This window comes from Podarcis melisellensis (assembly GCF_964234715.1).
Source record: "Podarcis melisellensis genome assembly, chromosome: 6".
NCBI classification, from domain to species: domain Eukaryota; kingdom Metazoa; phylum Chordata; class Lepidosauria; order Squamata; family Lacertidae; genus Podarcis; species Podarcis melisellensis.
This window is the reverse complement of record NC_138538.1, coordinates 28,012,747-28,555,373: the sequence shown is the minus strand read 5'-3', so window position 1 is coordinate 28,555,373 and position 542,627 is coordinate 28,012,747. Positions and strand designations below refer to the sequence as shown.

The following is a 542,627-nucleotide window of genomic DNA, read 5'->3' as shown; positions in this document are numbered from 1 at the left end:
CTTGCAGGCTGGAAAAAATGAATGGGGAAAATATTCATGTGAATTGGCTGCAATGCTAAATAGTAGGATATACTTGAAAGTATATGGTGAAAAATCTAGGGGAAATACCTGTATTGGGAAAGGAAGATGTTAGCAGTCAACCCTTTCAAGACTTCAATTAGATCTCTCTCATTCATCCCACACCTGATCCTGAGCACTTCATTCAGTATTTAATTTGGGACAGCCATTCGATCAGACACAGGATTTAAAATACAAAGTTTTTAGTGCCCGTATGTGATTTATGAAAAAATGTACAAGTTGCTATTAAAGACAAGCCTTTATGATATACAGCATCACTTGCATTCCTTCAGATTCCTATTATGCAGCAGTACAGCATGACACTAAAGCATGTCTAAGTTATCATGTGAAGTTATATTAGAAACACTTTCCATATTAAGTGTGAAATAACTTGGAAAATTCAGCATTCCCATCTAGACAACCCCCTCCCCCAAAGAGTGTCAGTTACAGAATCTAATTAGTTGCAAAATAATCTCCATCTTGAAAGTGGCATAATGAAACAGAAATAATGCGTAATAACTGTGCCTGAAGTTAACAAAAATAAATCTACTGCTACTTTTTTGTCCTTCTAGTTGCATTTCTATCCTTCGTCTTTACCTATAATGTTAATTCCAACCAATACCTGAAGAACCACATTATTCCATATCGGCTTGTTTTAAGATCATCAGGAGAGACTTTTCTTCTTTATTATTGCTTTTTATTTAACAAAAGGCATATATTGTGTTTTAAAATGTATATATATTTAAAACAAATATTAAAATTGTCAGTAAAAGACAAAATTAAAAGCAGGTATCTAGAAAATTCAAAATATATTTAAAATCACCAGATAAGCTAAAAATAGATTAAAACACACCATCTTCTACATACTTGGTTAGGTTTGCCTGAACAAAAATGTTTATATTCTTTCTAATGAACCTTCATATGAAGCATAGTTGGTGGAGAATTAAGTGAGGGCCTTCTTAGGGTCTGTCCTCACATTTTAAAACACCTTACCAAAGAAGGTCCATCTAGACCCATGTATGGACCTTTTAAGACAGGCAGCACAAATGTTTTTATTCAGAAAAGTATTTGGTTCATAAGCTGACTTGTTATGGCCACTGTAAAAATGGTGCAATTAGTGTAACTGGATGTTTTTATTGGGCTTTAGTGATTTATCTGCCTTGCTTTAACAATGGTTGGGCATTATGTCTGATCTCAACAGCCTTGCTTGACCATGGTTTGTTTGGGCATCTCAGACACTTCACAAGAGCATCTGAAGTCAAGCTTTGGAGAAATAAGCTGGCTTATATTCGAGACAGTGCACAGTTTGTTGAACATGCCATGATTAAAATGAGCACGTGCAAATGCAGCTGGTACCTTTAAAACTGGGGAACCAGCAACTTCCTTCTCAACTCAGCTTATTGTGAGAGGGCCATTCCCTAGGAGAAAGGGGTGACATTCAACAGGAAGCTCACCTACAGCTATGTCTATGCTCATCTATATCTGTGGCTGAAATGAGAGCCGCTGGCATTTAAAGTCTTGGAAGCTTACCCTCCCAATTCAGGACAGATCAGGGGCAAATTATTAGCAGTAGGGCGTTGTTTTTATAACACACTTCTGAATGCATCTGTGAAATAAGAAGCTAAATAGATGCTCTGTTAGAACTAAACTAAAACCATGGTGCAAGACCACTTCCCCATCTGGCCTTTTAATTTGCATCCTTGCTGCCAGACCCATCAGAAGCGACAAGTCTTGAACATCATGCTGGGACTGAGCAAACCACAAATATGTAGATGTGGGTTACCATAGAGTTCCTCAACCATACAAAAGAGGGAGCAGGTGGGCTTTAATTGCCTCTTTAGTATTATGAAATTTCCAGTGTGCAATGTAAAAAGAGCATTCTTTAGCCGGCTGGCATGAAAATGAATCAAAATGATCAGGTATTACATATTAACTAACTATAGAACTCACACACACACTCTCTCTGCATGCATGTGTGTGTGATATTTTTTTCTGGAATAAATATGTATTCAAAACAAATAGGGTTTTCTTAACTACATTTCAAAGATATGGAGATGAATCTTTCATTCTATGATTCAATTCCTGCCACAAACATCATGGACCCCAGGCTTTGCATTTTCAAGCAACATTATTAAATTTTTAAAAAATGCTTCGAAAAAAAGAGGGAGAGATGTAATCATTTTCAAATGGGCAAACTCCAGGAATGTTTATGCTCTTAAAAGAATAGATGCTGGAATCAAAGAGGTGTGTATTTATTAGGGCTGCTTGTACTCAGCCCTTCCCCACCTGGACTGTGTTCACCACCACTGTGGTGGCTGTTGAATCCATCTTCTGAGTCAGAGGATGGAACATGATGTCCACAGGCCAGAGGGATCTACTTGTGAAGTGCTTCCAGTGGGTTAGGTGTTTCTGGGGCTGGTCTTCAGAGCAATTCCCTCTCCCACTCTGAATCCCCATCTCATCCCGTGAAGAGCAATTGGTCCAGCTAGCTCAGTATTGTCTACATGGGCTGCTCTCTAGGGTTTCAGACAAAGGGACATTTCTACTTGTACCTGAAGGTGCCAGAGACTGAACCCACATGCAAAGCAGGGTCACTGACCTACAGAAGGAAAACTAGACCCCAGGTTAATGTCATTGAGGACATACACTAAATCCCAGCACTCAGCAGCAAGGGCTGGGGAATTGGATTGTGGATTGAGTCAGGTTCACTTGAGTTATGTACTATATAAGAGCAGCGCAATGCATCATGTCATTAAATAAACTTGCAGAACTTGGAGATCTTTTGTAAGTAACATGGAGTATCGTTTCAAAAAATAAAAAAAAAGAATAGAAATGAACTTCCCTAAAAAGCAGGGGGCAAAACTCGGCACAGAGGGAGAAGTGAATAAGCCGCATCAATTTCAATGGAATTTAAGTATGTGCAGCTGTGCATCAGAATGCGGTCATGATGTAAGACTAACATAGAACAATTTGCCTACTTATCTACAATGAACTATGATTGACCAAAGTAATCTCTCAAGAAAAGCAGACAATGATATGGCTTAGTGCACAGGAGGTATCCTCCGCCCGAGGTGCTACTGGTTATTGATCTGACTACATGCTCCTGATTTCCTTACATCTACCAAATTAAAATAAAAAAAATCTGCCAGTTTGTTTACGTGTTTGAAGATAAAAGCCCTACTAGGATGAAAGCGCCACCACACAACAGGCGCTCTCAGCAAAGATAAATGGAAGGAACAATTTAAGAAGATTATTCTTGACAGACAAAGTTGGAGGTGCTGGGGGGCGGGAGAGAGAGACTATGATATGAAACCATTCAGCAGGGTGAGGGTAGCTGCTTTATTTACCATCAAAGGGAGCTAAGTTTCAATTACAGCTGCCATTTTGGATTTTCCATCACTTGGCTACGAGTCAAGTACCGGTGGTCTTTATATGTGGCAAAACATGGAGTGTCTTTTATGTTGTGACAAACAATAAAGTCTTCTTTAGGTTAGCAGTAATCTATGGAAGTATTTTGGGCCTGCATAAAGCAGCAATATTTATTTTATGGTACACTCCAAGGTGTACAACAAACACCACACCCAGCTTTGGCTCCTTGGCAAAATTCTTGGCTCTCTTCTGACATGCAAGATCCTATCAGATCCAGTGAAGCTGTTGACTTGAACCTCGTTCTTCAGCTATGCATCTTGTCAGTTAGGGGCAGACTGAATTCCTGAATGATCCATTCATTGTGTGGCTTATAGCCACATGAAGAGATTTTTTAAAATGTAATCATAGTTCAGGGGGAAAGGGAAGGTATCCACTGGAATTGCAGTGCATAATGGGAGAACTTTAACCCTTATCTCCCCATCTGTGAATCCCATGCTGCAGTTAATGATGAGGGGAGAGGGCCAATGCAACTAACTGGCTAGGGGGGCAGATCTCACAGGAGCGAAGTGCTATCCTTTGAGGGGCACAGATTAGTTTTTGTTATATCAAAAGAGCCTAGTTGGCTTGGCAACTGTATTGCTTGAACATGACTAAGTAACAGCACTTGACCTGAAGTGATTGGTGGCAAAATTTGCAAAGGAAAAGACATGCAAGGTGCGGTTTGGATGTGCCTGAAAGCGAAAGTTTTAAGATACTTAAATTTTAACATCACAATTCACAAAATTGTCCAAAATGATTTGTGTGCTAAAACCTTTTCTTTTGTGTTTGAAGAAGATAATCAAAGATGTTTGCATTACTTATTCTTGCAATCCAAAATAAATATAGCAGTTTCCAGTTTTGTACTTTTCATTCCCTCTCCCCCCACTATGAGGCATCTGTTTTTGAAAATTGAAGTTAGCAATCATTTGTTTTGAGGTGGGTGCTAGTTAGTCTTGCCTAAACACAAAATAGCCTGGCACCGACATTGGTGGAAACTTGCCCCACTTTCTGAAGTGTTGGGAGAGGGAGGCTAAACTGCTATTAGATTGCCTATCTCTCCTAAACAATCTCTGTAACTGCCTGCTGAACCCTTTTCTGTCCTTCAAGACACCCACAGGCCCCAGGCTTCTCCTGTCCTATGGAGATTTCCCTTAGGATGGCTCGAGAAATGAATCAGCCCATGCCATGTTCAGAGCTGTAAGGTGATAAAATGTGATGGTATAAGTTTGATAACTACATTCAGAAGAAAATTATTTGCATTTTGTAGCTCAATAAAACAATTCACCAGCACAGGAGCCAGTTTGTTTTTCACAGAGGTTAAATATGTTCTTCATTAAAAAATGTAATTACATAGGGATGTTCTGGAACCATCCCTGTCCCCTGCTTCCTCTGACAAATATGCTCTTGCAGGAAAGGGCTCTTCTGGAAATATTTAGCTCATGAATCTATTTTTCAGCCATTTAAGAATCCATGAATTGTTAATGAGTATTTACATGTAATAATGCTAAACAAACAATAAATAGTTTTAGAGAAAACTCTTCCATACTGCAAGATCAGCTACAAGGAAAGTGTTCAGAAATGGTGATGGCTATTCCAGGTATGAATTCTGAAAAGCAAAGCACGCAGAACCAAAGTTTATAGCAGATCATGAAGATAATCTGTGGCATCATTGTCACAATAATAGACAAAAATGGAAAATGATCACTTCAGAAGACCAACAAGACCCTGGGGAGATTAGAGCTGCTAATAAGATTGCTTATGCAAATGGACTATATCAAATTTATGGATTTCAGTGGCATTCCAATTATCTCATTGCATTTATGAGTCCAATAGTTATCGGATAACTTAATAATATTGTATGAGCTGCAACTAATCTTGATGTTCTATTGACCAGAGTAGAGTTATAACAGACAGGGTGAAGGCCTAGACATTGAAATTCTAGGTATGGCAGGTGAGACCCATGGATTACTGAATAGGATTGTCAGCTCTTGATATTCAACTCTCTGATACTATTTACATAAAGTCCAAGGCAAGGCCTTCTGAGTCTGGGTGGAACCAGGGCTCAGTACCATAGAGTGAGTCCAGGGATGGAGCACAACACCAAAATTGTCTGCTTGGGCCAGCTCGAAACATTTTGATGCCTGAGGTGAAGGTCACCCCTCCTCCTTCCACATACAGAAACTGAAAGACTGATACTTGAATCTTACATCGATACTAGTGACAGGATAGTGTCTGCTACCACATCCAAAGCAGTAAGCCAGATTAGAAGACCAAGGTAGGTCATGAGATGAACAAAATGAAGGGGGGAGTCAAAAGGAACAGCTGGAGGAAGCTACTGCCCCCAGAAGGTGTTACCTATTGAGTATACCCTGGTATCTTTTCACTAGCGATATACAGCTATAATATGAACTGGGAAAGGTATTCTCCAGAAGCGGTCTCATAACATCTGACCCAATCTAACCCACAGCCAAAGTTCTAATGTCTTGGACAGAAGTGGAACCAGTGATAGTGCTGGTCATGTTCAATCTCTTTTACCTTTGTTTGCTGGTTAAACTAGTATGCAATTCTTAGGGTGAAATATCCTGCTCAGGGTGGATTGGCTGAATACCTGAAGCATGAAAGCTTAGTTTTAGGGTGTTGTGTGCCTCTCTCAAAGTTTCTTCCTTAAATGTTTTGCCATGTTTTCACATTGACAGCTTGCTGCTGCTTACAGTTTCTGAATATACTTAATGGATCACATGGCCTGGAACAGTTTCTTAACCACTACAACTACCTTCCCTGCCATGTACAAATTCATTCCTCTTGACTTCTTAAATTCATTGCTCTAATAAAAACCAGCTCCATCTGAATGCACAACACACGGAGACCATCTCCCAGCATTGTCTTGACTAAACCTGAGTTTAGCTATTAAACTATTAGGAAAAATCCACCTGTTCTTTCCATTTTTATCCATTCTCTCTGTCTGTCTCTCCTTTTACTCTCATCTTGCTGTTTAGCATAATGACATGTCTTACAGTGTAGCTGCAAAGGATCTAAATGATGTATGAAATGCAATAATGTTCCTGCAAGCAAAATGTGGAGGGATGGTGTACATGCCAGGGCAGAGAAATGTAATGGGTCCAGCTTGTTCCATTTCCCACAGAATTCCAGCTCTTTGCTCAGTATTTGCTCAACCTTTAGTATCAGCCAAATCGGATGTCTTTTACAGCCTTACGTTTTCAAACTATGCATGCAATATACTCAGAAAAGATAGATCAAAGAAGGCTGTAATGTTTGTCCTTGTGCATTTGGTCAACTAAATCTTCCATAGTAGTTTTTTTGTATTTCAGGTTATATGCCAAGTTAAGAAATACAGCCAGCTTTCACCAGTGAGTACTGCTGAATTAGTGACCGGATGCCCTTGCTAGAGGGCATCAGAAGGTGCCAGTAAAAGCACTGGGGATACAAATGTGTGGCTGCTGAATGGATAAGTGTTCCCAGCATGAACCAAAGATGTTTCCCCCCAGGCTAATGCTGAGCACTAGAATTAACTTGCAAGCCATGGTGCTGAAAGAGCAGTCATACTGTAACATCGTCTCATTGGGAGAAGGGCCATAGCTTAGTGGTAGAGCAATCTGCTTTGTACACAGGTGGTCTCAAGTTCAATCCCTGGCATCTCCAGGTAAGGCTGGGGGGAACTTGGGAACACTGCTGTCAGTCAGTGAAGAGAGTACTGAGCTAGAGGGACCAGTGGTCTGGCTCAGTATAAACAGCTTCCTGTGTTCTACTTTCTACTTAGCAGAAGTAGGCGGGACTAGGGGACAATTTTGGACTAGATGGACCAATGGTGTGACTTGGTATAAGGCAGCTTCCCATGTATGCACAGGATCTTATCGTTAAGCAGTCCTCAGTGGTGCAAACTGGTAGTGCCAGCAAACTTCTGCATGAGCTCCTGCTGGGGAAAAAAACCATAATGTAGTGATAGCTTGTACACACACACACACACACACACACACACTTCAAACCATGGTCAACTAAAATATCAAAACGTGAACTTTGACTTTGGCAAGCAAAAAGCCCACAAAGCTGAAGCACAATGGCTATAACGATGGAAAGGCTGTGTTGTTTTCTGGGTGGGAAAATATATTTCAGTTCAGACTCCTAGAACTCTGCATAGCACAGCTTTGGCTTCCTAGTTGCTTTTCTATTGATTGACTCCTTATGGGTTTGAATGAGGAGAATGTCAAGTATGTAGCAAAGCAAGCGGAAGACTCATAGCTTTGTACTGTTTATGCTGAGCATCAGAGGGAGCAAATGTCCTATGCCAGTTCAAAGAACTAGAGCATCTCATAAATTTTAAAGACGGACAAACATCCAACACCTGATTTAGGCTGCTGAGCCAAAACAGCATAAAAGAACTCCAAAGGTTTTGCCTAAACAGGTTTTTTAAAGCACCATACACCTTTTATTTCACTTGTACTGCATCTGTAACACAAGGTTATGTTCCCTTGGACCCTGGGAGCTGGGAAACCTTCCATTATTTTACATTACAGTGCAAAGATTACTTTACTGGTTAGGAAGTTAATTACACAGGAGACACCTCAACAAGAAGAGCTGGCCTTGTGTTTACCCAGATTTTCTTCTTTAATTAATGTTCTCAGAACATTAATAGAATTAATGCATCAACTGATGCCTCTAGACCATTGAACTGGGGTTTCTGGTTTTTCCAAGAAACTTTCCCTTAAAAAAATTAAATCAATAGCTCTGACATGCATGGGAATGACTCTTCCCTCTCCTATCAGCAGGATAGTTGAGGATGAAAGAAGCAGTGCCAGCAGTGTTGGCAATCTGGCATGCTGTGAGGTGTGGGTTGAAGGAATTTTCTTTGCCTCAGACAGAGGATGGGATTTGGAATAGATATGGGCTACAGTCCCACACTTGAGTGAAATTATTTGTATGAGGAGTAGCTTATCAGAAGAAGACAGGCATATCATTGCTATTATTGATTTATTATCTACCTTCAAAGCACCCGCCTCAATGTGATTTACACATAAGATTACTAAAAAGTTAAAAACTACAGTTAAAACCCTAACAAAGTAGACACGTCTGGTAAAGAACCATTTCTTGGGCAAGTGTGTGGGAACAAAAATGTCTCCACTTGTTTCTGGAAAGTGCAGCCAGTGAGTGCCTGTCATATTTTGACAGGAATGCTGTTCCACAGACCACGGCAGCCACACCAAAAGCCCTGCTCTGAGTTTCTGCAGAGCAGACTTCTGAGATCTTTGGAACTTTCAGGAGAAACTCAACTGGAGAGCTCAGCAATTGAAGGGGTGGATGAGGATAAGGCAGTCTGACAAACAACCAACAGACACTGTGGCAGCCCCTGAATTGTGGAATTCCCTCCCCACAGAGGTGCATCTAGCACCTTCACTTTGCAGCTTTCAGCGAATGCTGAAGATGTGCCTCTTTACCCTGACCTTTAACACTTGAGATGTGTGGTTTTGGACCCACTCTGCTGTAAATCTTAGAGCAAAACCTATTTATTCCCATTAATACCAACATGTATATCCATAGCCATTTTTTTAATCAAATCTGTGGTGCATTACCTTTGAAATGTTGGAATACATTTTATTGTTCACAAATGACTGCTCCAATTTTAATTGCAAGCCTATCTTCAGTAGTGCTTGCAGTTCCTCCGAGTATTTTATCATTTGCAGATATAATAATCACATTCTTATTTCTTTGAGTCATTCAAAACTCAGAATATGGCCTCGTGCAAGTCTACTTATTATTACCTCCCAGTGTGTCACTGATCCATCAATAAGTACACTGAGTGCAGCTTCCCAATCATGCTAGCATCTTTTAAGTCCATTTTCCCCATTCTACAAGAATATTACATGGATCTGTATGCATAACATTACACGTTAAACTATAATCAGTGCATTCCCCTTATCTATTTAAACATTTACAGTGAATCCAGTCCAATACATGTCATCTCAGATGTAAGTCCTGTCGAGTTCAATTGGCAAGTGGGTATAGGATTGCAGCCTAAACCTTCAAAAAGGAGCTTTGTGTTGTTTTGACCTGACTTATTCTTAACAAATCCATGATGACTGCTAGTGCTCAGTGCATTTTCTTATAGATGACATATAAATCAATTGCTTTATGGTTTGTTCTCCACCTCCCCTCTTGCTTTTGTCATAATCTGATTTCGCCCCCCCCCCCAGCTTTGAGAACATTTCCCATTAGCTGCGTTTTGCCAGCTATTCTCTTTGTATTTATGACTTCATAATTCCCGAATCTGTCACAATCAGTGCTGAAGGAGCGTGGCGGGGTGTAATGAAATAATTCGAAGAGAAATGTTGCAACCAAGCAGCAATCTGCTCTTCTCCCCCACCAGATGCGGAATGAATAATATTTAGGGACGTGTACTTATAAATCAGTGCACCCTTTAATTAAGCAACACATTTGACTAAAGAAGAATTAATTAGCAATTCATGGCACAAGCCCTGGCCCATTATCAAAGTGCCTGTAATGTGATAAAGCACAATTGCTGGTGTGCCTTTAGAGCTAATTACCAGCAAGTTGTTTTCTTTCTCATTTCCAGGCTTCTTGTAAACCCAGTTAGATAAGGAGCTACATTTGGAGAGTGCGGGACACCTTTTTTCCCCCTTTCCAAGTCCACAGAATATCTCAGCACCAGCAACAAGAGATAGATGGCTCAGGCTTCTGTGGTGTAAGCTATGCTCTGGTTTAGACTGCACAGGAAGCATATGGCTTGACTACCAACTTGAGTGGCTTGGAACTATTGTGGCTGCAGCGCAGGCCCCATTCAGCACAACACCTGCTCTTTGCTCATGGCAGGTCTGCATTGCGGGTGTCTGGCAGGAGGCTGGGAGGCTGATCTTGCCTTTGGACAGAGGATTAGACCAGGTGGCCTTTTGGTCCTTTCCAAGAAGCAGGGATTCAAGGATCAGATGCTTCGAAAATGTTCGTGAAACAGGCATGGAAAGCACTGCCAGCATGTGCCAGTCAGAGAAGCCCGCTTCCTCATGTTTCATGGCAAAAGAAGTTTATGGGGAAGAGCTTTATAGCTTCATGCTCCTTGTAAGGAAACACTTGCGACATTTTTGTAATACCTGTTTATTTCGAATTATACAGGCTGAGCAGGTGGAAAGCAGTCGGGCACAGAGATAGGCAATTAGGTGCAATTCACATGCCCCTAGATGGCCTTGGATTGCCATTTGTTAGGATCCAGTTTTAGTGGCTGAGCCAAGATGTGGCTTTGAATAATACGGCAGTATGAACCATGATGTTCTATTTTCAATGAAGTCTGGACCGCTGAGTGAGCTGACAGCCTCAGTGCATGTGATCACCCACCGTTCATTTCCTCTCTCCAAAGAGATTGCCCTCTTCAAAGCAGTTTTTCAGTGCCTTTCATCTTTGGATCACGGACTGTTCACTAAACATTCAAAGGTAAAATAAAAGAACACAGTGACCTTTTTGCTTGCCAGATTTGCAGGACTATCTCAAGATCCCTGGATTATTTGTATTTCTGTGTTCATGGTCTTCGTATAACAAATATTTATGCTTCCTGGACAGGCACCAAAATTCATATACTGCATTTGCATAAAGTTTATTCCTTTCTGATACAGATGGTCTTTCCATTTTCTTTCCTGGTTAAGCATCTTGGCAAGCCTGTCATTCACAAAGTTTTTACATAAGTTTATCTTTCCCTTGTGGCCCACTAGGAACATGCTGGATGATTATCAGCACATGGAATCGTGCATTAGTCTTTAATGAGCATATTGTTTCCTTTTGATTTGGGGAACTTTGAGCTAAACAGCATATTTTCACTTAATAACTGCATCGGGACCTCAAACACAGCAAATATTTTTTTAATGAGTCTAAGATTAGCACCTGCAAGTAGCATGGTCCAGGGGGGAAAAGCTGCCTTATGTTGAAGCAAGCCTTTGGTCTGTCCATCTCAGCACTGTCTACAAGTTGAGAGCCAGTGTAGTGGTTAAGAGCGGTAGTCTCGTAATCTGGGGAACCGGGTTCACGTCTCCGCTCCTCCACATGCAGCTGCTGGGTGACCTTGGGCTACTCACACTTCTTTGAAGTCTCTCAGCCTCACTCACCTCACAGAGTGTTTTTTGTGGGGTAGGAAGAAAAAAGGAAAAGCATGTGCTCTGCCCCTGAGCTATATGTGGATAAGCAATAGGCCTGATGAGGATTTGGTTAAGTGCTTCTGCAGCACTGCATTTTATACAGAACCAGAGAGTGCTAGGCCCCGTCTACACTGCATATTTCAAGCAGCAGCATCCCACATTAAATAGCCATGGTTTCCCCCAAAGAATCCTAGGAAATGAAGTTTGTGAAGGGTTGTTGTTAGGAGACACCTATTGTGCTCAAAGAGCTACAGTTCTCCAAGTGGTTTAACAATCAATCACTCTTCCCAGGGAAGAGTGGATATTGTTTTAAATTGTGTAATGCAAATGGGGCGCTAGTCTAAAGATTACCCACACCAAGATGGACAACAACCTTCTATCTTCAGGCTTCTTACCCGAAGTGGGGAAGCTCAGGCTTTACATTCATTGTTCCATCCAGTTTTGCCTCTGGCCCTGCCTACCCTGGCATGTGGCCCCCACAGGCATGACTAAGAGAGAACGTGGCCCTCAGGCTGAAAAGGGTTCACCACACTGGCACAGAACAACTCAAGATGTGAGTCAAAGTCATCATAGGCTGGATGAGGGCCAATAAAGAGACTCTGAATCCCACAGGGGGTGTTGTGTGGAGATATGGTTCCTGAGTTCAGATAACTGGTCCTTTGCCTGCCTTAGATGAGGTCATACTCACCCTGAAAGAACAGATTTGTAGTCTGGAGATCCTTCTGGACTCACTTTTGTCGCTAGAAACAAAGGTGACCTTAATAGCTCAGAGTTCCTTATACCACCCATGGCTGTTTCTGGACTAGGATAGCCTGGCCACTGTTATCCATGTGCTAATGAACACCCTCAGGCTGCTTTACTGCAATGTACTCAAAGTGGAGCTGCCCCTGAATTTGGGTCCAGAAGCTGCAGCTGGTGGAAAATACAGTGGCTCAACTGCTCAAATAAATGCATAAATATACCGAGAAGAGGTTTTAGCATTTCAGTCTTCTGCCTGACGTGCACATTTTCTATATGCAGTGAGATTTTGTTGGAAACACTGGAACATTGAAACATGCAGTCCTTGACCCGCATTCTGAAGAGGCAGAACCACAAGAGTGCTGTACTACCTGCGTTGGCTCAAAGAAAACCTGCCTCATGTTGAGCTTGTTGAAGGAGAAACAAGGCAGTTTCTACACAGTTTATTGCCTCCCTTCCTAGGCTTCCATAGGCCCTCAAGTACACACCTCCTAGAGTGAAGATAAAATGTAACCCATAGATTTGGAGAAGTACATTTTATGCTGACAGCCAATCTGGGCATTATGGACTACTTTTTAGTGCTCAGTGCATTCAAGCCATTGAATTTATCACAGTCTATGAAAGAATAAAGAAAAACAAACACAAAAAACCCATTGCAATATCATAAAAGTGAATTCCTATTCACGAGCCTTTTGGCCATTCACCATGCCAAATGAAAGTTTCTGTCTGCATTCTCTTTTCTTGTGTAGGTCACAGAAAATGTATTGCCAACAGTACGTGGTGCGACATGCTTGCAGTGCCACATTTAATACAATCTGGCTGCCAATGGGCTTTGGTCCTATTCTGAGGGAAGAAGAGCCCTTCTTCCAAAGGCCTTGGATGAGCGGCATTTGAATGGAGGAGCAAGGTGCAAGTTATAAAATGGAAAGGGAAACTATGCTGCAAATACAAAGGACTTTGAGAAAAGAATGCAGGTTTCAAAGAAAAGCAATGCCCTTAGGTGGAGGAAATGGCACACATAGCCTGAGAGAGAGAGATGCGATTTTATTGGGAATGCTTATAAAAAAAATAAAAATAGAATGTGAGTGGATGCGTTGTCATTTTCTGCATTCTGTTTACCTAACCACTACAATAAACTTGGAAGAAACATCCAGTGGTAAGCCTTGTACAAGATCTTTCTGTCTACTATGTCTGTGCTTTCCCTTTTTGGGGGAGAGGAATGAACACAGGCAGGTGCAAACTGTGGTCCTGCAAGAGGTGAAACAAACAACTGGGTGTGGTTATAGATAATATTGAGCTAGATGAACCAATGGTCTGTCTCAGATTGAGGCAGTAAGTTATGTTCCTATATTCCCAGCTGACTATACAAGCTCAGAGAAGGAATGAACATATTTCAGGTGTAAGGCTTACCTATACTATACTACTGTACTATAAAAGTAAGTCCACATGAACCAATAGAAGACATCTGGGATAGCTCAGTTGGTAGAACATGAGACTCTAAATCTCAGGGTCAGGGGTTCAAGTCCTATGCTGGATGAAAGATTCCTGCATTGCAGGGGGTTGGCCTAGATAACCCTCATGGTTCTTTCCAACTCTCCAATTTTTGGTTCAAAGAATACAGTGGTACCTCAAGTTAAGAACTTAATTCGTTCTGGAGGTCCGTTCTTAACCTGAAACTCTTCTTAACCTGAGGTACCACTTTAGTTAATGGGGCCTCCTGCTGCTTCCACCGCCACGCGATTTCTGTTCTCATTGTGAAGCAAAGTTCTTAACCTAAGGTACTATTTCTGGGTTAGCGGAGTCTGTAACCTGAAGCGTCTGTGACCTGAAGTGTCTGTAACCCAAGGTACTACTGTAGTGGAGGTCTGCTCTGGATGCGTAAAGAGATGCCTTTCTCCCAAGCTCTTCAGATGATATTTGGATTGTCATAATGAGGGCAACAATGCCAATTGTGATAAAGAGGATTTTGTGAAGGTGCAAAGGAAGAAGTAGTAAGCTCTCTTTGCTGCTTTTATCCTACACTAGCAAGGAAATGTTTGCCCATGCACTGAGGCTTTTCCTTGTGCATTGTGGGGGGCCGGGGTGTTCTTCAGCTAGGGTGACAGTTGACAGGCAGCTACATTCCTCTGCTTGATTTGAAACTCCTCTTTTGTTTTTGTTTGTTTTCTTGTTCTATCAAATCCTGAGCAGCCTGAGAAAATTGGGGGAGGACGTGGGGAGTCTTACTTAAGGCAGTTTCAGCAAACTGCAGATATAATGTTTAATTCACATTTGGCATCAACAACTTTAGCTGATTGCCAGAGAAGAAAGTCCAAACTCCCTTGAGGGGATAACTTCTAAAATAAGCTACTCTTGGAGCACTTTGAAGTGAAACATTCTCCCTCGTAATTTATAATCTCTTCCTAGTTTCTACTGTCTGTTGTTCGCTCCATTACATCTTTCACTTTCTCTAGAGGTTGGAGACTTTTATTATTTATTAGTCAAACATATCCACCTATGAACTATAGAAATAAAATTAATGATAGAAAATCAAGAGGCATTGTAAGCAATAATATAAAGCAGTTTTTGCAAAGCGCTTTTGAGGTAATGTTTTGTTTTGCTTTTTAGCCATGTCAATTTCCGAGAAGATCAGAAAAGCAGAAATGGCCACATGGAGAATTCAGCTGCCTAAAAATATCAGGGTGGAATACAGAGTCACACTGTTCCGACCTTTCTGTCTTGATGGAACAATTTGCCTTCTCCTCTCCCCACCTGCTATTCCGGGGCTTCTCCTGACACCCCTCTGAGCCAGTTTTGGACAGTGCAGAGGTATTTGTGGGGAAATCTCATTGCACAAGTAGAAGCACTTGTGTATGGCTGCTGAATTCAGGCCTTAGCTTCTTGTGTTTTAAAGCAAGTTTGCTTCAAACTGTGTCGGCAGCGGGCAATGGTAGTGAGGAAATATGCAGATCAGTAAAATTGCAGGATCAAGTAATGCAAGATAAATCTGCAAATTTGCATAATCTACATAGAATTCAACAGAATTCAACTTTCTTTCTTGCAAAAAAATTGTATTATAGACTACTTTGTGTTGTAGAATGTATGTTATAGAATAAACAGATTTTAAACCACAGTGTACACACAGCCATGAAAATGACGTTGAGGGCTTAGCAATCAATCAATCAAGCATGCTTGACGGACAGAAGTTACCTCTCCAGTCTCTCATACAGAAACTCTTCTGATCTCTGCAACTTAACCTAAACTATGACCACAATCAGCAGCTCTTCTGTGTAATAAGGAACCTCTCATCCTTCTCATTGATACGCCATAGACATTTCTTGCTGCAATTGCCAATCCAGTGGTGAGGTGCTGTCGAGGCTGGGGTAGGGCAGGGCAGTGATGTCAGGGCTGAGCAGGTACACTGGCAGAGCCATTCCAGCACTTCTGCTGGTGCTCCCATGCAGCTCGATCTATCAAATTAGAACGAGTTCATGTCAGAAAGTTGATCTCCATGTTCTCTGTCAGATTATATAACTTGCCACAATGTTCCTTGGTGACATTTTCATTGTTTTTTGCTGACAGAGACCCACCAACAGTTAACTCATCAAGAAGTGCTTTCTAGCCCACTCATCTGGAAGAAAGCCTCAGCCTGTCCACCCCATAATGTAGCAGCTGTGACAATATTTAAAAGCCAGACTGACATCTCTCTAACTCAGATACACATTCACGTCAGCTCCTGTAAAGTTGGTACATCAGGGGATGTGCTTTTATTCTTCTTTGCTTTAGCAGATGATTTCCTTACATGCATATAACTCTTGCCTTTAGTCTCTTACCAATATGATACAAACTCTTTGCTTTTTAAATAGCCATTTGATATTTTGTTGATTAAGCAGTATATACATCTTGTTAAATGAAATGAAATAAGCAAATACGGTGTTCCTTCTTTTTTCATTCTTGGTTCTTGATTGGCTATTTTGAAAGAAATGGCACCAATGTTACAGTTCTGCAAGAGAAGCCTAATATGTGGAGGCAACTAAGAGTGAGGAAACTCCAAACAAACATTGGTTTTAAATCAGTTTAAACAATTTGAGGAGCAGACAGTAAAGCATCTGCAGGTTAAATTTTTTTTGGGATGAATGGATGGATCTGTCAGTTTTGGGTCTCTCAGTTTCTCACTTACCAATTTTAATTCATTTCTCCACAGTGAGATGTGATTTTTTATAATTAGCATGGAATCATAGAATTGTAGAGAAAAGGACCATGAGAGGCATTTAGTCTAATCCCCTGCAACGTAGCCACAGCTATCTCTGGGTTGGCTCAAATGACCAATCTTCTGCTTAACAGCCAGATGAACTGTTTTTGTTTCAAATCCATCAGCACTTTAATGCACATTTCACATTCCATACACATTCTTACAAATGTAACACAATGGCTTTTTGAATGTGTTTTACTAGCATATGCGTTTTAAAGCAGTTTTTACCCTAATATTTGTATTCTTGAACATATTAATACTTGGTTGGAGAACTGCATTGCAAAATTTGGAGAGGTGTGACTTCTCAAGGACTGAACCGACAAACTTGACGTTATCAGCACCATGCTCTAACCAACTGAGCTATCCAAGAAACCATTGTGGTGTTTTGTGATTCTGGTATCACCCCTGCCAGGTAAGTATAGTCCCTTTTAAATGCTTGTCAGTTTTTACCCTAATATTTGTATTCTTGAACATATTAATACTTGGTTGGAGAACTGCATTGCAAAATTTGGAGAGGTGTGACTTCTCAAGGACTGAACCGACAAACTTGACGTTATCAGCACCATGCTCTAACCAACTGAGCTATCCAAGAAACAATAGTGGTGTTTTGTGATTATGGTATCACCCCTGCCAGGTAAATATAGTCCCTTTTAAATGCTTGTATTTTGTTTCTTTCTGTTTTAAGTTTATGTGAGTTGATAATCACTTTTAACTATTAGCATTTATCCCTTTCTTCTTTAAAGTCTTATGTGCTTTATTTTATTCACATGTTTTTATCTTAGGCTATTCTGTGACCGTAATAAAGTTTGATGTTGATGGTGAGGATGGTTGTGTTTTGTGTATTGTTTCATAGAGTGTGAGTTTGGTAGCTTTGTATTTAAATGCAAACCAAATCAAATTTCTTCTTCATCCCTAAGAGGAACACAGCCTAAGCCCCCAGCCCCCTTTCTTATGACCATCACTTTTGCAGGAGCCAAATACTATCAGCCTGAACTTGGATCCTCGTGTGCAAGTGGCGTTGTACCTGATATTTTTAGGATTAGCAGGAAAATAGAGAGTTTTCAGGGGCAAGAAGAGCCGGGCTAGTTCACTAGCTTATCATAGGGTGCTGCTTTAAAATTGAAGAACCTGAGAGTGTTATATATAGATTTGTTGTAAATTTCTCCCTAATAGGTTATTTCAAAGCTGAATCTGCTATCTACATGCTGGTGCATGTATGGCAGAAGTAATAGTGGTATGTGTTTAAATCACTGGCAACAAGCAGACTCGTTTATATATATCTCTGTGTAACCACAGCAGAATTAGATTTAGAATTTGAATGAATCAGTGTTGGCTTTAGGTTTTAAAAAATAAACCTTGAGTATTGAAAACCTGCACATTTATTGCAAAGGATTGTATTTCTTTTCAAGATAAATGGAATAGGTCCATGCAAGTTCTCACTCTTCTTGTTATTATGTTAAAATCTGGTCTATTTATATATCGCTTTTTGGCTCTAAACCCTGCAAAGTCGTGAACGGAATATTAGTACAAGAGAAAACAAAAGTGTAATGAATACAGTAAATAAAACTGAACAGTATAAAATAGCAAAGCTACCAAATACCCAAGACTCACACTGGATATATATCCCTGACCTGCATTCATGCCCTCATCACAGACCCAGCTCCCCAGCATTCCACCTCCCACCTCAAATACAGCTTAACTCACACCCTGTCTCACCTCTGGCTATTCCAATCTCCCACCTATTAGCAAGTCCTGGGCAGATGTCCTCACCCCCATCACATCCCAAAGGAGAACCCAAAGGAATGTTACCCCAGCAGGAACAGCCTTTGTACATGGAGTCATTCAAGGTCCAGCTACACCCAAACCAGGTGGAAATGGCTCAGAGAGCAGGGACCAAATCTTGCAAGACTTCCAGCTAGATGGACCCAACTGCCCTCACTCAGCAGCAAATAATAATAATAATAATAATAATAATAATAATAATAATAATTTATTATTTGTACCCGCCTATCTGGCTGGGTCTCCCCAGCCACTCTGGGCGGCTTCCAACAGACTATTAAAATACAATAGTCTATTAAACATTAAAATCTTCCCTGAACAGGGCTGCCTTCAGATGTCTTTTAAATGTCAGGTAGTTGTTTATCTCTTTGACATCTGATGGGAGGGCGTTCCACAGGGCGGGCGCCACTACCGAGAAGACCCTCTGCCTGGTTCCCTGTAGCTTTGCTTCTCGCAGTGAGGGAACTGCCAGAAGGCCCTCGACGCTGGACCTCAGCGTCCGGGCAGAACGATGGGGGTGGAGACGCTCCTTTGGGTATACAGGACCGAGGTCATTTAGGGCTTTAAAGGTCAGTGTCCCGGTGTACCAGAAGTGGTTTAGTCATGCTGGCCACATGACCTGGAAAGCTGTCTGTGGACAAACACCAGCTCCCTCGGCCCGAAAGTGAGATGACCTTATGAAAGTTACCTTATGAAAGTTACTGTATCATAAATGCTTGCACATCCCTCCTCTTTTCACTTCGCTGTTTTCTGGATTATTCAGTTCACACAATGAAAAGAAATAAATCTCTACCTGCTATAAGAAACAAAGCAGCACCGGATGAAGCAATGTAATTGTTGATGTCGGATCAGGCAATCATTTCGGGAGCTTGCTGGCAGGCTGACAATGAACACATGAGACCTTTCAGAGCTGCCATTCATGCTGGACATATCAATAACTAACAAACAAACGTTAGTCTACTGGGCTCCCAGTCCAACACTAAAGCCAAGTATTCCCACTAAATCAGCCTGATCGGGCCCACCAGTCTATTTCTTCTTCTGTGGTTGAGGTTTTCTAAAACATTTTGATGTATTTGTATTCACTCCCAGACACATTTGGCTTCTTAGGAAATAATGTCCTTTTTAACTACAGCTACTACTCCTGGCCAATTCTCTACTTTGCTGAACACTGCTTTAGACATCCTGGAAAGCTCTGGGATATTTGGCTCAGGCAGCTGGCATGACAAATTGGTATTGCAGAGCAACACTCAGTCTGGTTCTCCACCACCTTCCAGGAAAATTGATGGACAGAGGAAGGCGAGAGCACAAATAAAACCTTGCTTCCAGTAAAGGAGGTAAACAGGTGGGAAAGAGAGAGGAGGCCAGCAGCAAACTATCAGAAGGGAGAACTGTAGATCTAAGCCACATGTGTCAGCCATCGCCACGCTCTCTCATAGAGAGAAGCTATTTGCACACCTCCTTTTTTCAGAATGGAAGGGTGGGTGTCAAATCCTGGCATCAAATTAACCGTGGGCATGTTTAAGGCGGTATGCTAAGTCCAGGAGAAGCCAAGCCAGTGCAAAGAGGAGTTCAGCAGGAAGAGCAAACAATCTCTTGTGCAGTGTAGATTTTTGAGGGCAAATAAACTGAGAACTTTCACAGCTGCTGTAAGAAGTACTGGCAAACACAGTGGCGCCTGCAGGCATCATGCTGGTGATCACTGGGTTGGGACACTGAAGCTTGGCTTCAGTGCAATGGCACTGTGTCTATTTGTTAACTATGCAAATAACTAACACAAAAGTTCTCTGGACAGCTTACAATAAATATTTATTTTTAGAAATTTCAATGCACAATAAACCATAAAACATTTTTAAAAAGTGCATGCCATCTTTTATTTCTCTGAATGCTTTCCAATAACTGGACACAGAGATACTAGTTTCCTCAAGGAAAATGGGACTTAAGAGCAAGATATTCACATACAAACAGAATGGGGGAAATGGTGAACATTTTATTGCATACTGGACATTTTTAGGAGCAATGGATTCCAGGCACTGCTTAAATGATAGTTTTGTTAACACAGCAGAGAACGTAGCTTAAGAACCCTATTGATTTTAATATAATAATTGATTGAACAGATTGATTTATGTCCTGCATAAAGTTTGCTTCCTAGAATTCTTGAGTCAGAGGTGGGCTGTGATTGAAATAGCAAAGGAGCTTATCTGAAACCTACAGCGTAGAACCCAGGCAGAGAAGTGCTGCAGCTGTATCCCAAATTTTCAAATAGGAGTAGTAGACAGAGTTTTAGAAATCAAGTTTCTGATCAGAGAAAGGAAGATTTGTGATTATTATTTTATAAGGAAAGATATGCAACACTGTATAGGCCTATGGACATTTGTACTTAATATGATGCCTCATAAGGAACTGAACCTGAAAAAGGTGCACTGGAAGGATCTGCACTTATAATTATTTTAGAATATTATGACTGTACTGTACAGTTAACAGACTGGACTGTCTTTTCCCTCAGGTTAACCCACAACAATGACTAGCCAAATTCCACAGTCAAACTGTATAACAGCATCAATAATCTTGTTTTATGAATGTAAATTTATTGTTGATGCTGTATTGTTCATCACCATGATATTTCTTAATGTCCCCCCCTCCCTCTGATACATTGCTGAGGTAAGACCAGCATTTATTGAGTTAAAACCATAGAGGAAAAAGTTTCCCTCAACTGGCAGGCAGACGGGAAAGAGTGAGAGATCCATACAGTTATTCAAGGGAGTTAAAGCTGATGACAGAAAAGTGGGATGAGGGGAGAAGACAAGAGCGTGGCCCAACTGGGAAGACCACAATGCAAATATTGCCTCTCCTGGAATAGGTAGACTGTGAGAAATGGCTCGCTACATGCCAGAAGGAAATGGTGCAAACAATAAAGGAAGAATATAAAGGTTGGTCTGAATACTTAAATACAACATCAACTTTTTATTTGTGTTTTGGTAAACCTATATATGAGATGGATTTACTCACAATATGCACTATAGATACCGAGTGGTATTTAAAATGAAAACTTCAAAGCATCAATTGAATGGAAAAATTGAGATTTGTCCAACCATACTGAAAGATATTGGTCAACTAGGGACCTGGAAGATGAAACTTACAGCCTCATATAAGGACTATTTCTTATACGAGGGGAAGCTGGAAGGGATAACTATGGGACACTCCATAGGGTGAAAGGCTAACTGCGGCATGAAGACATCAGCAGTGGTGGGTGGCTGGGTGATGTTGTAGGCAGCAGTAGTGTAGGAAGAAGTCTTGTGCCTCTCTTATTTATCTGGCTAATTTGGTGCTCTAATTAGTTGTATTTTAATAAATATAACCTTTTTTTACCACATAATAATATGCACTGAGTTTTCTTTTTGGATGTGAGGCCCATTGACGTTGCTTGCTTATACTAGTTCATTTAAAAGTGCATTAAATATAAACCTTTCCCACTGGATGGATATACATTTTGTCTTGCGATGCATTCTGCCTTTTTATTTCTGCTGTTCCATGAATGCACTTCAGCTGTGAAGCCCATTCCCAAAGCTGCTATTCGCCCCAGTTGAGATAAAACAACACACCATGTTTGTCTGTTTTTTTCTCCTGCATGACAAATGGCAGCTTTGAGGAGAGGGAAAATACATAAGATTGGGGGAAACAGTGTGGCATATGCAGTTGCACTGTCAGGCTTCCTGTGACGGGATTTGGGTTTTGCTTAAAAGTATGGTGAATTCTCCTCATTTGCAGAATCGCCACAAAAGTGGAGTGGATATTGTTTATGTTGGGGCAGCTTTTAAGAAGATGGGGAGAAGATTTTATAGACAAGATAGCTAAGGGTGTTTTCGTAACCTTTCCCCACTCCCCAAGCCTTCCTGCTGTTTTGAACAGCAGCTTGTTTACTCCTGGTTATGTTTCAGGAATGGAATATACCTTGGAAGCGTTTCCACAAACAAATGGATTTGTGTGCTCAGTTGGCACTGATATACACATTTTTGAATGCATTATTACGCGGCAGAGCTGCATCACAAAATTTGGAGAAGGGCAGATTTTGAAGGATAGCTGTGTTTCAGAAAGTGAAAATTCAGTAATGTAAAGGTAAAGGGACCCCTGACTGTTAAGTCCAGTTGCAAATGACTCTGGGGTTGCGGCGCTCATCTCGCTTTACTGGCCAAGGGAGCCAGTGTTTGTCCGCAGACAGCTTCAGGGTCATGTGGCCAGCATGACTAAGCCGCGAACCAGAGCAGTGCACGGAAAAGCCATTTACCTTCCCGCTGGAGCAGTACCTATTTATCAACTTGCACTTTTTGGTGTGCTTTCAAACTGCTAGGTTGGCAGGAGCAGGGACCGAGCAACGGGAGCTCACCCCGTCGCAGGGATTCGAACCGCTGACCTTCTGATCGGCAAGCCCTAGGCTCTGTGGTTTAGATCACTGCACCAATCCGAACTGAACCAAATTTCTCCTCCATCCATATCTGGGTGCCATACTCTGAGAAGGATGTAGAAAACTAAATTAGGACCAGAGAACTGTCACATGGAGAAAGACAAAGACTTGTTCTATTCTACCCCAGAAGATGGCACCAGATGAAATGTGGTTACACGAAGGGAATAGATTTTAGCTGAACTTTAGGAGATGGTTAGAGCACTTCAACAATGGAACCAATTACCTAATGCAGTAGGGACCATTCTCTCACTGAGGTCTTCAAGCCATCTGCTGAAGATGCTCTATCCTTATGCTGGATGGATTTCCTCCATCAAGCAGAGGGTTGGCCTACAAGATGCTCTCTATCTCTGTGCCTCTAAGTTGTCCTGACTCCGCTTTCACATTTGGTCTCAGGAGCAGTATTTGTGACTAAACTGGCAACCTCAGTATATTGCCCAGATGGCCAGCTGAGACACACTAAGCATTTTTCTCCTAGGAACAAAACCTTGGGGTATGGAAAAGTGGGAAACTGACTAGCTGGGGGACATTGAAACTGCAGCATGTCAGTAAAAAGAGGTCTTAGCCATCTGGTGGGACATATAAAATTGATGCCCAGTTTTTGATGCGAAAAAGCTCTTCAGCTTTCCGTGCCTTCCAAAAGGCCTCTGGGTTGCACACACCCAAGCTTTGTGTGTGTCTGATGGTCTGGCAATAATTTTAGCCTTAATATATTAAAGAATATATACTTTTTCACAAGCTGCTTCCCAGCTGTCATTGTGATCCTATCACTAGAGGAGGCCAAGCAATGTAATCATATCTCAGCTGGTTCTTGCTAGGGTGCCAGCACAGTAGCTGCAGTTTAGCTTTATTATGTTGAACATTTCAACTAAGTTATTTCCAAATGCTTGCGAGGGGGCTTCTGATTAGGGAGCTGCTCTAGCTTTTGATCTAGGAAACTATGCATTCATCCCAAGCGTCTCCTCATTTGGTGTGATTTATTCTGCCATATAGCTGGCTGTGCTGCTTTACTACTGATGATTGCTGATGGTTTGGACAGATAAAGAGATCCAAAATCATCTGTTTTAAATATCATGCCTATTTTCCGCAAATGACATTTTTGCGAAGTGAAAAGCAAAATATAAAAATTAAAAATTAAAAATAAATGAACAATAAGAAGTTGTGCATTCATAATTTAGGTTGCAATCTTAACCCAACTACCTTGGAGCAAGCACCTTTGAAAGCACTTAGACATGTTTGGATAGCAGCCTTCACAGGGCTCTATTTAAATGGTCTACATGGAGCTTGTTAATCTTAAAACTGGAACCAGTTCAAGTTCAACACACCCACAAAACCCTAGCTCATGTTTTTCATTTTACAAAATGAATTAGCTCAGTTCATATTCAATTCACACTACAAGAAAGAATCCTCTGCAATTTTTTCAAGCATTCAGAATGATACAAGCTGCTAAGCTGAAGTATAAAATATACTTAAGGAAACTTAGAAATATCAAAGCACACACAGTGGAGTGTGAATTATTTAATATATTTTCCTCAACAATTATTATTTTTAAACTTAAAGGCTCAAAGAGAAAACACAAGCACAGATGTAAGAGAATGAACTTGAAGATGAACTAGACAATGTGCAAAGTTCTATCCCAAAATGAATTTATTTCATGTTCAGTTCACACAGTGATTTTAGGTGTAGTGGGTTTTTGAACCAAACCAGTGAAGTTCATTAAACTGAACTAGTTCATTGCAAACACTGAGACTATGTGACTAGGGCCAAATTTAGGTTTTATGAGGCCCTAAGCTACTGAAGGTAATGGGGCCCTTTATATGTCCAGCTGTCCTTTGTCAACAACAAAATGTCGCTGTTTTTTGTGTTGAATATATGCTATACGGTAATTTATGGACCTAATAGGTCCATACACAACACAAAATACCGTTGCTGTATGTAGGTTTTATTTTATTTGTTTTTTATCTTATATTTTGGAAATGTACATCGAATTGTTTTCCCTTTAAAAAAATTTGGGGCCCCAAGAGAGTGGGGCCCTAAGTTATAGCTTGTTTAGCTTATACGTAAATCTGGCACTGTATGTGACTAGCTGACACAAAGCGCAATGAAAACGCAACCTGTACTAATCCCTGGTTAAATTTAAAATACAATTCATATTTATTTTCTTTTATTGGACTAAGGAACTCTAGGTGGTACACAAAGTACTTCTCTCCCTCCTCCCTGCCACCAAGAACTCTGTGAGGTAGGTTAGAAGAAAATAGCTGGTCCAACATCTCCCAATGAGCTTTATGGATGACTAGGAATTTGAACTCAGTCTCCCAAATCTCAGTCCAATACTCTAGCCACATCTCAGTTGATGCTGAACACAAACACAGGGCTGCAGAGCCCCTGCCCACTACCAATAATATACCCATAATGGGACATAGGAACTTCAACTATCCTCTCCCTCTATCAATATAAAAGAAGGTGCATTTGTTTGGGGGTGACTTGTTGGGTTTAGGAAACTCAGAATCACCAACCCTGTGATACTGACAGGTAGGAACTGGCAGGACAGCAGAAACAATGGAAAATCCACCATTCTGCCCATCTAGGATTGCTATGAGAGTCAAGTGATCCTCCTCTTATATCAAGTTACCCGCATGAGTGCATTTTGGGGATTTCAATAGGGCTGTTTTCCTAGGCACATTTCATTGAGAGCATTTGTATTGGAACCCCTCTTTACACATTTGTAAATCTCCTTCTACTTTATTAGCAAGTGAACAGCACTGGCTGCCTATTGCTGGCATAACCCTTGGCAGATGCTGAAGTGAAGGAGCATTGCTCAAGCCCATAATAATAAATGTAACCCCATATTACAACTGCTTCGAATCCCATTTTGGAATTAAGTGGCACAAAGAATAATAACAATAATAGTAATGTCAGCTTATAGCAGAGGTAGGGCCCATTGAGTTCAGTAGGTCTCACTCCTGAGCAAAGTGCTTCGGACGGTGTTTACGCAATTGTTGATGGCCAAGTGCAAATTTTCAGCTGCTCAATGCAGCACATAAGAAGCACTTTGAAGACATTGTTAACTTTCCATTTTCTGTATCTTTCAGGTGCAAGGATGAGTTCTTTTTGTGGATCTTTCCTATAATTTCGCCAAGATTTTTTTAATGCTGTCACATAGAAGTGCCTGTTGCACTATCCTTAATACATTATTATTCCATTAGGATCACTTCAGCTAACAAATGCTGAGGTGTCCTGGTATGATGCACATTAAAGAATAATGTGTTGGGTGTGTGTGTGTACAAATTGTGTTCCATATGAGTGACACAGTATGATTAACTGGGCGCAAAAAGTGCCATGAAGTTATAACATTTATCTCCATGGACGCTCCAGATTACTTTTTCCTGTTGCATGCCTTAAAGGCTAAACATCTAGACTTCAATTTATGCAGGGCTGTTAAAATTTTTAAACCTTTGTAAATGATGAACAGTTTATCAGTGTAACTGCATTTTTTGTGGGCATCAGCCTTGGCTGCGAAGGATAAAGAAATATCGGTAGCTTTTTAGTGGTCATTTTTCCTCCTGTTGAATGTGCAAGCAGAAATAGAATCCATTATTAACCGATACTGTAGATGTTTTATTAAATATATCAAGACCATGAAGATTTGTAACTTTAATAATCCATTTTCTTATTTTAAATTCTATAACATTATTATATGCTGAACAACTGAGGATATTTCTTATAGGATTGTGGTCAGGAAAAACCTCAGAAAATTGATAATTTTGCTGTCGGCAGGGTGGGGGGAGGGAATTTCCAGCTGACTGTAAGAGCGCATTGATAGGGCATTTTTTCATAATTCAGGTTTCAATAGTGGAGTCAGCTGTACAGTTGTTATTTCCCATTAGCAAATGTGGTTAAAAAACTTGAAAGCTACAAAGGAGAGCCAGTGTGCATATCTCTTCCTTAAGGAAATAGAATCATTACAGCATGCACATTCTATGTCCTGAGAACATAAGAGGGGCTCCTGAAGGAGCTGTCACTCTGGGTACAGACCTGTGATGACTCTGGAGAAAGATGAGGAGGCATATGAGGAGGAATAGGGAGGTGAGGCCTAGAAAGCAGAGGGAGCCTGCCTGAGAAAAGCCCTTCCCTAAAAGACGGTAATGGTGGAGCAGGGGTCTCACTGCCACTTGCCTCTCTTTGGGAGAGGGAGCTCTGATGAAGGCTGGGGAGAGCTCAGAGTGCCTGGTATGGCTGAACAGGACTGAGGGGAGAAGGTGGGTCCAACATTGCCTCTCAGGACTAGATTCTGCTTCCAACACCACCTCCTCCCAGTCTGCTCCTTCTTCTGCTGCTGAGCACTCATCATTATCCCACCACCAATTCCCTGGTTCTGAGCTTTCTTCCCCTGGAGGTGCCCAGATGGTGTATCCAGCCAATCCATGAGATGGCTACACCAGTTTTGTACTCTGTCTGTGGACAAGCACTGGCTCCCTCAGCCTGAAGTGAGATGAGTGCAGCAATGACTCTGGGGTTGCAGCACTCATCTCACTTTACTGGCTGAGGGAGCTGACGATTGTCCGCAGACAGTTTTTCTGGGTCATGTGGCCAGCATGAGTAAGCCACATCTGGCAAAACCAAAGCAGTGCACAGAAACACCGTTTACCTTCCTGCCGGAGCAATACCCATTTATCTAAAGTGGTACCTCAGGTTACAAACATCTCAGGTTACAAACACTTCGGGTTACAAACTCCACTAATCTGAAAATAGTACCTTGGGTTAAGAACTTTACCTCAGGATGAGAAAAGAAATTGCATGTCGGCGGCAGCGGGAGGCCCCATTAGTTAAAGTGGTACCTCAGGTTAAGAAACGGGTTCAGGTTAAGAATGGACCTCCGGAATGAATTAAGTTTGTAACCAGAGGTACCACTGTACCACTTTGACGTGCTTTCGAACTGCTAGGTTGGCAGGAGCAGAGACCGAACAACGGGAGCTCACCCCATTGTGGGGATTCGAACCACCAACCTTCTGATCGGCAAGCCCAAGGCACAGTGGTTTATACCACAGGACCACCTGTGTCCCTCCTACTCTGCTTTAATAACAGCCCTTTCCTGACTCTGCTCTCATGCCTGGGGCTAGAGGCAGGGAAGCCTGTTGGAACTGGCCAGTGTCCCATCTGGACTGAAATCCTGTTGTCACAGGGGCTAAGCAGATGCCTATGGGAAGGCGGCAACCAGGACCTGAGCACAATGGCACTCTCCCTTTCTGTGACACTCAGAAGCATGCTGCTCCAGTAGTGGAAGTGGAGCACAGCCATTAGGGTTAGCAGCCCTTCATAGCCTTATCCTCCATGCATTTCTAAGTCATCCAAGTCACTGGCCATCACTAGTACTTGTGCTAACGAAACTATGAACTGTGTGTGAATAAGTACCTTCTTCCATTTGTCCTGAATCCTCCATCTTTCAGCTTGAATGTCCACAAGTTCTGATATTATGACAGAGAGCAAAGAAACCTTTCTCTATCCACTTTCTCTATACAATACATAATTCTATACGTATCTATTTTGGTTTCTATTACTTACCTTTTCTCCCAACTAAAAAGCCACAATGTGTACCTTTCTATCATAAGGCAATTATACTGCCTCTGAACACAGATGTTCCATTTATCTAACTGTCTTCCAGGAATTAGAACCACCTTTCCAAATTTGATTATCTCCAATGTCTTGGACTACAGGCCGAACTGCCAGACTGCCAGGGGTCAAAGATGATGGAGAGCACTAAGTTGAGGAAGGCTGAATTAGTCTAATCCAGGGCTTGCCTGTGTGGCATCCTGGGAGCACATGCACCCACAGAGTCCTTCCCTGGTGCCCATAGCATCCCATCCCTTTGCTGAAATTAAGCTTGAAAGTAGCATTCTTTTGTAGCCCATAGAATAAATGGTGGTGCCGGCTTGGTTGTGATGTTTGTGTGGTGCCCAAAGCAGTTTCTCCAGTTTGCAAATGTACCCACTGTTGAATGGTCATATGCGTGTATGTAGATGTGACCTAGTTTTACAGCTGTGAAACAGTATAGCAGGTGCTGCTAAGTTGTGTTAATTAAGCTGTGTCAGCAATTGGGTATAGTATATAAAGAGCAGCACCTAGCTCTCTCTGTACCCTGGGGGATGGGTTGGTGGTTGGGTCATGCTTGTTCATATATTTAGTGTAAAAGGAATTTTTGTTATTAATACCTGCCAACCTAGCAGTTCGAAAACACGTCAAAGTGCAAGTAGATAAATAGGTACCACTCCGGCGGGAAGGTAAACAGTGTTTCCGTATGCTGCTCTGGTTCGCCAGAAGCGGCTTAGTCATGCTGGCCACATGACCCAGAAGCTGTACGCCTGCTCCCTCGGCCAATAAGCGAGATGAGCACCGCAACCCAAGAGTCGGCCACGACTGGACCTAATGGTCAGGGGTCCCTTTGCCTTTGCTAAAGTTATTTTTCAGTTCCTTGTAATGTGTGGTCTCCCTAGCAAGCTTTCTGCAGCGCACCTAAACTGCAAATAGCCAACACCCACAGGCCAAAAAAGGGCAGGTAACCTCTGGACTAATCTTTTTTTAACCTAGTTAGTATCATCATGTATTGAAGCAGAGGATTCCATAAGGAAATCAGTGGCATTTGACCTTTCTTTTGGCAATAGTTTGGCAGATAGGAACTATTTCGGGTGGGGTGGTGGTGGGAATTAGTCTGGGTACAGGGCAAAAGTAAGTGATAAAAAATAATAATATAATTTTTTTAAGTAAGTGATGAACATTTATGGTGGGGTTGCTAGACCCTGTTTCCCCAAATGACTAACACCAAGCATAAAAAAGAACAAGTCTTGTTGAAGAGTAACCACTATGAATTCTGAAAGAGGAAGTCCTGTCACTATGGATGATATCAGACTAAGGCATACTCAAAGTAGATCCATCCAAGGTGATCTGCTCTGGGTATATGACTAATGGTGGACACCACCCTAAATAAAATGGAAGGTAGAACAGAAAGATTGATAATACTCTAATTATAAATAAGAATTCACTGAGGGAGAAGGGGAAAACAAGTTGAGGGGCATCTTCTGTATGCTAAATGTCATACCAGTTTGAGGAAGGAAAGGATAACATTGCATTTGTTGATTTCATTTTCTACAAATGGCTTTATAAATGCAGGTCTGGAACAATTTATAAAGTATGTGCCCTATTTGAAAACATTAGTTGTCCTTCCAGCAACTGCAGGGAAATTCAGGACTGGAAATCACTGTCAGACACCTGCCAAGAACATAATTATTTGCTTCCAGCCAGACTAACTATTCACTGTCATGTCAGTGGAGGATGTCCCTTGAAGATCTGATTGAACATGAATGTAATATGTCTTATAGGTCAGGTAAAATAAATTTGCACTGTCCTACAAATCCATGTTTAGTGAGGACATCACAATTTGTGCAGACAGTGCACTTTCACATTTAATGAAGGAAAGAAACAATCCTGAAAATACCACCATAAACATTGTAGCACCAGTCACTTATTTAAAGTAACATGGTGATTTAAGCAAACACCCATGTAAGGGAAGCCCATTGTGGAAGAACTTTGTTTTTCAAGGAGATAGGTTAATTGGCCTGCATAATTATTCCTCCTGGCTTATCGGCACATCTGTCAAGGGTTTTTGGTTTGCTTTGTTGTTTTGATTGACTGTTGGCCCTTCAGAGATATAGCCATCAGGATGTGGGACTATTTGGCAGTGATGTAACATCCCTCACACAATCCCAATAATGATTTCTGGAACAGGTGGGAAGGATTTAGATATCAGGCCAGCCAGCATGTAGCCTGGTCTGAACTCTATTATACACATATAATAAAACATTCTGAAAATGCTTTTTTAAAAAGCGTTTTAAAAAATACATTGAATTTTCCATAAGGCTCACTATTGCCACCTAGTGTCACATTGTATATTGCACTTGAAACACATTTAAAACATTTTATTTGCAGCTGTACAGCTGAGTCCTCTGAAGTATATAAATCTCCCAGATGGGGGGGGGTCTGACCTTTGAGCTTTGGCATAGGCCCATATTGGTAGGGTGCTGCATGCTGGCAGACCTCTGTTGCTGTTTCCTGGGGCTGAATGCCTTTAAAATCTTCCTTCACACCTTCTTTCTCAATGTGCTCCCAAATACATTCTACACCAGAAGGAGTTTCTTGACCAGGCCCAGGGACAGCCCAACATAAAGCATATTACAGCCATCAGTCTCAATATTACCAGTGGCTATACTGGCCAAGTGATTCCAATCTTTTATATTACAAGCCTATCAGTGTAAAAACAGGAGAATTTTATCCTAAGAATCACGGGGGCACAACGGAAAGAGGTCTTTCAATACATAGACAGGGGAGTGAATTTTTGCAGTTTTTAAAAATTCTCTGTGCATTAAGACATTATTAAGACTCTATGAGGCAGATAATGCTCTTTCTAAATATAAAGATCTGTGTCTGCTTTTCCTCGAAGTTGCTTATTATTTATTGGGATTTTTAGGGCTATTAAATGAATCTTATTTAAGGGTCTGCCAGGCACCATTACTGTCATTTATTAAAGAAAGAAAAGTATTTGCTTTTGTGCTAATGTCACCTTGCAAAAATACTGCATAGTCTTCTATAGCTGCTTGAGTTTTTCCTAGAATTTGCTGCTACAGTGCCTAATTTGACAAACTGTTTAATGCAGTGTTATCTTTATAACACTCATCAGAATTGCTAGTGCCTTCTGTAATGTCTCCAATGTGAGCCAACATATGTGTCATGTAAAAGTTAGCAGTGCAACTTTTTGATAGACAAACACATGGTGGGAAGAATATGGCAGAAATTATTTCTTCCCAAATAAATAAAAATAAATAAAACTGCTTCTAACAGTGTGGATCTCAGCCGGCTATGAAGGCCTCACACTTCAGTTTAATTTCCCCTGTATGTGTGTTTTTGATGTTCCCATGATAAGCAACATTTCTTTTGTTTTTTAATATAAAACATTCCTTACCAGCCATTCTTCAGGAGAATCCAAGGTGGCGTACAAAAGTCTGAAAACAATTCACACAACTTGCACAACACATTTATCTTTAAACAGACAACACAGCAAACAATGAAATAAAGGGCAGGCAAAAACATGAAACTAAGGCTGCATCTGCGCTATATATTTAAAGCAGTATCATACCACTTTGAAAAGTCATGGCTTCAGTTTGTTAAGAGTGCCAAGAATTGTTAGGAGGTACAGAGCCTCCATTTTCATAGTGGTTTAATAGTCATTCCTTCTTTCCAGGGAATTCTGGGAATTGTACTGTTTTCTGCGGGAAAGGGGGTGTTATCCTAATGGCTAAGAAGTTTTGTGAGGAGAACACAGGTAAAGTGGAGAAAATGGTTTTAATGAGCAAAGCAGGATTTTGTTGAGGTGCCTTCCAGTTAAAACTTATCTGTGCTCTAACACTTGCTTGTGCTTTGAGTTCCTTGGAAATTCAACAAACAGCCTGCAGTAGCTCCAGATTTTGCCACCAGCAGCTGAAGCCCTTTGAGACAAGCTTGTTCTCCGTGAATGTAAAATTCATTCAAATTAGTTATGTACAAACCAGTTTGATTTTTTTAAAAAAATAAAAGAATAATAATAATTGACCTGAATTTTGAGCATAAACTCAAACAAACTCAGAACATGCCCTGAAGCCTGCTTAAATTGCCTTGCCTTTCTAAGTTATGTGTAATGTCATTTTCAAGTTCTGCCAGCCTGGGATAAATTATTGAAATTCCACCCCCCCCCCTCCGCCACCCACTCTCTTCCTCTCCAAATCCTGGAGCAAAAGCTGTGTGAACTTAGGGCTATTAACAAAACTGTTTGATAATAATTTCTGCAAGTTCATTCAATTCACTTTCAATCTTACATTAAAAACAACCTTGGAGTAAGGTGTTTTGCTTTTTTAAAAACTAAAAATGCAAAATAAACTTTGCATTTTTGTTACAAAGGAAGCCTATAGCTTTAAAAAAAACTTAGCCACTTCCATCAACAATTGTTTCAGGCTAGGTAGAGAATTGCCAAGAGCCAATATATAATTTGCACTGAAATGAGAAAACACTAGATTTTGAGAGAGTGCTTCACATATTGGGATGAGTGGGGGAATATGGCAGAAGTACTATTATACCATTTAGGCTGCAATCCAAAACTCACTTACAGGAAGGTAAGACCTACTGAACTCAACAGGCCTTACTTCTGAGTTGATGTTTACAGTACTTTTTCCTTAAAATATAAAGTGACGTAGAAATTGAATAGCAATCATTATAATTGTAATATTGTACTTACCACTGCTGGATCAGCTTTTGGTGCTGCATTGAGCACTCCTAGAATTTAATATATTATTATTAAAAAAGAAAAGAAAAAGAATTGAATATATTATTATGATAACATTCTGGGTAAAATCCAGGAATGAGAAGAATGGGAAAACCACAGCAGACACATATGCCATATCAGAAGCTGCACATCTGCTCAGAAGTAAGTTTCACTGATACCAATAGGACTTACTCTTAGGCAAATATGCATATGGCTGTGATCCTTGAGAGACACCCTTACGCATCTAGAGAAGTTTGTCATTTGGCATAGGGGAGTTATTGCTTGACAAACATCAGCACAGACATTCCTTAAGCATAATATCATAAGAAGAGACCTGCTAGATCAGACCAAAGGCTTATCTAGTCTACTAATCCTGTACCACAGCAGCCAGCCAGATACCTAGGAGAAGCCCACAACACAAACATGAATTCAACTGCGTTTTCCCCACCTGTTTATCTCAGCAGAGACATACTACCTCAACAATGGAGGTAGGACATAGGCATAACTATTGATGGGATTATTCTCTGTGAATTTATCTAATCCTCTTTTAAAGCCATCAAAATTGGTCACCATCACCAATTACGTAGTTTTAACCATCTCATACTTAGGACTTAATTTGTGACACAATTTGCCAAAATGTTTGCCAATGCCTTCCCATTACAGTCAGGGACACGGGTGGCACTGTGGGTTAAACCACAGAGCCTAGGACTTGCCGATCAGAACGTCGGCAGTTTGAATCCCCGCGATGGGGTGAACTCCCATTGCTCGGTCCCTGCTCCCGCCAACCTAGCAGTTCGAAAGCATGAAGTGCAAGTAGATAAATAGGTACCGCTCTGGCAGGAAGGTAAACAGCGTTTCCGTGCGCTGCTCTGGTTTGCCAGCTGGTTTGCCGGCTTAGTCATGCTGGCCACATGACCCGGAAGCTGTACGCCGGCACCCTCGGTCAGTAAAGCAAGATGAGTGCCGCAACCCCAGAGTCGGCCACGACTGGACCTAATGGTCAGGGGTCCCTTTACCTTTACCTACCATTACAGTCATACCTCTTGTTACATTAGCTTCAGGTTACGTCTTTTCAGGTTGCGTCCAGCAGGCAACCTGAAAGTACTGGAAAGGGTTACTTCTGGGTTTTGCCGCTTGCACATGCGCAGACGTGCAAAATGACGTCATGCGCAGAAGCGGCAAATAACGACCTGCGCACGCGCAGATGCGGGTTGCATTCTCTTCAGGTTGCGAATGGGACTCCGGAACGGATCCTGTTCACAAGCAGAGGTACCACTGTGCTATTTTTCTAGTAAAAGAGGTTCCAGAACTCACCATGAACTCCTCCCTTGTTCTCCTAAAATAGCAGTGGCGCCCACCTGAGAGGTGCTGGCAAGTTCCAGCTGAAAAAAAAGCCATGACTGGTGAGTAAATAGGTGGCTGCAATCCTATAGCCTCTTTTCTGGGAAAAGGGCCCACTGAACTTGATGGGGCTTACTTCAGAGTAAACATATAGTGGTTAGGAAGATGAAGTATCACAAATACAAAGAAAAGCTCCTCCATGTTTTTTAAGTACAACATGCTCCTGAGGAGATAAATAATAATAATCAAATGTCTCTGCTTCTCTCCCATGTTTGCATGGGGTTTGATGTGTTCCAGCCATCTGTGCTGGCAGGGGAGGAAGGAGAGGGCAGCATCAAATGTTTTGCCAATGTGCTGTTGCATATGTGCACATCAGTAAAATATTGCATTCAAAGAATCTTGATGTAATCAAGATCACATCAATATTGCTTATAGCCTCCCCCCCTTTTTTTTTTCAGTGATAAATCAGAAACTCACAGAGGAAAGAACACACAACTGAACTGAAGGTACCGAGACTTGAAACTAACCGCATGCACATGTTCCAAAATTAATTTTATCTTAGTTCAGATGTCAGGAGCAGTGGAAAGCAGATCCAAGTAAAATGGAAACCCCAACAAAGAAACAGAGTTGGCGAAATCCTTTTGTCCTTTCTTTCTTTTGCCCTGTATGATATTTGTTGCTGAATTAACCCAAGATGAATATCAAGGTAGAGGGACTGTGTGCTCTTAATGCAGACTTCACATTGGCTAGGATGAATAACCATTCTTCAAGCCATGCTTGACTGAAAGGGATCAGAGATGCAGCTTGACTCAATAGTAGGATTACTAAGCCACAACAAAGGGCTAGAGGCAATGCAGCAAGCAAATGTCTGATAGCCTGGGGCAGGTATAACAATAAAGCATACATAAATATAGCCAAAGAACAATTTTGCCCCAATAACGCCTCCTGAGTGGGATGGTATTGCTCCAAAATTCCTCTTGCATCAGTGGAAAGCAATGTTACACTAGCATTGTGGATATATATGCCAATGCAGTGACACAGTTGCAGCATTGAATTGGGTGTACCAATTCCTGTGCTGATGGGACACTGCCACTACCAAGGGGAAAGTGGGTGGCATTAGTTGGATTCTAATGCTTGCTCAGAGGCAACTGAGCATCATATTGTGCCACCAAAACAGGGGCTGTAGTAAATCACTCATATTAGATTTTATGGGAGACTGGTTGATGCTCCCCCTTCTTACTCAGCTCAATGGCCTTCATGATGAGTCACACTATTATTATTATTTGATTGTAATACAGCCTTTCATTTTAATAAGTACCAAGGCAGGCTCACAAAGAAATAAAAACTGACAGAAGAATAACAAGTATAAAGCTGATGATAAAAATATAACTACCAATAATTATAATACATAGTAAAACAATTTCACCAAAACAATAAAACATCCATAATTAAAATGCTCAATAAAGAAGCTCATTAGAACAGTGTAGCAGTTAAAGTTACAATTAAAACAGGAGGTTCAAGTCAGGAAATCAGAGGAAACCTTGTCTAAACAGATGTGTCTTTGAGAGCTGGTGAAATGGCAGTACTGCTGAACTACTCGTACATTTCTGCCGGGAGAGCTTTCCACAGCACTGGTATCACCAGTGGAAAAGCCTACCTCTGTGTTATCACAAGCCAAAGGAGGTACCATGTACAGAGGTACAGTGAGTCTAGTCCACATTTTACCAGCTTCTCTGCAGGAAAATCACGGGGGAATTTGTCAAAAGTCTTACTAAAATCACGATAAACTATGTCTACAGCATTCCCATGATCCACCAAGCTTGTAACTTGTATATAAAAAGAGAGAGAGAGAGAGATTTGTCTGGCATTTCTTGCTTTTGAGAAACCTATGCTGGGTTTTATCAATCACAGCATCCTTTTCTAACTGCTCACAGACTGAGCATTTAATTGTCAGTTCTAGGACCTTTCCTTGTATCATTGTCGAGCTGACTGGTCAATAGTTACCTGGGTTTTCTTTTCCCCCATTTTTGAAGATGGGGACAACATTTGCCCCCCTCCTGTCTGCAGGGAGCTCACCTATTTGCAGAGAATTCTCAAAGATTATAGACAGAGGCTCTGAGATTACATCCAGAAGCTCCTTTAGTACCCTTGGGTGCAGCTCATTCCATCTTTTCCTATCTTGGGCTGCAGTTTCCTGCTTGCATAATTTATTCTGTTATCACCAGGAAATCAGCTATACAGCTGCAAATAAAATGTTTTAAGAGTTTAAGTGCAATATACAATGTGACACTACAATGTGATGGCCTTGTGGAAAATTCAGTGTATTTTTGGGAAATGCTTGGGGGGGGGGAAGCATTTTCAGAATGGTTTTTATATGTGTGTAGATTCCACTCAGGTTAGGCACTGCTTTCCTTTTTTGGGTGAAAACAGAAGCAAGGTTGAGCAATTCCACCTTCTCTCTGTCTTCTCCATAAAGAGGACCTCCTACTTGCTTGTTCTTTCTCTTGCTTCAAACATAGCTGAAGAAACCTACTGTAGTGAAGGACAGTAGAGTAGGAGTAAGAGCCAGCTTCTGTTAGGACACTGGTAAGGCACCAACCATGAGAGAGGCATGCCTTGATGGATGAAGGGGGTTGGACATTGTGAAGAGCGAGTGGAGGCAGGATTGAGGCAGACAACTGAATGAAGCCCTTGGTTGAGAACTGTAGTTCCCCTAAGCTCTCTATCTGAAACCATCTCCAGTGTCAATGGAATCATGAAAACAATTCTGATAACCATTCAGATAGTGATCCAGATAGATAGGAATACTGATGTCATACTACTTAGCTCCTCATAATTCCTGTGCACCTTTGAATTATAGATCTGCACTTTTAAATGCCCTGTTGTGAGGACATTATCCAGCCAAATCATAATGCAAAGAAACCAAACCAAGCCATTAACAGTTAAATAAATTCTGGAACACTGTTAGAAAATGTGACATGCAAATGCCATTTGCAATCTAATTTAATGCATTACCCTTTAAAAACGAAAATGACGCCAAAATTCATTAATATCTCAAAATGTCAAGATCCTAAAAGAGGATCTTACCAGTGTTTCTTCCTTACAACAACACATGTACCCGAAAGATATCCACAAATTATACCATGTTCAGCTTCGTTCATCCATTTATGATTAGACCCAAATGTTTTAATAAGTGGAGGAAGCTTTTCTTCTCCCCTTCTTTTCAAAGGAAGCCCAGTTCCCCACTCTCCTTGATTAGGTTCTCCATGCTTGTGTGATTGAGTAGCAGGGTAAAAACCCTTGAAAGCATTATTTTGGGCCAGTCTCCTATTGCTAGGCCTATCTAGTTGCATTGGACACTGTGGAGACTAAAGCAAGAAGCAATGCTTACCTGTTTCCCACACCCCTCACCTTTTCCAGCATCTCCCATTTCCCATCTGCCCCCTTTCTTACGAGAGAAGTAAATGCCATCCTATGACTCAGCAAGAGCAGAAATTTTGCTAATAGCTTGAGTCTCTTATTTGTCCAGCCATAAACAACCCAATTATTTCCTATAAAAGAAAGCACATTTCAAGCTGCACTCTTATGGATCAATTCATCTCTTCTAATTAAGTTTTACATTAAAGGCAGAGATCTGGATTTGATGCCTTCATGGACTATAGCATTGGCCTTCTGTTACCAGTAGGGATGGAGGAGCAACTCAAATCAGTTCGCATTTAATGGAGAATGTACTTAATTTGCACTTTCCAAAACAAGATGTAAACTGAAACACAGCCTTCCAAATTCTCACATCCTTGACTTTTCCAGTGCAATTTTTCAGCCAAGCAAAGTGTAAAAAAATAATAATCACATACAATGGTAAACTGTGCATCATAATGTAGCACCCTGCTTGTTGTTAATGCTTAGCTGGAATGAAATATTCAATGCAGCAATAGAGAAATTAAAATAATAATTTATTTGTCAGACAAATAAATGATAGGCACAGTGGTATATAGTTACCAAAGCTCTGCCCCTTCCAGCCCTGATGGCCAGCACTTATATTTCCTCAGCCCAGCCCCCTTGCTCCTCCTTTGGCTGCCTCTGTCCAATCAGCCTGGTTGAAATTCCTATTGGCTGTTTGCTAGAACCAATCATAAAAGATACACCCATTTCCTATTACCTTTTATGGGAGACAAAGAGCTATATTTCCTTCTATCCATAAATGGCAGACAAGTAGCCATATATCTTACATTTGCCTCGACAAGGCACCTTAATTACCAGATCACCTTTTGCCCCTGTTGCCCCTGCATTCCAAAACAAATGGCTAAAACAAATGGCTCGTGGTATTAAATTCTATCTAAACAGAGATCTTGGGTTCACATTCTCACACACCATCAATGAAATAAGAATCTAACATAAGAATCTAACATTTCTTACTTTCTAAATCCTTTGCCTAATTACATTAAGCCAACAAATCTCATATATAACATAGATAGCTTTTTAGAAGAAAAGGCCTTTGCAAAGTAAAAAAGGAACTCAGTAAAAAACAGCTTCAAAAGAAGCCTCTTCAGTTTTCCCAGCCAGCTGCTTTTCCCATTAGCTCTTCCCAAAATTTATTGCCCTTTAACTCTCTCAGTATACCTTAAGCCTTAGGAAAATATGGCTAGAGTCTGATGGGAGGCACATGGTATTATTTTCTGTTAAACAATAAATCTTACTATTTACCAACTCTTAATTAGTGTTTTTGCAGCTTGATTGTATTCTGTAATATGTAGGGTCAGTGTAACATTTGCTCCCAGCCTGTAATTCCCTTTTACAACTTTTAGAAACTTGTCTCCTGCTACTGTTATAAATCAGGGGGGCCCTTGTTCAGGAGAGCAGGAAGATAAACAACTGCCAAAGTACTTAGCTAGCTGGTTTCTGCCTGGCATGAAACATACAAACATTTGCAAATATATCTTTAAGCTCATCTTAAAATACAGGCCTTGATCAGATGCCTTAATTATTATTATTATTATTATTATTATTATTATTATTATTATTATTATTATTATTAATTTATATCCCGCCCTCCCTGGCCATGACAATTAAAAAAATAAAAATAAACCAATTTAAAATACAGGTTAAAATATATTTTAAAGTGCAGCCACATTTTAATAGTAGTATATAGATCAAAACCATAAGGGGAGGGAAACATAAGGGTCAGACTGAGTCCAAACCAAAGGCCAGGCAGAACAGCTCTGTCTTGCAGGCCCTGCAGAAAGATGTCAAGTCCCGCAGGGCCATAGTCTCTTGTGACAGAGTGTTCCACCAAGTTGGGGCCAGTACTGAAAAGTACATATATAAGCCTATATTGGAGAAAATAGTGTATAAAAATGGATTCTGTTGGAAAACATGCAGGCAAAACCAGTGCCAGCATGTAGAAAGTAGTATCTGTGATGTACTGTACCTGCTGGATCAGATTGTAACAGTATAGAAGAAAACGAGAACAGAGTATGTTTCTCGAGTAAATAAGTGAAAGAAAAGTGAAGACCTAAACAGGGCTTTTATTAAAAAACAAAACTTTTCTGGCAGATAATAAACTTTAGTAGCAACTTTTAAGAACATTTTACTTGGGATAGTGGATAGAGTTGTTTCATAGTGTAACAAAACTGTTAGCAATCATCTCAGGTGCATCTGGATTCTTACAAAAAAAAATCATTGTTTCTTATAGCATTCTAGGTACAGGAATTAGGCAACAGATGCTTCTGTTTATCATTTCTACATCATATCTTAGCATGGGCAGTATTGAATTGCTTTATTCACTACATTTTTAGGTGTAAATCTAAGACGCTTTAAGTAAGGGCTGGGAAAACTAGGCCCTCCAGATACTGTTGGACTACAACTCCCATCATCCTTGACTACCGACCATGCTGATGGGAGTTGGAATCCAGCAACATCTGGAGGGTCACAGGTCCCCCCCAGCCCTGTTTTAAATGTACACCTGAAAGGGTTATTGCCCCAGAGGCATATTTTTCAAGCATGTGTATCGTACAGGTACACTTGCCAGGGTGATTGAAATGACTACACATCAGCACCCAAACCAGGATTTGCTGCTGTATAACTTGGAAATGGTCCCTGTTTTGGTACTTTTCTAGTCTACTAGAATCTCAGGTGTCCTCTAAGATCACTAAAGATGATGGCTGGTTTGGTTAATGCTTCATAAGTGCAATGGGAATTCCGGGGCAGAAGGCACATTCTGTGATATTTGACTACAGCAGCTTAACTGTGGATCTTAGCCTCACCCGATGCCATAATTAGCACAATCTAATCAAGTGTTCAGAGGGCCTGAGCAAACTAAGCACACACAGCTGGCCTGCCCTCAGGCTCCAAGACAACTGAAGAACAAGACAAAAAGTAGCTTATCCATTTTGTGCTGCCAGAGGCAATTTTTTTGCCTGGTAAAGTCTGCTCAGAACTCCCCTCTGCTGTGTTTCAAATGGAAGTGTATCGAGCTGGGTATAAAAGCAAGTTCAGTTTTCTTCACCAGCCACTTGCACTATTTATTTCTCCAAGGAGGTAGCTCCCTTTTCCAAATTGAGAATCCCTATGTAGAAAAATGGTCTTCTGTAGGCCATTTGTTATTTGGAGCTGTGTGAAACTCACAGACTCTTCAATTAAAGGATCCATCTCTGCATTAACTGTCTCCATAGATAGAGGTGATGTATGTTTAACACAGAGAGAAGGAAAGAAATGCATTGTGTGGTGGCAAAGACCCAGCACTGGGTGAGCATGAGAAGCAGATATAGCCACGTACACTTGGCTTAACTGCAAACCAGTGGCTCAACCCATCACACATCTGTGCACCAAGCATGGATCACACATGTGACAGAGGCACCAACAGTAAGTTCTCTCCATATTATTGCCCTCAGCCTTACCAAACCCTCTGTCACATGGTGGTAGCTCCATGTGACCTGGAAGGATGCATGCCTACCAGTGGTGTGCATCCACTTCAGACAAAGCTCAGCTCTAGAACCGAATCAGATCAATTTGGAATGATTCAGACTTTGTTCAAGGTAAAGCAGGGCTTCCCTAAAAGATGCTCAGAGCTCATTGGACGGTCTGCCACAGAGATTCAGGGGGCACAGACTGAGTCAGTCTCAGAATGTTTTATGTCATTCCCAAACTCTCCATAAAAGGGGAACATCTGGGATTTGGAAGAGGGAGTTATTTGACTGACAACTGTGGCTTCCAACTATTTGTGTGTGAGCTTTCATTTTTTAAATAATGAATAGCTTCCCATGAAATATCACAAAGTGATATACAGTGGTACCTCGGGTTAAGAACTTAATTCATTCTGGAGGTCCGTTCTTAACCTGAAACTGTTCTTAACCTGAAGCACCACTTTAGCGAATGGAATCTCCCGCTGCCAGTGTTGCACAATTTCTGTTCTTATCCTGAAGCAAAGTTCTTAAGCCGAGGTAATATTTCTGGGTTAGTGGAGTCTGTAACTTGAAGCGTATGTAACCTGAAGCATATGTAACCCGAGGTACCACTGTATACTCAAAGCAAATGCACAGAGGGATTAAAAATCTCCATCTAAGAGGCTTGTTGAAAAAGGAAGGGTCAAACAGACAATAGAGGCAGGACTTGTCCGATATGTAATGGGAATGAGTTCTAAGGGGTAGGAGTCATCACAAGCTCTGATGATCTCCTAAAGATGAGCTTCTGTCATACCTTCTTTGCAAACTTTTTTTTTAAAAAAAATGGTTTGGGTGTGTGCTGTATGTACACACATGTGCAAAATAGCCACAGGAAAAATCTGTCATATCTGGTTATTGTCTTGTACACCTGCAAAAGCAAACAGTATACGAAAAAAGGAAAATAGTGGTTTTGTTGTTTCATATTCAACCCACAGCAGAAGAGCAGCAGAAAGATTTGTATTCACTGTGAGGCATTCCCTCTAGCATGATACCTCTGTTTGGTACGAGTTACCAGGTGCCCGAGGGCTCATGCCAAAGAGCATATCTTGTTCCTTGACCTCTTTATTCCCTGAGCCTCTGCTACTTAAATGCCAAACAGGAGTGCATTCAAATTTTCAGTGAGGGATGGACGGGACTGACAGGGGTCTTCCTCACCCTCTCTGCAGCAGCTGGATAAGGTGCTCTGTGCCACTCAACTAGTGTCCAGTTTGCATCCTAAAACTATACACAGAAACAATGTGCTAGAAATCTAATTAAAATTAAATAAAGCCATCTGTGTGGGCAAGAAATCAGGCTTTACAGATCAGTGTCTCCCTACCACGGCTCAGCCTTTCCCTTGAGCATTGTAAGGACTAGTTGTGGCCTCCTTTCATATATGGAACACATGAAAGAGGTTTATATGTTTAGCAATTCTACAACAAAGCAATGCTTTCTGCCAATTTTCATTGCACAGTCTGTCATTTCCCAGATACCCCTTGGGTCCCTTTAAAAAAAAAGAAAACTACACTAGCCAGCTTTCAGTCTTCTGGTAAGGAAACTGATATTCATGAGCTGCATCTCTCTTTTTTGATAAAAGGTCAAGAATTTCCCATTTCAGCTTCGAAAGAATACTCAAGAGAATGCCATCTGGCCCACATGACTTATTAATTTGTACTTTTCAATTAGGTCTAAAGCTTCAGCTTTTGGCACCTTTATTTGACATGGCTCCTCAGATCCTATCTCTGAGAACAACGCACTCCCACAGTGAAAATCCACGTGAACATTTAGCTTGTTTCTCGTTACTGGGATGCAGGTGGCACTGTGGTCTAAACCACAGAGCCTAGGGCTTGCTTATCGGTAGGTCGGCGGTTCAAATCCCCATGACAGGGTGAGCTCCCGTTGCTCCTGCAAACCTAGCAGTTCGAAAGCACGTCAAAGTGCAAGTAGATAAATAGGTACCACTCTGGTGGGAAGGTAAACAGCATTTCCGTGCACTGCTCTGGTTCTCCAGAAGCGGCTTAGTCATGCTGGCCACATGACCCGGAAGCTGTACGCTGGCTCCCTCAGCCAGTAAAGTGAGATGAGTGCCACAACCCCAGAGTCGTCCGTGACTGGACCTAACAGTCAAGGGCCCCTTTAGCTTTACCTTTAGCCACTGGTATCCAGAGCTTTGCTGCTTCTGAATTCTGAGTCTGGAAGTTCCATTTGACAGTCATATTGAAAGCTATTGATTCCTCGAGAATTCTCTGTATTAGAACTATTTTTGCTTACCTGAGCATTTAGTGCAGGGGTGGGGAACCACAGGCTCAGGGGCCAAATGCAGCCCACCAGGCCTCTTTATCTCACCCTTGGGAGTCTCCTCAGGCACTCCCTACCTCAGCAACACCCCTTCTCTCACAGGCTGCATCCTTACTGGTCCAGCTTTAGACCCTCTTGAGTGTTTTTGAGCCTGTCTGGAATGTGTGTGTGAACCTTGTTAAAACCTCTTGGTTGCCCAAATGGAAGATGGCATGGGCAGTGTCAGAAGTGCAGAAGATATAATGTGGGAACTTGGGGGGGGGCATTGCAGAACAAATGATAAAGTCAGGTGGTGTGTGGACAGTCCAGTATAAATCCCACTTCAGATGTACTATTAATGCCCATGACATGTTGCTGCATACACCTGCAAAAAAAGCAGAGGCCTGGATGTGTCCTGCATCTGCTGACAATTAATTTCAGTGGGTGAATCGAAGTTCTAGTGTTATTGGGGAGTGTGAGGGACTTTATCTCTTTGGCCTTTACAGTGTATCACTGAATGTGGGGAAAAGGGCCTCATATATTAATGGGGTTCTTTTTGTCTTTCTTATCCTAGCTTAAACAGCTACAGTAACATGATGAAATGTTGAAATGTGATGACATTTAATATCAGAAAGTACGTGTTAGGAAAACTTGAATTGTTAAGTGTCTCGAGCACATTTCCAGGGGGGAGTCCTGCCCTGAGCGTCAAAGCATAAAAATAATTTAATCCTCACCTGATAAAAGGAATTGTTAGAAATAACTCACTCCTTGTCTTATTGCATATAGACTAATTCGGGAGTTCATTATTTATTTGGCAGGTATTTAGCATAACAAATCAATTTAAGGTGACATCTGAGACTACGTAATTTATATTGAAAGTCAAAATCAAGATTAAAAAGGAAGATTAAGCGCTGTGTTTGTATAAGCAGGACGTTTTGATCCATAACAAGGTCTCCAACGGCTGTCTGGCAGCTGCACGACAATGGATGATGGCACAACCACCACAACCATTTATTGCTTCTGTAGTTGTTTGCAATCTGGAGTGGAAGATTAGGAAGAGATGTTAAATGTTGGGAGATAGTTTAGCATACATTCAATGGCTGTCTTTGGACAAGACCAGAAGTGCAGCTGTACATTCTGAAGGCCAGAAGTCTCCATAGCTTTGTTTACAAAGGAAGTCCCGAAATGCATGTAGGAACTCCATGTCGGGATTTTGTAACTGCTATTTATGTAATTGCTATTTCTGACTTGGAAGTGAGCCAATCTGTGGAAAGAACCATAAAAGAATTACTGTACTTTTCCATGGATAAGACTAGGGTTTGTTTGTTTTTTACTTTAAAATAAGGTTTAAAATCTGGGAGCTTCTTATACACAGATAGTGCATAGGCCCATTTTCTAAATTTGGGGTCCCCAAAAGTAAGGGGTGTCTTATACATGGGGGCATCTTATACATGGAAAAAATATGGTACCCTTTAATTTGAGATGATCACATGCTTTCTACATAATAGTCATTACATCCACATTTCTATCTGTTCTGAAGGTTCTGAAATAATGATATTTGACCATGATTCCTTTAATTAGTGCATTTTGGGGTGAGTAGCCAAAATGGCACCACCTATGAAGTAGAGCAGTGTTTCCCAACCTTGTGCCTCCAGATGTTTTTGGCCTACAACTCCCATCATCCCTAGCTAGCAAGACCAGTGGTCAGGGATGATGGGAATTGTAGTTCAAAAACAGCTGGAGGCACAAGGTTGGGAAACACTGAAGTAGAGGGAGTTTTCAGAATGTTCAGGAGAACTCAGAGGATTGTAGGAGCCCTTTACAGTCATACCTCAGGTTACGAACACTGCGGGTTGTGCGTTTTTGGGTTGTGGACTGCGCCGAACACAGAAGTACCAGAACGGGTTACTTCCGGTTTTCGGCACATGCGCAGAAGCACAAAATTACATCACATGCATGTGCAGCAGCAGCGAATCACATCACGCACGTGCGTAGACGCGGCGCTTGAGGCTGCGAATGCTGCGGGTTGCGAACATGCATCCTGCACAGATCACGTTCGCAACCCGAGTTATGACTGTACTATGGATTTTCTTTGGAGCTGATTTTTATGTGGCAATATTGTTGTTTTTTATACTGATAAAGGTAAAGGTAAAGGGACCCCTGACCATAAGGTCCCGTTGTGACCAACTCTGGGGTTGCGGCGCTCATCTCGCTTTATTGGCTGAGGGAGCCGGCATACAGCTTCCGGGTCATGTGGCCAGCATGACTAAGCCGCTTCTGGCGAACCAGAGCAGCGCACGGAAACGCCATTTACCTTCCCGCTGGAGCGGTACCTATTTATCTACTTGCACTTTGACATGCTTTTGAACTGCTAGGTTGGCAGGAGCAGGGACCGTGAAACGGGAGCTCACCCCGTCGCGGGGATTCGAACCGCCGACCTTGTGATCGGCAAGTCCTAGGCTTTGTGGTTTAACCCATAGCGCCACCTGCGTCCCTCTTTATACTGATAAGGATGCTCTATTGAGTTAAGTTTCATGGAACGTAGAAATTCTCTCCTTTTTGTTTTGGTATTTGCTGTTTATTTAAGTTCCTTTAACCTATGTTGTAAACTGCTTAAGAGTTTTGTTTAACTACGAGTGGTATATAAATGGTCCAAATAAATAATAAAATAATAAATAAGTATACTTTTTAAAAAAGTAATGAAACAACAGCAAGAGCAAGAGGAAAACAGACTATGCAAGCTTGTGCTTGGAGAGTGAGGAAGAAAGGAACACAGTCCAATTTGGTTTCACTTGGATTTACTGTACATTTGGCACCAACTGAAGCAGGCTTTACTTGCCCATTGTATTCTGCCAAGGTGGGCATGGATTCAGAGCACACATGAAAGCCCAGGAATCAAGTACACACCCTCGGGTTCATAATATTTAATTGCTAATCAGACAATCAGTTTCCTAAAGACTGGCAATTCTTTCTTTTCTTTTGTTGTTGTTCCTATGAAAGGAACATGGAGATGGTCTTTCAGTTTCAAACCTCCAGGTCCTCTCTCGATAACTACAAGAGACAAAAAAGATCAACCATTCCTTTGTAAAATGCAATAAGTACCTAAAAGGCAAAAAAGGGGGGTGGTTTGTGGCTCTTTTATCTCGACTACACTCATTATTTGTGTCCAGAACTTTTGATTAAATTAATAAATGAAGGATCAGGGTATGTTATGAATTAATATGAATGAATTAAGTGGCAAATCCTGTAATCAGCTGCAATAATCAAAGTGCATTTCCACTTTCTTCCAGCTTTTACTTACATTTCAGCTTCAAAAAGGAAAGGAACAGGGGGCTGAGCAGGGAAATTTGCAGTCTGTCTCCATTGACCAGGCACATAATCCAGAAGAAGTTGTAAAATACAACAATGAGTCTTGCGGCATCTTAAAGACTAACGAATGTATTATGGCGTAAGCTTTATCATGCTAATCCACTTCTGAGTTGCAGGTACATATACCGTATATGTTAGGGATAATGCAAGTTGAGAAGTTCATGTGCATAACAGACCATTGTGCACATTCACCAGACTTTATGGACAATGTGCACATCACCCAACCACGAAGTAACAAATGTGCACATTTCTCAGTCCATCTACATAATCTTCAACAAGCCTTAGGGAATGTGCATATCTCAACTGCATTACCCCACTACTTACTGGTTCGTCAGGATTTAAGAGCAGCCCTGTTCAAAGATTTAAATCTCCAAATTGGGAGATTGACTAGGTATTTGATTAACTTTTTATTAGGGGACAGGTCCCGCTACACCTCTGAAAAGTGGCCTGTTTTGCCTTTAGAGTGACAATTTAAGGAGAAAGGTTTGTGGGAATGATAAGTTACATTCTTCAGGGGAGCAAACTCTTATCTGACAGAATGTCTTGTCTTAATAATTGCTTTAACTATGTAATGTCTTTTATTCTGTTTTCATTCTGTTTTATGTATTTTATCTTATGTAATGGCTTTGGCTAGACAAAACAATAAACAAACAAACTGGATTTTATACATTCCCTGAGCATCGTGCAAAATCTCCAACAGGCCTTGAACAATGTACATCACTCCACTTATATTACCTCGAACATATACAGTACGTGGCATGTGGTAGTGGATGGAATTGTAAGCAGTAAAGTTGGAAGAAAATGAGGTGCTGAAAAGAACAGGCAGTGACTGATAATTACATTATTAGTAGTTAGGGATGGGCCAATCCATTGATTTCAGTTGCTCTCCATTTCACTTTTTTTCAACCATAAATTCAGTTCTCGACATTTCCACATCAGGTTGCTTTTATTTTTTTAAGCCTCACGAAAATTCACCAGCATTTTAATGTGAATTCCTCCGTGTGTGTGTGTAGCATAGATCCACCTTCCAGGAAGCATTCTGAAGGACCTTTACTACCCCGTTCCATTATTGTCATTATAACTATGGTTATGATTAAGGTTATTTTATAAATCGCTTAGCTTTCCAAAATGACTTCTAACCGCTTTACAAGTGTAAAACCAATTATAAAAATACAACTATGCATAATTGAAATACACGCTAAGACCATTTCATCAAAACATTAAAAACCACAATTAAGATGTAAGATAAAATAAGCTCCTTAAAACAGGAGAACAATTAAAATAGTTAAAATTGCAATTAAAATGATTAGATCAGGAGGCTTAGGTCAAGAAACCAAAGGAATATTTGTCTATACAGGTAGGTCTTCAAGAAATGGCAGAATGCCAGTGCCAAAGGAGCCTCTCACATTTCAGCAGGGAGAGCATTTTGCAGCACTGGAGCTACCAGTGAAACAGACAAGCCGATAATCATTAGGCCACGGTAAAACTAACTGGGTTCCATTTGCTGATTTTGATGCCCTTAGTTTATTATTATTACTTTTCCAGCAAGCAGCTTGGCTGACCACAGATCCTAGGTGTGAGAAAGGTATGTTTTTAGTCATCTTTGGTCTATTTCGTAACTGCTCTACTTCATAGTTGCGTACTGGGTCAAAGTGATCCTGGGAAACAGGCTGATTTACAGCTCTGTGTATTGCTGAACTCCTTTCCCCTTCATAAATCATGAAATTAGCTACCCTCGAGTATGAAAAAGAGAGACCAACTTTTTAAACAACTGTGTTGTACCCTGCGGAGATCCAAAGATATTCACCATGGCTCCCCACAGTATGTGCAAATGAAGGATTCAGCTTTAACAAATAAAACAAAAATAGTGGAATTTTGTGACCATGATGCAACTAATTTGTGTCATGACAAATCTTTGGCTGGGGCTTCCTTCATTATGGAGAGAGGAAGCTCCCATCAATCATTCTTGTCTAGGGATGAACAAATAAATCTAGCTCTGGACCACCTCACTTTTCCTTATCTTCACTCACAAGTCTGTCACCATAACCTGCATTACACACACACACACACACAGAGAGAGAGAGAGAGCGAGAGAGAGAGAGAGAGAGAGAGAGAGAGAGAGAGAGAGAATGTATTTAAATAAGTTGTTCTTAATCTATTTATCTCAAAATACACATTTATAAATGCATTTTGTTATGTTTATTGAGCCAAGAACTGCATTGGGACATTTAGCATTGGATAGGTAAGTTCCAATCTTCACATTAGTTCAGGAGGTCCTTATGTTCCTATGTTTTTCCTTAATATGTCTAAAGCTGCGCTGCAACTCTTATTGAAATTAGAAAGCTGTGTGCAGATGGTCCTCTAGACTTGTCAGATCTAGGCCAATGCATCTGAACCTTCCTCTGACTAAGAAATCATATGAGAATGACTTTCCAGTTACTCATCCCTTGCCATTTATTATAATGGATGTATCAGCACTAGTGTCATTTATATGAAATGAATATACAGCTTTGCTGCTCAGAACACTCTAATTATCATGTCTAGGGTATTAAGGTCACATCAAGCACACACTCTAATATTAGTGAAGTGTACCACACAGCTCAGGTTAATTAGGTGAAAGAGCAGCTCACTGGCCTTTTTATTTACCATGGAAGTATAATAGTGTGACTTCTTAATAATATAAATTGGAAGCCTCATAGGCTTTCAAGTGCATGAGGTTAGGAGTTAGAACCAAAGCATAACGCATCATAGGAGGTAACAAATAGCCTATCGAAACATACTACTATTTATCAACTCACCTGAGATTAAAATATGTTAAGGAATGTTTTAAAAAGAAAGAAAAAATCAGCAGCCCATCTGCCGATTAATATATTTTCGTGTAAACCAAATCAAGATCTTCATGGTTCCTTTAATCTGTCAGTTCACCTTCAAGGATATAATGAACTTGTCTAGGTTAAAAATGTTTTATTCAAGGCAAACACCGATGCTATCATTTAAGATGTAAATCCTAAACTAATAGAAGCCGGGGCTGATGTAAAACAGCAATTAATCCACACCGAGAGTAACCAAAATTAACAAACTGCTGTTCAAATATTTATACGGAGAAAGTTCTGTTATACATTCATCACTGTGATTTGGGTGACCAAATTTGTGGGGGAGGTTGTCTCGTTTCCCACAATGAGATTTCCTTCCTCTCAGGAGGAACTTCCCCAATGGGGACATGTGGGTGCAATCCTGCTAGTCATACATGCATAAAATCCATTACAGAACAGTCCCAAGTGAGACTTGCCTCACTTCCCAACAGTGTGTTTTCTCTGTGCCAACCTGCCTGCCACCTCCCACCTGGGAACTGACAGTGTCCCAGAGGCCAGGAAGCTACCATAGCAGCTGTGCTCCACTGAATGAGCTGCTTCTGCTGTGCACAAAGACCCTGGCAGAAAAAGGGCTGCTAGATGCTATGCCTCTGAGTGCCAGGTTCTGGGTGGGCAGAGTGCTGTTGGACCCAGGTCCTGCTTGCAGGCTTTCCATAGGCATTTGGCTGCGCACTATAATAATAATACAGTGGTACCTTGGTTCTCGAACTTAATCCATTCCGAGAGTCTGTTTGACTCCCGAAACTGTTGAAAACCAAGGTGTGGCTTCTGATTGGCTGCAGGAGCTTCCTGCACTCAAGCAGAAGCTGTGTTGGATATTCGGCTTCCAAAAAGTGTTCGCAAACCGAAAAACCTATTTCCAGGTTTGTGGCATTTGGGAGCCAATTTGTTCAACAACTAAGCCATTCGAGAACCAAGGTACCACTGTAATGATAATAACAATAGCAATTAAAAAGCTTTCCTATACAGGGCTGCCTTCAGATGTCTTCTAAAGGTTATTTAGTTACTTATCCCCTTGGCATCTGATGGGAGGGCATTCCACAGGGTGGGTGGTACTACCAAGGAGGCCCTCTGCCTCCTTGTAATAATAATAATTCACTATGAGAATAAGTTGTTGGATTAGGTGAGCCTTTCCATCAGGACTTCACTTATATCCTTATGGTCTCAGGAAAGTAACTCAGGATATTAAAAGATGTCCCACCAATTGTTATGAAATTGAAAACAAAGATGTGCTCTCCGATATTCCCAGCATATTCACACTCTTGTCTCAACAACATCTCTGCTGGCTTGGCCATGTGCACAGACTGGAAAGTGGCAGGATCCCCAGGGATGTGCTCTACAGGGAGCTGGCTTCAGGCACCAGGCTCATTGGCAGACCATCTCTGCATTACAAAGATGTCTGCAAGCTGGCAACATCAACCCCACCATGTGGGAATCCCTTGCAGATGACTGCAGTGCCTGGAGACAGACAGATCATGTATCCATAGCAATGACCAGAGGAGGAATGACCGCTGGAAGGAGTACAGAGAGAAGAAATGCCATGGTGCATCTGCAGTTGGGTGGGTGGCCAAGAAAGTGTTCCTTTTTCATTCTCCCCACCCCAAAGAAAAAAAGACCTGTCCTCTCCCTTCTTACCCGCCCCCCTCCTCCCCATGGCTCCTCCTCAGGTACTAGCAACAACCCACAATGACAGCTGTCCGGACAACTTTTCAACCTTGTACAGAGAGAGCACACTGCTGCCCTTTTCGGTTCTCAGAGTGCCTCTGCACCCACTCTGAGGCAATCAGTCACTAGTGGGTAGCAACTCTCTGGAGCTTTGCTCCAGGCATGCCAGCTTGGTAAAAAGTTTAAAAGGGGGGAATAGAAAAGTAGTGGGAAGTGCCACAGTCCAGGAGGGTGTGTGTGCTGTGGCTCGGGGATTTCCACACTGTGTTCCAGCCTTTGTATTGCCATTGCACCCGGGCCTTCTGCACAATTTGGGTGGGCGACTCAGCAATTAAACCCTGTATTTTTAATCTTGCAGGTGCAAAAATAGCTTGACATTCTCATGCTCGCTTCACTCCCCACTATCAGCCAGCATCTATAAGGGAAGAATGATGCCTACAAAGGATATAGATGTAGAATAGCAGCTGTTGCGGGACAGTTAATTGCCGAGCAGAGGCGATGTCTTGGCTAGCCGCCACACCTAAACTCTTGAATACTTTAAAGGACTCACTTAAGACACAGGAGCAATAAACACTTCCCAGCGAGGCAGCTAGGAGGATGAACAAAAAGTATGCAAACAGGGATCTACAAAAAACAGAATTAATAAAATATTATCTGTACATGCATTATGAAACACATCTGCCTGCAGAGAGAAATGCCAGCTTTAATTTTTGCTAAGGCTGGAACTTGGAAGTGCTGGTAGGGGAGGGAAATCAATGCTTTATGAAAAGTGGCCTCCAAGTGCCCATAGCCATAATGAGGTGAGGAGTGGGAGAACTGTCACTGGCCTGGCTTGAATGGCGGATGGGAAGGAAATTGCAGCTTTATGATTAGGAGGCACAGAGGGGAACCAAAATATATGTTCTCTACAGTGCAATGGAAAAGGAGATGGCAAAGAACAGGGACTGAGAGGATTGCCCGAAGCTGCTTATTGCTGTGTCTCTTCTGAAGGCAAAGCAAATCATATATTTAATTATTCAGTATACCTGAAGGAGTGTCTCCACCCACATCGTTCTGCCCGGACACTGAGGTCCAGCTCCGAGGGCCTTCTGGCGGTTCCCTCACAGCAAGATGTGAGGTTACAGGGAACCAGGCAGAGGGCCTTCTTGGTGGTGGCTGTACTGTGTTTTTTATATTCGGTTGGGAGCCACCCAGAGTGGCTGGAGAAACCCAGCCAGATGGGCGGCATATAAATAATAAGTTATGTTGTTGTTGTTGTTGTTGTTGTTGCTTTTATATCTCACCTTTTTCCTCATTGGAGCTCAAGGAGGCATACATTGTTCTCTCCCTTTCTCATTTAATTCCCACAGCAACCTTGTGAGGTAGGTTAGGCAGAGAGGCAGTGAGAGCCAGTGTGGTGTAGTGGTTAAGAGCGGAACTCGTAATCTGGTGAACCGGGTTCGCGTCTCCATTCCTCCACACGCAGCTGCTGGATGACCTTGGGCTAGTCACACTTCTTTGAAGTCTCTCAGCCCCACTCACCTCACAGAGTGTTTGTTGTGGGGGAGGAAGGGAAAGGAGAATGTTAGCCGCTTTGAGACTCCTTCGGGTAGTGATAAAGTGGCATATCAAATCCAAACTTCTTCTTCTTCTTTGGCCCAAGGTCACACACCCAATGAGCTTCATGTCAGAGTGAGGATTCAAACTCTGGTCTCCCAGGTCTACCAACCTAACCACTATGAGTTCATTTCTGCTAAGTTCTTGGATGGGACACCAGCTGAGAACCTTATGCCTGGTGTTACAAGATGGGATGGCTAGGAAACAAAAACAAGCTGTATATAACATATTTTTTCTGTGGCCACAGCCTGCCCCCTCTCCTGTTTTCCTAGACATGGGAGCTGAAATCCTAAACCTTCATCATCCCATAGTAACCATGGGAACTTGCCCCTCTGTCCACAGGCAGAGAATCTCTTGCCCTCATGATGGTTTTCTCAGAAGTGTTAATGATTTGCTTCCAGCACCTTTTCTCATTCTTAATGACTTCTTTCCCAGGTGAGGCCCTGGCTTGGCACCTTCCCTTCAATGCTCAAAATATTATCTAAAATCTACCATATATTAATTTCTAACATTTACTAACTCTAGCAGTTGGGATTGCCCTTGCATCCTCAAACTTTGCTACCCCAGACCTGCAAGAACATGTATTATTGTTGTTAGCAAGCCAATGAAGACTTGGGTGCACAGACATAATATGCAGTAAGGCTTGAACTATACAGGATATGGAATTCCATGAGTTTATCGGCCATGTTTTTGTAACCCAAAGCAGCCCTTTCCTGGGTCTATACACACAGCAGAAAGAGGTGGCAGAAATTCCACCCAAGGCAGCAGATTAGACAGCAACACTTTGGCTTGTATGTAGGGTATGCCGATTTTAATCCCAGCCGTCCCATAAAAATAACTCTTTGTAAACATAGGTCTAGTAGCAGATCAGGGAGAAACTTGATGAGGCCTTTACCTGTTATGTTTGGGGTTTTTTTCCCCTTCTGGAAATTTTATAACAAAAATGAACATTGGAAACCACACCTTGAAGTGACACAGCCTATTCTATGAGTTCATTCTACTGCATATGCAGACCAGGGCAAGGGAAATAAGTTTCTAGGATGGCTCCAATCTATGACAAACACATGTAATAATTATTGGGGGGGGGGACTCTGCAAGCAACTCTGCCCACATAGTTGTGGGGGTTTAAATGTTACAGCCATGGCATGAGATCAACCCATGGATCCCACTGTGGGGCTGCAATATGTGAAGGAAAAAAGAAAGGTCCCAACTGGGAGTTGGTGATTGAATCACAGCACCAGTTGTCTGCACACCAACATCATGATCCCCTGTATCCTGTAACCTTGAGTTCCATCTGTAGATAGTTTAAAAGCATAGCTTCCAAACTGTAGTTTCAAATGGAGCTTCAGCTAATAACTAGCGGACCATTTAGAAACAAATTGAAAATGAGACCATCTACTGATGCAGGCTTCCTGGGATCTGAATTTATTTAAGCTTGCGGTTGTGGTGTCAAACCTCCCTGTGCATCTGAGGCTGGATGAGAGAATAATAACAAAAGTGGCTGTTCGGCAAACAGTGTTTCTGAGCCTCTAGTCTAAAATCCTCTGGGTGCCTTTGAACTGCCTTTACAAGAGCAGAGGCTGAATGGACCAGCTTTGGTCCCTTTTTTCACTCATCATGACATTCCATCTGCTTATGAGGTCAGAAGAGGCACCGGGTGCAGCAGCCTAAATGACTTGAACAGAAGCTATCAGAGAGTAAATAAGCAAAGATTAAATCAGTTGCACATGGGAAAGAAGCTGACAATACAGTTGATAACAGAGGGCAAAAAGGGATAAAAAAACCCCCTGTCACATCAGGACATAGGATTCCAGGATCAAAATTTCCCACGATGCAGCTCAGTGCTCCAAATCCCAAGTTATAATTGCACACATAACTTCCAGAGTAAATCATTCCACTGTTTTTCAATGACAACTTATATCTAGTACGTGTCTGTGCAGCTGAAAGGTGTAGTGCATTAATGGTACTACTTTTTTGGGTTCAGAAGTTTGGTGGAACCCTGGGGGGGGGGTACACCGGGGGAGGAGAGTGAGATAATGTTTCATTGCACCAGCGCAAATCTTGATGTTCATGGAATGCTTATGGAGCACTGTGATGGATACAGTCCATGGTAAAGCTCATACACTCCCCCCACCAGCTTTTAGAAGCCTATGAACTTTAACAACAATTGAAAGTCTCAAGTAGACTGTACTGTACTGCTAGTACAGGAACTATACTATCCTAGCACAGGATCTGATTCAGAATAAATACTTTGGAGTTATTTTTTTCCTTTGAGCAGCAGGCTGAAATAAATTACTATGCAGGATATTCTACCAACAGCCATTCACAGTGCTCTTTGTGTAAATTCCGTTCATAAGTTTTAATGCTAGATTACAAAACAGATGTAGCAGTAGATAGAGGATGGGCCTCCAAAACAGCCTTCCCATGTCAGAATTTCCCCTCTTCCTGCAGTGTATAGTCTCATGGGGAGAGGAGTCAATGTAAATTGTTGGCAGGAGAGAATCAATTGAAGAGGGATGAATTTTGCATATTGATTCCAGGGAGAGAGAGACTGACTGTTGGCTGTCCCTCTTATTTTGATACGATGTCAGATACAGCCCTGGTCCAATAAGAGAAATGAAATCCCACAAGGTGGTATAATAGCCAACATGACTGTCCATTACATCTGCTCTACACCATTTGAGGTTGAAGGCAGGGCTTTTTTTCCAGCTGGAACCCAGCAGAACTCAGTTCCGGCACCTCTCAGGTTGGCACCATTGTCATTATAAGAAAACAAGGGAGGTGTTCATGGTAAGCTCTGGCACCTCTTTTTCTAGAAAAATAGCACTGCTTATAGGGTACCTATCTGGTAAATATTTTATGGATTTATAACAACATGGCAGCATATAAACAATATTCCAGGTTATATGGGAGTGAGCCCTACTAAAAGCACAGCACTGTGGTGTACTTCTGAGTAGACATGTATATGAATGCACTGCTTGAGACTTGATCTCTCTCTTTGGACTCAAACAAGGCTTAGTCCATTCATGTACAGTGGTACCTTGGGTTACATACGCTTCAGGTTACATACACTTCAGACTCCACTAACCCAGAAATAGTGCTTCAGGTTAAGAACTTTGCTTCAGGATGAGAACAGAAATCGTGCTCCGGCAGCACGGCAGCAGCAGGAGGCCCCATTAGCTAAAGTGGTGCTTCAGGTTAAGAACAGTTTCAGGTTAAGTACGGACCTCCAGAACGAATTAAGTACTTAACCCGAGGTACCACTGTATGTATAACGATGCTGATTATATGGCTGTAATCCAACAAAGTCATCTTGTTCACACAAGCACTTCAGTTTTAGCAGCAAAACCTTTCCTTCTCCCCCTGCATGCCCCCTCCCCAAATCGGTTCTGGAGTTCCCTCAACCTTCTGGCGAGGTTTTGGGGGCACTCAATAGGGAGAAGAGTGGAAAAGGAATTTCCTTTGCACAATCAGAAATCCTTGCATGAACGGTGCGACATCATCAGATACAATCATTTTTGTATAATAAACATTCAAGCCCCATACTATAGTATTTTTCTACAGTTGTATGCATTGTTGTAAGTATCTGCTTATCTGCTGGCAACCTGAGAAAGCCAGGAGTGTTTAGGTGTATCATTTGCATATAATATTATGCATATAGTAATACAAATATTACTATATTTGTTTATAGTGGGGTGGGGGCTAGATGCTCAGCAAGATTAAGGAGCGAGAAAGAAATAATAATAAAAATTGTGGATAAAGCTTGACATTGAGATTTTCAGGGAAATGCTATCCCTAAAAATGATGTTGCTTCTAGCAGCTGACTCATACTGGTCAGGAATGAAAGCTGATGTGATTAACTATTGTGCTTTGCATTGCTTTGAGAAAATTCAATAGCATGCTATCAGATAAGAACATACAGAGAGCCCTGCTGGACCAGGTGAAAAGTCCCATCCAGTCAAGCATCCTGTTTGCACAGTGGCCAACAAGATGCCTATGGGGATCTTGCAAGCAGTGCCTATCACCACTTGTGATCCCCAGCAACAGGTGTTCAGAAGCATACTGCCTCCAACAGCAGAGCTGGAGGATAGCTGTCATGGATAGAAGCCACTAATAGCCTTATCCTCCATGAATTTGTATAATCCTCTTGGAAAGCCATCCATGTTCATGGCTATAACTACAGCTGGTGGGAGCAGATTCCATATTCTACCAATGTGCTGTGTGGATAAGTTCTTTTGTCCTGAATCTTCCAACACTCGTGATATCAATAGTCTGATGTGCTGGAGCAATATTATCCTACAAACACGCTGCCTGAGTGCTCTCAATTACCTTTGGACAACACTTCCTCTAGCCCATCATTTTGAGGAGAGTGCACAGACCTTTCTTTGGCTGAGTTGTCTCCATTGTCTGATGGCTTTCACTTAGTCCCATTATTAACAGCTAGTCAGTGTCATGCTCAATTTAGCATTATTTAAACAACTGGGACAGAAAGTAAAATGCCCAAGCACTGCCACTAATTGCCATATGCTCATATATTTCATGACTTTGATTACAGTCACAAAAGGTTCACTCTAATAGGAAGGTATTTATTATTTCAAATCTATCTTCAGCTTTTTTCTTTCACACATTTTAATGGTTTCTTACCCCCCTCTTCCTAATCAGTGATCATGATGAAGAGAAGCAAAGATACATAAATGCCCTTCAGACACATGTCCCTGTATGTCTCGTTCATTTACTCCAGAACTACATACAGATGAATGTTTTGTTTTGTTTATTTGTTTGTTTATTAAATTTGTATACTGCCCTTCATCTGAAGCTCACAGGGCACTTCACAACATAAAAATAGAACATGAAACAACAACCAATATTCCTCCTCCCACAAACACATTTAAAAGGCCATAGAATGTCAATCTGCCAAAGACCTGTTCATAGAGAAACATTTTCATCTGGTGCCTAAAGATATATAATGAAGTGCCAGGGGAGCCTTCCTGAGGAAAGCACTCCCCAAGCAGAAAGCCATCACAGAAAAGGCCCATTCTCGTGTTGCCACCCTCTTATGGGCCTGAGATTATGATTGCAGGGACTGAGTTGGTTCCTATGTGGAGTAGTGGTCCTTGAGGTATTGTGGTCCTGAGCTGTTTGAGGCTTTATAGGTCAAAACCAGCACTTTGATTTGGGCCTGGCAAATAATAGGCAGCCAGTGCAGTCGGGCTAGGATATGTTCAAACTGTCTTGCCCCAAGAAGCAACCTGGCCACAGGATCCTGCACCAGCTGAAACTGTCTCCAGAGACATGTATAACATGTTGCACTAATCTAACCTAGGGGTTATTAGAGCATAGATGACAGAAGTTGGGTTATCCTTATCCGCAGCGGTGCAGCTGGGCCACCAGCCAAAGCTGATGGAAGGCAATCTGCACCACCGAGGCCACCTGAGCCTCAAGTGTCAGCAAAGGACCCAAGCTATGTACCCATTGCTTCAGAAGAAGTGCAACCTCCTAAAGAGCAATAACCACCTGGGAGCTTTCCATGGTTCTGATTTCTGTGAAGCTGCTTAAAGCATCTTTACTGGATTGGAAGCAAATATATCGGACCAGAAGTGACTTTGCCTGATGTGACTTTGCATAGGTAGAACTTCCCTTTTGGTGGAATAGGATAGTGGAGGCTGCATGGGTTCAATTTCTGTTCACCTCTTCAAGCATTCTTAGACCATCTGATTAGGTATCCCTTGCTCCATCCACTGTCTCTGTGCAGTGCAGCCCACCTTTACCATGTGGTGGACTTTAAACTTCTGCCACTTTTGCATTGTGTAGATGAATGGGTGTAGAATCGTAGAATCATAGCATCACAGAGACCACAAAGGTCATTCAAAGTGTTGGTGCTGACCTTTAAAGCCCTAAACGGTCTCAGTCCAGTATACCTGAAGGAGCGTCTCCACCCCCATCATTCTGCCTGGACGCTGAGGTCCAGCGCCGAGGGCCTTCTGGCGGTTCCCTCATTGTGAGAAGCAAAGCTACAGGGAACCAGGCAGAGGGCCTTCTCGGTAGTGGCGCCCGCCCTGTGGAACGCCCTTCCAGCAGATGTCAAAGTGATAAACAACTACCTGACATTCAGAAGACATCTTAAGGCAGCCCTGTTCAGGGAAGTTTTTAATGTGTGATATTTTACTGTATTTTTGGTTTTTATGGAAGCCGCCCAGAGTGGCTGGGGAGGCCCAGCCAGATGGGCGGGGTATAAATAATAAATTATTATTATTATTATTATTATTATTATTATTATTATTATTATTATTATTATTATATCTAGTCCAACCCCGTGCAATGCAAGAATCTTGTTGGCCAACATGGGACTTGAACCCACAACCCTAAGATTAAGAGTCTCATGCTCTACTGACTGAGCTTTCCAGAGATGGCTGCCTCTTAAATTAAGACTAGTTAATTTCATAACCATTATTTTCAAATGCAGTGACCACATGTCGAATCTGTGGCCCTCTAGCTGTTGCTGGACTGCAACTTCCATCATCCCTGACCATTGGCCATGCTAGCTGGAAGCTGGAAGCCAACAACATCTGGACAGCAACAGGTTCCTTATCCCTATTGTAAGGGAAGAAGACACAACGTTAAAGCAGCTAGTTATTACACAGCATTAAAGCAGATAATTGCACTGTCCAGACCCAAGGCAGTTTCCTCACATACCTGCAGCAACCTGTCATGCAAAATGAAAGTGCAATTTTCTGACCAATTCATACGAAAGTTGGTTTCTCACCTAGTTGCTTTAATTTTCATGAATATATGCAGTATAAAAGATCCTTCCTTTCATGCAGAGATATTGTGCGCATTAAGCCTTTGTTTCTTGCGGAGGTCTTTGAACATGACAGTTCTCTTACAATAAGAATTGTAACAGTAAATTTGACATTTCCACGACAACATGCTGGGATATCGTAGAGAATTCCAGCTTTCACTGTCACAAAAGAGTCACTGACATTAAACTAAAAGCAGCCCTATTCAGACACAAACATCTTTCACGGAAATAGTGGCGACTGGGAAATGAAACATCTATATTTCTGCTCTACAGTACGCAGGCTATCTCATCAAAAGTGTGTCTGGGGTGAATATCCTTCTTTAAGCAACTTGCTTAGATCATATATCCAGAGGCATAAAATGCTGAAACAGCCTCAGTTCTATTGTGAGAACAAAACAGAAAGCATCCCTCTTTTGCCAATGACAAAAAGATGAATTTTCTTTACTACATTGTTCTGCCACACTCTTTCTCCAAGGAGCCCAGGATGCCATATAGAGTTTTCCCCTCAACCATTTCCTCACAACAAAACTGTAAGGTAGTTTAGGTTGAGAAACAGTGACTGACTCAAGAGAACCAAGTGAGCTACATTGGAATTTGAACTCGGTTCACAGGAATCTGCCTTTCATCATTTGTCCATCTAGGCTTGTAAGGTTTATGAGTGGCAGTAGGCTTACAAGACCTCAAGCTAAGGACTTTTCCCATCACTTGCTACCCAGTAGCTGGCAGCAGGATGGACCACTGGCACTCACCTGACTTCTGGTTCCTGCAGCAGTGCTGCATCCTGGGACAGAGAGTGGTGAAGTGACTGTGAGGTCAGTGCACTAGCAAGCACAGTGGATTTGCTCTGCTGTGCATTTGCACTGCGCTGACTTCAACTTCTCCTCACCCTCACCCTCTCCAACCCAGTGTGCAGCAGTGATGCAGGTGACCAGAGATCAGGTGAGCACTGCCACTCCGTCTCAACAACTGCTACTGCAACTACCAGATCCTTTGAACTAAAAATGCCAATGACTAAACCTAGGAGTTTCTGCATGATTTCTACCCCTGAGCAATGGATCCTTCCTTAAATCCTATTTTGTTAAGGATCATTTTATTCCATGTCAGGCATTACTGGGGCAAAAACCAAAATCTCCCAGATGTCTATGGGGTGAGCAAGCGCAGCAAAAAATTGTCCCATCTCCCCAGACGTTGTAGAAATATACAGCCTCAAAGACTCGAGTGACTCTGGAAAAGCCAAGATACAAAAGTAATGCAAACTCCAGCCCAAGTGTTACTGTTTATGACGCTTTGTTTCCACAATTCTGTGTTATATAAATAGTTGGATTCCCTGAGGAGGAAACTATTTTTATTGATCTCTGCAACAGTTATACACCTTCAAACACATTCATGAGAAGCAGAGATGAAATAAACCTATTTACTTTCAGGCAATTATTATTATTATTAAGCTGGATGAGGGGATACACAAAGGAGAGTTTTAAGAATATTCTCCAAGTTATTTTTATGTTAGTAAATCTGCCTTAGACCAAACATTGTTTTAGGATGAGTTGGATTAAGACAACAGGATCAAAGGGTTCAAGGCTCCTCAGCACCCTCGCAATCCTTTCATCCTCTAAACCTGGTCATTTTCCTCTCCAGTTTGAGAAAATGAGCCCATATATGAAAGAAATACTGGTACTGAGCAACTGCTTTTTAATAAATGGCCAGGATGTTTTTCTGCCTCTATAGCCACTTTTTATGTTATTTGCATGATTTCTTTCTCTTAGGGAGCAATCCTAACTGCCCCTCTCCCAAGCACAACAGGACTTTACAGAATGGCTGGGCCACCAACACACCCACAGCCCTGCCACACACAATGGTAAAGGCAGAATGTGGATGTCAGGCAGATTGCTGTGCCTGCCTCAAGCTGCTGCAGGGATCAGGCCCAGATCGGGTCCAGTTCTGTCACATGGTGTTAGCCGTGCTGGTTTAGAAGCCAGAGGAGCCTGGGCTGGCTCAGTCCCACCTACGCCTTGCCCCAGAAAGCCCAACAATAAATAAAATAATAAAGTTCAATGGGAGCCACAATGTCTAGGAAAATGTTCCCTGAGGATTCCCCTCTCTCTTGAAAAAGAAGACTGTTTTGCTTAATTTTGCTCTCTACCCTTTTTTTGTAGCGGCTACCATTTCCCCTCACAATGCACAAAAAAGGTGTTAGGCCTGAGGGATTGCGAGGGAATGCAAAATGGCAGCCAAGATTGCTTTTGCATTTGCTGCTGCTGCTGACAGTGGCAGTGGCAGCAACAACAAAACCCTTAGGATAAAAGAAAGATGGCATGTCACTGTCACTGCTACAGGTGAGCTTCCCCCAGCCCACATGGATAATATTTCGCCAAATGCCCACCACACAAATGTGTTGTCATCTGAGAATGCGGTGAAGAATTTCAGGACACCATTTTCACTCTTCTCTGAATACAAGCACCTTCTTTTGATATATGTCAGGATACATCAGACCCTCCAAGTGTCCCTATTTTCAAGGGATGTCCCTGATTTAGAGAAGCCGTCCCAGTTTTTTATTTGATCCTGGAATGTCCCGCTTTTCCCTAGGCTGTCCCTATTTTCATTGGAGAAATATTGGATGGTATGGAGTTATCTACCCCCAAGCCATCTGAAGGCAACCCTGTATACGGAAGCTTTTTTAATGTTTAATGTTTTAGTATGTTTTTATATATGTTGGAAGCTGCCCAGAGTGCTGGGGCAACCCAGTAAGATGTGTGGGGTATAAATAGTAAAATTATCATTATGGGATGTTGGAGGGTATGGGATACATTTGGATGGATTTGTGTGTGAGGGACTTTCATAATCAATGAAAGCAAGAGCTATAAGTCACTTCGTGTGGATTTTAACACTTCAGAAGTAAGCTTAAGAACTAGGCCAAAGTATTTGCTGAACAGTATCCTTTTAAATATGTATATTTAACGGAAACTTTTTTTATCTGTTTCCATGCAAAGGGTCAAAACCTTCATGGGCTGGGGGAGAGACGGACCTACATATAAACCTTGGATCCAAAGGCCTGTATAGTAATCTCTAAATGTACAGCAGGGCTCCCAGTCTATTACCTCAGAAATAGCCCACCACTCCCTTTGGCTTACATGCCACTCTTAAAAGTTATGGGGAAGACTTTATTCCCGAATACAGTAACAATAACAACAGCTAGATGAACTGTGTGCACTTGTGCATGATAAAAGGGGGGTGTTTTTGTTTTTAATCCTCAGCAGTATCATTTCCCTGAAGAAAATGCCTAACCTTAATTCAAGCATGGTAATTGATGAGGGTGTTGCATATGCAATTATGAAGAAGTGAAAGACCCATTACATTTTATTTGAGAACACATTCATGGCACTGTAATTAAGGAGTTTCAAGAAAGAACTCCACTTTTTAATTGTCAGGTAAACACATAAAAACCCTGCTATTGTACTGTAGAAAACCAGGTGAACTGGAGAGGTGGCGCGGCAAAGGTTGCTATTTTAAATCTGCTTATCCCAATAGCAATTACTTGGGGAGGGGTGGACTTGTATGTTTTAATTTCAAAGAAACTGTGTCATGAAAAATATGAGTGGCCTTTAGAAATGTGTCAGGTTTCTCTGACTAATCAGTCGGCTGTGCAAAATCCTTTGCAAACAAGTGTCTTATTAGCTGCACATTTAAGCTTGCACAATTAATTTATTGTAACTGAAGACTGTGTTCAAGGGATGTTATACTCCTCATGAAAAATAGCCACATCTCACCCGAACTTTGATTGCTGAGAATTTATTTTGGTGAACAGGCAGAGTAAGGGCCTAGGGTACTACACATGGCATGATACCAACCACATTGTTTGGATTTAAAAAAGGTAAAGTTTTCTGCCGTTTTCTAAGGAAGCCTCCTCTTAATTTATACTTTTGTCTGATTTCCTGCAACCATCACAAGGCTTTGTTATAGAAGCTTTTGCTCTGATGGGTTTTGTGAGTCCTCAAATTTCTGCTCTTAGAGATTTAATGAGAGAGAGGTGGGTGGATGCTATACCATCTGTTAATGATTCTGCCTGGTGAACATATTTTACCTCGGGGCCTGGTTACTGACAAGAGGCCAGAACCCAGAATGGCTCTGTAAAGTAATCAGTTGTCTACTGTCTACCTCAATTCTGCTGGGCATATTCAGTAACTGTGAGCTTGTGAGACACCAAGCTGCATGCACAGTCCTCTTAATAAATTTATTTTATAAAGGCACTCTTGTCCACCTGGAGAGTCAAGTCCTTCACCTGCCACTAGGTAAAGGTAAAGGTAAAGGTACCCCTGCCCGTACAGGCCAGTCTTGACAGACTCTGGGGTTGTGCGCCCATCTCACTTAAGAGGCCAGGGGCCAGCGCTGTCCGGAGACACTTCCGGGTCACGTGGCCAGCGTGACATTGCTGCTCTGGCGAGCCAGAGCCGCACACGGAAACGCCGTTTACCTTCCCGCTGGTAAGCGGTCCCTATTTATCTACTTGCACCCGGAGGTGCTTTCGAACTGCTAGGTTGGCAGGCGCTGGGACCGAGCAGCGGGAGCGCACCCCGCCGCAGGGATTCGAACCGCCGACCTTTCGATCGGCGAGTCCTAGGCGCTGAGGCTTTAACCCACAGCGCCACCTGCGTCCCCTTTCCTGCCACTAGGAGGGGTAAGCAAACTAGGAGACTCCAGTCAAAACAAAAAATTCCTTCCAGTAGCACCTTAAAGACCAACTAAGTTAGTTCTTGGTATGAGTAAGCTCATACCAAGAACTAACTTAGTTGGTCTTTAAGGTGCTACTGGAAGGATTTTTTTGTTTTGTTTTGACTATGGCAGACCAACACAGCTACCTATCTGTAATAGGAGACTCCAGGTCAGCTCTGGGGATCTGGCAACCCTAGACTGGAATGTGTCTTTGAACTCTGAGAATGCCTCTGAATTCTCTGGATGGAGGATAGAAAGTAGGGTAAGTGTATACAGAAATTAGCCTACTATACAATATCAACCTTTACATTCATGCCTCTGGAAAGTTGCCCAGAAGGGATTGCAGCTCTCAGGCTGAAAAAGGTTCTCCACTCCTGACATAGGAAATGTACTGGTGGAAAAAAGCTGGCAGCAGTGGGTCAGACTCTGTCTGAGCAACAGAATGCCTGAAACCCACATGTTCCAGGTTCAAATTCAACGTGTCACGGAAGGTAGATACTATAAACCTAAATTCATTAACAGCCCTTTAGTTCTGAGGCAGCTTCCTAGAAGCATGGAGGTCTGATTTATTCTGCAAGGTGCCAAACTTCTCGACACATTGAGACACATTCGCAAGATTTTGAGAGATTAACAAGGAATGGAACATGCCATTGATGAAGTGATGCATGTGTCAGTCTGGCACATCTCAGTGCTAACATCTGGGCTCACTTTTAACCCAAGTCCCTCGTCTACATAGTAAATTATGTGTCTCTCTTTTATACTGATGCATATACTGGAACAAAACCAGCTTTCCTGTGGATTCAGCAACACTCCCTGCTGCGCAAGGCAACATGGCGTTCCTCAAGGTCTCCATAGGGAGAGTTAAATTATAAGAAGCAGCCTTGGCTTCTGTCTCCAAGCTTTTCTCTTGGCTTAACAATAGTAACACAAAGAGAGTGTTGGGGGGGCATTTGTTGTGCATCTGCCACAGCGCCAACTTGTTGAAACTTGTTTTATGCCTGTGGATGAAATAACTAAGCAAGTTGCTCCAAAATAATATTTTATTCATTTTCCCCTCACATGTGGTTCGGGTTTATTGATGAAGTGATGCATGTGTCAGTCTGGTACATCTCAGCGCTAACATCTGGGCTCACATTAAACCCAAGTCCCTCGTCTACATAGTAAATAATAATAATAATAATAATAATAATAATAATAATAATAATAATTTTATTTATACCCCATCCTCCCCGGCCAGAGCTGGGCTCAGGGCAGCTAACACCAGTAAAAATACATTAAAACATAATAGGGGGGGGGACAATTTAAAATACAGGTTAAAATACTCATTTTAATAGCAGCCCATAGATCAAAACCATAAGGGGAGGGAAACATAAGGGTCAGACTGAGTCCAAACCAAAAGCCAGGTGGAACAGCTCTGTCTTGCAGTCCCGCAGGGCCCTATTCTCTTGTGACAGAGCAGTCCACCAAGTCACGGCCAGTACTGAAAAAGGCCCTGGCCCTAGTTGAGACCAATCTAACCACCTTGCGACTTGGGACCTCCAAAGTGTTGTAATTTGTGGACCTTAAGGTCCTCCGTGGGGCATACCAGGAGAGGCGGTCCTGTAGGTACGAGGGTCCTAGGCCGCATAGGGCTTTAAAGGTCAAAACCAGCACCTTAAACCTGACCCTGTGCTCCACCGGGAGACAGTGCAGTTGGTAAAGCACTGGATGAATGTGATCCCGCGGCAAGGACCCTGTAAGGAGCCTTGCTGCGGCATTCTGCACTCGCTGGAGTTTCTGGGTCAGCTTCAAGGGCAGCCGCGCGTAGAGCAAGTTACAATAATCAAGCCTGGAGGTGACCGTCACATGGATCACTGTGGCCAGATCAGGGCGAGAAAGGTAAGGGACCAACTGCTTAATACGGCAGAGATGGAAAAATGCCACCTTTGCTGTGGCTGCAACCTGCGCCTCCATGGAAAGGGAGGCGTTGAAGGTTACACCCAAGCTCTTGACAGAAGGCGCTGGCACTAATTGAGCCCCCTCTAATTGAGCCCCCTCCTATATGTCCCTCTTTTATACTGATGCATATACTGGAACAAAACCAGCTTGCCTGTGGATTCAGCAACACTCCCTGCTGCGCAAGGCAACATGGCGTTCCTCAAGGTCTCCATAGGGAGAGTTAAATTACAAGAAGCAGCCTTGGCTTCCGTCTCCAAGCTTTTCTCTTGGCTTAACAATAGTAACACAAAGAGAGTGTTGGGGGGCATTTGTTGTGCATCTGCCACAGCCCCAACTTGTTGAAACTTGTTCTATGCCTGTGGATGAAATAACTAAGCAAGTTGCTCCAAAATAATATTTTAAACTCTTGTTGTGATCACCACATTTTGAGGAAAAAATCCTTTCCTTTCATTATCTCCTCACATGTGGTTTGGGTTTATGAGACAGCATACTGCAGAGCCTCAAAGTCCCATCTCACAAGCAGAAACAGGGCAATGAGAAGTGAAATGGGATCTTTCTGTTTCCAAAACTGACCCTAGGGTATCCCACCTTGTCAAGGTGACCCAATCTCTAGCACCAAATGTGGCCCCTGCAGGATGGGGGTACTGTCAGGCTTTAATATAGCTGCATATATCAAAGTCTACTGGTGCCAGTTAATGGCACTGATCCTGAGGGGGTCCCATACCCCCCCCCAATTGCAGCAAACCCTTCAAATTGGCTTTTATATGGGACTGTCTTCAATACTCCCAGTGCTGAGGATATTGTCTTAGAAGAGATCATGGAAGCCACACTCCTGTTCCTCTACTCAGTGGCAGACCTATATTTTTTGGTTCCTGAAGCCTGAGCTGTTACGGGGATCCCTTTCCAACCAGCAGCGAGGTCTGGGTAACCACTGTCATCTTCTTCAATGGGCTTGTTCCATGACAGATCACCAAAACTTTACATCTATGCTACTGACTCTCAAATATATATACAATAAAAACTTAATCAAATTATGTCTTCTAGACCCAAATTTTTTAAGTAATGTGGACTGAATTCGCTTCTGGGGCCCCTCCAGGATTAGAGGCCCTAAAGCTTAAGCTGTTAGTTTCATAGTAGATCTACCCCTGCCCCACTCCCACCCCAGTTTTGGTCCTGACCAACCATGTTTCTGCAGACTCTGCCCCTGACAGGCCAGGTTTGCTGCCACAGCCTTGCCCATCCCCAGGCAGGTATGACTTTTCTGAAAATAGCAATGCAAAGCTTATCTGCAGAGATATTTTCTAATTTCTGCCTCACACCTTGATCTCAACAAGAAGCAAGCTTTTTTCCCCTTCCATCAGACCCAATAAAAATACAAACAACCATATGCATCCTAATACATACAATGTTACACACATATGCACTCCAGGTTGCTTAAAGTAACCAGCACATTAAGCGATAAATACAATAATGCATATAACTGATTAAAAATGCTTATATATTATTACTGATATAAAATTATGCTGCAGAAATATAGTGCCTCATGGGGGCTTGACTCTTTATAATTGTATAAATTGAATTATGAATAATATATGCATTTGAGGGAGTATAATTTTGCATATAATTACAATGCACGAGCAGTGGGTGCTCAGCACAAGAGGTGTCCCAATGCGGGCAAAACTTGATTGCCTCGGAAACAGCAATTTCCTGATAAAACTCCATTAAAAATGAATTACTCCTCCAACCCTAACACCAGGCCCGATCCAAAAATCAAAAATTGGTAGCTGTATAATCTGCCTACAAATACCAGAATGCTGCTGCACATAAAGTACAGTTTATGTCACCTTATATAAAAGCAGTTATTCCCAAACAATCCTCACTTGTTGGTTATAATAATAATAATAATTTATTATTTGTACCCCGCCCATCTGGCTGGGTTTCCCCAGCCACTCTGGGCGGCTTCCAACAGAAATGAAAAATACACTAAAATGTCACATATTAAAAACTTCCCTGAACAGGGCTGCCTTCAGATGTCTTCTGAATGTCAGGTAGTTGTCCATCGCCTTGACATCCGGTGGGAGGGCATTCCACAGGGCGGGCGCCACCACCGAGAAGGCCCTCTGCCTGGTTCCCTGCAACTTGGCCTCTCGCAGGGAGGGAACCGCCAGAAGGCCCTCGGAGCTGGACCTCAGTGTCCGGGCAGAACGATGGGGGAGGAGACGCTCCTTCAGATATACTGGACCGAGGCCATTTAGGGCTTTAAAGGTCAGCACCAACACTTTGAATTGTGCTCGGAAACGTACTGGGAGCCAATGTAGGTCTTTCAAGACCGGTGTTATATGGTCTCGGCGGCCGCTCCCAGTCACCAGTCTAGCTGCCGCATTCTGGATTAGTTGTAGTTTCCGGGTCACCTTCAAAGGTAGCCCCACGTAGAGCGCATTGCAGTAGTCCAAGCGGGAGATAACCAGAGCATGTACCACTCTGGCAAGACAGTCCGCAGGCAGATAGGGTCTCAGCCTACGTACCAGATGGAGCTGGTAAACAGCTGCCCTGGATACAGATTTGACCTGTGCCTCCATGGACAGCTGTGAGTCCAAAATGACTCCCAGGCTGCGCACCTGGTCCTTCAGGGGCACAGTTACCCCATTCAGGACCAGGGAATCCTCCACACCTGCCCGCCTCCTGTCCCCCAAAAACAGTACTTCTGTCTTGTCAGGATTCAACCTCAATCTGTTAGCCGCCATCCATCCTCCAACCGCTTCCCGACACTCACACAGGACCTTTACCGCCTTCACTGGTTTTCTTACTTTACATGGTTAACCATTCTCCCAGGCAATAATTTTTTTTTTGTCACTGGGGTCTTGCCAGGTCCTGGCACAAGTACAGTGGTACCTCGGGTTAAGTACTTAATTTGTTCCGGAGGTCTGTTCTTAACCTGAAACTGTTCTTAACCTGAAGCACCACTTTAGCTAATGGGGCCTCCCTCTGCCGTCACACTGCCAGAGCACGATTTCTGTTCTCATCCTGAAGCAAAGTTCTTAACCCGAGGTACTATTTCTGGGTTAGCGGAGTCTGTAACCTGAAGCATATGTAACCTGAAGCGAGATACCACTGTATCTGTAAAGCCAGGAGGGTTTTTTTCTTTCTTTTTTACTAACTACAGTTGGGGGCATTCGATTCTAGACCAATATGGGCATTGTGCATAGACAACACTGAGAATATCTACTCTTTCCAGTGCTACACATTTGCTTTAAAATATGGATAATATACCAACTCACGTTGCAGGCATGTTACGAGGCTCAGGCGGTTAATATTCCAGATGCTTTATACCACTGATATCTAATTTCCTGGCCCCATGGTGAGTTTAGAGCATGCCAAGGCAGTCCTCATTTATTCCAGCTGAACTGAATATGATCCTCTGGGGATTCTGCACCGACAGAGGATTGCCAGAGTAACATGTTATTCTCTTTGCACCTTCTTTGCAATCTCTAACATGCAGCGTAGTCTAAGACAAGGGAATTGATGGTGTACTAATAGGCCAACTGTGTTTTAGTTAGGAGAACTGAAATACAGAAGGGGTTTTAACAAGGCTTATTTAATGTGATCACAACACACAAATAAGGAGCTAGCAAACTGTAAGGCTTGAATATCGCATACCCTCCAACGCAACTAAGGCAAAAACCGGGATGCCATCTTCTGGGAAACCATCTTCCCATTTTTCCCCCTCAGTGAGAGGCCAGCGGCCATTTTGGGTTTTGTGATCTTGCTCAATTTCACGCAAAATCACGGCACCCCAAATGGCTGCAGTCTTGTCAAGAAACGGGATGTCCCAGTTTTTCTGGAACACTTGCAGGCTATAAAATTGTTTCAATGGGAAGGAGGGGGTGAAGGAATGTGGCATTGCTGAGCAGTGGGAGCCTGCCCAGCCCCTAACTTGGGGCTTGGAGAGAGGTGCGGGGTTCCCATAAATCCCCTATTCAAATGCATATTTTTGCACAGTGTTCACATTTATGAACGCATTTCATCCCAAAATATGCATTTTTAACACATGCTGATATATTTCTTTTTGAGCAATTCAGAGAAGCTCACAATCTGAAGCATAAATGTTCTCATCTATGTTTTCATCTGGGAGGTACAAATTAGGTCATTTCACTTAAAAATGCAGACTGAAGGAAATTCTCTCCCACCCTTAAGTAAGCCGGGGATCATGGTTTGTTTCTCCTCTGTGTGAGAAGGAAGGAACAAAACAGCCCAGCACAGCGCATTCACCATCAGCTGTTAACTACTGTTCACAGCAAAGTGTAAATTGGGCCAATGTAAAGCTCTGTGCAAATACGATAGTGGGATGGTCAGACACACAATGGACAACACTGCCTGTATTGCAGGTGGTGCTGTGGGTTAAACCACAGAGCCTAAGGCTTGCCGATCAGAAGTTCGGCGGTTCGAATCCCTGTGACGGGCTGAGCTCCCATTGCTCGGTCCCTGCTCCTGCCAACCTAACAGTTCAAAAGCACATCAAAGTGCAAGTAGATAAATAGGTACCACTCCAGCGGAAAGGTAAACGGCGTTTCCGTGTGCTGCTCTGGTTTGCCAGAAGTGGCTTGGTCATGCTGGCCACATGACCCAGAAGCTGTACGCCAGCTCCCTTGGCCAATAAAGCGAGATGAGCGCCGCAACCCCAGAGTTGGTCACAACTGGACCTAATGGTCAGGGGTCCCTTTACTTTTTTCAGGCTTTGTGCAAATATGATTGTGGGATGGTCAGACACACAATGGACAGCATTGCCTCTGTTGGTCTACATTCAGCATTTTGCATAAACTATTGTATTTATCAAGCTTCAGAAAGAGTTGAACAGAAAAAACACACACCAAGATGAACTATTATAGAAACTTTACAGTACTGCAACAAAGCACTGATAAATTGAGCTAGTAAGTGCCGAGACAACCAGCTTCAGATCAGTAAAATGCCCCTATTTTCTGAGGAATGTTGGAGGGTAGAAGATTGTTCTGCTAAGGTGCTGGTATTGAACAGGAGAGGTGTAAGGAAAAGGCTATGGAAGGGTTTACAAGAGCAGCTACTGCACATCCCCAATAGCAACAGATGTCCCGGCAGTCCTTCTCTTTAATTCCTGCCCCCTATTATAGCTTGCAACAAGTGCTGCCTCAAGCTTTTCAGACTGCATAGATCCCAGGAGGCGGTGCAAATTCTAAACAAGGTTACAGCCTCCCATTGGGGCAAATCTCAGCTGGTTAATTCCCCACCACCATCAAAACAGGGGTGACATACTGGATGCATACAAGGAGATAAACGAAACCCAAGGCCAAGCAGGCAGTGAACAGCTTTGCATGCTGGAGGTACTAATTGGCATAATCTGTGTGCAATGTTATACTTCATGTATTGATTCTATTTATAACCGCTTAATGCAGTCAAATCCCCCAAATCCAAGCTTTCATTTATCAATAACAGCAGCTTCATCAAATTTACTCTGGGTCCCCCCTGTCATTGCAGTCAAGTGTGCATGTTTGTTGTTTAGTCGTTTAGTCGTGTCCGACTCTTCGTGACCCCATGGACCAGAGAACGCCAGGCACCTCTGTCCTCTACTGCCTCCCGCAGTTTGGTCAAACTCATGCTGGTAGCCTCGAAAACACTATCCAACCATCTCGTCCTCTGTCGCCCCCTTCTCCTTGTGCCCTCCATCTTTCCCAACATCAGGGTCTTCTCCAGGGAGTCTTCTCTTCTCATGAGGTGGCCAAAGTACTGGAGCCTCAGCTTCACAATCTGTCCTTCCAGTGAGCACTCAGGGTTGATTTCCTTCAGTATGGAGAGGTTTGATCTTCTTGCAGTCCATGGGACTCTCAAGAATCTCCTCCAGCAGTGTGCATAGTGTTCCCTTTTCTGTGAATATCAGGTTAAAAAGATACTCACCCACACATATATGACCTATCCAAGAGTACTGGAGCACAACAGAAGGATTCGCGTTTAACCATCACCCCCCCCAACCTTTCCCACAAGCACTATCCCTCTTCTGCCAAATAAATAACAACTACGTACTAAAAATACTTTCTCCCTGATCCAAGTTTAAGTCCGTTTCTGGGGATATTGGGGCCCACCAGAGACTCACCCATGATTACTTTAAAAGTCGTGCAGGTAGGCAGGCAAGCAGGCTGACTCATAAAGGAGTAGATGATACAGTGTGCATAGAGGATATTGTTATTAGCTTTCTATATACAATTCCAAGGTCCCCATTTCCAATATAATTACTAAGATATCCAATAAATTTTGGGAAATCCCAGTATCATGCAAAAATCTAAAGCTTCAGTGTTACCATGACAGCACCATATCCATCAACTGCCCTGGAAAACCAAGGCATCCCATTTTCCCCCACAAGAGCATGGCAGCCATTTTGGGTGCCTTGCTCTTGTGCGATTTTGGGCCAAAATCTTGACACCCCCCCAAAAAAAAAATCCCCCACAATTGTGCGTCCGTGTTCTTCTTGTGGGCTTTCAAACCTGGAAGATTGGTGTTCTGAATTTGGGTCACATCATGTTGAAGGGTATGTAACATGCCCAAACCCACTCCCCTGAACTGAAGAGAGAGAGAGAGAGAGAGAGAGAGAGAGAGAGAGAGAGAGAGAGAGAGTGTGTTATGGATGGGATGATCTGCCAATTTCAGTTTTTGATTTCCTTATTTTTCCACTCCTCAATTTTTCACATTTCTACACCAGCTTACAATTTTTAAAAAAGGTCCTCATGAAAATTAATCACCCTTTTAGGGCATATTTCTCCCAATTTCTCCCACATTTTTGTAAGCAGTTTTACCTGACACACACATTTTTGGCAAAACCGTTTTCCTAATGCAACACATTCTGCATCTTATTTTCAGTAATATGTGCACCTTTTACCTTAGCATATACATTTCTGTGTGCTTTACTTGGCTAAGGAGCTGCACTGCAGAATTGGGAGAAGTGCAAATTTTGAAGGAGAGCTGGGTTTTGATCCACGTATCATTTTGGAGAGTGCAAATTAGGTATAATAATAATAATAATAATAATAATAATAATAATAATAATAATAAATTATTTGTACCCCACCTATCTGGCTGGGTTTCCCCAGCCACTCTGGGCGGCTTCCAGCAAAGATTAAAAATACATTAAAACAGTAAGTTCATCTTAAAATGCAAACCACTCAACAAACATCCCGGCCTTCTCTGCCTCTGCAGAAGAGAAGACTGAGATGGTGCGTTGCGCAAATAGAACATTAATTTTGCTGACAGGCCAATAAAAGGTTAGTAAATCAATGCTTGGACTCCTTAACGTTGCATATACTATTAAAATTACATGACATATTTTTATAAATTGCATCCTAGGGAAATGACTAATCAATTGTTTACACATGTGATTTTTCTTAACAGACTATTTGTGATTTTATAATCAGGAAAGTAGGTGATGGCTTTTTTTCTTCGTTTTTTAATCGTTTTTAATGAAAGCAGAAGGCGCAAAACAAATGTGCAGTAAAAATCCAGTTATGCCAGGCCTGAGCCAAAGGTACTTGTTTCCTGACTGTTGAAAACTGCTCCCAACTATTAGCATTTTTTTTAAAAAAAATATTGCAACATATTCACAATTGTTTCAGAGCCATTCATCATGGTACCGGTTCCTTTCTTCTCCATCATACTCCCTGTCCTTGGCTTTATGTGGTCACCTTGTCATTTAGTCTGATTGGCCACAACAACCCTGTGTGATTCTTTTGTCAATGTCACAGTGTTGCACCTGGTGCTGTGTTGTCATGGATGCCCATAAACAAAAATCAAGTGGATCACCCTGGCCAATTGGATTAACAGGCAGCCATGAGCAAACAAGATGGAGGGCAAAGAGGACAAAGAAGAAAAAGAGAATGCCGATGAGAAGAAGAGCAGCTGGGGAAACAAAGAGGCACTCAGCGGCATTGGAATGACATAAATATCAGGCAGAATATTTTTACTTATTTAATTTATTTATTTGTAGTACAGTAATTATATGCCACCTAACAACATCATGGTGAGTTCCAGCCTTTTTCTTCTTCTTGAAAGCCATCCAAATTTGGTGGCTGCTGCTACATCAGACTATGTAGCTTAACCATACACTGTGTGAAAAACTGCTTTGTTTTGCCTGTTATGAGCCTTTCAACATTCAGCATCATTGGAAGACCCAGGATTCTGCTATTCAGAGAGCGGGAGGAAAAAGTTCTCTCTTGGGGGAATGGAAGAAAATGGCCCAGTGGTTTTCCGTGCAATTCCCCATGAGATTGATGACATGCTGCCAAGTCCCATCGCTCCTAGGGGACTTGCTATGTTCTGTACAGAGCACACTCAGCAGTAGCCCCACGCATTAGCCCCTTTTTTTGGTGGCTGGCAGGCAAGACCACAGCCCCCATAAGTCCTTTTTGAAGTATGCTTTGCTTCAAAGATATTTTTTTCTAGATTTCTTCTCAAATCCACAATGAAAGTGTGATGTATTTTCCTTGTGGATTTCAGAAGAAATGCAGTTCATTTCTGACATGTATGAAAATGGGATGGACCAGAATCTCAATGAAAGTACATATCTAGCTTGTTGTTGTTGTTGTTTAGTCGTTTAGTCATGTCCGACTATTCGTGACCCCATGGACCAGAGCACGCCAGGCACTTCTGTCTTCCACTGCCTCCCGCAGTTTGGTCAGACTCATGTTTGTAGCTTCGAGAACACTGTCCAACTATCTTGTCCTCTGTCGTCTCCTTCCTCTTGTGCCCTCAATCTTTCCCAACATGAGAGTCTTTTCCAGGGAGTCTTCTCTTCTCATGAGGTGGCCAAAGAATTGGAGCCTCAGCTTCACGATCTGTCCTTCCAGTGAGCACTCAGGGCTAATTTCCTTAAGAATGGATGCGTTTGATCTTCTTGCAGTCCATGGGACTCTCAAGAGTCTCCTCCAGCACCATAGTTCAAAAGCATCAATTCTTCAGCGATCAGCCTTCTTTATGGTCCAGCTCTCACTTCCATACATCACTACTGGGAAAACCATGGCTTTAACTATACGGACCTTACATATCTAGCTATAATACAGCAAAGAATAACTTTGTGGTTCTTCATCATGTTGACTTGTATTCCAGGGCAACTCTAGTTATCCTTAAAAAGGAAATACTTTTTAATGTTTTAATTTTGTTTTATGCTTAAGTACTTGAAATGTTTTGGAATATTATTATTATTATTATTATTATTATTATTATTATTACTTGTCGTGGTGGTGGTGGTTGCTGCTGCTGCTGCTGCTGTTGTATTTTTTATTACATTTCCCCCCACTAGAACAAGAGAGATAAGGGGAAGTATAAAATAAAAACAAGGGAAAGAAACAAGGCTTCTTAAGACCTTTCAGGTGTCTCCACTTATTATCTGCTTGGTGGCCAAATTCTTGTTTCTGTGAACCGCACAAAGCCACACCATAATCATTGTATTCCTCCCTCACCTTTTACCCACATCAAAGAAAGCTGCAGAGTTTTCAAGCCACTGAAATAATTCTCATTCTGTTTTCATTTGGTTTTTACTATAGAACACTCCCCACACCTTCAGGGATCTCTTAACCAGTTCAGAAAAGCTTTTTGAGGTTCTCCATCATTGAATTTTTAAATTTTTCTAGTTCCAGGTCCATACCCTTCAACATTTCTGCAGTGAAAATAGGGATATCCCATTCCATAGTATAATTTTAATATTTATACCCCAAACATCTTACTGAGTTACCCCAGCCACTCCCAGCAGCTTCCAACATCTATAAAAAACATTAAAAAATGTTAAACATTTAAAAAACCTTCCCTATACAGGATTGCTTTCAGACAGCCCAGGAGTCAGATAATTCCACACCCTCCAACATTTCTGCAATGAAAATAGGGACATCCTAAGGAAAAGTGGGACATTCCTGGGTCAAATCAGAAGCTGGGTCATCTTCTCTAAATCAGGGATGTCCTAGAAAATAGGGACACTTGAAGAGTCTGCAGGTCTTGCTTCTGATGGAACATTCATTCTTTCATTGTTGGTTAAGCCTATTTTCTAGGGTTAAATCTCCAGCACAATTTACTTGTGCATGATGTAGAGAGACTGCCTGTGCTGTAAATGCCTCTAGATGTGCATAGGGCAAGCCAATCTTTCCCCATATGCAGCTGCCTCCCAAAACACCCTGCAAAGAGATCTCTGTAAAGTCAAAGGAGCTCAAAAAAACAAGTTATGTAAAGGATGGCAACTATTAACAAGCAGTATTATTCATGCATAACAAGTCCAATACAATGCATTTCTCTCCCGTGAGCCCAATAAAAGGTCATCCCTGACCACTGGCCCTGTTAGCTAGGGATGATGGGAGTTGTAGTCCCAAAACATCTGGAGGGCCAAGTTTGCCTATGCCTGCTCTTCTTGCTTCCAAAACTCCTTTGTAGCAGTTCAAAGTGACACTGATACCGCCAAAGTTGTGACGTTTTGCTACGGGAAAGGCAAAACCTGCCAATGCAGAGGAATTTTTTTCGGCCCTTCAACAGCGACCTTGATGTAGCAGCGCCCGCATACCTGTGAAGAAAAGTTAACCTGCAAAATAAGACTTAACTGAGGATGGGTAGGGTGGGAGAAGCTCTGGAGTCAAGTTAGGATTCCCAGGTAAGATCCTCCCTCTATTGTGTGGGCAGGTAGTCCCTCCCCTACCTGGCCTGGTCTCCTTGGCAACGCTTCCCCCAGGCGGGATTGGACAACTGACTGAGGTAGGCGGAGACCTCCAGGTATCCCACCTGGGGGAAGGCGAAGCCAAGCCAAGCCTGTGCTGATGGAGCCACTCCAGATCCAGGGGCTGCGCACGTCCACGCAAAGGTGGCCCCCCGTTTTATGCGGGGAGCGGTCATTTTGTGACCTTAATTGGAGTAACAAGATTTTGCAGTTCTTACATTATATTACATTACATTACATTACATCACATTACATAGGTTTTCTCCTCCCCGCCCCAAGTACAATTTGTACTTTGTAAAATACATTTTCTAACAAATACAGCACAAATGCTGGCCTTTAACAAAAGATGTGAGAAGGCTCTGTTTGGAAAAGAGAGGAAAGCGCCACCGGACCTTCACTTAGCCTGGATCAAATAGTCTGAAAGAAAAGCCATCCTGCTCCAGTTTGCCATAACTCAGTAGCAGGGCATCTGCTTTGCATGCAAGATGGTCCCCAGCTCAATTCCTGGCATCTCCAGGCAAGGCTGGGAGACTGTTGTCAGAAACTCTGGTGAGCCGCTGCCAGCCAGTCTCAACAATATAGGCCCCGATGGACCTATAGTGTGTGATTCAGTATAAGGCAGCTTCCTATGTTCCTATGCATGTCTCCTCTGACGTCAGTCCCACTGTGTTTAACAGGGTTACTCTTAAATAAGTATAGAGAGGATTTGTTTGTTTTGGTACAGTAAGTAATGTAGCTTCTGCTACAGAAAGCAAGTGAAAGTGATTCCTTTCCAGCTTAATGTGCTACACACACACACACACACACACACGGCAAAAAGCCTACAATTTTCTTCTCACGCAGCTGGGTTAAAAAGCTTCTATTTCCTAAGGCATACAACCTCAGGGGGAGGGAGGGGGCCTCAATTTATTTATTTCACATAAACTACTTCCCTTTCCAAATACTCTGAAAATACATAGAATGAGGCAGAAACTCTTTTCAGTGCCTGGAAAAATAACGAGGAAACAAGGTTGTGAAATGGGGACTCTGATAGAAAGGAAGAATGGGACAGCTTGCTCATAACCACAACACCTCCTTTTTGATACCATCCTTTTTGCAAGTGATCTCTCAGAAGATCATTTTACTCCTTGAACACTATGGTGAACCTCAAAAGCTGCTTATTGGAACGGACTCACTAAACATAATGATTGCCACTCTGAATCAGAGCAGATCAATTGTCTTTAGCTCAAAATATGAAAACTACCCAGAAAGTTGAAATAGACGAGACACTCTGTGTTAGTGTGTTTTGTACACTCTTTCATTACAGGATAACGAAAAGAATATACCACTCTTTTTCAAGGACACTGCTTTTGATACTTCTGACTAGTAACCACTGAGAGTGTATCCTCCATTCAATCATCTAGGTCCTTACAGGGCCTGCCACAATATCAAATGGAAATGAATTCCACAGGTTAACGATGAGTTGTAAAATAAAAAACAAAATCCTTTTGCTTATTTTAAATCTACTCCCTATTGAGATCAATAGAGGAGTTGCTATTCCGGACAAGGCATTGAGCAAATGTTGTCCTCAATGAATCCTGTTGATGTTGATGTTGTCCTCAATGAATCCTGTTTCACTTCCTCCCCCCTCCCAATCCCTCATGGCTTCAGACCACTGCTTCCATGGCCAAGTTCTTGTCCATGGGGCCGTGAATTCCCTTCTTTTTGTCATCATGCTAGCAGGCTGGCTAACTGCAGAGGAGTTGTAGAGGAATTATCAGTAACCTCTGTGACCACCTTATCATCGTTTCCCTTTGACATTTGACAGGCGCAAATGGAAGATTATAGATGAAAGTTCTGCTGGGCAAAACAAAAGCCGTTTTCATTGCCAGTGGGTTTTCGGAGTCCTGTTTAGTGTGAGTCTAGTACCCTGAACATCCAGAGGGATGCTATTTCCTTTCAAGCTCCCCATCTACAGCCAGAGTGGAACAATGGGATCAAAAGACTGACCTGACCCAGAGAGATGCACTTTGGGTAAAGGTTGTGTGTTGTTAAGTTGCTCAAAGAGCCTCAGCAGATCTGCTTCCACAATCTGGAGCTGACAAAGAAGGATCTCATGCTCTCTTTTACAGGGCCTCTTCCTCTGCGTGGTGCCTGAAATGTTTGCATTCAGCCCACAGAACCATTTAAAACAGATAATGGCATCTCACACTAAAAGGCTTGCTCTCTGTGTTAATTTGTCTAAACCAACATTGATTTAAAACTTACCGGGGGACTGAAAAGGAGTCACATCCAGGGAAAGAGATTGTAGAGCAGAGCTAAAAGTCAGCTTTGGCCCACATAGAAAATACGACTTCACCTGCACACTCTCTGCCTTCCCCTTCACCTGGTTGTCCTAGCATGTGAGTCCTGCGCTGAGGAAATGGAGGGGTGAGGTGAGACCAGCTTGCCTGCAAAGCACAGAAGCCTAGTTTAAGGGCCAGGTGCATCTGTACTCTAATTTGGCAGCCTTAGCCAGGTGAGTCCACCAGACAGATTGAATGCACCTTCAAATGTGTTCTGTATTGGAAGGATAGGCGTTCTTCATTTCGGCATTGGGCTGCATACTGGAGGAAAGGAATAAACTAGTCTTTTAAAAATGCCTTATTAGCTAAACCTTCCCCTCCCAACATCCTATTCAACAACAACAACAATTTTATTATTTGTACCCCGCTTATCTGACTGGTTGCCCCAGCCACTCTGGGCAGCTTCCAACATATATAAAAACACAATGAAACATTAAGCATTTTAAAACTTCCCCATACAGGGCTGCCTTCAGAGGTCTTCTAAAGGTTCTATACTAACTTCTCCACTGGGCTCAGGGCTGCAACTCCATACCCTCTAACATTTCTCCAGTGAAAATAGGCACGTCCTAAGGAAAAGCAGGACATGCCGGGACCAAATCAGAAACCAGGATGGCTTCTGTAAATCCAGGATTGTCTCTGGAAAACAGTGAAACTTGTGTGAGAAGGAGTAAAACAAAGTGTGCCTCAAACTCAGTTGTAAATTCCAGCCTTGGGCTGTTGTAAATTCCAGCGTTGGGTTCGGCTGCAGGGGAGCCAGGTCAACAAGATAAGGAAGTAGAAAGAGTCTCTAAATAAGGTTAGGTTTAGAGAGTGTAGAATGGATGATGTATTAGTACCATGTCTTTGATGATTAGATAGATTGTAAGCCAAGCTTCGAATGAAGGGCGGCAGCAATAGGGATAAATACACTTGCCCGTCCATTGTTCGGGGCTCTTCGTACCACCCTGGGACGGGGAGCCCGCCTTTGCAAACGCGTTATAATAAAAGGGAAGTAATAGACCTTATCTCGGTGTCTCCTTGTCTCCTTGTAAGTCCACGTAGTCAACTTCTCACAATTTTTGGCGCCCAACGTGGGGCTCTCAACGACCTGCTCGGCGGGGGCTGGGGAACGGATCAGCCGGCACTCCGACTTTCGGAGAGATCTGTTGCTCAGGGCCCGCGGTGACAGGTTCCGGGAGCTGGAAGGACGGAGAACCGACTTAAGATATTCTGAAAGACTGGTGGTCTGGGACCGCCGCAGTCGGGGACTGCCTCGCCCTGCAGGGACGCCTGCCAGTTTACCAGCCACCGAGAAGGAGGCACTAGACTGAAGGGGGTGAGTATCTTGGTAATATATCCCTGGGAAGGGGAATATTGGGTGTTGTTGGTGTGTGGTCTCTGTATGAAAGAGAGGTTCCAAACGGACGCGTGAGTGTGGACCGGGGGGCCTGGGACCCCGGCGGGAGGATTAGCTTGCGGTTCCGTTCTCCCGCGAGGGAAACGGCCAGGCGATTCCGCGCGATTGTGTGAGTGAACGAAAAAGAGACATAATAGAGTATGGGAAAGAGTCAGAGTACATGTAGAAGGGGCCCCAGTAATGGGACCAAGGACCCCATAGATCCCAATAGTCCTTTGGGACAGGTTTTGTTGGCTTGGGATGATAAGGACATAAGACCCTATAGTAGGGGATTAGTCAAAGAGACAATGATTAATCTGTGTAGAGTAAGGTGGCCAGAATACCCCATAGGACCCGATGAAGGGTATCGTTGGGATCCAGATGGGGAAACAAACCCATACTGGATCAAGCAGTTGAAATTCTATTTGATCAAATCTAAAAAAGATAAAGAAAGACCATACATAGAATTATGGTCCCATGTAACTTTTTACGGGCCAGATCCACCACCATTGAGACAATTTCCACTTAAAGAAAAGAAAATAAGAGTCTGATGAAGAGACAGCGATACCTCCACCCACCGGTGCACCCCTGGCAGTGCCTGGATTGGCCGACCTCCCCCAACCACTGCCTCCGCCACCACAGCCTGGCTGTCGTGGAGGACTCAGTGATTTGCCTCCGGACTATAATCGTGTGAGTCCGACCCCCGCAGTCAGGGCGACCGCACCCCCATATGAGACAGCCCCGTCATCCGGCCCAAATGTTTTGAGGCCCAACGACGGTGTAATGTCTAGTCCCCCTCTTTATGAGATGTTAAGGCATTCAAGGCTACGAAAAGAATTGGAACAGTGTAAACGAGATTTGGAGAATTTACCGTACAAAGAATATCCATTGCCGGATGACGATTCAGACAGCAGTACTAACTTGAGAAAGAGAAATCCATGCATAGTACAAAATTATCCCATGAGGGAAACCCCTGGCGGAATCAATGCAGCCGGACAGCCCGTAATGGTATATGTGGTCAGCCCTATAAAACCCTCTGAACTCAGAGAATTAAAGCAAACTTTGCCTAAACTACATGAGAATAGTCAGGAGGTAGCAAACCTCCTACAAATGTGGATGGGACCACACCTATATACATATACAGAATTGTATATGTATATACAATTGTCTGGGTGAAAATCTACGAAAGCATATACAGAATTGATGTATATATTGGGACATTTATTCACTCCAGAAGAAAAGGCAATGATACGGAGGGCAGCAATGCAATATTGGGAAGTAAGGGAACAGGCGCGAGTGGCTGCGCCCGCGGGTAACCAGGGGGCCCCGGCGGCAGTTCCGCCGGAGACCAAATTTCCTATAGGGGACCCAAATTGGAATATAAATAACCCAGACCATCGTGTCCAGCTTACAGATTTAAAAGAAATGATTTTGGAGGGTATCAAGAGGGCAGTGCCTCAAAGTACCAATTTAACCAAGGCTTTTGAGGTTAATCAAATGAGGGACGAGTCACCAGGCGATTTTATACAAAGGATTAGAGAACATTTGACTAAATATTCCGGAGTTACGCCGGACTCTCCAGCATTTGATAACCTGTTAAAGATGCAATTTGTAACCAAGGCATGGCCTGATATTCAAAAGAAATTGCAAAAGATGAATTGGCAAGATGCCGCGACTATAGAGTTAGTAAGAACGGCACAACAGGTTTTTGTTAATCGTGAGGTAGTCAAACAAAAGCAAAAATGCCAGATGATGGTAGCGGCTATCCAAAAGGCAGGAGAGGAGAAAAAGAAAATCGGAGAACAGAATGGGAACCGAGAATTTCAGACCAAGGGGAATTTCCGAGGAAGTGGAGTGTCAGGGAACTGACATCTAAAGCGCCGGAGGCGCAAAGGCTCACTGAGGGTGAGAGAGCAGTAGCAGCGGAAGAGGGAACCAGTAGAGGGCGAGCAAGAACTCCAAGGGAAAGTGAGTCGGAGGGATGGCTCAGAGACGCTTCAAGCAAAACCAGTGGGGAGGTCTCAGGACCTCCTATAGGGACACCCACACCTCGACGGAAACTGTCACGCCGAGAGGCCAGACGACGTGTTTCCGTTAAGGAGCTTTTATGTTGGAAACGTTTCCGAAAGCAGCCACTTTCGGATTCTACTAGTGATTGACGCAGCCATGCTGGAGGGGCTCCGTCACAGGCAGAGGTTTGAAAGCCTGATCAAACTCTGAGGGACTTGCATTTTACGCACAAGCAGCTCATCGTCCCATCACAGCAATCCGAAAGTCTCCGAAAGCCAGCTTGTGCAGGGAGAAGCATCATGAGCAATCCAGCCGGAACCGGGGAAGCAGGAGCAGCTGGAGGAGGTCCAAGCCTGGAAGAAAGGTACAGGGCGTTGGAGATCCAGTTGGCGCTGCAAACGGCGAGGCTTGAGGAGAGGAGGGCTCAGGATGCAGAAAAGGGAAAGGAGAAAACCACCCCGCTCGCCAGAAAGGTGCCAGGATTGGTGCAGAAATTCGGGGGGGATCCCAGGAACTATCATGCCTTTAGAACAGAGATGCAATACGCTCTAAACTTGCAGTTTGATGACTTCCCCGATGAGGAATCGCGAGTGGCGTATGTGATTGGCCATCTCGAATCCGGGGCGAAAGATTGGGTTAGACCCCTAATGGCAGCGAATAATGAGATCTTAAAGGACACGAGGAAGTTTTTTCGTGCCATGGACCTGATGTTTTCCAGCGATATTGAGCAGGGGGTGGTGCGAAGGCAGTTAATGGCTTGCCAGCAAGGAAGCAGATCTGTCCGTGGGTACTGGACTGAATTTACCATGTTGATTCACAAATTGGGGTGGGACCTATCGGCGGAGCCCATCCAAATGCTTTTCGAAGAGGGGCTTTCTTCAACCGTCAAAGATGAGCTTTCCCGGGGCCCCAGGGCGGAGTCTATGGACCAGTTAACCAAATCTGCGCTGGCCATAGGAGCGCGCCAGGAGGCGAGGGCTATGGAAAAGCGGGAAGGGAAAGGAGACCGTTGGAGGGAGTTCCGCATTCCAGACATTCCAGAGCCACCTTTCCCGCCGGCAGAGCCGATGGAAGTTGGAACAGCGCGGGCGCGCGCAGTTTCAAATCCCAGTGAAGGGCGGAAAAAGGAGGGAAAGAGCGCCAAGAGATGTTATCTCTGCCAACAGCCAGGGCACTTTGCCAGAGTTTGCCCACAAAGAAAGGAATGGCAAGGGATGGCAGGAGCTGTTGGGGGAAAGGAAGAGGAAGGCAAGGAGCAAGTAAAAGCCAACGCCTGGCTGCCACCGTTGGGGCACAGCAGCCAGGCCAAAGAGCAATGAAAGTGCCCATGCCAGAACCCCCCAGACCCGCTTTAGTGATAGAGGTGTTACTAGAACTGCCAAACGGACACCCACTAAAGGTCAAGGCGCTTTTGGATTCAGGCAGCTCCTGTAATTTCATGAGTAAGGAGTTTGCAGCTGAGCACCAGATACAGACTATCCCTTTAAGTAACCCCTTGCAGGTGACTACGATTGACGGCAGAGAGCTGTTGGGGGGAGAAGTTAGCCAACAGACTGTCCCGATGATAATGAGAGTGGCAAGGCACACCGAACAGATAGCGTTTAATGTGGCCATCCTGGGAGGAGCGCCCATCATTTTGGGGATGAGCTGGCTGGCGCTACACGATCCGCTAGTGGGCTGGCATCAGAGGGTGGTCTCCTTTGGGTCAGCGCATTGCCTAGAACACTGCAAGGAGGGGAAGGTTTCGGGAGGAGACAGAGTCACCCTAGCGGGGATGGAAGTGATGGACAAAGGGAAGGTGCCCCCGCAATACGCAGATCTGAGCAACGTATTCAGCGAAAGGGAAGCAGACAAACTGCCACCGCATAGACCCTTTGACTGTCAAATCAACCTACTCCCAGGGGCCCAACTCCCAGTAGGCAAGCTGTACGCCATGTCAGACAGGGAGATGCAGGAGCTGAGGGAGTTCATTGACAAAAACTTGAAGCGAGGTTTCATCAGAGAGTCCCGAGCGGTGGGGGGCAGCCCAGTGTTCTTTGTGGACAAAAAGAACACAGACAAACCGAGACTGGTGTGTGACTTCAGGGCCCTCAATGCAGTGTCGGAGCCCCTGGCTTTCCCTATGCCCCGAATTGATGACATTTTGACCAGAGTAAGGAAGGGAAAGATTTTTACAAAACTGGACCTGCGGGGGGCGTACAATCTAATACGCATAAGGAAGGGAGATGAATGGAAGACCACCATGTTTACCCCGTTGGGAGCCTTTGAATACCTCGTTATGCCCTTCGGTCTACAAGGGGGCTCCGCGTGTTTTCAAGCTTTTATAAACCACGTTCTGGGACCTTTGCTCTACAAGAATTGTGTGGCCTTTTTAGACGACGTGTTGGTGTATTCGGAAAATGAGGAACAGCATGTGAGGGACGTTCGAGAAGTGTTGGGCAGGCTGCAAGCCAACCAGCTGTGGGTGAAACTGGAGAAGTGCCAGTTTCATACCAAGGAGGTGGAATTCCTGGGGTACCGCTTGTCAGACAAGGGATTGGCCATGGATCCAGGCAAGGTCCAAGCGGTACTGGAATGGAAGACACCGAAGACCAAGAAGGACGTGCAAAGATTCTTGGGATTTGGGAACTTTTATCGGAAGTTCATCAAGAACTTTGCCCACTTGACGGCGCCCATCACCGACTGTCTCAGCAGCAAGAAGAAATTTGTTTGGACGGCAGAGGCGGATCGAGCCTTTGAAGAACTGAAAAGGGCTTTCGCCTCGGAAGAACAACTTCTGCATGTGGATTTACGAAAACCCATGAGAGTGGAAACAGATGCATCCGACCGGGCGGTAGGGGCGGTCCTTCTTCAACCGGGGAGGAGTGCGTCGGAGTGGAGACCGTGTGCCTTCTTCTCGCGGAAGCTGAATAAGTCCGAGAGGAATTACACGGTGTATGACAGGGAACTACTTGCCATTCACGAAGCATTCCGGAGGTGGAGACATTTATTAATTGGGGCACAACACAAGGTGCAAGTGTGCACCGACCACAAAAATTTAGAGTATTGGAGAACAGCTCGAGTGCTCAACCAACGACAAGTGAGATGGGCACAGGAATTCTCCAAATTTAACTTTGAGATTTGTTATGTGCCAGGCCCAGAAAACGTCAGGGCGGACGCGCTCTCACGCAAACCAGAATATTGGGAAGGGGAGGGGGTGATCGAAGAGAGACATGTCATCCCGGAGGACCGCTGGGTGTGTGGGGCGGCGATGGTGGGGCAACGAGAACTGGTGGAGGAAACGGAAAATGATGAATATGCCCAGGATAAGCTCAGAGGTCTCAGGGGGGAGGGCGAGAGCCCCGGAGGTTTTGAGGAAAGAAATGGGGCATTGTATTACAAAGGGGCACTGTATATACCCGAAGGTGAATTGAGGGGGAGAGTACTCAAGCAGTTGCATGATAGCCCCACGGCGGGACATTTTGGGCAACACAAGACCATGTGGTTGGTTACCAGGGAATTTTGGTGGCCTAAGGTGAGGGAAGATGTAAGGGAGTATGTAAGAGGGTGTGACCAATGTCAGCGAGCCAAAGGGGAAAGAAGGGCGCCGGCAGGGTTATTAGAACCTTTACCCACACCAGAACGGCCTTGGGAAGCGATATCAATAGATTTTATGACGGATCTGCCAAGGTCCAAGGGGAAAACAGCCATCATGGTAGTAGTAGACCTGTTAACTAAGATGTGCCACTTTGTAGCATGCTCACATGCAGTCACAGCGGAAGAAACGGCGAAGTTGTTTGTGGAACATATCTTTAGGTTGCACGGGGCTCCCTCGAGGGTGATCTCAGATCGAGGCAAACAATTTACTTCCAGGTTCTGGAGGAAGCTCATGAGCTTGTTACACGTGGAAGTCAATTTTTCAACTGCCCGGCACCCTGAAACCAACGGGCAGGCGGAAAGGGCAAATGGCATTCTTCAACAATATCTTAGGTGTTATGTCAATGACAGAGAGAACGATTGGGTCGAAAAGTTGGCGTTGGCAGAATTTGCCTACAATAATGCGGAGAATGTGTCCACAGGGATGAGTCCCTTTTTGGCTAATTACGGGTGTCACCCCAGGGCATTTCCAGGGGAAGGAGGGGAGAGATGGAGCGTCCCAGCGGCTGAACATTTTGTAGAAGAGATGGAAGCCATCCATCAGCAGCTCCAGCTCAACTTAGAAAGGGCTAAGGCACAATATAAGAAGCAGGCAGACAAGAACAGAAGGGAAGGTGAAACCATAAGGGTGGGGGATCAAGTGTGGTTGTCAACCCAAGGGTTGCCGTTCAAAGGGGGTTGTAAGAAACTGAGGCCCAGAAGATTGGGACCCTTTGAGGTGATTCAGCAGGTCAACCCGGTAGCTTTCAAACGCCGATTACCCAATCACATGAAATTGCACCCAGTGTTCCACAGGTCGTTACTGTCACCATACAGGGGAGGAGGTGAAGGGGAGCACGTCAGGGGACCAGCCTTGGAAGAGAGGGAACGCCGCAACCATGTAGCGGAAATCCTCGATTCCAGGTGGAAGGGAAATCAGGTGGAGTATTTAGTGGCGTGGGAAGGGGAACCGGAGTCAGAAAACACCTGGGTAAGTGCGCAGGAAGTCAATGACGAGGTTTTAACAGAAACGTTCCATCAAAGGTTCCCGAGGAAACCTCAGCCGATAGCAAGGTTTAGGAGGGAGTATTTCGGCACCACCGATGAGGAAGAGGAAATGGAAGGGTTCGCGGAGTCGGAGTTGGAAGAGGGAGTGGACTCTGATGACGAAGAGTACCTAGAGAGTAGGAACAGCAACAAGTGGAAGGAAGTGTTCGCGACGTCGGAAGATGAGGGAGGTTCTTTCAAGGGTTTTACCTCCTCACCGCCAGTAGGAGAGGAGACGGGAGGGGGTGAAGGGGGCCCTGGAGGGGAGGTGGATGTCAGGGAACTGACATCTAAAGCGCCGGAGGCGCAAAGGCTCACTGAGGGTGAGAGAGCAGTAGCAGCGGAAGAGGGAACCAGTAGAGGGCGAGCAAGAACTCCAAGGGAAAGTGAGTCGGAGGGATGGCTCAGAGACGCTTCAAGCAAAACCAGTGGGGAGGTCTCAGGACCTCCTATAGGGACACCCACACCTCGACGGAAACTGTCACGCCGAGAGGCCAGACGACGTGTTTCCGTTAAGGAGCTTTTATGTTGGAAACGTTTCCGAAAGCAGCCACTTTCGGATTCTACTAGTGATTGACGCAGCCATGCTGGAGGGGCTCCGTCACAGGCAGAGGTTTGAAAGCCTGATCAAACTCTGAGGGACTTGCATTTTACGCACAAGCAGCTCATCGTCCCATCACATGGAGGTTACAGAGGCAGGGGGTCTTATGGACCGGGCAGGGGCTCTGGTCCTAGGACCGGAACAATAATATGTTACCGATGCCAGAAGATGGGTCACTTTGCTAGGGAGTGTAGGACGCCGCGGGACCAGATACCCGATGCGCCTGTCAGACAGAGACAAGGACCTCCCCGAGATAATGAGGACACGGGGACCGAATTGTATAGTCTCTACGAAGACTAGGGATGCTCCGGCTCATGCTCTGGGACCCGGAATGAGCCACTGGTGAATTTGTTTGTGGGTCCCTCTCGGAAACCCGTTGTGTTTCTGGTGGACTCTGGGGCAGCCCGATCATCTGTTTCTGTAAATATACCAGGAGTAAGGAAAACTTTAAAAACAGTCAAAGTGATAGGGGTAAGTGGCAAGTCCACCGAAGTCTACCAATTAGAACCAAGCAAAATTGTTCGGGGGGAAAAGGAAATCAAAGCATCCCTGCTGTTCATACCAGAGTCAGGAATAAATTTATTAGGTAGGGATCTCATGGTTTCATTGGGGTATAGATTAATGGATGAGGAAAAAGGAACTCCAATGTATACACTCCAGCTGGAAGAAGAGAAACAAATCAATCCTAAAGTGTGGGTAGATGGGAAAACTATGGGGAAGATGGAAATGGACCCAATAAAAATCACAGTGAAGCCTGGCATTACTCATCTATGGACCTCACAATACCCGATGAAACGAGCAGGGAGAATAGGTTTGCAGCCGGTGGTCGACGCCCTTTTAAATCAGGGGCTTATAGAAACTACGATGTCACCTTTTAATTCACCCATATTGGCCGTACAGAAGAAAGATGGCAAATATAGGATGGTACAGGATTTGAGAAATATAAACAGCATAGTGGTACCCCGATTTCCCACCGTGCCAGATCCTTATACGTTATTGAGCCGGATCCCTCCTTCCACTCGATGGTATACAGTAGTTGATTTAAAGGACGCCTTTTGGGCATGCCCTCTGGACAAAGACAGTCGAGATTTGTTTGCCTTCGAGTGGGAGGATGTGGAGACCGGTCAGAAAAGGCAGTACCGGTGGACGGTCTTGCCCCAAGGATATACAGAGAGTCCTCTGTTGTTTGGACAGGCACTGGGGGAAAGATTGAGGGAGTTTAAACCCACTGGATCCAACAAGGTTCTGCGGTATGTAGACGACCTACTATTGATTGGGGAAAAAGAGAAGGAAGTTAAATGTGATTCTATTCGGCTATTGAATTGGCTAGGTGATTTAGGAGTTAAGGTATCCAGAGAAAAATTGCAATTCACTGAGCGGAGGGTTAAGTATCTGGGACATATTTTAGATGGGGGAACCAGGCAATTAGACCCAGATAGAGTAAAAGGGATCATGGAACTACGACCACCTAAAGATAAAACTGATGTAAGAAGAATGTTAGGATTATTGGGATATTGCAGATTGTGGATAGATCAGTATTCAAAGTTGACTCAGTTTTTGAATAGGAAACTGACAGGAAAACAAGAGGAGGTGCAATGGGACGAGGAAGATAAGGCCAGGTGGGAAGAAATTAAGAAAACTTTAATAACTAGTCCGGCTCTGGCCCTGCCAAATCTACAGCAGCCGTTGTATGTGACAGTGGCTGCTCAGACGGCAGTAGGAGTCCTGGCTCAGAAAAGAGGGGGGCGATATCAGCCAGTAGCTTATCTAAGCGGAACCTTAGAACCAGTGGTTAGAGGATGGCCGGCGTGCATTCAAGCGGTGGCTGCAGCGGCCGAATTAGTATTGGAAAGCAGGAAATTGACCTTTGGGGGAGCACTGATAGTGCACAGCCCTCATCAGATAGGCGCAGTACTGACAGGTGCTGCACCCACCTGGATGACGGACAGGCGCCTAGTGCAATATGAAGGGATACTCAGAACTGGAAATGATATAACCATAGGGACAGATAGAAATTTGAATCCAGCGGAATTCCTAAGAGGGGAGCGGCAAGAATGGGAACTCGAGGAGCATGATTGCCTTAAGGATATAGAATTAATGGCCAAAGTTAGGGAAGATCTAAGCGAGGTACCTCTAACGGAAGGGGAAAGATGGTTCGTAGATGGATCTAGTCATGTGAGGGAAGGAAAAAGAAGGTCGGGATACGCAGTGGTCAAGGAAGACGGGGAGACGATAGAGAGTGGGGCCCTCCCTAGCACGTGGTCAGACCAGAAATGTGAAGTAATGGCGCTAACCCGAGCCCTGGAATTGGCAACCGGGTTAGATGTGACAATCTGGACTGACTCAAGATATGCATGGGGAGTGGTGCATACTTTCGGTCGGACCTGGAGAGAAAGGGGCTTCATAAAGGCGGATGGGAAACAAATTGAACACGTTGCTTTACTCGAGCGGCTACTAGAATCCCTGATGGGACCTCGGAAGATAGGCATTGTGCACATCCTCGCCCACACCAAAGGACACAGTTCGGAGGAACAGGGAAATGCATGGGCTGATCTCCGAGCGCGAGAAGCGGCGGAGGGGGAACCAAGGAAGGAAATATTTAAACAATGTGTCCTGCAAGTACCTGTGATTGACCCGCAGGATGTAAAAGATTTAGTGTTCACTCAAAAGGAGAAAGAATACATGGAAAAGGAGGGATGGGAAAGAAAAGGAGAAAGTTGGGAGACTCCGGAAAAGCAAATGGTCCTTCCAAAATCAACTATGTTAAATATATTGGAGAAAATACATGAAGGAAGTCATTTAGGCACGGAGGGAATGGTGAATTTGGTGAAGTCAGTGTATTGGAGTAGAGACATGTGGCCGATGGCGCACGCCATCGCATGGAAGTGTCTGATATGTCAAAAGGTTAACAAAGCCCGGGCAAGGAAAACTGAAAGGGGTGGGCGGCCTCTAGCGGTATGGCCCTTCCAGAGAGTACAAGTAGATTTTACCGAACTGCCAGAAAGGGGGGGGCAGAAGTATTTGTTGATATTTAAAGATCATTTGACAGGTTGGATTGAGGCCTTCCCTAGCCGTAGGGCCACAGCTCAGGTGGTTAGCAAAGCCATTCTGGAACACATTCTTCCTCGGTATGGAATAATAGAAGTCATAGACTCTGATAGGGGAACTCATTTCACCCAAAAAGCAATGCAGGAGGTAATGAGAGCTGTGGGGATTATGTGGAGTTTCCACACGCCCTGGCACCCTGAGAGTAGTGGAAAGGTGGAACGGGCGAATGGGGAAATAAAAAAACATTTGACTAAGTTATATCTTGAAAATGGGCTGCCTTGGACGAAAAATCTCCCTTTGGCACTATTAAGGATGAGGGTAGCTCCCCGAAAAGACACTGGTCTGTCCCCTTTTGAGATGATGATGGGTCACCCATATTTGGTAGTATTAGGAAACCCTCAAATCGAGTTCAGGGATCAGTTTATCAGGAAATATTTGCAGTCACTGTCCCAGTCTCTGTTATCTTTCCACAGACAAGGCATACTAGCACAGCGGCCCCCGCTCCTGGAGCAACAGCACACCTTTCAGCCCGGAGACCTGGTCCTGATAAAGGCTTGGCGGACGGAGAAACTCAGCCCGAGTTGGGAAGGCCCATACCAGGTCCTGCTCACAACCGAATCAGCAGTACGGACCAGAGAGCATGGATGGACCCATTACCACCGGGTGAAAAGAGCTCCACCTGAAAATTGGACAGCAGTGACTAGTCCAAATAATCCGCTGAAAGTTACGCTTACCAAATCAGGAACCGGGATCCAGAAGGGCGCACCTAGACTGTGATGTGTTTGTTTTGTACCTGTGTGTGCTTTTTCGAGTGCTGTTGCTGTCAACATTGCGAAGGGTGTGTGCAGTGTGTGCATTGTACTGAAAGGTGCAGCATCATCTTTATAGAGGACGTTATACTCCAATATTGTGAAGTGAAATTAGGAGGGGAGGTAACGTGCCAATTAGCAGAAACCCCAACGGTGAGGCAAGCTTTAATCTATTTGAACCCCACACATGAAAGGTAACTGGCAAGTATTAGGAATAGTATTAATAGGATGGGCCACTTCATGGGCAACCCAATCGGAACCCCAGTGCACCGAATGCATCCAGACAACCCGAACAGGCAATAAAATCACACAGACCCTAATGTATTATAATATAGCCCCAGAATGTGTTCAACAGTTAGATCCTTGTGTTCACAACCAAACTCAATATTATAGATGTAGGGTAAAAGGAAACAAGACGGAATGCTATGAACCCCTGGCGGTGGGACCCATAACTTCCAGTATATATGTTTACGGATATAAGGGCGGAACCGCTAATCAAGCTGGTGAGGGGAGAAGTATGTTTTCCTTGGCCCAAAACCGACAGGGTTATGTAGCACATAATACAACAAGGGGAGAGGGCAGGATTATGGTCTGTTTTGATGCTTGTATCGCAATAGATAAAGGACAGGGCCCAAATGGAGGGGCAGGGGTCTGGTGTGGAAATCGTGGATGGGAACAATCATATTTACAGGAAAGAAAGTACCTTTTCCAGAGAATAAAAGGAAGCAACGTGGGGGCTGGGGCCGGGGTATATAATTATTGGTACACAGAGGGAGTTAATAAGCAGCCCACCTATAGAGGCCCTGAGGGAATAAATCTCACTAGGGGAGCTGCCTCCACCGACTGCTCCACAGGAAAATGCAACCCAGTATGTCTATGGGCGAGCGAGAGACCTTCTACTTCGCCTAAACTTGTGCACATAGGTATAGGCATTGATGGGACTGGAAAAGATCCTTATGGATATCTCATCATACAAATACACACAACTAAGGTAACGAGACAACCCATATCAGTATTCAAAGATTTTGAGGAAGAAGTACAGCATTTAAATACCCTTCCCCTACCCCCTAAAGCCCATAATATGTTCCTAAGTTTAGCTGAGACTATAGCCAAGGAATTAACGGTGAAAAATTGTTTTGTATGTGGAGGAACAAATATGGGGGATCAGTGGCCATGGGTGGCTCATGAAGTAAACTATTCGGAGGTATATAAAACACAAAACAATTACACTTATAAGCATTTGGGTAACGAGGTATGGCAAATCTCTAATCACCTAGTTGGGACAGAATGCTTCACCAGGAACACCAGCCGAATAAATGGAACGCATGTGGGGACACTCCCTTGTATAGGACAATGGGAGGACAAACAGTGGTGGAGTCAAGGGAATAATAATAAAACTTGGCCCTCTCCCCTCGGAAATATTACCAATATGAGCTTTCTCCTAGACCCGGAGAACAGAATGCTAGAATGGAAAACCCCCGATGGGTTTTACTGGGCTTGTGGGAGCTATGCTTACAATAGGTTACCTTTAAATTGGGTCGGCTCATGTGTATTGGCAACCTTAAGACCTAGTTTCTTCCTACTCCCTTTGCATACTAAAGCAAAACTAGGAGTCCCAGTATATGATGAAATAGGACCACGACGAAAACGGGGAATCCATATAGGAAAATGGACAGATACAGAATGGCCCCCAGAGAGAATTATCCAATATTATGGTCCAGCCACTTGGGCAAATGATGGCACAGCCGGATCCTTTGGCAGAGATCCCATCTATTTGCTGAATCGCATTATCCGTTTACAGGCAGTTGTAGAAATAATTACTAATGAAACAGCCGCAGCGTTAACCAAATTAGCTAAGGAAAGTGCTAAAAGCCGAACATATATTATGCAAAACAGGCTTTCTTTGGATTATTTATTAGCAAAAGAAGGCGGGGTTTGTGGAAAATTTAATCTTACTAATAGATGATAGTGGGAAGGTGGTGAAAGACATAGCAGACCGTATGGTAAAGTTAGCACATGTACCGGTCCAGACTTGGGATGGATTAAATTTTAAGGATATGTTTGGTTCATGGTTCCCTAAATTACCTGGTCTGCAGGCCATAGTGGCCCTAATTGGGTTAATTGCGGCAGGATGCGTTTTAATTCCATGCATTTTGCCAATCTTCGTTAGAACTATCAATAATTCTTTGTCCCTCCTAGCAGAACGGAAGGTATCCACATATTTTATGAAGATGCAATATGCCTCAGTACCCACATCAGATGAGGAAGCAGAAATAGCAGCCCAAGAATTATTATGTGAGTTCGAGACAAGATACAAAAAGAGGGGGGATTGTGAGAAGGAGTAAAACAAAGTGTGCCTCGAACTCAGTTGTAAATTCCAGCGTTGGGCTGTTGTAAATTCCAGCGTTGGGTTCGGCTGCAGGGGAGCCAGGTCAACAAGATAAGGAAGTAGAAAGAGTCTCTAAATAAGGTTAGGTTTAGAGAGTGTAGAATGGATGATGTATTAGTACCATGTCTTTGATGATTAGATAGATTGTAAGCCAAGCTTCGAATGAAGGGCGGCAGCAATAGGGATAAATACACTTGCCCGTCCATTGTTCGGGGCTCTTCGTACCACCCTGGGACGGGGAGCCCGCCTTTGCAAACGCGTTATAATAAAAGGGAAGTAATAGACCTTATCTCGGTGTCTCCTTGTCTCATTGTAAGTCCACGTAGTCAACTTCTCACACTTGGAAGGTCTGCTAAAATAGAATGAGAGTAGGCAAAGCAAAACCCAAGTTATTGGAGGAAAGGAATAATCTAGTTTTTATTTTTTTAAAAATGCAGCACTGAATTTTGCTGGCTAATCTCCTTAGTGTGTCTATTCTCTCCCTTTTATAAGTTGCTTATACAAAATGGCAGGTGTTTGGGCCTAGAACAGGAACACTGGTATGAACAGGAGTTTCCCTACATCCTACAGTCACCCACTGTATGATAGGTGATGGCTATGGATCTAACACACCTGAACCCCTTGTCCTCACTGCCCTGCCTTGCATGGTTACTCCACACATTTACAGCCTGTCTGAAGAGGGCTACAGTTTAACAGAAGCATGTACAAATTAAACTGATGGGAAACATGTACGGATTCAGGAGTACTTGCTCTAAAAAAAGGATTGCTTACTGGCTGGCTTGTGACTTTCACACCCCATATTTAAACAAGCTCTTATTTCTGTTTTGTGTGTGTTGTGTTTCTCACACTTCCTCAACTTTGGCTCCAGCGCTTGCTGACATCAGCGCCAGCAGGATCTCACTTTGAAAACTCGGGATCGGAGCTTGCCAGAGTTGTGTCGTGTTACAAACTGAGGCCCTTCAGAAGCACCAGTGTCCCAGCTGTCGGTGGTTTAAAAAAAGCCAGCCTGCTACAACTGGGCTCCCAGCGTCGCTGTTCTCTTTGGCATCTTGCAAGGATGGCAGAGCAATATAAAAGAAAAAGAGAGCAAGGGAGTCCCATGGGGCTGCGATGCTATTCTTAGCTGAACATTGTAGCAGGGCTAAACTTAGACACCATTTATCACAGTTTTTATGGACCTTTTAAAATGGTATGAAAGATATGGTTTCGCTAGTCAAGGTGATGCATTTTATTATTCTCATCCAACAGCATAACCTTTGTTTAACTTCAAGTTAATGGAACTAAGGGTAGCTCAGCCAGGGTGTGTGGGGGTCCATACTATATTCAGATACAGTAAGACAGTAAACCATTGCAAATTCTGGTTTATGTTTCACCTCCAAAGGACACAGCTGATGAATCAAAAGAGATCAGAGTCACACACGTGGAGGACACTCCAGCAGAGAGACAGCACTTTGGATTTGCGTGAGCCTGTAGCTCTGTAATAATGAGCTTCTTCATTCCAAGGGAAGGAATGGATCCCAAGAATCATGTGGCCTTGACTTAGTACTGGCTGCCTATCTACTTTCAGGCCAAGTTTAAGGTTTTGTCACTAACATATGAGACAGCTTGTGTGCAGCTGACTTGAGAGACCACCATATCTGTTCTATACCCACTCATAGCTGGAGAGTCTCTTCTTGCAGTTCCTGAAATATGAGGAGCCTGCTTCATAGTAACTCAGAACAGGGCTTTCAGTGTGGCTGCCCCTGTTTTGAGGGAAACTATCCCTGTGGAGAAAAAGGGACGTGGGTGGCACTGTGGTTGAAACCACAGAGCCTAGGGCTTGCCGATCAGAAGGTTGCGGTTTGAATCCCAGCGACGGAGTGAGCTCCCATTGCTTGGTCCCTGCTCCTGCCCACCTAGCAGTTTGAAAGCACACCAAAAAGTGCAAGTAGATAAATAGGTACCGCTCCGGAGGGAAGGTAAACAGCATTTCGCCAGAAGCGGCTTATTTATGCTGGCCACATGACCCGAAAGCTGTACACCGGCTCCCTCGGCCAATAAAGCAAGATGAGCGCAGCAACCCCAGAGTCATCCGTGACTGGACCTAATCGTCAGGGGTCCCTTTACCTTTACATTTATCCCTGCTGAGATACAACAGGAACCCACAATATGCACTTTCAAGAAACAATTGAAGGCGTTTCTGTTTCAACAAGCTTTTTCAGCTGGATGAGAAAGAGGTGTTTATTTAGTGTTGTTTTCAAATATAGCCGGGCTTTCCCCCCTGCAATGGCTGCAGGTTTGTTGTCATTTTTCTTTCCATTTCTGTCTCAACCATGTTAATTTTTGCATGGATTTGATAGCTAGATATTCCACCCATTTTATTATCCTTTATGTATTATTACTTTGCAAATAACAACTATATCCTTTGCTTATGTACATCCAACTATAACTTTGATGTGGGCTTTAAAAGGTTAGATTTATCGTGATAGAACCAGGGTTGGGCAAGATGAAAAACAACCACCTTGTATATAATATACCAAATATATCAGCGAAATGGTGGAATTTGTGCAAAATCAGCTTATGAATTTTGTTTAAAGGAAAATGGTGTAGTAGCGGGAGAATATTGGCCAAGATGAGGGACATCACAAGATAAAACTGCTGGCAAATTATGTGGGAAAATGTGGTACAGATATCTTTTTCCATAGGAAGTTGCTTTATACCAGGTCTGAACATTATTCCATCCAGCCCAAAATTGTCAGCACTGACTGGCAGAGTCTCACCAGAGTCTCAGGAAAAGGTTCTTCACATCACCTTTTACCTGAAATCCTTTTGGCAGGACCTTCTGCCTGAAAAGCATGTGCTCTGCTGCTCCAGCTGTGGTTTCTCACCTTGCAGTACCATAAATGAAAAGGACATGGAAGGCCACTCAAAGATCACCAGTGACTGACTGGACACGAGTAAAGCATTGGAAGCAGCAGTGCTCTGACTGGCAGTCGTTCTCCAGGGTTTCAATCATGAGATCTTCCTAGCCATACCAGGAAACCACAGGAATCGAATTGGCAACATCTGCATGCAAGGCAGATGCTCTACCACAGGTAGCTGCAGTTTCCCATGCCCCAAGAGGTGTCCTCCTACTATTTTCAGAGACACGAGGGGCAAAATACAGACTTGCTCTAATTTTGCCTAGCAAACAGCTACTGCGAGATGTACCTCTGTGAGACGCATTTCCCAAAGATAACACGATTCTTTGACTCTCCCCCTTTAGCTTAAACAATAATTAGTAATGAAGACAATCAAAGGGTTGCAATCCCCCTGCTGCCCCCCTCCCCCTCTCCCTGTAACATGTGGTTTGGAAAAGGCATGTAGGTTCAAGGTGTGTGTTGTGGGTGTTCATGTAACATGACGATATAGATAGATCCACACTCGTACTGTTGTACGTGGGCTGCCCATTCCACTTTTCCTGCCAAATGCTTTTAATATAATAGGATGCATCCAGAGATGGCTTCTGCAGAGATTGCCCTCTTTTTGGGAGAAGTCTGCATAATAAAGAAAGGAGCGCTTATTATTCCTGCTCGCCACCAGCACCACCCCCTGCCAGAATCTCTAATGCTCACATCTTCTGCCTTTGCTGTACCGCTGTGAGCAAAGCTGCTGTTCTCACTAAAACAGCCAGGATTACCAGGAACGTTTTAAACATACCATCTGGGGACGGCATAATTAGGTTAGATTCATTCAAGTGAAAGTGGAATCCTACTCAGACATGCAAAGACACACTCCACACAGAGCTTGAAGTAAACTGCATGGCAGAGCCTGGAGGCCAGGAATCGTAAATGAGCCAGGGCCGGCTTTATGAAATGGGATCCCACAAACAAGCTGAAAAGGAAAGCAAGAAATGTCAAAATGGTCCCCTCCCTCTGACAGCACAGCCGTGGCTCTTGCTGGTTCTATAGGGAGACCCAAACTCTGGATTCCTTCTCCCACCTACTAGCTAAAATAAACTAACCCTAATCACTTTCACCTTCTCTTCCCTTACATTGCTTTCTGTTTAATTAGGGCTGAACTACCCCCTCCCCCCAAAAACACAAAAAACCTCAATAAAATTTATGTGAGCAACCTCCAAATTCGGCCTGTAATATTCCAATCCCCTACTGCCATCTCATGCCATCTTATTCTGTGTATGCCAGGTCCCAGTGGTACAGTGGCAGGAGACTCCCTCCCTGCCATGGAGGAGCAGCTGCAGCCCTACCATTAGGCAGGGTAGTGGGTCTTCCTCAGAAGGCTGATTTTGGGTTGTCATGGAAGGGTGCCAAATGGTTATTTATTTAATTCATTATTATGGTATTTTTACTGCCAGAGAGAAGTGTTTGAGATTTTCTGCCTCAGGTGCTGAAATAACTTGGCCAATCTCATATGTACGTCAGCTTGTGGTGGTGGGGAGACCACCTGATTGTCCGCCACAGGTAGCAAACTATTTTGTATTGAATCTGTTGACCCAGTACATCCTTTAAGTGTGAGTCTTGGCAACCCTTCTTATGGCCTTATAGTACAACTATGTCATGCAGAGTTGTCTGTATGTCTTGTCTTCTTAAATTTTGCAAAATGGGCAATGCCCAAAAGATATTCCCCACATAAATCATATGTTTCTTGTTCTTTGCATTCTCTCTTAAAAGGCATTTTCTTTTTAATTGGGTGTTGTATGCCCTGGCTAAGAGCCAACATCTTCTTGAAAGTCTTGAGGCTGTTTTGGGCCTCAATTGCTTACAGAGAAGACGACTTTGTTTTCAAGAGAGCAATTGGGATGCTGGAAAGGCAACAGAATCATTCAGCAGAGAGAGAACCATTACATTCAATCTGTCCAAGTGGGCCAAACAAGAGGGAGCTGCTAGTTGGCTGGTTTCTCATAAAATGGCATCAAGAATGCTGTTGAATGCTGAATGCATCTGAGCTTATTTTGTGCTCCAGGAACATGGCAGATTTTCCAGCAGCCTTGATACAAACCCACATAATGCCTCCACCTGATTGTGAAAACCCAAGCAGCAGTACTCCAAAATAACTTGAGAATGGAGGCTTGGAATTCTGCAAGGAGCCTGAGTATGAAAACGTTTCTGGAGACAACCAATAGAAAATCTGGTCATTTTCATTGTCTCTTGGTTCTGGGAACATAAGAACATAAGTCTGCTGGATCATGCCCATGTCCCTTCTAGTCCAGCATCCTGCTTTCATAGTGGCCAATCAGATGCCTGTGGGGAACCCACAAGAAGAATCTGAGCACAAGAGACCAAGTGCTACTATTGCCATTTCATTAATTTATTTAAATGCTGCAAAACATCAAGGCGGTGTACAGCAACATAAATGAAACATTAAAAGCATTATGGAACAATAATTAAAACTCAAGAAAATTGGAAGCTGCATAGGCCTGTCAATATTAAAAAATTATCAATAGGTACCTGGAAGTCAAAAGAAAGAGCAGCTGCTAAATCTCTGCTGGAAGAGTATTTCACAGCATGGGACCAGCAACATTAAATGGCCAACTTCTACTACTAGCATGACAAGTAGTAATAGGACTACTAGCAGTACTGGGTGAAATACAATGAGAGATCTTACAGCACAGATTCAGGGCAGCTGTAGCAGGCAGGAGGAATTGCTGAAGATTGCCTCCCTCCAGGCAGGTCTGAGTGGGATTCTAACCTTGAGATTTTGACTCACCGCTACACTGCGAACAACCCATTGATTTTCCCCAGCTGCTCTGACTGTCACCATTTCCCCCACCAAACATTGTGTACCCTCCTGCCTAGATGAGTCACAGTAGTTGATCCTATCCAATAAGGCATCACACAATGAATGGATGAATATCTGAGCACTATGTAGCCAATCAGATCTGGCTATGATGATGTCATTTAGAACAAATGAGCTGAATTGCAAACACTGTTACATGGCATGCAAAATTGCCCCAAAAGTAAGGGTTATTTTTGTCACTGTTGAAGATGTTCACTGAAACTGAGTGGTTTTGGTTCAGTGCTAATATTGGTATAAAATATAAGCCAATTCATAAAATACGCCAAGATATATGTGCCAATATAAAACAATCTGATTTCATCCACAGAAATGTCTACACATTTTGGAGAGAGAGGAGAGTGATGAGGGAGCATAGTAAGTAAAATTAGATTGAGGAGTCACAATGATCCCCCTAATAACATTGTTGTGAGGATGAATAAGGTAAGAGTTATACAATTTGATGCATTCAAAGAACACAATCCCAGATTTCCCAATATGCCCAGCAGAAGTTCTTGATATTTTTAGTAGGAAATGGATGAGCAAAGTCTATACCGACCCTGTGCCATTTTTGCTTGTGTTCACCCATAAATCCATTCCATGCCATTTTCAGGTTAATCTGGGTGGAGTTCTTTTAAACTCTCATGAAAACTCAGTTGGATGGTGCCTTGTATGTCTCCTTCTGGCAACCTCTGCAGTCAAGCTGGTACCCAATGCATTGCCCTGCTTTCCTTCAGGCCACATCAACAAGGCCAAGAGGTGGGCGTCTTGTTGTCTGGGCAGTCCAGGACCTCCATCCATACACACTGCCCAGCCTTGCACCCCAGATCACTTTGGTGCTGCTATCACAGCAAAAACAATGTGGGAGGCAGCAATTAAAATGTCTCTGTAGCCACAGCAGGCGCTGTGATTCTCCAGTGGTTTGACTTCACCCTTGGAGGCAAACTCCGTTGGCTCTCTGGACAGATGCCAGCAACCTGTGTACTAGAATTCTTTGCCTATTGGCATTAGGCAGGTGCTTTCACTATATTGCTTGAGACACTTGCTGAAAACATTTTTTTTTATTTCAACAAGCGTACCCAGATACGTGACTTAGTTGCCTATATTCATTTGAAACATCTTGCTGATTTATATCTTTCAGGATACCCATGGACTCACTCTTCCAAAGGATGTGCTTTTGTAGATGGAAGATCCCATGGAAGATACCTTTGTTAAAGCATTCCCTGTCCCAAATGACAGACCTGCTGAATGCACGTTAGTCATAGCTAACTGTGGTGCCAATGACTGCCTAGCCTTTAACCAATGTTAGATTAACTTGCCATTTGTTCGAAAGAGCAGAATTTGGGGACATCAGCATCATTGTCAACTGTAAATCAAACTGTATCCGTATTTTAAGGCTTTATTACATTTTGTTGTTCAGTGATCTTTCTAAGCAGGATGATATGCGTATTGGCAGAGACAAGTGAGATATGGCTGAGGAAATAGCAGGAAAGTGCTACATTAACTGGTGGCTGATTTTGGAATGGTAGAAACAAATGTTAAGTCAAAAGTAAAAACTCCATATGGTACAGCCCATTTATAACATCCTTTCATAATGCGGTCATCTTCCAATAATGTCCATTAAAGAGTAACACCAGCACTATGAGCTGAGCTTGGGAACAAATGGCTAACCAAGAGCAAGCCCATATTTGCCACATTGTAATGTGTGAAAAAGCCCTAGGGATGGGTGTGGATCAGTTTACTTCTGGTCAGTTTTGCATGCGTTAATTCATCCATTCCATCCTGTTTCTACAACTTCTTTTTTTAAAATGTATGTGTACATTTTATTCACAAAGCATGCATTTGTGCATGTATTTTACCTTAACATGTGCATTTTGCTTGTCTTCTAATGCAAAACATGCATGTTGGTACATGTTTTGAGTCAAGGAGTCCAAAGACGGGCAAAAAATATGTAATAACTATGTTCCAACTGTATATTAGACCAGGAATATATTCCTGGACGTTCAGGACCTTGAGTGTTTTTGGCAGACAAAGGCAGACTGATTCCCAATGGCAATGCTTTTCTCGCCATTATTTCAGACGATATTAGACACCAGAAATTAAGAGAATGCAAAGATGTTTTGTGACTCAGCTGGTGTCAGGAGATGTGAAGAGGGGGAAATCTCCTTGAACATTTCCAAGGTAGACGCTGCCCCTCAGATTGTATAATTCTTTACAAGGTCTCTTGTCTTTCATGGTTAATGTTTTTCCAGGGTGAGACTGACAGGCTGGGAACAAGGTCACTTGATGTGATTGCTGTGTACACCAACCTAGTGCCACTCTTCTGGGGATTATTATTTTTTCCTTCTCCCGGTAGATGAAAACTTTCTAGGCTGAATAACATGCTTGAATCAAACTCATTGATCTTCTCCCACTTTCATGCCTGTACTTTCTTTTCTACTTTGTTTTCAAAAACAAAGCAGAGCCGCAAATAACCATGAGGCTGTACTATCAGCCCAAGCATGATCTGAATGTTATGCTGACAATTCTTACAACAGACTTAAATCAGGAAGAAAGAAACTGTTGTCTCTCAATCTGGATAAGACAGAGACACTGTTTGTGAGAGCTTCCTCTTTCCAGATTCAAGGAATGCAACAAGCGCTGGACGGGGTTCCTCTCCCCTTGCCTGGGGCAGTCTTGGGTCCAACATTGTTACTGGAAGCATCTGTGGCCTCGGTGACACAGGGCCCATTCTACCAGCTATGCCAACCTGTGCCAAGCTGCTTATTATGACCCCATTCCACCCACTCCCACCCCAACTCGCCTCCAGTGAATATAGCTTGGACTGGCTTTTCTCATGTAGATTTCAAGTGGCAGCATGCGTACAAACAGCTTGGCACTGAGAATGCCCTACATTTCCAGCAAAGGACAAGGAGGCTGTTGTTTACATAGCACCATCCTGCCAATATGCATGCATGCTGCTTTACAAAGTGCAAAATAATACACCACCCCAAAGGTATCTGCCCCCAAAGGACTTGCAATCTGAAAATCAGTACAAAGGAGACAGCTTAGGTTGGGGGAGGAAATGCAGATAGAATAAATGTGATGTCGTTATTTCTGTTAATTCACATCAAAATGGTTGTGCAGAACCATCTACATAATTCACTCACCCTTTATTAGCAGGGGGTGTTAGCTCATTTTTCATTTAAAAAGTTGGAATGTGAAGGAATGACCGCCGGGTGTGGAGCACACTTCTACCAGCAGGCGAGCCACAGCTGTCTGAACATCATGCCCTCTATTTAACCTTTGCTCTCTTAGTAGTCTGCCGTGACCTGTCTGTGACCTTTGTCTCTTTCAATTAAACATTGTTCAGGGGGAAAGTGACGTGGTGGAAACAGGTGCCAAAATAACTTTGTACCACCCCACGATCTCGTGATTGGAAGATGTGTAAAGGGCACAGTCCAAAATGTATCTGACTGGTTTTGCATATTGTGCTAATAAAAAGAGCCTCAACAGAGCTAGCTGGCAGCTTGCTTATGCACAGCTCACCTGCATGATCAACTCCTGTCTCATGTCCTTCACTTCAGGAATGTTTCTTCTTCTTGCCTAGCATTCACTAGCAAATGAGAGCACCCAATTCTAATAAGTCAGCAGCTCAGAGAGTTCAGATATTGACCTCTTTGGGCCTTATTTGAACAGAGTGGACCTGAACAGAAGCTACATGAACAGCACTGCTTCATGGGATGGCTGGCCATTTCTAGGGTTTGATGGTGGTGTCCAGTGGAACACCAGTATATTTGTGGCCCCACGCAGGCCTGAAGCTCACTGAGTGACTTTGGACCAGTTGCTGTCTCCCATCCTAACCTACCTCACAGGTTGCTTTGAGGATAATAAGGTGCATGAGAGGAAAAACCATGTGCGGCACCTTGAGCTCCTTGGGGAAAATATGGAATAATGATTATTGATTGGTTATTGATTGATTGAATTGATATCTCATATTTCATCCCAGAGAATAATAAAAAAAAATTGTCATCATCAGCCTGCAAACCTCCACTGCTCTTCCACATCTATCACCAGCTTAATCTTCTCATTGCTTTTGTATGCTTTGGGGAGGCTCCAAGAACTTTGTCGTGATTTGTGAGATGCTGTTGAGAGAAGTTCTGACTGAGAATCTGAATTCCTCCAAATTGTCTCTTGACTCCAAGGACATGCTCTGTGTTTGTTCCACAGCCTGGTGGCGTGAACAAAAGCTTGGTCTGAATGAATCGTGGTGCCTCCAGGTGCGATGAGCAAGATCCTTTGTAGCTGCAGGTCAGGCTCCTCATTAAGTTGTAAAATGGGGAAGAGAGTAAGGGGTGAGTTGATTGAAATGTCAAGCCACGTTGTTGTCTTTTCTTATGAAAGTGCAAGGGCAGATTTAAAAGAATCAAAGCTAGGTAGCTCTGCAGGGTTTTGCCTTTGCCTGGTCTACATGTGATTAGAATGTGTTTAAAGAAAAGGCCATGTCATTGCAGGGCAGATTTAACACCAGCCCCTGAATATCCCATTATTACAAAGGGAAAATGCATCCACAGTAGGGATGCTTCATTGCTTCAGGAATTTGATCTTTGCAGATTCCAGTGTGAACCAGCTTGGTTTTCATCCTCTGGACTACTGTGCAAATTGGAACTTAATTATATATTGGCTTTCACACTTCTTGGACATTCCAACAGAGTTCTCGCCTCCAAAAACATGCTGAACTGTGCTCTTCAAATCATATTTTGAGAGAAAATAAATTTAGAAATGTGTGGGTTTTTAAATTGTATTATTTCTGTATTTTCAATAAAAAAACCAGAATACAACAAAACACATTGCATACCCTTTGTACACAGCACCAGTCATATTAATAGTTAAATGTGTCAGATGACAATGAAGGCTACAAGTTCCATGGCAACACATCTTTCTAAAAAGACTTCTGGGCATCTCGTACCACTGCCTATTTATAAATGTTTTGAAGGGCCCCAAGTATCCACAAAGTTACCCAGCGACTTATCCATAAAGAGTACCCAGTTTTGATATCTGCCCTTGTTTCCTGACAGTGATTCTCTGCCTTTAAAAGAGGCATGAAAGAAATTCAATAGGTGCAATATTTCCAAGAAAATTGCACCTGCTGAAATTTTCTAATTTTTGTAAAAATAGAATATATACACTAGTATAAGCAATATATAGAAATTTTAAAATAATATATTCACTAGCATAAGCAAGTGAATAGCATGAAGGCATTTGAGTATAGCTGGTGGAACAAAATTGAACTTGGCAATTCCATGGATTTGGAGATCAGATTTGCACTTCCACTGTCCCTTGGAGCAATCATGTGAGTTGAGGATAGTATGGACAAAAGTCAAGAAAGCCAAGCAACCTATTGCTACCATTGCCTTATAGGTGGGTTAGAGGATGCAGGTGGCACTGTGGTCGAAACCATCAAGCCTCTTGGGCTTGCCAACCGTAAGGTTGGCTGTTCGAATCAGCACAACACAGTGAGCTCCCATTGCTTTATCCCAGCTCCTGCCAACCTAGCAGTTTGAAAGCATACCAGCATGAGCAGATAAATAGGTACCACTGTGGCTGGAAGGTAAACAGTGTTTCCATGCGCTCTGGCATTTGTCACGGTGCTCCATGTGCCAGAATTGGTTTAGTCATGCTGGCCACATGACCCGGAAAGCTGTCTGTGGACTAGCGCCTGCTTCCTTGGCTTGAAAGCAGAGATGAGCACCACACTCCATAGCCAAATCCGAATGGAATTAACCATCAAGGGGTCCTTTACCTCCCTTTATAGGACAGTCAGGTTCAACCTCCCCTCCTTCTTAGTGGCAGCAGAGACATTGTTATCTTTTTACACATAAAACCTAAGGTAACTACATTTCTTAATTTTGTATAACATTTCTCTTCTGCTTTTTGGAGTTCTCAAATTGGAGTTCTCAAATTGGCTCCCAACAAAATTAACTAAACAACATAACATAACTTTAATACCAGAATCAGTGTCACCTACAAACATGATAAAAGCAACACAAAGTTAGTGGCATCTATGCAGAAGATAACGTACATTAAAACTTGGTATTATTTCATATAATTACCGGTACCTTGATCCTGAGTTGCATGCAACCAAGGCACTGCATGGGTAATAAGAGCTGCACATGGTGGACCCTTTCGGCACACACTCCTGGCCTTATCTTTCTTATAGGGTTGTTTAGAATAGTGAGGGGCAGGGAAATCCATTTGTGTATGCCATTTTGAGACCACCAAACCCAAAAAGAGCAGATACATTTAAAACAAAACAAAAATAATACAGAACAGACACTCATGGCAAAAAACCATTTATCCAGGTAGAACTAAAATGTCTTGGAATTGTTTCCAGAAAGTGCAGATAGTGGACACTTCTTGAATCTTGACAGGAACGTTATTTATGACTTCCCCCCAGCCAAAGCCAGGAAAAGGAGAAAAAATAATTGAAAAAATGAGTGTAGTGAATGATTTATGTTTGAAGATTTTCTTTTGATTTGATTTGAATATATTTGTTAATCTTAGATACTTTGTTGTATCCAGTGCTGTGTGACTGGGTTCTGCTGGTGCAACAGGACTTCTGTTTCCTCTCTTTCACCTCCATGCTCCCCAAATCTGTTCTGGAACACCCACACCCCAGTCCTCCAGAGCTCAGAATTGACCTACTGAAGTGAATTTTGAGGGCACAAAAAGACTGGAGGGGACAGAAAAGGAAAAGGAAGTTCCACATGGAAATCTCTTGCACCAGCAGAGTGACAGCATTGGATAGAGCCCCTTATGATGATTATCTGTTTGTACAGCCTGTTTGTTTTCCATATGCACAAGCCCAAATTTCAAAGATGAAACATCCTGGGGCCTTCAGCTCTCCTTCAGCATTACAACACGTTTTCATGAGTCTGGCAACTGAATTTGAATTCCGTTATTACAATATTGTCTTAATAGTCTGTATTAAGATGTAGTCTACCAAATGGAAGTATTCAGTCCAAAGTTACCCATTACCCACTCTGGGTTTAACGGAAACTTCTGCTAAGCAGAGTAAGAGCTCAGCTAACCTTCCTTTCAAATTAAGTACCAGAATTTGTTGCCTTGAGGAAAATGTTGACAAGAAAGAGCTTCAGGTTCAGCGTTTATCTGGAGAATAAGGAAGAATGAAAATAGCACAGGTAAACATGCATTATTAAACAAAATTTTATGTAAGGCATATTTCAGAACAGTGCCTTGGGTCTGCAGATGACCTTGGATATTAGTATCAGCTCTATGAGTGTTTTGCCAAGCGGCACTTCTATTCAGAGAACCTGTGCAAAGCAGAAGAAGATACCTGGGGTTGTATTCAACTAACTTTTACTCAAAATTGACCCACTGAAGTGAATGCACCTAAAAGTTAGTTGAAGGCAACCCTATGCCATCTTGAGAGGTTTAAGTACATAAGAACTTAAGATGAACTTTGATGGATCAGACCAATGGACTATTTAATCCACCATTCTATTCTCACAATGGCTAACATCATCATCATTTGCCTGCCCTTCACCCAGGACAGGTCACAACCATTTAAAATACAACATTAAAAGCAATGCAAAATGTATCACAATCACAAGAAAAGTGCGGCTGTTAAAAATATGCATCTCAGGTGTCAACAACAACCAGGTTAAAGGGCCTTCAGCATTTGATGAAAACTGTAGAGTGAAGGTGGAAGAGCTACTTCTGTGGAGAGGTAGTGCTACTACTTAGGGGCTGCCACAGAGAGTGTCCCTTCCTGGACCACCACCACCACTCAAGTTTCTACAGGTGGTAGAACTACCAAGAGGGCCTCCTCTGTTGACATTAACACCCAAGAGTGTCTGCAGGGGAAGAGGCAGTCTTTCCGATATCTGGGGCCTAGATAAAGGCACCCAACAACAATGTAATTTATGTAATTAATTACGTAAGTTACAAAATGTTGCCACAATGGACAGCAGTACAAATAACATCATTTTTGGTGGAAGACAATCTGCAGCAGAATGGAAACAGTGTTGCATGTGATGAATACAGGGCAGAATGGAAAGTGATACCTTCTTACATTCCTAGCTGTAGCTCAGTGGTGGAGCTCATGGTCTGCATTCAAAAGGTCCCTCAGTCAGTCTTTGGTATCTCCAGGTAAGACTGGGAAAGATCCCCATCTGAAATCCCAGAATGCTGCTGTCAGTTAGTATAAACCAGGGTTTCACAAACTTGGGTCTCCAGATGTTTATGGACTACGGTTATCATCCCTGATATCACCATCTTGCTAGCTAGGGATGATGGAAGTTGTAGTCCAAAAACAGCTGGAAACCCTAGTTTTTGAAACCCTGGTGTAGACCATAAAGAGTTAGATTGGTCATTGGTCTGTCTTGGTACAAGGTTGCTTCTATGTTCCTCTTTTGGAGCTAAGCTAACATGAGAAACGGGCATGTGAAAAAGAAGCTGAGGAAATGCAAGCTATGAAACTGCGCTCGCATTTTTTGAATTTTGCGATGTGACAGATGAAATGTAACTAGTGTGCCCAGAGACTGGAAGGTCTGTCAATGAAAAAAAGCATATCTTTCATTAAAGTTATCTCTTCTTTCTTGGGTGTCAGCTCTAAATGAGAGAAAGGCTTTTTTCCTTCTCTGATTGTATACATGCCCCTTGATTTATATTCTTTACGGCATTTTTATGAGCTTCTTTAGCACATCATACAGCGTAATAACAGCACAGTAATTGTGTTGGCTCCATGTCCTGGCACTTAATTATAATCCTGTCATTGGCATTTGCCAGCTTGTCTAACAGAATAACCTTGCCATGTGGCTGACATCCAACTTCCAAAAACAAAACAAAAGAAAGAGTTGAGGAATAAAGAAAGTGGGGAAATATACATGTGTTCCTGACAAATAAACCACATGTGCTTGAAGTTTGTGAGGGCACTCCATGAGGACGCAACTTCCTGCAGGCTGCTTGTGCATTTGCTAAACAGGAATTGTGTTTGACAGCGAGACCCACCTTCAGAGTTCCTTCAAAGGTAGAAGGGAGTCAAAACATGTTAAGTAGTCATCAGTTGTTTTCAAGTACCGTTTTGACTTTTAAAGGGGCAAAAGCTCATTAGACCCACAAAGATTCAAGGCTGGAGCAAGACAACGTTTCAATGTCTATATCTGATGCCTTCATGATTTGCTTCAAAAAACTGAGTTCTTTCCCCTTTGCTTTCTGTATATTCACATGTTTTGAAGACATGTATAGCAAGAGAAACAGCCATAGTTTAAAGTAGGAAGAATGACTTCCAGATTTGAAATTTGTCAGTCTATAAGACGATCCTGTCTCCCCTCATAATCATTTCATCTCCTTTCCTAAACTAATTTTTAGTAATTGTGTGGTTTCATAACTGCGCTCCTTTGGGCAGAAGGGTGGGATATAAATAATAAAATAATAAAGAAAATAAATGGTAACGACATTGTATAGTTGGGCAAAGAGGGTTGGTTCGTAAATGACAGCTCAAGTGTGGCTGTGTGAGGTACTGAAATGGACAAGGAGAAGGTGAAAGGGACTTGCAAATACAGTCCGGGCCTCAGCCTTGAAGTGGACAACTGAGAGAGCCCAAAAGGTTAAAAATTAGATGTGCATGTAGAGTGAGAGAAGATGTCATAGGAGAGGGGGGAAATAGTTTGTAAGGCATAGGGAGGAGGGAAAAATCTCTGACAGGCACAGTGGCAGGATTTCTGGCAGGCAAGCTTTTGAAATAAGGGTGAAGCTGGAAGTAGTGTAAATAATATTTCTACAGCTGTAATTTCCTGGCATTTTTGAGACTGAGTAATCGTGGAAAGCCCTTCACGCATGAAGGTTTGGAAAGGGGCCACAAAAATGAAAGAGCAACTCCCCATTGGGTTCTTACTAGCATGTGTGTCATGGGCTAAGAGTCAGCTTCACCGGCTGAACAGCAGCCTGAAGGGGGACTGGTGTGATTCCACCTGCAGCTGATTAGCCTTCAAGGAAACAGAGGAGAAGGCACTGATGAGAACCAGCTGGCTTCAGCCTTCTTAAGCAGAGCCAAATGCTGGAAACACTGCTAGTAGTTCCTGGCTCTACCTTGCAGCTTCCTGCTCATCTTGACCCCATAATTATTGGATTCCCTGACCCCTGGAATTGCGGTTTGCCTGACCCTAAGACTGGACCTGACTTTGGATGCTGACTCAGCCTCCAGGCAAGTACACCTCAGAGTTGTTTCCGGTTGGTTGGCCTTCTGCTCTACTGAGCCCTGCATGTTGTCACTCAGCAACAGGACTAGGACAGTGTGCTTTGCAGCTTAAGCAAAGTTTTGAAAAATGGGGAAGGGGGAGGAGAAAGAGGAAGAGTGGCAGGACATCTATGGCCAGACACAAAAGTCATGAGACTCTGCCCCCCCACCCCCGCAACACCCCTAGCAATGCATGCCTGCTGGTATCTTTAAACTGAAAAGACATTGCCCTTGAGGGAAAAAAATGTCGAGGAGAAAGGAAAGAAGACAAACAGGGGGAAGCAAAATAAAATCTGGCCTAATATATAGGTCCCATGCCCACCATGCATCTAGAGCACTATTATGCCCAGCTGTGGAGACACCCAGGAACTAGAGTTTAAGGTTGTAGGGAATTGCAGTGGTGAGTGATGTACCTGCAACAAACTACAGTCTCCAAGTTTACTCATGACTATTAAAGCGACTCAATAGTGCTTTCAATGTGTGGTGTGGATATGACCTTAGACCAGTTAGAACAATTGTGTGTTGGTGGAACCTGAACCAGAAACACACAACTGTATTCCACATGGTTGTCTCCACAGCAAGAGTCAGTAGGACGTGGCATGGAATGAACTGAGGAGAAAGTTATGTGAATCCTGCAAGGCCTTGCTCTCTCTTTCAGACATTTCCACCAAGCCTGGAAGGCTAGGGGTCTGATTGACTCCATTGGCTATAATATGCAGCTCCGAAGGCTAAGACTGCTGCTGCTGAAAGTACCTAGAGAGCATGTGAGTCGGGCAAGATCTGGCCCCTGGTCGTTTCTATCAAGCCTAGGAGGGATAGGGTGATGACTGACGGCAATTTCCAATGCTCTTGCTACAGAAGATGCCAATAATGCTTTTCTTACGTTTAGGGCTTGCCTTTTAACATCGATGGTTTTGTAAGGATTCAAAATCATGTTTATTATTTATGACTGTGTCGATCTATTTATGACTATATTTAATTGGCACTGTATAATGATGATTTGTTAGTATTCTTGTGAGCCATTTTGCACATATCTTGGGAAAGTGGTCTGTAAATAAAGGGGATGGTGATAAAGGGGATGGTGTCTTATATTGAGTCATCCTATATTGGTCCATCTAGCTCAGTATTGTCTACATTGAATAGCAGTAGCTCTCTAGGGTTTTAGGAAGGAAAAATTCCCAGCCCTACCTAGATATACTGGGGATTGAACCTGAGACCTGCTGCATACAAAGTAGGTGTTCTACCATTAAGCTATGACTCTTCTTTTCTTGAACAATCTTCACTACTTCAGAAAGTTCAATCTTGAATATTAAGAAAGCTGAAATCCTGCCCTCGGCACCAAAGTTCTCTGGGACTTAATGCATGCAGAATGAATATGTAAAATGTCTGTAGTGCTGCCAGGAATGAGATCACTTAAAGTGCTTTCTTCCTGACTTTGGCTATTCTAAAGACCAGGGTGAGGGTCTTGAAGATAAGAGGTAACAAAATGATAATCAGCAATACTGGAATACCAGCCTTTGGTTTGAAGTGACACCTATTCAATAACTCCTGCTTTGACCAGGGACAGGGAAGAAATTTATTTCTGTCTACATTTTAAGGTGAACTTCCCGAAACAATATGCAAACTGATACACAGCCGTGAAATTCAAACTTCTCTAAATTTTGCAATACAGTTCTCCAGCCAAGTACAAAAATCTGTTTACTAGTGTAAAGTGTGTATTGAGATGCATATATTGGTGAAAATAGCAGGCAAAGATGCATTATATTAGGGAAATTACTTTGTGAAAATACGCATAGTAGGAGAAATTCACACTAGAATACTGGTGAATTTTCATGAGGACATTTTTTTTTAAAAAAGCAAGCTGATGTCAAAGTTTGGAGAACTGAACATGAGATTAGAAAAATGAGAAACAAAGAAACTGAAATTGATATTTTTACCCATCCTTAGTTTAAAGGTAAAGGGACCCCTGACTGTTAGGTCCAGTCAAGGACGACTCTGAGGTTTCACGCTCATCTCACTCTATAGGCTGAGGGAGCCGGCATTTGTCTGCAGACAGCTTCTGGGTCATGTGGACAGCATGACTAAGCTGCTTCTGGTGAAACCAGAGCAGTTCACGGAAACGCTGTTTACCTTCCCTCCAAAGTGGTACCTATTTATCTATTTGCACTTTGACACGCTTTCGAACTTCAAGGTGGGCTGGAGCAGAGACTGAGCAACGGCAGCTCACCCCGTCATGGGGATTCGAACCGCCGACCTTCCAATCAGCAATCCCTAGGCTTAGTGGTTTAGACCACAGCGCCATCTTAGAGAGATGCTGAAACTCTTGAATAAAAACTGGAACTGAATTAACAGTGTCTGCCGTTCCCCTCTGTTGCTGCTGCTGTTGTAGCTGCTGCTGTTTTGTTTTTATAAAAAAATAATAGAAAGTTAGTTCCTTCTTTCCCCAAGTAGCTAAAATATTTGAGTCAACCTACAGATTGGATGGGCTGCAAAGAGGAGAAACCCCCACAGTGAAGTGATAAGACCCAATCAACACCCTTGAGCACAACAGAAAGATGAAGGGTTTGTTTTTCCTCTTTCTGCGCAAAGGGGGGAAAAAACATCAAGGAACAAAATCACTTTGTAAAAAAATCACACTTGTCATATACACGAGATCTAAGGGAAAAGTGCAGATAGAGAAAAGGGCAGATTGCATCATTGGCGGGCGCAGTCTGTGCCATTTGTATATGGGAGGGCTAAGAAGGGCTGCCCTCTTGGGCTTGCTTTGTAGCTATTGTGCATCGTATAATCAAGGTCCGTGGAGTTCGAGGGAAGGGTTGTCCCACTGTAACAAGGACGTGTGCGACGCTGCAGACAATATGCTGTGCATTTATTTAACGTTTGCTGCCATAGGCATTCCAAGTTATTTCCACCAGTACATCATGCTAATGTAAAGGAACTATTTGGAAACAACAGAAAGCCAGCTCGGCCAGTATCATGATACAATGCAGTCACAATAATGACAGCTCTTAAAATAATAATAATGCAGTGGAGCCAGAGCAGCAGTTCAGTGGGTAGAGGTAGTATCATACAGTCCAGATAACATGTTCAGAGAATCTTAGGCTGCAATCTTATACTTGCACTTACCTAGGAACAAGTCCTATTAAACTCAGAGGGAATTATTTCTGAATCCATATCTATTTGGCATTAACCTGCATCCAAAGTGGCCATTCTGCCTCATACTCATCTCCTCTGCTTTGGCAGGAGGAGGAGGTGATTCAGCTGCACCACCTTAGAATACAGGTAAAGGATCTCATTTCTCAATGTTAAACAATAACCCCTCCAAGCAGAAATCCAGCATAGCAGGCAAGGGGGCTGGTTAGAACATTTATCTCTGTTGTACTATCATATCTGAATTGTGCAGGGACACAAAAACCTATACCCAGAACAAACTTAGTTGATCTCTAAGGTGCTACTGGACAATTTTTTAATTTATTTCAACTGTGTTAGACCAACACGGCTACCTACTTGAATCTCTGTTGTACTAGTTTCCCATTTGCAGGGACATAGTTTCTTTCTTTGTTTTACACGTGGAACATTCAGAAGTAGTTTTTCCATCTATAAGTACTGCAGTCTACCCACCCAGCATTTTTACAACAGTCTGTAAAGTATGGCTACATCAGCATCAGGGATCATTGGGCATCAACTAATGCCCACAACCCTGCAAGGAAACCAATGCCAACCCCCAGAGGCTCCTGGCATCTTCCACTTGCCTCTCTACGGCCAAAAGGAGAGTGAAAGCAATGGGCAACAGTGGCAGCTGTGAGTCAGATACAGAGCACAGCACTGAAGGCATCTTGCCCAAGAACCCACCCACCAAAAAATCTGGAGTGAGATCTGAATGTAGAGTATTATTGTGAGAGGCATTGGGGGTGAGGCTAGGAAATAATGGTGTGTTTTCTTGTAGGCCGCTTGCAAGTTCAAAGCCAAGGTTCAATTTGAACCAGGGACTTTCTGGATCAGTTTATAGCAACCATACCACACCATCTTTGGGTTTGTCTGAGTGCAATAAATCACCCTCTAACAAATAGGACAGTGTTACCTTTACCTGTCTGAAGATACCCCATACTATAAAGGTACTTATGTGAATTCCTTAGCAGAGACAGCAACAGTGCAGTTGATGCACTGCTGGCAATGGATTAATCTTTCATTCCTGATCACTGTTCCCTCCAGCTGGATGGTTTTTAAGCAAAGAGAGAAGGTGGTTCTGGAGCTCCCATTGCCCACACTGTTACTATTTTGGAGTAAAAAGGGGCATTAGTTTGCAGATTGATGACACGACTCAATAGCAGAAGCAAAGACCCTCTGGAACTGCTAAGACTAGGCAGGTTCAGTGCGCCAAGATGCAAAGCAAAGAGGCTTAGGAAAGTGTCATGATCCTAGTGGGCCAAATGTCAGTACTGATTACCTGGTGTGTGTGCTTGCCTCTTTTTCTCTTGTGCCTTTAATAGCTTCATGACAGGCAGAAATTCAACAGGAATGCCTCCATCATTGCATATTCTTCTTGGGAATGCTGCATCTGTTAGCTTTCTGACTCGGAAGGTAAAACAGGCATGCAGGCACCACTACTACTACTAGTAGTAGTAGTTTTCAAGACACTGTTGAGTCCAAAAATGTAACTGAGAATTTTTCTGCTGCTGTTCTCATTTAAGAACTGAAACAACAAGAGCTGTTAAAACACAGAAAACTCCCTCAATTGCTGTGATAACATGATCTAAACCACTTCATCGTATATATTCTGAATTGTTAGTACCTGTCAACTTAGCAAAAAAGGAGTCTAGGATCGTATTGAGGTTTTGTTGTTGTTTTTCTGTGGTGAAATCCCTCTGCATTTCATTTTATGATTGTATACTGGAATTTTATTTAGAAAGTTCGGCAAAGTGTAAGACATATGGAAACCACACAACTCGAGTTGATATGCCAGTTCTCTTCTCAGACAAGAGATGAGACAAGGCAATTGATCAGAAAGGCTGCATCTGTTCTGAGTTGGCTCTAGTGAGTTTCACACTGCATCTAAGAGACTTACATGTGACTAGGAACTTTCCATTTTCAGGCTTGAGTATGATCATGTTACTCAGTAGTTAAGCTCAGTATTAGGGTATCTTGTAAACTGATAGTTGGCCAGTTCTGTGGCCATTTTCAGGAGATTCCTTCCATGCAATTGTAACTGTGTGGAGGGTAAAATTGGGTGTTCGTCACCTACTGACCCCACCCCTGGTGTTCATCCCTCTCAAGAGTCCTCCCCACCCACAAGCTCCAGGATCCCTGATTTCTTTTATTTACATGCATTTCTCCAAAGTACAGTGGTGGTGGTTGTTGTTTAGTCATTTAATCGTGTCCGACTCTTCATGACCCCATGGACCAGAGCATGCCAGGCACTCGTCTTCCACTGCCTCCCGCAGTTTGGTCAAACTCATGCTTGTAGCTTCGAGAACACTGTGCAACCATCTTGTCCTCTGTCGTCCCCTTCTCCTTGTGCCCTCCATCTTTCCCAACATCAGGGTCTTTTCCAGGGAGTCTTCTCTTCTCATGAGGTGGCCAAAGTATTGGAGCCTCAGCTTCACGATCTGTCCTTCCAGTGAGCACTCAGGGCTGATTTCCTTAAGAATGGATGTGTTTGATCTTCTTGCAGTCCATGGGACTCTCAGGAGTCTCCTCCAGTGCCATAATTCAAAAGCATCAATTCTTCGGCGATCAGCCTTCTTTATGGTCCAGCTCTCACTTCCATACATCACTACTGGGAAAACCATGGCTTTAACTATATGGACCTTTGTTGGCAAGGTGATGTCTCGACTTCTTTTTTTTTTAAGTACTGTGGTACCTCAGGTTAAGTATTTAATTTGTTCCGGAGGTCCGTTCTTAACCTGAAATTGTTCTTAACCTGAAGCACCACTTTAGCTAATGGGGCCTCCTGCTGCTGCCGCGCTGCCGGAGCCCGATTTCTGTTCTCATCCTGAAGCAAAGGCCTTAACCTGAAGCACTATTTCTGGGTTAGTGGAGTCTGTAACCTGAAGTGTATGTAACCTGAAGCGTATGTAACCCGAGGTACCACTGTATGGATGTTTGAGGCAGGGGGTAGCAGGGGATGTGGAGGTCTGGTTGATCTCTCCCTTCAATGATTATGGAGAGCAGCAAGGGTAATCTCATCCTAGGCAGAGAAGTATGTTCTGCAGAGTTGGAATGGCTTGAGCACAGTTCGGGAGGAAAGAGGCGGCAGATGCAGCAAAAGGGAAAGGTGTTAGGAAGGAGTTGCTCCATTGCAAAATTTAATAAACCTCAGATTGAGGAAGAATTTCCATTAGCAGCCAGAATATGAACTGTATGGTTGTTATATATCATTGCTTTTTGTTAATATCATCATCCAGCAAATTACATCAGGGAAAGACAAAAGCCTGTTTAATAAAATATAGCAATTCTGGTGTCTACATCAATTTTCTATACATGCTATTTCCTTTATTACCTTTCCTTTCTACTGGTATCATTAATTAGGGCATCTATTGAAAGCAGTTTGCATTAGGTTTTTTAGTACAGAAATGTTCATCATAACGTTTTGTTTGATCCTTTAGAAATTCAGATATCTTTTAATTTTCTAAAAACCTCATTTAATGTGATGGAAAATACCTAGCCACCAAAGATTGACTCTCCCCCGCCCCATTCCAGTTGGTTGCTAGTGAGACTGACATTTCTGTATGATTCATGTGTAAAACTGAACATCATTTGGATGTAGCCAAAAATAAAATAAAAAGTGCAGTACAGATCCCCTCGAAAATTAGTTTGTGTGTAGGAGATATAAGTCTTTGAGCTTGTTTTAATTAAAATTGCACTTAAAACTGCAAGTATGATCCTTGCAAGTGTGTGTAGTAATAGGATCAATATCAAAACTCTGGGGAATGTTTTGTACAGGATGTGAACTTTTATAGATCGCCAAAGGACATATGATCTGGTCATGCCCTATAGTGGAGAGCCAGTGTGGTGTAGTGGTTAAGAGCAGTAGACTCGTAATCTGGGGGACCGGGTTCGCGTCTCCGCTCCTCCACATGCAGCTGCTGGGTGACCTTGGGCTAGTCACACTTCCCTGAAGTCTCTCAGCCCCACTCACCTCACAGAGTGTTTGTTGTGAGGAGGAAAGGGAAAGGAGAATGTTAGCCGCTTTGAGACTCCTTTGGGTAGTGATAGTTCTTCTTCTCTTCTATTCTGGGCAGGGGTCATTGCCAATATTAACTTGGTCATGGAAAAATCCCTAAATTTCTCAGATGCCCATGCTATAGTCAATTATATTCCAAAGCTGTGGGCCTTGATGAAGGGGCAACATAATTGGACTCTGCGTGGCCTGTTGCTGGCCAAATGGTTGGTCTTACTACACTGGAAGACAGTTACAGATAGGTAGCCGTGTTGGTCTGCCATAGTCAAAACAAAAAAATTCCTTCCAGTAGCACCTTAAAGACCAACTAAGTTAGTTCTTGGTATGAGCTTTCGTGTGCATGCACACTTTGGTATCTGAAGAAGTGTGCATGCACACGAAAGCTCATACCAAGAACTAACTTAGTTGGTCTTTAAGGTGCTACTGGAAGGAATTTTTTTTGTTTACACTGGAAGAAACATTTGTCCCAGCCGGTTGCTCAGTGGTCATAATACTTATCTCCTTTTGCAGCATATGAAAAAAGATGCTTTTAGTAGGCAGCACTAAGAGTAAACACCATGGCATTGGGGATCATGAGGACAATGGGATAGCTATGTTGGTAAGGGTAAAGGTAAAGGGACCCCTGACCATTAGGTCCAGTCGTGTACAACTCTGGGGTTGCTCATCTTGCTTTATTGGCCAAGGGAGCCGGCGTACAGCTTCCAGGACATGTGGCCAGCATGACTAAGCCGCTTCTGGCAAATCAGAGCAGCGCACAGAAACACCGTTTACCTTCCCGCCAGAGCGGTACCTATTTATTTACTTGCACTTTGATATGCTTTCGAAATGCTAGGTTGGCAGGAGCAGGGACTGAGCAACGGGAACTCACCCCGCCGCAGGGATTCGAACCGCCAACCTTCTGATCAGCAAGTCCTAGGCTTTGTGGTTTAACCTACGGTGCCACCCGTGTCCCTAGGAGACTCTTAATCTCAGGGTCATGGGTTTGAGCCCCACATGGGGCAAAAAGATCCCAGCACTGCAGGAGGGGTAGATCCTTGTGATCCCTCCCAACTCTGTGATTCTATGATCTTCTAGTCCAACCTGAAATGCAGGAATATTTTGCCCACCGTGAGGCTCAAACCCACGACCCTGAGGCAGAGAGTCTCATGCTCTACCATCTGAACTATCCCAGTTTGCATAAAGTATATGCCTCCCTCCCCCCACCAAACTCCCTTCCCCCTTTTAGTGTTGTTTGCACCGTATTTACTCTGTGATACTGCACAACAAATTGATGGCCATTGCTGGTCTTTCTCTTTCCTTTTATTTTTTTTATTCGTAGACCGTATTGTAAAGGAAGAGCAATCAATAACATAAATAAATGAACAAAAGGGACTGACAGATTGGGTTGGGGGGGGCTTTATTTATGAGTAACATCTCCATGAAGCCACATGGGAGACTACCATCAAAGCTTGGGGTAGATACTTCATTTCAAAGCAGGGTCATCTGAAACGCCAGAAAATATTAAGCAGGCTTGATGGGACCACACGGTTTGCCAAACTTAAAAAAAAAAAGGTATTTAGGGAGGGAAAACCCCAAAGGGTAAGACCCCAAAACAGGCCAATGAGAACTTGGTGACTACAGAATGCTAATGGACTGAAAAAAAGGGTAGGAGAAGGAATAGTATGAAGTACCCTGGGAAAGAGGATGGTTGGTTGATCAGGAACAAGAACAAAGATATGGATTTGGATAGATGAATGCCTTTAGCATTCTTGTGCATTTTTAAAAGTTTGCTCTATGGTTTTCTGAGTTTATTTTTGAAAACTTCATTTAAAAAACAACAGTATTATGCACAGACAGTGTGGTGTAGTGGTTCATGTTTTGGTCTAGGACCTGGGAGAGCAGGCTTCGCATCTCCACTCATTCATGAAGCTCATTGAGTGACCTTGGCCAGTCAAACCCTCTCAGCCTAACCTACGTTGCAGGTTTGGTATGAGGATAAAATGGGAAGAACTATGTTTCCGCCTTCGTCTTCTTAGAGGAAAGGTGGAGGAATTGGAAGATGTAGGAGTTACACTTTAAAAGAATTCTTTAAACAGATTTTAAACTGCAACTTTTTTTAAACAAAAACTGGGGTCCACTATTATTATTTTTGAAAGCCTTCCTTAAACTTCATACTGAGCATTTCATTCACAACATGTACCAAGTTAAGATGACTCCAAGGACCCAGAATAATGACTATCCAGTCCTTTGTCAGACACACATTTCCTGCTCTGCTCTGAACCATATCATACACTTTTGGAGTTACTGTATTCTGGGTCACTGGCCAATGAGTTCTGTAGACCTGATGGTATATTTAGAATGCACAAACCGGTGCGGATCTCTCATGAATAATGCATCGGGCAGTTATCACACATCAGCAATCACTGCAGAGGCCGCTACTCCATTTCCAAGGTGTATTCACGTTATGCCTTCGCAAGCCAGGCAAGCGAGCCAGAGCTAGCTAGGAGAATGTTTCTGCCTCTCAATGCAACAGATTTTTAAAGGAGATATCAGGGCTGAAAAGGAGCTCTTGAGTCAACTTTAATGACCTGCCTGTAGCTGCCTCCAGGGCCCTAGAGGAGTGAGTTGCGTGAATAAAACTGACACGATCAGCTCTCCTGTGATGCCAGGTGGGGCATGGTGGATGGTGTGTTCTGGAGCATAGCAGAGCCGAGAAGCAGCAGCTCTCATTTCCAGTGGGAAGAGGGAAGGCCTGGGGTGCCAATGGGAGCTTTCCTCCTGCTGCGAATGGCAGGTGTAGTAGGAAAATTTTCAATGGGACTCCATTACACAGTTCAGATCCAGCTCTCACACAGCCCTCCTGCACCATCCCTCTTTCTCTCTCTCTCTGCAGAGATGTTCTACCACTGAGCTAAAGCACTCCTCCAAGCTCCTTCTCCCCATAGGTAAAGCATATCAGGTGCCACTTTAATCAAATAGAGGAAGTGAATGCTTTTGTTTTTTTATGATTGCTGCTGTTATGTTTTACAGTGGCTGCTCTTAAGTTTTATAGCTGCCATTTCAATGTTTTACATGCTTTTTTGTTTTGTTGTTCAGCATACGTTCGCAGTTTGTCTTACTTGCTTTCGTTTTGGTAAGCTGCTCTTCTAGGTGGAAAATAGGAGGGTGAGGGTGATTGGAATACAACTGCTGCCTTGTTGCTCAGAGAAGGACTTTTCATACCCCCCCCCTTGCCCTTGCAGCCCCCAGTATTTCCCTCAAATGTGAATCCAAACAGTTGGAGGATAAAGTTACCGTGGTTTTATCTTATTTCATGTTTCACTTGTGCTGGTATTTTATGTGTAAATGTGTTTGTAAACATTTATTATACTGGATGATGGCAAGTAGGTGCTTTCAGCGATGTGACATTTACACCTACTTAGAACTTATTAGATATTTTCATAAAAGTGATGATGAATGTCAAACCATGACATCTTGTATTTTGCATATCATTTAAGTTCCCTTTTGTTACCTGTGAACACAGTACCTCTCTCACATCTGTTTGGAGATGGAAGAGCTAGAACTTTTTATTTAAATGGATAATCATCCCTGTAGCTTCCTGGATGCATGTTCAGTTGCAATTATTCTCAAAGTGTACAGCACAATTCTATGCACCTTCACTCCAAAGGAAAGTTCATTGAGTTACATGGGGCTGATTACAAAGTAGGGGTGCACAGGAATCTTAGGCGGAAAGGAGGGGAACCTTTTTTCAGTCCAAGGACCAACTTACTTTCTGAGCAGCCTTCCAGGTGTTGCAGATATTAAGATTGTGCAGTTCAAAGTGACTGGAAGCATAAGAACTGACTACTTCCTTTTGGAAGTAATCATTGTCCAGGCCCATAAAAGTATTATTCAAACTTTTATTTGGAAAAACTCTTTAAAAACAGAACATAAGCAACAAAGATACATCCAAAAAATATCCATACAATATCTTGTACTGTCCAGCACAGGCTTACAAAATATGAAATAATCCAAACAGACCTAGAAGCAGAGGTCTATCTCTCCCCACACTCTGCATTTGAGCCTCCATTGAAAGGGGAAGGATTTTGTCTGTGTGCCCAGATGGCTGACAGACCATAGAACTTCTCACTTGGGGCTGTGGAGCGGCAACCCATATTTGATGTGGTCATATGGGGATCCTTAACCCAGGATTGACCCTGATGAAGTTATCAGCCAGCAACTGAGTTGGCTAATCTCAGATACTTACCCAGTGCCCCTAAGCCAAACCTCCTTACATCTGTAATCCATAGAGTTGTGGCCATTTCGACCCCCAAAATGTTGCCATGTCACTTATTGCTTCCTATGCTCCTCCCCCAGTGACCCGAGGCCAACTGCACCTGAGCCCACAAGTGATGCACTTCAGAATTCTGTCATCTCAAGGACCTGATTCTGTAGAACTATACACTGACTCCAATATAGAAAATAGAAATCTTATGTAAATACTGTGTGCGCAGATGTCGCACACCACCCCCCGACTGCAATATTACTGGGAAAGATACAGAGTAGGCAGAAGAAATGATTAGAGGATGTCAAAGGCAGTGGTACATGGAGGGACTTCAGAAAGTAGGATAGTTGAGCTTACAAAGGAGAGATGAATGGGAGGGGATGATGAATGTCACAAACTTATATCTGACACGGTGGCAAAACCTTCATGAAATGCATGGAGGAAACTTTAATGTTCACACCAAGCAGACAGCACTTCATTTTATCAAAATCTTGTAAAGAAAGTGGGCGGAAAGGGGCAGGGGAAGAGAAGGAAGCTTCTTGAAGCTACAAAAGTGTTGAATGAAAATTCAGGGCTGAATTGCTATTTGCATTATTTGAAGTAGCAATTTCAAGGAGTTTGAAAGATTCTGCTGAAATTATTTCTGGAGGTGATTGGAAGGTGCGATAGAGCTGAGGGAGTCTTTCCCTACTGGTAGACCAGTCAGGCTAAACCTAGGTTGTCCAGCTGCCGGGCAGGAGCAGTTTTTATTTTATTATTTGCAATTTTATTTTTTTTAAAAAAATCAAATCTATAACTGACAACATCAAGCAAAAATACCATGGCAGCGAACAGCAAAAATCAACAATAAAATTAGACTGACAAAAAAGTAGTACAAAATGCATCACTTTTTTTTTCTCCATAGGGAAGAAAGGAACTCAGAGAATACAGACTTAAGCTAACCACTGTGTTCACAAGACTTGGCTAAGCAACTGTGCAGTCTTAACACATGGAGACAACTTTAGCGAGAAAACTCCAGAGTGTGGAGTGATGGAGGAGGAGGTGGGCAGCCAGGTCTGAAGTGGGGGGCAGTGGCACATCAGGGGATGGTTCCCTGCGTAAGAGGCAGCTGCCAGATGCTGGGCAACAGAGCTGCTTGGAGCACTACAGTAAAAGGAGTTTGGAGGGAGACGGTGTTTGCAGGGGATTAATTAAAACGACCCCCTCCAAATCTATTATTTGTCCCATTGTGAGAACATAATAAGTATGCTTGGTATACACACAACATCGGTATGTTTTTCCCTCCTCCATAAGCATGAAGGAAGGCACTGAGTTTCCAGAGTAATAGCCGACCACTGTATCCATCTGCTATAAGTGGATGAAATCTCAGGTCTTCCTGTAGCAGAGGAACAATAGTTGCTGAGCTCATTACTGTTAGTTTACTCATGTTATCTGATTTGTAACCAGCCACTTCCAATGGCTTTTGAAATGCAGCACAATTACTTCCTAGGAAATCTGTTATTAAAAACAGAACACAAGAGTATGATTTTTTTATTATTAGTTGTTGTTTTTTTAAAAAACAAACCCCTTAGATAAAACTGCAGACAATAAACAAAGAAGTCAGGAAGAACTTACCAAGAAGAACATTAGGAAGCAGGGAGAAATTAGTAAGAAAGTACTTGGGGAAATGAAGTGGCATGACAGTGAAATGCAATGTGAAAGGACTGGAGATGGAGAAACTATTTAAATGCTAAAAAGGAAGGGTGGGCAGAATAAAGGTCTACACTTTATGGACAAAGGCAGGGAAGATCTCCAGCTGCCAAATGGCCATAAGAGGCACCATTGTATTCTTCCTGCAAGAATCAACATAAAGGCAACAAGAGGTAAACAAAGAAAGCAAGAAGAATTGTGTTGCTGCCAGGTGACGGATCAGGGCCACCATCTCCACAGTGGATAGAGGCTGTGTATACACCAGAGTGCTAGTGCCCACATCATTGCAGAGATCCCATTTTCCCATGTGCACTTTTGTGCACATCTGTCCACACACGAGCATTTTTGAAAGAACTGTATCTCAGTGTTTCTCATCCACATTAGCAGACAGTTGGGGATGGGAGACATTTGCACTATTTGATATCCCACTTTATCACTACCCGAAGGAGTCTCAAAGCGGCTAACATTCTCCTTTCCCTTCCTCCCCCACAACAAACACTCTGTGAGGTGAGTGAGGCTGAGAGACTTCAGAGAAGTGTGACTAGCCCAAGGTCACCCAGTAGCTGCATGTGGAGGAGTGGGGAATCAAACCCAGTTTGCCAGATTACAGGTCTACCACTCTTAACCACTACACCACACTGGCTTCCATCCAAATAAGGGTTCCAATCACCATCCCTGACCTCTGGAAAGCTGAGGCCCATTGTGGGCATGCATGCAGGTATTTTTTAAGGCATGGGCCAATTATGTTTGTGAGACAAGTTTCCAATATACCAAACTCTCACAGAACAGTGGGTTAAGAAGTGTGTGTGCTGTGCTGTGCCTTTTCCCACCAGCAGTCCACCAACGAGCTCCTCACCAATGAGAGTAAAGCAGGCATGACGAAACTTGGCCATCCAGCTGTTTTGGAACTACAATTCCCATCATCCCTGACCACTGGTCCTGTTAGCTAGGGATGATGGGAGTTGTAGTCCCAAAACAGCTGGAGGGCCAAGTTTGGCCATGCCTGATAAGGGGTGTGCTGATCAGTGGTACCAAGCAAAATGTCACACCACATGTTAAAAACAATATAAAATGCCCACGCAATGTGCTTCAACATGTCTGCTGTTGGGCAACATTTTATGTTGGGTTTTTCCCCTTATCACATTATCCACATTTGGGTGGGGGGGGTGTAATCAAGCTGCAGACCTTTTCTATATACACACACTACAAATTACACGTTATTCGTAAGCATTTTCTCACATCCCATTGGGGAATGTGTTAAGCCCACAAAAATAAGCACAACAGAAGCATTCTGTTAGAAGTTTGACAAGCTTTCTAAGTGCAATCAGTGGTGAAGCTATGCATTCAAGAATAATAGCATTATCGTAAACATCTGTTTCAACACAGCAGTATGAGCATGATCATACAATATATGTGGATATGACTGATATGGGAAAATTTGATTATAAACTCTGCTGTGAAATTATACAGTGACTACTCTAATATGCTCAGCTGCAGATGTAAACAGTACAGACAATGTTCCTTTGCATATTCCTTCAATTTAGCAGCAATTTACAGAATTAGCCATTTTCATGTAATCATTTTAAAATTATATTTAACAAAGCTCTTTCATTTCTTTTCTTACTCATACAGCTTGAACCTCTCTGCTTGAATCTATTACAGAGAGAGCTTAACTCAAGTTGTCATTGAAGCTTGGGAGAGAGAAGGCCTGTCTTGTTTTCAATAATCTCTCCCCACCTTTCCAATACAGTTGTTAAAGAATCTGGCAGAAAATTAGTGTCAGGCAGTGCATGATTTTATTTTATTTATCCAAAAGGTTGGAGCTGTCCACCCTCTTTGATTTGCTCATTCCAGATTGTGATTTGATTTCTTTGAAAGTCACAGAATGACTTGGTTCGTGAAAGTGCTAATTAGGGATGTTCACCTTTAAATGCAAAGTGAATCGAATTTCTGCTCCATCCCTAGACTGTCAAGTAAGAGAAAGGGGGTCAAGGAATGGATGACTAGAAAAAGCTAGGGCCAGAGTGAAGCAGGGAGGGAAGCAAAGCTAACTGGGGTTACAAAAGCAAAGCTGGAGGCAGCATTTACTCACCAACATGGTTACAGCCCAACTGTGTCTTCAAAAGCCTTTACTGAGCATCTCTCCACTGACAATCAACCCGAGGTACCACTGTATATTGTTTAAGTACTTAATTCGTTCTGGAGGTCTGTTCTTAACCTGAAGCACCACTTTAGCTAATGGGGTTAGGGTTAGGGTTGCACAATTTCTGTTCTCATCCTGAAGCAAAGTTCTTAACCCGAGGTAATATTTCTGGGTGAGCGGAGTCTGTAACCTGAAGCATCTGTAATCTGAAGTGTATGTAACCCGAGGTACCACTGTATTAGGATATGAAACTTTATTCCATACACTTTATTCCACACACACACACACACACACACACACACACACACACTGTGTGTGTGTGTGTGTGTAATTCCAGGTAAATCTGCCCTCTTGACCAAACACTCTCACCCTACAGTGGAACCTTGGGTTACATACCGTTCTCCTTACGAACACTTCGGGTAACGAGCTCCGCTAACCCGGAAGTAGATGCTCCTGGTTGTGAACTTTGCCCCGGGATGTGAGTGGAAGTTGCACAGCGACAGCAGCTGGAGGCCCCATTAGCAAAAGTGCGCCTCATGTTAAGAACAGTTTCGGGTTAAGAATGGACCTCCGGAACAAATCAAGTTCGTAACTGGAAGTACCACTGTACTTTCCTCAGTGGTATTCTGTGAGTTTTCCTTCCTTCCTTCCTTCCTTCCTTCCTTCCTTCCTTCCTTCCTTCCTTCCTTCCTTCCTTCCAACTTAATATAATTACTAGGGACCTATTAGGTTAGCAGGGCAAACCTTAAGTCAGCCTGACAACATTACGCACATGACATATCAGTTTTAGCACAGAAATAACCTGCAGTGCTGACAGCTGAAGCAAAATATGTCAGTCAGAGAACAGGCACCTTTTACTTTCAGACTGCAGCAGCAGCTCTTGTTATGATGAACCGTGGAAGCTTGTGAGCTGCTCATAGCATTTGACTGGGGAGGAATTCCCCCCTAACATTTTATCATCCATAGATGAACTGCTTCAAAATAGGCCTGTTTTGGTGATCTTGTAGGCAAAGGCATAGCTGCCCAAACTCTTTGCCTAAATAAAACATCAAGTCATCATCAGTACAGGATCTTCACTTATCTGATCAGTGGGGGTTTCTTGGAAAGTATTACAGACCCTCCAAGTGTGTCTCTATTTTTCAGGGGCATCCCTGATTTAGAGAAGCTGTCCCAGTTTCTGATTTGATTCTGGAATGTCCCACTTTTCCATAGAATGTCCCTATTTTCATTGGAGAAATATTGGAGGGTATGGTATTATAGAATCAGGTCGCTTTTGAGAAATCAAGTTCTCCTCCTAGAGAACATGTGTTATGGTGAGGTCACCACAACTGAAGGGGTGGAGGGAAGTCCGATGCTTGGCAGAGCTAAAGATAAGTATGTGATTTATTTGTATAATGAATGTATGTTTAATGCAAAAATAATAAAAATTTATTGGCAAAAAATAATAATAATAATCAGAAAACCGAGACAGCTTCTCTAAATCAGAGACATCCCTGAAAAATAGGGACACTTGGAGGGTCTGGACTATGACCTGGGAGACTAGGCTTCGAATCCCCCCTCAGCCATGAAGCTCACTGGGTGACCATCTCTTAGCCTAACCTACTTCACAGGATTGTTTGTGAGGATGAAATGGGGAGGAAGAGAACCATGTAAACCACCTCCAGATCCTTGGAAGAAAAAGGGGGTATAAAAATGTAATAAGTAAAACAAATAAACAAAACTCCCTACTAGCAGAGGTTCAGCAGGAATTGTTGTCTTCTGGAAATTGTATTATTTAAACAATACTTTGCAATATATATTATTTTTAAATGACCACTATTTACTGATATTTTTACTGATTTTTATTATAATCTTGTATGTTATATGCCACCTTGCTTTACTTTGTAAAAATGCAGATTGTAACTACTTCAGTGACTACATAAATAAACAAACATCACCTCATGCTAAAAATGGGGAATGCTTAGAAATTCCAAGATATAGAGTGCCAGCCAGGTTAGTCTCTCTTGAATATTAATTCACCACCAGTACTGTGCCTTAACCCTGCTTTTCTTTGGGATGGTTAATGCTTATAAAAATTACAGTAATTAATACAATATAATTACAGTATAACCAGTCTGATACTTGGGAAGTAGATAAGGAAAGAGCTCTCTTGTTGAGCACGCCAACTATGTGAGAGGGAAATTAATTCTAAGTTTGCTTAATCATTTTTGTGACAGAGAAGCACAAGTTATTTAATACATTTCTCGCAAAAAGGAAAATACAGCTGGAGCTGGGCCCAATGTAACATGTCAATATAAGGTGCTAAATGACCTAGGCCTCCTCCCACACCAACTTGCCTCTTTTAACAACTGTAGGAGAAGCTCTGCTGATGGTCCTCATGCCTAATGAGATTTATTGGGTGAGAGTCCATGACTGGGCTCTCTCTTCAGTGGCCCCTTTGCCTTCCGAATGAACCTTCTGAAGTTCATCCAACCATGATACTGGTGCCATTTTGATCACAGGCAAAGACATACCAAGCTTTTGAGAAGGAGTGAGGTGTTTTGGATATTTGAATTTCTATTTCTGCCGCTTGCTTGTAAACAAGGTCTGTGTTTTGTTGTTGTGTAAATATAAATATCAAACTAATATATTTATTGAAATGGAAACCCAATATTTTGGGAGGTGGCAGGTGGCATCTTGATTACCAGAGGAAGGAATTTCATGCAGATTTAAAAACCAGTCTCATTAATGGGGTATGGTTGGTCTGTATTGTTTCCTTTTGAACCTACGTGGAGCCTGAATTTTTTCTCTTTAAAAAAATAAAAGGAAGAGGAGAAGCAACAAAACCTTCCTAACACTAAGTAGAAGTCTTAAGGCAACAACAAGCTGTGGATCACTAGATTATATGTCGGTATGTATGGCTCTGTTTATCTCTAATCACTCCCCCTTTGATAACTCACACAAATTCACCATGTCACCACGATGTTCATGGTTTCACTTTCCAGCTGCTGTGGGCTTCTGAACAGCAGCGAGAAAACAATGGTCAAAGAATTATGAATATGAATATGCCTTGGCAGATTGGGTTTAACCCCAGAAAGATTATTACAGGGATGATGGCTTCTTGTGCATTTTAATTGGTGTCGAATGAGTTGCTTGCTAGATTTCTCTGCCATCTTCCAGCTATGTTGGCTTTCCCTTGGTTTACCATTATAGCTGATTGCTTATACAGAGGCTACCCTGCTGTTACAGTGGAAATCTCCAAATAATTAATATTTCCCTCCCCACTACCCTGCCAACCTTCTTGGTTATGGAGCTCAGGAAATCAAATGAAGCCAGCAGTGCTGTTATGGCATCTTAGGCAGGAGTAATGCTAAACAGCCAGATCCCACAGAAAAGGAACTTAGGTTCAAAGACTGGTGTGATTGCATTATTATTTTTTTTAAGTTCCTACAAAAGTGGACTACCTACTTTACCAACTCAATTATCTAAAGCAACTCTCTTACTTCAAGGGAGTATTCATTCTCCTTTCCCTTCCTCCCCCACAACAAACACTCTGTGAGGTGAGTGGGGCTGAGAGACTTCAGAGAAGTGTGACTAGCCCAAGGTCACCCAGTAGCTGCATGTGGAGGAGCGGAGGCGCGAACCTGGTTCCCCAGATTATGAGACTACCGCTCTTAACCACTACACCACACTGGCACTCCAGGTCAATTTATAGTGTTTAAAATGTATTATAAACATGTGACACCAGATGGCGCTATAGAGCAGAATCCAAAGTCAATGGCAGATTGCCTTTGGAGCTTTTTTTCTATAGATTTTTTTCCCATAGCGTCCCCCGCCCCCCGTATGGATCCAGCCAAAACAGACATTTTCCACTGTTGTCCCTGTACTGTGGAATGCCCTTCTGCCGTATGTGAAGCAAGAACCATAAGTTGCTTCAGACACCCTGTAAAGGTTTCTTTCTTTGCCCAGGTTTTTCAGATCACATTTTATGTGTATGAATCCACGGAATCATTTTTAAAATTTGTTTTTCTATGTTTTTACATTGTTGTTTTATTGGTTTTCGGTTCTATTTTTGGCTTAATGCATGTCGCTTTTATATTGTACATACCGTATACTGCGAAGACATTTTCAAGCTATTCATTGCGAACCGACCTGTGTGGCAAGCCTCAAATGATTCACTGCTTGTAGCGGTTGTTGTGCAGAAGCCATTTTGAGCAGTCTGCATGAGGCAGCTTTTTTTTGTGAAGCCACCATACCTTTCTCACTGGTGATCTAACCTCCCTACCCCTTTGAAAACTCATCTTTTTCCTCTTTCCCCCTCTTCTTTTCTAGTTTTATTGAGATTCCCTAAACAATGCCAATGGAAATTAAGGAAAGCCTTGCAAGAGCTGAGCTTGCACGTTCAAAGTGCATTGTAAAACCTCAGCTGATCTTCAAGTTAATTAAAATAAAGATGCCAAAGTTGCTGGGCAGACTGATTTCCCTGACTTTATCTCCTTTGGTAGCAGAATGAGCAAAACATGCCTACTTCGGAAGTTATAAATAGAGCAGAATAGCAATGACTTACAGCCCGCTCTGCAGTGTTAAAGCATGGTGGTGTGATGCATCTTCATGTTTTTGCTTTTAGTATACATTTAGGAATATGATCCAAATGACTGCCAACATTTAAAAATCTACTCTGTAGTTTTGTTTATTGTAGTCAGATAATGGAAACAGCAGATTTGAGGATCATAAAGATGAAACTTAGGCGGCTGAAATAACAAAAGCAACAACAAAATTCTCTCTCGCACGTGGTGCCTTTGGTGATGCATAGTGCCACTTAATACGCAGTTCTTCCAGATGCCATAGAGAGAGCTTTGTGCGTGGCTGCCAGAATTTCCTGGCATGGAGGCTCTCCACCCATTCTCTGGTTTTCAAAAATTATGACAATTTCAGAGTTTCAAACATTATGTAAATTATTCTAATCACAGATATCTATTGTTAAACCATGCAGATATAATTCCTGTTCCTGTAAATATTTCCTTGCTTAGCTCAGATTTGTTGGATGCTTTTCATTACAATAAAAACATAAGTACTTCCCCCCCCCCAACAGCTCAGCTGCTAAGCAAATAGATTTTGTTTTGGCCTTCCATGAAAGGCTCCAACTAATTCCACTTGGGTTTTGGTCATTTTCCAAATCGGCTTCCGAATTCATACTGGGTATTCAGCTCCTGGAAGGACGTTAGAAGAGGCAAGGGAGTGCACTGTGTTCCTGATGCGAGATTGCTGCAAAACGCCTCTGCCCCACTCCCCCCCCCAATCCCCATTAATGCCTGACCAGTGATGGCAAGTGACCATCCGGACTGGCAGTACAGAAGGCAGGAAGGCGAAAAGTAGGTACAACCAATGAGGAGTGGACCTTGATCCAGTGACAAGCAGAGACAACTAATTCTAGTTTTGTCCCCATCCACCTGCTGAGTTCTACAAGGGCAACACGGGGGCCACATCCACACCATACTGTTAGGAACTTGGGTTTGTGTGGGGGCCCGATTCCCCTAAATTCGTGGATGTAGTAAAAGTTAGAATCAAGGTTTGCCAAACATGGAAACCCCCTGGATTTAGTTATGAGCCAAGCCAGTTCGTCCATTAGCATGGCCCATTGAGGAAACCATCAGTAGGCAAGCCAGTCAATGGGGGCAAGGCTCCTTTCCTGGGCAGAGGCAAAGGCCAGGTTAAGGGTTTCAACACTGAATGATGTGGGCTGCGGGGAGGTCCCTGGAGACGTTTAGCAGTGCGAAGCAGAAGGAAGGGCAGAACTCCATGGGAGCTGGGAATGGCAGGCTGGGACTAAGAGACACAGAGGACAGCTTTTTGCTATCCTTTGAATCTAATGCTGCCATTAAGGAGAAGACCTGCATAGGATGTGAATGCTCTACAATCCCTCCTTCTAAGTGCAGGTTGTATATATGTGTAAATAGAACTCTATATCATAAAGACACCAAAGTCTCTGTGGTGCTTCGTTGTTCCAAAAGGAACAACAGACTCTGGCAGGTGAGCCTGCAACCCCTCACATCACTTGGAAATTGGGATTGTGTGTAACAATACATGTAAAGCACTATGATACCAATTTAATCAGTCAAGGTCCGCCCCCCCCCCCCCGCCGCCTGAATCTAGGGAAGCATAGTTTTTTAAGAGTGCTGAGAATTGCTAGGAGATCCCTATTCCCCTCATGGAGCCACAGTTCCCAGAGTGGTTTAACAGTCAAACCCTCTGCCCTGAGAACTCTGGGAATTGCTGCTTTGAAAACTATATAGAATTCATTGGGGGAGGCCATGCCGGTTTAAATTGGCATCATAGTGCTTTAAATGTATGGTGCGAATGTGGCCTTAGAATAAGGAGAAAGATGCTGGCAGCAAGGGCTAAAGGCAGAGAGGTGGTAGCTGGCTGAGGACAGAATAACATGGGTGGAGCAAGGCTCCGCTCATCCTAATGGACCAGACTCCACTGTGCCTCACTATGTTGTTGCTTGTAGCATTCTCTTTCTCTCCTTTGTCAGATGTGGAAAACAATGGCACTCTTGATAACATTAAACAAAAGGAGAACAAAAGAAAAGAGGAAATGAAGGAGGGGAAATTGAGAATTGCACAGAAATGCCATTTTGTTTTCTTTGTGGGATCAGCACTCCTGCGTCTCAACTAATTGCACTGCCCATGAAAGCTCATTTGTAATAATTACTCAGTGATAAGGTTAGCTGAGCTACAAGGTCAGTACTCTACAAGTCTCTCCTTGTAACACAGGCAGACATTAAGGGGAAGGCAATAATTCCTTACAGCTATAAAAATAGAGTAAGGTCAAGTCACTCTCCTTGCAGTTCAGTATGGGCTGTTTCAGCCAACACTGTGTGCTCCTCCCTGCAAGATTTGCTTTATTTTCTTGTCAACATCATTCAAAAACTTTCACAGCAGTTTAGTATCAACAGTTGTGGCAGTACTTTCCCCAGAGAATCTGGAAAAGAAAGAAAACACACACACACACACAGCTGGGATTGTAAGACAGAAAAGGGTTTTTCAGAGAATTGAAGATGGTATGGTGAATTTCCAGTAAAATTTTGGGGAATATATATTTTTTTTAAGTGTCAGAAGATAGCTGACAACAGCACCAACCAAATCTCAGGGGACAAAGAGTTCATAGTTGGGGTGTCACCATGGAAAAGGCCCTATTCTGTCCTTTACCACCATTCCATGTGCCCCACCCATAGGTGAAACCATGAAGCCACCCTGCTAATATTAATACATGGGTATCTTAATACAGTGGTACCTTGGGATGCGAACAGGATCAGTTCCGGAGCCGCATTCACATCCTGAATAGAAAGTAAGACATGACTGCATACGCGTGGGTTGCGTTTTGCCGCTTCCGCGCATGCGTGTGATGTCATTTTGAGCATCTGCGAATGCGCGAGCGACGAAACCCAGAAGTAACGTGCTCCATTACTTCCGGGTTGCCTTGGAGCGTAACTTGAAAATGCTCAACCTGAAGCACATTCAACCCGAGGTGTGACTGTACAGTGAAAGAAGTTCCTTTAGGTTTCTGGGTCAGACATTGTTTAAATCTTGTCTTCTAGTACAAACACTGTTTTCCCTGTCATATCTGAGCAAACGAAATATGCAAGGTTTTGAATCCCTACAAAAACCTGAAGAACCTTTGTACCATGTTATCACTGCACCATTTTGCAAATTTTAAAAAGGGGCAGGGCATAACATAAATCATTATTTGTTTCTGACTTCCAGTTGAAGATGGCGACAACGAAGACTACTTGTCCTTTAGCTCCACAGTCTGATTTAATTTGTGTTTTGTTTTGTTTTGTTTTTTTGAATAGTTTTAAAGTCAGTTGGCTCAGCTGTTATTGATAATTGCAACAACAGGCAAGGGGCGCATTTCTTTTACATGGACTTAAAAGCCATATATTTTAATTGGAGGACAGGCACTGGGAGAGCAGCTGTTTTGACTCAATGTTCAGCATTTAGCTGATAAGGAAAGAATAGACGTTCATCTCGACTGAAGGAGACTCTGCAGTTATATCAGTCTTGATATGGTTACCACACAAGCACAGACCCGCAGTGCTTCAAATAAATCATCCAGAACTCCATTAACAAATTTAGTCCAGAAATATATACTGGACTGTTGTGAATCAGTAACTGGAGCAGCTGGAGCAAGGTAAATGGAGCTAACTGAAAAGCATTTGCGGCAAGATACAATTAATTTATCATATATGAATTGCCCTAGCTCCTTACATGGCGACTGTGCAAGAAATGTAACATATGTAATATGTTCCTGTAATGAAAGCTTAGCCTAAATAGTTAGTTTATCTGAACTTGTTAGGAATTGATACACAGGCTTCCAGGCAACTGCAGCTTCCTCCATATAACAAAACCTCAACAATGTGCAATAACAATTGTAGCCTAATAGACTTGACCACAACAGAATGAAACTCTCACCATGGGAACTTTTACGTGACACAACAAACAGCAGAGGGAATCCTTAGCAGAATCAATGCTTTGGAAAAGGAAGTTTATGGTTTGAATGCCATAACTGGTGCACTAGTTGGGTTAGTGGAGACAGGAATTCTGTCTGTAGCCCTGCAGATGGGACCCACCAGTGAAGAAACTGAAGTTGGTGGTGGTTTGGAGGGATATCAGAGAAACTCCTACAATGGCTTGAATTCCTGTTTGCAATTCAGATTCTGTTTTCATTATTCTGCTGGGTTTATTCACTGACCAGTTATGAAGAACATCTGTACAATACCTCTTTCTATAAGAATCATCATTAGAATTTGGACTTTCCCCCTCACTCACTACTTTTCCAAGTGTGTTTATGAATCCATCATTTATTGCCTTTTTCTCCCACTTGTACTGTGGGGTGGGAAATGTGGAGTGTCTGCCTGTTGCCTCTTGAGTTCCATCAAAAGATGCTACATAGGGGCTTGAACAAATTAGGTGTCAGACTAAAATCATTTCCTTGGAAGGTAGCAACTGGGTTATCAGCATACTCATCCACTATCAGTAGCCTTTTTGAATTATGGTGCTGGAGGAGACTCTTGAGAGTCCCATGGACTGCAAGAAGATCAAACGCATCCATTCTTAAGGAAATCAGCCCTGAGTGGTCACTGGAAGGACAGATCATGAAACTGAGGCTCCAATACTTTGACCACTTCATGAGAAGAGAAGACTCCCTGGAAAAGACCCTGATGTTGGGAAAGATGGAGGGCACAAGGAGAAGGGGACGACAGAGGACAAGATGGTTGGACAGTGTTCTCGAAGCCACAAACATGAGTCTGACCAAACTGCGGGAGGCAGTGGAAGACAGGAGTGCCTGGCGTGCTCTGGTTCATGGGGTCACAAAGAGTCAGACATGACTAAATGACTAAACAACAACAATCAGTAGCCTTGGGTCTGAAGGGGTTTATTCAAGAATGGAAAACTCAAGTCTATCTCCTGATCATTCATATTGGTGTAAAAGCAGGATTCCAAGTTCCAATCTCGATGTCATTTAATTCTTTAGCTACTGAATCTGTTACTTAGTGAGCTCAGAGCTATCGCTGTCTTGATATGCCCACCTTGTTTCTGCATTACACATTTTTGCATTTATGTTTTTAAACGAGCAACTTGGAAATGTTTTCACTAAAAATGCACAATTTCAATATTTTTTGAGCCAAGAACTGTGCTGCGACATACAAAGAAGTGAAAAAGGTGGATATCCCGCCTGTGTGTTAGTCCAGGATGTATGACTCAGATCAGTCGAAAACATAAGACATAAGAATGTAAAATGTACCTGTTGGATCAAGCCAATGGCGTCCCATTCTTACAGGTGGCCAACCAGATGCCTGCAAGGTGGACATGTGATCATCATCACTCTGCCCATCTGCAATTCCCAGCACTGCTATTCAAAGGTAGAAAGCCTCTGACAGTGGAAGTACAACATAGCTTCATGGTTAATAGACAATGATTGCCTTTGCCTCCAGATCATATTGGAGGTAATAAAGATCCAATTCCTCAAGCATCCCTAGTTGACTAACGTTCTTATTTTCTAATGAATGCAAAAGCTGATATTTGCATGACCTTTAGCGATGTTAATGTTTAGTGGCACTTTCTCATGAAGATGTTCAATAGGAACAGTGCAGAAATCAATAAATGTGATTATGATCATGGCTTTGGAAACAAAGGGTCACTGCTTAAAATAATGTTTGTTCAGGAACATTCTGACTTCTCAGAGAGAAAGCTCAGCTATAAAAAGGCCTGTATGTTTTTGTTTATATTTAAATATTTAGAAACTGCACTTTCATAAAAATTGTAGCAAGGCGGTATACAACATGAAAGCATAATGTTACAATAACATCAGTAAAAAACATGGTTGGTTTTTGTTTTGTTTCTTTCATTTTAAATCGCATTCCAACGTTCTGTCTAAGCAGTACAGTTTTCAAAAGTTGTGGAAAAGAAAGCTGGGTGACTGCTGCCCAAATTCTATAGGGGAGGACTTGCACAGGGCAGAATCTACCACACTAAAGGCTCTAGTAAAGGCCACCTGAACACAGGGATATATGAGACCATCCAAAGTGCTCCTTCAGAAGATCTCTGTGATCAAGATTGAGCTATAGGAACAAGGTATACAGGGAATAGGGTGAGGTGCGAAGAGAAGAGAGGAAATAGGATGCATGGTTTGAAGCACAATGATAGGAACATCACAAGTTCTTGATCACAGGAGCCCGAACCTGAAATATACTGGGCTGATGTAAAATAAAATTATGAAGCAGTTGTAAGCTCCCAGGAAGTGTGTTTATTGGTTATTGGATCACTTTCTCTGCAAGCAGAGAGAGAGCTTTTAAGTATAATGTACAATGAAATGGAAAATGGTTCTGAGACTTCAGATAGCCATGCAACCATCACTACTCCACTGTCCAACAGTGGTAGGGAATGAAAAGGGACATGTCAGAAGTGGATTGGGAAATGTCTTTGATCCACATGATTCAAGGCTCTCCCATTCCCCATACAAGCCCCCCCAGAGAGAAAAATGATGGCAGCCTCCAGAGCTGGCATAGTTCCTTTACCTTCCATTGAAACCAAAAGGGGGGAGGATGTGAAAAGGACAATCAAGTGCCAATAGGGTGGGGATGGGGGTGGGGGAGAGCTGCTCCACCAGTTTCCTCTCTCGCAAGCAGCCAGTCCAATGTGGTTTAGGAAATGGCATTTCCTTTGCAACTGACTCTCACCCTGCCCTCCATAGGCTCTGTAAAACTGAACACAATTTAAAATCAAAGCTGAGCAATCTGCTATTTATCTTAATCACAATACAGTAGGGCTCAGAGGATGTTAAAAGAGTAATTGGAATAAAGCAGAGAGGGGAAAAACTGACAATACTTTACTGAGGAAAACTGATTAAGAACAGCATATAACTTTAGAAGAAATAGCCAGAGGTTTTTCCTTCTTTACAGGGTTCAGGTCTACACTGGGTGTGGGGTATGGACTCCTTCAGAACCACTTTACTGCCCTGCCCCCCAGCTCCTAGACCTAAACTGTCTTTTTCACTGACAGCTAACTCACAACTGACTAGAATCTCCATACGATCAGAGCATGCTGTCACCCAGACTAATAGCAAAAATAGCCCTTTAAGTCATACACTGAATGGTCTCTGTTGTACTTCCAACACCACATTTGGTGGCTTTATTGTAGCTGAGCAGGTGAACAGGAAGTAAGGCATTGGAGAGGAAAGTATATAGCCAAGAGCTAAAGAGAATTATGGGAGGCAGGAGGGAGTGTGGGAGGGAGGCATAATTCCCATCAGGAGACAATCTGACTGAAGGAACAATAACCAGAAATCCCTTCTAGAACAGCAAAGGTGCAAAATGATGCTTGAAATTATTGACTATCCTGATGCGCAGCCCAGAATATTTTTTAAGGGGGAAAAGAATTTCTTATTTGGTGGAAAGAGGATTACAATTCTTTAACACAGCAGTTTTAAAAAATAGTTCCTGTTGGAAACTGCTCGGTGAACTGGATTAATGGAGAGAGTGCAAGGAAGGCTGTCAAGAGACCTTGAAAAATACAGCATATCACATCTGGATCTGTAATCTATCACATAGATGTCACCAGTCACAGCACACACTCACAGTGAGATTTTCAACGCAGTTTAAGATAGATGCTATAGGCAATCAATCCCTTTTTCATTTGATTTCCTGTGAAAAAGCTACACAGAATTTAAAACAGATGAAAGCTAATGGGTCTTTTATGCATTACACCCAAGTCCTATTTAATTTAACTGAAAATGAGATTCCACTTCTGCAAATGTTTGAAAGTCATAGAATTGGAGAGGTAGGTGTGATCCCCATCAAAAGATATATTGCAAGTATGGCACACTAGCAGACCAAGTGTCCTTATTTACTCCAGAATTTGGAAGTGGGGCATTGGCATAACATTTGCATGAGAGGCATGTGGGCAATCTGCTCCAGTGTTTTCTGCCCTTTCTAAAAACAACAGCCACCCCTTTAATGCACATTTCTCATAATATGCATATATTTTTATTCGGTTTTGCTTAATATAATGCATTTTAGTGCTTTTCTCCCATGAATACATTTATTCTTATGCACACGTTTCCCCAATGTACACCTTTGTGTGGCCATTTTGTTTTCACTGGAGAGCAGCATTGCAAAATTTAGAGAAGGGCAACATTCAAAAGACAGCTGTGCATTTCTTTCAGGGGGTGCAAATGTTCCCCCATGCCAAACCTGTGGCCCTCCATATGTTGGACTACAGTTCCCATCATCCCTCATCAGTGCCTATGCTTGCTGGAGATTATTCCTGCATTGCAGGGGGTTAGACTAGATGTCCCTCGAGGTCCCTTCCAACTCTACAATTCTATGATGGGAGTTCAGCAGCTGAAAAGCCACAAATCCTTTGTCCCTTGTTTTATATACCCTGCACCACAGAGCCTCACTTCTCATCCTTCTCACTGCTTGTTCAGTGTTGCTGTTGCTCTGCTCTTAAATGTGGTGTGCACTTACCCCGATGATTCCAGACTTCTCAAGGTGCTGCGCAAGTGCTGTTCTCATAGTCCTTTATAACAATCGCGTATGACAGAGCAACTGCTGAAATCAACGGAGATACAGCTGAGAAGATTTTTACCCAATTCACTTTGCTGCTACCCTTTGATTATTACAAATGCAGCCTAAACAAACATTAAACATTGATGAGCGAACTGAAATGTGTCTGCATTGTTTGCTACAGCTGCTCTGGAGAGGGAAAGAAATCATTGGTTCAAAATGCCTTAGTTATGTCAATTATTGTCACGAAGGAGCTACTTGCTGCACTCATTGTTTCAGTAGCATATCCGAGATCTGTCCCACAGATCAGAGGAGATCATTTCCCCCTGAAACACCGATTTAATTCAAAACCCGACCATTTTAAACATTGAATGATCTGTTATACTGAGCATGACATCCCAGGACTTGTGAAGGAGGCTTGGGATACATTGTTTTCTGATCCAGTGCTTTGAATAAGAATAAGAACAAAAAAGACTATCTGCCATGAAATGCCTGCTAATATTATGTGAGTTTGCAAAAAAAGTAAATCTGACTCAGATGTTTGGCCTAATCATCCTTCAAGTCAAGTGAAAGGGGCAGAAGCAGCTACTGTGTGTATGAAAATCTAATAATTGCAGTAGCCCTTTTCAGGTGAAGTGCTCACACAATCTGTCAATGCATTATTAGGAAGTGGAGCTGTGCCAATTAGGCCCCTCCCCTGACATTCAATGGTTCCCTCTATTGAAAAAAATAAAGGTGTCTCTGCACAATAGAAGCTGTTGGGTCTATTTGGTGCCTTGTGTTCTAATGGTTTCTTAATATTTTCCCAGGACATTTGCATCCTTTAGGACAAGGCTTACTGTTCCCCTTTCAGGGTATCAATGTTACTGACAGGGCAGGTTTTTATGCAATGCCACATTGTTTAATAAATCATGGATATGTTAGCATGTAAAATAGAGCAGCAGGGGCCGACTTATAAATAATTAAATATTCATTTGCATAAAGATGAAGAGCATATTAAATACCAGAGGAAACGGAACGAGATAGGACTGTATGTCCTGATGAAAGCAGGGAAAGAGGGAGGTCATCACATACACAGAGACAGCTGCAGAGAGGCACACAATCTGAGGTTGGGGTGGTGGTAAAATTCACTGCAAGTTTCAAAGGCCTGCTCCTGCACACATTTCCGATTTCATTTTTTAATACAACAGCTTATTTTAAGAGAGTCTGCTGTTGTTGCTTTCCTAACCAGGGATGAAGGCATTGTTGAGAAATAATTGCAATGCAGTAGTGACAAAAGAAGACACAACTGGAAGAATTCCTTTCTTAAGACCTAGGGCAAGGATAGGGAACCTGTAGCTCTCCAGATGTTGGACTGTCATCCCTGAGCATTAGGCACAATGGCTGGGGCTACTGGAGCTTGGAGTCCAATAGTATCTTGAGGGCTACAGGCTTCTGTCCCTGCTGCAGACATAGTGGCCACTTCCTTTGATCACACTGTGCCTTGACCAGCTTCCCTAGCACTGTTGTTTCCCACCCTCAATCTCCACACATACTGTTCCTCTTGAATTTAAGCAGCGGATGAAGATAACCTTCTCTCGGATTGGTCTCTTCTTGCCTAAACCCCTTTCTCCACTGCCCTTTTTACTCAGGTCACCTTCCTTTGAGCTTTTTTTAAAACCCCAGTCCACTTCTGATTAGTCTGTACCTTTTGTTTTGCTCTGTGACCTATTCCTAATCCCCAATTTACATTTAGCTTGATGTATTTATAATCCCAACCAAACTGCCAATTTATCCTTCCCTTACATAAGTTGGACTGCCTGTTGTTTATAAGTTTGTTTTTTGAGCAGCCGGCTTGGCAAAGCTGAGGACCTAAGGCTGAGGATGAACCAGGATTCCCAGACAAGGCTTCTGGGAAGCATTCCCACAGCACAGCAGGAGCATTCAGCCTCTGAAGCAAAATCTGAGGTTGAATGGGACCTGAGCCTACATGAGCAACAACACCTTAAAGAGCCGGTGAAATCCTACTCCATAAGAAAAAATTCCAGGAGTCAATGAAAGACTCCTCAGGAGTCAATGTCTCCTCACAAGTAAGGTCCTTCTCATGAGAAGAGCTCTCATTGACAACAGCTGGTGGAATTCAGCTTGAACCTTTTTGAGCTGCAGCTCAAGAGCCTCAGTGCCAGGCTGGAAGAGCTACTGGAATAATGTTTTTCTACTAGCATTGTGCCTTGCACCTGACCTTTGTTGCCTAGAAGCAGAACTCAGGCCTTCCCCTTGACTTGCCTGAGCCCTTCCTTGAATCTCTGCTTACCTGGACTGCTCATCAATTTGCTTCTTGCTTGAACCACTGTTTGCCTGAGAATGGACTTCATTCAGACTGGCCTTGGATATTGCTGCTGTCTGTGGTAGCTCTGCTGTCCGGAAGTTCCCCCGCAACTTGGGACCCAACTAGAACAGGACACGAGTTTGTGTAAAATGTCTTCCTCTAAACACAGCACAGTTTCCCGCCAAGGTCTGAAACCCCCACAGTTTGAAAAGAAAAAGGAAAAAAGACTCCAGTTAAGCCTGTGCAGTTACCAAGCACACTTGAGCTCCAGGATTTAGAAATTTAGGACAGGTGAGGAAATTGGTTGTTTATCAGTCATTGTGAAGTCACCCCATGGGAACAGCACACTGTGCCACTAATGGGAGATAACCTGTGTTAATGAGAGGCTTAATGAGGCAGTTTGCTGAGAGGTCAGCAGATTTGTCCATGACAACAGTGGAAAGAAATGAGGAAATGTACAATCACCCCAGAGATGCTGGTAATATCACCAGAGAGGCTTGAGTCTGAGGCTGCAAGTTTGAAGAGTAGCCAAAAGCCAAATCTCTTAACAAAGAGATACCTTGTGGGTTTACAAGGCCACCCTTGAGTGCTTCCCTCTTAATCCTTGCCTCTTAATGAACCTTCTGTTAGTCAGAAGGATTTACTATTGATAATTCATGTACACTTTTGACATTGTTTCTCATAACAGGTTTTCTGCATGCCACATTCCCTGCCTGAGTGGGACCATAATCCTGTTAGTGATATCACTGTCTGTTGCTATGGAAATGTACCTGGTGGTACAAATTCAGCACAATAATGACTTCTCTGCTTGATCAACAGTCAAGAAGACATATGCATGTGTATCTGTGAGTGACTGTAACTGTTGTATTATGTCTTTCACCAGAGTCGACAAAGGTGCAGTCTTTAAGTACTTGGAGTCCTGGGCATGCATTAGGGACTAAGTAACTGTGAACGTAAAGGGTATTGAGAAACCTTTACATGATAAATACATTTATTTGCCTAGAGTCCATGTAAGCGGAAACAGAACATTGACTAAACAACATAAATGGTAGAGCTGTGCATGGGTCCCAAGATTCATCTTGTATCTATATTTCTGTTTTGGTTAGTTTTGGGGTTGTTTTTTACAACTTTCTTCAGTCTGTGTTTCTTTGAGTGGCAAACCATCAGGGAATATATGCAGTGAAGTTGATTTGGACCATGAAGTCACTTCTAGTTCTTGGATTCAGATGGCTCTATTCAGTAGGGCTTATTGTAGACAGTGTAGTGCTCTGGAATCCCAGAGTTCATGGTCCAAGGCTGTAGTACTGTATATCTGGACCAAGAAATGATCTGAAATGAAATTACATGCTTATATATACCAATAATGCATAGGCCGAAACCATTGAACTAGTCTGGAGAAGGTGACAGATAGCACCTGTCTCAATGATCTGCATGTAGTCTCCATATGTTCGATTACCTAGTCAGGCATTACAGAGTGAGCAGAAGGACATTCTGTTATAGTTGAAAACACATCAATATGCAAGTCTGCTTTCAGTCACAGAAATAAAGACAGGCAAGACAGAATGCAGCAGCCCTACTGTCTAGCCTAGGCTACAAGCAGGCATACATTCTCTGTGATCAGATGATGGTAGAAGCTCGACTCCCTTATGTTACAACTTCACTGGAGCCTGATTGCTGGAATGCGGGTCACTAACCGATTTCTGAGTGGTAACATGTTTTCTTCCCCTGAATATACTGACGTTTTTCATTTCCTAAAGTAAAAAAAGTTGCATTTTGAAGGAGCAGAGCAATAATTCTGGTTACACTTCTTATTACAGCTTGTTGACTGAAGCTACAAAAAGGGCGGGGGGGGGGATGAAATTGGTACATGACAGGCAGCTATTCCCTTCCATAATGCATTTAGGTTCAGACTGCATTTTGAACTTTGATGTGAAGGCTTTGGAATTAAAAAGCTGCCCCTGGAGAAATGCAGAATGGTCTGCAAATATGACATATTCCTGTCATCCTCCCCTCTCCCCAAACTAAGCATTGCTAAGTTTAGCTGCAACACTCCCAACAGGAATTGCTCAGCAAAATCCCAGGGCACTACTTTGAACATTTCAGGGGATGTGCTGTCTTGCACTATCAAATTCTCATCCTTGCTGAATATACCTTTGATCATAGCTGGGAGAAAGATTTGCAACCATGTGAAACTTGACTCATTTGGGGTTTCATTATACACGTTGACCATGTTCACTAAAGCCTTTGCTAAAGTTCGCAAACTATTTCAGTTGCACCTTTGATGGGTTTCTGGCACAGAGTTTTGCGAGAAATTCACAGATTTGTCGGGAAGCTAATGGAAAATGTTTCAGAGTTCTAGGCCCATCTGACTGCGCAAAACTCACCATATGCTATAGATAGATTTAAGAGTGCAGAAGTTATTTTGAAAGATCTCCCAAAAGAGAATAAGCCAATGGTCCATCCAGTCCAATTTTGTCAGCTGCAGTTCTTGGGCCTATACCTGCTTTTCCTTCAAGGGAATGGAAGATGTAAATATTTTAATGCCTTAGAAGCAAGAAGCTGGTTAGGGATGCAGCAGGACCTTTGGACTGCAAGCAAGGAAGATGTGCTAAAGAAGGAAAATGAGGTTTAGAGAAGCTGAATGTATTCTTCGTGGTTGTTTTTGTTATGGAGGATGGGGTGATAAAAAAAATCAGTCCTCTTGTCAGATGGGGAACATCCCCTCACTCACCCACTTAAGGATATTCTACCATTCTCAGCAGAGTTTATTTTCTTTCAACAAAGTAAGCTGCTCACGTAGATGTCAAACAAAGCTTTAAAAATAAAGAAAACTGTAGCACAGTAACATACTGTCTGAGAGAAACTAAAACAACATCATGAGGCAAGAATGACAGTTGGCCTCTCTAACTGAACTTACCGTATTTTTCACTCTATAAGACGCACCAGACCACAAGACGCACCTAGTTTTTGGAAGAGGAAAACAAGAAAAAAAAATATTCTGAATCTCAGAAGCCAGAACAGCGAGAGGGATCACTATGCAGTGAAAGCAGCAGTCCCTCTTGCTGTTCTGGCTTCTGGGATAGCTGTGCAGCCTGCATTCGCTCCATAAGACGCACACACATTTCCCCTTACTTTTTAGAAGTGAAAAAGTGAGTCTTATAGAGCAAAAAATACGGTAACTGAACTCCCGAAGGGAGGGACCGATTCCAGAGCACAACACAAACGCCCTGCCCACCAGATGGCAGACATTCTACTAATCAAAATAATGATAATAATAAAATTGTCCAGTAGCACCTTATAGACCAATTAAGTTTGTTCTGGTATAAGCTTTCTTAAGAAGTGTGCATGCACACAAAAGCTTATACCAGAACAAACTTAGTTAGTCTATAAGGTGCTACTGGACTATTTTTATTTATTTTTTATTTCAACTGTGTCAGACCAACACAGCTACCTACCTGAATCTACTAATCAAATTAGGCCCCAGTGTTTTTCTTACAGTTTTCACAGCAGAAGACACAGAGAAAATAATTGTGCCTGAAAACTATAGAGCCAAGGCAAATGACGGTGGCAAGAGATGGCATTCTAGGCCTTATTGATAAATGAATTTATTTATTTATTAATCCCTGGGCCAATATGATAACCGCCTGAGAGTTTTTAAAGAACAGACGTATGAAATTACTGATCTTCTAACGAAGCTATGTAACTTATCCCACAGCAATTAAAGTTGCCAGCAGGGGTGCAGGAACTCACTGCATGGTGGTCCCAACATGTGGCCTGTTCCACTTCACAATGGAGGTGAGAGGTGGGAAACAAGCTGTCCTAGGAATAATAGGATTGCAGCTGCAAATACTAGCTATTCAAGCTCTGAGGAAATTGCTTTAATGCTGATGATTTATTTCTCTTTTGATTGCTGTTTCTTTTACTCTGTTTTACAATCTTGTTGTAAGCGAGCTTGGAAATGTTTTATGTTGAATGGTCAAGATATAATTTAATAATAATATTTATGAATTAGCCTTAGAATTGGCCCCAAACTAATGATGTGTCATTAGCAAGCATGTGGATGAAACCCTAAAAAGCTGAAGTACAGCATTATTACTGATGGGCTAAAGAACATATTTAGGAAGATACTAGGGCATAAACTGGAAATGTTATTGCTGAGTTACCTCACAAACAGTGTTGTCTGCCAAGTTTCCATTGTCTGGAATTGGGCAACTGTTTGTCAACAACTCTTCCACTGTGTAAATTAAAAAGAAACTGATTGATCATTTCTCTTTATACCTAGTTCTATTCATGAAAGAATTGTTTTGTTTCTTCCTCATCCCCATCCCCACAACATGTTGTTCAGTATAAGAAAGAATCACTTCTCAAAAGCATATCCTTCTTAATCAATGTTCACCTAGTCTTACAAAGAAAGATGAGTAAATCTGACTGACCTCTTCCTTATGCTATTCATGTTATAAGAAAAGATGGAGTCAGAGTTTGCATTCCAACTGCTTTTATATGAGAAATATGAATAATTAAATTACTCATGTATAAACAAAGCAAACCCTCAGGCACTCCCTCAGACGTCAGTGCTTCAAGCATTTCCCACACTTCTCAGTTTAAGTATTTAAACCTAAGCTAGAGGAATTTATTGAAGATGTTTTCAGATGCTATTGTGGCACCATTGAGGTCCATGGTTTTTTTATTATTCCCATCCACTTTAGTGGGCACAAAATTGCACTTCTTGCTGCTTCCTGATTGAGCAACTGTTCACTAGGGAAGGACTTGACCATACATACCCTCAGTGAAGCACTATGCTCTTTGTGAGAGCTAAATGAAACTATAATTTCAGACTGACAATATGGCTTGGGAAAGCCCAGCATGAAGTAGGTATCTTTCATTAAACCAAGAAAGCATTTCCTAGGTGTGAGAGAAAACAATGTTTTGTGCTCTGAGCCCCAAAACCCATCCCTCATGGAAATAAAGACACAGTGGAGACAGAATTTAGTTTAAATGTTAATGAGCTAATTTTGGCCACAACTTTATTGAATACACAAATGTGACTGGTATTGACTTAGGCAATGGTATCAAAACTATAACTGGCTCCTGCCCCACCCTGCAGGAAGCCTGTAAAGGTAAACAACCAGCAGGGGGATCTCCGTCAGTGTATATTGACTGATGCTCACCCCTGGGGTTCCCGGGGGTCCTGGCATGGCCCTAGCCCCTCCCCACATTCCCCTAAACCAATGCCTAACCACCTAACCTTACAAAGTTGTGACGATTGCTAAGAGGTAGGCAAAAACCAAATGGCCACAGCCAATCTGCCACATTGGGGAAAATTCCTACCCGGCCCCCCGTTCCAAAACAGGCAACCAACCAAAGTCCAAATCAAGGCCAAACACCACCTAATTAATGGGTGGGTGGGTGTTCAGCAGCACAAAGCAAAAGGAGGTCCTTACGTCGCGCTGCCAACCCCCAACCTTTGCCACGATGCTGGTTGGCTAAAGGCCAGTGGCATAACTGTGGCACCACCGGCTTGGAGCGAGGCAAGCCCCGCCCACAAGCCAGTTGGGGAAGAGTTTCAGGGGCTGAGCACAACATGGACCCTCTGTTAGGAGGATCCAACTTATGAAACATGGCAAAAACTTTTTTTATACCATGGGGAAGTGCTTCTTTGTAGGCTACAACTTGGTACAAGATCTAGGAAATGTTTGGGATCTGTACCAGTTGGCTCTGTACATGGAACCAGTGACTAACTTGGAGCCACCTGGCTTTCAGCATCCTACCCTACAACCTAAATTTCACTTCTAGAACCTCACAACTATATTTCCCCATGTCTTTGGCACCAGCAAGGACCACAACCACCAACTCCTCCCTGGCACCATCTACCAGGCTGTCTAGGTGATGGGCAACATCTGCAGCCTTTGTACAAGACTGGCAAATTACCCTGTGGTCTGTACACCCATCACACACCCAACTCCCTATGTTCCTAATTAATGATCAAATAACCCACTACCAGTATTTTCACACACCCCAGAGAAGTATACACAACATGGGAGGGGTGTTATCATCTCCCAAGGAATAGGTCCTTCTAAAGGACCATTTCCCTCTTCCTCAAAGTGATGCCTTCTTTCCCCCAAGATCCTCATTCTCTATGACAGTGGGGGAGCTATGAACGTCCCTGAAGGCTTTGTCCACCAACCTATCAGCTTTTACAAGTTAGCCACCTTGGCCTCAAGGAAAGAAACTTGTGTCTAGACAGCCAGGAATTCACTGCGCCAAGCACATATCTACACTTCTATCCAACAGGCAGGCAGTGCGAAATACTGGAAATCCCCCCACCCTACTGAGTTGCATTATTATTAGGTTTTGTTTACGTCAAGGAATGCAGGGGTAACTAACATGCTTCCTAACTTGCTTGGCTGTTCAGCTTCAAACAATCTATAGTTGGCGGAAAGGGTTGTAGCTCAGGGGTAGAACACTGCTTTGCATACAAATGATTGCAGATTCAACCCCCAGCATCTCTAAGTAGGACTGGAGACCCATATCTGATATGCTGGAGAGTGCAGGAAGTTGCTGGCCAAGAGAACCCTAGTTCCCATAGTGAGTCCAGCTCAGGAGATGCTATTTATGAGATTCCAGGGGCTCTGGATTCCAGTGGCTCCCAGCTGTCAGGTTCTGGCTTGCCATGAGGACTTGAGTCCAGTGCCTTCATCAGAAGGCATCCTCCCTCATCTGTCCAAGTCCTGGCTATTTTTCAAGGTCAAAGTCTTGAAAGCCTGTTTGTAGATGCAACCCAGCAGAAGCCCAGGTGGATATAGTTATGTGGCCCTCTGGCTAATGGGAAGAATGTTGTCTAGAGACATGAATAATAACATGGCCATGGTGAGGCTAAGCTACTTGTGTACTATTGAAAGCTGGCATAGCAAGAACAAAAACTATATCATTGGGTGGTGATGATGGAGAAAGAGGTACATAGCATTATGGCTTACTTAGTTTAACACTTAACTGTAAAGTATTGATAGAATTCTGCATTCTGTTTTTTATTGTGACCTTGGCTCATCTCTCTATTAGCTTTCGCACAAAATGAGGGGAGCAACTCATATTTCATTCCCTTGTGTAGTAAAAGGAGCATGGCCTTGTTAAAAAATATAAGATGGATGAGATGTGCAAAAACAGAAAACAACTGCCAGTGGAAGTAATATTCAAATGCAAAGCTGCCTTTTTCTCTAAGTTTGGGAATGTTTCTCAGAGCAATCTACCATGGCAGTGGAAGAATTTCTTTTACAACATTTATCTTCATTTTTGCCTCTGGCTCCATCCACCACCAGTATGTGACCCTTGAAAGTTTGCCCAGAAGAGAATGCAGCTCTTGGGCTGAAAAAAACTGTTCCCACCCCTGACACACATGAAACCCTTTTGCCTTAGTCTTAGCCTCCAACCCCAATGAATGGAAGCTAATGTAATCTAGGCGAGTTGTTTCTGAGAGGCAGGCAGAGGGCAGGAAGAAAAGGGAGCAGAGTGCAAAGAGTCTTGATTTCTTTTCTTTCTTTTTTTAAAGTGCTTTGGCATCAAGACAAGCTTTCCTCTTGAGGCTAACAGCAGCTTTTGGGGCGAGGGAAGGGAATTTTAATTTGGACCATGTCTTGTATAGGCCACCTCCTTCCTGCAAACCCAATTTTCAGGTTGTTGTTTTTTAAGAATCAAAAAAACTTAAGTAATATATTTGATATCATGTGTAATTTGGCTGACAGTCTCTGGTCAATAGTTGAATCAGTGGTGGTTCCAAGTTTCAGGAAGCCCACAGCTGAGCATCCTTGTGGGGTTCCATGACAATGGCAGGTTTATCAGTTGGCAGCAGTGCTCACCCTGTATCTCTGGGCCTACAACATTTACTCACCAGCGCAACCACTACTAATTTCCCCAATAATTTCAGCATCTCTAAGACATACGGTGGGTGCTGTGTTATGGGAAAATTGACATGGCACCAGCAAGTCTGCCTGTAAGGACCAGGAGCTCCAGGATCAGCGTTTCTGCCCAGTTTCCACCTGCCACCGCCATGAAAGAGCTCAGGCTTCAGCGGCATGGTGGCCTTGCTGCTGCATTGACAGGGGAGCAGTTAGACCTGTTAGTTCTATGTTAATTGTCCCACAGCGAAGTTCCTATGGTGTATGCATTGCATATAGTAAATTCAGCTGCCCAGGCCTGATGCTTCTGTCAGCATCAGGCCCAAGAAAATTTGAAAATAAGAAAAGTAAAGTAGTCTCCAGAGGCTCAGTATCAGCCGCATGGAGCCCTGGCGCTCTCCGAGCCATGCCATGTGCTAGTGCTGAAGGGAGTGGGCAGGGGGGTGCATTGACAGTTGGAAGGCAACGCCCGGAGAGCAGGAGGAGAAATGCATCTGGAGCAAATAAGATATGCAGGCTTGACTGATAAGCGAAAGGAGTGCACTGCCAAAATGCTCTGGCAACACCCAATGAGGCCATAAGGCAAAGGGGGGAATATGATATGATAAATTACTGGTGGTGGGGTGGTTGGGAGGTGCTGCTAGGGTATAAAAACTGCTTGCTTACGTGTTTTAGACCCCCCAGCCTTTGGAAATAATTCCGCTGGTGGTCTCTGCGCAGATCACAATAAACTTTTTCTCCGAAGGAACTGAATCCCTGGTGCTTCTTTGTCACCTCTGCGTCCTGGGTAAGCGGGCAAATGGATCCCAAGTAATTAAGGCTTCACATTTGGGGGCTCGTCCGGGATTTGCCCAAACCCATTGGACCGGAGGCCAGGCTCGACCGCGGTGAACAGCTTGGGCTGGTGCTCGCAGCTCCAAGCGCGCACCCTGCCAGTTTGTAGGGGGAGCTAGCCACACCGTCCCAAAGTGGAGACACCCGGTCGAGGGAGAAAAACGACGGCCGAGGAAAGGGACCCACAACGGGAGAAAGGTGAGCTCTAAGGGAAAGGGGCTAGAGGCTTGATCAACCTCACCTGGCCGTGGCAGTAAAAGTGCCGCCAGGAGGGTAGGAGGGGAGGACAGAGGGGAGCCTGTGTTGTGTGTGGTGTGAAAGGATGAATGTATATGTGAGGCCGGGGCTTAGCGTCCCCTTGGCCAAGCGTGTGTAGGATTGTGAGTTTCTTGGCAGCGCGAGCTCGTCCAAGCCACAGTCTGTAGCAAAACCGGTGTGTTTGAAGAGAAGTCCCATATAGGAGCGGAGTATTTTGTTAGACATGGGATCTGGAGGCAGTAAATGTACCCCTTTGCAGTGTTTACTGGATAACTGGAGAACAGCTACAAAACATGACTGTTGGGGTTTTAAGTTGCAGAAAGAGAGACTCAGAACTTTATGTGAAGTAGTTTGGCCCACGCACCGAACTGGCTGGCCATCAGAGGGCACTCTCGACCTGCAGTTAATAGACCCCCTGTGGCAAAATATAGTTAATGTTCACCCGGACCAGATTCCTTATATTTCCACCTGGAAAACTAATGTGGGAAAAAATCCCTCGTGGCTGGAATCCTGCCGCAGTAGAATAGACCAGGGCGCCCGCCTGTGTGCGGTCAGAACGAAGCCAAAACCCCAGGTCTTACAGGACCTGGAAGAAGAAGGTGTATTGAGACCTCCTCCCCCATATGCCCCACCAACGGCACTGCCAGTGCCAGGGGCGGCCAAAGATGATGAATCAGATGAGGAAAAGGGAGAGGATGAGGAGTTTAGACAGACTATTGGAAAGTTGACAAAGGGTGGAAAGAGGTGGACTGAAGAACAAAGGAAAAGAGTTAGAGATTTTGTAAATGACTTTAAGGAAGAAATAGACGTTAGTGGGCACTTAGTGAGTGCCGCGGAGTGTAAAAGGGACCATGGAGGAGGAAACAGAGACATTGGGAACAGGCTTGGGATAGAGCTGCCCTGCATAAGGCAGCCAAGAAACAAAAGGAGAGAGCAGAGAAGATAGCCCCCCTGCGCCGGGTTTATGACCCACCAGGACCCCCAGGGGTGAACGGGGCACCAGCGCCACGAACATATACGGTCCAACATGTGCCTTTCTCAAGTGCAGATGTATGTAATTGGCGCAATCAGAACCCCTCTTTTGAGGAGAACCCAGCAAAAAATTATAAAATTGTTTGAAGGGATTTTTTAAAATTTATAATCCCACTTATGATGATGGTACAATATCTCCTGGACTCACTACTAACTACAGAAGAAACTAGGAGAGTCCACACTGAGGCAAGAGCGCATTTGCGGGCTCTAAACCTGGGTGAGGTGGCCATAAATATCGCCTACCCCTGAGAAACCCCTAACTGGGATTACCAAGAAGTGGGAGGCCAAAATTCTTTAAATACGTACTGCCAACATGCATTGACTGGGATGAGGTGGGCCTCCCAAAAGCCTACTAATTTGATGAGAGTTAGGGAAGTGATTCAGAAGCATGAAAGCCACCAAGGATTTGTTAAACCACCTGGTCGAGGCTGGATACCGGGTATCCAAGAAGAAGGCGCAGATATGTCAACCAACTGTAAAATACCTTGGTTTTGGCATCTCTCACCAACAGCGAACTCTAAGGGAGTCCAAATACCAGAGCCAAAGAACCGCAGGGAGCTCCGTGGTTTTCTGGGATCCGCAGGGTTCTGTAGGATATGGATACCTAACTACAGCAGCATTGCTCGGCCCCTGCATGAGTCAACTAGGGGAACAGAGAAGGATCCTTTTATATGGGGCAGGGAACAGCAGCAGGCTTTTCAGGATCTCAAAGTGGCATTACAACAAGCCCCAGCGCTTGGCATCCCAAACCCCAAGAAGCCTTTTACCCTGTTCATAGATGAAGACCAGGGGGTAGCCAAGGGAGTTTTATGCCAGAAACTGGGAAATTGGCAGCAACCCGTTGCATACTTGTCAGAGAGGCTAACCTCAACAGAACAAGGGTTGCCCCCCTGTATGAGAGCGGTTGTGGCAGTGGCCACCCTACTCACAAAGGCAGATAAATTCACGTTCGGACAAGACACCACTTGTGTGACTCCACACGCAGTCCCAGCCTTACTTGACATGAAAGGCACCTATTTCCTATCACAAGCAAAAATGAGGAAGTGCCAGATGCTGTTATTACATCCACGCCTGAAGTTTCAGGTTACCACAGCCCTTAACCCAGCTACCTTATTACCGGTAGGAGAAGGTGAGGGACCGACCCATGATTGTGTAGAGGTCATGGATGAAGTGTATTCCAGCAGGCCTGACCTGAAGGATGAGGCAAACCCACATTGGCCTTCATGGTTTGTGGATTGTGGATGGAAGCAGCTTTGTTGAGGCTGGACAGCGAAAGGCAGGATATGCAGTGGTAGCCCTTGAAAACAATGTGGTTGAGGCCAGTTCACTCCCACTGGGAACCTCAGCCCAACTGGCTGAAATAACGGCACTTACCAGGGCCCTGTGTCTAGCAAAAGGGGAAAAGATCAATATTTATACTGACTCAAAGTACGCTTTCCTCACCCTGCATGCCCACGGGGCACTGTGGAAGGAAAGAGGTCTGCTCACCTCCAGAGGGGGTCAAGTGGCGCACCCTCAGGCGCTCTTAGACCTTCTGGACGCTGTCTGGGAACCTGAAGAGGCCAGGGGAAACCGCCTGGCTGACCGGGTAGCAAAGGAAGCAGCCCGGGGTTCATCCCCAACACCTTTCATTGGGGCCCTGGTACCAGAAGAAATTCTGGATAGCACCTTGAAACCAAGATACTCTGCCCATGAGGTGGCTACCGCAGACGCTGAGGAGCTAAGGCTCTCTAAAGAAGGATGGTATCTCACCCCTGGTGACCGGATATGGATCCCAGGATCATTGTCCCGGCAAGTAATTCAGCGGTACCATGAGTCCACCCATGTGGGACCTGATGCCATGACCAAGCAGCTGGAAAAGTGTTTTTATGTGGCCAACCTTTACCAACTGGCTGCCCAAGCTTCCAGGAAATGCATGTTGTGCCAAAGGAACAACCCTAGAACTGGACACTTGGCTCCACCAGGAGTTCAGCACAGTGGGACGGCACCCATGGTGGACCTTGTTGTGGACTTTACTGAATTACCTCGATGTGGATTGTATCATTATTTGCTTGTGGCAGTATGTACGTACACAGGCGCCCAGCGGACGACCGCTCTGCTGGTATCACTCCGGACCTCTAGGCACGGCTGAAGAAGTGGATGGGAGGAGTGCCCGCCGGCAGCGCTCCCAACGTGCCTGCAGTTTGAGTAACACCACCTGATAATGTTTTAAATCCCGAAAGAACTCTAGTGTGTATTATTTGGTGTGAGGAAGAGCCCGTGGGTATTTTGACACCAAGTGCTGGCCGTGTCAATGCTGCCACCTACTCTTGTGGGTGTGTGGTAATCTACCAACCTTGGGCTCCTTCCCCGTGGGGCTTGTGTTTGCCCTCCACCCACCAAGGATATAGTCACCCCACAGGACTAGAAGGGTTCTATTTGCATACTATAAGATTTGATCCTTGGAGGTTTCCACGACCCCTTTTATCCTGATCGCCCCGAACGCCCAGGCAGGCCAAATCCTTCCCCAGACCCTTATCATGATTAAGGAATGGTGGGAGGAACCTTGGAACCATCGGGCATGGTGGATAGGGGTGACATGTACTGCCTTGATTATATGGATGCTGTTATATTTCTGTTGGCACGAACGCCACAGGTTTTCTGGAAGGAAGCGATCCCCCTCCATCCCCTTGATGATCCTTCTCCTATTTATGGTGGGAGAATCCACTCCCAAGGCCAAATGCTTCCAGGCCTTAAATCGTAATAGCATTTTCCCCACACATGAAATGAGAAGACAGGGGGCTCAGAGTCTCTATAACAAGTGGCTTCAATTGGCAGAAAAAGTAGCCCATGTTCCTGTACAAATTTGGGAAGGAAGGATGGGATATGTCCTACTAGACAATTTCCTCCCAACAGGGTGGCTCCGGGGGCTCTTTGCTATGCTTATGGGACCTTTGCTAATTTTGCTTTTGCTCTGCTTCTGTATCCTGCTATCCCTGCGAACGAACCTATGGGTTAGGTTGTTCAGAAGAAGAGGAGGGAAATGAAGGGAGTGGGCAGGGGGGTGCATTGACAGTTGGAAGGCAACGCCCGGAGAGCAGGAGGAGAAATGCATCTGGAGCAAATAAGATATGCAGGCTTGACTGATAAGCGAAAGGAGTGCACTGCCAAAATGCTCTGGCAACACCCAATGAGGCCATAAGGCAAAGGGGGGAATATGATATGATAAATTACTGGTGGTGGGGTGGTTGGGAGGTGCTGCTAGGGTATAAAAACTGCTTGCTTACGTGTTTTAGACCCCCCAGCCTTTGGAAATAATTCCGCTGGTGGTCTCTGCGCAGATCACAATAAACTTTTTCTCCGAAGGAACTGAATCCCTGGTGCTTCTTTGTCACCTCTGCGTCCTGGGTAAGCGGGCAAATGGATCCCAAGTAATTAAGGCTTCAGTGCCAGGCCTGAGTTGAAATGAAGATGTGATTTGTAAGGTAAGCCAGAGTTCCATTAAAAACGGAGATTGCATTAATTTCATATAATGGGACAATTGTCATTCCTGTGGAGAAATTTCTGGGGGGATCTGAATTACCCCATTACACTTTTGTTCAAATTACTCATTCAAGTTCAAGATTTTTAAATATATATATATATCTGGGAATTGATGTAAATTAAGCAGAAGCATTTTTAAAAAAATAATAAAAAGGAGCCAAACTACAGAAAAGAATTGAAATATTGAGGCACAGTCAACACGACACAAACCATGTTTTAAACAAAGGAAGATGCTTAAAAGCTATCACTCACAAATCATTATCAGGGAGGAATGGAGAATCATTGCCTACAATGAAAAAAATGTGAAAAACAGAAAAACAAATGCAAGATACTCAAAGCGATAATCTAGTGATGCATTGTATTAAGGACATTATTTGACTTGAAAATCAACTACATACACATTATCCAAATGAATTAATTGCCTTAACTCATCTGGGGAGCATTTTTTAACATCTGAGCCTTTGTCAGAATTGCTGGTAAATAATGCCATAATAGCACACTTAACTAGATTTTGTGTGTTACTGCAAGCTTGCATGTCATTCCCATATAATTAAACTTAGAAAGTAGGAGAAAGAAATAATAATCAAAAAATTATCCATAATAACAGGAAACAAACTCTGTGTGAGTTCCCAGTTGCTCTCATTCTCCTATAATTGGTATTGATGGAGGTGGGTAACTGCTTCCAGGCTCGCAAAAAAAATAATACTTACATGGTAGCCAGTACAAATCTGAATAATTTCCTCAATATTTCCCATCTGTTTTCTCTCAAAGGAATTTAAGCAAAAGATGTGGCTGGCTTTTCCACATAATCTGGCCAGATATAAAGTATACCATAACTTAATTTCTAAAAACTGAAATTAAATGCTGGTTTCTGTGCAGACCCAAAGGTTTTGCAATCTAAATGAGACAAGCCAAGAAGGGATGGGATGGAGATAGAAGCAGTACTTAGGGACTGGCTGGTGAATAGGGATCCAGAATGATGTAGTGGTTAGAGTGTTGGACCAGGACTTGGGAAAACAGGGTTCAAATCCCTGCTCAGCCATGAAACTCAATGGGGGACCTTGGGCCAGTCACAGTCTCTTAGCTTAGCCTATCTCAGAGTTGTTGTGAGACTACAATGGGAGGAGCAGCTCCGACTGCTCGTTTGCTTGCTTCCCTCATCACCACCACCACCCCAGTGAAAAAGAAAAGTTTTAGACAGTGCCAGCAAAGCAGGGATGCAATTTCCCTTTGTTTGCTAAGTGCCAAATGAAACAACGGATGAGGCAAGAGGGATGGAAGAGATGAGAGGCAGCCAGGAAACTGAGGTTTTGTCGGCAGAGCAAAATGATGTTCTGTATTAAGGAAGTCTCAGAGGTCACTAAGGTCTGAGAAGTGCAATTGAAAATTCTACACAAGTTGTATATCAACCCAGGCCCAAGGAAGGCATTTGTTCAAAAGATGAGACCTCTGAGTGCTAAGCCAATAGTTGAGAAAGGCAACTTGGGTCCTTTGGTGATGGTGAACCCATCAGCTGATTAATTTCTTTGGGGATGTCTTCTCATCTTTATGGTCAGATTGCCTCAAACCATTGTTCCTTTCGGCCCTGTGCAGCTTCCAGTAGAGGCCCCTCTAATTTATCTTCTGTTGCAAGGAAACGCTTCAGAAACATTTATTTCAAGCTGGTATGTTTATTTTTATTGACTGGATCAACGGCAATCCTGCCCGCCTTTGCTTTCACATCCTTTTCGCATCCTCTACTTCTGAGATGGTTGGCAATCTTCTCTTCCCCCTCCCTAAATATCTCTTGAAGCTTTGAACTAAAATGAAGCATTGGATTGTATAGTGCAGCCATGCTAAAAAGGCCATTTTTGAGCATATTGGTTGTTAAAACAAAGACAACCTCTTTGTCTCAGTTTGGTGGGATTTCACTGAATACATTGAAAAAGAAAATTTACATTTGTCTCTTCCACGAGTCTCAAGAAATTTGGGATAAGTAGCATCTAACTGACTGGGGGAGGGAGAATACTTGATGTAATATAGAGCCTTTTATTCTTAGTATTCATTGTTTCAGTGATGGGTTTATGCTAGTAATGTGTACCACACCTAGCATTCTCTCATTTCTTATGAAGGTACTCTCCATTTACCTGTCTGTATCTTATTGCAAATATCTGGATAAGTAGCTTTATCATTTATCCTTGTGAATGCAGCATCCGATGCCAGCCTTGGGTTGTGTTGGATTATTTTGTAAGTGTTTCCTTCGTGAAGTTTTGTTTTGTTATTGGTGCTATATGGATAAAATTCAATAAAAAATACTTTCTCCCCCCAAATTGTAAAGAGTAGGATTCTGGTTTTTTGTTTCTTATGTTTTCGTAAAGTGCATTATAGTTTATTGTTGCTGTTGTAGAAGATGTTAGATATTGCAATGGATTATGCTATTATGCTATTTTTTTATCATACTTTGAGTAGTGTTCCTTTCCCTTTCACGCTATTATATGATTGGTGAAGACCTTTGACTAACCGGGTAAGCTTTGTGAATTGTGATCAATCTTATCCAGTTGTTTTGTGGTGCAGAATGAAAAGGAAGCTCTAATATGGATGCCTGGATGTTGCCCTTCTTGGCTTAATATTACCAATGGGGTGGGGTGGCAGACAGTACATAGAACAACCCTTAAGAATCAGGATAAGCCTCTTAGCATTGATTGAAAGCCTTGTGATTAGGCATAAAAGCAGCCTCTGCAATCTCCTAGAGATGAATTTGAAGAGATTATTATGAAATAATGAGGAGGAAGATGGGAACTCAGGTGCCTTTTTGTACTGTGTGGGAGATGCTTATTCATTAGCTAGTCCCATGTAGTTGGGAGAACATTAAATGACCCAGTGACGTGGTGTGAGCAAATTGTATGTGCTTTCCCACAGAATCCACCCCATGTTATGAAGCTGGTTCGTTTAAATGTTCTTTTGGAGCTTTTTAATTGATACTCCACTCACATATGGTTGGAAGGATCTTCAAAGAACACCTTGGGTCTGGAGCTGAATCCAGATGTCTTATGTTGAAGTTCCAATACAAATTATATTCCTATCTAGAGATGCACAAGGATCTTTTGTTCAGCCCCCAAAAGGGTTGAGCTTTTGTAAATGCCCCTATTCAAACCCTTGTGATGTACCTAGTCTCCTTCACTCTAGTCCTCTAAGCACTTGCAGACCCTCCAAGTGTCCCTATTTAGAGAAGCTATCCCATTTCCTGATTTGATCCTGGAATGTCCCACTTTTCCTTAGGACACCCCTATTTTCATTGAAGAAATGTTGGATGGTATAGAGTTATCTGAGCTGCAAGCTGTCTGAAGGCAGTCCTGTATAGGGAAGGTTTTTATTTTTTACTGTTTACTGTTTTATTATGTTTTTATATATGTTGGTAGCTGTCCAGAGTGGCTGGGGCAACCCAGTAAGATGTGTGGGCTATAGATAGTAACATTATTGTTATGGAATGGGATGTCCCTGTTTTCATTGCAGAAATGTTGGCCATCATTAATGCATCCTTTGGATTCAGCACCTGACTGAGGTTCCCTCAGATAATCCTGTTAAAAGATACAGGATTATCTGGTATTCTTTGCACAATTCTACCATGATATTGTTAATGTATAAGGATTTGTGCATGCAGAGAAAAAAGGACAAGAAAGAGTTAAGTTAGGTGTGCTGGTTAATTTTGGGGTGTGTTTGTCCTGCACCTGCATATGAGAGTGAGTCAGCACAATCTAAAATATAAATATACTTGTGTTTGAAGCAATTTTTCTCTTGGCTCATGCCCTTGGCCAGAGCCTAGTCTGTGTTGGGACACTGCTGGTAAGACTGTTTATTACAACTGTATGTAACGCGGGTGGCGCTGTGGGTTAAACCACAGAGCCTAGGGCTTGCTGATTAGAAGGTCAGCGGTTCAAATCCCCATGACGGGGTGAACTCCCGTTGCTTGGTCCCTGCTCCTGCCAACCTAGCAGTTCGAAAGCACGTCAAAGTGCAAGTAGATGAATAGGTACCGCTCCGGCGGGAAGGTAAACAGCATTTCCGTGCGCTGCTCTGGTTCGCCAGAAGCGGCTTAGTCATGCTGGCCACATGACCCAGAAGCTGTACACCGGCTCCCTCGGCCAATAAAGCGAGATGAGCGCCGCAACCCCAGAGTCGGCCATGACTGGCATGTTGAATGGGCACTCATCACACACCCCAACAGATATTACTTACACACACACACACTGCAGGACTAGGCCTGAGAAGTACCTTAGCGTGAGGCATACTCACTATTTGTGTATTTATACTCCTCAGAGTCCTCTTCAGTCAACAAAGCAAGAAGAGGTGCAGTTTCCATGTAGCAAGGCCAGTCATTCAGGCAGCAAATGCTGGAGCGTATAACCTCTCCCACCCCACCCCACCCCACCCCATCTGACCTGCCATTTCTCCTGAGAACCTCTAACGACTGCTGCCACCAGGTGTGGTGGATTATGTGAGTAGCCCTCCAGGAGAGCTATTCTAGGTGGTGATAGGTGACATCTGACTGGAAGGAGCATTTTTTTTGGTAACATCTGTAGCCTGTTGTGACAATATTGCAAGCCACTTCATGGATAAAATTGTTCAGATTTGCATGGCATTAGATGCCACTGGTAGGGATCAGTGTGGAGGAGGTGTTGAGAGCGCTGTCTTTTCCTGTTGTCTTTGATGACTGTCAGTGGTTTTGGCCTGCTAATGTGGAAAAGCTGCTTGAAAGGTCTATCACTTGTCCTCTTGACTCTTGCCCATTACGGCTCATAAGAGCAATCCAAAGGGGATTGTCTGAGTGGCTCCAAGAAGTGGTGAATGCCTCATTGCTGGAGGAGGGGATGCCATCAACCCTTGTAAGAGATACAGTGGCACCTCAGGTTAAGTACTTAATTCATTCTGGAGGTCCGTGCTTAACCTGAAACTGTTCTTAACCTGAAGCACCACTTTAGCTAATGGGGCCTCCTGCTGCCACTGCACCACCAGAGCACAATTTCTGTTCTCATCCTGAAGTAAAGTTCTTAACCTGAAGCGCTATTTCTGGGTTAGCGGAGTCTGTAACCTGAAGCATATGTAACCTGAGGTACCACTGTAATGATGATGCACCCTTTCCTCAAGAGAACCTCCCTGGACCTGGATGGGTTTAATAACTATCTCCCAGTTGCTAATAGTGGAGGAACTCTAGAGGATAAGTTAACCTCTTCAGATCATATGGTTCTGCCAGCCAGGTCAGCTAGAATACATATTGGCCAAAGCAGTTTTCTGAAAGAATACCTTGTCTTTACTGTAGAACTGGGAGCTTTGGAAGTGTACCGAAAAGATTTGCTTTTGCGGGCTGCCAATCTGCCACGGACCTCTTGTCAGTGGCTTGTGTTTTAAAATGAAAATGTCATCTTGACAGATTAATTGAGCTGTATTCTCTATGTGTAAGGAAATTTAAGAAGAAAACAGTTACTCTTAGCCTTGAAAAGATCTTCCAATAGGTATTTCCCCCTGCATCTCAAATTCAAAAGGATTACATTTCTTTGTGCATGAAATGTAACGTTATAATGTAGAGAAATGCTTCCAAGGCTGAGAGGAGTCATATCTGGGACTCTTTTGGAGAGAAAGGGACATGTATATTTGTCAGTTTTAGTAACAATACATAGAACTAGAGCTCACAAAATATCTCCCAACCAACACAAGACGAAAATATGAGATCTGGTGTAATTTAGTTTCAATTAGTGCATGGAAGCTTCTTCAAGAATGGATGATATATACTTTTGACGTTACTCTCAGACTATTAAGCACAGTGCTGGGAAATTATTATGTAAATGAGAATTATCTTATTGGCTTTAGTGTCATTCTTTCTCCTTTTTCCTTCCAGGTAATTGGTGGGGTTGATGTGGGAACCAAACAAATGAAGGCAGGGTGAGTAATGTAATGTCGGTGGTATGCGCTTCCTTTAGACTGAGTTGGCAAAAATATTTGTGCATGTCACTTTAATTGAATCCTCTCTTAATTGGTTTAAATTGTATTCTGGGTGTTGTTCTATTTTTACTGCAGAGCCTCAAGCTCTGATAAAGCACGTGCTTGCAAAATATATCATAAATGCATACTTAGAAAGTAGGTCTTGACCACACACATAGTCTTTTTCTCCTGAATTCTCTCTCTCACACACACATGCATACGCATACACCGTCCCCTGATGCAAAATATATGAGACGAGCATTTCCTAGAATTGGAAATGATAATGAACACAAGCCATCTTCAAAGCAGTACAATTAGGTGGGTTAAACCATAGAGCCTAGGACTTGCCGATCAGAAGGTCAGTGTTTCGAATCCCCGCAACGGGGTGAGCTCCCATTGCTCGATCCCTGCTTCTGCCAACCTAGCAGTTCGAAAGCACGTCAAAGTGCAAGTAGATAAATAGGTACCACTCCGGAGGGAAGGTAAACGGCGTTTCTGTGCACTGCTCTGGTTCTCCAGAAGCGGCCTAGTCAATGCTGGCCATATGACCCGGAAGCTGTATGCCGGCTCCCTCGGCCAATAAAGCGAGATTAGCTCCGCAACCCCAGAGTCGGTCATGACTGGACCTAATGGTCAACGGTCCCTTTACCTTTAAGCATGTGAGAAAGGACAATGGGAATGAATGTGCCAGCTCTGCCCCACTCCATCACCATTCCAGACACCTTCAGCCTTGTGAAAGATGACTGCCTATAGCAGAGAACCTTTTGTATCTATGGCGGTTCCCCTTGCATTTTTGAGTAGTTGTGGGCTGTAGCTCAGTGGCAGAGTAACTGCTTTGAAAGCAATGTGTACCAGGTTCAACCCTTGGCCTCCCCAGTAGGGATAGAAAGATCTGTCAATTTTGGTTCTCTCGGGTTCTAATTTTTCTAAGCTTTAATCCAGTTCGCCGCATTTCTACAGCAAATTTGCATTAAAAAGAAATCCTAATGAAAATTCAGCAGCATTCTAGTGTGAATTTCTCCTAATAAAACAACAGATAGCAGAGAAGCATATTCAGGTGTTACACACTGTATCCTTAAATATTAATACAAAACAATGGTATAAATAGAAACAAGCACACTTGTGAGTCTAATAAGCAAGAAGGAATAATTCATAACCAGCTGGAGCAAGAAGTGTTTCCCAAACTGAAGGAAATGCTAAATGAAACAGATATAGTTAAAAAGCCAAATATGTGTGCGGAACCAGCATGCATATGTGTTTTGATTAGCTCCCAAATGGGCACGTAACAATTTTTAAATGGCTTCTGTTTTGAAAAAGCTGTAGTGCAGGCAACTCCCCACTTACACAGAGGCTACTTTCTGAGAGCTCGTGCGCATAAATAAAATTACATAAAGTGGAGAGCACCCGCTAAACACCCTTTAAACACCCTCCCTGCCAATCTCTCTTCAATCCATCCGTACTGTATCCACAACAAGAATTGAAGCTCTGGGGCCAGGAGGGGGCTGGAGGATGCATGGGGAAATGGCTGTTGTGGTATCCCACATGTCAGCTGTTAGGTGGGGAGGCTGAGCAGCCTAAACAAAGCCCTGCTGTGCCTCCAGTCTCTTCAAGGCTTCCTCCACCCTCATTCACATGCTTTTGGAGTCCAGCAAAGGGTCTGATCACTCTCCAACTCTCTCCCAGGTTTGAACTGAATTGTTTAATTATTTCCTGGTGCTGTGCATATACACAGTTGCATGTGAGTAGAACACACATAAGTGGGGGGGGGGCACCTGTTTCTTCACAACACGTTTAATGGCTCCTATTTTTTAAATGTTGTAAAAAAATATATGTATGCCTTGCCTTTATTCATAAAAGGAGGGCAGCTCCTGGCTTCGGGATGGTTTGGATAAGCTGCTGTCACTGTGTCCTGCCACCAATGCCTGCCCCTGCCAGGGGTAGCTTGTGCCCATTGGGACTGGTTTGGCACTTGAGCTGAGACAATTTATTATTGGTTTTTTAAAAAAATAAAATAGGATGCTTTTCAAATTGAATGTTTGCCAAAGTGGCTTATAAGTTAGGTTGTATCAATAATGGGAAGGTGTGTACATACGTAGTTAGTTCCTGGGTCAAGGGGAAGTATTTGAAAAGGTAGTTTCCTTTAGAGGTGAGTTGGAGGATAAAGGCATTGTGAGCCAATGTGGAAGCCAAGGAGTATGCAGTTTGTGTTTGAGTTTACCTGAAGTGCTTGGAGTCTGTTTCTAAGGAAGGCAGCCCTGTTGGGCAGCTACACAAAAGGTTAGCATCACCAGAACCATTTGGGCAGACACTTCCCTGACAAAGCAAGGCTTTGTGTGGAAAAATCCACAGACAGCATAATGGGTGTTTTAATTTTAACAACTCGTATGTAAAAAAAAAAAGGAACGAATGGTGATCAAAAGTGAATTTTCTTCCATCTCTATAAATAGTGTCACACACACGCGCGTGCACACACACACACACACACACACAAACACATACAGAGGCCTGTTCTGAAAGTTACCTTCTTCAGAGTCCACCTGTTCCCTAGGACCTTCCATAATGGTGGTTTTAAAGAAAAAGAGGCTATTAGTATGGCCATGTGGCCTACTTTAGGAAAACAGTTCTCTATTTGAAGTACTATCCAGTTTCTAGATAAGGGAGAAAAGGAGAGGCTGTGAAATTGTCCATCAGGAGTTAGCACTTGGACAACAGATTGGGTGGTCATCTCCAAATACACCACTTTCAGGCAGTCTAAGGCTTCCAGTTCTCCTAATTCACTTGGTCCATTTGACGCCCCTTATGTTTGCAAATTTCTTCCTGAATGTGATCCTGCCCTCCCTTCTTTCAAATCCTCCCTCCAAATCCACCATCTGTGAAGGTTTTAGCCTAATGGTTACTGCAAAATGAAACCTAGGTAATTCAGGTACCATATACTCCTGCCTTCCAAAGCTTGCAAGGAAGAGTACACTATAAGTTCTTTACTCGGTTTCTAGAAATTGAAACTCCAAATCCTCTAATACTGAGAAATTCTCAGTTTTCCGAAGCCAAGTACTAAGTGCATTTGAAAAAGGCTTGCCGGTTCTAGAGATATCTCAAGTAATTATAAAATCATCAGAAGCGTAGAATAAAATCTTATACGCTTAGGTGCTGCTGAGCGGAGCAATTCCAGGTCTCATTTAATATGCAACACCCTGCCGCCTCCGTCAAGCCCAATTTCAGGTGTAACAGGTCTATTTGCTCACTCTTCCAGAGCAAGCTGACTTCATACACTGGATACAGAAGGAATACTCTTTCCCCTTGAGCAGTTTTATGCACTTTGTGGCTATTTGAAAGGACTTAGCTATATGCTTGCTACATGTTATTTTGAAGCTGCTGGAAGATCAAGGATGTTATGTGAATCCAGAGAGAAAATTAGATTCTGAGTTCTAGGCATCTGCTTTGTACAATAATTCAGAGCAGCCTCGTGTGCTTTGCATTTTCTTAAAAAATAAACCATTAATGTCTCATTCTTTAAAAAAGAAAGAAAAGAAATCCACAGACTATTATGTAATTAAGTATTCATAAACATTATTGATTTCACTGGGACATAAGTGTGCATAATAGTGTTCTCAAGAGCAGCAAATATCTTTGGCAGTCAACTTTCCAAAAGAATAAGAGGAAAGGGTGGGTTCATTATTTCACTCTTGGTGATTGAGCCACCATGGGGCCCAAAAGCCAACAAGAAAAGGGGAACCAGATCTTCAGTAGAGGCACTGCAGCCGTTCCTACCCGGAACAAATTGACAATGAAGAAGGACTGGATCCTCTCACTAAACTTCCCAAATCATGCCACCTTAATCTTTGGAAGCCCCCTGTGACTTTCTCTGCCTTCTGAAGTTAGGCAGGTGGTGACAAGAGAGAGGACCTGTTCGTGGTCCTGTCTGGATAGGACTTGGGTCCAGTATACCTGAAGGAGCATCTCCACCCCCATCGTTCTGCCCGGACACTGAGGTCCAGTGCCGAGGGCCTTCTGGCAGTTCCCTTGCTGTGAGAAGCCAAGTTACAGGGAACCAGGCAGAGGGCCTTCTCAATAGTGGCACCCGCCCTGTGGAACGCCCTCCCACCAGATGTCAAAGAGAAGAACAACTACCAGACTCTTAGAAGACATCTGAAGGCAGCCCTGTTAGGGAAGCTTTTGATACCATTGTATTTTAATATTTTGTTGGAAGCCACCCAGAGTGGCTGGGGAAACCCAACCAGATGGGTGGGGTATAAATACAGTAATATATTGTTATTATTATTATTATTATTATTATTATTATTATTATTATTATGTCAGAATATGACTTTCAGGGTCCCATTCAACAAAATGAGCAGAAGTGCCTCCAAATATAGCAGCCCTTCAAACCATAACAGAGGGTGCTAAAGCACACTGATCTTGAAGTGCAGCTGCTATGGCCAGGGCTGGTGCCATCCTCCAAACATACACTCAAGCCCAGCCCTGCTTGTGGTGGCCCCCATATGTTTCTCTGCTGCTGCTGCTGCTCCTGCTGCTCCTGCTGCTTTGGCTGTGGTGGCAATGCCACCACTTAACACCCTCTACCAGGCCCCCAGACATACTTTAGTGGTGGGCAAGGAGTTTTTTAATGCAGTGGTACCTTGGGTTAAGTACTTAATTCATTCCGGAGGTCTGTTCTTAACTTGAAACTGTTCTTAACCTGAAGCACCACTTTAGCTAATGGGGCGTCCTGCTGCCGCCGCACCGCCGGAGCACGATTTCTGTTCTCATCCTGAAGCAAAGTTCTTAACCCGAGGTACTATTTCTGGGTTAGCAGAGTCTGCAACCTGAAGCGTATGTAACCCGAGGTACTACTGTATTTTGAATGAGAACTAAGCTCGGTTCCCATCTCTGGTGACACTTTCTGCAGCTGCGCTCTTCTTTCACACATGCAAGTCACCACTTCATGACTGACGTGCATGAAATTATTAACTTGCTCTCATCTTTATTGAAGTGCTAACACTGAGAACTTCTTTTCCTCTCCATCTGAAACCGCAATAGCTAGTGATTGAGATAACAGACAACTGTTTTATTAATTTTCTCTCCAAGGCTTTATGAAGACTAGAAAAGTGTGTATGATTCATATACACACAGAGAGACACACACATACATGTGTGTGTGTGTTGAGCAAAGTAGAAAGTCCTGCAGGGTCATGGATAATTAGGGTTTTCATTATACTGGCAAGAAGCTGGCAATTTTTATATCTTACTCTTTTATGGTATAATATAAGCTAATATACTCTTAATAAAAGAGAGCTCAGAGGAAGGCCATGTCCTATCCATTTGAACTGCAAGTAATAATATTCATTTCCAATGCAGACAAAAATGAGGAGCCAAACAATTTATCTTTTCCTTCCTTTTCTTTCCCTCCTCCTCTCGACAGTGATTTGTTGAATCGCGAAGATGCCATTATTCTGCGCATTGCTCCTTCTATTGTTGTTGCTGCCGCTTTTATTTTACACTTTATTATCATGGTGCTTTTTGGGGATGAAAATATTCCAACTTCAATAAATTACCCGAGGTGTTTCTTATTTTCTCACCGTTACCTTGTAGATTGGCTACTTGCGTTTCTGCAAAAATTCAAAGCTCCGCCGCAATATGTCTTTCATTAGGAAGAGGTTGTGTGGGTGTCTGTTGTTCTAATAGTCGTACAACTTTGCCGCACCTCTGCGGCGGAGGACGTTGTGCATTTGGTGTGCTGGGGGCAGGGAGCCAGAAGACGTCGCTGTCGGTATCTCCAGGGGAGCCAGTCAGCAAATCTGGCAGGCTCTGGGGAGCAAGGGGGCACCCAACTCCAGCAGCCCCCTTCTGCCCCACACTGCTGCAAAATGACCCACCCCACATTCCCACAGTTAATAGCATTTTGCAGAGGACTACTGCTGTTCACTGTTCCTCACGGCCAGAAAAGGAATTTTACCCACCATCAAACTGGCCTGGGTTTTCTTGCAGGGGGAAGGTTGCCATCCTCACCTCAAGCTATTGCTTCCCAATCCGTCATTGTCAGGTGCTGCTGTGGTTTCTCGAGAGTAACCAGGCAGGACTCCGACCTGTCTTTTACAGGCTTTATTTTGGTGCAAACTATTTAGAGAGAAGAGCGTCATAGGTTCATGTCTGGCTCAATCGCTAGCAGAATCCGGGAGTGGTCTGTTTTTGTACCTCCCCCAACATAAAAGTCTCATCACCCCCAGCCTTTTCCGCCCCTCCCTGCACCTCAAACTACTGCGCATGATGGGCGTTGGCAGGGACGTGCTTCCCTCCTCTCCGGCTTACTCAGGCACGGTGTTAAGGGTCTTTCTAAAATCCTCTGGTCCTTGCACCTCTTCTCCACTGGAGGTGGGGCTTTCCTCCTCGCCGGAAGAGGGACTTCTTCGCAAGATTTTCGGAGGCTCCCTGTAACACAACTGCCCCACTACCTCTCACCTCTGAGTCGATGGCAGTTCCCTGACAGTCATGCTCTCAGTTGTCACAACGTGGCAGGGGAGGGCATTGAGTAGAATCCATAGATTGTGATAATCTATGGGCTGATGTGGAAAACCTTGGCCCTAGATAAGGGGTGGAGGTGGGGAAGGCCAGATGGCATGCTCCCAAGTTGCTAAGTGCCGCACCAGTCCAGTTCAAACTGAGGTACAAATATGTCCTGCCATGCTGCAATGCCTACAGGCAGGCAGCAAAGAGCATCTAATCAGCATGCAGTCTAGTGGACAGAAGCTTGCTCTGGGTCACACCAGCATAATCAATAAAGTTGCTGCCATTTTTCACCCACTTGCTGTGTCTTGTTGTTCATGGCTCCCCTGTGCCTGGCATGCAAACCCCATTGTAGCACGCTGCCTCTGACCCCCTTGCTCACCAGGGCAAAAACTGAGAGGACAGCAGTTTTGGACGTTTCTTCCCATGAGCCCCATTTGACAACACAGGCTGGCGTGTGGGAAAGGGGAAACTGTTTTCCTTTGGCAGCTTGAGATATTAATTGCCACACACATGATTAGAGGAAGTTACTTCCATTTACCTGGGAAGGAAAGGGGAGGCAGGATTAGAAACTGCTTACTCATTAGAAAAAAATGTCACCGTTCTAACCCCCTCCCCCACAGTTTTTCCGTCTAATGTTCTTCTGGTTGAGCAAGAAAGTTCGTAAAGTCAGTTTTAATTAAAGTGCGTAAATCTGGCTGCAGCTGTGCACCTAATGAGGGGGCTAAAGGGTCACTGACAAATGTTTGCATAAGCTCTCGCCCTTCTTTCCCCGAGAAAGTGGTGCTCATCTTGAATCCTTCCCACGGTTAATGGATGTTGCTCTTTTCAGCACCGAGCCGCCTTGTGTTGTTGATTTGCTTGTTTGTATGAAAGCTCATTAAGAAACAAAAATTAAAGTATGGGCAGGGAGGGTTATTCTCAATTTGCAATGAACACAAGCACTAAAACACCCCTTACAAGTGGTGCAGATGGAAAGTGTTAAGACTCAGCCACACTTGGCTTTCCCTTGCCCCATGCTTTCTAGGTGCAGGTCATAGAATTTTAGAGTTAGAAGGGACCCTTAGGGTCATCTAGCCCAACTCTCTGCAATGCAGGAATATGCAGCTGTCCCTTATGGGGATCAAACTGACAACCTTGGCATTATCAGCACCATGCTCTAATTCATGGGTAGGCAAACTAAGGCCCGGGGCCGGATCCAGCTCAATTGCCTTCAAAATCTGGCCTGCAGACGGTCTGGGAATCAGCTTGTTTTTATATGAATAGAATGTGTGCTTTTATTTAAAATGCATCTCTGGGTTATTTGTGGGGCATAGGAATTCGTTCATTTCCCCCAAAAAAATATAGTCCGGCCCCCCACAAGATCTGAGGGACAGTGGACCGGCCCCCTGATGAAAACGTTTGCTGACCCCTGATCTAACCTACTGAGCTATCCAGGTCCTTTCTAAAGCTCCATGTCCGAACCCTCCCCCCTCCCCCCGCTTTCCCCAGGAAAACCTTCTCTTTAATGCTGAATTGGAACTCAAGTCCTATCAATTCAAGTATTCCATGGATCACCTTTTGCTCCAATTCAGTTGTAGAGAGTGGAGAAAGTGCCAGGGGAAAGAAAGTGCTTGAACACAGAGCCCTAAAGCACAGACCTGTGCCTAGAGATGCGGCACAAAAGGAAGTATGGTTCAGGCTTTGCTTTGCACACCACCTGTGAGTGCTTATATCACACCATCCTTCCTTAAACTTCACCATTTTCCTGTAGATCCACATATATTGCTCCCTCCAAACCAAAGGCTCGGCAAATGCTATCCAGAAGGCCAGACCTATCCTATGTTTAACTGGCATGGCTTCCTTCAAGGAATCCTGAGGCTCATGGTTTGGTTAAAGGTACTAGTAATGTTCCAGAGAGCTCTAGTCCCCCTCCTTTCGTAGAACTGTAAAGTGGGAAGGGACCCCAAGAGTCATCTAGCCTGACTCCCTGCAATGTTAGGGAAGTGAGAGAATCTCAGTTAAACCTGCTTGATTGGCTGGGTGGATGAGAGTTGGAGTCCAAACTGATTAGCTGGAATCTACAAGGTTGGAGTAGTATGTATGGTCAATACATGATATGGATGCACGGGTAGGGAGATTGTGGTATGTCTGGGTAATCCTCCATTACATAGGTGATTTATAGTTGGTCAGTTTCATGTAGATAACAGAAAAATCAGAATTCATGGAAAGATAGGCACCTATCAATTTGAACTGTTGCCTTTATATATATTCATTGATAGGACCACCTTCTTCATACACTATCTGTGTTTATGTGCGTCTTTCCCTATGTTTTTGGGGGAAAGAGAAGTAGAATGTGTGTGTATGGAGTTTCCCCAGTGCTTTCTCTAAGCTGTTACAGCATATTCCAGTATTGTACCCCAATGTAAAAGTTCAATAAACTTTTAATAATGACAAGAAGATGATTTAGGATTGGTTGACAAGTGTGGGGTCCTGTTTGTCTGCAATACAGACACCTACGTACACCACTGGGTATAGATTTGTTGTGCAGACTTGGCAATAGCACCTGCAGTTGATTGAAAGTGTGTGCGTCTTCTGGGAGATCCCAGCCAACCACTGGGAAATGGGAATCAGTCCTAAATGATGGCTTTGTAAATCACCCCCTTATGCCATAAGCCAAGGTCATCTTCTTCTTCGCAGTGTCCCGTGACATTTTTCTGTTCCCTTTTTATTAGAAAAGCCACTTCTGTTGGGCAATCATTTTTAGTCACTCCCTGGAGTGATTTTGCTTTTTCAGGAAGTACAAATAACTGTAATGTGTACTTGAGTTGGGGGGGGGGGAGAAGATTTTCCCTTTGAGTTTGTTTTATTTTTATTTTCGTGGCAGATTTGCTGCTGTGTAATGTTTGGGAATGAATTCCTTGGCTTTGACATTGTTTTCTTCATTGTTATTTTTTCTGTACCTATAGAGAAGAAAATAAAAAATTCATTAAAAAGGAAGGAAGGAGAAAGGATTGTGTGGCCATCCTGCCTCTGTTATGTGGCAGAAGAATATAGACAAAGGAAGGAGAGACTGAAGTCACAAATAGTTTTTGCCTTTTAAAAAACAACACTTTTAAAAATGTTGTGTTTTGATTTACTTCTCAGTACTTGCATGAAGAAAAGGAAGTGTAACAGGTAAGGACAAGAAATGAAGCTGAAATTCAAAGATCTTCTCCCAGAATGACTAACACAACCTTGAATGTTACTTGCTGTGATAACCTGTTCACATTAATATGTGAAACTGTATACAGGTCTCAGGGCCTGTATACAGGCCCTGAGACCTGTGAGTAAAGGGCAGTATATAAATTGTAGTAGTAGTAGCAGCAGCAGCAGCAGCAACAACAACAACAACAACAACAACGCTCTTACAGGTTCCCAAAGCTAAGCCCCTAGCCAGAGGATTGGGAAGCTGGGTGATCTATGCATCAGCAATGGTGGGTCCTGGCAGAGTGCTGGGACCTGGGCAGCTGTCCAACTCCGCTGATACTGCCTCTGAGCAGGAGTTAGCAAGAGGAGGCAGGGAGCAGTAGCAGGACTGTTGCCAGCTAGTTGGTAGTGCCATCTTAGCTTTCCCAGCCCTTTTCTGCAGCACCTGGGGAACAGCACTTGGAATAGTCAGACGGTTTGCCTCACTAGCTGCACCCAAAACCAGCTGTTGGTTTCCAGAAGGGGAAAAACTTATTTATATGGATCTGCAGTTGATTCTGGGCTGCCGCCAGTGGACAGCCCCCAGTGGGGGCAGCTTTGAAGGGTGGACGCTAAAGGGAATATAGCCCTTTTTGATTATCTTTTGGGGTGGGGTGATGAGCATTCCTTGTGGGTGATTGAGAGAGATTGGAGCAACCAAGGGAGGGGACATGTGATAATATAAAATAACAACAACAACAACAACATATTATTTATACCCTGTCCATCTGGCTGGGTTTCCCCAGCCGATCTGGGCAGCTCCCAACAGAATATTAAAAGCACAATAAAACACCAAATCTGGCTTCCAAGAGACAGGCAGAACGCTGAGGAGCTGTGTCTGTGATGTAAGCATGAACACAAGTCACAAATGTGATTGGTGGGTATTTGGTGACTGATGTTTTATATTATTTTGATTTATTGAATTTATTGTATTGAGTTTATTATACATTTCTTTGGTGTTAATATGCAGTTCATTGCTTTGGGGGCACAGCATAGCATCCAAAGTCTGGAGCGCAGCAGGCAGAAAATCTGCTTTGTTGACCAGATAAAGAAACAAGGACAACTAGACTTAAGCAGTTTGCTTTACTGCATCAGGAGTCAAATTCTGGCCTTTGGACACAGACACTTTTGGACACACTCAACTGGGCTGCCTGGGCTAAACCACATTCTTTTAATGCCCTGCATCTCTTGAGTGTATTGGGTTGGATTGAAGGCACGTTGATTGTATAATTTATCCCATTTGGTGAGTCCAGTTTGCATTCCAAAAGCTAAAAGCTACAAGTCATAGAAGGCTGACTTTTTTATGTTGCCCTGGAATCAGGCTGAGTGTAGAATCTGATCATATACAGCACCCTTCAGTGCAATCACCTTCTTATACTTCTTAGTCAGAAGTCTTCAGATACCAGACTGACTCGAGCCCTGTCCTTATTAAATGTATCCCTTCTTCTTCTTCTGAGGAGTTCAGAGCAGCTTACATCTGGCTCCCGGGAGGTCACCTATTACCCAGGCAACTCAAAGGGCCAGAACTGCTCAGCTTCAGCAGTGGATCTGAATCACATGCCTCAGACGACTCTTGACTCTGCCTGGAAACAAAGAGTTCTGACTCAGGAGGATAGCAGGAGACCTGGGTAGAAGATGCTGCACACGATCATAGGTATAAAACTAGTCTTGAGGAAGAATCAAGGAATCCTCCCATGCTGTGAGGGTTTCAAGGCTTCTCTGGCTTTACCTGACCCCCAAAAGCAATAAGGGGAAATGGCTCTAAGAGAAAAAGAGCAGTGATTCACCCTGTCCTGTTCAGGGCTTGCAGCTACAACTTAATGAACTTCTCCTCAAAATGCTCATTCTTCCTCAGCCAGTTTAATAAACTACAGTGGTACTTCATGTTAAGTACTTAATTTGTTCCGGAGGTTTGTTCTTAACCTGAAACTGTTCTTAACCTGAAGCACCACTTTAGCTAATGGGGCCTCCTGCTGCTGCTGCACCGCTGGAGCACGATTTCTGTTCTCATCCTGAAGCAAAGTTCTTAACCCGAGGTACTATTTCTGGTTAGCAGAGTCTGTGACCTGAAGCGTATGTAACCTGAAACGTATGTAACCCAATGTACATTTATATCGTATGCCAGAATCCCCTGCTGTAAGAAAACACACTGCAGGATCTGTCAAAAAGCCCATCTAGCTCAGCATTTTGTTCTCACAGTGGCCAGTCAGAAGCTTACAAAAAGCCCACTCTCAGGGCACGAGCATAAGATCACTCATAACACAAGGACAGAGGATCTATCTAACTCTAGTTGTTGTTGGGCTCCAACTCCCTGAACATTGACTGTGCTGGCAGAAGCTGATGGGAGTTGGAGACCAACAATACCTAGCTGGCCACATAGTCCCAAACCCTGTAGAAGCAGGAAGCCAGAAGATATCTCAGGTGTCCCTGGGTCCTTGCTGTTCCTTACTGCCAACTCCCATGGAATGGATACTGGCTCCACCAGAGGAATGTCTACATGGAGACCAGAAACCTGTTGGAGGAAGCAGAAGTTCTGGCCAGCTAAGCGCTACACTTGCAAAGGAAGAACTTTGTGATAACTATAGCTTGTTTACAGGCAGAGGGAGCCTATTTATTTGGAGACTGCTGCCGATGATGATGGTTGGTGGTTGATAGCTGTGTGGGGGAAAGGACCGTCCAACTGAAATAATAAGGACTTGGGCACTTCATGTTCATGTTTTACAGCTGCTCTGTGTTGCACAGGTTCAAAGTGGTCTGTGTTGATAGGAATTTGAAGATTGTTGCCCAGTTCCCTCTCCAAGCTCACTCCTCCTTTTCTGCACCTAGCTAATGTCACTAATAATGTGAAGTTGTAAGTTAACAGACACAGCTACGCTACTTTGAGCCTTTGTGTGACAGTCTTAGTGTTCTGGTGACTTGCTCAATATCATGAGTCACAATAAGAAGATAAGACTATGCCCTTGTAGATCAGGCCAGTGGACCATCTAGTCCAGCATCCTGTTCTCACAGGGCCAACCAGCTGCCCATGGGAAGCCCATAAGCGGGGCCTGATTGCGACAGCACTCTCTGCCCTCCTACACTTCCCAACAACTAGCATTCAGAAACATACTGCCTCTAACAGTGGAGGTGGAACATAGCTATCATAATTAGTAGTTATTAATAGCCTCCATGAATTTGTCCAGTCCTCTTTTAAAGCCATCCAAGTTGGTGGCCATCACTGCTTCCTGTGGGAGCAAATTCCATTGTTTAATGATGTACCTTCTTTTATTTGCCTTGAATCTTCCAACGTTCAGCTTCTTCAGATGTCCACAAGTTCTAGTGTTATGCGAGTGAGATGCTTCATTACTAGCAAAAGGCTTCATTACTAGCCAGAGAGCAGTTGTACGTGATCCTATCCACGTCTGTATAGCAAATCAGCCAATGAGACCCTCCTGGTGGCATGGTGTTGGGGTCCAGGAAGCAGCTTTTTCAGTGGCAGCTCCTCTCTTGTCAAACCCCACCTCCTGAAAGAGGTGTGTCTGGCCCCATCTCCCTTTAGTTTTTGGCAGCCACCTTTTCTGGCAGGCCTTTGGAGGAAGAGAGAGACCTAACTGCTGCTGCTATTAGTAATTTCCACTCAGTGATTTGTTGTGCTGCATGTTTTAAAGGATAGGGTTACTTTTATAGGTTATATGTATTTTGTCTACATATTTTAATTGTAAGGCATCCCTCCCTAATTTTAACTAATTAGATTTAAATAAGTAAATAGATTAAGCATTAGACATGCTTAAAAACCTTGATTTCATATGGGCTTGGGCTTGTCGAAGCCATGACTCCCTGTTGGTTTATACTAAACTGACTTTATTTTTATAAATATTTATTGAAGTTTTTAATAAAAGAAATACAGAAATAATAAACAGCGTTACTTTGTTTTTACAGAATTTCATAACATCTTTAGACTTCCTCACATCCCCCGCTCCCACTTACATCATTAATAAGTTTTTGTCAAGCAAATTATCATCTTATTTTCAATTTTATAACCACTTGTTTAAATACAATAAAATAATTCTCCTACAATTTTTGTTTCTCTTAATCTCTCTTATCATCAAATTCTAATCCAATTTAGTGATGGCCAATTATTCATAACCAAGCATCCTTCTTAGTATTCCACTAAATTGCAATGTTTCTGTAGATAAATCTTAAATTTCTTCCAGTCTTCTTCGATCCTTTCTTCTCCCAGGTCTCGGATTCTGCCAGTCATCTCCGCCAGTTGCATATAGTCCATCAGTTGCATCTGCCATTCTTCCAGTGTGGGTAGATCTTGAGTTTTCCAGTTCTTAGCGAGTAGTATCCTTGCTGCTGTTGTTGCATACATGAAAAATGTTCTATCCTTCTTTAACACCTTCTGGTCGACAATGCCCAGAAGAAAGGCCTCTGGTTTCTTGGTGAAGGTATACTTAAATACCTTTTTCAACTCATTATATATCATTTCCCAGAAGACCTTCACTTTAGGGCAGGTCCACCAGAGGTGAAAGAATGTTCCTTCATTTTCTTTACATTTCCAACATTTATTATCAGACAAATGGTATATTTTGGCAAGTTTAACTGGGGTCATGTACCATCTGTATATCATTTTCATTACATTTTCTTTCAAAGCATTACATGCAGTAAAGTTCAACCCAGTGGTCCACAACCTTTCCCAGTCTTCAAACATAATGTTATGCCCAATATCCTGTGCCCATTTTATCATAGCCGACTTAACCATTTCGTCTTGTGTATTCCATTTCAACAGCAAGTTATACATTCTTGAAAGTACCTTAGTCTTAGGTTCTAACAATTCTGCTTCCAACTTCGATTTCTCCACCTGGAACCCTAGCTTTTTATCACTTTTAAAAATTTCTTTAATCTGAGCGTAGTGTAACCAGTCTCGCACTTTATCCTTCATTTTCTCCATACTCTGCAATTTCCAATTATCTCCGTCTTTTTCTAACAGTTCCCAATATTTTGGCCAATAGGCTTCTATATTGGTTCTTTTTCGGGCCTTAGCTTCCAAAGGTGAGAGCCACCTTGGAGTTTTATTTTCCAATAAGTCTTTATATTTTGTCCAGACATTAAACACTGCTTTTCTGACAATATGGTTCTTAAAGGCCTTATTGATCTTAACCTTATCATACCACAAGTATGCATGCAAACCAAAAGCATTGTTATAGCCTTCCAGATCCAACACGTCAGTGTCTTCGAGAAGTAGCCAATCTTTTAGCCAGCAGAAAGCTGCGGCTTCATAGTACAACCTTAAGTCTGGCAGGGCGAAGCCCCCTCTTTCTTTCGCATCTGTTAATATCTTAAACTTAATTCTGGGCTTTTTGCCCTGCCAGACAAATTTGGAAATATCTCTCTGCCACCTCCGGAAACACTCCGTTTTGTCCACAATTTGCAATGTTTGGAACAGAAACAACATCTTTGGCAATACATTCATCTTAATAGCAGCAATTCGGCCCAACAAAGAAAGCTTCAATTTTGCCCAGCTATCCAAGTCTCTCTTAATTTCAGACCAGCATTTTTCATAATTGTCCTTAAATAGACTCAGATTTTTGGCTGTTATGTTGACCCCTAGGTACTTTATATATAAACAATATAAACAATATAAACTTAAAGCTTTTGCAGATGACCTAGTTTTGACATTGCAGGAGCCAGAATCTAGTACGAAAAGAGTATTACAACTGATACATGATTTTGGTCAGGTGGCGGGATTTAAGCTAAATAAACAAAAAACGAAGGTGTTAGGGAAAAATATGACAGATACAGAGTCAGAACGGTTTCAGAGAGAAACAGAATTATCATTGGTGAAAAAGGTATACTAAACTGACTTTACAAGCCTTTCTTTGGATGAGACTTTAACTTCTGTCATGGGATTATTACCACCATGGTTTAGCCCATAACTGCCAATTTGCGATGCTCTGAGAACTCTCCTGCCCCACCCTCTCTCACCAGTTAACCTCCTCATCAAGGTGTTAGCAAACCTGAACTTTGCTTAGAATATTTATAGGTGCATCAGAGACACTGCAGGCTTCACTACACCACTTTGCGGGTGGGGAACCTGTGGCCTTCCAGATACTGTTAAATTCCAACTCCTATCATCCCCAGCCAGCATGGTCAATAGTTAGAGAAGATGGGCGTTGTAGTCCAACCACCATCTGGAGGGCCACAGGCTCCCCACTGCTGCTGTAGAAGAAGATACCCCAAAAGCACTTGAAAGTTACAGCATCAAAGCATCTTTTGCAGTCTCATTCAGGCCACAATTCTATAATAATAATAATAATAATAATAATAATAATAATAATAATAATAATAATATCTTTATTGTCATTGCCCCCTCTCGGGGACAACAAAATTACTTGGCTGCTCCATCCACCCAGGTAGGGCACTATAACTACTTACCTGGCGCAAGCCCCACTGAATGCAGTAGAACTTCCTTTTGCAAAGACAGAATCTTAATACACCAGGATAGGCAGGATCCTCGTGGTCCCTTCCAACTCTAGGATTCTGATAGGGAACAAGTAGCCAGCCAGATGTGTTGCACTCCCAACTCCAGCTGCGACTGGCGTTGTGGTCCCACAACATCTGGAGGGCCACAGGTTGCCCGTCTCTGCACCAGCTCCCTTTATTTGCTGCCTTCAACTGTCTACTGCACAGAATCAATCTCATCCATCCTGCTTGTCAGGCACCCGGCCCCGCCTGCCACCACCAAGCCCCACGTCTGGCGAAGATCCACCCACCCCCAGCAAAGGAGGACCCAGCCAGGATCGTCGGAACGATGCCTGCACCGCTTCGTTAAGGGGATCACATCCCTGAGAACAGTCAAGCGCCGATTAGAAGCGATTCTCCACCTCTCGCTTCCCTCCTCCCAGCCCGCTACCTCCAGGAGCGGACTTTTCCAAAAACACCGGAGTGAGTGGGGGGGAACCGGAGCCTCAGCCTTTCCCTCCAGCTCCGCTCGGCAGCGCTTGGCTTTTCCAGCAAATCCCCCTTGCCTGCCTTCGAGAACCTTTAAGGGGTAGCTGCCTGGCGCGCTCTCGGGCGCATAAGCCGGGAGGCTTCTCGAGTTGTGATCGTTTCCTTCCCCCCCTTCGGTCGTCGCAATGGTGCGTTCTGGTGGAAGGACTCTTAGCGCTCGGACTCTAAGCTCTGCCAGTTTGCTCGCAGCTCGGTAGAGTTGGCGTTAGGCGCTGGCTCGGGAACCCGGCGGTAGCTCGGGCTGCTGCTTCTGGGCTATTACTCTGTCTGTGCTGGTGGCTCTCTCACTCTTTCCTCCTTCCCTGTCTCTCACTCACTCCTTCTTTGACATTTTTACTTCTGAGTATTTTCTTGCTTGGTGAGTATTTTCCCCGCTTCTTCTTCTCTTCCTCCTCCAACTGCTTTCCCCCCTTTTGTTCTTTTCAAATTGACAACATAAGATGAATAATGAATTACTTTTTGGTTGTGGTTTTCTTTTTTTCTTTTTTTAAAAAGAGACACTACCTGTTTTGTTCTTGGTTGTTGTTATTCGTTTGTTTTCCTTGCAGTGTGAGGTCTAGCAGCTGTTTTTACCCTTTTTTGGCTCTCTTTCCTATACCCCCACCCCTAAACTATTTTTTTTTCCTTTTGCTTAACCCCCCTTCTGTTTTTTCCTTTACAACAATTAGTTCTGGTTTTTGCAACCTTGTCTTATGCACTCATCTGCTCAAATTAAAAAAAACCACCCATTTTCCTTTTTTCTCCCTTCTTCAAATGTTTGCCTAATGTGCGTGGTTTTCTTCCTTTGGTCTTTGAACTTTTAAGTGTTTTCTCCCCCTTTCTTCGTTATTACAAAAAAGGGTATAGTTCTTGTGTCTGCTGAATGATATACCACTTTCTTGGACTTTTTTTTGTTTTGTTTTGTTTTATAAAGGAATTGGACATGCCTGTCAGAAATGAAATCTTTTTTCCTTTTTCTTTTAAAAATGGTTCCTTCCCAATTGGATTTCAAATACGTTTTGTACTACGTCAATACCCTCCACCTGTTTTAAGTCCCACGGAGCGTCTGGAAGGGGCAAAGAGACCAGAGGTGCTACTGTGCCAACAGATAGCCAGGTGCTTGGAAAGGAAAAAAGTTTTCTGAATCTCTGAGAACCCAAAGTATAGGTCAAATCCCTTTCTCTATTGGAGAAGCACCAAAATTCATAATAATGGTAATAATAAATAAAAACAGTCCAAATATATGTTGTCAACCCCTCCCCAATGAAGTGTATTTGATGTCCGTGTGTTGGCTTCTTTATGACATAAATTATATGACCAGTGTTCTGTCTATGGTAACTGACAGGTTTGTTGATGGTTGCATTGCAAATGTTATTTGTAGATCACTGTTGTGCAGGGGGCGGCCGGGGGGGGGGGCGGAATCTCCCTCCTTACTCAATTTTTTAAATGCAATCGATTAAGTTTTCTTCATCAAGGGAGATTTCCAGATTTGTGCTAGAGCATGTCCTGCATGCAGAAGGTCCCAGGTTCAGTTGCTGGCATCTCCCGGCAAGAATGGGAGAGACTTCTGCTTGTAGTCTGTGGATCTGCTGCCAGCCAGTGTAAACAATACTGAGCTAGGTGGATGGATAATTTCCTAAGCTTGGTCTTGTGCCAGTGTGGCCGGAATAGTCTCTGAATGATCTGGTCTCTGGGTCACTGTCAGATACGTATATATAAGGGATAGCAGTCAAGCGCTAACGTAGCAAGATAACTTTAACACATGTTTTATCATAAGAACATCAGAAGCCACCTTATACTAGGTCAGATTATTTGTCCATCTGGCCCAGTATGATCTATTCTGAGGCTGCCCTCTTCCATCACTTGTGACCTGGTCTTTTAACTGGCAGTACATGTGACTTTCTGCATGCCACACACGTGTTCTTTCACTGAGCTGTTGCCCCTCCACACATCCTGCCATGTTGCTTAGGTTTCTTTCAGCAGGAAACATTTGTGCATGCTTAGTACTATTTTAAAAGTGCATTTCAGTACACAAGTGCACTGCAGTTCCCTTTATCCTCAGTCCTCTTTAGAAACCTTCACTGGGTTTCGAGATGGTGCAGCTGAGAGTTAGTGACTTGCCCAAGGCTGTGCAATGAACTGAGCTGGGATTTGAACCTTGCCCTCTCACATCTAAATCAAACGTCGTCGTAGTTTCTGCACTGGCCTATCAGTGTGGGAATGTCATATTGCTTCCTAGAAACTCACTTCTTACTGATTTCAGCAGTTCGGAGACATGCATTATATAGGATGGCGAGCAGTCAAATCTGAGCTCTTAAAAAATACAAAACGACTCCACGCTTGTTTTTTCCCCAAAGCAAAATGCCTCCATTCAGTGCTTAGAAACTTTGGCTCCACTGGAAGGTTTGCTGTTGTGAGTAATTTGACATATCTAGAACATTTATTACACCCTTCCGTAAAGGAGCTCAAAAGAATTATTTTAGTCTTGCAACAGCCTTGTGAAGTAGTGAATTTGCCCGGAGCCTTGCACTGAACTTTGTAGGATGTTTGGATCTAGATTTTGCAGTCAAACCCAACACCCCAGCAGTAGCACACTTGATCTTCACTTCAGAATGGAGTACTGTTTAGACATGTAAAGATTACATGAGCTCTGTTTAATACATCTCTCAACCAGCTGAGCTAGTGCACCACTGCTGCCCCTTAGAGATGTGAACAATTCAGGGTTGCTATTCAGCTCCCAAACCTTAGTTATTTATTTACTTACTAAAAACTTTACACAAAATGCCTCAAGGTGACTTAGAAACACACACAAAAGAAACACGTAGAATTTAAAAGCACAATACTTGGGATGCACTACAAGTGATCATACAAATACTTCTCAGTACATTAATCAACACCTCTGCTCCTCCTAGCAACATGATCACCTTTTAATTGACCTTAAATGCTGTCCCATCTTGGCAAAGGCTCCTGTTTCTGCTAGTACTTTTCCTGAACAGGTTGTGATGAAGCATCCTTGGATGTGCAATTGAAAATGTATAGTTATCAAACATGCTGTTTCCTAAAGCGACTTTCCTTTTAATGTATGTGCCATTTGAAGTCCCACGAATATGCTGAGAATATCCAGGAAGGGGGTAGTATTGCAGGGGTTGGGGGCTGGAGATGAGAAGCAAATTCAGGGCATCATTGGTGTGATCTCTTGAACCAAATAAGCTGTGAAAGGCAGGTGGTGAGCTTATGCATCCATTTCTAAATATGTCAGATTCATTAAGTGTGGCATTGCAATCAGTGTAGAATAAACAGCTCCAGGGCCAGGCTTACGTGCTAAAAACCAATTCATTGGAGCTAAATCCCTAAACTTCAGCTTAACTGGTTTGCAGGTTGGGCTGCATAGAGGATGTTTCGGAATAGTGGCTTTCTGTTTTTAAAGTATTGATTTCACTGTTGTGTTGCATTTACCTTTCTCAGATGAGTTGTGCCTGCTTTTTTGTGGGGACAGTTTCTAAGAACAGGGGTTGGGGTTCCCTCCCCCTTTAAAAGAGCATCATGTACAGGACTTTTGTAATAAGACAATGAAATGCAACACCCATCGGACTCAATCCAATCAAAAGTTTAGCAGTTTTGAGATTTGTTCATTCCAGTGTGGAGAGAGGTAAATACATACAGCAATCAGTAGGATTTCAATCTTCATAACTGGCTGGAACATGCCCATTGTGGCTGTAGAGAAGCAGGATACACAGAACTAAAATCTTACATGGTAGGGTTTTCGTGCTATTGCTACATTTTTATTTTTTAAAAAAGAACTGTGAGGGAAATAACTTCCCTGGCAAAGGAGTTCAGGCTATGTGAGAAAAATCTAGACAACATCACAGTAATGGAGCAGGAGTAGAGCTCTTTAGAGTCTCTTAAAAGCTACCCGCTCTCAATAGTGGCTTGTCAGTGGTATTATTCATATTTATAGATGTTTTTGTTGAAGAGAAAAATCGGGCTTAGTTAGAATGTAAGGCATTGAGGCACATACCTTAGACTAATATTCCTCTGCTGCCCAACTGAACCCCATTGGAGGATATATGTGGGCTCTGACTGTCAAGATAAAAGTTGTAGATGGATTTCAAGGGAACGGCAAAACAAGGAAGGGGGAGCCTTATGAGGACTGTTGCCTTAGCACAGGCAGATAACAAGGCAGGGGTTGGGGAGGAGTGTTTTATGTTGCATTGTTCTCATGGTCGGGAAGACTTGCCACCAATAGCAAATGCGTCAGAGAGGGGGATGTTCAGGGATGAAAGGGGGAAAAGATGGTAAGATGGAGAGGGAAACACTTGGGTTGGAAGGTGAGGGTTAGGGATAGGAACTAGAGAATGAGAGCTTAGTCACACATTAACACTGAGCACGGATACAAACTGTCTCTACACGTACACAGGCGTTTCTGTGTACACATTTATACAGCTCAGCTGTTAAGCGCACAAGTACAGAGGTCACACTTGTTGAATGTAATGTGTGGGCATCCCTAGACACAACAGAGGATGAGGACATACTCCCATAGTGGAGTGTGGGTGGGTGTATTCATCAGCCAAAACCTTAGCTACAGGCCTTCTGCTTTGCAGAACATGAAGGGAAGATCAGTGTTGTTGATGGAGATCATTTATTTGAAAGAAAAACTGGACAGTTTTAGCTGTTCAGAGAAAGACACAAGCATTGCCAGCAAGGATGCTTTTAACTGGCCAGTTTGCAAGCGATTCAATAATGGAACCAGAACATTTTGATCTGTATCCCATGATGATTATTGTGTTTGGAAATTCCAGACCAGCAACTAAATTGAGACTGTAAGAGGAAATGGCTTCTGGGTGTAAAATCACAGTAGCTTCCCTGAGAGGCAGAATTTCATTCAGCTACAACATGCAAAGAGAGGGTGGGATGGAGAGAGTGGCTTATCTGAGATTAAACCTAAACAACTTATCCCTTAGCCCATAGTTAATGGTGATTTTTAAATCCTGATCAAGATGGTATGGAACCATCTTGATTAGCATCAATCATGGTTAAGAGACCTGTCAACATATAATCATTAATTTTGCATATATGGGGAGACAGGGAGGAGCAAAGTTTGTAATTCTATGCCTTTTCTTGTTTGCTATTCTTTGGTAGAACGTATTTCATTGGTTCCGTCCTTAGTTAAATGGTAAAAGCAAGATCTATAGGGTTCTTTCAGCAAACACTGTTGGTCACTAAAGTCAAAGGTCTCCATTTCCAAGCTCAAGAAATAAGCTGACATGTGCAGGAGCTTATTCCACAACTTGGAAAGAAACTCAAGAGATGTTTTATTTCAGGCTTTAAATACAGGTTGCATGTCCACAGGACGCAGTTTTGTTGGACATGCATTAGAAAATAGTGTGTGGATAGGCTGGGGAGAATATAGTTATGGAAAGAGTGCAATATAAGCAAGCACAGGAGGGGAGGGGAGAGCAAAGTCTGAAATAATGAGCTGAATAGATGTAACATTCACATATATTGCCACAGCAAATGCTTTCTAAATTCATAAAAATTCGCTAGGCAAAAGTGTCTTGGGTTAATAACGAGCGATTTTCTTCCAACCCATAAAGCTGTAATGAGGTAGTTAAAATGTAATCCTAAACCTACACTTTTCATACCTATATTTATAGGAGTAGGTTAATCTGTAGAATTCATGCTGATCTGGATAATCTGAATCTAGCTAAATTGTAGAGAGAAGCTTTTAGAGGGATGCTGAAAGGCAACAGGCACAGACTTTTTTCCCCAGACCTGAGATATGTCACTTTTTTATTTTTGCAAAGATGCCTGAGGCTATTGCATTTTAGGAAGACAAAGCTTTTGTTTTCAAGCTGGCCTAGAAAAATGCCAGGGATGAATTCAAAGCAAAGGTTTTCAGAAGTTGTCATCTATGATTAATTTGATCTCTCTGTTGCATAAGAATACACTGCTGTTGAGTGGGGTAGTTTGCTCTAGCTGTTTTCTTCCTTCCATGCATTTAATGCTCTCACACTTTCAGGTGAATTGTGATATCTAAGGTTTCAAGTCTGAATTATATATTTTAATTAGAAGGTCAGGTTTGTACTTGGTGAAGGCAGCGTTCCCCAGCCTCTGACTCTCTAGATATTTTGGACTACAATTGACAGCAAAACCATGGAGGCTGATGGGAGCTGGAGTCTAAAACATCTGGAAGGCACCAGGCTGCAGAAGGCTATCTTGCAGAAACTGCATTCTGGCTGCTTTACAAAAGACTAGATTACAGATGATTGTGGTGAAAGAGATAATGAGTAACTTCTAAGTATTCGGGAGCCTTAATAAATTGAGGAATGTGGATTTTGACGGGACGACGATGAGGAATGAGGAATGAGGCCAGGGAAAGGCTGGCACTGCAGCAAAAGGCTGCTGAACACGCCCCCACCGCGGCACCTGGTTGGGTGGCCACCGGGGGGGCGTGAGTGCCAGCCAGGTGAGCTGGAGGCAGGGGGCAACACCCCCTGCTGGGCGGTGCTCGGGCTCCCGCCCACAACCACTCCCCTCTCTTGCAGGGAGGAGAGTCTTTGCTGTAGTCCATTTGTAGTCTACTAAATGATTTGAGTGCCACAGACTGTCTTGAAATCACTGTCTTAATCAGCCATGGTAGCATGTAGTGTCATTCATTTTAAAACTGAATCGGAGAAGAGCTGATTCATACCTGCAGAGGCATCATATGATAGCTCATCATCATGTGGCTTCTTATCATCCAGGGACTCTCACTTCAGTGCATCAATCGCCTCCATACAGTGTTTGAGATTCAACAACGTGCAATCTCTACTCTGTGATGTTTGTGCTGGGATGGCTGTCTCGTACAAGCAACCTGTCACTTGATGTTGTAGCTGTCAAGTTATGAGCATGTAAGAAGCCACACTTAAAGGTATGGCTTACTAGATTTAAATCTAGTATCTCTGCCTTCTAGAGGAAGGAACTGCCTTTTCCCCTATATAGGAATCATAGTCGATAAGGCTTTTCAAAAACACTAAAACTCCTGCTTAGGTTGACATTAATCAGCTAGTGTTTTGCAGATGGTTACATTTTTGCAGGGCATGTGCATGTTGTATCTTTAGCTGTTGACCTCGCCTAGCCCTCGGAAACCCTTGAGAAGAGAGAGGCATTGAACTAAATAAGAAGCAGGCCTTCTTGCCCTTTGGGATGCCACAGGGCCACAAGTGAAGGCATAATGCCAGCTATGATGTCAGGTGTAGGGCAGGCCAAAAATGTCCTCATGGGCCAAATGGGCAGGTCTTGGGAGCCTGATTAGGCCTGTGGGGTCTGGAGGTTCCACACCTCTAACCTAGGGCATATCATACGGGGCTAAGAAGTTTCTTTTTGCGGCAGAAGTGGAAGATTTGGCCCATTGCTTTTGCATATTCACACGCACGTTAGTACAATAACACACAATAATAATAATAATAAATGCATTGGAGAAGATATTTCAAAATAGTCGGTTTGCATAGGTTAAAATGCCAGGATAAACAAAGAAGAATCTGCCTGATGCCTAAGACTAATCCTATCCCTACCTGGGAATAATTTTCATTGCAATCAGTGGGGCAGACCTCTGAGCAGTCATGTTAGAACTGTTCTGTGTGTGCCGTGCCATGCACAAACCAAGCTATAAATTATTGACTTTAAATACATTCTATCAAGTTTGATAGCACAATAGGTTGTTAAGTCTCCCCCTGTGTCATGAGACAGAATGCTTTATATTGAGGATAGGAAACCAGATGCTTCCCAGTGTTCAGGGGCGAGGAGAGTCCAGAAATTGTTGGAGGAGTGCAGGTTCCCCATGGCTCATCTATACCAGAAGCACTTATGCTAGATACCTGTTCTACCCTTTATTGGAAATATGTTGACTCTTCTCTTTGTTTTTAGTAATGACAATTAAAAAGTGCTTAAAATGGAATCTGCATCATACAATGAGCAGCTCATCCATTGCAATACTGCTCTAGTAGGATTGCTGTTGCTGTTGTTTTGCCTTTGGGAAGGGGGACAAGGTGCATCCTTTGAGCATGAAGTTGAATGGCCAGGTGGTCCCCTCAAGACGTTTCAAGTGTTCACCTGGAGTGCTTTGTCACAGATAGATTTTTTGGGCGGAAACACAAGGTTTCTTGCCCATCTCTCCTAGATGAAGGCATGGCTCCTGGCTGAAAACGGGTTTTTCAGGCCCTGCTGATCATCAGCTCCTGGAAAGTCCTGTGTCTTTACCCTCAAACAGTTTGCTTTCACCTGGTGTCATGATTGACAGATAGGCAGCCCTACCCACACATGAAAGTAGCCTGTGGGGGTTGAGGGAGGTCAGAATCTGGCCTTCCAGTTCCCCACTTCTGTCTTATAGATTGAGACTAGGGGCAGAAGGATTCAGTACAATTCTTGAGCCATGGTGTCCAAACTAACAAGGGGTCCAAATGAGGCCTTGTGTTGTGTGAGTTGTTCCCTTGTCTTCCCCTCTGCTAGTTGAGTTTGGATAATTATGATTTTTCTTCAGAACAGGATGTTAGTGAATGATTGTCAGAATCTTTCTGAGACATAAATTGTTATGGTTCTGTGAAGTTTTGTTCACTGACAGGTGACAGCAGTGATGTCTTAGGTTGTATTCAGACAGTACTTTATTCTGTTTCCCCAGCTTTTCTTCATCTGACAATTATCATGCTTTATGTTACCTTTTACATGACGTAAAAAAACCTGGCGTTATGGAAACCTGGCAGAATCTTTTATTATTTATTTATTATTTATATATCACCCTTCTTTCGAGGATCTCAGTGTGGTTTACAGTATAAAAACAAAAATACATGATGTAATAATAAACGAAACAATAGCTCACTGTCATGTTAATTGCTTTGAGGGGGAAAATCTGTTTGCAACCCCATTAACCTGGAAAACTGCAGTTATGCGCTATAATTTCCCCACTTTCATGGATCATATCACCACTTGTTCATTTGACAAAAACTGGGGTGGTATTCCAGCATACAGTTCTTTCCCGCCATTTTCATGGGTGAGTCATTGGGGGGAAAGAAGAACACATGTGCATAAATGGTGACAGCATGCCGTGCCCAATGATGTATGTTGTTCTATCATGCCATGCCCACTGGTGTAAATGAAATTAAGCATGACATAGAATCAAGGTGGTAAACGGATAAAAAAGCCACTGTTCCATAACTCAACAAGTAAGGAATGTTAGAAACTGGGACAGAAGCACTAGCATTATAGCCAGGAAATCTTAACACAATAATCCCCATGTCTGACTGCACCCTTGCTGTGGCCTAAATTTTTAACACAGTCATTATACAGGGTCTGCTTTTATTACTTTTGAGAGGCCTGATAACAAGGTTGTTTGAACACAAGGAAAGTCATCATGATCACTTCAGGGGTCTTGGGCTTCAGGACTAACTCTTACTTGCTTTATTTGCTTTTATAGTATATGCTACCATCTCATAAAATATCAGGGCAGTGTACAGCAAGAAAAAACACATTAAAAACCATTAAAAGCAATTCAGAACAAAGGTGAGGTATAGTTTAGGGGGTTTTTATTGGGGGTGTTGCTGTTGCTGCTATTTTTATATATCTAGATATAGATCTGTCTATAGCTATAAATAGGATCTTAGGATTTATGTGTAAATTGTTCTGTTTGGATGTGTACTTTTTGATGTTTTGTTTGTTGCTTATGACTTACGACTTTTGCTATGTTTGCAGTTGTGTGATTTTTTCATATGTTGTAAGCTGCCTTGAGCATGGTTTGACTTTGGAAAGCTGGCTTACAAATAAAATGACTGATTGATTTAAATCACTGGCTGCACAAGAAAATTTGAAACAACGGCATAGGCTTTCTGGCATAAAAAGGTCTTTAAGAGATGCCTAAAAGTCAAAATGGGGGATTCCTGCTGAATCTTTGCTGGAAGAGTATTCCATAGCATGAGACTGGCAACACCAGTCATCACTCTGTAACACAGAGAGCAACTAACAATGATTCAGTCAGAGGAAGAAAAGCAAATTCTCTGAGATTTACTTAAAGTACAATTGTTGAACACCCAGATCCTGTGGATCTGTGTAACCAGTGAGCTGCCTTGAACTTGCAAGTTTAAAAACTCTGCTACAATTTGCTTCCACTGATTCAGCTGTTCTGGCACCCTGGCTAGACCTATGTTGCTGTACAACAGGTGGAGTTCAACTAAAGCGAGATCACTTTAATTTTGCACATAGCAGGTAGAACCATCCTAGCTGTGTCTTTGATAATCAGCAAAGGCCCAATGGGAGGCACATAAACAAGGCATTCTGAGTCCTGCCCTTGGTTTGCCCACATTCAGCTTTTGACATCAGCTTATGCAAAAATCCTGTGCTGCATGTGGCAGATGGGTCATTTGCTGCACTCGTAACATTGCTGGCATGAAATCCAGTAGTGCTGGTACAATTCCAACCCAATACTTATGATGGCACAGCAGTTGTTGCATTTGATCCTACATACATCTTTATGTGGTCATTATTACTCATTTATCACCATTATGGGCAGAAATCTCAACTTCTTGTACCTTACCAGCCATAGCCTTTTATCCCCTGTCCTTATCTCCATCCAACTTTGCATGTCTCTTTCTGACTGGTTCCCAAACGCCCCATTAGTCTCTTGGCAAAGCGCTTTCACCTAGTTCTTTGCTATCTGTCCCAGGCAAGAACATTACTTCATCCTTCCTTGAAATACACAAGTATCTGGCCTTGTTCCGCTGGTCTATCTGAGACATCCATCAAGCTATGCTTCCTTAGCTAAGCATTTTATTGCTGAAATCCATAATGTAAGCATATTAGCTATTGAAACCTGGTGCTCATCCATTTCTATATTTGAAGTGTTAGCAAAGCATTTCATATGCACCTTGGTATGTTCCTGCTTATGTTGTGAGTTCTTATCTTTTGTTAACTATGATATGCTGTTGGTCATGTCCTCATAATCTTGAACCCTCCTGATTTTTCCTTAATGCGCCAACCACATACCTATATCTATAGGCACATGTTATGTTAGTCCTAAGCCTTAATGGATTCCTAGGAGGAATTTGGCCATCTGGCTGGGCAGGGGGGACGGGGACTTCCTCACCATTGGCAGCCTATGCATAGTGCTGTGTTGGCCAAATCATGGGTGTTCCTTGTTATGAGCACAATTAGAGCCTATTGGATCAGACCATTGGCCCATCTAGGTCAGTATTGTGCTCTCACAGTGGCCTACCAGATTCCTGCAAGAAGCCCACAAGCAGGACTCAAATACAAGACACACTCTCTTCTTCTGTGGTTTCCAGCAACTGGTATCCAGAAGCTTACAGCCTCTGACCATAGAGGCAGGCCATTGCCATCATGGCTAATAGCCAATTGCAGCCTTTATTTTCATGTTCTCTTGCTCTTTTCATCCACATAGAATATCATGTGACTTCCACATTTTAGAATCCTGATAATCCACCCACTAGGCATTATAGGGCTGCAGGGCCCAATTTTTTGGAACTGTTGATCTGTCAACTCTGTTCTCTAGCCTGAGTGAGGCGACCTGGGAGCCTTTTCATGTAAGACATGTACTCTTTCACTGAGCCATAGCCCTTCCCACGTACATGAAAGGGAAGAAGCACCACCTTGTCCTTTGCCTCAGGCCACACAATGTCTTGGGCCAGACTCCTGTGTGGTGGATTTTCATCTGTTATCTACCAGCTTTTTGAAAGTTCTGCTGGTTGTGTTGTCCTTTTGTCTGAAGACTGACTGAACTGTTAGTGAAGCAACGGGGGTGGGTGGGTGTAAAGCCATTTGATTGGTAGGATGGGGAAAGAAAGGGAAGCCGAAAGACAAGAGAGCAGGTTTCAAGTTCCATAGCTCATATAAAATTCAGTGCTAGAAACTTAATTGGCATGTGCTGGTGCTGTGGGAGAGTCAAAACTAACTAGGTCGTGGGACTGCTGCAGCATTCAAATGTTATATCAGGTGGCAATTATGGTTGGTGAGAGACTTACAGGCTCCCCATAGCCAAGGAGGGTATTCAAGCTTTTGCTCATTCTCTCCAAAGGAGTACATGGCAGGCCCACACAACACGTGCACAAAAAGGCAGAGCTCATTGTTAAGCATTTGCTTTCCCTTCTCCCATAGGAGGCCATGGGGGAGGGGTTCGGGCCCCCACAATAAAATATTTGAGGGGGGCTGGGCCCTAATGAAGTTGAAAGGCATTCCCATTCAAATCGTGTGTGTGCACAGCATCACATGATTGATTATGCAGAGCAGGGCTTACTTGGGCCCCCACAATATTTTATTCAAGTTGGCACCCCTGCCTTCTCCAAATGGTGGGATGTTTGAAGCACACTAAGCACCAGAAATATGGAGCATTTTTGTCAGCATGTTCATTTATTACAGGATGAAGAAAACAACAGGGAATTTGGCAACATCGCTCATCAGAAGTGGTGTATACCCTCCCTGCCTCCGAAAATGTAGGCTCCAAAAATCCAATAATTTCATAGCAAGCTACCTTATACCGAGGCCACTACAATTCCCGGAGTGGTTTATCGATGAATCTCTCTTCACAGGAAACCTGGGATTTGTAGCTAAGGATCATGTACACTAATGGCAGTGGCCCTCCAAGGTTTCAGATCAGGGTTTCTTCCAGCCCTACCTAAAGTTTGAATTTGGGATTTTTTGCATGCACAGCACGTGCTCTACTATTCAACCATTGTTTATTCGTTGTTTGCCTATTTCACATTTATAAACCACCCTTCGTCTCCAAAGGAAGCCCAGGATGGTTCACAATAATAAATTTACGTAAAAACCATTTGGAACAACATGATAATAGAATGCAGACAGACATTGAAATAGATGCAGTATGGTTCCCTGTCTCCACAGCAAAGGAAAGAAATCCTAAAGTTAGCAGATAAACCTTATGGCTAGAATGTACTATCTGAGACCATGACCTTATGCAAAGTTTTTTAATTTTGCAGAGCTTCACTTATAACATTTCTGCTGGCACAGTTAAGGCTACCTCCTGCAAGATGGATTTCAAATAGCACAGTGTTCATTGTACTTTAGAGATTGATGCTGCACTTTCTAGTGACAGTCGAGAATGGTGATGGTGCCTATATCCCTATCATTTTCTGAACAATGCTCTAGCAATGTAAATGGCTCCTTGTTTCTTTGCTTATGTCACTGAAGGATGATAATTTTTCTTGAGGATTCATTGTCACACACATTCCATTATGAGGTATGAGGCTGTAAGGAGCAGCCTGAAACCCTTCAAATGTGTTCTTAAAAAAAAAAGAAAAGCCTTTCTGAAATCTATACATCTATTTTTCTCTTAGCTCCCTATAATAAAGTATCATTATGCTACATTCCATTTGATCAGTTGCTTGAGGAGTTTGGGGTCCAGTTTTACAGACTGGATATCTATGCTTAGAGAAGAGGGAGGATGAGCTTCCTTGTGATCTTGTGAAGGTAGGCACTGCTTGTTCAGATAACAAATACAGAAAACTTAGATCATAAGTACAAGAGCTGCAAGGCAAAGCAATTCATCTCCCTCTCCACAGTGTTGGAGGGGGTTGGGTTTATATGGAGGTGTCCCTTCTCTGGCTGCCAACATTGGTGGGGGAGTCCGTCCAGTGAGGAACACCCCAATGTACCTGCCCAAATGGCAGGCAGGCAGAAGCTACCACTGGCAACATTCCCACTAGTGGTTGCTAGTGGAAATATCCCCAACAGGGCATTCCAGGGGCAGGGAGGGGTTGGGCAAGCATTGTATTGACCATGCTGAGGCCCACTCCATGTCTCATTACACTGCCGCCTTGGAAGCTGGTAAAATAAGCAGTTATTCTCCCTGTCAAATCACCTTCCACCTAGGCCAGTATAAGTGGGAGGCTGCCCTACTCGGTCAAGCCAAGATGCACCATCTGCTGCCTGCCAGGAGTCTGGATTTACCCCTTAAAAGCATGACTTGCTTTTTATGTTTGCATGTGTACTCATATGTGTGGTGCTGTATTCAGGCTGCTATGTGCCCAACAGGCAAGTCTGATATTAACCATCCCAGTGCTAGCCACAGGGTTTTGGTGGATTCCCCCCTCCCCACCCAATCAAAGTTAAGATTCAAAATGTCTCAGCTTGTTGACCTAAGCTCTGCCCCAGAAGGTGGATATAAGGAGAAACCAGTGTAATCTGCATGCTACCTTTTGCAAGAGAGTAAGAGGTAAAACTGCCTAATAATGGTTTGCTTAGTGCAGCTACAGCACTGTAAGCATGAACCATGGTTTGCAAATCCACTTCAGACTGGCATTGAAAACTGATTTGCAGGCTGTCCTTGACCATAGTTTAGGTATTCACCTGTAAAACTTAACCATGGTTAAGAAAAACAAAGTATTGTTAAGGATTATGTCTACATAGAACTCCAGGGGTTGCTATGTGGTTTTTCCATGCATGCCCTCTCCCTTTAACCAGAACATAGCCTGCATTGTGAAGAAAATGATATCTCAAAGTTTTCTTTGTCAAAATGATCAGAGAGCATTTCTAATTGATCTGTGTATAGAGTGTGTACTTTACACTTCTCAGCTGTTACTTTCTGTATCAACTGAAAGCAAAGACCTGGGAAGGAACAAGTTGAATGGTAAAATTCCACTGAAAGGGCTTCTGCACGAATCTAATATTCTACTGCACAACATCAAATGCACAATCATTGCCACTGCAGTGACATCAAAAGTGATTTTTCTTGTTTAATCTTCAGTGGGAATGAAGGCTTTCTCACATCCAAGAAAAAGCCGTCCAATCTTTTTAATGTGGTGTAAATAATATCGGCAAGCTGTATGGTGTACTAATAAGCCACAACCAGTGAAGTCTCTTGTGTGAGATGCACCAGCAGAATGGTTATGACTTCAGAATTGAAGAACTTGAGCAGAAGTTAAGCTGAAATCAGGTGTCGTATGGGTGGGTGTCTGTGTGTGTGTGTGTGTGTGTGTGTGTGTGTGTGTGTGCAGAGGCAGAGGAAGCTCTGACACCCACCCAGCCCACCCAGAAGACATCCAAAGAAACCAATGTGGAAACATAAGGAGCTTAGAGATGAGCTTAAATTTAAGAAGGGCATGTGTAAGAAGTGGGAAAGGGGAAATCACAAAGGAAGAGTGCACAAGGAGCCAACAGTTGCAGGGAGAAAGTCAGGTGGGCCACCACTGAGAATGAACTCAGGCTTGTGAGAGAGGCTAGAAATAAAAAATAATAATAAAAAGCTTCTTCTGCTGTGTTTGAAACAAGAGGAAGAACAAGCAGGTGGTAGGTCCTCTATGTGCAGAAGATGGAGAAATGCTACTGGGTGACAGAACGAAGGCAGAATTGCCCAACACCTACTTTGCCTTTGTCTTCACCCGAAAGGAAAGCGGTGTTCTGGTGATAATAGGGTAAACAATGCAATTAAGGAAGTTCAGCCCAAGATAGGAAGAAAGGTGGTAAGCTAACACCTAGCTACTTAAAATGAATTCAGATCTTCAGGGCCTGATGAGCTGTACCCAAGAGTACTAAAGGCGCCTGTGAAGGCTCTATATATAACCTTTGAGAATTCTTGGAGTATAGATGAGGTCCCCATAGAATGGAGGCAGGCAAATGTTCTCCCTAGTGCTTTATTTCTATAAAAATGGTTGCTGGTACTCACCATGAAGTTTTTACAGTAAGTGCCACATTTTTTAACAAACAAAAAAAGTGCTGGTACTGCATACCCTTGAGTGCCTCCTGAAAAAAAGCACTGGTTGTCCCAATCTTCAAAAAGGAAGACAAATGAACTTGATGTCAATACCAGAAAAGATCCTAGAATGGATAATTAAACAGTATGTCTGTGAGCACTTAGTGATTACTAAGCCCCAGCATGGGTTTGTCAAAAACAAATCATGCCAGACTTATCCCATTTCTTTTTTTGATAAAGTTACAAGCTTGGTGGATCAGGGGGATGCTATGGACTTAGTATAACTTGATTTAGTAAGGCTTTTAAGTACCGTACTCAAAAGGGACGCGGGTAGCGCTGTGGGTTAAACCACAGAGCCTAGGGCTTGCCAATCAGAAGGTCAGCGGTTCAAATCCCCGTGACGGGGTGAGCTCCCGTTGCTTGGTCCCTGCTCCTGCCAACCTAGCAGTTCGAAAGCACATCAAAGTGCAAGTAGATAAATAGGTACTGCTCCAGGGGGGAGGTAAACGGTGTTTCCGTGCGCTGCTCTGGTTTGCCAGAAGCAGCTTAGTCATGCTAGCCACATGACCCGGAAGCTGTACGCCGGCTCCCTCGGCCAATAAAGCAAGATGAGCGCCACAACCCCAGAGTCGGTCACGACTGAACCTAATGATCAGGGGTCCCTTAACTTTAATTACTTAGATGAGGGGGGAGGAAGGAAATCCTCAAAGCTATCAGACAGTATTCATAATTTTGATTCTTGCTCAGACATTTTCTCAGGTTAAGCTCCAAGTACAAACATTGAGTGGCAGTAAAGTGCAGCTGAGTTCAGTGCCATGGCAGCTTTTCTTTAAGAAAAAGCAAAGAAAGGTTGCTCAGCTGATCTACATCCTACATTTCTCCTGTTTCTTTGTAGGCTAACCTTTGTGAAATGACATAGTTGTTACTCTTATTTGGTCCAGGAAAGCCAGGTCTACACTCAAATTAACATTTTATCCAGAGTGATTGCATTTTGAAGCTTCAAACTAGCCACCCTCAATTGCTAAAACATGTGGCTTTAATTCCTAGAAGTGCATACACATTTCAAGTGTTACCACCAGCTTTTAATTGAGAACATACTTTATAGAGTGTGGAGGTGGATCTTCCTCTTTTCATGAATGACAGACTGGAAAAAACAAACCCAGCATCCTAGCTCAATTGCCTTGGCAATGCTTGGATGAAGCATTAAAACCCAGGAGCTCTGCTGGTCTCTTTAGTCCAGCATCCTGTCCCCCACAGTAGTTAACTAGATGTCTGTGGGAAGTCCACAGAAAGGTTGTGAGTGCAACAGCGCTCTTTTGTACCAGCTGTTGGGAGCGTAAGAACACAAGAAGAGCCTTCTAGATCAGGCCAATGGCCCTTCAAGCCCAACATCCTTTTCACACAATGGCCAACACAAGTGAGGAAAGTGCTTCTGCATTCATGGCCTGCTTGTGGGCTTCCCTTAAGCATCTGGCTGGCTGCTGTGAAAGCAGAATGCTGGAGTAGACAGGCCTTTCGCCTGATCCCCTTGCATTATTGAAATATCCTCGGAGTCGCATAGTGATTTCATGCTCTTTATTGCATCTCGTAAACAGTGAATTGACTTTCCCCCCAGAACCTCAGGCTTTATATACATTATTTACACAATGGGTCCGGTGTGATTGGCTGATTCTGCTTCCCTCCTGCAGTCTGATTGGGCTGCTACTGCAGGTCAATCAGTTGTTGCATTCTAGGATCCTCCGGACCTAATAGGCTGATTAACTTCCTCCTGGGGCCTGATTGGGCTGCTCCTGCAAGCCAATCTGGTTATTGCATTCTAGGATCCTACCTGCCTATTGTTCTAGGATCCTAGCTCTGTACATAACAATTATTATGTGTTTGGGGGTAGAACAAGGAATTCTAGCATGGGATATAAAGGTAATTTATGGTAGTGGTGGAGGAGGAACAAAAGTTTCAGGGAGAGGTTCTGTAAGTAGTAGTTGCGAGCCCTGAACAGGGCAGGGTGAATGAATCACTGCTTTCTTTCCCCTTAGAGCCATTTCCCCTTACTGCCTTTGAGGGTCCTGCAAAGCCAGAGAGGCATTGAAATCCTCACAGCACTGGAGGCAGTGTTCCTTGACTCTTACTCAACACTGGTTTTATACCGATTATCATGTGTAGCATCTTCTACCCAAGCTCCCTGCTACCCTTCTGAGTCAGAACTCTTTGTTTCCAGGCAGAGTCAAGAATAGTCTGAGGCATGTGATTCAGATCCACTGCTGAAGCTGAGCACTTCTGGCCCTGTGAGTTGCCTGGGTAAGAGGTGGCCACATGGGAGCCAGATGTAAGCTGCTCTGAACTCCTCAGAGCAAGAATAAGGCATGCATTTGGACAGGGCTCGAGTCAGTCTGGTATCTTAAGACTTCTGACTATTATAGGATGGTGCCTGCAATGAAAAAGGCTTTATGTGACCAAAGGTTCTATACTATAGTTCCCCGTTTATCAGGTGTTATTCCTACAACATTGCCATTCCTGATGGCTCACCATAAAATGATTCCAGATGAAGTGCTGCATGTGTGCATTGCATACAGAAGCTGTACTCTCCAAACTTAGCCAGTTACTCTAGTATTTGCTGAGAAAAGGGAAATGTTTTCTTTTTTTTCCTTTGGTCGTCCTTTACTCATTCTTCTTGGTCCCGGTTGCTTGTTTATTTTCTGTGTCTTGCCACATCACTTTGAAACGTTGATAATAACTTATAAACCTTCTTCTTTGTTCTGTCAGCAAATGTTGTAAAATGTACCTGAAATTACCTTTTTCTTTCCCTGAGTGAACAGGCTCTGTGTACTCACAGATAGGGCTGTTTTCATCATTAAGTCTAAATTACAGTGCTCTTTCACTCCTGCTGGTTTGCTTCAAACCTGTCTCCGGAAAGACCCTTCAAGGCTTCCTGAGCACAGGAAAGGAATGTTTCCTCCCTTCCTGCCACTAGCTGCCCCCAAATTCCTGCAAAGTGGTCTGACGAGAGAGCGAGACAGAGAGAGAGAGACAGAGAGAGAGAGAGAGAGAGAGCATGAAAAAAGACAGCAAAGCAAATCAGTTAAACTAAGTCTCATGTTGCACAGTTCAGTATGCAGAACCCAATGAATGAATGCTTTGCTCCACCCCCAAGTGTATTGTAACCACTCCCCACAAAACGCCACTTCTCTCAGCTTTGACTGAAGCATGGGCACCTGGGAAGGCTGCAGAGTGCAGACCATTGGTAAGATGATTTGTAGAATGAAAGAATGGACACACATAGCCATCTCAGAAGTAAGGAAGCACCCCACCCAGTGTAGATTTCACCAAAGTTTTCTCTCTCCTTCAATCATTTCCAAATGAAATTTCTTTTCTCATTCATTTTACTTACTTGTTTATTTCATAAAATCTATATACACTGCTTGATTGTTTAAAAACAAAACTCAAAGTGGTTTACAAAAAGATAATAAAATCAAGAAAATTCCACAACCATGCTGTCAAACATACAAAAGTTACAATACTAAAACAGATTAAAATTCCCTAAACTTTCTAAGCCTTTGGGTAGGTTTGTTGATGCAGAATGGTTGATAAAAAAATATGGAGTGGAATTTTGGCCCGGACACAGGTCCAGCTCTGAGGGTCTTCCAGCAGTTCCTTCATTGTAAGAAATGAGGTTACAGGGAACTAGGCGGAGGGCCTTCTCAGTAGTGGTGCCTGACCTGTGGAATGCCCTCCCACCAGATGTCAAAGAGATAAACAACAACATAACCTCCTAAAGACATCTGAAGGCAGCCCTGTTTAGGGAAGTTTTTAATGTTTGATGTTTGCTGTGCTTTTATTATGTTGGAAGCTGCCCAGAGTGGCTGGGGCAACAAAGTAAGATGGGCAGGTATAAATAACATTATTATTATTATTATTATTATTATTATTATTATTATTATTATTATTATTATTTTTTATTATTACAGTACTAGTTTCAGCACTGGTAAGATGCAACTCCAATGCCCAGTCATCAGCCAAACAGTTGTGTTGTGTTTTGAGTTATCTGCACATTTCTAAACCATCTTCAAAGGCAGATTGCAAATTAACCTCAACTCAACCCACACTGTTGGAAATGCACCACTTTCAAGCTGGGATGTTTGGATACTTGGAGGGGCTCTGTATTGTTTTGACATAAATGCTTGTGTGGCAGAGTAAAAATAATAAACTAATGAAGTATGTCTTTGCAAATGATGCAAATGATGCTGTCCTCCCAATAGTCTATTTGCATAGGGTTGCAAAGTGATTTTCTTTGCCTTATGTGAGTTAACTGGAGAGAGTTAAGGTAGAGGAGTTTGGCTCAAAAGGGGTGTTTTGCCTGGGGGCGGGGAAATATTGATATAGTGTCAGTACAGCTTTGGTAGTAATATTCGTTGCACACAAATCATAGAGTTTTCCTTAACTCTACCTGAAGAAGCCAGGGATTGAACCCAGGGAGGAAGCAACAGCTCTATCAGGTGATAACACAACTGAACAGAGTCTTGTACCGTAATTGGAATAATAAATGTTTATAAATGCTGCCATTTCTTTCCCCCCAAAAATGATTATTCACTTTCCAGGAACAACAGAGGGAACAGATAAAGCTTAATATATTAGTGCATAAATATATGTGTTGCTGTGAAGGGCTACTCGCATCCGTGCTCTCCTATATAGGTCAGATGTGTGTTAGTTTCCTTATGAAGACTCATGTTGACAGCCTTTGCACTGTGCGACAAAAGAAAGCAAAAACCCACCAAATTATCATGCTATCTCCATAAGGAGCGTTGTAAAGGAAGGCGCCCTAAGGGGGAAGTGCACACAGGTGAAATGCATTAGTACTGCCATGCGCTTCAGGTGGTGACAATGAGCTTTATTGATGAAAGACTCATTGGAGCTGGGTAGCTGTGGTTTAAAGCAATGTCGGATTGCATTAGCTTTACCATGCAAAAATATTAAATGCTTCTGTGTCTTGCTGCCAGCACAAACCTTTCCCTTTTCCGTCGTGTTTTTCTTTTCTATTCTTCAAGGTCTCCTGCTTAGTTCTCAGTGCTTTGTGATGTTTTCAGGCAGTAAATGTTAAGCATATACACCTCACTTTATGTGCTCACTAATGCCTGCAGAGCAAGTGTTATCCTACCACAGCTTTGCAGAACGCAGGGGGCCCAGAATGCTCTGCTAGAATCTCCAGTTCAACATAAGTCAAGTCAGCACCCAATGAAATAAGCTGAAAGTGAAGCTGGTCAGAAGCCAGATTTTCTTCTTGGCTGACACCTCCTCCTAATACTTTCCTGTTGCATGGTTATTAAAGAGATGCCTACAGCCACTTGGGTGTTTGCAAAAGGGCTTCCAAACAGCCTGCACTGCACTTTGGTTGTGTGCACATATTCCCAGCAGAGGAACACATGCATGGAGCCAGACTAGGCAGGATTGAACTCAGCACTTACCAGCTAGTAAGTGGTGGGTTCAGTCCTGCTGACTCTAGTGCATAACCAGCAGGACTGCACTCTCTGCTTACCAACTGGTGAGTGGATGGTTCTGACCTGCTAAATGCAGGAGTCTGCTTTGCCAGCTTATTCCTTATAGAAAACCCACAGGCAAAGCAGCAGGCATCAGGATTGCATTCTCAGGGGGTTCAACCCTGCCGGCTGCTCTGCAGTTGGGAAGGGGGAAGGAGGTACAGTGGCTCCTTTTGTCTTGTACCCCAAATTGATTTGGAGCCCGGATCTGGGTCGGGGCAGATCTAAAGTCCCAGATCAGACCTCAAATTGGATGTGTGTGTTTTTGTGTGTGCAAGCCCTACTGTAAACAGTTACATTAGGTCTTTGATTCCTTGTTCTCTAGAAGTGATCTCATGATTTTGCCACAATTATCCACTGATATCCACAGTTCTCCCTCCCTGCTGGGTCATAAAGAGAATAATCTACCATAAAATCCCATCAGTTCTATGTGATTCTGAGGGAATGCATTTTCTAGCATTCTCAAAAAGAATCAACTTCAGTCAGTATCAAATCTCCACACAATGAAAATTGCCACAATTAAATGTGTGATATGGCTGCGAATTTGTAATGCGTTTGTTCAGTGTGATACTGAGAGGTAACCAAGGATTTTAGAATCATCACATAACATATGTGATGTTTCACCAAAAATCATCTGAGTTGCAAAAGAAATGGAAAAGCTAAATATGGTGGTACTAAACAGAGTGCATAAAACACTTATTTTTTAAGATTAAAAAAAGAGAATACTGTGGTTTCTGCTTGACATTCTGATGTGGAACTGAAATAAATGTCTGCATTGATCAACACAAGTAAACCCGACTAATTCTCTAGCAATAAATGCCCTTCTTCAGAAACCTCTCTACCTTACTTCATTGTATGGCAGCCTCTGCTCACATTACAGTCAGGGAAATTTCAGTTTTAAGTACACCAAGCCCTGCTCCTTTCTTTAATGATGTTCTTCAGCTTCTGATTCTTAGTAGCTCTGTCGGCACACTTCAGTACTATGATTACAATGACTAGGGGACACAGATCAGGACATTATACTTGGCACCAGAGATTCTTGAATTGCTCACCATCACAGAGATGGTCCATAATACAGAACAGATATCCATGGAGTAACATGAAATGACGACTTTGAAGTGACTGCCAAAGACTTAAGCCAGGCCATGATTCTTGGTGCATATACACAGTCAATGACAGTCCTCTGCCCTTACATTGCATTTCCTTTACTTTATTGCTTAATTCATTCTCTTTATTGTCTTGGGTGCTCACAAACCAGGCTAATCTGTCACTCCAAGGTCTTATCCAAACACCCTAAAGCCAATGGAAAACGTCTCGCTGATAATAATGGGCTTTCACATGGATACCCTGCTTGTTTCCAATTGCACAGCAACACCCTTGATCGACAGCCATGACAGATAATAGTACGCATCACTATTAGATAGAATGGGAAGCTTGCACAGAGCAAGATGAAATGATAGTCCCAGGGTCACACAGCAAGCTTTTTGCAGTACTATGAATCAAACTTGTATCTCCTAAATCAAAGCTTCTGGTAGAAAGTGGTGAGTGATACTGCATAGCAATGTTGTAAAGCCTTCTGTTTTGGGTTTCATTTTTAGCATTCCTCCTAGAGCTGCCATTTCCCACTGTCATCTTGTGTGTACACGAAAAGGACCAGGCAGCAACATTATCAGGCATATGCCAAGGTCCATACCCCAACAGGATCCCACTGTCAATTCCTGCAGGCCCCAATTCTGCTGCTCCTCCTCTTTTTTTTAGTAGTTGTGCTTACTCGGAGAGAGCAGCTCAATAATCAATGACAGGAGCAAGGAAAAGGAGCGGCAGATGCCTCTCTACTAACCCTCTGCTTCTGGGCTGGGCCCAGAAAGAGGGGAAGTGAATGGGTAGCAATTACTACAGCAAAGTCAGGTCTACTTAGCAAGGAGATTCGGGGAGGGAGGGCCTGTGTCATAGTCCCATTGATGAGCAACAGCATGCAGAGCTTGGTGGAGCGTGAGGCCAAACAAGCAGAAGATACGAATCTCTGAGATATTCTTGGCAGACTCTGCATACAAAGCCAAGTCTGTTCTGTGGGTCGGGAAAACAACAATCTATGTAGTCAGCCAATCCAGTGATCAGGGAGTCCGATGATCATGAAGCCAAGGGTCTGAGCAGGAAACAGCAGGTTAGGACTGGGAGCCACAGGTGTTGTTTCCAACATCTGACTGCTTCTGAGAGCTCTGTTTAGGCTGAAACCAGCTGGCTATCAACAGTGCCTTCTTCTCAGTGTCCTTGATCAGCTGCAAATGGAGTCACTCACCCTTCTTTCCCTTCAGGCTGCTGTTCAGCAGGTGAAGATGACTCCTGGCCCATTATAGGCTGACTGAGGACTTCTTACCCAAGGATAACAACCCCCAAACAAACAAACAAACAAACAAACATCCTATAGATACACAGTGGTACTTCGGGTTACAGACACTTCATGTTATAGAAGCATCAGGTTACAGACTCTGCTAACCCAGAAATAGTACCTTGGGTTAAGAACTTTGCTTCAGGATGAGAACAGAAATCGCGCGGCGGCAGCAGGAGGCCCCATTAGCTAAAGTGGTACCTCAGGTTAAGAACAGTTTCAAGTTAAGAACAAACCTCTGGAACAAATTAAGTTCTTAACCCAAGGTACCACTGTATGGGAAATGAGTGGGCTGCAAAACTTCAGAATACAGTAAAAGAGTTAGAGTATGTATTGATTTTCGGGTTTCAGCAGTTGTATTTTCTAGCTCAACCTGTCTCAGGCTCAATGCAGAAAACACCCTGGTTAAAGGAATCAGTAGCATTACTGCAATAAAGCAGTTAGGCAACACAACACAAGGCAAGGATTGTCCTTTTCAGTACTTTCTTATGACATTAAAAACAACCCTGTGAGAAATATGAAGTAAAATAAGTGAAAAAGAAGAGAAGAAAGTACAAAACCAGCAAACAAAACCAAAGTTCACAGCTGTTACCTCATAAAATAAAATACATCCTCAAGAGACTATATAGTGACTTAGATGTTGCAACAAAAATTACCTGATACAGAAAGAATACAAAACAAATGTTAGGAATAAAGTCATATTTCATTAGGACTTGCCATCCCTATGATTGGCCTATCATATAAGTAACAGATGGAGGCAAAATCCAAACCAAATGGAGGCAAAATCCACAAGTTTAGCTGCACCCTGAGATACTCTTAATTTATCAGTAAATTTCTCACAAATGAGAATACAGTAACCTTACTTCATTGAACCCAACAGTTACTATCTTTAAATTTAAACAGCAGCATCACTTTTCAGGTAGGTAAGAATGGCAAATGCATTGGTCGCAATCAAACCCAGAGTTAAGTATGATGCAGGCATAGGCAAAACTCGGCCCTCCAGATGTTTTGGGACTACAACTCCCATCATCCCTAGCTAACAGGATCAGTGGTCAGGGATGATGGGAGTTGTAGTCCCAAAACATCTGGAGGGCCGAGTTTGCCTATGCCTGGTGTAATGAAACCCCTATATATAAATTATTGAATTAAAATTCAAACAGAACTGAATTAAAAATTGCCACAAGTTCCAGTAAATTCACGTTCATTTCAACCAGAAATTGTAGGAATTGTTCTTGTGTAATTTTTAAATGAGATTTTTAAATAGATACTTCAATGAATTGGTTGGTATGAATTTGTTCATTCCAAGCACTAGCTGTATCTCCTTTGAAAGCAGAAGATCCCAGGTTTGATCCCTAGCATGGTGTGGCTGGGAAATGCCCATCCCTGAAACCCTAGGCAGCTGCTGCAAGTCAGTGTAGACAATAAAGGGCTAGATGTGCCCATGGTCTGACTCAGTGCAAGGCAGGTGCCTATGCTCCTGTGTGTCTTTCTGGAGTGGAAGGCTGACCTAGGGCCCAAGGAAACGGCAATGAAACCAAGTAGTTTTAAGAGTGTGTGACAGGAATAGGGTTTGGGTGATTAATAGATCGTGTTGCCTTATGCAGAATAATCGTCAAGAAAGCTTGGGACGAGTATGATGTCCTGCACATCATGGACTGGAGGCCTGCATTTGCAACCCGGTCCCACCAACAGCTCATTTCTGCCTCCAGTGTATCTTGACTTGTGGGATTTCTTCTGCTTCATTCATTTTTACTCAGGGAATGTTCCTGCCAACACCCTCAGCACAGCAGAGAACATGCCTGCTGCTGGCAATGGTATAAATCAATGCAGCTCTTATCCCCCGTGGCATCTTGGATTCCTTCCATAGCAAAGAGGATTTTTAAAGCAGAGCTGCGGCCTGTTCCCTGATGAACAGGATCCTTGGCATGCAGGACGGAGGAATTAACTCCATCCACATTCCTATGAGTTCGTCTGTTTGTTCGGCTTTCGTCATCACTATGTCAGTTGCGTCCACAACCTAATACATAATGCAGGGAATCCTGAGCCTTTCAGCAGAGATGAGTAAGGCTGGTTGCTTTGGGTTTCGTTTTTAATTATCAGCCATTTTTCAGGGTGAAGAAATAGGTTGTCACAGCTGCATATATTCCTTGCATGTTTTGGTTCTGTTGTTGCCAGTGATCATTTTTTAAAAAATACTCCAAGATGTTGCAGGGTGTGCATGCGGTTGTTGTTGTTGTTGTTGTGTTTTTCTATAAACTTGTCAAAATGTCAATTCTAATTATACCTAAGTGGTTTAAGGCTAGAGGCTAAAGGAGGCTGTTGATAACATTTTGTATGAGTCATAAAGGCTCATGTATCTTTTCCCGTTTTATTTCCTGAATATTTTCATCAAAATGGCAGCTACTTAGGCTTAAATGAAATCAAGTCTACTGTGACTGTTTTATTTGATAACCGCAGAGAGCTTCTCAGAATTCAGAATCCTACGCTGCAGCCACATTAGTCAAAGGAAGAAAATGGGGGCATGAAATGTCCAAAAATGGAACACTAAGAGGAGGCTAAATTAATGCATAATTAGGAAGTTCTAATTCTCTCCACAAACAAAGAATGATCCTGATATGAGCTCTGTGAACAGTACACTATCTGCATGGCTCCATCCATTCATTTCCAGCCCACAGATCATTAAAGCAATTATAATTTCACAGAGGTTTGATCAGCAATTGATTTCTTTGTGATAATTCAATTTAGAGGCTTGCTTCTTCCCGGGTAGAAAATGACAGGCGATGAAGTGTATAAATCTTTAGCACTGTCCACGGATGCACTTGAAAGGCTGGCATGGGGCCAGGAAGGATTCACTCTGCAAGAGGTCTTCTGCTGACCTTACGGTTGAAGCGCCAGGCATTTTAGTGCTTAATTAGAAATTGATCAATGTGGGCCTACCACCAAGATCTCCTGGAGCAAGGCGTGAGCAGAGCGCAGAGCACAGAGCTACTTAATAGCAGCTTCTTTTCCCATCATTGGGAGGAAGTGGGAGAAATGCTGAGCCTTCCAGAATTCCATTAGTATGAAAAGTACCGTATTTTTTGCTCTTTAAGACTCACTTTTTCCCTCCTAAAAAGTAAGAGGAAATGTGTGTGTGTGTCTTATGGAGCGAATGCAGGCTGCACAGCTATCCCAGAAGCCAGAACAGCAAGAGGGATTGCTGCTTTCACTGCGCAGCGATCCCTCTTGCTGTTCTGGCATCTGAGATTCAGAATACTTTTTTTCTTGTTTTCCTCCTCCAAAAACTAGGTGCGTCTTGTGGTCAGGTGCGCCTTATAGAGCGAAAAATACGGTGCATGGGGATGTCTGTTGATAATCACCAGTTATGTTCTGCCCTCTATTCAGATTAAGCAAAGAAACAGTACTCCTACCACAGCAACAACAGCACAAGAGTGTTGTATTGCCTGGTGGAACATTTAAAAAACTTCCCTATACAGGGCTCCTTCAGATGTCTTCTAAAGATTGTATAGTTTCTTATTTCCTTGGCATAACTCCATACCCACCAACATTTCTCCAATGAAAATATGGTCCATACCCTCCAACATTTCTCCAATGAAAATAGGCACATCGTAAGAAAAAGCAAGACATTCCGGGATGAAATCAGGAACCCCGATGGCTTCTGTAAATCCAGGACTGTCCTGGAAAATAGGGACACTTGGAGGTCTGTGGCTCTTGAGACCTAGACTCTATGGCTCCCTTGAAGTCCAGAGATCAGTCTCTCTGTCTTGCTGATAAAACAGGAAGTAATGTGCTAGAAGCCTTGGTTCAGTAATTTCCCCTTCTTGCCTTTGATTTGGGAGACTTGGAAAGCAGAAGAGATCTGAAAATTCGGCTGCTTTTTTGTTATTTGTTAGTCAGAAGCATGCAAACCACAACCTGGCTGGACATGTCCTTGCAGGCAGTTTCAGCTGAGCATCTCCATGACTGAAATGCATTCAGCAGTTACAAATGCCGTCCCCTGGCAATACTTCAGCTAATGGACAGTGAAATAAAACCCAGCAGATTCCTGCCATGACAACAGAGTTCAGCATCCCAGGATGCCAGTAGTGTAAAGCTTGTTTCTGTACTCAGGGCAAGACTGTTGGCTGTTTACTGGCCTACAGAAATATGCCACTGAAGCCTCCAAAGGCATTTTGGCACCAGATTCAGTAAGCCATAGTAAGATACAAGTGGCAGAGAAAGAAAAGGAGGGAAATAGCCCCATGGAACACACTATGTTCTTTTAAAAAAACCAAAAACCTTTTATTCGTTTTAAAGTATCCCCCCAAAAAAGAGGGAAGGGGAAAGAATTCTCACCCCCTAACAAAAAAAACACACACCATCAAATGCAATATTTCACCTACTGTTTGAATTACAAAAAGTTTTTAAAATCCACGTACAAAGATCATAGAAAGAAGTTAGTTAAAAATTATATCCAAAAACATTTTTTAAAAGTTTGTTTTCAAATTAATACATTGGAAGGTAATGGGATTCAAAAGAGAAATGGGTATTTTGAGGTCCACTAATACAACTGGGACAAGTAAGGGAAGTCAATAAGCACCACTAAGTATCATCAAAGTCTGCTTTGCTGGATCACAATGTTTAAAACAAAGCACAACGTGTAATAAAAACAACAACACAGAAAAATGTGGTGACCTCAATTCAGCAAAGACAATTGGGAGACATTGTAAAAGCCAGCTTTCTGAGTTTGCCACACTCCCCTGTTCCTAATTAAACAGCATGAACAGTGTGATAATGGTAGTTCACTGAAACCAGCATGCAAGGCCAGAATGTGTTCATTCTTCCCATTATCTCTTAATAGGTGGCTATACAAAGGACCTGCTTTTTCTCTGCAGGTCTAACAACTTCTGCATTTGAATCCTTTTTATCTTTTTTCTGCACTGGTTGAAGATTAGAAACTTCATATCTTCTTTCGTTCCACCTCCTTTCATGTCCTAATATAAAAAGAACCCATTCAGAAATGGGCAATAGAGGTTTAGTGACATCATCATTTGTTAAACTTCACAACCAAATTAGTTTCTCAAAGGTGCATTTAGGTCCTACTTGTGCAGTCCTTACTTCACTGAGTAATATTCAACAATGAGAAAGGAAAGTGGACTTATTTGTGCCTATTGGCCTACTCGAGTGTTTTATTAGCCAGTTGAATGGCTTTCCGCCAACTTCAATGGGACCTTTCTTTGGAGATCACTGCTGAAGTGAATTGGCCACTTTGAATACACTTACTGAATTGAAGTAGCCATGTGCATCAGTGTTTAGCCAAACAGATGGTCCTTTCAGGTTGTCAACTTGCTGCTTCAATATTCGTTAGAGAGCAAACTTAATAGGACTTCAGAAGCACTGCCAAATAGTAGTAAGGATGATAAAATGCAAGTGAAATCTTAACAATGAACTTTTTGAAACTGGAAAAAGCAATTCATTTTCAGTTTGAATATGGTGATTGCAAAAGCCACAATACAAAACCCATAATGGAATTTTATTGTGGTGCTGTGCCTCCAGTCCTTTCTGAAAGCACTCATGCTACAAGCAGTCCCACAGCCCATTATCTCACTAGTGCATTCTCTCTTGGTGTCAGATGCTCCATGCTAATTTCCCCAGCTTCTCTCCTTCTGAGCACTCCAAGGGGTTGAGGCACCTCTGGCCTGCCCAATGTTGCTGAACTACAACTCCCATCAGCCCCAGCAGGCATGGCCAATGGCCAGGAATGACGGGAACTGCAGTTTGGCAACACCTGGAGAGCCAAAGGATCCCCACACCTATTCTACTCCAAAACTACCTCCCCATAATTTTACAATCAGCCTCTGCTTCAAGCTCCATCTTACTCAGAGGCCAACTTGGCCTCTGTGGAAGGGGAAAGTAGGACCTTCACACAAGCAGCTCTGGAGTTTGGGGGACACCCTTCCATGGACTGCACTTTCCTCATTTCTTCTGGTACGGTAGAAGCAAATGTTTTCATTTATGTTTGGTTTGTTGTTTCAAAAGCAGCAGCTTTTTGATGAGCAGTGGAAGCTTTATGTTGCTGTTTTTCTGATTTAGTTTTCTGCTTGTGTGTTTTCTTTTTGGATTTGTTGTTGTTGTTTTGAATTTACGGTATTGTAAATTGATATACATGCAGTGAGTGATATCCAGCTAAGTCATGCTCAGTGTAGACCCACTGAAATCCCCTTTGCCCTATCACTACTTCTTCATGAAGAAACAATCTGAGCTGTGTGGCATGATTCCTCTTTCTACATAAGAAAGGTGCTGGAGTACAAAATCTAGGTGCATTGAGAGTTTTGCTGCCTGGAGTCAGTTCTTCATACTTGCCACCAGCAGCCCACACATGAGTGCATTAGGAATGCACAGAGCTACTGCTAAGCTTACAGCCAGAATGTGCACACGGAGAGGCACTATTCGTTTGAACCAGCAGCATCTAGCTGTGAGGGCAGCAATGGCCCTGGGCAGTCTGAGGCACTCATGTGGAGACCACTACGACTGAAGCAGTCAGCTGTGTGAGCATCTTCCTATTCCTTTGTGCAGATGAATACTTGGTTACTAAGGGTCTGTTGGAATGACTGACAGGTGCAGGAGGGATATGTTTTAAATTGATTTATATCTTGATTTTGTGGGTTCTGACCAGTTTGAATTTTGTCCACAGAGAACTGCCTCTTGCATTGACTGCCTGCATTGTTGCTTTTTTGGTTGTTTTTTTAAAAATAAAAAGCCCAACTAATTATATGCAAAATTCACGTATGTTGTACATATTGTTGTTTAGTCATTTAGTCGTGTTAGACTCTTCGTGACCCCGTGGACCAGAGAACGCCAGGCACTCCTGTCTTCAACTGCCTCCCGCAGTTTGGTCAAACTCATGCTAGCAGCTTCGAGAACACTGTCCAACCATCTCGTCCAACCAACATAGTATATGTTGTACATCTACTATGTATTAAAAAAATCAAGCCCCATGTTTCTACAGGATACTTTCATTAAAATTGAGTATTTTCACAGTTTTTCACACAGTTACATGCATTCTTGTAGCCATCTGTTCACTTGCTGGTTACTTTAGGAAACCTGGGGTGCATAGACACATAATATGCATACTATTAAAATGCATACAATATGTAAAGATTTCTCTTATTTTTAGTAGAGGCAGTAAAAAAAAAAAAAAGCTTGCTTCTTGATATGGAGACTTTGACATAGAGATTTTCAGAAAAGTTAATCCCTAACTAGAACAACGCAACAAGAGTCTGAACTTACTTTGTTATGTAACCTTCTCTCATATGCACATAATTTTAAAATGTTTTTCACTCATCTAATCTCTGTTAGCACTGCCAACATAACTGCCTAAACTGCCTTCATCGGTTTGCTGCAAAGAAGAAAGAGATCAGCACCACTGGGTCTTGTGCTGCCCTTGCTATCACTTTGCTGGAATAAGGAATTGGGTTATAATTAATGAACTAGGTTACAGTAGTTTAGGGAAAGAAGACATTATATGCACTGGAATATGCATTATACCTTCACTGGAATTAGAACCCCATCACACGTGCACTGTGAATAGAGCTTCTGAGAAAATCAGTTCTTTTGCAGGCAGGAAGTATCCTGTTCTTTGCAGCTTAATAGAAACAGCTCATTAAAAACAAACAAACCCCTTGGGTTCAACTGTTAGAGCTGTTTAGGATCTTGTGAACCTTGTAGCCTTACATTCACCAGGCGTGAAGTCACCTTACAGAACTTTGCACGTGTCTATACATACAGGAAACTGAGCAGACCTGAAAGGGCTTGATTCTAGGAGGCTGACTGCTAGTTATGCTTTGAGGAAGTCTCTACAGAGGTCTGTGTGTAAGAATGGGTTTCTTACAAGAGTGGAATAAAGTGAGGGCACATGTAAGAAGTTACAGTAGGAATTATACTCCTCCCGAGCTGCAGATATGTGGGATTGTTACATGTCACATGTCTGTTTACATTCCAGCACAGATTGCTGGAGTCCCGTGAGTGGAACATCCGCTCTGTATTGCTTTTGTTTTCCGTCTGTCTGAGAAGAATGACAAGGAGAGAGGCCACGTTTTTCTTTGTCCTGATTTATGTATAATAAATGTGTAGTTTAGTATAGTATCCACACCTCGAGCCTGATCTGTTGTGTGTTTACTCTGCTGAGTAATGTGTGCTTGTGCACAGCTGCACGAGTCGCAAACACACATTGGAGGAGGATGACTGATGGATCTCCACAGCGGCAAAGCTGAGAAGGGAGACGCTCCGGCTGGGGCCAAGCCAGCTGGCTTTTTATCCCACGGTTCCGACAGGGATGGTGGGTAGTGAGGGAGCTGGCATCAGAAATCTCCATTGTTGGGCATCTGCTGAGGCTCATTTCCAGATAAAGGGGCCTGCAGCCAATATGTAGCCTTGCTGTTCCCTTTTCTTGCTGCTTCTCCCGCCACCATCTATTCAGCTGCCCTTCCTGAATGAGCAAGTAGTGAGAGGACCAAGGAAAAGAACAACCTTGGCTTTTCTTTCCAGGAGAGGCCAGTGAATGGGTAGATCAGGGAGAGATGGTCAGCAGCAGTAATGCATCTGAATACCAGTTCCTGGAAGCTACAAGAAGAGAAAGTGCTCTTGTGCTCAATTTCAGCTTGCTGGTTTCCACAGGCATTTGACTGGCCGTTATGAGGACATGATGCTGGGCTAGATGGGTTATTGGCCTGATCCATCAGGCTCCTCTTATGTTCTTATGGATGCACTCTTGGAGGAGGGACCACTGGAAGTGCTCCTCAAAAACCTGGCACTTGCAGCAGGGGCAATGTAGCCTCCCTGCAAACTACTGTAAACCTCTCTCCCATTCCTCTTTCTTGACTCTCCCTTGAATTTCCCCTTTCCCTAAAGAGTTTCCTCTCCCCTCACTCAGCTAGGGAGGGAGGAAGAATTTGGTTCAATTTGTAGTCAAAGGTAAAAAGGTAAAGGGACCCCCTGACTGTTAGGTCCAGTCACGGACGACTCTGGGGTTGTGGTGCTCATCTCGCTTTATTGGCCGAGGGAGCCGGCGTACAGCTTCCGGGTCATGTAGCCAGCATGACTAAGCTGCTTCTGGCAAACCAGAGCTGCGCACGGAAACACTGTTTACCTTCCTGCCGGAGCAGTACCTATTGATCTACTTGCACTTTGACGTGCTTTTGAACTGCTAGGTTGGCAGGAGCAGGGACCGAGCAACGGGAGCTCACCCCGTCGCAGGGATTTGAACCGCTGACCTTCTGATCAGCAAGCCCAGGCACAGTGGATTAGACCACAGTGCCACCCGCATCCCTCTGTACCTAATTCACGCTTCCTGAAACAATTCATAAGTCATCCTTTGAATTTTGAACTTTTCTGAATATTACAATGTAGCTCTCCAACCAAGTAAGGTGAAGAAAAATAGATAGGCTAAAGTGTGCATAAAGATGTTTTCTATGAGAGGGGTTAGCTTGCAAAAAATGTTTGCATTGGGCAAAATTTAATACAAAAGTATATGAGAAATTGGTACAAAGATACTGATAAATTTTCATGAGGACTTTCTGAAAAATAATCACAAACTGATGTGGAAATGTAGAGAACCGAACTGGAAAAATGAGAAACAGATTTTCCCATCCCTGCTCATAACTAAACCTTTTCCTGCCTCCCTTAATCTGTTCCTCATTTTGTTCCTCTTCACAGAAAACACTGTCATTTTTGAATGGAAAATGTTATACTGTGATGTATTATAAATAGGGTTATTATATTTAAATTGCCTGTCTTGTGAACCACTTCAAGCACAATGTACATGTGGGAAATATGATATACAAATAAGTTAATTGACTATGACACTCATACTATGGGCCATATTCAGCTAAATAGTTCTGCAAACATAATGATTGGTTCTAGTGCACCAGGGCTTCCTCTGCTCTCCTACCCTCGTGCCCTTCCCATATCTGCTCTGTGGTTGGGGAGACCCCAGAACAGATGGGGGGCACACGGGGGGGGGGGAATATGCCATTGCCCAAAGAGAAATCCTTGAGCTGATGGAACCAGTGACTTAGCGCTATTTTGAAGACATCCCAATGACTTGACTAGGGATCCTTTTGGGGGCGGGGTTTGCTGCCATCAGAAAACAGTGTCTGTCAGCCTCATTATGCACTCTGAATCCACCCCATTGTGGGGCTTGGTGTATCAAAACCAACACAGTTTACATTTGTGCTGGCATTGGAAAGGCCAATTCAGTGTGTCTGTGTGTAAGAGAAAAAGGGGGGATATATATATATATATATATATATATATATATATATATCCTATGTGGTTTCCCCAATTCCGCAAGATGGGATTGTTTTGGAAGGGTAAAAGGCCACTTTCTCAAGTGATGCTGCAACATTTACTGAAGACAACAGAAGCCCAGGCTCTTAGTTCCTAGCACTTGTCTTGGTCTACTTAGTAAGCACCTGTGTCCCAAGCCCAGCTTTCATCTTGTCTTTTCATGTTTCTTGTTTACATAATTAGTGTTGCTCACTTAGTATTTAGATGTATATTTATGCAGCCTTTGAAGGCCTGCATGAAATTGAACTACAGGAAACCGTACACAGGTTTTTATTTCTAAAGCAGCGGACAGGGAGAAAAGTTAGCTAGGAAGAGGAACAGTAAGTTCAAACAAAAAGCACATCTTCCTAGATAATTGCATATGGTTGCAAAACCTTTCAAACAGAATGCAGAGCATAGCATCTCAGGCCTCCTAGACTAATTTCTAATTCAAACAAATGAGGTTTTGACTTTTCCTTGCTTTTCTTTACCCTGAAAGCTCATGTTGATTTAAAACATAAAACTAACAGCTGAGGACATAAGAAGGCACTTTCTTTTCCACCATGTATTTATCACATGCAGCACTCTTTCCATTCTGCTGCAGTTCATCTTCCACCCCAAACTACATTATTCAGCCCACTGTGGCAAAATTATGTAACTTATTAAATTGCATAGATGAGGTTGACATTATTCCATCCTGTTCATTTCAATTGAAAGGAAACACAATGCAAGCGGTGGCCTAATCAATTCTGTATTGTTTGCAGACTAACTGCAACAACACCTGCAAATACCAGTTGTAATCAGTGGATTGACTTCCATTGCAAAGATGGGACATCTAAAAAAAAACTTCAACCATTTCCATTCCTGTTTCCCTTTTCATCAGAATTCTCCAACAATCCTACTCACAGTCTAGTCCTAGGCATGGTCGTCTAGCTGACCCATTTATTAGGCATTCATCTTAAGGGGAAATGCTGTAGCTCAGCGGTAGAACATCTGCTTTGCATGCAGAAGGTCCAAAGTTCAATTCAAGCTTCTCCAGGTAGGGCTGGGAGAAATTCCTGTCCGAAACCTTGGACAGCTGCTGCCAGTAAATGTAGGCAATACTGAGCTCAGTGGACCAATGGTCTGAGTCGGTATAAGGCTGCTTCCTTTGTTCCTGTGATTTGTTTGCACAGAGTTTGCAGGGAGGTTATAAATCATCCCTGCTTATGGACCATTCATTCTTATTTGTTTTTGCAGTTAAATGCAGTTGCATCAAGCAATCTCACCCTTTCCAGTGCATCCCTTCATCATTTTAATTGTGCAACCTGAATTTGCTGGTATATAATTGAATCCCAACTGCAATCGAAGGACAGTCTGGAAGCTGCCTATGTCAACTCACAAGTAAGCCCATTTAAGTTCTTAGGGATTTATATCCCTAGTAAGCACATTTAAATACTAAGCCCAAATGTTTGCCTGCAAATCACTTATTGATTGGTTGGCATCCATCTGTCTTAGGAGGCTATGGAAGAGTGCATCTTTGAGGGTGAAGTCATACTGTTGGAGAGTTACAGTGCCTGCTGTGGCCGGAGAGACCGATATGGGGAAGACATGTTTTGTTGCAGTTGGGGCAAATGAAGTCATTTGATTTTGCTGGTGCAGGTGTACCATGATGTTTCCTCTTTCTGCGCTCCTCCCAGTGGTCATTCCTCCTCTGGTCACTGCTGTGGATACACAACCTGACTGATTGTCTCCAGGTGCTGCAGTCATCAGCAAGGGACTCCCACGTGGCACAGTTAGTGTTGCCAGCCATCATTTGCAGACATTACTGTAATGCAGAGATCATTACAATATCATTTGCAGACATCATTGTAATGCAGAGGTGGTCTACCCCTGGACCTGGTGCCTGAAGCCAGCTCCCTGTAGAGCAAGTTCTTGGGGATCCTGCCATCTTCCATTCTGTGGACCTGACCAAGCCAGCAGAGATGTGGCTGAGACAGGAGTGTGAACATGCTGGGAATGTGGGCTTGGGAGAGAGCATCTTTGTTTGAGACTTTGTCCTGCCATGTGATGCCCCAATCCTTCCTGATATAGTGCATATGGAAGGCACTGAGGCATCACTCCTGGCAGGTGTAAGTTGTTCATATTTCACCACCATGAAGCTGTGTGCTCATCACACAAGCCTAGTAGACCTGCATACTGTCTTGGTTCGTAGACATCACATTCTCCCATGGCCTCTTGAAGAGGCAAGCCATTGCCATAACTTACCTTGCCAATGTGCTTGTCCAGCTCAACATTGATGGAAAGGTTGCTGGTTATGGTATAACCAAGGTAGGCAAAATCGTCTACCACCTCAAGTATGTGGTCACCAATGCTGATGTGTGGAGTGCTGGCAAAGTCCTGACCTCAGTCTTCATCAGGCTGATGGTAAAGCCAAACCCCAGGTAGGCTTGGGAGCCTACAAATCACTACATCTTGCGTATAGAAACCCACCATCCACTGACTGTAGAGCATCAGTGATTTTCTCCTCTAACATCTCGAGCAACAGCAAAAGAATCCCCGTTCCATGTTGGTAGGGAAGCTTTTATCTTCACACTCTGAAATTGTTGCTCCCTGCCAGCTGTTTTGCTAGCCTGCTCTTTTATGCCTTGTTCTGTAGAATAACATGCTCGTTTGCAACTGTGCTCCTGGACCAGGTGGGGTCAGTTACAACACTGACAGCATTCAGTTAAAAGCCACATGCCTGCACATCCTTGCAAATTTCAAGTGTATACTATGAAACATCAATCACAATTTTTTCATATACCTTGGCAATGGAATTCCAAGGCTATCTTTTATTTAAAAAATCAATATGTTTAGCTTTATTTTAATAAACAGAGACCTGTGAAATATAATTTTATTCTAAAGATGGAGAACCTATTTCATGCAAACCGTGGTCCTAAAATAGAAGCATGCCTCAGCAGACGTCTGTTTTCTCTATGTCTGTAGCTAGTATGTCTTTACCAAGGGACCAAAAGCCCTCCAGCTCTGCACCACATGTGCCGTATATATAATGCATTGGGAACCATTTTGCATTAGGTATTCAGGACTTAAGTAGTCTGAACAGCTGTTTTTGGATTGGAGGGCTTTTGGTTCAAGCCCCGGCAGGGACGTGTTCCTTCTTGTTGTGGAGAATAGAGCTGTGACTTTGCTGTCAAATTCTATATAGGACCTTGAGTGACATACTTGGCAGCTGCTTGCTGTGTTTTAAAACTGTTGCTTTTGAAGGAAGTGGTGTTGCTTCAAGACTGGCATTGTATGTTCCCCTGTGCTTTTATATTTGTAAATAATTCAATAAATTAATACTGATTATAGCTCTGACCTGAGAAGAGTTCATGCCACTCTGAAGAGCAGTCATTCTTGTTAAAACTATTTTGTTTCCAAACGCTTGACTGGCTTTTAATCCAGGCCAATGTTCTCCTTCTGCACCAGCTAATCATTCATTTCCAAGGATCTGGGACACAGTCTCTCAGCAATGGTGCAGCAACATCCTTTTAATAGCCTAAATGGTGTGTGAAGGGCACATGAAAGGTTCCACAATCTCTTGACCATCTTAGTTAGCATCAGACCATTGCCTTCCAAAGACCGTCTGGTCCAAATTTGATGGCAATTTACAATGAAGTGCTACCGCTCTGTTGGAAGGTCATAATGGGTTTAATCCAGCGCAGTGCTGCTGAGTGTCTTGTCCAAATGCCTTGGAGTTCCAGAAAATACAGGATTAGTCCTGAACATCTAGTGTCTTATTATTCCAGGGTGGAGCTCCGCACCCAGTCTAATCAAGCTGCAAAGCAGTATTTTAATAGCGGGTGAAGAATCAATGAGAATATAATGCTTTAGTACTCAGGGCTGCGTGTGGTGAAGGAAAGAGGATTAATAGTTCCACCACCTAATGTAACAATGGAGAGTTTCCCAGCATGATAAAATGAGCAGCAGGGTCTTCTTACTTTCCTTTGCTTGCTTGCTTGCTTGGGTCAGGAATGGAAATGAAGTCTTTGTTTAGATAAGTAAGTTTTTTCAAAAGCCATCAAGGGCATGTTGTTGCTTTTGGAGGAAGTGGCGTTCTTTAAAACGGGCATTGTATGTTCCCCTATGCTTGTATATTTGTAAATAAACAGATACAGTGGAACCTCAGAAGCCAAATGTCTTTGAACTCCAATGTTTCGGCTCCCAAATGATCAAAACCTGGAAGTGATTGTTCCGGTTTTCGAACGATTTTCAGAAGCTGAACGTCCAGCACAGCTTCCACGGCTTCTGATTGGCTTCAGTATGCTCCTGCAGCCAATCAGAAGCCGCACCTTGGTTTTTGAACTGTTCTGGGAGTTGAACGCACTCCCGGAACAGATTAAACTCGAAAACCAAGGTACGACTGTATTAGAAAAAGATATCCAGTTCTCTCCCACCGTACAAGTAAACTGACCCTTTGCAAAAGGGCATCCCCAGAACTCTCTGCCAGCTGCGGAGTGACCTAAGCATGGAATTGTGAGGAAATATAATTAAGGAAGGTAAAATATCTGGCACATTTGCACTGAGCTCTGTAGGTTCTTGTGGTTCTGTAAGACCCAGAGTTACTCATGAGTAACCCAAGGAATCCTTTTCCTCCTTTCCCAACAGTTCCTTTCTCAACAGTGATTCTAAGACAGCAGTTGCAGGAGTCCACATGGCAGCATCTGACTCCTATCTACGCTTTTTACAAAACAAAACCCAAAGCACTCAACTTCCGCTACATCATATCCTTCAAGATCTAGAAGCAGAACGAAGAGCTTAAGAACTGGACCAGTAATTTTCATTGGTGAAATCCTATTGCTCTAATCACAGGAACAGAGAAAATTGGCTTGTACATTATACTGGTCCATCTAGCTCAGTATTGTCTGCACTGGCTGCCAGTGGCTTTCTAGGGTTTATAGTGGCCTGTGATCAGCAGAACCAACTAGCTCCTGGTGCTTGGTTGTATAGTTCTTCAGAAAGCACGCAGTTGAAAATAATTTTACTTAAGGAAAAGTTCTGTGTCTTTATGCATTTGAAAGATGACACACACAGAGACACAGACACATACACTGCAGGGACAGTGGAAGCAAGAGCCCAAAGTGGAGCTCATCTTCCCCCTTTCTCCTTCTCTTTTGCTGGTGGAAATGGCCATAGATCCATGGGTTTGCCACACCACTTGGAGAAGAAAAGGAAATGGAGGTTATCAGCTCATTTACTTTAAAGCATTTCCCCCCCTTTCTTCCATTCACACAGTGCCAAGCATGCTTTATGCTGACCAGTGTTATTACTCCCTTTTGGGGGCGAGCGGGGGCTTAACATGAAATTAACATATTCATTTCCATCCAAAGAATGTATTACTAGGGGCTCCCATTGCATAAGCAAATGATATTACTCTAGGCTAGAGAAGAGACAGAATTAGTTGTTTCAGAAAGGCCGGATGAAGGTTAATAAGATTATTCTGTTTGCTGCTCATGGGAGGACTGGATATGTACAGATGTAAAAGCTTGACTCTAATTGCCATTGTTAGCAGTGGACTTGATTTCCTCTCCTCATAGATGCTTTGCTGCAGCACTGATAGCAACAGCTGAGACTCCAAGAAACTATCTGCAGTCATGGGGTACCAGAAATAAAACCCAATCCATGCATCACAAATCAATACTAAATTGATCTTCTCCTCCCTTCACTTTATGAACCAAAGTGCAGTGGAGACTGAGATGATGGCCAAGGAAGTATAGTCATGTTATGGATAGAAGGAGTACATACAGTTCATTCTCATTCCATACAAAAAAAAATAGCAGGTAGAACTCATGTGTGTCATAGTGTGCCTCTGCTTGGGGTCAACAAGGAGGAAGAGGTTCAGGTTCAACATGTGGTATTAGGTAAACATTTACCTGAGACCCTGGAGAGTCTCTGCCAGTCTAAGTTGGAAGAGGTTCAGTAAAGGGCAACCAAAGAGGTTGGACTGACTCCCCTATGAGAAAAGGGCTTTATAGTTTAGAGCTTTATAATTTAGAGAAAAGGTGAGTAATGGCAGATTGTGCATGGTGTAGAGAAAGTTTTTAGAGAATTTGTTTTTCTCTCATTTTGATAGTACTGCGTGTTTAAAAATTAAGGAAAGGGGGGGGGAGTACTTTTTCACACAGCCCATAATTAAACTATTGAATTTGCTCCCATGAATTGTAGTGATAGTCACCAACTTGGATGGCTTTAAAAGAGGATTAGACAAACTCTTGGTGGGTGAGGCTATCAATCATTAGTCACAATGGCTATGTTCTGCCTCCAGTGATGAGGCCGTATGCCTTTGAATTGCAGTTGCTGGGAATGGCAAGTTGGGAGTGTGCTCTTGTGAAAACAGGAAGCTGGACCTTTGGTGTCATCCAGCAGAGCATTTCTTGTGCTCTTACGTGGACAATTCTGGAGTAGTTGGACAAGTAGTATCTGGCCTGGAATCAGGCAGCTTCTGATGTTTCCTATCTCCTGCCATTCCTCACCTTCAGGCTGTCCACTCCCAAAGCTCCTCCAGCCTAATAGAAGTGGCTGTTGGCATTTTGTTACACACATTTGTGTGCAACACCCAGATTGGGTGAATTAATAGTCTAAGAATTAGGCAAGATAGCATCACCGAGCAGTGTGCTACACACCTGAGGATGACTGTACACTACAGAGAGGAAAGTCACACACTAGAGTCCAGGGAGGCATCTAACTGGGCATTCCCCTCCAATTCCACCATGCACACCAGACTATTAGACTAAAAAGTTTGAGAAACATTGTCTTAAAGGAATAAGAGGAAACCTTTTTTATTGCTGCAGATCTCAAGTGCATCAAAATTTGCAGGTATTCTGACTTCCCTGATATGGAAATTCTAGTCTCAATATAGTCTCTCTTTAAAAAAAATAATAAGAGCAAGGCTTCAGTGTGTGAATATTCCATAGTGTGCTTGAGAAGAGCCTGGCCTTCTTGGCCAAAAGGTCATTCCAATTTGCAAAGCTGAGCTCTATCATACTTTTACTTCTCCTTCTCCCATTGCCAGTCGCTTGGGGAGCTTGATCAGTATTTTCTCTCTGAAGATTATGAATGGGAAAACGGTGAATAGTGTAACTTTGATTTTAGTTCTGCTTGAAGTTCAGAATTTGTTCTCAAAGCCACATGCCATTATATTTTCATCCAAGCCAAGGCTCTTTTCTTTCACACCACGTTCTGCTCAGTGATCTACGCTAAAGATTAAAGTGTATCATGTAAAACTTCTTTGGGTCAATTTTTGGAGGTTTGTCTGACATCAATAAAGCAAAATCAGGAAACAGCCAACTTAAGCATCACCAGGCAGTCGAAGGCAAGCTAATACCAGCTGCGGCATCCGACTGCCAGATAGCTTGTCAGTCCTTTCCTCACCGAGAAATGGTCTATTGATTCCTTCTATCAGTGGTGATACAGTACCCATTTTTATAAGCACTCTAGTCTCAGTCCTACCAGAAGGAAACTGTTATAGCAAGACACAAACTCCATGAACCAGATTCTGCAAACAGGGATGGGAATTGATACGCTACCATGTCTGAGTGACATTTTCTATTAATAGGTGTGGGGGATTTTTTTGGCATTGCTGTTTACTTTAAAGTTGCTCCTGTGGAAATTGAATGACTCCCCCCACCCCATGCTCTCCCTATCTGAACTCATATAAACTTAGTCTTATGACATACAGAGAGTAGTTTTTTTGCTTTTCTTCTCTTCAGAGTTCTGCTTCTGCCAGAGTCTAAATATGGAACTCTGAAATACCGTGAACTTAAGGGAGGGGAAAAGCACAAACGGATCGATTTTGGAAAGTTCTATTTACACTACTGATTTATGTTGGTTTGTGTCACTTTTAATGGTCATAGTGTCACCTAAAGAATCTTGGAAACTGTAGATTGGTATGTTGCTGAAAGCTTTACAGTTCCAAGAATTACTGAGGAACAGAGAATTTCTATTAATTCATTTTAAGTCTTAATGGTGATTAGGGGATTGATTGAGTCTGCACTTAAAAGCAAACCTGCCTAAGGGCTTAATCACACTTACTTTTTGCCTCACACTTCCTAGGCTAAGGCCATGCTTTCCCAGTTCGTGTCCAAGCACTTTTCACTGCTGATCTTTGTCGCTCAATCGGAGCAAACAGCTTTTTGTGTTTTGCGTGGATTGTTGTTTCCTCTGATTCAGCAGCAAAAAGCAGGTTTTCATGGGGAAAGCATCATGGCAGAGGAAGAATCTGTTGTACACAGACCTGAAAAGCCCAGACCTGTGCCTAGAAATGTGGAGTAAAGATAAATGGGGATGAGCCCTAGTTCACAGTTTCTAAAATAAGATGCAAACCAAAACACAGCCATACTTCAAAATTCACACTCTTCCAGATTTTGCAACGCAGGAGAAAAATCCATCACTGTAAAAAGGTGCACAAAAATGGGTGTACATGTGCATTGCCTCACTTACACTTAAGCAGTTGTCAAAGGTTACATTATATACCTGAAGGGAAGCACGATTGAACGAAACAGCTCTGCTCTCAACCTCCACGTGTTTAACTTAAGATATGCAAATAGGGACCCTTTCATACAGACATAGGGTCCTTTTTGTGCAATTGAGAACCGAAATGCCATGCATACAGTTGTATGTTGTGTTGGATCTATGCACATTAAGTGAATGGGTGGTCGGGAACAAGGATCATATGTGTGATCCTTCTCCCCCTCCTCTGTGTGTGTGTGTGTGTTTATTGTTTTGTTATATATTTACTGTTTTAACCCACCCAAGATGGGGTGGGGTATAAGTTTAATAAAATTAAAGTGCTTCTCCACTGATTGTCACAGGTTTGGATTATGTACATGGGTAAAGAGTGATTCATAGACTTTATGTGAATTAGAACCTGAACTCCGTTATGTAAGGCTTGAATCTGACACAGATTCACAAAGGAGCGGAAGACATAAAAATATAACGCTGTACAAACTGCCCCTCCAGGGTGACGTGGCGGTTAATGTTTACTCTGTTGTGCTATGATTGTAGGCAATCAAATACTGGGGGAAATCTGATGTTTCGCACTTTGTTACACAAAGCTTTTGGATTAGCAGGCAGTTGACACTGTACCTGTCATGAAAACGCATTTCCAAAATTACAGTAAAGCTTTTAGTGTCCTTTCTCCTCAGCTTGGATGTTCTGTCCTCTGGCAGGGTTATTACAGGTCAATATTATATATAAATCAGACTAGATCAGTCAGTATTAGAAGATCCTGTGTCCTATAGTGTTGGGCTTTGCTTGTGACAGGTGAAACTTAAGATCATTTTCACAAATGATGGCAAGGGTGTTTTTTTAGTATGGAAAACATTACCTGTGGTCATTGCTGACGTGGTATAGAAAGCAGAAGGAGTTTGGTTTCAAAGTGAATCATTGTCACAGTCAAATGTTTGAGGTGGGTTACCATTGCATGGATCTCACTCCTAAACTATATATAGAGGTACCTTGGTTTAAGAACAGCTTAGTTTGTGAACAACTTGGAGTAAGAACGCTGCAAACCCAGAAGTAGGTGTTTTGGTTTGTGAACTTTGTCGGCATAAGAACATGTTTTGCTTCCTGTTGAGTGTGTTCCATTTGTAAATTGAGTTCCCCCGCTGCTATGGGAAAGCACGCCTTGGTTTAAGAATGCTCTGGTTTAAGAACAGACTTTCGGAATGGATTAAGTTCGTAAACCAAGGTACCACTGTATTCTTTACAAATTGATCGATTTTTGAGAGTGCAAAGTAGGGGAGTGCTGCTATGAATGAAGGGAACAACTTTCAGTAGACTACTTAACACCACTTCTCATGCTACTTTTTCCATCACAGGAAGCAGTAATATAAACAGTAGCCCTTGTTCTGCAGCTCTTTGTCCAATAGGGTTTCCATTTATCCAAAATACACTGGACAGCACACTGAGGACTTTCATCAGACATCTTCTAAGTCTCCACCTCTATGTGCTTTTCAAGGCTCAGGTTAATTTTTCAAAGGTGTCCAGGGCGGATGTTACCAACAGCTCAGAACTGTAATACATGAAAGGACCACCTCTCCCCATATAAACTGTCCTGAACTCTGCATTCATCCTCTGAGGCTCTTCTTCGTGTGCCTCCTCCGCCAGAGGTCTAGAGAGTGGCAACATGAGAATGGGCCTTTTTTGTAGTTGCTCCCCATCTGTGGAATGCTCTCCCCAGGAAGGTTCACCTGGTGCCTTCATTGCATGTTTTTAGGTGCCAGGCAAAAAACACTCCTCTCCAACCAGGCCTTGGGCTGATTAATATTCTACAGCCTTTTAAATGTGTCTTTGGGAAGGGTGGGTTATTGTTTTGCTATTTTATTTTACTTATTTATTTGTTTTTATCCTGTATTTCATTCTGTGAACCATCCTGAGATCTTATGATGAAGGGTGGTTTATAAATCAAATAAACAAACAGATAAATAAGCAGCACTCACTGAAAAATCCAAATGTGTGGACAGACCTGACAGGGTTGGAGAACTCTTGACTATACTGAGCTTGGCAGACTGTTGCTCTGACTGCTTTGTGGCTATGAATGCTGTACCCATAGAAGCGTGCCTGAAAAGGCACTCTGGTGTCTTTTTTCGTGCCAAGCAAATACTTTGTTATTTGCTCAAGGGCTGCAGCATGTTGAATGGCTTGTTTTAATTGTAGTTTTAAGGCTTGTTTGTTTCTGTGTTTCATATTGTTTTACTGTTTGAATGTTATTATATTGCATTATTCTTGTAACTGCATGCTACCCTAGGAGCTTCAGAGGGAGCGATTCATAAATTCCCTGGATAAATGAACAAAAATCACTATATATGGAATGAGGAAAATGAAAACTGTGGGTCATTTCATGTAACTATGCTTATTGTAGTAATATCAGATGTGAAATGAATTTTCATTTATTAAATTAAACTTTAGATTAAATTTATTTAGTTTTAATTAAATTTATAGCATACTCTTCCTTCCAAAGGAGCCTAGTGAGACAAACATGCAAGCAATGAAACAATTAATATATCTAAAAACTTTTTAAAAAAACAATTCTAATACAGAAACAGACTGGGAAAGATCTCTACTTAAAAGTTGTGTTGAAAGAGGAAAGTATTCAGTAAGCACCGAAAATACAGCAGATGTGATACCTGTTCAATATTTAGCCTTTTGGGGGAATATGTCCTACTGAAATTACTGGTGCATACTTGCCCAGGCAAGCACATTATGTGACCCATGAGAACAGCAAAATAACCAGACTGTACAATGGCAATGGGATAAAATAAGGCCAAATCTTTATTGACAGTAGAAGGCAAGGTAAGGGTTGGCATGGCATTGGGCCCCAGGACCTTAACTATTGTCCTACAGAAACGTGGGCATGACAATTTTGCCATAAACTCACGCTAGAAGCGGAGAGAGGAAGAAGGAATGTATGTATACCTGTCCTTATGTCGGTGAACTCAGGATATGCCTGAGTGCCTTTCAGAAGGCTGGAAGTTCCAGCGTCACCAAAGTTCATCATGGAGGGTGTCTGATCAGATTAGAGTTATGCTGATCCTTATCCTCATGCTATGATCTACGGAGATAAACCCTATCATAAGTTCAGATTCACATAGACCTCTTCACAATAAATTTTACTTATGTGCAGTGGACTAGTTTCTGCACGCATTCTTCTGTATCCTCCATCCAGAAAAAGAAGCATTGTCAGAATTCAAGGACATATTCCAGTCAGGCAAAAATATGTGTGTGAAGCAGGGCATGTGAGGGGTGTGGCCTGGAAAAAGTGGGTGTGGCCTGGAGAGAATTCTTAGAACCAAATAAACCTAGAGGCCCTGGGCCCTGGGTCACATTTGGCCCTGGGCCTCGGGTTTTCGTCCTCTGGCCTAGACGGTCTTCATGTTTCTGGCTAGTGGTGGTGTGACAATGTGTCCCATGAGGCAGCAAAACAACACTGTGGCAAACCATCACTTGTGTGGGGTGGGGTGGGATGGTGCCAGAAGTTTTCAGGTGGTAAGATGACCTCTTGAGCATACTGGAGTCCCTTGCATACGTAGAACCAGCAAAATCCGAAGAGAAACAAAATAGTTTGTACCTTGCCAGTCCTAGTCAACCAGGATTCAAACTGTCAGCTCATATGGGTAGGGAAGAAGAAATATCTGTTTGCTTGCTTTGCCAAATTTAGATCCTGGCTTGTGGCCAATGGCCTTCAGGGCAGCGAGGTAACTGGGAAGAGGAGAAGAGGCTGGTCTTGAAATACAAGACTCCCACTTTAGATGGGTTGCTGAAGAGCTTTGCATTGCTTTGCATCGTCCCCTTAACCCTGAGGACAACGTCAGTTCCTTGGCTCAGCTGCTCTTTTCCTGACACCTGCTGGCAAAGGGCCTGTGACATTCAACCTGGTTTAATAAAAGATAGCAGGTGCTACTTGGAAAAGGTACCGGGCCAGATTCCATTTCAAATGCCCTGGGCCCCATCCGAAAAGCCTTGCAGAAGTTTCATTTGCTTTGTGCCCTTGATTTGGAATCAGTGGCGTGCAAACTGGAAAGGGACTGCTGACTGGAATCCAAATTTTGAGTGCATGTTTTAGGGTATGTCTAGTTGCCCACCCAGGATATTTTTGAGTTGTTTGTCCTTCGACAGAAGTTTCCTTATACTGTATGTGTCTATGTTGCAGCTGAAAGGCCAGGATAGTCCTGCACACATTTAAACCACAAATGGGGACAATGTGCCAGTGGAGTCTGTAACCTGGGAAGAGGGAGGCCAGCTCTGGGTTCTCTATAACATCAGCCTCCCACTCCCCTCGTACTGGTGTAATTCTACATGATTCTGCTTTTAGCAATTATTGCCAATCTAGGAGCAGAGAAAGCAACACAACATACGAATGCTTGGTTTGGTTTCGCATTTGGCAGGCCAGAATGCTTTCTAGGAATACAAGTAAAATGAAAAATTGTCTTGTACTTTTGGAGGCTTTCGCCTCCACCCACCAAATCAGTGAAGAACTCCTTATCTGGCACTTTGAAAAAAGAAATGGCAAGCACTAGCAAAGCTATTCTCTCCTCTTGCAGGAATACCGTATCATTTCATGAGCATTCTGTTGGTTTTCTCTCTCTCTCTCCCCCCACCCCCATAAATAAATAAGCCATTAATTTAGATCTTTGAATCTCCAGTGCTAGGGTGCAAATTTGGCCTGGTGCCCTTTTTGGAAATGGAGAGAGCAAGATTTCTCCCCATAATTTGGGGATAGAATATCAAACTGTTGTCCTAGATCAGGACATGCTAAGGTGGCCAATAACTCATTGCCAAAAGAGGAATTGCATCGCAAAGGACACACGTTGCTGTAAAATTTGCACATGCTAGTTGATAGGTATACATTTTTAAATGATTATGATTTAAGTAGGCATACAGTTCTTCTCATTCTAGTGGGAAAGGCTGTGAACCTGTGCATCTTCTCAGCCTGCTGTCTGGCTCTTAACTTTTGATGAGCAACCTCAAGGTGTTGCAAATTAACAGGCTGAAAGGAAAATACCACGCTGTTGCATGAAAAGAAGAAAGGAACGTTTATCGCCTTTGCTGGCCAGACAGACAGGCTGAGTGGATTAACATCCAAAAGGACTGAGCACCCTCCCGAAGAAGGGGGCTTCCTAATATACTTTTCCCTTATCTGCTAAGACTATACATATGCATGGAGTACCTTCCAATCATTTGGGATAACGCCCTACTAAGATTCCATATAAGGACTCTGGTTAATTGTAAGCAAACAAAGGACTCTCTGAGCACCTTCATGCAGCACATGGGCCTCTTCTGTATTATGCGTACCACTTTGGTATGTGGTAACCAGATAAGGAGTAAGGCTGTTCCTGGTACCTTATGGACAGAATGTCTCCTGATACAATGGGGCAACTCTTTGGTGCAAGATTAGCTGCAGTTCTCTAATTGCCACAAAGGTGATGAGCAAGCCCTGCTCTCCATCCTTAAGTAAAGGTAAAGGTAAAGGTAAAGGTACCCCTGCCCGTACGAGCCAGTCTTGACAGACTCTGGGGTTGTGCGCCCATCTCACTTAAGAGGCCAGGGGCCAGCGCTGTCCGGAGACACTTCCGGGTCACGTGGCCAGCGTGACATCGCTGCTCTGGCGAGCCAGAGCCGCACACGGAAACGCCATTTACCTTCCCGCTAGTAAGCGGTCCCTATTTATCTACTTGCACCCGGAGGTGCTTTCGAACTGCTAGGTTGGCAGGCGCTGGGACCGAGCAGCGGGAGCGCACCCCGCCGCAGGGATTCGAACTGCCGACTTTTCGATCGGCAAGTCCTAGGCGCTGAGGCTTTAACCCACAGCGCCACCTGCGTCCCACTGCGTCTCCATCCTTAGGGCTCTTTAAACCAGACTTGGACTGCACAGTCCTTCAAACAGAAGACTCCTTTTAACAAGGGACAGGAAATTCCACAAATAGTGTTGTGATATTGCAGGCTCTGGGTCACTTTGGACAACCGGTGTGTTTGTGTGGGTGCATTTTGCAACATGTCAATGACACAGTAATAGCGCATTAATGGTGGCTTTATCCTGGACCATCCACACACCATTCTACCTCATTAGCTGCTCTGCAATGCTTCCCCAGTGTCATTGCATTGCTGTATTGCCATCTGGAGGAGCACTCATGCACTATAGTACAACAGATGTGGGGCAAAACCAATACATTGGAATGTGTGCAGGATTTCAGCAGGAAGTTACAGAACATGCACTGATTGGAAACAAAGCAATATGTCCATGGTGAAACCTTTGCAGGCATATACAGAAGTAAAAGGAGTATCATGTGCAACCACCCTGGTATCATCATGATTACAAATAATCACGAACACACAAGAAAGAGGGCCGGGACTCTTAAACAATCAGTCTGTGCTTACCTGTACACCACCTTCAGCATTCTTAAGTTGCAACCGGAGTTAGCATTGCTTTTAGAGGCCAAGCTGGCTGGTTAAATCCAATGGATTCAAACATCTGTGTGTGTGTGTGTGTGTGTGTGTGTGTGTGTGTGTGTGTGTCCCCTCCATATTTCAAGAAAACTGCTATAATATAGTTGGAAAATTCCTTATTTAAAGAGACTGTTTGGATTCGATTGGGTTTGTTATTAACTGGGATGTTTTTAATTGAAAATTAATAAAAATTATTTACCAAAAAATAAATAAAGAGACTGCGAAGTATTCTAGCATTTAGTAACTACTACAAATTACCAAACATGGGGGGGCGGGGGAGCTTTGATGTCGTAGAGATCACTCAGAAGCTAGGAGGTATAAAGGCAGCACACTAGCTATCCTTCCAGTTGCAAGGCAGAAGTGCAATACAGATATCGTAAGCGACTAAGCTAATAGCAGCTAGTGGTACCTAGGCTGCATAAGCATTATCATACATATTGGCTTTGAGGAGCTTTCCTATTAAGCAGACTTGGCATTCCCTGTTAATCCTGCACAGTCCCGGAAGGATGGTATTAGTGTGCCTGAGAATGTACAAATGGATTTATCTTAGGCGGAAGGTGGGCTGCTCTTTTATATTGCTGATTGAGTGTTTCTGCCGTCTCCCATCAGCCGCTGGCGAAACTTCTCAACTCTATTAAAACAAACCAAATTCTACAATTAGCATAAATGACACCAGGCAGCCAAATTTGCAGAAAGTTACATAATTTGCACAATTTCATCCTATTGGGTCAAACGTTGCAGAGTTTTGCCTGGAATGGTGGGGAAGGAAGGAGAAAAGTACAGCACAGTGTACAGTGTAAGGATGGGAGTCAGGTGCTGGGGCCCATGGGAAACTACAGAGATTGAACAGATTCACGGGGAACAGGGTTTATCAATGGCTGGCTACAAGGACCATCAACTGCTGGATATATTATACCTCCACTGTCAGAAGCAGTATGCTTCTGTATGTCAATTGCTAGGGATCACATGAGATTTTCATGTAGGGTGCTTTAAAATATGCAACTACCCACCTAGAATCAGATGTAGTGTGTTATCATGAGAAGACAGCAGCACTTCAAAAAGCAAATATTTGCATCAGCCCAAAGAGATCCATTGCTAAGTAACTAGACTATCAACCAAGAGAAGAAGAGTTTGGATTTGATATTTTTTCACTACCCGAAGGAGTCTCAAGAGCTACCTACAAGGACTGGTCTCCCTAAATTAGGAATAGCCAGATGATGCCATCCGGATGTCAGTGCCAGGCACCAAAGACATTGATCTGGGATGATAGAAGTTTCAGACCATCTTGAGGACGCCACATTGGCTACAGCCTGCCCTAAATCTTTCACCCAGAATCTTCTACCCACTATCATTCCTGGCTCCCGTGCTGGAGTCGCTTTTTATCCTGGAGCTAAAAATAATTGAAAAACATTGGCTTTGGGTGAGCCAAGGCAAGGAATAAGTCCTTCATTGAAAGGGGGAATCCAATTCCCTCCAGTGCAGCTGGCAAGGGTCTGTCAGTCAAAAAGGCAGCATTTGTGAGAAGCTTTCACTCTCACTCCCTGGAATGTCTGTGGCTAAATTGATAATTTGGCACAGTCTTTATGTTCTAATTGTCCCATTCTTGTGTCCAACTTGAAGAGTGCACATTCTTCTTGGTGTGTGGGTGTGTTGCTCGGGGCTATAGTGTAGTATAGTGGTTGGACAAGAGCTGGGGGGACCTGGGTTCAAATCTGTAATCAGACATGAAGGTCACTGGGTGACCTTGGGCCAGTCACAGTCTCTCAGATTGACCTACCTGAATCTGTTGTTGCGATAATAAAATGTGGAGGGGTGGAGAACCACGAGCTCCTTGGAGTAAAGTGGGTGGATATAAATTTAATAATAAATTTTAAAAAATAAAATAAATCCAGCATGGCCGTTCTTATCCACAGAATATAGGTCCAGGATCCAGTGGTGTATCTTGGCGTCTTACATTTCAGTAGTGCCCTGTGCGACACCAGAATTGGGTACCTCCTGCCTCTCGCCTTCCATTCTATATCATAGTTGTGGTGCCCCTGAGGCTTCACAGCCAGTGCAATTTAAGCGGTTGCACACCCCTAAATTTTCCTCTGCAGAATCTGAAGAACCAGGCATCTGGTTCCATGTGCTCAAAGGGACTTTGGGCTTACATTTCTCAAATCACAGCTCCCATGTTACATGTCCAATTCAAGTTCTTGGGCTGAGTTATATCAGCTCTTTGGACCCCAGACTAATCTCTCAAATGCCAAGGTGCTACTTGTGTAGCCAGTCCTGTGTGCATTTGTTGTTGTCGTTAAGATCTATGAATATATGATAAATGTACTGTCTCTTAATAAACAACACATATCTCCTTTCAGATACATAAATATAAACGTGTTACTGAGTTGCTGGAGGAGAAACAATGAGCACGCATGAGATGTGACCTTTGTTGAAGCAGTCCCAGTGGAGACGGCAGTCATACAATCCCGCACAGACGCACATCAGCTTAATACAAGGAATATAATGCAGGCTCGTTGGTTTAAAATAGAAAAGTACATTGACCACTTGAATCCTTGGGTCATTTTACACCCGGCAAGCATTTGTTCCCAACCTGGCTCACTACAGGGCCAAAATATTGCCAAGCCAAATTAGCTGCTTAATAGAATACATACAGTGTTTAAATGCTAAATAAATGCTGCCAGCAGCGGCTGTCTTCTACATCTCTGTGCCAGCAGATTACTTGAGAATGTTGCTTAACTCTCAGAAGCTGAATATTCCTTTATTTATTGAAACAAAATTGTATACCACTTTTCACTTACAGATTTATAAATCTCAAAGCAGCTCCCAATCTAACTAAATCTCTTAAAACTAAGAATTGACAACAGTTAAAACATGCAAGTGGTGATATAATTTCACTAGTGAAGCTAGTATTTGTGTATTTATGACTACTCTGGGGCTTACTATTTCCTCCACGATTCATGGTCTTCTTAGCTTTTGTGATGGTGCCTTAGCTACTATTTATTATGGCTGGTGAGTGCGACATGATTTGGCTAAAACTGGCAGAAGTAAGGGGATAGGCCTACAGGATTTAATTAAGCCCCAAACTCCTTCAGTTCAACCCCCCATGTGCTTGAGTAATCTTGCATAATTCTTAGCAGTCGGGGGTTTAATTGAAGGCAAGGTTTCTCCGAGGTGTCAGGTGCATCCAAACTGGTGCTTTTTTACACATTCTTCTCTTGACACACTCCTGATGGATTGATTCAGTCCTCATCAGCAAGCCTATGTACACTTACAGCTTACTCCCAAATAACTCTGTGAAGGATTGCAGGCAGTGCAAAGCTTCTGAGTTGATAAAGCAAAATAGTAAGTCTCAGAGCAATCAGACAGCTGAACAATCCTTTTTCTCTTTGCTGCACCTTTGGGTTTCTGGTCCAGAACTGACCACAGGGACTGGTGACTGATGACCTCAGGGATCCTAAGCTTCAAAGCATACTCTACAGGTCTAGGGACAGGTAATGCCATCCCTGGCCTGGTGTTGACAAGTATTTCCCACACGAGTTGTTTCGGTTAGTGTGTGTTGTCTTCCCTCTCTTGTGTAGCTTCACTTTCAGCTTGCAATATATCACTAGCCTTAGTTTGTCATGGCATACAAAGCAATATGACATTCAAACCATAACTGGAAACCAGCTACAGATTTCCCAGTTCTAAATTATAGAGCTGGAAGGGACCTGAGGGTCATCTAGCCCAACCCTCTGCAATCCAGGAATCACAACTAAAGCATCCATGACAGATGGCCATCCACCTTCTGCTTAAAAGCCACCAGTGAATGAGAATCCACCATCCACAGCTCATTTCAGATCCTCAAAAACCATTGCCTGAACTGAGCTTGATAGGAGGAGCAGGAGATCTCACTTGTTTGCTTTCTTGGGTTATTAACCCTCTTCTTCTGATACACTATGCAGTTTGACAGGGATGGTCTTACCTGATACAGTTCAGCTCCCAAATCCAGATCCAATGGACAGCACACAAGACTACTTTCCCCATAGCTGTCAACCTACCTATTTTGAAAATAAGGGACCAGCAGCCAAAATAAGGGACCTGCAGCCTCACCTGTTCCAGGCACTCCTGTCTTCCTGTCCTCCTGCAGTCTGGTCAAACTCATGCTGGGTAGCTTCGAGAACACTGTCCAACCAACTTTGTAACCAGAGGTTCAACTGAATAGAATCTGAATCACATGTACCACAAGGCCTATGCAGCCTCAACTTAAGACAGCTCCCCGTCCTGGCTTTGCACTGCAAAGTTTGCAGCAGCATGTGCAACAAAATGGCGTCCAGCATTCAAAAAACCCCTCAGCTTGCATTAACTAGCCACACACAAGGCATGCAAGCTCCACCCCCCAGTCGTTCTTAGACTTCTTATTGGGTGAGCAACACAGCCAAGCAACACAGTTGGAGCCTCCCTCCTCCCTGGCCCACACGGAGGGAGGGAGAGGAGCTGCTTCCTTTGAAATTTAAGGGACATCATTTAAGGGACATCCATCAATAAGGGACAGCAGCGGGACATGGCGCTGGAATAAGGGACTGTCCCTTCAAATAAGGGACACTTGACAGCTATGACTTTCCCTCCCCTTGCTCGTGTCATTTCTATAGCATCACATTTATTGCGCCAGGAGGGAAGCAGCAGCAGAAGGTGGATTTCTGAAGTCTATGTCTATTTACAAGATGTGTGGTTGGCGTTACTGCAGTACCCTTGCTAGGACCTATGAGGGCTTCTTCCTCTGCTGGTGGGTTTCAAGAGCAGTTGTTATTATTTAATAATATGGAGCAAGGTGTGTGGCAAGCGGAAAACAGGCCTGTTTAGTGTTACCATAAACCCAGCAAGCATAGGAAAAGAAGCCATCTTCTGCAAACCTCAGTAAAAGATCTTACCCTTCACCTCTGCCAAAAATGCTGACTTTTTAAATAAAGGAGGATTTTCTTCCCATTGTGATGCCATGTGGCCGCTTAATGAGGTGGTGGTGTAGTTAGAGTCACACAGGCAATATTAACTAGGCTTCCAGTGCTAGCTGAGCTAATAACTTCATATCCTAATACCCATCTGAGCAGCTGAAATGTTTTGCATTTTTTAAAGTCTATCTGCTGAGCCTGAATTAATGAGGGGTGTGCAGGGAGGGGGCTCTGAAAGCATACAGAGAGTGACTGATTAGTTCTACTGCACAGTGACAACAGACCCTGTCATGGACGCAGTCGCTGACCTTTCTTGAAACAGAACTGTATGTAACAGATAAGAATATTTAACAACAATTAACGTCACATTGGTGGGGGGGGGGGTTGAAAGCCTCCATCGAAAATTCCACAGCAAATTGCTCAAGGAGAAATGTCAAGCCTCCTCTTCATAACTGCACCCTGCCTGTGATCCTGGAATTAAAAGGAAGGGGGTGGGAAAAGAAGGCTCTCTGAAAAGATTGGGTGAATGAAGAGCATAATACCTCACTACATAGCAGACTTATTGGTTGTTTAAAAACCAAGCTGTAAGAGAAGTTGACAGTTAAGCTCAGGGATACCTGGAGGAAAATGTGAGACAGGTGGGCCCTGCCCCTCTTCTCTGTGCGGTTCTGGCATAACTAATGCTAGCAGATGGCATCTTGTGTTTAAGGCAGGGCTTTCTAGAGTTTGGCCACTGTGTGTGTTGTGTGCTTTTGTGGATTGAAAGGCTCTGTGCCTGAGCTGAGTCTTTTTGATTTGCTGTTGCAAAAATGGGCAAAGTCTCCCCTTCCTGGTGTGCTGACTGGAAGCAGTTCCTCATTAACTTGCTCTCCTTTTGTGGGCAGTGGAAGTTCAGTCTTCTTTGGAGGAGTGGAAAGAAAGGGAAGGCGATGCCTTTGTTTTAAAAACAGATGTGACGGTTTACAGAGGTACAGGTGGGGAAAGAATATGTTTGGGAATAGCAGCAACTATTGCTGGTATTAATCCATCATTGGTTTAGCTCTCCTGCCCTCTATTACACCTAGTCCTGAGGTGGTTGTGGTGAACAGTTCCCAAAGCCTTGTTCTTCAGTATTATCAGAGTATTATAGACCAACAAATATTCCCTACCTTCTTCCATCCTGAAGGTCTGGGCTGGGCACATCTGTGTGTGTGTGTGTGTGTGTGTGTGTGTGTGTGTGTGTGTTAAATTGCCATTTCCTCTCTCCAGGAAAACCTGTGAGTAGTTGTCTCTGAATGGCTGAGGTGGCTGGATGTTCAGCTTGAACCTGAAGGCCTGTGAATTGGGAACAGATTTCCCTGCACAACTTGGGATTCTGACTAGAGAAACATATGAGGAATCATGTGATTCTAGAGAGCCAATCCAATTTCACTGCCTTTCATATTGCCCTACTGCATGGCCACACTCTGTGTAACTGGTTGCTGAGGAAATCTAGCAGGCTAGTCTTCTATGCTGTCAGAACTTCTTGTTTTGTCGCCCTGTGTTTTTTTTGCCAACTCTCCAAACATGGGACTTGATTGTGTTAACAGTTGGACTCAGTGGCGTAGCGTGGGGGCGCAGGGGGGGCTGGCCGCACCGGCCGCAACATCTGGGGGTTAGAGTTAGGGGGCGCAAATCCACGGGTTAGGGAGCGCAAATTACTTGCCTTGCCCCGGGTGCTGACAACCCACGCTACGCCACTGGGGGCAGAGAACACATCGCGGATGAGACTGCTGTTTGATGTTCTGTAGCTGGTGCCAGAGAAGACGCCAATAAAGCCTGCTAACCCATTCAGTGCCTGCATGTGAGTGATTAGTAGCTGGAGGGAGGACACGGGAAAGCAACCCCCTCCTTGACAAGCTTCAGCATCCTCGGGAAATTACAATTCCTGGGATAGGTTTGGGAGGAGATAGCCATGACAATTTAGACTGGCATAAAACTGATGTTCAGAATGTAGGCTTGTCTTCTATCGAGACAATATTAAGTTCAGTTCTCCACTTTCCACATCAGTTTACAAATTTTCTTTTAAAAAGTATCATGAACTTTGTCAGCATTTTCCTGGGCATTTTTCCTACTATAAATACTTTTCCATGCAATTTTGCCTAATATGCGCATTTTCTGCAAGATATTTATCCTAATGAAATGCATTTTGTGTTATTTTCACCATAACCACCTTTTTATGAACACTCTCTTGTAATGGCACATTTTTCAGCACATCATTTGGTTGGAAAATTGTTACACAACATTCAGAGAAGTATGAATTTCAAAGGATAGTTGCCTTTTGGTTTGAATATTGTTTCAGGTTCTGCAAATTAGGTAGGTTTGCATGAGAAGGTGAACTGAATTTCTGTCCTTTCTCTATTCTTCTGTCACTGACTCTAACAAGAGTATTTGAAAGGCTGGTCAGTAGGGTTGTTGTTTTTCAGTTAATGACCCTTACCTTGTCTTACAGAATGCCTTGGAAAGGTAGAAACCTGTGATGTGCTATGAGCTTTTATACTTTAGCTCATGTGGGGGGGAGGGAGGAGAGAGAGAGACTGTGCACACAATTTTAGACAACATCAATCTCTAACTGATGTTATTTACAGTTGCCAAGTAACAGTCACATATCCACGATTCAAAACATCAATAGATGTGGTCATTACTGCTATTAGGCAAATTTGACAAGATGTTTGTGGGGGTTCAGTATGGGGAGTTTCTGAGGAGGCAATTGTTCTGATCTTCTGTCACATCTGTTCCAGATTACAATGAGATTGCATTTATGAATACTACTACTTTGGGATAGGGGAAAGGACCCTGCCACAAATTTTATTCTCCTTACCGCTAATGATATTTGGATGCACACACATGGAAGATAAAAAGAAATCTTTCTTTTGCCTTTTTAAAATGAAGGGTGAATGTGTAAAACAAGGTGGGGCAACCTGTGGCCTGCTAAATGTTATAGGGCACCAACTTCCATCAACCCTAGCCAACATGGCCCATGGGCAGAGGTGATGGGAGCTGCAGACCAGCAACATCCACCCACCCCTCATCGAAAATCTCTCCCCCTCCAGTTCCAGAGGGATAGTTGAGTTTGCAGTTCAAATTATATGAGAGCCTGAAGCTACTAATTGGATTTGCAAAAAAACATAGATATAATTATGGTCAGCAAAAATTATTTTGCGGCTCCCCTCAAGTCTCCTGACCAACTGAGATGGAAAATGAGTTAATCATTTCAACACTAGGCACTTATACCTTCGTTCCATTGTGCAGCTGCCAGCTATTAATACTCAACCAGAGTTAATGGAGGTAATGTCACTTCCAGAGCTTCTCCAATACTTTCAGTGGGTGGACTGCAACATATCTAACCTGTCCCAGTTGGCTGATTATTCCAGCCAGTTCTGCCGTAATGTCCTTAAAACATTTGGCAGTGTTTATGTGGCTTTGGAGGAGTTACTGGAAAGGGCCATAGCTCAGTGGTATTGCTGATTATTCTTTTATGCCAAGGGTTTCAGCTCGGAACAAATCAGGACAGATCCACACCATAACATTTAAAGCACATCCAATGGACATCTCAAGCACATGACTTACCCCAAGGGAATCCTGGGTTTCCCCACACTCAGCATCCTTAATATACTACAGTTCCCAGGATTCTTTCAATGTGTGTTGGATGTGCTTTAATTGTATGGTGTGCATTCGCCCTAAGTCTTGTTCCAGTCTGTGTCACTTTTGCATATACTTGCCCATTGCAACATCATCACTACTTACAGTACTACTATTGTTTACATTTGTATACTGTCCTTCATCTGAAGATCTCAGGGCAGTTCACAACATAAAAATACAAGACAAAAACACAAAATGAAAAGAAAAAACAAGAACAAAACAAAACAATCTGCCGCCACTCCCCTTAACACATTTAAATGGACATAGGATGTTAATCAGCCAAAGGCCTGGTTGAAGAGGGATGTTCTCACCTGACGCATAAAGGTGTATAATGAAGCCAGCAGGTGACCCTCCCTGGGAAGAGCATTCTACAAATGGGGAGCCACTGCAGAAAAGGCCAGGTCTTGTGTTGCAACCCTCTGGACCTCTCGTGGAGGAACACACAAAGAAGGGCCTCAAAGGATGATCTCAGGGTCCCGGAAGGTTCAGATGGGGAGAGGTGGTCCTTGAGGTACTGCAAACCTGAGCTGTTTAAGGCTTTATAGGTCAAAACCAGCACTTTGAATTGGGCCAAGAAACTGTAATTGGCAGCCAGTGCAGTCCAGCCAGGATCAGTATAATATGCTCAAGCCATCTTGCCCTACTGAGCAACCCGGTTGCCAAATTCGGCAGCAGCTGAAGTTTCTGAACCGTCCTTTCCATCCCATTTCCCCATTAATGTGTGAACTGATATTGAACTCTATCCAAAAATTGTATTTTAAAACATTACCACCACTGAAAACATATATTTGTAAAAACTTTTTTCTCTCAAAATATGCACTTCAAATTTTTTCTCTCTCTCAAAGCATGCATTTCTAAGCATATTTTGTCTCAGAACAGCAGAAAACAGTGTCAGGGCACTCAGGAAATGTACAAATGAGTGGATAACTTAAGTTCCCATTAGCACAAGAGATGCAGATCAGATCAGTTCTTATTGTAATTTGCAAAGATTGAATTCTCAAGTATCCTTAGTTCTAGCTTCAGTACTTGTTATCTCAAAGAAGCAGGTAGGAGACACTGGGAAAGATGTGTGTCTGAGACCATAGAACGCTGTTGTTAGTCAGAAAAGATGTTAATTCTATACACCAATGGTCTGACTCAATAAGGCAGCTGCATATGAGTTAGTGAGATTATCTGGTGTTTTGAGTAGAAATAGCCTATTTATCATTAGAATGCAAGGGCAAAATATGTCCCTTCATTCAGTTCAATAATACTGAGATGTTCAAATTCAACAATCTTTGTAGTAATTGTGCCCAGAATCAGTTCAAGACATTTTGTTGCCAGAGACAGAGTGGTAAATAGCACACGCGCACACACACACACACTTAAGTGTATTTTGACACCCGAGGCAAAAAAATAAAATAAAACCCTGTAAGCTCATTTCCTCCTGCATGGCAGAAAAAAAATCCAACCATAATAAATTAAATAACACTCACTCTGCCTAGAGGTAGGGCCGACTCTAATTGTGCAAATCCTCCTCTTTCTACAAAGATTAAGATAAAACCATGTATACAATTTAATGTTAGTTTCTTCAAAACCATAAGACGCAGGACCTAATATCATGGAAACATCTGAAAGCAGGCACCAATACCTTTAGCGTCACCATCTTCCACACACAAGTCAGCTGTTGCCTAAGCTTTGATGGCCTGTGTTGGCCATAATGGCCTATGTTTTCTCCATAATTGGGAACTGGGAGATTCTGCCTAGAAGCAGGATGTACCAATGAGCAGTATTTAGCTTCTTTAAAAAGAGAGGCATACTCTGAAGCCTCCCTTGAAGTCCTACCTATGATCACCGTAGATTTTGCAGGGTCTGGCTTAAGGTAAGAAAAGATCACTCCACTCATTCTAAGAGGCATTTGCTTTTCCTTACAGCCTGCATATAAGAGCAAAAATACTCTGTCTGTGACTGAATATGAGAGACTCAGATTTCAGGGTTTGGCATCAGTTTATGAATTAGATTCCAGATCTGAATCTTGGCACCAGTAATCACTGGCTGAAACTGAGCAAATACATTTGTTTACTGTTGACGGCACAGCATCCCTTCTGGAATTGGATTTCGTTGCAAATTACATACTTGCATGGGCTCCCTGAGAGCAATTCTGTTTACTCTCCAAAATGGGTGAAGGGAAAACATATTCAGGATTGAATATAAATTCGGCAGTGTAAGATATGTGCCAATTTTTTGTTGTTGTCCCCCCCATTATATCCATGATGTGAGCTTCCTATAGAGTCTATGGCATAGATATTTATGTAGCATAGAAGTAGGCTCTTAGAGTGACTTGCAGGTGATTGGTTCTACATTGGTTGCAGCTTTGCATTTGTGGAAAGAACGTAAGATCTGGATATCTCAGCATAAGAAAGCATTACTGTTCATGATGTACATCGGCCTTCGTCAGTGTGGTGACCTCTAGATGTTTTGGACTACAATTCCCATCAGCCCCAGATAGTGAAGGTTGTCTGGAGGAGACCAGGTTGATCCACAGCACTGCAGTGGGCCTAACATATGATAAGAGAGCAGTGAATAGCTTGTTCAGTTCTGTAGCTGAAGTCAGCATCAGAGAAAAGAGACAGCATTGCAAAGACAGAGACAGGGAACCCAGCAAGCAGTGGCGGAGGAAAGGGGTGCGGGCTGCCCTGGGTGTCATCACTGGGGGGGGTGACAAAATGACAAAAAATATGAGTTTTTTTTTAAAATGGGCTCATGGAACTTTTTAGTTTAGTCAACAAATGTAACAAAACGCAGCTGGCACTGGGCGCCACACCGTGAGGGCCGGCACTTACCCCAGGGTCTGCAGCGTGCCTGAGCCACACGTCTCTCCTGGGAGTGACCTGGTGGCTTAAGCACCTGCAGGCTCTGCACTGCCTGAAACAGCAGCATGGAACTTATGTCTGCCCTCCGCCTCTCCCTCAGCTGCCTGACAGCTGAGGGGGAGGCGGCAGAGAGGCTCCAAGCAGTGCGCCACGCCCCCATGGGCGGCTCACCACACCCCCAGCTGCTGGATGCGCACGCCGCACCCAGCACCCGAGTGGCTGGCTCCACCCCTGCCAGCAAGCACAGTTAACAAGCAAAATGCTTCTTTAAAATGTGAGAAGACACTCTGCAAAGTTCAGCACTGTCGATGATTCAATATGTGTCTGAATCTCACACCTACTAAATAAGCGTAGACGAAGGTTACAGGAGTAGATAGCTCCTAATTAGAACATTTGAATATTGATTTAGAGAGGGGGAGGAATGCTAAATAAAGTGATTGTTTGTAAAGTTGCTCTGCAGTGAACTTTCTCCCCCAAAGCTGTATAAGCCCGGATTGCAAATCCGTAATTTGGTGAAAAAACAAACACAATTGCAGGTTTATTAAATGACTAATCAAGTGTTCATTGGCAGCGGTGGGGAACCAGGAGATCCAAGTTGGCCCATGAAGCCATTTCCCCCATCCCATGCCCATGCTTCAGCTGACATCACTTGCGATGTTATCTGATGGGCAGGAGGGCATGGTTAAATCCTTCATTGGCTGGGCATGCTTGCTTCCAGCAGGGAATAGGGCCACATAGCCAAACTGAGTAGCATTTATCCATCATTCGTCAGCTTGTAAGTGTAGATTAAATCCTGCTCGGTTCAGCAGGATTCCATGGAAACTTTCCTGATTCAAGAAAGGATTTGCACAGAAACCCCTGCTCAGATGAAGGAGGAGACGCTCCATTTTAACAAGAGATTACCAATGCAAACTCCTTCCTCTTGTGTGTGTTTGGTGCCATTTTTGGATACATCAGCAATGACACTTACACCCTGGACAGTGAAAATAGAGAAAATAATGTTACAGTTTTGAGCGCTGTGAAAATGTCGTTTCAGCAACAGAAACCTAATGTTCTTGTGCAGGAAATGTGCAGAATTCAGGTGACAGATGAGAAACAGATGTGCCTATATGTCCTTTTTGGGAAGATCCTAAGTGATGTTAATGATGCAAGAGCCAGGAAAGGAAGCCAGGTGTCCTGACGCACTCTTCTCCAGTAACACTAATCTCCTCCAAGTAATCTATGTGAACAATGCAGCTGAAAGTGAATCACCGAAGTAGCCTCAGCGGTTCACATCATTACACCTGGGGGATGAGTCATCTCTCCAGCCTGTACTGTAAGGCATGCACAATAAAAAGGGGCAATTTACTGGCTTTTATCAATTCAATTAGAGAGTGTTTTCAGTAACTGAGAAGGAGCAAGCAGGGAGCTGAATAAATCTCAACGTTCACTGCAGTTGTGCCCAACATCACCATTGCTCTGATGTTACCGCATTAATAGATGTGATGGAAATCTTCTGAACTGTAGAATGCACCAGAAATCTAACCCCTTAGCCAGCCAGGGCTGTTTGTACCTAAACAGTCAAGAAAACTCAGATGCTGAGTATCATAGAAGTCAATGGGGTTCTTTGGAAATGACTGTGGAAGAGCATTACTTCATGCAAGGATGGGCGCTTCTTTCAATCCAAAGGCTGTGTTCCTTCATAGAATCATAGAGTTGGAAGAGACCATAAGGGCCATCGAGTCCAACCCCCTGCCAAGCAGGAAACACCATCAGAGCACTCCTGACATGTGGTTGTCAAGCCTCTGCTTAAAGACCTCCAAAGAAGGAGACTCCACCACACTCCTTGGCAGCAAATTCCACTGTCGAACAGCTCTTACTGTCAGGAAGTTCTTCCTAATGTTTAGGTGGAATCTTCTTTCTTGTAGTTTGGATCCATTGCTCCGTGTCCGTTTCTCTGGAGCAGCAGAAAACAACCTTTCTCCCTCCTCTATGTGACATCCTTTTATATATTTGAACATGGCTATCATATCACCCCTTAACCTCCTCTTCTCTAGGCTAAACATGCCCAGCTCCCTTAGCCGTTCCTCATAAGGCATCGTTTCCAGGCCTTTGACCATTTTGGTTGCCCTCCTCTGGACACGTTCCAGTTTGTCAGCGTCCTTCTTGAACTGTGGTGCCCAGAACTGGACACAGTACTCCAGGTGAGGTCTGACCAGAGCAGAATACAGTGGCACTATTACTTCCCTTGATCTACCCTTCATGGGCAGCCTTCCAAGAACCACATATCAGTGATGGTTGGGGCCAAAAGCAAAAAGTGGGTGAGGTTAAATATGTGACGCTTAACTTTCCTGAGTAGGCTACGTTGAAGGTTCCTCCAAAGCCACCCACTTCACACGTATTTCCCTATTTCTCCAGGCAAGCAAGAAGCTTTCAAGGAGGCATCCCAGCAAGACAAAAGCAGCTGAAGAGAGTGCAGGGCATGGATGGTGAAAGGGGCTTTGCCAGGCAAAAAGCCCTGAGGGCCAGAGAGAGAGAAAGAGAGAGAGTCCACCAAACAAAGCAGTGAACAAGAATATTATGAAGAATGTGCATGCATTCCATTAGTGTATAATCTATGTACATAGCAGGGGGAGTGGGATCATGCCTACTGTTCCTTCTCTTCCTGTGTTGATGTGGCATTAATTGTGAAAGAGCGGCTATACATACTAACTTCATCTGCAAATTCTGTTCATGTATTTGGGACCCATCTGTTGGAATAATTTCTACTCACCCTGACACAGCCTGAGGCTACAATCCTAATCATGTCTACTCAGAAGGAAGTCCCGTGGAATTCAGTGGGCCTTGCTCTCATGTAACTGGGGTTAGGATTACATCCTAAGTACATACAGTTTCTACAGCCAGTTTTTAATCTATGATCTACTCACTACTGGGATTTTTAGTCTGATGTTTGCTGTCTTCTAATTATAATTGCTGATCATTTTATTACACGAGGGAAAGTCTTGTTTCTAATTTAACTCATTACATTTTAGTATATTTCTTAAATGTAAGTCGATTTGATTGTCTCATCCGAAAATCAAATTATAAATAATGAACTAAACTAAAACTAAACCCTTTTCACAGGTTGTGCTGAATGGGTTGGAAGCAGACTTAGTCAGTAGATCTGCTTAAACCGATAGGACTTAAATTAGCTGTTTTTGCCTTGCCCCACTGATTTCAATAGATTTAGTCTAAGGATGAAAAATTCTGGATCCAAACCACTGTTTGCAGGAGAAAAAAGTGAGGTCAGGGGGTAACAGCTCCAACTATACATATATCTGTAGAAATGAGAGCAGCCAAATATTCACTCCATTTACCAAAGATACTTGCTTTGAAGGCTGGGAGTGTCTGTGTGTGAAAACCCTGGATGCGGGCAGCATAAATGTCAACAAGCCACATTTCTTAGAGTAAATTAAATGTTTGGATATAAGAACTGACCTTGACTGCATCTCTTATGTGCAGTCAGGGTCCCACTTGCTTCTCATCCTGTATCCACATATAACATGTAACCACTGCACTTGTAAACTAAGTGGGATTCCAGCAAGGCAGGTGATCTCTCAGTAAACATGTAATCTCTCACTGACACATTAAGCACAAATGTCCTCTTTGCTAGAAGGTTGGCTCTTCATTCCTTTCATCACTCTTCAGTTTAAAACTTTAACCCCCGTGAAATGTTGTGAAATAATCCAGAGAACCAAATATGGATTGAGTCCTTAATTATAGAAGGAGTAAGGAGAAGCTTCTGTCTGGTTTATCAGACCGATGAGCTGACCTTCCACTTTTAACATTTTATAATAAAGGGCATGGGTTGGACTACTTCAAATTAGGCAGTTTGGGTGTTGATTTTTTCCTTAATTTAAAAAACATAAAAGTGTTGTTTCTAGATTCACAGGACACTATACATTTTTGAAAGTTGTTTGTTCACCATGCGTTTGGACACCCTGTAAGAGATCATAACCATTTTTTGTAGGATGGTTCCTGAGATAAAGGAGCAGGTTTTCACCTGTGTTTGGCCACAGTTTTATGCCATTTGAATTAATATGGCAGACCGAGCCTTATAAAAGTGTTTTGATTTTAATCACCGATTTCAAAACTTAGAATTTCCAAGCAACACCAGGTAAAAGGCTGCTAGAATAATATAAAAATGCACCATCAAGTTTGGAGAGTGGAAATGAGTACCCACATTCTTTCAGCCTACCTTTCAGTCACCATTCAGGTCCATGTGAGAATGAGCCACATACACACATGTTCATTCATCATTCAGCTACTACAGCACCACATGAAAACTTGCTTGGCCATCAGGGATCAAACACTGCATGCAGAGCTTTGGTGTTTCCTAACACCACATCAAACACTTTCAAAGGACGGAATTAACATGTGTGATGGCATACCAAGTGATATGTGTGCATGCGTGATCCAGCTCTGAATCAGCTCTGATAAAAAAAAATTGTTGCATGCTTTATATTTCAAAACCACCACTGTGTTGAAATACAACATTGTGAGCTAGGACATTCTGACTTTCTACTGCCTTTTTTGCCTGTGTGCTATTGGGCTTGAGGGGCGTATCCAGTTTCATTATGGGGCAAAATGGTCTAGAACAGTGTGAACTTCTCCTGCCAGGGCTTTTCACCACAATATATTCTTTCACATGTACACTCGTCACTGGCTGCCTCCAATGCCAAATAGGAATGGGTGGGTCTTTATGCAGCCAAAACAGCCCTATCTATGTACAAAGGGCACAGGTGTTTGTGCGAGAATCCAGGAAGAAGACATAGCTGGCTTAATGGCTGTCTGAATAGGAGTATACTGCATTGCTACATTTTGTTACAGGTCCCACCTGAAATTGCTGATATGAATCATGCTTCCGATCCATGGGAGACCACTCAGATGATCTCACCAAGATTCCTAGGTCATATTGGGGAAGGTGATCCTTACCTTTCCTAATGAACCCTTTCTCTGGCTCAAAAAGGGATGGCTGCACTGCTACATCAAAGAGATCCTATGATCTAGCTCTGCAAATTCATTCCAACACACTTCAAGTACTATTGTGTGTGTAATGTAGTAGATAGACGACAAAACATTGGATTGTATGTCATGCTTGGTAATGGTTTCCTATGTCCTGTTTATTGTAGGTAAAGCCAGGTCTATAAAGGGTTACCACGCCAGTTGAGCCCCCCTACCTGGTGGGCAAGGAGGAACTGAACTCTTGTACCCAAAGCACCATTCCTGGTGAGTGATTTGACACAATTCAGTTTAAGGTTAGCCAGTAAATTTGCATTCGTGACGTAACTATTTTTGTGGGGAACTAAGAGTTTTATGAGACAAGATTATGTGATCTCTGAACAAAGGCTGTGGAAGGGAGGAGGTTTGTTCTATGGTCTAAGCCATTTGCTAGCTGAGGTGAATGGCAAGATGGTGCCCCCTCTACACACACATATTATGTGTATGATACTGACTAGCAGTTGAATCTTCAACACTGTCAATGGGGCTACATCCTCCACAGCACTTGAGGGTAGCAGAGCAGCTTAGGGGCACTGGGCAGGCATGCTCACTAGCAGTTCTGTCCTCCTGCTCCTTTACTGCCTGAGGCAGATGTATCACCATGCCTAATGGCAGGGTTGGGCATGATGGCTTGGCATATTCTAATGTAGAAAGCAAGCCTTGAATTTTTCACAGTTACTTGGCAGGGGGGTTGAATCTTGTCAATTCACGAACATGTATCAGATTCATGTATCAGAACAGCATGGAGCTTTATGAATTTTAATGCTGCGTGACAAGTAGAAGCAACCAATTATTGTGTACACAGCGATTGGGAGGGGAACCACTTTATTAAGTTTTGAAGGATCACAAAGATTCTGTAGCATCTGGCCCATAACCTTTCTTGTGTCTACGTTTTATGCTGGCAAAGCCAACCATGATTTGTGTGTGTGATCTCTAGTGTCTGGAACAAAGATTCCTGCCCTGAGAGTGCCCTTTCAGGTACCTCTGGTGTCTATGAGCTCAGTAAGCTCAATCACAGTGTCTAATCACAAATTAATCCAGACTCTAATCACTTGTCCCAGTCATTTATCACATGTCGCAGTTCCTGTCTACCTTGGATTAATATTGCATTCTATACCCTTTTAAAGTGGTGGCCTGTCTGCGACCTCTGTAGCCCCCACTGAAGGAAAAGTGAACTGCATTCCCAAAAAGACATGCAAGAGAAGGGTAAATAGGAAAGTGAACAGTTTTTAAGCTGCCTTTGGTCAAATGCTGCCTGAAATTCATGCATTTGAGTTAACTGATATCATATCTCTCACTGAAGCTGTCTATTGAACTGAAAAAGATGCCCGTGTACTGAAACCAGTAAAACGTTGGTCATGTGGACGGTAACTGTTAATATTTCCCTTGTATGGATCTGGAGGTCTTTGTCATGGGGAGAAAACTTTGAGAAGAAGAACATTATTTTAGGCAACCGCAGAACTCTCACTCTTCAGGGCATCAGCTGATGTCATGAGCCAACTTTAGAAGTACAACTTGAGAAAGGGACACGTTAAGCAATGCAGTACAGTGCTAATCCTCTTGACCCCCGGGTCAAGCACAACTATTAATAAACACATGCTCTGTATCTTTGACTCCAGCAAAAGGGTGTTCTGTACATACACATAAACATGTACTTGGAATGGCTACTGGATTCAGTCAAGTTTCTGATGAATACATGCCGCCTTTTTCTAAAAGTTTTTTTTCTACAAAGCTGTGTTGAAAAATATAGCCTTGTTTAGATCTTTGTCTTTCTATATACATGTTGTAAAATATAGCTTTGTTTAGATCTTTGTCTTTCTATATACTGGCCTTTTAAAAATAACTCTAAATGTTGCTGCCTTAATTTTGATTATTTTAAATCACTGTAGTTATTTGGTTTTATGGTTCTGAGGACTGCCTTAGGCAAGCAAGGCCCCCAAAGATGGCATATAAGACTTTTCCATAATATGTTTTGCCTCATGAAAATATTGGTGAATAAACACATCATGGCTTAGCTATATAATATTTGCGCTCCGTCTCCCTGAGTGTGATAGTATTTAAAAATAATAATAATAACCTAGGTTTCTTACTGTGCTTCTAGAGAGAGTTAATGGAGAGTGCTGTAAAATTATAGATGAGAAGGTGCTGGATCAAAATCTATATTGGGTAGTGATCCTTTGCCTCAGTTATGTTATCTTATATTTATTTATCAGCCAAATAATTATGGCAAAGTCTTAATTAGCCAAAATATTTGGTCCGGTGTTACCTAGGCACCGAAATGCCTCTCTGCTGTGTCCTTGGCTTCTAGCACCTTAGGTACCCACTAGAGTATATCACAAAACCAATTTGAATGGGCAGGTCACCATTAGTTCTGAGTGAATCTCAAACCATACACATCCCTGCTTACTGAAGGGAAACAGTATATAGGAACCAGAAATTGTGGGGGTTACTTTAGAAGCTAGAAGGAAATGGTGCATAAAATAAAATGCACACTATTTTGAGAAACAGTAATTTAGGAAATAATGCCAGGTCTGTTTAGAGGACTGAGCACAGTGAATTGTGGACAATGGAGTGTTTTATTCTGCCAGTTCTCTGGTAAAATCCTGGATTCCTTTCTGAGAATCAATAAATGTAGAGAGGTAGCCACAATATTTTCTAGGTGGCCTCAGGCCAGGAATTGTCCACAGCTGAAAAGAATTGGCAAACAAAAAACTGCATTATTTTTAGGCGACGGAGTAAATGATGCTCTCAGCCTCTTCATTCATTTGGCAGTGAGTAAAGGCTTCCGCCTCACCTGTTTAAAATCTAAAAAAAAGGAAAACAATGAATTCCACTTGAAAAATGAAAAACTGGGGTGAAACAGTATAAACATTTTGAAACATAGTGATGTTAGTGTTATCAAGGTTAGTGGAATGGGCAAATTTAGTGATTTCAACCGTGAGAAAGGCCCCAGAAATGAAGGTTTGGGATATTATGCTCTGCCTTCCATTCTGCAGACACAAGTCATTTTTATGCAGGTCTTAAGGGGCACCACAAACAGCAGACATATCTTCCCAAGAAAGTCCCCCATGTACAGGCCAGGAAAATAAAGCAGAGAATTGAATTTTGTTTGACGTCTTCTGATGTGCCCATAATTTTTTATTTGATGCACGTGGACATGAGAGTTCAAATTTGAATTGTATATTTCACATTTGTTTTGGCTTTGGTGCCAAGTTCTTTTACAACAACTTTAAGAATGCTTCAAAAATTCTCTTTTTTAATTTTTATTAGTTTTTCAACATATTATTTTCAACAATAATTAAACATAATTTCATATCTTATACCATTTTTTTGACTTACATCAATCACATCTGAAAATCTGAGAATTTTCCAATCTATTCACTTAATATACATTTCTTACTTTCACTATTACATTTAAATCTCATAACTAACATCTCCATAGAATGCTTCAGAAATTCTCATCTAATTTCTTCATGGGTTTTTGGAGTGCTGTGTCTTTTTCAGAAGTGGATATTTTGCCAATCCAGAATTCAGAAGGAGTGGAATGTTGGGCCAAGCAAACCAGAGAAATAATAAATAACTGCAAAGGGAGGAATCACTCTTTTCCTTCATTTCAGGCCAGACATTCCTTGGTGCACTGTTCCATAGCTTTGTTTGGTAGGATGGTTCTTTTTTCACCTATCATGGAGTAAAAATACTTCTTCCTCATTTCAGTCTCTATATTTTGGCAAAATAATCAATGAGGCACAGGTGGGGTTTTCCCCCATCATTCCTTCCTGTTGAAAGCCAAGACCCAGGTAGAGAGAGTTAAATACTGGAAGTAACCCAGATCTTGTTAATCTAATTTTTATCTGAAAATGGAAGTGTGAGTGAGTGAGGCCTAATTCACCTATGCACACTTCAGTGTAGTCACTGTAAATGCAGCTTTGTGGAGATAATGCCATGTAGCGAATCTGTTCATGCAAAGGGGCTCATCCACATGGTTCTGGTGATTTGGTCAGTGTGGTGTGGTGGTTAGAATATTGGACTAGAACTGAGAAGCTCTAGGTCCAAGTCCCCAATCAGCCATTAAGCCCACTTGGTAACTTTTGGAACAGCTACTGTGTCTCAGCCTTACCTAAATTACAGGGCTGTTGTTGGGAGAACCATGTACAATGTCTTGAGCTCCTTGGAGAAAACGTAGGATATGAATGGAATGCATGTTCACAATGCTAGCCCAAGCCTTATACTGTTTCTGCTGGCATTGTGAAAACCGTCCAAACCACCGTGGGTGAATTAACTGAGCAAAGAGACAACCACGTGGAGCTGCTCCAAGCAAATGGTTTTGACTCAGTCATGTAGAAACTGAACTGGTAGTATTCCTTGTGTGTTTATTCATTTGTCAGCCTCTTCAGCCCACCTTGCATACCGGCTGCATCTTTGGGGATAACTGTGCATTAAAAAATATACTTCAGAAAGCAAACAATAATTGCTTTTGGGAGAGTTTGCTCAACATCAGTTAATAATTTGTGCTGCATGTGGAGCTGCTCTTGGACGTGGTCTGGAAACTTCAGCTGGTGCAGAATGCTGGTGGGGACAGATAGCTGACAACATGTGACAGCTTTGCTAAAATATCTGCATTGGATGCGGATATGTTACTGGGATAGGTTCATGGTTCTTGTAATAGTATACAAAGCCCTGAACACATTGGATCCATGAAACCTTAATGACCACCTGAGCCTGTTTATCCCACTGAGATCATCCAGAGATGATTGTCCCTTGTGTTACTAAGGCCTGCCTGGCTTCAACTAGTAGCTGGACATTTAATGTTGCTGCTCCCATGCTGTGGGATACCCTTCTAATGCAGATTCAGCAGGCATCCTTGCAGTCTGAAAGGCCTATTGGCCTGTTTCATTTTCTCTTTTACCTGAGTGGCCATTATAGAAATACTTTTTAAAATATAATAAAGTAAATTTACAAGTAACATAATTATTCTAATAATAATAGCCTTTTGTAATCTCACTGTACGAAGCTTTCACCGGACTTATCTGAAGGCTCATGATAAGAAGTGACTGACAGTAACTGCACTGATGTATCAGGTATGACATGTGGACCAGGAAATACAAAGAGAGAAATGAAGTTTCATAATGTGTTTTGAGAGGGGCAGGCCGACAGACAGAATGGACAGGTGCTTTCGGCAGCAAAATTTTAACTATGGCATTTTGCTTCTTGACAGACCAGCATTTCTTTTTAATGGAGTGCATCGCTAATTTCACGAGATTCCCAATGTCCATTCTTCCCATAATTTTCTTTAAATATATACCCCGACACTTAGCATATCAACATGAATGCACCATAGCAGGAATACGTCTCAAGTGGTGTGAAAATTTTCAATTTGCCATTTCTTTTGCTTGATGCATCACAACACCTATGGCATCTCTGTCTTTTCACACAGCCCTGGGCACATCAGAAACATGGGGTGTAGTGGACAGAGCTGGATTTCTTTCAGGGAAACCTGGATTTAAATTCCTGGCCAAACATCAAGTTCCCTGAATAGCTCTAGGCTAAAGTTGTGGGTGGTTTTCAAATTCCAGAGATGCTATTCTCCCCCTCCCGCTTTTGCATAAAGCAAGTTAGCAAGGTCAGAGGCACATATGATAAAGATAACGAGCCTCTTCTGAAAAGGAACTATATTTATTTGTTTAAATTTACATTATAAGAACAATAAGAAAAAGAGAAAATATACCACTGACAGATAGTATCTCTGGAAAGGGAAAAGCACTCCGTAATGCTAGGTTCAAGACTGAGTCTCATGAATATCTTGATATGGTAAAGTTCAGGTGCTTTTTTGGGGTGAGGTGGCGCATGTTGACTTAACTCCATCTCTTGGCATCATTTAAAATATGGGATAGGGATATTCATAATCCTATTATGTGAGAGTGTTCATAATATTTGATTACCCTGCCAAAATTTTACAATCACAACTTTACAAAATGGATATGTGACTCACAAGTTGAGGCTGCAGTCTTAATACCGTAGAAAAAGCCCAGAAATACCTTTGGGACTGAAATTATTAGAGACGGGTTAATAACATCTTTATTTTTCCCCTTAAGTGCCTTTACATTTCTCTAGTGTTGCCCTCTTATGTGGATAAATATTCTTCCATACACATGAGACACTAGCTTTAAGGCACTATTTACTATTTAATTACACAGTAGTGTTCTTTAGGAAACCAAACTCCCATTCTACAGAAGATCCTCGTACCTCAGTCAGTATGCATTTTAATTTTTAATCAGCACAAAAAGTGGAAGCACAGCAAGCAACATCTTCTGAAGAACAACATTTTGGGTTCAAATTAAAATGGTAACATCTGAGGCTAGCTTACTGGAGAATAAATACTTCCTGGTTTTGAGTATGTGGTATCGTTATTCCAACTATCACCAAAATGGCATTGACAAACAAGCATGAAGTATTAACGGGCTTGGGGAAACCCCATGGTTTGAGGAAGTATAAAACATATTAGAGGAAATAATGCTAAAAGGGAGGAGGTACTCAAGAACATCTCAGTGGGTACAGATTGCTGGGGTGGCTGGGAAACATGGGTACATTGTGATTGGTTGGCTGGCTTTTACTCTGAGCAAGAACACTTTACACTGTTGCATTTTGTGGTTGGGCCCGCTTGTAACAATCCCAAAAGAAATTGCACAAGGAAGATACTAAAGCAGCCTGAGATTCTTCAACTCCTTCACAGAAGTTCCTTTTCTATGGTTACCCTAAAAAGGCAAAAGCAAAAAAGCACACCTCTCTTCCTTGCAGTTAAGTTTGAGTAGTTCTGAATGTTCCCTAACAAAATGAATTTCAGTAGGGACAAATGTAATGTCTTGCACCTCGGCCAGAATAACCAGCTACACAAATATAAGATGGGGGCACCTGCCTTGCCATTAGTACATGTGGAAAGGATCTAGTGGTCTAGGGACCACAAGCTTGTCATGAGTCAACAGTGTGGTGCAGCAGCAAAAAAAATCTAATGCTATTCTTACCTTCATCCATAGAAGTATAGTGTCCTGATCAAGAGAAGTCATAGTTGCGCTCTATTCTGCCTTGGTCAGACCACACCTGGTGTACTGCAACCAGTTCTGAGCACCACAATTTAAGAAAAGCTGGAATGTGTGCTGAAGAGGGTGACCAAGGTGATCAAGGGTCTGGAAACCAAGCCTTATGAGGAATGGTTGAGGGAACTGGGTATGTTTAGCCTGAGTAAGAGGAGACTGAGAGGAGATATGATAGTCATCTTCAAATATCTAAAGGGCTGTTACATGGAATGTGAAGCAAGCTTGTTTTCTCCTGCTGTAGAGGGTAGGACCCAAAACAATGTATTCAAGGTACAGGAACGGACATTTTGACTAAACGTCAGGAATAGCTTTCTGTAAGAGCTGTTTGACAGTGGAATGGGCTCCCTTGGAAGTTGGTGGATTGTCCTTCCTTGAGGTTTTTAAGCAGAAGTTGGATCGTCATCTGCCATGGAGACTTTAGCTGAGATTCCTGCATTGCAGGTGGTGGGGCTAGCTGACCCTTGAGGGCTAGCTGACCCTTGAGGTCCCTTCCAACTCTATAATTATATGACTCTATAGGGCTTCCAGAACAAATCTGCTTGCAAATAACAAGTTCTAAAACTGTGCTATATGGTGCTATATTTCTGGAAGCTGCTGTTGTGTGAAAGCACTTTTAGATAGGACCATTTTGTATTATGTCACACACCCCACAGCAGCCATTTTGTGACTAGAGGCCATGGCACTCTCCCCAAAATGTGAACACTGGACCCTGAATTGATAGACTCTGAATAAGCCCATGAATAGAACAGAGATCTGAGGTGCATTTGCCTAACATTCACGTGCTCCTTATAAGTCTAAATGAATCCCCTTATGTTCAACTATAGATGCAAAGGGTGCCACCACACTGTTGGGAACCCTGGAAAGCTTTCCTTCCTCATTGTATATGAATCTACTTAAGTTGGCAAGAATCTGTTTTGTAAACCTGATCCCTGTTTACTGTATTGCTCTGGTTCTCTCTTAAGCTGTGGGAAAGACTAGGCACCGACCCCCATCGGCCTTACTTCTTGGTAAACGTGCATAGGACTGGATGGTGTTTTACTCAATTGAGTGAGGCAGAGGTAATGGCTGTTCTGCTTTGCTTATACTGTTGCTGCATCTCTGCACACAGATTCTTCACGGTTTAAAGAAATTCTGCTTAATTTAATTTCATCATGTGGAAGACAGTCTAATTACTTGATCACCTGTTTCTGACTTGGTGTTGAATTCTTTTTGCATTTCTGATTTCCCCCTCTGGGACATGTATCTTCTTGCTAGCATCTGTTTCTCATACCCTTCTGTGAACACGGAAACTGATGATTAATTTAAGAGGGGTTCTGCCACGGTTGGTGGGCTTTAAATATGTCCAGTCCTCCCTCCCCACATTTAGGGTAGATTTGCAAATACTGCAATTTTTGCAAGGACAATTATCCTCTTGAAAATTAGTTTACCTTCCTTTTAAAAAATAAATAAATGCAAGACTTGGGCCAGTAGGCAGTTTCACATTTATAACAGACCACAGTGTTTCATCCAATTGTGTATGCTTAAAACATAATTGCAGGCTACAAATAAATTTGTGCAATTAAAGCCCGATGGAAGTGAACTTAGAGAGAAAAGCAACTTTGAGAGGGGGTGGTAGAGAAGCATCTGTGGGGCCTTAGCCTCTGCACCCCACTTTTCCTATAACTTCTTTCCCACGGCTCCCCTGTTTTCCTCATCTAGGCCTTGCCAGCTGATAGTCACCTCCCCACCCACCCTGCCTGAAATTCTGTGTTCTAAATAACAAGCTCATTGGAGCTCCCAATGTTTGATTCAAATTTGCATACACGTATACTGTCTCGCAGTGGCACTGTTGTCTAAAACACTGAGCCTAGGGCTTGCCGATTGGAAGGTCCCAGCTCCTGCCAACCTAGTATCATGCCAAAGTGCAAGTAGATAAATAGGTACTGCTCCGGTGGGATGGTAAAGGGCGTTACTGTGAACTGCTTTGGTTTCACCAGAAAGCGGTTTAGTCATGCTGGCCATACAACCCGGAAGAACTATCTGAAGACAAACGCCGGCTCCCTCGGCCAGTAAAGCAAGATGAGTGCCACACCCCCAGAGTCGTTTGCAACTGGACTTAACTGTCAGGGGTCCTTTACCTTTTACCTTATTTATACTTTCTCCAGTGAATTGAAGCCAAAACAGTGCCAGTTATTTGCCATAGGGAAAACCTATGGCGTTTGTGGATAAGGATTTAAAGGCCCTCTTACTGTGGGCTTAAATGTATACAGTAAGCCCAGACCCAAGTCTTATGTGACCATTGCTAAGTGCCTTAATGTCATGGCCACTCAAAATGGAGCATTTTTGCTATTAGTGTTTCTACCACTGTGGTATATGTGATACAATTAATCTTCTTTCCAATTTCTGCAACACCAAAAGAAACAAATGATTTATTTATTTAAATCTACATGCACACATGTCCACACACATAGGTTTTAATGATATGACTACCAATGGTAGAGTGGTTCTAGAGCAGTAAGAGCTGTTCAACAGTGGAAGAGTCTCCCTCGGGAGCTTGTGGACTCTCCTTTCTTGGAGATTTTTAAGTAGAGGTTGGATGGCCATCTGTCAGGGATACTTTAGCTGAGATTCCTGCATTGCAGATTGTTGGACAAGATGACCCTTGGGTCCCTTCCAACTCTAAGATTCTATGGTTTAAAGCCACCAAGTTTTTCTTTTTTGCATGGTTATTTTACACCGAGCTGTATATTGTTTTAATTTGCAGTTATTGCTCCTTGGCTGTGAAATTTGTTTCGTTTCGATTTTATATGCAAAATTGTGTTTGTCTTTTGTAAACTGCCCAGAGAGAACATTGTACCACCGTGTGTCCTAAAAATCTTTAAAAATGCATAAATAAAATAGAGCAAGGTGAATGATGATGAATCTCCACCCCCCTCAAACAAACAAAAAAAAGCCCAACCCCAGAGGAACAAATTATGTACAAATTATCTACAATTATGTAATTTTGAGTGAAGGAATTACTCTGGATATTTTTTGTCTTCTAATTGCCCTGATTACCATAATTAATATGAGCTATCAGACAATTCTGGAAGCAACACAACTTGCATATTTGGCATGAAATGTACCCTGCTTTACTAATCAGTTAATCTCACAGGAGGCTGGCCCACTAGGGTGAACAGGGCACACTGTATTACCATCTTCAGCCTCCTGGCTTACTTACAACTAGCCCAGTGTTTGGCACATTTAGAAGTCAGCAGGGAGGATGTTAGGGACAAAACTAAAATTTGTTGGCTCTGCTTATCATTGGCTCCGACTTTGCCTGTTATTGTCATCACTGCTTTCTTCCCTATCAGCACCAATGACCACCAGTCACCACTGATAAATCCAGAGTCAGTGTGATGTAGTTGTCACGAGTGGCATACTAGGACCTGGGAGACCACAGTTCATTTTCCACACAGCCAGGAAGCTCACTGGGTGGTCTTGGGCCAGTTACTGCCTCTCAGTCTAACCTACCCCACTGGCTTGTTGAGGGAAACAGTTAAACAAGGAAGAAAGAACCATCAATACCACCTTGAGCTTCTTGGAGAAAAAGATGGGGTATAACTGCAATAAAAAGGAAAGACATCATAAAAGCAGAGGGCCCACATATCTGAAAGACCACCTCCTCCCATTTCAGTCTGACTGTGTATTAAGATTGTCAGAGGGTGGTCATATTCCATCTTTGGGATAAGTGTATGCACTAAAGAGAGGGCCTTCTCTGTGGTGGTGCCTTGACTGTGGAATGCCCTCAGGGGAGGGTGCTTGGCATTCTTGCCCAGGCAGACATTTTAAGCTATGGATTTTTTTTAGCTATTCTATTGTATGGTTAGTTATTACCTATATTGCATTTGTCGATTTTAAATTCATATGCACAGATCCCAGGGTGAAGAACCATAGCTCAGTGGTAGAACATCTGCTTTGCATGCAGAAGATATCAAGTTCAATTCCAAGCATCTCTGGTGGGGCTGATAATGTCTTCTGTCTGAATCCCTGAAAAGCTGCCATCCATTTTTATAGATGTGGATGATAGTGACCTGCATTGAACAAGAGTTTGACTCGATAGCAAACTTATAGATAAGCAGCTACTTATTTTCCTATGAAATCTGTTTTTGGGTGAAGATACAGTTTTACAGTGGTACCTCTAGTTACGAACTTAATTTGTTCTGGAGGTCCGTTCTTAACCTGAAACTGTTCTTAACTAATGGCGTGCTTTCGCTAATGGGGCCTCTTGCTGCCGGCACACGATTTCTGTTCTCATCCTGGGGCAAAGTTCTCAACTCGGATCCTAACCTGGAAGAGTTACCTCAAGTGCAACAGTACTCTCCCCTCCTGTGTTTTCCAGCAACTGGTAGTCAACTGGAACTAGAACCTAGCCATGAATAGCCTTATCTTCCACAACCTCTGTGAAAACAACCTATCAGCCCTAACTGAAGATGCTGGGGACTGAGTCTGACCCCTCCTGCGTGCAAAGAAAATGCTCTGCCACGGGCCCTTCTGCAGGTAAATGTGTGTGGCTGAAAATGCAAAAGGCTCAGCTCTGCTTGTAATATATGCAATTATAAATCCAAGATGAAAGTCCCAAGATGAAAGCAGAAGTGGTAATTCTCATCACATAAAACTATAAGAGTTAAGACCTGGGCAGGTATCAGAAGTTACATGGAAGTACAAAGCAGATGGGAACAGACTTGCAAGCCTGGGAGGCTCTACATCACATACCTTTGACAGTAGCTTTGCCCTCCCAATCCAATATTCCTGTCTTATTACAAGAGTGCCCCCAACCTCTGCTACCAATAAGTTCTCCTGCCTCCTCTGCTATAACCTCCTGGCTCTTTCAATCTTCTCTTGCTCCCCATGTACCTGAAAACATGTCTTTATTATTTATCTGAGCCTTGTGTGAAGTCAAAGCCTTTCCCTTCTCAACCTTGGCTTTCCTTGTCATTCTCACACCTCTCTTTTCATTACACTCTGTAATTTTTCTGCCAAGCCTCTTCTCTTCCTGCATGTTTTACACCATGTGGCTCTGCCTTCCTTACTTTTAATTAGTTTTTTTCCTGATGGTCCCCCTTGCCCTGTTTTTTAATGCATTGCTTGCTGGCTATCAGAACCTCTGGGCAACCCTCTAATTTATCTCTCTGTGCTTCCCATTATCCAGCTGTGTCATTTGCCCTTTATTGATCCCCACCGCTGCCACCCTTGAATCTATTCCGTGCTTCCTTGGTTTTTCTTCACCGTGTACTTCTTGGATTTAATTTTCCCAAGTTTGCTGCCTCACTGTTCAACATCCCAACTGGACTGGGCTTGTGCTTTGTAGCCTCTTACATTGCCTGCCATAGTTTTCCATCACATGCTTCACATCATTCAAAATTGGGGGGTTGCTTTCTTGTTTGCCAGCAACAGCTGTTTGGGTGTTAGGAGGACTACTGCTGCTAGGACTAATCTGTCTTTTGGCCACACCTCTACTGTTCACTTCAGATGACAGCAGCAGAAAAATACTCTCTTCTTCAGTAGTTGCAATGGCATTTAAGATGAGTGAGATACGTGTTTAAGAAGAATGGAGCTGCTAGGTTAAATCAGCAACTCTGGCATAGACCAGAATTCTGCACTAGAGAAGTTCTACAAGTTATTTGAGGCTGCTGTCTTATCTCCACTGGGGATGGAGGAGAAATTCAATTTTGCTTGCATTTTAATTAGAAACTTCCTAACTAACACATCTCGAACCAATATTCAAACTGAAATGCAACTAGCCTTTGAAATTTGCGCTGTGCTGAATTTTGCAATGCAGTTGTCCAACCAAATAATTTGTACACAAATGCATATGTTAGTGGGAAATGTGCATAAAACAAATACACCTGTTTTGCACAGAATTTTCACATATATTTGTCTAAATGCGGTTATTGGGAGAAATTCGCACTAAAATGCTAGTGGATATTCATGAGGGTTTTTTTATTTAAAAAAACTTAAATTGCTGTGAAAATGTGGAGAACTGAAGACTGAAAAAATGAGAGACACAGAGAATCAAAATAAGCAGATCCATATTCCTAACTTCCACTTACGAACCTGTCATTGCCCTTATTCAAATTCCATTTTTCCATGCATAACTTAGCACAAAACTCTTTTTTTTTAGTTTCGACATCTGAATTCCTGGACACATTTTATTTATAACATTTGTGCCAACTAAAGAACTCAGGATAAGATAGAGGGAGGTTATCCCATTTATTATTGCTGCCACCCTGTGTAGTAGGTTAGGCTGAGAGTGACTAGCCCAAGGTCACTCAGTGACTTTATGGCAGAACTGAGATTTGTGCAAAGGCATCCTCTGTTTAAGTCTAACACTCCATTGGAAGACAGAAATTGTAGTCCACACAAGCAACCGTACTGCAAATTAGTTTGGGGTGCATAGATCATTCAAAGGGATAGTGACAGCCTGCTGCTAAGAAGGTCTTGCATCAGACTGACTTTATACATAGGCTTCTCTGCCTATAAGGACTGTACAACCAGACTAACATTTAATTGAGGCTGGCAGATGCTTTTCATGTGCTTCGCTCACACGCAGGAAAGCCTCAAGTCGTGTAAAGTCAGCTTCAAAAGAAATATCGTGCAATCAAGTGGCAAATTTTACCTGGCTTATACTGAAGCTCACAACGCCAGAGGAAGCTAGATTTCTAAATTGTGAAGATAATGGAATCTAATGAATTTATTTGAACATTATAACCTCTCCCCCCCTTACTATATAGTTGAAAGAAAACCCTGTTGAATCTGTGCAGACTTTACTCTTGGGGGAAATTACAAAATGGAGAAGAGATATTTGGGTCCTCCTTTTAGAGCATATTACGCTTAAAGGGTTTTACCCACCTATATGTACATACTTCCTGCAGCATCATTTCATTTGTTTTTGTGACAGCAACATGCTGGAGAAGTTGTTAACAGATTTGGATCATTTATCTGCTATTGTAGCACTGAATATTTTTAATGAAATGAATTTCTTTCCTTCCTCATTGCATTTTGTGAGTTGTATAGCATGCTTGCCATGACTCCTTGCATCTCAGGTTTATAAGCCCAAATAAGCTCAGAGAGAGGTGGAAAGAGAGAGGGAGAGGGAGAAGAGCTTTTTTTAAAAAAAAAAAAATCCATATTCCAAGAAGGGAGGAAAAAGCAGAGCAATTTTTAAAGCTCACTGAAAACAAAATATGCAGTTTGCTACGAGAGCTGTCACTCTCTGATGTGGGGTAATTTAGAAAGCCTAAATGTGCTGGTGTTTAATGGCAAGAAAAAGACCGCCCATATCATTCGGGAAAAGTGTGAATTTTGAGAACAGGGAAAGATGCATGATGACACCCAGTCACTGAACTAAAAATAAGACTCGGATTTTTTACGTATAGATTTTCTTCTTTGCTTGCAGCATAAATAACAAGCTATAAAGAGGGGCCGTTTCCTTGTGAACCCAGTATATCCACTCTAGGGGTATCCCAGGGATGGGGAACTTGTGGTTTTCCAGGTGATGTCTGACTTCAGTTCCCATCAGATCCAACCTGCACAGTTGATGAAAAGGAATGATGGGATATGTAGTCTGGCAACATTCTAAGGGCCACAGGTTCCCTGTTCCTGCCTTAGGGGGAAATTTCATGTTGAATATGAGGCCCTGATAGTCCTTTCTCCATTGTGCAGTATCTCAATAAGGAATAATTTGTGTTGGATAAATGACGAAAGGGAAGGGAGTGCTCTATAATTCCTCTTTGTTACTTATTCCTGTTTGTTACTTGTCCAAAACATTTTCTCCAGCTCTGTATTTTCACATACACGTTACAATCCCTCTCCCCCCCCCCCACCAGTTTAGGCATGTACCTTTTGCCCACACACCCCAAAGGAAGACTCAAGAACTAATGTTATGTTCAATAAATATAGCACGGAGATCTGCAACTAACTTAACTAAGTGGCAAGTGAAACCTATGTAGATAGGGAGGGGAAACATGGGTGAGTCCCTCACCAACACACGCACACACCTGTGGCCTGGATAAGTCCAGTCAAGGAAGACTTTGCACTTGATTTGCCTGAATGTACAAAAAGGAAAATGCTTCATGCAAATAGTGCTTGAACCTCACAATGTAACTTTTTAACAGCCTGTATTACCATTATTAATGACAACTTAGAACTATTTCACACTTTGCTCACTAGTCTTGTTTCCTCACAGTAAACATACCAAGTGCCCAAGGCAGGGGTGTTCATTCCTAGACATGCAACAGACACAGAGCAGGGAGCCATAGGCTACCAGGGCTCCCCAGTCCATGCCGCCAAATATTTAGGAACACACACCTGTGCTTCACAATTTAACTAATCACAGTAACAAATACCAGCATAAGCCGCAGCAAACATTCTCACTCCATAGAGCCCATCTTATTTCAAAGGCATTGCTTATTTTAAAAAGAATCTCATTTAGTTATTACATTTTTTTATCTCATATTTATTTAAACTGAAAAGTCCCAGCTCACCTGCTTGCCATTTGCAAAGGCCCCTGGCTGTATATCATGGACTATTCACAAACATTCTGATTTCTGAGAGGGAAAGGTCAGTTGTGGAATTTGGCTCAGGGCAGTTACTATGAAAGAAATAGAAGGTATTTGGATTAGAAGGGGGGAATTGCATAGTGCCTAGGGTTAGGGAGTTAGGCAGAAAAGGTGGCTGATCATCTGAGAGATGAGAACGCATAAAGCTTAGGAGAAGCTCACATGTTTCATTCTAAACAACCTTTTTCTTGCACTGCTTTGTTTCCTTGGTAAACTGAAGAAATCCATAGATCAGATACTACATTCAGTGTACAGATTTGCAGCTGGAAATCCTTCACTGTTCTTTATCAGCACCTAATGAAATTGCTGCAGAGAATAGAGCTTCAATCAGCCATCAGATCACGGCTGTCTTGTCTACACTTTATTTGCCCTTTCATTGCTGTTGCTAATCATGGCTTTCGGGAGGAAGAAAGAAGATGCTGGAGTGGGAAAAGATGGTTGCTGATAGGACAATGTGTCTTTTGGCTGGGCTGCGCTTTCCCTTGGAGTTTTAGTACACTGTAGTTTATGCCTTTTAAACCATGCGACATAACACTTAACTCTCAGCAAAGGGGACGTTTGTCAGTAACAGAAAGCTGATAATCAATGCGGTTAGTAAGAGGGAAATGTAAGAAATCCCTGCACTGATGCAATTCTAGCTCTGCTCTAAGAGCACCCATGCAACGTGACCTGTCACAGTTATCAGCCTGGTATTTAGATGCTTCAGTGTAGGTCCAGCTTAGAGATGTGTGATTCATTGCAGATCAGCCGAAGCAGTCATGCAGCAACCTAAGATGGTGCACAAATTGCTGCTAGATAAAGATGCTTCTCCATAAATTTGGAGTTTAATTTTTAATTTCTGTACAGTAGTCTAGCCACTAGACTCCAGTGTTTGCGAGCACTTAATAATAATTAATTGGGTAACGTCCTTATAGTGAGGTCACTTCTTTCTCCCTTCCCTGCTGTGTTTAACTCACACTTCCTTCCAAAGTGTCTAGGTTAACACCAATGTATTCAGTCTGGTGTTGTTTTCTCTCTGTGTATAATGAGAAAGCAGGTTGTCAGATGCTGAAGGCGACAGTTTGCCAAGCCATATAATCATGCTGAAGTGCATTAACAACACTCAGGTATCCAAAAAATTATCCCTGTGGATGAAATCATTAGGATGCTGTATATGCAGCATTTTTCCTCCCTGTGTCTGCTGGTGAGCTCTTGCTGGACTTTGCCTTCGTGTCTGGAAAGAATCTGTCACATCAACAATGCCCCTTAAGAATTTGTGTGTTGGTATAAATGAGAATGGGACACAGGTGGCGCTGTGGGTTAAAGCCTCAGCGCCTAGGACTTGCTGATCGAAAGGTCGGCGGTTCGAATCCCTGCTGCGGGGTGCGCTCCCGCTGCTCGGTCCCAGCGCCTGCCAACCTAGCAGTTCGAAAGCACCTCCGGGTGCAAGTAGATAAATAGGGACCGCTTACCAGCGGGAAGGTAAACGGCGTTTCCGTGTGCAGCTCTGGCTCGCCAGAGCAGCGATGTCACACTGGCCATGTGACCCGGAAGTGTCTCCGGACAGCGCTGGCCCCTGGCCTCTTAAGTGAGATGGGCGCACAACCCCAGAGTCTGGCAAGACTGGCCCGTACGGGCAGGGGTACCTTTACCTTTACCTTATAAATGAGAATAACAATAACATTCTAGAAATGCTGGATTGTGATGGGACTTCGTTGAGGTAAAGGAGGAGGGAGGCACCCACATTATACTCACAAATAAGTGGAACATGTAAATAGGGAGAGTAGGGATGAGTGCTCTACCTCTGCCACACATTGTGCTCCATGAGTTAGAGATGTGGTGGAGAGTCTCCTGTCCTCATATAGTTTCCAGTGCAATCAGTGGTGGTTAATGGCCATCAAGACTATAGAAGCAGAATTATTATTATTATTATTATTATTATTATTATTATTATTTATTCCCCATCCATCTGGCAGGGTATCCCAAGCAGTAAGTGGAGCCTGAGCCAATGACAGGCAGAGTCCACTAATTATAGTTCCACCCTCCTCCTTTGATCTGCAGAGTTCCATAAAGGGCATTACTGAGACTAAGGAAGAGGAGGCTGACAGATTGTTCCACCACCCCTGGAGCGGTTTTAAGAGAGAAGGCCGGCAGGTAGGGATTGGGTGAGGGCAGACTAAGGTTGATGGAGCAACCTGCCTTTGCCCTAATGGACCCACCTCCCCTGGGTGCAACGCAGACCCCTGATTTTCCATGTCTGCACATTGTTTGGAGAGTCTTCATAGATAGAACAGTCTTCTCACTGCAGACGATCACCCTTTAACTTGTGGGGACAGTGATGGGGGGTAGGGAAGGAGGTAGCACGTTGATCCCCATAATCTCTTCTCATGTCATGTTCTACTAACTAGTAAATATATTGCCTGAATATGGCTTCTACATCTGAAGGACCCTGCTGATTGGAAGACAATCCACAGTAATGTAAACTACAGCATGCAATTTAACGAATGTAGGTGGCACTCAATTAACCACTTCAGCTGTCTTCCTTTTATCGACTGCCCAAATTACCATGTTGGGCTGTAGACAATATGGGAAAATAAAAGCAAAGGCCCTCTATTGACATTTTGGAATTAAAATTATGTTTACTGCGAGAGAGAGAGAGAGAGAGAGAGAGAGAGAGAGAGAGAGAGAGAGAGAGAGAGAAATTGTATGTTTAATTGGTTGTAGGCTGCAATTTGTGTGCACTTAGGCAGGAAAAATACATCTATCTGGGGGACTGTTAAAGATCACTTTCCTTTGAGTCAGCAAAGTTCATGGCTGTGTGGGAAACAGATCTATACTCCATAAAACCTCAAAACTAACAAGTAGTTCAGTCTGAGGCAACACTTGCCACAAAGACTAATTTATTGAATCAACCCGAGTAGTGGTGAAATTGTCATAGAGGGGCTCAACGAGAAGACCTGTATTTGCATCAGAAGGAAGGGGTGGAAAATATCCCTTCCATGACATGAGAGGAGCTTCATGGCTGGTAAGTTGATGAGAACTGGGGGCTGTTCTGGAAATCTGCCATGAGCTGGAAAGCTGCAGCATATTCACTCTATTTTAGCGGAGTAGCCAACATGTCCTTTCCAGAATTCCAGCTCCCATCCACCACATCAAGCATGGACAAGCACCAGGGATGGTGAGAGTTGTAGTTCAACAACATCTGGAGGGCTCCACATTGGCTTTTCCTGTTTTAGATTCATACAATTAAGATACAAACCAGGAGCCAAAGAGTGACTTAGGTTGACATGTGCACACCCAGAACAAGCGTATATTATTATTTCTTTATAGTCCACAAAAATTATGTACTACTTGACTGTAAAACAACAGCCTGCAAAGCAGTTTACAAAAAGGATTTAAAAAATATTAGTGGAAAACAGTGGAAAACAACTATTCAAAACACTTTAAAAATAATTAAGATCAACGATCAGCTTAAAACCAGATTAAAACACAGGTCAACATTCTACATGTCTGGGTAGGCTTGCCTGAACAAAAATGCTTTTATCAAGTTCCAAAAAGAGTGTGGTGAAGGTTCCTGCCTGATCCCATATTTTAGAATTTAAAGCTAAAAGCCAAAATGATAAAAACTACTCTTTTTCTTTAAAAAGGACACACAGAAACAGAATTAAGTCAAGACAATCGTACCATGTCAGGGAGAAGGACTGTAGCTCAGTGATAAGAGTATCTGTTTTTCATGCAGAAGGTCCTGACTTCATTCCCTGGTTTCTCCAGTTAGGGCTGGGTGGGGGTGACCCTGGTCTGCAACCCTGCAGAGATGCTGCCAGTTAATGTAGACAAATGTTGAGCTGGATGAAACATTCGTCTGACTCTGTATAAAGTGGCTTCCCATGTTTCTAATCTGTTGCCCAAAGCTGTATTTGACTTAATAGTAGGTCTGGCCCTTTTTGTGAAGATATTTTCTTTAAACCGTATGTCTGGGAGGGGATTAGTCTTAGAAATGAAAGGACACAAAGTGGGGAAGGAGGACATAACAGTGTTTCTGAGTAGCATTGCAACAGTATTGGCACAGGCTCTGGAAGTATAATTACTGGCATTCAAGTTATTTCCCCGAAGGTGGCAAATTCCAGGTTGCAAAAGTGCTCAGCATTGTTTTGAAAGGGGTGCAGATTCATTCATTTTCTACAGAGCTTTCTAAACAAAATGATGGGATGCAACTGTGCCAAATGGCTATGTGGGAGATATACCCTGCTTGGTCCTGTAAGATGGTGTCCACAGTGTGTGTGTGTGTGTGTGTGTGTGTGTGTGTGTGTGTGTGTCACACACACTTACTTTCCACTTCAGTTTTCCAGTCTGTATACTGAAAACACAAGAAACAGACATGTGAACTTTTATTTTTCTTCCGCCATGATTATCTCTTTCTGGCTCAAATGTAATATACGAAGCAGTCCTGACTCTGAACAACTTGTTATGTCTTAGCAGCGAGTTCACATGAGTCGCTTGCTTTCCTGTAGGCTTTCCCACCCCCCACTCACACTCTTTTATCACCAGTGCAGAGAAACTCACTTTCAAACACAGCAAGAGCTGTGCTAGCTCTGTAAGATAACAGTGATGAATCGGCAAGCTGGGAATAGACTTTGGTCCTTGAACTTTTCCCTCCACTGTTCACAGATCAAACATACACACGCAGGTGCCAGAGATTCGCAGATCTCAGCTTGTTAAATGCTTGGTACTCTCTTTCTTGAAGACATTTGCCTTGTTTCCACGGCAATGCAGCAATACAATTCATCCAAATGACCAAAAGTCTGCCCACATCAGCTTCCTTTGTTCAGCTAGTTTCAAGGTGCTGACCCATTTGCTCTTGTCCTCTAGACGACTTTCTTTCCATTTGCTCTTGATTATAACAGCTTCATTTCAGTCACCCACAAAGAGACGGAACTCATTGACTTCCTAATATTAAAAGATGTCAAGAATCCTGTGTAGCTTCTTTTCATTCCATAATATACTTTTGCAGGAGGAATGGCTTGAGCTGAAATGAAGTTTGGGAAGGAATTTCATTGCTTCCTGAGGTTTTCAGTTCCCACCCACATTTCAAAAGCCACTCCTTTGAAATGCAGAATTTATCATTTTATATTTAAATTTTAAATTCTGTGTTTAAAAGGTTGAGCTAGATTTTGCTGTCTTTGGTGTTCAGAGTTAGAAGAGTATAGTTTTAAGCACACAGATATCATGTTTCTGTGTTCTTCAATATAAAAAGGCTCAAAAGAGGAACAGAGGGAAGTTAAAATTTGGTACAAATTGCTGAGAGTTTGCCATGAGCCCCATAGTGCTGTCATGATTGGGATTGGGTTGGTCAGTTCTGATGGAGGGATAAATAAATGAGAGAAGGACTGAATTGTGAGAACCTGGGTTGGAGGAGGGGGAATCACCCTTTTCAACTCCAACTTCAGACACATTGGAAGGGGAATATGGGAGAGGCTTAGTGGAGGCTGTGCAGGTATTTGATCAACAAATTGGCATCACCTTTGCATTTTTGTATGTTTGTTTTTCACTACTGCATGTATTTTATATGCAGTTTACCCTAGTATATCCCTTTCTGGGCTTAATCCATTACTTGGCTGGAGAACAAAGCATGGCTGTGGTTGCACATTGTTTGGGGAGGTGAAAATTAGGGAAGGTTTGCCTTTAGATGGGAACTAAACCAATCTCTCCCCCACCCCCATCCCTGTTCCCTATATCTTCATTGTGAAAATTCACTAGTTCCTCTGATGGTTAACTTATCTCTAGTATTTCAGCCTGAACGGTGTTTCACCCAATGGTTGATGTTTGATCACCAGCATTGATGAAGTGTCACCAAAACAAGAACATTCAACCTGTGGCTGCCGCTGACAACAGCAATCCCATGCTTACTTCCCCCAACCTTATCTGTCACATGTAATACCTTGTGTCTTGGTGTGTGCAGTGACTATGCAAGGGAAGAGTTAGATCACCCTAGTAGGCTCACTCCCTCCTGCAACCACACACATCACGTTGGTCCAAAAGGGACTGTGCATGCAATTTGTACATGCATAGTACAACCCTTCCAGACTGATGCCATCTGTGTGGCCGCTTGGAGGGACATGGCCAGTCGGAGCACTGGGATAGGGCTAGTGCAGGAATGGGGAACCATTTTCAACCCAAAGACCACATTCACTCATAAGCAACCTCCAAGGTGGGGTGGGGGGGCACACATGCCTGTGGTGGGCGGGGCCAGAGTTAAAAGTGAGTGGAGCAATGGGTGTGACTCCTGCCTTTATACAACAGGCAACATGCAGACATACAAAAAACACCCAGATTTTCTATAACCACGCAAACACATCTCTCCATATGAAGAGATCAGTTCAAGGGCTCATTCCAGCCAGACAGGGGCACTCAAGATGGACCTAGAGTATTTGTGGTAAGAGGTGTGGCCTAGGGAGGACCGTGGCATAGGGATAGTCCATAGGGCCAGATAAAGAAGTCTGGGGGTTACATTTTGCTCCTGTTCTGGGGTTCCTCATCCCTGTGCTAGCGAGTGAAACGACTAATGTGTGAGGGAAGTTCTTCTAACAGCCCTTTTTTGTTTCCCCACCTCAGATCCCTGTCATTGACTACCACAGGCAGGGACAGGGAAATACCCAGCATAATGATGTCAAAAGGATTATTATGGGTTAATATTTTCTACATGTGATGGAGGAAGAGGAGGGAGAGTTTTCCCAGAGCTGCTGTTTTCTGCCTATGTTGTTTTTCAACATGTAGTACCTTCCTAATCATCAGTGCTAAGCCACATTACTGAAACCAGAATCATTAAAGTGATGGGGAAAGAAACATAAAGATATCCCCTTCAGAGCAGACCCACCTCATAAAAGAAATCTTGATTGGGATTCTTCCTCCAAGCTGTGTTGGTTTAGGATGCACTGCTGGGACTCCAGTGTTAAAGCCGAGTATTGATTCTTCCTCAGATAATGCTGTTCATGGTTAGTGAGACTGTCAGCAATATTGTGTGTAAATATTTGCCCTGTCAAATACCATTCAGCAGACAGTGCATAAATATTATTAGAGCTATAAATGCCACTGGCTTCATGAATATGTACTGCCTTGCCCTTTAGCTGTGCAAATGCTGAGCAAGACCCTCACCTGAACAAGGGAAATGAATTTGAAGAAGCTGGTCCCTTTGGCAAGTCAGAAAAAGGGCAGTTATCTACGGGGAAATTGCTATTAGGTTTGTTATTGCACTCTTTTTGCCTGAGTATTTATGGTATGTCTGCTGTTCCCCAAGAGTGTTAACTGAAGAGCTGCAGGAGGCGGGAAATGAGAGGATTGTAAGGAAGGTTTTAATTAAATCATTGTCTGCCACCACTTCATTCTGAGAACAAATCTTGGTTGGCTGTCTTAAGGATGCTGTCCCAGTGCTCTCATTAAGTATATAGCTGGTGGACACAATTAGACAAGCATGAAAGAGTAATGTGATCCCATCCCATGATAGTTACGTGCAATGCTACATGCCAGCTTTTGCCAATCTGTTGCGCTCCAGATGTTTTGGACTATATGTCCTGCCAGGCAACAGATTGACAAAGGCTGCTACATACAACCTCCAGATTCAGAGGCAATACACCTATGAGTAGGAGCTGCTGGAAAGCATCTACTGGAAAGGGTTATTGTCTTCATGTCCTGCTTGTGGACTTCTCATGGGCATCTGGTTGGTCACTGATGAAGACAGGATGCTAGACTTGATAAATATTTGGCCTGATCTAGGAGGGCTCTTCTTATATGATGCTTGAAATATTTTTATTTGTTCTGGGCAAAGCATAACATATTGCCATCGTGCAGGAAGCAAAAAGAGAGAAGGAAGCTTTTCTCCTCCACTCATAACACTAGAATCCAGGTTCACCTAATAAAGCTGAATTATGGGTCATTTAAGACAGACAAAGGGAAGTACATCTTCATATATTATAGTGCATAGTTACATGATGGAACACACTACCACAAGGAGTTGTAGAAGGAAATTAGGCAAAATCACAAAGGATTAGGCTATCAATGGCTACTAGGATCAGAGGCAGCATGCCTCCAAATACTATTTCCTGTGGAATGACAAAGAGAGGGGGTTCTTGCCATTCTGACCTGTTTGTAAGCTTCCTGAAGATGTCATTGGTCACTCTGAGAAACAGAGAGTTTAATTAGACTGACCTGTGGACAAGGGTGGCCACATACCCTACTTTACAGAGGATGCATTTTATTTGAGGGCTTCTAGCTCTCTCTTTCTTGATCAGGGACAGTAAGGAAGGACTATAACTCCATATTAGAAGATCTCTTTTGCATTTGCCGGGTCCCAGATTCAATTCCTGGCATCTCCAGGCAGAACTAGGAGGAGAAACCTCTGTCTGAAATCCTTTAGAGCCAGTGTGGACAATACCTAGATAGACAGACCAATAATCTGAATTGATCTAAGGCATCTTCCCATCTTCCTATATTCCTAACCAAAACCATATCAAACAGCCTGTTTGAGGGTGAGTAGCTGGGACGTCACAAAATATTTTAAATCCATAAATAAATCTATCAGCACAACCAAAGCTATTCCCCTAACCAAACTTGCCCAAAGCTAGACTCAGATGGTTCCAGAGAATCAGTTTCTTCAAAGAATTCCAGTATCCACATTACTGGATATAAGATTTCAGTCATGGGGAGTTGATGGGACAAAAGACATATGTATTGCTGTGTCAAAATGTGCAGAATCGCTGAGAAATGTCACTAGTCATCAGAACTCTTTAAGTTTTCCTCTGAATTCTGCACAACTCCTGCCTGAGCAGAAATCTCTCTATTCATCTCAAATTTTGCTTTCGGCAGAATTCAGTAGCTACCTAAGGAAGTGCCAAAGGAACATTGCGACTCTCATCAAAACTCTTTTCATTGTCCTCAAAATCCTACAGATTACTTACCTAAGTGGAAGTCTCAAAATCAGCTCAGTTGTTGCTTTAGGCCAAATTCTGTGGCAATTATGTTACTGTGCTAGAATAATGGTGCCCTATCCCACTAACTCCATGTCTGCAGGTACTTTAGTCTCACCATGGAGGAAGGGAAGTAGAACCACCACTTCACACATTACTGAAGAGCATCAAAAGAGGGAACATGAGTGACTCATTCTACTGCCTCTGCTTCTGGGGAAACATGTTGTGGAAGAAATTGTATTTTTTTCCCTGAAGGAGAGGAGGGAAATCATGTACCAGGAACACATTTCCTCTGAAAATATAACTGCATACCGAGATTGCAACCTTTGTATATTTTTCTCACCACTAATCCTTAGGATAACAAACATTAAAGCAAATATAAACAGTGCCATTCTAGGCATCTTTACTCATAAGTAAGTCCCTTACTGGGAGCCAGTGTGGTGTAGTGGTTAAGAGTGGTAGTCTCGTAATCTGGGGAACCAGCTTCGCGTCTCCGCTCCTCCACATGCAGCTGCTGGGTGACCTTGGGCTAGTCACACTTCTTTGAAGTCTCTCAGCCCCACTCACCTCACAGTGTGTTTGTTGTGGGGGAGGAAGGGAAAGGAGAATGTTAGCCGCTTTGAGACTCCTTAAAGCGAGTGAAAGGCGGAATATCAAATCCAAACTCCTCTTCTTCTTCTTCTTCCCTGTATTCAATGGAGTTGATTATCAGGTAAGTGCGTTTATGATTGCAGCCTAAAAAAAATAGCAAAAATCCATAATATCAAACCGAAATATGCAATATTTATTTTGCAAATGTTCATTTTATTTTAGAGCTCAGTCTTTCCTTGTTCCTTACATTCACAGAAACAGTTAAAAGGCAACTATTTAAAAATACAAAATGCAAAACTTTAAAATTAATACCTAACTTTCAAAGTACAACTATCAGTGAATGAATTAAAGTATGAACATTTGCAATGAAAGAGGGATTCCCCACCCCACCCCACCCTTTCAAGTTTGGAGATGCAAACCACATGAACTCCACCAAGTAATGACATGATTTGTTGTTGAGAATCTCAGGTGGAAGAGTGCTATTGCACTCCAGTCCCACTTGCATAGGGTCGCATAGGTTTCCCAGACATTTTGCCCATTTCCACCTGGACACTGCTTGAGGCTGCAGTATTCTGGATATGTCCAGGAAATTCTGGACATATGGCAACCCCTCACTTGCAGGCTTCCCACAGGCATCTGGTTGGCCACTGTGAGAACTGGAGGCTGACTATGTGGGCCATTGGCCTGATTCACCAGGCTCTACTTATGTGATTACGATAAAAAGGATAACGGTATTAAGGTGTTTATTTGCACTACGATATCACCTAGATGCTCCAAAAATGAACGCTTGTTCACTTTGTGTCCATTTTCTGCCCTGCCTAAATTACCATATATAATGAAATAGGCATTCCGATCCAAATTCTTATCTTCAGCGCTAATACCACAATGATTTTAACAGAGCTCATTTTATTTCTATAGCGAGTATTATACCTATATTGATTTCTAATATGTGAAGAGAAGGATGGATTCAAGTACTGCAATTCTACTGAGGCCCCTGAAGGTTAAACAAATTGACAGGTGTTAACAATTTTCTCCCTAGACAAAACACCTACACAATGAAACAAATACACCAATTTTCAGTGTAGCTTCAATACAGGTGCACCTAGTTTCTGTTTAACAGCTGCTGGAATGAGCCCCAAAATAACAGATGTATTTGCATATCCCCCCCCCCATCGTCTTTCTTTGATTTCCAAAGCTTATCTAGAGCTCAAGTGTGTTAAGACAAATGCCTCATTAAATTTCTGAACTCAGTTCTCTAAAGCTCTGGTAATGTTATTTAATTCAAAGTCTAAGTCTAAAGGTTCAACCACTGCAAACCAAGGTGATGGTTTTAGCATAGATGCACCTTCTCTAGAAATAAGTATTTTAAAGCATCTTCACCATATATTACTGAAGTGGTACCACAGGCCTCTCTGCAAATCTTTAATGTGTACTCTGAGATAATGGAGAAGAGGGAATCATGCATTTTAAAATAAAAACCAATAGACACTGGACCAGTAATCTGTTATGCAGATTAAACATTAATCCCCAATGGTGGCAGCAGAACAGAGCTTTGGGGGTACTAAACAGAATGAACAGGAGAGCCCCCAAACACAGCAGAGGAATTAAAGAAATGAACACTACTAACTAAACATGGGGGCTGTTAAGCCCATTTGAATTAGGTGCTACATATTACTATCTAATGAATACACCCCCCACCACGTGCCAAAACCAGTACATTCAGAGCCTAAAATGACTTGTAAATACTCCTAAATGACTCCTGTTTTTGCACCCATTAGTTTCTGAATTAAGGCAGATTCATAAATGAATTACTTGCTGGCCAACAGAGAGTCTCTCTCCCCTCCCAATTCATGTCTGATGGTAAACTTGTGCCACTGTCATAAGCACCTCAGTTATGCCCCTCAGTTAATTCCTTGGTAATCCTTTGGAATTCTGTGACATACAATGCAATCCTATACAGAAGGTAAAGGTAAAGGACCCCTGACTGTTAAGTCCAGTCACAAACGACTCTGGGGTTGTGGCGCTCATCTCACTTTACTGGCCGAGGGAGCCAGTGTTTGTCCGCAGACAGCTTCCAGGTCATGTGACCAACATGACTGAGCCACTTCTGGTGAACCAGTGCAGCGCACAGAAACACCATTTACCATCCCACCTATTTATCTACTTGCACTTTGACATGCTTTCATACTGCTAGGTTGGCAGGAGCTGGGACCGAGCAACGGGAGCTCTTCCCATCGCGGGGATTCAAACCGCTGACCTTCTGATTGGCAAACCCTAGGCTCTGTGGTTTAGATCACAGTGCCACCTGCCTCCCATACAGAAGGTAGTCGAATTGAATTCAGTGGGGCTTCCTCCCAAGTAAGTGAATACTAGGCTGCAGCTGAAAAGCAGTGTGCCTGTATATTATATGCCTCTGCATTTTACCTTACTGAAGTTTACAACACAGCTACTGAATTTTGCATGGCACTGAGTGGGTCTTTTCAAAGATCAGGCATTTGGTAAAATAGTTTTGTAAGGTTTTTTTTGGGGGGGGGTCCAGGAAAGCAAGATGCCTACCACATTGAAAATCTCTTCTTCCATCATCCAAGTTTAGATGATTATGGCTTATTTTTTGGACCATATGTACCCATTGAACTACTTCAAGATCACAAGTGGGTAGTGTGCGGACGCAGGCTAAAGTTCTGCCTGAATGTGACAGTCTGTTGGTCAACTGCAGCAGGTTGGATAAAGAGGAAGTAAAAAGGATGAAAATTTTCACAGGCCCAAGGGTGTTTTCACAAGTGAAGCTTTGCAAAACATGTTAACAACATTCACAAGTAATGCAGACAATTCTCCCCAGGAGATGCATAAATATTACAACATAATAGATGGTGGGAAATATCTGTTTTATAATGTAGAATATCTGCTTCTCTCACGACAAAAGGTTGTTATATATGCGGCTGAAAGGATGTAGAATATTTTTTTCACTATCTGACATATTGTAATATTCATGTATCTCCAAGGGGGGGAACTGTCTGGCTAATCTGTTGTTTGGGCTTTGATTTTCAACAAAAGGTTAGCCTCCTTCTGAGTAATCAAGATAAATTAATGACCCAGGGAGTAGCAAAATTCCCTCTATTAATATTTCATTTTAAAAATTTATATCCAGTCCGCATAAAACAATTTCAGGGTGCATGGCAATGTACAAAATACGTCAAGCAAAATAATAGACAACAGTCCCTACTATATATAAATTCACACCATATCAATTCAGAATACATCACTCTCTGCTATATAGGCCCAAGGAAGCCTAGTGGAAGAGAGGTGTTAAATGCAGGTCTGCTCTCTTACCCACAATGACATGCTGTGGAGTGACCTGGTGTTCAACATCCATGCCGCCAAAGTGTGTTTGTGTTGGGGGCAGTAGGGCAACCCAGCTCCCTAAGACAGGAGGCCAGTTCAGAAGGGACAACAGCATACTTTTAGGAGCAGAGGATGCTGCCTCATACCAAATCAGACCCTTGGTCTGTCTGAGCATTGCCTACACTGACTGGCAGATGCTCTGCAGGATTTCAGATGGGGACATTCCCAGCCCGACCTGGAGATGCTAAGGACTGAATGTGAGACTTTCTGCATGCAGAACAGATGCTCTACCACTGAGCTAAGGCGGCTCCCCTGTAATTCTGCTGCTTCTTTTCCTTACTTAGCAAAAGCAGGTGTCTTCACCAAACCTCTACCTATCCCTGAACTGAAAAATGCCTTTATAAAATTTAATCTCATTAACTGCCTGGTTTTAATGTAACATCTAACATAATTAATGAGTTGTTTCTTTTTTCTTTCATTGCCAACTAATGGACTGCATTTTATCAGATATTACGATAACAATCAATAGCTAAGCAACAAGCTGTAAGCATGTTAAGTATGGATAGAAAACAAAAGAAAATCAAATGTATTTATTAGAAAATATGACACATTATCTGAAAATGAAAGATGCTCTCTTGGTCAATTGTGAAGCTCCCAAGATTATGTACGTACCTATATACCTTTGTGCTCTTAAATGATTTCATTTTGTGGTGGTGAAGCCAGCAAGTGGGATGGCACTTGAGTTTCTAATTCCTGCTCCCTGGCATGAATTATGATGGAGCCTGTGCTGATTTCCTGTTCAGGGAATTTGCTGTCTTTAGCTGACAACATGGGTGTCTAGAAAGACTATTGTAGGTGTGACTGGAACATTCCATGGGATACTTATCTTTTCTGCAGCGATCGCTACAAAATATTTATTATGAGCCGGAAAGAGCAATGCACTCCCTAGAGCATTTTGCTGGAGCATTCAGCATCTTATCTGTGTAAGCAGAATCATGGCTAACCAAACAGATGCAAGGTCAGGTAGTAAGTGTGCTTACCAGCTTGGGAGAGTTGGAACAAAAGGCTCTTCTTTGCACTCCCTATAAATTGGTCCCTCCAGAGTTCTCCTTTGAAATTCTAATTAACACAGGAAAGAAAAAAGATTCATTAGGCTTTGGGCTCATTAAAATACTCTGTCATTCACCTGGAGTTTATTCCTGGCACTTAATCAAAAGAAATTAAATTATCTTTTCTAACTAACTTAATTTAGTGCTGGCTGTGATGTATGGATTGGAAGATATCAAGCACCAAGTGTGGAAATAGTGGATATTGGTTACCTAATATTCCTGTCCGTCTTATCTAGTTAACAAAATACCTTTCATGAATTTAGAAGCACTCCACGCTCTAGAGTAATTATGCTAATTCTATCTTTTGTTTGCTTTTATTTTGTTAACAATTTGTTTACTTATTGTTTGGTGTTTAAAGGGAATTTTGTGCAACAAAGTGTGAATGGAGACAGGACAGAACGACCTCCAATAGTGGAGGGGTGGGAATCAGGAACAAAACTTTTATCTGACTTTAAGGAAAGGATGGCGAAACTGTGGCCCTCAGGTTATTCTGGACTCCTAATCCTATCGGTCCACCCAGCATGGTAGTGGGCGGAATGATGGGAACAATATTTGGAGGACCACAGGTTCCCAATCCCTGCTTTAAGATGAAAGATCCTTGATTATGTACCAAGTAGTTGTTAAAGCATCAAAAATCCCTGTGTGCTTGCAATTATGGCTGGAGAACTAGACCACCCAGTTCAGAAAAATGTTAAGGGAGGTATCTGACAGAGTCAGAGTAGATCCACAGAATTCAAAGTGTTTACATTAGCCTTGACTACTACTCTTAGCATGAATTAATCAGATACCAGTCATTTTATTTGGCCTTAATGGAATATGTAGCCAATGCGAATTAATATGTTAAGAGTTTGTAAACATCTTATTCGTGGTCAGGGCCTATATTCTATTGGTCTCAGCGCACTTTTTATTCACATGCCAATCTACTAGGAAATTCTGCTGCATCAAAGCAGAGAATCAAAGAGTTTTAAAGTCGGAAGGGTCTTTGGGGAGCATTTCTTCCAAGCCTGCCCTCAATGCAGGATCCTTGCAATGCAACTGCAATAGCTACATACTTTCAGCAAAAGAGAGCAACAGCATGCTGAGGCAGTTAGTTCAACTATCAACATCTCTTACTGTTAGGATGCCCAGTTTGTTCTTTTTTTGATTTATTACATACAGATACCACATTTTCTTCTCAGAATCTCAAGATGCTGTACGTGGCTCTCCCATTCCTATTTGATCCTCATAACAACCCTGTGAAGTAGGTTACACTGAGAGACAGTGACTGGCCCAAGGTCAGCTTCATGGCCGAGTGGTCACCCAGGTCATAGTCCAACTGTCTAACCATCACCACCTTTACTGATAGCCATACCTTATATACTGTATGATGGCCTCAATGAGCCATCATGGAATTAGACCTGAGATTTTGTGTTGTTTTACGATAAAAACTGAAATTAAAATGATGGCTTCCTTTGGTTTTCATGGCTTGTTCTGTAAATTTGAAATATGAGGTGCAAATAGGAACTAGCCAGAGACCTTGACGTGCATGCAACTCCTAGCCAAATAGAAAACTGCTGTCATGAAAGGAGTCCACAGTCTGTATTGCTCTTGGCTAAACCTTTTAAATCTGACATTTTTTCCCCCCACACTGTCTGCTCCGCTTTTTAATCCCTCCTCTCAACAGGTTTTGATCTGTGCTTTTCCCCCATCATGAGAATCCAAAGCTCAGTAAATATGAATAACATAAGAGTCTAGACAAACAAGTGGTTAAGCAACAGCCCCTCAGCTTCCAGTTCAGTCCATATTATTTCCTCAGCCTGTTCCTTTTGTGATTTTTAACTTTATTTATTTATTTATTTTACATACTACTCTTTATCAAAAGATCCCAGGGTGGTGTACAACATTAAAAACACATTACAGAACACCAATAATAAAAAAGCATACTGACAGACAAATGATAAAACAGTTTATAGCAGTCCTCTCCTTTGCACAGTGAATGATGAAACTCAGCACATGGGAGTGCTACCCATTCCAGGCAAATTTTGTTAATTAAAAAAATAAATTGAGATGACTCAGGTGCACTGGTGAATGCTGACATTCACCCACCCACTCCCCAAAAAATCATCTAGAGCAGATTTGTGATCACATATTTGAAGAACATTCAAAATCTCAAAGCACCCCAAGTTAAGTATTCCACATAATTTATCACCTGAGATTTGGCCGTGACTTAAGCCAATGCCCTGCATTACGAAATCAGCCACTAGTGGAACAAACTAGGGTCACATCCACATTCAACATGTAAAGGCCACTTAACGCACATGGAGAATCATAGCTCTGCAGAGGAATAATGTAGTGCGGCTCTCTGCCCTCATTTCACAAAAAGAACCACACACTTCCAGGACATAAAAAAATAAAATTAGTCTACTTAATATAGTCTGGAGGCAGCTCACACGACTAAATTGCATAATAACCTTGGCAGTGGGTAAGTCACATTCTTCACTGAAGAAAGGTTACAGATCATGGGATATATGCTTAGTATACTTGCATAATTATACACAAACAGTGTAGAAGAAGAAAATCCCTTTTTGTGATCAAATAGAGTCCAGAATGAGCCAAGACATTTAACTGCCTGAGATCCTGCATTGTAGTGGGGTTGGACCAGATGATCCTTGTGATCCCTTCCAACCCTACAATTCTATAATTCTATTCCACAAAGCAGGTCATCTGGAAATGACCATTCTTCAACACTGCCTTTCATTTCAAAGAAATGCCACATAGTAATTCTCACATGCGTAAGAGAGGTATCCTATGGCAGAAGAGGGAAATCGGAAGCCTTCCTGCTGTTGCTGAGCTTTTCCATTTGCTTTTCCATTTAACGTAAAGAAGCACCAGCCCACACAAGCGATCTTGAGCTTTACAAACTGGTCTTGCCTGATGGTCTTAACACAATATAGCAGCTTTGGAATGCTCCAAATGAGTTATTTTGATGTCACTTCTTGTGATTGGCTTCCCATTACCACAACTGTTTAACAGGGATTCTGGCCAACTTTAAAAGTCATATCATTATCAATACAGATTGAGAAAAACAAATTATATGGGTATGTGATATTTACATATGTGGATAAGGGAAGGGTGACATTTAAGCAATACTTGGTTAAAAAAAATACTTTGAGAAAATTTGACAACCCTTTATGAGTTATAGGAAGAACAAATCTTCTGGAAACAGCAGTCAAATGTTTGATCTGTTGTGGTTATATTTAATGTTTTGTTTTTCAAACATCATTACATCTGCAGTTGCAGAACTTCAGGGCTCTTGTGTACACATAGAGGAGGATTAGACAAATTCGTGGAGGGTGAAGCTATCAGTCACCATGTTCTTCCTTCACTGTCAGAAGCAGTGCAGTGTTGAATACCAGTCTCAAGGAATCAGAGGTAGAGAGAGGGTTGTTGCACTCTGGCTCTTCCAATGAATATCTGGTTGGCAGGAGCTCCCATTGCTCTGTCCCAGCTCCTGCCAACCTAGCAGTTCAAAAGCATGCCAGTGCAAGTAGATGAATGGGTACTGCTGTGGTGAGAAGGTAAAAGGCGTTTCTGTGTGTTCTGGCACTCATCACGGTGGCTCGTTGCACCAGAACCGGTTTAGTCATACTGGCCACATGACCCAGAAAGCTGTATGTGGACAAATGCTGGCTCCATCGGCCTGAAAGCGAGATGAACGCTGCAACCCCATATTCGCCTTTGACTGGACTTAACTTTCCAGGGTTCTTTCCCTTTACCTTACCATGGCCATCACCATTGCCTCCAGTTTATTAGCATTTGACGGGCTGTGGTTGGTAATGATGAAAATTATGGGCTCCCTGTAGCTAATGCTTCGTTGCCTTAGTGTGCTCCAAAACAGGATATCCTTAATGTGTGTATGTGCAAGAGAATGTCTGTGTGTTCCTTCAAAGTCTGCTGCCATATGCAGCAAGAGGCTGCAAATTGTTGCACCTGGACTGATCATGCCAAGGGAATCATGCTCAAGGGGTCCAATACAACAGACTGGCAAACACACTCTTTTACTTCCTGGCAACTCCTAAAGAAAATATACCTCCCATCAGCTGCTTTAAGTTAATCCCCAGAGCTGTGTGTGAGACTGGAAATTGGGTCAATAAATAGAAAGTGACACTTTGAAATGAAAATATATAAATCTTGTATAATATACCATTCTCTCCCCCAAATCTTGTCTGTGCCACAAAGCAGTAGGTCTTCACTCAGCTCCATCTAAGTAAAATGGAAATCTTGAAATTACCAGAGGGAATGTGACCTGCTAATCACATGGCATCATTCTGTTTGAATGTGGGTGGGTGCAGAAGAACACTGTATATGTTTATACCAGCCAACCTGGGGTGAAATGGGATAGATGAGCTTAATTGCTACTGAGTATTTCCAAACTAAGAGGGACCCAAAGGTCAAATAATTAGCCAGGTTCTAATAGTCTAGCAGCTAGTAAATTGTCAGAATTCTAATAACATCTGTACCCCCAGCAAAGGTTTAGTGGCTGTTAAATGGATGAAATAAAGGAGCAAAATTAAACCTGTCAGGCCCTTTCCTCGGTAGAAGTACTGATAGTGAAAGCAGTCAAGTGACTAAAGAGTGTTTAGTTCATTAACTTTCCTACTCCTGACTGATTAATTGATTAATTTCCTTATTATAATAAATATTGTTGTATCAAGCTGGATATGGATGATATATATTAATGAAAGCTACAGTTTCAAAGGAGCAACACACAGGCAAATCATTTACAGCTTGTATGAATTCAAGTTACTGTAACAGCAGGAAAAGGTTTGTCAGATCCATCCCCCTCCCCCAAAACCCCAGCATCTACCAGCCATACAAAAGACATAGAGTTAGAATAAAGCCACAGGGTGCCCCTGGGCACATTCTAGGCCTAGGAATTTGAACTGAACTGAACTGAGCTTACAGTTCTTTCATGCAAAATAAAACTAGATAGTGTTCTTTATTTCAGGGGACTAATAAAAACCTGTTTTATTGCTTCTGGTATCATTAATCTGTTTATTTGTATGATGCTTTTCACTAAAAAAAAGTGCCCAAAGTGGCTCATAATGTGTCAAATAAACAACAATAAATATAACAATTTGTTTTTATTGTTTTTCTATTATTGTTCTGTTCCTTTGTTTTGTTTTACTTATATGTGCCATAACAAATCCAATTTAATTAAATGTAACAATTAAAAAACTATTATTAGAAATAATAATATCAGTAAGTCAATACAGAACAATCAATCCAATTGAGAATTGTTTTGTTTTAAAAGCCTGGTTATTTACTACAAATCATCCAATCAGCCCTAATCTACCATCTACCCCTCCCGGCACACAGCATGTGTACAAATGTGTACAGTATGTGTTGTAAATATTATCTTCACACATAAGCACATGTGTGCGCTATTTAGATGGGAAGAGTGTGATGAATTCTGAACTGACTATGAGCATGTATTCATTTTCCTTTCTGGATAGCAGCTTCAGTGATGTTTCCCTGAAGGTCATCATTGATGCATCCCTACCTTGAGCTTTCCTGCTCTATGTCCCTTCCCAATTCTGCAGTGTGCTTCACAAGCACCATGGAAAAGTGTGATCTGCCTGGGGCTCGTAATCATTGTGCCTTCGCTGTCTGCTGTGATGCCATTTCCATGAAGCACCCTTTCGGTCACACTGTAATTAATGAAACAACTCATAAAGCAGTATCAGTTGGGCTCATCGTTACTCACAGCTGCTTTAAACAAATATACAGAGGTTCATGTCCCTGGCTGCTCACTGACAAGTCCAAAAGCCATTTTAAACCCTAGATAATTAGTTTTTCTCTCACACTTTTGCCGCTCACTTCTATTTCATCTCAGGAAAGGTTTTTAATTGAGATAAGTCAAATTCAGGATCACAGCAAATGTGACCAATTCCCTAGAAAGAAAGCATTCCTCTGTAGAAAAGAGCATATATGTGTAAGTATTGCACTATTTTGCTATGGGTACTTGCAACTGGTGATGGGCTGATATTAACAACCACATGTTGTTGTTAACATCTTCAGGGGAAATGAAAAGAGCAGAAAGCTAGCTTCAACCTTGGCCAAGCCAAGCCCCACCTCTTCCAAGGGGCATGACACAGCATAGCCCCAGAGAATGGGCCTCTCCTTAAGTTGAGTGGAGAAGCCTTCCTCCCCCCCCCCACCCTCTCCTATTCTCCTATGGCCCCAGGTGCAACAGGCGAGCCTCAAAAACATGCCATATCTAGGCTAAGGGCCCTGCAACTCTGAGCAGTTGGTTAATTTGGTTGAATAGTAAAGGTTAAGGTGAGATAAGGTGAGTACCCTTTGGCACTTTTGAAAATGAAGAGCACTTTTGGAGGCCAACCTATTTAACTGCACTGAGCTCCAAACCCCCAGAATCCAATATAGGGAAGAAGAAGAAACTTGCTCAGGCAGGCAAAAAAATTCCAGCAGAGGGTGGTCTGGATGGGTGTGAGAATCTGCCAAAGAGGCTTTTGGGGGTGCAGGCAAGGCCTATGAAGCTCTTGATGCCAGTGCTCACACAGAAGACAGCCTCATCTCATCCCAGCTGCAACAACATTCCCAGATGCAGCATTGCATGGATGGTGGGAGCAGAGATATGTTGGACAACTAGGACTGACTGCAGTTGCTGAGCCTAGGTGCATTGTGTGTACGATGCAGGTAACAAAATAGACACTAGGGCAGGCGATCACCTGTTGTGATCGATGTTTGTATATCTGCTATTTTCTATACTGAAATGTGTTCCAAGTGGGGAAGCTGAGTGGAAGAGCATCTACCTTGCATGCAAAAAGTCCCAGGTTCAATCCTCGGCATCTCCAGATAGGGCTAAGAAACATGAAAGAGATCTTGCCAGCTAGTGCAGTCAGTAATAGGCTAATGATCAAACTTGGTATGAGGCAGCATCTGGTGTTGTAAAAATATGTTATATGTGAATTTTTTCAATGTTTAAGTACTTATTAAACAATACTGCAGTCATTAGCTCACATATGGAGTCATGGCAGGTGCTGGCCATCTCACAATGGCAAAAGTGCATCAGAGTACATGGCTACATCAGCTCGTGTTGATGGAGTATGTGGTGACTTGGATAAGGGAAAGTGAATGTGGCTCCATTTTCCCCAGCACCAAATACAAGTTTCTTACATTCTTAATGATAAAAGCTTACAATATTTTATGCATAACTGTACATCACAGAGGAACATAACCCTCAATACTACTTGCAAACTCCACAGTTGTCAGCTCTGAGATGAGCTGCTTGAGCCCTGAAGAGTAAATAAACAAGATGCACTGCACAGTGGGAACACAGATCCAAGAACAATTAAATGAGTTTATAATGAGGTTAGCAGCAGAAAGCATTTTGGCGACCAAGCTGTGCTTTCCAGTCTGATGATGGTGATGGATGAAAAGCAGATTATTGTCTCCTCATCAGAGCGATTGGAAGAAGGTAGTTTTTCCCGGACTTAAATGTTCACATCAGGTTTGTGTGAAGAATGGCCTCTGAAGAGCCATTTATATCCAGGCAGTCTTAACTGGCATGCTATTTAATTTTTATTTTATTTTTTTCTGGCTTTCTTTCACTATCTTTTCTCAGCAAAGAAGGAGCAACACAGAATGTGATTTGCTATATTTGCAGCTCAGGGATAGCAAAACTAGACAAAAAGCATGTGATCACACTTCCCATCTCCAGAAGGTTTATCATCGGCTCAGTTTGAACAAGCAAGCAGTGATGCCTTCGCCATTTAAATGCCCTAGAAACAATGGCTGCTGCTTGCAGCAAGCCCTATGTATAGCTCATTACCTAGATATCCCTCTGCTTCATCACCAGCCATTTTATGTTGGTATAAGGAAAATAGATGGCCCTGCATAACTAGCCACTCCTTATGAACAGCTTGTTGCATGCAGCAACCCAAGTATGGTTGCATTTAATTTTTCTCCCATTCAGCTGCTTCCTGAAGGTTGAATCAAGTCTGTCTGCCTGCTGTCTCTCAGAAACTCATGTGTGTAAGCGCACGCACACACAAACACACACTGCAGTGTGGAGCCACTTGCCCCTAGGCAGTTTGATTGTTCAAACTGCATTTGCTTCATTATTCATTTATTTATTGATTTAAAAATTAATAAATATTAATCATTCTCCTTCCTCTGGACCATGAACCTGTTGTCCTCTGCCAGGCCTAGATTCCAAAGCAGTCTGTCTCAAGGTAGGCCCCAGGACTCCAAGTCTCTGCTACCTCTTGCCTGGCCTCACCGCTGCACCACAGCTCTTGAGTGCAACGCGTCCATTTCCCCCCTTTACAGATTATTATTCTATAAAGTTCCTCATACCCTGCTTTTACTCCCATTCTCACTGTGTACTCCTTTCTGTTGCCATGGTTTCAGCTCTAGATAATCAGAGTGCTGGAAGCACAGGAATTTCTCCAAGGGGGGAACAAAAAGATTGACTTTGGAGAGCATTTTCTACAATTAATAATAGCAGTTGAGATTGCGGGGTAAATGTCCTGCAGATTTTGTTTGTAAATACAAGGGGAAAGCCTTGCTGTAACAGGCACAATGCCACCATTATCCTAGGCAATGGCATCCCTCATCTCTGCTGTCACAGAGCGTTGGCCATTTCTCTGCAATATTCAGGCCCTTTGCCAAGTCCTTGAAACCTCAACAGTTCTAAAAAATTTAAGGCAGCCTTCAGACCTTTCTGCATGTCAGGGAGGAGCACATCCCTGGGCAGGAACAGATTGTGCCAATCCAACTCTGAGGATGCAATAGGAACCCTGATAGTCTCTCTGTTCTGTGTATTGGTGCTGTCCTTGGTCCTGATTTAAGATAATGCATTCTTTTAATATCCAATCTCTTAGCATGTGGACTCATTTTGTCCTGTGTTAAGATACGGACAAAACTTTAGCAAATTTCATTGATGGAAAGCTGTTTCTGCTTATGAACCTACCTAAGATACTGACCAGAAACATTTAGTATATCACTGAAGTTTCCTGTATCTGGGGCAACATTCCTAATGGGGCACGTATATCTGTTTTTGATGTCTCTGAGTTCAGTCTACAAAATACTATCTTCCCAAACATACACACACCCTTCAGTTACATTGTAAATCTAGTGAATTTTTTCTGCCATCTTTTTACAAGCCAGTAAAGCGGAGTGAGGGAAAGAAAGCTATTTATTTCCCTGAATATGTAGCCATGGGATAAAAATAAACACTGAAGGGATCATTCACATCTGGGCAAGGGAAGGTGGCAGGCAGGGCAGTCCCTTACAAGACCATCTAGGTGTTTTTGGGAAGGAGAATGAGAGTTATAATGGGGAACCCATTGATTTCCCATAAAAGGGTTTTAATCAAACACCCAGGGGACCCCGAGGGGGACAGAACTCTGCTGCAACACCAAATTGCACTTCATACACCATCTATTTTTCAAACTGTGTATAAATGAGGCTGCCCACTGGATATACGAGCATTCCCGAGCACCATACATCACTAGAAATAAGAAAGCTGAGGTATCTCTCAGGGAAAAGGAGCATATCGAGAGCCCAACAAAATGCACAGGGTGGAACTGTGTCCAGAAACTGAGGCTCAGACAGAAGTTGCAATCCTCAATACAGAGAGAGTCTCATATATGGTTGGCTTTAGCATCAGCCTTCAAAGCTGCCAGCCTCAACTGGAGTTTCTGGGGTTTGAACCAGGCACAATCTGCATGCAGAGCAGATGCTCTACCTGTGTGCTATGGCTTTTCTCATACGTTCCATGATTTGCCCCCCACCACCACCACTTTAAAAAATATTCCTGCTTCACACACTTGCCCTTGTTGCCATGAGGATTCAGAGCACAGAGGGGTGTTGCCCTAAACAAATGTGAAAACTAATTTTGTTTTGTTATGTAAAATCACAAGACTGGAAATCCACTTCTCTGACTGTTGCCCTCAGTCCCGAAAAGACCAGGTGTGTTGGGAGAGAGAAAAGGTTGGGAGAGTGGAACTAACCTATTAGGGCGAATGGAGGACCAGAATCTCTGGCAGCAACTCAGAAGGCTATATATTTAGGGTAAGTTTGAAGGACCATTTCTCCTTATATGAACCTGCCCAGGTTTAGAGATCTTCAGAGGGAGACCTTTTTCCCCAGTCCCACCACCTTCTAATGTTTGTTTGAAGAGGACAGAAAAGAGAGCCTTCTCCATAGCCATAGCTGTCAACTTTTCCCTTTTCTTGCGAGGAATCCTATTCGGAATAAGCAAATTTCCCTTAGAAAAAGGGAAACATTGACAGCTATGTCCATAGCTGCTCCCAGATTGAGGAACGCCCTTGGCTGGTCCCTTCTCTTCTTTTGCTGGCAGGCAAATATTTTTTTGTGTAGGCAGGACTTTGGCTTTTGCTGTTGCGGCAGCATCTTTTAATGGTGAGTGTTGTGTATTTTCTTCTCCGCATGTGCTTTTAGATGCTTAAAAGTTGTTTTGATTCAGTGCCATTTTTAATATTGGCAACTTATTTAATTTTGCTTAATATTTATAATCGATTGGTGTGTGCTTTAGCTGTATCTGTATTTAATTCATCTTGTGAGGCACCTTTGGTCCTGCACTGGGAGAATGGTGAGATTAAAATCACTGTCCCACCAGCATACCCCAATCTGCACCAGATGAACAGCACCCCTCATTTGCCTTTAATCTGGGCTTAGATTAGAATGGCTCCCTTCACAACACTTAGCATATCTATGGCAGTTCTTGAACATTCAGTGCATTTCACAAATAATATCTTAGCAATCTTTATAATGATCCTGTCAGCTAGATCATTAATATTATCCCCACACTGCAGGTGGGAAGAGTCTGAGGCTGGGAAGAGAATTGTGGCTTCCCTAAGGCCATGGATGCACTGCTTGAACTGGGGAAATCCTGCTTCACATTCTTAGCCACCCAATTATACATTTGTTTATATTATGCATGCATTTAACTTTGTTTAAATTCAGAGAATCATATAATTGTAGAGTTGTAGAGTTGGAAGGGACCCCAAGGGTCATCTAGTCCAACCCCCTGCAATTCAGGAAGTCATCCTGGTTGAAAATGCTCGACTTGGATTGTTACTTGGATTTGTTTGGAGAATTAATTGGCATTGTTCAGGGGATGGGAAAGTAATATACAGGACTGGATACAATATCTACAGTATTGTAGATCTATCTACAGAGAGCCAGTGTGGTGTAGTGGTTAAGAGTGGTAGACAAGTAATCTGGTGAACCGGGTTCGCATCTCCGCTCCTCCACATGCAGCTGCTGGGTGACCTTGGGCTAGTCACACTTCTTTGAAGTCTCTCAGCCCCACTCACCTCACAGAGTGTTTGTTGTGGGGGAGAAAGCTAAAGGAGAATGTTAGCAGCTTGAGACTCCTTCGGGTAGTGATAAAGCGGGATATCAAATCCAAACTCTTCTTTTTCTTCTACAGTATATGTAGGAGAAGAGGTGAGACTGGGAGATATGAAGAGGAGGAAAGTGGGGGGGGGACACACAGAACATCCCTTTGCATATCAGTCTTCTAACCACGTCGAAATTTATTATCATGGCCATTTTAAAAAAAGAATTGGTACAATTCATTATCATCTAGCTGTTCTCTTGAGTCTTCTTATAGCCTAATCCCCTAATCTAGAGTTCCTTTAGCTGTAGCAATCTTAAAGAGGTTTCTGCTGCTTTAATTAAAACCTTGTTAAAACCTCTGGGCCATTGTTAAGCACAGACAAAGGAATCTAGGCTGTTCCGAGGTCATATGGATCCATCCATTATATAAGGCCTGCATCCATCTATCATGGAAGTCCTGGGATTGAAACTGGGTCCCAGAGTTAATAAAATACAATGGTTGTCTGTGGGGAAAAGTGATAAGAACCTATGTGTCAGCATAGCAGCCCATGCTACCACTACTAAATATACGTAACGCTGTTTACAACAGCCTAGATTCATATGACAATTTCCCACTGCTTGAGTAAAATTAAATTCATTTTAAGGTTTATGTATGAGGTTGAAGCCAAATTTTACCTTTAGAGTCTTGAACAAATAAATATTAAAAAATGCATGTTTACCAGAGCCAGAACAAATAGTTTTTTATTAAAAAATGCAATTAAAATGTATTTATTTTCTTTAATGAACAACAGTCAACATCAAATTTGTACTCTTCAGAGTATTTGTAAAAAAAAAAAAAAGTTCACTTGGTTTAATTTGGTTTCAGATATGATTTGTGTGAGTAACATGTTTAAATGGAATAAATCAAAGTGGATGAAGTAAGTTAGATTTTCTTCCTTAAAATCAAAATAATTGGAATATATAGAGCTTAAATTGTTTCAGTCTTAGTATCTATGGATAAAACTCTTAATCCCTTGAAGTCAGCTGGAGCTTTTCATTGATTCCAGACAATTGTTTGAATGCTTCATATGCATCTAAATGTCTGAAACCCTGTAAGTTAATGACAATTTACACTGATTTTACTAGAACCTCTAGTATGGGGTATGTGGATGAAAACCTGAGTAATTTAAATTTACTGTTGTTGTAATAAGTCACTTGTTACTTAAAAGGTCCCCAAGCAACTGGCATTCAAAAACATAAACACAAATACCTTACACCATATAAATAAGGAACGAGGGGCTATAAGAAGATGGGATACAAAGGTTGGGTGAACTAAGGCCACATTTACAGAGCTGACGAAACAGATTTGCAGTAGTATTGAGGTGCAGAAGACTGTCCATAATTCATCAGCTATGGGCAAACCAACCCTGCTAACCCCAGGGCTCCACAATTCTGAGTGGTTGTTTCTACTTGGCCTCAGAGGTGTTCCCTACCTTGCCAGCAAGTCCCACAGCACTAGAGGCAAGTTTTGGGACTACACTTTCATCCTCAAAGGTGCTGAAGGGCAAGGCTTTTTTTCAGGGGGAACACGCTGGAACTCAGTCCCAGCACCTCTCAAGTGGGTTCCAGAACCTCTTTGTTGAGTTCCAGCACCTTTCATATGGATGCCATTCTAGCAGGAAAAAGGGAGGCATTCGTTGTGAATTCTGGCACCTCTTTTTCTAGAAAAATAGTCCTGCCAAATAGTACTCAGCAAACTTCAACTGCCTTAAGCTTCCCACACCTACCTGACAAATATGAACATCCTGTTTAACTGCTGACGCTCACTGTGTGATCCACACCCGTGCATCAGGACAGAGTAAGTGAAAACAACAACAGTAAACAATCAGCCAGACCAATATGTTGATGAGTAAAACAAAAAAATCCTGCCTGGCCTCAAAAGGTAACCAGAAATATCTGTACTGAATACAGTATATGGTGGGAGGATAGGCACTGAAAAATGAAGAGGCTGGAGAGGGGCAGAGCAGACTTAAATACCCAGCATTGCTGACCATTAACCCAAAATTAGCACTGCATGCAGCCCTATGCTGGCTTCATTGACCACACCCCCCTTCCCTGAATGGCCACAAAAGGCTATCTGCCACCCCAGTCATTGCAGAGCATTCTTTGTACCTACTTCAGCGTCAGTCTATTGCAGTGTTTCCCAACCTTGGGCCTCCAGATGTTTTTGGCCTACAACTCCCATCATCCCTAGCTAGCAAGACCAGTGGTCAGGGATGATGGGAATTGTAGTTCAAAAACAGCTGGAGGCACAAGGTTGGGAAACACTGGTCTATTGGACCCATTAGAGATACAGCCATTTCAGTTGCCTGTGAATTACTTCTGTTGCTGTCAAACCCATGAGTGAGGTGTGGCAAAGAAATGCAAAAGCTGCTTCTAAATTTGTAGGCAAGGGCATTTATGGTAACCATCCAGGCAATTGGTGTATGATCATTCCACAACACATGCAAATAGGATAGGCAGATGGCCAACATGGGAATCCACCAGACTTCATTTCTTGTGAGAGGCAGAAGGCAAATCAGAACTTAATCGCAGGCCGCAAATGGAGAGAGAGAGTTAATTAAAAGGACTCCAGTAACTTAAGAACAGATGGCTGATCTTCCTTGTTATCCAAACTAGAAACCCAAGTTTATTTAAAATCTGGTGAAATGTGTAGAAAAAGTAGAGGTTTTTCTTTTAATGGTGGGAGGGGAACAGAAGAAAAATTAATATAACACTTTTTGTTTTAAGGGCCCAATTCTTCACTGGTTCAAGTTATCTTGGCTTTCAATAGATCTTCATGGCAGCAGCTGATTATCTTGTCCTAAACTACCAGCTGATATTAAATGCTGCTCCCGAAAACCAGCACACATGTGAGTTCTTACATGTGTGTACACACTGTTTACCCACCCTGAGGAAATAGTAGAAATTTGATGCATATTCTACTGATTCATATTCCACAGGGTCATCCAAGAGAATATCTTGGATTTTGTTAATGAGGGGTGGGGGGCATGTCACCCTCCAAATGTTATTAGACTCTGGCTTTCCTCACCCACCCAATGTGGCCAATGGTCAGGGAAGATGGGAGATTTGGAGATCACACATTCCCCATCCCTGATCAAATTTGTAGGGCAGCATTGTCATTAAGCCTAAGTATATGTGAAATCATGCATATTGTTCGAACACTTTTGGCTTTCCTTTTACCTTTTATGCTGAAGTTCACTTTATGCCAATTCTAGTGACAATTTGGAGAAGGACTGCATCCTTTTGGGATATGTTGGCTTTAAAAACAAACAAACTTTAAGTTCTTACAATTCCTCAAATGTTTCACCTGGCAAACACACACATACCCGTATTTTTCGCTCTACAAGACGCACCAGACCTTAAGACGCACCTAGTTTTTGCAGGAGGAAAACAAAGAAAAAAATATTCTGAATCCCAGAAGCCAGAACAGCAAGAGGGCACTGTGCAGCGAAAGCAGTGATCCCTCTTGCTGTTCTGGCTTCTGGGTAGCTGCGCAGCCTGCATTCGCTCCATAAGACGCACACACATTTCCCCTTACTTTTTAGGAGGGAAAAAGTGAGTCTTATAGAGCAAAAAAAATGGTACTTTTGCTTTAGGTCAAGTATCTTCAACCTTTTCAGACATAGGACCCACTTTTAACATGCATTTGGGAACCCATTTCTTAATATTTTGCCATGATGTGACTCACCTTGGGTCAGATACACCAGGCAACATTTTGTTCATGATTCAAATTCAGTTATGAACTCAAAATTCAGTACTTACATTTTGACACGTGTCATGGTGAGATAATAAGCATCTTTTCAAGTAGCCCATTTTTATTTAGTATTAGTAAGTTGTTTGGTCCTCTAGAACTTCAGATTCTGAATATTTAGTGGTCCATATTAGATTTCCATAAAGGCTGCCAACGATCCTCCTGTAACTCCTTTCTTATGAATTATGGCACCTACATCCACAAAAAATAAGTTAAGCTCTAAGTTTTGGGGGTGTTACAATAAAACCAATATTAATGTATTATCTTATAATACTGAATATTATATTATACTGCCAATATATGTATAAATAAAAAGGGTGTGCATCTCACAATCAGCTTTGGTCCACCACAAATCATATATCTAGAAGAAGGTTGTATATGAAGACACACCCATGTAGCTGGTGAGTCTCTGTGCAAGGTGGCATTCAGGCTCTAGGAACACACTTTCAGAACCTACCCACACATGTATGTCCATCATTTAGTGACTCAGCATGATGTCTCAATTGTTGTTGTTGTTGTTTAGTCGTTTAGTCGTGTCCAACTCTTCGTGACCCCATGGATCAGAGCACGCCAGGCACTCCTGTCTTCCACTGCCTCCCGCAGTTTGGTCAAACTCATGCTGGTAGCTTTGAGAACACTGTCCAACCATCTCGTCCTCTGTCGTCCCCTTCTCCTTGTGCCTTCCATCTTTCCCAACATCAGGGTCTTTTCCAGGGAGTGATGTCTCAATTATACCCATTTAAAAGCATATTCTCTGTGGTGGGGTCAGCTCTTTCTGTAATGTTTGACCTGTTTCAAACACGCAAGCCAGCACCTGGTTATTTTTTTGTGGTTGAGTGACAACATGTATGCTTCAGTTTACTCTGATATGGTAAAAAAGAAAAAAAGCCTCTGCAAGTCAGTGTATACAGATAATACAAGCTAGTAATCCACACTTTTTGCCTTTAGATTTTTGCTCCCTTGACATTTCTGCGCCTTATCGCAGTCCAATTAAAATGATAATAGCAGTGGGAGTGGGTAGATGCCATTTTTGAAATAGCTTGGTATCACAGAAATCATTACCATTTCTTGTACACGTTTTACTTATTTCACTAATAAAATTATCTCTTCCAAACAAAGGGGAATATGATGTTCCGAAAGCTTTTGTGTAACAGGATTTGCCATAACCCCTTGACAAACCCCAGTAGACGTATAAAGATGTGATTGCTTGTAATTGCTATTGTAGCAATGACTCATTGCTACAATACAACTGGAAGGGGCAAATGGCAGGCCCCCAATTTAGGCTCAGTTCCTGCTACTCTTCTGTTTGGATACAATACCCTCCGGGTACAGAAAAAAGCAATCTGAAGACAGCAAGGTGCATGTGCTTAAATGGGTGATTTAAGCTGAAGTCAGACACGGCATACACACTCATTTCTTCTGTCTTGAACTTTTTTGCATCAAACAGATGTTCAAAGCAGTGCTGGTTGGTGCCCGTTGGGACCAGTAGAGCAGAGGGAATGGAGACCAACACACATTGGCTCAGGCCATTGACAGACAGAGCCAACTAACTCTACTTTTGTCCCCATCCAACTTCCTTATGAGTTCTGCAAGGGTAACACTGAAACTAAGGAGGGGGAATAATAACAATAATAATTTTATTATTTATACCCTGCCCATGTGGCTGGGTTTCTCCAGCCACTCTGGGCAGCTTACAGTGCCACCACCTGGACTGGTTATAAACAGGACAGCTGATTTGGGGAGCTGGCTGGAGGAAGTCTGAGGTAGGTGAGTCAGTGGGTCAGTTCACCCTAATGGACTAGCCTCCACTGGTTCCAGGCATAATATTGGGGTGGTCCCATGTTTCAGCACCAACTTTGTAGAATGGGACACTAGCCTTGGGGATCCCATCCTAGTACTTTCTCTCTACTGCCACCACTCGCTTAGGTGTCTCCTAGGGCAAGGGGACGGGACTCCCACTGTCTTACATGGGTCTCCTCTAGAGCAGAGCACCAACCAGCTAAAGTCCATGTCTCCAGTTTGGCAGCTTCAGCTTCAGCCTGTATCCCTTATGCTCATGCAGGAACTTTATACTTTAACAAAAGCATAACCCAAACAACCTAAGAGAACCCAAGTCACCTAGGTCATATGGGAGGTTAGCCAGCATTTGAGCGTGCACAGAAACTAGTACAGACCAGAAATCCAATTAAGCAGTTAATTCAAAGGGAGGGGGAGGGGAAATAGCAAGTATACAACTCAAAATGGAAATAAAACACTATACTAGAATACCGGTTTAATCGGTCCTACACTTGATTCAAACTAACATTGTAGAACTTACACTCAGTGGCCACTTCTGGTGGCCTATGCTTCTAGCAACAGCTGCAGGTTTGGGGGTTCAAGACTGACAAAGAACTACATGGCTACTATCCATTTTTAAGGGTTCAAGACCCACATTAGTCTGACTTGTAGTCAATCTGAACTGTAACATCTTTGGCAAGTAGAGGTTTCCCACCTTGGGGTGGGGGGTGATACACCTCCTGGGGCAGAGGAAGATAGTTATTGTGGATAGAAATTACTACCAGATTTCCCTATCTGCTTGCAGCTAGACAGACTTAATCAATAACCTCTGGATGTGGCATCTTTACTTACCTATGATGGAGTGGCTGGGAAATCATAAAATGCCAGACTGGGAACAGTAGAACCAGATTTATAGTTCACACTACAGTCAACAGTGGTTGTATCATACCACCTTCAGCTATCTGCACAAAAAAATGCCGTTGTCAGTCATCAGCTTAAATTTTCAATGGCCCTAATTTCACCTAGCTCTTTATTCATCAAAACAGCAATTGCGTATGTGCAGAGCCATGAGAAAATCCTGTTTATGCCAGCTCCCAGCTTGTGAAAGAAGAGGAATGTACATCATGGACTACAGAAAATCAAGGGATAACCTAAATGTGCTATAGAAATATATTTAACAAAACCATCCAGTCATCCAATGTGTTCCAAACTTGTATAGCTCTTAATCAAAGGAATATATATATATATATATATATATATATATATATATATATATATATGCTTTCGTAGATTTTCACGGGTACAGGAATGCAGGTTTTGGTGTCCTCGGGTGTCTTCCCGTGTAAAAGTTGGGGTGTCTAGGCGACGTTTCGACGAGGTCTCACTCGTCATCTTCAGGCTGGTGCTTTCGGCTTCTTGTTACTGGAACAGAGCAGGATCTCAGTGTTTGAGTTCCTATAAATACTGTTGAGGGGGTGTGGTGTATAGCCTCCAATGTTCTGGGCAGAGAGGAAGTTCCCAGGCTAGTGTGCCTTTTCTTCTTTTGTTCCTTAATTACTTGAGGGATATCTTGAGTGATTTCTTGAGTGATATCCTGAGTACCACTTAGGTGGGTCATTAGGTGTGGATTAGTTGCTAAAGTCTTTGTGTCTTGACCTCTTGAACTTTGTGAAGAGTTTTTCTGAGAAGATGGCTGTACTGCACTTAGTTGTGCTCTGGCTTGGCTTCGTGTATAGGGGCGAGCTGTGGTTTTGTGGCCTGTGTCAGCCAGATCTGTGTAGGGATTGCAGGGGGGTGCAGCATCCGGAGGTGCCACCATGGTTTGGCTACTGGATGGTGTCTGTAATTTATCTGTGGAGAGGGTCTGGGTTTGGGTCTGGTGTGGTTGATTGGTGATGGCGTTCTGTGTGCCTCTGGATCTGGTGTCAGTTTTTGTGGGGAGGGCTAATTTCCAGATGTCTGGCAAGCGGGATGTGTCGTCACGCTTGTTCATGTTGTGAGGGTGTTTCTCTATCTCGATGGCTTCCATGATTATTCTCTTGTGGTGATGTTCCATGTTAAAGAGCAATTTGGAATCTGCAAAATTAATTTCGTGTCCTGTTTCTTTCATGTGTTGGAAAAGAGAGGAAGTTTTTTCTTCTTTTTTGACGGCATTCTTGTGTTCTGCGATACGTGCATTTATTCGTCTGTTTGTTTGTCCAATGTACGTGGCTGGGCAGACTTTGCAGGGTATTTCATAGACCCCTTGGTTTTCCAACTGGATTTTATCCTTGGGGTTTCTGAGGATATTGGCTATTTTTTGGTTGGTGCAAAAGGCTGTTTTGATATTGTGTTTATGGAGGATTTTGCTAATTTTATCTGTAGTGCCCTTGATATAAGGAAGGAGGGCCATGCCATTGTTTTCTTCTGTGTCTTGGTTTTTGGGGGGTGTTTCTTTTTGGATTAGCTTCGTAACCCTGTTTTGCTGGTATCCATTGGCAATGAAATACCCTGCAAAGTCTGCCCAGCCACGTACATTGGACAAACAAACAGACGAATAAATGCACGTATCGCAGAACACAAGAATGCCGTCAAAAAAGAAGAAAAAACTTCCTCTCTTTTCCAACACATGAAAGAAACAGGACACGAAATTAATTTTGCAGATTCCAAATTGCTCTTTAACATGGAACATCACCACAAGAGAATAATCATGGAAGCCATCGAGATAGAGAAACACCCTCACAACATGAACAAGCGTGACGACACATCCCGCTTGCCAGACATCTGGAAATTAGCCCTCCCCACAAAAACTGACACCAGATCCAGAGGCACACAGAACGCCATCACCAATCAACCACACCAGACCCAAACCCAGACCCTCTCCACAGATAAATTACAGACACCATCCAGTAGCCAAACCATGGTGGCACCTCCGGATGCTGCACCCCCCTGCAATCCCTACACAGATCTGGCTGACACAGGCCACAAAACCACAGCTCGCCCCTATACACGAAGCCAAGCCAGAGCACAACTAAGTGCAGTACAGCCATCTTCTCAGAAAAACTCTTCACAAAGTTCAAGAGGTCAAGACACAAAGACTTTAGCAACTAATCCACACCTAATGACCCACCTAAGTGGTACTCAGGATATCACTCAAGAAATCACTCAAGATATCCCTCAAGTAATTAAGGAACAAAAGAAGAAAAGGCACACTAGCCTGGGAACTTCCTCTCTGCCCAGAACATTGGAGGCTATACACCACACCCCCTCAACAGTATTTATAGGAACTCAAACACTGAGATCCTGCTCTGTTCCAGTAACAAGAAGCCGAAAGCACCAGCCTGAAGATGACGAGTGAGACCTCGTCGAAACGTCGCCTAGACACCCCAACTTTTACACGGGAAGACACCCGAGGACACCAAAACCTGCATATATATATATATATATATATGCCATGAAAAAGCCATCTTAACAAATGGTTAAAACATACACTCACACCAGCCATTAATATCCTCAATTATTATAATTTTTTTATGCCTCGTGTATTATTGAGAATGAATGACTTGAGCAGATTAACAGTTATGCCAACAAATAATCTCTGGCACTAAGCTAGACAGACTTCCAGGGAGTTAGTTAAATACTACAATGCCTCAATCTGGTTAAGTGCCACCACTTGCCTGCATTTGTTGCCATGGAGAGGGCTACATTTTGTGAATGTGTGGTATATACTCTTCTGTCCAAAGGCAGTCTGTAAGGCTGGATTTGAACTCAAAGATAATTTATTAAAGATAGAAACCGTTCTATAACATGAGAGTCAATGGTGCCTCCAGAGGTGAAGTCATACCACTGTGTTAGCAGCACCAAAGTGACTAAAATGACAAGTGTTTACGGAGGTCCTGGCCTGCCCAGATGATAAGACCCCCCTCTCAGCATCACTGATGTGGTCCACAGGAAAGCAAACCAATACAATTTGTACTAGCTTTGCTGCAAGTCAAGTCTCTTCCTTCCTTCACTCCATGCTATGGACAAAAGCAGAAGGCCGGGGCTACTTCTGCCTTCCTCCAAAGCCCAGCATGAAAGCCAAAGCCAGTTGCTCACTTTGCACTATTATTTTTTTTTAAATCAGAGAGGAAACTCTCACAGCTTCAGCATATTTGTAGGTGGTCTTGGCCTCTCATTCTTAGCATGAAAGAATTTCTGTTTTTTTTACAGTGCAGTCCTATTCAAGTGTACTCAGTAAGTTCCATTTAATTCAGTGGGACTTATTCCCATGTAAGTGTGTAGAATATTGTAACTTTAGTGGTTTACATTGCGACTGATTCTTAAATGGTTTCTCCTTAAATGAGTTTTAAATGTGTGTGTTACTAGATTGTGAAATGTTGCAAACTAAATGTCTGTATTTTGTTGGAATAGGATATTACAATTTTATGTATTGCCTGTAAGCTGCCTTAGAAGAATTTATCATAACAAGTAATATAGGAATATGTTAAACAAAAAAAGCACACACAGATAAATACACCTTTGTCAAGTATAGACAACCAACCTACTGCTTAGGAGATTTTCTGCTATGTGGCTGCTCAGTCAACAAATGTATGGCCTACCCAGATGCTTTTGAAGTTGAAGTAATTTTTATTTATTACAGTTTATTCAATTTATATACTCCCCTTTATCCAAAGATCCCAAGGCAGTGCTCAACATTAAAAATGTAATTTATGGAGCATAATAATAAAAACATAACAGACAGCATAATAATAAAATAATCATAATAGTACCCAAACACACATTTAACAGGTCAAAGACCTGGGTAAAGAAGAATATTTTTGCCTGGCACCTAAACACTGGCAGAGGAAGGGGCTGCAGCCCGCTCCAGGTGCCATCCCTGGGGGGGCATCTCTGCAACCCCACATGCTCACCGCGCCCCCCCAGGTGCTCGCCACAGGCGGCGGGAGGCTAGTGGCACCCCCAAGCAGCTGGAAGCTAGTGGCGTCCCTCCCCTGACACTTGCCATGTGGGCGGTGGGCAGCTAGTGATGCCCTCCCCCAACACTCACTGCAGGGGCAGCTAGGGATGCTCGCCGTGGGGGCGGCTAGCCCCTGTTAGAATTCCTGCTCCATGATTGCAGACATGGGATTTTTGTCTTTCGCATGACGGTATATGTTATGACTCCACAGAGTGGGAAGTGACAGAAACAGGATGTTTGTGTTACTGTGTTCCGTGAAGTGGGACTAGTCTGATGCTAGAAAGAGAGGGAGCCATGTTGCAGCGCTCCGTGTGTATTTATATGTAAATAAAGTAGATTAGCCAAAATGCTGAGTTGCTGAAGTCTGTCACACAATGCTGTGCAAACTCTGCGGATCCCTAAGTGTGCTGGTGTCGGTTGGCATCGGTCGCTGTGATGTTGAAGAAAGCTTATGAAGCTCCCAAACGATCGACCAGGAGGGAGAGAACATGCCAGTTGGGCATGTGTCTCTGCCAGGGTCCTACTCAAGTGTAGGCTGAGCCCCGGACAGCCCCACCCCCACGGCCCGGCTAGCCCCGCCCCTGCACCACTCCGGGTGCCAGAGCAGGTAGCTCCACCTCTGGACCTAAAGACATATAATGATGGCGCTTGGCAAGCTTCTCTGGGGAGAGCATTCCACAGATGGGGAGCCACCACAGAAATGTCTTGTTCTTGTGTTGTCACCCTCCAAACCTCTCAGGGAGGAGGCATATAGAGAAGGGCCTTGGGTGACAAGCACAGGGTTCAATTTGGTTCGTACGGGGAGAGGCAGTACTTAAGATATTGAGGTCCTGAGTCATGTAAGGCTTTATTGGTCAGCACCAGCACTTTGAATTGCCTCGGAAACTAATTGGCAGACAGTGCAATTAGGCTAGGATTGGCAATATATGCTCAAGCCATCTTGTTCTGGTGAGCAACCTGGCTGTCAAATTTTTCACTAAAGTTTCTGAACTGTCATAAATACCGTTATATGTTGTATGGTTGATTTTATTGTTTTAGCTTTTTGTAAACCACTTTGAGGTGTGTTTTTTTACAAATCCACCAGTGTATACATTTTATGAAATAAATAAAATGTGATGTGATTGATGTTGTTGTTGTTTCTGCCATGCATCTCATGTGAGGTAAAGCTTAGAGGATTTTGCCAAGCATTCCATGCCATAGTCATCGCTACTTCTGTAAATTCCTAGGACTCCCATCTGATACAAAGCCCCATAATTATCCACAGAGTATGTCTTTTTCGTTTCTTTTCTGTGTGTCTTCAGATGCTCCCTTTTGCATCCCTATCTTTAAGACATTTTGACCGGGACCAAAAGACATTCATTTTTAAGAATATAAGACAATGGTCCATCAAGTGCAGCAAGACAATGGTCCATCTAGTCTAGCATCCTGTTCTTACAGTGCCTATGAGAAACCATGAAGCAGGATTTGAGCACAAGAGCTCTCCCCACACACACACACCTGTGGTTTCCAGCAATCAGTATTCAGAAGCATTGCTGCCTTCCATTTTTGCCTGCCCAGGTTTTTTTTGACCTTGAGCTCATGAAATGCTGCCCTGGTGGGCCACATGCTTACATGTTTTTGAAAGTGAGCATGTCCTCGAGGACCCTTCCTGAGCTAGTTGTCCACCTGAATGTGTGTTCTACAAGATAAAACCACCTGGTATTGTTAAAACAACTCAGATCAGGTTTCTGAAAGCTGTGACCAGCTGCCTCCAACAATTTCCTCCCTTCCTGATGCAGGAAAATAAGAAGATGAAAAGCTTGGATGGGCTTGTAGCTTGTTCGTTGCTAACAATGGTCACAGAAGACTGTCACTCTCTGCTTATAAACCGGTTAACTTGAGAAGAGTTTGAATGGAATGCTCTTGACCCCAAGGTTTGCATTTCACTGGAGCAAAATAAACAATGAAGTGGGAAAACAGGATGAAAACCCTGCCGTCAATAACGATTTGAAACATCTCTAGCTTGCATTATTTTCTTGCTTCCCTTCGTCCCAGCACTGCTTCCATTCTCGAATGGAACTTTGTTTTTCTTCTTCTTCAGTCCTTCCTTCTTTCCTTTTGACTTCAACCCTTGCTCTCTTGCAGATCTGCAGTAGATCTGCCGCATATTAGGGCTGGAAATCTGTCATTGCACCAGATTCCTACACACACACACACTCCTCTTCTTTTATTCATCTTTCTCCCTCTTTTAGTTTTGATTTTTAAATTAGGTAGCTTTTTATGCAGCAATGTCCTAAATACATCCCAGACTGATACCACCCTTCAAACAGCATCATGCATTGGCATACAGATGTGTTCAGGAATTCTCCAAGCCGCTGTTGTTTTCAATTGGAATGGTTTGTCCTTTGCTGTCACGCATAATTTCTATTAAACTAGCTCATTTTTCTTAGTAGTGAGTGGAATTGCAGGAAGCAGATAAGTTGTCCTGTCCTTCCCCCTGATGAATCATGTGGCCTTCCTGCATTAAGCACACTTGCGCAGGTTCACTGTAACTTGAGCTTCATGCAGAACCTTTTCTCTCTCTCTCTCTCTCTCTCTCTCAGTTCACAACCTTACAAACCCAGTGTAATAATAATAATGAATGAATGAATATTTTTAAAAGGGACCTTGTCACATTTGATCATTGTTTCCTAAATCCAGTCCCAAGTACATTTATTTGAAAGTAATTCTTACAGACACAAATGGAACATAGATCGCAATGCACGCACTTAACATGATGACAGCCTTACACCTAAACATATTGTTCTCACTACCTTGTAAAATAAATGGTGCAGAAGGAAGCACTTCAAACATTGCACTTTTTAGGGATCACCTACAAATGTAAATTATGGCTGTGACAAAGCTGTGCATCATATATAAACAGGTGCTTTAGAGAGCAATGGTTGTCTGCTTTCTTGAGTGTGCACTCATTGGCAAATCTGGGATTTCCTCTTTGTATTGTGTGAAAGAGCCAAAACCAGTTGCCTGGTTTTTAATGTTTTGTTTTTTTAATGTTTGATGTTTTATTCTGTTTTTAATCTGTTGGGAGCCACCCAGAGTGGCTGGGAAAACCCAGCCAGATGGGCAGGGTGTAAATAATAATTTGTTGTTGTTGTTGTTGTTGTTTAGTTGTTTAGTCGTGTCCGACTCTTCGTGACCCCATGGACCAGAGCACACCAGGCACTCCTGTCTTCCACTGCCTCTCGCAGTTTGGTCAGACTCATGTTTGTAGCTTTGAGAACACTGTCCAACCATCTCATCCTCTGTTGTCCCCTTCTCCTTGTGCCCTCCTCCTCCTAATTATTATTATATCATTATTATTATTATTATTCCTAGGCTTGTGAACTTGGCATTGATAATGCGTCTATCGTACCAGTCATATGGATTATATTTCAATTTATTGTCCCTTACCCAGTGCTTTGCTGCTTTTGTGGGCTAGCTGGAAGAAAATGAATTTAAACAATGAATAAACACTTAAGGACTATAGATTCTCACACTGGTGAACCATTGAGCTAAGAGAAATGCACTGTGTATGTAGTAGTTCAGGGTAAGCAAGATGCATTGTGGAAGACAAGTGTTTGCTACAGTGACCTTGATTGACCTCTGTTAAATCTAGTCGTTTATTGTCTAGACCCAGAAACTTTGAGCACAATTTTCCTCACTTCAAGCAAATGCATTTCCAAAACACATGTCTGTACAATGCTTGCAACCAAGGTCATAAGAAGATTGGTAACAATGTCATCCAGTTCTATGTGTATGAATGGGTCAAAAGTGTGCTTTGGAGAGCACTCCACTTCTTATAAACAAATAATTTTTGTTTTGTTACATTGCCTAGAAAATGTATAGCTTTCAACTAGGATCATAGGCCTCATTCACACTCTTTGCATGTCTGCTGTATTGCGGAATGATGATGATAATGTTTAAAACAATGGAAGTCCACCAGCAGCCTTGTTTCGCTTCCAGCTAAGGGCTCATCCAAACTTCTACATGTCCAGCCACTTTAAACCCCGGAAAACTTGATCTTTATGAAGGAATTGGCACAAACGTCAGTTGGGTGTTCTGCAGATTGACATTTGCTCTGATTCACCACTAAAGAGTGGATTTTCCTGGAGAAAGAAGCAGGGCAAACAAAAAACTGCTCAAACCCATAGCTAGAAAACACAGGACAAGTGAAAAATGGCTCAGACCCATGCTTCCCAGGCAGGGGGCAAGCAGAAATGTGGACAAACCCTAAGATGAACTGATTATGCTAAGTGGCTTGTAAGCATGAGATGATTTGTAAGACTTGTTCATCCAGGACTGTCAGAGTGAAATAGCAGCATTTTGATAGCAGATTTATAGTTGAGAGTCAGCCAATACTTTCACCCTTTTAATTGAGTTTGTTGTGTGTTATGAAAGTGTACATAATGACTGAATGACTGTGTGGGTATGGGTGTGTGTGCTTGTGTGTGCTAGCATGAGTCTTTTGAGCTGCATAGTGTCTGTACCTCTTTTTAAGATGCCTTGGTAATAAAATTAACAGGATCCACCTTAGCCTGCTGAATACACAGACAGATAGAAGAAATCACTCACGATTCATAAAGCACAGCATTTTTAAAAAAAAAAAAAAAGAATGCACAGGATATCTCTATTCCATGTTAAGCTCTCATCCACCCCAACAGCATATTCTCCATTTCATTCCAGCCTTATCAGGAAGGCAAGACTACTAAAGTAGTCTCAATTCCTTAGGATAAAAATTACTAGATAAAAATAAGCCGATCTGCCAAACTCCAATACTGTATAAGTGTTTCCTCTCTACAAGGTACGTGGCAGGCTACAGCCGCATGAAGACAGAACTGGTTCTAGGAAGAGTTTATTTATCTGTTGCGCCTCTGAGCCAATGCAAGGGTGGATATGGAATGGTGAATGCAAGGATGAGTCAGTGGCATAAAAGCCAAAGGGGAGGAGATGTCCATGCAGAATGTGGCTCCAACTGTGACTTGAAGAATGTGTAATCAATTAGCATTTAGCAAAGATGTCCTTTGACTCTTATTTAAAGAGAAGCGTTAAACACAGGTGGCACTTTGGCACATGCCTCATGCAACAGTCTTCATTGCTTGTAGCAACTTTTTGCACTTCAGTAGCACTCGCCAAAAGTAACAGATTTGCCCAACCCTTATTGCAAGCTCCTGAGGATGCATTTAAAATAATAACTTTCTAACACCCTCCAGCCAGTGAGAAAACTTCCTGGGAATGTATTTCTAGCCAGTGCTGTAGCTGGGTAATTTTAGGTTCTGGATTTTACGGGACCCTTCTCCCTTCAGATGACCATGAATATTATGCGAGTTCTGAATCAAACATTTAACATTTCTCTTCTGTTCCCCACACTATTCCACATTTTCCAGCTGCTTTTACATTCCTGGTGCATTAAAGTGACAAGCAAACCCAAAACCAAATTGCCAAACCTGGTTAAAAAGGAGATTCTCTGAGCATGTGCAGTTTTGCACTTTTAAAAAATCTGCAGATCTAAAGAACAAGAGAGACTCATGCATACGCATCCCAGAGTAAAATTATCATCATTATCATTTGCATTCACATGTCATCTTTAACACAAGCACTTTGTGAACATCAGTTAATTCTCAGAATACTGCTATGAGTCATGGAACTGCTGCAGGACAGATGGGTATAAAAGATATAGCTGTGGATAACAAGAGAATAGAAGGAGAGTTAATATGGCTGCCCCTGTGCCAAGTAGTAGCAGATGTTCAGAGCTCTGCCAGTTGACTTCCCAGCATGGGTGAAATCAGAATGCAGTTTCTAGGTGTAATTTGTTCTAATTTGCAATATTTAAAAGTGAGATGGTAACAAGAAGCATATAAAGCAACCAGTCCTTCTCCAATTATCAACATCCGTGCCAATGTTCTGCCTTGTAAATTGTCTTTAATCGAAGGCAAAGAGAGTAAGGAAGGTTTCCACATGTTCAAGCAAGCGCGTTTACCCAGAGCTCAAATCAAGCTGCTACGAAGACATGAAGAATACACCTAATGATCAAACGAACCCCCCACTTTCTGTCTTGTCTAGACGCAATTCATCCTCCTCCCCATTTTATCCCCTATCAAGTCCACATTTCAGGAAATGTCTCCCCAACCCTCCTATTGTCCACCTTCAAAGTCATTCCCCCCCCCCCAGACATGAGTAGGGCTGTAGCTAAGTGGTAGAGCTTTTCATGGAAAAGATCTGAAGGCAGGGTTGGGAATGTGTTCACTCTGAAACCCTGAAAAGCCATGGCCAATCAGTGTAGACCGTACTGAGCTACAGTATTGAGTTAGGAACGCAGGCGGTGCTGTGGTCTAAAACACTGAGTGTCTTGGGCTTGCTGATCTGAAGGTGTTTCTGTGCACTCTGGTTTCCATCACAGTGTTCCATTGTGCCAGAAGCAGTTTAGTCATGCTGGCCACATGACTTGGAAAGGTGTCTGTGGACAAAGGGTGCCTCTCTTGGCCTGAAAGTGAGATGAGCACCGCAACTAGCTCCATAGTCATCTTTGACTGGACTTTACTGTCCAGGGGTCCTTTACCTTTACCTTTTACTCAGCTAGGTGATCTGATTCAGTATAAGGCAGCTTCCTATGTTCCTAAATTTCCCTTTCCACCCTCTCACTTTTCTAATCTCTAATAGTTTGTCTCTTGGCTTCATATCTTTCTGTCTTTCACCCACTACTGCTTTTTATTTATTTATTTCATGTTATTTATTTAGAATGCTTATATCCCACATCATAACCCTAAGAGACTTTTAAAGCAGATTACAAAAGAAAGTAACATCACTATTAAAACTATAGCAAAGAAATTCCCCTTTGGTGAGAGTATCACTCAGGTGGCATTTATTGCCTGCCCTGCTTAGTCTTGCCAGGCAACAGGTCCCACTGAGGTCCTCTGAGGCAAAGCAGTGGGGCTGATTAGCTGGACGTCTCTCAACTCATGATGGAAACAAGTCTTCCCTTACAGGCAACTGGTACTGGGATTTGGAGTAGCATCTGTGATGCAATGGCTTTGTTACTCCAAGCTGGAATTTCATGGCCTCAGGGTGCCACCACATAAGACAACAGTGCCAGGTCAGCTGTCCTGCCTGGCCTCCCAACCAACGCTGTCTTCACAACATAGAGAACCCATGTTTGAGATGCCATTACACACTTTTAACTCCATTACACACATGCACCACCATAATCAGAGCAAGAGATGTATTGTGCCTCTTACTTCCCATACCCTGGGTCTGGCACTGACTGATGTGCCTGGTGCTAGGTGATAAGTTTTTGACATGATGACACCTTCCTAACCATGCCACACTCTTATTTGAAAAAAGACAAATCAGTTGTTGCACTTATTATCTCTCAAGTCCAGAATACAGAGAACAAATGTTCTCGGGATATTTGTGATACATTCACAGAGATGTTCAGTAAGCAGTTTTCCTTTGGGGGGGGGATTTCCCCCATTGTTGGAAATGTTACATATTTCTGTGATTCTTGGGGTTCCCCTGATATTCAGAGACATCCCTTTTGTTTGGGATGCCCCCTTGGCTATGCAATGATTTGCACACAGGATTCTCAAATGCAACAGTTAATAGGAATGATGGTAGCTGTTATTCCATAAAAGAATTTTCCTCTTCCTTAAAAAAAGTCCAGAAATACTTTACACACTACATTTATTAGGCATATACCTAAAATTTCTCACTGCTAAGTAAAAATCCAGTCTGTGGATGCCACGAGCATCTGAATCCTAGAAGGATGTGCAAGAGAATGGACCTGGGTTTGTTGCCATTTAATATGTGCAGCCACCTTCAGAATGGAGATGGATCAAGGCCATCGTGTTGTGATCATCTGTGCTCCTGCTTCATGTTCCCAGTTGCTGCTAGGAAGAGAATGGAAACTGCCAATGTGACGGCCTCAGCAGATGTGTATTTCAGAAGATGAGAGCAGGTACAGAAATGCTTCACCTAAGGGAAGCCATTTCAAGAGAATCCCCATGGCAACTGAAAGATGTGCTCCAGCTCTAAGATTTCATTTGATAAAACCAAGCATAACAAAAACATACAAATGGCCTGAAGGGTTCAGATATCACAGTAACATTTTGATGGGTATTATCACACTGAATGTCACTTATGTAGATGCATTTACATGGTTGTATAAGCTTCTTGGCAACATTCCATTCCATTCCAAGGGCCTGCCATACTACAGTACACACATCACTTCCTCTTTCGTGCAAGCTTTTTCTTTCATGAACTGCCAGCACAGGGGCCTCAATCTGGTGATGGAGCATAATGTGATGGAGCATAATGTCCCTCACTGCAGTCTCAGTCTGGATCAGGTCCAGACTGGATCATACATCTCTTATAAGGTTCCCTTAACTCTCCAAAGCCGATTTGGGGACAGTGCAGTGCGCACAAAGGAAGATGAGAGTTCCATTGCACAACCATAAATCCTTGCGCTAACAGAACAAGTGCACTGAATGCTTCCCTAAGGCTACAGTCCCTACCTTGAAGAAAGAAGCATTGAACTAATTTGAGTAGTCTCTATCATTACTGACATTCTGAAGACTTCACTGAAAGTCATTGAGAGTGTTTGTCCTTTTTTACAGATTGATTCTTGGTGCAAAGATAGATCATAAAGCATAAACAAAGCCAAATAAATATGACAAATGCATTTTATGACTCGTAGAAAGAGAATGGCAAAGCATCTGTTGTCCAGAATGAAGCTGGGCACCCACTTTGGCCGCACCAAGTACGTTCATAAATGTTAAAGCTGAAAACCATGGGTTATTGCCGGACAAAACACCTCCCTAATATATTTCAGCTCTAGGCTGATACAGCAGCATATGGAGAAATCCATTTGTCCGGATGCACCTACTGGGCACTGTTCTGGTTGATGTTAACCTTTCTTGACAGAGACATCTGAAAGGGAGATAACAAATCTTAGAGCATCCAATTTCATTTGGACCCTGCTGGTCTCAGAGGTGCACCTGCTGCTTCTTTCCTTCACTTGACTGGATTCAGCAATTCAGGTGTAGGGTGTGTGTGTGTGTGTGTGTGTGTGTGTGTGTGTGTGTGTGATCATCTTTGTTGAATTCCTACCTTTTCTTCCATATTTGATCCTTCCAGTCTGTGGAATGCCTAGCCACCTAGTGGCGACGCTTTTTTGCTCCACTTTCATTTGCAGTTAGCTTTTGAGGTGAGGATTATAAAGAGGATGGAGTGACATTCAGATCAGCCCTGAGATGGTGAGAGAAGGAGAGAGCACACCACCCTGCAGAACACTCCACATGTGAAACAAAGGCACAGAATGGCAGCTCCCCTACTGCTCTCCCCTTGACGTGCTGGAGCCAGTTATCCGCTTTTTCATCCCTATCCCTCCATATGCTGAGCTCAACCTGTGCGTTCTCCCCATGCAGAGATCTCCCCACTGATCACAGTGGGGGCTCCATACACAGGCTGGCTATTGAATTATTGCTTTTCATTTCATGTTCACTCTGAAGAATTTAAGATCTGAATATGCAAGGTTTAAAAGCAATCAGAATTTTTAAGAGCCCCTCAAAGATATGCCTGCTGGGACCCATGAAATCTAACAGAGCCCAGAATCTTTAGGATTTGAGATACAGCTAGAGATATAACCTGGCTGGCTGGGCTTCTTTTCATTTCTTATTCGATGCACAGCATTAGTTCCCTGCCCAGGAAATTTTAGGCATGCCATCATTTAGCTGTATTCACGCTTGGACATGAACAATAGGATAAAAAGATATCTGACCTACTATAAAGACTGTTGTGAGCATGGCTAAGAGCAGGCATAGGCAAACTCGGCCCTTCAGATGTTTTGGGACTACAACTCCCATCATCCCTAGCTAACAGGGCCAGTGGTCAGGGATGATGGGAGTTGTAGTCCCAAAACATCTGGCGGGCCAAGTTTGCCTATGCCTGACTAAGAGAATGGGTGTTAATTACATTGTGTTTTTTGAAATGCTGTATATGTGTAGGTGAGGAGGACTGAAAGCAAGTCTGACTCGAACCTTGAAGGGGTCTTGGGCCTCTGTGACCTTCCTCCTCCAACAGTGGTCTCTGACTGGCTTTCCTGAAAGCAGTGGCAAATGGAAGTTGGTATCATAAAACCAACTGTCCTTACTTTACAAAAAACAAAACCATTTTTTTGTCCTTTTTGGTCTTAGCTGTGAAGGATTCTCTATCCACTGTGCAGGCTGTCAGACCAGGGAGGCTTGACTTTGGGCCTTTTCTTCATCCATTGTGACTTTGTGATTGTGATTGCAGAGCTGGAGATTTGCTGTTGCTTTTAGCCTTGTGAAATAGCAACCCTTCTCACACACCTTATTTAGCAGCTTCTGCAGTAACATTAAGATAGCTGGATAGGTAGAACTGTAAGTCAAAGTCAACCCCAGCCCATGGGTTTTTGTTTTTATTTTATTTTATTATGTGTGTCTGTGAGTGCACGCACACATGCACACACACACACATGTGCACACACACAGATACTCTGTGCTGGTTGTTCAAAAGGCCGAGAGTTTGGCAGACAGGCTCTACAGCTCTTTCCGAAATGTGATCAGTTCAATCATGTAAATCAGGCATGTCCAACAGGTAGATCATGATCTATCAGTAGATCACTGGATGTCTGCAGTAGATCACTGGTAGATCATTGGCTCTCCCCAAAGAAGCTGAACAACTGTGGCTCCCCTAAAAAAAGCTCAACATTTTACCTCCTCCCTGAAAAAACTCAACAACTTTGACCTGAACCCCAAAATAGGGGGTACAGTGGTACCTCGGGTTAAGAACTTAATTCGTTCTGGAGGACCGTTCTTAACCTGAAACTGTTCTTAACCTGAGGTACCACTTTAGCTAATGGGGCTTCCCACTGCCACCGCTGCACAATTTCTGTTCTTATCCTGAAGCAAAGTTCTTAACCCGAGGTACTATTTCTAGGTTAGCGGAGTCTATAACCTGAAGTGTCTGTAACCTGAAATGTCTGTAACCCAAGGTACCACTGTAGATCACTGCCAGTTTTTAACTCTGTGAGTAGATCGCAGTCTCTTGGGAGTTGGCCACCCCTGATGTAAATGAAAATAAGGCCCTGTTTCTTACCCAAAGAGGGCAGAGGGAACTCAACATTATCAGAAAACAATAATCATTCTTCTATTGCTTTCCCCGACAACGGTTGCAGTTAGAGTGAATAATCCTGGAGCGGCAGCATCAAGACAGGCTTAGTTTCTGCTTGGAGTTCTTTGGCAGTCATAAAATATGCAGTCTATGACCATGAAAATAAGAAAGGAATCAAATTCCCCAGTAGGCTACAAAGACTTCAGAAGTGAAACTGCCACAAACCACAATGCTTACACCCATCAAATGTTCTAGTGCTTGAGTCCTGCTATGTGGATGATTTGTCTGGTAGGTTGTATAAACCTATGCAGTCTTTTGCAGTTTATTACATTCTGGGTTTTGTCTCTTGCTGTTTGAGTACTAACCTCTGTGCTTTTCCTGTTTCTGCATTCTTCCTTCTGTAAGAACAGCACACCCTTTTTAAAACAGAGTTTCACGAATGCCCACAATCCAGAGATCTGAAATGACTTCCCCTGCCCAATCTCAACGTTCCCCCGCTCTAAATTCTTCTCTGTGAATGCTGGTGGATATTTTCTGAATATTCTCCACACGTGCAAATATGAGGTGTATATTTGCTTGCAAGCTAGTCCTGAACAATTCTTTTGTGGGTGAATGTTTTTTGGTATGGAGATGATGTTTTGGGGAGTTTGGGGGGGGTTCCATTACCACTTTTGGCAGTTGCTTTGATACAATTTGTTTTAAAAAGAGGGTTTTCCTTCTCCTTCGTTATGGCCAATAAGGGATTATGTAGCCAGCATTGTGATAACACTATCCCCTCATACGGTTTCCTGCAACTGGGATTCAGAAATTCTATAGGATCCATTTGGGGACAGCAAATTTTTGGCTCACTCAGGGTACCATATTACCAAACTTTGCCCATGCCAGTCGAAGGGTCTGTTCAGCAGCCTCAGCTTTTGTAGCTGGAGTCAGTCAGGGCCCTCCTTCCCAGGCCAGGTGGAGAAAGGCCTGCAAGCTCTTCTAGGACTTACAGCCAAGAGTCTATCCACTTCTATCATGACATCTTACTCACCTTTTCTTTTCCAAAAAATTAAATAAATCCCCAAATTCTGCCACTTTTCCATATAGGGGAATGGCTAGGGTTGGCCTTGTCACCACAAAAGTGAACCAAATGTAAGACAAGGGCTAGAGCTGGCCCTGATCAGCAAATGAACAGAAGACATAAGAAATTGGGGTCATGTTGATATTAAAGTGTATAAGTTTTATAACATACAATAAAAACGAATGCATCCGAGGGACCATCATTTTGTTCTTCTAAATTGGGGGTCTGGTTTGCAACATTATGAGCCACGAGTCAAGCTGTTGATGATTATGATTATGATGATTTTCCCACATGAATGTGATTGTCTGTGGTTTGCTGATTAAAGCTGTGGTAATGAGATTCTAAATATTACGAACAACGCCATCTTCTTTTTCTGACTGTGTGTAAGTGAAGCTACTGAAATGATACATAAGAATGTACCAGTGCTTTAATAATGTGAGCCCAGTATATTATGTGTTCAGTTTGTTTGTTTGTTTGTTTGTTTGTTTGTTTGTTTGTTTGTTATAGTTCTTCCCTTTCCTTTCAGCCATCGTAAGCAACCCCAATGAGAACTAACAACAGTAAAAATTCTAAAATCAATACACACTTCTTTCAAAGTACACAGGTACAATAGCAGCATCAAAGAAAGAGCTTGTTGCTGTCAGGTAGGAAGAGGGGGGGAAGCTCTGTGGCAGAAGCCCATTAGGCCTTCTCACTGTTTCAGTAGATGTCATTTTAAAATGGCAAATTGACCTGATGTCACACAGACACACATTTTGTCCAATCACCAAGGGAGCACCAGGTTTTTCCCTGAAGCTTGTTTTGTACCACCTAGTCTTGCTTTGCTGCCATACCTCATCAGTTCGTGGGATAGACATGCCTGTCTGAGGTGCCCTTTAGAAATTCTCTCTGCCACGTGGGATCCAGGAAGCCATATCTTTAAGAGAAGATTCTGCACAGGTGAAAAAATATTCAACTGACCCAGCTCCCATAGGGAAGACCCAAGGATGAAGGTCTTTCCAACAGACTCAGCACTCTGGCTTCTGCAGTGATTCCAATTCCATGGGAAAGGCTGACACAACTGGGTCCTCTCCATATGGCCAGTTCATTAAAACACTCTCCAAGCTGCATGAAGCCCACTCACTGAAAAACAACTCCTGTACATCTGGGACTACTCCTAACTGCATTTCAATGGCAACATGTAGTACTTCTTATGATATACAGTATATAGCTCATACGTGTCGGTTGTTAAGCAGTGCATTTTCTTCAAGTTTATATGTGGCAGGATGGTATTTGTGTTAATATTGTTGGAAAAACGCCGGGAAGGCTGCCAACTTCCCAAGTCTTCGGAGCGTCTCTCCAGTGGTCCTCTCTGGCTGTAAATTTCCTTCAGTCCAGAGAGACCGGTAATAGGTGACCCTTCTCTCCTGAAAAAAAGCACGCCAGTCTTCTGGCATATCATAGCAGAAGAAAGACTCAATCGTAGTTCAAAACTACTTTATTTTACAGTCTTATAGACAGAGACTCCATCAGTACGTCTGTGCTCTCTGCTGAACACCAGTACAGAAACGCGACACACACAGAAGTGAAACTAAACTTACAATAGTACTCAGGAAGGGAGTACTATTGGCAGGGGGTTGGACTCGATGGCCCTTGTGGTCTCTTCCAGCTCTATGATTCTAGGATTCTAGGAAGGAAGAGATAATACAGACTTCCTTTCTCACGCTCTCTCAGACACTCACATGATGTACAATCATAGTACCACGTGCTGGAGCAGCTCAGATAGATAAAAATGCTAACAAATATATGTTAGATTATCTGATTTTGGTGAGGCAAATTTTTTGCCAGATATTGTCACTGTGCTGCTCTTTCAGTGAGGACTCATCTAGTGCTCTGGCTTTGGGTGTGGCACCCCATTCAACCATGATAAATGTTGCTGATCTTCTTGCAGTTCTTTTATCTCTGGTTGGACTTCTTTCCGATACTTCACCCAAGCAAGAATATCCAAAGAAATGTTTCAAAGATTGCTTCAGTCAAATCTTAGTAACAAAGTATTAATCTCTACATCACAGGAACAAGATTTAAGGGAACATGGACACCCACAAATATCAAGGGGTTAAAGAATTAAGTTCTGACCTAAAGGGAAACATCACAGGACATGCCTATCTCCACTCTAGAGCCAGATAGCATAGGGCAGAAGGAAGGTTTTGCTTCTGTTCTAGCCCCCCTCTCCCATTCCTCCTCCTCCAGAGTCTGCCATCCCAGGGCCAAGCTCAACAGTGCTCCATCTAGCTCAGTACATGTGTCTTACCAGGGTTTCAGACAGGAGGCTTTCACAGTCCAACCTGGAGAACCCAAGGTTCTCAAGATCTTGGACCTTCTGCATACAAGGCAGATGCTCTACCACTGACCTACAGTCCTACCCCCAAAGTCTTCCACACAGTCAGGATCTCCATTCAGACATGGTCACATGAAAGCCTACAAGCACATAGACTTTCCATTTTATGCGGTATGTGCTCAACACACAGGTGTTGAGCAGGACTGGAAGGGCAGTAACATCATGAACAGGGCTAACTGCTGTGATCCATTTACTTGTTTTTGCGCATGAGTCATTTTGTCTGAATGGGGCTAAGATCAGAATTTCTTTGTGCAACAACATGCTTACATTGTATCTTCGCTCTTGGAAATCTGGAGCATCTTTCTGTATCACGAAGGACTGAATGTTCCGCCTTGTTTTGTCCAGAACGCAAATAATAAACAGACCCTGAGCAAGAAGTGGGCACCAAGTACCTTCATGCCTAATTTACCATGACACTAAGCCTGTTTCCTACCACTCAGCACCTGGTGATTGAGTTTCAAGGGCTACACTTAACTTTCCAGTGTTTGAAGTGAAGGGCTTATGTTGGCTAAATGAGGCACATGCCAAACATGCACAGTTATAAAAGGAATATCATGGAAAGAATAGCATTGGAGCTACAGTTGCCATCACTGACTCACCATTTAGAACCACTTTCTGTTACATTTGTGCCACTATTTATAAATGGACACCATCAGTTGCTATAGTCAGCTTGAGCCAGCTTTAATAAGGGAAGATCAACTTTAACTCCATAAAATTGTATTTTGATGTTGATTGTCTCTGGTAACAGAGGCTGTTGTTTTATGCATTATGCATTGACCTCAATTCTGTCAACTCCCTAACATTCTGCTTTATATCCTAAATGCACTTTGTATTTGCCATTGTATATATTGCTTGCCTTGAGCCTGAGAAGGCACTTTTTATAGCATTTGTGTGTCCCCTCTCCCATCACCTTTGCTTTTCCATTTTTTTCTTTTCCCTTACTCTCTCTCTCTCTCTCTCTCTCTGTGTGTGTGTGTGTGTGTGTGTGTGTTATTGCCAGAGAAGCTCTATCTCTCTGGCTTTGATTACATAAACATAATGCACTCAAGTTTGACTTGCATCTGTAAGGCTAGTATGATTTGCGTTTCGGAAGTTTGCAGTCGTGACAGCAGCACAAGGGACATATTAGTGCACCTCCTTTGACCGTCAAATGTTTCCGCATAGTTGGCTTAACAAAGCGGCCAGAGTTACAATTTCCAGGAATTCTCTGGGCTAGATTTATGCACACTAGCACAAGGAACTAGCATGAACCATGAATGACTGGATTTAGCAATGCCGGCTGCAAACTAGTAAAGGTTTATACTCCTTGAAGAAGGAGATAAAAGTGGTCCTTTGATGGCAGGAGTGAAGAACTGTCCTGCCCATAGGGGTTCTAACTGTACACATTACTCTATCCAGAAGCCACCTCATCCCTTATATATAATTACTTATCAGCAGGATTTTATGCTGTCCAGCAACAAAGTTCCTTGGATGGCTTACATTACATCAATTTAACCATTTAAAATACAACTGTGGACTATAAAAGAACAAGAAGAAAAAGTAATGCCGCATAAAAATCAGCAGGGGATTTTAAAAGTTGATCTTTCAACATATATATATATATATATATATTGTAAAGACCTGGAAAAATAAAATGGTATTTTCTTGGCACTACTGAAAAGAGCAGAAGATCCCAGCAGTGGCGTAGCGTGGGGGGTGCAGGGGGGGCCGGCCGCACCGGGCGCAACATCTGGGGGTTAGGGTTAGGGTGCGCAAATCCACGGGTTAGGGGGCGCAAATTACTTGCCTTGCCCCGGGTGCTGACAACCCACGCTACGCCACTGGATCCCAGGGTCTCATCTGAAGGCACATGAGGCCAGCAACATGCAGAAGCCACAGGTCAGGGTCTGGCCAATGCTTGGCGGGTATCAGCTTGGTAACTGGATGTGCGCTACCTTGGTTTCCATGGTGGAAGAATGATAGGATATAAATAACAAACAAAAAAATAACCAAAAAACCAAGAAAGGTGTTGGGTGAGCCTTAATTCTCCACTTTGCCCAGAAAAGTAGTGACTGTAGTTCAGCATGGACATGTTTTTCTCCACTAAAGGATTAAGCTCTCACTCTGGAACAGCGGTTCTCAACCTGTGGGTCCCCAGATGTTGTTGGACTACAACTCCCATCATCCCTGAGCTCTGGCCTTGCTAGCTAGGGGTGATGGGAGTTGTAGTTCAACAACATCTGGGGACCCACAGGTTGAGAAAGGCTGCTCTGGAAGATGGTGAGAAACTTGTTATGCCATCCATTCCTTTGCAAAGATGCATAATCATAGAAGCGAAGCAATGGAGTTTATTTCTGAATCAACCTCAGAATTGGGCTGTAAGGTTCTTAGGACTCTTGAGTGACAATAGCAGCAAATAATGGTCAACCTGTTGGAGATTTACATAACTAACATGCAATGATGGCTCAGATTGTAGGGGTCCTTAAGGAAGATCCACTCCAGGGGCCTACCTCTTTGGTGGGTCCAGCTCCTCGCTACTGTCGTCAGTGCCCACATACTTGCCCCCTCCTCTGGGCTCAATCCACCCCTGGGATAGCAACAGTGTACTATAGTGACCCAATAGTGCACAATGTAAATCCTTCACTGTTCCTATGAGCACGTGGAGAACATGATATCTGCTCAAAACGGTTAATGTATAAATAAAGACAGCCTTTTCCCAGCACGCTGAAGTTTCAGTGAGCAGCTGCAGATACTAAGAAGGGATTTTTTATTTTTTAGTAAGTGGCCTGTGTAGGCATATTCCAAGGAAACCTCCTTTCTTCTTCCTTATCGCTTTGTGACTCATTGCTGGATAATTTAATCACCTCTCTCTGCCATATAGTTCCTGATGCAAAGCTGGCAATTGTGCTGGTATAATTGCAGTTATTCATGTCTCTTGTTTGTTCCCCCCAACAAAAGCACCCCTTCTAAATGTTACAGATCTTTTAATATGCAAATACTGCCTGCTGTTAACCAGCGGATTGGTTTGTCTCAAGCTCTTGGTTTGTACCTTATTCATTAGAGCAGCGCATCTTTCAGGTCCCTGTGGTTCAGGGCTCTTATTGTTGCCTCGTGTCGCAGCCTCTGTTTTGCTGGCATTGTGTCTCATTGTTTTTAGCCACGCTGGTTGAAAAAAAGGAAGTTTTGCATGTGGCCAATTTTCAGCTCAGGGGAAAACTTTGGTGTAGCACTTATGGCTTGTATACATGCCAAACAGAGTTAGTCCGTGATATATTTTACATTGTCACAAATGGTATCATTCACAGCATACTGAATAGGCATTTGTAGATATTTTTAAACATCTTTGAATGCTCTCCTGCCATCCTTTCTAATACAGCTTGGCTGGAGGGTAGAAGAAAGAGAGCCATTTTTAGGCATACATTTCCGCAGCACCAATCCCCCTGCATGCTGCTCATGATCTCTGATGAAACAATGGCAGACAATAGCTCTTAAGAAAGACAACAGTTTTTAAGAGAGCTGGAAGCGGCATGCTGGACGTTTTGTTCCTTAAAGCATACCCTTTTTTTAATAAAAGAAAAGAACTGAAGTCAGGTTTGCCAAGGATGGTCAAATTATTATTTTTTAATTTATCACTAGAAGGTTATGATACAGATTATTGTCTTTTTCGTGTTCCTTTTCTCCTATTGAAATAGTAAAGTAAAGGGACCCCTGAACATTAGGTTCAGTCGTGACCGACTCTGGGGTTGCGGCGTTCATCTCGCTTTATTGGCCAAGGGATCTGGTGTACAGCTTCCGGGTCATGTGGCCAGCATGACTAAGCCGCTTCTGGCGGACCAGAGCAGCACACAGAAACACCATTTACCTTCCCGCCGGAGCGGTACCTATTTATCTACTTGCACTTTGACATGCTTTCAAATTGCTAGAATGGCAGGAGGTGGGACCGAGCAATGGGAGCTCACCCCGTCGCGGGGATTCAAACTGCCGACTTTCTGATCGGTAAGTCCTAGGCTCTGTGGTTTAACCCACAGCATCACTCGCGTCCCTTTGAAACAGTACGTGAGTTTGTATTCAATTCTATAGACATTTTGATATTGTGATTCCGCAGGTGTTCTGTTAACTTTGGACTCCCACCCCTTTCAAAAATGGTAATTTTAAGCATTTTTTAATTAAGAGAGGGAAAAAATAACAAAAAAATAAAAGAAATCAAGGAAAAAAATATGAATCTATGGCCAAGCTCACAATCCGATAATGTCATGTCCAATGGCTGCCTGCAAAGATCTACTATAGTCTTTATTTCTAGGCATAATGGCCTGAGCCTCTCAGGTTCCATTTTAAAAGCCATACCTAGGACTCCCCCACACTTCCGCTTGTCCTGTGTTTCCTAGATCTGAGTGGTTTTGTCCTTTCTCTGCTGCTTTCCACTCAGAAAACACACTCTTTAGCAACAAATGGTAATCTGCTTAAAATCTGACTGCTCCGATTCAGCACTTAATCTGGGGTTTTCACCTGCATTTGCCCAGCACCCAGTACTGAAAATTGGGCAGTGGGCTATTGAGTAACTTCCCTAAGCCACAAGGAACCATCCCTAGTTTTGCAAGTCTCCTGTGTCAAAGCCTACACACAGCACATGATATCAAAGTGACAAGGAAAGACAAATAAGGCACAGAGCGCCTCACTAATCACATCCCCTGTGCTTGGACGGCAGAGCATGTCAGTGTCACAGTGCTTCAGCCAGCTCTCATGGGAAGTCACTTCTTTATGGACTTTTAACTACAGCTGGATTCTTCCACTTCAGTGGGTTGGAAACTGTCCTTTAAAAACAAAGTTGAAAGACCAAACTTCAGAAGCAGGGAGCTAATATCTGGGTCCTTTTCCGGTTAAGTGGGCATTCAGAGAACATCTTTTCTTTTTAAGTGGGCATTTAGAGGAGGTTGCATTGCTGCTCTTATAAATCAGGATCCTGTTTTAAAGCCAGAAATTACAGTGTGTTGGGGCAGCATTCAATTTTTATTTATTTTTTAAGGATGCAGAGGAAAGCATATGCAAGGGAATCATGTGCACACGACGGTTTCAAATGTAAACACAGGGTTCTCACATCGCCTTGAAAATCTGTGGAACGCAAGCAACTGCATTTGAACACATTCAATACTTTGCCGGATAAAACTTAGGCTGCGTGTACGCACCATTCATTTGAAGCACATTTAAAAGACGCATCTCTTCTGTTGAATTCACTCAGCAGTATTTTTTCATTTCCCTGACATTTCCCTAGCTGTTACTTTCCACATTATGCTTGAGTTCACACACAATGCAAAAGCCACTTAACGGAAATATAGGTGAATGTAGTGGCTGTTTAGCAATCATTTCTGTGTTAGTTGTGCAAAAACATTTCTCACTCCTGAAGATAGCAATTTTGGTCTTAAACAGGATATTTCTTCGAGGTATCACAGGGCAGGTATCACTCTTCACCCAGTGCAGATGGCTACCAGTTGTTCTGATTTGTCTATCCCTTTGTCAAATATGCACACCTAAAGAGCCAGTGCTGTGTAGTGGTTAAGAGCGGTAGACTCATAATCTGGTGAACCGGGTTCGCGTCTCCGCTCCTCCACATGCAGCTGCTGGGTGACCTTGGGCCAGTCACACTTCTCTGAAGCCTCTCAGCCTCACTCACCTCACAGAGTGTTTGTTGTGGGGGAGGAAGGGAAAAGAGAATGTTAGCCGCTTTGAGACTCCTTTGGGTAGTGATAATGCAGGATTTCAAATCCAAACTCCTCCTCCTCTTCTTCTTCTTCTTCGCCTCCAGTTCTCTGAGTGGAACATCTATTTTCCAATGGGGCTATATCCATTGAAAGAAAGTTGCTGTGCCATTTATGCAAGAAGTTCACTTCTTTGCAGTTTCTGTTTGCTCTTAAACAAATCACTCGCTGTTAACACAGCTTTATAGCTCCTGGTGCATTCATTCATTAACTAAAATCTAGTCGATAGGTTGTGATCAGATGCTATCTCATGAGGTCCATAGGAGAGCAAGATGAAGATGGGTGGGGGAGCCTAATGTTTGCCTATTAGGAAGTGACTGATAAAGAATTGCAGAGTACTTCCAGAGAAATTAGTCATGGCAAGCCATTAATGATGCCTCTAATGAGCTGGATCCAAACCACCACAGCAAGGTTTTTAATGAGATTAATGCCTGTAGCATTGTCCACTGCCCAGCAGGTAATCATCTGTCGCACCAGAGGGACTATATATGACATTCTGGTTTTAATTGTTCTTTACTTTGACCACTTTCCTTCAGCGACTCTCCTTCCTCCAAAGAACCACCCTTCTCTCCTTTGCTAGCATAAGCTAAATGTTAGCCATAAAATTCTGAGTACGCAAGTGCTGCCAACAGGGGCTTATCTGATTCAATTGACCTTTAAAATTTATTTTGCTTCTGTCAAAAAGCATGTTAGCCTACATGAGAGATTTCCAAGGCGATTAGGAGTAGAAACTATAGAAAAATCTACTTGTTACATTTATCTGCAGAGCATGAAGTGTGCCCACTCTCTGTGTCTCTGCCTCTCCTATTCTTTGTTTAAGAAAAGAGAAATAAATGAAAAGAATTTTAATAAGGAACTCAAAAGACAGTAGCATTCAAGGACCTACAAAAGGTTTGTGTGGACCAATTGTCGAACATGAGTGCTCATTTAGAGTACTTAATATTGGCTTTGGGGATCTCATTTTTGGCTCCTATCAGATGTAGCGCTAAAACCATCCACTCACCAATAGCACCGTCACAACACATTGTATTGCATGTTAGGGATGCATGCCTTTCAGGTCTGCTGGAAATCACTGTGAGCTGACTTGGGCTTTTGGCCACCCTGAGGTCTGCCCTACCAGAGAGGCTTGAGGTCAGGTGAAGAGGTAGCAACACTACCCCAGTGGCCTCTGATGAAGATGCCAGATACTGCCATGAGCTAGCTGGAACTAGAACTTTTTGCCACCCTCTGCATTTAAAAATAAAAAAAATAATCATTCACACTGTTGATAACAACAACACTGCTAATAACATAAGCATCACTATGATTGTTAATTAATTAATTAATTATCAATCAGTTAATTAGGTTTCAGCTAATGCTGCGCCAGCAGAGCTCCACTGATATGACAGGACTTCAGTTTCCTCTCCTCCCAAACCCACTCTGGGAGGGGAAAGCCCATCTCCTGCCAAACACCCTTGGTAGAGATTCCGCTGCTTACCCATTTCCACCCTAATGGATCACTGGAAGCTCTTGAATTATGTCATCTGCTAGTCCCTTTCTTGGTTGGTGATGTTTAATCACCAGCATGAAACCATGCAGCCACCGTAAGTAAAGCAACATCCCCGCCACTTCCAGTAAGAACTCATCAGACCTGATCAATAATTGTTAGAGAAAATTTAAGACATGTTTATTTTGCAAGTGGAGGGACGCGGGTGGTACTGTGGGTTAAACCACAGAGCCTAGGACTTGCCGATCAGAAGGTTGGCGGTTCGAATCCCTGGGACGGGGTGAGCTCCCGTTGCTCGGTCCCTGCTCCTGCCCACCTAGCAGTTCAAAAGCACGTCAATGTGCAAGTAGATAAATAGGTTCCGCTCCAGTTGGAAGGTAAACAGCATTTCCGTGCGCTGCTCTGGTTTGCCAGAAGCAGCTTAGTCATGGTGGCCAGCTCCCTCGGCCAATAAAGCGAGATGAGCACCGCAACCCCAGAATCAGCCACGACTGGACCTAATGGTCAGGAGTCCCTTTACCTATTTTGAAAGTGAAATGTAAAACAGCATATTTGGGGGGAATGTCCTAAATTGTCAAAAGTATCTGTAAGGAAATTATCAGTGTGGGTTCTGTATTTGTGTGCCCTGAGCACAGAGAGAGGATAAGCAATATTCAGAGGCTTGGACTGACACCACGTGCTTCTGTAGGGATGGAGAGGTTAGAGCAGTGGTTCTCAACCTGTGGGTCCCCAGATGTTGTTGGACTACAACTCCCATCATCCCTGAGCTCTGGCCTTGCTAGCTAGGGGTGATGGGAGTTGTAGTTCAACAACATCTGGGGACCCACAGGTTGAGAAAGGCTGGGTTAGAGGGTCAGGACTGTATTTGAAACCTCAAGAGCATTTTGCAATCTTAGGGCCAAATTCAATTTGATGGTATTCAAACTGTTGGGCTTCTGTGGTGGCTGTTATGGGGGGCGGGGTGCATTGTAGAATCAGGTCAGAAACAGATCAGATCTCTCAACAGATTGTATTTTCTCAGTATCTGTGAAGGATGTGAATTCAACAAAACCAATTCAAACCTACTAGTAGATCATCTGGGTATTTCTGACACAGATGTTTGAAGATGTTTGATACCTTCCCTGACTTGAGTGCTTGAAATATCAGGTAGAAAATTTGCTGTATCACTAAAGGTTTTGTCAGTATCAGCATAAGCCTTTATTTGATATTCCACCACGATTGTGAGATATTTTACCAAGGAACTCAAGATGGCATACATACTAGAGATGTGCATGGGTCCCAAGATTTGCCTTGTATTTACCTGTTACATTTTTTAAAAATCCAACAAGTTTCTGAGCTGCTCTGTGCTCTCTGCATGTCAGTCTACATTTTGGGTTCTGAGCCATCCTGTATAAAACAAAGCACTGTGTCCCCTCAATTCACAATAATCTCAAAATGGTTCTAACTTTTCCCCCTTGGGGCCAAAGTGGAAGAAATTTGCAGGTACAGGAGTTGGTTAAACCTGTCAAATTGCAGACAAATAAGTCCAGGGCCTCTATCTGTGAAAGGGAGCAAACAGGATTTACTTTTATCCATAATCCCTTGGAGAGGTTGTTTAGCGAGATTCCTTAGTCTCTTAATCCTCCCCATGCCCCATCCCTCACTCCCAAATATTGTTTATTTGTTGGCTTCACTTTTTATTTATTTATTTATTTATTTATTTCTGTATATTATTTTACTTTTTCTGCTGGCTACCTTCAATATTTTAAAGAAAGCTGAGCTATAAAGGCAGGAAACAAAGCAAAACGCCAAACAGATGAACATTTCCTCCATTTCCCCTTTTTCCTTTTAAATATGTTGTCTGATTTTTAAAAAAGGGGTTGTTTCTTTTTTATAATGTAGAACATTAGAAAATAAGACTAATGCCCCAGGACACCTAGGAAATAGATGCAGATCTAGATCAAATGAAATGGACAGAATCTTAATTTCGAAATGGAAGATTGGGCCATTAGGGAGGAGATTCTGATTTGGCTGATCAAGCTCTGGAGTTGGACTACAGTACTTTCACAAGGAGCACAGGAAAAATAACAGCTCTATACTGGAAATCACCCCTCCCTTAATCTTAAACATTGATACAATGATTTCTAGGTCTGTTCCCCAGAAGGCAACACCAGTTTCATAAGATTAGTTGAGTGAGGCTTACATCTTTCTTTCTTCATTTTTAAATAACATTCTAGTCTTCTAGCAATTTTCTCCCCAAGCAGCTCATGTATCAGAAGTCAGAACCAAATTCCCAGCTGAGCAAAGGGCTATTTCACACAATTCAGCAATGCTAGTTCACTGAAGTTATTGAAACGCACAGGAGCCAAAAGGCTGCCTGTCCATCTTGGGGGAGAGATACCAAAACTTCAAGCATTCCAGAAGAGAACTGATGGGAACTAAGAAGTTATTGAAGAGTCTGCAAACTTTGCTGTTGCTGTTAACAAAATATCTTGTGACACCCCACCCCCATGGCTATTTGAGAATTTCTTTACAATTCTCCTTGAGTCTCTCTTTAAAGAAGCCTTTCCCAAGTTGCTGCTCTCCACATTTTTCGGACTACAACTTCCAAGTGCCCTAGCCAACATGGTCATTGGCCCCAGACAACATATGAAAATTGAGGAGGGGGAAGGATGGGCGCAAAAGTAAAATTAGATAATTTTGCCTATTGTTGATTCCAGCTGCACCTGTCTTCCACCCCACCAGTCTCAATAGACACCAGATATTTTAGGTAGGTAGGTAGGTGATAGATTACATTAGATTATCATGAACACCTGACAATATTTGGGTGAGTGGATTTAAATGAATGTGATTTAAATCATAGTTTGAAACACCATGACCTTCAACTAAACATGTGGAACACAGGAGTCATGACAGCCTCCTACTCCTCCAAAGGCATTCAACATATAAAGATATAAAAATACTTTTGCAGCTCTGTAGTTGACTGGCTGGGTGTCCACATGTGAATGCAGTGAGCTGATCCTATCCCTCTAATTTTTTATTGTTATTGTTATTGAATTTATATACCACCCTATACCTGGAGCTATAGGGAGGGATGTTCCATGTTTTATTCTGCAAGGTGCCCTGGTCTGCAGTATCAGACAGTGGGGGGAGGGGCACTCACCTGACCTCTGACTGATCACATTGCTCCTGCTCATGAGGAGGTATAGGGGAAGGAGTGAAGGGGTGGCAAGGCCAGTGTGGTGCAAACACACTGTCATGAGCACCAAATTGGCTCCACCAATGTGTTTGCACCACACTGACCTTGCCACTGCCTCAGCCCTCCACATCTTGGTAAGCAGCAGCAACACGACCAACTCATCTGTCATTAGGTGAATGCCGTTTCCTGCCCTGCTCCCTCTGTCACCTGCTGCTACTGACCTGGATGTCTTTCACAGTAATTTTAAGTGTTCAGGAACTTATTACGGCAATACAATGATAAGGAAAACGCACTCTGAACATGTGTGCTTCTTTATTTAGCACTTGTCATGTTTCAGGGTGTCCTGCTGTTCACAATGTGCTCCTTGGAAATTGCTAGATTACTCAGCTCCTTATGACTTTTGCTTGTCTCCATGGATAGCCTTCTTCAAAGTCAATTGATACTTCTTCTATTCTAGATTCTAGGGGCCATCTTGAAATGCCTAGCCCTAGTTTTCCCTTTCAGTAGTACAGTGTCTGTTTGGAACAGGATCTACGGAAAGAATGAATGTAGTGACTCCATGTTCTAGACCTTGCACATTCTTTTTGGTCAATTAATTACCTGAATTGTTTAAAACTCATTACCGTGTCGAGCTCGGGTACAGGATGAAAAATCATGTTTCCCATTTGTGAACAACCATGATAAGAACGAAGTAACGGCTGCACCGTGTGTTGTCTATGCACTGAAATAATGAGAGGCTTCCGCAAAGAGAGAGAAGTCGGGTTTCTTGTCTTCTTCTCTGACAGTTCATCACTAAGACTGTGGCCTCTGGGAGCTTTAAGACACCTGGCTCTCAATTAAATAGCTAATCGGTGAAGCAAAACACTTAATGCCAGGAAGGAAAAATAGCTTATCAAGGAAGCCAGTGCTGGCCTTAGGCCATCAGTGAGAAGAACATCAATAACTGTAAAAGATTCCAACATGGTATCAAGCAACAGCAGTGATCCCCCCAATTTTTTTAAGGAAGTTGTGCAGACTGAGGTGGTAGCTAGAGCTGGTGAAGTTCTAGATTGTGCCACTTCACAGTGCAGTCAGAAGGGGTGGTTTTCTTTATTTAAAAACATATTAATGTTAAAAAATTAATTGGATGTGAACAACTAGCACATCAGAAAGAAGAAGTAAACCAAGACCTTTTCCTAGGTGTGTGTGTTTAGTGTAAGTGGAGGGAACTTTTGAAATGGGAGTCTCCACCCCCACAACTATCTGAAGTGGTGCTGTCCAGAGGTCAACTACCTCTGTACTAGCTTCAGAGCAGGGGTAGGGAAACCTGCGGCCTTCCAGATGTTCTTGGATTATAGTGACTCACATCATCCCTGACCTTTGGCCATGCTGGCTGGGGTTGATGGGAGTTGGTAATCCAGCAACATCTTGAGAACCACAGGGTCCCCATCCCTGATGGAGAGGGTCTGTGTCAAAGACTGAACAGCTGAAATCTGTGCATGGTTGGAATGATCACAGATTCCTTCTGGGTGGGGAAAATAAGGCAACTGATGGCACTGCTCTCCATCCTGCACAAGACGAAAGTGATCTTAGAGCTCATTGACCTTAACAAAGATGCAAAAGCTTAATGAATCTCATGTTTTTGCTTTCATTTTGCTTACATTGACTGGTACCAGCTTTCCGGGGTTTTAGAGAGGTTCTGTTTCCCAGCCTTATGTGAAGATGCTAGGGATTGAATCTGGGACCCTTTGCACACAAAGTAGATGCTCTACCACTAAGCTGCAGTCTTTTCCCACCTGTTTTTTCATAGCTTCATGTGCTATGGTTTCCAACTTTAAGTAAAGGTGAGCAGTGCTCCTTAATTAGTGTACACCCTCAATCTTTTATCATCTCTTGGGAGATGCTGAAGGATGCTTGGGAGTTTGGCTGGCTTTTAAATAAACTATTCTAGGGATACAGGTAGGCTGTACAGCACAGATTAGGAAAGGCTACAAAAGGTTTTGCCTCTTCCTGTTACAGGCAGACTTGGTCATGGTCCTCCTATATGCATTTCAATTGGACTATGGTGATATCCTTGAAAACCACTTATACAGAGGTTAGATTAGATATTGCAAATCACTTTGGGATGACTCATGGGAAGTGATTAATAGAAATAGCAACAACAACGACACATTCAAGTTTGCAGGTAAGTTGTATGATGATGAGCATTCATCCAAGCCACATCCCTGTGATATGAGGTATGGCTCAGCTGAAAGGGCATAGCATACCAAAAGGGATAAGAAGACCCAATGATCAGATGATTGTTGGTTCTTCTGGAATATTTTGCAGCAGGCTTTGCAAGACCTGATAATCAGCTAATTGTTGGGTTGTGTGGAGCCCCTTGCACAGCCCTCTGCAACCACTCCACATTGTTCCTGGGGAGTGTTTGGACTTCACGAGACCTGCCAATCAGCTGATATGCTAGATAGACAGGATATGCTAGAGCTGGGAAAGATGCAGAAAAGGGCACCCAAAATGACCAAGCAGTTGGGCATTTTTTCTTTGAGGAAAGCCAGGAGTCTTTTCCTGGGGGAGGGGGAAAGAGAAGGGACATTATAGAGGTTTTTTGACACTTTGGATGATGTGGAGAAAGTGAATAGAGAGAGACTTTTCTTCCTCTCTCATAATACAAGAGCTCAAGTTCCATTCGCCCCATGAAATTGATTGGCAACAGATTCAGGAAAGACGAAAGCAAGTACTTCTTCACAGAGGATGATAACTTCATGGTGTTTTCTGCTGCAAGATGTAATGATGGCCACAGGATCAGATAGATTTAAAAGAGGACTAGACAGATTTGAGGTGGATTATAGGGATTATCAATTGTCCTTAGCTGTGATAGCTTTTTGTCCAGAGGTGCCACTAGGACCGGGCTTTGGGGCAGAGGTGCAGGGTCCCTATTAGCAGAATGAGCAGAAAGACCCCCCCCCCCAATGCAACAGGGCTGGCTCACTACATTTTAAAGTAAGTGAAATAATACACTTTGCCATCTGCGGGTGGGGCACTGTAAGACCATTTGAAGTATGTCTTCCTACACTGAAATGTGTCGTATTATAAAGACCAGTTTGATTATAAAGAACCATCAGAACAAAAAGCATGAACTCCTGAAGCTGCACATCAACACTTAGCCCCTAGGGTATTGTTGGCATCCCTCTTTCTCAAGAGACAATGGAGTGCTCCTCCAGGGGTGAAGTCAAACCACTGGGGAATCACATTGCCTGCTGTGGCTGCAGATTTATGTTATTTTATTTTTTGCTGCATTCGCAGCATCAAAGTCACCTCTCTGGGGCACAAGCCTGGGCAATGTGTATGGAGATCCTGGGCTGCCCGACAACAAGACCCCTATCTCAGCCTCACTGATGTGGTCCAAAGGGAAACAGAGCCATACGTTTGTCACCAGCTTGGCTGCAGGAGTTGCCAGAAGGAGACATACAAGGCACCATCCAACCGCCTTAGGGACACCACTCCAGATTTGTGTATGGTTTGCTCCTCAGCCTTTTCTTCTCCCAAAGATGGCCCATAAGACAGTGAATATGGCTTTTTCCTCAGAGCTTACTCCCAAGGCCTTTCTCATGAATGGGTATTTATGCAAGGCATTGGAGATTTAGGATCAGAGTTTTCCTTCTCCTTAGTCCCTAGGCAACAGACTGAGAAATGTATAGATGATTTTTTGGCAATGTGAAGGTGGCCACCCAGCTAAATGCACCACTGAGTCTGTCACTGAGTACCATTTGCTGAGGGGCAAACTGAAAGGGAGAACAGGACTGTACCTCAGTGGTATGGCTTCTCCCTGGCATGCAGAAGACCCTAGGCTTCAGTCCCTATAATCCCCAGAAAGGGCTGTGAGAGACTCCTTTCTGAAGCCCCAGAGAGCTACTTACTGCTATACAGAGCTAGATGGACCACTTGGTATGACTCAGGACACTTCTAGACTGTTGCTATTTTGTGGTGAGATTCAATGGCATATACAGGTTGCATATACAGATCCGCTTCTCCAAAAGATCTGACTAAGGAAAGTCATAGGGAAACAGACTGGAATGTGGGAGAGCAATTGCTTTGACAGCAACGTTATCCAGCCTTCCTGCAAACAAACCAGGATGAATGCTCATTAAACAGCCAATGTCATCTAATCTCCCTGCAAACAAATCAGGATGAATGCTCAATAAACAGATTCAGTATAAGGCAGCTTCCTATGTTCACACATGTTCCTGCGAGGGCTGTTGTCTGGTTTATGCTCAGCAACTACATAATAACTACACATTCCTCATGCAAGTACAAGCTTTTCTGGGAAAACCTATTCTACTTTGAGACAAGGTGTTGGCACCGTAGATGGCATGTTCCCATTGTAGGGAAATGTTTGCTGGCCTGACAAGTATTAGGAATGGGACGTCAGCCCACTTCCCAAACTGTTGTGATAAATGTGTCTCATCCTCACAAATACTTTCCTCCTATAGAGAGGAGCATCTGCTTTTTATTCTGCTGGTATAAATCCAGAATAAACCAACTGGCTGCTGATGATTTATACCAGGTCTATCCCAGCATCACTCTGAGAGTTTGATCTAACCCCACACTGCTTATGTGGAAACAGCATTTGCGGAACCTACCGTATTTCACAACACTTGTACCAATGTTAAACAACATGTCGGCATACATGTTAACAAGCGGGCAATTAAAAAGACATTAAAGTTTCTGAGTTCTCCAGGTGGAGTGCTGTGTGGTGAGGGTTTTTTTTATATCAGCACTAAAGAAATCTACAAAAACACTCATTCAAATGATTAAATATGGTGCAGGTGTTCTCAACAGAAACTTCTCCCTCGTTCAGCATAATTAATTACACTTAAATTTCCTTAATTACCACTGGAAATGTTAACATTTCCCTACCTTGAACATGCCCATGCCCAAAGTGGCTCCTAAAGGAATCTATTGTTTTGTAGTTTGGGAAAGATGGAGATTATATGCACAGAAGTATTGGCTTCAGGTCCAGCTCAGTAAAACTTGGAAGGGAGCCCATGAAGCAAGAAGCAAGCATTTTACAAGGAAGCAGCATTCATAGATGGCCTCAGGGAAGAAGAAGAAGGGTATGTTCATATCCCTTTCACTGTCCCAGGCCTTACCCCTCTGTCTTCTCTACCCCTCTGGGCACCATTATGTGGTTCAGAAATCAGCATCCTAAAGGGCTAACTCTATATGACACACATATTTCCATATCAGAGGTTTGACATCATTTCCCTGCTTCAAATCACAATCATGGATCTGGAATCCTATAGTGAGGGGCAGCCAGTGGAGGCAAATCCATTAGGGCAAATCCGGTTCTGCCCCACCTGTTAAAGTTGTAAGTTTAATTTACATAAAATGCTGTGTCCAAATGCATTAAATAAATGTTGTAATAATAATAATTTATTATTTATACCCCGCCCATCGGTTGGGTTTCCCCAGCCACTCTTGGTAGCTCCCAACAAAATATTAAAAGCACAATAAAATGTCAAACATTAAAAAGTTCCCTAAACAGGGCTGCTTTCAGATGTCTTCTAAAAGTAAAATAGTTGTTTATTTCCTTGACATCTGATGGGAGGGCGGTGGGCACCACTACTGAGAAGGTCCTCTGCCTGGTTCATTGTAACCTCACTTCTCACAGGGAGGGAACCACCAGAAAGCCCTCAGTGCTGGACCTCAGTGTCCGGGCTGAACGATGGGGGTGGAGACACTCCTTCAGGTATACTGGGCCAAGGTCAGCATCAACACTTTGAAATGTGCTCGGAAACATACTGGGAGCATTGTATTTAAAACGTGTAAAGGGATGTTTACCTTAGGCAAAAAAAAAAAAAAGAAAAGGTTCCACTCTGGCAAAAGCGTCAGAGAAGGATCATTGCACTGAGCTATGATATTTCATAAATCTCCAAGTTTGTTAGCATGTGAGGAGGAGAATTTTCCATGGAATAGCACCCAATATGGCAAGTACAGACAATGACAGACATTAACTTTCATACTAGAGGTGTGGAGAGAAGTTTGTGTCCAATTGTCTTGCTCACAGCAGACCTTCTCTGACTGTACACAACATACCAGAGAGAAAAGGGTTCTGTTACGCAGTTTCAAGATGTTCAGAAGAACTTCATTTGTTTCCCTGTGAAAGGAATAATAAGTCAGTGTGGCTGATACGATGTTGGAGTTAATCTGCATACAGTGTGTAATACTCTCATTGCTACAATGCAATTATGCAGAGCATGAAATATTAATACAAGATGGCTTAATGTATTTTTTTTTACTTGTCAAAAGAAAGGGGTCTCTTAAGTAGTGTGAAATTATTACAGCCTATTTTTCATTTAAAAACATTGTGAAATGTTCCAAGAGGGGAGGACTTTTCCCCCTAATGACTGATTGACTAATCTATAAAAGTCACCATTTAAAAAAAGAAAGAAACCATAAAACATAATAGTTTGTGGTTGGGGTTTTTTTTTTGCCTAGGTTTCTCTTTCCAAAATGGAGATCTGTGGAAAACTCCAGGAAGAATTCCATTGTTAAATCCATTTCCCATTTCATCTGCCCTTTTACATTTCAGCTCGATTGCATTTCTGACATGTGTTTGGTACTGCCAATTGCTTGTTTCAAGTTACTGGCCTCAGATGCTTTTCTGCATGAACATTCTTGCTCATTTTGCACTGCACCATGGTTTTTGTAGTTTGGCAACTGCATAAACTGAGGCTCCAGTGGATCATATTGCAAGATCACAAAGACAAAATCTTATTGCTCTGCTTAGAAAAACACTTCCTAGATGAATGCACAACAGATCAGGGGCACAGAATACAACATTACCAGCCCAATGTATCTGGTCTGGTAAAAAAAAAAAAGTTCTAGCTTCAGATGATGGGAAAGTTCCAGCAGCCTGAGAATGGTGAGCATGCATTAGTGCATCATTTGAGGGGCCAGTAGGCTAGACCAAGAGTCTGTTGATCTAGTCTCAGTAATTCCATAGCTCTCTTCAAAGGTATGAAGAGCTGCCACAGGAACAAAGGCTTCTTCCCTCCTGCTCCAAATGGCAGGACAATATCTAATGGGCTTAAGTTACAGGCAGGAAGATTTTGGTTGAACATTAGAAAAAATGTCTGGACAATTACCTCTCTCGCATGAAGTCTAACATGGGACTTCCTGAACTGAGCAGTGGAATGGACTGCATAACCTAAAACATCTGGCTTACATGTGGCTTATCATGAGTAATAGTCATTCATAAACATATCCTTTTGCCTAATCCTTTTATTTTTAAAAAAACAACATCTGAGCCAAGCAGTGGCTTTAACTAAGCATGCATAGAGCAGGAACTGTGCATGAGCTTGCTAGCTCTGACTCCATGTTCCCATCCTCAGCGTCTTCTGCACGTTCAAGGGCAACTGCACTTGGTGATGGTCCCTGCATGTTTTAGAACCCTGGAAAATCAGGGTTCCAAATGCCTCTGAATGCCATTTGCTGGGAATCCCCCATGGAGAGAGTGCTCAGGTCCTGCTTGCAGATTCCCCATAGACATCCAGTTTGTTAGAATTCCTGCTCCGTGATTGCTGTCATGGGATTGTTCTCTTTCTCATGACAGTGTATGTTTTGACTCCACAGAGTGGGAAGTGACGGAGACAGGATGTTTGTGTTACTGTGTTCTGTGAAGTGGGTCTATTGTCCTTTGTTCTTTCTCTTTGCTGTCTGAAGCTAGAGAGAGAGGGAGCCATGTTGCAGTGCTCCGTGTGTGTTTATATGTAAATAAAGTAGATTAGCCAAAATGCTGAGTTGCTGAGGTCTGTTATGCAAACTGCGAACACTCTGCGGATCCCTAAGCGTGCCGGTGTCGGTTGGCATCGATTGCTGTGATGTTCGAGCTGAAGGAAGCTTTTGAAGCTCCTGAACGAACGACCAGGAGGGAGAGAACATGCCAGTCAGGCATGTGTCTCCACCAGGGTCCTACTCTAGAGTAGGACGAGCTCCTGACACAGTTGAGCACTGCAAGAACAGGATGCTAAACTAGATGGGCCACTGGCCTGATCCAGCAGGCTCTTCTTAGGTTCTTATGGGAGGCTTCACATAGTCATTCTTGAACATGAGAAGGGTGGTTAGAAGGGCGAGGGAGAGCTAGCATATTCACGCATGCTCTCCCTTTCTCACATGCTTAGTTAAGCCCGTCATGAATGCCTGTTTGAGCTCCAGTGGCTGCCACCCAAATCTGTCACCCCATTCCAGTTTTGCCTGAATTCTTCAGGCACTTAGTCTGCTTCTTGCTATGCATTAGTTCCAATGCCTTGGTTGCCAGTTTACCCACATTTCCAAACTGTAGCTCGACACACTGGCAGTCATGATATTATTTACAGGCAGAACCAGCTGATCAGAGATATGAGCTTTTGTGAATTTAATTGCTCAGGGTCCATTTGAGAAGCATTTAGACTAATACCAGATCGATGCTTTCTTAAGACAGCACTTGAGATTCTGGCATTTATGTTCTTTGGAACCATAGCATAAGGTGTGAAGCAGAACTTTTACTTTAATATGTTAAGATATTCAGAGGAGTGGGGGGTTGCTATTGTTTTCTCCCTACCTGCTCCTGTCAGGCTTAATGATAAAGTTGGGAATCCACGTCTGAATCTTTGAGAATAGCCTGGAGCAGTAAGGATAAGAAGGCATTATCTGAGCAGATAATGAGTTAAAACAAGCCAGTATAAAAGGCTCCTAACAAGAACTTAAAGGGCATTTCTGAAGGGCCTTTACTCTGAAATGTCTAGTCAAAAGGATGCTAATCAGACACATGTTATTCCTGTATTGCAGGGGGTTGAACTAGATGACCATGGGGACCCTTCCTTCCAACTCTACAATTCTATGATTCTATGTTAGATACATACCTGATAGGTGCCTATTCCAGCAAATGGTGGTGCAATGCGATACAACATCTCTCTGTGTGAACCAAATCTCACAAACATAACAGGTGGCTCAAGACAGCTCCAGGTCACATTGTTGGCCAACCCAATGCAATGCAACTTTTATGTGCATGGCAGATTTCACACGCACAGCAGGTGGCTCAAGATGACTCCAGTTTACATTGTTGGCCAAGGACCAGCGCAGTGCAATGCGATGCGATTTTTATGTGCGTGGCAGATTTCACATGCATAGCAGGTGGCTCAAGACGAATCTGGTTCACATTGTTGGCAAACTTGAGCATGCAGCTCATGATCTCCTCTGCTATATCAGCTAATCTCAGGTCTTCCGAACTAACTTGGCAAGTCCTGCAAGTTGGAGGGATGTCACTATCCTGTATCAAGTGCTCTGCTGGCCAAAAGGTAGGCATGAAGAACTCAAAGTGAGGGAAGGAGGGATATATGGAAATACAGTGGTACCTCAGGTTAAGTACTTAATTCGTTCCGGAGGTCCGTTCTTAACCTGAAACTGTTCTTAACCTGAAGCACCACTTTAGCTAATGGGGCCTCCTGCTGCCGCTGCACCGCCGGAGCACGATTTCTGTTCTCATCCTGAAGCAAAGTTCTTAACCTGAAGCACTATTTCTGGGTTAGCGGAGTCTGTAACCTGAAGCATATGTAAGCAGAGGTACCACTGTACACACACGTACACACTTTCATTTTGTTTATCTTACTGAACATTGTCACCATCCCATTTCCCCAGAGGCAGCTCTTCAAAGCAGCCCCTTGGCAAAGAAAGATCTCTGTTGCTTTGCTAGGTGGGTGCTTTAAAGAGTTACTTCTGGGAAAACTGAGAGGGGGAATCAAAACCCCACACGTCCTGTGGGACCCTCTTCAGCTGGAGATGGGCTTCAGGCCCCCACCCTCAATTTTCTCATGAGCCGTTTTAAAGAGCTAACTCTAGTAAGTTCATAAGGAGAGAAGGAAGCATCTTCATCCCACAGCATCTGGCATTCATTGGCATACTGCTTCTGAACATGGCTGTTTGGCATGTTTAGAATAGAACTTCCTCTGCTTTTTTGCTCCATCAGGGCTGAGGCTGGTAGGCTAATCTGTCTGCCCCACCACTAAAAGCTGGGAGATCTCTCCAGCAGCTGCTGCCAGGTGGCAAAGCAGACGAGAAAAGAATGGGAAACTGTAAGTCCCAGAGCTGGCAAGTTCCCAGCTGAAGTAGTGAGAGAGCCCAGGTGGCAAGCTCTGATTAATCCTAGCTCTATTTTTAGTTAACAATCCATTAATCAGTTAATTGCACCTATTAATTGATTTCTTTAAAAAAATGCCTTCTAAATAGATACCCCAGTAACACCATAAACTCTTTAGGCAGAAAAAACGAGTTCCATTTCAACTGTGATCACAGTGGTTCTTCTTCTGTTTATTATCTGTTCAGAGAGATCAGGTTTAATGGTATTTTATAGGTAGCATGCTAGGGACAAGTCAGTTTACAATTCAGCTGGTGAAAATAAGTCTATTGCATTTATATCTCATCTTACCTTTTCCGGAAGTAAGCAACACACCGTTAAAGGGAGCTGCCACACCTTGAATATTCTAATTGCTGTTGGCATGGATAAGATTCCCTCTGTGGTCCATGTCATGTGCACTCTCTTGCTGCACAGCACACCTGGGTGGATGAAGGTGAGAGCAAGCGTGGAGGGAAAGGGTAGGAGGAGCAGTGGACGTTCTCTGTTTTCCTATCTCAGCCCAACCTGGTGCCCTCCAGATGCTTTGGACTACAGCTCCCATCACCCCTGACCTTTGGCCACACTGGCCGGGGCTGATGGGAGCTGCAGTCCACAACAAATGGAAGGCACCAGGATCCAGTCTCAGCTACGGTAATTTCCAGGGCTAGGAGAGCTTTGAAGAATAAATCAGAGTCCTAAACAGCAGAGCCAGGGAGAGGCTTGTTCCCAAATTAACAGCGGCACCTACTGGCCAAGCAGAAACCTGCAATCACCTGCACAAGACACTGGATTCTAGGCAATGCACACAGAAGCAGCTGATTTAACATCACTTAGTGATGTTGCCCAAGATTCTAATCGGTTGGCACATACTTTGAAATTAGCTGGTCATAATTCCTATATGAATCATAAGCCCTGGTTCTGACTTACTGAAATTGCAATATTTTTGTGATTACAACCAAGATTTGTTACAAGTTAATGTCTCTTTTTCTCCACTTGGGTGGTCTGAGTGATTGGCCTAAGCAGCCAACTACATCATCTAGCTCAATATTGTCAAACCTGACTATCACAGACTCTCCAAGGTTTCAGACAGGGAATTATTCCCCACCCTACCTGAAGATGTCAGGATCTGAACTCAAGACCTCAGACGCTGAGCTAACTGAAACTGAATATGAATAACCTTAGACTATCATCACCACCAACAACACAATATACAGTGGTACCTCGGGTTAAGTACTTAATTCGTTCTGGAGCTCTGTACTTAACCTGAAACTGTTCTTAACCTAAAGCACCGCTTTAGCTAATGGGGCCTCCCGCTGCCGCTGCGCCGCCGGAGCACGATTGCCACATAATGAAGCTCTGCTGGCAATGGGACATCGAGGCAACCCAAGGATCTTAACGCACACTTAGCGCATGTTCAAGATGATTTTTCTTTAACTCTTTAGTCACCCTTTTAAAAGCCCACAGAGGTCCTGACTCACGATGCCGCCTCCCCCTCTCCCCCCCCCAGTGGAAGCTGTATATTTATTTCCAGTCGCTTATTAAAACTTGAATTTGTTGCTCTCCTTTCCAACCACAGTGAATTATAATTATAATTCACACCAGCAAGAACATTAAACGGGCATCTCTCAAGCTACATGATGGCAACTAAATAGCTGCTTGGTGTAGAGTCAGTGGTGATAAGGAGAAGGATTTCTGTGAATAGTGGTAACATCCCACAAAAAGCACTAGTAGAGGCAGTTAGAATAGAACTGAATAGATAGTTTTTTCTGTTTATGGTCATTGTAATGGCTTTATTGTCATGTACTGTTTTTGATTTTATGCTACGCCTTTTGCTCTTGGGGCGCTATCAGATGACCTATTTACTGAGCATCCATCTGGAGTTGTTTAAGCAACATTATCTATTTATTGAGCATTTGCTCTGTTTACAGGGAAGTTAAATGGTGCAAGTGTTATCCCACATTTTCCTGTGCCTTTTCACATCACTTTCCTTATTGCAAAAAGTCCAGTCTTTGTGGGAAGCAGGTTGGTTTCGCAAGAGCTGCAAATCAACTATAACTGCACAACTTGAATTTGCAGGTACATAACTGAATCCTTCCCCAAATTAGCAACAGCCTAGAAGTGTCCTTAATTTTCCATATGTCACTTAGTGACTCTTTTGTAGTAAGCAGCTAATAAGCCAAATTACTAATTATTATTGTGATTATTAACACATCATTTTGGCTGGATCAAGACTATATGTAAGTCTTTTAGGGTGTGGCCTTACAGTGGTTTTGACTCAACAGTGAACCTCTCCCTGGGTGGGTCAAATCTCTTCCCTAATTGTGCAATATTAGATTATGCAGTTGGAAGTACTGCTTCGCCACTTTTTCAGAGAAGCAAGCTAATGCTTTTGCCAGGACAAACTATAATTCATTTGGGGGTGGGAGTGGAATGGAAAGCAACACACATTCACTGGGGCTTTTAACAAGTGACCGGAAGGTTTTTGCAATCAATCAGGTCAAAGCTTGATGAAAACTCAAGCTCCCCGAGTGAGAAATAACTCACTCCATTCCCTTTCTTCTCTTTCAGCTTGTCATGAGAATAGGGATGATGAGAGAGAATGAAAACATATCAGATGCTGAAATTCAGTGATAAGCTCACTTTTCAGATGCAGACGGGAAGCCAAAACATGGCACCTGATGAAGGCCTGCTGTGAAAGGAATCAATGCCGGAGCTGCTCAAAATAGAAAAGGGCAGAGGGTGTGCGGATCGTTCACTTGCTCATTTATTTATTTATTTATTTATTTATTTATTTATTTATTTCGTAAACATTTATACACCGCTTGATGGTAAAAAAATCAAAGCAGTTTACAAAAAAGATAAAAAAATAAAACCAAGAAAAAAAATCACAATACTTTAAAACATACAAAAAGTTAAAATACTAAAACAGATTAAAATTCACACCAGCAATTCTAAGCATCTGGATAAGCTTACCTAAACAAGAATGTTTTTAGCAGGCACCAAAAAGAATACAGTGAAGCATAGCTGTCAATGTTCCCCTTTTTTAAAGGAAAATTCCCTTCTTCCGAATAGGATTCCTCGCAAGAAAAGGGAAAAGTTGACAGCTATGCCGTGAAGGTGCCTGTTTGATATCAATAGGCAGGGTGTTCCAAAGGGCAGCTGCTGCCCCACCAAACAATTGAGTCCTTACAAATGTGGGGCGGGTGTTATGTGGCATCTCCAGTAGTGACAGTTCTGCCGATCAAAGCATTTGAGTGGGCACATGTGGGGTTAGGTGATCATGAAAGTAAAATGGTCCCAAGTCATTAAGGCTTTGTAGACTAATAGTAACACCTTGAACTTGGCCCAGTAGCAGGTCAGCAACCCGTGCCGATCTCTGAGCACAGGTGTCGTATGCCGACAAGATCCCACTCCTGTCAGCAATTGTGCTGCAGCATTCTGCACTAGCTGCAGCTTCCAGATTAAGCACGAGGGAAGCCCCACACAAAGTGCATGGCAGTAATCCAGTCTTGAAGTAACCAGTGAGCGAACTACTGTGGCAAGGCTTTCCTGGCCCAGGAACAGCCCTAGCTGTTGAACCAGCCGCATTGATAAAAGGCACTTCTTGCCACTGAGGCTACTTGAGCCTACAGTGACAGAGCTGGATCGAGAAGCACCCCCAAAACCGTGAAACCTGCTCCTTCAGGGTGGCTGCAACTGTTAGACAAAAATCCCATGACTGCAATCATGGAGCAGGAATTCTATCACATGACGGTATATGTTTTGACTCCACAGAGTGGGATGTGACGGATACAGGATATTTGTGTTACTGTGTTCCGTGAAGTGGGACTATTGTCCTTTCTTCTTTTTCTCTTTGTTGTCTGATGCTAGAGAGAGGGGGAGCCATGTTGCAGTGCTCTGTGTGCGTTTATATGTAAATAAAGTAGATTAGCCAAAATGCTGAGTTGCTGAGGTCTATCACACATGAGCTGCGCAGACTCTGCGGATCCCTAAGTGTGCCGATGTCTGTTGGCATCAGTCGCTGTGATGTTCGGGCAGAAGAAAGCTTTTGAAGCTCCCGAATGATCGACCAGGAGGGAGGGAACATGCCAGTGTCTCTGCCAGGGTCCTACTTGAGTGTAGGCTGAACTCCTGACAGCAACTCCATCTAGAGTAGGCAACTGGCCAAACATGGGAGCTACACACTAATAGTGCCTCCATCTTGTCAGGATTCAAGCTTGGGTTGTTGTTTTCTTATCCACATCATCCATTAGGGTGACCAAGGGCAACACTCTTCCATGGCCAGGCCTGAACCCAGATTGGAATGGATCTAAGATTCCTTCATTGCAGGGGGTTAGACTAGATAACTCTTGTGGTCCCTTCCAATTCCACCATTCTGATTTTATTATTCTATTATTCCAGATCATCTATGTCCTCCAAGAATGCTTGCAAGCTGCCCCACCTCTCGTCCCTTTGTCAGAGTCAATGATTCATTCTTTTGGCTAAGCAAGAGTTTGAGATAAAGTTGAACAAACTTTCTCTGTTTTAAAAAAGGAAACCAAGTACAAATGTTGACCCTGCAAGAGCAAAGAGCAATATGCCTAGGGAAATTATGGACATTGGTCTCTAGGGAGCCTTTTAGATCAATATTTGTTTGTTTGTTTACCCAGCTCTTCAGCCAAAAAGGCTCCCAGAACCACTGACATTCATAAAGCAAGACAGTCCCTGCCTACAGACTCACCATCTAAGAGACATGACACAAAAGGAAAAGAGGGGGGAGGGGGGGAAAGCAAATTCAGACCTCCATTCTTAAAGTTAAATAGTTGTTGTTGTTTAGTCTTTCAGTCATGTCCGACTCTTCGTGACCCCATGGACCAGAGCACGCCAGGCACTCCTGTCTTCCACTGCCTCTCGCAGTTTGGTCAAACTCATGCTGGTAGCTTTGAGAACACTGTCCAACCATCTCATCCTCTGTCGTCCCCTTCTCCTTGTGCTCTCCATCTTTCCCATCATCAGGGTCTTTTCCAGGGAGTCTTCTCTTCTCATGAGGTGGCCAAAGTATTGGAGCCTCAGCTTCAGGATCTGTCTTTCCAGTGAGCACTAAATAGTAGTTCTTATAATTAACAGCACAGGGGGAAAGTGCTGATACACTCAAGCCCTGCTCGCAACCTTTCCATAGCAATCCACTTGGCCACTGTGAGAACAAGATGCTGGGCTCAGTGGGCCATTGGCCTCATCCAGCGGGGCTCTACTTATGTTCTTAATGGTTAATCTACAGCATGGAATGCTGTTGCAATCATCCCAAGTGCTCCAAAAAGAACTTTGGTGTGTTTTTCTTCTTCAAAAAATTGTTGTGCCGTGCTATTCTGTATACATTTACTTGGAAGTAAGCCCCCTCTGGTTTCAGGAGGTCCTGTGTGTGTAGAGGATTGCAGCCTTATTTCAGAACAAGCAAAAGCAACATTTCCTTTGGAAAGCAGCTAATGAAATATTAAAGACATGTCAGATATCCCAGCCTCGTTGCAGATCCCCTTTCCCAAAGCCTTGCTTAAAACAACATTGGTGGGGACTACTAGTACCGTACTGCTGTTGCTTGCGCCCCTTGCACATGTTCATGCACAACCGTACACTTCCTTGCCCCATGTGCCAAGCCTGCCTCACTGTACCTAAGATTGCATATATACCATACATTTAAAGCACACACACCCCAAGAATTCTGTGGGGGGTTTAACCTTCATAGAGCTACAATTCCCAGGGTCCTTAGCAAACTACAGTTCCCAGAATTATTTCAGAAGGGTGTGCTTTAAGTGCATGATGCATACACAGTCTATGAAAGTTTTCAGCCCAGGATAACTAGAAAGCTGGTGTATCTAGGAGAGATGAATAGCTTTGTCTTGTCTCACAGCTCAGATTTGATGTTTGATATTTTTTTAAAGAACTACCTACTGGGAGCTGAGCCCACTGACACAGACCGTGTTGACATTGCATTGTGGGAGTGAAAAATGGAAAGCTAAAGCTATAAAGTCTGGCTCCGTGCTCTGTCTGGATTGCATATGCGTTGCTCAGATCTATTCAGATTGATCCGGGGGGCATGAATAATGCAGAAGGCATGAGAGGAGTGGGAAAGGTGAATTTGACATGCCCCATGGTATTCCAAGGCCAGCGCTGCTCTGCATATTGAAAACGGGGCTCAGTCCTCCTCGTCGCAGCCCAGTGCAATCGAACTGGCAGGCGGAAGAGTCTTTGCCAGAGAACAGCCTCTCGCAGCTACTCGAGCCAATCTTGCAAACAGCTCAGGAAGGAAGACCAAAGTGGTATAAAGAGAAGCGTATTCAGGGTGTGCTGTTCATCACCGTGGGAGGTGGTGGAAAGTTACGCAGGCCTTGCCCCTTGACCCACAGGATCAGGAAGGGCCCCAGGTGGAAATTGGTGGGGAGAGGAGTGTCAGAAGCCAGAGGGCTGTTCAACACTCCCTTCCTCACATCCCTGGGAGGCAACTTTCAGCAAAGAGGGTTACGATTCAAGGAGAAGAGACATTTGAGAGAAAGGGTTTTTTTAATTCTCTTTGAATACAGTTGGCCAGTCCCTATCTCAGTCTTCCAAGGAGGGGCTCTATCACAGCAGGGGAGGTGTCAGAGTGCAGTAAAAGCTTCTTAAATGTTTGTGTGTGAAGAAAGCATGAAGCAAGCCCCATAGTATAGCCCATTCTTTTGCTTATAACTGGGATGGTTCAGATAAGATTTCAGAGATCCTTCTCTTTTTGTGATGTGTTCCTGTTCAGTCTGGGCAGACACCCAAGAATATCCACCATCTTACCCAAACAGCTATCCCACTGTCTCTTTTCTATCATAAGAGTATTATTATTTAGTAGTATTTATTAGTAGCATTCCTTCTGAAGTAGTAATTCTATGTACATGCACCTAAGCAAGGAATTCCCACTAAGTCCCCATCTGTGGTTAACTGTCAATTCCTTTTCCCAGGGAATTCTGGGAACAGTAGCTGCATGAGGTGAATAGGGGTCCCCTAACCACTCTCAGCTGCCTTGACAAACTACAGCTCCCAGGATTCTTTGAGGGAAGCCATGACAATGCTGCTTTAAATGTGTAATACAGATGGCGTCTTAGAGACCCATTAGAAAGGGACAAGGCTGGTCATACTATGAGGCAGAGTGAGGCAACTGCCTCAGGCAGCAAATGCTGAGGAGTGGGAAGGGCCAGCAAAGTCGGGGATGACAGAACTGTGTGGCCACATAGTCCTATACCTGCCCTGAGGTACAGCGGAGGCAACCAGTGATGAAGTAAAAATTTAAGTGCCAGTCAGGTTGGATTCTGTACATGGAATTTATTATCTGAGTGGGGTAGGGATGAGCTGCCATCTTGTCTTTTTTTACCCCGGGCAGTAAAACATATTACGCCAGTGCTGATGGGAGGAGTGGATTGAGATTTGATCTTTCGTTTTCCCATAGTGGGAAATACGAAGCACTGTGTAGCATCACCTGTCATGAATTCCCTCAGATTCTTGTATTTACTCTCCTTTCTTGACTTCTTTTGCCCTGATAACTCCAAGGATGCTATTCAGCAGGTGAGAAAGGAAAAAAGGATAAAAGTGGGGGGAGTCAAATGAGAAAGAGAAACAATTACTGTTTTGTCTCCCATTTCATTGGTGGACCTGAAAACAAAAGAGAAGATCCCCAAGTTGTAATGCAGCAACCCTAATCTGTAACTGTGGTCGCATCCACACTGCAAGAGGGATTCAATTTTTCTGCTTGTTCCACCAGCACAAGAATTTCTGCTTGCTTGATGGAATGACCCACCCCCTCCTCTCCTATGCACTCTTCTCAGGGTTCTCCTGATTAGATCTGGGGGAGGCATGTGACCACATGGGGCAAAGAGAGGGGGTAAACCCTCCTTGCACTAGCAAGAGCCCTTCAACTGGGTTCTGTTAGAGTGCCAGTTGAGTTGAATATATTTAAAGCATATGGCTGCCCCCAAAGAAACCTGGGACCTCTAGTTTACTCCCTCTCATGCCCAGTACTCTTAACAAACTCCAATTTCCAGGAATCTTTGGGGAAAACAATGTGCATTAAATGCATGGTGTGGTTGTGACCTATTTCTTGTTATTCTGTAGTAAAGACACAAAGAAAGGGAATAGTTCTCTCTACTGATTGGACCTCTTTCCTAAATAAGGAAAAAACCTCCACAATTCAGAGCCCGGATACTATAAACCTAAAATTAGGCTTGATTGAGGTCTCAGGTGCCACAAGGCCTCTGTTCCTCAGGCTTTGTGAGGATTTAGTTTCTGCATGAATAACACCTGACAAACAGGCTTTGGTTGTCACCAGTTCACTTTGTTCTCTGCATACTTTTGACGGATCATTTTGCTCTAATCCCATGTGACCACCGTTGCCTGGCGCCACCAGGCTCTTTTCCTTTAGGATGCTGGTGCCTTCCTGACCCTCCCTATATCTTGCCTACTCAGGTGTCAAGATGTCACTGAAAGTGCAGACGAGTAACATCACAAACAAGAATGACCCCAAGTCCATCAACTCCAGAGTCTTCATTGGGAACCTCAACACAGCAGTGGTCAAGAAGTCAGACGTAGAGACCATCTTCTCTAAGTACGGCAGGGTGGTGGGCTGCTCTGTTCACAAGGGCTATGCATTTGTACAGTACTCAAACGAGAGGCACGCACGGGCAGCTGTCCTGGGGGAGAATGGGAGAGTACTCGCCGGGCAGACATTAGGTAAGGACTCGTTGCCTCTTTCTCTAATATCCTTATTTGGAACTTGGTATATGCAGACTAAGGTGGATGGGAACCCTCAGAAAACTGAAGGTCCCTGTGGAACTGGGGGAAGGCCTCTCCCGTGTGAAGTTGACATGAATATCACAGAGCTTTGACTTTTGCATGGAAAGTTGTACTCTTGAAATAGAACCTTGAGTTGCAAGGCTAGGCAACCTATGCAAAAATGCGTTCCTGAGGTTGTTTTAAGAGGACTTATGCCATAAGCTCCCTAGCCTTGGAGGAGGCATGAAAGAAAATAGCTTTGGTTTCAGAGGAGTATTAATTTCTGGAGGTGATCCCCTCTACTCCTGTTCAATAAGCAGCGTCAAGAACTAGCCTGCTATTTGTCGAGTTACTTCTCATATACTCTGAAGCAAACGTTGATTTGCACCCATTTGCCTTCTGCATAAGCAAAATGTTCACACTTTACAACTTTATACTGCAAATACATGCCTCAAAGAGAGGATTACATTGAGGGGCAGTGCTTACATTATTACTGTTACTATTATTTATTAAATTTGTATACTGCCCTTCATCCTTAGATTTCAGGGCGGTTCACAACATAAAAATACAACACAAAATACATGATAAAAACAAGAACAACCCTCCCAAACCAATAACCCTCCCCCCAAACATATTTAAAAGGGTTTAGGATATTCATCAGCCAAAGGCCTGATTAAGGAGGAATGTTTTTGCCTCGTGCTTAAAGGTGTATAATAAAAGTGCCAGCTATAGCTATCAACCACTTAAATAACTGATCTGGTGCCTTTTAACTGATAAATGAATTAACCAATTAATTGATTTAATTAAATCTGCATATTATAACTAACATTACAAAAAAGAAGCACAATATTGCAGTAAACAAAAGTTACCATTCAATGTTAATAAACTTTTATTCATTGCCTGTATAGCAGTCACAGGAAATCTAGCCAAATAGCCCCAAAAATAGGTTAAGTCTCTGCTTCATTAGCAGCCTGACTTATTACAGGGGGCCCTTGCTGATTAATCAACTAACATTTTAGTTAATTAATTTGCCAATTAAGCTAACTGCAGCCCTAATTTAAAGGCAGCTAGGAAGCATTAGAGAAGTAGGCCAGCCCTGCTTGTAGGTCACCTGCCCACCTTCTTCTGCTGATTCTGAGTCTTTTGCAACTAACTTGGGCCTATTAGGGGCAATTTGTTGCAGATCCGTTTTGAGTCTTTGCTGCAAGACAAACAGATGTTCTAAAACCAGGTGTGTGGGTGTTCAGGATTTCATTTTCTGCAGTGAGGCTGCCAGCTGCTGAACACGAAGTGATGATGATGTTTGCTGTAGTATGCGCTACAGCAGCACCGAGAAGTCCCAAATCAAATTAGGCACCTAATGTGGCACACACTGTGAAAAATGCAAAAGGCTTATTCTCAATGCTTTGGTTCCATGATATGTGACCGCAGCCCCCAATTGTTCACATATTACAAAAAGCAGCCCATCTACCACTAAACAGCCATGAATGATCACGCAGCGCAGGAGAGGCTTTTAATCATGAACTACTAGAAATGAAAGGAGAGAACAGTATAAGCTACCAAATTTCCTTGGGGATAATCCTGATTACCTGCACTGCAAACATAACATGTAAGCAAGCTTACTGTGGAAAATATGTCCTGATGGAAATGGTTACTTCACTTAAACCTTGCTTTCATTGAAAAGTCTGAATGCTGCATCCAATATACCTCATTATTGGTATATGCTCTGTGTTAATACAGTAGGTGTAATACTCTGCCCAAAGCCCTTGTTACTGTTGAAAAGTGATAGAATCATCTCATTCAGATCACATCTGCTTCTCTTTAAACTCCCTAGCAGCTCAGTACTACAGGTTAATTTTCTGAGGTCTCTGGTTGAAGGATCTCAAGTAGCACAGCTGGGAAAGCCTGGGAATTTTTGAAAGGGTCCATGGCTCATTGGTAGATCATATGGTTTGCATACCCCCATCGTTCTGCCCGGACACTGAGGTCCAGCGCCGAGGTCCAGTTTCCTCACTGCGAGAAGCCAAGTTACAGGGAACCAGGCAGAGGGTCTTCTCGGTAGTGGCACCCACCCTGTGGAGCACCCTCCCACCAGATGGCAAAGAGAAAAACAACTACCAGATTTTTTAAAGACATCTGAAGGCAGCCCTGTTTAGGGAAGCTTTTAATGTTTAATAGACTATTGTATTTTATTATTTTTTGGGAAGCCGCCTAGAGTGGCTGGGGAAACCCAGCCAGATGGGTGGGGTATAAATAATTTATTATTGTTGTAGTAGTAATAATAATAATAATAATAATAATAATAATAATAATAATAATAATACCAAAGATTCTAAGGTTCCATTCCTAGCACCTCAAGTTATAGAATATTGGGCCCCATCTTATAAGCTCAGCTCATCTGAGTTAGATGATACAACTACTGTGCCAGAATTATACCTTTAATAGATACTGCTAGAAAGTCCACAATCAGAACTTGATAACTGTTGTTTATGCTCAGAATCTGACTATGTCATTTTCCAAGGTACTGAGTCAACCCTCCTCTGCACATTGGTGCATGAAACCACCCACATAGTTGCCTTTTCTGCTAGAACTGCACAGAGCTTGCTCTCATGCCCAATAGCAACTATAGAACTGGACCACTCACTTGCTATTGCCAATCAGTATGTACCTGTACAGTTGAAAGAACAGCTCATGAGTTCCCCAAAGTTGGAAAGGCAGGGCACTTCCTCCAAATGCAAAGAGTAGCTTTAAACAGGGGGTTTTGTCATCAATAATAAAAGGAAATATGAGTTAGAGTCACCCTCTTTAGGTTGATTCATTCTTAAAACAGTTAATCTCTATTTCATCCCATCCTTAGCTATTCTGTCATCATAGTATTTTAAACCAGTGGCAAGCAAGATTAGATTTTGCCCAGCTTCATCTAATATCCCTACCTCTTGGAAGGATTAATGATCCCTGTCTCCTAGAAGGATCATTAAGAGCAGGGCTTTTTCTTTTTCAACCAGAACTCGCTGGACCTCAGTTCTGGCACCTCTCAGGTGGGTGCCATTACCATTAGAAGAGAACAGGGGAGGCTTTCATGGTGAGTTCCAGCACCTCTTTTTCTAGAAAAATAGAACCAAAGAAGACACATTTCCCTGGGAGTAAGCCCCATGGAACTCATTTTTTAGTAGACATTTATGAGATTTCACAGGAAGATAAAGAACGATGGGTTGGAAAAGGAAGAGTTCAGCTAATTTGACAGAAATAATTTTAGGAAATGAAGAAAGCTGTATTTCTCTGTTCAAATGAATTAATAAATGTAAGCTGGAGACATAGAAGGCAAGAGAAGTAAATATTCTTAGGTCATGACCTGAAACTTAATCTATTCTTGGAAAATACTGTTCCAAGACTCTTTTAATGTTAGTGATTTCTTGCAAGTCAATGAGCGGAGATCATTTAATAGTGAGGCTGAGAGCTGAGACATAAATGACACCAGTTCAAACCTAAGCATGTCTACTCAGAAGTAAGACCTACTGAGTTCAATGGTGCTTACTCCCAGGTCAGTGGAGTTAAAGATTGCAACCTAAAGTTCTTTCACCAGCCCACCTTGGGTCTTCTGGCAAGCATAAAGTATGTTCCTTTAAGTGGTTTCTGAGCTTGTTAATTGTGTTCACTGTGAGTTTTGCTAGTGACTGTCTCTTGGGAAAACTCTTTTGAGAGTTAAATTTCGTTCATGTCTATGCTATGCTTTTCATGGAATGTATTTTTATTTTTAACTCACTTTCAGTGTCTCTTGAAATCTTTGATTTTTAAGCTCATGTCAGAGCAATCCAACCAGATTCAGGTGCTGGCAGCAGAACTTTCTGCTTGGATGTTTTTCACATATCTTGTTTACCATAGGGGTTTAGCATTAGTTTACCAACTGCAGGGGGAGAGGGGTTTGAAAGTTTACCTGCTAGAGACATCACAATGATTTGGGGAACAGGGGAAATTACACACACACACACACACACACACACACACACACCAAGTACCCTCCACCTTCTTGGTTTTTAAAACAGTAACATTAAATACAAATGAATTAAACATAATATGTACCTATGGATGGAGATAAATTTAATTCAGTTCATATTTGCAACTGAACTTACCTAATTTTCACTTTCTGCAACAATACACAAAACACAGCCATCCTTCGAAATTCATCCTTGGCTGAATTTTGCGATAAAGTTGTCCAGGCAAGTAACATGTGCAAAAATGCATGCATTAAAGAAAAGTGTTAATAAAAATGCATATATTGGGGAAAATAACATACAAAAATGTGTTGTATTAGGCGGAATTGCTTTGCAGAATTGCATACAAAATTGCATGCAACTGTGTGTATTTACGAGAAATTCCCACTGAAATGCAGATGGAACCTTTTTAAAAAATCAAGATTGCAAGATGATGTGGGAATAGAGAGAACAGAACTTAAGGCTGAAGAAATGAGAAGCTGAGAGAATCCCAAAAATTGATATGCTTGTCCACTCCTAAAATGTAGCTTGGCCCAAGCAAACCATTACAACGTGGGCTGCACAATAAGGTGGTTGTGCCTTTCTGCATTTTGACTGGTATTAGGAAAACAAACTCTTCACATCTGTCTCAAACTTCCCCAGCCAATGTACTGGAGGGTCCACCCGCAATAGTGACAGCATCTAACTCGGTATCTGTTTGCTTGAAATGAATTGTTTCTTACAGTAACATTTTTATTTTTGTATGTGTGCAGTGCTTTGAAATGTCACCCGCTGAGCAGCTCTTGTCACCAGGCATAAACTGAGAATTGTTGCTGAAGATAGCATTCTCCATCAGAAATTGGCATTTTTGATCTCCCAGTAGGTGGTGGCGATATTGAAGGCGGCAGGAGTGCTAGACACGCCTGTGCAGAGGCCCAAAACCTATTCCCACCCTGTGCAAAGTCTGGCGTAACAACCTGAAATGAGAACTCAGAACATTTTGCTATCCTTTTAGAAAACAGATATTGCCATTGTATTATAAATCTTCCACACACACAAACCAGTGTGTGGCGTGTTGTGGGGGAAGCAGTTCTCCAAAGCAACACGCAATGCTCTCTGGTTATCACCTTATTCTTATAAAAACCTTAAGCAGAACTGAAATGCAGCTTGCAATTTATTTTTATTTATATGCTGCTTGAATTATTTTTAAGCCTGTAAGACCTGACCCCACCCCCACCCACCATGGCCCCCTCCACCTCTTCCCCCCTTTTCTTAATAATAATAATGATAATAATCATAATAATTTATTATTTATTATTTATACTCCGCCCATCTGGCTGGATTTCCCCAGCCACTCTGGGCGGCTTTCAACAGAATATTAAAATGCAATAGTCTATTAAACATTAAAAGCTTCCCTAAACAAAAGCTTCCTAATGTAACACTAATTTCTCAACAAATGAAACAGATCTGTAGAAATGTAACTTGAAAAAAGAGAGATTGCACATATTTTTGTAAACCAAGAAATCTTTAATAAAAAATACATTTTTAAAAAAGCCTGTAAGCAGTTTACATAAAATAATATGAAACCTTCGCAAGAAATAGCAATGAAAATAACAAGACTTTGGAAACTGACATAATGAAATCGCCAAAATTGTAGGTAAAATCAAGAGTTTTGAAAAATAAAATGGAATAAAATTACAAGTCCGGGTAGGCTCGTTTCAACAGGCAGTGGAAACAGCTCTATGACTGGGCCTCCCTAAAATCAATAGGGAGTTCCAGAGAATAGCTGCTGCCACATTTGCAATTCCTTGAAAGTGCAGAACAAACATTATATGGAATGTGTAAAAGTGCCAGTTCTGCATATAAAAGCAATTGAGTGGGCACATACAGTATGGGTAAGACAATCCTTCAAGTAAGCTGGTCCAAAGCTGTTGAGGGCTTTATATACTAATAGTCACACCTTGAATTGGGTGCTACTTTGCATGCATAACACCAGGGGCAGGGCTGCAATGTATGGCCCCACTCATGTGCTTGTCTTGCCTACGAGTATAGCACCTGCCTAGGACGTGTGCTTCTTCTGTAGAGCAGTAACTTTGCAGTGTTTCCCCCAAATCCCTCATAAGCTCTGTTGTGTCTCCCTGTTGTGACACTGGCAGGCACCCATATCATGTCTTAAGTCTCCTTAGATATGGAAGGAAGAATGCCTGTGATCTGTGGTGCTGTACCATTGTGCCGGCAACTTCCCAGTGTGTCAGGGGTGAAGTGAAGCTGGAAGGGCCTTGTGGGGTGTTTCATCAAGCATCCGAACATTTTTCAGAAAACAGGATGGCAGGGTACATCACCTTGGCTGAAAGTGATCAGCATCTTTGTTCGCAGAGTTACTTTGTTTGGTTTCCATGCAGACAGCGAAAATTTGTCACACATTTCTATCCTCATGTATATCACACACCCCTTCAGTACAGAGGTTTAGGAATGAACATTTCCTTGGCAGATCAAAAAAGCATCATTCTCCCTCATTGTGGGAGTTGAAGACTGTCCATGAAATCATGCTGGGTGACTTCAAACATGTGTCTGCACCCAGCACAGCCTTTACCCTCAGCTGAATGGAAGCAGGCTCAGGGGAACACAACTAACATCTCCTGTGTGCTCTATATTTGGCATTCATTTTACAGGAGGATGAAGGTAGACAATGACTATAAGCTGAGAGTGGTGTAATGTGTTGGCTTGGATCCGGAGATGTTTTGCACAAGCCGAAAGGCACTTCTGCATGAGCAAGACAAGCTGGCCAAATTTTCCCGATTCCCCTTCTGACTCGCTGTGCCCAATTTCATGCTCTCCCAGAGGCAGGGCTGGCTTGCCCGTGAGGTGGGCTTAAGCCTTAGGTGGCAGAATCCTGCAGAGCAGTGCCCCCAACCGTGCCCTACCCGCCACTGCCACTGCTGGAGAAGGGAGGAGGAACGGCAGCGGCTTCTGGCAAGATCTCACAAAACTCTCAAGACCTCCAAGATCTCACCAGAAGCCACTGCAGTGCAACCCCAAGAAGTGAGGCTTCAGTGGAGGGGTGGTGGTGGAGATAGCAGCTTCCCATTTCACTGCAGGTGGCAGACTAGGATGGGCCGCCCGTGCTTAGAGGGTCCCTCTGAGACACAGAGGCTGGGGGAGCTATAGTGCAGGAAGGAACAAGGAAACCCCCATTACATGAGTGGAGTTCTGCTTAACAAGGTGGGGAGAATAGAGAGAGGGAGACCCATTTCAGCTATGAACAAGAAACCATGGTTTGCTGTTGTGTTACACGAGCTATAGCAAGCTACAGGCCCATGTTGTCCATCCTTCACTTTCATTCCTCCTTTGCACATGACAGGAGGAAATGGAAGTTTTCATTCCCTGTTTCCAACAAACCACATTTTAAATTTCAGGTAAAGATGCACCTCTTTGCCCAGGCTTTTGAGGAGAAGCAAGGTGTATTGGGCATCTGAATCTGCTAGTGTTTTTATTTTTAACTAATTTTATTTTTGCTTTGTGCTGTTTTGATCATATTGTTTAGATCTGATCTTCCAACCATGCATGCACGCCTAATCCTTTGAACTCTTTCCCCTTCTCTCCTCTCTTTTGTGAAAGATAAAGTCAGGAGATAATCTTCACAAAAGAGTGGAGGGGAAAGAATTCACGAGCGCTAGGAGTGCAAGATTAGGAGATCAAATGGCCGTGCTTAGATGTTTACTAAACTGTAGTCATCTCAAACAGGTTTTGGCAACATGGAAATATATTTACTTTTATTTAATGAATTGATTAGTCACTTAAAAGGCAGGTCCTCTGGCAGCTCTAGCTGACATATGTGCCGCAGAAAACATCCCAATATATATATATACATTTTATACCCTTCACAAAAGGAAAAAGGCCAGTACCTCTTTGTATATGTTTGTTTATTTGCAGGTATGGAAATAGCATAAAGGTATGCAAATAACAGTACAAATGAAGCTTTTTTAAATTTTAAAAAAGACTTTGATGCAAAAAATTACGCATAAGGGATGGGAAGAGAGCAACACAGCAGTAATTCCAAATTGTTATTTGCTGCAGATATAAACATGGCTGGAGAACCAAAGCCCAACAGACCCAAAGGCCTGAAGAGAACAGCATCCGCCTTATACAGGTAAGTTCTGTTGTTGTGATTCCCACCTAATGAAATGAATCTGACAAGTGTGAACAGGGATATTCAGGAAGTACAGTCTATATATGTCGTGCTGTATGGGCAGGAATGGGGAATTTCAATTGCAGCCCTCCAGGCCCTAAGGAGTCTCTCCAGGCTGCATCTCCCCTCTGCCCTCAAGCTGCACTCCTCATTAGCCCTACTTCATACCTTCTTTTAATCCATTTGCTTGGCTGAAACACAATCCAGAATGCCTCTGCCTGCCAAGGATGGAGCAGAGGGGTGTGTAAATGGGTACAGAAACTAGTTTACTGCACAAAGGTAAAATTCATGTTTGTTGCTCCATCTGCTTTTGCCTCTGGCCCCTCCCACCATTGGTATGTGGCCCCTGAAAGGTTTTCCAGACAGGAATGCAGCCCTCAGGTTGAAAAAGATTCCCCACTCCAGCCCGATAGAATATGGGGTCTGGTACAGAATAGGGCCTGACTCATTTTTAAGACCAGGTTTTGTCAGGGGCTGGACCGAGGAGCCGCCTCACCACTTTTTCCCTGAACCTTCCCAAGGGCAGGAGGACAGTATTGATTTAGAACAGTGGTTTGCAGAGGGGCATAGTCCAGAGGGGGAAAGCTGGGAAATACTGGTTGAGGAACAGCTAGAAGAGAGACAGCTGGCAGATTCAGTGTCTTTGGAAAGCATTCTTGATCCCCCTTCACCTAAGACTAGATGGGTTTTGAGAGTGATGGAACAGAAAGCACAGCAGCAACAAGATCAGATTACCCGACAGAGAAATGACATATATTAATGGGGACGGAGGGTGAGCCTTTACTGGAAGCAACACCATTTCTAGAGAGATATGCATTCCATTGTCTCTCACTGTGATTATTAAAGAAGCTAACTGGTAAGAACGCTCCTTTTGTTTGATCTGAATCCCCGAAGCCTGACAGGTTTAGAGTTTGCTCTCAAAACTGCTGTAAGAGTTTTGTTTCCCCATTAACCAGGGGGAGCCATTTTGGGTTTACAGCAGTGGCTATGAAAGTGGGGAGGATTACTTGGGGAAGGGGACTACACAGGTCAATTTATAACATTAAAAATGCATTATTAAAAAATCTGACACCAGATGGTGCTGTAGAGCAGAATCCAAAGTCAATGGCAGATTGCCTTGAGAGCGGGTTCCCTCCTCCCCCTGTAACTTTTTTATAGTGTTTTTTATATCTGTGTAGAAACAGCCTAAGAGGCAAGGGGGTGGCAGCAGGGTACTGGAGGTGTAAATAACTATCAGACGTTGAAAAGCTGGTATCAGTGGATCAAGTTTGTCCATTTAATTGAAAAATATTAAACTAAATAGTTTTAAATGTGATCAAGTGAGCACATGGAGGAGCAGGGTGGTGAACGTCACGTGAGACAAAGTAAATGAAAATGGTAGGGAGAAGCGTAGGAGGAGGAATAACTGATATATGGAAGGAGCAGGAGAAAGAAATAAGAGGTTTTGGTTTCAGCATGGAAGAAGGGGGGAAATGTTGAGCAAAGTGTCAGGAGGTGGAGAGCCAGTAGCAAGGCCCTAGCAGAGCATCAAGATTGAAGGAGGAAAAGTGTTGTGAATTTCTAAGGTTGGTATAGATGAGATGGGTGTAGTATTGCTGCTTTAGACAAGAAGAGAGAGAGCATGAATTTATAGTGGGTGAGATTATCAGCCACACACTTTTTTTGCTCTCCACCAAAGGCTTTCAGCTGTACCTGAATATGAGTGAAACAATCAAACAGAGGCACTGAGCCAGGGGTGTGGATGTGCGGGGAGGAGAAAAGTATGTTGGAAGAGTGGGACAACAGGGACAAATTGAAGGTAACAACTGCAGCATCTATGGAGCAGGCAGAAGCAGAGGAGGAGAGGAGAGAGTAGAGGGCAATGTTTCAGAGAAGGCCACTGGCTCAATGGAGAGGAGCTCAGGAAAGGAGTAGGGGTGGGATATAAGGAGGGTGGACAGTGTGTAATGTTGAAGAGACTAAGATGGTGATTGGGAAGAGAGAATCCCACAGCAGAAATGTCAGATACAAAGCAGTTCCAGGCGAAGGCAACATCAAGAGATTGCCCAAAGCAAAAGCACATTCTGGAGGAGTTGTTTGGCTTTTTATTCCTGTTCAAAAGGTTGCTTCCTTATTGGCTGAGTGAATATGTGGAATTATTAGGAGGGGAAAGTCAGCATTTACTTTACAAAATGTTCTCTTTCAGCTGTCATATCTGTCAAATACCAACTGCTATTGTGCATGAGCTACCAGTGTCACTTAGTGTCAATTATCAAATACTGTTCAATATCAAACACCTACATTAAGTACACTGTGTTTGATGCATAATATTAGAATATTCAGTCATCAGAATCCCCGATGGAAAGTTCTGAGGAACACTTTTTTGCCAAATTAATTTCAGCTTGTTTCTCTACAAAATTACCCCTCCTCAAGATGACTGCTTGCCATTTTCCTTTTTAAAGAAGTGTATATTTAATTTATATGCCACTTTACAGCTCACATCAAATTAGCAAAATAAAACAAACTAAAATCAATTCATTGTAAATGTAACAAATTTGAATAAGGCACCCCTAGCAAACTGTGGACTAGCAATTGCATGGTAATAGTATTTGCCAACATACATATATACATACTTTTATTTGTATGCCGCCTTTCCATAGTCCAAACCATGCACAAAGCTGCTTACAACATGAGTAGAAATTGCATAATTGCAAACATAACAAAAGTAGTCATATTCCTGTCTGTATGCTACAGATTACAGGCTGCAATGTGGTTTGCAGTCTCTCCATATTGGAATTGTAAGCAGCTACCAAGCGCCTAATGGACTTAGTCAGCAAACCCAGATTTCATTGCAGTTTGGAATGGAGGGCAAGGTACACAATTATTTGCTGGTATAACCATGGTGCTAGTCCTGCAAAGGTATCAAGGGCTCTTCAATCTTGGGCTCCCAGATGCTGTCAGACTGCAGCTTCCATGATTCCCTGATCATTGGCTAAGCCAGCTGGGGATGATGGTGTTGTAGTCTATCAGCATATGCGAATCCAAGGTTGAAGCCATGTGCTTTAAGGTAAGATGATGTGATCACTTTTATCCATTTGTTTGCTGGGTTCCCCAAATTGATAGTTCTGCATAATCATTGTGCCAGTATGGGAGATGTAGGGATTTTGTGTGTGGGGTGGGGAACAATCTTCCCATCTTCATATTGGTTGGAGTAAAAGAAACTCAGCCAGCAGATAAACTCTGCTTTCATCCTTTGCCAACCACTACTTCTTAATAATACTCTTGTCAATATAATCTCTTCCACTCTGCCTCTTTCATCGTATCATTAATTCAGGTAAAATCTTAGTAGCCCCTTTAGCACAGCTTATGCCACTTTGAAGAAGCCCATCTGAAGATTAAAGGGAAGTCCTGGCCCTCTTGTTTTTATTACCCACCAAGCTTTCTTCTCTGCCCAGGCTGGTGTTTTGGCCTCATCTTAGTTATTATGTTACCTTCAAGCAATGGTACACACATCAAACACTGTGCTGTATCACTTGTGTTGTTAAGGGAAGTACGGCGGGGGGGGGGGGAGACCAGGGAAATCATCTCTAATAGTAAATAAGAAAGGGGGAAATGGTGTGCATTTAGAGAGAGAAGGTGAGAGGGTCTTTACCTGCTTCCCATCAGAACTCACGGAAATATGAGCACAACACAACACCTTCTTCCCAGATAAAGAGGGGTTTAAGTTCTGGTGGAAAGGTATGATATTTGGCAAATATGTATGAGTTGCCTTATGCTGAGTCAGACCATTGCTCCATCTAAATCATTGCTGTCTACACAAACTGGCAGCAGCATTCCAGGGTTTAAGATGGGAACATTTCCAGCCCTACCTAGACATGTCAGATATGGAACCTGGGACCTTCTGCCCTCAAGGCAAATGCTCTGTCTCTGATTACAGATAGGTAGCCGTGTTGGTCTGCCATAGTCAAAACAAAAAAAATTCCTTCCAGTAGCACCTTAAAGATCAACTAAGTTAGTTCTTGGTATGAGCTTTCGTGTGCATGCACACTTCTTCAGATACGTATCTGAAGTGTGCATGCACACGAAAGTATCTGAAGAAGTGTGCATGCACACGAAAGCTCATACCAAGAACTAACTTAGTTGGTCTTTAAGGTGCTACTGGAAGGAATTTTTTTTGTTTTGGCTCTGTCTCTGAACAGGTCTTTTTCCAAGGGATCAAATGCCCAGATAGGGCTATAATAGGAACCGGTTCTCCATTAGACAGAGAGCCAAGCCACATGTGAACAAAATGCCTGTGGTTTGTGAGATGAACCCGCCTCAGATTGGGTGGTGGGGAGAGGGGTAAATTTGCAGTGGCAGAGGGGAGCAGGAGTTTGAAACTAGGGAAAGCTGCACATAGGGCAGAATTGAAAGATGTGGTGTTTTGTCCCTAAGTTGCTCAGGATAGGAATGTCCACATTTCTTGGATGCGACATTTACTTATGTACATTTTTCTTTAAAAAAACAAACCAGGATCTTTCAAGTTTGTGGGCTACAAATAGAAAAGTGAGTAGTGCAAACGCTGTTATTTATCTTTAGACTTCAGAGCTAATAGTTCAGTTGACTGAAATTGCAAGCAGAAGCATGAGATAAATACCTCTTCGCTTCTTTCCTTCTTTGAATGGCAGCTGAATGTGAAGCCTGTCAGGCTGTAGGTCACTTTGGTGGACACAACACTGACCCCTTTATTTTTCCTTAGTTGACTTGCAGTGGATCAGTTGTGATCCACTGTTCTTTTTCTCTTTTTCTTGCTCATGTAGTGCCTCTTAATTATTTACTGGTAATTATCTACCAGGAGCAAACTAAATGCAAAAGAAGCAGATGAGTGCAAATTTGCTTAATTGCGTGATTTATTCACATGGCAGAATGGCTTTGCTTGACACAGATTTTGGGTCACCTTGGCACCAGCTTGTTTGTTTATTCTTTCACAGAATACGTGCAGCTCTGAGTGTTTGCCCACATATTTCTTAAGGCTTGCTTATACGATCAGGCACAATGATCGTTATTTTAGAAATGTTATCCCAGGGCAACATTCCCTTTCTACCTTAAAAAAAATAATAATTCCAGATTGTTTCAGCAGCACACTCTTGCTAATAATCTGGAGTAATTTATAGGCCACCATAGGAAGGTTAGAACATAAAAAAGCATAAGAAGAGCTCTGCTGGATCAGGCCATTGGTCCATCTAGCGCAGTATCTGATTCTCATTGTGATCTTCCAGATCCTATGGGAAGGGCACAAGCAAAAAGGACTTAAGCACAACTGCACTCACTTCTTCTACAGTTGCATACTGTCTCCAATCATGGAGGAGCAGCATAGCCCTTGTGGCTATTAGCTGTTGGTCACCTTCTCCTCCATGAATTTGCCTAATTCTCTTATAAAGCCATCCAGGCTGGTGGCTTCTACTGCAACTGTGGGAGTGTATGCCATAGTTTAACTATGAGCTGCATGAAGAAGCACCTTCTTTAGACTATCCCAAATCTTCCAGTTTTTTTCAAATGACCCCACCCATCCATTGGGGTGGACGGATGAGTCTTTTTCTGGATCACATCAATTCCATGCATATTCATTCATAAGTCTGTAACCAGTGTGGTGTAGTGGTTAAGAGCAGTAGTCTCATAATCTGGGGAACCGGGTTTTAGTCTGTGCACCTAAGTGCACATTAGGTTGGTTCACTTAAAAATGTGAAGGATTTTTTTCTCCTGCCCTCTGAATGCACCCGACAACTTCATGCGCAAGGTCGTATGTTGAGACAAAATACATGTATAACTGTGTATTTAAATACATATTTAAGTGCACATTTTGTTGTTGGGTTTTGTTTTGCTTTTAATTGAAGATTAATGCAGAAATAAGGCAGGAATACAGATGTGAATTTCACATGGATTGGAAACAGGCTGACTTGTCCATCTCTAACTGGAGTCTAGCATCCCAATTCTAACCCTCTGTAAGATGAAATCATATGCACATTTACACTGGAGTAGTCCAGTTTAATTCAATAGGGCTTACTTCCAAGTAGACATGCAGATGAGATGGTTGCAATGCAGGATGGTAGCAAACGCCAAAAAATTCCAGGGTTGTAATCTGCTAAGCATGGAAACAGTGTCAGGCCTGGCATGAGAGAGTGGCAATTTGCAATTGGTCACTGCCAGTCATTACAGTACTTTGCATTGTTTCTAGGTTCTGCTTGTTGTTTTGCCTGTGCTTGTGTTGTTGCATTTGTTACATGGGTGTCACATTTGCACCAGCCATATTTCTTAAAGCACATTTACAGATTACGGCTTTCCCCCAAAAAGAATCCTGGGAATTGTAGTTTGTTAAGGGTGTTGGGATTGTAATTCTGAAATACTATTCATGATAAATTAACATGTGCCATTAAGGTAAGACGGGGAATTTGCAGGAGAAATGATTTTGAGGAGATATGGAGTGTGTTTGTAGAATTTGTACTGTTAAAACCGAAAGGGGTCAAACCATTGCAAGAGGTGTTGAAATTTTGGGAGGTTGGATAGTTAGAATGGAATGGTTTCGGTGATGGGGTGCATACTTTGATTCTTATTTATGATTATTACTTTGTCAAAATAAAATTAAAAAATTAAAAATAAATTCACTTCCCGGGGTTCTTTGGAGGGAAGCCATGTGCTTTAAATGTATTGTGTGGATGTGAGATCAATTACATGAGGCAATGGAAGAGAATGGATTTCTTCTAAGCTTCCACTTCATTTCTGATACAATCCCAAATTTAGAACATCCTGAAAAAACATCAGGAATAAAGAAAAAGAAGAGGAATTAAAGATGTGAGCATAATCACATCTGATCTGTCAAGCATTAGCTAACAAGATGGGGAGGGGGGTAGAGTTTCCACCCACCTACTAAAGAGACCCGCAGTCAGCCAGCTGTCTCATTCAGATCCCAGGTGGGGAAAGATAAAAGCATGGAGCTATTTCTCACATGGCCGGGCTTGATATTTCAGGAGTATAAAGGTAAATAGTAACAGTACACATCCCAGCACTCTCCCCCATCCTATCCTTTATTAATCCCTTCCCACTGGTAGAAGCAGCAATTCACCAGTTGAAACATCACAGAAATTTCTTTCTGTGCTCACTGTCAAACAGACCAGAGAAACTGTGTGATTTCCACAAGCCTTTCAAAATGGGGACTTTGATCTGGGAGGTACCACAGGTCCATTCTTGTTCAGCTGTTGCTGTGAGGCAGAGAGCTAGTGTGTCTCAGGAAACTGCTTAAAGAGCAGGTTGCTCATGCAAGTAAGCCAAGTTACAAGTAAGTGAATTGCGCTGCAGTCTTAAACTGCAGTTCTATGCATACCTATCTGGGAGTAAGCACAATTGAATATTGTGGGACTGCATCCGAGTAAAAATGCATCAGATTATGCTGTTAAAACCCCATTGAAATCTATAGCATTTAAAATATACTTAATTCTGGGCAATATTGTGTCCAATTGCTATGGTTCTAATGGTAATGAGTTCAGTTATTCTGCCTGCTCTTAACAGGGGTATTTATTAGCACAAATTCCAAGTAATACTGGACACTTCCAGGCCGTTCTTATATTTGGATGGAACTCAGTCTCATATCAGCAAATTTAGATTGCATAATTAAAGTTGGTTTGCCAACTTTACCCAATTCAGACTAGAAAGTGTGGGATATTAATTGGTTGGCACAACTTTGTATAACCTCCCCTCAAACAAACCAGAATGAATGCTCAGTAAATAGCTGAACAGCATCTAGCCTCCCTGCGAAGTGTGGAAACAAAGCAGGATAAATGCTCAATAAACAGCTCACCTGGAAGTGATCAATGAGGCACATGATGCTCCGGAATCCTCCTAGGAGCCCTTTGCAGATTTAAATGGTGGAAATTAAAATCAACTCAACAAAGGGTCACCATAATGATGTGTGGCATTTGTCATATCATGTCTTTGCCCACTGGGGCTCTTTATTGAGAACAGCATGATTTATGACTGGATCAGTGTCTGCCACAGCCTTCTAAATCTCTGCATACAGCTAAGGAGCAGGAGACATTAAATTCTCCTGTCTATTCTCTTAAGGTAAGTTTCCATGCAGTTGCAGGGGATGGAAGAGGGAAGCACAGACTATGAAGATACAGGTGTGAGAGTGGGTGGTATTGTACAGTTACAGCACATTGATTTTTGAGCCATAAACTACAGAGATTATTATTGCTATCAGCAGTGAATTCATCATCCCTTAACCATTAAAAGGGGGGGGGGAATTATTTACTGCCTAACTGCTGCTTATGATTAAAGAGCCTTGCCTTGCAATCCTGAACACATGGGGTGTTTCTGTGCAGCAGTTTATTGTGGAGTCAGGGCTGCTCGTGTACGGCCGTTTTTTGTTTGTTTGTTTTTTTGCAGCATCTTCACAACGACATGCTAATCAAAATGCTCCCCTGTATTTCTACACACACACACATACCCATTTAATTCAGATGTACCGTTTTTGCAAGGGTTATTTTTTGGCAGCGGGTGTAGGGTACTATGGAAACAGTAAATCCAGTTTAATTTGGTGATAATGTGGGATGGCATTTTGATGTGGATGACATAGTATGTTGCGCAAACTTTGCATACCACCGAATCCACAATAAACTCCTATGTGGAAATGCCTATTTACTCTGAAGAACAGCCTACTGAACTCAGTGGGTTGTGCATCTCCAATAAAATTGCAGAGGATTGCAGCCATAACTCCAAGGCACTGTGGAAACACTTGACATGAGTATTTATGTTTGAGTGGTCTTTCTACAGTATCTGCAAGCAGTGCTTTTTTCTGGGGGTACGCATACCCCTAAACATTTTGTGAATCTTTGTACTTTTGTCCATTTACTGTATTTTATTTTTCCTGATTTGGACTATAAAATGGTGATTTTCTGGAGTCAAAATGAGAGTACCCCAAAACATTTTTTTAGGGGAGAAAAAAAGCACTGTCTGAAGGCATGGAAACTTCATATACTATAAAATGAAAATGACAACTGAAGCAACCAGAGTGCTCAGGGAAGCATAGGTTTCTGATCATATAGTCCCAACTTCATTTGACCCAATTCACGGTGCTGGTTTTCACCTTTTGAACTCTAAATTTGTGGTGGCTAAGCTGTGGCTCTCTGGGTGTTGTTGGACTCCCATCAGCACTTGCCAGCATGGACAAAGGTCAAGGATAATGGGAGTTGTAGAACAGCAACATCAGGAAAGGCAGTAGGTTTGTCCTCCCTGCCCTAAATGGCTTTGGATCCTGGATATATAAAAGGAGCATCTACTCCTCTCCTGCATCAGTTACCAGAGGAGGTCCTGCTTCGTGTTCCAGTGCCATCCAAGATGAGACACATAGATACATAGGACAGGGCCTTCTCAGTGGTGGTGTCCAGAAATTCTTTGTCGATTTTCTCCTTTTTTGCTGTCAAGTGGAAACAGCACTGCTTAGCTTGTTCAAGGCACTTGGAGGCAATGCTGGGTTTGAGGGGAGCTCAGGCCTTGAAGATCCCCCCAACCTTGGCACTGCATCCACCCCAGCATTTGCATGCACACACTTGCATGCCTTGCTTGGCTTTTTGTAGTCACTGCTGTCACATAAAACACACTACTACTACTACTACTACTACCACCAGCTCACTGCTTCTGGCAGTTTTTCAGGCACTTCTGGTCCCAGGGTCCCTGGACTTATGGGGTGTGGGGCCAGACTTACACCCTTTGGTCCATGACACATCATCTGCTTTGCATGCAGAAGGTCCCAAGTAGAATGCCTAGCACTTCCAGGTAGGGCTGAGAATGCCGCCTCTCTGAAAGAGTTGCTGTCAGTGTAGACAACTCTAAGCTAGATGAACCTCTGTTCTGACACCATTTCGGATGGCTTTTTATGTTCCTATGCCACTGAAAGCACTTGCTGAGAATTTAAATTAGCTTGGCAAATATAAGAGGGGGACTACATGGCTTGCTAGTAGGGTCTAAGGGTCTTAGCAGACCACAGGCTGAACATGAGTCAACCGTGTGATGCAACAGCAAAAAAACCCCCAGCCTAATTCTCTTTTAGGCTGCATCAACAGAAGTCTTGGGAAATAATAGTACTACTCTATTCTGCCTTGGTCAGATCACACCTGGAATACTGTGTCCAGTACTGGACATCACAATTAAAGAAGGATATCGATAAGCTGGAATGGGTGCAGAGGAGGGCAGCCAAGATGATAAAGGATCTAGAAGCCAAGCTTTATGAGAAACAGTAGGTTTAGTCTAGTAAAGGTTTAGTCTAGTAAAGAGTAGACTGGGAGGAGATAGGATAGCCATCTTCAGACATATCAAGGGCTATCACATGGGAGATGGGGCAAAATTGTTTTCTTCTGCTCTGGAGAGTAGGACCCAAATCAATGGATCCAATTTATATGGAAGGAGATTTCATCTAAACATCAGGAAGAACTTTCTGAATGTCTGAGCTGTTTGACTCCACCAGGAGGTTCTGGATTCTCCTTTATTGGAGGTTTTTAAGCAGAGGTTGGATGGCCACTTGTCATGGATACTTTAGTTGAGATGTGTGCATTTCATGGGGTTGGACTAGATGACCCTTGGGACCCCTTCCATCTCTATCATTTTATGATTCTTTGCTTTTTCTGATATGATTAAGCAGCAGCATCATTATCATGTTCCTACCAGTGATTTGCTGCTTGTTTTATGAGGGATTTTTAACTGGTTTTGTGTGCTTGGTTGGTATTGGGATTTCCTCACTTCTGGTTTAAAAAATAAAATAAAATCCAGGGGAGCAGAGCTTAGCCAGGCTCAGCTTCCTTGGGAAGGAGGTGACCAGAAGCCTACAGTGTTTTGTAGTATCTGAATTACAAATGTACAGACAGAGCATAGGTGGAGGCAGACGCCTGAACACCCCGTCAGGCAGCCAAAGCCACTTCCACACATCAGATCTCCAAAGTAGCTGTCCCTCGCTGCCAAAGCAAAACGCTTCTAGCTGACTCTTTCACTGCAAAACTCCAACTGCAGTCTCCCCCATTTGTTCCCTTCCACAGACACACAGCTAGATTACCTCATCCTTACCTAGGGTGATATGCCCCCTTTCATAACCTTCCATCAATTTTCTAGCCAGAACACCGCAGAGTGGTCCTGCATCAAGAAGCAATGTTCTAACAATTAGCTCCCATGGAGACAGAGCACCCAGGCTAGTAACTCTCCTTTTGTCAAGTCCAAAACACTGCCCAGGTGTGACCTTAAGGAAACCCGCTATGAAAGTCCTATTCACTGATCAGAACCGCATAGCAGAATCTCTGTTTGTTTTGATGATTTCTAACCACCTTTAGGATTGTATTATGTTCTTGCCCTTCGATTAAAATAATAATAACACCAGTGGATAGCTCGTTTTATCAAAGAACATACACATGGTGCTTGCCTATCCCCCTTTGTCTGATACTCTAGTCTAGGATGCTTTTGTACAATATTGTAACTATTACTATGTTTATTTCGAAACTCTCAAGAACTCAGAAACTGAATATGTGGAGGCTTGGCTGGAACCATTATTGGTCTCGTTCCAACACCAAGGTCACTTAAACATAAGACCTATTCACTAAAACATTTTTCTCACGAGGAGGGTGGCTGCCAGATACAGCTTTTTTTGAGCTGCTTGCATTGATTTCCCTCCCCACTGATTATTGGATTTTATGTGAAGTGGTAATTTTTGTGATTTTTTTTACAGTGTATGTTGTATGGTCATTTTATTTATTGTCACCAGCCCTAAGGTCATCTGATATACAACTGACAGAATTGTAGAGTTGGAAGGGACCAAGAGGGTCATCTGGTCCAAACCCCTGCAATGCAGGAATCTTTTTGCCCAACGTGGTGCTGGAACCCATGACCTTGAAATTAAGTGTCTCATGCTGTACCGACTGGGCTATTTGGTTGTTACTATTACTACAGTGCCTGGCGTGCTCTGGCCCATGGGGTCACGAAGAGTCGGACATGACTAAACGACTAAACAACAACATTACTACTACTAATACCTAAAAACATAAAACACCCCAGGTTCAGTTCCTCACATCTCCAGTTAACAGGATTTCAGATAACAAGGTGGAGAAAGACCATTCCTTGAGCTCTTTTAAGCTGTTGCCCATCAGTAGACAGTGCTGAGCCTTATGGACCAATGGTCTGGTGATCCTGCGTGTCTCCTCTGAGCTGCCTATAGAACTCCCAGATCAAGCATTGGACTATGCAGCTGTTCTGCTCTAACCAGCTTCAGTGATCTTGCCAGCTTGAATCAGTCAAACATGGAGGCCAAAGTGTGCTCCTCATTGTTCCGTTTAATAACTTTTGATAGCTCTGTTCTCTGGAAATGTGCCAGCCTTTCTCTGAGATTATGAGTAACCCAAAGGGAAAGGGTTGAGTTAAAAAGAAAGAAGTTGAAATGGATGCTTTCAGCCTTAAGACTAAAAGCCTAATAAGTCCCAGAACCCTTTCCTCACTCTTTTTGTCTGTTTCCTGCCCCAATGGGCTTAACTATGCTGACTCACATTGTCATTCTAAAACGAATAATTAAATGTACTGCTGAATTCAGCAATCAGCTATCCACCCAAGACCTAAATGCATCATTAAATCAATGTAGTCAAGGCCCATATCCTGTTGAAACACCCTATGGAACATGGTGAGAACCAGGTAGCTACCTACATATAACCATATCCCTTGGTGATCATTACCATCAAGGTATACTATAGTATACCAAATTATTTACTGCTACTTATTTACAGGAAAAAGGACTACAGAGTATATTTGCTGCCTTTCTTCCATGGGGTTGTCAAGAGCTAAGGTGGCACCCCCCCCCCCCTTGTCTGGAGGATCTATTCTACAGTACAAAGGTTAAAGTTACAGCTGTTGGTTTGCCCACTTTTGCCTCTGTCCCTTAGGCTCTCCTACCACTGGCATGTGGCCCTTGGGAAGCTGCCCTGGGGCTGAAAAAATTGCCCCATTGCCAGCTGTACAGACTCTCAGGCAGCATAAGGGGGTTGCTCCTGCGGAGCAGTGTGAGGGGCTGAGCATTAAATCTCCGGTGGTTTTTATTATCCTGAAATGCCGCCTCCACGTCACTGGGAAGTCAAAAATGTCAAGGCAAAATTAAAAATTCCACTTTGAGCCGACCTTTCAAACTGATGTGTAGCTATATGCTCCTTTTCAGCCAGAAATGTCAAAGCTTTCCATTTCTACTATTCGCCAGATGGATTCATGCTGAAAGTTTTCTTCTATCAAGGGTTCCTGCATGATAGTTTCATTACAGTGTATAAAATATCGCTCAGGAAAGAGAAAAGGGAAATGGCGGGTTATCAAGGCAGCCGCTGGCACTTTGATGGTAGTGACTCCACCTCAACCGTTCTTGACAGGAGCTTACGCACCCCCTGTCTCCCCGTATCCTGACCCCTCCAGCTAAGAACAGATTGCCTTCTAAAAGGATGCCCATTTATCTTTTGGTAGCCCAGCTAACAATAACTGTTGGTTGAGCCTCTACGTCATTATAACCTCATGCTACTATAGCTCCAAGCTGGCTGCTTTACATGAGTTCCTGTTGAAGGCCTGGTTGTGGCTTAATTCTGCGCAAGTTGAGTGTCCTGCTGTGCCAAAATGGTTCCACATACGGTCAGGGCATTTTCTTTTCTTCCAAATCTGCAAGGCTGAGTTCTGCTACCTCATAAAGCAGGAATGGGGACTCCAGATATATTCTGGGGCACAGCTGTTGGACATCAACTCCCACTAGCCCCAACCAGCATAGTCTAAGGTTCAGAAATGATGGGAATTGGAGTCCAGAAACATCTGCAGAACCACAGGTCTCCCACCCCATGTTATAAAGGCTGTGACAAGTGAACAGAAATGGGTGGGGAAAGTTAGAATACTACTAACTGGTTTTCTTTTGTCTACAGTGGCTATGAATTTGACTACGACTACTACAGAGATGACTTCTATGACAGGTAAGCAGATTGAAAGGAGCAAGTGATACACCTTGAGTTGAGCCGGCAGGAGTGGAATAATGCATTTCTGGGGCTCTGAAAGAAGTGCACTGTGTTAATGACTGTGCATCCAGCTGAAAGGGATAGATTTTTAAAAGTCACAAGAGACAAATCCCAAACCCAGTCCAAAACATAAATGTGTACTGTGAATTCCTCCCATAGTTGCAAAGGCAATCAGGGATGTGACTGGGTGCTTTTAAAACTCAGGTTTCATGTTCCACATCCACATGCTTTTTTCATAACGCCTATCTTCCTGCTCTCCCTCTTTCCTGCCTTCCTTTATTACTCTTTCCCCTGCTCTCTTGGAGGCATTCACATACTTCCCCAGGTTGACATTTCCCCAATAGGTTCCTGAGTGCTCTTGTCATCTACGTATTTTGTGCTCAGAAAGTTCCTTCTCCTTGTCTGCCTGTATATGCAACTTGGATAAATATCATTGTGCCTGCTTCTGTCTGCATCTCAAACTGCATGGTATAAAAGGCCACAACTTTCTACCCACCGGAAACGTTTATGGATAGACACTAAAATGAGATAAGGAGCACAGGACAGGAAGGGACGATGGTGTAGAAAAGCAAAAGAACTGGGCTTGTACATCAGTTCTCAAGTCCTCGGGAGTTCCTAAATTAATTCTAAGAGTGGAAACATTAAGGTGTTTAAAAAATGCATTAAAAGTCACAGTCTTGCAGGCTATAGTGATTTGTTAAGTAAAAGTATTCTGTGTGCGGTTAACGGCATTGGTTTAGCGAATGTGTCTTCCAAAACCTTCATGATCAAATATCCCTAGCTGCCGCTTTTTATCCCAGGCAATCTAGTGACTGGCATGTGTGGATGGAATGCTAGCTACCCCTAGAGGCAGTAAGGGAACATTGTCTCATGTTCATCCAAGTTTGTTATTGGTCTGAATGTATTTCGCCGCAGTCTAGTTCTGTGCTGCTGAAAAGTGTTTGTTGTTCTGCTCCTTTTCCCCTTGGCTAAGACATCAAGGGCCAGGAGTGAGACAATTGAATTGCTTTGAAATAGAATAGTTTTGGATAAAACAAAGATGTATCTCAGTTGTGTGTTGAGGTCCCCAATCCACCCCCCAAAATAACTCACAACGGACACGTAATTTTTGTTTAAGATTTTTGGCATGATTTTGGCCACAACTTCATTAAAATACAAACTGTGAGTGGTTGTTTAGGCATTGGTTAAGACTATCTGTCCCCCCGCCTGGGGACAGAACTGACTTCCGGGCACCACCGAAAGACAGTGCGGGGGAAAGCAAGTCGGGGGAAAATTGGAGCTGAGACACAGACCCTCAACTCTCATCCGCCTGCTCCCCGAAGGCTTGCCGGCCCTAGTCCCATTCCAGGGATTGGACGAAAAGATGGCAAGCCCCAGGATTCCTTTAACGGAATTCCCTTTCCACAGCAACCACGGAGGGGCAGGCCCAGCCTATCCTGAACCCCTCCATGGAGGGGTAGGCCCAGCCTATCCTAACCCCTCCTCCACCAGATTTATAACCAATGCCTAACCACAACCTTACAAGTTGTGACGATTTGCTACGCAGTAGGCAAAAACCACCCAGCCAGCCAATTTGCCAGGTGGAAAAATTCCTACCAGGCCCCTGCTCAAAGGCAGACGACCCCATGACAGGCATAGCAAGGTCAACGCAACAAACCCCTTATTCTAGGGCGGGTGGGCGGGTGATCCGTTGCACGCAGCAAAAGAGAAAGTACAAGGCTGCGTGCAGAGTATTTAAACCTTTTACCCCTCCCACCAAAATTGCAACATAACTTTTGCCCCAGCAACTCGGCAATCCAATCAATGCCCCCTGGCCATCTTGGAGAACTTACCCAGCAACAAAGGGGTGGCTCAGTAGACCCCACCGCAACACGTGCGCTCCCTGAAGGAGAACACGCTTTATCATAATGAGATCATCCCATATTATTCCCACATATACATGAGATTCCACAAATTGCAAATAAATAGTTTCTACAACATTATTAGAAATTGCTTAAGCTTTGAACACTTGATAGCTCTTAGACCAAGTGTGTGGGCAGAAGGTAAATTGGTATCTACTGGCCGATCTCTGAGTGATGTTCAGATGTTCAGCAAGGATTCTGGCTCACAGCAGCAACAACAAAAAATCCACGCCCCCTTCTAAAATAGGCTGTTGAGATGAAGAAAGATTGAGGGAAAGGGAACCAGATTTTTGAGTGACATGATTATGAGCTCAATTTTGGTACTGGAAACTTATTCCTGTACTGAGCATATCCTTTAGTCTAAGAGTATGTTGCCTCCACCATTTTACACCTGTCCCCAGCTGGTGACTTTTGGGGCTTCAGGGAAGAAAACAAAAGTTGATCCTGCAACCCTGACGTCTGACCATTCCTGCCTTATGCTATCCAAAATGTATAGAATAATTTTATGGCTGGTTGTTGGAAATGTGGCAGGATTAGAGAATACCTTTTGGTCTGTTCGCCTGCATGGATACCTTGCCAGGAAATAACAGTCCTTGGGGAAGGAGAGCAGCTCTCTGGTAGAGCATCTCTGCCTTGCATGAAGGTGGTCTCAGATTCCATCCTTGGCATCTCCAGGTAGGGCTAGGAAAAGCCTGAAGTCCTGAGGAGCCACTGCCAGTCAATGCAGATAATACTGAGCCTATCTAGACCAACAAAGTGGCACAGCTTCCTATGCTCCCGAGTGATTCAAAAGATCACAAAATGTGTCCTATAAGTCATCTTTTGACCTATATAAAAGGAGTTGCTCTGAAATATTTTTTTAAAGCTACTTTTCCATGTGATAGTAGCAGCCCATGTCCTCTAGGCTAAATACTAGAAAAGGAAAGAAACAGCACAATTAAGGGAATGAGGTATAAAAATGTGGGGAATAGCATCCTTGAGTAAAATCACATGGGTACTACAGATAAAACAGAAGAGGGTCAAAATGAACAAATTTGAGCCAAAGTAGCTCGCTACAGAAAGCCTAATAAAAGGCAAGCCATTTCCCTTATTATACATTTGTAGACAAGTATTTAGATTAGAACTAAGTATTAGGTTTATAATGCAAGAATTGTAAGAGTTAATGATGTATTAAATTTCTGAAAGTATTGTGTGAGGTCTTTATCGATTTTGCATAGCATCTTACATTTGTATGGCGTTTTTAAGGTCTTTTGTATATTGATTTTGTGTAAGGATTCCGTACATTTGAAAAAGCTGATGTGGAAGTTCCATTGCATGGTTCCGAGTAAGTGTTTGCAATTGTATCATTAAAGGATTCATTTGGAAGCAATAAGCATTATGGCTGGAATCCAACACAGTGCTAAATGAACGTTCTGTCACTGCAAGGGTTTCCACTTGTGCAGTGAAATGTTCTCTCTCCCTCTCTTCCCCCTAGATGCCCCTTAGATCTGTTCTGGGGTTTCCTCCAAGCCTCTGGAGAAGATCTGAGGAGGATATGTGTAGCAGGAGGAGATGGGGGAGGTTTCATTGCACAACAAGAAATCCATGCACTGATGGGATGTCGTAGTTGAATTGTATGTTTAAATTTATCTTAAGGTCTTACAATCATATAGAACTTTATGGGGGAAAGGGAGGGGGCTTCTTCTACCGTAAGCTACTTTTGTCTTGCAGACTCTTTGAGTATCGGGGACGGGTGTCTCCCATTCCCAGGGTGGTTCCTGTGAAGCGTCCACGAGTGACCATCCCTTTGGTACGGCGCGTAAAAGCAACACTCCCAGTCAAACTCTTTGCCCGATCTGCTGCCATTGCAAACAGCTCTGCCAAATTAAAATGTAAGCTTCTATGTTATTACACAGAGATAATTCCTATTTCAAAGACCGGGGCTTGCCTTCAAAGCCTGCCTTTGCATTGTATTGTACGACATATGCTAACAATAGTTTTGCAAGGCAACCCTGTTTGCTGTATTTTACGTATGCATGTATTTATAAAAACACGGTGGTGGTTGGTGCCCCATTGGGACTGACAGGGCAGAAAGGAGGGAGAACAGCAGCAAGTTGAACCAAAGCCAATGACACACAGAGCCAACTAATTCTAGTTCTGTCCATGCTGAGTTCTACAAAGGAAACACTGCAAAAAAAGGAGGAAGGTGATCTCTTGATCAGATCATTCCGCACCTGTCCACCACCAAAGTGATTGTGTAAAGCATCTTTAAATGAAATGAGAATCCATTGCTAAACGTTCAAGGTTTGTATGTTAAAATTCTCAGGTTTGGCGGGGGGGGGGGTTAAAGTTACAATCCATGGTTACTTCCAAGCAATGTCATTCTCTTGCCAAAGTCATTATAGTCCAGAGCTTCCGTGCCTTTAATAAGCTGTGTCTGAGGATTGGGGCATTGATTGCTTGTCCCATTTATGGAGCACTAGGATGGGAGAAACTATACCTGCCAAAATTCTCCTGTCTTCTTCACAGCTATGAAAGGCAAAGGAGACCTGTCCTATATTGAATCCAACAACCTTATATTGTGATGGCTCCCTAGTAGGACCTGCTACTGAAAGATATATAAGGAAAAGAACTAAGTCTCCATTCAAGAAAAGCACCACTTTTGCAAAATAAGAAAGAATAGTAAGCCTTGCTTCCGGCTTCTCTCTCTCTCTCTCTCTCTCTCTCTTTCTCCTCCAAGTGAAATGCAATGAACTGCAGACAATTAAAACGGAGTTGACGCAGATCAAATCCAACATTGATGCTCTCCTGGGCAGATTGGAGCAGATTGCAGAACAACAGAAAGCATCGGCAGGTCAGTGGGCTGATTCCAAATCTCTCGTCAATGAGGCCAAAACATTGCAGGAGTTCAGGTGCAGAGATTAACTCTGAGCCAGCTACCTAGCTGTTGCCAGCACTCCTTCACCTGGGGACCTGCATTCATTTATGCTTTTGTAATTCAGCAGCTGAGGCCACTGTATTATTCCAACATACTATTGTTTTTAAGTACAAGCTATTGTTTCTGAAGCATCTCAAAGATGAGGATATTCTGTTAGCGTTTTATCACAAAGGTTGTGATGGCAAGAGTTAAACAGAACAGCTTTTGGAAACCACACATACTAAAGATGTAAAAAGGCATCCCTTTCCTTTCTGTCCCATATTAATCACATGCAGCGTAGTTTCCACTCTGCTGCAGTTTGTCTCCCACCAAAAACAATGTTATTTGCCTTACTGTCGACTGCGGCAAAATCATGTAATTTATGCAAGTTACATAAGTTGCATTGTATTTACATTATCCCACCACTTTAATGTCAATGCACTGCAAATTGGTTGGCGTAGAATTAGTTATGTATCATTTGCAGACTGAAGGGGACAATGGTAGTGGATGGTGATTCGCTGGATTGATTTCCGTTCCAGACATGGGACAAATAAGTGAACATCAGCAATTTTCTGCTCCCGTTTCTGCGTACATTGGAATTCTGTGACATCTCTAACACACAAACAAACACAAGAGAAGGATAACAGTAGGCTTGGGAAGAGAGTTTGCAGGAGTACATAAAAGCTATGGGTGTGGAAACCCATGGGGAAGGGACCCCACCAGCCCCCATGAGGACTGAGCGTGTTCAATGGCCACAAACTCCTGTTGAGGAGGGGGGAAATGAAAGGAGTGGGGGGCGGTTAGCAGACTGACCAGTGAACAGGAGCAACCAACACTGCAAAAAGTTGTTGCAGGGCCCACTTGTTTTAATCTGATGGTACTTCCTGATTTCCACTGCAATCCTAACTATGTCTACTTAAAAGTAAGTCCTATAGAATTCCGTGGGGCTTACTTCCAGGTAAGTGGAGGTAGGATTGCAGCCAAAAGCCCTAAAAAGGTAGATTTTATAACACTTTCATAAGATGTTCAGGTTTTAACCCACGGAGTTGTTGCTTGTCCCGTCCCCTTGTATGGAAACCATGTCCATGGATTCTCCCACTCCTCCCACTGTAAATGGCGGAGAGGGGAGAGGTTTCATCTCTCTAAACCTGGAATCACCACCCCTGCCCAGCTCTCAGTAGGTGATCAAAGCTCCTCCCATACCCTCCTCTGGTTTACATCTGATCAAAAGCAGGATCTGTCACAAAGTTAAGAGTTCCCAGACCACTGGTTAGTGTGAACAACAATGAAATGATTCTGATTCAGAGAGTGGCCCAAATGGAGTGTCAATCTCTTGGGTTTGTCCCTTACTACATCTCATCCTGCAGAGGTCAGAAAGAAAGCAGATGGGAACAAAAGCGAGCTTTCCCAAGAAGACACAGCATCTGAGGCAGAAATGAACGTAGAGGAGCCACTCAACGGCGAGGAGGGAGAAGAAGAAGGTCTCCTGAGAGATGACTGTGACGATGAATTGGTAGGAAACCATTGCTCTCCCACCCCTGTGGATTGATAAGCCTTGTACAATTTTGACAGTGTTCAGATTGCTGGCAAAAGCAATATTCTCTCCCCCTCCCATCAAATAAATGGCCGTCTTTCATGCTGTGATCGGTTACAGCTGGGTTATCCGCTTTTCAGCCCATCCTGGAAGGTGGCCTTTCCAGGAAGCACCTGGCATGTTGACGCTCAGAAATGGGACCTGTCCTTCCGCATTCAAATCAACAAATCCAGGCTTTCTCGGCTGTCAATCTCTGCCTAATGCAAAGAGCTTTGTTCCAAGACAGTTTATTCTCAGATGTGTGACTGTCTGGATATGTGGCTGGAAAACATATCATAATAAGCTGTTGTAAATTCCCAACTCAGATTGCCTTGGGTCTGATCCAATGCAGCACATGCATAGATAGCCCTTTTAAAAATAAATAAATGTGAAACCAGCTATATAGCGATGAAGCAGGCGGCTGAAATTCCATACATATGCACACCATTCCCACTCCTGAAATACCTGGCATACCACTCTTTTCTTTTTAAGATATTTCATGCTGGTTGACATTCAGCTTTATTGTACATAGCCAAAGGCCTCTGCAATATATAAACTATAAAAAAATTCCCAAGCAGTAGGTGAATTAAAGGAGAAACCTGCTATGGAAACTCACAGGGCAACTGTTAATAGCCATATATGCCACCCTCCAGGGGTAACAAAACACTGGATTAATATTTATAATACATTATAATTCTCAAGATGGCTAAAATGTAGCATCTTAGCTGCCAATACAGAACCTTGGATGGGGAGGCTAACTGCGCATCGCCAAAGAAGGGGACAAAAGTAGAGACTTGCATAGAATTGCATATGCTAATCTCTATGTAGAAATGCAAATTTAGCCTCATTACTATAATTTAAACAGAAATACAATGCATCTCACCATTGTAGGGAAGACAGTTCCCATGTGACCTCTGTGCCAGCTCATTATGCTGTCCAGGTGCTGTTGGCGGGCCCACCCACTGTCTTTTCTGATGGCTCTTGATTTTTAAACTGAGAGAAGGCAGTCCTTCAAACAGAAGACAGTCCTCTCCAAAAAAGGGGGTGCATGGCTACTGTAGCCTTGAATCCTAGGCTGGAACTGAGAATCAGGCACTCACAGCAGGATTCTCTCTCCAGCAAGAGACACGAATAAGCAAAATGCTCCTCCTGCAGACATCTAGCTTTCAGTTAGATCAGAACAAGTATCCAGGGCTGGCACCACTTGGTGGCAATGCCAGGCATCTGCCAAGGCCCATTTCATGTGTAGGGCTCACTGCCAATCCCTGGATGTACTTAGTCCCATACAGGTAGGGGCCCTGCTGATAACGTCTTGCCTACCCAGCCCACAAACTGGAACGACACCCCAAGTCTCTCTCTGTCATGCTCTGTTTTTACTAGACCTGCAGATAATGCTCTGAAATTTGCAGTGCCAAGCAAAAATAGCAGAAACCTGCTCCCACAGGATCTACGAGGACCAAGGCTTTCAGTTTGGCTTGGCCATCCTTGTTTTGTGGAACAGTATCCCTGTGGTGCTATGGCAGCTTCCTGCTCTCTGTCCTTTCCAGAAACAATTGAAGACATTATAGTTTGGCATCTTTTTCCAGTTAGATGAAAAGGTCTCCTAGTTAGGTTTAAAAACAACACAAAATGGAAACCTATTTTCAGTCGCAGTTGGTTTGTGTGTGTGTTTATACCGTTTTAAAAATTATTTGCAGCAGGTTATACGGCATGTTTGTAAATCACATTGAGTTGCATGTGAAAGGTGATCCATAGATTAACAAGCCATCGTCGTCATCCCAATTGTAGCCAAAACTATACCACTTAAATATTTTGAAAACCGGTTTAAAACCTTAGCGCCAAGAAACTTTTACAGCAGTGGTCATTTAACTTAGACAGATAAGGACTCCCCTTGGTGGCATGCCGCAGCTGATCCCACCCAACTCTTTAGCCCTGCATGGACATTTGGGCACATGGAATGAACGTGCACATGGCATGGAACTAGCAGGCTCTGCCCCGCATGTGTTCCATCATATGTCCTGTTTGTGGAAATGCCACAAGCACATCAGATTTGCAAAAGAGTGTGTTCAGCAGATCCTGCCATGGTTTCACTATGTGCACATAAATTGAACATGCAGGGCCCGCAGCTGAACATCTGACTCATCATTATTATCGTGAGCTATCCTTTGATCTCATTTCCAATAAAATAACCAACTGCACGCGCGCGCACACACACACACACATACACAGAATGAGAACTGCTCTCTATAATCAAATCACATTAAATGTTAAACCCAGTTCAGCAAATTATTGCCTTTCTGCAATTTGGTTTATACACTTGTCAGCGAGCAATCTTGAAAGTTGTATACATTGAAATAACACATGCAATGCAAAGTTTAGAGGGGCCATAATTCCAGAACGTGCATCTTTCTTCATTCACTGAAAGCCACTGTGGCACACTGGAGAAAACCCCAGTTACTTTCCCTTGGAAGGTCAGTCACTACCCTACCTTGCTGTGCAGATACAGTACGAGCTGCTGGTGGTGGTGTTGCATTAACCAAATTAAGCATAGCTACAGCATGAAATGTCACTGCGAATAATCAGCTGTCAAACCAGGGCCCAAGTATTTGAACCAATAATTCCAAAGAAGTGTAATGATTGGGGGATTCACATTTAATGCATGATTTAATAGTGTTCAAGAGGAACAAGCTATAAAAATTCATGGAAACTTCTTTGGACCCAGCCCTGCTTGCTCAACAAATTCCCAAGCTGTTTTAAAGTACTGGTATCATCACTTAGCAATGATTTCTAGAGCATTTGCCAGTGCGCAAAGTATTTTATAACTCCCATCTCATGTATCATATTTTCCCCCTACAAGAAGCTCTTCTCAGGGCATTCTGCTCAGATTATTAATTCAGATACTTCTGAGCTGCAATTTAATGTTACTAATGCTGAACTAATGCTCCAGCATCACTTTTATTAGTAATGAGTGCTTACAGAACTAGATATTTGCCAATTTTCACAAAGGTTGACTATGTGGCACCCACGTGGTCAGAAATGCCTTCTTGGGCACCTACAGAATCCACCCCCCTTTGAAGTTAGGCTAGAAAGAAAATTCAGCTGCGGTCAATATAGTAGATTGTGGTGTGTGCTTGGTTGCAGTATGTATGTGGTGCCCACAACAATTTCTCTGCTTTACAAATGGGCCTATGCATCCAAAAGAAATTGGCAACAACCCAACCCCATGGACATGTGGGCTGCAGTCCTATACACACTTACCTGGGAATGAGCCCACCTGAATTCAGTAAGGGCTCTGAGTAGCCATGTATAAGATATCACTGTTAGGGTTATTTATTTCCAATACATGTAACCCTTATCCTAGCAACAGCTAAAAAAGAGAATCAAATAATCTCCTCCCCTTTTTTCTTCTCTTTCAGGAGAATAGCCATTACACAGATGTGGAGGACTCCAGCCTACAGTAACTAGGTATATTTACGAGCATATATAATACTTTGTTTTTCTCAAAAAAAGATATGATGAACGGTGCACATTTGTATATAGTCAATTCGGCAAGCTTAATTTCAACAGTGTTGCCCCTTTTTTGCAAATTTGCTGCTCTTTGCTTTTAGTCAAAGACTGTACAAAGAGGTTTGTGACACAGGCCAGGGATGAGGAAACTAGGGCCCTCCAGATGTTGCTGGGCCCTCAACTCTCATAATCTCCAGCCATCAAGGCCAAGAAATGGTGGGAGTTGGGACAACATCTGGAAAACAACAGGTTCCCCATCCCTGGTGCCAGAATACACCCACAGACCCACGGCTGATTTTGGCCATTTTCTCCAATCCTCCAGAGCAGATCTGGAGGATGCTTAGGGCTGTAAGGTGGAGGAGAGGAAGGGGAAGCCCTGGTGCATGAGTGGAAGTCTTCTAGTGCAATGCTGGGCTGTTCATTGGGACTGGAAGAGAAGAAGACGTGGAGGCCAATAGTAGGAAGAGCCAGAGTCAAAGGCAAACAGAGCCAACTAGTTTTAGTTTTGTCCCCATCCTCCTTCCTGTTGAGTTCAGCAGACATTGAGGGGGAAGACATTGAGTGGCACCCCCTGGAGTGGTTGTAAGGATAACTACCGAAGGCTTTTCACCAAAGCCAGACTAAATGTCTTCCCCTCTGCAGTGTTGGATGGTAGGTTGAGAGGAGTTCCCTACCAGGACAGACTTTGCTCGTGTGCTCAAGACATCGATTCCATAAATCATATTTTGTTGCATTGTGCAAAATATGAGCAGGCCAGGGCTGAACTGATACTACCCTTGCTGGTACCTTTCCCGGGAAAATCAGAGGCTCACTATGTCAGGTTCCTACTGGAAGACCGGACAAAAGCTAGAACATTAGCAGTGTCAAAGTTCTTATCAGTGGTTGCAAGAACAAATGAGCCCTATATTCTAAACAAAATGCTTGATTAACCTGGAGGTAGGCTGTATGAACTGTGTATTGATTTGTAATGATTTGTTGGGTCTCTGGACCGTAATAAAGATTGTTGTTGTTGTTGTAAGAAAGATGGCAGGCATGAGGGACTAGAAGCAGACTGAGGTTGGTGGAGCACTGTCCCATTCACCCTGATGGATGAATTCCACCCTTTAAATTTAACAGCCCCCACCTTATTTCTGATAGTGACTTCCCAGGGGTTCAGACAATAATCTTTCCCAGACCTACCTGGAAATGGCATGGATTTAACATGGGACCTTCTGCATGCAGAACATGTGCCCTCCTGCTGAGATATGACCCTTTCCGCCAATAAAGGCTTCCAACAATTGAGCATGAATCACAGAGAAGTTATTCAGTCTATCTGTTTACTCTTTTCCCTCTTCCTCCCCGCCCCCTAGCATAATCAGCGCAACCGTGATGAAGAGAGGGAGGACAACAAGAGGTTCAATCCTGCCTTGGCATGTTGAGCCAGATAAGCATAACATGCAGGACTGCCATCATCTCTCTGCCTGGCATTCAAAAGGAGAAACATGGACCAATCTCTCCAAGCCGTTTTGTAGTACACAGCAAACTAGCCATCCCAGTGGATCCTCATCAGTGCCCATCAAACCCACCCTTGTACTACAGACTTAGAGCCCTGCTGCCAGCACAAGCACCCGTCGTTCCATGATCTCAACAGCCAATATTGGAACTGATTTCTTACGCCTGGAAAGGAAAGCGAGAGAGATACTATATAAAGAGCCTTGCTCCTGAGACACGATGAGGACAGGATGCAGAAAGTGAAGAGAAAGAAAACTATTTCACTATGTACAATTTACAGTTTTGCATTTGAAATCCAGGTCATGACCGGGATAGCCAGGGGTGCCTCCTCCTAGTCCATTTACCTCCTCCTAGGTAGCTTTGGTCCCGCTCCACCCTGCAGACTATGGCATTTCAGACATGCCCCTTGTCATACGTGGTGTGCCCTTTGGAAAGAAGAACAGAGAACCTGGCTATTTACAGACCATTCTGTACAGGAGCAACAAACCGCCTTTTGTTCATCCAGTTTCCTAAGCGTCAGCAATGGTTAAGGCAGGTGGTAGGTCTCTACTGTACACAGGTGTGAGTATGGAGTGAAGTTACCATAGAGGATACAATAAGAAATAAGCATTTCAGAATAAGGGATGATTGGAGTCTTTGCTTTACAACCCATGCGCTTCAGCAAATTTTCATAAGCCATTTATTTGCTCTTTATAAAAATAAGGTCAACCCAATCAGGTCCAAAAGGGAAGGTAAAAGATGAGATGGTCAGATAGCAATCTGTCCAACAAAACAAGACTCATATAACACCTGAAACCAATTGCATTTCTGATGTAAGAGAGGAAAAACAGTTTCATTTTTGTTTAAGGATAGAGGCCTGAAGGTTTCCTGGGGTAGCTCAGTCGGTAGAGCATGAGCCCCATGTTGGGCAAACGATTCCTGCACTGCAGGGGGGTGGACTATATGACCCTCATGGTCCCTTCCAATTCTATGATTCTAATCTGCTTGTCTAAACCACTGAGCCTAGGGCTTGCTGATCAGAAGGCTGGCAGTTCAAATCTCTGTGACGGGGTGAGCTCTCGTTGCTCGGTCCCAGCTCCTGCCAACCTAGCATTTCGAAAGCATGCCAAAGTGCAAGTAGATAAATGGGTGCCGCTCTGGAGGGAAGGTAAATGGCATTTCCATGCACTGTTCTGATTCGCCAGAAGCGGCTTAGTCATGCTGCCACATGACCCAGACAAATGCCGGCTCCCTCGGCCAGTAAAGCGAGATGAGCGCCACAACCCAGAGTCGTCCGCAACTGGACCTAACAGTCAGGGGTCCCTTTGCCTTTACCTTTAATCTGCTTCCTTTCATCCTTTCTCTGAAATGCAGATGCTTTCAGCCCATTCACACCCGTGATGACAAAAGGTATGCAATGTATGTTGTGCAGCTGATTTAAGTTGAAATATCCGGCAAATTGCATATTATCTTTGTTTTTATTTTGCAATGTTCCCTTCTGTGATCTAATCCTCTCTAACGCAGTCTACTCCTCATCGCCAACTTCAGCAAGAGATGGTGTGGTGTTGGCTTAACAGCATGACTCTGTCCTAGAGACTTCAACCAACCTGCTCAGAAAGGGAGAGAACAGCATTGTTGTATAAGCCACTTCCGTAAGACCTTGGGTTCTCAACTTTTTAAAAAAAGATTTCTGCTGGAAAACATCCCACCGGACTGCATCTCTTCCTTAGGGCTTGTTAACAGAGGGTCATGGCTCTCAAAGCACAACAACATACATCAGCTTCTTTGTTGAAAATACATCCTGGAGAGCAAAAGGGGGCACTTGTTTTGTTTTTCTCCGCTTTCTTTTTCTATTGCCTTTTCTCTTCTGCGCCTCCTGCAAAGTTTGGCCACTTTGTTGTACTGAGCTATTTTAGAACTGCTTTCTAGGCTTTGTTTTGCTATGATCCAACCACAAGACGGGGGTATGGAAGGAAGGGGGGGCTTTGTATATAAAATCCTGTATAATAAAAGGAAGAACTTGATTCATCATGTAGTCTTGCTGCTACTTTTTTTAACTTCTTTAAATAGGCTCTGTTTTACTGCTACCTGTGAAAGTCTTACTCTTCCAACTAGAAATAGAAACTGATTTCCAAGTATGCCTACATCACATCGAGTATTTGTTTTGGTTCATATTGCTTAATTCACAGTTTCCCACTGATTCTTTTGTTCTTCCCACTGCTCTTTTTTCATATACAGGTAATTTGCCACTTACACACATTTAATCTGTGTGCATTCAGCTTTAAGTGCTTGGCAAACAAAATTTAAAAATTAAAAAGTAGGGGGGAAAGGGGCAGCAGTCTGGGGGAAATGAGTTTGGCACTCCAATTTGCCATTGAACCTAATGTGTTTTGACTATACACAATTCTAGTTTTACACGCTATCCCTGGAATGCATCCCCTGCCAAAGTTGAGAGTTGCCTGTATACCCAAATGCTAGCCATTCAGAACCACAAGTAGGATCCGCAACCAAACATTGGAGTGTGGTTATCCTGCTCAGCATTCCACCCAGTCAGGCCCTCCCATCTATCGATTGGCATTCCCTAGCAACTAAGAATGCTCAGTCATCACTGGACGGGGGAATTTTGCGGGGGGGGGGGGAGTCCCCTAAAGCTTTTTCCCAAGGTCCTTTCATGAATAAATGGCAATATAACGGTGGGTTCTTAAGCAAACTGAATGCACTGCTAGTACAGTTCTAGTTTAAATTGTTTGTTGCCCTTGCTGCAAACTGAAAGTGCTGAAAGCTTGTCCTGGTGAATAGCATGGGTCTATGTGCCTGTTAAAAGAGCCATAGATCTGCAGCATCAAGCATAACCAAGTGTCTGTAGTGCAGGAGCCTGCCACCTGCACACACCCCTGCTGTGCTCATGCCACACAGGGGGAAATCAATCCACACATCTCAGAGAGAAGATTGCAACTGCTACGCTGTCTGGTAGCTTTGCTGCTGTGACATGCTAAGATAATCCATGGCTTTTTTGGCTTAGCGTGTTCAAACTCATGCTCATGGTTTAGCTCTTTCCAGACTAACTATGGGTTTGTCCAGGGGACCTAAGCTATTAGCCTGGGTTCAAACATTCAAATATTGTAGTGGAAAGCAGAATTTTGGAGTGTTCTGAGCAGTACACATAAACGGTCTGCAAACAGCAGGTTGTAATTTACAATTACAATCAGATTGGCTCTCTGCAGTGCTCACTCAACAATCCCGGCCTTTCAGACCTTGCTAAAAATTACCAAAATGTTTTGGGGGTCAGGACCAGCACTACCGTTATGCAAAATGAGGCAGCTCCGTCAGGCAGCAAATGCTGGGGGTTGGTGGCAGTGGCGGACGCTGCACTCCATAATGCAAGGGGTAGGAATAGTTCAGGCTGGCGGGATCTACCCTGCCTTATTAGCAGCAAACCAGAGTCAAGTACAAAATAGTGACAGAAGTGAACATACTCTCAGACTTAAGGAACAGGGGGCCTCTGAGCATATACTCAGTCCAGGGATTTGTGTCAGTACCAGAACTGAGCACAGTCCTCACACAAAAATCCACACCCAGCTCTCTTCTTCCCCCTGCCTCCCCCGCCCTTTAGTCATCTGTACAGCTTAATTAGTAGAGGGGGGTTACTATTGCTACATAATTGAGACAGAATCCTTGCTGATCCTTGCAAACCACTAGGAAGTCCCAATGTACCTTCTGCCCACCACTCTTCATAAAGTTACAAGTTGCTGCCAGTGGTGGCAGGATCCATGCACACACACTATTAATACCAGCACAGATCTGGTATTCAAGATCCCTGCCGAGATTAATCCAAGCTAGAAGTGACTAAAGATGACGTTTATACCCAAGGTCCCTAAGCAAACTCTTGCTCAGGCACTGATCTGATCCAGAGCTGTGTGGCTTCAGCAAAGTTGCTGCATCCTGCGCCTTTGGACTTCTACCCCAAACATCAAAAATCTATTTGTGCTCTATATGCCACCAGAAGGCGTGTTTCCTTGTCCCTATGCACACAATGACTAGTTGTTAAACTGAAGAAGCAAGGCTATAGCAGGGGAGCGGTAAATGTAGATGGGGTTCATAAAAGTGTCCTGTGAAGACAACCACAATGCCACAGTAACGTTACACAAGAGGCACTGATCTTGGCTTTATTAACTTTTGAAGATACATCTATCATAAGGTTACCAGCCGTCTCCGGATTTACAAACCAGCCCCCATACAAAATCTATTGACGTTGAAAAGTGTCCCCGGATTCATTGGGAAAACTCTGGTAACCTTAATCTATCATTCATTACAGTTCAGATGATATTTTAAAACATTTTCTTTTCTTTTTTTACAAAACAAAACATGACTTTAGACTTTACTGTTCTCAAGTCTTTGGAGAGAAAATAAAAATGATTCGGTAGCAAAACTGAGCTGTGCGATGGTACACATACAAATTAAAATTCAAAAACAGAACGTGTTCAAACGTTAAAACGTTGGAGGGGTCTGCAAAAACAGTCAGTCCCAGCTTGCTTTATATGGCTAACCCAGCTGCTATGGCTAATACTATGGATACATGCTACTCCTTCAAAGTATAGGACTCACCACAAATGCCCGCAAAGCACATACATATCACTGATTTATCCTCTTCCCTTTACTGTGGATTAAAATTGTCGGTTGCACAACAAGGCCCTGTAGTGTAATGAAGAGCGACTCTTTCCCCAATGACCCCGAACATTTAAATTGCTTGAACCGTTATTTGTAAAATACTAAAACTTTAGAATCCAGCCCTGCTGGTTCAGAACAACAGCCTGTCTAATCTACTGCCCTGCTTCTCACACGGCTAAACTGATGCCTCTTGGGAAGTCCACTGGCTGGTCAAGAGGCCAATAGCCTGTTGCTGTTCCCAAGCAACTGCTGTTCAAATGCATGGTGTCACGCAGCCATCGTGACCAGTAGCCATTGCAAAAGCCTTAACTACTGCTAAGTTATTTAACCACCTTTTAGTCACCAGCACAATTTACATATTTCCAACATTTATTCAAGGGGTGAGGAGCCTATGAACCTTCAGGTGATGTTGGGCCCCAACTCCCTTGAGAGCCAGCCATTCAGGGATGAGGGAAGCTGTGGTCCAGCACTTGGGAGACACATTGCAGGGGGAGGGACGAGATGACCATGTGGGTGGATCCCTTCCAACTCTACATTTCCATCCCTTGTTCATATCCCGGGCATTACTTTTGTTTGGGGATTCAGAACAATCTTCAGGCTTTATCGACACGCTCCAGCTTAGTATTATGTGAGAGAAAACTTTTCTATCCATATTATTCTATCGTATCTCTTACCTTTTTTAACGCCCTGAAGACTGTACCCTTCACTTGGCAAGCTCAATTTGGGTTGCCCTGTTCTTCACCTTTCCAAGCACTACAACTTCCTTTGAGACACGGTGACCACAACTTGCACAGCATTTCCAAGCATGGTCACATCACAGATCTGTATAAAGGCATTATAATATCGGTAGTTTATTTTCAGTCCCCTCTTCTAATGAACGTGCTTCTTTTCAGTTGCCAATCTTCACTGAACTATCCACAATGATCCCATAATCCCAATCCAATATCTGCTCCCTAAAAACTCAGACCCTGTCACAGGCATATGAAGATTGAATTATCTTGCCCCAATGCACACTTTAGTTATAGACTGAACCACATTTGCCATTTTAACAAATAGTTTGGAGATACCATTTTTGATGCTCTTCTGTTTTGACCCTCCTCAATAACTTAGAATCATGAGAAAACTTGTGACCTCACTGCTCACCCCTAACTGGATCCAGGTTCTTTATGAGAAAAGTTTAAAAAGCACCAGTACTGATACATATTCTTGAGGAACTACTGTACATATTCTCACTCCCTGCTTCCTATTCTACCAGTTGCTGATCCGTAAGACAATGCACCCCTTACCGCATGACTACAAGTTTACACTTACCTGGGATTCAGTCCCACTGAATTCAACTAGAGTTGGTTTGGAATAAGCATGTGTAAGTTTGTGGAAAGAAGCTTTCATCACATTGATACCAAAATCGGAAACTGAAAAGACACAGCTTAAGAACTACCGTCCCATCTCCCTTTTAAATGTGGATTACAAAATATTTGCAGACGTTTTGGCAAGTAGATTCAAGAGGGTTTTAAACAAAGTAATCCATAAAGACCAGGCAGGCTTTCTCCCAGGTAGACATATGTCTGCTAATACAAGGAACATTATAGATATATTGGAGCTTTTACAAACAGACATAAATACTAAAGCTGTTTTAATTTTTATAGATGCGGAGAAGGCCTTTGACAACATATCCTGGAAGTTTATGAAAGGGAATTTAAAAGAAATGGGAGTGGGCCGGGGGTTTGAGAATGGGATTGATGCAATATATTCAGAACAAAAGGCTAAACTGATAGTTAACAATGTGGTTACAGAAGAGTTTAAAATTGAAAAAGGAACACGACAAGGCTGTCCGATTTCCCCGTTATTATTTATTTCGGTCCTGGAGGTGCTCTTGAACACGATTAGAGGGGACAGGTTGGTGGAAGGGATACAGGTCGGAGCGAAACAATACAAACTTAAAGCGTTTGCAGATGACTTAGTTCTGACATTACAGGAGCCAGAATCTAGTACGAAAAGAGTACTACAACTAATCCAAGATTTTGGTCGGGTGGCGGGATTTAAACTAAATAAGCAAAAAACCAAGGTGTTGGGAAAAAACTTGACAGATATTGAGTCGGAACGGTTTCAGAGAGAGACAGAGTTAACTGTGGTTAAGAAAGTTAAATACCTAGGGGTAAACATAACAGCAAAGAATTTGAGTCTGTTTAAAGATAATTATGAAAAATGTTGGTCTGAAATTAAGAGAGACTTGGATAGCTGGTCAAAATTGAAACTTTCATTGTTAGGTCGAATAGCTGCTATTAAGATGAATGTATTGCCAAAAATGTTATTTTTGTTTCAGACATTGCAGATTGTAGATAAAACGGAGTGCTTCCGGAAGTGGCAGAAAGATATCTCCAAATTTGTCTGGCAGGGCAAAAAGCCCAGAATTAAGTTTAAGATATTAACGGACGCAAAAGAAAGAGGGGGCTTTGCCCTGCCAGACTTAAAGTTGTACTATGAAGCCGCAGCTTTCTGCTGGCTAAAAGACTGGCTACTTCTGGAGGACACGGATGTGCTGGATTTGGAAGGTTTTAACAATGCATTTGGATGGCATGCATATTTATGGTACGACAAGGTTAAGATCAACAAGGTCTTTAAGAACCATATTGTCAGAAAAGCAATATTTAATGTCTGGACAAGATACAAAGACTTATTAGAAAACAAAACACCGAGGTGGCTGTCACCTTTGGAGGCTAAGGCCCGAAAAAGACCCAATATGGAGGCCAATTGGCCAAAATATTGGGAAATACTAGAAAGGGATGGAGACAATTGGAAACTGCAGAGTTTAGAGAAAATGAAAGATAAAGTGCGAGACTGGTTACACTATGCTCAGATTAAGGAAGTGTTTAAGATTGATAAAAAGTTAGGATTCCAGGTGGAGAAATCGAAACTGGAAACAGAACTGCTAGAACCTAAGACCAAGGTACTTTCAAAAATGTATAACTTGCTGCTGAAATGGAACACACAAGACGAATTGGTTAAATCGGCTATGATAAAGTGGGCCCAGGATATTGGGCACAACATTATGTTTGAGGACTGGGAAAGGTTATGGACCACCGGGCTGAACTTCACAGCATGTAATGCTCTGAAGGAAAATGTAATGAAAATGATATATAGATGGTACATGACCCCAGTGAAATTGGCTAAAATATACCATTCGTCTAATAACAAATGTTGGAAATGTAAGGAAAATGAAGGAACATTCTTTCACCTCTGGTGGACCTGCCCTAAAGTGAAGGCCTTTTGGGAAATGATATACAATGAGTTAAAAAAGGTATTTAAGTATACCTTCACCAAGAAACCAGAGGCCTTCCTTCTGGGCATGGTCGGCCAGAACGTGTTAAAGAAGGACAGAACATTTTTTATGTACGCTACAACGGCGGCAAGGATACTTATTGCTAAGAGCTGGAAAACCCAAGATCTACCCACACTGGAAGAATGGCAGATGCAGCTGATGGACTATATGCAACTGGCTGAGATGACTGGCAGAATCCGCGACCTGGGAGAGGAGAGGGTTGAAGAAGACTGGAAGAAATTTAAGATTTATTTACAAAAGTACTGTAATTTGGTTGAATCCTAACAAGGAAGCCAGAGCAGAAATAACTGTCTACCATTAAATTATAATTTTTTATTTGAGTTTAACCTAAATATTGCACTTAAGAGCATAAACAAGATGATAATTTGCTTGGAAAAATTCGTTTTTAATGATGAAAGTGGAAGCGGGAGACGTGAGGGAGTCCACAATAGAATGAAAGGATGTTATGAAACCTATTCTGTTTGTTAAATATGTATCTGTAAAAAATCTTAATAAAAATTTTTATAAAAAAAAAAAAAGCATGTGTAAGTTTGTGCTGTCAGGCATCTTTGTGAAGGTCTTGGACAGGTACACAGTCTACTGGAGCATTCTTATCCACACACTTATTAATACTCTCAAAGAATGATAGAAGTTCTTTTAGCACGTTCAAACTGATAAAACAAATACAGACTGTGGTATAAACACACAAAGCTAATGGGCAGTTTGGTTTTTGTATCAGTACTCAATTCTTTTAACACACTATTAGGAATGGGAGGAAATTACACCAAGTAACTTGCAGGAAGCCTAGCAACAGGTGGTGACCGGCTAAGTTCTCCCTTATAAGCAGTATGACACAGCAGTTTGTTGTTGGAGTGTTGAGTTTGGAATAGGAATTTGAATCTTGTCTCTGTGTATATAGTAGCTTGTACAAAGCTGTGCTTTATTCTGCTGCATATAATAAAACTAAAGAAAAATCAAGTTACTAGTCAGCAAGTTCTGTTCCTGGTCGTCATCCTGGAATTCACTGATTTGGCAGCTGGTAGCAACAGTTATGGTTAAGATCCATCAACAAGGGAAAAGGAAAGAAACAGGATCAATTAAGGTTTAATAGGTGTATTATCTTCTTGGCTTCCATTATTAAGTGGACACTTTCATTGAAATTGTGTGCAGAACACTTGGTACAGCCTTATAATTTATTTTGAAGATGCGTGCTCTAGCACACGTTTGGAAGCTAGCACTTGGCAGTGATAATGTGCATGTACCCTGACGTATTTCCCAAACCTTATGCATTAGTAAGGTGCCCTGAACTTATCTATATTAGCATACAGATGAAACTGAGCGCAAGCATGGACAGGAAACCCAACCCTAATCAATCCAGATTTAATCATAAATACCTGTGGGCTTGCTCCATGTTAACTAGCATTTTTTTATATCCATGGAGTCATTCACCTGGAATAATCTATTTTTAATGACAGAATATTTTTATGAATTTCATTCATTACCTTTTCTCACTTGCTACTATAATACTTGTTCCAAGAAACAATATTTTTTAAGAACACAGTTGATTATTTGGAATCAGCCACAACACTCGCATGTATTCACAGTATTATTGTCGCCATAGCAGTCATTTTAACAGAGAAACAGAAAGAAAGCTTGAAATGAGTCACTGTTATAATAACTTTAATTTGTCTTGCATTTTACAGAATTCTATGAACAGATTAAAAAGCACCTCCTCTCATCACACTTGACAGTTGGTAAAATATTCAGTTAGCAAATGTCAACAGCTTGAGGATCTGCATCTTGCAAGAATTTCACAGACCAACCCAAAGCCAAGCAGCTTTTACAATCTTGTTTTAATACATTGGAAATCCACTCAGGTCGTAAGCCTGTCCAGCCTTTTTTGCCCAGATCACTTTGCAAAAATCCAGTGTCGACCAACCAACTAGTTAGCTTTGGCACGGAGCTGCGCTCTCTTGCCCGTGACAGCCTGGAAACCAGTTTTGATGCTGGCGACAGAGCAGCGCGAGTGGCAGGTCTCGCACTGCAAAAAATATAATCTGGTGTCCTTCTGCAAGATTGTGTCTGGCGACCGACATGTGTGACAGGTGACATATTCCTCTGGGGGAACAATTAAACATGCTGAATTAGCAACGAGAGATTAACCAACATTTCACATGCTGAACTGTATAGGATGATTAGTTATTTAATTCTGTCACAGCAACATAATTTTCAAATTGCCTAGGTCACAACACCAATTGTCTTCAAGCACCAATGGTACTACTACAAAGAAATAAACTAATTATTTTGCGAAGACTAAAGTTAATAGCAGCTCTCTATTTTCCCCATAAACTTGTTTTAAGAGTTAATTACCTCTTCTCAAATGAGCAGTACAGTGGTGCCTCGCAAGATGAAATTAATTTGTTCCGCAAGTTTTTTCGTCTTGCGAGTTTTTCGTCTTGCGAAGCACGGTTTCCCATAGGAATGCATTAAAAATCAATTAATGCGTTCCTATGGAGACCGCTTGCCAGGCTGGCGGTGCGGAGAAGGGCTTTTCTCCCCACCGCAAGCCTTCAGCACAGGTCCGAGAACAGAGGGGAAGGCGCGCAGCGCTTCTCCTCTGTTCCCGGGACTTGCGGTGGGAGGAGGGTTTTTCCTCCCCACCGCCAACATTCAGAACAGCATTCTGAATGTTGGCGGTGGGGAGGAAAGCCCTCCTCCCACCGCAAGCCTTCAGGACAGGTCCGGGAACAGAGGGGAAGGCGCGCAGCGCTTCTCCTCTGTTCCCGGGACTTGCGGTGGGAGGAGGGTTTTTCCTCCCCACCGCCAACATTCAGAACAGCATTCTGAATGTTGGCGGTGGGGAGGAAAGCCCTCCTCCCACCGCAAGCCTTCAGGACAGGTCCGGGAACAGAGGGGAAGGCGCGCAGCGCTTCTCCTCTGTTCCCGGGACTTGCGGTGGGAGGAGGGTTTTTCCTCCCCACTGCCAACATTCAGAACAGCATTCTGAATGTTGGCGGTGGGGAGGAAAGCCCTCCTCCCACCGCAAGCCTTCAGGACAGGTCCGAGAACAGAGGGGAAAGCGCGCAGCGCTTCTCCTCTGTTCCCGGGACTTGCGGTGGGAGGAGGGTTTTTCCTCCCCACCGCCAACATTCAGAACAGCATTCTGAATGTTGGCGGTGGGGAGGAAAGCCCTCCTCCCACCGCAAGCCTTCAGGACAGGTCCCGGAACAGAGGGGAAGGCGCGCAGCGCTTCTCCTCTGTTCCCGGGACTTGCGGTGGGAGGAGGGTTTTTCCTCCCCACTGCCAACATTCAGAACAGCATTCTGAATGTTGGCGGTGGGGAGGAAAGCCCTCCTCCCACCGCAAGCCTTCAGGACAGGTCCGAGAACAGAGGGGAAGGCGCGCAGCGCTTCTCCTCTGTTCCCGGGACTTGCGGTGGGAGGAGGGTTTTTCCTCCCCACCGCCAACATTCAGAACAGCATTCTGAATGTTGGCGGTAGGGAGGAAAGCCCTCCTCCCACCGCAAGCCTTCAGGACAGGTCCGAGAACAGAGGGGAAGGCGCGCAGCGCTTCTCCTCTGTTCCCGGGACTTGCGGTGGGAGGAGGGTTTTTCCTCCCCACCGCCAACATTCAGAACAGCCTTCTGAATGTTGGCGGTGGGGAGGAAAGCCCTCCTCCCACCGCAAGCCTTCAGGACAGGTCCGGGAACAGAGGGGAAGGCGCGCAGCGCTTCTCCTCTGTTCCCGGGACTTGCGGTGGGAGGAGGGTTTTTCCTCCCCACCGCCAACATTCAGAACAGCATTCTGAATGTTGGCGATAGGGAGGAAAGCCCTCCTCCCACCGCAAGCCTTCGGAGGAGGCTGGCGATGGGGCGGAGAGCTCTCCGCCCCATCGCCAGGCTTCGGAGGAGGTCCGAGGACAGTGGGGAAGACGCGCTGCACTTCCCCGCTGTCCCTGGAGATTTCCCTATGGGCTTTCGTCTTGCGAAGGAAGCCCATAGGGAAATTCGTTTTGCGAAGCGCCTCCAAAACGGAAAACCCTTTCGTCTAGCGGGTTTTTCGTCTTGCAAGGCGTTCGTCTTGCGGGGCACCACTGTACTGCACCCTAGCTCATTAATACATCTTCATGGTATGCAGTTCTGCCTTAGGATGAAAGTACTAAAGAATCAACACTCCACGAATAGTCACATTTAACCTATGTGCAACAGGACGGTTTGAGTGGTAGGTCTGGAAAGCAGCTCCAGGGCTCTGTGCAGATAAGTTAGTCAACTTTTTATCAATGGAACTCTGAACTGCCAAAGAAAAGAGAAACACTTTTTTCTCTGACAATTCAGAAATTGCTCATGCTGCCGAAACTGCTGCTGCCTATTGGACTATCAGTGGCTTTCCAGAATCTCAGGCAGAGGTTTTGCCCATCACCTGCTCCCCCAGTCCAGTTAACTGCAGATGCCGGAGACTGATCAGACTGAATCTTCCACACAGGATCTTCCACATCCAAAACTTCTATTTCTGTTGCTGAGATAGTTCTATTGTAAGCTAGCAAAAAGTCTGCAGTTGAATACACACGTTTTGTATGTGTGATATCCTTAAGTTCACAAGAAGGGTTATTCAATCTGCATTTCAGCTGAATTGCTTCAGAAACCATCTAGAGTCAAGGTATTCCAGACAGGACCCCTTTTCCCATGCTACTCAAGCACTCAGATAGATGCACTGTAAAGAGATTTTGATCTGAGCCTCATGTTGCAAATAACGCCCTTCTCAGTGTCCACCTGGTCCAAACACTACTTGTCATATGCCAACCAGTGAAAATACAATGGTTTCAGAAGAAATGACAATTGCAAGTTGGCTGTATTGCTACTTATGATGATGGATCTGCTATGATTTGTTCTCTTTTGAAAGTTGTATGATTTATCATTTTTCACAATCATTATCCACATAAAGGTGGCGTAAATATTTTAGTTAAAAATGTGCACATTTTAGACAATATTTGAAACCTTCTCATGAAGTTATCAACTTGCCTCTTTCATGTTAAGTGCTAACAAAACACAGAAATCAACTTTAAATGAAGCAGAATATACTTACTGATATATCTTCTCAAGACGTTTTCTATCTGTTTTTGTTGGAATCTTCCTTTGATTACAAGCTGGTTGTTACCATCTATAGAGCCACTGATTTGAAAGAAGAATTTTATAGTTTAGAACTCAATAACACTATCAAATAGAACATGTTTCTTTGGCTGCAAGCTTCCCTAATGCTAATTAAAGCATATACAAACTAAGGTTTGTGAGGATACCTCCATTTGTATGGAGGCAACAAACTTCATCACTTCTGCTAAAGCTGAACTCATTCCCAGAGTGCTGACAGCTTTGCAGCCAAAACCAAGCTATGCATCATCAAAAGGGACATATCAATGTGCCCAGGGAAGGTTTACAGAATTTGTAAACCCTTTTAATAAAAATAATTCCAACATAAGATGGGGGGGGGGGGAAATCCCACAACAGCTTTACTGTGCCTGCTGAGTAGCTACAGAACATCATGAGATTGTTGAGAAAGAAACAGCAGAGGGTTGGGATGGTGGATGAAATGAAGTATGTGGTTTAAGAGGAAGAGTTAACACTTTCCTTTTTCTCCTCTCCTTTCCTTCCTGCTGCAAATTGTTTTTACTTAGCTGGTTATGGTAAGAGAGAGAGAGAGAAGAAAAACACAGACCAACAAAGTAGAAGTTGAAGCTAGCTGAGAGAGAAGACTAGGATGAAAGAATGGAAGGTGAGCAGTTTTATGTGTATCTTTTCTACTACAGTGGTGCCCCGCAAGACGAATGCCTCGCAAGACGAAAAACCCGCAAGACGAAAGGGTTTTTCGGTTTTTGCGTCGCTTCGCTAGACGATTTTCCCTATGGGCTTGCTTTGCAAGATGAAAGCCCGTAGGGAAATATCCGGGGACCTCTTTTAAATGCTGGCGGTGGGGAGCAAAGCCTTCTCCCCCCCCCCGGACTTCAGAAGAGGTCCAGGAAGGCCGGCGGGGGCGAAAGGTTTTGCTCCCCACCGCCAGCATTTTAAAAGCGGTCCGGTATAGCAGGGACGGCTATACTCCGGACGGCTTTTGAAGGCAGGCGGGGGGAACAAAGACTTTTGCCCCCCGCCAGCCTTCAGAAGAGGTCCTGGACCTCTTCTGAAGGCGGGCGGGTGGCAAAAGTCTTTGTCCCCCCTGCCTGCCTTCCGCGGAAAGCGGGAAGGCAGCGCTGTGTTTTCCACTCTCCCGGGAAGGCAGGCAGGGGGGAGCAAAGACTTTTGCCCCCCGCCCACCTTCGGAAGAGGGCCTGGACCTCTTCCGAAGGCGGGTGGGGGGCAGAAGTCTTTGTCCCCCCTGCCTGCCTTCTGCGGAAAGCGGGAAGGCAGCGCTGTGTTTTCCGCTCTCCCGGGAAGGCAGGCAGGGGGGAGCAAAGACTTTTGCCCCCCGCCCGCCTTCGGAAGAGGTCCTGGACCTCTTCCGAAGGCGGGCAGGGGGCAAAAGTCTTTGTCCCCCCTGCCTGCCTTCCAGGACCTCTTCTGAAGGCTGGCGGGGGGCAAAAGTCTTTGTCCCCCCTGCCTGCCTTCCCGGGGGCTTTTAAATTGCCCCGGGACTGTCCCGGGGCGATTTAAAAGCCTCCGGACGGCTTTTGAAGGCAGGCGGGGGAGAGCAAAGACTTTTGCCCCCCGCCCGCCTTCAGAAGAGGTCCTGGACCTCTTCCGAAGGCGGGCGGAGGGCAAAAGTCTTTGTCCCCCCTGCCTGCCTTCCCGGGGGCTTTTAAATCGCCCCGGGACTGTCTTAAATCGCCCCGGGGCTGCCTTCGCTGCCGCCCGCCAGCATTTTAAAAAACCTCGGGCCAGCGGAGAAGTCCTCTGCTGTCCCGGGGTTTTTTTAAAAATGCTGGGGGTGGGAAGAAAAGCCCTTGTCCGCCCCGCCCCCAGCCTTCAGAAGAGGTCGGGGGACAGACTGTCCCCGGACCTGGTCTGAAGGCGGTTTCCATAGGAACGCATTAATTTTCAATGCATTCCTATGGGAAACCGTGCTTCGCAAGACGAAAGAACTTGCGGAACGAATTAATTTCGTCTTGCGAGGCACCACTGTATTGCCATTTACTCCATTTCTCTTTCTCCAAGAGAAATAAGCAGAAGATGATAGACAAAGAAACACAGAACAAAAAAGAGTAGAGAGAACAGGTCGTTTTCAAGTTAACACTGAGAAGTCACCAGGGACAGAAGTGTGAGCTGCGCATAAAACTCTAAGAGTTTGGTGTAAAAAGAGAAGAGTTCTTACTTTAAAAAAAAACACCAGGTCTTATTTAGTGCAATACAGTGATACCTCTGGTTGCGAACGGGATCCGTTCTGAAGGCCCTTTCGCAACCTGAAAGGAATGCAACCCGCATCTGCACATGCCGCAATTTGCCGCTTCTGCACATGCATGACGTCATTTTGCACGTCTGTGCATGCGCAAGCGGCGAAACCCGGAAGTAACCCTTTCCGGTACTTCCGGGTTGCCATGCGACGCAACCTGAAAACGCTCAACCTGAAGCAAACGTTACATGAGGTATGGCTGTACATTTAAAAATAGGCTTCACTTTCCTTGTCCCCTTATAGCAGTGTTTGGGACAGGAAGAGTCACTAGCAAAAGTCCTGCAATGATGTTCACTGTTATTTTCCTATTACAGCTGAGAGGTTGTGCTGAGAAAATAGCTTATGGCAGCCCTACAGTGTGGTCTATTAATATGGCAGGCTAGAGGTGGGGCTGAAGCAGGATTAGATTAAGTGTCCTATATCTCTCAAGCTGCAGCAAAGGTCAACCTGCTTAAAAACAGACCCCCCCAAACTACCATCCATGCCAAATCAGAACTCAAATATCATCTAAGCTTCATCTACCATTGATTTACATTCCCACTGGTTGCACTTTAAAGCATTTTTTGAAAAAGTACATGAAGACAAATTCAAACTAGAGCAAGGACTCCCATCTTGCCTGCTCTCTTATATGTTTTTTCTGCTCCTTTGGTCAAGAAACAGCTGGGTGGGTTATCCGGAGGTTTGGAGTACATTGTCAGCAGTATGCTGATGACATTCAGCTCTATTTCTCCTTTACACCTGCAGGTTCGGCAGTAGAAGTGCTGGACCAGTATCTTGCCTTGGTAATGGACTGGATGAGAGCCAACAAACTGAAACTCAATCCAGATAAGACTGAGGCATTGTTAATGGGTGGTTCCCTAGACCAGATGGGTGGGAAATTGCCTTACACTTCCTCTGAAGGAGCAGGTTTGTAGCTTGGGGGTACTCCTGGATCCTTTGCTGTCGCTCAAGGCTCAGGTGGCCTCAGTGGTCCGGAGTGCCTATGACTTTTTAAAATGTAGATGGGGGGGCGGGGGAGTTACTGGATTGTTTTTATTTTGATTATGTATGTTGTGGTTTTATATTTTGATTTTATTCTGTGAACCACCCTGAGACCTCCAGGCATGGGGTGGTATATAAATCATAAAAAATAAGAAAGCTCAAGTAATACATGAATGCCAGGGATACCCTTCAAAGTTCTGTTCACCACATCTAATCCCAATCTGCAAGCAAGAAGAGTTAAAGTGGTACATCAGCCAACAAGCTAATCATAACCCGCCTGCTTAAGAATTGCCCTATCTATCCTTAAGAAAGAGACACTGCAAAGAAAAGGGGGAAAAAACCTTGATCAAGCCTGGATTCCAAATAGCCTGAGGTTAGTTCCACTCGCCAAATAGGCTTGCTTGCTCTCATTCTGAAAATTAGGAACCAGGGCTAGTGTGAAGGACTACAGCTGAGGGGGAGGAAGAAATCTGTGCCCCTCCCCCTGTGTGCATACATGCCTCTGAGTGGATGCTGCGAGTCAAACATCCCCCCCCCTTTTTTTTTTACTCCCAAATTACCTTTTAAGTACAAGAACTTGAACCTTGGGAAAGGATGCAGAACTGGTTACCTTGCAAAGTACTTCTTTCTTTCCCCCCTGATAAGCTTAATTACTAGCATTTAGAAGCAGTAGTATGCATCTGTACCTTTAAGAAATATCTGCTGCAAAAACCTTCAAGCTCATGAATGCTACTAGCAGCTGCCCCAAGGGAAAATATGGTCTTCTTGCAAACAACTCCCACCTTTCCTCCCATAAGCCCATAGCATTTTAAGATACATGAATTTCAAATCTAAATATGCAAAAGCAACACCTTTAATAGCAAGTTTACTTAACTTCCAAAAGAGAGAGAATGAATTTTAAAATAGTTTACCCAGAGAAGACAGCTAACACCTGCATTCAGGAAACACTGGAGTACACACTGCAGAAGTGGAAGGTGCTTACCTTGTACCCAATTCTGCAAGCAAGAAAGCCAAGAGGTGCTTTGGTTGACGATGTAATCTATAAAGAAAGAAGTTTACTGAAGGCAATCTTGTTTAGGGAAGTTTTTAATGACTGATGTTTTAATGTATTTTTAACCTTCTGTTGGAAGCCGCCCAGAGTGGCTGGGGAAACCAAGCCAGATGAGCGGGGGTAGAAATATTATTATTATTATTATTATTATTATTATTATTATTATTATTATTAAGTTACGATCACAAACTATATATTTAGGGCACTTAGTACTAAGCAAATAGCCCAGCTCAATGCAGTGATTAAGTGCTCAGTAATTTCTTCCACACATCATCATCTGACCTAGAACATAGTATTACCTAGGGTCTCTAAGGGCACATCTGCAAACAGGAGAAACTACCGTGGGCACTCACACTGCAACCAAGTACACATCATGAAGTGTTCTACTGACAGTGGAAGGGACCTTGTGGGCACCAGGAAAGGCCTTGACAGGTACATGTGTGTCCACAGGGTCAATGTTGATGTTCCTCAATGTAGGGATGTAATATGAAAGTAATAGCCGGCACACACACACACAGAAAGGTCAGGATATAAAACTTTCAGCAAAATCTGCCTGACGGGGACCTCTTTGAAGAGAGCAAAGCATCGGTGGAGAAAACAATAGGGAAGGAGAGATTAGCAAGATAAAAATCTTCAAAGTAAGCACCAGATTGCTTCTATTTCAGCAGTAAGAGACTTAAGTAACACGGAAAACTGATCTGACATTAGTATTCCAGTGCAACACAGACACTATTGGTTGGTTTCTGAAAGAGAATGCTTTCAGTGAAGACTCACTGAATTAGAATTTAACACAAACACACAAAGATGGTTTTGAGTGGGAGGCTGGCAGAGACATCCAGTATCCCTAAGAGTATGAAAGGGCTGGTTTAATTCACAAGAAATTAGCTGGCCTTTTGTTTTGTTAAACACCATTGTGTTTCTGCGGAGCTATCCCAAACTCTCACCACACCCCCAAGTGAAGACTCCTTCCGTGTATTAACCTTTAGTGGTGATGCATTAAGTTCAGTTCTTCAACTTTCTTCGACGTCTGACAAAGCAAACATCTTTGAAGTGAAGATGGTTCTATACTCGAGCCATTAATTCTTCAGTAGGGCTACTCAATTGCTTGCAACTGAGTTCCCTCCAGTCCATGCAATTAAATACAGTGGTGCCCCACAAGACGAACGCCTCGCAAGACAGAAAACCCGCTAGACGAAAGGGTTTTCTGTTTTGGAGGCGCTTCGCAAAACTAATTTCTTTATGGGCTTTCTTCGCAAGATGAAAATGTCTTGCGAGTTCCTGCAGGTTTTTTCCCCCTTTTCCTAAGCCGCTAATCAGCTGATCCGCTGATAAGCCGCTTAACAGCTGATCGCTAAAAGCCACTAAACCGCTAATAGCGCTAATCCGCTAAGCTGTCAATGGGCTTGCTTCGCAAGACGAAAAAACCGCTATACGAAGAGCCTCACAGAACGGATTAATTTCGTCTTGTGAGGCACCACTGTAACTATACAGAATACAATGTAAGGATCATGGTTCCCCTCCACCCAATGCTGCACCCTGCTCCAAGTTGCAAGACTTACAGTTTACAGATATCTGTGAAGTTGACAAATGATGTTTTCTTGGTTCCTACTCTTACAACTTGTGGAGGCTTCATGACAAATTTTCGTTTTTCACCAGCTACCATATCTGGATTTTTTTCTCGCATAATGTTGAAAACACGATTCAGCAACTGCAAACACATGGGGGTGAGAATATTTATAACTTCAGTCATGAACCATCTCTCACTTTATTGTTATCAAAAAAAAAAAAAGAGCAAGGGTTTTCCAGTGATCATGTCAACATATTAAGTTTGGCTTTGGGGTTGGTGGTGATGGGGGATTTTGATCTTCTGTGACGTGTTTTAGAACAGCCCTTCTCTCATGCTCTGGTGCATCCCACCAAACCACACAGAGGACAGCAGAGTTGCACTGGGGCTTTCAATCATGTCTACAGCTGTACACACAGAGAGCCTATTCTCACACTCCATTAAGTGCACAGAGCAGTGTACAAAACTCCCATTTTTAGGCATATTTTGTGACAGGGAATTTCATTAGGGCAAGCTCTGGACGCAGTACTGCACCTAAGCTTTCGGATTCAAACTGCAGAGTGGGAGGAAAGGAGGACCTTTTTCTGCCTCCCCACTTCCAGCTACTCTCTGAAGACTAGAGAAGAGACCCTCTTAAGAATATTAGCGGGGTGGGCAAGGGAAGGACTAGACCATGTGAAAAATGAACACAGTATTTTAGCTGCAGTTCATTCATTTTCAGCTTTGTATTCTTGTACTTAAAAAAGTGCACCTAGACCATGGGTAGGCAAACTAAGGCCCGGGGGCTGGATCCGGCCCAATCGCCTTCTAAATCTGGCCCGCGGATGGTCTGGGAATCAGCATGTTTTTACATGAGTAGAATGTGTGCTTTTATTTAAAATGCATCTCTGGGTTATTTATGGGGCATAGGAGTTTGTTCATTTTTTTCCAAAATATAGTCCGGCTTACCACAGTGGACAGTGGATCGGCCCCTGCTGAAAAAGTTTGCTGACCCCTGACCTATACATTTCATTGTTGGGCCCAAAACCTAGGTTTAAGGTGCCATTTAGCTCCTTGCTTTCATATCTCAGTTTCTAACACTGGTACAGAGAGGTCAGTGGCAGAGCCAGTGGCTGTTATGTCCTCTGCATGTTAAACACATGGAATTAAGCTTTTAATAGCAGTGACCAGACTCTTGTTTTAGCTCCTCAGAGGAAAAAGTAATAATGTCTCCAATGAAACAATAACAATTTGTCTCATATTGCTTCCTTTTGCTTTGTAAAGTGTAGCAAGGGAAGAAGTAGGGCTAGAAATCACAACTAAAGGCCACAAAAAGCAGTAGTTCCCAACTATACTCCAAGAGGTTGGTGTAAGCTCTCCCTGCTGGGCAAATCTGAAGACATCAAGAATTAGGAGATGCATTTCAAACATATTGCATCCCTGCTACTGCTTCCTCAGCAAGTCCCACTCTGCATTTTCAGAACCACAGATTGCAGTAAGTTATTTTATTTCTATTTACTGATAGCAAGTGCACGTGTTTCTGGGCAGGAGTTAGGGCTGAACAAGGAATGCTCTTCGCCTTAGGGAAGGGCAGAACAGGCCCTATTCACATCAATTGTTACTTTAGTTTAACACCATATTCAGTCCTCTATGCCTCAGCCCCTATATTTCATTCAGAGCTGTGCTGACAGGCATGCTTGTTGCTTTAAACATGAGAAATAACCTTATTCTTGACCTTTTTGAATTAAGTGTACAGGACTAGAGCCCACTCTTCTGTTTCCAAAACATATCTTTCTGTCACACAGCAACTGCTTGGACCACAGGAAGCATGTGACCTCGATGAACATAATCTTCCTGGCCAGAAAGACAGCGTTAAGAACTCTCACTGAAGTGTATGTGAATGTACTTTATGACCTCCTGATTAAAGCCCTACAGAAATAATTCATTCTCCTCTGTTCATGCAACAACAGCCCAAGTTTAACAAAATGCACCAAGCCTTATATAAATCGAAAGCAATTTTAGGCTGTATTTGTTCACATGCCCCCCCCAAACAAGCTATCGACAGAAACAGATTAGTAAGAAGCAGATAAACTATTTACCTCATCATATGTGTAGTCTCTCTCTGAGCCTGCCCATGCAGGTCCTGACTGAGAGCTAAAGGAGATTCCATCATCTTTTTTGCTGTCTTCATCCTCCAATGCTGTAGAGTAAGAAATATACTTGAGATCGAAGGAACTGTCTTCCAGTTGGTCTTGGACAAAGTGTCACTTACTTTTACAAACGTGGGATACAAAAGAAAACTTTCAACCAACTAACAACAGGCAGAAACTAGTCTTGAAAGTTAAGGGATCATCTAAAGTGACACCGGATCATTCTGGAAGGGAAACACAGCTCTCCCTTGTCTTCCCATGGAAGTGTTTGGCATATGTGAATAGCAATTAGTTTTACAGGGGAGGAAATGAAAATGTTCCGATTTGCTAAATCAAATAAAAATGGCACTTGCATGATTTGTTCACAACTATGGCTTGTCATGAACGAACAAGCATGCTGGTGTTTATTTACAAATCTGTGGCTGCTTTGCTCCTTCCTCTGGCCCTGCTGCTGCCGCACTACCAGGAACTAAGCCATGGTTTGGCTTAGTAGTTTGTGCAAACCCAGCATCATGGTTTGTTCCCCCTAAACCAGGCATGGTCAAACTTGGCCCTCCAGATGTTTTGGGACTACAACTCCCATCATCTCTAGCTAAGAGTACCAGTGGTCAGGGATGATGGGAACTGTAGTCCCAAAACACCTGGAGGGCTGAGTTTGGCCATGCCTGCCCTAAACAAATCATGTGCATAAAGCCAAGAACACAAACCTTGCTGTTTTGTAACAACTCATGGTTTGAAGAGAGAAGCCATGAATGCAGATGTGCATGCAACCTAAATCCACAAACAAAAGAGGACAGAGGAAGGAAGATGCAATATTGTCAGCTTTTCTCAAAAAAATCTGGGAATTTTAGTTCAAAGTAGCCTCGGTGTCTCAAAAACAGTTCTCAGTATACACAAAGAGTCCCAGGGTTTCCTGGAGAAAATTGTATTAAGGCTTAAGTTTATGGTTATTTTAGATACAGGCAATGACTGTTTTAGGCGTGTCTACTATGCGTGCAACAGCACATTGCTCTGAACCCAGAGGTGCCCCAAAAACAGCACAAAAGGGGTAGTGTGGGACAGCCAACAACACATGTAGGGGTCTGGAAAGTAACCCCTGCAGCAAATCAGTTGCTACCTATACTAGCTTTGAAGAAATGACCTCCCATTGTTTTGATCAGGGGTCAGCAAGGTTTATCTTGCCTGGGCCGGATCGGTCCTGTGGAGACCGCTGCGTGGGCCAGATTGTGTGTAAGCACGCGCGCCTGCGATTTCCAGCATCTGCGCATACGCAGACATAATTTCCAGTGCTGTGGAAGTGAGTTCCCATGCCGTGCTGCGCTGGTTTAGCGCAGCGCACAGCTCGGTTCTGGGGAGGCTCATAGGCTGGTCAAGCGACCTCCGCGGGTTGCTTCCAGCCCATGGGCCTTAGGTTGCTGACCCCTGGTTTTGATTGACAACTGAAAGTGAGATCCTATTGAGAGTTTCAAAAGAGTTCCCTCTCCCTTCACGGGACCCCATTGGAATTCTGAGAAAGCAGGAAGAGAGGAAGAGAGGGAGGGAGAGACATAGAAAGAAAACAACACAGACAGAAAGGTGGCTGCATGCCTAAATGCGGAACTGTATGGTGAAGTTGGAGCTACTGTGGAAGTAAATGTTATGAAAGACAGCTTTTCTTCCACTCTACCAGGTGTGAATATGTTTTGTTCCAACGTTTAAAATTATTCTTTCACTCATAGCAAACAAACACACAAAAAGAAAAGAAAATCACCTTCATCTTTATCCAATATGTCATCCTCATCTGGAAACTTCACAGTCTTCTTCTTCTTCTTCTTTCCAAGCATGATATCAAGGTCATCTTCTGCTTGTTCTGCTGCTACCTCTTGAACATCCCCCTCAATTTTCAGGTCCTTTAACATAATATGGAAGGGACATAAAATAGCAGGCATTTATACAAAGTAACAGCAAAATTAAAAAGCTATATCCAAAAGTGCCACTCCACTGAGAGGCTTCATAGGCCAAAGAGGAAGGCCAACATTTTCTGTGATTTTCTTCCCCTCAGCCCAATTCTACTCCACAGGGTTGAGGTATCCTCTCTAGAGCAGATTTAGAGGGGAGAGGAGGGAAATATCACCCCAAATGGCTTCCCTTCCCATTCCACTGGCAGAAGTCTTCCATCAGTAGCATGGCATCAGTGGATGCAAACCAGAATACGGCACAGTTCTAAAATATGCAACATGCTCTTCATGAAAACTGAGCCACCATTATCTACCGAAAATTTGATTCTAGAGTTCCTTTTCTTAAGTATCTAAGTGTTTTGGTACAAGTGATTCTTAGAATGGATACACACACACTGTGGCTGTATTAAAAAAAAATAGGTTACACTTTTATCAAAGTGCTTTATTGCCTACCCTTCAGACAGAATAACCAGGGTGGCTGGTAGCTGCTGGTTTGTAACTCTTGAGTGCACATAGTCTACAGATCCCAGCTGGTGCAAGACATCATTTAGGAAGGAACATAGGATAGGCTAATGTTGCACAACAAACAGTGAAGCATACGGCAATTACAGCAGCAGAAAACAGCAGAGTACAACAGAATCACATGTCATGCACATTTAACTTGCAGCATTTAAACTGAACACAGTTGAAGGCTGGCTGGTTGAAAATCTGCAAGTTAAATGCGGAGCCAGAGCAAAGAGAAGCAAGGCAGAGAGGTTAAAAGGTGGCAGTGATGGCAACCAACTGGGATGACATCAAAAGATTAGACAAATTAATGGAGGATAAGGATCTCAATATCTACTAGCCACAATGGCTATGTTCCACCCCACTGTCAGAGGCTGTATGCCTCTGAATACTAGTTGATGGGAATCACAGCATACCGTTAAGATGCTTTTGCTTAACCACAGCTTGCCATATTATTGCATTATAACTCTTCACCCCTGTGCCAAAGAAGGTTCATTCCTGTCATGCTAAACTATGGTTTAACATTATATCCACACCAGTCCAATGGGTAGTAGCCAATGTTTTTGCACCAAGAAAAGGAAAGGCATTTTTCTGTGAGCTCAACTCTCTTTCTGTTCATGGAGCAGAAGTATTAGATATCACCAAATATATCTAGAGCTACATGATTTAACCAACTAAAGTTCTACTGGACTGATGCTGTATAAAATATTTAGTCAAGAGCATAAGGGAAAAGGGCACAACTGAGTAATTTTGGAAGACTGACCTTTACACCCTCTTCAGCTTCGTCTATGTCAAATATCTTTTTTGTTTTCTTCTTCTTCTTCTTTTGATTGAAGAATGTTAAATCATCTAAGTCATTTGATGCATCTGAAAGTCAAAAGCAACATTGCAGAGCAATTATATTACAAAAATGCAACACTGAAATATATTCATCAATATTATGTATGCAGCAACAATAATTCAGAAATAATTCTCCAGACCTTTCAAGATTAGTGCAAATCAGTTTTAGCTTAGCTGCCGTCAAATGAAGTGATTGTGTGAATGAACTAGTCCGTTTGAAAAAATATTGTGCAATACCTTAGCAATGTGTAGAAAGTTGATTAATGGTGACTTTTGAAGATGCCATCACCATTCATGACTGACATAGCATCTGACTAAAAAAATCAAAGTGTGCTACTGAAAGTTTAAACAAGAACTGGTTCCCAGTTGTTTTTTTTAAAATAGAGCCTACATTTTAGAAGGCATGACATACCACAGAAGGTAGGGTTTATTGCTACATGCCATTGCTTTAATATCTGTAACAACAGGAGTAGGAAGTGAAACTGCTGGGTTGCTTTAAAACCTGTTAATAATAGGAAAATACAAATCTAACCAGGATTCTTATGAAATGCACAAAATAAGCTTGTAGCCCAATCCTTTAAAAGTGCTACAGAATTAAAATGCTTACCGATGAAGGCAGAAGGCTGGCATAAACAAAAGGGTTAGAATAGACTGGAGAGCTGCATGTGGCAGGAGAGGAACAGGAAATCTGTCTGTGCAACATTGGGTTTGTCATATGTAGCAGATGGGGGTCCCCAGGGCTGCAATCCTATGGATTGATTCAGTGGGTTTGGTGTACCTAATTCTGCATGTGAATAGCAGAATTAGGACCTTTGCTTCCTAAATTCAAGGAAGTCATGGCAGCAAACATGGGATTATCCCATGTAAATTTAACTACTGCAAGGCAAGGTGGATTTAGTTACCATATACAGTGGATACTTGGGTTGCGAACGTGATCTGTGCGAGATGCACAGATCTGCGCATGCGTGGGTTGCGATTCAGTGCTTCTGCACATAGTAACCCGTTCTGGTACTTCCAGGTTTTGGGGGATGCGTAACCCAAAAAAATTCAACCTGAAGTGGCTGTAACCCAAGGTATGAAGATTTTAGTTTACCTTTTCTCCTACTGTCCTCTTCATCTGCTTCTGTGTCTTTGTCTTCCACTGGCTCTGGCTCCATTTCTTTTGTTTCTGATAACTGCATTTCTTCTGTTTGCGCATCTCCTCCTTCTTCATCAAGCATAAAGGGCTTCTTTTTCTTCTTCTTCTTCTTGCTCATAGTAGGATCAAAAATCATCTACAACAAACAAGTTTTCGTATGCAACTTTAAAACTATTTTTAAAGCAATTCTCCAGCTTAAGCTAGTTTACCACCTATATTTAAGCAACCAACATTCTATTAAAGCTAAGATTTCCACCATGACCTGTGAGGAGCGTCATAATTTGAACCAAGGTGGGGGTGAAGATGCTCTACTATCTTGCAGAATTCAAAGTTTAGTTTAACAGGGTGTTTTGTTTTGTTTTGTTTAAATGCATTTCAATATTTCTCTAACAGATAATGGTTTGGTTTGCAAATCACAATAACCAGCAATTTGTCTTAAACCATGTTTTAAACATAAAAATGCCTCCCACAAGCCATAGCATGGCTTCTCTGTCATCTGAACCAGGACCAGGACTTACTTGAAACAAACCATAAGCAGTAAGCCAGAAATAAACCTAACAAGCCTTGATTTATTTCTGACATACCACTTGTTGTGTTTGCTTCTGCCAGGCAGGGAGGAAACAAACTAGAGGCCAAAAGCAAAATCTCAAGAATCTCCTCTATGCCTTAAGAATTAAACTAATAGTCCCATTCTGACTAGTTCTCTCTCCACAATAAACTTGTTTGCCTATTAAATGCATTTTTGGACTGCTTCCCCCAGCATGCACTGCAATGTTGAGAGCAGGATGAATGTTTTCCCTTAGTATCCACTATGACACTACAGATTGGTTCTTACATTACTGGAAGACATGCAAGTCTCATGCAGAAAGAACTGCATGTATTTCATAGCTTTCCAAATGATTTCAACATTGTGCCAGATACAATGGTAATAAACAAGCATGCATATAACCCTTGTGAAATTTTGATTAGTCTTATTGTGAATTTGGTCTGTTTCTGTGCAATATTTTAAAACAAGCTTACGTAGATATTTTGGTTTGCTACCCAGTGGTGCCATGAATGACAGCAGCACATGCATCACATACTTAGCCCAGGAACTTATAAAAACAGCTGTAGCGATGACTCCTCAAAATGTTCAGAAAAATGATGGGCTAAAATACTCTTGACTCATCAAGCTAAAGTGAGAATTCTTCTGGGTGGAGAAAAGTTTCTAAATAGCCAGGTACAGTTTTTAATTTCTAGATTATGTAGGTAATGTCACCTTAGTACATTATAGTTAAGGATACCCATTTAAAACTTAGGAACATGTGGCAATGGGCTAACAAGTGTAATTATGGGATAAATCCACTGAAGGCTCTATTCTGTACTGGGTATGGTCTGAAGGCACCTGAGGGCATCAACTTGCTGGAGGTAAACAGGTTGCATAGGAGCCCTTCTGGAAGCCATATATACACCACCTTAAGTTCCATGGCAGGTGAAAGGTGGTTATATAAATGTAAGAAAATAAATCAGCAACTAAATAGCCAGAAGTTTCATATACATTGGTGCAGACCACATGTACTAATATACAAAAAAACAAACTGAACCAGTAACTTACTAGCCATTGTGATTGTACAACTACTAATTAATAACTCGGAATCAAAAGTATAAGCCTCTTATAAAGACTTTTATAAAACCTGCACTAAAGACTACAAAAGTCCCAGATGCTTTAAAATCCGAAGCATTTTCATTCCTGTGCTGGAGTAGTGCTTTAATCCCTGATCCTAAACTACTTCAGGTGTAGCACATTATTTTTCGAAATCATGCACCTGCCGTTTTAGGGTGTAAACCATGGGTAGGCAAACTAAGGCCCGGGGGCCAGATCTGGCCCAATAGCCTTCTCAATCTGGCCTGTGGACGGTCCAGGAATCAGAGTGTTTTTACATGAGTAGAATGTGTCCTTTTATTTAAAATGCATCTCTGGGTTATTTGTGGGGCCTGCCTGGTGTTTTCACATGAGTAGAATGTGTGCTTTTATTTAAAATGCATCTCTGGGTTATTTGTGGGGCATAGGAACTCGTTCATTTTTCCCCAAAAAATATAGTCCGGCCCCCTACAAGGTCTGAGGGACAGTGGACCGCCCCCCCCTGCTGAAAAAGTATGCTGACCCCTGGTGTAAACCCTAGCATATCTCTGGGTTAGAAGCTGCACAATGTCACCACTACCATAGAAAGGAGTGGAAAAGCTCAACCATCTAATCAAGAAATCTTAATAAAAACAAACCATCAATAATTTTATTCTGCACAAAAGACTAGGTACCTAAATTGATTCAAGGCAGCCAGCTTGCCTTGATCAGAACTTAAAATGAGGTGTTTAATTCTTCCTTACTCCAAGCAAGATTACAAGCTTAAATCAATGCTGTTAAGTATGCCAATTCTTTTCAAGTCCATTTATTTCTCAAGGCCCAAGAGTCATTGAATTGATGAGCTTCACAATTAATTCTAAACCTGAATTTCCACAAAACGTTGTTCGGGACTCAAGCAATAAACTAGCACAAACACAGCATGCAAGGACTACACAGGTACAATTGTCCATGGTACAAAAGGATGAGAAAGCCCAGCCTACAGAAGTGGGGGTAAAGAGAGAAGAGCTTTGCTAACTCTCTAAACAAAAGCACAAGATGTGCTGGCTGTACACCTAACCACATCAAGTGTGGTTACAACAGTTTAACACAAATTAAAGGGGCAGGGGTCTTCCCCATCAGCACAGAAGTCGGGATAAAGCACAGGGTAGTCTAATCCACACATTACGTGATGGCGAGCACAGGCCTGCTGTGAAACGTGCACTTCACTGGCGCCCACACCCAACGCTTCCAGCACCTTTACACATGCTTGTAACCAAGATGGCTGCACTCACTCTTTACGTTTTATGGCAGAGGCTTTTCTCTTTTTTAAAAAAATTAAAGGCTACATGAAGTGACCCTACACCTTTCTATTAAGTGTACACGCAAGAGCCAATTCGCGTTTGATGTAACGTGTGAAGATATTCTGAGCGCTCTCTGATTTCTCAGGGGCGGAAGGGAAGGGAGCGAGCTCGTGTCCTCGAATAGGCATCGAATTCGCCCCTGAAGGAAACGGGATGCTGGACTGGACGGGCCTGTGGCCTGGATCCAGCGGGCCTCCCTTTTATGTCCTGATCCGTGGAAAGTGAGAGGAAGCACCTCGCTGCCCATTAGAAGGGACCAACAAGCGCCTCTCCCTAAAGCGACTCGGGCGAGGACGGAGCGACCTCCGTTCAAGCCGGAGGAACCAGCGCGACACGAAGCAGCCCGGGCAGGGGAGCCCCCAGCCGGTCTCCGGCCAGGGCGAGGGAAGGCCTCAGGCCTGGCTCCTCACATGGCGGCGGAGGCGGCGGCCGCAGCCAAGGCCTAGGCGCGCCCGGGCCCTCACCTCGTCTCCCGACATGGCTGCGGCTCTCGCCGGCCCTCAAGGCAGAAGCTCGGAAGGGCTCGTCCCCGCTCTGGGTGGCCGCAACGCCGCCGGCCAAGTCAGTCACTCCTCGCTCCGTCTCCCAGGCGCCTCTCGCCTCTCTGCCCACCTCGCCGCCGCGCTCAGCTCTTGCATCAGCAGCAGGAGGAGACAGGAGACAGGGGCCGGATACCCCGGATGGACGCATGCGCAGCACTCACTCCACGCCCCGCCTCGCCCGAGCCTCTCGGGAATCGTAGTCCAGCCGCTGCGCAAGCGCGGCAGGAGTCCGGGGGTTGGGACTACCGCACGTGTTGCTCAGGGGATGAGGAAGTCGAGCTGGTGAGGTCACAGGCAGGCAGGCAGGGCGGGGCCCGGCGCGCGTTAGTCAAGCGGCCGGCGCGCCACGGGGGGCGGGGGGAGACCCGGGTGTTTCTTTGGCACGTCGGAATGGGCGACGGTATTCGTGTTATCAATCCGAACATTTCGCCGGTCGAAAATGCATGTAGTCTTGTCAGGGGGTTTTAAACCGCGTGGTGACTTGAGTGCTGGATCTGTTAAGGGAGCCCGAGTTGAAATCCTGATCCTCACTTTTGTGCCCCCCTGCGCGAGTTGGAGGGAGGACAGGATGTCATTGTCTTCAAAAACGATGCTCAAGGAACTTGTACCCACCCGCTGCTTCTCTTATTTCTGCTCTGCTCATTTATATTGCAATACCCTAACTCTGAAATTGCTTCTGGAGCAGCGTGTGTGAGTTATCCAGCCAGGATAGTTTCTATTACTATTATAATAAAATATTTGGAGATCGGATTTGGCCCTCAGTGCTGTAAATTAAGTACCCTTAGCTTGGGAGACACAGATGCTTCTTAAAAAAAATTGAGCCTTCTTCCTCTGCTCCCTTTCATTTAAATAATGTGAATATTTAAACTCCTTCCTATGACCTAGAACTGGATTGATTCAGATGTTTCACAGCAGTTACATATCCTTTGTTGTCTAGTTCCAAACTTCCTTCCTCACAGGCTGTGGAATAAAGCTCTTAACTTCAAAGTGCTCATCTATACCTTTGTCCACTGGCAGAGGGCACCCTTACAAAAGTTTTCCAGACACAAGTATAATTAATACGGGACGCGGGTGGCGCTGTGGGTAAAAGCCTCAGCGCACAGGGCTTGCCGATCGAAAGGTCGGCGGTTCGAATCCCCGCGGCGGGGTGCGCTCCCGTTGTTCGGTCCCAGCGCCTGCCAACCTAGCAGTTCGAAAGCACCCCCGGGTGCAAGTAGATAAATAGGGACCGCTTTCTAGCGGGAAGGTAAACGGCGTTTCCGTGTGCAACTCTGGCTCGCCAGAGCAGCGATGTCACGCTGGCCACGTGACCCGGAAGTGTCTCGGACAGCGCTGGCCCCTGGCCTCTTGAGTGAGATGGGCGCACAACCCCAGAGTCTGGCAAGACTGGCCCGTACGGGCAGGGGTACCTTTACCTTTACCTTTTATAATTAATACAGAGAGAACCAAATAATTGCCGACTTCATTGATGGATATACATAAAGCATTCCTAAGCCAAGTAACCAGGTACGAGCAACCCTCTGCCCTCTTTACAAGTGGCTCTAGAATCTCAGATCTATATGTTCTGTCGGAAGGGCAGCCAAAGAGGAAAATAATAGTACAAGTGCTCATAATATTCCAATTCAAAAATCTGGAGAGTCAGTCTCCTCTCCAAGTACATAAGAATAGACAGAAGTGGGCTTTGGCTTGTATAGCAGGACTTCCCCATCCTCTCCTCCCCCTGTGGCAATCATGCACCTCCCAGATTTGCTCTGGATGGCTCCCTGACCCTCCAGGTCAGCTTTGGGGGGTTGCATGAGGTGCAGGGGGAGGAGAGGAAGGGGACGTCCTATTGCCTGAGTAAAAATTTGTTCCACTCATGCATAGGGCACTGTTGGATACAGTCCAAAGTTTTCCAAACCAGATTGTAATGGTGGCACAATAAAGGTTGCAACCACACAAATCTAATGTGGATCAATGAGAGTCCATTGCCAAGCAGAATTGGATGCCCACAAGTGTTATGAGAGAGGGTGAAAATGTTTCCTCAACCCACCTTCCCCATGCCATGCATACTTTTAGAAACTTCTATCATGTCATCTCTTAACTCACCTTTCCTCTAAACTGATATGTCCCAAATGTTGCAACCTTTCTTCACAAGAGAGTCATTCCAACCCCTTGATCATTTTGGTTGTCCTTTTCTTTTTTTAAAAACACACATTCATTTAATATTAAAACACATCATAACAACACATTTCCCACAAAATCAAGAGTTACACTACAGCTTTGCCTACTGCCATAATACCACAGAACAATGGGAATTGATTTATCCTTTAAAGGTTAAGGAGCAGAAATGTAAATACAGTATTGTTATTTTTGTTATCGTTTTCATGTGTATAATGGCTGTCTGCTAAAACACAATAAACTGACTTGACCACAGAACTATCACTCCTATCCTCAATCCCCCATCACTGTCATGTTGGTGCTTTTCTAAATCACATATCCCAGCCTTCCCCAACATAGTGCTTCCAGATGCTGCGGCCTACAACTCCCGTCAGCCCCCACCAGCGTGGCTTTGGGATCCCATGGTGGCATTCCTCAAGCTGTTCTTTAACGCCCTTCAGACACTTTGGTTTCTTCACCAGAAGCTCTGTAACAAAATACATTTCCAACTATTATCCAGGATGCAAGTCATAGTCGCCAAACTGACCCCAGATGAACATTTTCAACCACAGTGCTGAAAAAATGATTAAATAATGAGCCCTCATTGAAACCATTCATGGCAATTCTTAAAAGTCCAGGGGAAGAAGAATGATTCGTAGCTTTGTGTTTGGGGGGTGTCTTTTTAGATTTGCCAGATGCCCAGCATATACACATATGGCCAAAATTGGAAGTTTGTATTGTATTTTCCAAAACCAAATCACCTTTGGACAGAGAACAAACACAAGAGTATTTTTCCATCCAATGGATCTTGCTTCGATGACGTTCAAAAGCTGTCTTCAAAACGCAGTGACTCTCCAGCTGAAATGTCAAAAGTGGACTGCCTCTGTGGTACTGGGTTAATGAATGAGAGATTTCCTGGATGCTTTCCATTTATCAGAGGGAACACAAAAGAGAACATTTGTTTGGAAAGGCTCAGCAAAATGCTAGACGCCATACCAGGGTAAGGCTTCTGCTTTATTTTAAATCCTGACATTGTTTCAGGCTTTGTTCGAATTTAGCTTCACTTTCCATTCAGCTCGAGACCACAAAACAATGCAAAACAGAAAGACCAGGATCAGGTGTAAGGAAGAAAGTGGGTGTGGCAGTGTCGGCATAATGCTGTCAGTGAGGTTCCAGAGCAAAGCCTCTTTTCTGTCCACAACAAGGATTTTTATTAAATTTCAGAATTGTGTTTTCAACATGGATAGAGGGGGAAATGTCATCACTCTAGCTGCCATAGGCTTCATTGAAAAGTACTTCAAAGGTATTTGAATACTGCACTCCACGAGATAATTAGAACACTCCCATTGACAGACAGGTTAATAAAATCACAGTCTCTTCTCCTCGAGCTGCTGACTATAATGTCTCTGCAGCTATTCTACTGGGTTTTCACCCTCCGTTCTGCTCTTTCAAAAAATAACTCTGTTGTCACCTGTCAGGCCCCCAAATCCTGCCAGGCTTTTGAAGTGAGCAAGTGCCTGGAGGCTCTTCTCCAGGTCCCTGCCTAATTAACGGAGGCAGGTGAATACAGAGAAGGCCTTTTCAGTGGTAATACCCCACTTGTGGAATAACATCCTCAGAGAGGCTCTCCTGCTGGCTACGCTGCAGTCCTTTAGGTGTCTTCTTATTCTCCCAGGCCTTCGAATTACAATCTACCAGGTTCTTTCAATTGCCTCCTTGGCAATAAGTCTTATCCTGGTTTTAATTGTTTCTACTGTTGTGTTTTATGCTGATTTTAGTCAGTGGTTGTTGTTGTTTTTTGCTGGGCTTTTGCTTTTATGGTATATTTTATTTCATTGTTTATGTAAACTGCCCAGAGAACTTGTTTGGATGAACAAAATACAAATGTAGCAAAACCAATCAATAAATAAAGCTGAACTCTTTTAAATGGGAGGAAAATTTGAACTCTCTTTCTCCAACTACTCTTACTGAGCTGGAATTCCACAATGTTGCTTTCTTGCTGCCCTTCCCCCTTTTTTTTGTAGGTCACAAAAATCTTGCCTTGACCCAGCAGGGCCTTTTGAGAATGAGAACTTTGTAGTCCTTGTTAGGTGAGAGGTGGCAGTGGGGCATTGAGGAACCCTCTTACCCCCATCTCCAGGACCCTGGAGAGGGTGAAGTTGTAAAGATTTGTAGGCACGGAACAGCACCCAAGGAGAGGAATTGCAATATTTGAGAAAACAAACAAGGTCATGGAAAAAGCTTTGTAGACTGCCTTGATTGTCTCCCATGTTGCAGGGGGCGGGGGAGTCCTCCAGGGTTGGGGAGCAAGAAGAGATGTCAGAAAATTCCAGCAAAAATAGAAACAGGGGCAGATATTGCCAGTGTTCACTTATTTGTCCCTTTTCCAGAATGAACACTTCCAATTCTATGATTCTATGAATATCTGCCCCCGTTTCTATTTTTGCTGGAATTTTCTGACATCTCTTTTTGCATTGTGTTTGCTTTGCATAGAAACAAATGGGTGGAATCGCCTAACACCAAGGATTGATACTCAACAAAGTGTTTCTCAGAGCAGGCCCATTGAAATTCGGGATCATGACTAAGATAGGTCCATTGATTTCAGTGAGTCTACTCTTGAGTAAAATTCACACATTGAAATTAACATAATTCAGTTGCCTAATTAGGTAATGTGTCAAGTTACAAATCAATTCTGCATCTTTTGCAGACTGAATCCTCATTGGCCCTGCCATTGACCAATTTAGCAAGGCGGGTGTGTGAGTTGAAGCTCTCACCCCAGCTGAGGATAGTCCCAGGGGATCCAGTTCTCCCTCGTTTGGGGTTGGGGGGTGGGGAGGGGAGGGGAGGTGCTGCCCCTCCTGCAATGCTGCCATACCCCAAAAGGGAGGTAAGCAGACCTCTGCATCATTTGCAGACTGAAAGCAACAACAACTTTGAATATAAATTGTCGGATTGATTTTTCTTCCAGACATGGGCTGAATAAGCGAACACCAGCGATTTCCTCTCCTGTTTCCATTTTAGGTTTTTTTATTACTTAAGTTGTGATTGCCTTTTATTGTCAACAACTGATTGGTTATTGCTTTTCTGGTGCGCTTTATAAGCTATTGTAAACTGCCTTGGTATAGAAATGTGTGAAATAAATGCGCTAATAGATGTAAGAAGGCAAGCTTTTCATGTACTTGGCTTCCTGCATGTAGGAGAGCGCCAGCTGACAATTTGTAAGTTTCTTTCCTTTCATCCTCATAGCTATTATGCCTCTTTCCTATGCAGGAAATGAATGATTAAGGCTAATCAAAGACCCACACAAGCTAGTTTGGTTGACTAGGTTTTTGCTAGACAAATCCCCACTGGGCAACATATTGTCTACTACTTTCCTCTCACCTAATTTTCTTTTGATAAGATTGGTAGATTAATCTTGGTTCACTTGCAGTAACCTATAAAAATGTATTTTGACTAACCCAAATACATGTAGGCCATAGCTGTCAACTTTTCCCTTTTCTTGTGAGGAATCCTATTTGGAATAAGGGAATTTCCCTTTAAAAAAGGGGAAAGTTGACAGCTATGATATAGGCTAGATGAGTTGCTAGGTAAAGTTTTTACTAGTGCCTGCTTTACAAAAAAGAAAAAAAAGCGCCTCTTTTTTCCTTTCCAACAATTAATGATAAAAGTTTTCCAATGGGAGCAAAAAAATCTCATGGGATATGGGTTTTGATTTGGTGGTGTTGTTTTTTCTGTGCTTGTCGTCTAAGGGGGCAAGACATATTAGTAAGGATCATTTCTTTCATTCTTCAAATTATCTCTCCAGTGCTCTGCATTGTGTATTCTCCCTAGGTGCCTGCAATTCCATGGTTTTCATGTATGCACAGAAAGCTAGGAAGGCTGTGCTGCAGGGATGGGGAAACTTTTCTGGCTGGTGGGCCAGATTCCACCCATGGAGGTCCAACTCTGACATGTGAGCAGTTCAGGCTAACAGCTGACATCCAGCACACATACACCATTGGGGTGATGTCAACTGATTGGCTGGTTTCATTTTTCAAAGAATTCCAATAACGCATATAACAAAAATTTAAGTACATAATCCTTATTCTGTAGCAAATGTAAAAAAAAGAAACATATGCTAAGAGTCCACAAGTACATGGTCTTATAACATCAAAGTGAATCTATATACAGTGGAACCTCGGTTTTCGAGCGTCTTGGAAGCCAAATGTTTCGGTTTTCGAATGCCGAAAACCCGGAAAGTAATTGCTTCCGTTTTCAAATGTGCCTTGGAAGTTGAACGGCTTCCGAGGTGCATTTCTCAATTTTCTCAATTGAATTTGCCAACCACCCATTGTGCCTCAGTTATCTAACATTTCGGAAGTCGAACAGTCTTCCGGAACAGATTATGTTCAACAACCAAGGTACCATTGTATTTAGCTCAGTTTAGCTGTTACGATATAATATATATATAAATCATAATCCATAGAAAGATGCAGAATATATTTCAAATGGAAAGGGGTTTCAAGTAATTACATATAAATAAATGATGTCTCTGGATACAATGTTTGCGTGAATCACTTCCTGTATGATTAATAAATGGGCACCCAACAGTTTCAGAATTCTGATGTCTTATTTTTTTCGGATAACGCTATAGTTAAGAGCTCTTTGTACCATGCTTCTAAAACCAGATTATGTGCATGTAATAGCCAAACATGCAGCAACCTACATAAAAACAACAAACTCACTTTTTGTTCAGGAAATATAGAAAAAAGACACCACTCAGGATCATAAAATATATACTCAAATTACTCATCTCTCATAGGACCAGTTTCCAGAATTTCACAACTAGGCAGCAAAACCACCATAGAGGGATATAGGTGCCCCATTCCTTATATAGCCTGCAACAAAAGGAGCCAGCTGTTTGTAAAATACCGTATTTTTTGCTGTATAAGACTCACTTTTTCCCTCCTAAAAAGTAAAGGGAAATGTATGTGCGTCTTATGGAGTGAATGCGGACTGCACAGCTATCCCAGAAGCCAGAACAGCAATCCCTCTTGCTGTTCTGGCTTCTGGGATTAAGAATATTTTTTTTCTTGTTTTCCTCCTCCAAAAACTAGGTGCATCTTATGGTCTGGTGCGTCTTATAGAGCAAAAAATACTGTATATGGCATCCTTACCAGCAGTGCTATTTTTCTAGAAAGAGAGGTGCTGGAATGCCCCTCTTGTCCTTTTAGAATGGCAATGGCGCCCACCTGAGAGGTGCCAGAACTGAGTTCTGATGAGTTCCGGCTGGGGGAAAACACCTAATTATGCATGGTATGGGGAAAGTCCTCCACCTCGTAACATTAAAACACAGCCTGTCAATAAAAGGACAAGTAATAAATGTATTCTGAGGATACCAGTTTGGGTGGGGTTCCACTCAAGTGACAAACAGATGTTAAAATTGTCTATACTCGTCTGCTATACGTTATGGGCAGTCTCTCCATTTTCCTGGACTGTCACTGTTGTGCACTGTATATCTATCCTTTCCTAGCCACAGTAATCTTTTTCATTTCCTTTGAGAGCAGGATAGGAGGAGGAAATCAACCACATTGCTGCCCCCCCCCAATGATGAACAGATCATTGTTGGTAAATATCACCATTAGGATCTTTGCAATAAAGTTTTCCCTGCAGCCTGAAGGAAATTAACAAATGCTTGCTCTCTGGAATGTCTGCCAGGCTGAACTTGTTACACATTTTGGTAAACGGAGCCATGCTGCACAGGATGAGGGTGAGTACTTGAAATACCAGAAGCTCAGTGGGAAATCGTAAGATCTAGCTGAGTGAGGCCACTAAGCAAACAGCTGGTCTTCAGAAACACCTCCACAGCTGTGGCATTAATTTAGCAAAACTCTCCAATGAAAATCACAACAAATTATCCATTTAGGTGAACCCCTTGCTGTTCTTGAGTGAATATTTACTTTGGCTTTCTAGTGAAATCAAGCCAACAGAAAGTGCTGTCATTCATGTAGGCTATAGTCTGTGTTTCTGTGGAATGCAACATAACACTAAGCAGATTGGTCCATGAGTGAAAGCATTTTTGCCCTCTCCTCCCTCATGCTGTTCCTATCTTAAGGTTCTCCTAACCCCCCCTCCTCCCAAACCAAGTCACGTAGGGTACAGGGGAGAAAGAGAAGGGAGAAAAGGCCCTGTTGCTCTAGCAGAAGTCCTCATGTGGCTTCCACTGGTGGAACTCATATGTTGAATCCTGCCCAGGGTCTCCAGTAATACAGACGCCGTGCAAGCAGAAGCTCTTCATTACTGAGGAGTGCTCTGCAGATGCACACTTTCTGTGCGGCATGTGTACAGAGTGATTTGGGAAAGAATGGGATAGTAGGCCCTACTCACACAGAATTCCTTCTTCATATCAAAGCCCCTACATGCATCAGAGTGGTTAGATTGAAGATTTGCCAATTCTGGATACGATCCAGTGTTTCTGGACAGATTGTTGTCTTATCAAGTTTATACTCACAATAGCTTGCAGTCACTGCAAGTATGGGGATCTTATTATCATGGTCCATCCCAGAGGATTAAGTGTCCAAATAGTTTCCTGATGTCTCCAGACCTCTTGCATAGGAGGCACACAAAGAAGGGCCTCAGATGATTAAGTTAGAGAGGCAAAGCCAGGGATGTACAATCTGTGCCGCTCTAGATGTTGTTGGACAACAACTCCCATCATCCTTGACTGTTGGCCATGAGTGCCATTAGGTTTCATGAGTGCTGTAGTTCAGCAACATCTGGAGGGCCACATGTTCCTCATTCCCTAGTATAGGGAATGCATGGGCACTTAATTGTCCTTGGCTGCTGATTCATGATCTGAGCTGAACATTTATAGCCCTTTATAAAATGCTATCCCTAGGCCCCTTTTTCATCTTTATAGCTCATCTCTGAGGTTGTCAATACTCTTCTTGACCTGTGATGCAGTCAGTACTGAACACTGTAGTCCAGATATGGTTTTTCCAGTGCACTAAAAATAGCCCTTTCTTCATAAGATACACAGCTGTAACTGTACAATGGTGTATTTGGCTTCTGTAATCAATCTAGATTATCTTTGCTTTCTCCAGGTATCTGAACACTGATTTCTAGGAAATATTTATTTTCATACATATTCTTGAAACCCATCAGAGCCCTTAACACCAAATGCTTGACTCAACTAGTCTGATTCTCAAATCATCTTAATGTGCTTTACGGATTGTTTCACATTGTTGTTGTTTAGCTGGGGCAGGGAGAAGAGGCATATCTGTTTTCAATTTATTTGGTTTCTTGCCCATTTTTTCTTACTGCTAATTTGGTGGGAGATGTAGGGATGAACAGAGATAATGCCATATACTGAGGTGATTATATTTAAAGTTCTCTGTGTGTGTGTGTGTGTGTGTGCGCGCGCGCGCGCGCGTGTACACACACACACACACACATACACAGCAAACATATTAGTTTTATACTAGTGTGTGCCAGAGGTAGGGCTAGAATGCTTGCTGTCTCTCTGGTTTATTCATTTGCTAAAAGCGATTTCACAATAAGAACATCAAGAATAAAAACAATTGCACAACTTCATACGTAGAAAACAATTAAAATCAATTTCATATGTAAAAACAGTTCCAAACAATACAAATCTAGCCTGGGATAAAGATCTCCACAGAGTCAAGTATGAATTCTGATTTTCATGCTCTTTATTTAGCTCATAGTAGCAATGAATGAAACTTTCCCCAAAACGTCTAGCTATATATACATTATTTATACAATGGGCCCCTCATGATTGGCTAATTCCAGGCTGCTTCTGTAAGCCAATCAGATTGCAGATTCACCTCCTCCAGATGCCTGATTGGCTGCTCCTGCAGGTCAATCAGGTTGCTGATTCATTTCATCCAGGAGCCTGATTAGCTGCTCCTACAGGCCAATCAGGTCACTGATTCACTTCCACCTGGAGCTGGATTGGGTGGCTCCTGCAGACCAATCAGACTGCTGCATTCTGGATCCTATTGTTCTAGGATTCAGCTCAGGACATAACATTTGCTAAAAGTGATTTCACAATAAGAACATCAAGAATAAAAACAATTGCTTAACTTCATACGTAGAAAACAATTAAAATCAATTTCATATGTAAAAACAGTTCCAAAAACACTACAAATCTAGCCTGGGATAAAGATCTCTACTTAAATGACCTATTGAAAAATGAAGACCTTCAAGAGGCACCAGGAAGAAAATAGAGATGACGCCTGTCTGTTAAGAACAGGGAGGGAGTTCCAAATGTGGTAGGTGCCACCACACTAAAGGCCTGGTTCCCCCATCATACAGTAGGACATCCTTTTCAGGAATTCCCAAGCTGTGGTCCATGTGCTTCATATTGGTGGTCCATAGCATGTCTGTGTAAAACACAGTGACTGACAACAGCAGGAACATTTCTTTTTTTATGCATTGAATTTGGCCTGGGACTCAAACTGACAAAAATTACACCAAAGCATTGAAGAACTCCATTTAACACTTTAGGCACATGCAATGTTGTTTTTCTAGGAAAAGAGGTGCTGAAACTCACCATAAACTCCTCTCTTATAATGGCAATGGTACCCACCTGAGAGGTGCCAAGTTTGGGCTAAAAAAAAAAAAGCCCTGTGCACATTCATTGCATTAAATGGGTGGTTTAGGAAACTAAACTTTGGGAAAGTTGGGAGCAGTTAACGATTCCAGATGTACCATATGCAGTGAGTGGTGAGGCTGGTGGATTCTTGCCCAAAGTTCTGTTTTTGAGTAGTGGATCTTATCTCTCATTCCAAGTGAGACTAGGTGGCATATTGCAAACCCCGCCAGAGGCCTTTTGGCTTTCCTCAAGACCCATTCCAGATTTTGTCACCAACTCCAAAGCCACCTTCCCCCCAAGCAGCCAGGGTGACAGACCACCTTAAAGACATCTCACAATACTTTGGTAGATATGAACCTCCCATTTGGAAACCATTGTCCTAACTAACTGTCAATACATCCAGCAGCCAGGGTCATTATTATGAGGCTCTCAGCCCAGATGAATCTCAGGTTCCAAGGAGAATTTTTCCCACCAGGCAGTGCCGATGTGGACAGCGAAAACTGGAGCAACTGGAATGCAAATGACTAGCCAGTTTCATTATTATGAGGCTCTCAGCCCAGAAGAATCTCAGGATCCAAGGAGAATTTTTCCCACCAGTCAGTTCCAATGCAGAAAGCGAAAACTGGAGCAACTGGAATGAAAATGACTCTCCCCTCAGTTCCCCAGAATTATCAGTGATGGCATATGCTCAGTGCCTCACAACCTCCACCCACCATTGGTAACGATTAAACATGCCTTGTAAACCAGACCACAAAAAAATTACTGTACTAGCTTGCTGAGCAATAGCAAGGGAGTGATCAAGACAGGAGCTCCATCGCTCTTCCAGCAGATCACTGGCTTGCCTTTTGGGCATTTTTGTTGCCTGTGGGGAGCGCTTAAAAACAAGGCTGGATTAAACAGATGCACCAAATCCCTCTTCCATTCCAAGGTGTGGCAAAAGAAAGGAAAATACCAGGTGAGGATTCAATCGCATATGCAAAATTTGAATTGCTTTTAGGACTATGTAGGTACGCAGAATAGGCACAGAGTGGGCAGTTCGAAAGCACCTCCGGGTGCAAGTAGATAAATAGGGACCGCTTACCAGCGGGAAGGTAAACGGCGTTTCCGTGTGCAGCTCTGGCTCACCAGAGCAGCGATGTCACACTGGCCATGTGACCCGGAAGTGTCTCCGGACAGCGCTGGCCCCTGGCCTCTTAAGTGAGATGGGCGCACAACCCCAGAGTCTGTCAAGACTGGCCCGTACGGGCAGGGGTACCTTTACCTTTACCTTTTGGGCAGCATCCCTATACTACAGCACACAGAATACAGTGGTACCTCGGGTTAAGTACTTAATTCATTCCGGAGGTCCGTTCTTAATCTGAAACTGTTCTTAACCTGAAGCAGCACTTTAGCTAATGGGGCCTCCTGCTGCCGCTGTGCCTCCGGAGCATGATTTCTGTTCTCATCCTAAACCAAAGTTCTTAAGCCGAGGTAATATTTCTGGGTTAGCAGAGTCTGTAACCTGAAGCGTATGTAACCCGAGGTACCACTGTATCAGGTCCTGGAGCAAAATATGAAATGTAGTAACCTTGCTGGAGCCAGGCACAGCTGTGTCAGATGAGTGCCTGAATAGGATTCTGCTTCAGAACTCTGCTGGGGGGAGAGAAAGATAGAACAGGGTTGCATTCAACTAAGACCTACTCAGAGTAGATACACTAAAAATTAATTAACCTACCCTAAGTTAGTCATAACTTCAATGGGTCTGCTCTGAGTAGGAGGACTATGGAAAACCTCCCTTTAATCCTATGTGACTTCAAGAAAAGGGAGGGGGAGAATTATTGCACACAATTATCTGGAATGTTCTTGGACCACCTTCTTCCATATCTTTCTGCCCACCCACTGAGGTTATCATCTGAGGCCTCTTTCTGGACCCCACTGCTTTCTAAAATGTGGGTGGCAACTGGAGAGAAAGCCTTTTCTGTTGTGGCACCTTTGCCGTGGAATGTCTTCTCCATGGGTGATCTTCGGATAAAGGGTGTTATAGAAATTTGACTAACAACAACAACCTGGTGACCTAGTTGCTGTCAGCAGGCAAAAACATATGTTTTCGCAGCTTTAAGACCCTGATGTTGGGAAAGAGTGAAGGCACTAGGAGAAGGGGATGACGGAGGACATGATGTTTGGACAGTGTTCTTGAAGCTACCAGCATGAGTTTGACCAAACTGCGGGACGCAGTGGAAGACAGGAGTGCCTGGCATGCTCTGGTCCATGGGGTCACGAAGAGTCGGACACGACTAAATGACTAAACAACAACAAAATAGAAATATTTTTAACTTGGAACAATTTGATTTTTTTTTTATGTGAATGAGTTGCTGCTGCTTTTGATTATTATTTTAATTTTGCTGTATTGTTACTATTCTCACGATCACCACCATCAAATTGTATTTTGTTGTTTCTTACTACTCCTAGCTGCTTTGGGAGCATAAATTTATGTTGAAGATGCAGGACATAAAATATGTAAACAAATACCGTAGTTTTGTTGCACATCTGTGATGCTGAGGATAGGGCTTTGTTTCAGTCTTGAGATAGACATTCTTTTCAGAGGGTTACAGGGAATTTCAAAGAGGGCGCATCAGCCCACTAATTCCTCTACGATATTGGTTTTACAAGATTTTATATTACTTCTAAAACTTGTTTGACAAGAGGGGGTGGTAGGAGAAAACAATCGTGTGAATTTATCATAGGAAACAGAGCATATATTTTTAATTGTCTTTAAAAAAAATTATCATCAGACTCCTGCAAGGATGGGGGACCTTTTTAACTAAAGGGCAGGTTCTGGTCAAACTTCCAGGGACCACATGCAAGTGTTGGAAAGCGCCAGAGGCATTGAGGCCCCGAGTGTAAGATTTCCTAACCCTGCTCTTCAGGAAAAAACTTCTGCTTGGGGTTTGAATTGTACCCTAAGCCTCTTCAAAGAAATCAAGTCAGAGAAAACTGACTTCTTTCTCTCTTTTTTGAAATAAATGTCAGGTGGCGCTGTGGGTTAAAGCCTCAGCGCCTAGGACTTGCCGATCGAAAGGTCGGCGGTTCGAATCCCTGCGGCGGGGTGCGCTCCCGCTGCTCGGTCCCAGCGCCTGCCAACCTAGCAGTTCGAAAGCACCCCCGGGTGCAAGTAGATAAATAGGGACCGCTTACCAGCGGGAAGGTAAACGGCGTTTCCGTGTGCAGCTCTGGCTCGCCAGAGCAGCGATGTCACACTGGCCATGTGACCCGGAAGTGTCTCCGGACAGCGCTGGCCCCTGGCCTCTTAAGTGAGATGGGCGCACAACCCCAGAGTCTGTCAAGACTGGCCCGTATGGGCAGGGGTACCTTTACCTTTACCTGGCATTTGATTCACAGCTGGGTGTTTCCCCATGAAATCATCAGCCTTAATAGAAAACTATGTGTGTGAGAAGAGATAACAAAAGGAGGGGGAACCTTGGGAAAACTCCCTGTAAACTGGGAGTTAAGAAATTTAAACCGCAGCATTAGTGGTGCAGAGGAGCCAAATATTCCATTTGTGCAACAGGACTTTGCCCCACTCTCCTCCCTCCTACACATCACTCCAAATCTAGGAAACCCCTAGAACAGATTTAGGGGTGCTCAGGGGAGCAGGTGGGCGGGGGGGAGGTCCAATTGCACAAATGGAAATCCTTCACTGACAGGCTGTGTTACTTAATGCTACTTTGGATACAACCCTGTACATTTCACCCAGCTTTTTAAAAATCCCAGTAAGGGTCCATGGTCAGAAGCAGCTGTCATCAGGAGAAAAAACAGCTGAGAATGACCGGGAAGCTCAGTTGTTTGGAGTGTGGCGCTGACAATGCCAAGGTTGAAGGTTCAATTCCCATAAGGGACAGCTGTATATTCCTGCATTGCAGCGGGTTGGACTAGATGATCCTCAGGGGACCCTTCCAACTCTATGATTCTATGAGATAATCTGTCTAACTGTGGGGAAGAAAAGTGTGAGCAGGGGAGGGTCAAGAGTGGATGCTTTCTTGTAGTGCCTTAAGGTGTTTATTCCTAGACCTATCATTCAAAGCAGCATAAGAAGCTCCCTTAAACTGAGTCAGCCCAATAGTTCATTTAGTTCAGTATTGTGTAATTTTACTGAAAACGGCTTTTTCCCAGCCCTACCTAGAGATGAGGACCTTTTGGATGCGAAGCTGATACCATTGAGCTACAGCCCTTCCCCCAGTCCCCCCCTTCTTTTTAAATCCAAGTCAAAGTTAATAGCAATATGTCTGTTTTATCCTTGGCATAGTTTCACAGATTCAAAAGAATAACACTATGGTGTTTGCTAGAATTGCACAAAGAGATGTTCTGTCTTTGCTGTTCAAATTATACCCAGAATAAGAAAAAGAGATAAATTATCAGTGGTGAATTTTAAACAGCAGGAGCACATCCTGACAGCCCCCAAGGCCATGTTGAAATGTAAGTCCAAAACTGCAGGCAGCTGTACCCAATCCATTACTACACACAGAGCAGCAGTGTGCAGCATAACACTCCAGCTTATTATAATCAGCAGGACCACAATCCTATACATAGTTTCTTGGGGTAAGCTCCGTGCTTACTTCTGATTGCATTGATTCAAATTGCAAAATTCATTCAGCTTTAACAAAAGATCTTCAGCCAGCTGAAATGCAACCTTCAATTAGAAATGCAAACAAGGTTTCAAAGAAATGTTCCCATTTCAATGCTGGTATGAAGATAACAGAAATAACTACACACCCCCTGCTTATTTTTCTCATTGTCTGACTTCCTTTCTGCTAATCTGTCAAACAATAGGAAAAAAACGGAAAGCCTGTTTATCATCCCATTTACTTGCCAGAGCAAGGAGAGGCTGTCAAAGTTGCCCTTGCACTCTGGCAGATGATGTCATTTTCACATGGAAGAGCCTTAACTCAGTGTCAGAGCATCTGCTTTGCATGTGAAAGGTCCAAGGTCCGATCCCTAGCATCTCCAGGTTGGACTGGGAATGCTCCCTGCCTGAAGCCTGGGAGAGCTGCTGCCAGTTGGTGTAGACAGGACTGAGCTAGATGGATCTATTAGGAATTATTATATAAATAAATGAATTTGGTTTAAAAGAGTTCACTGGATCCCTAGATTGAAACACAGAAGCAAGCACACTCTCCAGTAAGAAAGAGCCCCAGCAGTGAAGTAAAGTGTCAGAATGTAGGCTGTTGAACCTTTTAAAGATACCATCCCAAGTTGCTTACAGTGCTTCCCCTTTCTACTTTCATCTGTAATGAACAGACCATACAGTTTTATAAGTTTAAAATGGATTTTACTTACAAACTTCCAAAGGTGAGATTCATGTGTCGTTTCCATACAGCAGCAATAAAAACACAGGTAGAAGTCTCTGGTCACAGAATATGGTAATGTGTTTTTAAATTGTTGGTCTAGAAACACAAAAATGGATAACTCCTATTGGAAAGATCAGGCAGGGCCATCGGAAGCCTTCTGCCTCCTCTCCATGGGGAGAAGTCATTCCTCTCTCTCCTGGCCCACTTGTCTACTGTCAATAGCAGCTGGATCCTTTTTCTCTGGAAAAAAAACCCCTTATCTATAGCCATTTTAATGTTTGATATGTGTCGGTTTCTGAGTTTGGTGATTTCCCCCCTTCCTCTCCCAATTTTGCTTCTGTCATTTGGGCTCCTTTGAGTGTTTATCTCCTTTATCAGGGTTCTTAGCATTTTCCCTCCATCCCCCCCTCCCAGCTACACTGGCTGCTTGTGCCTCCCTGCTTGTTTTTTCATCCCCATTGTTACTGGTTGCTGGTTGGGGAGGGGAAAGTGTTTAGATCTGTCTAGCTGGGTGCAAGGAAATCCACCACTGGTGACATGAAGGCATCTTTGAACAGAGTAGGATCACTGATTTGTGCCCTTGCAAATGAATCATCAATGCTGGACCCAACAGCCCCATAGCACCATGTTATCTTGCATACACCCATCCTTGCAGGAATGCATCTACCAGGCTCCCTCCTTTTCATCTTCATTGTTTGAACTTCACAGCCTTTGGCAATGACATGCCTGCCTGCTTTGTCCAGACTGCACGTTTTATTGAGGTTCAGCAGTGCCATGGGCTAACAGCACATGCACCTCAGCAGTTTTCCCACACTTTTGCTTAATCTGCAGGACTGCTGCATCTTGCCTCATTGGCATCCCTGGACACTTCCTCAGTCTCCCACAATTACAGTGGTACCTCTGCTTACGAACTTAATTCATTCCAGGGGGCTGTTCTTAACCTGAAACTGTTCTTAACTTGAGGTACCACTTTAGCTAATGGGGCCTCCCACTGCCGCCGCACGATTTCTGTTCTCATCCTGAGGTAAAGTTCTTAACCCAAGGTACTACTTCCGGGTTAGTGGAGCATGTAACCTGAGGTGTTTGTAACCCAAGGTACCACTGTACTTGCCTCAAGAAGGAGATGTGTCTAATGCCCATAGTGGTATGTCTGATGCTGCAGAATCAACCTTCTCTTACGTTGGCTGTGAAATGATGACTTCCTGTTTTCTGTAGTTGATCCTCTGGTGGTTCCTACCCAGAGGGTTAAAGGTCTCCCTCAGTACTGCTCTACAGCCTCTCATGGCTGGGACTTCTGCCCAAAGATGAAATAAGTGGAAGGAAAAATGGAGTTCCAAGAACCACAGAAGCAACAGGGACAGATCTGGTGCCAGAAGAGTCCATAACGCAAAGTCTTCTGTGGTAGACTTTTCAGTTCACTGTGGTTCGGCCTGGGTCCTCAGCCCAATATCTGGCCACAAGTGCTGAAGTTTTTCCTTCTCTTCCCACAAACCTCCTGCAGTGCTTTCCCCACGAGCTTATTGTAAAGCTTGGCAGGCTGAGTGGATGTTTCCAGTGTGGTGAAGTTGGTCTCTGTTTTCCTTTGTTTCTGTCTTGATGGTTGATATTATGTCCTTTTCCCAGAGTTTGTCAGCTGCAGCAAAGGGTGCTAATCAAGGTTTTGGAGATTGTGTAATTCACTCAACTGTAATGAATACAGTCAAGGCCCACAACAGATGGCACAATATCTCCTTCCTCTTTGTTTTCCAGCCCCTAAATGCCAGGGATTTAGGTGAAGGAGTGAGGCTATGGACTTGTGTGGTGTAGTCAATGCAGAAGGCTCATATGGTATGGTGGATTGTGGCTATCTTGGTGTCCAGTGTTTCCCCTCTGTGCTGAGAGACAGGAGGTTTCCTCAAGCCTTTGTCAACCTTGAGGTTATCTGTCAGTTTCCCCTACCCTTCAGAAACTTAAGGGGTGAGGTGTTTGGTGAAGAATTCTCATGAATTCCAGGGTTGTCTCCCCACAGCAGACAAGGATACGAACATCCTGGGCAGGGACATGGGAGTATTCCTCCACCCAAAGAGTTTCCTGCTTTCTTCCTGAAGGTGCTAGACAATCATCAAATAGTTTCTCTGCTGAAAGCTGACTCTTTCTCCACAGGACCTGAAGGGTCCAATCCAGGAAGTTCTGCTATTGCAGAGCTCAGTTGTGCATTTCCAGCGGACCCTTATTTACCGTATTTAACACAGCTGAATGGCTCTGGGTTGCTTCTTGAGTGTCAAGGCCAAATTGTTCTCTAGGAGGGATTCCTCTAACTGCATATGTAGTAGCACATGTAGGTCTATCTCACATGCGGTTCTACTGCTGAAGTAGAAAAAATTATTATTATTATTATTATTATTATTATTATTATTATTATTATTCACAATCATCATCATATTGTGTTAGGTTTTATACCAATTCCTGCCTTACAGCCTAAACTAGGTGTTCTACTCTTTCACAAGGCTGCATTTGAACCTTTGGCCAGCTCATTCCTGCAGCTGTGTGCTCAGTTATGTGTGTTTCATTCAGACAAGGTATTAACTGGGACTGACCCTTTGTTTATACCCAAGGTAAACTATGTTTCTTCTCTGCTTGCAAACAGTAATTTCACTCTTTCTTATCCCAATCCTTCACATTCTAGCATTTATGGTGCTTTTTGTCTTCTTTCACTCCCTAACAATGGTTCTGCACTTAGTATTGTTACAAAAGTCAGGTGTCACTCCCACTGGGAGTCCAGGGTCTGTGTTCCTTTGGAGAAATGAGACACAGTGAACACTGTCATAGCTTTAATAAATATGGTTTAATCACCTATTTACACCTTCACTCTGCGTGGCCATTTCAAGAGGGACTTGTCCCCCACAGCAGTGGAGCCCTGGAGTCCAAGGCATCTCTCCCAGCCAGCCTGCGGAAGATGGATCCCAGTATTGCCAATGGTCCTCAATGGCCCTGTATCATTTCTTAATAGCCCTAGCTTGGCCAGGTTGTTTTGCATAGGCTAGCTTAGGGATCTTTCTGCAGCTTGTAGTTCTCTCTTCACATCCCAAATAATCAAAATCCTACCATTTATTAATTTCTAGGGTTTAATCTATAACAATATTCATCCTGCTCACAGGAATTCAGATAGCATACCCCAAATGTTCATGAGGCTCTTTCATTTTATTTCTTAATATAATATTTGGCATGTAAATGGCTACTTCAAATCTCACGTGTTTTTGCTTAAGTCACCCCGCTTCTAAGTATGCTGTGAGCCATTTATGCTTCCAGTCTGTTAAACTGTGCCCCAGGGCACCTTATGCATGCCTTGCAATGATTCAATTTAATGGGACATACTGATTTTGTTATCTTGTTTAACAACTGCAGAGACCCCATTGGCCTGGTCCTTTGTTATTAGCTCTTAAAGAAAGCTCTGGCCTGTTTAAATGAAATTTGGATATCACGGTTCTTCCTTCTACCTGCAAATAGCCACCACACACCAGAATTTCAGAATCACTCAACTAGTTTACCCATGAAATCCCTTTCAAGTGCTGCCTGTTTGCAATTATTAACATCCTCACTACAACAGACATCATTATGTGTCCTAAGCAGCATTTACTTTCCAACACCACCAAGAGACATCCTGTATTAATGGTGGAGAAACTGCAATACATTTTATGGTCTCAATTGTCTATCTAAATCCCATCCAGAAGAACCACCCAAAATGTTTTTAAAATCCTTGGAACAGTTCAAACATTTACAAAGGAGTATTAATATCTAATTGTTTTTTATGGAAGTTAATGCAGAAAAAAAGCTGTGGAACAATTTTAGGTTGCAAAGACAGAAAGCCATTTCCCCTAAAACTAGAACAAGCTGTTTATTTGTGTTTTAAGTGTTCGCTGTGCTCTGTCATTAGTGGGTTTGGCATGAACAGAAGGAAGGAGAAAACAACACTTCTCACGATTAACAAGGGTTTCATATCCTTAAAAGTGATAACAGTATTTCCCAATTTCCCTTGTTAAGTTCAACTGTAACAATTTGACCCAGCAGGTTTCCTAACCCAACTGCAATAACCAAAGACTTTGGCTAGGCTCCCAAGTGTGTTGGGGTATCCTTAGTAAACATGCCCAACGTAAGTTCTTAATTAGGAAGGACATGACAGTATTATAACCAGTCCTAATTCAAAATGCTAGGCAATGGCCAAGTGGAAAGAGTTGACATTTAACCTCAACATGATTGGTTGCATCGGGGTGGGGAACCTCTGACCCTCCAGATATGGCCGGAATACAGCTCCCATCATTCCTCACTATTGGCCATGCTGGGTGGGGCTGATGAAGTCCAGAAGCATCTGGAGGGCCAAAGGTTCCCTTTGCCTGGCTTATATGGACGAGTAAAATCATTACCAAGCCAGTACACAGTAAAAGTTATTGCATAATATCAGATTTCAATGAAAAGAGCTTTCTTGACCATGAAAGATTATTAAATTCATAGTGCTATGCCCCCCACAAGCTGCATTTTTTCTACCATTCTCCATTCACTAATGGAAAAATGTATTTGAACATTATCAAAGGGGATGGGAAGTTTTAGTGAAATTCTTATCGATCGGGTTCTTTTTTATGCAGTTACCTTTTGAGGCAGCTAAGAGGTGTTTAAGAGTATATATATAGGTCCCTCGATCCATTTGAACTGCGCCCCATTGGCCAGATTGCACCCAACAACGAGAGACCTACCAATTGGGTGTTGTGGCTGTCCAATCTCACCCATCCACAACACAGGAGGTCGGTCTCCAGGTCTCACCATAACATGTGCCCTCTTTTAGGGAGGATACAATTTCCCATTTGTCAGTGTTTATACTACATTTTTTAGATTTCCTTGAGACAGTCATCCTGACCTTTCTCCTCAAGGAGGACATGAGCACAATCATTATGGCTAGTAGCCATGAGCCAGTGGGCTTTGTGTTCTAATTATGCATGGTATGGGGGAGGACTTTCCCCCATACCATGCATAATTAAATCCATCGTGTCTCGCTTTAGTCACTCCCCCCCCCTTAAACCACAAACTCCCCAATACTGTGACCGCTTCCACTTTCTATCCCTCTCACTGCCCCACACAATCTGTTATGTGGATTTAAGCATTTCCAAAATTTAATAATTACTAGGATTACATATTCAGTGGATCCAGATGACATGGACCAAAAAAAAAAAGAGTCAATGTTGAAAGTCTAGAAAGTGTTTGCAATTGTTTCCTGTCAACTCTGTATTATGACAAAGATCAGGAGAGTGTGATGTTTTCCAAATGTCAAACTCCCCACAAAGTCCAAGTCCTTTGAAATGGTATTAGGAGTATAAATGGCTTCCATTTTAATATGTCATAGTTGCAACATCCTGCAGTGCCCCCCAGGTCCAGTGCCCAGTGCAGCAGAACTGGTCACATTGCCCTAAATCCATCTCTACCACAGTCCATCCATTGGGTAAAGGCATGATTCACTGTGCACTGGATTTCATCATTAGCAAGAATTAACAGAGACAAGTAACACTGATAGTGACTGCCTCAGGGCAGTCAAGCAATATTATTTTAAGTGTCTTTTGTTGTGTTCCCACTACAAAAAAATAATTAATTAAGGTTCACTAGCTAATTTAAAAAGAAGAAGAAGAAAGCTTTAGAGAGCTAAATATTGGGGGGGACCCAAACCAAAACACAAAACTTTCCATTAGTACAGGAGTGGGGAACTCATTCAGCCCAAGGACACATTCCCACGTGTCAGTGGTGGGCAGAGACAGAGGCAAAAGTCAGCATATAAATAAATGCAAATTTTAAAGGACTAAAGCAAATAAATGGTAGAAAATATGGAGCAGAGTCGTCTTGGCCAAATAATGCTGCAGGACGATTGCACAACAGGAGTGACACCAATGTCTGCATGTAACACCTGTGCTCAGAGAGCTGCACTAGTTGCCCATCCGCTACCAGCCAATTTCAAGGTGTTGCAATTAGCATACAAAACCCACAATAACTTGAGACCAGTTTACCTACAATATCACTTTGCCCCACTTGTGGTCACTTGACTGCCTATTGATATCAAGCAGGTGCTTTCACTATATGTTTTAAAGTATTGTATTTTGGTTTTGATTGGGCTTGATTTTGTTTTATCTTTTTGTAAAGCACTTTGAAGTTTGTTTGGGGGGTTTTTTACAACCAAGTGGGTATAAATTTTATGAAATAAAATTAATTAATAATAGCTAATGGGTGCTTCAGAAGCTGATTGCATGTGCCCCCTGGCTTGAATTTCTCCTTCCTGTCTTGCTTCAGGTCTTTCTTTAATAGCCTAGCAAAAGTTGGAGAAGGTTATTTTAAACGTCTTATTATTTACGAGTATTATGCAGTCCAGCTTTGTTTTATCCCTCAGTTTTTATCAATGAGCAATTTTAAACAAATATGCATTTAAATAAATTAATACATCCAAACGATTGATCCTCACTGAAGGGTCCTCCACGCCGCAGATTTTGTAAGACTCTGTTTGCTAGGCATTTTGTCTTCCTGTATCTTTTCTAATTCTGCTGAAAAGCAAAGTCTTACTCGCTGAAAAGTCCTATATGCCAGAAAGTCATGTATGACAATCTAAAGGCAGAAAATGGTTCGTTGGCCTAAATCTAAACAGTGAATTTCTTGTGCAAACAGCCAAGTCTGTACATTGATTTACAAGGGACCGGAAATGAATCAGGAAGCCCTGTGAAATTCACTGCAAATTAGAAGCAGGAAAGAGACGATAAACTATGCCATATTCCTTGAGTAGATGGAGTTTTGATCTGCCCTGCGACAGAGAAAGAAACTGAGATTATCTTGTGCTGGCAACCCCTCTCCTCTCAGATGAATTAGACTCTAGGGGAGTGTCAGAGAAGCCTGATGGATTCAATGTGTAGGCAGTATTTTGATTCTACTCATTTACTGTACTGGGCTTGATTCCCCCCCCCAACACGCGCCCTTTCCCTCCTCCCTCCTCCCCCGTCTCCCCCCCTTTCAATAGGCATTTGTGCCAAAAAAAAATTCCCCTCTTGCTATGAACCTACAACTTCTTAAAGGGGAAAGCTAATCCAGATAACTAGGGAGAATCTGGAACTTTTTGTTTCCCAAGGTAGAATAAATAGAGGCACATTCTTTTCAGGTAGGAGCCAAAATCACATTTTTTTTCCTGAATAACAAATAAAATTCTGTTTCTCTCATGTACCCTTTACTAACATCTCCCTGCCTTTTTTCTGTCCCGCTCAGATTTGTACTGCTTTACTTCTCGAGGTTTCAAATGCACCTCTTTCCTATGGGTTTCGGCTTCTATAATTGCAAATGTGCTTTGTCAGAGTCTTCTAAGAACTGCAAACCGGCTGCAATAGGTGCGTGTGAAAATTCAGTGTTATGCTCATGCAGCATACTAGTAAGTCCCCCCCCCTTTCAGGGTCAAACTTCTTGCAAAGAATGACACTCCCAACACCTTTGAGTAGTGATGTATTTATACTATTATGGTTGTTGACTGACTGACCACCCTACTGTTCACAGACAGTTTTCAGTTTGAATTTGTGAGAGTTAGAGGGGAGGGGAGTGAGTGGACAATGCTAAAGCCCTATGAAGCTGTGGGGCTGCCTGTCTGTAGGAATCTGCTGACTGTTGAGGGAAGGTCTCTTTGCTTCTAGGATACTCTGCTCTGCAAAGACACCCTAAGGCTCTCATCAAAAGTAAATTAAATGCTGCTCTGTAGCACTGTTGCTTGAATTTTCGAAGTGCCTAATTATGCTTTCAAGTACCTTTAATGGCTTAGGGAGGTTTGGCTACTGTACTATGCTTTTTTCTTGTTGTGATAGCTTTTTAAATGCATACATTTGCTCCTGATATATTTGTCGTTAGTTCTGTGCCTCTGTAACATGCTCCGTTATTACATTTACCGAACAAGAATACACTATAGCTGACTTGGGAGGAACAGATCCTCTTTTTAATCCCAACAATGCTTTTGATACTAATTTAAATGAATGCTGTATTTTTTTCTCTCATTCATGTTTGAATTTGCATGAATTAAGTTATAATGTATTTTCAAATGCTTTGTTTTAGGAGTAACCCAGTGGCTTTCTATATACAATTTTAATACAATAATGTGCATCTTTGTATGGATTCGATTCTATAACTTATTTACTTGGAAGAAACTTTCATTGATTTCAACTGAATTTACTTACAATTCAGGGTACATAACATTTCAATAAAAAAAGCTTGGAGATAAGGCATTAAATTGTTGCACGTGTAGATATATTTTTAAAACCACATGTTTTTTAATTTGTTTAAAGATTTTCAGAAATAGCTCATTGAAGTGTGTGGCATAAATGTGCTTTGAAACTGATTATTTCCCACAAAGAATGTGCTAGGTTATAGATTTATCAGCAATGTCTGAACAATGTTTACCATATCGAAAATTAAAAAAATTCTCCTTGTAGGCATATTTCAATTCATAGCACCCAGCAAGAAAGAATTGTATCTGTTCCCCCCCCCCCAATAAAATTATTATAGAACTTGCACACATATGATTCAAATGCTGATTATTATGAATGAGTCCATAATGATCTCCGAGATATTGAAAATTCTCCTTGTCATACAAAGTGCTCAGAACCGATCGGAGAGACAATGGGTCTAACAACCTGGTATGCTTTTCAAGCTTGCACAGAACAAATAAGGCAATTACCAGTAAATTTCAAACTTTTAGTTCTGTAACTATTACTTATTGAACTTTTAACACATCAGGACCTGATCCTAAATTGATATGGTGTAAAAAAAAAAAAGAATTAAGTACATTTCAAATTAATTTTAAATATTATAATGAATTGCATTTATTTTCATTACAGTATGTTAAATTCTGGTGTTCATTTAATTTATAATTGTATTTTTTATATGTGGAGATTAATAAGAACAAACTTATAAAAACAAATGTGTAATACAACCCTGTGCATTTTTAACCAGCCGTCCCACTGTGTTCAATAGGGCTTGTGGTCAGGAAAGTATGAATAGGATTACAGGGTTAAAATAGTTTTACATGATGATAAATAACATCAAATGAACACAAGTACTGTGCTCCATAGCTTCTTGTGTAAATGATGCTATTTAAAAGTCATGTTTACAGATTCTGGTGACACTCAAATACAGTTGCTAGAATCAACAGGAAGGTATAAAACTGTTTTAATATTCCCTCTGTGTTGAAGTATGCCACACAAAAGTGAGTACCATGCCCTAAATTGTACAGGAGTGTTTGTGTTTATCTTTCCAAGATCTTAAAACATTTTATATACAAGCTACTGTATATTTCTCTTTTTTTAAATCCCACATACAAAATAAAATACATGGAGCAATCAAAACATTGTGTGCCTGGCACAGATCAAAATTATTTCAGTATTTTAAAAATAATGATAATTTATGTTAATAAAAAACTTATGCGAAATTTTAGTTCTACCCCCGCCTGCCCAAAGAATTTCACCAGGTTTACATATGGTAATTTAAGACCCTAGGGTGGTCTTCCCTTAATCCGGCCTAAACCATAGATTAGACCCACTGAAATAAATGGATTTAAGTTAGTTATGCTTTAACAAGTCCATTTATTTCAGTTGTACTGATACTGAAAGAGAAGCCAAAGCTTTTGTTGCAATACTATTTCTATTTTTATTTAAGTTAGAATGAATGTGCGATTCTGAGAAAAAATCAAGGAACTAAAATTATTTTGTAGACTGAATACTGTTTTTTGAAAAGGCAAATGGATTCACAGTAGTTGATAAACAAGGTTCTCAGATAGGTTTTAATGTAAAGTTCATCATACTCTTCCATATATTAATTTTGTTTGAGTGGGAAGCTATTTTTCTTGTTTCCTCTGCATTTTACAAAATAATAATTTTTGTAGAAGAAGAAAATTATGTTCTACTGGAACACAGATGAAATTCTGACATTGTGCTTCATGGAACTATTAGCCATAGCTGTTTTTATATTATGTTTATATTGCAATGTTATCATTTAGAAAACTTATGCCCAGTTCTTTTTTTCTGGGGGTACTCAGGGGTACACAGACCTCTAAACATTTTGTGACTCTAACATGAGAAGAAACTTAAAATTTTAAAAAATTTAGTTTCTTCTCTAGCACGGTGAATCATCAATTCCATTGCTACCCCCAATGGTGGCCTCATTTCCTGTCATGGTGTTCCTGTCAATGGTGATTTTCTTGAGTCAAAATGAGAGTACCCCTAAACATTTTTTTTAAAGAAAAAATCACTGCTTATGCCACATGCTTCTAATGTATTTGGAACCCACAGAGTAGCATAGAACTTTTTAAGAATAACTACACTCTCATTCTTTTTCTTTTTTTAAGGATAGCAACTCAAGGACCAAATGACACAACACATGTCATAGATGTTCCTGATGATATCTCCAGACTTTTTCTCAAGAGCAGCTATAGGGAAAGGGTGATAAATTTGATCATAGCAGTAGCACTAGATCAGGGGTCTGCAAACATTTTCAGCAGGGGGCCAGTCCAGTGTCCCTCAGACCTTGTGGGGGGCCGGACTATATTTTGAAAAATAATAATGAATGAATTCCTATGCCCCACAAATAACCCAGAGATGCTTTTTAAATAAAAACACACATTCGACTCATGTAAAAACACCAGGCTGGCCCCACAAATAACCCAGAGATGCATTTTAAATAAAAGGACACATTCTACTCATGTAAAAACACACTGATTCCAGGACCGTCCGCGGGCCAGATTGAGAAGGCGATTGGGCCAGATCTGGCCCCCAGGCCTTAGTCTGCCTACCCATGCACTAGATGAAGAGGTAATCTTTCCCCTATACTGTTACTCCAAACAAAACCTGTGCTGTTAGCCTTTGGTAATACAGGGACCCAGATTTAGCTGCCACACAGGTCCTTTGATTTAGATCAGGGAAATAGCATGGGGTAATCAGTTGGTAGGCCCTTTCCCAATGGTACTGCTTCCATCAAATTTTGTTCGGGCACCATAGCTTTAAAAACCCAACCAAACAAACACCTGGAGAGTCCATTATAGCTTGGACCTTAGTTGAACAAAGACACAGAGATGTCACCGCTGTCAAAGAGCTGTATCAGCACTCCCGCCAGAAAAAAGTACTTTGTGCCTTTGTGCCACAGTGCGAGAGAGATGGGAAGACTCTGGCATTCTGTACATTTTTCACACTGGGCTGAAATCTTCATTGTGGTGGGCTAACTATACACGGAATATATACAGAGCAATAAAGACCGGTGTGCAATTTATTTTAGAGACTTGGTTAGTAACATTTCAAAGTCAAACTACGTATTTTGGGTTTCACATTAACAACTTTCTTGTAGAATTGTTTAATAAGTGGATGTAATTTTACGTAATATTGCCCAGGTCATGCAAACATACAAACTAATGTCATTTTTGAAGCTCCCTATATATGTTCTCAGAACAGATCTGCCTCATCAAGGGAAAAGAAAGTATGATGAAATTGAGAATATTAGTACTGATGTTTTAAAGAGGAGCATACAGCTTTTTCTCCTGTTTTTCAGCAGTGGCAAATTTGATTTATAGAATCAAAGATCTGAGTTATTTGGGAAGAACGATTCTTTTCTCTTTATATGTTCTGTGCTCCTGGACTTTCTATGTAATGATAACTGTGATGTTAGAGAGAATTTAGCTTTTTGGTAATTGCTAAATAAATATCAGATGGAGAGCAATTTTGTTTTCTCACCTACCAAAATTCTGTAACACAATATACACATAACTGAAGCCCCATTTAAGTATACAAGCGCATGGGGTCTGTGATCATAAATAATTGTTTCTAGTTCAGAATCTTGACATTTACAGCTTTCCCCATTGAGGATCCATTTCACTTTTTGCTAGAAAAGCTTAGAACTGTATCTATAAATCTCTTGTGTTCTTTTGAAACTGTATCCATTAACAATTTCACATTCACTGGAAGGCAAGAAAAGCCCTGCTGGGTTAAATCAAAGGCCTATCTGGTCCAACATTCTGTTCCCTCAAAAGCCAACCAGATGCCCAAAGGAAGCCCACAAGGAAGATATGAGTGTAATGGATGTAGGTCCCTCCTGAACTGGGTCATGGGATTGGTATACTGGTATTGTATTAAGTGGATCCAGTCCTACTATTGTAAGCCAAAAATGGCTTATCTCCTGAGTTTAAGCCAATAAAAACTCAGAAACGTGAGGAGTTAGGAGTCCAACGTTTATTGCAAAAGCAATAGGTTACAGCAGGATTGTTCCGCAAAACTGCAACCACGCCCAGTGGTTCAGGCAGTGGTATTTATAAAGTTTCAAACAAAGCATTTCAATTTTCACCAATCATGTACATCATGCCCTCATTTAAACATGTGCAATAAGCACTGGCAATTTTGCTGATTCAGTGTGATTACCGGATCTCTTACAATTTGTTAGTGTGCATGTTGGGAACCTGTGTTACATGTATCCATTTGCACCATGTAGCAACTTATGTTCTAAAGGTAAAGGGACCCCTGACTGTTAGGTCCAGTCGTGACCGACTCTGGGATTGTGGCACTCATCTCGCTTTATTGGCCGAGGGAACAGGCGTACAGCTTCTGGGTCATGTGGCCATCATGACTAAGCCACTTCTGGCGAACCAGAGCAGCGCACAGAAACGCTGTTTACCTTCCTGCCGGAGCGGTACCTATTGATCTACTTGCCCTTTGACGTGCTTTCAAACTGCTAGGTTGGCAGGAGCAGGAACCGAGCAATGGGAACTCACCCAGTCACGGGGATTCGAACTGCCGACCTTCTGATCGGCAAGTCCTAAGCTCTGTGGTTTAACCCACAGCGCCACCCACGTCCCACTTATGTTCTAGCTTTGAGCTATATCTTTGTGATTCACGTTTTTGCTGTATTTCTGCCCCAGTTGGGGGGGGCAACTTGCAAAATCATCCACTACGTATGGGGCCGAGTCTGGACAATAACCAACACTAACCACAAGCTGCAGCCAAGGTTTGTTAATGTATGTCGTGGGAACAAGACCATTATATACTTTCATTTCTAAAAAGGCTTTTTACTTCAACAAAGGCTCAACTTAACAGTCATTGGGTAAGAAAAGTGGTCTTTTTATGGATCAGTAACTAGTTAAAGAACAGGAAGTGGATGATGGTAATAATTATACCATCTTTGCAGTGGAGGATACAGCAGGGTCCCAGAAACATCCGTATTGGGACTGGTGCCATTTGATGTATTCAAAAGTGATCTATAGTAACAGATGTGCTGTGAGATGGCTAAGTTTCCAAATTATACTTCCAAATTATTCACGGTAAAGAAAAAGAACCTCTTCAAACCGGAAAACAAAAATAAACAAAACAAAGCAGGAAAAAAAACAAAATGGTAAATCAGATTCAATGTTAATGAAACAGATGAGGGTAAAAATTCCTCACTTCACATTGACACTGATGTTGCCTAATTCGGCAGTGACTAAACAGGAAAGAGAATAGCTTGGTGGGAAGAACAGCTCTGTGTGTGGCAGGACAGCAGTGAAAAGGGAAATTTCCATTTGGGGGATTATTAGGAAATAGAGCAAAAATTAAATAGTATTGTGATCCCTTTATGGTCTATGGTTCAACTGCATTTGGAATAATGTGAATACAGTTCTGGTTGCTCCATCTATAAAAAAGAAAAGTTGGAATAGGTGCAGAAAAGAACAGTCAAAATGATTAAGTGGTCAGAGCAATTTCCATACAAGGAAAGGCTAAGTCAGGCTTTGCCAACCTGGTGCCCTCCAGATGTTGTTGAGATACACCTCCCATCATTCCCAGCCAGCACCAAGTTGGTGAATACTGAACTAAAGTTCGGAGGCTTTTTACTGTAGAAGACAAACAACTAAAGAGGGGCATTACAAAATGTGGATAAAAAGTTTGGCCTGCTTTTTCAGGGCTCTCGGTTGTGTAACAACAGCCCCTATACTAGCCTAAAAATGGATGTGCACAGGGTGGGGCCCGCCACTGCCATCCTACTGCCCAGTGCTTTGTTTATAGGGGGGGGGGGAAAGGTGCCAGTACTCTGGGCAGTTGCCCTGGACACAAAAATTCCTTGGGGCCAGGAAAATAAATTACATGTAAAACAATTGCATGTTTTACTGGAACATCATTAAGATCTTGGTATATCATTATTGCATAATGTATGATAATTAATTGACTTGCTACAACAAGTCAACTGTACTCTCAGTACCTGACTGTGTACCACAGGGTCAAACTGTCCAACATTCTGCTGGGACACAGACTTGCGCCTCCTTCCCCAAGCCCAGCTTAAGGGAAGAAGGTGTGATGCTTTGATGGGATCAAAGAGCCCTCCCGCCTTCTTCCCCCCCCCCCAAAAGGTGTGGTACTCTGTAATGTCACATACTGCCAGAAAACAAGCACTGCCACTGCCTCTTATGTGTTCAGTTTACAATGCCTGAATATGTAAAAGGGCCACAAACAAATACATTGGTGAAGAGGTGGCGCATGGACAGCTACAGAAGCCAATGTTTCTAGAAGTTATCTTCTGTTCTAGATGTCACAGTGTGATGCCCGAAATTTAAAGCACCAGCTGGTAAGCCCAGTTTGTTCAAAGGCTTTCTAGAAGGAGTAGAGATCAGGGACTCAGCTACATTAGTCAAAAACCAGCTTTTTAAATGCGTTATAAATTTTCTTCATTTTTAAAGACTCCCCCTCCCCACATGTTTCCAATAGAAAATCTGATTGGGGGCGTGTGGAGGGAATTCTTTTTTATAATACAAAATGGTTTTTAAAATCACAATTTTCTATCTAAGAAGGCCTACAGCATTCAAGAATAATAACTCTGACATATAAAATAGCCAGAATCAAGGTATGTCCCTGCACTTAGTGAGGGATGGCATCTTAATGAGGCCCATATACAGGACATTTGTTGTTTGTGTATTGCATACATCTCAATTTCCCCAAAAACTTCCTTTTTACCAGGGAGGGGAGAGGAAAAAATGTTTATTCCCTACAGCCTCAAAATGTCCAGAAATCTGACATCTCTAAGATGGAGGTGCTTTTGGTTAATGGCACTGAAACCTTCAAACCATGTGGAAGCTCCTACTTCACTAAGAAGTTCTGGTCCTGATTTCTGTTCGTGACAGAGTGATAAAACTAAAAAGGAATTATGTCAGTTTTGGAAGGAGTTAAGTGTGAAGTTCCTGGGCTGCTCAATCCCATCAACTAATGGCAGCAGCATATGTCTTTATTGCAGTTCGTTGACTGACATTCATGCATTAGGCATGGATGCCTGCAAGGGAAAGCCTACGAATGTAGACCTGTATAGTTGTGCATTGTAGATCAGGAGGATCCCAGGGCCCAAACATGAGACCTAGGGGTGGCCCCCAGTGATGTAATTAAGCATGGCACACCAAGCATTAACCACAGTTGCCGAGAGCATGTCATTCAAGTAAAAAACCAAAGTCTAACAAATGAGCAAATATGTCACTGGTTGGAAATTAAGATAGAAACCATAGCTAAAGGCGTTGCTCCTGTGCTTGCTGTGAACTGCTCTTGTGAACAGCCAGTGTAAATGACACAATTGCCAGTCAGTATGGTATGCACTTAATTTCCTTCTAACCTCACTATCTACAGCTGCCCCCGCCCCCGCTCTTCAGCAATGCTTATGCTATCATATAGTTATACAATTAGTTACTCTTTAAGATACCACAGGGACAAGGACGCGGGTGGCGCTGTGGGTTAAAGCCTCAGCGCCTAGGGCTAGCCGATCGAAAGGTCGCGGTTCGAATCCCCGTGGCGGGGTGTGCTCCCGTTGTTCGGTCCCAGCGCCTGCCAACCTAGCAGTTCGAAAGCAGCCCCCGGGTGCAAGTAGATAAATAGGGACCGCTTTCTAGCGGGAAGGTAAACGGCGTTTCCGTGTGCAGCTCTGGCTCGCCAGAGCAGCGATGTCACGCTGGCCACGTGACCCGGAAGTGTCTTCGGACAGCGCTGGCCCCTGGCCTCTTGAGTGAGATGGGCGCACAACCCCAGAGTCTGGCAAGACTGGCCCGTACGGGCAGGGGTACCTTTACCTTTACCTTAAGATACCACAAGACATTATTGCTTGTTGTGGGGGGGGGCATTTAAGAGCTCATAGGAACATTTAACATTGGTGTTGGCATACAAATGTGCAGGTCTACCTGTCTGGCATATAAGGCTACCTGGCACAAGTGAGGAAGGCACAAATTAACCTTCCCAGTCTTTGCTTTAAACAGAAAGATGCAGAAATACACAAACTTCATTCCTCCAAGCTTTGTGTTTAAAACATGGGATTTGATGGGGAAATTGCAAGGACCTGTTTTCACACCAAGAACAGCACTTTCCAAACATCTGCTTTATACACAGACACAATATATTCCACAAACTCTGTGTTTCAGACATGTGGGAGTGGGGGGGGACTACTGGGTTATCATTAGCACATGCCCATTTTATGAATGAATGTAGCTGTGAATCAATATAGCTTCTGTCAATCAATATATCAATTCAGATTTTAGCTTGGAAAGCAAACTCTGCCATTTTTCTTAAACACCTCCCCTTCCATCACTCCATTCTTTCCCATATCCAAATTGATGTCTTGTGCACACTGCTAGGGTTCCCAAGTGGATTATTGGGAGGGGCTGCCCTTGAGGTGGAAAAAGGGGAGGGAACACACTGGAATGAGGCAAACACACTAGGATGAGATTGGGATCTTGGAAGCTTTTTCTGTTCCTCTGTCTCCAAGGCAGCCCTCACCCCACCTACCTCTCCCTGAAATGATCTATCTAGTCTCTACTCCACTTCAAATGAAAATAATAAATGCCTCCTCCTCCACTCCAGCTTTTCAGCACTAGACTTCCTCAGTCGGTATTCAGCCTCACCTCCTCAAACTCGCTCAGGAAAAACAAAGGGCCATCCATGAGTTGCTGTGGGTGGCAGAAGCAGCAGGACTTAGCTCCTGCTCTTGCTGTGCTCTGCTCACCTCTGCAGCCCCACACCTTGTGCCAGGTGTACATGCGTAGTCATAACCTGGACTCTTGAGCACAGCCCAGTCCTTTCTCGTCCTCTGTGCTCCTTCCCACCACTGAGGCCTGGAGACAGAGGCTAATTGGGACAGTAGAGAAGGGCAGACATACACACCCCAGAGCATCTACACAATCATTTGCAGAGATGGGGGTTAATTGGGACGGGGAGGGGAGGAAAGGGCAGTCCCCTTCCCCTGCAAGTATATGCAATATTTTTCAGCCAGCTCCTGCTGGCCTGAAGCTTCCAAGCTGCATGTAGTCTTCTTGATTAATTGTTGTTGTTGTTGCTGCCACTTTCGTCCACCTGGAGATTCAAGCCCTTCACCTACCACCCGGGGTGTGGGGTTAGGCAAACCTGGAGACTCCAGGTCAGCCCTCCTGTCTGGTAATCCTAGTGCATTGATTTCCATTAGGAATAGGGCCTTTATGGTAGTGGCACTCCATTAAGGCATTAGCTTTCCATGTATTTACCAAACTCCTACGATCAGGTTCACAGAATGCACATACAGCCTATATCCATACAGGTCTATGCAAGTGGGCCAGCAGTTAACCTATTACTGTACATACAAACCAAGGATTTGTTTTGTTTTGTTTTACTGCAGCTATAATGTTTGCCTGAACTACTTTATATTAATACTGCACATATTAAAACCTAGAAATAACCATCCATTAATAATTCCTGAAAACTATTATGTGGTTCAATTGTTGGTGACTGTTAGCAGTTTTTGATCCCTTTAATTCTTTCAGTCATATTTATTCCATAAACATTTTGCGCTTTCCCCATGAAATTATGCCATCCAGATACACAATATTTTTATTGCACTTACAATTGGATTTTCTTTGAGATATTTCTCTGTGATTTTGTATGTGTTTGCATACTTTCAATAACTGGAATATGTAGGGAAGGGGTTGATGTGGGGACCCAACTTGGACTTAAACAATTCTAAGCCTTTTGATGATTTTCCACATTGCATCTCCCATGAAACTGAGCAATGTGTAATTATAGTAACACAACATGTGTTCATATTTTGTGGGCATGATCTGTTTTGGTTCTCCAATTTTGAACTCTCACTCTTATAGCATATATGTAACAGAATAAAAGATGACTGAATTAAATATATGGAGGGAAACATCTCAACCAATTCTTCACTTCTGGAAAAGGTTAACATATTCAACCCTTTAAATTGCTAAAAACTATTCCATTAACTAATTTTGGCTGCTGCCCAAACTTGCAGAATTGGTGTATCCTTCCTTGTGGAAACCAGATATTTTGTTCAGTTTAGCCTGATGCTGCAAGCCTATACTTACTTAGAACTGAGTCAGCTCCTTTGACTCCAATGGGACATACAGAACAAGCCCATTGTGTCTAGTCAGCATTGAATCGGATTGAGTTGAATGGGATTTACTTCCTGGTATTTAAAGGATTGCAACATGCACCAATAAACTTGTTTGTCACTCATTCCCTCTTCTAGGAGCTATGGGAACTGCAGTTTGGATGAAAGGGATCTCAGGATTTCTGAGAATTCCTCACCAAACCACAATTCCTAGAATTTTTTAGAGGGGAGCCATGTCAGTTACAGAATTTAATCCAAATTTGCAACATCGATTGGAGATATTTCTGCAGTGCAAATGTAGTTGCAGAATGGTAGTATAGGCAACTGGTTCTGAGCCTGTGCAATTAGAAATGAAAAATTACAATCCCAGGACTCTTTTTAAAATGAATGCATTCATGAAACATGCCTTTTTTCATATCTAAGTATAGCTTGTGAGAATACATCTGGGGTTTGCTTTTAAAGAAAAGATGTTCTTCTGCTGACTGCCTTATACTGAATCAGACCATTCGTCCATCCAGTTTTGTATAGGCAGGTTTTAGGCAACAATTCCATGGTCTTAGGCAGGGAGATATCAGGGACATTCTGAATGCAAAACAGATGCTCTACTCCCAGGCAAGAATGTATAGGATTGATCGTTTTATCTGGATGGAGTTTCCTGTGGCGGCATGTTCTTGTTTACAATAATAAAGTCATTGTGCAGCTTCCTGACCATTGAGTCTCCTAAGCCTTTGTGACAGAAAGGATTTTTTTTTTGATGGAGGAGCATTCTGTCATATAAGCCTCACCTTGTGGGACTTCTCACCACCTCACAGAACTAAGCCTTTGTGACAAGCCACTAATCAAACCCAAGATCACAGCTTGTCTAACAGACAACTATTTTAGGCAGTCATGGCCTCACAATTAACCTTGCTCTTTATGGACCCTCTCTGCACTCCAGGCTAAGCATTTAAGACCCATACAGCTGTGCCTCACGTGAAGTATGGCTCTCGGTATATCGCTGAAATGCTTCTTCAATACTGGAGTTTATTTAAAACAGAAAGATCTTGGAAGGCTTTGCAAAGCAGTGCAAATGACCAATTCATACCACTGAGCTACACTGCTGTGAGTGTAGATTGAAGCAATTAGTATGGAATTTAGCATGTTGGTCATGTGATCACTCCAGCACATCTTGAAAGTAAAATTCAGCACATGAAAGCAATCCAGCCCAAAACCTGCTTCAGCACATAGTACAGCAATAACATTAAAATTGTGTGTTTTTTAAATAAATAAATTAATTTCCGGGCAGCACCCTTGTGTCTTCAATATGTAGACATCTTGCAGGAGAAGCTTTCCCTAACACAAAGGTGGGGAACCTGTGGCCCTCCCAACGTTGCTGGACTACAACTCCCATCATCCCTGACCCTTGACCATGCTGGCTGGGTCAGATGGGTGCTGGAGTCCAAAAACATTAGAAAGGCCACAAGTTTCCCAGCCCTAACATGAGGCAGCGTTGAGAACAGCTTCATTGACTGACTTTTCCTGTTTCATGTAGCGGTTAAAGTACAAAAGCACACACACACACCTTGTGACAGCTACATGGCAGGCAGACATTTCTGAAATTAAAGTGGTATTTTCCCCCCGTCATCAAATCTATTTGATGGAGAAGCACATTACATTTTTGCCTGTCATACAGCTGTGAAAAGTGTGAGGTGGCATGCATGATGCACATTGTCAACACTTAAGAATTTCACTCTCTGAATAGGATTGAAATATTCTTTTCCTGATAGGTTTCCTCTGCCTTCAACGACTTCACATCACACAGGTGCTTGCAGGAGCTGCCTGGACAGGGGCCACAGACCTTTCCACACTTCCCTTTTATAGTGGTGTTGTTGCTGTTTGATCTGATGTTTTAAAGAGTGAATTTGGGGCTGAGTGTCTGCACCTTTGGTCACATGTTGCGACCGCTTTTCTCTCTTCCACACTACTGGCAACCCTGCACAGATTGGGACCTCAGTACCTAACAGAATACTTCCTCCTATATTCACCTAGGCATACCTTCAGGTCATCAACAGGCCCCTTTTCAGTGTGCACCCTCCTAATATTATTATTATTATTATTATTATTATTATTATTATTATTATTTGCTTGTTACTTAAGGTCTGCAAGCAACTTGCATTAAAAATATAAGTACATTAAACTATTGAAAAAGAAAAGAAGGAGAAACATGCGAAACATTAACATTTTTATAACTACTGTTTGGAGGATGGCAGGGCTTTTTTTGTTGTAGCCCCCTAGCTGTGACATGTTCTGCCTAGCAAATCATGCCTGGTGCCCACATTGTTATCTTTTTCAGATGAGGACTTTTCTTTTCTCTCAGTTCTGATTTTAAGACCCCACAGCATGGTTGGCAGTTTGGTTCAATGCTGTTGTATGTGCTTCTTTGGGGGCTGATTTTGTATTTGGTTTTTTAGGCTGCTTGTCTTTAACCTTATTGTGGTTTTGGTGTAGTGTGCAGTGTATTATAGTTTGGTTTTATTGCAGCATGTTTTTGTATTTTATTCTTTGTATTCTTTATTATGCCTGGATAATTTATTTTATGGGGTGCCTCATAAATATAATAATTAGATAAATGTACCTCTTCTGTGTTTATTTTATGCTGCAAGTCCACCTGGAAGTGCTTTGCCATAAGTGGCAAGCTATAAATAGAATAATAGTAGTAGTAATAGTAATAGATCTTGCCAAAATTGCAAGACACTAGGGGTCAATTTCTAACATACGCAGTGCATACACAAGGAAGGAAGGAAGGAAGGAAGGAAGGAAGGAAGGAAGGAAGGAAGGAAGGAAGGAAGGAAGGAAGGAAGCTGTCAGAAAATATCAATAAAGATACTGGTTTAGATCCTAAGATGTTAACTTAAGGCAAAACATGGAAGGAACATCTCCCATACCTCACTTCCCTCTGCCTCCACCTGAGTAAAAGCCATAACTCAGTGTTGGAGCATCTGCTTTGCATGCAGAAGGTTTGAGGTTCAATTCCCATCACTTCAAGATAGGCCTGGGAATGTTCCATCTGAAACCGTGGAGAGCTAATTTCAGTCAATGCAGGCAATGTGGAGCTAGAGGGATCAATGGCCTCAATATAAGGTAGCACCCTATGTCCTAAGTAGGGTTGCCATATTTTGAAGAGCAAAAAAGAGGACACATTTGCCGACTTCTACTTTTAACTATGGATCGCTATGACAACTCTACCCAGGAGAAAGAGGACACATGACAACACTACATGGTACTCATGAGATGGTTTGTAGGAGGTGCAGGAGACTGCTGGGGTGGAAGAGATGAGAAACTTTCTTGCCTTGAAGGAGGAGAGGGAATATTGTTGCATCAGGCAAGCAGAAATCCTTGCATTGATGGAGTAATCTGCTTAGCACTATATATATATATATATATATAAGTTAAATATTTCCTCCCTTAATATTTAACTCATATTTTTGTTTGTGTGTTTTGAAATGGTTATAAGTGATAGCATATATTTTAAATATTTACATATATTCTAAAAGGAGAAATATATATGCCCTGATGCTTATAAAATTATTATTTTTTTTATAATATTTTTATTGGTTTTTACACATATCAGAGACAATACAAAACAAAACACAAACATCAAAAACATACAACAATAATTTGACTTCCCCATACCTTCCCTTCGCTACATCCTTGTTTTGCCATTTTTTCGAGCAACTCATCAGTCAGTTTTTAATCAAGTCCCTTTTAAATTTACTTAAAGTTTAAGATTTACAGCTGTAATTCTTTGTTTCTTACCCCTTGACATCTTATCAGTCCACAATTTTACGATAATTTTTAAGATATATTTTAAATTTCCTCCAGTCCTCTTCCACTGTCTCTTTCCTCTGGTCACGGATTCTGCCGGTCATCTCTGCCAGTCCCATATATTCCGTCACCTTCGACTGCCATTCTTCCAGAGTAGGTAATTCTTGCATCTTCCAATACTTTGCCAACAGGATTCTTGCTGCTGTGGTTGCGTACATAAAAAATGTCTTATCCTTCTTTGGTATCAATTGGCCGACCATGCCCAAGAGAAAAGCCTCCGGTTTCTTTACAAATGTCCACTTAAGGACTTTCTTAATTTCATTATAGATCATTTCCCAGTAGGCCTTAATCTTTGGGCAGGTCCACCAAAGATGATAAAAAGTACCTTCAGCCTCATTACATTTCCAGCATTTGTTATTGGGCAAATGGTAGATCTTTGCAAGTTTGACTGGGGTCATGTGCCACCTATAGATCATTTTCATTATATTCTCTTTCAAGGCACTACATGCCGTAAATTTAATACCGGTGGTCCATAACTGTTCCCAGTCAACAAACATAATATCATGACCGATGTCCTGTGCCCATTTAATCATAGCTGATTTCACCATTTCATCCTGTGTGTTCCATTTCAGCAGCAAATTATACATTTTAGATAAATTCTTGGTATTGGATTCTAACAATTCTGTTTCTAACTTTGACCTCTCCTTCTGAAAACCAAGTTTCCTGTCCTGCTTAAATGTCTCATTTATCTGACGATAATGTAGCCAATCTCGAACTTTGTGCTTTAGCTTCTCAAAACTTTGAAGCTTCAGTTTTTCACCATCATATTCTAAAATTTCACAATATTTGGGCCAATTAGAGTCCATGTTAAGTTTTTTCACCGCTTTCGCTTCCATTGGTGACAACCACCTAGGGGTTTTACTTTCCAGTAGATCCTTATATCTATTCCAAACATTATACAATGCTTTCCTGACAATATGGTTTTTAAAGCTTTTATAGACCTTTACCTTGTCATACCACAGATATGCATGCCAACCAAAACTATTGTCATATCCTTCCAGATCAAGAATGTCTGTATCTTCCAGAAGTAGCCATTGCTTCAACCAGCAAAATGCTGCTGATTCATAATAAAGTCTTAGGTCTGGCAGGGCGAAGCCCCCTCTATCTTTTGCATCAGTTAAAATCTTAAATTTTATTCTGGGCTTTTTGCCCTGCCAGACAAATTTAGATATATCTTTCTGCCACTTCTTGAAGCAGTCCATTTTGTCTAGAATCTGCAACGTCTGAAATAAAAATAACATTCTTGGCAATACATTCATCTTGATAACAGCAATTCGGCCTAACAAGGAAAGTTTCAGCCTAGACCATATATCTAGATCTTTCTTTACTTCTGACCAGCATTTTTCGTAGTTATCTTTAAATAAATTCACATTTTTAGATGTTAAATTTACCCCCAGGTACTTAACCTTTTTTGCTATTTCCAACCCGGTTTCACTCTGAAACCTATCTTTCTCCTCATTTGTTAGATTTTTTTCCAGCACCTTTGTTTTCTGTTTATTTAATTTAAATCCTGCGACCTGGCCGAATATCTCCATTAATTCTAAAACTCTTTTGGTACTAGCTTCTGGCTGTTGCAAAGTTAACACTAGATCATCTGCAAATGCCCTTAACTTATATTGTTTAGTTCCGACCTGGATGCTTATAAAATTATTAGTCTTTTTGTTCTTAATTTGCACGTGGAACCAATTATCTGAGCACTGCTATTTCGTAGTTTCAGTTCTGCACAAAGACCTGTAAATACTTCCAAATGTTTGCTCTTTTCCTGAGTGTTTGTGTCCCGTCCCGTCCTACCCCCCCCCCCCGCCACACACAATTGTTCTACTATAAATAATGAATGAAAATGGCCAAATTATCTCCAGTGAGTGAATACGCGAATGACAACGATTAGACTTAAAGCCCCACTTTAGGGCTTTAAGTAGATATAGTTCCCTTTTAAAAGTTCAGGTTAAATAAACATAGGAGCATATCTTTTTCTTTATTATATGAAGAAAGGTCAAACTGCCAAAAGATGTTAACAAATGCTTCTTTGCTTGGACTGAATGCTCCAGTTAATCACAGCAACAATGCAAAAAGTAATAATAATACATTGATCAAAGATTTATAAGAAATGAAGTCGTGAACTACTTTAAAGAAAAGTCTTTGTAGAAGATGAAACTTAGGGAAACCCTTTCTAGATCAGACCAAAGGTCTATCTAGCCCAGGAATCTGTTCTTAGAGTGGCCAACTATTGCTAACATTGCTGGGTTGTTGTTGTTGTTGTTGTTGTTGTTGTTGTTGTTGTTGTTGTTATTGTTGTTGTTAAAAGCACCCATATTTTGGGGTTCATGCTACATATTTAAGTTGATATTCCAACCATATATTCCAAGCACCCATCACAAAAGCAGTCCCTGCCCTTCCCTCTTCAACCCCCTTCTGGATCTAGGAGATAGCGGGGTGGAGGATAGTGAGGAATCTACTGGTCTGTTCCTTGCCTGATCAATCTCTTCCAGCATGGTTAAGAGTGGTGGACTCGTAATCTGGGGAACTGGGTTTGCTTCCCTGCTCCTCCACATGCAGCTGCTGGGTGATCTTGGGCTAGTCACACTTCTCTGAAGTCTCTCAGCCTCACCTCACAGAGTGTCTGTTGTGGGGGAGGAAGGGAAAGGAGATTGTTAGCCGCTTTGAGACTCCTTAAGGGGAGTGAAAGGCAGGGTATCAAGTCCAAACTCCTCCTCCTCTTCTTCTTCTTCGGGGGTAGTGAATGCTTCCCTCTGTGAGGGAGCCTTCCCAGGCCCACTGAAAGATGTGGTCATTAAACCGCTTCTTAAAAAAACATATTTAGACCCAGCTAGGCTGGTGACTGGGAGTGGCCGCCAAGACCATATAACACCGGTTCTGAAAGATCTTCATTGGCTCCCAGTATGTTTCCGAGCACAATTCAAAGTGTTGGTGCTGACCTTTAAAGCCCTTTAAAGCCCATCATCCAGCCCGGCCACTGAGGTCCAGCGCCAAGGGCCTTCTGGCGGTTCCCTCGCTGCGAGAAGTGAGGTTGCAGGGAAACAGGCAGAGGGCCTTCTCGGTAGTGGCACCTGCTCTGTGGAATGCCCTCCCAGCAGATGTCAAGGCAATAAACAACTATTTTACTTTTAAAAGACAACTGTTGGCGCTCCTGTTTAGGGAAGTTTTTAATGTCTGACGCTGTATTGTTTTTAATATTCGGTTGGAAGCCACCCAGAGTGGCTGGGGAAACCCAGCCAGATGGGCGGTGTATGAATAAATAAATAAATAAATAAATAAATAAATAAATAATCATCATCGTGTTATTCTTCTCAGCCAGCGGAGATCCATTGGTTCCCAAGGCACCCTCACCGTCATCATGTAATGGCACTGGGCCCAATTTGGGCCTGATCACTTTGCCAATTCCAAGCTACAATAGCAAATTGCTTCTCCACCCACCACCAACTTCGTTATACCCCACCTGTTTGTTAGTAGCCAGGGTTAGGATTACACCATTATTCCCCAGGATCGACCCAAGGATACAAGTGCTGATACCAGTACTGCCTTTATCTGGAAGAGGAAGAGTGTATAAACTGAAGATTTTCTCAAACTAGCTTTGAGCTTCTTGGGTTCTCTATGCAAAATAGAAGTTCTGGTGGGGCCTTCTTCACTCCCCCTCCCACTGACACTTCCTGCCATATGTCTGATCTTTTGATCCCCTGGAGATGGTCCCTCTGTTTGCAGCCTAGGCCAGGGCCTGTCATGATCTGCCTCTTTCCCATGTATGCCTTGTTGGATAGGCCTATGAATGACGACTCAGTAAAGAGAATTCCTTTGGTGAAGTTTACAAAGGCCTCCTGCAGTTTTCTCACTTCCTAATGAGGATTATTAAATCTTCTGAGTGAACACAGGTAATTTTATGTGATGTTCTTTTTCAAAATCTCTCTCACCAGCAAACCTCCATAAATCCACTTGTAGATTCCTTACAATACAAGATATAAATTCTTAATGTTTTGCCAGTTTCGGGGGCAGTGTTAGAAAGAAAGAAAGAAAGAAAGAAAGAAGGAAGGAAGGAAGGAAGGAAGGAAGGAAGGAAGGAAGGAAGGAAGGAAGGAAGGAAGGAAGGAAAGAAAGAAAGAAAGAAAGAAAGAAAGAAAGAAAGAAAGAAAGAAAGAAAGAAAGAAAGAAAGAAAGAAAGAAAGAAAGAAAGAAAATTAGTTCACCCCCATGAAATGCACCCAGAAGATGAACAGATGTGTTGAGAAATCTACTAGAGAACCAGATTTCCTGAAATTAGGGAAGGGCCAGAAACCCTCACAAACCAAAGATGTGAACTCTAACTTGCCAGGCAAATGGAAGAAATCTGTGAAAGATTTATTAGGCGGCAAAGGAAAGGTTCCTGAAGATAATATTGCAGTGTTTGTGGGCTGCTGGCCAGCTTCAGTAAACGAAATCCCTCTCACGTGTTTATAGGAAATGAGAGATAGGGCATTTTGGGCTGAGGGCAGCTGGTGTTTTGGTTCCAGAGAAATATTTCCATACTTTTTAGAGGCCAGTCATACAGTCCTGCTGCCAGCTCTCACACATATGACTTCAAACTAGAAAGGTAGTTTATGCTACAAAAGGTACAGATGGGACAGACATTTGATTCAATTCACATTAAAAATTGAAGCTACCTAACCTGCGCTTTCTGAAACAATATGTAGCCTTCCTCTGAAATGTGCACTTCCCTGAATTTTGCAGTGCAGTTCTCCAGCCAAGCAATGTGTACAAAAATGCATATATTAGGGTAAAGTACGCATAGAAGTGCATGTATGAAAAATAACAATGAAAAACGCATTATAAGAGATGAAACTGCTTTGCAAAAATGTAAACCATTTTGTGAAAGGGTGCTTTGGGGGGATGTGTCCTCCAAATTGGGACAATCAGACCCATGCTCTCTCAAGCAGCCCAGCTGCAAGCAGTTCATGACATGGAAACACTTTCAAATCTTACTATAATGTGCTGACGGTTTCGTTGCTACCATATTCTCACTTCTGTGGAAATAGTTTTTTACGTGGACATGAACTGGAAAATTTTGATGTGTTAGAAGTAAGATATCAATGAAGAGATCTTCTCTGCCAGCAGTTGCTGCCATGGCATTGCTCTGATATTCTACTATTCTAATGCATGGATTCAAAACTCTTTCTGAAAGCTCCACTCCCCACTTATTAAACACAAGTGAGATGCCCACCAAGAGGCAACTGAAGCTCATCCCATGCTGGGACTAGCTGGAGGGAAAGTGGATGGGGAGGAGTGGCAAGATATCCCCACATGCTCACCATCCAGCAGCAGGCAACTTCTTCACCCTGTGCTAGGGCTTGTGTAAAATTTTAAAAAAGGTTGGGGAGGGAGGGAAGGAGCAGTGAGGTACTTCCAGCAAACTCAGCCTGCTGTTGCCCACCAGTCAGGTGGAAATGGAGGAAATTTTCTGAAGGAGTCGCTCAATTTGTAGGGGGGGTAAGAGGCAAAAACAGAGAGGTATGTAGGTGATTTGTTCAAGAGAGGGAGAGTTGTATTTGAGGTGTGTGTGATGAATGAATTGGGGGGGGGGAGGATTTATTAATATATGAGTACCAGACCTCATTTTTACATGTGTACATAAATGTATAGACTGTACATACACAAAGCTCTCCCATACCACCAATAGGCCAACTTTTCCAAGGTTTTCAACTGCCCAGAGAGAATTATGGTGGGTGTTTCCAGTCTAGAACACATGGTAAAGGTAAAGGGACCCCTGACCATTAGGTCCAGTCATGACCGACTCTGGGGTTGCTGTGCTCATCTCGCTTTATTGGCCAAGGGAGACGGCGTACAACTTCCAGGTCATGTGGCCAGCATGACTAAGCCGCTTCTGGCGAACCAGAGCAGCGCATGGAAACACCATTGACCTTCCCGCCAGAGCGGTACCTATTTATCTACTTGCACTTTGATGTGCTTTCGAATTGCTAGGTTGGCAGGAGCAGGGACCAAGGAACAGGAGCTCACCCAGTCGCGGGGATTCGAACCGCCGACCTTCTGATCAGCAAGTCCTAGGCTCTGTGGTTTAACCCACAGCACCACCCGCGTCCCACACATGACACCATTGTTAAAACAGTTCTTATATTCACTCACTCCACTATTGTTCCACCCTGGAACTCAATACTCATAATTCCCTTACTGACCATCTTTTCCCACTCTTTCAGGTTTTGCATTATCCCAACACAGTGCTTCATATGCAAAAACTTACCTTCCACTAACCTTTCTATTAGTAGAGTACTACAGTGGCTGAGAAACTGCACTGTTAACCAGGATGTCCCTGATCCATGTATGTCCCTTTTGCAATGAAATTACCAGGCTTCTTTACACAAAACACACTGCATCAGCTTCCACACTCGCTTACACCACAGTGTTGATACAGAACAATGCTATGCATGTTTGCTGAAAAGTCCCTCCCTCTGTGGTCAACAGGCCTTACTCCCATATGCTTGTAAGATTACAGCATACTCACCTACATGATAGGTTTGTGTAAAGAGTTGGAATAAGGTAGTGCTTGTGGAGCTAGGGCTGATGGGAACTGCACTCCAAAACATCTGGAAAGCACCAGGTAGAGGAAAGATGCTTTAGACTGTGTTCAAAGTGGTCAATAATAATAAGCAAGCTAAGAAGTATTATAGCAGAAATTAGCACATCAACATGCCTTAAAAAATGAGATCGTGTGAATTCTTGAAGGTGAAAGCTTTTGTGTACTGCCCGAAAATATAAGAACCAACGAACAAAGTTGCAACAGAGACTTCTTCCCACTTGCACAGAATAAGTCACCCCAGCCAATACATTCCTTTCCTGCACATTTTTCAGAGTTCAGAGAAATGTTATTTCATTTTGTATTAAGTTATTTTAGAGTCAGCAGATTCAGTTAGATCCATCCCCTTGCCATTGGACGGCTTTTTATTCTCTCTCTCTCTCTCTCTCTCTCTCTCTCTCTCTCTCTCTCTCCCCCTTTCCTTTTTTTCTTTTCAGAAGCAGTGCCAAATTGCCAATAAGGAAAACTGAGGATATTTTTTTAATATAAATATGTATTTATTTTGCAGTAAATACTTGAGGGAAATGTGAAGGGCTGTAAGCTAGATGGCAGTATAAGATTACATTTAGCCTGTAGTTATTTACTGACAGCTGAAACCAGTTCATGAGTAAACTGAGTTTCATAGAATCAGAGTTGGAAGGGATCCTAAGGGTCATTTAGTCCAAACCCCCTGCAATGCAAGAATCTCAACTAAACCTTGATCTGGCTGGCTTTATTACAAAATGCTCTATTGATAATTGCATGCTATTCTAATAACCTTGTAACAACTGATAACAACATAATAAAAACTCAAAGTGCCTGTACAAATCTAGCTTTAGGCAGAGAGTATATTAACAGAGGTTATGTTAGGAGAACAAAGTTGTCTATTTTGGTAATCAAGCTTCAACCAAAGCAGTTTTACAAAACTTTGCTATAACCTCTGGTTAATCAACTCTTCAGCTCTTAAGCTAATTATGAATTATTGGGGGGGGGTATTCCTGCTAGCAGGGTTACAATACTATTGCACACCACTCCAATCTCCAAATGATGTGAGATTTTAGGGGTTCCAGGCGCTTACCCAGGGTTTGTGTTTCCTTTGGAACGAGGGACAGAAAAAACTGTGATGTCTTTATGATATAAGGTTTATTCATACATATATACAACCTGAGTCTGTGATGGAAGGGTTCACAGCATTAACACCCCAAAACACGCCTTGTTTCTCCCATAGCCACAGCCTTGGATTCCAGCAGAAATCAGACATGGTGCGCTGTCTCTCCCTCTCTTTCTGACTTCTAGCTCACATCACTCCAAACTCTCTGCCCTCAACTCTGGCTTTGTCTTTCTAGCTACCCATGAGTTGAGAAAAGGGCCCCACTCATTTGCCATCTCACACAGAGTGCTTTCTCTTTGTTCCCCTCAATGGCTCGTTATCCAGGCAATCACCTCATCAGGAAGCTAGCCTGTCTCCCCCCCCCCCCCACTTGCTGGATCCAGGGGTTAGAAGGGTCTCCGCATGCAGCCTACCCCCCCTCCAACACATAACAATATGATAGGCTTAGCTTTATAATGGGAGAGAGGAAGACATAGGGAAGATGGTATTGAACACGTTATAGGTGCTTTGACTGACTTTTTGTATGGGGTTTCAGGAATATAGGAATATATATTTGGTCACTGATCCAAGTGATTCAATAGTGTTGACACCAGCTGGCAGCAGCTCTCTATTGTTTCAGCCCTACCTGGAGACACCAGGGATTGGTAGTAGTGTTCTGCTACTGAGCTTCTACATCATGGAGAGAGCTTGGATTAACATATCCACAATCCTTCTGAAACAAGGTGATTTGAGTTAGTCAAAATTACAGCACCAGACACCCATTTTACAGCTAGGCATGTGGAGTTTTGTCCACACAACATGTAGCCAATTCACATTTTTGGAGTAGGGCCAATATGAAGTAGAAAGTTTTCCAGGATTAACTGATCTGCAAATGAGTTTCATTTGGTATCAATGATTCTCAAGTGTTGTGCTGGTGTTCATATGTAAAAAATAAATAAATCAAAGACACCCTCTGAGTCCAAATTCCACTATCCAAAATGTCGGCTGTCACTGCTCCACATTTGCCTCTTGCTAATCAGCCTGCATGGTGGAAGGGTAAAATTCTGCACCGAGTGTAAAAGAAACACAGGTAGCCTCCTCTTTTCAAGTGTAAGAGTGATGTGTGCCACTAGCTCTGAAATTTCCCACAATACAGAAATTTCCCACTAAGGAAGTCCCAAAGCGGAATCATAAAGTTGATAGGCTACAGCACACACACCCCTTAAGAGCTTATCAGGAGGTAGATGACCAATATGGAAGCAAGGACAGTGTAGCACAGGTGGAGCCAAACTGGCTCTAGTGCATTTGCACCATACTGATCTCGTTGTTGCCTCCCCACCCCTCCCCTTTACCTCTCAGTAAGCAGCAACAACACAACTGCTCAAAGGTTCGGTGACTGGTGTCATCCTACCACACCATCTGCTACCGGTCAGTAGTACTTGGCTGAATAGGGGCTGCCACCTTTTTACCCAAGAATATGGAATGGTGCAAGTCTTGACATAGAATCATTTCCATGGAACTCCCTGGAAATGATTGTCCAGCCTTAGTGCATGCTGTTTGTAATTCTTCATTAACTCAACTTCTGTTTGTAAGATTTAACAAGCTCTCAAGCCTCACAAGAGTATACATAAGCTCTTTCTTTCACCCAGCACTCAACCACTAAGTGCACTGTGGAATCAGTTTAAAAATAATATTATTTAGACATGTGTCTTATAAAAACATGAGCAGAGTCAATTTCACTGCTGACTTAACTCCAATTGCTGTTTATCATCGTTCTGCTGTGGGTTTGCTGTGTGCTTCATTGATGTTGAATTTATTTGTTTTAAAAGGTGTTACTGATTGAGAGCTGCCCTGATGGAAAATCTTTTTAGAAATAAAATAAATAATCTATCTATCTATCTATCTATCTATCTATCTATCTATCTATCTATCTATATCTATCTATCAAAAAGAACCACTGGCTTGCTTTCTTTTGTTGGATATTATAACAATGGACATAAGGAATACATTCTCTGGAGTCCAGATGTTATCTCATAAAACTAAGCCCAGTTTGCTGAAGTTAGATCAATTGACTTCCATGTCAAAAGTACAATTCCTGACTTTCCTGACTGCAACATTTGGAGGCAATCTCCCTGTCACTGTGATAAAGTTACAGTGCAAACCTAACACATGTCTACACAGAAGCAAGTCCCATTGAGTTCCAAAGAGCTTACTCCCAGTGGTTATATGATTACAGCCTTAGACTTCATTTTCACTATCCGGCACGCCAACTGTTTCAACCCCCTTGATACATATATATTTAAGGGGAATGGGTCCCCTCAATCTTCAGGTGGCCCTGCATGCGTCAAGTGTGACATCCTGCATGCATCGCACATGTGTGACGTCACACATGCAATATGTGATGCAGATCTAGTGGCCAGATCCTCCAGGGTTCTTGTGTCGCACGTGACACGTGACACACAGCAAACACACAACACACACCAGCACCCAGTACCCCAACCTTGGGAGCAGCCTGGTGCCTCTGAGCATTTAAAGCACCATTATAACACTTAAACACGTTAAACAGTTATGGCTCTCACTGCCGCCACTGCCAGGAATCCTAGGAAATGTGGTCTAAGGGTGGTGAGCATTGTTAGAAGACACACACACCATTCCCCTCTCAGGGTAGAGCAGGCATAGGCAAATTCGGCCCTCCAGATGTTTTGGGACTACAACTCCCATGATCCCTAGCTAACAGGACCAGTGGTAAGGGATGATGGGTATTGTAGTCCCAAAACATCTGGAGCTCCCAGTTTGCCTATGCCTGTGGTAGAGCTTCCTAGGAAGAGGGGTTGATTGTTAAACCACTTCAAGAATTGTAGCTCTGCGAGAATGAATAGACGTCTCCTCAACTATCCACACCCTTAACAGGCTACAGTTCCTAGGAATCTTTGGGACATGACTGTTTAGAGTGGTATAATACTACCTTAAATGTATAGTGCAGTTGGGGCCTGATTCAAGGTGTATGTAAAGGGCAATGCCAAACTGTCTCACTAGGAAACCGGGGGAGAAAAACCAGCATTTTGTTCAGATACATTCAGCCATACCCTTCAAGCGTCCCGGTTTTCCTGGGACATTCTTGGAATTACAGGAGCCATCCTGGCTTCTAAACTGATCCCAGAATGTCCTGTTCCATCCCCCCCTCCAGCGCTGCTGCCACCAAGCTCAGAGAGGAGAGTGAGCTGGCGCTTGCAGCCGGCACTTGCAGGTGGTGCTTGTGCTTGAAGTAGGACCCTTGTGAAGTGGAAACCTCATGAGTGGGAGAGTCAGTTCCCCACTGGAGTGGAGGTGGTGGACACACACAATGCTCTTGCCAGCCCCACTCTGCCACAGTGTGGGTGGAGGAAGTAAGGAGGGAATGAAGTGAGCAGCTGTGGCAGGGAAGGAGGCCCACTGACTTGCACACCCAAAGACACATGTCCCACTTTTCAGATGAAGAATGTTGGAGCTTGTTGTTCAAAGGGCTTGTTGCTAAACTTGCAGAAACACCTTATTAAGTTTATACACTCACTATCTTGGAGAAATGTGCAGAATCATTAACAGCCTCAAGGGAAATGTTTTTTTCCAAAGCAATGTATTATTTGCACGCAAGAGAGCAGTGTTGTATTAGAAACCAGAACAAAGCGAGTGAGGTATTAGAAACCAGAACTGTTGATGGATCAGTCATAAAGCTACAAAACAGTGAAAAGTTGTCTCATAATATCCCTCTTGCGGTCAAGTTATTAAACTGTGTGTGACTTTGGGAGTAATAATGACAAGCCTACCTATATAATCCTTTATAGAATATTCAGTATTCAGATATGCAGATGACACAACCTGGATAGCAGAAAGTGAGGAGGAATTAAAGAAGCTTTTAATGAAGGTGAAAGAGAGCATAAAATATGGTCTGAAACTCAACATCAAAAAAACTAAGATTATGGCCACTGGTCCCATCACCTCCTGGCAAATAGAAGGGGAAGAAATGGAGGCAGTGAGAGATTTTACTTTCTTGGGTTCCATGATCACTGCAGATGGTGACAGCAGCCACGAAATTAAAAGTCATCTGCTTCTTGGGAGAAAAGCAATGACAAACCTAGACAGCATCTTAAAAAGCAGAGACATCACCTTGCCAACAAAGGTCTGTATATTAAAGCTATGGTTTTCCCAGTAGTGATGTATGGAAGTGAGAGCTGGACCATAAAGAAGGCTGATTGCCGAAGAATTGATGCTTTTGAATTCTGGTGCTGGAAGAGGCTCTTGAGAGTCCCATGGATTGCAAGAAGATCATTCTGAAGGAAATATGTCCTGAGTGCTCACTGGAAGGACAGATCCTGAAGCTGAGGCTCCAGTACTTTGGCCACATCATGAGAAGAGAAGACTCCCTGGAAAAGACCCTGATGTTGGGAAAGATTAAGGGCACTAGGAGATGGTTGGACAGTGTTCTCGAAGCTACCAATATGAGTTTGACCAAACTGCAGGAGGCAATGGAAGACAGGAGTGCCTGGCGTGCTCTGGTCCATGGGGTCACGAAGAGTCAGACACAACTAAACAACAACAAAAGAGTATTCAGTGCACTTCACATATCTCAATAAAACCTAACACAATGACCCTCCAAGATAGTATCAGTAGTCTTATCCTTCTGTTGAGTTTAGGCTGAGCAAGAGTGTGGCTTGATTAAAACTACAGATATAATTGGAGCTGAATTGGGGGGGGGTCATGTTTTCACAATTCAATCTCTCTTTACAGAAGTGTCCCTATATGTCGACTCCCAGCTTGGGAGAAAGGCAGGATATGAATACATTAAATAAATACATCCTGGGAATAATTTGGCTCCGCTGTGAAGTGTTTGCGTATAACAGACCACCACAATACAAAACACGCATTAAACACACTGTCCCCTGTTGTTCTTTTCCAGCTTCCATTTGGCATGTATTTGGAGGAATATTTGGAAAGGGCCAGCTCTCAATAAATCATAAACATTTATTATTTATTTGTGACATTTCTATGAGTCACTTCGTTGCTAAGAAGTGTCTTTAAAGTACAATGGAAAATCATGGGCATTAGAAACGCAATATGAAGAGCTTGTCAAAAACGAGTCAACAGCATCCAAAGAAGTGCATGCCTAACCAGTGGCATGCAATCAGTGGACATGGGGGACTAGATTAGTCCCCTAAATGTTGCCAGGAAATTAGAGTGTTAAAGTATTAAAGCCTGGCACCTCCTTCCCAAAGCCCAGAAAGCTTCTGCCCGGCTTAGGGAGGGAGGCACAATGCTCTGACTCATCCAAGAGCCCTCCCACCACCTTCCCCAACAAAACCCCACCCTTGCAACAGCCTCATAGGGTCAAGCTCTGCCAGGAAACGTTGCTGTGCTCACTAGGCCTGGCCTCCTAGGCTGTCTTGTTTCTTTGAATAAACAGTTGACTTCACTGAAGCCATGCACTGACCCACTCCTAGTACCTGCTTCTGGCACCTGCCCCTGTCAACCTAGGGATGGGTGGGTTCCCCACCCCTGGACCCTAGTAAAGGGGTCCAGGGGTTGGGTTCTGTCTGAAAGCCCAAAGAGGGTTGTCGGGCCATAGAACATCCCAAAAGGGCAACCTGGTGGGATCACCCATTCAGTTGGTTTGTCCTTGATGGAGACATCAGTCAGCAAGCGGGTGGGCTGATTCAGGATACATACCCAATGCCTAAACCAAAACCAACTTACATCTGTAATCAATAAAGTTGTAGCCATTTTGATCCCAAACTAGTGCCGTGTCTCTCTCTCTCTCTCTCTCTCTCTCTCTCTCTCTCTCTCTCTCTCTCTCTCTCTCTCCAGCTCCTGCCAGGAACTTCTAGCCATGCTGTGCTGTGCACTATTTTATGCTCATATAATTCACTTCCATGTGCCACCCATTAGGCAGCAACCAAGCTGGTATATAAGACTTTGCCACCAAACGACCTTCCCCCTCTGGGCTGCCCTGGCCTCCTCCTCATCCCTCCTCATAGCTCTGTTATAGTAAACCATGGGGTTTCTGTCCTTGCTAATGAGGTTCAAGAGCTTTTTGCAAGCTCCAGACCTACTGCTTGCCCTCTGCTCCAAATCCCCAGGATTGTCATGAATGTCTGCTGATAGTCAGAGGCCTTAACTGTCACAGAAAAAGTATGAGTTTTAAGCCTCCTTGCTACATGGGGATGGAGGATACAACATTTGGAGCTTTTTGGTTTAGAGAAAAAGGTGAATAAGAGAAGATATGACAGAAGTGTATAAAAATATGGATGAGGGAGGAGAGTGGACAAATAAAAGCCCCCCGCCCCCCGTCAGTACACTAGAATTCAGGGAAGCTGAATGTTGGAAGATTCAGGACAGATAAAATAAAGTTACTTCTTCACACACATCACAGGGTTAAACTATGAAACTCAGTGGCAACAAGAGACGGTGATGGATTATACAAATTTATGGAGAGAATAAGGCCATCTGTGGCTACTAACACTGATAGCAATGTTCTGCCTTCACTATCAGAAGCAATATTATCTTTATTATTATCTTTATTAGATTTCTATGCTGCATTTCATCTGAAGATCACAGGGTGGTTTACAATATAAAAGCACAAAAAATATGTTTCTGAATACCAGTTGCTGGAAACCACAGGAGGTGACAGTGCTGTTGCTATCAAGTCCTTCTTTTGGGCTCCCCATAACCCCCTGGCTGGCCACTATGAAAACAGGGTGCTAGACTAGATGGGCATTGAAGTGACACAGGAGTCTATACTTATTTTCTTGTGCACATTTAGAATCTAGCTAGTTTTTGAAACAGGCATGATCACATTTTGACAAAGGGTCTTATTGTATCTCAATGTTCAATCTTTCAGCTTTTACTGTAGTACTGGTACTAGGTTGCATATGACTTTAAATTACTTACTTTATAAGTAATTTCGTTGTCCCCGAGAGGGGGCAATGACAATAAAGATATTATTATTATTATTATTATTATATGAAAGTGAGGTCTAGACATATTTAAAGACATAAATGAATCTTGGAACCTGCATTGGGCATCTTCTTTTAAATTAAAACAAAACAAGGTGGGATAACTCAAAAACATCAATACCCAATGTAAAAATAATCAATAAAACTATTGACCAGCAAGATTCTGCAAAGTCAGCAAGAATTCTTCACAGTGGGAGGTGGGTACCAGTAGGCCCTCCAGATGTTACTGGACCACAACCCCCATAATCTTTGACCATTGGCCACACACAGTGGGGCTGATAGGAGTTCCAGGATTGCTGGCTCTCCATCTTGCACTTTACAAAAATCAAGAATACAGATCACCATTTTGGTCTGCTGCATATATTTCAACAAAGAGGAAGGTGTCAAGCAGTCTTTGCCCTCCTGTTCCCTATTACAAGGTTCCTTATTTGAGTCAATACTAAATAAGGAACAGGTGAGGAAATTCCATCGCTAATATGCTGCCACAAAGGTGATCTTCTGCTTTAACACCACAAATCTCTCCTCAAAAGGCACAGCCAACTGGAAGGAGGCCTCCAAAGAAGATCTGAATGACTGGCAAGGTTTATATACAACTGGGGCAAATAATTCCTTTTTCTCCCCACTGAAATTCAGTAAAAATAATAAATCAATATATAGCCCTTCTTCACAGCAGCCTTTAGTGCGAGCCCAAACCTAATCACAAGCCCCTTGATAATTGTGGTTTCCCTTTTGTACAATATCCTTTCTGAGCTGGACACAATATTCCAAGTTATTGCTATTATGCACATCTGGAAGTGATTAGTACTACCATGCATTTTTTAATGCTTGGGCTATAGAGAAGTATCCAATAAGGAGCCTTGATTACATTGCACACAGGGCCCTCCTTTAAGGAATATGCAGAGGTTATTATGTAGCAGCTTTTCTCCTAAAGCTAAATTATGAAAGCACCCCTTTAGTCAATTTCTGTTTACTTGTAAATTTTGTGACCCAGCGTGGGACAGGAGATGCTTGATAAATAGAACCCTTAGGGAGAATTCCAAGCGGCAATCACTGGGGTGGGAAAAGCACTCAGCAAAGGTATATCAGGTAATTACCAAGCACCTCCAGCTGCTCCTGTCATACTTCAGCAACAACCATGTGCTGATTCAAACCAGAGTAGCTGAACTGAGCAAGAATCAGACTGAATTCAAAACAGAAGGAGCTTATGCTAACCGGGCAGTTACACTCCCTTTTAAGCTTTGCAAGATTTTTCTTAAAACAAAAAAAAATCCTTCCAGTAGCACCTTAAAGACCAACTAAGTTAGTTCTTGGTATGAGCTTTCGTGTGCATGCACACTTCTTTTTCTTTCCATTTAGCAAGCCTGATGGGGCGCCCTATTTATTTCACGTACTCACAGGCACAAACAAATACTGTATAGACAAAGATCCTGCTTCTCCAAAGTTAGGGACAGCTTAAAGGAAAAGAATGCAAATAAGAAGCATCCCTGTAAAACATTAAAATTAATACAGAAAAAGAACTACCACAAAAAGTACCTAAAATGTTGTTGTTTTTAAGATCCAAAACCATCGGCAAACATTATATAGATAAACAGCAAGCAGTGCTAAGTTAAAACCTAGATGCTCATTTTCACAAATTAATAAGTAGCTCATTCCAGTCTTTTGTTGATGGCACAAACTGTTCTCCTCCCCACAGCCCAGCAGATGCTGTTTTAATAGGGATGGGGGGGATTGCATCTTAAGGAACAGAATCTGAAGGTAACAGGAAGGCAGTGGTTTCTTTTAACCATAGCCTATAGATACATTTTCAAGAGATGCTATATAGTGCAAGTTAATTTCGACTGAATCACAAGTTTGGATAGTGACAGGCAGCTACCTCTCAAAAGTGAAGCAAGTGCAGAGAAACTGAAATTCGGAAATGTCATCTGAATCTTAGAACTAGATCCAGAACATCAGTGGCACGCCCACCTGGAAAACTGGCATTTGTGATCTACAAAAGCAGATTTTGAAGAATTATTCTAGTAATCTTTTTGGCTTCTGTGTATTGAAAATTACACAAGTAAATTGTTGCTCATTGTACAGGCTGTGTATACACCCTTTTGTTCTTTTCCCTCAACATGTTATAAGCTGTCCTCCAAGGAGGCAAAACATATATAGTGTGAGGAGTTATGAGGAATGCATCCATTTTCATCAATGGTGTAACAGATTGCATTCCCTCATGGCGTAGGGCACGTGTTTATTTCAACCATTTCTTTCCTCTGAAAGGTGCCTTATGCACCTTCTGGTTTTCTTCTGTCTGAAAAAGATCAAAGCATTCTAAAGTCTACTGTTACAAAGTTCTCCAACCCTCATGGGGGTGACGAAAGCAGCTGTGTTGTGTACATGAATTTGAGTATGGGTGCACAATACTGCTTTGGGGTACCGCCCCTGCCAGCCCAACTATGACAGGCAATATAAACAAGACAACTATCATCTTTAATTCGCCAACCGATGCTTAGCTGCCTATCTGTGAGGAGGAAAAAGGGAGAAGCAGATCGTTTGAAGCTTTATAGTGCCTGGCACAACACTAAGGTATGTGGCAGCTATGCTTGAGGATTTATGAATCTTAGTCAACCCTACCACTTGTGTGCCCAAACTTTATTCTCCCCGAGCAATCATTAGTAGAAAATTAATCAAGGCTTTTTAATTCTGAGAATATCACTTGTGGACTTAATGTTCAGGGTTGTTTTTTTAAAAAGAATTAGGTGGAGGTGAAGAGATGCTAAAAGTTACAATATAAACAAAATATAAAGATTTGATGCATCAAAGATGTATTTAAGAAAGAGAATATTCTTATGATGACAATATTCTGGACTTTCGGACCTTATGTGATGCTTTTATCCAGAAACCTGATTTTTTTTTATTCTAAGCATCAGTGAAAATAATTAAAGAATGTACCCAGATAGTGCATACCAATGTGCAAATTACTGTGTGCACATCTATAAACCTTTACCATTTTTTTTGCAAAATCAGTTTGACATCAGAGATATCTTCTAGTTCTTAGATTTACACATTGGCTCTTAACACTTTTGGTGGGAGAAACTTTTTGTTGATTTCAATCTTTATTTTTATGTAACATAGAACCAGGGAACTAGTAAAAGGAATTAACATATTTCTTAAAACAAGGTATAATCATCCGGAGAACATGATTTCTCTTTTGTTCTAACATTCAAAGTGAATCTAATAAATGTAAAAGACCCCTGTAAGATACAGGTTTAACTCATTCAATTTAACCACTGCGGATGAAAGAACATACTTCAGCCTCTGAAGCAAAGTCTCATATTTAATTATGTTAATAGGTCATGTTTTGATAATTTTCAAAACTCTGCCATTTACACATTCCAACCCTATACCATTGTAAAATGCTGCAGGTGTGTGTGTATGTCTGTGTGTGTATTTCAAGGTGCTTAAAGGTTTAGCCAGAAGAAGTGTTTTAACTGAATTACAGTGTAACCTTGTACATGTGTAATCAAAAGCAATGCCTACTAAGTTCTGTCAAACTTCTTTCCAAGCAAGTGTGTGATTGTAGCCTTCAGTCAATTAAACCTATTGAAATATTAACCATCGTCAACTTTGAAGGGTATTTAGTGAAGACAAATGTCTTCTGAGCAAACAACACAAATAAATCCTTCTGTGGAGAAATAATCTGAAACACTACATGTAATTTTTATTTTATTTTCAGGGAATATACCAGGACAACAGGTTCTCCCTTTTTCTTTTCAAAATGTAGATTTCTGTTCAGATTACTCCTCTGAAATGGTGCTACATATGTAAAGCCTTGCATATGCCCAAATGGTTAACTTTATCATATTGTTCTTTACATAAAGTATATTAATTAAACTGGAGACAGCTGATATATACAGTGGTACCTCGGGTTAAGAACTTAATTCGTTCTGGAGGTCCGTTCTTAACCTGAAACTGTTCTTAACCTGAGGCACCACTTTAGCTAATGGGGCCTCCTGCTGCTGCCACTGTGCAATTTCTGTTCTCATCCTGAAGCAAAGTTCTTAACTCGAGGTACTATTTCTGGGTTAGCGGAGTCTGCAACCTGAAGCATCTGTAATTTGAAGCGTCTGTAACCCAAGGTACCACTGTACCACTGTATTGTTAATTGCAGGACACTGCTGATCAAGCATCCTAGCATTCTCCCCCCATGGTTCCTGCTTTTAGGCTTTAATCCTGTAGTTAAGGTTAGCTTTGAATTTTTAGTATTGCTATAAGTTGGGAGAGGGGCAAGGATCCCCTGAACTCTTGAGTGCCAGATCCTCCCCATAATTCCTGGATTTAGTAAAAGAGCATGAAGTGGGGAGTCTGTTTTATGCTCCATAGAGGGTCAGACGTGATATTTGGAATCTGAGGCTGCAGCAATGGGAAAAACAGGACCCTCTTGGAATGTGAATGCTCTGCACTCTCTCCATCTAGGAGCAGGTTGTGTATATGTGTAAATAAACCATATATCATAAACACTACAGGCTCTGCTGTGCCTCATTTTCCTAAAAGGGAATCTAGACCCTAGCAAGTGTGCCTGCAGCCTATGGACTCTCGCCCAGCTCATAGAGATTGGGGTGGCATGTTAACTATATTATCAATCCCTCTGGGTTTTTTTGTTTCAGTACCAAAGGCTAGGATAACAAGCATACAAACAAATCTTATGCACACTTTCCTGAGAGTAAACGCTGATGAACATAATGGGTTATTTTTCACCCGAGTAAAAATCTGCACTATTACAAGGCTCCTTAAACTCCACAGTTAGATTGCTCCAATTATCATCATAGAAATTTTGATTTGGAACAGTCTTTGGAAGTCATGAATGTGCTGCTCAATGTGCATTCAACAACACTGAACAAATACGTTAAAAATGTTTAAGAGGGTGTGTCTAAGATCCTACGGGTTAGTAGTTATCACCTGGTGACTGTTCAATGTCCTAGTCAGGTTGCATGGTGAGAGAGGGAGCACCATTTTATGGTTTGCCTCAGGTCACAAAAAATCTTGGGCTGGCTATGATTGGAAATGTATCCTAGAGCAGAGGAAGGTTTGGTGTTCCAGATATTGTCTCTTTATGTGTGGCCATTGGCTATAGTTGCTGGTGCTGATGGGAGTTGTCCCTTTATCTCTGGCCATTGGCCATAGTGGAGGGCCACAGTTGTGCAACCCCTATCCTAGATCAAGAAGCCATGGCTGCTTTCCTCAAACAAAAATAAATAAATCAATAAATGCAAGTGGATAGTTTAAGCAGGCTTTTTGAGAAAGAAAAAAAAGTTTTTTCTGCAACATGCAGTTTTAACCACCACTTCTCTGGAGCCACGGTTGCAAAGGAAATGATCAAATTTAAATCCAAAGAAGAAGAAAAGCACAGTACATCGAAGTGAGAATTTAGTTATTTTCGGGGCTTTTTTTCAACCAGAGCTCACCAGTGCTCAGCTCCCGTCCCTCTTGGGAGGGCACAACTGCCATTCTAAGAGAGCAAGGGAGAAGTTCATGGTGAGTTCCAGCACCTCTTTTTCTAGAAAAATGTCCCTTGTTATTATCATCCGCTTCACAGGGGGAAGGTGATCCAGCTAATAAATTTCACTGTATCTAAAATGATATTTTAAAAAATGATGTGGTTAACATGAGATTCATTTGGGCAGCTGGGCAGTGTTATGAGCAAAGTAATAAACATAATCCCATTTCCATATGCTGATTTTTAAAGCTCATGATTTTGCCTTTTTTATTAAAAAAAAAATGTTTGAAGTGGCAGAGATAAATTTACAAAGGATTGAGCTTATCCCCCTTACATTTAAAAACAGTAAAAATGCCATAAACACAACACACGTCTTAATTCCAGATACAAAGGGGTCATAATCTTTTCACTGTCTCTTGGCCTGGGGTTGCCTCATCTCTTCTGGCATGTTCCCCTAGAAGATGGCTCTGCCTTCAAGGTTGCTTTTCTGGGTCTAATTTGGAATAGCTGTTATTTTATTTGTAAGCTACCATGAGTCCCGGTCACGGAAAAAGGTGGGGTATAAATAGAAAGGTGGAGTATAAATAGAATTATTATTGTTATTATTATTATTATTATTATTATTACACAACACAAAAAATTATTTAGGTATCTCTTATTTGTTTTGAGCCATCAATTTCCATTTGGCACCTTGAGATTTATTATTGGCCTCCCAGTTTTCTTTATGCTGCCCCCCTCCCACATGCAGTGAAGGTGATGCAGATTTGATCACAACAGCTGCGCGGTATCAGCCATTTTGTGTTCAAAATAGGCCTCCTTAGGATGCTTTTCTGTTCACAACGGGGAAGGATATACTGTAGTTCTATATACATTTGCCTTAAGCATAGGAAAGCAGCTTGGAGAATTCAGCATGGCCCTTGTGGAAAAATAAAGCCCCCTCCTTTGTGTGCCTTCATGCCGCTGCTTGCAATGATTGTGACAGATCCAAACCTTGGGTGGTAGTCAACTAAATTTTACTCATAACACACCCATTGAAATTAATGAATATGGTTAAGTTAGGTCCCTTAATTTCAATGGCTCTACTCTGATTAAGAATTAGTTGAACATCACTAACATTCAAGTTAGTATTTCAGGATGTCCAGGGTTAACCACAAATTTAGTATTTCCTGGCTATTGAGACTGGATTGGAAGGACAATGTCTCTTCAAAATAACCTGCTTATTTAGCATTGATCTTGATTTGATGGCACAAAGTTTGCAGGATGGTTATGCTATGTTGGCTATTTATTGAGTATTCATTCTGATTTATTTCCAGTGAAGTTATACAACATCTTACTGAGAAATTGTTACCGCAAGCTTTTTGGTGTATTTTCCCCATTGCTTTACATACTGCAGAAAAAGTTCCTGATTTTTTTTGGGGGGGGGGACTGGTTTGTTGCACAAAATTGTGCAACCTAAATTTGCCAGTTTGCAACTGAACCCCACTCACAAAATAGAGACAAATCTGGAAGCAATATGAATATCCACAAGAAATATTTTTTACCAAACAGAGACTGCTTGCATAAGAATTAAAATGGTATTGGTTCCACACACTGCGAGTGATGCCCATTCATGGAAAAGAAGCACTCCGAGTTGTTCTGCTTACAGTTCCTGGAAATAAGACCAGTCTTGTGCAAAATACAGCCAGTGACCTCCATGTGGCCTCACACTGGGGGAGTCCCAAAACACTTATGCCGAATTTGAAGTGCTTTTCAGTTATCATTATTTTTAAAGTAAAACAGTCTTTCTCTAGAGAAAAAAGACAAAATGTACATCTGGTTTCTGGGAAAAGAAACGAAAGGGGCCTTCATTTCTTAGTCACAAATACATTGCAGCCCATTTTCTTCCTAACTCCTAAACCTCCATACTTAAATACATACACAAGGGTAGTTGTTTTCAATCTTCCTGAGAAAGACAGACATTTTTCTATGACAAAATAATTAAATCCAGTCAGGTAGCCTCAGCAGGGAAGATGCACAATGTCCGCCTTTCTAGTGGCAGTGCCCAGATTCTGGAACTTCCTTTCTAGAAATGTTCATTTAACTCCCCCAGCCCATCCTGCCAGTAGTCTTCTGCGGTCCTGATACTGCTTCCTCCATTGCTGATACTTACATTACAAATACACACACAATAATGGCATTTGCGCAATTACTGTCCCCTCAGCTGTCTATGTATTTTGGATTGCAGCTTAAGAACAATGTTTTCGGAAATTACATTAACCAATCATGTAACAAAAAAGTAAAGCATTTTCAATAAAGTTTACAAGAAATAAAATAGTTAACCCCCACTTCATTTCTGGATTGATCAAATATCTCCTAACACACACTGCAAAATTCTGAACTAAAGATGGCCATGATTAGGGACAGAAAATAAACATACAGTATCAGTGTGAGAAACTCAGATTGGATTGATACCAGTTCCTGAGAACTGTTCATTGGGCAGTTGATAAATCTAAAATATAAATCTTTAATGTAATAAATCTAAAAGATAAATCTTTAATTATCCCCATCACATAATTAAAGTTCTTAAGGTTCCCCATGGGAGAGGCAATAATTAACCAGTGAAAATTTCTGGTGGGTCACTGACAGTCGGAGTAGACAATATTGGGTTAGGTGGACTAATGGGTTGAATCTGTATCAGGCAGTCAAGTCAAGTCAAGTTCTTTATTACGGTCATAGACCAGCATAAGCAAAACATCTAAATAAGTAGCATAACAGTATGAATCTAAGTGAATAATTATTAAATAAATAAGAACAAGAACCAAACATATACATAGAATACTTAATTAGGCATAGATAATGGGTGAGTAAAAATTTATAAGAAAAATTAAAAGATCGGTTAACACAGCAATATGGGGTGGGCTTCAGAAGTCCAGGTTTACCAAGTTTACCAAGTTTTGTTGCGGCAAAAGCCAGCGACACCAAACATCACAAGGTCAAACAAAAAGGAGATCCACAAGAACATCAAGAAGAAGAAGAAAAAAGATTACACAAGGGAACTTCGCTATGTGCCATTCAACAGCATGTATCAGGCAGTTGCACATGTCCAGTGCACACATCCCAGTGGGGACTGGTATGGCAGAAGACAGGAAGACCAACAGTGGAGACAGAGCCAAGGATAATTTGCCTCCATTCTCCTCCTTGCTGAGTTCAACAAAGGCATCACTGAGTGAGACTAAGGAGGAGGCTGACAGTCAGTGCCACAACCCTTGGACTGGTTGTAAGTTAGGAGGCAGACAGGTGGGGACTGAGTGAAGGCAGAATCATCTTGGTGGGGCAGTGCCCAACTTGCCCTAATGGACCAGTATATACTACTATTCTCCCATACTGCATATGGAGAGAAGGGGACTGACGTAGAGAGAGAATGGCTTGTTAAATGCCACCTAATGGGTTTATAGTTGAGTTGAGATGTGAGCTAGAAACTTCCAAATTCATAGCTCACTTCCTTAGCCATTACATTACACCTGTGCTCATAAGAAGTTTCAGACAACCACAACCTTGCTTTTTCTTTATTTCAGACTGTATGTGTGCCTTCATATGTGTCTTTGTATAATACAGACCATACATATCAAATAAATTAATAATCAAAGTTACATATATGACAATGCCAATAACAAAGATGTCTACCTTTCAGTCTCTTAGCATTCTTCCTCACTGAATAGGTTGCAGAATAGAACTTATTCTTGGAGTTAAAATATAACCACTTGTAAAGCGAGACAGTAAGGATTCTTTAGTTATATACTTGTGGGTTTCTTAAAATGTATATATTTTATTTCTGTACAGCCTTTCCCGTGTCTTGAGATGGCTCACAACAGTATTGCATGCTGAGATAAGAAAGGTCTTGTCTTGACAGATCCAAGAAACAAAGAGAAGGAATCATTGAAACCATATTTTGCAAGAATCATTTGCTTTCTATAGAAGCAGAAAAGGCTCTGGTGGTATGTGCTGATCCAGGATGAAGTTCCAAAACTCTTGCACAATGTCTACAGATGTTTGTACTATGGGTAGAGTCTTTCTTTCTTTCTTTTTCAACAGAAATAATTTTGGATTTAATTTTTTTAGTGACATTTTGAGAAGATTTTGAGGGGAAAACACTTGGGAAATATCAAAGTTATTTATGTTTGAAGGAGTTACGGCCAAGCTATTGCACAGTGTAGCACGAAAACTTTGACCAGGCTTGTGGTAAAACAAAACGCTTTTGTCCTTTTCCTCAAAGCATCTAGCTGCCCACTCTTCCTGAAGCCCCAGCTGTATTTCCTCTCCATTTCTTTTTATCTATATGATGAAGAGGGATAGGAATTCGGTGATGGCTCTGTGCAAATATATCAATGTATGATACTTGCAAGAACTGAGTACACCTATCCAACAGATGGTCTGTGCTGTCTGCTTTGATAGTACCAACCACCTACTGGGTGGGTGTGTTCCGACTGCCCTCAGCCCAAACAGATTATCAGAATTAGCATGCCTGCTAGCAGAACTGATCACTGTGAGCACTATGCAGGCAGCCCCATTCCAGCAATTGGAATTATATGTGCAGGCTTCACGATGGGCATTATGTGTACCTCACCCTACTCTATATGTGAACTAAGTAACAAGGATCTTCATCAACCATAGGCATGGGCTTGGGCAGGTCCAACTATATCCTATTTAAATGCTCTTATGAAAGCCTTTTAACTTTTAAAAGCAAATTTTATTACATCTTAATGGGTGGGTTTTTCCCCCAAAAGAAAGAAGCCCAAAGTCTGCTAAACTAGGGCAGAACTTGTTTATAGCTCTTTGGTTGCCAATTACAGAAAAGATTCCATGTGCGGGTTGCACTTGCTAGATCAAGGCATGTTTATGTGTCTCTAACGAAACAAATGTGGTAGAGTGGGCCGTTCAAATAAGTGAGCTTTGTTCATCTCGTGAATAACTGATTTTATGCTTTTGTTATGCAGAATGAAGTCTTCAATATAAAAGCCATTTTAGAAGCCTGGACTCTTGCGTACTGTTGGATATAGTTATTTAGTTGAGGACTTGTTAAAATAGCCTGGCAGCTTATGCAATGAGTCTGTCAGCCACATGCTTGGATGTGCAAATCAATCTGTAACTGTCTCATGGTGGGGCAAATCCATATTAGCTACTGAGCTTGGGTTGCCATCTTTGGTCAGGCAAAATACAGGACAGGTGGGACAAAATAAAGGACAGCTTGGGGGAATTGTGGAGCACATTCTCTCTCATGGCACTAAATCCCCCCTCCCCCCTTTGAGGAGGTGAGGTTCTCCTCATTCAGCCTCCCGCCACCCTGGCCCTGCTCTTTCCCTTGACTCCTGTAGATGGGCAGGGGCCAGGGGTAGAAGGCCAGCTCCCACAGCGACTTGAGCTACAGCTCCATCCTCTCACCCCAGCTGGCATCAGAGAAGACTCAAGGGCAGAGGAGGAGGAGAGGTCAGGTCAAGGTGGTAGAGGGGCAGTGGCTGAAGAGGTGGAGCAGTGAGAGGGAAGGAAGGAAGGGAAGAGGGAGAGAGAGGAGGTTGCTCCTTCCCTCTACTGTCACTTGTGCCGGGCCAGATACCCCTTCAGCCATACCAACAGCGAACACAACTGCCATTTTGGGCCAGCTAAGCTCAAACATGGGGGGGGGCATCCTGTTTGAAGTCCAAACAGGACAGGGGACACTTTTGTCCCAAAACACTGTGATCCCAATTTTCTAGGGATGGATGATAACCCTATGCATGATAGAATGCAAACCTGTTCTCTTGCTTGACTCCTAGGATGCATAAGCACAGGCTCTTTTGTGCCAAGTGCTGAAACAACCTACCTAAATATAAGTGAGCTTACAAAAAAGAAGAGCCCAAGCAAAAACTCCCATAAATTAATCTTTATAAAAAGATATGAGATCCTGCATTTTTGTAAAGTACCCAGAAACAGTGAGTGTGACATACAACAACACACATACCACACTGAACAAATGGATATACTCTGTGCTAGTAGGGAACACGCTCCCCTCAGACAGCTCCAGACCTAGGATGATTGGGAGTGGCCATCACAGCCACTACAAGCATGTAATGCTAGACTAGATGGAATTTTGCCCTGAACCAACCAAGCTCTTCTTATGTTCTTAGATCATGATCTACCGGTAGTTCTCTTGGTAAGCCGCAGAAGATCAGCAGGGATCTGACTCTCCATTGTTTAATAATAGCAACAAAAAGCCTTTCCCCACATTCCAAATTAGGCTTTTGAGAGGAATAAAGCTTGTAGGGTGGAATGAGGAATTAATTTTTGTGTGATAGGACTATGAGCTAAGCGCTCATAATAAAATAAATAAATAAATAAATGGGCTCCATATCAATTCAGAGTTAACCTATTCCTTAATACTAACAGTATGTTGCTTCCGCCCCTGCCACCAATTTTAATTTGGCTACAGTTAATAGATCTTGAGGTTCTAGTAAAAAAAACAACAACAAGTAATTCCCACAAGCTTGGAGGGTGCCCACCTGATAAGTACTGTATTGTAACTTGAATCAGACTCTTTCCTATGGGCAGCTAGCTTAGCTTTCTGACATTTGTGTAAATTGCAGCAACACCAAATATCAGATAAATTTTAATTTGGCTACAGTTAATAGATCTTGAGGTTCTAGTAAAAAACAAAAAAAACAAGTAATTCCCACAAGCTTGGACGGTACCCACCTGATAAGTACTGTATTGTAACTTGAATCAGACTCTTTCCTATAGGCAGCTATCTTAGCTTTCTGACATTTGTGTAAATTGCAGCAACACCAAATATCAGATAAATGTTAGATTGAAACATCATGAGAAAATTTTCCTTCCAACCCAAGCGGACCTTCTGCTGCTATATTACCCACAACTTATCTGGTTCACACATTCCACTTTGGCGTGCGCTATTGCATTAACTACCAGCCTTCAAGTCTTGTGTTTTAGTCTTATTTCTTAATTATTTAAACTGGTTGTGACTATTTTATATGCCAAAAACTGTGTGGCTTTGTGCAGGTTGTGAGAAATGCATGACTCGTTCACAGCTCAGTGAAGTTTATAAACCTGCCAGATTGGTGAGGGGGATGCAATTAGTTAAGTTATTGTCCCTGTATTTGTTTCCCCTCTTTTTTTCTTCTTCTTTCAGTATTAGCACTGAATTCAAGAGAACCTACGAGGGAGCAGATGAAGCAAGTACAAGAGGGTTCTGAATAATATCCTCTCTTGACTACTGCCCACTGCAACCCACTGCAAAAGCCACACTGTCAGTAGTTAGACCTGTTTAAATTATCTGGAAGAGGCATGGGTTGTGATGGGGAGGGCCCATGTGGCTGACTTTTCTAAGTTCTCAAAATATGGCTCAAGAAACAGTGAACAAGACAATGGGACAGTTTGAGCATGAGGATCTTGGCTTCTTAAACAAGGGCAGCATGATGTAGTTCACTCATAGCACTAAGCAAAACCACAGCTTAGTATAAATGAGCAAGCATGTGAGCTCCCAAAACGGAGATTATGGCCACATTGTTCTTCATATCTGGCCTGTTGCTCCTGTTGTGCATCAAGCCATGGTTTGGCTTAGTATGTTGCCCAAACCCTTGCTTTTGGCTTGTCTTGCTCCAGACAAACAACAATCTTTAACCACAATTTGTCTGGAGAAGACAAACCATGGGTCTGGGTTTAGAGCAAAGTTTGCCTTAGCATTACGTGTAATCTGAACTGCTAAATACTGGTTCCGTCCGTATGCTTCTCCCTCCCCTCTCTCCTTCTTTTGTATGTCCAAATGGTTTCAGGTGAACTGACATTAAAGCTGCAATTGTTTACCCGCTTGCCTGGGAGTAGGGTTGGGGCAAAAATTCAGCTCACATTTATAGCCAAACCTATGAAATTTACACTTTCCGAAACAATAAGCAAAACGGAACACAGCCATCTTTCAAAATGCAAACTCCTCCTGATTTGGCAGTGCAGTTCTCCAGCCAATGTATATGTACAAAAATGCTCATACAGTATTCAGGTAAAGTGTGCATATAAATGCATACATTAATGAAAATAGCATACAAAAGCACAATTGCTTTGCAAAATATGTATATTAGACAAAAAGTATATATAAACACGTGTATATTATGAGAAACCTGTAGTGAAATGTTGGTGAACTTTCATGAGGACCTGAAAAAACAAAACATGGATGTAGAAATATGAAGAAACAAAGCTAAGCTTTGAAAATGAGAAACCAAAAACTGAGATATTCACCCATCCTTACTGGGAATCAGGTTATAAGCTTGCACTGTAAAGTACCATTTCCCATTTCAATCCAAAGAGCTACTTTGAAATTGGTAATTCTAATTACAATTTTTCACTCCCCCACATACATTTTGAACAGCAGATTTTCCATGACATATTAAAAGCTAATTTTGAAATATCCATTGCTTTCATCATGATCCATTTTCCTTATGGCACTGGAGGCTGCTTTTCAACAAACATATGCTCAATACTTTGTGGGGCATACAGACCTAGTTCCATGGTTCGGTGGATGCTAATCAGTAACTTTTATTTCTACCACTTAGCATTATAAAATTTGGATTTACATATTACTCTATTAGGAAAAAAAGTTCAAAATAAAAATGGAGGGGGAAGAGCAGGAGGGAAAGAGATGTTTCTGAACAAGGTCATGCATACTTGAATCTAAAAGTGAAAGCTGGTTCTACACCCATGTTAAGGCTGAAAACATCGCTGTATTAAGGCATGTGTGACTGTTGGCCATATTCAGATGTGATACAAATGGCAGAATCACATCATGCATTTAAAGTGCATTCAATGTGCATTTAGACCACATGACTTCTCTCAAAGAATCCTGGAAATTATAGTTCACCTCTTAAGACCTACAGTTCCCAGCACCCTTAACAAACTACTGTGGTTCCAGCACTCCTGATCTGCTCTAATCTTTATCCAGAGGGAAAACAGATAACGGTATGGCTTAGAATTACTGTATTTCTGACTCAGCGCTCATTGTTTGTTGCTCCCACGCAAACCACAAACCAAGAGCGAACATTCATTTCAGATCACGGTTTCTCACCCCTGATTTGGATGTCATGCAAAGTCTGCTGCTCCATGGTCTGCTTCCCCTCTGGAGGAAGGGAGGAGCAAAGTTGGGGAGCCTGAGTTGGGTGCACCTCTTGTACCCAAATAAGCCTATTAGTTTACATTTCTAGACTTTCTTTCAACATCCCCCAAGAAATCACAAAAACGCAAGCATGATTTTGCAGTCTGCAAATCGGACTATGGCAGTACAGCAGCATTTTCAGTTCAGCACTAAAAAAATATATACGTTGCATGGAGTGGTGTAAACCAACGCAGAATCAATTAAGAGCACACTTGTGAAATTGACTAGGGGAGACTGGAGCGTATAAAAGTCCAGCCTTGATACACACAATTTTAAACTGCTTCTCCTTTAACTCATACCTGCTCTTTGTCAATACTGGGACTATTAATTTCTTTCTATGCATTTTTAAAGTATTTAAAAATAACTAAGATGTCGCTTGCTTTTTCAATTTCAAATCATTGTCAGGTTTCTTCTTTGCCTCAGACTTAAGGAAAGGCTAGAACTATATTAGGGCTGTGAGTGAGTGTCCAACCCTTTTGCATTCATCAAAGCCAGCGAAGCCTGTGCCTAGTCAACAGATAAAACTGGACTTTACGGAAGGATTTGATATTTTACCAAAGAACTATTCCAAATGCTTTTCTAGCAATTATTTGTGTCTGGCTTGCATCTGGGGATGTTCTCATTGCACTCAGTGGAATTTTTCTATGATTAAAATTACACAGGATTAAGTTCAAATACACTCTTTTCCTGTTTGCAAATGATTTGAAGAGTCATGTGGAGCGGAAAAAAACACCTGACCACATGCAGTAAATTAAAGTGGGAGGGGGAGCCCATCCAGGTACTCTGATTAATTTGGCTGCAACTCGGTGTGGCTCTATGTAAAAAGGCTAGAAGAGGAAAAGGTTTGCAGCAATCGTAGGGGAGGAGGGTGACAGCAAAAACTCCAGGAGCATCGCTCGTATTCTCTTCAGACAAGACGACAAGAGGACGACAAGAAAGAAAAGCTGCTCTGATTTGCACTAGTGAGTACTGAATGCAGTAGCCACTTGCTACTTTCATAGGAAAATAATAATAATGCCTTTTCTGATAAATTCTGCATTCTAACATACTTTTATGGAGAAAAGTTTACATTTTAGACTCTCCATTTCCCACTTCTAGCCAGACCCCAAAGGATGGCTTGGTGGGATGAAAAAGTGAATCCAAGAGTTACCGGTACTCAGATCTTCCTAATATTCAAATATTGTGCTTTATTTGCTCTCCTTTTTAACATTTAAAACAAAACTTTATCATCACTTGTTACACTGAGCTCATTTGTTTCATTAATCTTATTGATTTTACTTCTTCTAACTTTGGTTCAAAAGATTCTTTTTGATTTTGTTTCCTTCACTTTTTTATACTAAAAAATGTATTCTGGTCAAGTACATTCGGTATCTGCATTTTTAGGAATGGTGTATGACGTTTTAAGTGGGGCAGCATTTATTTAGTATTCTTTCATTATTTTCTGAAGGTTTTGGAATCATTCCGTGGAGACAATAGTAACCGTTTTTCATTTCTTACGCATTGTTCTTTTGGTCTTATATTCACTACTGAAAATAAAAGAAGGATCTATTTATTTTTAATTTATAACAAGTTGCCTGATAAAACAAAAAAAAAAGTTGCCTGATCAGAGGTGTTTTCTTGTGTAAGTAAGTGGTGACTAAATGGCGGTAGAATGATTATAAACTTCTTCCATATAACTACAAAGTAATTTATTGCATATTAGTATTCTGAATGTTGGTTTCCTGTTTTAACAATATTCAGTATTTCTTTTCCCCTTTTAATTACATATTTTCAATTTTATCATTATTCCAAAATGAAGTAACATTTTGTATCACAAGAAATCCATCTTTTGTACTTTTTGTTAGCTTGGTTGTTTTCGAGAGAGGAATTCTTATCATTTTTAAAGTGTCTGAAAGATTCTGTAGGATCTCCTTTTGCTTCCAAAGACTATGGTGACTTCTGGTTTGTAATTTAGAATAATAAAATCATACTGGCAATTGTTCTCTTAAACATCTATAATTTTTCCTCAGTTTTAAGTCCTTTCTTTTCCCTTCTCAGGGGTGTTGTTGCTTTTGCAGGAAGGAGGAAATAAAAGTTTCTAGTACGCAGGGAAAATGCAAAATAGTCTGCACAAGATCAAATTCTGTTTCCTTGTTCAACACTTAAATACTGGAATTTTGCCCACAGAAACAGACACTATTTGTCCTTGCCTATAACTAAGTTAGTTCTATAACTTAGATATAATTAATCATTATATGTAGAAAAAATAAAGAAAAGCAGGCAAACTGATGGACTTTTGAAAGAGAAATGGGTTATTTTTATAACCGTGTGACTGACAGATATGTGGACACAAGTTATGTTTTGTGATGAACAATGTAACTTTGTCTTTTGCGACACAAATTTGCTTTTGTGGAGATCCTGTTTAATTCAACACATTTTTTAATAATAATAATAATAATACTTTCAGGTAATTTCAGATATTAAATCCACTTGAATAAAATGAACTTACTAATGTAAATGAAATTAACTTAATTATATTATATGACTAGCCATTTTTAATTCATGGTTCTCTGTGTCTGGAAAATTCTCCATAGCCCTCATCATGATAATACTATTACTGCCTATTACTGTTGCAGTGAATGGGTCACTCTATTCTTGTATACATTTGGGCTTTGGATAGAAATGTCACAAACTTAATGGTGGATTTCAGATATAATGCTAACAAGCAGAAATGAGCAAAGGGCTCACATGTTCTCCTCTCCATCTCTGGCACAGCCACGAGGAGATAGGAAGCATTCACTGCTTGTTTTCAACTAACCATTGTGTATTGTTAGATGCACCGGACAGGGGATCTTTAGTTACTTTCAATTATGGTTTGTTGGGGATCAAACCATGATTTGTAATCCCGTGTGGTTAAAACAAATCACAGTTTAAAGGGACCAGGCTTTTCCCAGTTCACACATAATGATAAAGCGAATTGGAGTTTATCTCCAGTTAGGGAGGAGGAAGGGGAGGCTTGATTCTGCTTCTTCGCTAAACGATGTTACATCTAGGGTTGCCATATTTCAAAAAGTAAAATTCCCGACAACTTTTTTGGTGGAACAAACCCAAATTGTTGAGCTTTCCTGGGGAAACCTGTCAGATTTTCTTGGTCTTCCATTTTCCATTGTATATTTTCCATTTTCTACCAGTCACTTTGAGACCCCCAGATGAAGTGAAAAGTGAGGTAGAAATATTAAATAAATAAATACTGACTTCTTCACTCAGGGGCTTCTGGAGCTTTTTCTGGGATTGTCTGGATCCATTTCAAACAGGGTTTCCGTTACAGTTTCCCTTACAATACTCAACAAAAAGCAGTCTTGACTGTGGTTCTGGGTGCCCTCTCATGCATGCAGAGCCCAACAGGCCTGGATAGCAGCACTCTGCATGAATGTGTGCTCTAGTAAATCTCACACAATTCTCTGCAACATAAAGGAGATCCTCTATAGACATGTTGATGGAAAGTATTCTCAGACAGAATCTTTGAAATGCACTGATCTAACTGAGAATCAGTATTTCTGATGACCCCACTTTACCCAACACTGTTGAACATGCCAACTAGATTGTATGCAAATGAAAACAAACAAGAGCTTTTAAGTTCACTTCACCCTTCCCCTTTCCTTATATGCCTGTAGCAGCAATCTATTGTTTTCCAGAGTAAGATTTTTATGAGCAGTGACACTGAATTTTTCCCAGTTAAATTGTACCACATGATGGTTTCACAATTAGGGAAGTTCCAAATAGGAACCATAAAAGTTCATTTAAGATGCTCCCTATAATGGCTATGAAGCCAGCAGCAGGGTCATGGACTTTCTTAAGATCTACTGAGAGCCAGTGTGGTGTAGTGGTTAAGAGCGGTGGACTCGTAATCTGGGGAACCGGGTTCGCGTCTCCGCTCCTCCACATGCAGCTGCTGGGTGACCTTGGGCTAGTCACACTTCTTTGAAGTCTCTCAGCCCCACTCACCTCACAGACTGTTTGTTGTGGGGGAGGAAGGGAAATGAGATTGTTAGCCGCTTTGAGACTCCTTCTGGTAGTGATAAAGTGGGATATCAAATCCAAACACTTCTCTTCTACTACAAAAGAAATTTATGCAAGCCAGTGCTTAAAAACTCCAAGATAAATATGCAAAAAACCCTACAGTTGTTCCATTTTATATGTGTATACTGTTGTTTTGTAAGTCACTCTGAGTTGAGTAAAAAAAGAGTAACTAATAAATTTAACTAACTAATTAATTAGTGTTACAGATAGGTAGCCGTGTTGGTCTGCCATAATCAAAACAAAAAAAAATCCTTCCAGTAGCACCTTAAAGACCAACTAAGTTAGTTCTTGGTATGAGCTTTCGTGTGCATGCACAGCTTTCTGTGTATCTGAAGAAGTGTGCATGCACACGAAAGCTCATACCAAGAACTAACTTAGTTGGTCTTTAAGGTGCTACTGGAAGGATTTTTTTTTGTTTTAATTAATTAATAATATTTATCTTGCATTCCTATTTATTTATATTGTTAGCTGCACCACAATTTCCAAATAATGAAAGATTTCAGGGCTGTCAACATATATCTTGGGCTTGATTTCCTTTGAATGAAGGTTACTGGAGACAGTGGTGTCTTTGTGATATATAGTTTTATTTACACACCTATATGCAAGCTGCGCATTAGATGGAAGAGTTCACAGCATTAACACTTCAACAGATCTTGCTTCCCTATAAGATTTCTAGGGAGGCCCCCAAACCCATAGCTTTGGACTCAGCATAAACAGCAAGGCAGGCAGGTCTCCATGTCTTTTCCCAGCCCAGTTCAAGATGAGACTGGTCCAGATCTATTGGTCTCTTAACACCAGTGACATCATCTCATGTTGCCTTTGGTTGATATAGCCTCTTTATATGTGGTAACTTCCCTCAACTGGACTTTGACAGAGGTTAGAATTGCTCTGCCCCTCTGAAAAGCATACACTAGGCTAAAGCAGTTGCATTATTTTATGATTATAATGGTACCTTGGTTCTCAAATGCCTTGGTACTCAAACACATTCGTTCTCAAACAGCGAAGACCTGGAAATAAGTGTTTTTCAGAAGCCGAATGTCTGGTGCAGCTGTTGGTTATTGTATCCGGGGTGCTTGCACCAATCAGAAGCTGCGCCTTAGTTTTTGAACTTCCGGAACAGATTAAGTTTGGTGCTTTTGTTTTTGCTATTTATTTTGCATTTTTGATTTTGAGGCTTTTTTCGGTTAATTTGTTTCTGTGACTGTGTGGAACCCAGTTCAGCTACTGATTGTGTGACTGTGGAAATGGGTAAGCCCCCCATCCAAACAATGACTATCATCAGTGCAGGTAAGAAAAAATAATAATTTAAATTTTTATCATCTACAATACTGTCTTATTTATTTTATCGCACAGTACGTTTATTATTGCTTTCATTTTATGGATCTATGGTCTTGTTAGATAGTAAAATTAATATTAAATTGCTGTTTTAGGGGTTGTTTTTAAAAGTATGGAATAGGTTAATCTGTTTTGCATTACTTTCTATGGGAAAGCGTGCCTTGGTTTTGGAACGCTTTGGTTTTGGAACAAACTTCTGGAACAGATTAAGTTTGAGAACCAAAGTACCACTGTACAATGAATTCAAATAATATCTACATATATTCGCACTCTAGGTCTCTGTTAGACATCCATAGCTTAGGCAATAATCCACATATGATACCGAATAAATCTATTAATGAACATGAAGAAAATAAAACCAAAGCAAGCTGATACTACTGGGGCTGTATTATCCACCATTTCCAAAAGCAGAAAGACCTGTGTGTGCCTTGAGCAAAGCCAAAAGAGCAGAAGCCCAGCCAGGAAGCAAATAACAATCAGCCCTTGGAAAAAGTATCCTGAAAGAACTGCTTGGGAATCCAACCTCACCTTCCTTGGGCTACTTAAGATCTGGCTGCCCTGAGGGAAAGCAGAAGCTAGGGAGCTAGTGTCATCAGCTCCTGAAATCAGCCTGAGAATATTTTGCATCATTCATTGTGTTAGTAATTTAAATTATAAACTGTCTTGGAAGTAAGACAGTATATAAACATGATAAATAATCCACAGAGAATGAAGGAAGAAATCTATCTTGCTACTAACAATTTAGATAGACTGTTACTGTGTGATTTAGACAACTATGTGTTGCATTCAAGCCACTGAAAGCTTCCCACTTGGCCTCCCCCCCCACCCCGAAGATTAATATATGTGTGGGAATGGCATAAGATGACACCAAACCCTATTGTTTCCCAGAATGTTCTTTGCATCCCTCCGCATTCAGATATATTGGAGTGGTTGGTTGGTTGGTTGGTTGGTTGGTTGGTTGGTTGGTTTGTAAGACTCATAAAGAGTCTGAGTCCTTATACAAAAGTGTTTCAATTGTCACGTCAAGTATCACTGGGAACTGAACTACCTATGCTCTTGGATCCTTCATACTGGACAGAACTTTAGGCAAGCTGTTTACAACATCTAGGTTTTCAGCAACTTGTTTTTGTTTATGAATTCTCTTTTTTTAAAAAAAAATTATTAACAGTTTAGGCACTACAAAAGAAAAAAAAAGTATTAAACAGAACAATACAATACAATACAAAAACAAAGACACTACATAACACTAACACTAAGACATTAAACTAACAAAACAAAACAAAAACAGTTTAAAACACATCCAATAATTTCAATATCTTATCTTTCATTCACTTGTTTCAACGACCTCCTCACACCTCCCTTTTTGTATTCCACTTCAATTAACTGTTTCAGCAATTCCTTTCCATCTTCCTCTGTTTTCTGTCCTGTAATTTATCTTAACATGTTCTAACCTTATTTTTTCCCTTTAATACATTAATAATCTATTTGTACTTAGTTCCTTATAACATTTCTACTAAAGCCATATAACTTCATTCCAACTTATTTATGAATTCTCACACAACTTGATAATGCTGACTTGGCTCACCCTGTGTGACATTAGTGCAATTCAGACAATCATTGCCAGATGTGTCATTTTAAAAAAGTTGTTTGCTTATTATTATTATCAATGTCAATGTGCCATCTAGTATGGAGAACATCTTGCTCCATGACTGTATCCTTCAGTCCTTGAATTTTGCCACTATGATAAACACTTATGAAGCCTAAAGCCACAGTATTATATTTTTCTGTATCAGATAACTGGCATCTAGTTTCCTTCCAGGTACAAGGACTGGAGACTAAATTGTAATACTGATATTTTATAATAAAGATTAATACCGTAGTGATAGGGGCTAATCCTACTAAACAATGGTGTATTTAGAAATTAATAGAATTTATGTAATTTCGTAGAAGGAAAGTCAATTAATTTCCCGTTGAAATCACTCCGAATAAAACGAAATAGTCTATTAATTTGCACCCAACCTGTTTCCACATTAATCTGCCAAATAATGACAATTTTCATTTAAGTATTTAAAAATGCGTTCCTAAACACATTTTCTCTCAAAATGCATGCTTTAAACATATTTTGATACTTTTGACATCAAAACTAAAAGCCAGTGGATAGCTTAGACTTTCCTGTAAGTAGGCATCATTGAATTTGATAGAACTTCTTTCTGAGTAGGCATGGTGAGGATTGCACTGTAAGTTCCTATCTGGACATTAGTCTTGGTGGTTCATATCAGGTCAATTTGCATTGAAATTCACAAAGATCGATTTCCTAAAGCATCTCTAAACAAGGCCCAAATTGTTGTAAACAACAAACAAACAAAAAGCTGGTTGCATGTCCTTGTTCGAAAGAACATGAACTGTATTATGCATGAGCAGTGAATTGGGGGGGGGGGGAATGGCATAAAGTAGAATAAACCTTTTTATAAATTGCTGACCGAAACATTGTTTGGGGTACACTAGATAGTAACCTACTCTCCTCATGCACCAAACTCCAAGCATGATCCCAGTTGTAGGGTTAAGACTAGTGGTTTCTCAGCTTCCCATGACCCCAGTTGGTAGTAAATTTCAGGGTTTATTTCAGCTTCAGTTTATCATTAGCTGCCCAAAACACATTGCTTACCGGGGAGAATGCAAATGATATATGCAAATGATATAAATTATAGCTTTTTACAGGGTGTTTGTGAGGATAAAATATAAACCCAAAAAATAAATCTAGACACACGGGGGTTTTTTGGAAATGTTATACTTTTACAAATATGCAGCATAGGGCTGCCATACGTCCGGAATTTCCTGGACATAGCCGGGATTCGTTCGTTGAAAACTTTTGTGTCCAGATTTTCACTCTTTGAAATACAGTGGTATCTCAGGTTACATACGCTTCAGGTTACAGACTCCGCTAACCCAGAAATAGTGCTTCGGGTGAAGAACTTTGCTTCAGGATGAGAACAGAAATCGTGCTCCGGCGGTGCAGCGGCAGCAGGAGGCCCCATTACCTAAAGTGGTGCTTCAGGTTAAGAACAGTTTCAGGTTAAGTACGGACCTCCAGAACAAATTGAGTACTTAACCTGAGGTACCACTGTATGGCAATCCTAATGCAAAGTGAATGTGGGCTAGCTGGCAAACATTCAGATAGCTGTTATAGAAGAATTAGTTTCTCAATCAACAAAGGAGATAACATGCTCTTGGAGCAATACTGGTAACTGCAAGAACTCAGTCTTCAGAATCATTATTTACTTTCTAGCTTTATGTTTCCTTCTTAGTGCTACATACACAAGGTACTGCACACGCACGCACCACATACATACAGACAAACAAACAAACAAACACACACACACACAACGTTTGTCTGGTTGCTTGTACAACAAATGTATCTTCTTGCCATCAGTACCGATTAGAAAGCTTGATACTGTAAAAGGTTGGCTATCTTTTCACAATAGAACAAAGTAGAATTCCTTTAAGACTACCTGAGGTTACTCTTTTCATAAGTACTATGCAGACTAATATTTATCATAACTATAGCTCCTTTTAATAAACAACTCTTTTTGAAAACCTTCACAACAGTCCTAAAAAGGCCAAGACAAGCCACATGCCACAAAGGTTACATTCTGTCATGAGTTTTTCACACATGGAAACTTCTGCATCTCAGCTCATTCTTTCTTTTTTTGACAGACTTCTGCTTATCCTGACAGTTTCCCTTTACCATGGAATTGGAGCAAACATCAGTTTCTCTGCGGATTGATGTTTGCTCCAATTCAGTGCTAAAGAGTGGGTTTTTCTGGAGAAAGCAGTAGTGCAAACAGAAAACCACTCAGACTTGTGTCTAGAAAGCATGTGACAAGCGGTAAACTACCCAGACCCATGCGTCCTAGGTATGGGATAAGCAGAAGTGTGGCTGAGCCATCAAGCATTCTATAGGTCATCCTAGACATGATTAAGGAGTGTGCATTGAGATGCCCTCTTCAATTAATGTATTTCCCCTCTTTGTGCCAGCCTGGCAAAATGCCCACCACAACAACTTAGGACATGTGTGAGCATCCTTGCCATGGCTGAGAAGAGCAAACGAAGTATCTGGAATTGTCTACCGGATACCCTTTCCAGGACAAGCATCAGGGACTAATGTTTCAGTGTTATGTGTAACTTAGCACTACTTACTCAGATTCAGTTTCACTCCTAACCCATAAATCTCTACATTTTAGCAGCAGATCAAGTGCAAACTTAGTATCTGGTCATTCTGCTTTAAACCAGTTTACATAGCACTTACTGTACTTTTCAGTGTATAAGATGATGTTTTATAATAAAAAAAATTATGTTCAAAATTGTGGGTCATTTTATACATGGACACAATCTCCCCCCATTTTCTTAATCTGGAATTCCCAAAAATAGGGGGTGTCTTATACATGGGGGGGGAGTGTTATACATGGAAAAATACTGTAAATCTATTGCTTTTGCTACAGATGGTTTGAGCTAAATTGATTTCAACAAGGGCTCAGCTGGTTTATGTGAGCCTAAATTCAATATTTGCAAAAATTTAAATATGTTCTATTAAATTAGTTCAGCTAGTGTAGTTTTATTAACCCGGACAAAGTCTTAACAGGAGCAATCAGCTGGCCCAGGCTATGTTCCATATTAAGATGTGGCATTGTGCCAGTGAATTTTCCAGAATGGAAAAATGCCCTAGAGTTGAAATATATTATTGGTAAGAAGGCGTGATCACAGACTTTCACTGTGCATTTCCCTACTGATAGAACTTTGCTCTGTGGTCGTCTTTTTTCCCCTGTCAACAAGTTTAAAAACTAATATTTAATGCCAATGAACAGACTCATTGCTCTTTACAAATGAACTGAAAGGAGAGGACAGAGAAGTCCTAGAGAGCTGCTCCAGAGAAGGTAACTATGAAATAATTTGTATTGAGAGATCAAGGCCATCTGGAGGCACTGAATAATATGAATAATTGATATATGTCTGGTTTTCCTGAAACAAATGGATTCTGATGCACTTGCAAAACAGAAGGGAATTTATTATATTTAACAAATTATGCATGTCATATCTAGAACACAATGATAGCCATAATGCATCACAGAACCGAAGCCCTTTGACTCCAGTGAGCTTCTGCACTCATAACTGTGATGGACTGTGATCAATCGATGCAGACCAACTGTAACAGATAGGATTAGTTCTGAGGGCTAGATGGAAAAATAATGAAGCAAAAATATATGTATATGACTGGTGTTTTGAGCTTAAGTTGGGGGTTTTTAAGGCCTATTTCTTAAATAACATGAATGTTATAATACATATTCAATGTGGGGTGGTTTTAACATTCATGAATAATGATTAAAATGTACTATATCCTGCACACAGACATACACATCACACACAAGTCTTTGCACCTTGTCTTCTCTGGGATTATGTGGTGAGAATTGGTTTGAATGTGTTCTCAATATGTAACATTCCCAAAGGTAGACGGGCACATAAAAATTTATTTAAAAGTTTGAAAACAAACCTTTTCTGTGTTATTGTTTATTGATAGCTGTCAAAACTATAGAACTGTAGAGTGAGAAAGGACCCTGAGAGTCATTTCCCCCCCTAATCAATTGGGTAATAAAACAATTTGCATAATTAAAGCAGGCCATAACTTGTTGTGATGGGTGATGCAAACCAGAATGAAACTGATTTCATTGAACCTAAGCATACTTGACCATGTGTGGGATTGTGGTTAACATGTGTTGTGCAAAATATTATGGAGATATTCCACAAAGCAACAAGTGTTGGTTTGTGTTTGGTTTGAACATGTTCATTGTTTCTTAATAGTCTCACTCACCTTTTTACCATACTGGATTTCAAGACAGTGTACAAGTTCAATTTAAAAATAGAAAACAAGAAGTGGGGCACTGAAATAAAATGTTACTATATATAGTGATTCAGCCCCTCCGTTCCATTATTTCTCCCCAAATATTTATCTCCCCATCCTCCTGCAACAGTCCAAAAGCATCCAGTGTGCGCTGAGCACCCACAACCTATCTTCATTTGGCTCTGGGTTTTTTCAGGGTGGGGAGCTCCATTATGGTTTTGAGGAGATGTGTCAAATCTCAGCTACAATAAAATACTGGATCTCTCCATTTATTTATTTATATACATAGCTCTCACCCCTAACTCTGGGGATATTTAAAAATAGCTTCTTAGTGTGGCCCTGTATAGGGAAGCTTTTTAAGGTTTAATGTTTTATTATGTTTTTATATATGCTGGAAGCCACCCAGAGTGGCCAGTGCAACCCAGTTAGATGGGCGGGGTACAAATAATAAATTGTTGTTGTTGTTAAGATGACTGAGTTTAAATGTGTTCAGCAGTTTTTATGGGACTAAGTTGATATTTAAGAATGGATAAACTTGGAACTGTTTGACTTGGAAATGGCTGCTTAAATTTGATCACCACTGGAATTTTTCAGTTGATTTGCTAGTGTTCACTTGGGTTTAATTGTTTGTTCATGGATTAAAGAAAGCTGATACTTTACTTTCCTCTTGCCTTATGCAAGCAATCAGGTGCTTCGTATTTTCTCTTATGTATGTCTTCACAATGCTTCAACAATAACTTCAATTGTTTCAGCAAAAGGCAGTGACAAATATTTACTTTACAGTAGCAAAGAGAAATTGTAAGAATACAACATAGCAGGAGCAGGGCATAGGGGTATAAAAGGAGCCCTTTTTAATTCTATTTTAATTATTTGCACATTGACAACAGTTTACAGTTTACATTCCCTGTTCTGGTATAGCAGATTTTTTTTGAATTGTAGAAGCCAAATCATAGTTTTTTCAATTACATTGCATGTATTTTCTTCCTGGAGCCAGTCAAAAATATAGTTAAACAGATCTTGTCATAGAAACAAAATTTTAAAGGTGTTTCCTATCTTGTGGCAGTGGTGATAATATTCTGGCTACTTTGCAGAACTCTAGCCCATTAATTTGATTTGAACTGATTTTATAATGAATTGCTTTTAGAATGCTGTATTATTTTACTGTTGTCAGCTGCTCTGAGCCCGGCTTCAGCTGGGGAGGGCGGGATATAAATAAAAAAATATGATGATGATGATGATGATGATGCTAGTTTAATCAGTAAATGAAAGTGAGATTTCTATTTCTGCCCTATTGTAATAATTTTGCCTCTTTAACCGAACAGCCTGTGCTCCCTTTGACCCCATACTGATGTGAGTAACTGAGGTTATTGCAAACAGAGCAAAGCAACAACAACAACAAAAAGTTGGCATCCTTTTTGATGCCTTTTTATCTTCTAAAAAACTCATCCAGAAGTGAATCCAGGGCTTTCTAGAGGGTTTGTGAGCTTAAGGTCTTACATTCTCTCCATTCTAGCAAAGGTGACTAGTTGGAAGGACAGAACGAAACGCTGCAAAAATATTTGTATACTTTGACATTAGTTGCACTACCATCTTTTCCCTCAGGTATATGTGACTGATATAAAAAATTAATACGCCGTTATTTTCTTTCTCTCTCACACCAGAATGGAATATAGGAACTTCCTCCTTGGCTTCCTTCTCTGCTGCACGTTGCTCATAACCAGCTACTCTTACATGGTATTTGAGGAAAAGCAGAATGCTGTCAACAGTACAGTAAATAGTAACAAAATCAAGTTTCCGGATCTCCCACCTATCTCAATAGTAGGTCAGTAAAGTCTTCTGTTTGGAATCTTAAAAACAGAACTGGGAGGCATGCAACTTCTGAAAGAACTCATTATGTCACTTTTACCTATGCCTCTGTTCTGGTACTCTGTAGCCCAGCCTTGATCAACCTGGACCTAATCTGGAACTAAGCCCTGCCATTATTTATTTATTTAAAAAATAAACTAATACTGTCATTTCAGGCAAGTAGGAGTGGAAAGGAACACCTCTCAAATTCAGCTGATTAATTTTGCGTTTCCAAAAACAAAAGCCTATACTCCTATTAGATACTGAGTGACTGAATCCATGTAAATCCCTTAGCTATATTTGCACTTTAGCTCAAATCGTCACAATCCCACCAATGCCTCTGTCATCCTTAAAAAAAGCATAAAGCTATGGGGTAGCTTTCCAGGACTACTCAAACTGAACCCATATGAACTCCACCACATCACAGAGTTACCAGATGAGTCAATCAAAACTTCAAGGCTAATTTTATAAAGGCTCTTCATAGGCATTCTGGGATTAATAGAAACACATTTACATTAGCCATCTGTTCACAAATAGCTAATTGAACTAAATTGAGAGTAAAGTAAATTTGATATTGGGAAAGTTCAACATCTAAGCAAAATATGGCTTTCATAATTGACCTGAATCTGCTATCATTTCAGAATACAGCCTACCCAAGTTAAGGATTGTCATGACTTCTAAATGCTTGGGAATAAATCACAGAACATTGCAAAAGACAATAGTGGAATTCGCTTTCCTTTATAATGCTCTTGAATGAGAATGCCAGCTAGATCGGTTGGAATTCCATGTAGCACTATTCTGAACATTCTGTCTGAAGAAGCATTTCAGCTCGCCAGATGGAATGATTCCCCCCTCCTCCCCATGTCCTGTTCTGGAGGCTTTCTCTCTCACACACAAGGTAATTTCAGGGGCACAAGGGGAGAAGATGAGGGAAAGCTCCATTGTGCAAGTGGAAGCCCTTGCAAGGGTTTCTGCAGATGTGGCTCTTTAGGTGAATCCCACCCAAAGTATTTTTGTAAACCATCATAGAATATAACTGAAGGGTGCAGTATAAAAGCAATGTAAAATAAATCTCAATAATTACCTTGACTGCTGAAGTCAGGTTCACTACTACCAGAATGGAGCAGAGTTGTGTTCTACTTCCTCTGACAAAGTCAACTGGATCTCAGTTATCTCTTGCATGAGGTTTGGTAGAAGATGTGTTATCACAATCCATCTGTAATGGCAACGAAGTCCACTTTGGAAAAATGAAGATATACAGGCAGTTGCTAAAATTAGATGTCTTGGAATGGGTCCAGAACCACCAGGCCATAGAACATCCCCTGCCTAGCCTCCTCTTTGGTTCTTTCCTTCCCAAAGTGAGCTGCCAAGGAGCAATAGATCATTTCTATGTATCTGGCACTGAAGAAAAACAAGCCATCTGTGGAGGAATACCACAGTATTATCAGAACAAACAAGCAGCTCACTTTTCTTCCATGCTCAGTACTGAGGAAACAACTGCTTTCCAAGATCCATTCTAGCTAGCTTTTCAGATGCAATGGTGGGAAGGATAGCAACAACTGCCCAAACCTCCAATGATACTTTCAGCTTCTCTACCCATTGGACCTGCACATGCGAGAATGAATGGATGATGGCAGAATAGGACATGTGCTTGTGTGTATATGAGTGTGTGAGAGAGAAAGAGAGGATGAAGGGGAGAAAGGAGGGAGAAAATGGAGAGTAAAAAAACTATGCATGACTTGGAGAAAGTAGATAGAGAGAAAAAATTCTCCTCTCATGACACTAGAACTCAGGAACATCCAATGCAGAGTCATGTTTGAAGATTCAGGACAAACAAAAAAAAGTACTACTTTATACATAGTTAAACAATAGAATTCACTCCCGCAGGAGGCAGGGATGACTACTAACTTCAATGGTTCTAAAAGGGGGCTAGACAAATTCATGAAGAATGGCTCCTAGCTACTGGCCACAATGGCTATGCCAGAAGCAGGATGTTTTTCAATAGTAGTTTCTTGAAACCACAGTAGAGGAGAGTGCTCTTGCACTCAGTTCCTATGTTTGGGCTTCCCATAGGCATCTAGCTGTTCATTGTGACAACAGGATGCAGAACTAGATGGGCCGTTGACCTGATCCAGCAGGCTCTTCTTATGAGTGGCAGGGAAAAATTCTTTGTTTTGCAACCTTGGGTTTTCTAACAAATCAAAAAAGGAACAATATAACTGTGTGACTCAGACCTACTTCCAAACTCTAGACTCTAAACAGTAAGGTACTGAGAGAGGAAAAGAGACAAGGTACATGTCTAGACACCCTTGCATGTGTCTGCTATGTACATTAATGTATGTGTAAATAAATCCCTGCAAGGGCAAGGGAGCATATGAGCGAGGTTGCTTATATTAGAAACAAATATAAATAGACAAATGAGAAACGACTGTAATTGAAAAGGCCTGTAAAAAGATGCTTCACACTTTCTATCAGTATAGATTTACTGTCATCAGGATTACATGGAGATCATTATACTCTTGAGTAATCATCAGTTACAAAGAGCACATGAAGCAAATCAGGATGGAATTGAGGACCTAGAAGATGAAAGGCTGCAAGACAAAAGTAAATGTCAGCAGAGGTGCTGGAAGTCAGCGCTGATAGAAGGTGTGACCGCTCTTTTTGTAGGCCTTTTCAATTACATCCTTCAGTAGGGAAATGATGAACAAGTACCATAAGGCTTTTCAGTGTGTATTTAAAACACAAAAGGCATATTATCTATTATGTGAGATTTCCAAGAGAGGAACTAGATGAAACATGAACTGACATAGGTTGTGCTAAATTGCTATAAAGCATGAGGAGGGAGGTAATTTAATGTACAGCTGAGTGAGAAGGGTACTTTCCCACAGCCATTTTTTCTCCTGGGTGGAGTTATTTTTGATCTGGAAAGTGGTAGGGCAACAGTGATTTCAGTGGTACAACATAGGCAGAGACATTCCTTCCTGTCTGCCCCAATGCACTTTATACTCCCGGCCCACATATGATTTTGACAGTGTCACATGGATCACATCTGTCTGCAGAGGGTCAGTTATGGCTTTATATCCAGGTGGTGTATAAAGGTTTGATTTGAATTACAATGATTTTTAGCAGTACTATATTTTTGTAAGAGCATCTGTGCAGCAAGCATGGCCAATAGCCAGGGATTATGGAAGCTGTAGTTAAGCAACATCTGGAGGACCAATGATTCCCCACACCTGACACAGCAGGAAACCATGGCTTCTCATTACATCCAAACCTACCCAATTCTTCAATGTCATACTTCCACCCAGCCTATTAAGGAGATTATTTTCACCTGCAAGAGGTGAAGAAAGGAGGTGGGTTAGAGAACTGTTGGAGAAATAGGAGGAGAGTTGCAGAAGCTATGTCTCCAAGTGCTGAAAGTTATAGGCAATGTCACCTGGTGATAAGCTGAATGCTCAAAAGCTCAAGCAAACCTGGCATGCTCAAAATCAAATGAACATATGGAGCAAGGTGTTTGCACTAGATTATATATAATTCAGTAAGGGTTACCCAAAACGTTTTTAGTGCTCAGATACATGAGAAGCATAGAGTTGCCATCACTCCCCATCTCTTTAACCCCCCCCCCCGCATTCTTCATAGGTATATTTTTGTATGTATAGTTCTTCTGACCCTACAATTGACATCTCATGATGAATGGCATATAAAAGCCAATACAGTATCCCCCCTCCAAATGTACTCAGCAGGCCCTGTCAATGTGACCAATGATCAGGGATGGTGAGGCGGCAGGGTATAGAACCAAATGGTGCAAATGTCCTGGAAGGTCTGTAAACACCATCTTGGTAGTCAAGATAACCCCAAGACTACCGGTAATTCGTATTTACAGCAAAAATAAACTCATACATGTTTTCTGCTTGCTTTGAAGCTTTAAAGTCTCAAGCTGGCTGCCTTTCAGCCACTCCCTTATCTGCGAGATGGATGGGACTGGGGAACAGACCTCTAAGCCAGGGGTTGTTAATTGGGGCCAGCTTACGTAGCTGGCTTTTTATATAAGTAGCCCATATGCAATTGGCCTGTCACAAACAAAGCCATGGTGCTTGCTGTTTCAGTGTCCGTCCTGAGGTATAGCAGCAAGGAATCCTGCATTGCATTGCTGTATGTAACCTTCTTGATATAAAGCACTTGAACTGATCACTTTGCCATTTTATGCATATTTCTTTGGAATTCCTGCAACTGAGTTATTTGGGGCATCAGTCAATCCTTCGTCCAGGTCTGTATATGGACTCACGGGGATGAAACATGGTGGTGTAGTAGCATCTGGAGGGTACTACATCACCTACCCCTGAAGTAAGCAAAATGTGAGGTGACACCGAAGGTGATGTCATCATGTTACATATTGTAATTTGCCACATTACTTGGAATAAGGGGACAGAGACAAGCAATGTGAGAAAATCCATGTCTCTCAAAGTGTTATGTACTGAAGTTATCACCCTGGGCCAGCAGGGGGATACTGTAGATAGTTATGCAAATGAAGGATCGAAAAGTGACGTTCAGTGATTGGATAGTTTTGTAGGCAAATGAAGGATCGAAAAGTGACGTTCTGTGATTGGATAGTTTTAGAATGTTGTTACAGTAACAAGGTACTGGAGCTCTATATAAGCAGGCTGACTGAGCCCCTCAGTTTAGTTCTGTTCTGACATTGGAATAAAGAAGAGCTGTTTGAAGAATCGCTGTGTCGTCTGCTATGTTCGCCCACAACTTAACACAAAGTATCTACTTTCATGTTACACATTCATGCATTGTAACACATTTAATAAAATGTTTTTTCCCCTCTAAAGATTTAACCAAAACGTCCCTGAAGCTCAGCAGGAATGAGGCTGAGAAAAGGAAATCTATGAAGGTGAGTGATCCATCTTGAAAAGTCAGCAAGGTCAAAATAGTTCAAGTTGTCAGTAACAGGTTATAGGACTTCTCACTTTTACACTTCTGTTGCTGATGGGGATATCTATATTACCAGCTTATATTAACAAGTACAGTATCTCTGTACTTATATATATAACTCACCTTTCTGTGTCTTCACACTCTAAAATCAGTTAAGAAAAAAGCAAGGTATGTACCTCACATCTAGTTTAGTCCAAAGTTTATACATACACAGAAACACAATATCCTTCATGGAAGCCAAGGCAGCATAACTGTAATTCCCAAGCAGTTGCCACTCTGGCCAGAACTACTTAGCTTCAATAAGATGCTAGCCACATGTGCCATATGTGAAGTGTTTCAATTGCACATGATTTCATGCAAGTGCGTGATAATCTGGAACATAACCCTAGTGTAAATCAGGGGTTGCCTGTATACTGGATATGCTTCGTGTGGGGACGTTTATATAATTTAGCAGAGTAAACGATCCTCTGTTTGAGTTTATGCAGCAACAAGAGGGTTGCTAACTCGTTTGAGTCCTATCAATAATTATACCTTCCTGGTTGATAATCCCTTTCTGTTCCTCTTAAAGAAAACACACATGAATCTGAATCATATTAACATAAACTACTTTACTTTCAGATTCATTCAGGTTTACACAGTTGTTCCTGAAGGCAGGCTTAGGTTACATGACAGATAAACTATATACTAGATAGTAGTGAATCATGAGAACACTGCATCCGAGCAGTTACCAGTTAAAACTCCTAGCAGCAACCAAGCAATCGACCAACTGACAAAACTGCCTGCCACATAGAGGCAGTAGTTTTCTCGGAATGTTGGACTTGACTGACAGCTTTATATCCCACAGTTTGGGGGGGCAGGGTTGCCACTAATTACAAGTTTGATATTAGGTTTGACTGCTAGTAGAGAACTAAATCAGAATCTATACAATCGGATCAATTGAACCATGAGATTATCTGTGAATGCCAGACATGCTAAAAGAAAAATTATACGGTTGCCTTCAGCAGAACAACTAGATAGGAAATTAAGCTTATTTCCAGAGAACTACACATATCCATAGTAAAACTACGGTAATTGACCGGTATGCAAAAAATTGGATTTAAAAATGGATCACAGACTTTCTTCCTGACCTTCAATAATGTTTTTTTAAGCTTCTTTATTATTCAACAATGTTGATATTCTACATTTACCAGCTTCACAGACCAGTAGAAACAGTGAAATCTGCCTTATACTGAGTTAGACCATTGGTTCATCCAACCTAGTATTGTCAAACCTGACAAGCCATAACTCTTGAGGGTTTCAGTTCACCCTTACTGGAGATGCCTGGGATTGAACCCAATACCTTCTGCAAGGAAAGCATATACTCTACTAGTGATCTATGGCCCTTCTCTGGGGTTTTATTTTAAGTAGATTTTTTAAGAGCAACAAATCCTCACTGTTGCAGGGCTCCATACATCTGGATCTTCCCAGACATTAACAGGATTTCAGAGGTGGAACTGACGTCCAGGGGGAATGTGGTGCTTTGTCTTGGATCTTAGGCAAGTCAATAGAAAAACTGTGCAGGCTTTCCTTTAAAAAACTCAACAACTTTTGGGGTGTCCTGAACTATGGCAACCTTACACTGTTGGAACACTTATTATACTTTATTGTAGCCAAGATTTATTAAGCTTTTCATCCTTTTTTCCCCTCCTCAGAAAAAGGCACAGCAAAAAAAGCCTCCCCAACCAAGACCACCACCACCACCCAACTGTGTGCCTACTTGGTCAAGCTGCAAGCCACCATCTCGTCCCTGCTGCGATTTTTGTGCCTTCTGTCACTGCCGACTATTTCAGACAGTCTGCTACTGCCGTATGGGAAACCCAAACTGCTAAATCAAAAACCAGGGATGCCACAGGGACTCTGTGTCTTATTAGACCCATAAGTGTGTCTTCTAGGCCTCTTTGTCTTATGTGCATTGCAAAGGAAGCCAAGAACTTTTGAAGCTGGCTGGCTGGCTGGCTTTTACTCCCTCCCAAACTGCATGAATTATGGGATATATTTCATGAGGTAAATGCTGTCATAAACAAGACAGCCACTGCCCTAGCAAGTATGACAAGGAATGGAAAGAAAGGAGATGCAGCCTGACGGCCTGAAAGGGAATTTACAAGAGAGGTGAAAAGAAGCAGATTTCATGTCAAGAAGGAATTATATCTCTCTTCAGAAGTGGTATTATATTGCACATTACAAGTTTGAATGAGAAACATGGGCCACTGACTAGCTACAAAAGGCACATTCCAGAAAGTCAGCCATGTAGCAATAAAGAAGATTTTTAAATAGTATAGGGCAGATGGAGACAAGCTACTGCTCAGTCTTTTATAGTTAGCTCTCTGTCAAGGGTGGAAGATAAAAGCCTGTTGAAACTGCCAACCCAAGGTCCTAGAAAAGAGTGGCCCTTACCCAAATTATTATGACCACTGCATCTCCTTTGAAGCGGGGAGCATGGCCGCACTTAGTTCCACAGACACCTACTGAATAGTATGATATCAACACAACATGCCACAAATCCAGCCCATCCTATTTACCACAGTGGCTAACCATATGCCTATGGGAATCCTACAAGCAAGATACAAAGGTAACAGACCTCTCCTGCTGTTGTCCGCAGCAACTGGTTGTCAGAGGTGCACTGCTTCTGTAACAATAGGTAACAAAAGGCTATTGCGCCTAGTAGCCATTAATGACTTTACCCATAAAGAAATAATAGAATCATAGAGCTGGAAGAAACTCTGAGGATCATCTAGTCCAGGCATATCCAACTCCCAAGAGAATGTGATCTACTCCCAGTATAAAAAAAAACTAGCAGTGATCTACCCATTGTCATTGGAGGGAAGAGGAGCATGTGTGGGGTGGACTGCCCAGAATTTTTGAGCTTTTTTTAGGAGGGAAGTCCCAGAGTTGTTGAGCTTTTTGGGGGGAGGATTGCACAGAGTTTTTTAGTTTTTTCCACAAGCACTTTTCACATGCACAAATATTCTTTTTTTACTTTGCTACTATGATGTGGGAACGCAGGTGGCGCTGTGGGTTAAACCACAGAGCCTAGGAATTGCCAGTCAGAAGGTCGGCAGTTCGAATCCCTGCAACGGGGTGAGCTCCTGTTGCTCAGTCCCAGCTCTTGCCCACCTAGCAGTTCGAAAGTATGTCAAGGTTCAAGTAGATAAATAGGTACCACTCCGTCGGGAAGGTAAACAGTGTTTCTGTGCTCTGCTCTGGTTCGCCAGAAGCAGCTTAGTCATGCTGGCCACATGACCCGGAAGCTATCTGCGGACAAACGCCGGTTCCCAAGGCCAGTAAAGTGAGATGAGCGCCACAACGTCCGCGACTGGACTTAACGGTCAGAGGTACCTTTACCTTTTTAAGGATCCCATGATCTACCAGGATCAGCTGGGGATCTACCAGTAGATCACGATCTACTGGTTGGACATCCCTGATCCTGTCCCCTGCAGTGGAGGAATATGCAGCTGTCCCTTACAGAGATCAGACTTGCAACCTTGGTGTTATCAGCACCACACTCTAACCAACTGAGCTATCCTTCATGAATCCAACCCTTTTTAAACCATCACAATTGGTGCCCGTCACTACACCACAAACTACATTTACTTCCCATTGTGAAAAAATGCACTCCTCTTTCATTCTTTTATTTTTTAAAAATTAAATACATTCTGTCACTGCAGCAAATCTCATCTCAATATCTCCACTTTTAGGTAGCCTGTGCTAAAATAGATATGATTTCTTTACCAAATTAATTCAAACTCTGTCCCAAAAATACCTGGCCTCTGCAGGCTGTGTTGATTAAGCAAGTTTTCTTGCTTAATCTATACAGGTTAATCAACACATCTGCTAGCAATGGGTACTTTCCAATAACTCTGCAGTGCAGTTTCCCTCTCACAGACCTACAATTCCAGGTATTTTTTCATAAACTACAGTTCCCAGGATTCTTTGGAATATGTCGTGTGCTTTAAATGTCTGCTTGAATGTTCTTTAAATATAAAGTGTCTGTCGCGATGAGGAATAGGATAGGGCAGCAAAGCAATACGTCAGGCAGAAATCCATAGCAAAATAGAAAAAGAGAGGAAACTTAAATTGAGATGAAAACACTGAATATCTAAGGCCTGGGGGGAATTGGAAAAATGGGGGGGGGAGAGACACCAGGGTTTTTTCAGTTTTTTTCCAAACAGAAAAAAATTGGCTTGGGGGGAACTGGGTCCGCCCCCCAATTTTTCTGGGTTTTTTCCCAGGCCTTCCCATCTCTAGAAGGGACCCCAACAATCATCTAGACCACCTCACTGCAATGTAGGAATCTCAACCAACCATCAACTATGAAGAAAAGGAACATTTAGCAACTTTAAAATATATGGAAAAAACAAACAGTGAAAGAATAAGGGGGGGGGGAATTAACGGTATATGTTCAATTTGTATTGCATAAATAACAGGCATTAATAACAGATCAATAAAAATAGCATTTCTTATGCTATTTATGTTTCTTTTTGGGATTACAAAATAAATAAATTTCCACATGCACTGTCTGAGAAAAATAGCAACAACACAGAAGATTCAAACAGTATAGAGGAGGAGCATATACAAATAAATACACAGTACTTTAAAAAATAATGTAAGAAATCTATAATGTAAGAAATCTATAGGCTGCCTAAGGAAACATAGACATTATTGTTTTATGACCAAAAAAGAGTGGAGCAAACTGAATAAAAGAGGTGATAAGGAAAAATATTTCAAGCTTACTTGAACAAAGCTGATAAATAAATAGGCTTTGATCTGTGACTTTTTCCTGCGCTCTCAGGGATAAGGAAAAACACTTCAAGTTTACTTGAAGTTGATAAATAAATAGTCCTATAAATAGTCTTTGAATTATTTATTAGCTTCAAGTAAACCTGATTTCTCTCTCCCACCCCACCCCCTTTATTTCAAGTTTACTTAAAATTGACTAATATTCTTTAGACTACTTATTAGCTTCAAGTAAACATGAAATGGTTTCCCTTCTGAGAGGGCAGGCCCAAATCACTTTTCTGCCTGAGGCAGAACAGCAAACGTTGCTTCAACATTCCCAGTCAAGGTGCATTGTAACTTTGGCTGGTCTAGTTATTTTGGCTCCTAAACCAGATAATCCCATAGGTGCCTCTCCACCCCTCCCCTCTGGGAGTATAAATACAACAAGTATATAAATTAACCTTTTTTCTGCCCTTGCATAACATGCAAAATCAGTTGCCTGAGGGAGCTGTCTCAGCCTCACTCTGCTTAATGGTGAGGCCAGTCCTGAAAGCAAAATTGAATGAAGTTATGTGAGGAAAATAAAACTGAGGAAGGAAGGAAAGGGAACACTTCTTTTTAAAAAATGAACCAATGTTGGCATACTGTCAATAAAGAAAAATAACTATAGATATAGAATGTTTGTACAGCAAGCTGAAGATAACCAAGGGAAAAGAGACTGCTTATCCAGGGGTCAGCAACCTTTTTCAGCCGGTGGGCCAGACTATATTGGGGGGGGGGATGAACGAATTCCTATGCCCCACAAATAACCCAGAGATGCATTTAAAATAAAAGGACACATTCTACTCATGCAAAAACATGGTGATTCCCGGACTGTCCACAGGCCAGATTTAGAAGGCGTTTGGGTCGGGTCCGGCCCCCGGGCCTTAGGTTGCCTACCCCTGGTTTATACCAAAATAGAACCCCCGTATTGAAAAACTGAAGAAGAGAGGATATCAAAAGGCATCTATATGCATAGATGCACTGTAAAAGAAATCACCTTTATCTGCATGACTTAAAGAGAATACTGAAGGTTCAGGGCTGGCTCAAGACACCTTATTGCCTGAGGAAGAACAGAAAATTGCATATAGTACCCATGGTCAAATTATTCAGGCACCTGAATAATATACATAATTTGATAAGTGTGTGCCAATTTTGCTTTGTCGCTCAGCAAAACAATTCACAAGTGAGAAAAGCGGTCCCTTTAAGACAGGGACTGATCACTGTTGGGAACAGGATACCAAATTAGAGGAACTTTTGATCAGTGCTGTGGCCCTCCAGATGTTGTCAGCTGTGCTGTGGCCCTCCAAATGTTTTCATATTCCCATCAGTCCCAGACAGCATAGTCCATGGTCAGGGTGCTGGTAGCCGAATGTCCAAGATCTTTCCAAAATCCTCCTGCATATTATTTCCTCCAGGATATTTACCAGTGTAACAGTAGTCTTGTTTTTTATCTGCGGGCGTCAATTTAAAATAATTCCCCTGAACGTGAACACGCAACATAGCAAAGCATAATATATGTATATTTAGGAAGATGAGTTTTTGGCACACTAATTAATGGTTACATTTTTTAAAACAACTATTTAATTTAGGAGGAGAATGCATACAAATTAAAACAGTGAACTTTGGTTTTTTGTACGTCCCCATTTGTACTGCTGAATACAAAAAAACTAAGGGGGATGTGAAGGCCCTTTCCAGAAGAATCTGACTGATCACTGTTGGGAACAGGGTACTAAATTAGAGGAACTTTTGAACCAATTCAGCAGGTCTTGTCTTATGCTCTGATGAGGTGGCGGACCATCAACAGTACAATCCTAACCATGCCTGAATTCTGAACTGCATTGCTTCTGGTTAGAGCTGCCATATGCCAAGATTCAGCTGTCAGAAAGTTTTTTGAGATTTTGCAAAAAAAAAAAAAGCGTTCTACAAATCCCCCCCCAAAAAAAGTGGTATATTATGGTTGAAGTGGTTGATTATGTTCTAAACACACCATGATGATTTTTTAAATATAAAAAAGCTATGGTCTATACAGAAATAATAACAACCCCTAAATCCACCATAGAGCTTTAATAGTCAACAGGCTTTAATTGTGCCCTCCAAACAACAGTCATGCAATGTGCTGGCTGAGGTTGATGAGAATTATAAAACCCAAACCATCTAGAAGTACCAGGCTGTTGAACACTGGTATGGTGGTACAATCTGTAATTCTGCCACCTCACTCAGTGTAGTGCATAACGTGGCTATATCCAAGCAGAATTTACTTGAGTGCCCTTCACACATTCCCCAAGCATACAGGAGCTATTTTCTTAAGATGTGCTCTCACATCTGTATTAAAGCACAGTGAATCATCTGTCATTGGGCTTTCTGGGGCATGAGGATAACTTGCAGACTTGGATTTCCTTACAGAGAACCGTGTGAGAACAAAGTAAACAAAGAGACACAAAAAATATAGATGTATTCTGTGAAGTGGGCTCAGAAACGTTTGTTTTTATGCCTTTGCTATTTAATTCTTTTTCACGCTCTTCAAAGACCAGTGCTCAATATAAAGGCCAGATGTTAAGAGAGAGTGGAGGGCAGGTTTGCTAGTCCATCCTTTTATGAAGTTGGGACAGAAAGACAGAGACAGAGACCTAAGCAGTGACAGACAAAACCTCAAAGAACATTTGTCTCCCTCAACATTGTCTATTGACTGCCATAAATCTTAGAAGGTTGGATTCTATTAAAATGCTCGTAACAATTACGGTACTTCTAATCAGCCCTACAGCGTTGGAGATCTGCACTTAATTTGCTTACGAAGAAAAACCCCAAAGTGAAAAGAAGGGATAGTTCACACCATAAAAGCAGCCATCCATCCAGTGATGTTCAGATATGAGGTTTCAATCATTTCCAAATTCACAATAATGTTCTCCAAAATTAGAGTTCAGATTTTTAGCTAGGCATGTTGATCTTGTTGTCTAATATGAAAGTGTTGACAGAGGACAAACCAGCCACCTTGGTCTCAATCCAGTAAACCCATTTCTGCCTTTTGTTGGATTCCACCAAACAGCAGAAATCTTGCACAGCATCATAACCTGCTTTTTTTAAATTAATGGCAGCACAAAATATCAGGGAGCCTTGTAGTATGGTTGTCAAGCAAACTTAACAAAATCCCAGCTGTGAGGGCTCCTCTTCAAAAAGGAGTAATAAAAATATCACACTGGTTATTAAAGACCAATACATGAAGATGGGAATGAAAGAGAACCAGACAAATAATAATGATTCATGCAGCCTTCCCCAATTGAGTGTCCTCCAGATGTTTTGGACTGAGGGCTGATGAGAGTTGTAATCCAGAACAACTGGAGGGCACAAGGTTGGGAGGGGCTGTGCTAGAGTAAAAATACTATTATTAGCAGAAGCAAATGAAAGATAATAACTTGTAGAAGATAATTAAGAATGTGGTTTTCGCTTTTATTGAAATCAGTTAGTTTTTAAATGTGTTTAACTTGGGTTGGATAACATATGTCAGGAGACTGCCTAATACCACAGCAAAACAAAATAGAAATACTGCAGCCTAGATCATGAATTCCTTTTTTAGGTGGAACCACATGATGAAAATATGGTGTCCCCAACTCCATGTTTTCCTTACAAGGGAAATATGAGGGCTGGTGGAAGCAGTGGAAGGAGTTCTCCAGCTGCTGATTCTCCCCTACAAATGCCCTTTCCAGTGATTTGAATTATTTCTTCACCCACCTGGGCTCCAAAGCAGTAAGTTCAGCTGAGGGGAAGATAGGTGGGAGAACCATTTGCAGGAGAGAAGTGGTTGGTATACGAAAGTTTAAGCACTCTTCCTTATCACCCACCAAATCTCACTGGCAAATATCCTCTTTGCCCCACATTTGTATTAGCTCAATAAATACAGGTCTAGGAACCAAATATGTGGTTTCCTTCTCAATTCCATTAATATTCCATTCCAATAACAATCAGTACTTAATCCTGCAATCCTATGCAAAAACAAAAATGAAAGTAAATCCCATTTTGCTCACTGATACTTCTGTCAATTTTTGGTTCTCTGTATTTCTCACTTTTCCAATCTTAAATTTGGTTTTGCATATTTCTAGAGAAATTTGACAATTTTCTGTTTTAAGATCCTCGTGAAAGTTCTTCAGCATTTCAGTGGAAATTTAGTCTAATATACACATATGCAGTTTTGACTAATATACGCTTTTTTGCAAGCAATTTCTAGCCATATAACGCATTTTATATGTTACGTTCAAGAATATATTCATTTTTATACATATTTTTACCTAATATGTGCATTTTTGTCAACTCTGATTGATGAAACAATTGCATCACAAAATTTGGTTAAGTGCACTTCTCATATTGTTTCAGAAAATACGCATTTGACAAATTCCGCTTTGTGAAAGAGCCCCACCATTACTAGGGAGAAGCAAGGCTTTTATAACATAGATATAATTTTTGGGGGGGAAAGATATTGTTATCAACTTAGGCTCCACACCAGTCCCACATTTTTCTTCTTCTGAAGTTCCCACTCTCCCTGTTTCAACAACAACAAAACCTCTTTTGCAGAAAATGAAGATTTTTTGAGTTTAAATATCTCCAGCAAAGGAAAGACCCCCCACCTCCTGAGGATCTGTAGCTCAGTGTTTCCCAACCTTGGGCCTCCAGATGTTTCTGGCCTACAACTCCCATCATCCCTAGCTAGCAAGACCAGTGGTCAGGGATGATGGGAATTGTAGTTCAAAAACAGCTGGAGGCCCAAGGTTGGGAAACACTGCTGTAGCTTACTTCTCACAAAGCTACAATTCTCAGCACTTAACTAACTACAGCTATCAGAATTCTTTCCAGGGGGCGGTCATCTTTACATTTACAGCATGTGCACAGCTTCACTGTCAAACCACATTTATCGTTAGGGAGTTTTGCCTAAACAGAGATCTAAAATCTGCTTTCCTGCCATTTTTACCTGTTGGTTCTAGTCCTGATCTCCAGAGCAACAGAGAGGAACCCTATTTCATACTCTGCAATAACAGCCCTTCCGATATTTGAAGACCAGTATTAAGATGTATTTATTTAGAGTTTATTTACTTCGAAGCAGCATAAAGTTTGGTAAGAAAAGCAAATCAACATTTGGTCTACATGTGGGCATGTATACGTGTGTGGAGATGTGAACAAGCACATGGGCAGCTAAATGCAGTTAAATATTTTCTACTTAGACCATTATGAGATTTTTAACACAGTAATTCAGGACCAAATTCGATGTGATGTTGATAGCACGGTGCACATTACTTGCTTTCACCCAGATGTCATATCTCCTTTGGCCCGCAGTTAACTATTTTGTTATGCATTTAGAATTAACCAGGAATTAATTATGTCTTTTTTCCATACACTCACATGATCTTCTGTTACTACTGCTTTTTCACCACTATTTAGATACAAAGGTGTGTGCAAGATGTTGTTTCTAATATTTCCTGTGACTCATTACCATGATAATTAATGGCAAAAAGGACAATGTGTTCCACAATAAGCACTGTGAAATATGCCTTACTGAATTTCTTGGCCGTGGCTCACATTGCGTGATCGTTTACAGGGTATGGAAACGAATAAAGTATTTATCAAAAATAATGCTTCTTGTCTTTTAAAAATAATTTAAAAAAAATTCCTGATCACTGTCAAGATAATATAGATTGTAGAGTAACATACATAATAAAATCAGTAGAAATGTGATTATAAAGGAAACTGTGGAGATGATTCCACAATGAATATTATACATCCTTTTGCTCAAAAGCTCTGAGCCTCTCAAGGTCTTCTCTCAGTATATGAATGAAACTATTATATTCTGCTTCAAACTTCTGAATGGTGGGCTCCAAGTTTATGTCTGTCTTTCAACCAAATTATTTTCTCTCTTCTTTCAAAAAGCTAATTCCATTAGTCTATTGATTATTACATTATATTTATTATTATATTTAAATGCCAACTTTGCTCCAAGGAGTTCAAGGTAGCATACACAGTTCTCCACCCTACCCCCATTTTATTCACACAACAACCCTGTGAGGTGGGCTGAGAGAGCATGGCTGGCTCAAGGTCACCCAGTGGGCTTCATGACTGAGTAGGAATTTGATTTTGGGTCTTCACAGTCCTAGTTCAACACTTTAGTCCAACCAAAGCCAGCACTTCCACTACACAGAAGCAATTCCCAGCAACTAATATTCAGATACGTGCTGCCTCTGACAATGAAAGCCATTATGCCAAGCAGCTACTGATGGCCTTATGCCCAGTGTATTCGTCCAATTCTCTGTTAAAGCCATCCAAATTGGTGGCCATCACTGCCTCTTGTGAGAATGAGTTCCATACTTTAAGTATGTACAGTGTGACTCATTATAGCACACACAGTTTAATATGTTCACATGTAGCAGCAACAGCATTTGGTTGCTGAGGACTAGCATTTTAATTCTCCAGTTTCTCCAAAGGCAGTGTTGCTTCAGAAATATAGTGAGGACAATGAGCATCAATGATGGGCCTTGTCATGGTGCTGATTCCCTGGTAACTACCAAGGGAATCCAGGTGCTGTAGCCAGCCCTGAACAGATGACCAGCCAAAATGACAGCTGAATAAACTTTGTCAAGCTTCAAAGAGATACAACCCCCTTCCAACCGGCAACGTGCTTCACCAGCCCCTCCTCTCACTTTTTATTTCTTCAGGTAAGGTTTACCTACGCAGCACAGACTTGGGCCCATTTTGTAATGCTATGTTTATTTGATGAAATTCATTTTCTCCTACCCTCCCCACATTCCATCCTCCCAACTAGGCCACAAATCTCTCCAATTCAACCCAAACCAGAGAAACATTCACATACAACAAGAATCTTCTTTTGATCTTGGAATGCCTTTTGATCTTGAAAGAAAACTGGCCAAATCCCCAATCATCTTGCAGATGAAAACGGTTTATAAAATCTGGAGGGCCCTTGGGGAGGTAAGGCCAGCCTGAATAGTATTTGTCATTTTAGCTAAAACTCATCACCTCAATAGCCAGGTGCCACAATAAGAAGCAATTCTTTAAATAAATGGCTGTTTCTTTTGCTAAAGCGTTCTGTTTCCCCTGGGAAGCACTGATTAGTTTCTGGAAATTTAGGTTTCTCTACTGACTGATGTGATGGCCATTTGCCAATGTACTGAGGGCAAAAGAATTCATGTAAAAGTGAGTTTTGGGTGGCCGCAGTATCACTAATACAAGAGATGGGGTGGGGGGAGAGAGATTGCACTTAACTACATGACATAACCCAGGGGTCAGTAAACTTTTTCAGCAGGGGGCTGGTCTACTGTCCCTCAGACCTTGTGGGGGGCTGGACTATATTTTTTTGGGGGGGGGGGGAGATGAACGAATTCCTATGCCCCACAAATAACCCAGAGACGCATCTTAAATAAAAGCACACATTCCACTCATTTAAAAACACCAGGCAGGCCCCACAAATAACCCAGAGATGCATTTAAAATAAAATGAGACGTTCTACTCATGTAAAAACACGCTGATTCCCAGACAGTTTGCCGGACGGATTTAGAAGATGATTGGTCTGGATCTGGCCCCCGGGACTTAGTTTGCCTACCCATAACATAACCCATGAAAAACACCACTGAGTAACTGGAGCTCATGCATTCCTCTGTCAGAGGTACATATCGCAATTGAGTAAACAGAACAACATTGAATCTTATGAGACTCAGAAGGTCTTCCTAGATGTACAGTTGTTACTCATTTGCTGTGGAAGATGCAGAGATACAATTTCTGAAACTTTAGGAATACAACTTCGCTCTTTGCAACAATGTTGTGGAGCTTTTGATTACATTTTGTGAAATTTGATCTTTTAAAAGATTGCAACAATGTTGTGGAGCTTTTGATTACATTTTGTGAAATTTGATCTTTTAAAAGATTGCCCACATTTTCAATAAGTGGGCACTATTGGTGCTAGATTAACATCAATTACCCCCCCCCCAAAAAAAAAAGACACAAAGAAAGGAACAGGAATTAAAATCAGACAAGAAGACACCAAAAAATGTAACGGGTCAAATCTTGAGAAAGGAAAATCTCAGATTATGTATTACAGATAAAGGCAACAGCTTCATTTATTACAAAGGGCCAGAAATGGCTGAATACTGTTTTATGTAGAATCCTTAGGTGCCTAATAAAAATGTTTATCTTGCCCAAACAGAAGAGTAATGAACATGAAGTTACCTTTTTCCTTTGGCAACTGCAGTTAGCCCAGCTAGAGAAGATGGCACAAAGATTTTGCTGCTACTTCTGTGGGCCAAACCTCCCAGCTCATCATTTGTGCAGCAGAAAACACCACAAATTGATCCAAAGATGAAATGCAATCTCATCCTTTTAGCCAAGATTACGCCATTGTTTTAAAAGCACCAGGAGGCTGCCAGCTCCTTCTGAAGGTCATTGGCCAACACAGCTGCTTCTCATCAGTACTTTGCCTTATCATTCTTCCTTCTTGCTGATTCCTTCCCTGTTTCATTTCTCACAAAATCAGGCCCATAAACACAGTGCATTTCCCCCTGCCCCAAGCACCTCTAGACTGCCAAAGGGCGGGGGGGGGGGGAATACACACACGTTTTGTTTTTCTGCTTACCCGAGGTGTTCCTCTAGTTTATTCCCCTTCTCCTTACATAGCAAGATCACAAGTTGCAGTGGTGATACAGATATTTAAGAATGGGCAACATTCAGTCATGTTCAGTGCAAGTGTCTACTGTTGCAGGAAACACCCCCCCCCAATCATTCAGTTTGTACAAACACAACACACTCACACACGACATACGCAACGTTTCTGTTATAAATTCATAGCAAATCAACCATACATCGGATTTACACCGGTCCACTTTTATTTTACTCCATGAAGGAAGGACTATCAAAGGGGGATGGTTGGATACAGGACAGCCATAATCCCTTAACCGTACCAGCACATACACAGGAACCCTACCCAGTTGGCATGACAACCTTGATGTTCCCAGACAGAAGACCATCAAGGTCACAAAGGACTTGCATACGGGAGTGGATTCAACATGGACTGGAACAAAGGACAATGATCAGATCTTCCCTCTGGGGGCAGGAAACTGCCAGCTCCCCTTTGTCCTCTGGAAATGACTCATGGGGAGGGGGAAAGGAGGAACCAGCCAGGTGACAAGATACTCAGGTTACCTCCACAACTCCTCCCTCAACCCCTCCTTTTTGTGATGTGTCAATGATGTAGTCATGATGTAGTTCTAGGGGTGTAGTTTGGAGGATTAGTAACTAATAAAAGTTGGGATCTTCTTTTGTTCTGGGCTTCCATTTTGTTTCACCTGGTGGCAGGTGGGAGTCCTGTCGTGACAGTCTTCAATAAAGACCAAGCATACTGGCTGCTGTTTTGCTCTGGTATTCCTGGCTTTTGTCCTCGTTTTTTTTGTCCAAGGGAGCCCTTGGATTCCTCCGTTAACACTACTCAGTTGCCTTTTCTAGCTTTATCTTGGCTTTGTGGTGGTTGCATTAAAGCACGTTTAAAACATGTCCCCGCTCCCTCAAAGAATCTTGGGAGTTGTAGTTTGTTCAGGGTGATGCAATCACAACTCTGTAAGAGGTAAACTACAGTTCCCAGGCTTCTTTGTTTGAGGGGATTTGCTTTAAGTGTATGGTGTGTGCAATACAACCACATCTGTCCATTCAACTGCTATAACTGTTATCCCCCACCTTTAGACAAAGACAGCAAGGGCTATCCAATGTTTTGGCATGGAAACTGGGAGAGGGCAGTTCCTCCTTGTGGGAAAAGAATTAGGTAGGATAAAAAGACTAAAGGCAAAAAGAGGAAGGGAAAAGAAGTTGTACGTCTCAGAACTTAAATTCTTCAAGAAGGTGTAATTGTACCAAGATCTCATCTTTCACTTTTTGAGTGTCACATAAACCACATATTAGGCATGATTTCAAGCAGATGATGCTGGGAAGTATTCCCCCACCAAACAGATGTTAGCTGAATTGTACAAAAGAAATAAAAGAGGTGTAGAACGTTACATAGTGGGGGAGAATATTAGAGTAGAAGAACCATCACAGTAACAAAAACAGACATCCATAACTGTAGCCAGAAAGAGAGAGAAGGGTGGCTGATTACTAGAAAAGAAGTATTCAATGGCATTTTATGCCTGCAACATATCTTTAACTCCCACAGTGCAGCAGGAGAGAAGAGAGTCACAGCTGCTTGCATACATTCCATCTCTGTCCCTGTCCTACATGTGTTTCTTTTTCGGACATTGCCATCTTCCTTTGACTGGGCATCACACCCAAGCTGTGTGCAGCGCCAGCACCTTAAAATGCAGCAGGGTTCTTCCCCCACCTCTGTTGCTTTTTCGACTGTTGTTGTTGTTGTTTAGTCATTTAGTCGTGTCCGACTCTTCGTGACCCCATGGACCAGAGCACACCAGGCACTTCTGTCTTCCACTGCCTCCCGCAGTTTGGTCAGACTCATGTTTGTAGCTTCGAAGACACTGTCCAACCATCTCGTCCTCTGTCGTCCCCTTCTCCTTGTGCCCTCCATCTTTCCCAACATCAGGGTCTTTTCCAGGGAGTCTTCTCTTCTCATGAGGTGGCCAAAGTATTGGAGCCTCAGCTTCAGGATCTGTCCTTCCAGTGAGCACTCAGGGCTGATTTCCTTAAGAATGGATCGGTTTGATCTTCTTGCAGTCCATGGGACTCTCAAGAGTCTCCTCCAGCACCATAATTCAAAAACATCAATTCTTCGGCGATCAGCTTTATGGTCCAGCTCTCACTTCCATACATCACTACTGGGAAAACCATAGCTTTTACTATATTAGCATATTATTGTTCACATCAGTACGGCTGGATCTGTTTCCAAGTCACCTGCTGTCTGTCCACATCAGTGGGCAGAGTTGGGGCATGGATGTCCTCATACGTTTTATTATGTATACTAATTGGATTGTGGCTGGTTTATGAGGAAATGCAGCATTTAAAAAGAAATGACAGCATAGGTGTGGACTGTGGCTAGGGATGAGGGAGAAACTTAATTCAGTTCACATTTAAAGGCAGATATATCAAATAGGCACTTTCTGAAACGATTTGAGAACTGAAACATAGCCCCCCCCCCCTTCAAAATTTGCACTTATTCAAATTTCACAATGCCACTGGTCCACCCAACCGATGTTTACAAAATGCAATTATTAGGTAAAAGTGCGCATTAAAATGAATGTATTATTGCAAATCAAGAGGACTTGGGGAAATGCAAAGTCAAGAGGACTTGGTTTTTCTATCCCTACCTTCAGCCTCTACCTGTGGCTAATGCAGTGTGAGTGGGAATGCACTAGATGTAGAGTTAATGGGAGTATGTACAGAGCCCTAGAGTTCTGCTTGCTACTGCAAGTAGATGTGATGTCAATTAAGAGAAATGAGGGACTAATTCATGGGAGAAGAGAAATGAGAGACTAATTCGTGGGAGAAGCTGCAACTAGCTTATCATCCACTGTCCTGGGAAATCTGAAAGGTATAGGTTAAAATTTGGCAGCCCCATTAAATATAATAATTAAAAGGATTCCTGTGTCAATATATAGCGGTGACCATTAATTTAGATGGCGTTAAAAGACGGTTAGACAAACTAATGGAGGATAAGGCTTCCCATGGCTGCTTGTCATAGCAGCTCTATACTTATATTTCCAAGACTGATGGCAGCATGCCTCTGAATACCAGTTCCTGGGGATCACAAGCAGCAGGCTTCTTTGAACTTATGTCATGCTAGTGGGCTTCCTATAGGCAAACAGGATGCTGGACTAAATGGCTCAGCAGGATTGTTATGTTCTGTCAGTGCGGGTACCATAAAGATGCCTGCTGGTTCCATATTCTTTTGTTTTAGAAAGGCTGTAAGAAACACACACCTTCCTTTTAAAAAACTCAGCAAGCCTTCACGGAGATATGACAGATTCATATGCACTCTAAGCTCATCTTATATTTTATTGTTTTCTTACACACTGCTGACGTGCTCGAGTGGTGGGAATTTTCTGGGCAATGCTTACAGGGTTTTGCTTCTTAAAGATGAAAGAACTCTAGAAGTCGTCTCTGAAATATACTTCCCTTGGAAACTGACTGCGTACTTTGGACAATCCAAGGACGTCCCAGCACATGCCAGGCACACACATTTTACCATCCCCCAAACAGGAGTGACTGAAGAGATTGCCTCAGGCACCAGATAATATTTTCTGGAATTAATGGGAGTTGAAGTCCAACAATGAATGGAGGAATACAAGCCCCCCCCCCCTGTTCTAAAGAAAGGCATAAAGAAAGTCTATTCACATTGTCATCAAATGCCAATAATCTGGTATGGAGTGTTCTGCTGGGCAGAGCAACTGTATACCCTGTATCTGAAGAAGTGTGCATGCATATGAAAGCTTATACCAGAACAAACTTAGTTGGTCTATAAGGTGCTACTAGACGATTTTTTATTTATTTTTATTTCGACTGCGCCAGACCAACACGGCTACCTACCTGTATACCCCAGTTATGTGTGGGTGGGTGTTCCCCGGGAGGGAACAAAATAAGGAGAAAATGCAAATAACAGATATTCCCCCAGTGTCTCTGGGAGTATCACTACAGCCCACCAGTCAAGGACTGTGGCAGCAGTAAAGAAGTCAATGAATTCAAGGTAATAATGACATGCTCCCAGTTACATGTTCTGGCATCACCACACAAACATGCAGGATGGCACCACAGTACCTCCAACACAGACAGCCGCAGTGTCACAGACAACAACTTCCCTGTTATTGCTAGTCCCTATGTGCTCCCTAGGGACGCGGGTGGCACTGTGGGTTAAACCACAGAGCCTAGGACTTGCTGATCAGAAGGTCGCAGTTCGAATCCCCGTAACGGGGTGAGCTCCCATTGCTCGGTCCCTGCTCCTGCCCACCTAGCAGTTCGAAAGCACATAAAAGTGCAAGTAGATAAATAGGTAACGCTCTGGCGGGAAGGTAAACGGCGTTTCCGTGCACTGCTCTGGTTCGCCAGAAGCGGCTTAGTCATGCTGGTCACATGATCTGGAAGCTGTATGCCGGCTCCCTCGGCCAATAAAGCGAGATGAGCGCCGCAACCCCAGAGTCGGTCATGACTGGACCTAATGGTCAGGGGTCTCTTTACCTTTACCTTTATGTGCTCCCTAGGGGTGCTGGTGGGATTCATTACACGTAGGCCAAGCATTGAACTGGCCCATAGTCTGCTTGTCCACTTCCTTTGTGAAGCGGTCTTTCTTGTAGTAACTTTCTGAGGATTTTTTTCCAATACTGGGGTTTTTAAATTTTGTTTTTGTAAAAGGATTGTTGGAATATGATATCTGTTCTGATATCATTTAGTCAGTTGCTGTCACCGTTAACATTTGATCTTAACTGTCTCCTAACTGGGTACTGCTGAAATGTGTATTTACTTTCAATTCTGTCTCATTGATGAATTACACCCACCACAACCAATTTCCTGGCAATGCATGTGACCATTCCATCTGCACTCCTGCTATTTTGCCCAATAGTCTTGCCCTACCAGGTACTGGGGATGCGGGTGGTCTAAACCACAGAGCCTAGGGCTTGCTGATCAGGTCGGCGGTTTTAATCCCCGCGACAGGGTGAGCTCCTGTTGCTTGGTCCTAGCTCCTGCCAACCTAGCAGTTCAAAAGCACGCCGAAAAGTGCAAGTAGATAAATAGGTACCACTCCGGCGGAAAGCTAAACGGCGTTTCCGTGCATTGCTCTGGTTTGCCAGAAGCAATTTAGTCATGCTGGCCACATGACCTGGAAGCTGTCTGCGGACAAACGCCGGCTCCCTCAGCCAGTAAAGCAAGATGAGCGCCGCAACCCCCGAGTCATCCGCGACTGGACTTAACGGTCAGGGGTTCTTTACCCTTTACCTTTACCAGGTACGACTCATTTCCCTTTCCTCTTTTACTTGGCAACTAACAGCCTCATATAACCTGGTAACAGCGGCACCCCCACCCCTCACACTGTGAGGGACTTGCCTCTCACAGTCTTGTCAGTCAGTGTGAACAATACTAAGCTAGATGGACCAAAGGTCTAACTCAGTATAAGGCAGATTCCTATGGTGGTGGCATGTCTTGCATTCTACCAGCATAGCTGGGCTTCAGGCATTTCCGACAGCACCACAGCATTACTTAGAGTGCAGGATTGCTCTGTTAGTCCATTTCCCCATCTCCAGAAAGAAGCACAAGGCTACCAACAAACACCATAAACTGAATTAGTGTAAAAGGCAACTTAATCCATAGGTAGGAAAAAGGGAGCATAGGTGTTAAAAGGAAAACCCACATCCAGTTTTCATCAAAAGGAAGCAGGCAACTTGCCACCTTGGGACATGTGCTTCCCTCCACAGCTTGTTTGAAGGCCTTAATGCAGAACACTTTTTTATATATAAAAAGATCACACCTGCCTGAGGAAAAGGTGTAATTTTTTTTCATCCGACCAACATGCCCAGGTTTTGAACAGCTGTGGCATATATCAAAGAAAAGCAAGCAATTACAATATAAGAATCCTGCATATTGACTGAAGGTTGTAAAGAAGTTGTGATGTGCATAAACATGTATCCAGTTGAAGTCCCAATTTATTTATTTTTTGAAAATGCAATTTACCTGTAACTGGTGCCACATTTGTCTGAGACACACATGGATTCTGTACCTGTGTAGGGCAATGACTGAGAACTTTCTAAAAAGAAACACTAACTCTTCCCCCATCTCTTGTAAGCAATTTTTCATTTCTTTTGTGCTTGTGCAACTGACACCCCTCTCCATTTCTTCATTATTGCTGCAAGAGTATTCCATTTAAGGAAAGCAGTGGAGGTGATAGAGCAGGTCAAGTGATTGCACAGATGACCAGAGAATTTATTGTCTTGCCATGGCAGCATCCTTCGCAGCTTAAGAGGTCAGGACCAGGGAAACTGATTCATTCATTTCAGAGAGACATGTAACCAGTGGGTAGCTGAGAGATGATTTGTACAATAGTTATCTGGGGGGGGGGGGAGGCACTCTCACCTTCAAGCAGGGGGAGTGTAGGAGCACTCACTCCTAGGCTCCCTCCCCAAGAAATTCCCGGTGTCTGCTCTGTGCAGACATAGAACCAATTTCTGCGCCTGCAGAGACTACAGAAGACAACCCGGTTCACACCTGGGAAGCTGCCAACTTCTCTTCAACCAATTGGAGGATTTATGTTCTCCCCATGACCATGTGGCGGCAATCCTGTGTGAACCAGATTTGCACAATTTTTCAAGTCTGCAGTGATTATCTTGGCAGATTTGTGGCACAGATACTGAAAATCACGATGCAATCCCATATAAGTGCACACACAGAGCTGGGTCACATAAGGCCATCTTGACCCAACTGTGCACATGGCGAGAGCCAAAAGAAAATCGCATACAGTATGAAGAATTCAGCTTCAACATCACTGGATGTGTGAATTGATACAAGTCCTGCAGGGAGCTTAAAAACAGATTCTGGGCATTTGTATTCTCCAGCCCTATTGGTTTATGGAGGCTTTCCTGTTAGAGGATTAATAACAAAGTTGTTGGGCTTGCTTTTTGGGGGTGGGGTCAAAGTTGTTGAGCTTTTTTCAGGAACATCTCCCCCCAGGCATTTTGCTGATTCAGCAAAAATCCGCCCAGACGCAATTGCTGAGCAATTCCAGGATGTGTCTAGGAAAAGCCGGACATATGGCAGCCCTACCCACCCCTGAAATTGGCTCAGGGTGGTTGGGAGAACCCCCAGAACAGCTTAAATGCTTGCAGATGAAAGGTTCATCATTGCACAACAGTGAATTCCACCCTTAGAATCCACATTTTGGGGGTGAGCACTCAAATTTCCCTTTTCAAATACCCCTTACACCTGTGCGTGAAAATCAGTGCCTGCCCTGAGCCATCGCTATAATACTGTAGACTTCCTCCCATGCTGTCATTCTTTGGAATTTACTGTCACAGGATAGGATGCTGAGCGATACAAGAACTGCCTATAGCTGAAGCCTATAGTCATATGTCATTAAGCCTATGTCATAACCAGAGCAGACTCACTGAAATTAGTGGACATTACATCACTAACAAAAAAATCAATTGATTCCAATGGTTATACTCTGGATGCAACCCTATATATTCACAGAATATTGACAAAGTCGTCTGCTTAAAAGTGGCCTTAAATAGGTGAATGTTTAAGATGACAATGTGAAATGATAGCAATATCATAAAGAAAAACAAGGCAACCATTGCAGATTTTATTAAGAAAACTTGTTTTAAGACACTATGACAGGCACAAGATTCAAAAATTAGGCCCAAGTAGATATTCACCACTGGCATCTTTGGAGAACTGGCTGCCCCAACCCCTGGCTCCAGGCTTATAATTTTGTTACACACAAAAGAAATTGCTTCTAGATGTTGCCTCTCTGGACACATTCAGGTCCTTTCTTACTACGGAGACTATATATGCAAAGTGGGATCATGTTACATTGCCCAAAAGCTAGATCTGGACCAGCATCTGTGATCCGAGAGATCCAGTGAGCAGATGCAAGCAAATCCTGCATTTTTGTTTCAGGTCAACCCCAGCCAAGTTCCAGTTATCTAGGCATGATGTAGCAGCTAGGTAAAATGTCTGCTGTGCAGTGTGGCCTGTACTTTACAACCGCTAGGGAAGGATCACTCCAGGTACCTGAAGATGCAAAGGAGCCGCCCCTGGAAACACAGACTTGAAGATAAGTGAATTTGCAGACTCCTCATAGACCTTCCAGCATGGCAACCGCTCTGCTGAGGAGCCGGCTGCACAGTTGTTTGAGAAAAAAATGCTTGGGGAAAGTCATGGGGACTTCACACTAAAAAAGAAATATGGGCTGAGATGTGAGTGGGGAGAGCAAAATGTGACAATGTAGAACCGCTATTAAATGCTTATATAAAAAGTGACTGGGGTGGAGCAGTCTGCTGAATCCCAGCAGGGAAGCAAGTACTTTGAAAGATTTACGTCCCTGTGTCTTGATCTTTGGGGCCCTGTTAGCTGCTCAGTATCTGTAATGATCTGGTTTGAAGGGGCCGTCTTTGGGTATTCCGAGGTACTTCGCCTGCTTATCGGTCAGCTTTGTTAGCTTCACGCCAAGTTTATCCAGGTGAGCAGCAGCCACAGCTTCATCCAGCTGAAAGAAAGAAAGGGGAGGGAATAGTTTAAAGGATATAAAAGACTAAGCTGTACTACTATGGAGCTGAGGATTCTGCCTTATTTTGCATCAGACTATAGGTCCATTTAGGGACGTGGGTGGCGCTGTGGGTTAAACCACAGAGCCTAGGACTTGTCGATCAGAAGGTCGGTGGTTTGAATCCCCGCGACCGGGTGAGCTCCCGTTGCTCGGTCCCTGCTCCTGCCAACCTAGCAGTTCGAAAGCACGTCACGTGCAAGTACCACTCCGGTGGGAAGGTAAACGGCGTTTCCGTGCGCTGCTCTGGTTTGCCAGAAGCGGCTTGGTCATGCTGGCCACATGACCCGGAAGCTGTCTGCGGATAAACGCCAGCTCCCTTGGCCAGTAAAGCGAGATGAGTGCCGCAATCCCAGAGTCGGTCACGACTGGACCTAATGGTCAGGGGTCCCTTTACCTTATAGGTCCATTTAGCTCCATATTGCTTACATTGACTGGCAGCAGCATACAAACACCCACACACCCAATGAGGCATATGGCCCCACCCCCTGGCAAGGACAGGCAATGAGCCAAGGCTGTGCACACTGTGCAATTGCCAAAATTTTCTTCAGCACCCCAAGATTGTTGTAATGGTGGCACATAGTGACTCCAGGTTCATCGGGGAAGCGTCCTCAACAGCAAGATTTATTTGGGACTCATATTTCCTAGGGGACTAGTCTAAACGGAAAAGACGACTAAGCCTAGGCCAAGCACCAAACAACTACCATCTTGTCAAAATCACAGGCTTGTTTTAGAAAATTGAGGCCAGACAACTCTTTTTGTTTTTAGTAATTTATTACATCTCTCAAACCCGCATCCTCTTTCAGAACAAAGAAATTCACTGATAATTAATAATTCACTCATAATTAAGGATAAACCCAGGGAAATAAAATGGCAAAAAGGACAAAGACAGGATGGACACTTGGACAATTAGGAACAGATTGTGACTGCCTTTGCTCAGATGTTCCAGCAGTTGTATATTCCCCTTTATCCATCATGCCTATACAAAAGAACAAGCTACAACTGGGCTCCAGAAGGAACAACAAAGAATGAGGACAAACTCCCATTTCTCCTTTGATTACATATGAAACACTTCTGTGCACCAACTCCTTTGAAAAGCAAGGGTTTGGGGACAAATTGATGTTTTCCAGGAATGCAAGGCAACACCAAAGCAGAAAATAAAACTCACAAGACCCTTGAGCAATGGTTCTTGACCCGTGGCACACAAGATTAATCTGTATAAAGAAGTATTCTTTGCAGAAGTTGAAAACATATTCAAAGCACGATCTAGCGCACAGGTTAGCTCGTTGATACTGTACAAAGTATGAGGCTTTTCTAGACTAGGGGTAGCCAATATGGCACTCCCATCATTCCATGCTATTATGGTCGATGGTCCAAAATGATGGGAGCCAAGGTCCAACAACAGCTGGAGGAAGCATTGATGGCAATCATTACATTGCACAATTAAGAGCAGTTGTTGCAAGGACCTGAGGGCTGGGGAATCCCTAGTTCAAACCATATCACAGCCATAAACTCACTGACATTCAAATCAAGGGGCATAGGAAGCTGCCTTCAGTCAGCGCAGACCTTTCATCAGTCTACTCTGACTGGCAGCAGCTTTCCAGAGTCTCAAGTCAGCTTATCTCCTCCTCCCCCCCCAACAAAAACTACTTTTATACCACTTTCATCCAAAGAAACACAGGACCTAATTCTGAACACTCACCTTCTTTGGGAGAATATGGACTCCTACTGCGTACTTGTCAGGATGTGTCCAGAGCTCTATCTGTGCCAGAACCTGGTTGGTGAAGGAGTTGCTCATAACAAAGCTGGGGTGGCCCATGGCACACCCCAAGTTCACCAGCCGGCCTTCTGCTAGAAGTATGATGTGGCGGCCATTTTTTAGCGTGTAGCGGTCCACCTGAATAGAAAAAAAAGACCCAGTGAGAGCTAAGGAGTGAGTCAGGGAAAGACACAGAGGCATTATTACAAAGCTCTGCTAGGCTGCCAGGTATGGGGAATGATGAAGAAGAAGAGTTTGGATTTGATATCCCGCTTTATCACTACCTGAAGGAGTCCAAAAGCGGCTAACATTCTCCTTTCCCTTCCTCCCCCACAACAAACACTCTGTGATGTGAGTGGGGCTGAGAGACTTCAAAGAGGTGTGACTAGCTCAAGGTCACCCAGCAGCTGCATGTGGAGGAGCGGAGACCCGAACCCGGTTCACCAGATAACAAGACTACCGCTCTTAACCACTACACCACATTGGCTCTCACTGATGCACATGAGGAGGAAGAGGATAGCATCTGGGGGCGGGGCGGTAAAAACCTTGGGATCAAAAGCTTTAATCCTTAGTTCATCAACCACTGCAGAACAGGCAGAAAATGATTAAGTGATCCTGATATGAAAGAACACTGGAAGCCCCCATCTAGTTGCCTGAAACCCTGAAGAGCCACTGCCAGACAGTGTAGGCTCTACAGACTGGCAATGGTTCTCTGGGCTTTCAGGCAGCAGGCATCCCCAACCCTATCTGGAAATGTCAGGGACTGAACCCGGAACCTCCTGAATGCAGAGTCGATGGTTGACCCCAAGCTACAGCCCTTCTCCAGTCTTCTTCACTGTATTATCTACACAATCAGTATATTAAAATGTAACCCAACAAATGCTAAGAACCATGTCCCTTGTTAAGTGGCAGTAAAGTTCCTAGACAATTGGCTTTTCAGAATGCACCAGTCTGCCAAATCTCTCTTGGTTGAGAACAACAAACTCCAGATTAAAGGAATCAAGGCCATCATCTTTACAGCGGTACCTCAGGTTAAGTACTTAATTCGTTCCGGAGGTCCATTCTTAATATGAAACTGTTCTTAACCTGAAGCACCACTTTACCTAATGGGACCTCCTGCTGCTGTTGCGCCGCTGCTGCACGATTTCTGTTCTCATCCTGAAGCAAACTTCTTAACCCAAGGTACTGTTTCTGGGTTAGCGTCCTGTAACCTGAAGCGTATGTAACCCGAGGTACCACTGTATATGTGCTTTCTTGATTTGTGCACTACTGAACACCGTGGAATTTAGCATGCATAAGGATTGCCCTACATGACAAAGCAGAAGCTTTTTCACAGCAGGTTGTGTACTAAAAAGGAAGGCACTACTCCCCACCCCCATGTATGGGGCTACATGGGACTTTTCACAGATCCAGTGAAAAAATAATAATCTGTGGCCAATGAAGTACAACAGTATTTTGTGCCGCAATTGAGTGCTGTAGAAGGTATTCATCCTTTGGATGTCTGTTGATCCTGTGGACAACAGACATTTCAAGTCATGGTGTTATGAGGCAACAGCCTCAATGTCAGCAGCTGCCATTTTCCAGTGAAACAAGAAAACCAAAACTGCAGGAAAGAGATGGAGGGAGAAAAAAGGTCTAGGAGCTGACACAACCAAAGGAAGCAAAAGAGCCACAGCTATCTGGGCACTGAATATCCAGTCTGCAAACTATCCTCAATGAAACCAGTTTGCCTTTTGCAAATTAACAGATTAATTCAATCCTGACTAGAACTAGGCTATGATGAATGGGTGATTGAGGAAACCCACAGAGCCCTATTCAAACCTCCAGAGGCATAGGCACAACAGAGAGAAACAATACTTAAGCTCCTGCCCTAGAAAGTGAAAGAAAGATGATTCTCTCATTGGAAAGGAACACACAGCACTCATGACGATCATGAGGTATTCATCTTTTTAAGAGCTTGCACCAGACACTCTGGACCGGATATTGCACTTAAGAAGCAGTACGGCAGCACTAGAGAAGGCAAGTGAGGATTCCCATTTATGCGTCGAAATGTACTAGAAAATACAGGTTTAGGGACCCTCCAGATGACCTGCTTAATTGAACATTCATCTCAATTTGCTAACACAGAGGTTAGATTTATATCAGGTCTTTATTGATCCTCTTTATTCATTCCTATTTGTTTGCAGGGTCATTATTTGACAATAAGCATCCATCCAGATTTGCTTGAGGGGTCTTTATATGTCTTCCCATTACTCATTCACCCAGTCCATACTTTCAGGGCATTTCCCCATCATGTTCCAAACCACAAAGCATCCAATTCTTTTTTAAAAGTGTATTTCCTTGGGTGACAGAGCCCTTTAGTTGTGCAAGACTCGAGAAGGCTGGTCCAAAGGCTGGGTGGAGAGGGAGAAGAGTTTGGTATTTTAAGCATATTGGGTTCAGGTGAAGTTTGTAAGCTGGAGAAAAGGGAAGAATTATCAGCTGATGATTCATGAGAAATGGGGCAAAAACTGATACATCAAGGTTCCATGTTTGCTGAATGCTAAAATGGAGAATATGCAGAATTGGGAGGAAGACTGGATAAAGAGGTGAGAGCAGAGGACTAAGGAGATATTTGGAACCACAGTGCATCTATGTAAGTGTGTCTACTAGAGACATTTCTTTTAAAATTATGAGCAGATGGTATACCATGCTGGAACTAATTAAAAATATACCAAAAAAATGAGAAATAGTAAATGTGAAGAACAAGGAAATTATTTTCACATGATGTGGTCATATAAATATATACAAGAGTTCTGGGGAGAATGTTTTTTGATCAAAACTGAACAGATGACAGGTTATATTGTGTCTCTTGATTTACAATTTACCCTATTAAATAAAGATCTATCATAAATGGTACAAAACTATGCTTATTTCATTGTAAAAGAAAATTGCTCATTGTACCTTTGTTTTATGTATTTGTATGTAATTTACGCTGGGTTGTGCCTCCCTGGGGAGAGCATTCCACAAACAGGGAGTCAGCACGAAAAAAGGCCATTCTTGGGTTGCCACCCTCCAGACCTCTCGTTTAGGGCCTCAGAGGATGATTGCAGGGTCTAGGTAGGTTCATATAGGGAGATGTGGTCCTTGAGGTATTATAGGTCAAAACCAGCAGTTTGAAATGAGCCTAGAAACTAATTGGCAGCCAGTGCAGGATTGATGTAATATGCTAACTTCCCCTTCCTCTCCTAGCGTGCCCCGCTAAATGTCTTCTGCAAGTTACCCCAACCTTCCAGGGCAGAAATGGGGAAGGGGACAGGAGTTGAGTTGCAAAAGCGGAAACCATAGCACTAGCAGAAGTACCTCACTGGATGCCGCCCTTAGAATTCCCAAGCAACATGAGGTTTGAGGGTGCTAATATAATAAATATATGAAATAAATAATAATAATATATGCATACACACACACAGGTATGCACACATCCTAGGAGAACGTGCTTATCTGGCTCTTAAGGGTTAGCTGATACAATAAAGAGAACCACCTGTCTAGACTCCATCTGGAATGTCCCGTCAGCAACACACATATGGATGTGTTGGATTCAATGTCAAAAAAAAACCTCAGTATAAATGTTCTTGATGACTAGCAGCCTATGCTTCAGTAAAATGTGCATGTGCACGCATGAAAAGGGAGTTGAAAACAGTTTGCAGAGGTTATCTTTGAAGGAGATCACTCAAAAGCCTGGTTCTAACAGAATAAGGTCTTTCCTTAGGAATTCCATTATGATGGTTCCAATCCCATATGCCTCACGCTCAGATCCAATTACTCTTCTGATAACAAGTATTTTTGCTTAGGTTGCATACTGTGGCTTTTAAGAAAGGGGGGGTTGTTTTTTATGTTAGATGGCACGATGTGGAAGGAGTGTTTTCTGATGTTGCCACGCTAAAAGATGTATCATATTCTCAGCACCTGGAATATTTCAGAACTAGTTAGCACATTGCCTTGGAAAAATGTTCCATATATTCCCTTCAGAAAAGAAAAAGAAAGGATGACAATGTGTTTCTGAAAAGCTCCAGGCCTCCAGCCACCTTTGAGTAAATGGAAACCAGTAGCTGAACACACAAGGAAAGGGGCAAGAGGGAAATGTGGACTTGCCATTGACAGGATACACTAACCATGACTGCAGATCTGTGGTAGAAAATCATGACACAACCCAGAGCGGTTGCGGCACAAAGTGAGAGTTTTGCCAGGCTGGTTTCTAATATACATTTAATACAAGCCAGGCCTGCCAAAGCAGTTAAAATGGGACCATGTCTAATCCTAAAAGGCTGAGGTCATTTTACTGAAGGTGTGCAGATTAACAACATCAGCCTGAAGAGTGCAAGAGGAACAAAACTTCACCTTTCATCCTGTTATGCATTCAGGATGGGCAATTGAGCCATTCCAGCCTCTAGGTCTGGTTTCAGAGAAGTGTCTGAGAAAGGTACCTGCCAGGGACCCGAGTCTCCTGTTTTAATTTGTGTGTGTGTGTGTGCGTGCGCATGCGTGCACGCGTGCGCATTTAATGGGTTTCTTCTATAACATGATTTTATTTTTCAATGTTTATATTTTAATCTTCCAATCTAATTGTAGATTTTAATTATGGAACTTCGTGTAATTGGTTTTATACGTCTAAGCTGCTCAGAAGTCTACTTTGACATTAAGCAGTATATAAATTAATTTAAAAGTACACCATGAGTTTCTAGTGTTTGACCAGAAACAGGGATAACCTCATTATACTTTATGTGTGTAACAAAATATGTTAGACATCTCTCCCTTCTGTCTCAAAAAGTGTCTGCCTGAACTCGCAAGGTTCTAAAATGTTATTCACAGTTTTTTGTCAGTGAAAAGAAATAAATTTCCATAGTTCCAAAGCTATAATTGCTGCTTTTTACATTCCCTCCTATAACTAATGCCTTCTGGCTCCCAGAATTGGTCCAAAACAGGGACAGAGTCACATTCCCTTCTGATCATCCATTTATGGGCCACATGTCTGTGGTAGGCAGGTCTTGAGACAAAATAGGCCCAGCCGTGAATTTTAAATTTTACCTTTGTAGAGTAAGGTAGCTTCTATACACAAACCTAACTCTATTCAAGCAAGCAACAGGCATGATCAGAGTTCAAAGACATATTCCAGCCCAAGAAAAACACCCAAGGAGGGTACAAAGCAGACTGGGGGGGGGGTGATCTGGGCATTCAACACCTGGAGCCTGAGGTCCTCAACCCAGCCTGTAACTTTTAACGATTTAGATCAGCAACTGTGTAATGCTGCCTATCTCCCCTGTGGTGATAAGGGGGTAGAAGAGAGTATTCTTTAAATTTGAAGGTTCATTATTGTTCCACAAGATGTGTATTTCTTTAAGGGCCAGAGCAAATAATGTGACCTAGTTTTACAGCTGTGAAGCAGTATAGCAGGTGCTGTTAAGTTATGTTACTTAAGCTGTTGGGTACAGTATATAAAGAGCAGCACCTAGCTCTCTCAGTACCCTGGGGGATGGGTTATGCTTATTGACATATTTAGTGTAAAAGGAGTTTTTGTTTTTATTAAAACCTAGCAAAAGTTATTTTTGCGTTCCTTGTAATGTGTGGTCTCCCCAGCATGCCTTCTGCAGCGCAACTAATCTGCAAATAGCCAACAGAGAGTTCAGCTTGTTTGAGAACCATACTTGTGTAAAGCTCTCCGGTGATCTGCACAAACCCACAATATGTGCCTTGGCACTGCAACCCAACTGCGCATTCTGCTAAAAGTCTCTGTACATGCCCAGCCCTTGTGAAAATAAGGTACTTTCTTGTCTTTGGTCACACGGCAGTGTTCACCAGAAACAAGCTGTCAAAAGATGCGGTCCCCTTCTCTAATTCTGGAGTAGCCGCCACACTCTCCCCATGGCACTTTATCCTCCCAAGAATGAGTTCCATGAAGATGGGATCTTTTGTGTTCTAAGTTAGCTCTCACTCACCTGGGGTTTAATGTTCACAGTTTTCACGCTGTTCTCATTTAGCCACTTCACATCAATTTCCACATCGAAGTGTCCAATGTTGCATATGATGGCATCATCTTTCATGTGCTCAAAATGCCTGGAAGGGGGAGAAAAACAGCTCTTTGTGGAGAAGGTAATTCATTGTGTCCTGCACCCAAGGAACTGAACACTGCTTGAAGATGGCCACAGATCACAGTTGGGAAGGGTCTCATCCCAGTAACTAAGTCCTTTGACCACCAGATGCTACATAGCTAAAAAGATCTGCTGAAAACGACAAGGATGTAAGGTAGCCTTCAGCAACCTGACTTTGCTTGATGGAGTTGTGGTCTAGAAGGCACCAAGCTGGCAAAAGCGGATGTCTTATGCGTTCCCTCGACCCAAGTACTGGTCCAGACCAGACCAATACAAGTCCCAAGAATTTCACTTATTTTTTCAGCTGCCCACGTCACACTAGGAGGCACTTTTGTGCTTTCCTGTCACTCCCAACAGAAAGCATCCGAAATCCAGCATATTAAAAATGGAACTGGGAAGATGGTCTAACTCCACCATTACATTCTAATGCACCTTTGCTAATCTTGCTACAATCTACTGCAAAGCCCATCTACTTTGGTTGTCACGGCCTGACCCAATTACCTCCTTGCAGCCTGTGAAAGCAGTAAAATTCTCAGCTCTGTTCTGGTTCATAATCAGCTACCAATCAGTTAGTAGGGTTCAGCAGATTTGGTTACAGGCTTATTATAGAACAGGGATGGGGAAACTGCAGCCCTCAAGATGTTGTTTGAATCCGACTTCCATTATCCCTTGCTATTGGCCATGCTGGCTGGGGATAATGGGAATTTGAATCTCAACAACCTCTGGAGTATCACAGATTCTCTGTCCCTGTCGCAGAATCAAGAATAGAAAGGATGGAATGCAGATTTAAACTCCACATGCTGTTATATCTTCTATGAACCAAAATACTCCAGAGATATCCAGAAGAACTGGGGCCTGGCCAGATTAAATTGTTTTAACAGCTGAACGGGCTCTGGTACAGTCAGTATTCTGCCCCCCAGGAGCTCTTAGACTACAACTCCTATCATCCTTTGCCATGCTGATAGGGCTGATAGAAGTTAATAGACCTATATCTGCAGAACACAAATTCTAGAGGGGTACGCCATTTTAATTGTGTTCCATGGGCAGAAGATGACATTGGGAGCAAGATAATAGCAAGACCATCACAAAAGCTGCTTCAATGAACCATGTGTTGCTTAATTGTACATTGAATAGAAAATGACTCTGTATGTGTATTGCTAAAGGGAACATTGTCTTTCCATTGATATAACTAGAGAGCTGCTTGAGGACCATGTGGTGCTTAACCTTAGATCACATGAGTAAGGTATTGAGTTGCAAATCGCCATTTTGAGGGAGTCCTTTGTTCCTCAGCACCTATAAAGGAAAGACATGCTTATGTCTCTCCTGGAGAGAAAACAGCCTCAGGCTAGAATGCAGGCTGATGGAGTCTGTAGGAGAGACAGAGCTCTGTTTGTCAGCTCCAATTATAAATAGTATTTTATATTTATAAGAAGCTGAACTTGTGCTTCGATAAGCACATGATTTTATGCAACCATTTGAATGTATCACTTATTTGTTTTGTGTCTGTTTGAAGAAAGTTCTGTTAGCAAAAGTTTGGAACAATATTTATGGTTTGGACAATTTTTATTCTGAGGAGTCAGTTTTTATTCACCCTATTTTTCCAAGCTGTGGAATAGTAATATCTGCAATACCATCTTCCACAATCCCTGTTTCCCAACACACACAGGGATAACAGTCACTAGCTAAAACGTATACAGTACCTCCCATGCACAATTTCTGAGCATCCAGTGGTGGTAACAAATATGTTGCCCTCTTTGCAAGCTTCTTCCATTGTTGTAACTTCATAACCTGGAAATAAGGAGAAGGGAAAGGATACATTGAACTGTAACTGTGGGCCTCTTCACACCTTACACATTAGAGTTTTACACATACACCTACAAACGTGAAAAAATGAATGCAGCAAAAATGCTTATTATAAGACTGAAAGAGGGAAAGAGATTCTGGCTTCCCCTGTGTAATGTACAAAAAGGCCCTGTAGATCAACAGGTGACCTACCTTCCATCTTGCCTTTTCTGATCCAGAATGTATCTGTTCTCTTTCACTATTAGACCATGGGGGATGGTTGCCTTAAACAAGGTGTAAAAAGGTAAAGGACTCCTGATCTCACTTTACAGGCTGAGGGAGCTGGCGTTTGTCCGCAGACAGTTTTTCTGGGTCATGTGGCCAGCATGACTAAGCTGCTTCTGGTGCAGCGGAACACCGAAACCAGAGCAATGCACGCAAACAAACACCGTTTACCTTCCTGCTGGAGAGGTACCTATTTATCTACTTGCACTTTGATGTGCTTTTGAACTGCTAGGTGGGCAGGAGCTGGGACCGAGCAACAGGAGCTCACCCCATTGCGGGGATTCGAACCGCCGACCTTCTGATTGGCAAGCCCAAGAGGCTCAGTGGTTTAGACCACAGCGCCATCCGCATCCATAAACAAAGTATATGTCTCCTGTTTTGGCAGCTCTTAAGTACAGTAATACCTCGGGTTGAATGTGCTTCGAGATGAGCACATTCGAGTTGCGCTCCGCAGCAACCTGGAAGTAACGGAGTGTGTTACTTCCGGGTTTTGCCGCTTGCACATCCAGACACTCAAAATGACGTCACATGGATTTGCAGAAGCGCTGAAACATGACCCGCGCACGCGCAGATATGGGTTATGTTTGCTTCTAGATGCAAATGGGGCTCTGGAACGAATCCTATTTGCATCTAGAGGTACCACTGTATCTATCACAGCTGTATCATCCCGACCCTTTTCCCATAGCAGTTAGGGTGGCATACGTAGGGTTAAAACAACATAACCTAAAGCATGGACCCCAGATTTGGGACTCCCATTCATTCTAATGGGCCTATGCCACATATGTCTTAGCTGGATTCACCAAGAACAATGACTCACTTGAGCAAACGGTCCTTCAATTCTCACCTTCCATGGCTGCCTGCAGTGCATTGATTGGATCAATTTCTGTGATGATGACCCTAGCACCAAAGTTTCTCAGGGCTTGTGCACAACCTTTGCCAACATCACCATAGCCTGCCACAACAGCCACTTTCCCTGCAATCATGACATCTGTGGCACGCTTAATGCCATCGATGAGGGATTCCCGGCAGCCATAGAGGTTGTCAAATTTACTCTAGGGAGGAAAGCAGAATTTGAGAAACTGAAGCAATTTCCAAAGATGATCGCAGCATGAAGCAAGCACATCAGAATGCTAGAGGTAGGCTAAATGCATCCAGGTTTCATCAGTTTCCATAAATCAGCATGTTTAAACCCAACTTCTACTATCCATAATTCTGCCACTGAAGTCTTCCTGTTGCAAAGTGTCAACTTTCAGGGGTGGCAAAAGAAAGGCAGTTTCTTCACAGAAGCCTTTGATATTTTGCATCCAAACTATATTTTAGACACAAATGCTGCAGGAACCTAGAGAAGAAAGTTGTTGGAAGTGTTGACGGATGTTAAGAAGGGTGCCCCCCGCTGCAATTTAGCTTGAATGCAAAAGCTTATAGCTTCAAAGGAAATCTATGCATCTTTCCCCAAAAAAACCTTCTGTGGGGAATGACTTACTAGCTTACTGCTCAGATGCCCTCTCTGAAGCACACACCTCAGAAGGCATTGCCACCACTGCTTCCCAAAGCAAAAGATCAGCACCATCACAAATCAGTAATTATGATGAGTTGTTCTGTGGACAAGCAGCTCATCAGAGTAAAATCATTACTGGACTCTTATAATTTCAGATGGCAGGTGAAGGCTCAAGAGGAAAAATGAGACACAAGGAAGAACAAATCCATAGTCATCAGCTATGGAAGGAGAGACAACACAGAAGAGTTTAGTGACCTTACCTTGGTGACAGAGTCATTAACATTGATAGCTGGCACCTTCAGGGTCCCTTTGGCATGCATTTTATATAGATTATGGACCCCAGTGGTGGTTTCCTCAGATATTCCTTTGATTCCTGCAAGGAAGAATCCAACTGTGTTTACAATATGCTGCAAGCAGAGATCTCTAGATTTCAACCAACACTAAGCAGCCATCTTTCGTAGTCCTCTTAGGAGGACATCTCTAGTAGTAGGAACCTTCTTCATACAAGGTCGAGTCTAAAGTATTCTAGGTTTATATCTGAATGCTAAGAACATGAACCACTGTATCCGAACTCATATACAATAATATTTTGACAACAGGCTTTCACAACACAGCTGAAAGGGCAGCCTCACTGGGGCAATTCATTCCTCTAGCATTTCCAGTTCAATATGACCTTAGGTGGCATGGCTGGGAAAGACCTCTGCATGAGACCTTAGAGACCCACTGTCAGTTGACATGGTAGTCCTGGACTTTGGTTGGGGGGGACCTGTGGACCTCCATGTGGCTGGACTACAACTGGCCATGCTGACAGTCATCCAACAGCATCTGAAGAACCACTAGATTTTCCATGCTTGCAGTATGAGTCTCATTATGTAGCTTGACATCCCTCCCTACTTCACAAGGTGGAAGGACCAAAACAGAGGGGAAAGGAACAAATCAGGATGAAACTAGGACTTGTGACACAAGGCCAGCAGAACAGGAGAGGCAATGTTCAGTGAACTGCTTTTCTGAAAAGAATCCTATGATGCAATACAGCAGATTAATAAGGCTGCATTCAAATGGCCATTATTCTACTTCCACAACATTTTCCTGACTGCTAGGTTCCTGTATTATATTTGAGCTTTCTTGCAATGTAACAGCCACTTCTGGAACTATAGTGGAATATAGTACAAGTTTAGCACCCATTTCCATATTATTTGCAAATGGATGTCTTCTGGAAGCAAGTAAAATGGAAATAAGCACTAAACCTGTACTATAGTTCCAGAATTGACTTTTACATGGCATGAAAGCTCAAATATAATACGGGAACTTAACAGTTAGGGAAAAGTCATATGAATGCAGCCTAGCAGAACAGAAAGTGGCCAGTGGATAGTATTGCATAAAAATGCTACCCTCCCCTAATGGCTCTTTAAGTTGTTTATAACACAGTCATGCTTAAGTATTTGTTTCTGGAAAAGGCAGCTGGTAGTTATCCAATTACAGTTGCAGAAGGAGGTGAAGGGCCGGGATGCATGCATGCATAACTGAGATGGCCCAGGCCTCCCAGAAAGACTTTCCCACCTGTTTCTTGCAGGGGAGATGCCAAGTCTGAAATCGCCTGTAACCTTAAAATTTCTGCAGCTCATTAACAAAAACAAAGATTTACAACATGGCGCTTACTAAAAATAACAAAATGACTACTACAAAGGTTAATGCGCAGCTTCATGTGCAAATGAAAAAACAGGAATTACTGCCAATTCCACAAGTGTCTCCAAGAGATTGGGGGGGGGGTCAGTGACAGAAAATGTATGAAACTCATTTAACAAGAATGTTTTCTACTGAATGGATAAGCCCACAGGTACTGCACTAGCAACCCATGGATTAAACCAAACAGAGGAGAGGGCCTCAGAGAAGTGGAAAGGAAGAGGCTGGTTGGTCTAGGCAAAGAAAACGCCCACGGAAGTGCAGTCCTGTTGGCATTTTAGTGGATGAGTTGCATTGAATAGATTATTTCCATCTGCAAGCAATGCTCGCCATCAAGGATCACGATGTTTGAGAAAAACCAGGTAGTCCTTCAGAGGTCAGAGAGTATCTTCACCTATATTGGCAGGATTAATGTAAGACACAAACACTTGGATCCTTCGAAATGAGAGAGACCATAAATACCATCTAGTGGCTGGATGAAGATTGGCATCTGAAAGGGACCTTAAAAGAACAGATATAATCTTCAATAGACAGAGAAGGAGGGAAAACGAGCTTAAGGTTTTTAAGAGACTAAACTAACAAAGCACCTTCCATTAGCATCATGAGCAGCCGAGTTGTCTGAGACTGCTGGGGGCGGAATGAGGAGTGAGATCAAAAGAAATGAACAAAAAGACTTAGGGTGGGATTCACCTAATGAGTCCCATCAACAGAAGCCCTGTGCAATGATTTCTGCTTTAGCAACAGGGATTCACCCCCCCCCCCATCAGGCTCCCCAAAATTGGCTTGGGGAGGTCAAGAGAAACCCTAGAACAGTACACAGAGTGAAGAGGAGGATAATTCCTTCTGACAAGATGAAATGCTTCTGCTGATGGAACACTGGAAGAGCACAATGTTGAATTCCTCCCCTTGTGTGCAATCCCAGGGACTTCCTCAATGTCATCCACTTCTCTCCAATGACCCAACAAATGTCAGAATGGCCAGAGAGGAGGAATTATGGGGACATGCCAGAAGCATCCTAATGCTTCCTGGTCTCATCATCAACACCCGCAAATAGAAAAGATAGAGTATATGGTATATGTTATCTTTCTCTCAGTGTACACACATACACGAGTGCAAGTATTAAGTGGTATAAAACAGTCTTAAATTAATAACAATTAATCAAGGGAAATTTAAATGTGTCTCCCTGTGTGTCTAAAATTCCCTCTCCTCTTTCTTTGGAAACGCTGCTTCTTAGCCAATCCTACCAGGAAACCTAGAGAAACACTATATTCACTGACACGGGAAGTCACTTTGAGATCCAGGCAAACTAACAGGGTCGCACACCAAATCCATTCCATGGCTTAAGCCATCCGCCAGCGTGGGACTAAGGTTCTTTCCAAGCCAAGCCCAGGCCTGAAACTGGATTGGAATGAATCAGCATCCTTCAAGATGTTTGAGAGGCTGCTTTCAGAACTCTTAAGGTTGAAGGGCAGGAGCATATGAATCTAATAATATAAATGTAGAAAACACTGGTGTCTTATTAAATAATGGGAATTGGCAGCAGATCATGAGATGGAGAGAGGAGCACAGTATGGTCACATGCAGCCAATCAGTAGCAGATTACATGAAGAGACAAATCTATGGATGGACCCTAATCATTCCGTGACATGTGATGGGGAGAATTTTGCCCTTTAGCCAACAGTCATATGGTCCCTGCTCTGTTGAAACAGATATTACTTTAAAATATTTTCCAGCATGTTTTTACTTTGTTACCCTCAAAGTGGGTGGGGGAATTCAGCTCCCAACGCAGTGTAAAGTGCAATGCCCCCCTCTAGTGGGCCTTTTGCAAAAATCACTTTTCAGTAGTGCTCACGGCTACTCGTTTTTCACCTTTTAAAAAAATCTGCCTAGCTATATGTGAATTTCTCTTTTGTTGAAACTTACATCCTGCCAACAGGGCTTAAAAATCCATAAGAGGCTAACTAGAGACAATTCTGCTCTCTTCTCCATTGCATGCAAACTCTGCACAGGCCCCAAAACAATCTGGGCAGAGGGTGGGGCTTGCTCAGGTGGCACTGTGTGTAGGAAAATGTTTAAAAGTGGGGGGGGAGGCGCCCACTTCTGCTCTATGGCTTGGTGTTGAGTGGGAAGAAGAGGGAAGGCAGGCAGGGTGGCAGGAGAAGAGGAAAGTGCAAAAGGCATAGTTGCAATTCTAGCCTGCAACCTCTTCTTCTTTTTTACTATCATGCTTGTTCAACTTCCTCATAAGATTTTGCAGGCTAGTAACTTCTTGGGGCTTGGTAATAATGCTGATTTAATCTTAACCATGCCTTGTGTTATGTACTGAAGTTCTCACCCTGGGCCAGCAGGGGGATACTGTAGATAGTTATCCAAATAAGGGATCGAAAGTGACGTTCAGTGATTGGATAGTATTAGAAAATTGTTACAGTTATGTTGTACTGGAGCTCTATATAAGCAGGCTGGCTGAACCCTTCAGTTCAGTTCTGTTCTGGCCTGTGAATAAACAAGAGCTGTTTGAAGAATCGCTGTGTCGTCTTGATATGTTCACCTTGTTCCTTACGTAACACCTTGTTCCTTACGTAACTTTATATATGCAAAGTTAGCACATGCCTCTTCTTTCAAGGAAAATAACACAGGAGGGTGGATTTCATAAAGGTACTAAAACGCAGCGCACAACCATTTGACGCAAGCAACTTCCTGGCTGTATGTTGTCTGACTGGTGTTTCCAAAAGCTTCTGCCCCTTAGCACAAACACAAAAAGTCCACGGCAGCGGCACTTAAAGTACTGTAACTAAAATATACAGATAAGAAGATCCATTGATTTTGATCTAACAAGGCAGTTTCCTCCAGACTAAAATCCCAAAGGGTGAATCCTTCTGCTATACCGCTGTACAATCACAGAAACTGGGTAGGTAGGCTGCCTCATATTTTGAGAATCTCAGCATTTATTCTTACAGGTTTCTGTAGGTTAAGGCATGAAGGCAGAAAGCATGTGCAAGTTATACTGGCAGGAGGGTGAGTGGGGGTACCCAGAAACACTGAATTCTCTGCTTAGCAGATAATGAGTACAGTATCCAGTCTTGCTCAATTTAGCCAGCATGTTTTTGTCAGAGTTTCATTTCTTTAGTAATTCATCTATTAAAGTAATGGCTTAATAGACAATGTTTTTACATTGTTTATTGCTACTGGAAGGGACTCACACCTCCTTGTGTGCCTCAGGAGCATTGAAGAAGAGAAGGTTTGGAACTTTTCACTTCTGTTTTAGATTAACTGCAGCTTGCTGAAGCATCCAAACCTAGACAAACTGTGGGTAGGTTTAACTATGAATTGTTGAAACAAGTCTGCTCCAAAGCACAGTTCATAGCGTTGGCTTGCTTCAGATTAACTCAGCCATGCTACAAAGCACCCAGAAGTTACTAGTCTGCAAAATCTTACAAGAAGCAGGCAAGTGTAGGAAGGGCTCCTCTTTCCTTGCCAAGATAGTTCAGATACTTACCCAGATAGTGACTCAGTGGTGCTATAGCATGAACACATCCACCCCACCATACACCTGAAGTAGTATCATGTGGACTTCCTCCCTGGAGGCCCGTATGCATGATGGCCTGATTTGTAGAGCCTTTTCTACCAATTTCAAGTGGAAAGAATTGCTAATTAGGTCAGTGCACACAGTGCCTCTGGATAGCATTCCTCAATCACATTGCATGATGTGCATGATATAGAGGAAGGGAACTATCTAGGGACTTTCAAGGAGGAAGGGCAACAGCTCAGTGGTAGTGTAAGTGCTTTGCATGCTGAAGGTCTCACCTCCAGATAGGGTTGGCAATGTTCCCCGACTGAAACCCTGGGGAGTCACTGCCAGCCAGTTTAGACAATACTGAGCTTGATGGGACAATGTTTGGATCTGTAATAATAAATAATAATAATAATAATAATAATAATAATTTTTATTTATACCCTGCCCTCCCCAGCCAAGGCCGGGCTCAGGGCAGCTAACAAGCAATAAAAAAAACCAAGTTGAATGAATACAACTTAAAAACAAGATTAAAATACAACATTAAAATATTGAAACATTAAAATATTAAAATGCAGCCTCATCACAGGAGGAGAAAGGAAAAAGGAAAAAGAAAGAGGGGGAGGGAATCAAATTGGCTCCAAGCCAAAGGCCAGGCAGAACAACTCTGTCTTACAGGCCCTGAGGAAAGAAATCAGACCCTGCAGGGCCCTGGTCTCATGAGGCAGGATGTTCCACCAGGCCGGAGCCAGAGTTGAAAAGGCCCTGACTCTGGTTGAAGCTAATCTAACTTCCTTAGGACCCGGAACCACTAGGGTGTTGCTATTTATGGACCTTGAGGCTCTCCGTGGGGCATACCGGGAAAGCAACTTCCTTCATTCTTACATTGCGCTTTACATATTTTAAATGTTTATGCAAGACCACATACAATTACCTTTCAAGAGCTGTGGATATTTTGTGTGGACCAAGTTGGTGAGGTCTCCGCCATCGTCAAGAATCATGTTCAAGGGCTGCCCATCCTTGAAATAGAGCGTCTGCTCAATGCACCATATGTATTCCTCATCTGTTTCTCCCTTCCAAGCAAACACTAGGCACAAGTCAAAACAGAGGCGCAATTAAAACACAGAGGTAATTAAACAGAAAGGTAATTAAAAGACTTAAGTTAATAGTCAAGTCAGCTACACTCAACTGAATGCAGTTTCAAGAGCTAAATGAAAAGATGTGCTATCCTGATAGTTATATCAGCAATCTTCCCTTGAAGCAACAAGAAACTCATCTCTGCATAAACTGGAAATCAAAATAATTACATCTGAACAGGGAAGCAGAGTTTACCGCTTAATCATGCACATTAAAGACCTTAATCAGAACCCATCAGTTTCTTATACATTCACACGCTGGTGCTCTTCATGCCATACTGTCCATGCCCTGAGTAGCTTGCAATCTAAATTGACAATGTGGAGGCAACAGAGAGAGGGGCAGTACGTATGCTTAAATTTCATAAACACTTACTTAGGTGTAGCATCAGCAGGTATGAAGATTAAGGCTTCATGGGAAAAGGTGTGGTTTGGAGGAAAGGTTTGAAGGAGGTAGGGGCAGATTGGCTATGTTATCTTCAACTAAAGAAGATCTCAGCTTTTCCGTGAAAATGGTGTACAGTTATTGAGCACTGTTGACATCCCTTTGGCTTTCCTCACTCCACACGTCAACTCTTAAGACTCACACTTCTGCAGGCAGAGTATTCATCCTCCAAAATACCTTACATGCCTTGACATCTTCCAGACTAGCAGCCATGCCTAAGCCTGTTGCAGCAAAGACAACAAAAGTCTTGCAGCAACTTGAAAACCAAACAATTCTATTGTGGCCTGACAACTTCTTATAGACTAGAATCTGGTTCACCAACTTATGCTGCGATGAATTTGCTAGTTTTGGTGTGATGCTTAGACGCATGTTTCCACATTTTGAGGCCTATAATGAAGCCCATAGGATGCATAATCAGCAGGTTAGATCCCAGACTAAGACATATTTTATCCCAATTTAAACCTGTGAGACTTAAGTCATTACTAACTTGCAGTACAATCCTAACCATGTTTACTTGAAGGTTTCATTGAGATCAGTAGGGTTTATTTTCTAGAAAGTGTGTTAAGGATTGTAGCCTTAAGCAACCAAATTAGAATTGGGGAGGATCATAATTTTTATTTTTATTTTTAAAGCTGCTGCCCCTACTACTAAATAGGGAGCAACTAGATAGCTGGAATATCACCATTTCTCATAAGTCTCCATCCAGGATAGAGGATTGTACCTTTCTTGGTTCTGTAGAAGAGGCAATTTGGACAAGTGAAGTTTGACACTCTCTTGCAAGAGTAAGCAAAGATGCACCTGCTGAAATTCCCAAGATATCCTTAAATACGTTGACATGTTCTTATTGTCCAACATGCAGCACTAGCAAACAGCAGACCACTTTACCTAAGCCCCTATTCAGTGACAGATATCAACAGTTAAGTAGCCTTCATACAATGAGATCATTCAAAGAGGGAGCAGGGGGCTCTCACTATACAGTATATTCAAGCAAATAGTCAGGAGGCAGAACTCCTAAACAGAATGTACAATCTTCAAAGCCACAACACTGCATCGTCAAGGGTACAGTGGTACCTCAGGTTTAGTACTTAATTCGTTCCGGAGGTCTGTTCTTAACCTGAAACTGTTCTTAACCTGAAGTACCACTTTAGCTAGTGGGGCCTCCTGCTGCCGCCACGCCACCGAAACACAATTTCTGTTCTCATCCTGAAGCAAAGTTCTTAACCTGAAGCACTATTTCTGGGGTAGCGGAGTCTGTAACCTGAAGCGTATGCAACCTGAAGCATATGTAACCCGAGGTACCACTGTACTCCTTAGGGTAAGCTTTCTGTACTTAGAGAGCTACTTTAATCCCGCAACTTATAACCTACATCAGGGGTCGGCAACCAAAGGCCCATGGGCCACAAGCGGCCCCTGGGGGTCATTTAACTGGCCCATGGACCCCCGCCACCCGCCCAGTTGGCTCTCGTGCACCGCGCTAAAGCGGCCTGGAGCAGAGCGGGAACCGCCTTCCACGACACTAGCCAGCTTCCCATTGGCTGCAGGAAGCTCCTGCAACCAATGGGAAGCTGCGCACGCCTCCTCCACGCTGGAAGGAGAGCAGGAAATGGTCTTGCGCATGCGCACACTCTGGCCCACCTCAGCGTCTGCGGGACCGTGAACTGGCCCAAGTCACAAAAACTTTGCCTGTGACCTAAATCAAGAGTGAGAAACATTTTTCACTGGTAGGGATGCATTTCCTTCTGAGCAATCTTCCAAATACCACTTGCCAGTGGTAGGCAGGGCAACAGTGGGGAAGCAATGAGTGTAAATTTTACCTTTGTACAGTAGGCTAGTTTCTACACACACACACGCCCCCCCCCCACCTCTATCCTCCATCCTAGCAAATAAGTCATGTTCAGAGTCCAAGAAGCACTCCAGCCAGGCAAAACCCTTGGGGGTTGAATTGGGTCAGTGAGGGGTGTAGCAGTGGGGAGAGTCTTAGGGCCAGTTGGAGAGGCCCCAAGGGCTGCATTTAGTTCCTGGGCTGCAGATTCCCTACCTCGATCTACGTTTTCATTCTTTTTGATGAACTATAAGCAGCAGCCTGCTTAGCCATTTCTCACCAACAGTTTTCCTTTGCTAGGATGATACACCAAAAGAATTCTGCCTTGTCAGCACTGCATACAGAATGAGAAATCACTCTCAGGCGCATTTCTTCTGCTCTGGTGCTAGCCTGGCAAATTCACCCCTCTAAGCTACATTCTTTGATAGTCATTGGGCTGGACCGAGCAAAAGAAACAGACAAGAGTTAAAATGTTATCAAAGCAACATATTACCAGGAACCCCGGTTTTGGCAATAGCTGCAGCAGCATGATCCTGGGTGGAGAAAATATTGCAGCTGGACCACTGCACCTGCAAAAGAAATCAAAATATATCCAGAAACCATAAGGGGTTTTTGCCTACCTTCCTCTACAGAGATAACAAAGCAAGTCCAAACCCTTTTTACTTCCCTGTTGCATGTTTCGTTTAAAAGGCAAAACAATTTAAAGAAACAGGAAACAATTATTTACAAATTGAGGCTTAATCAGATTTGGGAACCATTACCCGCATCGAAAGAAAACCTTTCTAAAATGCATCTGCTAAATATCAGGATGTAACTGAAGCTTTGGATGTCCCCCCCCCCCTTTCAAGGTCCAATCAAGATTTTATTAACCCGATATGAAATTGAATTCTATGTCCTTTTTCGGATTTGCTTCTTCATGGGTTGGGTGGGCAGTCAACAACATGACAGCAATGCTGGGAAGTTGGCATCTAAATATACCTGTGTGCAAACTGGGTTGCAGGTGAACAGAATTCAGGATCACATGCAATCCCCCAGCAAACTGCAGGTGGTATTCAAAGTCAAACTCATAGCAGACCTATTGGAATCAATGACCGCAACGTCTTCAATTTCAATGTGTCTAATGAGAAGAAGAGTTTGGATTTGATATTCCACTTTATCACTACCCGAAGGAGTCTCAAAGCGGCTAACATTCTCCTTTCCCTTCCTCCCCCACAACAAACACTCTGTGAGGTGAGTGGGGCTGAGAGACTTCAGAGAAGTGTGACTGGCCCAAGGTCACCCAGCAGCTGCATGTGGAGGAGCGGAGACACGAACCCGGTTCACCAGATTACGAGTCTCCCACTCTTAACCGCTACACCACACTGGGTCTCTACTGCTGGCTCTCAACCTACACTTCAGGTGAGGAGAAAATCTATTCTTACCACTGCTAGAATCCTTATGGGAGATGGAACTTCCATTACACCAGAAAAACAACAGCAGGTCTAAATCCCTACAGCCAGCGCTGCTGCTCTAATGAGGTACTCCCCAATGTGCTTCCTCAGTGCCAACTATGACTGCTCTGAAGCATGATCAGGAACAAACTCCAAGTGACTTCCACATAGTTCGATATTGCCTAGCTCAGCCTTCCCTAACCTGGTGCCCTCCAGTTGTCATACTCCAACTTTCACTCACCTCAGCCAGCATGCCTAACATCAAGAATGATGGGAACTGAAGCCAATCAACATCTAGAGGCTGCCAGATTGGTCCACCTGTTTTTTTGTTTAACAAATAGCCAGGGCAGAAGAAGCCCAAAAGTGGGATTGGAGCTGCAGGAGGGGCGAAAAGCTTTTTTAAAAAACCACATGCCACAGTACTGATCTGGCTCTTGCACTGGCTATTTATTCAACAGCTACACAACTCCAACTATACTTTGACACTTAATGGCTAACCATGCCTACGAAAGACCTGTGTTCAAAGTCTGTGGCTTTACTTAAACGCGATGCATGAAAATGCTCCATTTGGTATGGCTCAGTAGTCCTCTTTACTAAGGAAAACACAAGTTAATTTTTTGTTGAAGTGTTTTGTTTTGTTTTTTATTCTGCCATTTCTCTTAAAAATATTGAACAAATACTGTCTGGGCCATTTTGTTCCACTTTAGCCAACAACAATGAGGTTCCTTCTTTCTCTCTCTTCCTTAAAGAAGGAATCCAAAACATGCTTACCTCCGCACCCAGCGCCACCAGAGTTTCAATCAGAATTGCAGTCTGAACAGTCATGTGTAGGCAACCAGCAATCCGAGCACCTTTCAGCGGCTTTGCTGCAGAGTACATCTCCCGCATCTTCATCAACCCTGGCATCTCATTCTCAGCAATTTCAAGGGCCTTGCGACCCCATTCTGCAAGGCTGATGTCAGCTATAAGCATAAGGAGCAACAGGTGGTTGGAACAGGCATTCATGAAACTGTAGTTCATTCAGGTTCTCCACTAGCAGCAGCAGCACAACTGCTATGAAGCTATCAAGAGAGACATTTGGCAGCAGCTGGGAGAGAGGAGCAGTAGTGTTCATTTTCTCTTGAAACCTTTTGGTTAAGAGCTTATGCATACACTGTGTTATACTATGCTAAGAGATTTATAAAATTCTACCTCTGTTTTACAAAAAATAAAATAAAAAATAATATACAGGTAATCCGATTTAGGTGTAATGTTCTCTAAGTTACAAGAAATCATTTCCAGGCAATTTCTTCTGTAAAGTCTTTGAAGCAAGGTGCTTCTGGAATAAGGGCCGAGGGAGAACCATTCCATGGAACTGCAACATTCTGCAAGGAATACATTTAAGACTGAGGGCATTTGTCAGCTCTAAAAGAACTAAGAGCAAGATAAACCCCAACCATAAGTTCTTTGCAACTAAATATAGCTTTCATTTTCCAAACACTGGTACATTAAACCTTTATGACACAGCACCACTTAGCTTGTATTACACCACATGCTAATCTTGCAGAAAGTACAGGAAAACGCATTTGCCAAGCACTTAGATCTTTAAAAATCTTTTTTTAAAAGAAGGGTACAGCCAGCCAGCAGAGCACAGGAAACAAATATTCAGAGAAATCTCATAAAATATATGAACAAGATCCCATTTTAAAGCCTTTCAGGTGCAAACATCCACAATAAAAGCTGGCTCCTAAAAAAGCTAAAGGTAGTATGATACATCCATCATTGACACTGGTGGGCATACATTTTACTGTCATTCTGTGTGGCCATGACCTTATAGATCTGCAGCACTAAAACACCTTGCTGCCTACATGTTCCAAAAGAGTGAACAGAAGAATATGTGCACTGCTAGTAAGATCTCATAAAGTTACCCCACATATTTCTTTTCTGCAAAGATCTTGAGTGCACATCTACTTCCTTTGGTTCTGTCTACTGTCCAAGTTCAAGGTATCCTGCCTGTTATCTTCGTAGAGGCACCCGCCTGGCTATTGCTGGAAACAGAATACTAGCTAGAAGGACCTCTGATCTAGATCTAGTAAAGCTGCAGACCTGGGAAGAAGCCCCACTGGAATCAGTGGGACTTAGTTCTAAGGAGACATAAAAGGTAAAGGGACCCCTGACCATTATGTCCAGTCGCGGATGACTCTGGGGTTGCGGCGCTCATCTCGCTTTATTGGCCAAGGGAGCTGGCATACAGCTTCCGGGTCATGTGGCCAGCATGACTAAGCTGCTTCTGGCGAACCAGAGCAGCACACGGAAACGCCGTTTACCATCCCGCCGGAGCCGTACCTATTTATCTACTTGCACTTTGATGTGCTTTCAAACTGCTAGGTTGGCAGGAGCAGGGACCGAGCAACGGGAGCTCACCCCGTCGCAGGGATCCGATCCACCGACCTTCTGATCGGCAAGCCCAAAAGGCTCAGTGGTTTAACCCACAGTGCCACCCACAAACCCTTAAAAGAATGTGCATGGCAATGTCAACTTTTCCTCCTGCAGAAGCGCTATTGAAGGGCTTCACAGAACCCTATAAATTTGACAACATTAGCAAGTTGCTGAATCAGATGGTAGAGCTAAAAGATGGGAGGGCTATAACAAAAAAACCCCAAAATAAACCCCATGGTATAGTAGGGCAAGCACACTTTGCAGTGATTTCTAGTAACTATAATTCAGTAAGTAGAACTGGCAACCATAAGCCAAAACTTCACCAAGGTGGTTGAATAAATGGGCAGCCAAATGTTAAGGAAACAAAGGTTTGAGTAGGTGGTGAGGGTCGGGGAAGGCAGCGGACACATTTCAGCCCCACTATGATCTGCGACTTTGACCCATCCCACTGGGCACTATTTCATCACAACATATCAAAGAACCTTAGGCAGGATTTGGCACTGTTAATACCTTTGTTGTCTTCTGAAAGCACTTGCTAGTATTTCATTAACCTAAATAATTTTGTCTTCTCAGCAGCATTTGCTGCCCTTTGTAGTTCAGAGGCTTCTGTCTGTGCCCGTTTCTGTTAGACCAAGGCACAAATCAAAGGCCAAAAAAAGTGGGGTCCTGACTGATTGGAAGGTTGGCAGTTCGAATCCCCACAACAGAGTGAGCTCCTGTTGCTCTGCCCCAGCTTTTGCCAACCTAGCAGTTCAAAAGCATACCAGTGCAAGTAGATAAATAAGTACCGCTGCAGCGGGAAGGTAAATGTCATTTCCGTGCGCTCTGGCTTCCCTCACAGTGTTCCGTTGCAACAGAAGGGGTTTAGTCATGCTGCCCACATGTCCCAGAAAACTGTCTGTGGACAAATGCTGGCTCTCTAGGCCTGAAGCGAGATGAGCGCCGCACCCCTTAGTCGCCTTTGAGTGGACTTAACCATCCAGGGGTCCTTTACCTTTTACCTTACCTAACTACATTGTGTGTCATAATCTTATGAGAGACTCTTGTGGGAATGAACACAGAAAAGACTGACAAATGTTGCATCAGGTAAGTGACATGAAGCCTTTGAAGTGGCAGAGAAACAAAAGTGCTGATGCAAACCGCTTAATGCGTAACTGGGATGCCAGCATTAACCTTGAATAGAACTGAGATGTCTTGTTTTCCCCCCTGCCCTACCCAAACTTCAGATACTTCAATACTTGAATGGAAAATAGAGAAAGGGCAATTTTAAGATCTTCACACTTTGGCATAAGATAGCTAACTTTAGCACACGTCAGGTTCTTGTAACTGAGTAGCAAGATCTTTTGGTGACCCGCTACAGTGAATCCCATTGATTTGCATGGTGAAACCTAGATATTTTTTGCACATTTTCTCAGTACAGTGGTACCTCGGGTTAAGTACTTAATTCGTTCCAGAGGGCCGTACTTAACCTGAAACTGTTCTTAACCTGAAGCACCACTTTAGCTAATGGGGCCTCCTGCTGCTGCCGTAGCACAATTTCTGTTCTCATCCTGAAGCAAAGTTCTTAACCTGAAGCACTATTTCTGGGTTAGTGGAGTCTGTAACCTGAACCGTATGTAACCTGAAGTGTATGTAACCCGAGGTACCACTGTACAACAATAGCTTCATTTTTCAGTTCTCATTTAAGCACATGACAGGCCTTCTGCCTGTGGATCATTGTTTCAGCTGTCTTCAGAACATACACTAAGCATCTCTAGAAGAGGCCAAGATGGGGAAAGCCCAAACTAAAAATATGTGTGTGGGGGGGCGGATCTTCTTAACGTATATCAGAGCCTGATATTCTGACGTAGTCATACTATTGCACAACTTTCCCTTTAAGCCTCTGCCCTAGTTTTAATCTCCTTCTGCAAAGGTAGCAGATTATGACGTTGCGAAACATTTTATTGTACGCGACTGGAGAAACGGGGTGGGCTTTTTTTCCCCATTTCCAAAAATCCCTTCTATCTCTGACGGATCTACCCACGTATTTCAAAATAGCCAGGCTTCTCCCTAAGCAGGGGCGATTCATAGAAACCTGCAGCGTGCTTAACGCAGGGAAGCAGCAGCGACGGCTTGACAGCATGGTCCCCGAGAGCATTCTGGGAAATGCAGTCCTCGCGGCTCCACGACCAAGAAACAAACCTTCTGCCGAATGATCAGAGGGACTACATTTCCCAGAAGCAGACCTTTCTCCTGAGCCCACATGGAGTTTGCTCAGAAATTACACGCTAGCCTAGCTAAGCCAAAGTCCATTTTGGACTACGGGAAGGAGAGAAAAAAATAATCCCTCGCTGCACACCAGAACTGGGCTAGGGGGGATAACATTTAGCTTCATCATTATTATTTGCAAATTCTACTTTTTTAAAAAATGGTTGCGGGAGTGGAGCGAGAACAATGAAAACGGTGCAAAAAAAATCATTTGCCTATAAAACATCACGACGAAGAAAAGAGAGAGGGGAAAACATGGCAGAAAACGCACCATTCCAGGCCCAGCCACCCCCGATGAAAACCGGGAGCACGCTAGTTTTCTCGCTCGCTCGCTCGCTCGCTCTCTGCAGGCACAGAGAGCAATCAAAACCCACAAAAAGATGCAACGAGGCTCCCTTACCAACTTTGTAGGGCAGCTTGTCGGACATGCTGGCGCTTCTGCGGCTGGAGGGGCGCGGGAGCGAGAGGCGAGAGGCGGCGAGAAGCCACTGGCGGCAAAATGCAGGCTTTAAATAGACTCGCCCAGGTTGACAAATGTACGAGGCCGCCTCCACCAATCCCCTTGTAGGGCACGGAGGGGGCGCGGCCTCGGGAGGCGCAGAGGAACAGGAAGCGCGCGGCGGCGGCGGCTCGCCGGGCCTTGGATGGGGGATTCCGCGCCGGTGGGCGGAGGGAGAGGGGAACGGCTCTTCCGCCTCCGCGTCCTGAGGTTTCAGCTGTGCTTTTATTTCGGGGTGCCTCTCCTTCCAGGGCATAGGCACATAGCTGTCAACTTTTCCCCTTTCTTGCGAGGAATCCTATTCGGAATAAAGGAATTTCCCTTTAAAAAGGGGAAGTTGACAGCTATGCGTAGGCAGCCTCCAATTTTCAGAGGTTGAGAAAGGGATCTCCCGAGGTAGCCGCGGTGAGAAGCACGAGAGTAGATTCAGCGACAGAGGAGACGAAATGGACCATTGATCCGCCTATGAACTCAGCATTTTCTACTGGCAGGAGCTTTCCGGGGTTTCAGACCGTGGAACTGTAGAGTTGGAAAGGATCACAAGAGTCACCCAGTGTTTCCCAAATTTCACTCTGAAAACAGCTGCAGACCCAACTCCCATCATCCCTAGCTAGCAGGACCAGTGGTCAGGGATGAGTGGAATTGTAGTCCAAAAGCAGCTGGAGACCAAATTTGGGAAACAGCTGAACCCCCTGCAATGCAGGAATCTTTTGCTCAGTCTCACCTGGAGATGCCAGGAATTGGAGCAGATATGCAGAGCTCAGGGCCGGCCCAGCCATGAGACAAGGTGAGGCGACCAGCTTGGATGGCAGGATCCGCAGGGACAACACATCCCAGCACAGATCTTTATCCCATCCTCTCTGCTCCTGATTTAGATTTTCACTCACCACGTCTTCCCTGGTGGGAGGAAGAGTGCCATTTTGTGGTTTGCCTCAGGAACCTGTCTTGAACTAGTCCTGGCAAAGCAGGTGGTCTGCTGAACTGCAGCCCATCCTGCCCAACTTTTGCTGTGATCCTTGATTGATCAAGGCATGCAGCTTTGAGAAGAGAGACTGTCACGTCAGTGATAGCTTGGAAGTGCTGTTTGTTTGATTTAGTGAACCCAGCCCAGAGACTTGCCTTTGAATGATCAAAGGAATCCAGTTGAAAATAAAATTTTGCTAAGACAGTGAAAGATGCTCTTTTTTACCTTTTGAAGTTTTCATGGCCTGTGCCCATATGTTTCCCATGAATTATCATGGCCTAAGATTCCCAGATTCAGTCCCCAAAAGAACTATTATTATTTTTAAGGGAAGTGGGAATATTTCACAAGGCACAGCTTCCTCTGTCTTGGTAGTAGAGTGATTGACAAAAGCTGTGCTTTATGGTTTCTTTTCTGTGCATCTCAGTGATGTGTATATTTATTTGGAAGTAAATGTGCCCTGGATTACAACAACCTTACTCTTCTCACGTCTTGGGACAACATCAAGATCTCCAGCATTATGAAAACATTTTACAGCATTATGAAAACAGTGAGATGCAGTGATTGTCAAGTCCAGAACAGTTCCTGAGACTAAACTAAAGAAAACAAAAAAGGATGCCATCAAGGAAATATGTATAAGATCATGGTTTTGAGCACATTTGTCACTCCACAACTGTTCTTAATATACCAGGCTCAGCTTTGCCCTCCCACATTTTATATATGAGTCACATAGTTATGTTCACATGTGCAATAACAATGTGCTTTGTTTGCTCAGCCCTTTTGTCCTGCACTAAGCCACAAATGCAATGGCAATCCCTGGTGGGGTCATGCTGAGTCCTGCAATATAGATATTTATTACGACACTAGGTTTTATATGTCTGCTATACTGCATTGTACCTTAAGCACCAGAGGCTCTTTTAGCGTAATCGTCTATGTCTCCTACTTGCTGGTAATGTGCAGGTTGCCAGCTCAGATCATGAGTCCATTTACTGCCCCCTGGAACAACCAATCCCATGCAGGCACACCAAGCCAAGGCAGTTAAGTAATGCACCATGTGTTTATATTGGCTGGATTTATATTTATTTAATTTTGTTTTGCCATCACATTTTCTCTTTTTACGCGAGCCGTGCTTATCTGGAGATAACCACGAGAGGAGTAGAAACGTGAGGATAACAGCTTCCCCCAGGCCCAATAAAATTATTAGAAAGGCTTTTGAATCTGTCTTCTAATTGGGTGTTTACTGTGGTTCCCTGAGTTTCTATTTTTTAGGCCGATTTCTTACTTTGCTGCAAACCTTTTTATGGACGAAACCACTTCGGATGACAAGGGAGGGTGGTTCCCTTGAAGATTCTGTAAAAACACACCAACCATTCCATCCCCATAAAAATATCCTGCCACTGAGAAGGTGTGGCTAGGACAGAAACTTTATTTCTGACATATAGGGGCCCTTTCTGCACTATACACTGAAAGCAGTATTAGACCATTTTTAACAGCCAAGAATTTTGGGAAGCATACTTTGTTATGGAAGCTGGGAATTGTTTGGATACATTATCTCTGTCCCTGCTTCAATTCAATTAATCCCTTGGGAAAAGGGATTAATTGCTAAACCATTTTGGGAATTATAGCTCTCTTTGGGGAACAGGATCCTCCTAACAACTCTCAACACCCTTAACAAACTACATTTCCAGGATTCTTTGGGGAAGCCATGACTCATTGGTCACTGCACTGTGACCGTAAGCTAATCTCTGTTTGTTGTGCATGTTCCTATTAAGCCTCTTCTGAACAAAGCTCAGTCTTAGAACCAAGAATCGCAGGGCCCTGAGAGATCCCTCAGATGACATCTAGAGTATTCCCTTCCATCCCAGTTTACAGCAATATCCACACTTATCTGGTCAATTTAACGGTTGCTTCTTACAAACATAATTTCCTAAGCAGGTGGGCAAGTGCAAGCCTTGTGTTATTCTGCTCATAGATAATCTATACTGTACATTAATAGCAGGTGGATAGGGCCTGATTGACATCAGGGCCACAGCCAATGGGGAGGGAGCATTTGCCATTTTCTTCTCTGCTGCGATCCCAATGAAATCCTGCCTCCCACATTTGCTGCTATTAGCTTCAGAAGGAAAGTTCCCATGGAGGTTTGGCAGGGAGGCAATTGGCATCAGGATTACAGTGGGTGAGGAAAATAATTAAACTTCCCACCCTGCATGTTGCAGCCTTCAGAGCTACCTTTCCCAGCACTCATAAGAAACTAGAGTTTCCTTGCATGAAGCCATGTGCTTTAAATATGCATTGAGTCTGCTTTAAATGTATAGCATGGATCTGCCCATGTGGTTCATAAAGATGTTTTCAGCGTTATACATTGTTTGCTCCTGAGTGTGTTATCTGTAGACGTATAAAGGGAACTCCCCAGCAGAGGGCAGATATGATATATTCTATAACCTTGGGAAAGAAAATTTGCCTTTCAGTTGGATAATAACTTTCTTTGGATTAATTTCTGGAGAAAAATAATGTGATAGAACCACATCTAATGCACTGTGGTAATAGTAACCCCCCCAACTTATAATCAAAATACAGTTTCTGTTACAAGTACAGTGTTGATAGTGAATAATTCTTAATATGTTAAGCACATTTCACTTTTAGTTTGTAATTTGCAAATATGTGGAATCAGTAAACCTATCGCAGAATAAATAAATAAATCAGTAAACCTATCACAGAATAAAAGGGCAAAATATTGCCAGTTCAGTTAGACTAATGTACCATTTATAAATCAGCAGCAGCCACTGAACTAGCAATATACTGCTTTTTTATTTTGGGTATAATTTGTATAATTGGGTTAAACTTTGGAAAATCTATAAAAATAATTGGCAAAAGGCCCCATATTGAATAATAGCCTTATGGCCAAAGTCCCGTAAGAACTGGAGTTGCTGGAATGATGTGTATAAATATAGCTGTTAATTATTCTAGAAGCATGGATAATTAAGCAAATGGTGCGAGACATGGCTCTGTACCTTCTGTTACCTATTCACATGAGTGTGTGGTGATGTGGGCTTTCAAAAAGATGAGAGAGAGGAAAAAACTATTCCTATTCTACCACCCCCACTCCTGCACTTCTAAATTTGCATCCTCTTTTCTACCCTGTAATAATGCTCAAAGGGGACTTATTCTTCTTAGCACTGCTGAAGGTGCAGGGTTGAGATGAAAGAAATAGGTATCTTATATCAGTAGTAAGACAGTCCCTGCTCTCAGGTTTACAATAAAAAAAGACACAACACTGGAGGAAAGAAAGCTCTGCATTGGAATTTCAAGTGGTTACTAAATAAAAAGTATTAAGCAGGAGGACGTGCAGGCTAGACAGAAGCCAGAATACTGTTAAGACTGGATGGTACATTGACCATGGCATAGATCGTCTCTGGTCTAAGTAAGCCCAAAACACCCTAGGCTGGGGGGATGATCATGATGAAACTGACAGTGTGACAGACATCCATAAAATCAGAGGTCTGCACATTTCTGGCTTCCCATAATTTGTGGGTCACCATTCTTTTTTGGAAGTCCTCTGCACATGCCACAGAACATGGAGGATGACAGGGAAGCATGTTCAAGCAACATTGACGAGGGGACCAAGGACCACCGGGAGGCTGCACACCTTTCCAAGAAATACATCATGGCAAAGCAGAGATCAATCTGGCCCCATCCATCAACCAGAGAAGGAACAATTGCAGGGACCTTGCTTGCCTACCTGTCAGAAAGGATACTCTCTTCCAACTTCCAGTTGCCCTAGGGCTGAAAAGCTTAAAGGAAAGCACATTTTGATCTCTGCCATCAGCCAGGAAGCTAAGCCAGGGTGATAAGACTGTCAGATGAGGACCTGGGAGACCAGGCTTCCACTGAAGCTCAGTGCATGACCATGGGTCCATCACCATCTCTGAGCCGATCTCACAAGGTAGTTGTGAGAATAAAACGGAGAGGGAATAATATAATCTATGCTGTCTTGAGCTCCTTGGAGGAAAGAGGGAATATAAGTGTAGACAATAAAAATGGGCTTCTGAGTTGTGTGGGTTTGTCTGTCTGTGTGTGTGTGTGTGTGTGTGTGTTATTACAATCTATTGCAAACTGCCTTGAGGATCATTTCATCAAATGGAAGAATAAAAATCTTTTGAAATAAATAATTAGATGGATGGGTTTATCCTAGGAAAGATCAGGTCTCAATCACACTTTGGAAATGTGTATACATGTGTGTATGGGACACAGGTGGCGCTGTGGGTTAAAGCCTCAGCGCCTAGGACTTGCTGATCAAAAGGTCGGCGGTTCGAATCCCTGCTGCGGGGTGCGCTCCCGCTGCTCGGTCCCAGCGCCTGCCAACCTAGCAGTTCGAAAGCACCTCCGGGTGCAAGTAGATAAATAGGGACCGCTTACCAGCGGGAAGGTAAACGGCGTTTCCGTGTGCAGCTCTGGCTCGCCAGAGCAGCGATGTCACACTGGCCATGTGACCCGGAAGTGTCTCCGGACAGCGCTGGCCCCTGGCCTCTTAAGTGAGATGGGCGCACAACCCCAGAGTTTGTCAAGACTGGCCCGTACGGGCAGGGGTACCTTTACCTTTATACATGTGTGTATTATTTATATTGCTTCAGGATAGAGTGATTCTGAATCTCCTGAAGCTCAGCAGCATGCCACAGGGGACCCACCTTCTCTCTTCTCCCAACTAGGAATCGGAAATGAGCAGTTTCTCATTGCTGAGATCTCCAAAGCTCAGAAGGGCAATATGAGAAATCCCTCTTCTCCTTTCCTTGAGAGAGAAAGGAGGTTCTCTCATGTGGACTTGGATTAGGCCCTTTGTCAAATGAATTGGTAACAGTGGCGTGCAGTCAGTAGACTAGGGGGACCAGGCTAATTCTTTAAATGTTCCTGGTAAATTAGAGTATTAAAGCCTGGTGCTTCCTTCCCAAAGCCCAGGAAGCTTCTGCCCAGCTTAAGAAGGGAGGCACAATGCTCACATGCACCATGTCAGGCCGTCATGAAATCATGCGTGTAGTGTTCCCCACCCCCCATGGTCCTCATAAACTGATGTCTGGCTCTAACTGTTCCCCTTCGAAAAAATTCACCGCACGATACTAATTGGTTGAGGCCTCTGAAAGCAACATAGATTCTAGATGGCGTCATTTCCCCTCCTAGATAACTGAGATTTTTTTTGTTCATCTTCCAAATTGTGCATTGGAGATCTGATCATTGCTGACATATTTATAATAACCAGATCAATCTAATTACCTATGTTTTCAAATCACCTTACTTGTTCTTCAGGAAATGATAATCACCTCTGTCCTGAATACACAGCTTTACTATGTATCGCAAGGCCTATTATTTTCTCTTTTGACTCATCTGATAGTGAGCAGGAGTAGCTAAAATGGAATTTAAAATGTGAGAGTTAATAAGCATCTGCCCACTCTTTTGGGTGGCAGCATGTTCTCAAACTTGGCTGAGGAAAGGGAGCCAGCGATCAACCGTGATCTACCAAAACCTCCAGGGGATCTACCAGTAGATCGCGATCGACCTGTTGGACATCCCTGCTATAAGTCAAACATGTTTGGACTAAGACAAAGAAGAGGGAGTGTAAACAAGAACTGCACACTCTATTAATCAACATTTCAACATTTTGATATAGAAAGTGCTTTGTAGTCATTACCTCTTTTAATTTTTATAGCAACTCTACATCATTTATTGAATTATGATAAGTTCTACAAAACAAACTTACCCAAAACCACCTGCATAAATAATTGACTGAGTGAAAATATGAATCTGACATTCCTGCGTTCAAAGCCAATATTTTATCCATTTGCTTCTGTTCCTGGTTCTTCAGGAAGCACTTAGGAAGCATAATATTAAATCTGCCAGCCTGAAATCTTGCTATTCAAGTCTAATCATCAAGAAATTGCACAAGAACATCTGGCAACTTCGGGAACATGTGGAAGTGCAAATTCAATCACAGCTACAGAGATTACTCCTTCAGATCAAGGATGAAGTATAATTATGTTTCATATTGTGTGGGAAGGTTTCACACTTCACCCATCTCACAATTGGTAAAGAAGATGATTGCAGCAGTCTTCATGCACTGTTGCTGCAGCACCAATCAAAAGTACCAATCTGACAGAGGTGCGATAATGAATGATTTTATTTTATTTGACTATATATTATGATGTAGAGTTACTGTGGTTTTTATACTCAAGTTATGTCAAAAATGTTAGCATCACATCATAATAGCAAAGTAAAAAAGAGAATATTTATGCATGTAAGAAGTGCTTGTCTCACTGTGTGGTATAAGTACAACCAGTGGTTTTTTCCTAGAAAACTAAGTGCTAGTACTCACCATGAAGTTGTTACAGTAAGTGTCATACTTTTGAACAACAAAAAAAGTAGGGCCGGTACTGCGTGCCCTTGAGTACCCCATGGGGGGCACTGAGTAAACTACACATTGCCAAAAAAGAGGGAAAGCATTGTAAGAAAAATAGGACAATTATTTGCTTAAGTTTGCATACACTAATTTATAAGCATAAATGGAAACTCAGAATTACTGTTATTTAAATACAAACTCAATACATCTTACTATAGTGAGACAGTTACAGATAGGTAGCCGTGTTGGTCTGCCATAGTAAAAAAAAAAAAAAAATTCCTTCCAGTAGCACCTTAAAGACCAACTAAGTTAGTTCTTGGTATGAGCTTTCGTGTGCATGCACACTTCTTCAGATACAC

The 542,627-nt window shown here is 42.7% G+C and overlaps 3 protein-coding genes and 5 long non-coding RNA genes across 20 annotated transcripts; 4 read left to right on the top strand and 4 right to left on the bottom strand.

The window, feature by feature from the left end:
• The first annotated feature begins 39,064 nt into the window (after positions 1 to 39,064).
• LOC309372148 lies at positions 39,065 to 39,216 on the top strand. Its single transcript, XR_014169426.1, has 2 exons — positions 39,065 to 39,116; positions 39,149 to 39,216. It is a non-coding gene; the product is annotated as an uncharacterized lncRNA (long non-coding RNA).
• A 67,473-nt stretch (positions 39,217 to 106,689) lies between these two features.
• Positions 106,690 to 144,194, bottom strand: LOC309373207. Of its 5 annotated transcripts, XR_014169837.1 has the most exons (5): positions 143,906 to 144,194; positions 141,160 to 142,503; positions 138,828 to 138,911; positions 135,605 to 135,733; positions 122,855 to 123,480 (listed from the first exon to the last, which is right to left on the bottom strand). It is a non-coding gene; the product is annotated as an uncharacterized lncRNA (long non-coding RNA). The 5 variants fall into 5 exon arrangements; XR_014169836.1 differs by lacking the exons at positions 122,855 to 123,480; positions 135,605 to 135,733 and adding an exon at positions 106,690 to 107,472; XR_014169838.1 differs by lacking the exons at positions 122,855 to 123,480; positions 135,605 to 135,733 and adding an exon at positions 130,462 to 131,007.
• Positions 144,195 to 177,574: 33,380 nt separating this feature from the next.
• RALY (RALY heterogeneous nuclear ribonucleoprotein) lies at positions 177,575 to 372,712 on the top strand. Of its 4 annotated transcripts, none has more exons than XM_081917277.1 (10): positions 177,575 to 177,722; positions 242,805 to 242,901; positions 337,773 to 338,036; positions 346,127 to 346,199; positions 360,164 to 360,211; positions 363,865 to 364,025; positions 364,874 to 364,987; positions 366,418 to 366,563; positions 370,040 to 370,088; positions 371,480 to 372,712. In XM_081917277.1, the coding sequence occupies exons 3-9, from the start codon at positions 337,781 to 337,783 to the stop codon at positions 370,082 to 370,084; spliced, it is 843 nt and encodes a 280-aa protein (XP_081773403.1). In that variant the 5' UTR covers positions 177,575 to 177,722; positions 242,805 to 242,901; positions 337,773 to 337,780; the 3' UTR covers positions 370,085 to 370,088; positions 371,480 to 372,712. The 4 variants fall into 4 exon arrangements, with proteins under 4 accessions (XP_081773403.1, XP_081773406.1, XP_081773405.1 ...); XM_081917279.1 differs by lacking the exon at positions 177,575 to 177,722 and adding an exon at positions 177,800 to 178,557; XM_081917278.1 differs by lacking the exon at positions 177,575 to 177,722 and adding an exon at positions 212,520 to 212,636.
• Positions 372,713 to 381,250: 8,538 nt separating this feature from the next.
• Positions 381,251 to 400,734, bottom strand: EIF2S2 (eukaryotic translation initiation factor 2 subunit beta). Its single transcript, XM_081917210.1, has 9 exons — positions 400,533 to 400,734; positions 397,063 to 397,243; positions 395,893 to 395,996; positions 394,439 to 394,577; positions 392,638 to 392,738; positions 390,555 to 390,703; positions 388,927 to 388,983; positions 384,669 to 384,754; positions 381,251 to 381,705 (listed from the first exon to the last, which is right to left on the bottom strand). Exons 1-9 carry the CDS (start codon positions 400,545 to 400,547, stop codon positions 381,530 to 381,532), a joined length of 1,008 nt encoding a protein of 335 aa, XP_081773336.1. The 5' UTR covers positions 400,548 to 400,734; the 3' UTR covers positions 381,251 to 381,529.
• A 9,656-nt stretch (positions 400,735 to 410,390) lies between these two features.
• Positions 410,391 to 487,052, bottom strand: LOC309373216. Of its 6 annotated transcripts, XR_014169856.1 has the most exons (5): positions 486,874 to 487,052; positions 482,408 to 482,539; positions 471,422 to 471,631; positions 469,791 to 469,867; positions 465,937 to 467,197 (listed from the first exon to the last, which is right to left on the bottom strand). It is a non-coding gene; the product is annotated as an uncharacterized lncRNA (long non-coding RNA). The 6 variants fall into 6 exon arrangements; XR_014169852.1 differs by lacking the exons at positions 465,937 to 467,197; positions 469,791 to 469,867; positions 471,422 to 471,631 and adding exons at positions 410,391 to 411,130; positions 412,910 to 412,974; XR_014169857.1 differs by lacking the exon at positions 471,422 to 471,631.
• Positions 411,149 to 413,847, top strand: LOC309373300. The gene is made up of 2 exons (XR_014169958.1): positions 411,149 to 412,297; positions 413,435 to 413,847. It is a non-coding gene; the product is annotated as an uncharacterized lncRNA (long non-coding RNA).
• Positions 467,599 to 486,220, top strand: LOC309373227. The gene is made up of 4 exons (XR_014169872.1): positions 467,599 to 469,153; positions 474,044 to 474,222; positions 481,140 to 481,248; positions 486,159 to 486,220. It is a non-coding gene; the product is annotated as an uncharacterized lncRNA (long non-coding RNA).
• Positions 487,053 to 507,292: 20,240 nt separating the features above from the next.
• On the bottom strand, positions 507,293 to 534,982 carry AHCY (adenosylhomocysteinase). The gene is made up of 10 exons (XM_081916962.1): positions 534,824 to 534,982; positions 530,530 to 530,720; positions 528,822 to 528,897; positions 525,863 to 526,015; positions 519,995 to 520,107; positions 519,081 to 519,288; positions 517,870 to 517,957; positions 516,017 to 516,134; positions 509,988 to 510,182; positions 507,293 to 508,228 (listed from the first exon to the last, which is right to left on the bottom strand). Exons 1-10 carry the CDS (start codon positions 534,849 to 534,851, stop codon positions 508,097 to 508,099), a joined length of 1,302 nt encoding a protein of 433 aa, XP_081773088.1. The 5' UTR covers positions 534,852 to 534,982; the 3' UTR covers positions 507,293 to 508,096.
• Positions 534,983 to 542,627: the final 7,645 nt, after the last annotated feature.

Coding starts and splice junctions, on each gene's coding strand:
- RALY (XM_081917277.1), top strand. CDS start 337,781: ATGTCACTGAAAGTGCAGACGAGTAACATCACAAACAAGAATGACCCC. Junction 364,988..366,417: donor ACAACAGAAAGCATCGGCAG/GTCAGTGGGCTG, acceptor CTCATCCTGCAG/AGGTCAGAAAGAAAGCAGAT. Junction 366,564..370,039: donor ATGACTGTGACGATGAATTG/GTAGGAAACCAT, acceptor CTTCTCTTTCAG/GAGAATAGCCATTACACAGA.
- EIF2S2 (XM_081917210.1), bottom strand. Junction 394,578..395,892: donor AAGCTGAAGAGGGTGTAAAG/GTCAGTCTTCCA, acceptor ATTATGTTAAAG/GACCTGAAAATTGAGGGGGA. Junction 390,704..392,637: donor GAGACTACACATATGATGAG/GTAAATAGTTTA, acceptor ATGTGTTTGCAG/TTGCTGAATCGTGTTTTCAA.
- AHCY (XM_081916962.1), bottom strand. CDS start 534,851: ATGTCCGACAAGCTGCCCTACAAAGTTG. Junction 519,289..519,994: donor TTAATGACTCTGTCACCAAG/GTAAGGTCACTA, acceptor TTTCCTCCCTAG/AGTAAATTTGACAACCTCTA. Junction 517,958..519,080: donor ACTGCAGGCAGCCATGGAAG/GTGAGAATTGAA, acceptor CCTTATTTCCAG/GTTATGAAGTTACAACAATG.